The sequence below is a fragment of the Lepus europaeus genome, chromosome 6, assembly GCF_033115175.1.
Source record: "Lepus europaeus isolate LE1 chromosome 6, mLepTim1.pri, whole genome shotgun sequence".
Lineage (NCBI taxonomy): Eukaryota > Metazoa > Chordata > Mammalia > Lagomorpha > Leporidae > Lepus > Lepus europaeus.
Window position 1 is genome coordinate 55,045,830 of NC_084832.1, and position 550,554 is coordinate 55,596,383.

The 550,554-nt window shown below is 42.0% G+C and overlaps 2 protein-coding genes and 1 non-coding gene across 3 annotated transcripts; 1 reads left to right on the forward strand and 2 right to left on the reverse strand.

Annotated features, from left to right (window-relative positions):
* Positions 1 to 64,844: 64,844 nt before the first annotated feature.
* On the reverse strand, positions 64,845 to 468,707 carry VWA8 (von Willebrand factor A domain containing 8). The gene is made up of 45 exons (XM_062194118.1): positions 468,448 to 468,707; positions 441,356 to 441,433; positions 400,809 to 400,939; positions 396,385 to 396,495; positions 364,696 to 364,863; positions 359,606 to 359,770; positions 359,204 to 359,253; positions 358,366 to 358,474; positions 356,011 to 356,115; positions 346,688 to 346,819; positions 344,064 to 344,198; positions 343,897 to 343,974; positions 314,050 to 314,210; positions 310,127 to 310,240; positions 299,579 to 299,747; positions 297,383 to 297,460; positions 292,959 to 293,074; positions 282,864 to 282,970; positions 276,995 to 277,101; positions 271,929 to 272,000; positions 253,535 to 253,611; positions 219,055 to 219,130; positions 216,655 to 216,790; positions 214,156 to 214,275; positions 211,934 to 212,139; positions 209,517 to 209,668; positions 196,483 to 196,591; positions 193,951 to 194,089; positions 190,122 to 190,321; positions 183,741 to 183,851; positions 182,871 to 182,935; positions 182,163 to 182,288; positions 181,053 to 181,162; positions 180,237 to 180,391; positions 173,135 to 173,330; positions 167,238 to 167,319; positions 163,288 to 163,492; positions 112,121 to 112,229; positions 108,924 to 109,080; positions 101,235 to 101,343; positions 83,919 to 84,044; positions 81,806 to 81,964; positions 69,476 to 69,574; positions 68,556 to 68,794; positions 64,845 to 66,119 (listed from the first exon to the last, which is right to left on the reverse strand). Exons 1-45 carry the CDS (start codon positions 468,608 to 468,610, stop codon positions 66,011 to 66,013), a joined length of 5,721 nt encoding a protein of 1,906 aa, XP_062050102.1. The 5' UTR covers positions 468,611 to 468,707; the 3' UTR covers positions 64,845 to 66,010.
* A 53,146-nt stretch (positions 468,708 to 521,853) lies between these two features.
* On the reverse strand, positions 521,854 to 522,568 carry LOC133762324 (rRNA-processing protein FCF1 homolog). Its single transcript, XM_062195322.1, has one exon. The coding sequence runs from the start codon at positions 522,555 to 522,557 to the stop codon at positions 521,961 to 521,963; it is 597 nt and encodes a 198-aa protein (XP_062051306.1). The 5' UTR covers positions 522,558 to 522,568; the 3' UTR covers positions 521,854 to 521,960.
* Positions 522,569 to 531,273: 8,705 nt separating this feature from the next.
* Positions 531,274 to 531,396, forward strand: LOC133762670 (U6atac minor spliceosomal RNA). Its single transcript, XR_009866337.1, has one exon. It is a non-coding gene; the product is annotated as a U6atac minor spliceosomal RNA (small nuclear RNA).
* The last annotated feature ends 19,158 nt before the right edge of the window (positions 531,397 to 550,554 follow it).

The following is a 550,554-nucleotide window of genomic DNA, read 5'->3' on the forward strand; positions in this document are numbered from 1 at the left end:
TTATGTGCGGCTCATAATACTTGATGATGACAATAAAGGACTGTGTTCCTGACTTACTATACTTATTTTAGAGTGTGCTCCTATTTGCATAAAAAGACAGTTGACTAAAACAGTATGTGCCGGTGCTGTGGTGTAGCAGGTAAAGCCGCTGCCTGCAGTGCTGGCATCCCATATGGGCACCAGTTTGAGTCCTGGCTGCTCCTCTTCCAATCCAGCTCTCTGCTATGGCCTGGGAAAGCAGTAGAAGATGGCCCAAGTCCTTGGGCCCCTGCACCCACGTGGGAGACCTGGAGGAAGCTCCTGGCTCCTGGCTTCAGATCACTCAGCTCTGGCTGTTGCGGTCATTTGGGAAGTAAAACAGTGGATGGAAGACCCCTCTTTATCTGGCTCTCTCTGTAACTCTTTCAAATAAAAAAAAAATATATATATATATATATTTTTTATTTTTTGACAGGCAGAGTGGACAGTGAGACAGAGAGAAAGGTCTTCCTTTTGCCGTTGGTTCACCCTCTAATGGCTGCCGTGGCTGGCGCGCTGTGGCCGGTGCACCGCGCTGATCCGATGGCAGGAGCCAGGTGCTTCTCCTTGTCTCCCATGGGGTGCAGGGCCCAAGCACTTGGGCCATCCTCCACTGTACTCCCTGGCCACAGCAGAGAGCTGGCCTGGAAGAAGGGCAACCGGGACAGGATTGGTGCCCCGACCGGGACTAGAACCCGGTGTGCCGGCGCCGCAAGGCGGAGGATTAGCCTAGTGAGCCGCGGCACCAGCTATATATATATATATTTTAAAAGTATGCAGTGTTACGTGAGTAGCAGCCTCGAACATCTCATGTTTACTGCATCTCTCAGCTTCATCACGAGACCCTGTGCAGCTGATGCCATCTACCCTGTAGGTTTGGGGGTCAGAACAGTCCACGGTGTGCACACCACGAAATCCTCTGCTGATGAGCTGCTCAGAACATGGCCATTATTAAGTGACATGTGACAAGCTTGTTTCTTCGAACGCTAACGGCTATGTCTGATCCATGTTTTCGGGCTTTGATCTGTGTTTTCGGGCATCTATCTGTGCTTTCGGGTGCTCCATTGTGTTAGTGCCCTTGATAAAAATCAGTGGACCACAATATGGGTTTCTCAGTGGATTCTCAGTTCTATCCCACTGATCCTCGTGTCCGTCTTTATTCTAGCATCACATGATCTTGGTGACAGTAGCTTTGTAGTAAGTTTGGAACTGGAACGTGAGTCTTTGACTTTATCCTTCTTTTGTGAGAAGACTGTCATGGGTCTCTTACATTTCCATGTCCATTTTACTATCTGCTTGTCAATTTCGGCAAAAAAGCACAGCGGGGATTTTCACAGGGATTGCCCCGAATTGACAGAGCAGAGAGCGACAGTTGCAGGCCCAACTACCTGGTCTTCCTTGGAATTCATGAACGTGCCATGCCTTTCAGTTTACTGAGGTTTTTAAAATATTGTAGTTTTCACAGTATAAATCTTGCATGACTTTTGTTAAATTTATTCCTATTCATTTTGATACTATTATAAATGGAACTATGGGAATGGCCTTGTGGTGCAGCGGGTAAAGCCGCCATTTGTGGCACCAGCATCCCGTATGGGCGTAGGCTCAAAGCCCAGCTGCTCCACTTTCAATCCAGCTCTCTGCTAATGGCCTAGGAAAGCAGTGGAAAATGGCCCAAGTGTTTGGGCCCCTGCCACCTATGTGGGAGACATGGATGAAGCTCCTGGCTCCTGTTTCAGCCTGACCCAGTCCTGGCCACTGCGGCTATTTGGGGAGTCAACCAGCAGATGGAAGCGCTCTCTCTCTCTCTCTCTCTCTCTCTCTCTCTTCCTTTCCTTACTAAAAGTTACAGAGAGTGGGGAGGGAGGGAGAGAGAAAGGAAGAGAAAGGGATCTTCCATCCACTGGTTCACTCCCCAAATGGCTGCAATGGCCAGAGCTGGGCCGATCCAAAGCCAGGAGCCTCTTCCAGGTCTCCCATGTGGGTACAGAGGCCCAAACACTTGAGCCATCCTCTGCTGGCATTAGCAGGAAGCTGAATTGGAAGCAGAGCAGCCAGGACTCGAACCAGCGCCCATATGGGATGCTGGCACTGCAGTGCTGGCCACAGACCTTTTTTAAAAAAGTAAAAATAAATGGAACTGTTTTCAAGGTACACATTAGCAGGGAGCTGGGATCGGAAGCGGAGCTGGGACTTGAACCCAGGCAGTCCAATAAGGGGATGCAGGTGTCCCAAGCCGCGACGTAACTGCTGCGCCAAGTGCCTGGTTTTTCCTTGACTTGTTTTCTAACCTGGATTTTCCCATTACCTGGATGTGGTTCTTATTTGTTCTGCTTTTTATGAGGTTTTTTGTTTTTGTTTTTTTTTTCATTACTGGCTCATCGTTGTCACTGTTGCCTTTATTCCTTGCCTCTTCTGGAGCTGAGGATCTAACTGCCTTCGGCAGCTCTTTCTCTATTAGTTTCTGAGGTCTGGACTCCCAAAGTGAGACGTGGAGTATATGCAGCTGTGTGGCCTGGGGAGGATAAGGCCAGAGGCTTGGGGAAAAGAAACTTTTTATTTTTTAAGGTTTATTTATTTATTTGAAAGTCAGAGTTACACAGAGAGAGAAGGAGAAGCAGAGAGAGAGAGAGAGAGAGAGAGAGAGAGAGAGAGAGAGATCTTCCATCTGCTGGCTCACTATCCGATTTGCCACAACAGCTGGAGCTGCACCGATCCTAAGCCAGGAGCCTCCTCTGGGTCTCCCATATGGGTGCAAGGGCCCAAGCACTTAGGCCATCTGCTGCTGTTTTCCCAGCCCATAGCAGAGAGCTGGATCAGAAGTAGAGCAGCCCGGACTCAAACCGGTGCCCATATAGGATGCTGGCACTGCAGGCAGCGGCTTTACCCACTACGCCACAGCGCTGGGCCCCCAGAAACAGGTTCTTTTATGTCAGTGTGTGGGAAGGTAGTTCGTGCTGTGTGAACCTCTGTGAATAACGACTTAGGGATAAGTGGGCTGAGGATTGAGTCATAGCTTGGGCTTCTGGAAATGTCGAAAAACCTGTTTTTAGAGTTTCCCAAGTTAGGAGCACAGTCCTAACCTACTCTGAAAATTAGGTATTAAGGTCATATATGCTTGAAAGTGCTGCATGCTATATATTCCACTTAGAGATTTATTATATTTATGGTATATAAATTACTTAGGAGTTAGTCTAAGGAGCTGGATCAGAGACCCAAAAATACAGTGGCTCAAACATGATGAAAATTTTTTCTTACTAACAGAAGGCCTGAGAGGGTCCAAAGTGGCTGCTCCTGCTCTTGTCATCACATTTCCATCCCAGCCAGCAGAAAGGAGAAAAAGCATGTCAAGCACAGGCTTCTTTGTTTAAACGAAGAAATACCTCATTTCTGTTCACATCCCAGTGTTCAGCTCTCAGTGAAATGTTCATTGCAGATGCAAGGGAGGCTGGGAGAAGTTTCTAACTTGACAGATACGTGTTCAGCTAAAATCTGAGAGCTCTATTATAGTGGGAGAGGAAGAGTGCAGGTATTGGAGGACACTCAGTCACCTCTGCCGTGGTCCCTGGGCGGCTCTGAATGCTACCAACTGTCCACAGCACCGCCCCGGGAGCACAGGTCGGGAAACACCTTGCTCCAAGAACGTCTTGGGCTGGCCACGCCCTCCCAGGCCTGAATGCCAGGTGGGCGGCCCTTGCAACCTGCTCATCTGTTACCTGGAGCGAGTCATCCAGCAGACAATTCTAGAACAAAACCATACTGAACAGTGTGCGTGCAATGCTGGCTTTGTGTCTGAGTTTGGGAATTCTCTGACTTCTCAAGCAAAACAAAGCCAAAAACATCTTGCACACACCCTCAAGGGAGGAGGATCTAGCGCCAGCTCAAGTATTTGGACGCCCGGCCGGCGTCTGGAATGGGGCTGCTCTCCTCCAGGGGTCAGGACAGAGTTGGGCAGCACCGCACGTCTGTCCTCGGGTGTGAGTAGCCGTTTATGCAATGAGGGCTCTAGCTGGGGACCTGTTGGGGATCAGTCAGGGTTGGGGACCCTGAGGCGCTGCGGGTTAAAGCCCCAGCCTGCGGTGCCAGCATGCCAAGACTGCAGGTTCAAGGGCCGGCAGCTCCTCTTCCCGATCCAGCTCTCTGCTATGGCCTGGGAAAGCAGTGGAAGATGGCCCAAGTCCTTGGGCCCCTGCACCCACGTGGGAGATCCGGCAGAAGCTCCTGGCTTCGGATCAGCTCAGCTCTGGCTGTTGCTGTCATTTGGGGAGTGAATCAGAGGAATGGAAGACACCCCCCCCCCCCCCCCAGCTCTACCTCTCTGTAACTCTTTCAAATAAATAAAATAGCTCTTTAAAAAAAAAAAAAAAAAAAAAAGCAGGGGCGGCACTAAATGTCCTCAGGTCAGCAGCCCTGGGGGTGGGGGGGGGAGCTGGGCCGGGACCCTGCTCTCCTCTGAAAAGCAGATGGGATCCCCTCCCCCCACCACCCAGCCTCTTCCACACCCTTCTCCAAAATGTTTTCCTGTGCTGATTTCTTTGGCTAGGAAGGCTTGTGGTGAGCGACACCCAACAGGAAATGGCTGTGCTAGCTGCTGTCTGCAAGTTTTATTTATTTATTTTTTTAAGGCTTTCTCCTGAGCAACTCACCTCTGTGGGGCTGGGTGCTGAGTGCAGGAGTAAGGGGAAGGGGAAGGGGAAGCACATTTTTAGCAGGGGACATTTTCCTTCAAGTTCAGAGGTTACTGAAGGTTAAAGGTCAGGACAATCCACAATGGTAGGATTGGGTGGTTCCTTGCCACCACAGGGCCTTTACACATGCAGTTCCCTTTTCCTAGAATGCCTCCTCTCCTCTCTCTCTGTAGCTAATTCTGCTTCTTTAGGGTCAGCCCAAGTATCACTTCCTCAGCAAACCAACCCAGCCGCATAGTGTTGGCCGGTCTTGTCGCTTGGTGCTATGTTCTGGGAAGATCTTCCTTGAGGATGCTCATCTTGGTGTCATTACATGTTCAGTAGTATGATTTTTGCTGGGTTTCCCTGCCCTCTCGCGATCGGGGGGTTTAAACCCCGTTGGGACAGGGATTTGATGGCTTGCCACCATATGCTCAGTTAACGAGAGACATTTCCCACCTCAGCTGCAGCCAGGCACACGGGCTGTGATGCGCTTCTGTGGAGGGCTGTTGGCCATGGCCTCCCACTGACTGGGTCATCAGCCTCACGTAACTCTTTTCTGCTTCCTCCTCTCCAGGGCCTTCTCTCTCTCAAAGCATCCGAGCTACTGACTCAGGGCCCACCCTGGTGCTGGGGACCCACAGCATCCCTTCCCCAGCGACACAGAATTTCTTGGGAGAGCGGGACTCACGAAAGACCTGAGAGTATGTTGAGGCCAAAGGAATGAATCTCTAATGGTGGAACTTCGGGCACTCGGACCGGCAGGAGGAAAAAGGGGTTGACCCTGTGGATTCTAGAACTCCAAGACCCTAACATCAGCAAAATCTCCCAAGCCCTATAATGAAAAGGCACTGGGCTAACACACACACACTTGTGTGTGTGTGTGTTTGCATGCGTGTGCGTGCGTGCATGGATGTCTGTTATGAGCTGGAAGGGCAGGTGGCAGAGACACGGGCCCTGACTGGGAAGACCTATAGGAAAAGCCAGGGCCCCCAGAGACTCTGGAGTGGGGCCGCTCCCAAGCCAGCCTGCTAGAAACAGCACAGCCAGCCCCTGGGGCTGGCCCTTGGCTTGTCATTGTCACAGAACAGGACTATGTTTGCAACTGGGGCTTCACGCATCACACGGGAAGCCTGTGTGACCTGCTGTCCTCGGCCCACAGCCAAGGCCTGTCCTGCACCCACAAGAGTCAGGGCTTGGCTGTGGGTTCTGAGCCAAAGGAAGCCCCCGCCCAGGCAAGAACAGGTCTGGGAGGGGCAGGATGGAGGGGGACTCTCACTTGACAAGGGTGGCTGAAGGGCAAGGCCCTGAGCTGGAGGGAGGCGGCCTGGGAGCCATGATGGGAGGGATTCTGAGGCCAAGGAGGCAGGAATGTGGGGTCTCTTCCTGGGACAACTCGGGCTGCTGGAGAGCAATGGGGGAGATGGGCTGAGTTACCCAGCGAGGTTTCTGGAAGGAGAACAGACTCGAAGGAGGAAAAAAAAAAATAAACCAAACCAAAAACCTCAGAGCAAAATGGAGTTCATTCTGGAAGGTGGGTCGGCACCCCCTCTACCCCCAACACAAGCGTTGCTGGCCTCTGAGCCCTAGTCCCTGCCCTCCCTCTGCCTGGCTTGTTTTCCTTGGGTTGTCCAAAAGCTCGCCTAATTAGAACACCCTTTTTACAGATGAAGAAACTGAGGCTGGGGCCGAAGGATCAAGTGACCAAACACTGCATCTCAGTCTGAAATGTTTCAGGGCAGGGAAATTAAGAGACAGGCTCGGGCCACAGGGTTCGAGTTCCACAACCCCCAAATAACCACCGCAATCTCAAGGCATCTGGGACGGAGTGTACCAGGAGCCGTGTGCCGGGGCAGCCAGGAGCCGGCAGCCGAGGCAAAGGCAAACACTCAGGGAGAGAGGACACCTTGATCCAAGGAAACCCATTGTGCTAAGATTAGAGCTGGCCCTCAGAGAGGTTATGCAACGAGTCAGGGCCATGACCCCGAGTCCCAAGGTGCAGGGCAAACACACGCTGGAGACTTTTTAAATGTTTACATCTTGGTTGAGAAAGTCAAGAGCTCAATTCTCTTGGGCAAGCTCCTCCAGGGAGGAGTTTCCAGCCTCGCCAGGCTGCGCAGCACTGTGGGAATATCTGTGATCCCGAGATAGCAAAGTAGCGAGCGCTCTGCTGTCACAACCCTGCCTCCTTTTTAAAGGCAAAACTGTTTCCCTCCTGGGTGGAGATCGAAGCATTAACAGGGTCTCAAGATCAGCTGAGCGCTAATAGTCAGTGCCTGATAAGCACCACGTCTTTCTCTTAGGCTGGCCAACACCTGGCCTACGTATCTGGTCTTGGTGTGTAGACACCTGTTTTCCGAGTCTCTTTTTGGTTGTTCAAGCCAGGAGAGACCTGAGGCTTGTGCAGATGGAGGGGCTGGGAAGTAAAACCCCTCATTCAAAGGCCTGGGGTTAGGTGGTCTGAAGGGCAGTGTGATGCTATTCAGTGTCACCTGCTACCCGTGCTACCAAGGCTGGAGCCAAGGACCCCAGGTTAGGTAGCAGCAGGTGGTAGCGAATTTGGGTACATTTGTCGGGTGGAGAGTATACTGGGAGCTGCTTTTCTCCCACAACTTGGTCTCTTTTGAGAATTTTTATTTTAAAACTTTAGGGGCAGGAAGAGAGGAAGAGAGAGAGATTGATTCCATCTGCTAGTTCGCTCCCTGATTGCCTGCAGTGACAGAGCTGGGTCAGGCTGAAGCCAGGAGGCCAGACCTCAATCTGAGTCTCAGTAGGTCAAGCCCTTGAGCTCTGCCTCCCACACTCCCACAATGCACATTATTTGGACTGGTAGTGGAGGAGCCAGGACTCAAACCAGGCACTTGGAAAATGGGATCCCAAGGGCCCACTTAACCACCAGGTCAAGCACCTGTCCCAGTATTTTTTTTTTTTTTAATAATTGTCCAAAAGGGTATAGGGAAGTCCCTTTCTGAGGGCAGGGGTGGGTGTGTGACACCAGCGGCTTTTTCTGTCCTGTGGTTGTCCCCCTCCCCGACCCAAACCAGGTCTCCAGGCCTCACTGGGGCCTCTTGAGCTGTTCTACTTGAGTGCAGTGAGTGCCGCTTCCATGTGGTGCAATGGCACCAAGTGGCGCCTTTGCACACACAGTCTGCCTGCCAATGAGAACGTGGCCCCAGCCCGCCGGCCTCGCCGTTATGGCTACACCTCGTCTACGTGTGCCACGGAACAAGATGACTCTGTTGTGAAATGGGCCCTCCCGGGGGTTGCACGACAGCCTCAGCTCTCATTGGGGTTTCCAAGGGCAAGGACAACCCATTCTGAGATTGAAATAGACCAGTGGAGCGTTGAAGGAGCGTGAAGTCATCTTCGGAGAGGGCCGCCTAAGAAAGGCTGTTCGTGGGAATGCCAGACTCGGAACGCGGTCCAGAGAATAGCAGTCCCTCATGCAGATATCTTCCATTTCCCTCCCGGGGGCAGGCTCATCCCAGGGCACAGATGAGGAAATGCAGGTATGGGTGACAGCAGGGCCGGTGGCACAGTCACCTCTGTGGATGCCCGTCTGGGTTTAGATCATGCTCCCGCCACAGATCCGCAGGCTGGATCTGGGCTCAGAGGCCAGCCTCCTCGGGACATGGAGGAGGCAGGCACCTCACAGACTTTGCCCCTGATGCACGACCCCCAGTGTCCTCACTCGGCTTGCACGTGTCCAGGGTCAGCGCTGCCGTGTTAGCACGAGTCTTCCAGAGGAGGAGTGGATGGGTAACTACTACTCCCATCGGGCTACAGAGCATTGGCAAGCCGGAGGCTCCTGCACTTCACAATCAATACCCAGCCCTCTCCTTCCAGCCTCTGGGCTGGAAGACTTTCCTGTTCTCTTTTCCTGGGCTTTTCCCCGAGTGTCCCTTTTTTTGGGTTCTCACTGATGGCCCTCCCCTTCCCCTGCTGAGTTCCGGTTCTCTGTGCCCACCTGGTTCTCCCTCCTGGGAAAGTTACCCGTGAGCTCACAGGCGAGGCCGACCTCAGAGCCCGCAGTCGGTGGTGTAAGCCCAGACCGGAAACATCCCCACCTCCCAGGCTGGAGGCACTGAGCCTGCCTCTGTCCCCTCGTTCCCATGATCTCTCACTCAGCTGCCTCAGGTTCGTTCTCTTGTACCGTGGACCACGCTGCCATCCGTCCTGTCCCCTTTAGTCCCTGGCATGCACTTTGGTGTAGATAGGACAAGGATTAAATTCACTGCCTGATTCACTCACCTTCTAATGTGCCAGCCATTAGCCTCTGCTTCAGTGGGGGACATTCCAAGGACAGCATGTATGTGCAACCAGTTGCTAATATTCTTTTTAAAGAAAAATGGCCAAGTGTCAGAAGCCCCAAAGCCAGCAAGCAGCGTTGAACTACACAGATTGGCAGGGGTAAAGGGTGAAGCAAGAACCTTGGAAACTGGTTCCATGTTTTGTTGTGGGACAAATTCCCTGAAGAATTCCCGGGCCAGCAGCGTGACTGGCCCAGCAGATCCACAATTGTACGGAATCAGATCAGAAGCAGGTCTGGTGCTTCTTGAGCCCCGTGCAAGGTTTGCCTGCCTAGGTCAGTAGCTGAGGTTTTACAAAGAGAGCCACTCTGCCAGTGCACACCCTGGGAGGCAGCAGATGACAGTTCAAGTCCTTGGGTCTCTGCCACCCCCAAGGGAAAGCCAGGCTAAATTCCAGACTTCTACATTCAGCCTGGCCCAGCCCTAGTTGTTGTAAGCATTTTGGGATGGACGATCTCTCTCTTTGCCTTTCAAATAAAATAAAAATAAATTTTTTTTTAAAAAAAAGATAAGATCACTTTGATGCAAGAAGTTTTGAACAGCATGTATATGTGAGGGTCTTGGAAAAGTTTGTGGAAATGCATATTATGAAAAACTATTCATGAATTTCAGAAGTTGTTGCTCCAACATGGTCTTTTAAATTGCATTTTCAACAAATATTTTGAAGTATCCTCCCATATTAACAGGCCTAAACTCGGTGACTATTTACCAAAAATTTATGCCCTCATTTCTACAGTGTGGAATTGTGCTGTTGCTGCAGGAACAAGGGTTGTGCTTCCCAGCCTTCCTCCTGGCCAGAGGTGGTCACGTGATTCACTCTTGTCAGTGGGATGTGGGCAGACAAGATAAGATGTATGGCATTTCTGGGAGGGGACTTTTAAGATATATGCAGGTTTTTCCATATTCTCTTTTTAAAGATGTATGAATGTATTTGGCAGAGAGAGAGAGAAAGAATGAATGAATCTCTTCCATCCACTGGTTCACTCCCCAAACAGCTATAATAGCCAGGGGTGGGCCAGACCTAAGTCAGGAGCCTGGAGCTCCATTTGCATCTCCCATGTGGGTGCAGGGGACCCAAGCACTTGGGCCATATTCTGCTGCTTTCCCAGGCCATTAGTAGGGAGCTGGCTCAGAAGTGGAGCAGGACTGGTGCCTTATGGAATGTTAGCACAGCAAGTGGCAGTTTAACCTGCTATAGCACAAGGCTGGCCCCTCTATATTCTTTCTCTACCTCTGCCAATGTGTACATATGACTGTGAGGCCCTATGGAAGGCAGGTCCACACAATGGGAAGATCCTGGATGCCTGGGTCACCACGTTTGTGGAAGAAAGTCATGCACTCAACAGTGCACCACAGCAAGCCTGTCAGAGGAATGACAAATCAACTTCCATCACTCAAGGCCACTGAAATGTTAGGGTGACTTAATTAAAAAAAGGGTATTGATGCATATTTATTTATTTGAAAGAGAGAGAGAGAGAGAGAGATCGTCCCTCTGCCTGTTCACTACCCAAAAGCCCACAAACAGCCAGGGCTGTGCCAAGCTGAAGCCAGGAGTTTGGAACCCAGTTCAGGTTCTTGCACCCACCCACCTCCATGGGTGGCAGGGACCCATGTACTTGAGCCATCGTTTGCTGCCTCCCAGGGTGCACATTACCAGGGATGCAGAATTGGAAGCAGGGCTAGGACTTGAACCTAGGCCATATGAAATTGGGTCTGGGTACCCTAAACCATGTTCTAACTGCTATGCCAAATACCCTGGTTTACTTCTTAAAGCAATTAGTCTTTCCCAATACAATTGAACCTGAGAGGATTTGTTCTATCAGTTGGGTCAGATATAATTCACATTTTCTACATAGAAATAATTGAACCTGCACTGACATTTGTTTTGTGCTCTGATGCCTTCTAAACCAAGTCCTAAAGAGCTCTTTCCACCGTCAGCAGAGCTGGCCCACGGAGAGGGAGCACGCAGGGCTGGGGAGCAGGTGGGTGGGGTTTCTGCCCTCTCGGTTAAAGATCCGCCCCCAATGCTTCCCCACACTCCCCACCCAGACGTGTACAATTGTCCTGTCCAGGTGTTATCAGGAAGGAGCACATTTTCTGTTCTGGAGTTCTGCGAACAAATGATCAAGCACTCGCTGGCAGAGACCTAGGTCTCACAGCCCAGCCTGTGACCCTGGGCCACCTGCTCTCCCCTCGAAACCCATCTCTGCACACTGCACAAGCTCAGCTTCCTGTGGGCAGAAAATCATTGCAGATGCCACATGGAGGCACAGAGGGAATCCCATCTCACCCGCAAGAGCAACGCCTCCTGACCCCCACTTTAAGTGGCTCTTAGCCCTTGGCCCCAATTCTCCTTACAGCAATCTTCCTGGGCTCTCTGCCTCGTTCCCTGTCCTGGCACCACCCACCCACCTCCATCTCCAGCTCTTCCAGGAGCCCTCCAATCCGGGGGCCCCTCTTCTGGGTCTCTGTCATTTCTCTTAGGTGCAGCACCAGCCTCTCCCCTCTTGTATCTGTCTACTCCTCATCACAGAATGATCCTTCTCTGGTTCCACTTGCCTTACACAAAGCAGGTGCGTGTTATAAATAACCTTAAGGCTGTTTATCTCTGCAGGAACTCAACACATGCCTATTTTCCTCCTTTCTGCCCTTTAAATGCCCAAAACATCTGCCACAATATAAGTGCACTTGAAAATATGTTGGAGGCCCTGAACTTAGCAAAATACACTGTTTATTTTGAAAGTGGCGTTGCGATGGCAACTGGTAAATTAAGCAGGTGCATGAAAGAATTGAAGTCACTTCACCTGGTACAGAAGGAAGCCCTGCCTTGTGCACGCGTGGCAGCTAACAGACAGCGACAGGTGTTCCCGGCTTACAGCTGGGTGAGCGTTGTTTCACAGTGAAGTTCACCGGCCACAGACACCTGCGTTTTTGCATGTTCTTGCTCAAACCACAAAACCGCCATTATAATGTTTGGGTACCCAGGAGTGGTTAGTGCCATGCTGGCACTTGTCCCGGCTGACCCTCTCCTGAGCTCCAGTTAAGGCACCTGACTGCTTGCTTAGCTTCGCCAGTTAGCTCCCTCATAGGATCTCGCTGTTAGCAAGTCCAAACCAACCCCCATTCCATCCCTATCCCTAACAGGCAGCCTTCCTCAGGCAGACTCCTTCCTCGAGTTGTGAAGGTCCAGCCTATGGAGGCAGCCTCGATTCTCCTATCCGAGAGAAGCTCTGGGGTTCCTCTTGGCCCTACCTTCAAAATATCCTGAGCTCTCCTCTCACAACCGCCAGTTCCACCTCCCGGGTCTGTGTTCATCTGGAGGTTGCAGGAGCCCCACTCATCTCTGTATGCTCAACCTTTGCTCTTGTGCGAAGCTGGATCACCTCACTCTGATCAGAGGCCTCCCACGGCTTCCCTTCCCTCCCACAGAGAACAAAGCCAAGGCCCTGGCCCACGAGGACAGCCCTATGTGCTCCAGCCCCCGCTGGTCTGCAGCCCTGGGGTGCTCCTTGCTGTGGCACCCAAGACACTCCTACTTCAGGCCTTTGCCTTCACGTTCTGGGTGTCACTCTCTGGCGCTCTCATCTCCTTGGGCCTCCTTTTTGGTCCGAGACAGATCTGTTTTGGCTTTGCTCCCAGAGGTAGCCATCTTGGACAAGCCTTGGCAGAGGGGACTGCAAGAGTCCACCCACCGACCGGGTCTGCTAAGAACCCACTCTTGCCCATCAGAGAAGGATTCTCAGCTTTGAACACCTCCCAGCCCCAGTGGGAGCGGAGCCGGCTTGCAACACACCTGACAAAGAGGAAGTGTCCTTCCTCTAACATCTGTCCTTCCCTCTCCTCTGTCCTCTCTCCCCATCCCTCACCCACTGGCCCGGGAGGAGACATGATGGTGGGCCTGATGATGAAGGGGGAGGAAGAGGAGTAAAACTGAAGGGGCGGGGGGAGGCAAGGAAAAGGGAAAAGCAATCCTGTCTCCTGTCTATACTACAAACTTCCTGCTCACCGCAAAAAGCCGAGCTGGGGAAAGGCAAAGGGCAGCAGGTGGGACTTTAGATGAGTTGGCTTTTTGTTACAAAGAGCCGGCATCCTAATATCCTACCAGGGGTCTTCTATTAGCCAGCCTGAGTTTTCATCTGGGATAGGAAAAGAACGAGACCCACAGGATGGCCACGGAGGGTCCGAGGCTGTGGTTTGTTCCCTGAGGGGCGCGCAGTCTCTGCGCCTGCGCACATGGACCGCACCAGGGGCTCTCTGTTCCGTCCACAGGGGTTACCTTCCTTTCTGGTCTCTGCCAGGGATCGGTTCTGCCATCTGCTTCCCAGACAGTGGCTGTGTAAGGCGAATACGGCAGCAGTCCAGCTAAAGGTGCGTTCTCATTTTTCCTTTGCTTTTTGTTCTGGTTTCTTAAGGTGGATTCAAGAGCTGTCTGGCAACTCCTAGCTGGGGTTAAAAAACCATTCCTGCAAGGGAAGCCCTGGTCCTCTGAGGACCAGGCAGGCGGGAAGGAAGAACGAAGAAGGAAGCCATGGCGGAGAGACGGGGAGACAAAGTAAGAGCTGAGGGACCAAGGACGAAAGGTCGTGCAGGAGGTGGAATTGCGGAATGCCGCTAATGTTAGCCCGGGATGTGCCGCTCACAATGGCAACTTTTTTGGTATACATTCTGTGTGTATTATTTATTTTGCTGAAATTTATATCCCATTAGAGAATGCTGCGGGCGTTAGTGTGAGGTTTTGAGTGGGTGATGGCTTAGCCATCTTAGTAGATGCCATTCTGGGTAAGGTTCTTCTCCTTGGAATTGGAGTGGGATCTTGGAAGGAAGGGAAGCATCAGCATGTTTATGGCCTGAATTCAGGAAGGCACTGGGACGCTCCCGTGTCAAGCACCTTTGCAAGACGACATCAGATTTCTTCAAAGTTGAGGTGACATGCCTTTCGATGGCGGCAGCGACTCCAGCCCCACCTCGATATTCTAGACTCGGAACTTAATGAGAAAATTGAGTTTATAAAAGGACTCTGGCTGTGGTTTTCCAGACACTGCTATCAGATCAGACAATGAAGCCACTGACCCCTGAGAGGCGGACCCACCACGCTCTAGCCGCTTGTGCACTGAGACTTTCCTGGCTGCAGCACAGCCTGGGGGAACTGAGGCAGAGGCTTCGGTCTCTGAGTCAGGAGGTGCAGCTGAGAGTTTGGGGGTGAGGGGTGTAAGGGAAAGGAAAGCTGCACAGAGAAGGAACCCTAGAGACCCAAAGAGGGGCCCCTTGCCTACTACAGTGAGCACTGGTCATTGAGTTCTTGCCCATAGGAACAAGAGGAAGCTTGCCCGTGAGTTCTTGCCCAGGAGGAAGCCAGCCAAGAGGGACTAAGGACTAGGGGAGATGCTGGAACAACTGAATGTTCATGTGCATAAAAAATAAACCCAAATGGAAAACTTGTAAAAATTCTAGAAAAAAAAAAAAAGCAAGGAGGTTTGAGATCATGGGTTCGGCAAAGATTTCTTAAATTGAACAGTGAAAAGTAAGGTCATGAACAAAATTGATAAGTCTGACTTCACTAGTGAGGGAGGAAGGGAACAGCATTTTATTCTTAGAATTGTCTCTAAGAATGACATTGACTATGTTCTCTGTGTATTATATCACATTAATGTGAAAAAATATCAGATAGTAAACAAAGAAATTTACACATTAATGAAGTTTATAGAGCATTTTACTAAATACATGAAAACTTGCCCCAGCCACAAAAGGATACATTTAAGAGGGATTTGTATGCAAATGTTCCTACCAGCTTTTTACGGAATGATTGAAAAACTGGCTGCAAGCCATATCTTTGCCAACATGTGTTATTTACTATCTTTTAAAAAGAATTGTTATGTGAGAGGCAGAGAAAGAGAAGGAAAGAGAGCTCTCATCTGCTGGTTTACTCCCCCAAATGCCTGAAACCGCTGGGACTGGGCCAGGCCAAAGCCAAGAATTTGGAGCTCAATCCAGCTCTCCAGCGTGGGTGGCAGGAACCCAATTACTTGACCATCACCACTGTTTCCCAGGGTCTTCGTTGTCAGGAAGCTGGAGTCGGGGCTAGGGTCCAAGAAAACGTAAGACTCTCAAGCGTCATCTTAGCCACTAGGCCAAACACCCACCCCTAACTGTGCTTTTAATTTTAGCCATCCCAGTGGGTCTAAAGTGGTTCGTTAGTTCCCTAATCACTAACGATGTGAACTATATTTTCATGAGCTTATTAGCCACTTATCTCCTTTGGAAACTGTTTCTCAAATCCTTTGCTCATTTTAAAATTGGGTTGTCATTTTATTGTTGATATGTAAAGTTCTTTGTATATATTGGATAAAGTTCCTTATGTGATTTGCAAATATTTTCTCCCATTTTGTGGGCTATCTTTGCACTTTCTTGATAGTGCCCTTTGAAGCATAATGTTTTTATTGTTAATGAGCCCAGTTTATCCTTTTTTTTTTTGACAGGCAGAGTGGACAGTGAGAGAGAGAGACAGAGAGAAAGGTCTTCCTTTGCCGTTGGTTCACCCTCCAATGGCCGCTGCGGCTGGCGCGCTGCAGCCAGTGCATCGCGCTGATCCGAAGGCAGGAGCCAGGTGCTTCTCCTGGTCTCCCATGTGGGTGCAGGGCCCAAGGACTTGGGCCATCCTCCACTGCACTCCCGGGCCACAGCAGAGAGCTGGACTGGAAGAGGAGCAATCAGGACAGAATCCGGTGCCCCAAATGGGACTAGAACCCCAGGGTGCCAGCGCAGCAGGTGGAAGAGTAACCTGTTGAGCCCAGCGCCAGCCCTTTTTTTTTACTTCTTATACTCTTGGTGTCATATATTCATATGAGAATTATGTAATCCAAGGTCATAAAGATTTGTTTTCTTGAATTTTATAGCTTTACTTCCTACATTTAAGTCTTTAATTTCTTTCTAGTTTCTGTATATGGAGGACAGAGGAGTTCTTTATCTTTAGTGATGGCTTTACTGGTATACATACATCCTAAAGCATCAAAAGTAAACACAAATATTGCATTTTATATTTCAATTATATCTCAATAAATCTGTTTAATGATACAGCAATAATACATACTTACGGTAGAAACCTTAGAAAAAACAGACATAAGGAAATTTACAAACACCTATAGTTCTAACATCAACTTTAGCATTTTGCTCTTTCTTAAATGGTATTTCAGTTTTGTCAGTTTTATTTTTAAAACCTTTATTCTGTTTTAATATTAAGAACATTAAGAATATTCTTAACACTGTAAATATTAAACTACGGGGTAAGCATTTGGGGCAGTGGTTAAGATGCTACTTGGGACATGTGCATCCCATATCAGAGTACCTGGGTTTGAGTCCTGGCTCCATTTCCAGTTCTAGCTTCCTGCTAACGCACACCCTGGGAGGCAGCAGGTGGCAGCTCAAAAACTGGGCTCCCTGCTACCCATGGAGGGAGACCTGGTTTGAGCACCCAGCTCCTAGTTTTGGCCTGGCCCAGGCCTGGCTTTTGTGGACATTTTGGGAGCGAGCCAGCATATGAAAGAGCTCTGTGTCTCTGCCTTTCAAATAAAAATAAGTAAAAATTTTAAAAAGAGAAAGATTTTTATTATTTAATAGTCAAAATTTATAGGATCATTTAATTTAAAAATAGTTCATTAAAAATAAAAAAATGTAAAATAAACATTAAGCGAGAGCCTATATTTGAAAGAGTCTAGGGCAAGAGGCGGCTGGGGCCTTAGGGGACCCCAGCTAGGAAGAGGCTTTTACACCATTTACTCTTTCACAGTGTTCACACGTCACCTCTTTATGGAACGTATTGGTTTTCATTAAGAGGAGAGCTACCCTTTGCTGCTGGTATCCCGAACAGGTACCTTTAATTCAGACATCTTCTGACCCAGTGTGCTAGGGGCTGTGTGCTTTCCCAGCATGCAACAGAGGAGGAACAGGAGTCTGTGTGCAGGACAAGTTCCTCCCAGGCTGCCCCTGGCCTAGTTGGCACTCCCAGGCCGCGTGTGGTGGGGGGAGCGTGCGGGGAGTTCCAAGAGGTCTTTTCATCCTGCCCTCATCTAAATGAGAAGACTGGCCCCAGACCTCAGCCACCCCGCACGAGGCGCTTCCAGCAGGCCTGCTCCCTGGAACTTTGCACCTCCTAGAAATCTCCTGCACCAGCAACTGGCTGTGGAGGAGGCGGGGCCCCAGTGGAGCCACAGGGCCACGGGGGAGAAGAAAAGCTTTTTTTTTTTTTTTTTATCTTAAGCTCTTCTCTTTCTCATGTTTTATAGAAATTGATTTTGCTGCACTGCAAAGCAGGCGCCAATTTTTCAACCGGAAGCAAAGACACAGCACATCTGTGAGAGTGGAAATTGAAATACATTTTTAGGTTAGCAATTCGATGCTGGCTGCTGTCACAGTACCATGGCCAGAGTGGCTTATAAACCACAGGCATGTACTTCTCCCAGACCAGGGGGGCCAGTCCAGTCTGGTGGGGACCCTCTTCCGGGTCCACAGATCGCTGCTCTCACGTGGCGGAAGGAGGCCGCGAGGTCTAAGGGGTCCTTTTTCCAAGAGCACTGATCCCATCCATGAAGCCTCCATCCTCATGGCATAACCCCCTCCTGATACCATGACATTGAGGGTTAAGACTGCAACAAGGAGGCTTGGGGGGGAGGGGACACAAATACCCCATGCATCAGAGTAACAGGAGTCAGCTCTGTGCCAGGCCCCGGGCTGGGTGCTGGGGAGAGCAACGTGGAGAAGACCCACGTGGCCATGCTCGCAGGGATTCAGACAGGTAATCAGGCGCCCACGCAGAGCTGTGTGCACAGGGGCCCAATCAGCAGACACAGGAAGGAAATCTCACCCAGACAGGTAGAATCAGGGAAGCCTTCCTGGAGGGAGTGGGGTCTGCACAGTGAGTGGACATAGCCAGGAGGAGGACAGAGGGAAGAGTGCTCTTGCTGGGGGTGTAGCATGTAGGTGGCACCAAAAACCCAGAAGCCCATCCCCGAGCCTTAGGGAAGTCAGTAATTGTTCTACCCTCCTCAGCTGTCTTACATGCAAATATGGATCCATTCTGTGCCTGCAGTTGGGCTGACCCCTTTGATGCCATGGGTCATTAGAGGGAGATCCCAGGGGAGGCAGTTCTCTAGGACAAGGGGTCTGGCCTGCCGGCCCGGCTCCCAGGGTGGGTGGCTTACTCAGTGTTGAACATTTTTCCCTATAGGCCACCTTTGGGGATCCAGGACTGTTTGGATCCATGAGACAGCAGGTGGTTTGCATCCTTGGAGGCAGTTTGGTGGATCTGATCTTTTATATTCACAATTATTTATTATTCATGCAGCGCAGAGACAGAATAACAGCCAGGCCTGGCCCAAGCAGGAGCTCAATCCAGGTCCTCCACGTGGGTGGCAGGGACCCATTACTTGAGCCATCACAGCTGCCTCCCAGGGTCTGCATTACAGAAAGCTGGAGTCAGAAACCAAACCGGAGGAACAAACCCAGATACTCTGCTATGGGAACCTGGTGTTCATAGCTAGGCTAAACGCCCACCCCTTGATCAGATTTTTTTCTCTCTAGGAAATGGGACAGATATGGTTAAATGGAGAGACAAGGAGAGGGTGTTGTGTCTGGAAGGCTAGGTGCATGGTCCTGGAAAGATGTCAGACCGTCTATGTTGGAGGTGAACGTGGGTTTGCCTGGAAGGGGCCCCAAGTGACAGTAACCAATGCTGACTGAGTGCGTGTACGCTAGCATCCACTGTCAGTGCTTCACAGCTGTTAGCCCGATCGAGGGGCATCTGTTAGTGCACGCCATCATTATGTGGGGCAGGTGTGGCACAGATGGGTTGAGGAACTCACCTTACAGTACAGCTTCTTAGCAGCAGATCCAGAATTTGAACTCATGATCTGCTTCTCCATGGTGAGAGAAGACAGCCATGATGGTGGGGACCTGCCTGGTGCTTTATTCTACTCGTCTACAGAATTTATTCTACAGATTCAGCAGTGAACAAAACCCACAGAGCTCCTACTTTCACGCAGCTTATGTTCCAGCAGGAAGACAGGAAAAAAAAAGTAGGGGAAGCCCTTTGGCTTAGCAGTTAAAACAGCTGCACCCTGCATCACAGTACCCGAGTTCAATCCCCGGCTCCGACTCCGGGCTCCAGCTTCCTGGTAATGCAGACCCTGGGAGGCAGCAGTGGTGGTTCAGATAATTGGGTCGCAGCTCAGTGCTGGCCAGGAGACCATTGGAGGCGTTTGGGGAATAAGCCTATGGGTGGGAGTGCCACATCTCTCTGCCTCTCAAATACATTAGAAGTGACTAAGTAGAGGACAAATAATTTCAGAGACAGACAAGTGCTATAAGAAATGAAGAAATGAGACACAGTGACAAGGAAAGCAGCTCAGGACATGCTCAGGGAATGAGTGACTGTGGCTGGGCAGTCAGTAGGAGAAGCCCTAAGGCAAGCACCTGCCGTTCAAGAAGACTAAACCACGCATGCTCGTCCCTCGTCTCCAGAGGCCATGGCATCGGCCACATGGGAGGTAGCTTTACCATCTTGGAGACAGAGCAGCCACCCCGAAGGTGTGGCACTCCTAGAGCTGAAGTGTTTCATAAATAAAGGAATACGTTTTGAAGCATTCTTTCCCGCTGTGTCCATTGATGCCTGACTTTGGCCGCTTGCTAGGACTTGAACATTAAATGTGTTGCCGCTTACACTTGAAGAGAGATCACTCAGAAACAAAGGCTCATAACCCTTGGATTACACAGGGCTCTCTGCCTGCTGTCTCGGAGCCACCGAGTTTTACGGAGGTGTTTGTCCTGGGACGTGCCGCCAACGGAAAGGGAAAAATACTGCAGTTTTAATGCAACTCAAAGTAAATATCAGAGAAAGGTCACTGCCTTCGCGTGGGACCTCCCTGTTCAAAGTAAACATGTGGAGCATAAAAGTGCGTTGGGAGTTTATGAGACCAGAGCTGTGGGCCCTCAGATGGGCCCGTTCCACTGTGCAGTGTCACTGTGGACCCCGCCCAGGAGCCCAGGAGCTCAGGACCCTGCAGGGCCAATTCACGGCTGACAGCTGGGCCAATTGAAAGAGAGTGGAAAATAAGGCAGGCTCGTGGGCAGGTGTCACGGACACCTCTGTGCCTGGGACTGTCCCCAGCAAGGGGACACTGAGGCCTCAGCAGCCTTTCATTCTCTTCTGGGCCCACGGCAGGTGCCTTCTTGCTGCCCCTTCCCCCCTTTCTTACCTCTGGTCATTGCCTGCTAAGGTGAGGGCAGGAGGAGGAGTGGAGCCAGACCCCTGGGAGTAGACCACCCTGGCCACAGGTGTGGGGACAGGAACGACAAAAGCAGGGAGCAGTGGCAGGCAGCAAAATATGAACCAGGGGATATGCAAATGTCCAGGCAGGGAAGCCCATGGGATTTTTTTCAAGGATCGGGGGAGGGGCTGTGCAGAGGCAGCCTCACTAGCAGAGGATTTGATCTCCCTGGGCCGCCTCATCTGTCAGAGGCAGACTACGATGGGGCTCAGGATTTAAACGAGGTCGTGAGGATAGTTGAGGGGCGGGGCTCAAGGCAGGCTGCCAACACAGCACGATGCACAGCTGGTTCTCACACCACGATGGTGCACGCGACTTGGTCTGGAAAGTTCTATAGTCAGAACTGGGCCTCAAGGCGGGGCTGGGAAAACAGCAGAAGCTGACGCAAAGAACCTGGGAATGAGGCCAGGCTGGGCTCCCTGCAGGGCGGGTGGAAATGGTGTCTCAAGGTGACTTCACAAAGAAAGGTCCCTTGTTAGACATCCTGGGAAAGACCTCCTGGCGCCAGTCTCTGAACCGGATCCTGTTGGTGGCTTTGCGGACGCCTGTCATTGAGAAACCTCTTAACGCCACTGATTCGCATCCTGATTTGCCACCTTTCTCCAACACATAGGAACATCTCTAGGAACTGATTTTGTGTCTGCCCCTTAAATATATAAACTTCGTGTTTCTAACTCGAGCGCCTCCTCTGTCATTTGGATTTGTTTTAGGCTTGGTGCTGGAACAGGGGATTCTCACCTGGCCCCAGCCAGCTGGGGGAGGGAGCAACCCAGGGGCCAAGAGTAGAAACTGGGCAGGGCCTGATGCTATCTTTATTCTTTTTGTAAAAATAATTGATATGCTTTTTATTTTGGAATAACTATAGATTTATAGGGAAGTTGCAAAGGAAGTGCAGAGTTCCTGGATGCTCTTGATCCAGCTCCCCTTGATGCTACAATCTCACACCTTCATCCGAGCTGAGAAGTTGAGCTGGTCCCCGAGTCGCTCTCACATACTTTATGCAAGCTGGACCACTGTCCCCACCTTGTCCCTTCTCTATTCCGGGAACGATGTTCCATCAGCCCCAGGTTGGTCACTTGGGTTTTTTTTTCCCGCACACCTGCCTCCTGCTCTGCTCCATGGAGGAGACAGACTGTGAGGTGCAGGGCTCCTGTGTCCTGGGCACAAACACCCGACCTCTTTCGCGAGGTGAGCATCCCAAGGAGAAGCCCACAGAGGCTGGGCACACGGGGACCTCAGGACCCTGTCACACGTCAGGCGAGGCCACGGAGGCTGAGAGAGCAGGCAGCCTGCACCTGGGGGAGCAGGGCCTAGAGAAAAATCCATGGAGCCAGGGGGACCTGCCACACCTACGGCTGTTTTCTTGGGGGAAAGTAGCTTCAACTGCAGGTGCTAGAGGTGTGATGTTAATGAGGTAGCAGAACCCAGCCCTGCGACAGATGGATTCCAGATGGTTCCATCAGGCTCCACATTGTGGGTGAAGACAATGGGCCAGGTTGGGGAGAGCCTGGAGCCCAGGTGGCTAAGCAGGACTGCTGCTCGGGGTGGGGGTGGGGCTCCCTGGTGCCTGGAACTAGCCATTCCATCCTACGCCTCCAAGGACAGGCTGCATAAGCTGTGGAGCTGTCTGGAGGCTCTGTGAAGCCCATGCCACATACCAGTGGACGTCTACTCGACCTGGCCAGTATTCTCGTGGGTTATTTCTGGGCTCCATCCTCTGCCCGATAGCCAAGGCTCTGGGGGTAAACCCATCAGAGTGCTCCCATTTTCCCCACCAGTGCTTGGCATAAGCATGGACATACGAAGTCATGCTGACCATAGATGGAAGGAGAAGTCTTCTGGCATTGAGGTGCAGGAAGGGAGAGGGCTGAGCACTCCGAGAAGGCTCTCCTGTCTCTCAACAACAGATTCCAAGATAAAATGGCTTCTTGTCCTGGGTCTAGGCAATGGTGTACCAGGTTGTGTTACCTGGAACTTTGGCAGCCACATTGTGACCAAGACGACAGTGAGACTAGTAAAAACGAATGCTGGGGAGAACCATGGTCCTTGGTAGTAGGACAGCATCACTGACCAACTGAGCTTGGAGCTTCCTGCATTTGGACTTGTGTATAAACCAGTTGACTCATTTTTCTGCTACTTGGGATCACCTAGTGGCAGAAGATCTGTGACATGGAAGACCATGGGACCCACGGGACCACTCCCAAGTCTCCTTCTCAGGCACGTGAATGCTCACCTAAGACCTCTGGACCAGTTTCCTGTTGCTGGCTTAAACCAACACAACTTTATTCTCTTTCCATTCAAGAGTTCAGAGCCTAAAACCCAAGCTGCTGGCAGGGCCACCTGTCCTTTGGAGGCTGCTGGGGAAGCTGGCTCCTTGCATGTTTCAGCTTCTAGGAGCCTTTGTACTCCCTTGCCCTCCTACAAGGACCCCTGTGATGGCCAGGAGTAGGCCCATCCAGACAACCCAAGATAATCTCCTTGTCTTCAAATCCTTAGCTTAATCCCATCTGCAAAGTCCATTTTACTACAGAAGGTAACACAGTCAGGGGTTCTAGGGGTTAGGACGCTGACATTTTGGGGAGGGCCTTGTTCAGCCTGTAGTACCCCACTCTCAACGGCTCCATGGAAGTGGGGTTTCCCAAGGTGTCCCCTTCAGGCACAACCTGCAAGAACCCTGATAGAGCCCCCCTGGCATTTCCCACCAGCCAGCTGCAGAGGCTCTGTGTGGGCCTAGTGTTGGCTCCTTGTGGGAGAGCGGAGCCTAGGTGGGGGTGGAGGAGCTGAGAGCAGGAGAGGGGATGTGGATACAGAATGAGCCTTTGCTGCTTCAGTGTGGAGAGAAAGTGGGGCCTTGCGTTTTCTCAGTAGCAGGGAAGCGGAAAAAGATGTTGGCAGGGGTCTCCCAGATGGTTTAAATGGAGCTCAGCTTCTCCTTAGAAACTCATTGCTTCCAAGAACCCTGCTTGACGTCAGAGCCGAGCAGATCAGACACTTGGGGTCCGGGGGAGGATGGCCACCAGAGCTGGACTCCAAAACCATTAAACTTGGCCACTGATCTGTTTCTCATCTGTTCTGGACTCCTAGCTATGTCTGTGCCAGGGATGATTCAGAATGGCAGAGTCAGTGTTTTGGGAACTTTCTGGCCAGTTCTTCATGCCTTGTGCTGGGCTCCAGGGTGGGCCCAAGTGTATCTCCATGCTACATCCTGGAACCCATCTCTGACCATCTTCTGCCTTTGCATCAGATGTAAAGCAGGGTCACCTTGACTCTAAATGAGTGGATGGGACCAGTCTCTAAGTCCCTGGAGTGCTCTAATGTCACTGCTTGAGGTTGGGCAAGGGACATGGAATAAGAAGTAATGAGGCCAGAACATCCAGGGGCTCACAGTGCCTCCCAACCCCAGAAAAGGACATGGAGGTAGGATGGCTAAACCGGCTTTGGGTGACCAACCCCCACACCTGGCCTGTGCTGGGTTGTCCTGGCCTCTGGGGCTGGGAAGACCAGGCCTGGTGGTGATTCCACCTTGCTCCCATGCCCTCACCTCGACTCTTCTAGCCTCCTTCAGGGCAGCCCCGTGAGTGCGAAGATGTCCCAGCCCCCCTTGGAGAGGCAGATCTGAGAACTAGAAGGTGATGGACATAAATCTCATTTGGAGAATAAGCCACTTGCCAAGGGCCAAGCTACTGCATGCTTTGTTCTCGGGATTCCACCGATCCACTGCTTCGCCTTGGTGAAGCCCTCGAGAGCCATACACTTTCAAAGAATTTAATGGGTCCAACAGAAAGAACCCAAGAGAGTCATTGGGAGCCTTTCTCTGCTTCCGAGTAGGCCAAGAGAGCAGTGACGTCAACAGCCGATGATGCGTCTCGAGGACTGGGAACCTGCGAACCTCAGGCTCCCCGTGAGCCACTCTGCCATATGGGAAGTCCCCTGTGTCCTCTCTAGGCCTCAGTTTTCCCAGCTGGATGGCAAGATCTATGCCTTTCCCCTCACAGGAAGTTGTGGTACATTAGGGGGATCAGGCGATGTCGGGAAACATCTCCTTGGAAAAGACAAAAATGTTGATTTGAGCCCCTGACGCTCATGGGAGGGGGTTAAGCAGTCTTATCACTGTCTAGTGCTCACTGGCCCCAGCCTGCAAGATCAGCTTGAGCCTCCTTGGAAGGCCACACATGTAATTACCGGGGGAGGCCTCTGGGAGGGTGCCAGGCTCTTCAGACATGGCCACTCATGAAGGAGAAGACCCGTGATATGGAGAAGAGGAGACTGATGCGGTGGCTGTCATTCGTGGTTTGGGCATCTGGCAGTGCCACGGGTAGACATCCATTGCAGGTTTCCCTGCACAGCAGCTCTGGGTATGCGTGTCAAGGGTGGCTAGGCAGATTCCTGAGATCTGCGAGGTCTGATTCATCCCCCATCAGCCCAGGGTGATGACAGACTGGTTTGATTTCGGGCAAAGAACTTCAAATCAGTGTTTGCAACAGACAAACCTACTGGATGCTTCGGAGAACTTCAGGGAGTTGTGTTCCCTGTTTATCTCCTTTCCCACACTTAGCAGCAAAGCAGCTCGAAAACCACAGGCTCCAAGGAGTCCCAAGAGAACACGGGGCAATGGGTGAGTGAGAGCTGGTTCTGCACAGAGCAAAGATAAAGTGGGGAACAGGCGTACAGGCATCCACATAGCTAGAGACGGGGCTGAGTTCTTGGGATCTGAAAAGGGGAAATGGAGATATCAGATAGCAGAGCTCAGACTGTGACCGCTGGGAGGCCATTTTGTCTACACTGGCCATTGGCCAGGGACACTGGATACTCGATACATTCATGAGAGGCAGAATTTGGTGTAAGATGGCAGAAAGGAATCCCCTCTTTAGCCAAGGAAATGCAAGATCCTTTCAGTCAGGGTTCAAAATTGCAAGGAAAAGCAACTGACCCTAGCTAATGAGCCAGAAAGAGGGTTGATTAGCAAGACACTGGGTAGCTCGCTGTGTCCCACGAGCCTTAGGGCACCAGCTTGGTGACTGGCACAGCTCGGGGCCCGGAGTGCACACCAAGTCCTGCCTTAGAACCTATTTGGTGAAGGCAGATTTTCTTAGCTGCAGGGCCCACTGCTGAGAGCCCAGCTGGACACAGAGCCCTGCTGCCCATAGAAGCTGGATGTCTTCCATCGGATCACCACTGTCTGTGGCCAGGACGGTCCACACTGCGCAGGGAGACCTGCTTATTCTTCTAGGGGACAGCAGCCAGCCACTAGTCTTTCTTCCCTGTCAAGGGGACTGGAGAAGCTGGTAGCTGGCACTGCAGTGAGAGGAGGGAGATACTGTCGTTGGTGACTGAATGGATGATGACTGTCACCTACAAGGCATGGGGTGACAGGAACTGACCACAATGGCATCTGACTATTCTAGGAAGTCATTCCCACTGGAGCTAATGTGCTGGCTCTTCTCCTCTGGGCAGGGGACACAATGCTGCCTCTCTCAGCTGTCTCCCCGCTCAGGTCAGTTGTCTATATCTGGATATCAGACATCCTATGTCTCTGTATTATATTTGATGTATTTTCAGCTTTATTGAGGTGTAATTTCTATATTGAATGTATACAACTGAATATGTCCAACTGAATTAGACGTATTAAACATATAAAATGTGATTTGGTAAAACATACATTATGAAATGATTACCACAACCAAATTTAGTTAATACACCTACCATGTAACTTAGTCACCGTGTGTGTGTGTGTGTGCAGTGAAGAAATTCAAATGCAAGATCTACTGTCTTGGGGCTAGAGTTGTGGTCTCTGAGACACCGGCATCCTACATGGGTGCTGGCTCAAGTCCCAGCTGCTCCACTTCTGATTCAGCTCCCTGCTAATGTACCTGGGAAAGCAGTGGAAGATGGCCCAAGTGCCCATGTGGGGTACCCATGTGGGAGACCCCTGTGAAGCACCTGGCTTTGGCCTATTCCAGCCCTGGCCATTGCAGCCATTCGGGAAGTGGACCAGAAGATGGAAGCTAGCTAGCTAGCTAGCTCTGTCTCTCTCTCTCTCCTTCTCTATCCGTAACTCTACTTTTCAAAAAAATAAATAAATCCTTAAAAAAGTCTACTGTCTTAACACATTTCAGTAATGGAGTATTATTAAGTATAGATAGAGTATTATAGTTACCATGTTGTACATTAGAATCAAACGTTCCTGGTGGCTGGTGCTGCAGCTCACTAGGCTAATCCTCCGCCTGTGGCACTGGTACCCCGGGTTCTAGTCCCAGTTGGGGCACCGGATTCTGTCCCGGTTGCTCCTCTCCCAGTCCAGCTCTCTGCTGTGGCCCGGGAAGGCAGTGGAGGATGGCCCAAGTGCTTGGGCTCTGCACCTGCATGGGAGACCAGGAGAAGCACCTGGCTCCTGGCTTCGGATTGGCGCAGCATGCTGGCCGTAGCAGCCACTTGGGGGGTGAACCAATGGAAAAAGGAAGACCTTTTGCTCTGTCTCTCCTCTCTCTCTCTAACTCTGCCTGTCGGAAAAAAAAAGAATCAAATGTTCCTATTAATATATCATTTCTGCTAAAATAACACACCTATACTATCTAAATGGAAAAATTTATAATGTACACACCTGCCAATCAATTTCCTACTTGTAATTATACATGGTGAAACATGTATGTAAATAGTAAAATACCACTTTAGAGTGTAAGTCCTTAAAACATAGCTTAAAATAGTGCTCATTGACATGGTTGCTAGTGTTGCTTTGCGTGAAATGATGCTGGGACCTCTTTTAGTGCCAGCAACTTTGGAAACACCCATCCTTTCTGTGGACATTTGCTGTGCTTCCTAAAACCTCTGCTATGATGTTCTGACCCTCTATTAATTACAATTGCAATGAGTCTCAAGACTTTATTGACATGGTATGTGGTGGAATGAGAAGGCTATGCCAAGATGGTGCTGGCAAGCGAGCGTCAGTTACTCAAGAAATGGCTTCCGAACCCACCTGGCAAAGGAGCCTGCCTAGCAACAGGCAGTGATTGGTTACGGCATAAACTGCCCCTTGACCAGATTGGCTGCCTCAGCTATAAAAGCTGCTGCACCAATTGAAATAAACAAGTCTGCAAGCTGCTTGCCCCTAGCCCACTTTCACCCAACTCCTGGTGCCTGTGTCATGACTCTGCTCCTCTTGCCCCTGCCGTGCCGCCTCCTCTTAGAACGAATCCACAGCAACAATGGTATTTTGTTGAAATGTAGTATGTGGTGTTTCAGAGGTAAAAAATAGAAGGTTATCCTAGATAAATTCCAACCAAAAAAACATGATTGGGAGGGATGCATATGTTCCCTGGAGTTTGGATATCAAGATCCAGAATCAGACAAAGATGCCCACTCTCACCATTGCTATTCAGTATAGCACTGGAAGTTTTAGCCAGAGCCATTAGGCAAGAAAATGAAATCAAAGAGATTCAAATAGTGAAGGAAGAAGTCAAACTATCTCTATTTGTTAATGAGTCTATATATCGGGAACCCAAAAGACTCCATGAAGAGACTATTGGAACTCACAAAAGAGTTTGCAGGATATAAAATTAACACAAAGATCAATATCTGTTGTAGTCACAGACAATGCCAAGGCTGAGAAAGAACTTCTAAGATCAATCCCATTCACAATAGCTATACAAAATTTAAATACCTCAGAATAAATTTAACCAAGGATGTCAAAGATCTCTATGATGAAAATTACAAGCCATTAAAGAAAGAAATAGAAGAAGACATAAAAAAGTGGAAAAATCTTCATGTACATGGATTGGAAGAATCAACATCTTCAAAATGTCCATACTACTGAAAGCAATTTATAGATTCAATGCGATCCCAATCAAAATACCAACAACATTCTTCTCAGATCCAGAGAAAAATGATGCTAAAATTCATATGCAAACACAAGAGACCTCAAATAGCTAAAGCAATCTTAAACAATAAAAACAAAGCTGGAGGCATCACAATACTAGACCTCAAGACATTCTACAAGGCAGTTATAATCAGCCTGGTACTGGCACAAAAACAGATGTGTAAACGAATGGAGCAGAATAGGAACTCCAGAAATTAATCCAGGCATCTACAACCAACTTATCTTTGACAAAGGAGTAAAAATCAACCCTGGAGCCAAGACAGTCTCTTCAACAAATGGTGCTTGGAAAACTGGATCTCTGCATGCAGAAGTATGAAACAAGACCCCCTACCTTACATCTTACACAAAAATCCACTCAAAATTGATCAGAGACCTAAATTTATGACCCAATACCATCAAATTATTAGAGATCACTGGGGGAACCCTAAAAGACATTGGCTTAGGGAAAGACTTCTTGGAAAAGACCCCAGAAGCACAGGCAATCAAAGCCAAAATTGACAAGTGTGATTCTATCAAGCTGAGAAGCTTCTGCACTGCAAAGCAAACACTCAGCAAAGTGAAGAGGTAACCAATAGAATCGGAGAAAATATTTGCAAACTACACAACTGATAAAGGGTTAATGTTCAGAATCTATAAAGAGCTTAAGAAATTCAACAACAACAAAATAAAAAACCCAGTTAAGAAATGGAAAAAGGACCTGAATAGGCATTTTTCAAGAGAGGAAATTCAAATGACGAACAGGCACTTGAGAAAATGCTTGGGATCACTAACCATCAGAGAAATGCAAATCAAAACCATAGTGAGGTTTCACCTCACTCTATACAGAAATCAACAAATGACAAATGCTGGTGAGGATATGGGGGGAAAGGTATCCTACTCCACTGTTGATGGAAATGTAAACTGGTGCAGCCACTGTGGAAGATAGTATGAGGATACCTCAGAAATCTGAATATAGACCTACCACATGATCCAGCCAGCCCACTCCTGGGAATTGACCCAAACCAAAAGAAATCAGCATGTGAAAGAATGATCAGTACCCCCATGTTCACTGCAGCACAATTCCCAATAGCTAAGATATGGAATCAACCCAGATGTCCATCAACTGTTGAGTGGACAAAGAAATTATGGTGTACATACACTATCGAGTACTACTCAGCTGTAAGAAAAAAAAAAATTGAAATCCTGTCTTCTGCAATAGGATAGACACAACTGTAAACCAATATACTTAAATAAGCCAGTTCCAAAAAGACAGATATCATATGTTTTCCCTGAACTGAGGTAACTAATATAGTACCTAAAATGTAATGTTTTGGAGTGAAATGGACATTTTGAGATTTGATGATTGTTTATAGCCCTTGCCTCTTCCACTGAGGAACAGTGTTATTTTTTTCTGTTCATACTATTTGTTGAACTCTTTTATTCAGAATAGGGTTGACTATACTATCATTAAGTAAACTGAAAATAGATCTTTGTAAAAATTAAGAGTGGGAATGTGAGAGGGAGGAGAAGGAAGTATCGGAGTATGGGCAGGAGGGAGGGTAGGAGAGGGAAGTGTCACTATGTTCCTAAATCTGTATCTATGAAATACATGAAAACTGTATAACTTAAATAAAATAAAAAAAATCAATCAAGAGGCATCCTGCAAGGGGGAGGTTAGCCAGAAAGCAGCTTTGAGGGGGGAAAGCTGTCCAGGGTTGAAGGATGTCTTCTAAGCAAGAAGGGGCTTTCCCTCTGCACTAGCCCTAACCCTGCAGGTTGCAACTTCAAGGCTCCCTGGGGCTTCATGGTTGTCTCACAACATGGTTCTACTTCCTACTGTTTCCTCTGAACCAAACTGAAATATTCATGGGGAACTTTACTAAAGCAAGGCAGACAGAGAAAACAGTAGATGATGATGAATTAGTCCAGTATATGAGGCGTGGGATTTTTTTTAATGTTAATCTGCTGCCACTTACCAATCCTACTTAACATGTTCCATTCCATATGGATCATCACCAGTCAGATTGAACTCAACCAACTCAAACATCTTTTAATCAAATTCCACAAAGATAAAGGACAGGATTCCCACAGCTACACGAGAAAAGAAACAAATATCACATAAAGCAGTCCCAGTTCACCTGACTGAAGACTTCTCAGCAGAAGCCAGACAGGCTGGGGCCCACGTCATCACCGTGGGTAAAGCTGCTGCCTGTAATGCCGGTATCCCATAGTAGGTGCTAGTTCATGTCCCACCTGCTCCACTTCCATTCCAGCTCCCTACTCATGGCCTGGGAAAAGCTGCAGAAAATGGTCCAAGAACTTGGGCCCCTGTCATCCGTGTAGCAGAACTGGATGAAGCTCCTGGCTCCTGGCTTTGACCTGGCCCACACCTGGCCATTGTGGCCACGTGGGGAGTGAACCAGCAGAGGGTTCTGTCTCTCCCTGTCTCTCTTTCAATTAAATTAATAAATCTTAAAAAAAAATAACCCTGACAGACCAGGAGAGAATGGAACAAGATCATCACAGAACTGAAGAACACCAGGACTTTTGCCAGACAAGAATACTGTGCCCAGAATTATCCTTTAGATATGAGAAAGACAGACATATTTCCAAACAAAAGCTGAGCGAATTTATCACCACCAGATCTGTCATACAAGAAATGTTAATGGGAGCTCTTCAAACTCAAAGAGACACTGAAAAAGAAGAAAATAGAAGAAGATAGAAAAGTCACTGATAAGATTACTATACAAATTCAGAATGCTTTAATATCATAAACACGCAAGCCAGTCATATCTTTATTGTGAAAACTACAAATCAAAGCAACTAAAAATAATAACTACATTAAAATGTTGGGAGACAGACAATATGCAAAGCTGTAAAATGGGACAAGAAAAATTCAAGATGTGCTGGTGTTTTGTCTAACGGTTAAGATGCTGCTTGGGATGCCCACACCTCGTATCAGAATGCCAGAGTTCAAGTCTCACCTCTGCTCCTAGTTCCAGCTTCCTGCTAATGTGCACCTTGGGAGGCAGCAGGTGATGGCTCAAGTAGCCGGGTCCCTGCCACCCATGTGGGAGGCCCAGATTGAGTTCCTGATTTCTGGCTTTGGCCTGGCCCAGCCCTCGGTATTGTAGGCATCTGAGGAATGAACCAGCAGATGGAAGACTTTCTCTCTCTTTCAAATAAATAAAATAGAAAATTTTAAAAAATCAAAATGTGAGGAGGAATAGAGAGGAAAAATAGAGTTCTTTATTGTTACTTTTCCTGCCTTTATAATTGATACCAAGTTGCTATCATTTCAAAATACTGTGTTATAACCAAAAAGTGATTTTGTAAGTCTCATGGTAACCACACACACACACAAAATCCATAATACATTTACCAAAAATAAGCAAGGAATGAAAATACACTACTAGAGAAAATCATTTAATCACAAAAGAAGATTGTACGAGAAGGAGTAAAAAGGAGTTATAATAAAACTAGCAAACAAGTATCACGGAATGAGCATTTACCCTAGCATTTATGATGCCTGTATCCCACATTAGAATAACTGGGTTCAATTCCTGGCCCTAGCTTCCTGACAGTGCAGATCCTGGGAGACAGGAATGATGACTCGAGCAGCTGGGTTCCTGTCATCCACGTAGGAGACCTGGATGCGGTTTCTAACTCCTGGCTACAGAACTGGCCCAGTCATTGCTCTTGCTGGCTCTTGAGGAATGAACCAGTGGAAGAGAACTAACCCCCACCACCTCTCAAAAAAATTAGGGGCAGTGTTGTGGCACAGATGGTTCAATCACCAGCTGTGATGCCAGCATCCCATATGAGTGCTGGTTCAAGCCCTGGCTGCTCCACTTCTGAGTTAGTTCCCTGCTGATGTGCCTGGGGAAGCAGGAGAGAATGGTTCAAGTACTTGGGCCCCTGCACTCGCATGGGAGGAGCGAATGGAGCTTCTGGCTTCCAGCTTTGGCCTGGCCCAAGCACTGGCTGTTGTTGCCATCTGGGGAGTGAACCAGCAGATGGAAGCTCTCTCTCTTTCTCTTTCTCAGTTTCTATCTCTCTCCAGCTCTCTATATCTCTGCCTTTCAAATAAATATGTAAAATTTTTTCAAAAAAGAAAACAAATATCACAGTTGTAGCCATAACACTTATCCATAATAAACTTAAATGTGAAAGAATTAAATTATTCAATTAAAGGGCAGAGAGTGACTAATGGGTTAAATTAAATAAGACTCACCTATATACACTTACAAGAAGTTCACCTCACCTCCAAGAACACACATAGACTGAAGTAAAAGGATGGAATAAGGTATTTCAGGCTAATGGAACCCAACAGAAAGCAGGAGTTGTCATACTTAGAGAAAATAAAAATGTAAATAAAAAGCAGCAAAATGAGACAAAGAAGGTCATTATGCAATAATAAAGAATTTAATCCAGCAGGAGGAAATAACAATTATAAATGCATATACATACCCAATATCAGAGCATTCAATTATATAAAGCAAATATTAATACACCTAAAGGGACAGATAGACCTCAATGTAATAAGAACAGGGTACTTAATCACCCCACATTCAGAAATGGATAATGTGGGCAGAAAATAATTAAAGCAGCAGCAGAGCTACATTGCACTTTCAATCAATTGGACCCAAAAGATGCGAGCGGACAGTTCCAGCCAGTAGCTGCAGAACACACAATCTCTCAAAAGCACAAGGAATACTCTCCATAGATGATATGGTCGATCACAAAACAAGTCTCAAAAAGTTAGGGAAAAAAAAGAAATCATATCACTATCTTTTCTGACTGCGATTTAATAAAGCTAAAAAGCAATACCACCAAAAACTTTGGAAACTGTAAGTACACGGAAACTGACTTACACCAGAACAAAGATGGATCCAGGAAGAAACTCAGAAGGAAATTTTAAAATTTCTTGAAACAAAAACAAATACAACGTAACAAAATCCATGAGATGCAGCAAAAGCATTATAAGATGGCAGGTTATGACAATCATTGCACGACAAGCAGAAATATCTCAAAAAACAACTTCACTATACCGCAAGGAGATGGAAAAGCAAAAATTAAACACAAAATTAATAGAATGAAAGAAATAATAAAACGAAAAGCCATAGTACCTCAAAGGGTAAAAAACTGCAGAAAAAAAATCAGAAACAAAACTGACAAACTATTAACTAGATTAAGGAAAAAAGGAAAGACTCAAAAATCACAGATAAAAGGGTAACATTACAAGTGATACCACAAACACACACAAGATTGTTGGAAATTATGGAAAATATATGGAAACAAATTTGGTAACAGAGAAGGAACCAACAAACTCTTGGATACATACACCTCACCAAGCTTGAATCATGAAGAACACTTAAACAGATCAATAAGAGTAGCAAGCTTGAATCAGTAAAAAAAAAAGTCTCCCATCAAAGAAAAGCCCAGAACAGTTTCATTGCTGAATTCCACCAAACATTTAAAGAAAAACTGACAAATACTTCTTAAGTTATCCCCCAAAATAGAAGAGCAAATGATTTTTCCAAACTAATTCTATGAGGCCAGTATTACCTTGATACCAAAACCGGATGAGGAGACAACAAAAAGAGAAAGCTCCGGACCAATGTTCCCGATGAACATGATGCAAAAATCATCAACAAAACACTAGCAAACCAAACCTAATAATACACTAAAGATATTAGTCACCATGATTCAATGGGGTTCAAATCAGGAATGCAGGGAAGATTTAAAATATGCAAGTCAATAAACATGATCTATTGCATCCACAGAATGAAGGGCAGAAACCTCAGAAAGGGCATTTGATAAAATCCAACATCGCTTCATGCACAGGAGGGATAGAGGGAATGTACCTCCATAATAAAGGCCATTGTGTAACAAGCCAGCGGCTGGTGTGATGGGTCAAGGTCAAAGGCAAGGCAAGGAGGCCCACTTTTACTCCCTTATTTTACACAGAACTGGAAGTTCTAGCCAAGGCAATCAGGTAGGAGGAAGAAGTAAAGGATGTCCCAATTGGAAAGGGACAAGTAAAATTATTCCTGTTCACAGATGACATGACCATATATACAGAAAATTCCAAAGATTCACTAAAAATTAGACTCGATAAATGAATTCAGCAAATTTCCAAAGTCAACATGCAAAAACCAATAACATTTTTAAACACCCATAGTGTTTTAATTATCTGAAAAAGAAATCAAGAAAGCAAGTCATATCCAATAGGTATACTAAAAAAGATAAGAATACATAGGAATAAACTTAACCAAAGAAGCAAAAGATCTCTACAAGGAAAACTATAAAACACTGATGAAAGAAACTCAAGGGAACACATGGGTTGGAAAGAATCAATATTGTTGGGCTGGCTCTGTGGCTCACTAGGTTAACCCTCCGCCTGCGGCACTGGCATCCCATATGGGCGCGGGGTTCTAGTCCCGGTTGCTCCTCTTCCAGTCCAGCTCTCTGCCGGGAAGGCAGTGGAGGATGGCCCAAGTGTTTGGGCCCCTGCACCCACATGGGAGACCAGGAAGAAGCACCTGGCTCCTGGCTTCAGATTGGCATAGCTCTGGCCATAGTGGCCATTTGAGGGGTGAACCAACGGAAGGAAGACCTTTCTCTCTCTCTCTCTCTCTCTCTCTCTCTCTCTCTCACTAACTCTATCTGTCAAATAAAAAAAAAAGAATCAATATTGTTAAAATGTTATGCTACCCAAAGTGATTTATAAATTCAATGCAATTGCTATTAAAGTACCAATGATATTTTTTGACGAACTAGAAGAAATAATCCTAGAACTTTTATGGAACAAAAGACACCAAATAGCCAAAGCAATATTGAATAAAAAAGAACAAAGTAGAGGCATTATAGTACCCAACTTTAAAATGCATTGCCAATCTACAGTAATTAAAACAGCATGGCATTGGCATAAGCACAGATACATGGACCAATGGAACAGAATAGAGACCCCAGTAGTAACCCCACACATCTAAAGTGAGCTGATCTTTGACTAAAGTGCTAAGAAAACACATTAAAGACAGTCTTTTTAAAAATTTTTTTGAGATAACATTTTTAATTTATATTATAGTCAAAGGCTTAATGTTCCACTAGATAAAGAGTTCAACAAATAAAAAGTAATAAAAGAAATATAAAGGACAGTCTTGAATAAATAGAGCTGGAAAAACTCGATATCCATGTGCAAAAGAATGATATCTCCTGGCTCTATCTCTCACAAGGTATAAGAATCAACTCAAAATGTATTAAAGACCTAAATGTAAGATCTTGAGCTTTAAAACTACTGGAAGAAAACCTAGGGAAATGCTTCAGGATGTTGGTCTGAGTAAGGATTGTTTTTGGATCAGACCCAAAGCACACAAAACAAAACAAAAATAGATAAATGGGATTTCATTGAACTACAGAGATTCTGAACATCAAAAGAAATGATCAATAGAGTGAAAAGGCAACCTACAGAGTGGGACAAGATATTTGCAATTATATATCTGACAGGAGGTTAATAATCAGAATATGTAAGGAACTCAAATAACTCAATAGCAAAAAAAAATCTAAATCTAATCATCAATGGGCAAAAAGTTCTTTTTTGTTTTTGCAAGATGGCTTTTTTTCTTTTTAGAAAGCTTTTATTTAATGAACACAAATTTCAAGGTACAGCTTTAGGAATAGAGTGATTCTTCCCCCCATACTCTTCCTCCTACCCCCACTCCCATCCCACCTCCTACTCCCTCTCCCATCCCATTCACATTAAGATTCATTTTTAATTATCTTTATATACAGAAGACCAACTCTATACCTAGTAAAGATTTCAACAGTTTGCACCCACTAAGGCACACAAAGTATAAAGTACTGTTTGAAGGCTAGTTTTACTGCTAATTCTCATGGTACAACACATTAAGGACCGAGGTCCTACATGGGGAGCAAGTGCACAGTGACTCCTGTTGTTGACTTAACAATTGACACTCTTATTTATGACCTCAGTGATCACCCGAGGCTCTTGTCATGAGCTGCCAAGGCTATGGAAGCCTTTTGAGCCCACAAACTCCAACATTATTTAGACAGGGCCATAAGCAAATTGGAAGTTCTTTCCTCCCTTCAGAGAAAGGTACCTCCTTCTTTGATGGCCCCTGGAAGAAGGTTTTAAGTAGATATTTCTCAAAGGAAGATCTACAAATGGCCAACAGGTCTATGGAAAAATGTTGCACGTCACTAATTTTCAGGCAGTTAACTGTAAATCTAAACCACAAAGCGATATCACCTCACTGCAGGGCTATTATCAGAAACACAGAGAATACCAAGTGCTGGTAAGGATGCAGAATAAAGGGAACCATTGCACAGCACTGCGGGGAACACAGGGCCAGTAGAGAAACCAGTATGAAGAGCTCCTCTGAGAACTAAAAACAGAACTCCCCTGTGAGCCAGCCGTCCCACCCCTGGGTGTGTGACCGGGGGAGGTAAAGGAACCTGCCAGTACACAGCTGCACTTGCACGTTTGTTGCTGCGCTACTCACAACCTCCAGGAGACAGGAGCACCCTACAAAGAAAATGTGGTTCAGCCTCATAATGGGATACTATTCTATCAAAATACAGATACATCTTATGCAATAACATGGGTTACATCAAATGAATAAAAGAAGCCAAGCACAGGGAGACAAGTATCACATGATGTCACTCCTACGAGGAATCTGAAGCAGTGGATCTCACGGGAGAATGTAGTGGTGGTTAGCAGAGGTCGGGGGCGGGATGGGGCAAGGTTGGTCAGTGGGTACTAAATTGCAATGATAAGGAAGTAAGACATTCTGGTAGGGTATTGCATAGGTTAATTATAGATAGTAATAATAATGTACTTGACATGTCTCTACAAAAGCAGAAACTAGGATTGTGAATGTTTTTCCATAAAGAAATGCTGACAGATACATTCTCTCTGCTGGGACATCACATAGCACACACACACACTGAAACAGCACATAGTGCCCCACAGATCTGTACAATTTATGTACCAGCTAGAAGTAATTACTAAAAAACCCAAAATAAGTCTAAAAATCATTTGTTACTTGTTTAACAATCACAAAAAGTACAAAAATTACCTGCATACCCTTTCTGAGTTTACCTAACGAGTATCATTGTTCTCTCTGCTTTCTTTACTTGTTTTTTGTGTGTATTATGTGTATACTATATATGACCTCACAGGTGTTTGTATATATTATATATAATCTGTAATGTGTATATACCTTATATGTATAATAGATAATACTATGTATGTATATATATATTTTGCTTAACCATTGGAGGGCCACTTAAACGTTGTTTATAAGGTGAAGGGTATTCTCTTGTATAACCACAGCGGCTATCAACCGTAGTACATTTACCATTTGTGTAATACTTTATCCCTCTCATTTCAATTTTGTTAGTTAACCCCAAGATATTCCTGATGGCATTTTGTTTCCCCTCTCAGCACAGGAGCTAGACTATGGTCAGGCAGTACGTTTAATTCTCGTGTCTCTTTGCCTCCTTTAACCTGGCACACTTCCACAGCCTTTCTTTGTCTTTTATGACATTGACATGTTTGAAGAACAGGATTCCCCATTTTTTCTTCTTCTTTCTTTAAATAGGACCTTCCTCATTTAGGGTTTGCTGCTTTCTTGCGATCCAGGCTGTTATTTGGAGTGTGCTGGGTCTGACCCAGGTTAGGGTCAGTGCGTCCCCTCCTGGGGTGCACAGCTTCCATTCAAGCCTCAGCTGCTGATGTGCATTTTGATGGCCTTGTCAAGATGCTGTTGGATTTCTCCTTTGTATAATTACTACTCCTTCCCCATTGTTTTCCTGGTAACTAACAGCTGGTCTGTGGGGAGACGCTTTAAACCATGCAACTGTTGTGTGTCTCACAGAGCTTACCTTTAGATTCACATCCATGGATGATTTGTGTCGGATCCAACTTTTACCAGCGTGGTTGGAAAATGATGCTTTTCTGACTTCCGTGCCCCCTCCTCACCCCTCTACTTGCTCATGTATCTTTTATTATCAACGTGGACACCCATTTCCACCTTTGAACCGTCTCTAACTCGTTACTATACCTATTTAGGTGCTCGGATTGCCTGTTGGTCATCTTCGCTTCGCTGTCTCACGTATGGTACAAACTTAACCCATCCAAAATGGAACTCTTAACCCCCCCATAACTAACCCAGCTCATCCCAGTCTTCTCCACCCTAGGAAATGCCGTCACCTCCCTCCAGGTGCTCAGACCACAAACCTAGTTGCTGCTCTCACTTCCTCCCTCTCCCTCACATCCTGCACCTAATTCCTAATCCCTAAGCTCGTTATGTTTTGTCTCCTCCACAGAGTATCTGAAGCCCCTCCTCCTCCCTCTGTTGCAACCACCATGATGCAGGTGCTGGCCACAGTCATCTCTCGTCTGGATGACCGTGACATCCTCCTCCCTGGTCTCCTTTGCTCCCTCCATTGCTCCTTTCAATTCCTATCCACACAGCAGCCAGTGTAATCAAAACCAAACGACAACCACTTCATATGTTCCCGTTGCTTAAGACCCTCCAAAGGCTTTCCATTGAATTTAGAACAAAGCCTGCAGGCCTCGCCTGCCTCCCCATTGCATCCCGGCCACTTTGCCATTCATAACTCCAAAACTGCCAGGCTCTTGCCAGTCCTGGGACACTTGTCCAGGCTCCTTCTGCTTCCTGGAATATTGCCACGCTTTCTCCTTTCTCCATTCTCTCCTCTTCCCTGCTTGTGTGCTGTCTCGTCCTCTGGGTATCGGCTGCCATGCTACCTTTTCAGAGGGGTCTTTTTTTTTTTTTTTTGACTGGTAGAGTTATAGACAGTGAGAGAGTGAGACAGAGAGAAAGGACTTCCTTCCATTGGTTCACCCCCCAAATGGATGCCACGGCTGGCACTGCACCGATCCGAAGCCAGGAGCCAGGTGCTTCCTGCTGGTCTCCCATGTGGGTACAGGGCCCAAGCACTTGGGCCATCCTCCACTGCCCTCCTGGACCACAGCAGAGAACTGGACTGGAAGAGGAGCAACCGGGACTAGAACCCGGCACCCATTTGGGATGCTGGTGCCGCAGGTGGAGGATTAGCCAAATGAGCCATGGCACCGGCCTCATTCAGAGGAGTCCTTACTGATCATCAATGGATTGCCAGAAACTGTCATAATCCCCTTGGGAAGGGTGCCACTGTTGGGGATCTAAAGAGAAGTAGAGGGGCTGGCGCTGTGGCATAGGGGGCTAAGCCTCCTGGCATTCTATATGGGTGCTGTTTTGTATCCTGGCTGCTTCTCTTCTGATCCAGCTACCTGCTAATGGCTCGGGCAAGCAATAGAAGATGGCCCAAGTGCTTGCGCCCCTGTACCTACATGCGAGATCCAGAAGAAGCGCCTAGCTTCTGGCTTTAGCCTGGTGCAGCCCTGGCCATGGCAGCCATTTGGGGAGTGAACCATTAGATGGAAGATCTCTGTCTCTCCCTTTCTCTATCTGTAACTATGCCTCTCAAATTTATAAATAAATCTATGTAAAAAAAAAAATAAAAGAGAAGTAGAGAAGGGCCTGAGACAACTTGAGATTTTCATAAGGAGAAACCCATGGGACTGGCCATTTCCACGTGGGGCTGAGTGGGAGTGTCTATGGAAGAAAGGCCCCCGGGGTCACTGCCTGGGAGGAGGAGGGGGCCCCTCCACACCCAGAAGCTAAGCGGCTGCACACCCTGCCTCATCCCGGGCACTGCCAGCTGCTCAGGTCCCAGAGGCCAGCTAAGCTGCTGCACAGAGCCCGCACTCACTGCCCACTTGGGCTGGGGACATATATCTGCTCCATGGACAGCCTCAGACTGCTACACACAGAGCTGGGAAGCACCCACTATTCAACACGGCATGAAAATCAACCACACTCTTTCAATAGGAGAATTAACCCCTGAGGAAATAGAATTCATGTCTAAAGCAGAAAAAAAAAATCCTTGAAATGATTGAGAAAATAGAGCTAACAGATGGAGCAGAACACTTTGAAGCAAAAAATAATTAGCATTCTCAAATGTAGGCGGTAGTTTACCCATGAAAACAAAAAGATTGCTAGGAAAGAGACACAAATTAGAATTTTCTAGAATTCACTTTGCTGGGACAAAGTCTCTGTTCGGGAGCTAAGTAACAGAATGGGCAGACGGAAAACAGAATTAGCGAGTAAGGGGCATGATTTTCTAATTTCACTGCACATCAGGGTCACCTGGGGAGACTCAGCACCTCCAGTTCCTGGCTGTGCCCCATTCTAGTTAATTCAGACTTCCTGGCAGTGGGTCCGGTCCTGTCAGGTTTTAGAAGTCTTCAGGTGATTCCCGTATACAATCAAGTTTGAGCAAAATAAATTTCCCAGAGGAGACGCATAGGAAAAAGTAAAAAATGAAAAATAAAGTTGAGGGGCCTGACAGGTTCAGAATTTTCCACATCATAGGAGACTCAATGGGGAAACAGCAGATAATGTAGTCATGCATGGGAAGACTCAAGCAATCTGTAACTCCAACAAAATGTACCTCTGTGCCAATGGAACTTCTTTATGCTACTTGTAAAACAAATCCTCAACTTCCTATGGAAAAGTAAATGTATAAGAATATTCAAGGGATTGGCACTATGGTGTAGCATGTCAAGCCGCCCCCTGCAATGCCGGCATCCCATATGGGTATCAGTTTGAGTTTTAGCTGCTCCTCTTCTGATCTAGCTCCCTGCTAGTGGTCTGGGAAAGCAGCGGAAGATGACCCAAGTGCTTAGGGCCCTGTACCTGAGAGATCTGGATGAAGCTCCTGGGTCCTGGCTTTAGCCTGGCCCAGCTCTGACTGTTTGGCCATGTGGAGACTGAAACAGCAGATGGAAGATCTGTCTCTCCCTCTCCTTTCTCTCTGTAACTCTGCTTTTCAAATAAAATAAAGACACCTTAAAAAATATTCCAATTCAAGGGATACTAGTTTCCAGTTTCCAGGTGGCAATATCCCCTGCTCCTAACATCAGTCCCTAAGCTGATCCCCAGGAGAAGCAGCAGCAATGTAAGTTCCATTTTTGATTAAACTGGGAACATCTGAGACTTAAGTCCATCATTTTTAAGGACGGGCTGCTCAATGGGGGGAAGATCAACGGGGAGGGGTGAAGACACGGGAGATGCTGGGGCCACGAGCTCCATTCCACCAGAGCAAGCTTCTACAAAGTGAGAAGCTCAAGTGCTCAGAACCCACAGGGACATACCTGCATCCGTGGACAGGGTGCTCAGACGGAGGCAACAGCAGGTGAATAGCTCTGCTTCATCTGGGAGAGGCCGGGCTGAAAGGCAAACCCACAGGTGAGCCATCCTGGCAGCAGATGGAACTGAATTACGAGAACCCCTGTGGTTGCCACTCTCGGCTGAGTGGGGAGAAAGCACAAATTTTCTATCTGCCCTATCTGTCAGTCCATTTCCCCAACTGTCCCCCACGAGACATCCAATCAAAGATGGCTTCATGGCAGAACCGTATCAAAACGTCTAAGGAAAGCACATCCACACTGTCCATAGAATTAGGATCCGTATCAACTGTAACACAGCACCAATATCAAAATAGTACAAGAGCAAAAATAAGGTAAAGCTGTAACTTTGCTTATTGATAATGGTGCGAAGCTTAACTTAAAACAGTAGCAAACAGAATCCAACAATATATTTGAAAAGTCAGTCACTGGACTGCATGCCAGCAATGGAATGATGTTTCAGCAGTAGGCCATCATGGTTGCTAGTAGGCATTCAGTAACGCTTAACACCCATGTTTGACCAAACGCATTTTATAAAATAGGATTAAATACAAAGCAATATGCATATTTCAGACTTGCCATGACGCCCATAGGGGAAAATAAGAAACATTTCCATTACAGTTAGGAACAGCACAAGGCTGCTCCCTCTGCTCACCCTAGCACAGGCACCTCTAGAGGAGGAGCCACGGGGAGGGCGGGCTTTAGGCCGGTTCCTTGATTATTCCACCAGTGTTTTCAGGTGGGTCAGCCCAAGGTCATAACCTTGCCAAGCCTTCATGGCACCTGGAGGAACCTGAGGGGCTCCCCACTTCCGGAAGGAAACCCACCCCTTTTTTGGAGCTGATCACAAAGCTGCTTGACATCAAGGGACTACCTTGTGTCCATATTTTCTGTGTATTACAAGGCTTCGACATCTTCAAAAACCCTTCCTGGCTCGAAAGATGCTGCTTGCCTTGGGGAAGTCAATTCTTGGAGAGGGAAATGACTCAGCCCAGAGCCAGCCCTCCTCTCTCTGTCCGTAAACCCCACAGTCACTACCTCTGCCATGACCATCCAGGGCCAGACACTGGGTAGCCGCCAGAGACCACTTCTGCAGCCCAAAGCTCACTGGATGACTCAAACCATCCAGCCCTAACCTGTGCACCCTGCCCTGCCTGCCGAGGCCACGGCCCAAGCCCTCTGCACACTCGCACGGCGCCCTGTGAGAATGAGGTTGACCCTCCTGAGCCCTTTCTCCTCTTGTGGCTGCACCTAACTGAAAAGATACAGGGAGGCTGGAAAACATTCGTCTTGGATCCATGCCTGCTTCCTTGGGTCACTTTCTCTCTCTCCAGCCCCAAGTCATTGGGTGACCCATTCGTGACTCATGTCCTACCCTGAGCCACTAGTTCCTGCCCTGTCCTGGGCGGGTGATGGGGGTTCCATTCTCGTGGAGTTCTGGCAGGCAAATAGATTTTCTCACAAGCATGAGTCCTCCTTGGCATACTTTGATGTCATTTAATAATGTCAATGAGGACTGGCACCGTGGCTTACTTGGTTAATCATCCACCTGCGGCACTGGCATCACATATGGGTGCCGGGTTCTAGTCCTGACTGCTCCTCTTCCAGTCCAGCTCTCTGCTGTGGCCCACGAGGGCAGTGAAGGATGGCCCAAGTGCTTGGGCCCTGCACCTGCATGGGAGACCAGGAAGAAGCAACTGACTGCTGGCTTCAGATCAGCACAGCACCAGCCAAAGCAGCCATTTGGGGAGTGAACCAACAGAAGGAAGACCTTTCTCCCTGTCTCGCTCTCTCACTGTCTATAACTCTACCTGTCAAGTAAATAAAAAAATTTTTTAAAAATAATGGTAATGAAAAATTCCTCTTCCCCACCAAAGCTGAGACTCAAGCAGTACATTCGAGGAAGGACAGAAAAATCCATCCAGCCATGGTATGGTTTTTACCCAAGCAAAAGTCTAGTAACCAAGGACTTGGCTCTTAACCAGGTCTCAAATAGTCACACACACACACACACACACACACCATATTTATGGCATTGCCATTAGAGTTAGGCAAACAGGATCCTTGCTTGGGGTCCCATTTGAGTGAAAGCTGCTCTGTTTCTCCTCCAGTTACACCCCAACCCATGTAATGAAGACCCATGTGCGGGACCCAGGAGGTGTTCTCAGTGGAAAGCATGCCTGCCCTACTGGCCCACATTCCAAGTACTGGGGCCCTGCAATACCCTGCTCAGTGGGCTGGCTCTGCATATTCCCTGCCTGATCTCTCCTTTTCCTGGGCTGATGCTCCTGAGGGCTTCCTCACCCTTGGTGTGTGCACCTGAAATCCAAGGGCTGGCCGAGGACTGCTGCTCTGAGGGGGGGATGGGAGAGGTACCAGCAAGGACAGAACCAGGTGGCAAGTGAGAAGGGCTGCAGGCTGGAAGTGCCCATCTGCGTCTTGCCCAGGCCCTGCCAGTGGTGAGGGTGGCCCCACACGTGTGCTCCTATCTCAGGTGTGGCCACTTTGCTGCTGCCACAGAGTGGGTGCTCCACAGGGGAACAGATTCTGGGGATATTTTCCATTGGATTTTCTCGCTCCTGAGTCAATGCTCTGGCCCACGGGCTCCCAGCTCTTGGATTCCACAGTGGTTTGTGGGGATGACTCACATGGGGTTCTGTGACTGAGAAAGCTGCGGTTTCCAGTTTGGCTCGATGTGTCAGGCAGGGGAGGAGAGTATGAGACACGGGGAAAAGCTGTCACCCAAATCTGCACGGGGCCACGTCTCAGCGTGGAGGAGGGGCTGCTCCACGAGCCATGGGGGCTGAGCGGTGCCTCACGGCTCTCCCAGGCGAGAGGGCAAGGGGTGTGCAGTTAGCAAGGCAGCAGCATCACCAACACCCACTCCACCTTTCCAGTCCCTTCAAAGTTGGAGCATTTTTGCAGCGTTGACCTTGGTGCGTGTGTTGGACTTTATTTTTCTGGTTCTGCCCTTGGATCATTGCTCTCCTGAGACATTGGGTGGTCTCTGTGTTGGGGACTTGTCTAACAGGCACATGCAAGTGATGACTTTTCCCCTCGGGGCTCAGAGGGGATGTCTGCTGAACACTTCTACCGCCCCCTCACACCCAGTCACCTCTCATGTCTTGGGCCCTGCCCACACCTCCCACATGGAGATCTGGAGAGCGTCAGCTTGAGCTGCACTTCCCCCGAATGCACCCCCTCCCCCTGCCCCACCTTTGTTCTCTGGCCCAGTTCCTGGAGCACCACCCTCCAGGCTGTAAAGTTGCTGCCGCTCCCGCCCCTCCATTTCAACAGTGGCAGCAAGTGGCTTAATCAGCCTTATCCAATGATGGGAAGCTCCAGGGCCAAGCTGTTTGCCTGCCTGTCCAACCTCTTTCTCTCTCCCCTCTTAGGCCAGGCCCTGGGGCACTGGCTGTTCACACACTGGCAACTCTGTCTGAGCCACCTCTTTTTAAAAAATATTAAAATTTATTTATTGAGAGAGTGAAAGTACTCCTATCTGCTGGTTCATTCCCCAATGCCTGCAATGGCTGAGGCTGTCCAGACTGAAGCTGGGAGCTAGGAACTCAATTCAGGTCCCCTAAATGGGTGGCAGGGTCCCATCTACTTGCATTGCTACCTGTTTTCTTCCAGGGGTATTATTGGCAGGAAGTTGGGATCAGGAACTGAGCCAGGACTCAAGACTAGGTGCTCCAATATGCATCCTGACACCAGGTCAAATGCCTGCCACTGAGCCACCTCTTTTTTTTTTTTTTTTTTTTTTTTTTTTTTTGACAGGCAGAGTGGATAGTGAGAGAGAGACAGAGAGAAAGGTCTTCCTTTTGCCGTTGGTTCACCCTCCAATGGCCGCCGCGGTAGCACGCTGCGGCCGGCGCACCGCGCTGATCCGATGGCAGGAGCCAGGTGCTTCTCCTGGTCTCCCATGGGGTGCAGGGCCCAAGCACTTGGGCCATCCTCCACTGTACTCCCTGGCCACAGCAAAGAGCTGGCCTGGAAGAGGGGCAACCGGGACAGGATCGGTGCCCCGACCGGGACTAGAACCTGGTGTGCCGGTGCCGCAAGGCGGAGGATTAGCCTAGTGAGCCGCGGCGCCGGCCTGAGCCACCTCTTGAATCAGCAAGATAAACTGGCTCTCCCTGGAAACCAGACTCCGCCTCACTGGACCCTCGTGGACCTTTCCCAGCAGGCTGGGATTAGGTGATCTCCATGTGACTGGGCAGTGGAAGGGTGGAAACGATGATTCTCCCTGAGATTTAAGTCAAAATTCTGGGAGTTCCAGCCTTGGCTCTGCAAACAGCCCCAACCCGGGGGGGGGGACTTCAGGGGCTACACCATGGACTTCTGCCTCCAGTGCATTTTGGCCCTGAAGTTCCTGACCACCATCCACAGCTGAGCAGCTCCCATGCACCCCGGAAAGCCGAGGCTGGCCTCTGGAGCAGCAGCCTTTGGGCATTTCTGAGGCTGTCAGCTCAGTACTACCACCTACCTACGCGGTGGTCTTGGCCAAGTTACTGAACCCTCTCTGTACGATCAGGTAGTAGGAGTCTTCTTGCACTGGAACTGGGAGGGTTAAGTATGTTTATGTACACCCAGGACATCACAAGTTCTTAATCATTAGTGGGTGTTATCACTGTTGCTACTACATATCTTGTAACTAAGTGCTCAATTTCTGTCTTCTGTAGCTCTTCCCTTCATATCTGTACCATCCACCACTCTGACCCCAGAACCCAGCTGCTAACACACATTGTTGGATGGATGGATGAATGAATGGATGGATAAATGGATGAATGGGCTAGCGGGTGGATGGATGGACAGATAAATGGATGGATGGATGGATGAGTAGATGGATAAATGCATGAATGGATGAGTGGATGGATGGATGGACAGATGAATGGACAGATGGATGGATAGATGGATGGATTTGTAGTTGTGCAGATTGAATGAGAAAGGGTGAAAGCTCAGGAAGAGTGAGACTTCATCAGGGAAGGGAAGCGGACATGCTGCCAGCCGCTCAGGCTGGGGCAGGCCCGAGGTTGAGTGGGAGGTGTAGGACAGGGCATGGGGGCACCCCAGCTGGGAGATCTCAGGTGCTGCTATAGCAAATGCCTACAGTGCTCCTGAAGGGAAGGCCACTCCCTCTGATCTCTGCATGTACTTCCTGCCTTCACCTGGAGGGGGCGCTTCCCAGATCTGGGCACTCCCATCTTCGGGCCCCTCGGCCCCTCTGATTGCAGCTGTCCTGATGGGTCCGAGCAGCAGGGGGACCGCCCGTGCCGGGGCACAAAGCACCATCTATTTCCCATCTGTGTGAACTCACACATTTACACTTTCGCCAAGTTGGAAATCACAACATAAACACGCCTCAGTAGTCTCGTCTTTTCCATGAACGGAGCGCAGGAAAAAGCGCAGCCCAGCCTGGGAAATAAAGTCCCCCTCTGTTAGCAGACGAGGGCTCCTGCTCAAGTCTCCCAGGTCCCCACGGCTGCTGTGCAATGGGCCGGGCCGGGCCCAGCCAGCTGGGCACACTGGCCTTGTTCCTCACCGTGGGAGAGGGCCAGCTCCCGCCTGCCCTGTGGGAACCCAGGGCCCTCGATGCCTCCCCGTGCAAAAGGTCAGTGCTTTCCAACCCCTGCCCTTTGCACCCAGGTCAAGGGCACGTCGTGTCCCCAGAGCACAGAGTGTGCCCCAGGGCCCTCAACCCTCACAACAGCCTCCTTTCTCACTGCGCTGCCCATGAAGCAGAAAAGGTTAAAATTTCATCTTCCCTCCGAGAGTCCTGCCGTGTTGTTTCTGACCTTCCCCTTGCTGGGCGGGCCAGGTTCCAGCTGAAGCCTCAATGCAGAGGCTGACGATTCTGGGGGAGGTCACTCTTGCCACCCCCACTCCCCACCCCCACGTCAATGTGGCCAAAGGGGCAGGCAGCCCTGGGCCCAAGGACTGAGAGACGGGAGAGGCCGGATTCTGAGCACAATCTTGGGAGGCACCCCCCCCCCCCCCAGGGGCCATAGACACCCACCCAACCCCTGGCTCTACGTCCTGGCCAGGCCTGCCCATTCTCAAGTTGTGAGCTCAGGGCTCTGCCATCCACTTTCCTTTTTTTTTTTTTTTTTTTTTTCAGGCAGAGTGGACAGTGAGAGAGAGAGAGACAGGGAGAAAGGTCTTCCTTTTTGCCGTTGGTTCACCCTCCAATGGCTGCCGTGGCCTGTGCGCTGCGGCCGGCGCACCGCGCTGATCCGAAGCCAGGAGCCAGGAGCTTCTCCTGGTCTCCCATGGGGTGCAGGGCTCAAGCACTTGGGCCATCCTCCACTGCACTCCTGGGCCACAGCAGAGAGCTGGCCTGGAAGAGGGGCAACCGGGACAGAATCCGGTGCCCCGACCGGGACTAGAACCCGGTGTGCTGGCACCGCAAGGCGGAGGATTAGCCTGTTGAGCCACGGTGCTGGCCTGCCATCCACTTTCTAAAATGCCAATTTGTTTACAAAGAAGCCCTTGAGCCGCAGCCAGGGCTCAGTGGGGCCTACCCTGAGCAGCAGGCTGTGTGGCCTCCAGGACAGGGCCGAGGCCGCCCCCAGGAACCTCAGGGTCTGAGGGACACTGCAGTTGGCTTTTCTACAATAACACAGTGCAGCCAGCCCGCCTTCCCCAGAGATCTTCAGCCTGGGGGCCTTCTCTGGGCACCGGAGCTGGGGGTTCAAGGCAGACATTTTCATTTTCTGATTATACAGGGCATTTTCGATGACAGGCAGTTTCATCTCTTCTAGGAATGCAAATGATAAAAGAAAAATGAAATAAAAGGACTGGACGCTCCCATTAGGGACCATAAAACCAATACCTGAGCTCTCGAGAACCCACAATGAAAATGTCAGGATGAGTAGCCTGTCCCTGTGTCCAACCTCAGGGACCATCTCCGATTTGTCTCACTGTGAAAACAAAGACGGGGAAAGCAGAAAAAGATTTCCCAGAGTCCTGTCATGGAAGATGCCGCTGTGTTTGCTTTGATGGCTTCGTGTTTGTCTTACGGCACTGCCCATGGTTTACGCATAATACACACGTGTGCAGTCTTAGCAACAACTGTGATGGCACAGCTGCTGGCAAGTTTATCCAATCCCTAGGCCAGACAAGCTTGAGTGCCCTCCTTGCTATTTTATCTAACACAAGAAATGCTCATTGATTTCAGAAGGGAGTCAAGCAAATTGGAGGAATAAGCACACAAATAGGTCAGGGGCTCCCAGCCCAGACAGTTCTGCCTCCCAGGGCTCCTGGGGTGAGGCCTGCAGGCACCTGTGGTTGTCACAACTTGGAGAGAAAGGCTGCTGCTAGCACCTGGGTGGAGGATCAGCCCCCACTCAGCAAGGAACTATTTGGTTCCAGAGTCAACAGAGCTCAGGTAGAAAAGCCCTGCGGTGGAAAGTGGGAGACAACCAGGCCTGAGAGGTGGTCACCATTTCTCTGGAATACACAACAAGCTAAATCCTTTTCAAAATGCTACCTAATGGAAATAGCCTTTCACTTTTCACATGTCTGCCTGTGGTTCCCACCCATGTTTCAGATTTATGAGAAACCCGGGAGTCCCGCCCTGCCTCTGAGCAAGGCGTTCTGGGTGTGGCCAGGGAGGGCCCAATGTGAGCCTGGAGCATAGGCCATGATGCTGTTGGCTGTTGGGAGCTGCACTGCTCTGAGAGTGACAGCGAATGCATGAGCCAATGAGTTTTGCTTTTCCACGTCTGTAGGTCTGAGGCCACCCAAGGACACCAGGGCCAGAAGCTGTGTCTTTGATGGAGGAGGGTGACAGGACAAGAGTGGCAGCTCAGGTGCTTCCGTTCCATTTGGTTTGGGACTCTCCCTCCCATGTGTCTGCCAGTGGTTCTCTCATTCCCCTGGCTTCCTGCCCTACCACGTTCCGCCAAGTGCACCAACCTGGGAAAGGAACACGGAGGGCCAGCCTGGCGTGCTCTCATCTCTGTCACATCCCACAGGTGGGCCAGACCTGAGAGGTGTTCCTGGGCAGGGCACAGCCCAGATTGGATTTCTTGGAGTCTGTGAACTACGGCGTTGTTGTTGCCAAGGGAAGCCCTTGCTGCTAGAGCTGTGTGCTGAACTATTTTCAGGTGAAAGCACACAGCATTTGGGATTTGCTTCAGAGTAATATGGGGTGGGTGTGTGGGGAGAGGGATAGGGGACAGGGGATGAGACTTGCCATAAGCCCTGATGGCCTGTGAGTGTTTCTTCCACTGATCTGGCCTATTTTGAGCACAGCTGACATTTTCTATAAAAATATCAGTAACCCAGGGCCAGTGCTATGGCACAGTGGGTTAAGCCACTGCCTGTAGCGCCAGCATCCCATATGGGCGCCAGTTTGAGTCCTGGCCATTCTGATCCAGCTCCCTGTTATGGCCTAAGAAAGCAGTAGAAGATGGCCCAAAGTGCTTGAGCCCCTGCATCAACATGGGAGACCCAGAAGAAGCTCCTGGCTCTGGATTGGCCAAGCTCTGGCCATTGCTGCCATTTGGGAAGTGAACCAGCAGATAGAAGACCTCTCTCTGTGTCTCTCCCTTTTTCTAACTATGCCTTTCAAATAAAAATAAATAGTTAAAAAATATATCCATAATCCATGCTTGGCCCTCAAAGACCAAGTCATGGAGTGGCTGCCTCGTTGAGTGAAGGGAACTTCCGGTTCCCTTTTGGAAAGTGTCGCTTGATTTCCTTTGTGTGCGCAGGCCTGGCTTTGGAAGCGGGGCTGTTTGGCAGCTGGGGGAGGCTAGTGAGGGTGAGGCTTGGGCCAACCTGAGAGCCACCAGAGCAGGAGGCTGGGGGAGTGGGGGTGCGTGAGGGGGCTGAGGCCCTGGGCGGGCAGCTGCTAAGGACCACGCTGGCCGGAGGCTGCAGAGCAGAGTTGGTCCCTGTGCAGGAGGTGGGTGGAAGAGGATGAGAAGGCTGGCTGAAGGAAGCTCCCGAGGCCTCCAGGGTTGACTTCCGACCCCTCCCCCAGGCCCTCCACACTCACACGTGGTGTGTCACGCATATTTGGGGCACATTGACAACACCTGTGTACCGTGAGGGGCTCTGTGGAGAGGCCCTGCAGGGGCGAGAGAAGCGGGCCTCTCCATTGCGCATGCCTCGCTCTTACAGGGGCAGCGGCGGGGACTTCCACGTGACCTGCTGTGGCCTAGCCAGACTCGGTTGTGGGGGCTGCCAGGGCTCAGTGGCACAGGACCTGGCTGGGGGTCCCTTAGGGGGCACAGGCAGCAGGCGGCCCCTGGAGGCTCTCCAGGCCTCTTGGCGTCATCTCAGGGCCTTGGCCTCCCACGAGGGCTCTCAGGCAGGGGAGCTATACTTCCTGCTGGGCGGCTCAGGGCTCCCCGAAAGTGCAAAGCAGAACCCTCCTCAGCACTTAGCTGGGAACTGGGCCAGCTGAGGCTTGAGGAGGCGAGGGGGGCAGGGGAGAAGTTCGGCCTCCTCCTGAGAACTGTGGCCATGCTCACCCCACTGCAGAGAGCTGCGGTCCAGTCTTGTAGTCACAGCAGGTCCCAGCCCACCACCCCGTTTCTTCCCCACCTTGCCTGGGCAAGGGGGTAACTGACCTCCTGAGAGGCCTCCGAGACCTCATCAGCTAAGAAGCGACATCACAGGGATCTCTCTCTGGCCAGTCCCGGGCCCACCTGCCAGGCACTTCGCTGCTGAAGCCAGACCCATCCCCGTGTGCTGGGGACCACTTCCGTGACATCAGGGTTCAGCCCCAGGCTGGTCCCTTTGCTCTCTTCCTTCTGGACTCAGAGAAGGGGGTCTTCTCGGAGTGGGCAGGTGAGCTGAATCACCCTCCCAAATGACGGGTTCCAGGTGGAGGTGAGGGGAGCCTGGGGGTGCACTGTCCACTTGCCTGCACCTGCTCACATCCTCCACTTGGACCTCTTGACAAACTCAGAAACAGAGGCTCGGTAAGATTGAACAAGTGTCTCAAAGGTGTGCGGGTCCTCATGGTGAGTCAGGCTTTACATCCGGGTCAGCCTGATGGTAACACCCTGCCTGCCCCACAGTCCCCTGCCTCCCCAGGGGCAGGTGGGCGTACAAGGAGCAGCCACCACTCTGCACCCACACTCTTCAGGGAGTCCAGTTCTTCAAGACAAACAGCCCAGGCTATGATTGGCCAGACAGCACAGATGTGGGCGATTACCAAGCAGCAAATGTTTTCTCATCTCACCTGACCTCAATCAAGTAGTGCGGGTTCTAGCCACAAAGGTGTCTGGGGAGTGGGCTACGGAGGAGGGGTCACAGCCGCTGCAGGCCCAGAGGGGGCTTCTGTGCAATGACTGACTGACTGGGGACTTAGAAGGGCTGACCAATGAGCATTAATGAGAGGAAGAGGACCCTGCCTCTCAGGCTCCTCCGGAGTTGAATTTGGAGCCGAGTCCAAGTCACTGAGCCTTGGAGAAGCCTCCAGTCTCTCACCCTCCCTCCTCTAGGTCCTGGCTACCACTCTGGTCCATCCCAGTATCCAGGGCTGGGAGAGGAATACCCAAACATCCCAGGCTCACCCCCAGCTCTTACCTGTTGCTCACATTCCATCCACCGCTGGGCCTGCTGGGAGACCTTCCAGGGCAGGGCGTGGTCAGACTGCAAATTTTCGAGATATATTTCATCTGTGAAAGAGGTGGAGCTGCATAAGGCGAAGCCGAGGGCCTGGCGAGTTTTCACGGGGATGCTGATTTGCTGTCTGTAAGGGTGGGGGAGTTTCTGTCCCCGCTCAGTGCCCAGGCCCTTACAAAGCACAGGTAGAGTCAGCAAAGAAGCACTTGCTCCCCATCTGGGTAATTGGCCCAGAGTCGGACACGGCCAAAGCCTCCCCCACGTGACCTGAATGTGCCATCAAGGTCGAGGCCTCCTGTTCCGAAGCCTTTTCCTCCTCCCTCGCCAGCCCTGCCTGATTGAGCCTCGGCTCAGTGTCTGTGCCTGGGCGTGGCCAGCGTTGCCTCTTGTCACCACTGGGACCTGGACAGGCTCTGCAAGGTCCCAGTCCATTCAGAAATGTGGCCAGAGGAGAGAGGATCTTGGTGGCTTCCCTGTGCATCTTATTTCAAAAAGTGCGCCCAGCCCTATCCTAACTCTATTTGCAGAGCTCGCCGCCACCTACACATTATATAAGTTCATTTCCCTGTTTACTTGCTGGCTCTGAATGCTTCCATGAAAGCAAGTCCACTGTTGAATCTCCAATGCCCAGAACGGTGCCTGAAATACTAGCAGGCTTCCAAGACTTCATGGAGAAAGTGTGTTATCTCTTAGTTGCCATTTTCCATGAACTTTTTGAAGTCCCCTTTCACAGCAGGTGCTGAGCAAATATTTGTTAAATATAGGAAGCAAAGAAAGTTCACAGGAAGTCTTCCTTAGAAGCTCAGGTGAGCTTGGCCTTGAAGGACAGACGGACAGATGGTGAGCACACAGGGAGTAGCATTTCCAACGCAGTGGACAGCAGCTGTGAAGCTGGTCGGGCGCTGTGGCTGACTCGAGGGTGGGCCACGGGTGGGGCACTGGGAAGGGGCGGCCTTGGGTCCCCTGTGAGTGACCGCCCTCAGGGCTGCTGCGAGGCTGAGGTGTACCTGGGTGCCCCGTGCTGCAGGAACATCAGGGTTCATTGTGATGACTCGGTTGTTCTCTCTGTGTTTCGAAAGCATAGGGCATGGAGCCTGCAGGTTTAGCCTTCCTGATATTATTATTCATGAGCCACAAAAGTACTCCTGGCCTGGGCTGCCTGGAGGTGGGCTGGAGCTGGTATGATTGGAGAGGAACAGATGCTTCTGCCTCCAAGTCAGCTGGGGCCCAAGATGTCTCCAGCTGCCTTCCAGCTGTGTTGAACCTCCCCTTGACTCAGGAGCGCAACTGCGTTCAGACCCCCAACTAGCTTGAGAGCTACCAGATTGGTACCTAGTGCATGGAGAAAGAACACTGAGTGAGTACAGCCTGGGGAACAGGAGTTTTCACAGGGAGACAGGAATGAGAGGGGAGGGCTTGATGTGTGAGGCCCTGAGTGACAGTGCAGGCTGGGGCCGGCCATAACGTTGCGTGGGTGGAAGGCGAATCTTCTGGGAATTCCTGGCTCTTGGCTGTGGCCCTCCAGGCCACTGCAGACATTTGGGGAGTGAACCCTGAACAAGACCTCACACTATCTTTCTCCCTTTCTGCTTCTCAAATTACATATATATGTAAAAAAAAAAAAAACAAAAAAAAAAAAAACAAAAAACTTCCCTAGGAAGAGAGCTTGTTAGTGAGTCGTGATTTGAATCCAATACCTATGCATTGAAGGACATCAATTGCCAAGGCTTTTGTTCCTTGCTGGGCAGTATTTGAGAACATGGCCTGCACGTTTTTTTTTCTTTCTGAGTCTTATAGGGATTTCTCAAGCTGGGGGTCGTACTGGGTTGTGTGTAGCGTGGAAACGTTGGGCAGCCATGATGATCAGCCACGGGCTGCAGGCAGCATCACAAAGGTTGAGCTGATCTTGAACCTTCCCTGCTAATTTCCTCTATTTTTTTCCCCACAGAACAAGTCATTTTCAACAAAAGGACTTGCAAATATGTAAGTTCCTTCCTAAGGACTCCTTATGCACTGCGCAGACCTTTCATCACCAAGCTAACTGGTAATCTTGGGTAACGAAAGATCTCGGCTCATCTTCAGAGAGAAGAGGACCCAACAGCCACATCGTGAAGCCGTTCCACGTAGAGGCTTGCTCTTCGAGCCTCAGGAGGGCCTCGGTTGCTTGGCTGGCCTCCCACCTCACCTCTGGCCAGATGGGGCAGGGATCAGCAGCTGAGCAACCTAGGAGACCACCCTACAGACTCAGGAGAAAGCTGCTTTCTGGAGCTGACCCTGCTTAGCCATTCTTGGCTTCACACGGGTGCCTGTAGAGCAGTGAGGACAATGTGTCACCCCTGCCAGCTCAGCGCCCCCTCTGCATGTTCCAAATTCAGGCTTCTGCTTGGATGACTCTTACCCCCATCTTCCTCTGGGACTCCTTGGCTCCCTCGAATCTTGCTTGTCTTTCGGAGTCAGCACAGGTTCTGATTCCCAGGACCCTGGTGCCTTCCCATCCCACAGCTGTTCATGCAGCAACAATTTATTGGCAGGGTCGCAGAGTCAGGACACAGATGAACAAGATTTGATCCCTGCCCTTGTTCCCCTGCAATAGGGAGAGCAGATGTGGAGACAGTGATGGGATAGGGCGCTGAGCACCCATGACTCTTCTCACTGCTCCATAGCCATGGAGGCTGGGGTCGAATATGCTGGGGAGTTATTTCTTGGTAGGTCCTATCTTCCCAGCAGACTGCTAGCACTTGGAGGGAAGGGTCTTCAGTCTCTCATTTTCTTTTCTTTTCTTTTATTTATTTAATTAATTAATTTATTTTATTTTATTTATTTATTTTTTTTTTGACAGGCAGAGTGGACAGTGAGAGAGAGAGAGACAGAGAGAAAGGTCTTCCTTTTGCCGTTGGTTCACCCTCCAATGGCCGCCGCGGTAGCGCGCTGCGGCCGGCGCACCGCGCTGTTCTGATGGCAGGAGCCAGGTGCTTCTCCTGGTCTCCCATGGGGTGCAGGGCCCAAGCACTTGGGCCATCCTCCACTGCACTCCCTGGCCACAGCAGAGAGCTGGCCTGGAAGAGGGGCAACCGGGACAGGATCGGTGCCCTGACTGGGACTAGAACCCGGTGTGCCGGCGCCGCAAGGTGGAGGATTAGCCTGTTGAGCCACGGCGCCGGCCTATTTATTTTTTTTAGAAATTTTATTTTCTTATTTTTTATTTTATTTATTTATTTATTTTTTATTTTTGACAGGCAGAGTGGACAGTGAGAGAGAGACAGAGAGAAAGGTCTTCCTTTTTGCCGTTGGTTCACCCTCCAAAGGCCGCTGCGGTAGCGCACTGCGGCCGGTGCACCGCACTGATCCGATGGCAGGAGCCAGGTGCTTCTCCTGGTCTCCCATGTGGGTGCAGGGCCCAAGCACTTGGGCCATCCTCCACTGTACTCCCTGGCCACAGCAGAGAGCTGGCCTGGAAGAGGGGCAACCGGGACAGGATCGGTGCCCCGACCGGGACTAGAACCCGGTGTGCCGGCGCCGCAAGGCGGAGGATTAGCCTAGTGAGCCGCGGCGCCGGCCCAGTCTCTCATTTTCTGAGCACCTTGCACAGTGGTCACCCAGTGTGTCCTTGGATTCAATGGCTATCTGGTGGCTGGTGCTAAGGGACTCTTTCCTAACTTGTACTTCAAGTCCTGGGTTTTTATTTATCTGGTAGCACTGCCATGAGAAACAGAACAAAGAGAACCTCCTGTATTGGTATGGTATTTATGATTTCATATCAAAGTGAGCTGAAGTGTTAATGCCTTAGCACCTCAAAGGTTGATTTCTCTCTCACACTATAGTGCCAGAGCAAACTGGCGGAGTCGCCCCTCCACACCACCACCTGAGGCTGGCTGATGGTCAGCGGAGGCTGCCTTAGGTTGGGTGGCTCAGACAACAAGCATTTGTTTTTTTCCACTGTTGTGGCTGAGAAGTCCCTGGCGGATCCCGCCTGTGGGGAAGGCCTACTTTGTGGTGCACAGCTGTTTCCTCGTTGTATCCTCCATGGTGCAGATTAGAGTGTGGGCGAGCAGGCTCTTGGGTCTCTTCTTACGCAGGCACTCATCCCACGCACAGGAGCCATCTCCAGAGGGGTGAGGATCTCAACACAGGAGTTCAGGGTGGCCCAAATGTGTAGTTCACAACATCCAGGAACGCAGGCTCATGGAGGCCTCGCCGCCCCACAGCTGCCCCATCTGAAAGACATGCTTGGACCAGCCACCCTGGTTCCGAGGAGGGGAGGTGGGGGGCTTGCACCCTGACTCTTCCATGCTTCACCTCATTATTGCCACTTCACTTCTGCTCACGACCCACTGGTTGGGACTAGTCGCATGGCCCAGCCTAATTGCAAGGGGACAGGGAAGTGTGGGGATATTCGTGGAGCAGTAGGTACTCTGCCATACTTCTTGAACTTGAACTTGCTGGAGTGAAAAGGAAGGCACTGGAAAGATGCCAGTGCATTGGATAGGTGTCCAGAAGGAGGCACAGCTGAACTCCAGAAGGAGCTGTAGCCTGGCCCTGGGAAGTCAGGAGCCAGGGCCTCATGCTAGAATTAGCTGTTATTCTCATTACTCTGGGTAAGAATAGTACTTTTGATTATATTCTCTCATTTGCCAGAACACGGCAGTCCAGGCTTAGCTCTCTGAGACTCACCAGTCATGCCCCAGAAGTGACATTGAGGGGTCCATGCTTTAGGGGCCGTCTGAATTCCGAGCTGGGTCAGGGGCGCTCCCTGGTATGGGTCAGGACAACATCCCAGATGGACTCTATCATGGTCTGAAGTTTTAAGGTGGTTCCAACGTTGACAGCTTCTGGAAGGCTTGCAAACCACTTGGAGCCACTCCTAAGAAATGCCATTTCACCCCACCCAGGACAGGCAAGGAGAGCCTGGAGGAATGAGCTCTGAGCAGGCAGCAAATTCGTGAGCCCAACACATCAGCAAAGAGGGCAGAGGACACATGGGTCCCACGTTTCCAGGGGCCATCTAACTTTCGTCTCCTTTGGTCAGCGAGGGGTGTCCAAAGAGCAGGGGTGGGGAGCCTTTTTTCTGCCACGGGCTGTGTGGATACTGATGACACCATCCGCAGGCCCTACAGAGATGACCAGCTTCAAGATGAGCCTGCTATCGAAGTACTGCATTTTTGAGTTCCAGCCTGCAGTTGGCTCAGCAGGGGCGCTGGGCTTCTGGGGCCTGGAAGCCACAGCTCCCCCACCCCTGCGAGGGAGAGGCACCCTCTGGGCTCTGAGGTGTTTGACCAAAATGTCTTGGTTCCCAAACAAAAGTGCTCAGAGACCCTCACCTCCGAAGAGGCCACTTCCCTCTGTGAACGTGTTGCCTTTGGGGCTGGTAATGACCTCCCCATGAGAACACGGCCTCACATTGTCCCCAGCAGAGGAGAAGTGGAAATCCAGTCTGTACTCCATGCATGTGAGGGTGCTGTGGTCTTAGCCACACACACACACACACACACACACATTGCTGGCTGCTCTGCCACCCTTTGCCAGTCCACAGGAGGAAATGCAGGCTTCCAGTACGAGGCTCCTTCATACCAAGGCAGCACTAAAAACATCCTGAATCAGAAAGAGTGGGAAACCAGGCCAAAAACACATTTGGGACAAAACAGAACAAAACCAAAACCATCCCAACCCCTCCACCCACCAAAAAATGGAAGAAAAAAAAATCCAAACCCCAAAATCCAAATGTATCATGAGCTGGACAGTTCTCTCCTCACTTGAACCCCAGGATGGCATCGAGGAAGCTGCTTCTCCGAGAGGCCAGGCGCGTGCCCCAAGTCTGAGGCCAGGAGGGCAGGTACAGGACTCTGCTGATCCTGCCGACTGCAAAGCCTGCACCATGCAGCGTTGAGTCTGGGCTTTCTCAGGTGCCTGTGGCCTGGCAGGGACAGAGCCGACTGTTCTGGAAGCCAGGGAGATTGTCCGCACCACTGCTGCTCTCTTCCTTCCAGACTCCTCCCTTGGCCCCTCAGACTTTGGGGATGCTTTCAGGGTGCCAGCCACGCAGCCTCTCTGTGCAGACCTGGGTGGGACAGTCTGATGTAATGATTACGGATGACAAGAGGTAGTGTCATGGGGAGAAGCTGAAGTGGTTTAGGAGGGAATTGATGTAATGGGTGTTTTATTTATAAGCACTTTGGGGGTGGCAGTAACGAAGGGGAGGGAGGGATCTGGTTAAGCAAGGGCCAGAAAATGCAACACTGGTTTTTCTTGGGAAAGGGAAAAGGAGAACCACCTTAAAGAAAAAAGGAACTTTTTTTAAAAAAGGGGCCATATTTGTTTCTCAGAGACATTTGATCATCTTAGCACTAAGGAAATAATGAAAGGGTACTTTAAAAGTGTCATGGAAAAACTGAATACAGAACTTGGCTTTGGTGCAAAAGATTCTAAATCCAGGGGCTGGCGCAGTGGCTCACTTGGTTAATCCTCCGCCTGCGGTGCCGGCATCCCATATAAGTGCCGGTTCTAGTCCTGGTTGCTCCTCTTCCAGTCCAGCTCTCTGCTATGGCCTGGGAAGGCAGTGGAGGATGGCCTGAGTGCTTGGGTCCCTGCACCCACATAGGAGACCAGGAAGAAGCACCTGGCTCCTGGCTTTGGATCGGCGCAGCTCTGGCTGTGGTGAGTTTGGGGAGTGAACCAACAGAAGGGAGACCTTGGCTGGTGCCATGGCTCAACAGGCTAATCCTCTGCCTTGCGACGCTGGCACACCGGGTTCTAGTGAGAAGCACCTGGCTCCTGCCATCGGATCAGCACGGTGTGCCGGCCGCAGCGCGCCAGCCATGGCGGCCATTGGAGGGTGAACCAATGGCAAAGGAAGACCTTTCTCTCTGTCTCTCTCTAATTCTGTCAAATAAATTAAAAAAAAAAAAAACAGGCAGCATAAAAGATTCTAAATCCATGAAATTATTTCATAATACAATGTTTTTCAAGAACTTTTGGAAGATGCCTCAGATACATCCACTTAAAAAATTGCACCAAAATTGATTTATCTTTTCTAAGATTTATTTATCTATTTGAGAGAGTAGAGAGAGAGAGAGAGAGAGAGAGAGAGAGAGATGGATCTTCCATCTGCCGATTCACTCTGCAGATGGCTGCAATGGGCAGGATTGGGCCAGGTTGAAGCCAGGAGCCAGGAGCTTCATCCGGGCCTCGCATGTGGCTGGCAGGGCCCCAGATACTTGCACCATCTTCTGCTGCCTTTCCCGGGCCATTAGCAGGGAGCTGGATCAGAAGCAGAGCTGGGACATGAACTGCCACCACCACAGGCAGCAGCTGTACCCGCTATGCCACAATGCCAGCCCCTTAATTTATCTTCCAATTTAATTTTTTCATGAACTTTTTTCATGCCCCTTGTACTTTGGGATTTTTAAAAACTATTACACAACCTGTTCTTCCTAGAGGCAGAATTCCAGACATTTCACAAAAATTTCTAGCACACAAATCTCCAAAGGCATAATGGGTACCTCAAAAGGTTGGTAGAGAAATGAAAATAAAAGGTGACTTTACTTTGATCAAAAAATTTTTGAAACCCACCCATTTCTTTTTCATAGTATGTATTTTCCATGAATACCCTTGGATTTTTGAAGTACTCTTGGATATCCAATACTCTCACTGGAGAGGAGGAATGTATGTTGACTTTAACAGGCTCACAATCAACTCTTTCAGTCCCTATCAGAACTTGGGAATTCCAAAGCTCTTCCCAGAACCACCTCTCCATGGCGTGTGCTGTGCAGTGGGGCGTGGACCACGTCCCCCTTCTGCAAGAAAGGGAAGACACTTCCAATAAGGGTTGTGGCCCCTCAGGGGTATCAGCTGTCTTTCCAAAAACACACAGCACAGAGCAAGGGCTCCTCTCTTGGCAAACTAAGAAAAAAAAAAAAAAAAAAAAAAAAAAAAGCTGATTTGTTCATGTCCTCAAAGACCTGGCCCAGAGGCTGTGTCCAACGTGAAGACCGTGCCCTTCCTCTGGGTAGAAGGCCTTTTTCACTGCAACAGTCAGGAAGTTGCCTCCCCAACACACACACACACAGTGTTGTAACCCAGCCCGGAAGGCAGCGCTTCTCTCAGATGGAAGACCAAATGCTGGCACGCTCTGAAAAAGTAGGACTGAAGAGGACCAAGCTACCATCCATCCAAATCTGGGAGGCGCAAGAGGTGAACAAGGCAGCCCAAGGCATGACCGTCCGCCCATGTTTCGTGCCCTGGTGCTGTGTCTCAGGCCCAGGCCTCTACTTGGGGGATGCTCCAAGCAGGAAATGCCCCCCCTCCCTACTTCCACCTCCTCCCCGCAGTCACAGGCCCTCTGTGTGAGGACCTCCACCTCAGCTGGGGTTAGAAGGAAAGCAAGTGAATGAGAGAATTCAAATCATGATGAGCATGATGGATGGCCGCTTGCATCCGAAAAGAGAAGGCCTTCTTGAAGAGGAACACAGCTCTGCAGACAGACTTCAGATGCGAGGGGCAAGCAGCCAGGCCAGCTGTGCGGAGCTGTGTTCCAGCCAAACGACCAGGCAGTTCTGCGGAGCTGCTGCGGAGAGGATGCTTGTTTTTCCAGTCGCCAAGAAAGGTCATGGAGAGAAAGAGAGATTCTTTCGTTCTGGCACTACATATTTAATATAAAACCTTTGTGCTCCAGCCCGCAATAAAGGGACATGCATATTCCATCAGCCTTGAAAGGAGCTGTTCAAAAGCATCTGGGCTCCAAAGGCGACTTTTCAGATATAGGCTCCTTCTTTGTCAACTGCAAAATATGCAGCTTTATTACTCAACCACGTGTCCATTAGCTGCGCCCTGACCTTCGCCAGTCCTCCTGTGATCTGCCCTTCAAACTGCTGTGCGGAACTCTCTGGAATCTGAGCATCCTTGCTGAGAGGCCCTGGGAATCCTCATCAGCCTTGGTCTCTATGGGAAACACCCCCGGGAGGCAAGGCCCACGCAAGCTGCCTCTCCAGCTTTGCCATTGGATCTCCATTGGCCTGCAGGCGCTCCCTTCTGGGCCAATTTCAGGGCTGAATTTTGAATTGGCCATAAAATCTTTTATAAGAGGAAACGGACCAACTTCTTTTGTTGTAACTCACTCTGTTTCTGGAGACCCGATGATGGAGGATTTTATCAGTTCAAGAATGAAGAAGTGGTCAGCCTCATTACATTTGAATCACTAGTATAAACATATTTACTTGCAATTCCAATTTAACATCCCGAGTAAATATATTTAAAGCTTCAATCAATAGATTTGACCACAATGATGCCTGCCTACTTCAAGAGCAATTACATCAAGCACTTGACCCGGTCATGCCTATCTGGCAGATTCTGGTCTAACCTGATTCAGGATGTCCAGAGAGACACTGTTCACTTCTGTTTCCAGATTGCACTACAGTTATTACTTTCTTAATGCTTCAATGTGGCATTTCATTTGTATCAGTCTTTACATTCTGAAACTTCTCTGTGGCCACACCCACCGTGTTTGGACTCTGAGTTTATCGATTCATTCTGATTGTCTCTTCAGGGCCAGAGCTGGCATCTCCAAAGTACTTTAACTGCAGCCTGTAGGAAGACTTTAGCACCTGCCAGGGGTCAGGGGTGGGGGAACCAAGCAAGGTGGCTGGTGTTCCTTAGCAATTACCATCCCCATGAGGAAATTTCTCCTAGCAGACTATGCCATTTTTGTCACCCTCAGCGTCCAAACCATTTGATGAGAGTGCCGTACTTTGCTCTGAGTGGTCAAATACCACAGCAGTACTCAACTTCAACATTATGTAACCGCGCATTCCATAGGCCATGTGCCTGGCTGTGCAGGGACAGGCGCGGCTCTGAAGGTGAAAGCCCCACACAGTGCTCACTCTCCAACGGAGCCTCAGGTCATTCGCAACTTGAGATGTTTGCTTGGCGAGCATTTTTTTTCTCCTCTGGAGGAGATTTTTGTTCAAAGCATTAACAATTACACGCACACGCGCGTGCACACACAATTGGGCATTGTTCAGCTGCAGCACGGAGGTCAGCTCCGCGGACACAGTAGTTTTCCAATTCCTGAGTCGTCTTGATTCCCACTGTGTAGAGGGGCAGATATGTAATTTTATAACAGTGAAGTATGAAACAATAGGCTGAATCCTGTTCATCACTATCAGCTAAGTGTCTGCTCAGTTGTTGAGGGAAAGTCCCTTTGGTCCAGTTCTAACGACATTTCTCCTAACTTTTAGTATACACGTGCAGTCCGTAATGCTACTTTGTTAGGGCAGTTCTGAGATGCCAGCATTCTCTGCACAATGGGATATAAGGTTAACTTCTGCTACAATGCGTAGGCTTCAGGAAACAGAAGTTGTTGTGAAATGATGGTTACCTATGAGATATAAGAGGGACCAAGTCAATTTCCTGCATGCTGAGGAACTTGGTATTTTAGTGCTAGAGATGATTTCATCCAACTGTTTTAATTCATCCATTTCATTCAGCAGAGATCCAAGAGCAATTAGCTCAAGTTTACATGTGAATGGCTGAGCAGGGTGTAGACCTTCCTTGCTACAAACTAATTCTATGCCGTGTCTGTAAATTCTCTCCACTACCAGACAGAGAAATAGAGCTCCATTCCATTACCTGGAGTACTTTTCCCACAGAAAACCTTAGCGAAAAGGTAAAGAAAGAGCAACAAGAACCTCATGATAAAACCCTGACCAGAAACCCCACGTATTTTTAAAAATCACAAATGTTATCGGTTGGAAGAAATGTAAAGGTGGTTCTTTTAGAGCTTAACAAAATGAAAATGCTATGAACAACTAGTTGAATACAAGTAGATATGTATCTGTTTCTGATGTAATTCCAGAAAGAAGCTGTCCAGGCTGGAGACACTGGCTTAGAATTTCCAGAATTCTCTCATAATTGCCATAGTCGGCAACAAACAGAAATGCAGCAAATACGGGACTGTTCCTGTTGTTTTGCTTCATTCACTGCCCCACTCGCTGAGGAATTTAATTTTGGCTGGTCCGACAGGCACAGGAAGGAGCCACGTGGGGCTGTCGACGGAAAACCACGGCTAAATGGCTTTCAAAGCCCTAGAGCTTGTTTTGAGAAACCTTTGCTGGCATTGATGGATTTCTCCCCGTCTGACAGTTCACAGGAAAGGGTGCAGTGGGAAGAAGTAAATGATTCATTCCAAACATCTGATGGGTTCCCTCGGAGGACTCCCGCTCAGATCCACGGCTTGCGGCTGTCCTTGAGCCGCCCCGGCGTGATGAGGTCATTTTGCTGGGGCGCACAAAGACGTCCAGGGGGAACCCCACAGCACATAGGGCGGCTATTCACAGCATTCATTCCTCCTGGCTGCTCACGGATAACAATGAACCCTTCTCAGTGTTACATGCGCTCTCTACCGACACAGAGGGTCAGATGCCTTTCAGCGGAGCCCCCTGGGGCACACAATGCATTTATTATAAAGTCCTGGCCCCAAGAAGGTCCTGGGAACAGTCTGGAGTGGCCCGTAATGAAGCACATTTAATAATAAATGCACACACTTCTTAGGTATTGCAATAAGTGAAAACAAACCCGTCATCTCATGCCCCACTCCCCTCCCCCATGATCCTTTCCTTTTACAAATAAGGAAAGCCCAGGAGTTCTATTTCTTTCTTTCTTTCTTCTTCTTCTTTTTCTTTTCTTTTTTTTTTTTTTTAATAACAATTGCAAAGGATGTCTGGCTAGTCTGGAAAGGGAAATTAAATTACTTGAGAACATTCTTTCCGTGTCAAAAGGAAATAAAAAAAGAGGGGCTTCTGTTTACTCAGGTAGTTACTTTGCATGGGGAGGATTTGTTAAAAGGCTGTTCTTCTCATCACCCTGGGGTCTTGAGTCACTTCGGAAGTCTCTCTGGGGCTAGCAAAGGGGCCCCACTGTGGGGGAAGCGGCCACTTCCTCAGCTCTCAGCTGGACCCAGGAAGGAAGGGGCAGTTGGAAGTGGTCCCCCGGCCTCCAGGCCTCTGGTAGACAGTTTCCGGGCACAGGAGAGGAGAAGGCTCTCTGCAATGGGGACAGGGGACAGGATACTGAAGGGATGGGGTCCGCAAGCTCAGCTTTGCCCCTGCCTGGCTGTGAATGCGGCCCACTTTCTTGAGTTACCAGAATAAGGAAGACTCGAAAGTTTAGTTCAGGGGTTATTTCTGAGGACTAGTTCCAGGACCCTCCTTGCAGACAAAAATTTACAGATGTCCAGACCCCTGCTATGAGTATAAAATGGTGTGGCCTTTGCACACAACTCTCACACATCCTCCTGCACACTGTAAATCATCTCCAGATTACCTTCATTATTTATTGCAATGTAAATGCTACATAAACAGTTGTTTTACTATAACCTTCAGGGAACAATAAGAAGGAAAAAGCCTATATGTGTTCAGTGTAGATGTAATTTTTCCTCCCCAAATACTTCTGATCCTAGCTTGGTTGAATCCATAGATTCAGAATCCAGGAATATGAAGAGTTGGTTGTGTTAGGAATCTTAAAAAATACCCATCTTGCATTGGTGTTGTGAGGACTGAAAGAACTAATGTATGGAATCACTTGGAATACACCTACAGCACAGCAATAGGCAATAAACACTAGCTGTGGTTGTTATTAATGCAATAACGTGTTAGAGGTACTTATTAGATTGAAACTGCTTGCATCATTGGTGGATCCAATACATGAAGCAAGCATTTGGCCAGATAACAAGACAAGCCATACAAACACACTGGGTAATAAAACTGCACTGGAAATCTGATTGCTTCTATTTCTTTGTCACTTAATGAGAGGGAGAAGCGGTGGTAGAATAAATGGTGTTATCTTTTCTTCTGTTCTCCATTACAATGAAATTATGGGCCCGTACAATTTCATTATATAAGGGTGAATCAGACAAAATTATTAACAGGACTCATTTTTCCAACTCACAAGAAATCACACATCCCCTGCGGTCTCCAGTGTCTCTGACTCTGCCGGCCCTGTGAAGATGAGCTTTTTATTGGAGGAGTCTAGCTGCAGAGACACTGGCTTTGGCTGAGGCATTTGACATTAAACAAATTGACGCCGCGCCTACAGAAGAAGGTCAGGCCAAGAATGCTTAGGAACAAGGTACGCTTTGAAAGGAAAAAGAATGAGGCTTGAAAAAAATTATTTTTTTTTACAGCTACAGAAATCCACAATCACTGTTTATTGCAATTCTCCCGCCTTTTACTTTGCTTTCAGTAATTTTTATATGAATGTTCTCAGTAAATACTTTTCCTCCTGAGCATCTGTTGGTCTGAACCTTCCACCAAATGAAACTTTGGGGAGGTGCTAGGAGAACAAGAAGAAACAGGAGCCTGGGGCCAGACGACTTTATCCGTCCACTCTGGCAGCAGGAGAACAAGACGTTCGCTCTTTCTTATGTAAAGAGCCTTTGAAAAGTCACATGGGAGAACAGGCAGTCGGAGGCTCTTTTGACTCCTTTTGGCTTTGGCCAAGATGATGGAATTATTGAGAAAATCCAACCTTTTATGAAATACTGCTGTTGGGAAGATTTTCAGTGGGTTAAATGCTATACAGTCACTGTCTTGCTGGGCAATGCAGAGTGGGGAGAAAGCAGAACCAATCACTGGACGGCAGCATGTGGGCCCCTCTGGTGGGGTCGCTCCTTATCTCAGGTGACAGATGATGTACGATGGCAAAGGCACAGGATTCTTTATCCCTCTGGGTTTAGGAAACAGAGACCAAGCACCTTCCTTTGCCCTGACCTTTCATAAAATGCAGGTCAACTTGCTTCCTTGAATGACTTCTAAACTCATCAGCGGTTGTTGTAGATTTCCACACACGAGTCCCTTCCATCTGTTTGTCTCAGTCTTGACTCCTGAGCAAGTCTGGGAAGACCCAGGAATCCCAGAATGACCCAGTCTGCTTTTTCTTTATTCCTGCCGTACTTCCAGTTCTGGGGTCATCGGGGTGCCCAAGGACGTCCCTTAAACACCTGACAGCATGGTGGAGGTGAAGATCTGTTGTAGAATCTGAGGGATGTCCTTGGTATCCATGGCAATAAAAGAACGGCCAGCTGGCAAAGTCCTCTGAAGCCTGCCAAGACGGAGAGGGGAGGAAATTACCATGCAGCTCGGGGCTCCCCTCCGCCTCCTGCCCTGGCAAACCCTGCATCCAAATGGGTTCTAAGGGAAGGAAGCCTTCCATTCTGCTACCTTGCCTGCTGCCTGCAATTGGATTGGCTGTCACTAGGCAACGAAAGCTTTGGAAGAGAAAGAGAGAGAGAGAAAGAGAGAGAGAGAGAGAGAAAGAGAAAGAGACAGACACGCAGTGACAGCAGAGAACCAAAAGTGAGAGAATCAGCAAATTTAAAAAGAAGAAAATGTCTTCCTTTTGTTTCCCTCATTTCCTGGCATTTTCTATGTAGCCCCTTGGCAGACTCTCTCCTGTGAGTCTTGGTAGAATCTCATCTGCGATGAGCTCACCTGGTCCTTCCAGGCACTTTTCCTGCCTTAGAAGAAGGCCTCTGGAAATGCTGCCTTGCCAAACCCTGAGTGGCTCTCTCTCTCCCTCTCCCCCTCTCTCCATCCTTTTTCCTTCACAGAACACAGTGTGAAATGGGATCTGGATGATCCAGTTGCTGCTTCGATGACACAGAGCTCACATAGGCTTATGAAAACTTTTAAAAACTATCAACTTATCATTTGGAACAAAAGGCCATTTTTTTGAAGGCAATAGAACGGCAAGACAGTTCTATTCCAACGAATGGCTCCTTTCACTGAGCCAACACCATTTGGTTTTGGAATGACATTTAATAAGTCGGCCCTTCTGTGTAGTTTCATACATTTGGCATGCCTGGTAGACCAGCTAATTCTGCAACGTATCTTTTGCCAGTGGATGTTGGACCACTTCCCTAGGAAACCACAAGGGCATTATTATGCTTTCTTAAGTATTCAAACAGGATCTGTTCACTCGAAAGACAAAACAGCCTTTGCAGCTCAGCCAGTACTTGTTGAGCTTGCTGTGTGCCTGATACTGGGCTGGTGACGAGGAACATGGGGCAGAAAAACCACCGTTTGCACTGGAGGACGTGGAGGTTGTGGAAGACGTAAAAGCGCTAACACATAAAACTGAGACAATACAAAGTCAGTTGTAATAAAGTGAGTGTAATGACATAATTTTCTGTCTGGTCTCAACTTTACCCTGCAACCGTGTCTTGAGACAAAGGGAACAGAAAACATTGGTAGCATTTTGGATATCAGAACATTTCCTAGTCTCTATAGGACTATGCCACAGAGCATGATGCGTAAAAGAGGTGGATGAACAAAAAAGGGGGCCCTTTGTGCCTAGGCAGAATTTTTTTGTTGTTATATATTTTTAGGGAGATTTACTTTCACTTGTATTCTCCACTTAATACTGGTATTTTAAACAGACAAAAGTCTAGAGCTCCTTCTGGTTGCAATTCAAGAAGATAAATGTTAGTGCATCTAAGTTAAGAAAGTGTTTCCAGATCTGTCAGCTCATCCCCCAATGGCACTTATGGTCTGACCATAAATTTCCTGAGTGATTGTTCAGTATATTCAGTGTAACATCTAACGATATATATGGTCTTGCTCTGTTTCTCCAAGTGTTTCTTCTGCCTAGTCTTCCCAGTAAGAAGGGAGATGGGGTGTGTGTGTGTGTGTGTGTGTACAGACATACATAAGAGTACATGCGAACTTATATACCTAACTATTCATTTCCCCCTTCTTATTGGGGAGACAGAACAGAGCTTCAGAAAGTTCATGGAAATATGAATTATAAAAAAATGAAGTTGGGGCCAGCACTGTGGCATAGTGGGTAAAGCTGCTGCAAAACTAGTGCCGGCATTCCACATGGGTGCCGGTTCTAGTCCCAGCTGCTCCACTTCTGTTCCAGCTCTCTGCTATGGCCTGGGAAAGCAGTGGAAGATGGCCCAGGTCCTTGGGCCCCTGCACTCATGTGGGAGACCTGGAAGAAGCTCCTGGCTCCTGACTTCGTTTTGGTCAAGTTCCAGCCATTGTGGCCATTTGGGGAGTGAACTATCGAATGGACGATCTCTTTCTCTCCTTTTCTCCCTGCCCCCAAACCTGTAATTCTGCCTTTCAAATAAAATAACTAAATCTTATAAAAAGTTTTTTTGCACCAAAGTAAACTCATGCCTTTAATTTCGCTTTTCCATGAACATTTTCAAGTATCTTCATACATACATATGTATGAGTATGTCCACATATAATATATATACACACACACATATTGTCTGTTATGCTAGGAAAATAGATGTTCATTATTTTAAACATGAGTTGATAACAAACTGATTAGACTGAGCCTGGGATCTTGATGTAAGGTGCCAGATGCATAAAGTACTGTCTCATTTACTATTGGACAACTTGCTGATTGTTCATTTTATTTCTGATTCTTTAGTCTCCTCCACTGCTTTCCCATTGAAAGGATGTGTGTCAGGTGCACATTATTTTACATCTGCCCTTTGCTGTAGCCTGGGATCACACTTACCTGGCTGCTTGATCACCTAAAGATCCGATAAAAATGGCAAAGGCATTTACTTGAGGGTCACTTGTTAGGATTTGGGCAAACTTGTCAGGATGTATTCCGTATCGCGACAGATTTGCGTCACTCAAGACTATGACAAAGTACTCATCAGCTTCTTCTTTGACAATTTCCTTGATGGCGTGTTCTGTCCCCTCTAGCGTGTGGTCCCCACTCATGCAGAACTGGGAGTGGGCATGCATTGTCTGGAGGGGAGAGACATTGCACAAATTCATGGATGAGAAACTTACTTTTCAAAATAAACATGATGGTTTTTCCATTGGCCAGGAGAATGCACGAAGAGCAATTACTACACATCAGTAAAAACTCTGAGTTCTTAATTTGACCATTACAATGACAACAGTACATGGTGATATTTGTCTTTGGTAAACACTGTCATTATAAACAAGAAACACTGCAAACCTATCACAGCTGGCATTTTACAAATTCAAGCTTCCATGAAAAGTGAGAAAATATGGGAAAAGATAAAACTTGATATCACACGGAAAGATGGATATGATACAAGATACGATAAGGAATGGGTTGAGTTTCCAAAAACCAAAGTTTTAGTGCTAAACACTGTACTCACATCAATAGCAATGAAAGAAATTTACTTGGAAATCATGGTGTGTGTGTTTTCTACCACACATTTAAGTAGCTGAAATGAAGTTTATAGTTAGATAACACTAAGCACTACATAAAGCTGGGGGTTGAGAGTATCCTCAAAGAGGGCATTCTTTTCCTCCTATTGACCATATATGACTGAGGAAAACAGGTGGTAGAATCGCCCTGCATTCCCCACACAATATGAAGTACTCTCAAAATACATACGGGGAAAATTGGCATGTTTTGATTTCACAATACAGTTATAATCAAATTGCATTTACCTTCAGAATTTCTAGCCTTTGCTTATTGTCCTTGGGGATTTTGTTAACCGGAACGAGACGAATGTTGTAGCCATCTCCAGAGTGCCCAGCGACGTCATACTATACACAAGAGAATCACAGTTAGAATCCATGGCCACTGGTAGGACAGTCCTTGGGCCAGTGAAGCTTCAACTCTTTGGACTGCTTTTGTCCAAAATTGCTCAACATTTGGCCATAAAGAAGTGTCAAGAAACAGATTTTTATCAATAAAGGCAAGCAAACTCCAGATGTGTTTGTTTCTGATCAATCCACCCTCTTCCGTGATTTCTGCTCTCCAGCGGGAGTGGGAAAGTGTGATGACAGCTTCAGGGGCTAATACCACAAATTCCATTCTTAACTCTCAGGAGAGACTTCAAAGAGTTATGCTGGGGCTGGCGCTGTGGTGCCGGCTTCCCATATGGGTGCTGGTTCAAGTCCCGCTATCTGCTATGGCCTGGGAAAGCAGCAGAAGATGGCCCAAGTCTTTGGGCCCCTGCACCCACGTGGGAGACCTGGAAGAAGCTCCTGGCTCCTGGCTTTGAATCAGCCCAGCTCCAGCCATTGTCACCATTTGTGGAATGAAGCAGCAGATGGAAGACCTCTCTCTCTCTCTCTCTCTCTCTCTCTCTGCCTCTGCCTCTGCCTCCCTGTAACTCTGCCTTTCAAATAAATAAGTAAATCTTAAAAGAAGGTTACACACACACACACACACACACCCACTGAGAAGGAGAATTCTAAGGTGGTCCTCATGGTTCTAGCCCCTAGTATAGAAGCTCTCTATATAATCTTCTTCCCTGAGTGTGGGGAGGACTTGTAAATATGATGGCTGCCTCTCTTGGGTGGCACAAGGGGTTTTACAGATGCAATGAAGTTTACTTGACTTTGAATCAATCAAAAGGGAGGCTACCTGGACCTAGCCTACTCACACAAGCCCTTTAAACGTGGAGAGCATCTGAAGTGAGAGGGGGCTCTGACCTGAGGCAGTTACCTGCTCCGGGGGTGGAAGGGACCATGGGACGAAGACCTCAGGGGGCAGCAAGGAGCTGAGGGCAGCTGTGGCTGAGTGCCGGCAGGGAGCAGGGCCCTCTGACTGCAACCACAGGAGCTGCTGTCTGCCAACAGTCGGGTACTCGGCCGCAGCCTCCAGGTAAGGACCCAGCCTGGCTAACACCTGGACGTAGCCTCCTCAGACCCTAAGCAGAGAACCCAGTCGAGCTGGCTGAACTTTGGAACTACAGACCTATGAGTAAATAAGCATTATTCTTAAGCTGCTATGTTTGTGCTAATTTGTGAGGCAACAATAGAAACTATTACAAGGGTATTTCAAAAAGTCTGTGCAAAACGGAATTAAAAGATAAGCTTATTATGGAATAAAAACAGTTGAATTCTATGCCCAATTTTTTCATAACTGTACTTTCTTGAACTTTTTGAAGATCCTTAGTACATAACCGTTTCTTCTATTCACCAAAGTGTGAAACACATTCATTGTAGAAATTACAAAGTAAAAATTACTCACAATCCCATTAAATATAATCTGTTAATGCTTTGTTACATAAGCTCCTAAGCTTCAATGTTTTTTGTTTGTTTGTTTTAGATTTTATTTATTTATTTGAGAGGTAGAGTTACAGTGAGAAGGAGAGACAGAGAGAAAGGTCTTCCTTGTTGGTTCACTCCCCAAATGGCCACAATGGCCGGAGCTGTGCCAATCTGAAGCTAGGAGCCAGGAGCTTCTTCCTGGTCTCCCACGTGGGTGCAGGGGCCCAAGGACTTGAGCCATCTTCCACTGCCTTCTTAGGCCACAGTAGAGAGCTGGATTGGAAGTGGAGCATCCAGGACCAGAACCGGCACCCACCTGCTGGCGCCGCAGGTGGAGGATTAACCTACTGCGCCACAGCGCCGGCCTCAAGCTTCTATGTTCTTTAAAATGTATGTGTAATTGGGGCCAGCGCTGTGGCGTAGTGGGTAAAGCCAACTCCTGCAGTGCCGGCATCCCACGTGGGCGCCAGTTTGAGTCCCGGTGGCTCCACTTCCTATCCAGCTCTCTGCTATGGCCTGGGACAGCAGTAGAAGATGGTCTAAGCCCTTGAGCCCCTGCACCCATATGGGAGACCCGGAAAGAAGTCCTGACTCCTGGCTTTGGATCAGCACAGCTCCAGCTGTTGTGGCCACCTGGGGAGTGAACCAGCAGATGGAAGACCTCTCTCTCTCTGCCTCTCCTTCTCTCTCTGTGTAACTCTTTCAAGTAAAAATAAATAAATCTTTAAAAATAAATAAATAAAATGTATGTGTTCACATACAGACTGTTCACATCTATATCATTTGTGGCTAACATGAGAACTGTTGGCCACATGATTTTACAATCTACATTGCCACTTACGTGTGTATGACATATATATATGTGTATATATATATATATATATTTTTTTTTTTTTTTTGACAGGCAGAGTGGATAGTGAGAGACAGAGAGAAAGGTCTTCCTTTTGCCGTTGGTTCACCCTCCAATGGCCGCCACGGCCGGCGCACTGTGGCTAGCGCATCACGCTGATCCGAATCCAGGAGCCAGGTGCTTCTCCTGGTCTCCCATGCAGGTGCAGGACCCAAGCACTTGGGCCATCCTCCACTGCACTCCCGGGCCACAGCAGAGAGCTGGCCTGGAAGAGGGGCAACCGGGACAGAATCCAGCTCCCCGACCAGGACTAGAACACAGTGTGCTGGCGCCGCAGGTGGAGGATTAGCCTATTGAGCCGCGGCGCCGGCCCATATATTTTTCAATTTTGGAAATACCTTTCCAATTTCTTATCTTACTATATACACAGAAGTTTTGTCTGTTGAGAAAAGGCTACAGTCGGGAGTCAGGTACACCTCTTTTACCAAATCTGGGAAGAAGCCACGGCAAACTATAACTGGGGCAAGATGGTTCATGCCAACAGCTAAATTTGTCCCCAAGTTCCTTCTCCCCACTCACCTCCCTCTAAGAATTTTTGTGATGCTGATAGGAAGCTGAGAATAGACCCTGAGGCATCTGGGCCACAGACATTTGCAAAGAAAATCCTGAGTGTGGGTCTGAGGTAAAGATTTTACAGACCACCTAGAGCACTATGGGATAAAATGATTACAAATCCCTGACATCCACCAACCATCTATCAACAGCTGTCTTTTGAATACCTACTGTGTGCAATGCACTACTTGGTGTTACAGGCGAATGCAATTATTCCACATCTGTTCATTTGAAGAGGCGAGGTCCTATCACAGTCATCTTTGCATCCTTGGTATTTATGAGAGTGCCTAACATGCATACTGCATAAACGCTTAAAGAGAGCCTCCAGTCAAGTTGGGGCAAAAAGAAGCGTTCCTTCTGCATGTGGGTTACACTCCTTCTCAAATAAGCTGTTTGGGAATTGGAATGCATTTTCCCTCAGCAGTCATGTGATAAATGGTGGTTAGTCCAAGCTAGCTGACAAAAAACCACTACAATACAACCCAAATCATGGTATTTAAAAATGAAAAGTAGAAAAATTCCTGGTCATTATTGTGCAAACACAGAAACCTGAAGGCAAGTTATCTTGGGGGAGGGGGACGATGAGTTGCATGGAGATGTGCTGAAACTGTATGGGGGGGAGAGATGTGGCTGGAGGTGAAGACCCCGCAGTCATCCTCAGGAGGGTGACATTCATCGAGGCCCATGTAGGATGTGTAAATATTTATTTTTCTATTTCAAAAGACTGACTGACTTATTTGAAAGTCAGAGTTACAGAGATAGGGAGAGAAAGAGAAAAGAGAGATTGATCTTCTACCAAATGGTTGCAAAGGGCAGTGGTGGGGCCAGGTCGAAGTCAGGAGCCTGGAGTTTCATCTGGGTCTCCCACATGGGTGGCAGGGGCCCAAATGTGGGCAAACTTGTGCTGCTTTTCCCAGGCCATTAGCAGGGAGCTGAATCAGAAATGGAGCAGCTGGGACACGAACTGGACCCATATGGGATACAGCATAGTCGGCAGGCAGTAGCTTTACCCTGCTACCCCACGATGCTGGCACTAAGCTGTGTAAGTATTTAAAAGCTATAAGTCTGCCTATAAACTATTAAATAAATTATATTCTCTTCTCCTTCTTTGACTATGATGATCTGGGAAGCCAGGGTCACATTTCAAATGTTTGGATTCCTCGAAGTTCTGTGCTAATACGTGGATGCTGGCTCCTCGTCTGCCCCCTGGACACCACTCAGATCTTGGGGTGCTCACACTAATTGGCCAGTCTGCCCTAGGAAGATGGACCTGGGTAAGAGGCCCATGCACGGGCTGGCAGCAGCTTGGGGACATTTGATTGGGATCACCGGGGATTCAGATACCAGGAAGATCATCTGGGAACAGGTTCTGTGTGGGCACACCATTTTGGCCCCATAGGCATCCTGGCTCATGGGAGGGCCAGAGACAAGGTAGGGCCAGTCAAGGGACTGCAGACAAGGGGTCAGGAGATTCTCCCGTGCCTGGTTGTAAGGTTGCTGTCATGAATACAAAGGATGATACAAAAGAGCTTTGAGGGAGATTTACCAATATATAGAAAAAGGCTGACCAGTGCTTTTTAAGGATGTAACACATTCCGTATATGAAGAAAGTCTCCTCAGTGTACTATGCTATGAATGCAGTGATAGGTAAAAAATAAAAATTGAAAGCCAAAGCTGTTCAGCACAGGAAACTGCTGGCTTCAGCATGGGCCTGGCGATGGCCACTCATGGTTAGTGCTGGGACTGGCACGGATGTGGACAAAGCCTGCATGATTCTCCTGTGGAAGCGTGCTCAAGGGAGGCCCGGCAAGCCTGATTTGACAATGGTCATGGCAGGAACAGCGGGCCGCCTGGAACGAGTCCTCCCGAGAAGGTGCCAGGTTGGCTGCTTTTGCTATGTGGCTGGCAAAGTAATCTGTTAAACAGGATCTTACATGTGAGGGAAGATTGGTTCCCTGAACAGAGGCAGATTTCTTACATTGGGCTGACGTGAGGGCCATGAATCTGGTCAACTTTTTCCTACCTTTTAACTGATGGTTAGGGTTCTTAGTAAATAAATGACAACAGATAAGATACATAAATCTTTGACCATGAGGTTTGTTCACAGGTCAATACAACTGCCCACAGCAAGGAGAAAAGTTGGTAGTTAATGATTAAACACATAGCAGCTAAATGAGTTATTAGATGTTCTGTAAAACAAGACATTGGTTGACTGAAATATTCTAGCAACTGACCATCTATCAACTGACTGGGTTCACTGATGCATCTATTTAACTATTTGCCTTTGAGAAGAAAAGCAGCATGCTATACTTAGGTAAATGGGATAAAGACACATGGGTTGGAGACTTCATTTTCTTGCTTCCTTTTTTCCTGTTCTTTACTTTCTTTGTAGTAAGGGAAAGTGTAATTTGCCGAGGGAATCAGCCTTTGTGTCCGGTTAGGGTGGCAAAGGTTGGAGAAGACACCCCAGGGACAGGCTGGGGGTTATACAGTTGTTTTTAGGCTCTGGTTGCTCATCTTCCACATGGGCTTGGGGATTGCTCTGTGACCAAATAAAATGCTTGAGAGGAATCCAGGTATATCCAAATGTGAAGTATGCCCTGGTATTACCGTACAGCATCCTAAGCTTCTAGTAAAAACAACACTTCTCCATCATAATTACCTAGATTATGCTATGCAAGGATCCCAACATGTTTCACCAACAGTATGCTCAAAGTCATATGGGTCCAGGAAAATGTAAGCAAACACACTCATGTGCGTTCTCTAACTCCTGACTGCCGTCCACCCAGGCTGCTTGCTGCATGACCATCAGGTTGGACAGGGACTCGAACCTGCTTCCAGGAACGAGCCTTTGGAGACCAGCACCAAGAGCCTCACCACTGGCATCATACCTGCAACGCTGATGCTGTAACTTTTTCTGAATAGCTCAGCATTTTTATGATCATGACTTCACCACTTTTCGGACCGTCCCTGAAATCCCTGTGGAGTATCAATTGCACTGAGCATTCAATATAAATACTAAAGCACAGTGGTAAAAAGCATCCGTTAGAAAGGCCCATTTTTGATGCTCCATTGTTTCAAATACTTGTTTAAATGCCTCCTTGTTATATTTGCTTTTGAAAATCTCATTCATTTAGAGAAAAAAATAACAAATGAAAACAAATACTGAGTTTTAGTCAAGATACAAAGATTTATCATCAAATCAGAAGGCTGATTAATAACACAGAATGCAAACAACCCTGTGCTTGGAACATGAAGCTACTAGCATTTTCATGAATAAAGCTTATTTTACATTTCTGTTGGGAAGGATACTCATTGGCTGGCTTCCGGAGAGGCTATGCTTTATTATATATCTAAAAGTTTATGAAAAATGGAATAAAAAAATCAGTTGATTTTGGTGCTAAAGTATTGAAACTCACACAGAGTTTCTCTCAGAATACATTTTCTAGGCACTTTCTGAAGTATCCTCCTGTAAGCAGATTTGAGGCTGAGACTGTTTCTGAAAACTGATGACATGAGCAATTCTAAACTTGTTCTGGAAATCCAAATACACCATTCTAAGACGGCAGTACTGACTGCAGGCAGCATAGGATGAGAAGATCAACGTGTGATTTAAAAGGTTGAGAGAAGTACCTTCAGAACCCAGGGTCTTAGCTAATCATCTATAGTATTAGCTGGCTAACTTTTCTTCCGCTCAATGAAGTCAATGCAGAATGTTCTGGAAGGTCAAGGAATCTGGACTTGGCTCTGACATTCACAAGGTTGTTGATCTACAGCAAGTTGCTTAGCCCCTCCAAACCTTGTTTCCAGCCTGTACATAACGCTGGCTTAGATGACCTCTCGCAGTGTGAGCTTGTAAATCACTTCACCCCACCAACAAATAAGAATGATCTCTGTCTCACTACTCCCCAGGCTTACTGAAAGGACAGGTCAACACATTTACTGACCATAGTGGTCAACATTACAGCGTTCCTTGTGGTGAATAGTGTGCTTTTTCACAGATCTCATCTCCTTTGGATTCCCTTCACAACCTGTGAGGTGGGTGTTACTCCCATTCACAAATGAAGACATAGAAGCTTGGGGAGATTCACAGATTATCTTAAGGCCACAGATACAGAACTGGTAGAGGTGGAAACCAAACCCATATGTTCTGGCTCCAAATCCAGCTTCTTATTTTTTAGATTTATTTATTTATTTGAAAGACAGAGGTACACACACACACAGAGAGAGAGAGAGAGAGAGAGAGAGAGAAACCTTCCATCCAGTGGTTCACTCCCCAAATGGCTGCAACAGCCGGGGCTAGGCCAGGCTGAAGTCAGGAGCCAGGAGCCTCTTTCGGGTCCCCCACATGGGTTCTCCCAGAGACTTGGCCATCTTCCTCTACTTTCCCAGGCACATTAGCAGGGACCCGGATTAGAAATGGAGCAGCTGGGACTTGAACCGGTTCCCATATGGGATATCTGCCCTGAAGATGAAGGCTTAACCACCAGCCCCCAAATCTATCTTTTTAACTGTAGAGCAATAATAATTTCCCCAATGAGTCTATCTTCCCACCTCTAATTAAGCTTTTGGAATGGCTGACTTGGCCAATGTTTTTACATTGACAGTTGAGTCTATTCCGAATGCTTGCAAAATTTGGCGTGAGTGCAGAGAAGCGTACACTCTTCTTTGGTTCTATCTCTGAGCGGCAATAAGAATGATTCAAAGTGTCCATCTCCAAGTGTTTGGAACATTTTCCTAAGACACTGGGAAAAGGAGGTTAATTACAGACACTGAACTAAGTTCTTGATAGAAAGGCTTTTCGTAGCAGGTGAATCATGTTTTTCTATATCCTTCTGACAGTTAACTTGGTCTTCCTGACCAAGATCTATTAGAGAAAACTACATGTATTATACCTCCATTAGATGAGAAGATACTGAGAATGGGAGAAGACAGTGCACTTTACCTAAGTAATAATAATTTGCTCTTCAATTATAGATTTTTGAAAATGTTAATTGGGTGGAAATAAGATGACTGCAAGAAATACAGAGCTGGCATCGTGGCACAGCAGGCAAAGCTACTGCCTGCAATGCCTGCATTCTGTATGGATGCCGTTTCAAGTCCTGGCTGCTCCCTCTAATGGCCTGACAAAAGCAGTAGAAGATGGCCCAAGTGCTTGGGCCCCTGCTACCCACGTGGGAGACCCAGATGAAGCTCCTGGCTCCTGGCTGTTGTGGTCCTCTGGGGAATGAACCAGCAGATGGAAGATCCCCCACCTGCCTCCACCCTCCTCTGACTTTCAAATTAAAAAAAGAAAAGAAAAGAAATATGCATGAAACAACTCAGAAAGAGCCCTGAAGTGTCATTAGTCCTGGTTTTTCCTAGTCTACATGTATGACCTTAACCTCTCTTAGTTTTCTTGCCAGTAAAATGAGGAGGAGGCTGGGAATAACTTCTAAGATCCATCCCATTCCTTAAGGTTCCATGAAAATGCAATGGTACACCCAAGAAATGGTATAACGGTTGACTTTTCGTAGTTTTAGGAACACCTATGCCTTGCTTTCACCTACCAGGGGAGGAATGAATGACCACAATCGGAGGACTAACAACATCTTTTCCAAAAAGAAAGCCTTCAGAATCTATGAGAAATAGCAATCCAGGATTAATCCTACAATAATGGCTTTCCCTTTCCTTTAAGTTTTTTTTTTTTCTTTTAGCAGTGAAACCCTTTCTCTAAATGAAATATGTAAGAAAAACCAACCTAAATGCATATCATACAATATCAATACAGGTGGGACTGTTTTAATAGAATTGGGGATGGACGGAGGGGGGTGAGGAAGGAAGTGTTGCTCGCACACCCCACCCCCCCAACACCCTTCAGGGGCTCCCTGTTACACTGTTAGAAAACTGCTGCCTTAGAATGTGGCTCACACCATTTACATGCCTTCATAGAGACGATACCTTTCAAGTCCTTTTTGCTTTTACCCAAGTTCAACTTTTGTATAAATCTCTCTTCTGGTGCCCTTTTTGAGTGCTTAGTGGAGAACTATTCACCAAGCTTTTGTTACTGAGTACCTTGAAGAAAAAAATTAAGGTATTTTGAGCTTCTGAAGAGGAATTCTAATTTAAGACTACAGTGAAGACATTCTTAATGCTTGGAGAAATCACGAGAAAGAAATGGGAAATGAAGGTAAAGGAAAAATGTGTCCTGACTAAAACAAAATGGGCCAGCTAAGCCTGACCACGGTACCTTTCACTCAACGTTATGCTAGGCAGGCACTAAGTACAGCGGCTAGAACGTCATTTGAGATGCGTGCATCTCACATTGGAGTGCCTGAGGCTCCACTTGCGAATCCAGCTTCCTGCTCAGATGCACGCTGGGAGGCCGCAGGCGATGGCTCAAGTCCTTAGGTTCCTGCCACCAACATGGGAAACAGGTTGAGTTTCAGGCTCCTGGCTTTGGCCTGGCCCAGCCCTGGCTGTTGTGTGCATTTGGGGAGTAAACCGGGGAGGGGAAGATTTCTGTCTGATAATCTGTCTCTGGCTCTCAAATAAAAATTAATTTTAATTCAGAATTTTTGTTGATTACAGGTGAATATGTTGCTCCTGTCTTAAGTGACTTGCTGTGAATGCTGTTTCTGAGAATAAGTGACTTGAGTCGGCAGAACAACTACGGAAAACTTAAACTTGCCAGATGGCTTTGAGATGTGTCTTGCCACCGAGTTGCCTTTCCTTCTGAGTATTCTTGCTCAAGGGTCTCTGGGGTTTGGCCTGGGTCATGCTAACGTGGAATGAAAAGTGGAGGCTCACTCCTAAGTCTCCTGACCCGGGGCTGTAATGACCCATGGCTCAGAGCTGAGCCCAAACCAAAGACAACACCAGGCAGGTGCCAAGAGAAATGGGGAGGAGTCCCAATCCCCAGACCAGGCTTCAAAGCAAATACAGACCAGACACCTTTACACCCCAGACATGACTGCGTCAAGAACCGTCTGGAACTGGGAGGTGGGAATCTCAGATCACACTGCGGGATTCCTACAGGTACCACAGGGGATGCCACCCTGGGCTACAGAGTATACATTTTTCACCAGGAGCTCAGCAAACCGTGGTCTGCTCAGGTGTCATTTTACATTTTCTGAGCATATTTCGTCATTCCCTTAGTTGTTTCTAGTCCTTATGCCTCTTTCACAAATGAGGAAATCAAAGTATAGAGAGATTAAGTGAGTTGGGTATGATCATACAACGACACAGAGCAGAGTGTGTGGTGTGCAGCCACTTGATATATGTTGGTCAAGTACCTCTGAGAAGAGACCAGAACATCCGCTAACCATGGCTGCACCAGAGAGAGGAGCAGAGAGCTGGGAGAGGGCGGGTGGAGGTGTGCTCCTCATCCTTTCTCCTTTTGTACCTTTCATATTTTGTACTATGTGCACCTGTTACCTATGCCCCAAATACTTTATTGTAAACAGAATGTAAGTGGCTCATCCCATCGCCTCCTGCCTTTATAGAGGTGGCCTGGTGGCGGGGTGGGGGTGGGGGGCTACCACAGACTGGCCAGGTGCCACTCAGAATCTCAGCCATCTTGGCAGGGGTGGGTAGGTAGGGGATGTGGTCTCCAGTGTGCCAGGTGTGGCGGGAAGGGCTGTAAGGAGTTGTGGAAGTAGAAGGGATACTGGGACAAGTTTAAATAGCACCACTGAGAAAACCTCCAAACAAATCCAGAATAAGGATGGTCCACGAGACAACTGATTTGGACTCTCAAGAGAGAGACTCACGAGAAGCAAAAGCTAGTAGTGGAAGTGGAGATGCTGTCCCAGATTGAGAGGTTAATGAGATATTACAGCCAAAAGAAGGATGTGGACTTTGACTGGATCCTGATTGCTGACACTCTTGGGAAAACTGGGTTTGTGTAGGATATGATGTGATGTCTGGCAGTTTTCCTAGGTGTGATAATGGTGTTGAAATTGTGTTAGAGAATTCTGAGCATAAAGTATAATACAGCAGTTAGAATTAAAGCACTGTGATGATTACAACCTACTTTTTTAAAAAAGCTCCTTTATTTGAAAGTCAGAGAGAGAGAGAGAGAGAGAGAGAGAGAGAAAGAGAGAGAGAGAGAGAAGAGAGAGAGAGAGATTTTCCATTTGTTAATTCACTCCTCAAAAGCCTGCAAACAGCCAAGGCTGGGCTAGACAGAAGCAAGGAATCTGACACTCCCATGTGTGTGGCCATCACCTGATGTCTCCCGTGGTACGCACCAGCAGGAAGCTGGGTCAGAAGCAGAGGTGCCAGGATTTGAACTGGCACAGTGAAACAGGATACAGGCATCCAAACTGGGGTGTGTGTGTGTATGGGGGGGGGGGCGGAGAATGTGCTGTGACACAACACTGTCTGATTATAATTTACTTTTAAATGAAAGAACATATACATATGAGGGGACTTTAAAAAGTTCATGGAAAAATATTGAATCTGTTAAAAACTAATCAAAATTTTGAAAAAATAAGTTTTAAAAAGGTCATGGAAAATAGAATTTAAAATAAGTATTTTTGTGCAATAGCGAGGACTGGACAAATAGGCATCCTTGCATAACTCCACTGAGTGAGGTGCAAGGGAGTCTCACCCTCTGTGATCAACACACCGCCTCTCCCTGGAGGCACTGGAATGGCTCTCGGAACTCCTGGGAGCTGGGCCACCATCTGCTCACTTCTTATGCTTTGTGCAGTCCTGGGGGTTGTGTCAGCCTGCAGCATCCACTGCCTAAAGCAGCCTTTCCTTCCGGTACGGTGCTTTCTTCTGTAGTAATCAGTCCTTTAACTCACGGGGTTGTTTTCTGGGGCCAGCACTGTGGCACAGCAGGTTAAGCTGCTGCTTGCAACACCAGCATCCCGCATCCCATATGAGTCCCGGCTGCTCCACTTCTGATCCTGCTCCCTGCTAATACGCCCGAGAAAGCAGCAGAGGATGGCCCAAGTGCCTGGGCCCCTGCACTCATGTGGGAAACCTGGATAGCATTCCAGGTTTCTGGCTTCAGCCTGGCCCGGCCTGGCCCAGCCTCAGCTGTTGCAGCTGTTAGGCAAATGAACCAGTGAATGAAGATCTCTTTCTCTCTGTCTCTCCCTGTTTCTGTAAATCTGCCTGTCAAATAAACAACTAAAAATAATTCATATGGTATTGTATTCTAATTATTTGAGCAGGTAAAACAAACAGGGTCACACGCTCTGTGCTATCAGCAAATGAGCAGGGGAGGATGGACAGTGTCAGCTGTTCTGCCCGGATGTCAGGCTAACTCCTGGGTAGATGTGGTCAAGGTGGCCTCCCATCGTTCTCGCTCATGCCATTACCTTGAACTTTTCCTCATAGTTCTCGAAGGCTTCCATGACCATACACACAGCCTCCATGGACCGCTCGAGCCGGCCGTCCACCCCGTTGAAGCGGTACATGCTGCCAGATACGTCCACCACCAGCCGTAGACGCTTGGGTTTCTGTTGTGGGCTGCCCAGCTGATGGAGAGAGGGAGGGGGAGAGCGGATGATAGAAAAAGCCGTGAACCAGAAAATCAATGGCTGCTGGCCCGTGAGATCAGCTGGAAGCTGGGCAATGAACAGGGCTGTCCTGGCAGGTGCAAACGCAATGGGCTGGATTTCAGTGAAGGGAATGCCAGGCTCCTGTTGGTAGTCAGGGCCGTGTGGAAAACACCTTCCTTTGGAATACAGTCCTGTCAAGGCCCAATCTAGTCTAGTGAAGTTGACTTATGGAGGCTGATGTTTTAAAAAAATATATGATACCTTTAAAATGATAATCTGGCAAGACAGAAACCCTAGCATGTCATTTTCATTTCATGCCTCAGAGTCAGTATCTCCAGCAAGAGAGTGGGTATCACTTGGGAGGGAAGCTCACACCGATGACACTGATGTCACTGGTACCTGCTGTGCAGTGATGGCTACCCATAAGCCCCAAGAAACGTCAGATCCCTGAAACAAGGGCATAGGGGAGAGGTTCTGGCAGAGAACCTAAGGAAACCGTGTTCGAACGCCTTCAACTTTGCTAAGCTTTCGGTGCTGTCTTCCTTCCAGTTGCTGCACTGTTGCCTCTCTCTGCTCAGCAGTTCAAAGCTAGGACGCGGTAGGTAACTGCTGTCCAGCAACAACTGTCAGTTAAAAGGCGAGACGCACGAGACCCAGTTTGATTTTGAACTCGCACCTGCCAATCTGCAGAATTTAGAGACGTCTGCCACTTTTGTTGACCAAAAATAAAAAAATTAGATCTAGATTATTCTGTTGTTACAGACTTGCTGAAATAAATTAAAATGAATGAGGCAAGTTAGTAATGTGAAGAAAAATACTGTGGGTATTAGAATGATTTGAGGCAAATGTAATGTCCTTTAAGAAATGGATTGAATCTGTCCAAATTAAGATCACTGTCACACATGCTTCCATGACTATTCACAATTTCAGATGTACCCAAACACATGTGCTGACCACAATGAGTCAGGAAGGCAGGCAGCTGACTCATCCCCATGCCACAGACAGAAGAACACTCCAAATTACCACCAGAGCCTCCTGGTGTAAATATTTACATGGACTGGCTCTCCCTGCCCTGCCAGTCGCTAACCCCCAGCGCTCAGGCCGCTCAGCAATGCCAGAAGTCACAGAGCTCTTCTGCAGACTCAATATTTCACTGTGCTGCCATTTGTTTTTGGGCCATAGCTTTGCAAATACTTTAAAAATGATGGCTGCCAGTAACTTGACATACTACAATTCGAGTTATTTAAGGGAAGGTCTTCTGTTTTCTAGAATTTGCCTCAGTGATGTGATAAGCACAGATCTTTCCAGTAATAGAACAGCAGAAAACACCCAGATTTCTCTACTACTTGTGCTTGAAGAGTTCCCTGGGCTTAGCAGACATACTGAGGGTCTTCAGGTTCCCCTCCAGGGCACCTCTCTATCCTAGGAGCTGCCCTCCATGCCTGCATCAGCTGCTTCTTGGCTGCTGACTCCCAGTGGCAGATCTGAGGGTGAGGCTGCTGCTGCCATGGGTCGGCTCTTCCTCCACCAAGGCCACAGATTCTCAGATTCCCTTCTCTGGGTTCTTGCCATTGTTCTCTTGCTCTGGCCTGTTACTCCTAGGGGTGGGATTAGATCCCGGCTGTTGCTAGCTCTGACTTACTGTCTCATTTGGATTTTCCTAAGCCTCACCCTTCGATTTAGCTACAGTCTTTGTATTAACTGTTCTTCAGATTGCCCAACTTAAGCATTCCTTATGTTTCCTTGCTTGGACTTTGATTTGTATCCTAAGTAATCTAAGGTTTATTTTCACCTTGCTCGTTTTTTCTTTTTTTTTAATACAGTACTTCCCATATTCAAGGTTTATGGTGTTTTGCATACCTCAAGAAAGCAAGTTTCTGTAAGGAGGGCTGAACTATGCACATACGAGGCCGGTGTTCGCTGGGCTTACCTGTGGCTCCAGATCACCCCGGCGTTTGTAGATGGCTTTCTCTCCAGTCAGCCCATCAATGATCTTGGCGTCATCTAGTTCTCCAGTAGCTTGGTGTCTCAGCCACTGTCGCTCTTTCCCTTTAGCCTATAATGACACACAAATAACCCTGAATTTCAATGACGTCTGCAGGGTCTCTGACACACTTTGTGCACCAATAACAGGAAACGCGGGATCTTTTCAGTAAGTGAGGTTCTGTGTGAATGCGGTAGAACGAATGGAAAGGTGTCTGTACTGCTGACGGAGAAACGTCCTTTGTGCAGATTTTGACATGTTTAATTGTCTTAACATATGGAACAGCAAAATGAACTGACTCAAAGTACATAAAAACAGGAAGATGGCATGCAAATGAACCCCTGGAGAAATTCGCGCTACCTGGAAATGTAATAGTGACGCATTTCTTATGGATTTTCTCTCCTAGTGCTTCTAGAAAATTTATAAGGTAATAAAATCATCACTTTGAACTTGTTAACGTTGTCTGCAAACCCAGAGAAAATGAGATCTTCAGAAATGTTCCTTGTGGAGAAGAAATTTTAGTTTAAGTTCTCTGTGACTTGGAAAGCAGATGGAAATGGCTAAAAACAACAGTAGGTGAACATTTTATACGGCACACATCTCTGATGTTTTCTTTCTTTCTTTTTTTAATTGAGAGGCAGAGTTATAGACAGAGAGAGGGAGATACAGAGAAAGAAGTCTTCCATCTGCTGGTTCATTCCCCAAGCGGCTACAACAGTTGAAGCTGGGCTGATCTGAAGCCAGGAGGGTCCTCTAGGTCTCCCGTGTGGGTGCAGGGGTCCAAGCACTCGGGCCGTCTTCCACTGCTTTCCTGCGCTATCAGCAGGGAGATGGATCAGAAGTGGAGCAGTCAGGACTCAAACTGACACCATAGGATGCCGACACTGTGGGCAGTTGCTTAACTCACTATGCCACAGTACCCACCCCGATCTCAGATTTTCTACATTCAAAAATCTTCTGAGTTACTTTTCTGAAGGTAATTTCATAGGACACTTTGCCACAATAACTTCTGCCAGGTGGCTAAGACAGTGGTAAATGGTAAACAATCTTCCTAGTCAAGGCAACTCTTTATATTATAGCTGATAACTGTGTTTATATTATGAGTAAAAAGTTGCAAGAATAGTTAAAATATTCCTATGCATACAAATTAGATAGTGGTTAAAAAAAATCATGTGTTCTGGAGTCACACAGCCTGGCTCCAATCATCCCTTCATGACTGCCAAATATTTGATCAAGGTAAAATAATCACTCTGTCCGCAGTCTCCTCTAAGCGAGGAAACACTAGCATCTCCTTGGGTGAGTTACTGTCATGATTAAATGAGCTAGCACGTGGAATCAGGTAAGAAGGAGTTGGGCAATCTCTGTGAGCTGGTGCTACTACTATGAGAAGTGGGCGAAGCAAATATTATGGACAACGAAGTCCACATTGACTTAAGCATACTTCCATCACTGTGTACTATCTGATTGCATTGTCACTGAAAATACAGAGCCACGTGGCAGGCATTGGGTGCCTGTTTTGGGAGTAGAGCAACCATTACACAAAGAAGCTCTATATGCTCCAATTCTGGGTATTACTATATTTATTGTTTCTGTGTCATTGATACCCTTGCTGTGAACTGGTACAAAATTACCAAGACTGGGTAAAAATATAATGATGTGAACGTGAAATCAAGAGAAGGAAATCCCTAATTCAGTAGCATAAAGGTATCAATTTGGGTGGGCAGTTGATTCCAGAACTTCCAGGCTTGTGTTCTTTGGGAGTAGGTTCTTGGCAAGAGCCCCAGGATCTCACAGGAAGATGGGGCAAACTGTCGCACAGCTGTCACATAAACCTTGGTAAGATGCACCTTTCGCACTGGGGCATGGATCCCACAGCCTGGATCTCACTGCACCCTTCTCAGGGGCCCTCTGCTGCTCTAGTGGCTCAGACTTGGAGCGTAGCTCCTCTTTCCTGTCACTTCTGGTGGATAGGGCAAGGATTCCCCAGGCTTCAGGGATAAACCAGGCTGGGAAATGTTACTGTGGTAATGCCGACACTCCACCCCTCTTGGAGATGCCAAGCCCAAGAGCACTGGCTTCGAATGCTTTCCTTGGATGAGGACAGATGCTCACAGACAACTCTAGCCTGCGAAAAGAAGCACTGGAGAAAGTGAAGAGAACATGGTGGCAGTGGTTAGTTGCCATCAAATCAGCATGAAAGTTAGACTCTTGAACTCCTTAGAGGAATGTGGGGCAAAAATTCTCATAAGATTATAGGACACATTACATAATAACACTGGGATCATTAAGCATTGATTTTCCAAGTTTCATAAATATATCCACAAGGCAATGACTCTGAGGACTCCTACCCAAAACCACTAGCTACTGCACAGTTTGATTAATCAATGATGCTTTCGCCGGGTAAAGCTACAGATTTTTTTCACCATTGCGATACGTATAGATGAAGTAATTTCTGTGATTTTTGATGCAGATGACAACATGGTAAAACATAAATTTAAACTCCACCATCTAACAATCAAGGAAATACAAAATGCTAAAATTCTAATTATTAATTCTATTCTCCTTCCATATTTCAGTGTTTCTGAAAACAGAATATATTTATCATGAGGGCAAAAAATAAACCTTGTTAAGGTAACAGGCAAAGGGGTAACTGTAACTTGTCTGTTCCGGCTGGAAGGACGTACATATGACCTTGGCTGAGCAGAGCAGGCACCATTTCATTATGATTTCCACTGATAATTGAGAATTGCCCAGTTAACTTTTAAAGGTCCTACTTATCATTTTAAATGGCTCTGAAACATTACTGGAATAGAACATTAGAATAATGAGCAAAGAAATGGAGTGTTAGTATACAAATACACTACAGTGAAGCAAAATTTTTCACTGCAGAAATGACTGTACTTGCACTAAGACCTACCACATTTCAATGTTCATAGACTGGAAGAATAAATATTATTAAAATGTCTGTACTAGGGGCCGGCACTGTGGCGCAGCGGGTTAACGCCCTGGCCTGAAGCGCCGGCATCCCATATGGGCGCCAAGTTGAGTCCTGGCTGCTCCACTTCCGATCCAGCTCTCTGCTATGGCCTGGGAAAGCAGTAAGAAGATGGCCCAAGTGCTTGGGCCCCTGCATCTGCGTGGGAGACCTGGAAGAAGCTCCTGGCTCCTGGCTTCTGATCGGCGCAGTTCCAGCTGTTGAGGCCAATTGGGGAGTGAACCATTGGATGGAAGACCTCTCTCTCTCTCTCTGCTTCTCCTCTCTCTGTGTAACTCTGACTTTCAAATAAATAAATAAAATCTTAAAAAAAAGGTCTGTACTACCCATAGTGATGTACAGGTGCAAGGCAATCCTCACCAAAATACCAACAGCATTCTTCACAGGGATAGAACAAGATCCTAAAATCCATGTGAAATCACAAAGATCCCAAGTAACCAAAAACAAAAATCTTGATCAAGAAAGAACTAACCAGGAGGCATCACAATATCTTACCTGGTCTCCCATGGGGTGCAGGGCCCAAGGACTTGGGCCATCCTCCACTGTACTCCCTGGCCACAGCAGAGAGCTGGCCTGGAAGAGGGGCAACTGGGACAGGATCAGTGCCCCGACCGGGACTAGAACCTGGTGTGCCGGCGCCGCAAGGCGGAGGATTAGCCTAGTGAGCTGCGGCGCCGGCCTCTTCTCTTAATTTTTAAAAAATATTTATTTACCACTTGATAACTGTTGAAATCTTTACCTAACATATACTAAACTGATCTTCTGTATATAAAGAGAATTGAAAATGAATCTTGATGTGAATGGAAGGGGAGAGGGAGCGGGAAAGGGGAGGGTTGCGGGTGGGAGGGAAGTTATGGGAGGGGGGAAGCCATTGTAACCCATAAGCTGTACTTTGGAAATTTATATTCATTAAATAAAAGTTTAATAAATGAAAAAAAAATTTATTTACCACTTGAAAGACAGAGTTACAGAGAGAGAAGAGACTGAGATATCTTAAATCTGCTGATTCACTCCCCAGATTGCTGCAATGGCCAGGGCTGGGCCAGGCCAAAGCCAGGAGCCAGGAGCTTCATCTGAGTCTCCCATGTGGGTACAGCCATCTTCCACTGCTTTCCCAGGCACATTAGCAGGGAGCTGGACTGGAAGTGAAGCAGCTGGGACTTGAACCAGTGCCCGTATGAGATGCCAGCATCACAGGTGAGCCCCATTCTTTAAATTTTTGTGTTTTTGAATTTTCATACAATGAACTTGTGACTTTTACAATTCAAAATAAGTAAAAATAAGTTATTCATTTCCCACAAGAATTTAAAAATAATTTAGTGAAATATACCTTTGATTCCAGCTGGCAGGTTACGGAGAGCAGGGCTTCTCAAAGCTTAGTGAGTATATAAATAACAATGCAGTTTCTGATTCTGGGGTGGGGTCTGAGAACAAACTTTGATGTGATGCAAATCTTTGCTAGCCCATGAGTCTTACATTAGGAACAAAGATCTAGAGAATTCTTGGAGACCATAAATACTCTTGAAAAATGACAATAAATGAAGGTTTTTCAAGAAGTTTGTGGAAAATGTAGTATGCACTAAACTTCATCTTACTTAGAAATCTAACAAAAGAATGAGAAGGATGGGGCCGGTGCCATGGCTCACTTGGTTAATCCTCTGCCTGCGGCAGCGGCATTCCATATGAGCACCAGGTTCTAGTCCTGGTTGCTCCTCTTCCAGTCCCGCTGTGGCCCAGGAAGGCAGTGGAGGATGGCCCAAGTGCTTGGGCCCCTGCACCTGCATGGGAGACCAGGAGGAAGCACCTGGCTCCTGGCTGCGGATCGGCGCAGTGCGCCAGCCGTAGCGGCCATTTGGGGGGTGAACCAATTGAAGGAAGACCTTTGTCTCCCTCTCTCTCACTGTCTAACTCTATCTTCCAAATAGATAAATAAATAAATAGATAGATAGATAGAATGAGAAGGCAAGACATAGACTAGAAGAAAATATTTGCAAAAGATGTCTGATAAAGGACTCTTACTCAAAACATACAAAGAACTCTCAAAACCCAAGAAAATGATCAAGAAACAGGCAACAGACTTGAGTGGATACCTCATTAGAGAAGATACCCAGATGGCTAACAAACATCTGAACAGACGTTCCACATCACATGTCATCACAGAACTGCACATTATGAGATATCACCACACGCCTATTAGAATGGCCAAAATTCAAAATACTGACAACACCAAATGCTGGTGAAGATGTGGAGCAACAGGAAGTCTAATTGCTTCTGAGATCACAAAATCCTAAAGCCACTTGGGAAGACAGTTTGGCAGCTTCTTACCAAAACATACCCTTACCAGGGAATCTAGCAATTACACTCCTTAGTAATCACCCAAATGAGTTGAAAATTTATGTCTATGCAAAAAATCTATACATGATGTATATAGTTTATTCATAATTGCCAAAATCTGGAAGCAACCAGGATGTCCTACAGTAAGTGAAAGGATAAACAAACTGTGCTACACCTAGATGATGTTCTATTATTTAATGTTAAAGAGAAATGAACTAGGGGCTGGTGCTGTGGCGTAGCAGGTAAAGCCGGTGGCAGTGCCGGCATCCCACGTGGGCACCAGGTTGAGTCCCAGCTGCTCCACTTCCAATCCAGCTCTCTGCTATGGCCTGGGAAAGCAGTAGAAGATGGCCCAAGTGCTTGGGCCCCTGCACCCACATGGGAGACCTGGAAGAAGCTCCTGGCTCCTGGCTTCAGCTCAGTTCAGCTCTGGCGGTTGCAGCTGAGTGAACCAGCGGATGGAAGACCTCTCTCTCTCTCTCTCTCTCTCTCTCTGACTCTAACTCACTTTGTAACTCTTTCAAGTAAATAAAAAATAAATCTTAAAAAAATGCTTACTTTTCCCTTAGAATATTATATGAGCTGTCTCTGGATCTGCCATCACATAAGAATCTAGGATTTTATGTCTGAATCGTCTCATACTGGTGTTGCTTCCGTCTCCATAATGATTATTCCTCCCTTAAAAGATTCCTCAGCTTAAAGACTCCTTCTATTACGTATGCCAATAAAGTAAACCTTGTACTGAGAGTGAGGGAGAGGGAAAAGTGCTTTCTAAAAAAAATCTGCTACAATTTTTAAAATTTAATTATAATATGCATATAATAAAGTGGGTAAATCTTAAGTGCAGATCTCAATAAATGGTTACAAAAAGCCCATATTTTTTTTAACTTCCCATACCTTTGAAACCTCCCAGGGTCCTGTTCTGACCTTGACCCTCCTCCTGACAGAGGTAACCCCTCTTCTGACCTGTTTCCATGGATTAAGTCTGCCTGGTTTTGATCTTGATAAAAATGGACACACGCAGCAGCTACTCTTGTTTCTGCCATCTCTGTCTCAATATTTCCCTTGTGAGTTTCCCATGCTGGTGTGCATGTCTGGTACAGGTGTTAGTCAGCTTGCAATGCCTTGATCGATTTAGGATTTTTTACTTTACAGTAGTGGGAGAGTGTCACGCATTCGGTAGAAACCATGTCGGATTTTGAATTTTGATCTCCTGAGATGTTAGGCGGCGGCGGCAGCCGCAGCTGCCAATCAGCCTCACAGTCCTGGAGGGGCACGGAGACCCTGTGATGTGCTGTGGGGCTGAGCTAGGATGCTAGACATACTGAATGCATTTCCCACGTTGGGCTTATCAGCATGGAACCCCATCATCAGTCACGCAGCATCTGTACTGCAGTTTCCTGCGTGACCTTGACAATGTACGGCTCTGTCCCATCATCCATTCTCCAACTGCTGCTTCCTGTGTGGCGCTATTATGGATAATGCCAACATTGACACCCCTGGACACATCTTCTGCAGCAGGCATGTGCTCCTTTGTGTTGGATGGAAACCCCGAGTCACAGAATGTCGCTATTTCAGCTCCAGCAGATACTGTGAAACAGCTTTCCAACGTGGTTTTTCCGTTTTCTATTCCCATGAGCAGTACACGAGGACTGTTTGCTTATGTCCTCACCAACATTTGAGAATGACAGCTAAAAAAATTGTTTTTCAGTCATTCTTGTGGGTGTAAACTCTCTTTCTTGCTTTTTAATGGCAGATAAAGGAATTACTTTGGATACTGCTGCCATTGATATTTTCAGGAATAAGAACCAGTCGTTGTTGAAAGTGTGTTTCAGCCACTGACCCACCGGGCACAGACACTCTAATAACAGTAGTTCTGCTCATTGGTTTTGAACTCCATAACTCCCAGGTAAGTTTGGGCAGAAGGTATTTTCCCTCCTCTAGCCAGCCCACCGATACTTGCTCACTCAAAACAGGAAGAGACCGGTCTGTCCACATGTATGTTCTTGGGGACAGTAGGCTGGGAGCTCTTTAAAGAGTCCCTGCAGGCTGAATCAGAACATTTACACACAGGCTTCCATGTTCCATGGGACTAATTCAGACTCTTCTTGAAATAGTCAGTTCCTATTTATATATTTAAATATACATTTAAATATATGCTTTAATTTATAACAAAGGGCCAAAGATGTTCTTTACTGTATGTTCCTACTGCATGAAGTATACTTCTAAGTATGTCCAGCAGTTTTGTATGAGACAGTAAATTCACACTAATGTGAACTCATATGTAAAGCCAGGTTGCACTAGCAAAAAGTCTATGTTATACAGACTTTCTACAAAAGAAGTAGAATTTTACTGCTTGTATGCAAAGAACAATTAGACTAACTGAAATGCTCAAGGGATGATGTATTCTGATTCACTTGTTTTCTGGGAAATACTTGTCGTTGGTTAACCAGAAAGTACACACACACCCACAGACACATAGCACTGAGGGCTTCAGAATGAGTAAACTTGACAAAAACCACTTATCTTATGGTTTGTGACACTCTCCTATGATTTTAGCACTGAACGCATTGTGATTAATCTTAAGTCTCCACTTAATTGGGTTATGTTTAATCAAGATTCCCTTCACCTAAAAATTCTATATTCAAGCTAATTTTCTGTTTCTTCAGAATTTATTTAATGAAGATATTAGGAAGAATAGACTTAAATTACTACTTTTGTACACAGTATGTATATTCTACAGAATGAAGTGTGCAGAAGTTATCAAATACTTGTTGGGTGGAAGAGTGATTACAGATGGATGCTTGAGGATACATAGGGCATAGTCATTCTCTTATTTAACCTTAGTGCCCATTATTTTTATTGTCCATGCTCAACCAACGTATATTTTTGTGACAATTATTTATACCAATTGAACAAAAGACTTGCTGATTAAGAAAAATTTTTGTATAGTATTTATAAAATAAATAAAATTGTTTACTCTGTAGTTCTCAATATTTTGACATTGTAGCTAAAGTACGTTACAATATGTCTGTTAAGTTCTTAGGAGCTCTAAACAGTGAAAGAGTATTTCAGAGAAAAGAGAAGCTATGCGTCTTCGTATTCTGTTTATTTGTGCTACATCTCTTTGTAAGGTACTTACATGTACTTAGCAAAGACGATTCTCCTTAGAATCTTAACCTTGGATGATGGTATGGAACTACATCGCTACTTTGTGTGAGTATTTATCATCCTTTTATATTCAGTTTTTACAAACAAAAACAATTTCAGGTCTTTCCTTCAAGAATTAAACATTTTGGGGGCGGGTGTTTGATGCAGAGAGATACTGCTCAGGGTGCTCACATGCCACATGGGAATGTCTGGATTTGAGTCCTGGCTTTTCCAGCTTCCTGCTAATGCCCACTCTGAGAGCAAGCAGGTGATGGCTCAAGTACCCAAAAGGGGGACCCAGTTCTTGGCTCCTGGCTTTACCCTGGCCCAGTCTTGGCTGTTGTGGGCATTTGGGGGATGAACTAACAGATCTAAGAACTCTCACGGCTCATCTGTAGTCTCTGGCTGTGTCTGTCTCCCTTTCAAATAAAGATTTAAAAAATTAAAAGCAAAGAATTAAATATTTTATGCTTCGATGAAGCTGAGAACCACCCACACAGGTGCATATATGTAACCATCATCTTAACAAGTTCAGAACCCTAGATTCCATGCCTAGGATCCTCCCCAGCACAGTAAAAGTCAGTGGGTAACCTCACTCTTCAGCTTTTCAGGCCACACACCCAGGAGCTACCTGTGACTCCCGCTTCCCCCACACCTAATACACTGGCGCTTCCTCCCAACGCCTGGCAGCAGCTGGCGCTGTCTTTCCATCCCCAAGAACATCCTCAGCCCACACTGCCCTCAGCTGCACGGCGGCACATCCTTCTAGCTGCTCTCCTGACTGCCACCGCACCTCTGGTACTCCCTTTCCCACACAGCAGCCTCTAAAAAATATGCTGTAATTCACAAGAAATACATCTAAAAAAACCAGCCTGACTAACGGTAAGTCTTTAAAAAACATCTGATTGAACTTGGACTTCTCTAATCATTTCAGGAATGAGAGGGTCTTTGCCTTGCCCATAGTAAACATGAAGTGTGGTGCTTTTACGGCTCTCTATTCCTCTTCTAAAACAGCTTAATTAACCCAACCAACAGAATTAACTAAAAATCCCCTGAGTATTTAGTTTTAAAATAATGTGAGCATTTAGGTCCTATTATTATTAAATCAACAATTTTCAATAGGGGTATTTTAAAAGGAATTATTCTTGATATTGAAGTTTCTTTCCAAACTTGCTGTCACAATTATGTAGACGTGATTCTGTGTTTATTGGTACCAGTGTTCACTGCTTGTCTTTTAGGACCACAAAATTCCCACTCTGATGGGATTCTGATGCTCTCTTAACTGGCTGGAACGTTTACACATACGAGTATGTATATGTGTGCAAGTGTGTCTCTGAGTGTGTATACTCATTTATTTCAAAATTACTCCCAAAGAGCTCTTTAAGTGACACATTTTAAGTCTCTGCAGATCTGAAGATGTCTTCCTGTCACCTTCGTATTTTGGCTGAGTGTGGAATTCTTGGACCCCATCCTTCTCCAAAATCATGCAGGCATTCTTATATCTTTGGCACCCAGTGTTTCAGGGACAGCTAATGCATCATTTTCAGTTGTCGGATGGTAGCACGTTTTCGTCTTCTCATACGGTTTTAGGATATTTTCTTTTTTTTTGAAACATTAAAGCTCCATGAAGTGTGGCAAGGTGCTTATCTCTTCCGCAATTTTTCCCGGCATTCAGTTTACTTCTTTGGATCCACACTTAGGCTTTTCCATAGCTCAGTTTAGCTTTGTTTTCTTTGATTATTGCTTATGTGCCCCTTCGGGGGTGTCCATCTGGGAATGGCCTTTGTTCACGCAGCACATGGTAAGTGAGCCTTTACCACGTGCCAAGTGGTGCTCTGCTTACTGGGATGGCCCACGGCCCCGAGTGTGGGCTAGCCACTCTGCTTCAATGCGTCACCTTCCTTATGGTTTTTACCTCTCTATATCCTCGGTCGTCTGGAAAAACTTTTCACATTTTTCACTCAGACTAGTTTGTAGGCTTACAACCGAGTTGAGTTATTCTTTCTTCTTGTAATGCAGATTCAAACTTCGCCATCGCGTTGCTGGTTTTCTCATCATCTTTCCTTCTGTCATTCAACTCCCTAATTATTTCTGCTTGCTTCTTAGCCAGATCCTTCTAAATCCATGTCTTCTTTCCCATGCCTCGAGTTTCTTTGAATTTTGAGGACACAAAGCAGCTGTTTTCTACAAATCTTAGGTTTCCTGGAGAAAATCTTTTTTCCCAGTTACAGTCTTGTTTTGCATCTTGAATGCTTGTTACTTGGCCTCAGTGCAGAATCTTTCTGCAGATCCCCAGCTATTTCCTTCTTGATGTCCTGTTTCTCAAACGGTGAGATGCTGATAGAAGACTTCAGTGACAGATTGGTGGCTCCCCCTCGGTTTCATTGACTCGCCACTTGGTTACTAGAAACTTTCCCTGAGGATTTAAAACTGGCGTTAGGCTGTTGCACGAAAGCTATCCTAGCAGCTCAGGAACTCTGCAGGGGAGGAGCTGGAACTGTGGCGAGTCCTAACACGAGGACTCCGTCTCCACATCATTTCTTATTTTGCTTGGAGAAGCCATTGCAATGCGGTCAGCTTTTGGCATTTGGCTCTTGTTGGATCTTACTCTTTGGGCCAAGTTCAAGCTGGGGCTGGGCTGGCCCCTCTCCCGGAACTATTCCCCCTTCCAGCTTTCTGCTTGTTGTAGCCACTGCGTGAAACCTAGACCTCTCCTCCCCGCTCCTCACCAGCACTGCTGCTGCTTGGCAATGACAGCTAGGAAGTCACTGGATCTGCACCTCGGAGGCTCCCAGACTCCCTCCCTTCCCCCTGGCTCTCCCGGCAAGGGCTGTCAATGAGATTTCATTATGTCGTATTCGCTTACTTGCCGCTAATGCTACGTCTCAGGAAGGTTTTTGAGTTTTCCTTGGTAGGGATCCTGTGACACTATATTTAGCAAAACTGAAACTTTCTCAGATGTCACTAGCACCCGTCCCTAATTTCTGCTGTCACAGAAAAAAAAGCTGTATATAGCTTTTTACTAATTTATTGGTCTTCCTGGCAAAGACCAAGTGAGATGCCCCAGTTTGTGCAGCCTGAAAGTCAGCACTGTTTTCCCTAGGCTGCTCCTCTCATGGCCACGGACATCACGTGCTGAAAGATAAGGCATTGGGTGCTGGGAAAGAGTAGCTAGCACTTTGCTGCTCCACCTGAAATGCACCAGGTCCCAGATGGTGGCTGTCTTCACCCTCCACCTCCCTTTCTTCCAGACTCTTGCCTTAGGCAACCCACCTCTCTTGGCTTGAGCTGCCTTCTATATAGATGAACATAAAAAATACAGACACAAATAGAAATATAGATCTGTAACCCTGTCTGGTTCCAACCTTGCTCCTGAACTCCAGATTTACATTTTAAAAATTTCAAATATCATGCTTGCCATTTTTATATTAGGTGTCCCAGTAGTGAGAGAACATGCCACCATCCAAAGCAAACATCTGCTTAGTTCTCAAGTTCTCTAGGGCTTGAAACCTCCCCAGCTTTTTTAGCCCACATTCAATTAGTCACCGTTTTTTTGTTCTACCTCCAAACTGCTTTGTGAATTTGTCTGCTCCTTTTGTTTTCACTTCAGAAACCCTGGTTCCTATCACTTCTCACCTGAACAACTGAAATCGCTTTATGATTTCATATCTGGCTTCCATCTCTCTCCTCTGAAACTTTCTCCTTCTGTTAGGTATGAAGTCAGAAATGAGCTTATGTGTGTGTGACAAAGGCCTAAGGAATTGACATCTAGGTCCAGCATCCGCATCTCAAAGTCATCCCGATAACCATCCAGGCAGCCCAGTGTCTGCACTTCAAATGTCCTGCCCGGATCCTGATGACCTTCCAGGGGGTCCTACTCCTTCTACCGATAACCATCCCTCCTCTAAGGTGGGGCAACACCAGCCAGGCTTCTCCTGTCTGATAACTTCAGGGGGAAAACTCAGAAAGGAATTTTTCGTATTTACGTCCAACAAGACCTTTGTTCAGGAGAAGAAGGAGATGGGGAGGGAAGGCAAGACCCATCCCCTTAAAAACCCCAGCCTTAATGCAAACTGTGCACTCTCTCTCCCAGGTCCTGCCTGGAGAGGTGCCCATCTGTTCTTACGGATGTCCCTACCCTAATAAACCTTGCTATGTTGCCTTCCCCTGCTCTCTGTCTCACGCCTGAATTCTCTCTTGCGCAAAGACAAGGACCCTTTTGCTTCTCTGGTAACAATTCTTTTTGTTAAACCTGAGCGAAGTCAGCACTCAAAGTAAAGTCTCAGTCCTGCTTCTCAGCCTCCTGTCCTTGCCTGCGTTTCACGCTGGGTGTGACCTGACTGTGGCCTGCTCTCAGCTCATGCCTCGGATCCGCAGGATCATGGCTCCGTCTGGGATGTGCCCTCTGCAGGGGGCATGGTTGCCACGCTTCTCTGGTTCATGTTCCTGGGTCCTCCAAGACCTCGGCTCATGTACCCCTTCCTTCAGAATTCATCCTTGGATCTCTTCCTCCTGGAACTCTACTTCATTCGTGGCCTCTCTCGCTAGGCAGACACTTAGCACAGTAAACTGCACTGATCTGTCTACATGTCTGTCTTCTCTGTCCCTTCAGCCTGGAACCTTCTTAGTTCAGGGACAACATCTTATCAGAAAGGCTAACATAGTTTAGGCTGAGAATGAAGATACTGATTATAATTGGAGCTGAGAAGAATGACACATGTGCAGTACCGGCACATGTCAACACGCGTGGTGGCAACACTTCCTGCTCCTCAGATATCTGCCCAGCAAATGCGTGTCGGTGCGTGGGCCACGGGGCCTGCTCTGGAAAGTCACCTCAAATGATGGTTTGCTAGTTCCTGGCCAGACTTTGTGCCGGTCACCAAGCAAACACCCATGGTTACTGGGATGACACAGCAATCTCCAGACAGCTAGAAGATTTTAGTTAATTAGAGCCACAGAGGACTGGCAGAGGATGGCAACAAGGGGAGCAAATCAAAGCCTCCTTGCTCCACAAGGCCTTGTCCACTGTTGATCCCTTGGTATCTTTTAACCTACCCCCATCTCTCTAAATCAAGAACCGATGGCCCACCTGAGGCTAATTGGTCTAAGCATTAAAAATAAAGATCAGATAAGGGAAGCAACTGGAAATGCTGTATTGGCATTTGGATAATGGTACAAGATGTTTTATTAGCATATGTAAGAATTATACTTTTGTATGGAATTGTACAGTTGGAAGAAGTTAACAGAGACCTAACAGATAACAGGAACCTCAGTTTTGGGCTCAGATGCAGGCATGTCTAGCCACATAACCCAGGACAAGCTACACCATCTTTCTAATTTACATTTTTATTCTCTCATTTACAAGGTAGTGAGGAATATCTATATTTTGTAAGATTCCGAGAGCTGAAAATACGGACGTGTCTCAGTTTCTTTAGCTATCAAAGGTAGACAATCCCAGAGAATAAACAGCACAGTGAGGGCCCGGCCTGTTTGCCAGGCTGCTGGCTGTTGGCTGGCTCAGTGACGCTGCGTACTGTGCACTGTTTCACGTGGCTTACGCACATCGCCCGCGTGAATCTTAACTGCTGTCCTGCTGTCTGTCATTCCCATTCTGGCTCCCCAGTGGGCACTTTCAGCCACTAAGTGATGATGATGGTGACGGCAATGTAAGGCACTTAGTAGAATGCTCTGCACAGGCACAGGGCAAATGCTCAATAAATACCCACTAGTATCATAGTGCTGGTAATTTTTTTTCTTCTTCTTTTTTTTTAACAGGCAGAGTTAGACAGTGAGAGAGAGAGAGAGAGAGACAGAGAGAAAGGTCTTCCTTCCGTTGGTTCACTCTCCAAATGGCTGCTACAGCCGGCGCACTGCGCCGATCTGAAGCCAGGAGCCAGGTGCTTCTCCTGGTCTCCCATGCGGGTGCAGGGCCCAAGCACCTGGGCTATCTTCCACTGCCTTCCCAGGCCACAGCAGAGAGCTGGACTGGAAGAGGAGCAACCGGGACAGAATCAGCGCCCCAACTGGGACTAGAACCAGGAGTACCGGCGCCGCAGGCAGAGGATTAGCCTAGTGAGCCATGGCACGGGCCAGTGCTGGTAATATTAATAGTGGAAGTTCTATATCTATGTTCCATATTCATTCAAATATTAAATCACTTTTATCTCCTTCTGTGTATCTAAAAATTGTTTTCTAGTTTCTGGGGTTTTTGAAATATTTCCAAGGAAGAAGAGAACAAAAGTTCCCTGGAATAAAGTTACTCTACTTGAAGATATTTATTAGTTTATTGAACATAATCATTTAAAGATTTTAAAAAATTATATATTTTATTTATTTGAGAGAAAGAGTTGTCTTCTTTGAGTTCCTTCTTTGAGGGCAGGGGCTGCATTTTATTTTCCCTATCCCTAATTCCTGGTGTGCAACAGCACTTAAGAAATGAATGAAGGATTGATTACATTATACTCATCTTTTAGTCTTAGTACAAGCACCATCTCCCGTTCCCCTCACCTACTGTGAACCACTCACGTTAGTGTGTAGTTAACTACTGCCTCGCCCTGAAGCTCAGAGCTCACCAAGCAGCTGCCCCTGCCCTGGCCCACTGAGTGACTGTGGCTGAAATTTCGGTTGTTCACTGTCAGGTTGTTCAGACAGTTTATATAAAACCTTAAGTTTATATAAAACTTTACCCTATGTCATTGCATACGGACTTTTAAGAAACATTTCTTTATTCATTTATGTGAGAGGCCCAGCAATATAGGAAGAAGGACATGTGCACACACACACACTCACACACAGGGAGGGAGACAGAGAGAGAGAAAGAGAGAAGGAGAGAAGGAGAGAGGGAGAGAAAGAGAGAAAGAGAGAGAGAGAGAGAGAGAATCTTCAATCTACTGGCTTACTCCCCAAACTTCCACAATAGCCATAGATGGGCCAGGCTGAAGCCAGGAGCCAGGTCTTAAGCCTGGTGTCCCATCTGGCAGGGGCCCAGGCACTTGGGCTATTGACCACTGCTTTCCCAGGCACATTAGCAGGGAGCTGGATTGGAAGCAGGACTAGAACTGGTGCTCAGATACAGGATGCTGGCATAGTAAGCCACGGCTTAGCCCACTGTGCACAACACCAGGCCCATATGACTTTTTTTTAAGCAAATGACTTAATTCCTACATTCCTCAGATTTTGAAACTGGTCATCTAGTTAATCATTATAAAGAACTTTTCCCAATACTCTAATGCAGCTTAGAGGATTTCCCAGAGTTTTGGATTAAGGTAGTGGATTAAAACTGTGTCACAGAATTTATAACTGGGAAAAAAAATAAAACTTCCTTCAAAAGGACAGCTCCAAGCAGGAGCCGAAGATGCAGAGGCGTAACTGGAGGAATCGACTCTAAGCACTTCAGGATCCCAGAGCAGAGGTATTCCATGGCTGGACTCCGAGCCCTGCCCTTCTCCCCTGCAATGAGACTTCCCTCTCTCCTGGACAAAAAGATCTGACTTCCTTTGTGATATTAGGAAATATTTGCCCTTAATTATTTGTGCAAATTGACCAGAGTATATATATATATATATTTTTTTTGACAGGCAGAGTTAGACAATGAGAGAGAGAGAGAAAGGTCTTCCTTTTCCATTGGTTCACCCCCTAAGTGGCCGCTATGGCTAGTGCGCTGCAGCTGGCGCGCTGCGCTGATCCAAAGCCAGGTGTTTCCTCCTGGTCTCCATGGGGGTGCAGGGCCCAAGCACTTGGGCCATCCTCCACTGCCTTCCTGGGCCACAGCAGAGAGATGGACTGGAAGAGGAGCAACCGGGACAGAATCCGGCACCCCGACCAGGACTAGAACCTGGGGTGCCAGCGCCGTAGGCAGAGGATTAGCCAAGTGAGCTGCGGCGCGGGCCAAGAGTATAATTTCAAAAGTAAAATCTTCAAATAATAACAGGCACTGCTTGGGAAATACTGAAACAGCTTAATTTTTAGGGTAATAACAATGAAGCAGCCATGGTTTTGTGAGACTGCAAAGGGTAGGATGCAGGGGCATGAGAAGGGCGGGGGCGGAGGGTGCCAGCAGTGCAGAGGATGGACAACCTGGGTGCCGTCACTCTCCTGTTCCTCCAGTGATGGTGAGAGGCCTTGTAGAGGAGAACTCTATTTGTGAATCTTCAGTGGAGCGGAGACGCTCGCAGATTTTACATTGGTGAGTGGGGGTGGGGATCAGCAAGTCACATGTCTGCTAGGGTTACTGGTATCATTACAGCTTCCTGGACAGGCCGGATTAGAGGGCAAACATTTTCCTGAAGCTCCTGCCTGCAGTGCCAGCATCCCATAAGGGCGCTGGTTCTAGTCCTGGCTGCCCCACTTCCAGTCCAGCTCTCTGCTATGGCCAGGGAAAGCAGTAGAAGATGGCCCAAGTGCTTGGGCCCCTGCACCTGTGTTGGAGATCCCGAAGAAGCTCCTGGCTCCTGGTTTTGGATTGGTGCAGCTCCAGCCATCGCAGGCAATTGGAGAGTGAACCAGTGGATGGAAGACCTCTCTCTCTCTCTCTCTCTCTCTGCCTCTCCTTCTCTCTCTCTGTAACTCTGACTTTCAATAAATAAATAAATATTTTTTAAGAAAAAAAAAAACTCAACTAACAGAGCTGTGAGATGAGTGTACAGTTTTATGCAGGTATTTTGGTGTTGATTAACCTCTTCTGACTGGCTGATTAGGGTCTGGATAACTTCTCCCAAAGTTTTGGGGATGGGTTAAACTTTAGACTTATGGGTTATCTTCTTGGTCCATAAGTGGAAGATTACCTGTAAATTATCCAGGATGATCCGGAGGGAGTGCACTTGTCTTCGAACGGCACCTGAAAACCTTTCATAGGTTGCAGCATCGTATTCACTCATTTGGATCTCTTTCAGCCTGGAACCAGAGAAGGAAGAAAGACAACAGCTTAGATCATGTTTGAGAGTACTTTGAAAGGTTCATGAGAAAGTAGAATTAAAAGATAAGTTTGTTTTGGTGAAAAATCATTGAAACCCATGCATAGTTTTTTTCATAATACACATTTTCCATCAGCTTTTGAAGAGCCCTTGTCCATGTAGGGCTTTTGCTTTCATTTGCCTACTGTTAGAGCTGTAGCACACTCCTTGGCACCTCAGGTTGACTTTGAGAAGAAAAGGCAAGATCTGGTGTCTCTGGATAAAAAGGGGAGACGCCTACTGGTATGCTGGGGAACGGCTAATAAGCTCCCCTGCAGGAAGAAACGTGCTGATTTGTAGTATATATTTACTGATTTCTGTTGTGCAAATGTTCCCACCACGATCGATTTCAAGTTAGCAACAGTGCGGTCACGAATGCTCAGTTAGAAATGCACATAGCTGGCTCCTATGAGCCGGTATAAACTGGCTCCATAGTATACCATTTCTGTATTCCCCAGTCATGATATTGTGATATTGGCAGTTAATCAATTCATGTGACAGGCCCCTAAGAGAAATCCCATGGGCTGTATTTTAAGACAGAGGCTACAGGAGTATATTTGGCTGACCAAGATGAACAAACCCAAAGAAGACACACTGATGTGTTGCTATATATTCTTATATGAGAATTTCCTAAAATTGCTGGTGGTATACATTAAGTAGGACAATATGATTTTATTGTGGTTTTGACTTTTATCCCCCCCAGTTCACTGCTTCTTGTCGTCTGTCACCACCTGCTTCTGCTGCAGCGCCCCCAGCCCACAGGCAGTTCTCTGCACACACAGTGGGGCCACGACTCTGTGCCTCTACAGGGGTTTCTCTCCCACCACAAGTGCCCCTCGCCTGCCTCTTCGCCTGCTAACTCCCACTTACCTTTCAAGACTCAAACCAATTATCACTTCCTCTGATCCCCCAGACTGCTTTCTCTCCACTTCATTGCTCCCTCAGAGCATCTACTACCTATGCAATAGATACCTGCTTCTGTCTCCCTACCAGACCTGTGCTCCTTTCAACAAAGGCTGAGCTTTTCTCCTCTTTATATGTACAAGGCCAACCATGGTACTTGACTCAAAATAAATAGAAATGAATGTCTACAATAAGAATAATATTCAGGATTACTCAGAACTCAGCATCGTAGGGGCAGGTGTTTGGTGTAGCAGTTTAGATGCCATTTGAGATGCTGCATCCCATGTCAGAGTGCCTGGATTCCACCCTGGATTCTCTGCCAATTCCAGCTCCCGACTAATTCATACCCTGGGAGACAGCAGGAGACAGCTCAAGAGTTGGGTGCCTGCTGCCCATGGGGGAGGCCCAGATTCAGTTCTCAGCTCCTGGCTGTTGTAGGCATTTGGGGAGTGGTTCAGCAGGTGGGAGATCTGTGCATCTGCCTCTGCTTCTTGTCTACATAAGTAGAAAGCTCATTCCCTGAGTGATCTCTCTCGGGTTTTGATGCGCTGTCTCCACACCACTAATTTAATCATGCATTTCAATAAATTTCTATAAATATAAAAGGTTCTAGTATGAAGACAAGGAATAGTGAATGCATATTTCAAAGGCCTGATCATACCACAATCCTCTACGCTGGCCTGATCATCACAGGGCCTTCTATACTGCTCTGTGTGTGGGCAGCTACGTGAGCCCGGGACGCAGTGCTGGAGGCACGGACTGCAGGTGCACGGCTAAAACTCTCATCTAAAACACTCTTACTTTCATTGTCCTGAGGTGGAACAGAAACCCCAGAAGCTGAAGGAGAATGAAGGATTTCTATTCCTCCTTGTCAGGCTGAGCACTGGGAAGAGTCGCTTCAACACAGGGTGGAGAACTGGATGTTTATTAGAATCACATGAAGTTGGGCCCTGGTGACCATGGAGATGGTTGGCACCTCCTGCTCTGTTACCAGGTGAGTTAGCTATTGGCAATTCAGGTTTCAAGACTTGGATCAATGGCTAAATCCTATGAAGTCTTGCATGATCCCTTGGGGAAAATTGACCATTCTATTTTTGGACTCCTTATGTGGACATCGACCTTGGAATTTGCATACTTTAATAAACAGATTTGTTTTTCTCTGTCATGGTCTTTTTCAAATTTTTCTCTTCCACAGTAGGAAATACATTTTACATTGATATCCAGTAAACCCAATTGTGTGTGTGTGTGTGTGTGTGTAAGTAAACCAAAAATTCAGTGAAAAGTACATTTATTACATATGATGTACTCTCATGTTTTCAGTTCTATTTCTCTTGGAGAAGCATCACATCTTATCTTTTCTTTGAATCTCCAGTACCTAGGCACAATGCCTGGCACACAATGGCACTCAATAAATGCTGTTGGACAGCACTCTGCAAGCACTATCAGAAGGTAAATACACACAAGGCCACTATAACAGCTGAATGGTTGTATTCCTAGGGTGACTCTGCAAGGTGCATGTCTGAATCTGATTAACTCTTCTCTAAGAAAAAAAGGAATATGACTATACACACACACACGTGCACAAACACACATTATATATATTTATATAAATTATATATAATATTATATATGCTATCAAAAAGGAATACCACACACACACACACTCACACACACACCTGACCTCCTAACGATACTTTTTCTGGCAATCTCTGGATCCCTTGGATTAAGTGAAGTCTTGATGTATCAAGGCTGACAGAACACCACAGGGTATGTGCCTGACAACTTCACACCTAGGAAGCCAAGATCTCTTCCTCAAAGGAAGTACTGACCAGAAAGAGTGTAAGCATGGCTTGTCTCTGGGATGCGGGGGAGAGGGAACAGAAAATACACACACGTGTGCGCAGATGCTCACATACACACATGTATGCTTGTTAGTAGTCACGTTAGTAAGTCCCCTCAAGCAGAATGGGCTTTGCAGAGAGATCAGAATTAGCTCCAGTTATAGGTCTACCCCTGGTGTGATCACGCTGCACCCCAAAACATAACACATGTTATTTTAATGATGAAGAAATGTGGAAATCATATTCCAGATTGTATTGGATTTCAGAAAGATCACCTCAAAGGTGTTCCAAGCTAGTCACAAGTTCTGAAAGATGAAGACCAAAGCAAGGTGTGGAGAAGGAAAATAGGAAAATTTAACCTCGGAATCACACAAGCTCCCCATTGCTAATACTGTCAGCCCGCAAAACTAGCTGAAAATATTTCTTCCTGTTTCTCCTAAAACTGATCAAAACTGCAGGGCACAGCTGCTTCACATCCCAGTAATCTGTGCACTAGCTGCACTTTGTTGGCACAGGGTACTTATAAAGGGTATATTTATTGTTACGTAAGAGTCTGGGAATTTTAGTTCTCATTTCGCTTTTTCTTATAGGTCAGACTTAAATACTATAATTTAAAATCAATTGTGAGGAAAACAAACATAAGCTGAGAACCGGTATGTGAGGCTGATTAGTTTTGCAAATGGTCATGGAGGCAGTTTCCACAGCTGGTGCCCACCCTCAATGCTTTTCTAAGTGTGCATGAGTATCTCACTGTTTCATCCACTTTTTGTTGGTGTAATATTTCTTTTCCATTTTATGCATGTCTTATGCTTGTCTCTCTCTCTCTGCTAGTCTGCCTGAATTAACCAATTTATGATCTATAGGAGCAGGCAGCTGGGTTTAAAAACCGATACAGGGGCTGGCGCTTTGGTGTAGCAGGTAAAGCCATCGCCTGCAGTGCCAGCATGCCATGTGGGTGCTGGTTCGAGTCCCGGCTGCTTTACTTTTCATCCAGCTCTCTCTTATGGCCTGGGAAAGCAGGGCCCCTGCACCTGCATTGGAGACCAGGAAGAAGATCCTGGCTCCTGGCTTTGGATCAGTGTAGCTCTGTCTGTTGTGGCCAACTGGGGAGTGGACCAGCAGATGGAAAACCTCTCTCTTTTTTGTCTCTCTCTCTCTCTGCCTCTACCTCTCTGTAACTCTGCCTTTCAAATAAATAAATAAATAAATCTTTTTTTTAAAAAAAAGGAAGGAAAGGCATCAGAATAGGAAAAGAGGAAGTCCAAATACCCATGTTCGCAGATGACATGATGTTATACGTGGAAAAACCTGAACACTCCACCAAAGAAAAGCTGTAAGAACTTATAAACCAATTCAGTAAAGTTGCAGGTTACAAAGTAAACATAGAAAAAAAAGATACAAATGAAATTAACTAAATAACTAAATTCTATGTTGACGATGTCAAGAATTCATCAGCAGGATTCGATTCTTCGGGGCAGCAGAGTGGACCTTCTTGGCTGATGGCTGGGGCTGCCTCATCCCAGGTGGCCTCTGAAGCAAGTACTAGAAGGGGGCACTATACTTGTATGTATGTGTGTATTACTGATTCCAAATGGGAAGGAACATTTGCCATGCACCAGGTCCTGGGTATGGGCCTGGGGTTGTGCTGGAGCACAAAACATAAATCCCTGCCCTTGAGAAATACAGTCTGTGGAGACAATCAAGTAATCACACAAACAATAAAGTGGGAGAGAGTGATAAGGATTATAGAGAAAAGGTATAGGGTGCTGTAAAAGCATGAATGGCAGGGCCCGGCCCCACTCTGCATGTGCCTGGAGGGGCAGAATTGCTTTAAAATGGATTATTTGATGAATAAAGAATTATTGCTTCTTTGCAAGATACAATACTTGTATTGTGTGTCTGTATTTTTTTACGTTCCCGTATCATAGAGACACACTGGAATGTTTACAGTGAGACAACAGGACATCTTGCGTGAGTTTCACGATGATCTAAGGGTAGAGATTGGGTGTGCAGCCGGATTTTCCTTCTCAAAGTTGGAGGGGTTGGGAGGCTGGGTCCATAGGGTTCTTTATTTGTTATTTCTCTCTTTTTGTTTTCTGCCTTGAAAGCTCAATAATACAAAGTCAAAGAAGCATCTCCAGCAATACTGAATGGGATACTCATCAGGTCAGACCGACGCCCCATCTCTACATGCACATCGCAACGTTTTTCTCTGGGTGTGCTGCAAGCTCCTGACCTTCTCAGGCTCTCCCAGTGCTTTAATTTCATCCCACACCTTCTCCTAGCCTGGTCCACCTGCTCTCTAACAATGGCCTGCGACTGTCTCTTACTCAGGGTGGGATTCCGCAAAGTGCTCCACAGAGGTGCCTGTACTCCTCCACGGCCCCCCTTCCTCCAGCACACCCAGTGAGGTCAGTAGCCCTATTATCACAAATGCCTCCTGAGCTCGTCCTCCAGCGAGGCCATGGTCCTTATGGAACCAGGCTCCCTTTGCCATCTGGCCATGTGGACTCTTGCTGTCCTCTTGTCCCCTGGGGCAGAAACTCAGACTGGAAGATGTTGTGTGATGTTTGGAGCACGGTGACAATGGGAGTTCAGGGGGGCAGGGGAGCACGTCGCCTAGCTAACTGGTTCTTTCCCTAAATGGACCTCCTAGTATTAATGTGAAATGTAGAGTGACAGCATGTCACAGGTTTCACACGGGGGGGGAGGGGATCTCACAGATCATGTGCACTAGAACGTGCCCTTTCACTGCCTCGCTCCTCATGGAGCACACGTGTGTCAGTCTGCTGCCCAAGCCGCAGCCCCGCCCCTCAGCCTGAAAGCACATGGTGGCATTTTCCACTGTTAGTGGAAGGACACACATGGCTGTCTAGGGAAAGCATCGTGTGGGTTCCTGGTTTCTGGGTGGGTTCAAGGCGGCCCAGAACAGCTGGGGAATGTCTGCAGCCCACGAGCGCAGCAGCCTGGACGGCAAACTCCTCATCTGCTGACAAGCTTGCCCCATCCAGCCTCACTGCCTGCTGCTCCCCACCAGTGCCCCTTGTCCTGGTGGGCAGCCGGCCCTCTCCACCACCGACAACATGCACACACAGCTTCCTCTCTTCGAACAAGCTAGGGTTCCTCTGCCCGGCCCTACCCATCGACCTGCTGCATCTAGAGAACATGGGTTTATTTGAAAGGCAGAGTTACGGGGGCGGGGGGGGGGGGGCAAGGGAGAGAGGGAGGGGAGAGAGGGAGGGAGTGAAGAAGGAAGGAAGGGAAGGAGGGAGGGAGATAGGGAGACAGGGAGGGAAAGAGAGAGAGAGAGAAAGAGAAAGAGAGAGAGAGAGAGAGAGAGAGAGGGAGGGAGGGAGGGAGGGAGGGAGAGAGAGTCTTCTACCCACTGGTTCACTCCCGAGATGGCCTCGACAGCCCAGGCTGAGCCAGGCTGAAGCCCAGGAGCCAGGAACCTCCTCGGGGTCTCCCATCTCCCACGCAGGTGCAGGGGCCCAGGCACTTGCCATCTCCCACTGAGAGCAGCTGGCAAAGGAACCGGCGCTCCCTGCATAACACACGAACCCTGTCCTTCTCCGTACGGCAGGGGCATAGTCTCTGCACCACAGGACATCAGCACTGACAGGTAGCGTGCATGTGTGTGCACGCATGTGTGTGCATGTGCAAGTTTGTGCTTATGTGTATGTGTGCATGTGCATATTTGTGTGCATGTGCTTGTGTGTGCATGTGTGTCTTGTGTTTGTGTGTTTTTTGTGTGTGCACGCATGTGTGTCTGTGCCTGTGTGTTTGTGTGTGCATGCGCATTTGTGTGTGTGAGTTTGTGTGTGTCCCTGGGTTTGTGTATGTGCCTGTGTTTGCACATAGGCACATGTGTCTGTGTGCCAGTGTGCTTGTGTGCTTATGTGCACCGATATTTGTGTGTTAGTGTGTTTGTGTTTAAGTGAACATGTGTGTGAGCACATGTTTGTGTGTGCATGTTTGTGGGAACATGTGTCTCTCTGTATATGTGCACACATATGTTTCTGAGTGCTGAGCTTATGTGTCTGTGTGTTCATGTGTGTTTGTGTATGTGTGCATGTTTACACACATGTGTGAACATGTTTTTGTATGTGTGTACATGTGTGTGTGTTTGTGTCTGCATATGTGTTTGTGGGTATGTGTGCTTTTGTGTGTGTGGACATTCAGAGATGTGCATGCACACACACATGCAAGCATACACACACGCACACACAAATACACAAACACACATGAATGCACACACACACGTGCACAGACACATGCACACAAATACACATGTGTGCATAAACACCTACATGTGTGCAAACACACATATGCACACAAACACATGCACAAACATGCACACACTCAAAATGCGCATGTGTGAACACACACCACATGCACACAAATACAAACATGCACAGAAACAAAAGCACACAAAACATGCACACATACATGCACACACTCACACGCGCACAGACATGCACACACATACTTATGAGCACGCATATACACACAAAAACAATTATACAAAGAAGCATGCACATGGACACACACATGTGCACATGTGTGTGCATCTGTGCATGCATGTGTATGTGCACATGTTTGTGTGCACACACATGTTTGTGTGCATGTGTTTGCACATGCGTATGTGCACGTGTGTGCATTTGTGTGTGCATGTTTGTGCACACGTGTGCTTCTGTGTGTGCATGTGTGTGTGTATGCATGCATGTGCGTGTGTCATCACCAGCACTGCTCTGGCTGTGACAGGCACCCCACCCACCTCTGTTGGAAGGCTCTCTGTCCCATCTCCCTGGCGGCTCTCTTGACCTCCTCAGGCACCGCGTCCTTCTCAGCATCAGAGAGCTGGTACACTGGGTGTCCTGCATCCAGCCGATAGGGACCACCTTTGCCCCCCAGGCCTGCAGTGTCACGTCCCCCTGGAAGGAAAACGGAAGAATGCAGCTGGTGAGTCTGGACCTGGCCACAAAACAAAGTTGAATCAGGGCTTTAAGGTGTGCTGCAGGTACAGTGATTGTAGTTAGCTAGGAACCAAATTCCCCAACACCTGCTGTGGAAACAAAGCTGTTGGCCTTGGTCAGGATGCTCTGCCTTCCCTCCACCCACACGAATCCCACCCAACTCCATGTCCACACTGGAGGGCACTGGACTGGATGCCTCCACTCCAGAGGGATCCATACTTGTTTTTTTTTTTTTTTAATTGAAAATTGATTTACTTAATTGAAAGGAAGAGAGAGAGAGAGGTCTTTCATCCGCTGGTCTACCAATTGGCTGCAACAGCCAGAGCTGTGCTGATCCAAAGCCAGGAGCCAGGAGCTTCTTCCGGGTCTCCCACATGGGTGCATGGGCCCAAGGACTTGGGCCATCTTCTACTGCTTTCCCAGGCCATAACAGAGAGCTGGATTGGAAGTGGAGCAGCGGGGATTTGAACCAGCGCCCAGATGGGATGCTAGCACTGCGGGTGGCGGCTTTACCCGCTATGCCACAGCGCCAGCCCCTGGGATCCATACTGCTCTGTTCTAATATGTTGTTCTTCAAAAGCTATTTTTCTTTTCTCACTAGATGATGAATAGGACAATTCTATTTTATTTATCTTTGTACCTCTGCACCTCCCTGATTGGCTCCAATATCATAGACGTGTAGAATACACTGGGAAGTTAAATGGGCAGCCTCTCTTCTCTTGCATGGTACCTGTTTTTCCTTAAGTTACTGGGACACAGCTCAGCCTCAGTTTCTTGGGTTTTGCAAAGTATAAAAATGTTGCATAGTTAAGTGACCTATTAATGACGTCATAGCTATCTTAGTCCAGAGTAGAAGCCAATTGTTCCAGCAACTTTGACTCTTACTTTGCAACAACATAACACATGAACAATGCCAGCTTTAGAACAGTGTTTCGACTTTAACTCAGGCTCACATACTTTTAAGTACACGTTACAAAATAGCATATGAACTGCTTAGGTTTAAAATACAAATTACATGCCTACGAGGCCAGCCAGGTAACATCATAAGAAACAGTAGGGACACTTGGTAACTAGGGAGAACTTGTCTTGTCCAAATACATCCTGATGCAAATTAATTTAAAACACTAAGCTGGCCAAAGAAAGTACCTACATGTGTTGTCTATGTATGACTTTTGACTACTGGTCTTTCACTCCTGTGTAATGACTGGGATATTAGTAAGAGTTATTTTGCTCAGTCACACGACTTGGGAACTTGGAGGAGAATCCAACATGGGCTGTATGGGGTTGTAGGTACAGTAACACAGCACAGTATAGCATCACACAGTAAGGAGCAATAATACTGTATCGTGTGGTCTATTAGCAAAGTCAGACTGCCTGAGTTTGAATCCTGACTACAGTTTGCTAGCTGTGTGTCTTGATTTCCCCAAAGATACTTCGTTTCTTTGCGTCTCAACCTCCTCATCTAGCAAAGGGGGATATGGATATTTTTAGTTAATGTGTAGAACAGCATCTGGCACATATAAGCCTGTACTTCCTGTTGTCATTTCAATAATTCTTGGTTACACAGCTTGAGGTCCTTTCCAGTTTCACTAGGTGGAAAATTTGAAAGCGTTTAGACATTGGTTAAATTATGTTGCATTTTTGTTGTCTGCCTCAGGGCTTTCATTGGGCTAATAAAGTAAAATATGAGAATTCAGCATGGACTGCTTCCCTGGTAGGTCATTTCCTCCTGAGAAGAACCCTGAGAACAGTCCATTCATTACAGTATTTTTAGCCTGGGATTGGAGCACACTTGATTTCATTTGCACTTAGCACTGGGCTGTGGAAAATTCCTTCTTGGATGTGTGTGATCCTGGCTGCCACTCACGGTCGACCTATGGCAGAGGGAGCAGCAAGTGCACAAGGACCCACAGGTGGAAACGCTGTGGTTGGGACCTGCCTTCCTTCCCCACAGGAGTGCGTCCTTGGGTGTGGATGAGTCACAGATGAGAGCCGATGAGAGAGAGAGGGAGGGAGGGAGAGATATAAAGCTAAAGCGCCTTCGTCAATTGAGAAATAAAAGCTCTGGGGAAGCAAATGCAGGTCTTCAGTCTGGAGAGATACTTGAGCTATTAGGTTTGAGCTGAGCAGCAAGCAACAATGTTCACTCCAAGGAAGCCCGGTGTGGGGAGCCCTGTGTCTGGCCAGCTCGCCTCGCCCCACAGTGCACTCCATATGGATCAAATCTTCTTGCATTGACACTGACTTCCAGATCAAAGGACATTTCTAAAAACAGCCTCTCTTTTCAGGCTGCTGCTTGATGAATAAACAGAGCTGGACAAGAGGTCCCTGGGCCTTTTTGATAGCACATTGTCTCCGCACAGAGACCCATTTCCTGCCCAGGGCGTCAAGGCCAAGAGACAGGGGACCATCCTCAGGGAAGGTGAAGTCCTGAGCTCCTGCCAGCACTCCGCAGGGCTGGGCTGAGATAAGCTCAGACAGAGCACACAGTCTGGCTCTGTTCCTGTGGCCCAGCAGCTGTGTCTGCTGCAGCTGCCACGGAGGAAAAGGAAGACGGCAGTCAGTCACGGGAACAATGTGCTCGCCAGGCAGCCAAGAGGAAGGAACGGACCACAGCAAACAGCCCCAACCCCCTTATCTCAGAAATCTCGCATCCTCATCGCACTGGCTTAGGAGACAAGGATCATTTCTTTTCCGAGTCCGTTGCTCAAGAAAGAATTTAGAGTTCTGGCAGGATCCCAAAGGGCATGGAATGTAAAAGACACAGGATTAACACTTTTTCTTATGCCAGGCATTGTATGGTTGGCGGCTTTACATTTGGAATCTTATTTAATCCTCACCGCAACCTGCAGAGAGAGCCCTGTTTTGACGAACGAGGGGACTCTGAGAGGGTGAGAAGGCTCTCAGGTCACGGGGTGGCAGACAGAGTGCTGCGCCGGTCGGATGGGCCTGGCAAACCCCAGGATGCTCCAGCCGGGCGAACACTCCTGCTACCCACCTGTTCCTCCAGCCCAAGTGTTGCCGCCCACGTGGGGCATGTTGTCTGGGTCTTCCTTCCCGTGTTTGGGGGAGCTCACATCTTCACCACTGTCTCTGTGGATTGTTATCTACAAATGAAGAAGGGAGAGGTCATCACTGTCCTGTGACCAACACCTGGAACCCCGTGACAGAGAGAAGGCTTCTTTCCCCATGAGTTCTGAAGGGATCTCATGACGTGATAGATGCTGTTTGTGTATGGTAAAAAAATATATATATATATTTTTAAAATCAGATTTAACATCCATTTATTTGAGAAGGAGATGAATTAAAATTTCAGGACACTCTTTTAAAGGAAGAAAAGGAGTGGGCTGGGTTTCAGCTTCACGATTGTCCTGGTGAAGAATGCTCTGAGAATGTTTTCACAAGGCAGGAGACCCGCCCAAAGCAGGGAAAACCAGAGCCCACCAGAAATAGACATGAAAAGGATCCCCGTCTGGCTGATACAGCTGAGTCAGTAAATGCACATTTATCTATTTCACTTTCAAAGAAACCCCATTACTCTGAGAGCTGTTATTTTATGTAAAATATATGGGAGGAAAAAAAAACCTCAGAAAATGAATGCATGTGTGCCGGAGTGACAGATTTATGTCTATAGATCTGCAAATACTCAAAACTGCTGATTTATTTTCTGGACTCACTCCAATTTTATTATGGTATTTTGTGGCTTTCCTAATTCATCTTTAATGCTGGATTTATGATGCCTGCAGTTCAGACAGAGTAAGTGGTACGCTAGCCCTCCTCTAGGGGAGCATGCAGTCCATTGGTCGCCGTTTCAATCAGCACAGCTGATAACCACGCAGGAACGCCAGTCCCAGTAATCGGCTGACTGGGTCCAAGTCCACAGCAGAAGAACCCTGAAGCGTTCACACTTCGTGGGCACTGCGTGCCTGCTCTCAAACGTTAACAACTTTCAGGGAAGAGATGATAAACTGTTCTTTTATAAGTCCTACAAGGAACATACTGATGGGATCCTGAAGAGTACCAAGGGGCTACAAAGCCATGAAGAGTTGGTCTTGACCTCAAAGTGCTTACAGTGGGGACGAGGGAGATTGTTGGGCCTGAAACACGTGGCAGATCAGTTCTTAGAGTGAACCCACTTGTGAGTGTGCTTTTCCTTCTCGAGGTTAGGATCAATAAAGGTAGACAGGAGGTGATTTGAGGTCTTTGCAAACAAAAATGGAGATTAGGGATGAACTAATCACAACTTCCATGGCCTATGTCGAGGAGTTCACCTCAACTGTTAGATCATCACAAAGCGATTTTAATTCACTAGCCTGTATTTCCTTTTTTTTTGAGAGAGAGAGAGAGAGGAGAGACAGAAGGAGATCTTCTATCCATTGGTTCAGTTCCCCAATGGCTGTGATGGTCAGGGCTGGGCCAGACTCAAATCGAGATCCAGGAACTCCATCTGGGTCTCCCATCAGTGTGGCAGGATTCCAGGCACTTGGGCCACCTTCCGCTGCCTCCCAGGCACGTCAGCAAGGAGCTGGATTGGATGTCCAGCAGCTGTGATATGAACGGGCAGTCTGATTTGGGATGCTGACATGATAACCATGGCTCAACCCACAGCCCCACAACACTGGCCCTTCCCTGGACTTTTCTTCCAACAGCTTTATATACTATGTTTTTTTTCACTTTACACAGGAAGATGCATTTATTACAATAATGCTGCCCCTGTAGCTTCTCAACTGGTTCTGGAAGGATCGTCAGAATCCATGGAATGTTCTTTTGAAATATCTTTGATGCCAGCAATTATGTGTTCTTTCAAAGTGGATTTGATTTTTAATAAACAACCAAAGGACACTTAGAGCTGATTTCTGGTATAATGTATCTACTAACTCAATATGTAACCTTTGAAGTAAACCAATGACCTTCTCTAGGCCTCAACTTTCCCACCAGAAACTAAGAGAGGTGAGCGAAATGATTTCTGCTATTCCTCTAGAGTTAATATGCTGTGACTGATTCAATTATTCCAAATCTGGTAAAAACAAAATATGGAGCTTCAGGTAGAGTATGGGTCAAAACGAGGTACAATTATGCAACAGTGAGCCTGGTTTATGTATAAGAGTTACGACTCTTCCATAAGCCAATTCTCAAAGAGAAGTCCCAAAAATGGTCTGAGCAGTGGTAATTTTCTCAGTATCATTCCTCACGTTGGGGTGTGTGTGCCTTCTGGTATGCTGTTTAAAAATAAATAAGACTAAAAGAGGTATGAAAAACAAATTTCCATGTGTCTAGTAACTATTTTCATAAAAAGTTATCTCTTTTAGACATTTCACACCATCCAGTTATGCTATAAAAGAATAATAGCCCTGTATAAAACAAGTGCTAAAAATGATGGCTGAAGGCAAACAAAAGGCCCCTCCAATGCCCCCTGCTCCCCCACCCTGGTATCTCCCACTCCAAGCTTTGGAGGTTGTAAAGCCAGCCATGATGGCCTGAGGGAGGGAGAAAACAGGCTACGAGATGTCCCTGCAGACAAGCACCTGAGTGTCTAGTCCCTGGGAAATGGCCCTTCTCATGTAGTCAGCGACAAGGTAGCCCCCCACCCACCCTAAGCAGCGAGATTCAAAATCGACTAATATGAGACATGTATACCATAAAATCCCAGGGATCTTGAATTGGGAGCATGGCACATGGGGAGTTTACCTCATCTGGCATCACTGTGCAAATGTCATTATACTTTCTCACAGGAATATATTTCCCAGGGGTGGGGAACCTTTTTTCTGCCAAGGGCCATTTGGATATCTATAACATCATTCACAGGCCATAAACAATTATCCACTCAAAAGAGAGCCTGCTATAGATTTACTGGATTTAGGGTCTCACCTGCGGTTGCCTTGGCAGGACTAGATCAAATGCTTTCAGCCCCCAGGCCAGACATTCCCCACCCCTGGAAGAATGGGAGGAGCACATATTCTAAGGGGCTTTCAGAGCCATTTTAGGGAATCTCTTACAGGCACTGACAATGATTCATAAAAGCTTCAACAGAAAGGCTCAGTTAGTCCAATGCACAACAGAAACCTGGACAGACAGGAGGGAAGGCCTATCATTCGAGGAGGCTCACTCCCTGGGGATGGACTTATGCTGCAGAGCCACTGGCCATTCAGAAAAGTGATAAACTGCTGTCTGCTTCCATGCACATGTTGAGGAGCAACCAGGATGCATTTCCTTTAGTTTCATCCAGAAAGGGTTCCAGGAAGTCATCCCAATCACTGAAACAGGCACTATTTAATTTGGGGAGTGAACCAGCAGATGGAAGACCTCTCTCTCTCTCTCTCTCTCTCTCTCTCTCTCTCTCTCTCTCTCTCCTGTCTTCTCTACCTCTCTAACTCTGTCTTTCAAATAAATAAAACGTATCGTTAACAAAATTTATTCATTTGAAAGAGAGAAAGAAATAAGAGAGATAGAGACCGAGAACGAGAGTGAGAACAAGAGAAGGAGAGAATCTTGTATCCACTTTTTCATTCCTCAAATGGCCACAACAGCCAGGGCTGGGACAGGCTGAAGCCAGGAGCCAGAACTCCTTCCTGGTCTCTCACGTGGGTGGCAGGGACTCAAGTATTTGAGTCATCCTGTATCTGCTGCTTCTCAGTCACATGGGCAGGCAGCTGGGTCGGAAGTAGAATAGTTGGGACTTGAACTGGCACTCCAATGTGGGAAGCAGGTATCCCAAACAGCAAGTAACCCACTGCACCATGATTCCTGCCTACCTTCATTTTTTTAAAAAGATTCTACTGATTCATTTGAAAGGCAGAGTTATAGAGGTAGAGAGAGAGAGGTCCTCCATCTACTGGTTCACTCCTCAGATGGCTGCAACAGCCGGAGCTGTGCCAATCCGAAGCCAGGAGCCAGGAGCTTCTTCCAGGTCTCCCACATGGATGTAGGGGCCCAAGGACTTGGGCCATCTTCTGCTGCTTTCCCAGGCCATAGCAGAGAGCTGGATGGGAAGAGGAACAGCCGGGACTCGAACCAGCGACCATATGGAATGCTGGTGATGCAGGCGGAAGATTAACCTACTGCGCCACCATACTGGCCCCTCCCAACCTTCATTTGTTAAAAAAGATTTCATTTATTTATTTGAGAGGTAGAGTTACAGACAGAGAAAGGTCTTCCATCTGCTGGTTCACTCCTCAGTGGCTGCAACCGCCAGAGCTGAGCCAATCTGAAGCCAGGAGCCAGGAGCTTCTTCCAGGTCTCCCATGTGGGTTCAGGGGCCCAAGCACTTGGGCCATCTTTCACTGATTTCCCAGGTCACAAGCAGAGAGCTGGATGGGAAGAAGAGCAGCCAGGACATTAACTGGTGCTCATACGGGATTCCAGCACTGGAGGTAGAGACTTAGCCTACTATGCCACCGTCCCCCCTATGCATTTTTATGGTACATCGACTATTCACAGGGATACAGAAGTGCGTGGAACAGGATCTTTGCTTCTAGAACAAAGAAAAAGGGAAGAAATCTAAAGGGGGCACAAAGAGACAGCACAGGAAGATACAAGCAGTCATAAGGCACTGACTACATCTGCTTAAACTACACTATTGTCTGGGGCGAGTTGTGGTGAAGCAGGATAAGCTCCCTGCCCTTAGGATTCCTGCAGCCCATATCAAAGTGCCTGGGCTTGAGTCCCACCTCTGCTTCCCATCCAGCTTTTTGTTAATGAACCTGAGAGGTGGCAAAGGATGGTCCAAGTACTTGGGAGTCTGCCACCTACATGGGAGGTGGAGTTTGCAGCTCCCAGCTTTGGCCTGGTTCAGCCCTAGCTGATGTGGGCATTTGGGGAGAGAACCACATTGGAGGATCTCTCTCTCTCTCTCTCTGTCACTCTTTCAAATAAGTAAATAAATATGTACAGCTTAAAACTTTATGCACATAAACTCTTGTCTGAGATTATTCTCTCCTAAAGGTTAGAAATTTCTTTCATAGATACAGATACAATGAAAGTTATATTAACATATTTCTAGGGATAATGGCTTTTTGCGTAAATTCAGTTGGTTAAAAAAAGTAGCAAGTTAACTGCCACCTATTTTCCATAAGTGACCCATACTTTCTACAATAATAACATGAGAAAAATACCTTTGTCCCTAGTTTGCCCCTCTGTGTACCAACTTCAAACTTTGGCGAAGCCATTGAATACATAATTTATCGTTAGCTCTTCCCTAGCTTGGTGGTAATATCCGCTGCCAAATACTCATCGATTTACCCTTAAAAAGCAGAGAAAGAGGCCGGTGCCATGGCTCACTAGGCTAATCCTCTGCTTGTGGCGCCGGTACCCCGAGTTCTAGTCCCGGTTGGGGCGCCAGTTCTGTCCCGGTTGCTCCTCTTCCAGTCCAGCTCTCTGCTGTGGCCCAGGAAGGCAGTGGAGGATGGCCCAAGTGTTTGGGCCCTGCACCTGCATGGGAGACCATGAGGAGGTACCTAGCTCCTGGCTTCGGATTGGTGCAGCGCGACGGCCTTAGCGGCCATTTGGGGGGTGAACCAACGGAAGGAAGACCTTTCTCTCTCTCTTTCTCACTGTGTAACTCTGCCAAAAAAAAAAAAAAAAAAAGCAGCAGAGAAAGATTTGACTGTTGATCACTAATATCCACTAATTACACAGTAATTTATGTAATGATAAACAATGCCTAGCTAATATTCATTTGCTCTAAATAACCAACCCCAGAGGGCATCCATATTCTAAGCACTATTCTTACTAAATGATAAACAAGTCATTTTTCCTTTGTTGGAAAGGCTAGGAAGCAGCAGGCAGGCAGAAGGGGTGGAATGTGGCATGCAGTACATGAGAGCTACTCCCTGTCCCTGAAGACAGATGCCTGGTAGGGTGGCTTGGGACAAGCAGGTGAGAAGCAGAATGGATGATCCACGGCTGCCAAGTAGAAGATGTCCAACGGTACAGAAAGGATGTCCTCCTCCTCTTCTTTTTAAAGATTTATTTATTTGTTTATCTGAGAGGCAGAGTTACAGAGAGAGGGAGAGACAGAGAGAGGTATTTTATCCGCTGGTTCACTCCCCAAATGGCCACAATGGCAGAGCTGGGTCAACTCCAAGCCAGGAGTCAGGAGCTCCTTCTGGGTCTCCCATGTGGGCAGCAGGGGCCCAAGCATGTGGGCCGTCTTCCACTGCTTTCCCAGGCCATTTAGCAGGGAGCTGGATTGGAAGTGGAGCAGCTGGGACTTGAACAGGTGCCCATACAGGATGTCGGTGCTGCAGGCGGAGGCTTAACCTACTTTGCCACAGTGCCAGCCCTGAGGGTTCCTTTCTTTTCTTATGAGCTTCTTCAAGGCTACCAGCAACCCCTCCACCTGACTTTCGACTGGACCCCTTTGCCCACCTCCCAAACTCAACCCAATACACTGTTACCCTTCTCCTTCTGCCCTGACATTCCTAGGGAGTGTTGTTCCTTGGTAACTGTGGGGCACTGATTTCACAAGTCCCTCAGATACCCAAATCCTTGGGTGTTCAAGTCCCCTATAGAAAATGGTATAGTATTTGTATAGAACCTACATACCTCCTCGCATACACTGTAAAACACATTTGTTTTACTTATAATACTTAAACAATTAAGTGTTACGTCAGTAGTTACTGTACTGTATTCCTTAGGGGATGACAAGAAAAAAATCCAATAGACATTCAGCCCAGATGTGTTTTTTCAAATGCTTTTGATCTGAAGTTAGTTCAATCTGCTGGTGGGGAAGTGATAGACACAGAAGGCCAAGTGTATTTTTGACTTTTGGCATAAGTGATGTGCTTAGTAAATATTTGAAACTATAACCAAAAACATGCCCCTCCTTCTATCTAGGTGCTCTAGAACACATATTTGTATCCATTCTATATTACTTCTCTATCTCAATGCACCAAATTTCAGACAAGAACTTTCTCACTGGAACGAGGACCCTCTCTAACAACAGCCATTACTATGCACACAACAAAAACACTCAGCCCGACTGAAATGAACAAAACTACTACTCAGGCTTGGGTTTAAAGGGGGAAGAAAATATCAATTTATTAATATTCTACCTTACCTTTCATTATCTGCCAGAAGTGGCTGCACAGTGGCTTTTACATACAGTCTTGACATATGGTGCTTACTAAACCTCTGCCAAATATGTGCATGGGAGGCTACTCAGTGGCAGAACACTAAGAGTTTCATCTTCCACATATAATCTTCCCCCACAGTAAGCTGCCATATGGGTGCCTGATGGGACTCCTCCAGCCTTGCCTGCCACTTCATGACTGATGCACAGTGGGGCCGCTGGTCAGCACAGCCGTCCAGCAGAGGCAGGACACATGCCCACGTCGGCTCCTGCCTCTCTTAGATCTTGATCTCACACTGATCTCTGCTGGACTTCGATCCCTCCCAAGGCCTCGGCTCAGTCCGTTTTGGGCTGGATTCCTCCCTGGGCCCCAGAGGGGCTCCTTGCTGTGGCCTCTGAGTCTAGGGTGATGACCTGTCTCCTGGCTCCCTGGGCCAGACAGAGCTGTCTGCGTGACTCCAAAACAAAACCAGAGTTTTGCAGAACCCATCCAAAGCAACTTCTCATGCGTCACTTCGAGTACCTTATTTAGTCTTTCTTTGTCTTCTATTTAATTGCAAATATGAACAAAAGATGAAGAAGATGATTTTTGGAAAATCTGGGAGCATGGAATGCAGCATGATGGAATCAAGAAGGTGTTTCACGGGTTAAGAGGCTACACTTAGACACAAATCTTTAAGGGAAACCAAATGTTGTTATCATTGTGTGTAGGTGAATGTCAAAAACACATGTTAAAAACCCACAAATAATTGGCACGGCAACAGTTTACTGGCACGGAAATACATTCTTCCTGCTGCCACCACACACAAGCACACTCAGTATTCTAAACATCCACACAAAAACAACTGCTAATGAGAGTCAGAGGCAGCAGGGGCAGGGCAAGCTGTCATGTCTTTATATATTCTACCCTTCCTATTTTTGCCTCTTTTATTTTTAAGGGCCTTCAAAAAGGTTAATTTTTTTAAAAGATTTATTTATTTATTTGAAAGTTGGAGTTACAGAGAAGAGGGAGAGGCCTAGGCAGAGGCAGAAGTAGAGAGAGAAAAATCTTCTATCCACTGGTTCACTCCCAAATGGCTGCAACAGACAGGACTGGGCCAGGCTGGAGCCAGGAGCTTCAATCAGGTCTCTCACATGGGTGCAGGGGCCCAAGCACTTGGGCCATCTTCCACTGCTTTCTCAGGTGCATTAGCAGGGAGCTGGATCGGAAGTGGAGCAGCTATGACTTGAAGGGGTGCCCATATAGGATGCTGGTGCTGCAGGCAGGGGCTTTACCTGCTACGCCATAGCACTGGCCCCAGAAAGATTAACATTTAAAGCTGTAGTAAATTGAAAACCAGCCATTAGACCTCCAAGTTGAAGGTTGGTGAAGGCAAGGCAACCTCAACTGAAGCTGACAATTTTGCACAAATGCTCTGGTTCGGTTAGCTGCAAGGTAGCCCTGGAAAGAGACATTTAATGTCATAAACTTTTATCATTACAAAAGCTAAATGACCTCTCATGGCATTTCCTGGCCAGGTAACTTCAATCTCGACCTGAAGTCTTGTACGTCTTCCAAAATACAGTAAATTTGGAAATATCTAAAGCTACTCTGCTTTCCATGGTAACAGAATTCTCTGAGGTGCTAAGAGTAGTTAGGAAAAGGGAAGGGTGGGTAGAAAAGCTATTCCTCGGACAGACGTTATGGTCTAGCTGGTAAAGCCTCTGCCTGCAAGCAGCTGCTCCACTTCTGATCCAGCTCTCTGCTATGGCCTGGGAAAGCAGCAGAGGATGGCCCAAGTCCTTGGGCCCCTGCATACACATGGGAGACCCAGAAGAAGCTCTTGGCTCCTGGCCTTGGTCTGGCCCAGCCCTAGCCATTGTGGCCATTTGGGGAGTAACCCGGCAGGTGGAAGATCTCTCTCTGCCTCTCCTCTGTCTCTCTGTAATTCTGCCTTTCAAATAAATAACACAGACCTATTTAAAAAAAAAAAAACAAAACAAAACGAAAAGCTATTCCTCCCAGCATTGTGTATTAGAAGCGAAACTTTGAAAATATGATCCAGGTTCTAAGAATACACGGAAGCACCTAACACAACCACATGCAAAAGCTTTTATGTAGGGAATTCTTTCCCGGAAATAGGGGCGCTAACTGAATGAGTGAGGGACAGCTTATCACGGCACAGTCCCTGTGCAGAGATATTTCTGGCATCAAATCTCAGCAACTGGTTTCCTACGTTCTTTGTTTCTACCGAAGTCACAAGATGAGCCAGCCATCATCTCGTGTACTATGCTTCATACAACTTGGGTTTATCATCTCAGACTACGATCATGTTTACAAAACCATGCCTCCTGATGTTTATCCTGAATTTCCCCAACCATTCCTCACAATACCCAGAGTTCCTGTAAAACCTGTGCAGTCACATCCAAAGATAACAGTCTTCCTGTGCTTCCAGTAGGACAAGCACTGTCACTCACATAGTTTTGCACAGACACTGTAAGTGAAACTATTCATCAGAATACAAAAAAGCAGCATAAGAAAAGGCAACACAGCGTTGTGGCATTGTGGGTACAGCTGCTGCCTGCGATGCTGGCATCCCATGTGGGCATTGGTTCGTGTCCTGGCTGTTCCACTTCTGATTCAGCTCCCTGTCAATGTGGCTGGGAAAGCAGCGGAGGATGGCCTAAGTGTTGGGCCCCTGCACCCACGTGGGAGACCTGGAAGAAGCCCTTGGCTCCTGAGTGCAGTTGTTGAGGTCATCTGGGGAGTGAACCACTGGATGGACGATTTCTCTCTATCTCTCCCTCTTTCTCTGTAACTCTTTCAAATAAATAAAATAAAAATTTTTTTAAAGAGGCAGCATAGAAATAAGCAATCCACACTGCACACACACCACTCAGGAGGCTGTAGCTCATTGCTCACTAGTTGAGAACATTTATGGTTTTATGCTCTGATGCTCATTGTGGGAGGGACTCTTCCAGGCTGCTGTGCTAGCTCATATGGGCTCAGAGCACAAAACAAAATTCAAATATTAGGGATCTTTAATGTACACTTTTATTATAGGATATCTAGAGAAAAGTATTTCAGCATAAGTAAACAGTATTGCCATGAATCGAAGCTGCGGGGTATATACAAAGACGTATGCAAGCTGGCAGTGATTCTAGGTGTGACCACGCAGGGGCAGGGACTGGGTCTTACTCTTCCTACCCTACTCCGTAGCTGGCACAGTGCTCATGCAGCCAGAGCTGGGGAACAGTCTGGTGAATGGCTGCATCCTCACTGTAGCCATGTCAAGGCCGCAGGCCAGCCGCAGTGGCGTGCACGCCACCAGGAACCTACAGAAGCTGGACAGCTGCTCTCTTGAAACTCGGGCAGCAAGTTGGAAAGCAGAAATTTCTGAGTAGGAGGAAAGAATATTATTAGATCTCACTTTGTGAAGCCTTGTTTTAATTTTAGGTTGTGATGGCTCTTACTATGTGAGCAACCAAATTAGAACACTAAATACCACTGGGTAAAGATCTCTAAATGTAGGGCACGGTTAATAGGATACAAATTTATGTCACGGATCATTGGTATTGAGCTACATGGTAATTAGAAACCAACAAAAATCTCATGCAATGACTGTAATTAATCAGGGGTTTACATAATCAAACATGAGCAAGCTGGTCATTTTCTCCCTGGTGTTGGTTCACCAGTTTCCTTAACAGCGTGAATCTCAGTTCCCCATGTGTACTCTGATTCCTAAAAGGACCAGGATGCCGTTCGAACAAGTTCCCCTGCCTCTGCCCCCGTGTCCCTGCATCGCCTCCTGATCCTGGAGCTCTTCAATGATGCTAGTGTCGGGAGGCCTGGGAGGTAGAGAGCTCGAGGTGGCACAAACTCCAGGACATGGAGCTGGATATGTTTGCCCAGGGGTGCTGTGGCCGGGTCGCTGGCAGTGAAGGGGCTCACACAGAGAGAAGAGAGTACGTGTACAGAAACTCTAACTCAGGGCCTTGAGGCTGAACTGGCTGAGGAGAGGCAGCCTGACCTTCCCCCGCATTCCCCCAGGGCCTGCATTACCTTCTATTGTGTCACTATAGTTCGTTATGACTCCTGGAAATTTTTCATTTTTGTCTCCTTCCACTGGTATCATTGTACCCCAGGACCTAACACAGTGTAATATTTCTACTTGTGCAGCTAAGGCAGGTAGCCTAACAGAACCCTCGCTTTATGAAACATATGTAGGGTGGGCATTGTTGCACGGAGGGTTAAATTACCACTTAAGAGGCCTACAGTCCATAGCCGAGTGCCTGGGATACAGCCCTGCCTCTGCTTCTGGTCCAGCTTCCTCCTAATGCGCCTGGGAGGCAGCAGATGATGCTCAGCTATTTGGGTTCCTGTCATCCATGCAGGAAACTTGAGTAGATTTTCTGACTCCTAGCCCAGCCCTGGCTGCTGCAGGCATCTGGGGAGTGAACCAGCAGATGGAAGAATCATATTCTCTTTCTGTTTTTCCAATAAATTAATAAACTTTAAAAAAAAAAAACTCCATTTTTTGACTTGCTGTGTCATGTCTAAATGTCATTTCTAGAGATGCGTATGTTTAACAGAGAGAACGAGGTGGGGCATCTGTGCCAACAGGAATAGGAATGGGTGAGAGGACGGGTGTGCCCCAGGGAGAGCTCTGGGCTGGAAGCTGAGGGCTCAGTTTTAGCCTCACTGTGTGATGCTGGGCAAGCCACTGACTTCTCTGGGCCTCAGTTTTTTTTTCATTTTCAAAATGAAAAATCACACCAAATTATTTTTAGCTCTAAATTCTTTACTTGGAGCCTTATCTGCATTCACTTTGATTCCGATTTAAAAGTCCCTGGGGATCATTTTGAGCAAAATGAAAGCTAAGTTTAAAGAACATTTTTATATAATCATGTACAAGTTTGGCTTCTCTTCAAACTGATTTACTAGGCTTTTAAAATTAAAAGTATTTTTTTCTTTGAGAGGCAGCTTGATGTCACAGAGAAACCATTTTACTGGGAGTTAGAAAATTGGCTTTCGACCCTGGTGCTGGCAGTAACAGGTGAGAGGTCTGGGCCAAAGTCACTTCTTTTCGACTTTGTCACCTAGAAAATGAGGAAGTGTGGTGGAAAACGGCCCTGCTGACCGATAACGTTTTACCCAGTTACTACAACAGGAAACCTGAACACTGGCTGAACCACAATCCCCGTAGAAATTTACTGGGGAAGCGTGTATTGTATAGTAGGGACAGGAAAGCGATAGCAAATTCACAGTGGGTTAAGCCACTGCCTGTGATGCTGGCATTCCATATGAGTTTGAGTATGGGCTGCTCTACTTCTAATCCAAGCTCCCTGCTAATGCGCCTGGGAAAGCAGTGGAAGATGGTCCAAGTGCTTGGGCCCCTGCCATCCACACAGGAAGCCTGGATGGAGTTCCAGGCTCCTGGCTTCAGCCTGGCCCAGCCCCAGGTGTTGTATGCATTTGGGGAGTGAACCATTGGAGGGAAGATTCTCTCTCTCTCTCTGCCTTTCCCATAAATTAATAAAACTTTTTTTTTTAAAGGAATCAACCTTCTGAATTTCCATGAGTAAAGTTGACAGAGAATGCCTGAAATGGAAAAATCAATAAGAAACATCAGTATGCTGTTCAGAGACATTGGTGCAAATAAGAAATCAGTGAAAAGAGTTGATGGTGTTTGCGTCTAGGTTATGTTTTACAACAAGTCTGATAAGTTTAATGCTTCTTCTATTTTAAAGATTTATGTATTCATTTATTTGAAGATAGAGAGGGAGAGACAGACAGAGATATCTTGAATCTGCTGGTGCACTCTCCAAATAGCTGCAATGGCTGAGGCTGGCCCAGGCTGAAGCCAAGAGCCAGGATGCTCCATCCTGGCCTCTCTTGTGGGTGGCAGGGGCCCGTGTACTCGGGCCATCCTCTACTGCTTTCCCAGGCACATTACTAGAGAGCTGAACCGGAAGCAGAGTCGCCAGGATTCAAGCTGGAACTCCATACGGGATGTTGTCATTGTCGGCTGCAGCTTAGTTCAGTCGGCCATGACGCCAGCCCCTAAATGTAATTTTTTAAACAATGTACATGCAATGTACACACATAGCTTAGATAACCCTATAAATGCTGCTCTTCCTTCCTTGCCTATCAGACTGCCTTCTTGCCTACAGTACAGTATCCACTGATCCTTGGGGGATAAGTTCCAAGACCCCTAGTGGATGCCTGAAACTATGGACAGTGGCAAACTCTATACAACATTTTTGCTCCCATAGATATATACTGTGATAATTTAATTTATAAATTAGGTACAATAAGAGATTAACAGTAATCAATGATAAAAGGGAATAATTATTGCAACATATTGCAATAAAATGTCTAGCATCACCGCTCTTGTGTGTTGAAGCCATTGTTAATACTTGGATGCAAGCACTGTGGCGGCTGATCTAGATAGCTGCTGTGTGGCAAATGGGTCGGGGGCACGTACAGGACAGACAGGCTGGGCAAAAGGATGACTCCTGTCCTGGGAGGGATGGAGCAGAATGATGTGGGATTTCAGCTAGTCCTAACAATGTGCAATTTGAAATGTATTACTCACTTTTTTCTGGAATTTTCCATTGAATTTTCCCAACTATGTTTGACCACAGGTCACTGAAATTGCACAAGTGTAACACTGTGGATAAGGGGTGGGGGTTGGGCTACGATAGTTTATTTTATAAGCAACTACTGTGAGTCGGGGGTCTCTGCTCAAGCTGTGGATACGGAGCCAAATGAGACCTGGTTCTTTGTCCCACGCAGCTTTCGGCCAGAGGTAAGAGGGATACCCATTCTCAACAGTCAGAGTAGAGAGTGGGTGGAAGCCAGTCAGGGTCAGCACAGTGTGTCAATACAGCCCGCAGAAAGGTTTCCTAACCCAGGCTGGGGATCTGGACAAGTGTCAGGGGACACTTCTTTTAAAAGGCAATGTCCATGGGGATTCTTTTTTTAAAAATTTATTTTCATGTTTATTTAGAAGAGACAGAGACAGTGACAATGACACACACACACACACACATACACACAGAAATAAAGGGATTGTCCACCCGCTGGTTCATTTCTCAAATGTCTACAACAGTGGGGGTTGGGCCAGGTTAAAGTCTGAAGCCTGGAACGCAATCCAGGTCTCCCATGTTGGTACCAGGCGGGGACACAAGTACTTGAGCCATGACTGTTGCCTGCCAGGGTACGCATTAGCAGGAATCTGGAATTGGAAGCAGAGCCAGGACTCAAATCTTGGCTCTAGATATGGGAGATGGATGTCTTAACTATTGCACCCAAGGCCACCCTCCACTCCTCTAGGGGCATCTTGAAAGAGTACGAGTCAGACAGTAAAGCAGGCTGGACATTTCAGGCAGAAAGAACAACAGCAGAGGCGCTGAGCTGAAACAAGAGCACTGCATGGCAGCTTACGTGAAGAGCTCTGTGTTCCTACAGTCTTGCTCGGCGCCCAGTGCAATCTACATGCATGTCCACATTCACCAAGGATTGTTAACGACCGAATGCCTCATCTTAAAACCCACTCATTCTGCCAAGCCGAAGTTGAATAAACTAATCAGAGCATGGGGAGGTTTCTGTGAAAACCGTAATAACTGGAGAAGTAGCGGGGGCTCACCACTGCTGAACATATTCTCCCTTACTGAAGAACATCAGGGAGACATGTGTTTATCATTGTGGCATGGGCTCCCCAGTAATTGACATGGGCATTGACAAAAACAAACAATCCAAGTCAATCTGCAAGTATAGATAAACATTTAGAATTTTTATTTATGAAATTCCTTCTCCCTGGTCTCTTTCTCCCACTCATGCCAGTTGTTGTTGTGAGTTTGCCTCTCTCTTTAAAGACAATTTCTTGCTTTTTTTTTTTCTTCTAACACATTATTGCAAATCCCTACCATTTCTGTGACTATTTCATTTATTAGCATACTTTATGACCACTATTCACCTGAAATCATGGAAATGAATGAAGCTGAGTAAGAAGAGAGTTTTAGAGGGAAAGAGCAGTGGCCCTAGAGAGAAACAGACCAGCACAGGAGACAGAGGAGCAGCAGCACATAAGAGAGGCAGGAGGGAAGGTGACAGGAGATTGGGATCATCCTGGAAGCTAAGGGGAGATGGGCTTCACCAAGGAGGGAGTGTTGCCCACCCTAGCCCAGCTCACAGCCAGGCAAGATGATGAGTGAGAGGTCCCCTGAATGCAGCCACGGGGTGGTTACTTGTGACGTCAGCAAGACTGACTCTGAGGATGTGTAGGAGGGAAGGGAAGTGAGGAAGGTGAAGGAAGGGAGTTCTGGAAGTAGAATCAGTCCAGGTGGATCATTCCTGTAAGAGGCTTTGCTGTGAAAGTGATCAGTGTTTCAGTGTTACACAGACTGGAGTTAGCGTGATAGGAGCCTTGATCCAGGGGGGTCAGAAAAGTGTTAGAGCGTGTTGAAATGCTGACGGGTGGGATCCAGAAGGCAGAGAGAAGGGAGAAGAAGGAGTCGACGCGCCTGAGGAGGTGGGAGGATGGGGTGGGGGCACTGGGGCAGCGGCAGTGGCGTTCCACCATCTGAGTTTGGGAAGTTAAAGGAGTTCCCTTCTGGTAGCTTCTGTTGTCTTTGGGAAACCCAAGACTACAATAGTGTCTTGAGAATTTGAGGGAGAGCGGTTTGAGGTCTGAAGAAAGTAGAGACTATATGCAAATCATTAAAGAGTCTTTTATCTGAAAAGAACCTTAAAGTTTCCAAATCGTCTCCTTTAAAGGGAAGTTTGTGGAGCATAATCATCTGTTTGGAGATTATTAGGTACTCGACAGATGTGCTGGGTAGGAAAAAGAGATAGGCGGCCAGGACATTTTTACACAAATTGCAAGAATCTAGACGTGAGGAGATCCATCCTGCAAACACTACCTTCCGGAGGTTTGGGCCCCCACACACTGCATTCTCCATGTTGCCCTCTGTGCCGCACCAGTCCTATCATTGTGGGGAGATGAGGATCCCCAAATTAAGTTGCAGGAATCGAGAGCCCTGGCTGGGCTTGGAGAGACCCCAGCTTGACTTAATCCAGCTTCTGGTGTTCCCGCAATAAGAATTCAAATGGGAGACACAGGTAGAGGTGAACAGAAGAGCAGGATTTTCTAAAAAGCAAAAGGGGGGCCAGTGCTGTGGCTTAGTGGGTTAAGCCTTTGCCTGCAGTGCCAGCATCCCATATGGGCATTGATTTGAGTCCCAGCTGCTCCAATTTGGATCCAGCTCTCTGCTAAGGCCTGGGAAAGCAGTGGAAGATGGCCCAATTCCTTGGGGCCATGCATCCACATGGGAGACCCCAAAGAGGATCCTAGCTCCTGGCTTTGGATTGGCGCAGCTCCAGCAGTTGTGGCCATTGGGGAGGGAACCAGCAGATGGAAAACCTGTCTGCCTGTCTGCCTCTCTCCCTCTTTCTGCCTCTCTTTCTCTGTCTGTGTAACTCTGAGTTTCAAATAAATAAATGAAATCTTAAAAGGAAAGGAAAGGAAAGGAAAGGAGAGGAGAGGAGAGGAGAGGAGAGGAGAGGAGAGGAGAGGAGAGGAGAGGAGAGGAAAAGGATGGCACACACTCATACGTGAATACAGGCAACCTCAAGAGAGAACCGTCCCCACTGAGGCTGGGGCCATCCATTCAGCGGGCATGGGTGGTGTTCAGGGCAGAGTTGGACTGAAGATCCAAAGGAGACAGTGCTTGGGGGAGGGCTGCACACATGGTGGTTCCCAGGAAGGTGTCATGGCTCATGGTACCTGATCCAAGGGGTGGCTTAGCTGCCTTGAGTCAGCACGGAGGGTGACGGCATTGGGGTGATACTGACTTGGGTGCTAACAGTCCTTAGCTCCTTACTCCTTCCTGGCTGCCTGTGGCTGCCTGTTCCCCCCGCGCATCTGTAGACACCTAAAGACAGCAGTCAGTCCACAGTTGGGTTGCACAGTGTTCCTGATAAACGGCTGTGTAAACTGAAGAGAGACTGTTACCTGATTCATACAAATTGGCTTTCTACGCTCTGAGGAAGACGCTCATGGTGTAATATGAAGCATCTTTGTAAGAACAAAAGATCTCCATAAACAGCAACATGAAACGGGGTGGGCCACGCTGGCAAGCACCACGTTCCTTTTGTGGGCCACTCTAGCTGACGGCTTCAAGAGAGCCCTACCCAGCCTCGCCAGGAAAATTCAAGGAAATGAAACGACTCCCTCCCCCTGCGCCTATTCTTCTTAGAGACAAAAGACAGATAATTATCTAAAGTATTTCTCAATATGGATAAAATGGAAAAGTGACCTTTGCCTCACGTAGATGCAAAGCAGTGGCCAGGCTTAGGAGTGCTCAGAGGAGCCAACTTCTGCTCTCCCTCATGTTACATGAACCATAAATAAAGAGAAATAGTTTAGCAGGCGGCCAGACCTGTATGGCTCGGAGTCACCCCGAGGGACAGATAAAATTCTCCTGCTGGTAGACTTACATCAACCAAGATGCAGGAATTTTTTTTTAGGATACTCCCTTTGCTCAATAAACCTGAAAAACGGCTAGACTAAGAGGGAAAATAAATCAATCTGGCAAGAAAAAGCAATCGTTCAGAGTGCTGGTAGATCAACTGAAACATGCAGGATATCAAATTCAGTGATTTAAAACTCACATGCTCACTAGTTAAAAATCTCCATGTCTACTTTTCTCATGTATTTTTACAGACATACCAGAAGAGTTGTTATCCAGTGATTTGACTGCTCAAAGCCAAAACTGGGGCTTCTGTTGAATCTCTGGCTTGTTTGTATTCAAAACAGAAGACAATAAATTTCAAAGTCTGAAGCTTTTTACACTTATCTGTTGTTTAGTGGTAATTCTCAAAAAGCACTTTGCCAGGTAATGAATCAATCTAGTTGATTATACTGATGATGATGACATCTTAGAGGCCTTTTCTCTTGTCTAATATATCAAAGTACCCAAATGATTGCTTTATTATACTCTAAATAAAACACACAAAAACAAAACGAACAAGATAGTTGATAGGCGCATCACGTGGAGATCTGATCTCTGCTAACCGCTTACAACAACTTGCTCATGTAGGGCAGCACACTTTCCGTCCTAAACAACCCTGGTTTGCCCCTCCAAGATATGCATGCACAACCCCTCCAGTCTTTAGGCACTTGTTCTAGTGGAGATCAAGGAAGAGGACTGGCAGGGGAGTCATGTGGATTGCTGTGGGGAGACACAGTAACAGGGCTGGGGGCATTTTCTGGGGGAAAGAACTTACTAGTACAAATACCTAGAGCAGGAATTGCAGTTCATATATATAAAAGAAGGCACTCTTAAAAATTAACCAAACAATTACAACTGTTAATTCTATTTAGAATAGTTTCCAAGTCATTCAGAAAGTCACTGATTTTTTTGAGAAAATGACAATGCTAGGCCCAGTCAGGAGGGTTATTTCATTTTCAAATCTCTTTAGAAATGTACTGTTTGGGGCATCCTCTTAGGATCATACATAGCACTTCTGGAGCTAGTTTAGCATCCTGGCTTTTATGTGTCTTGGCTCGGCTGTTTGGCCGAGAGTTCCTGTAACATCTGCTCAGCTGGGGAGGAGCCAGTACTGCTGTGGTGCTGATGACTGGTTTCAAGATGGTTGCTTTGCTCTTCTTATTTATTAAAAGAAAGCAATTTTCTTTCATCTTGGGAGATCATGACCATGGGAAGGATGTCACCCACCCCCAACTGTAGAATCTTAGGTAGAAAGGACTTGGCGATGCTAATTTACATTCATACTGCGGGGCCTTTTAGAATGCATTACAGGTTTATAATGCAAAGGCGGCTTTGTTTTCAAGGACATGGGAGAAGTGGGAAAACCTTTTCTTGGCATGCATGTATTTTCTACGATCATATATTCTGGATTCATATTTCCAAAATGCCAAAGGTATTCTAAAAAATTACCTACTAAATGAAATAAAGCAAATGGTAATCAAATGACCAATAACTAGTTGACCAGATGTTGTGCTGCGCCTGGAACAGCCTCAGTTAACATCTGTTGTTGCAGTGTAATTATTGAAGGCTCCCGTTTGGTCACTCTGCAATAACCAGATATGCAGATGCAAGCTAGTCCTTTGGAGGCGTGACTTACTCTCCACAGCACTGGTTCTCTGTAACTCACTGCTTGACAGGAGGAAGCCTACACACTGCTACAAAATATGCGTATTCCAGGCTTGTATGAACAATTTTTTTGAATTTTTTTGAATCTTGAAATCAAAAGTTTGAAATTTTTATCTTCAAAATTCAATTATGTTTTCTGAGATGTATCTTACATTGACTTTTCATTAAAAGTTTGAGTATAACAGACAACGTTCAGCTCTTAAGGTCCTGCAGGCTCTAAGCTGAAGTGGTTTGAACAACTGTGGCCACTTGGCTCCAAATGCTGCTCAGCCTCCCATAAATCCTGCTGCTGCTCCCACCCTCGGTTGCCCTAACGGACCCCCTGCCTTCTCTCTCGGGTATAAGCCCCTACCTTGCATGTCTCTTCTAGTATCTGGGCCCCAGTTTGGTTCCCTATCGCATGAACCTATGCTTTGATTCCATGCCTTGTCCCTCCTCTAGGATTGTAGGGACTCCTCTGCCTGACCTTGAACCTCTCAGATCTGGATTCCAAGAAACCGTCAGTCATCACATGCTTGCTTCTTTATTTTGCTTGTGTTCTCAACAGCAAACTAGGCATTTCTCTTCTTTGACTAGCTGGCACCTAGTACAATGCCTGGTGCACTGCAGATCCTCAGCAACCAGCTTTTAATGAATGAATAATGAATGAGCACTGAAGCTTCCTTCTCATTGACTGGAGCTGGGTTTCCTTCCAAACGCCACTTCTGCTCTGCCTTGCTCCACCACTCACAGGGCTTAGGGAGCTAATGTTGTTTGCCCATATGAGTTAATACAGGCACAGAGATGCCTGGACAGTTGGTGTTTCCCTAGTGGGGCAGCTGCCCACGGTTGTACAGGGTACGGCTGAGACAGTGTGAGTGGGGCTGAAATTTACACAATGCTTGTGTTACCAACAACACCGGCCTCTGAGGAGGGCAGCTGAAACGAAGCAGCTCTATTTTGCTCCCCTACCTAGTTTGCCCAGAGAGGGCCCTTTATGCAAGCCATCCTCCCTGTGGGAAAGTCCTTCTGGTTTCATACAGTGGCTCATGTGTGCTGGAAGAAGCCCCACGGGATTAACATTCCCACAAGAAAACACTAAGTTTAAGGAACAAGCACCTGTGAAATGGTGAAGCTAGTGTATCCTTCTCCTACAAAGTTGTCCAGACAGAATTCACCAGGATTTAAAGGCAAGTATTTGGGGCTGGCGCTATGGTGTCACGGGTAAAGCTGCCACCTGCAGTGCTGGCATCCCATATGGGCGCTGGTTCGAGACCTGGCTGCTCCACTTCCGATCCAGCTCTCTGCTGTGGCCTAGGATAGCAGTAGAAGATAGCGCAAGTCCTTGGGCCCCTGCATCCACATGGGAGACCTGGAGGAAGCTCCTGGCTCCTGGCTTTGGATCAGCACAGCTTTGACCGTTGTGGCCATTTGGGGAGTGAACCAGCGGATGGAAGACCTCTCTCTCTCTCTCTCTCTTTCCCTCTCCTTCTCTCTCTGTATAACTCTGACTTTCAAATAAATATTTTAGCATGGCTGCTAACTCAGACATTTTCTATTGTGCCATTATATGGAAGTAATCTTTTCCCAAGGAAGTGAAGTGAATGCTCTTAGCCTTGGGAGAATCTTTGCCAAGCCTTGCCAGAGGACCTCCTCCACTGAGCCTCTAATTTGTATTTTAAACCAAGGCACACTGCACCTGAGGAAAATCAGAGCATGCCTTGTCCATGTCACTTCTCTAAGATGATCACAAATATATTCTGTCCAGCCTTGACAGATACTCAAAAATGTCCTCTAAGAGCACAAACATTAGAATCAGTTTGGCTGGATTTGAAACCCAGATCTTGACAATTACTAGTCGGTTAAGGAATCTCATCTGCAAGTCATGGCTACTAATAGCACCTGGGCCATGGGGGAGTTAAAAAAAAGTTAATACAATCACTTCAAATTGCCCCTAGACTCACCATGCACTTTATGTGTTAGCTGTTATTACTGTTAATATCTTTCTGGAGAGTGGAAAAGGTACTGCTTAGCACAAAGCATGAGCTTTTCAGTAGAGATGTGCTAGGTATATATCATCTCAACCTTAGCATTAGCAAAAGCAACTCGGGATTTTAATCAAGGATGTTTTTGGAAATTTGGTTATCTGACAATTCTACATTCCGTCCAAGTTTTCTAACACTCATGATCTGTTGCTCACTCATGATTGCACTCAGGAAGTTCAAAGTTGCTGCAAATATAACAAATACCAAACTGATGTTTCCTAACAGTGCTGAGCCCAGACTGTGACAGGTCCCTTTCATGGCTCTGACAGCTGGAATGAGAACTTGACTACTTCTGAACTCCTCACAATGTGTTTGCTCTCAGCCGCAAGAGATATGGCCTGAAGGGGACTCAAAACATTTCTGATCACAGGATTGTTCCAAACAAAACTTGAGAGAATGGAGTACCTTTAAAAACGAGAATAAAATATGTTAAAGTGCCAAAGGACAGGCAGTTCTTTGTGAATGCCAAGTTAGGATTTATACTTCATTCTATTATACTTGTTTGCTTGTCAAATTTTAAAAAAAGTTAATCAGATGATATCAGACATGAGGTTTCCACTGGCTTTTATTTTTCTAAGTGCATCTGAAAGAAGAAAGGCATTTCCAAGAATGCAAAGAAAAGAATGTGTAGCATCTTACAGAACTTTTCTGATTCTCTAGAACAGAACTGAACAATGGGACCTAATGTGGTTCTTAGGGGCATTCATTCACTCATTCATTCATGAGTACTGATGACAGGCACCTCTTGTGTGGCTGTGCACTTCCTGTGTGCCTGAGCCACATACTAGGAAGACAATGTGAACCTTGCCCACATGTTGTGTGTAGTAGGCACTTCATGGACAGTATTTCTCACATTCATAATTCTCCAAAGTAGGCACTGCTATTTCTACTTTTCAGGACAGGAAGCTAAGGCTTGGAGAAGTAAAGCGACTTACTCAGCATCACACAGCTATTAACTCATGGAGCTAGGATTCAAAGCCCAGTCTGTCTCCTTGCAAAAGCCAAGGTTGTTAGATTTCTTTTTCTACATTATACTGGCTTTAAACAATGAATATGTTCTTCAAAGTTAGAGGATTCAGTGTTTTATAAACCATATCATGGTTTAAGAAAGCAAGGGATCACTTTTCCTTTTTAATATCTATCAGGTTTACAGAAGGCAATGTACACCAGTACATAGGATATGGGGTCAAAGGGCTAGCACAGCTTCCAGGAGGATAGTAAGATACAGCATCTATGATCTGAATTGGTTTTGTACTAGATAATCTTTCTTTTTTAAAATTTATGTATCTGAAAGAGAGAGGGAGTGAGCACAAGCTCTGCCACTCCACAAATGCCCACAATGGCCTGGGCTAGGCCAGGCTGCAGCTGAAAGCCAGGATCTCAACCTAGGCCTCCCACGTGGGTGGCAGGAACTCAATTACCGGAGCTGTCACTACTGCCTGCCTGGGTCTGCAGTAACAGGAATCAGGAGTCAAACCCAGGCACCCTACCATGGGATTTGGGCATCTTGACCTGCAGGCTAAATGCCTGTCCCTGTACTAGACAATGTTGAACGTGACCTGCAGATTCCATGTCTGCCCTGGGTTCTGCAATCTGATAATGCCACTGGCTGGCCATACGACACGGGTGTATTATGCAGTCTCTCTGAGATTCTGCTTCTTCATCAGAAAAACATGGGACAACATCATGTATAACATGGAGAACTACAGAGAATCAATGGAGGGACATATGCAGAATAATTAACAGTGATGGGCAGGATTCGGTCTCTTACCTTTGCCCCACATATATAACACATCCAGCTTTTCTAACAATGGTAGCAGAGTGCATTTCTCTTTAGCATTCATGGAGGGAAAAAATCACTGCAATGGACCTGTCACAGAGTATGCCTTGCTTGAGGTAAGCTAGGACATGAATGAGGACTGGAGGCTTTTAGCATACATGCTTTGCATGGACTCAGGTTTAGGGCGACTTTAAAAGGGTTTGGATAGATAATCCCTGAGCCACAAGTCACCTTTCACTTCTGCAAATTAGATGAGGACAGAGAGTCACACAAACAGAGTGTATCTACGGAGAAGAATGTCTTAAAAAATACAGCAGAACGTGCTCATTTAAAAGAATCTCATTTGAAAAAAATATGAAATCTTTACTTAATATATACTAAATTGATCTTCTGTATATAAATATAATTGAAAATGAATCTTGATGTGAATGGAATGGAGAGGGAGCGGGAGATGGGAGGGGTGTGAGTGGGAGGGAAGTTATGGGGGGGAAGCCAATGTAATCCATAAACTGTACTTTGGAAATTTATATTTACTAAATAAAAGTTAAAAAAATAAAGAAAAACATTTTGAGAGACTATTATTTGAGAGCATCACACTGAACAACCAGGTATTTATTTCTTTGGTTAACAGATGTTTACTGGATGTCCATGGAGTTCAGACACTGCGCTAGTACTTAGCATACGGTGCTGAACAAAACAAAAATATTTTCTCCTATCAGAATCAGTTTTGAAGCCACGAGCAGCACCAGTCGCATTGTCTACTAAGAGAATGCAGAGCTGCCTGACCGGATCCCAGCACCCAGGAGAGCATGGCAAGAATGCCCGTCTTAGAGGACCTGCGCAGTTAGCAGAGAACGTTCCTCACACCAGAGAAACAGGCCTTTGACTACGTCTGTGACCCTCCAGGGATGGCCTCACATTTCCTGAGTCTGATCATTGTTAATTGTAATGATTAAAAAAAGGTTCTCCCTTTTTAGCTTTGGAAAAAATCCTAACCAAATAGTTTTTGGAAGGTGGAGGCTACATTATTTATTTGGTTCAGGTCTTAAAAATATTTCTGTTTTTTTTCTGCCAGCAGCCCAGCCCTCTCTCCTCACAGACAGCAACCTTGATTTCTGAAGCAGTTCTTCCCTTGACATCACGGGGAGGTGGGCATCATTTCCCCAGCAGAGTAAACAGGGGAATAAGAACAAGGTGACTCAAAGGATGGGGAAGTATGTTTTTCTACAGAACAAAAGATCCTTTCTCAGTATGTCAAAGACTTAGCTGTGAACTTTCCTGAATGTAAACAGTGTTCAAATGGCAAAAGGAATTTCATCTATGTCTATAAAAGGTCCTGCACAATAGTTTTTGCTTGAAGCTACAGTTAGCAGGCAGCAAAATAATATTTTCTCCAAATACTTTGCACACAGACCTACAAAAGCATTTTAATCACAGGAGATGCACAGTTATAATTGTGTTCATAATAGTAATAACACAGAGATCAGAGTGTTCATAGAATTGTCCAGAATAAAGAAATGATTTAAGAGATAATTTAAAATATTGAGCTGATTCTTTCCATTTAGCATATGGGTTCAAAACATACAGGGCAGTAGGTTTCTTTAAACAGATGTTGTTATGATCACAGAGGGGAAGGTTCATATTTTAAACTGAAAGGAATTGTGAGATATCAGTTGGCTAAAATCAATATTTAACTTTCCCCAATTTAAACCTCCTAGTTTTAACAAATGTAAAATGAACACTGGTAATTATGTTTATAATATTTAATAGAGATATACACTAATGAACCAAATGATAAAATCATTATTAAAATGTCAAAGATCTTTCCTTATCCATCTGGAGATTTTGCAGATTTTTATTGTCACCATTTATGAGCCCAAATTCTTCCTCCCACCACTATAGAAATATGGTCGAGTTTCTGGGAGATGATCTATAAAGAGGACAACAGCAGGGTCAGAGGATGTTGAGGTTTTATTTGGGGGTTTCTATTTTCACACAGTGAGTATAAAATTAGAATGAGATGTCCCACAGGCCCCCATGGCGGCTGGGCTGAGAGGGTGGCAGGGATGAGACAGGACAGCAGCAAGCTTACGCGGCCACAGGGAGCGGCACGTGTGTGACACGCTTGTGTCTCTGTGTCCATCCATCAAGGCAGCGTCAGCTCTTTCCAGCATGACAAAGGATGCTGCAAGTCAATGGAGTGTCTCACTTAACCAAGTCCCTCTCAAAGGAGCTTGTTGCTTTCTCAGGGGGCCTGGAACCCAGGAGAGCACAGAGAGATCCTGACTGATTTATGCCACCCAGTGTAACGTAGAAGGCAAAGGCATTTTCTAGAGGCCAGGTCTGGCCATTGGGCCCAGTCCTTGTGCAGCAAAAGATCAAGGGTTCAGTTCTTGCTCAGCAACTGAGCACACAAGGGGCTCATGCTCTAAGAATATTAAGAAAGGACGAACTCCCAAATTCCCTCTTTCCCAGTCCCCCTTTCTTAAGGAAAACAGGGTCCTAAAGAAATAAGGGTCCTAAGAATTTCATTTTCAAGGAAAACAAGGGTCCTAAAGATACAGAATAGCTATCTTCTCAAGTTCAAGTTCTAGTTCTCTGCCGTGAAATAAACGTAGAATCTCAAGGAATTCTTCTAGGGTTCAGTTTACTCTTCAGGGCTGCCTTGCAATCTCCAAGGTTTGTAAAGTTGGTGACAATATTGAATATTCAGCTAGCTTGTCATACAAATTAGTAACTTGTCACACATGGAAATATGCGCTGTGCATGGCTTGCCTGCTTTACCTTTACAGCTACTCTTTGAATTCTTTCGACTCCTATTTTATCTGAAGAAACTGAGGCTTGTAGAAGTGTAGCTAATAGAAAGTGGAAACAAGGGCTGTTTTGATTCCGGAGCTGGAATCCCATACTGCCCTTCTCCACAAATTTCAGAATAATGTATGGGAATGAAACTTTTTTTTTTAAGTTTAAAGCCATTATTTTGTCACTGGAAGAATAAACTAGACAGAATCTACAGGTCTGCTCCTTGCAGGAGAAGTGTGGTCCCTTCCACTGGCTTTTATCTGGCACGTCTCTCTTCCTAGCAGCTGGTGGGAGGAATTGCCAACCTGCCTGGGTGCACACCAGGACGTCCAGGCAGTCACTGTGCATTCAGTGTGTGCAAGATCCCCGGGTCCTTCTTTGGCAAGGTGCTTGTCGGGTATATGACGAACCTCCTACATCAGAGGGACTCAGTCCGTCTTTTCCCTTCTGCTTTCTTCCCTGTGCATGAACCTGCGAGGAGCGGTCGGATGGGGCTTCCAAGGCTAAGGAAGGAAGCGAGCAACCCTGCTTTGTCCTCTGGATTCAACTTTCTCTTTCTGTTTCTACTTCTGCACTGAGGGTAACTGAAGAGCGGTTTATTTCCTAATGAATGAACACAAATATACTGATACGTTGTGTCCTGTTAGGCTAATCTTGAGTTTAAAGTCCTGTGGTCTGGAATTCTGGGTAGAGAAGGTATAGGGATAGGTAAGATTCCCAGGTCCTATCTTACTATCATCTGATATTCTCAAAACCTCAGGTTGCTTTTGCAAGTAGACATTGAATCAGTAACTTAAAACTACCCACAAAGGAAAAGCCAAGACCAGATGGCTTCATGCTGAATCTTGCCAAACATTTACAGAATTAATAGTAATTCTTCACAAGCTCTTCCAGAAAATAGCAAAGAAAGGAATACTTCTTAAGCAATTGTATGAGGCTATTATTACTCTGATATCAAAATCAGAAAAAAAAAAATAAGACAAGACTGCCACACATCACTAACTTTTCTGAATATAGATGCAAACATTCTCAAAAAAGTCTTTTTCTGGGCCCAGAAAAGTATATAAAAACAGATTATACACTACAACCAAGTAGGCTTTATCCCAGGAATGCAAGATCTACTAAATATATGAAAATAGATTACATTAATAGAATGAAGAAAAAAAATACTGTCACCTTAACAAATGCACAGAAAAAAAACAATAAGAACATCCAACAAACTAGAAATGGAAGGGAAATTCATCAACTTGGTAAAAGGGATTTATGAGAACCTACAGCTAATATCATACTTAATAGTAGAAGACTCAATGCTTTCTCCTTATTTATGAAAAAAACAAAACAAAGATGTTCATGTCACACTCATTTAATATTGTGCCACAATATCTAGCCAGAGCAATTAGGCAAGAAAGTAAAATAAAGCTATCCATTTTGAAAAGAGAGAAGTATTATCTTCTATTTGCAGATAACACAGTCTTATAGAAATGGAAAATCCTAAGAAATCCACTAAAAACTATTAGAGAAATATCAGCAAGGTTGCAGGATATAAGTTCAGTAACAAAAGTCAACTGTATTTCTATATACTAGCAATGAAGAATTTGAAAATAAAATTCTTAATTTTATTTTCAATAGTATAAAAAATAAACAATAGTATAAAGCCTATACTCTGAAAACTATAAAACATTCTAGAAATAGGGAATAAATAAATAAATAAATAGAAGGACATTGGTGTGCATGATCAGAAGACTCAGTGCTTAGGTGACAATACTCCCTAAACTCATCTTCAGATTCAATCTAATTTCTATCAATATTCCAGCTGGCTTTTTGGTAGAAACTGATAAGTTTATTCAAAAATTTGTATAGAAATTCAAGGGACTTAGGACAGTAAAAACAATGTTGAAAAAGAAAAACAAAGCCAGCAGACTTATGTGTTCTGATTTCAAAACCACTACAACCTATAATAATTAAGACAGTGTCATCTTGACATAGTATAGCTACATACATCAATGGACAGTCTAGAAATAAGACCTCGGACTTATGATCAATTGGTTTTTGACAGAGGTGCAAAAAGGGACAGAATAGTCTTTCAACAAATGGAGCAGAGACAATTGGGTATACACATACAAATAATGAATCTGGAAAAACTACCTCAGACCATATATAAAAACTAACTAAAAATGGATTAAAGACATAAATATAACAGCTAAAATTATAAAACTCTTAAAAGAAACAAAGAAGTAAATATTTGTGATCTTGGATTAGGCAATGCTTTTTTTGGATATGCCAGCAAAAGCACAAGTAACCAAATAAAAAAGAAATTGGATATTATCAAAAAAAAATTTGTACTTCAAAATATATTATAAGAAACTGAAGATACAACCTACAGATTTGCAAACCATAAGTTGATAAGAGGTTTGCACCTAGACTATATAGAGAATTCTTACACAGTAAAAAGACAATCCAATTGAAAAATAGGCAAAGGATTTGAGCAGATATTCCTCTAAAGCAGATATACAAATGCCCAAAAAGCACAAGAAAAGATGCTGAGTGTTACTAGCTACCAGAAATACAAATCAAAATCACAGTGAAGGGCAGGAATCTGGCACATCAGTTAAGAGCTGCTCAGGACACCCACGCCTCACGCTGTAGTGCCTGGGTTGAGTCCTGACTCTGCTCCCAACTCCAGCTCCCTGCTAATGTGCACCCTTGGAGGCAGCAGGTGATGGCTCAGGTACTTGGATCCTTGCCACTCCCGTGGAGGACAGCTTGAGTTTCTGGCTCTGGGCTGTGGCCTGGTCCACCCCCAGCTGTTGGGAGCATTTGGAGAGTGAATGGCAGATGGGAGAACTCTCTGTCTGCCTTTCTCTGTCCTTCAAATAGATTAAAAAACACTAATAAAAAATAAAACTACAGTGAGATACTACTTCATACCCAGTTGTATGGCCATAATCAAAAAGCAGCCAATAACAAGTGTTAGCAAAGATATGAAGGATTTGGAATCCTTGCACCACACTGCTGCTGGGAATGTAATATGGTGCAGATGTTTGGGAAAACATTGTGGCAGTCCTCAAAACTTTTTTTTTTTTTATTTTTGACAGGCAGAGTGGACAGTGAGAGAGAGAGACAGAGAGAAAGGTCTTCCTTTGCTGTTGGTTCACCCTCCGATGGCCGCCGCTGCCGGCGCACCACGCTGATCTGAAGGCAGGAGCCAGGTGCTTCTCCTGGTCTCCCATGGGGTGCAGAGCCCAAGCACTTGGGCCATCCTCCACTGGACTCCTGGGGCCATAGCAGAGAGCTGGCCTGGAAGAGGGGCAACCGGGACAGAATCCAGCGCCCCGACCGGGACTAGAACCCGGTGTGCCGGCGCCGCTAGGCGGAGGATTAGCCTGTTGAGCCACGGCTCCAGCCAGTTCCTCAAAACTTTTAAACAATGTTGACATGCTAGCCAGCCCTTCCACTCCCAGATACATTCTCAAGAGAACTGGAAACACACATCCCTACAAAAACTTGTACACAAATGCTCACACCAGCAATTTCTGTTAATACCCCAAAGTAGAAATAACCCACATGTACATGAATGGATAAATTGGATAAATAAGTAAAATGTGTGATATCCATACAAGGGAATATTATTCAGCAATCAAGGAAATGGAAGAACAGTATTGACACCTGTTATGACACGGATGAACATGGAAAACATGATGTTAAGTGGAAGAAGCCAGCCAAAAAGAACATGTTACAGCTTCCATTTAACATGTTGTCTAAAAGAGGTCAATCCTTAGAGAGACAAAATAGACTTGTAGGTTGCCTGGGGCTGGCGGTGGGTGGGAGGTTAAATGGGAGCAACTTCTTAATGGGTAGAGTTACTTTTCGGAATGATGAAAATGTTCTGGAATCTGGAATCATGACAGTGATGAGGATTGTAGAACTCTAAGAACACACTAGAAAAATCTTTGATTCATAAAGTTTAAATGGGTGAATTATATCTCAATAAAATTGTTTATTAAAAGAAAGGATCTCAGCTAGAACCACTAACCCCAATCACCCCTGAACACAGAAGGAGCTTCGTTTTTTTAAAAAAATTTAAAATTTCTTTATTTGAGAGGCAGAGTTACACACACATACAGGAGAGAGAGAGAGAGAGAGAGAGAAAGCTATCTTCCAGAAGTTGTTTAATTTTTAAAAATTGATAATTTGCAAAGTATAATACATACTAGGGGCTAGGAAAACTAAGTATGATGACAATAGAGTCCCTGGATCCAAATATGACAAAATTTCCTAAAGGAGAACAAGACAAATACACAGGTAATTTGAGGCAGGTTGTGAGCAGTACTGCCTGACAGGTCCAAGTGGGCAGAAAGAGGACACATCCACCCTAGGGATGGAGGCTGGGGAGTGGTGGGGGGAGGGAAGGAGCATTTGGAATGGACCTCTGAGAGCAGATGGCTGTGGCTGGCAGAAACCGGAAGGAGAGAGATGGCAATGAGCTGGAGCAGAAATGCAGGGCACAGCAGGGATGAGCTGTGTCCTGGGATTAGAATGAGCGTGAGCTTTTGTAGGCTGAGGCATGTTGTGGAGACCCTAAACAACACAAAGGATGGTTTGTATTACATGCTGACAATGGTGCAATTTCTTTTTAACTAATAGCAACATGTTCAGGGCTGTTATTTACAATGATTTGAATCAGCAGTATATGTAAAATAGATTAGACTTTGGCCTTAAGACAAACGTCCATTGTAAGGCAGGGATTAGTATCTCCATGTTTAGGGTAAACTACATACAATCTTTAGTTACTCATGAATACTATGGGTTCAGCATCTTGAATCCAAAAACCCATAACCCCAAATGCTCCAAAATCAGAAATTTTTGAGTGCTAAAATGATGCCACAAGTGGACAATTTCACAACTGATTTCATGCAATAGATTGAGGTTAAAACATAGGTGCATTAAATTATTATATAAAATTATCTTTAGGCTATATATATAAGGTACATATGAAATATACATGAGTTTTGTGTTTAGACTTGGGTCCCACCTACAAGATATTTCATTATATATGGGCAAATATTCCTAAATCTGGAAAAATCAGAAATCTGACACACTTCTAAGCATTTTGGACAAAGGATATTCAACCCATATATTAAGATGCAAAGGAAGGAAGAGGCTTCTAGTGTATTAGACTAACAGTCTGAGTTATAGTCAGGCAGATAATCATTGCCTGTTTCTGGTGGGAAGGATTTACTTTGTATGAATTTTTTTGTGAATAATTTTGAGTACAGCTATTTTTTCCATTAATATTTTGAGTAGTGCCAATTTTTATAATATTTAATTGCAAGTTTTTTTCTTTTTAATGTATAATTTCCAGAGATTTGCTTTTGAGAGGGGGATGCCATTTTTTTCCTGCTGAAACGGGCCTCTCACTTTATCATGACTGTTAGTGGCAAAACAGAATTTACTTCTAGAAATAAGACATATCAAACCACAGATCATTAGCACTGGATGAAAATATACCAAATATTTTATACCCTTCTTCAGCCTTATATCTTAGGAAGATGACATTCTACTATGAGTGGTAGCTCCTACAAATTCAAAACAAATTATATGATAATTTGGTTGGTACAGGAAAGAATCTAATTCCTTGAACTGTTCATCATAATTTATGTAGTTATCAACAAAATCATTAGCCACCTCCCCAATAAGGGTTATTATATATATTTTCAAGTTTGTTAAAATTTAATTCAGGAGTTTTTATATTTAGCTCTCCATATGCTATAGTCTTTCTCCTATTTAGTGTACAGATTTAATCATAAATACTATCTCACAGGTGTATACTACTTTACAGTTCACACAGCACTTGAACATACGCTATCTCACTTAGTTTTTAGAACAATGCTGAATGGTAGCTGCTATGGGTAGCTCCATTTCACAGTTGGAGAAAGCAAGAACTTCAGCGAGGTTAAATGACCTGCCTCTCCTTAGATCACTGGATGGAACTGGGAAGCAAATTTGGTTCTGGCTACCTGGTTCCACAGCCACAACCTAACATGTGTAGAAAAGTAAGCCAGGGTGGTAGGTTAATCACTAGGTTCCTCATCAATCTAGGCAGTAATAGTCAGCTGGCTCACTTACAGAATCAAAAGAATCAGCCTTTTTGTATTCTAAACCAGGGGTCAGCAAACTATATAAATATTATAGATCCATATATAAATATTTTGTTCTTCATGATCCATATGATTTCTGTTACAACTACACAACTCTGCCTTGCAGCACATAAGTAGCCACAGATAATACATAAAAGACTGAGTGTGGCTGGGTTCCAATAAAACTTTCCTATGGACACATAAATTTATGTTAAATTTCATACAATTTTTACATGTCAGGAGATCTGCTCTTTTTCTGTTTTTCCCTCCATTATAAAATGTAAAAATTATAATGGAGAAATTTTTGTGCCTTGTGGGTTCTACCAAAACTGGAGTTGTCTTTTACTATTTCTATCTATTAGGAAAACCTAAGAGTTTCCTAGAGCAAACTGGCAAATTTAGCAACAGGGCAACCTGAACAGGGTTGAAGAAGAATGGGGCTTCATTTCTTGATCCTGCTCCCATTCTGGTGAGACAGTAGAGGGGTCTGTGGGTTTTGGAATGTTCTGCCACTCTCCCTAGCCTGGAAAATTCTATATTTGTTGCCAAAACTTCAAGATAATGGGATTTCATTAAAAATATGGATTTTGGTCCTCATGAAAATGGGATGATTAGGCTAAACTGGGCTAGGATTCTCCCATAGCAGTAGCTAGTAAAGACTGCTCTCCCAGGTTGGGCATGACTTCCAGATCACCCCAGACCTCCCCACCCGACCCCCGCCTCTGCTTTGATTACCTGGTACCTGTAAATACTCTAAGCTCTACAGGGCCAAGAATGATCTGTTCTTTTCTCTAAGGGCACAACCTCCATGTTGGCCTCAGGGAAATCATGTGATTTACAAAAAACAAAACAACAGACCCACGGGTTTCTGAGTTAGAGACCTAGGCTCAAATCTGTTTGTTCACCAGTAGCAGAGTGACCCTGGGCAAATTAGTCACCCTCAGCCTCAGAACGGGAACCGCATGCATGTACCTGGAATGGTGGTGTCAACGATCACATGACGGAGTACGTCTGAAGCCGTGAGCACATACTAAGCCGCTGGTCAACAAAAGGAATCGCTAGGATGGAGGAGTGCTTTGATGTCTGTCTTTTAATTATAGAGCCTGTCTTCACGGTTTCCGTCTGTGGAAGGGCCTGGAGGTTCAACTTATAATCTACCCCATTTTATAGAAAAAGCAATTAAGGCCCAGGGAGGTGAACTGACTGCTTACAGCCACACATTAGTGGTAGATCCAGGAAGAGGATCTACATCTCTTAATTGTTGGCCTGAGGAAAGTTCTATGTGCTATGTTACCGCAGAGAAAGTCCTGAATTCTTCTCATGAAAACTTTTCAATTTATGGTCAAAAGATCTTCTTCTAATGGGGATAACGCTTATTCAAGACTTCTAGCTAGCCTGGTGACTATAGTTTCTAATTGTAACTTCTAAATACAGTGAAGTGACACGAATTCGTCTGCGGTTGTGCAAAGTCTAATAATTATTTACCTGGAACACGTCTGTCCTAAGCTCACCAGCACCCCACTGTGGTCAGTAGATTTCTAGTCAAACAAGAGAAGTCTAAAGCTATTTACAGTTAATTATTAAATATAAAAGGTAGAAAAGTGTTAAATACCATAAAATTCACTAAAATTATATTATTTTAGGCCCTGGCCAATTCCCAGAGGAAAATTATTTTCTATCCCTAACTTTATCTTTAACGAGCCTGGTAGATCATGACACATACTTTTCTGAGGACTTGGTCACAGTACAACTGCCTCCTATAATGAAGAAAAACATTAAACATAAGTGGTGGCTACATTATCTTAGATCTTTGCATGTTTCCCTGCAACATACATGATTATGAATGACAGAATTCTAGCGCTGGCTCAGTACCACTAGTAAGCACAGGGAATAAATATCATAAGTAAATAAATAAACCAGATAAATAAACCATAAATCAGAAGGCGTCTCGCAAAGTCTCTACCGAACATATGTTCGTTAGGCACACAGCTCATCAGCTGAAGCACAGGGCTGAGAACAAACAAGAAAGATGTCCGTCAGCTGTAAGGATTCAGGAGGCTGTGGGCATCTTTCAGGTGGGAGGGAAGTTAGTGAACCGGTTAAACAGAAGTAGGTTAGATGCTTCTTTTGTATTAATAGGTTGACCTAAGCTATTGGGCAGTGCTATTTTAAAAAATTAATTATGCGAATTTATTTATTTAGGAGTGACAAAGGGAGGGCAAGAGAGGGAGGGAGGGAGCAAGTGCAAGGGAGAGAAGGGATCCTATCTTCTGGTTTATTCCCCAAACACCTGCAACAGCAGCTGGAAGGTGGAAGCCAGGGACTCAATCCAGGATTCCCACATGGGTATCAGGGACCCAACCACTTGAGCCATCACTTGTTGCCTTCCACAGTGTGCATTAGCAGGAAGCCAGAATTGGGAGTGGAGCTAAGACTCAAACCCAGACACCCAGAAATGAGATGCAGGCATTCTAACTAATATCTTAATTTCTCGGCCAAATGTCCTAAACTGCTCAGAGAAACTATATATAATAATATAGAAAATCAGTGGCAAAGATAATTGGATTGACTTTTTGTGCCACACAGTTCAGGAAAGACTCAAAATTGATGGAGATACGACAAAAAGAAAAGGGACCTGGCTAGAAAAGACTCCCATTGGATAAATCTGAAATAATCTAAGCATCAGAAAATAAATATGAGCAGCATTGTACTATAATCAATGAAGTAATATCGACACCCATGGGGTCATACTAATAAATACAAGAAGAGAGGGGCCGGTGCTGTGTGTAGAGGGTAAAGCTGCCACCTGCAGTGCCATCATCCCATATGGGTGCCTTTTGAGTCCCGGCTGCTCCACTTCCAATTTAGCTCTCTGCTGTGCCCTGGGAGAGCAGCAGATGATGGCCCAAGTCCTTGGGCCCCTGCACCCACATGGGAGACCTGGAAGAAGTTCCTGGCTCCTGGCTTTGGATCGGCGTGGCTCCAGCCATTGTGGCCAATTGGAGAGTGAACCAGTGGATGAAAGATCTCTCTCTCTGCCTTTCCTTCTCTCTATGTAACTCTGACTTTCAAACAAGTAAATAAATATTAAAAAAAAAAGAGGAGAAAGGAGGGCACTTCTTACCTTAGAGTGCCAACTAATAAATGTAGAAGGAATGGTGGAATCAGAAAAATCACCATCTGGTGATCACAGCAATAAGAACTGATTCAAGCAAGAATCATTAAAAAAATCATTAATGGATGATAAAACTAATGGATAATAGTTTGATTAAGTCTTGAAATATGTGTTTACATAATCTCAAAATACATGTCTGAGGAACACGGGTACTAATTATAAAAAGGAAGTAACAGTGACTAAACACTGCAGTGCAGACAGTGGAGGCAACATCTTAACCAAAAGTTCAAAGTTAACACCCCCCTGTAATGGGACATCATGTGTCACCCAACAGGACACTTAGAGAACACCACAACATTTCTGAGACATGTCTGCCAAAGATGTATCAACTGGAGGAACCCAGGTTGAGGGATGTCCTACAAAACGATTGGCCAATACTCTTCAAACACGTCAGTGTCATGAAAATCAAGGAAGGATGAAGAAAAGATTGAAAGACAGCACAGAGACCTGTTAAGTAATGTAGCACATGATCCCCAGGTGCTTCCTTTCACTATGGAGGATGCGACTGGGACTCATGGCAGTTGAAGGAGGTCAGTGGATCAGACGTTAATGTTGCATCAATGTTAACTTCCTGATGTTGAGGTCTCTGTTGTGGTTATGTTGCAGGAGAGTGCTCTTGTTTTGAGGAAATACTCAAGTATTTAGAGGTGATGAGGCATCATGGCTGCAAATTGCTTTCAAATGACTCATGAAAAAAAATACAAATATATCCTCCACACATAGACATTACAAGTAGAGTTTGGATTTAGGGCTCTGATGATGGGATGTCTTTATTACTATTTTTAACAACAGGTGCTCTTGATGAGTATATACTCCTTTCCAACACATCAAAGATTAGAAGATACTGGGAAAAACTCAAAGATATAACAAAGAATCAAGGTCTATTCTATAAAGCAAATTCCACTTTAGATAAATCACATATACAGAAAAAATGTTTTTATAATTCATATATTCTATCTATATAAATATTTCTGCAGCTAGGCTTAGATGGGAAGGGTGCTGTATTCAGAATCTTGAAGTGTGTTCCTATTTTATTTTGAATCAGCCACAGGCTGAGCTCCATCACCAAATCAGAAGCATAAGAGATATGTAAGAGGCTGGCATTGTGGGGCAGTGGATTAAAATGCCACTTGAGATGCTGGCATCCCATAATGGAGTTTGAGTCCCAGCACCTCTGCTTCTGATCCTGCTCCCTGTTAATGTACCTGGGAAAGCAGCAGAAGCTGGCGCAAGTGCCTGGGGCCTTGTCACCCACATGGGAGATCCGGATGGAATTCTGGGCTTTGGGGAAAGAACAGAGAATGGAAGATCTGTTTATTATTTCCCACCCCCACCCCATCCCTCACCCCGGGTGTTTCAAATAAATAGAATAAATCTTAAAAGAGACGTGAGGCTGATTTTTAAACTCTTGAATAATTATGGGTTGTAAAAGGGGGAAATGTTGTATTTTAGGATTAGGAAAGCCATGATTACGTATAGCTGATATTTGTAGCTGTGAAATAGTGTTTAGACAATTTTGACATTTTTTTTTTTTTTGACAGGCAGAGTGGACAGTGAGAGAGACAGAGAGAAAGGTCTTCCTTTTCCGTTGGTTCACCCCCCAATGGCCGCTGCGGCTGGCGTGCTGTGGCTGGCGCACTGTGCTGATTCGAAGCCAAGAGCCAGGTGTATTAACCCAAGCTACATTTGAATTCCGATATTATGGAAGGTTCTTTTCATTTCTTCCTGGACAATGACTTAGATGGAAATAAGATGGCAGAGTGGTGGAGGTAATGCTGACTCAGAACGAAAGGTGGGGCCAGCACTGTGGCAGAGCCGCCTGCAGCACTGGCATCCCATATCGGTGCTGGTTCGAGACTTCTGATCCAGCTCTCTGCTATGGTCTGGGAAAGCAGTAGAAGATGGACCAAGTCCTTGGGCCCCTGCACCCGCATGGGAGAACTGGAAGAAGCTCCTGGCTCCTGGTTTTGGATCAGCACAGCTCTGGCCGTTGGCCAAATTGAGGAGTGAACCACTGGGTGGAAGACCTCTCTCTCTGTCTCTACCTCTCCTTCTCTCTGTGTAACTCTTTCAAATAAATAAATAAATCTTAAAAAAAAAAAAAAAAAAAAAAAAAGAACCAAAGGCAGCGCTTTCCCCTTTGGCTGGCACAAAGCTATTTAAGTTTCAGATTTTTGCTTGTTCTGTGTTTCTTTTGGGTGTTCCCCTTCCCGTCCCAATTCCTAGCTCTGTGTTTCAGGTGAGACTGACACAGTCACCTCTTGCCCCAAACTCTAGGAGTGAAGACATGACCTTGGTCTGACCAATTAGACTCTCTCATCCCTTTGGCCACAGATACTGCTTCAGGAAGGAACAGGAACCTTACTGTCCTGAGGGAGTCTACCCCTGAGGCCTTGGGCTGAAAATACAGGAAGAGATATGCTCCATTGGTTGGGTTTGCCAGCTACGAGAACCATATGTATTTCCCAGAACTTCCAAGACTATCTTTGCCATCTACTGGAGAATCTGTGAGAATGAAGTCACCCTGTGGAAAAGCAGAGTCAAGGTAGGAAAGGCAATGGGTCCTGTGACATGTGTTCAGCCTTTGGTTAGAGCTGTGCCCAAGGCCCTGGGACTTCTTGGTTCTGCTGGCCAATAACTTCCATTCTGTAGCTTAAGTTAGCGTGAGCGGAATCTCTGACACTTTCAATGCTCCTTATAAAACTTGTACACCCCTTCTGACTCTATGGTCAACCTGGAACCACATGAATAACAGACGCTGTCTTTGGAGGTATAAGAGAAAGTTATTATTTTAACTAGCACTCCAGGTTTAATCCCTGAAATTATAAAAGACATACACCCTAGCAGTACTTGTGAGTCAGGATCAGAGTTAGCACAAACGTCTTATCCTAAACCGTCTACTACACAGAGTCCTTGGTGGACTGTAGCAAAGAAGACCAGGAATAGAGAAACTGGGTACTTGCTGAAGTACTAAAAGGAGTTTAAGTACACCTGATGTCTACTAAGTTGAAAAAGCTAGACAGGTTTAGTTATAGTGTGATTTTTCAAAGCTAGTATTTACCAATTATGTCTAAGAAGTTACTAAGTTATACAATGTTTCCAAATAGATTGAACACAGATTCCTTATTAAAAATGGATTTTGAGATCATTCATTTAGGTCTTTTTTTTTTTTTTTTCCATGATATCTTGGCTTTCCATGCCTGCTATACTCTCATGGGCTCTTCAGCCAGATCTGAATGCCTTGAGGGCTGATTCTGAGGCCAGAGTGTTGTTTAGGACATCTGCCATCCTATGAGTCTGCTGTGTATCCCACTTCCCATGTTGGATCTTTCTCTCCCTTTTTGATTATATCAGTTAGTATTAGCAGATACTTGTCTTGTTTGTGTGATCTCTTTGACTCTTCGAGCTATCAGAGCTATCAATTGTGAGCTGAAATTGATCACTTGGACTAGTGCGATGGCATTGGTACATGCCATCTTGATGGGATTGTGTTGGAATCCCCTGGCACATTTCTAACTCCACCATTTGCGGCCAGTCCGATTGAGCATGTTCCAAATTGTTCATCTCCTCCCTCTCTTTTTCCACTCTTAGATTTAACAGGGATCACTTGTTAAACTTCTTATTGGGAAAAGCATTAAGCCCTTTTACTGTATGTGAATTGAAAATATGTTATATCAAAAGCTAAAAAAAGGCAGAGAGAAAGGGAGAAAGAATAGGAAATAAAAAGACCTAAATGAATGATCTCTGTGAGTGAGATCCCAGTGGAAAGAACGGGGCCATCAAAGAAGGAGGTACCCTTCTCCGAAGGGAGGAGAGAACTTCCACTTTGACTATGACCCTATTGGAATAAGATCAAAGTCAGCGAACTCTAAAGGCTTCCATAGCCCTGGCAACTCATGACTAGAGCCTAGGGAGATTACTGACGCCATGAACAGGAGTGTCAAATTGTTAAATCAGCAACAGGAGTCACTGTGTACTTACACCCCATGTGGGATCTGTCCCTAATGTGTCGTCTAAAGCCAAGTGATGCTATAACTAGTACTGAAACAGTATTTTTATACTTTGCGTTTCTGTGTGGGCACAAACTGATGAGGTCTTTACTAATTATATACTGAATTGATCTTCTGTATATAAAGAGAATTGGAAATGAAAAAAAAACAACCTGGTGTTAAAAAGGAAATGGCATAGAAAATTAATTAATTTGAAAAAAAATTATGCAGGATCTCTGTCTTTAATGTGCTGTACATTGCTGTTTAATGCTATAATTAGTAATCCAATGGTAGTTTTTTCACTTTATGTTGCTATATGGGCAAAATGTTGAAATCTTTACCTAATATATACTAAACTGATCTTCTGTATAAAAAAAAAATGGTTTTTGAGAACTTACTTTCAGGAACATCTGATTATACAGATTTCCAAAAACAGAGTCTATTTGTCCTGATCATTTCGCTTGATCTCTCTATTCTCCTTGACATCATGGTTTCAACTAAAACCTCCAAGCTAAGGGTAGCTATAACTCTAACCAGCTTCAAGCTGTTGTCTCCTAGTTCAATTCCTGATGAAGAAGTCACTGGAATATCTCCCCACTACCTCAAATTCAATGTATTAAACCCTGTCTCCTTCCTTCCTTGCCTGATTCCATCAAGGAACTGCCATTTTGCCAGACATCGATGGCATCTGCCTCCATGTCCCATAATCCAGCAGTCTCCACCAACCCACAGCAGGGCATCGCCTCAGCCTCACCACTTCCCTGCTGCCCTCGGGGTTCTTTGCCCCCTGCACACCTCTACCGAGCCCACCTTCTCAAACACAGAATCCAGAATTACACTGCTTCCTCCTTTACTCTTTCTCCGTATGGCAGACCTTGGTGGGTGCTGAGAAGTGCTCCACAAGAACGAGCTGCTAAATGGTTCTCAAGGGACTCAAACCTCCACAGCCTCTGTGATTCAATAGAAGACAACCTACCCATACCATAGAGAAGTCCTACAGCTCTCTAAGAATTTCTGCATTGTTGCCTTTCCTGAAGCCAGACTGAGAGTATAAACATTATGTGGAAATTTACTAGAAGTATTGGGGGGAGATCGACAGAAATTTAAAGGAGCTGAGATTCCAGTGATACAGCACAAGATGGTGGATAATGATGACATGACAGGAAAACTTCGTATCCACCAATGTACGTATCGTAAATGTGTATTGGATCTATGGGCATCAGCTGTTGCTTGGGGCTGCTGGAAGGCTACTCATTAGCAGAATTTTTGCTGAGATTGTACTGAAAGTTTTTACTTTATTCATGTGCAATTACTGATAAATCAACTCTTTTAAACAAAGTCACATATAAAAGTCAGTTACTTCAAGAGCATACAAAAATGGTTGAAGTAAGATTTTTTAAAAATATTTCATTATTTATTTATTATTATTATTTTTTTTGCAGGCAGAGTGTATAGTGAGAGAGAGAGACAGAGAGAAAGGTCTTCCTTTGCCGTTGGTTCACACTCCAACGGCCGCTGCGGCCAGCACATCGTGCTGATCCGAAGCCAGGAGCCAGGTGCCTCTCCTGGTCTCCCATGCGGGTGCAGGGCCCAAGGACTTGGGCCATCCTCCACTGCCTTCCCGGGCCATAGCAGAGAGCTGGCCTGGAAGAGGGGCAACCGGGATAGAATCCGGTGCCCCAACCGGGACTAGAACCCGGTGTGCTGGCGCCACAAGGTGGAGGATTAGCCTGTTAAGCCACGGCGCCGGCCTGAAGTAAGATATTTGACCAGTGAAAATCAAATCCCGGGAACAGAGCAGTTTGGAAAAGGAAAGCTCCTTCTAAGCGCATGAGATGCCAGCTCCCTCTGGGACACGCCAGCCGGCCTCGCTCCCCGGCGTTTGTGTCCCAGCCAGGCTTCTGCTCTGCCCCGCTCTAGGAATCGTGTACTTGTACTTTTTTGATGGAAGTAGAGAGCATTGGTGGCTCAGTTACTGGGCTTCCAGATCATGGAGGAAATACACACGCTGTGCTCTGCCTGGGAAGTGAGCAGTAATCTTACCAGGAAAGACCCATTCCTGTACCTCCATCTTCCTACCAATAAATCCTGTGGAGGTTCAAACAAAACTAGTTCTGGAGAATCAGGCCGTGTCTTACTGTAGTTCAAATATATGAAAACTCCAAAACTCATGTTCAAATTTAATTGCCACTATACTATGAGCCGGAACTTTGGAGGGGGTGATGAGGCAGCTTTACTGTGCTGAATCTTCAAATCCATGAATTCTGTATCTTCCATTTATTTGGTATTTGATTTCTTTCATTAGCGTTTAATCATATTCAACATATATATTGTGCAAAAGTCACTTTAGATTTATACGCATGCATTTCCTGTATGGTACGAGCTACTTGTAGATGGTATGTATACACACACACACACACATATAATTTTAGCTTCAAATTGTTCATTGTTAATATATAGCAATATGATTGACTTTTGGTCTCATACATCTCATTTACTAGTGCCAAGAGTAGCTTTGTTTTGTTTTTGTTTGCTTGTTGGGACCTTTCAAGGTAGATTCTACAGGAATTTATAGTAGGCAATTGCATTGTTTTCAGATAGGGACGGTTTCATTTCTTCTTTTCCAAGCTGTATGCCTTTTCCTTTTTCTTTTCTTCTTGCACTGGCTGCACCTGCCAGTTTGACGCTGAGTGGGTAAGGCACGTGGCCCTCCATGCCTTATCCCAGTATTAGGGGGAAGCATTTAGCCTTTGCCCATTAGGCATGGGGCGAGCTGTAGAGTTCATACAGACGCCCTTTACCAGGTTAAGGAGATCCCCTCCCCTTGTCCTCACAGCCACTTCAATGGTCAGGCTGACTCCAGTCAGTATCTGGAGGTTCTGGAGACAAATTGGGAACCCATAGCTGGTTCAAGGGTAGTTCAAGTTCTGGTCTTCTTCCTCAGTCTGTGTGCCTCCACTTCTTTTCCAAGACTAACTTTTCATGCACTCTGTCTCTGTTTTATAGCAACATTCCGTGGGAAGGAGAGAATAGAGCATCATTTCTCTATTTAACTCAGAACTGTAATTGCTGAGTCATGTTGACGTGAAAGAAGGAAAACTAACCAGCTTATTCAGTTCCACTAAAAATACGTATTTTTTTTAAGTGTCGAGGATTCAAAGGGAAGTCAAATTTAATCTCTGCTCCTGAGGAATTGTTTCATGTCTACTCTTATTCCTCTTTTTCACCCTGTAAATTCCTACTTGTTTTTATTTTAAATTAATTTTGTAATAAACTACATGGTTTCATAAACCAAACAGTACTCTAAGATGTATAATAAATATACAAATGCTATGTCCCACTGTTTCCTTTCCCCATCCCCAGTTCCCATTCCTTAAAGGTAACTGCTTCAACTCTGCGTATGATGATTCTGTTTAGCTCCATACTCCTAAGTAGTATTCCAATTTTACTTTTCAATTTCATATATCATCTATGACTTCCAACTATGAAAGGTGAGGATTATTTCACCTCTCTAACATCAAACACATTATTCACTTTCCCTCCCCTCATCTTCCTGACAAAGTACTATCATAAACAAATCAATATTGTCTGCCTTATTAGTACAACATGCAGATGGTAACATTTCACTATATGTAGCAATAAATATTATGTGACTATACAAAATCGTACTATAGTACACATTACTATATAGTTAATATGTGACTTACTATTTTAAATAACTGTTCATTTTCCCTCTAATCAATGTACTACTTAAGTATTCTTCACTTTCTGTATCTATCATTAATTGTTCCATAAATTTTCAACCAGACCCATGAACTCCTCTCATATCATCAGCCTGGTATTTTTTAAAGATATTAATTCTTTCTAGAGCTCTTCATCTTTCCATGTCTTTTTTCCCAAGCTGCTTCCAGGGCTGTAGCACAGCTGTCATCCTAGCACATTCTTTCAGCATCTTCCTGGGAGCGACCCCTCCTCTTCCTGGCTCAGGCTTCTCTTTCTACTCACAGCTTCTGCTTACTTGGTTTACCCCTCTTTTAGTAAGAACACGTCATGCAGTGGCTTCCTGGGAAAGACAGAATGCTCCGAGATTTGCACATTTGCTAAAGTTTCAGTCTGCTCACTTGAATCCTAGTTTGGCTGGTTATAAAATTCTGGATTTGAAATTAGCTTCAAGCTGTGGTTTTTCTCTCCATCTTCAGTGCTGCTGTTGAGACGCTCATTATCATGAGGATCTTTGCCACTGTTACATAATCCATCCTCCCCTTCTCCCAACCTGGAAGTTTTCAGCATTGTTTATTTCCCCATGGAGTTCTAAAATTACAAGTGGATACACTCTGGGGAGTGTGTACATTTTCCATTTGTCATACTGACCACCTGTTCTTTAATTCAGTGAAATTTTCTTAAATTAATATTGGGTAATTTCCTGCCCTTTCAGTTTCTCTTTCTGGAATTCATATCAGTCAGATAAGACCTCTTATCTTTTTCTATTTTAAGCTTCTTTGCCTTTTGGAAGAGTTCCCTAGTACCTAATCCCTTCTATTCAATGTTTTATTTTTGCTACTACTTTTTTTTTTTTTAAATTTCCAAAGGGTCTTTCTCATTCTTGGAATGTTTTTATCTTGAAATAGTTTTTATGTTTTAACATTTTTTTCTTCTATGATTACACTGGTTTCTTTTACCTTTCTGAGAATATCAACTGTCATTTTGTGTAATGTTTTCCTACTCCTTGCACTACCTCTGTTTTTTCAAAGTTCCTTTTTTTCCTATCTTTATTTATTTCCATATTTTGTTTTAAGAGGCTATTAATATTTAAGGATAAAACCAGAAAACTGGACTTTTTTTTACACAAAGGTGGGGCTCACAGACACATGGGTCTTTTTATTTGAAAGGCAGACAGAGAGCAAGAGAGAGTGAGAGAGAAAGATCTGCCATTACTGTTTTTTTCCCCAAATGCCTGCAGTAGCCAGGACTAGGCCAGCCCAAACCCAGGAGTCAGGAACTCTATCCAGGGCTCCCACATGGGTGGCAGGGGCCTAAGTATTTGCACCATCACTTCCCTCCTTCCAGGGGTTACATTAGCAGGAAGCTGGAATTGTAAGCAGAACTAGGACACAAACCCAGGCATTCTGAATGGTATGCACTGCTGTGCCAAATGCCCACCCTCTGTGAGCTGGTCTTACGTAAGAAGGAACTTCCAAATGTTAGCATCACGAAGGATCTTCTCTTGAGCATGCCAGTTTCCATAGGGCATTCTTCTAATCTCTCTGCCAGAGAAAATAAAAATACTGATGCCAACTTCCTTGCATCCATCTAAGGAAAGCAGACTCTTCATCTTCCTGAGGGTTGTGTGGTATCACTCCTGTGTTACACTGTGCCAATCACCATACAGCTCCTGCCTTGTGTAGAGGTACAGCAGAGCCAACTGCCTACAGATGAAAGAGGGATTAGAAAATCTAGACATCTAAATGGGCTCTACACAGGCTTTCAACTAATCTTCCAAATCTCATGTCAACCCACCCTCCAATTTTCAGGGCTATATGCTGCTTCAAGTTCTAAAGGTAACAAAATCTAAAAAAAATATATATTTTTTTAAATCTAAAAAAGAAAAGCTAAAAAAGACAGCTCCAAATTTGTATTTGTTCTTTGCTATTCTTAGGGCTCAGGCTAAATGATGTATATTTTGCTGCATGTTTTTTGGTCCTGTTCTAATTTGTCTTTTGAAAAAGGCTAAACACTATAATCCTCTATGGACAATTGTCCTATCATTGATTTCCTGCTTTTCTTCAAGCTGACAGGTTTAGGCAAAGATCATTTTTTCAATTCCTTTTTTGGGCCTGACAAAACTTTTTCCAACAAGGATTATAAACAAAGCTTACATTTTAACACCAGGATAGATGATGAATTATGTAACTCATTGGGTCATGATTTAATAACTAGATATTTGTGTAACACTGTTTCATTTTAATTTGGCTTTGTCTCCATATAAATATTAAAGAATTCTGTAGCCCAATGTTGATTAAATCTGTTTCTAATTTTTCACTTAATACTTACTCTGTCTCAGGTATGCATGTATTTTATCCTTACAGCAACTATGTATGGTATACTGGTGTGATCTTTATATTACGGTTAGAAGGTGAGGCTTCAAAAAAAAAAAAAAAAAAAGGTAATTTTCCAAAGACCACAAGGTGAAGCAGACATTTGAATTCAAGTTTAATTGATCCCAATTTCATGCTCTCATGCATCTATACTGCTGATGAACAAAATTATAATTTTATCTGTAAATGCAACAGCAAGAAAGTTTTATTTCTACAACTGTCATGATGTGTTGATTATACACAGTATGACAGGGTACTTCGAAAAGTTCATGGAACAGTGGCATTAAAAGGTAAATTTACCTGGGTGCAAAAAATATTCAGGGGCTGGCATTGTGGCACAGCAGATTAAGCCACTACTTAAGATGCTAGCATCCCACATTTGAGATCCAGTGATTTGAGTATTAGCTGCTCTGCTTCTGATCCAGCTTCCTGCTAATGTGCCTGGGAAGGCAGTGATGATGGCCCAAGGACTTCAGTCCCTGCCACCCACATAGGCGACCCTGAAGGAGTTCCTTGCTCCTGGCTTTCGCCTGATCTAGATCTGGCTGTTGTGGCTATTTGGGGAGTGACCCAGTGGAGAGAAGATCTTCCTTTCTTCCCTGTCTTTTAAATAAATAAATCTTTTTAAAAATCCACACATAGTCATAATACACATTTCCATGAAATTTTTGATGTACTGCATATAACCTAACGTGCTCAGAGCCATACAAATTATAGTCACTGACTGTCAACCTATTCATTGTATCTGACATCTCAATTTATAACTGGTATATTATAAAATTAACATTTCCCTTTTTTTTTTTTTAAATTTATTTATTTATTTGAAAGTCAGAGTTGGGGCTGGCATTGTGGTGTAGCAGGTAAAGGTGCAGCCTGTGGCTCTGGCTTATGGCCGCTGGTTGGAGTCCCTGCTGCTCCACTTCTGATCCAGCTCCCTGCTAATGTTCCTGGGAAAGCAGTGCAAGATGGATCACATGCTTGTGCCCCTGCACCTGGATCCTGGCTTTGGATCAGCTCAGCCCTGGCTGTTGTAGCCATTCGGGGAGAGAAGGTTCTCTCTCTCTCTCTCTTTTTCTCTCTCTCTCTCCTCTTTGTCTTTTTCTGTAACTCTATCTTTCAAATAAGTAAATAAATCGATCTTAAAAAAAATTTTTGTTACAAAGAGAGAGGGAGAAACAGATGCAGAGGGAGATCTTCCAACAGATGATTCACTCCCCTGATGGTTGCAATAGCCAGGGCTGGGCCAGGCCAAACCCAGGAGCCAGGAGCTTCATCAGGGTCTCCCATGTGGGCGGCAGGGGACCACACATGTGGGTCATCTTCTGCTGTTTTTCCAGGCACATTAGCAGGAAGCTGGATCAGAAGTACAGCAGCCAGGACAAGTCCATATGGGATGCTCATGTCACAGGCAGTGGCTTTACTTACTTTGTGGAAAAGCCGGCCCTGTTTTCTGTATACTTTTAATAAATCTTCGTAAAGAATTTTCATGCATTGTAGGCATTTTAATGTACAAAACAATGATCTTAAGGCCTGTCTTGAAAGAAAAGAATTGAAATTCCTGATAATTCAAAAAGGAATTTCTTAAAGTTAGGGCTTTTACAAAGTGTAAAAGCAAGATGATATTTATACCTCTATAATACCCATGATATTCATAGTTTATAGGGGTGACATTCTTGTTGGATATGCACAAGAGGTTAGTGAAAATTCCTAATCCTCCTAAAATCATAGACTTGATGATTTATTTGTCTTAGGGAAGTGGCTGCTGATTTAATTTTAGTTATATTCAGCAATCACAGATAAGGTTGTGACACAATGGAAGCCTTACTTCTGGAGGAATATAAAAATTGACTGGCAGTTTCTCACTGGAATATGATGTATATAAGAAAGAAGGCCCTTCCAAAGGAATCCCTGAGCATCAGCCTACCTGAGGGCAGACTTCTCTCCAATTCTCTGCTCAAACCAAACTGCTGGTCCAAGACATCACTGACAATCTCTAGCTGGGACAACTGCAGGCTCCCACACTTCCCAGAGGGAATGACCCCATTTTACCTGTGTTCTCAGGACTCCTTTCCCTTTTCTTCTGCATCTTTTCCCCCCTAGTCCCATTTCCACTGCCTTCTTTCTCAAAGGCCTTGCTCCTAGGTGACTGTCGTAATTCTCTCAGGGGAGTTAGTCTGAGCCATTGGCAGGCTGGAGCCAAACTGTATGAACTGATGAGAGATAGTTGGTAAATGTTCATGGTTTTTCTGAGCAGATTGTTAACTTTTGGTAGCTTGACATCAGCCAGGGAGGGAATATTTATGCCACAAAAACTGGCAAAAGTCTTTAGCCTCTGCCTAGTCCCCTCGAGAGCTGGTTTATCAGTACACAACTGGGTATCACACTCTCCAGGAGGTCCTGCATATTCACCAGATTCTCCAGAAAACCTGAAAGATTCCAAATGAATTTCCACGCCTGGGATTTCTCTAACAGGAATAAACAATGGAAAAACCATTAAAGGCAATGCCTAAGAGTTATCATATAGGCAAACAGCAAGCCCCACTGGCTGCAAGCCAGCTCTACTGACATATCACTAGAAGATATGGTAGGAAATTATAAATGTTATACAAAGGCTTTGCCTTCCTGAAACAAGAAAGGCTTCTAAAGATATATGCATGTATAATCATCTTGTAAGCTATAGATGACTCTGTAACACTGACCCACTGAATCAAATTGCTCCGAATTTTCAAGGTTACTGGCCAAAGAATGAAGTGTAAGATTGGATCATGCTCCTTAAAAAGAGAAAATATTATGTACCCACAGAGAGTAGCTGCAGAGAATTTAGCTTGTGTATCTCTCTCCTCCCAATCTTCAAACACTGATTGAGTGCCTACTACGTACCAACCACTGTCTGAACTGTAAGGATGGTTAAGTTGCAGTCGCACGCTGTGTTTTGGAAGAATCTATCCGTTTTATAGCACACAAAGGAGGTACACAGAGGCCTCAAGGAGAGTCTACCAGTCATATTGGGATTTACTTTCTGGTTTGCTGTAATTAGAAAGGAACACTTTGAAGCTACAACATTTAAGTCCATTTTGCTCCCACAAGACTAGAAACCAAGAGCCTTAAAGGAAGACAATCTGATTTCTGAGGAAAACTGTGGTGTAGCTTTCTTGGGAGGAATACAAATATAACAAAATAAAAACTTGAAAAATATACTTTACAGAGAATCACCATGGAACACAGGTAGAAGAATTCTGGCTAATACTTAATCCATTTCTAAAAATCTGGTGTCTAAAAGTAATAAATATGGATTCTTCATAATGAGTTCTAGGAACTACAGTTGCAATTAATGTTTTAAATTTGTTTTTATAGTTGTTTACTGTAGGAAGAACACTTTCCTGTTAAAGCATATAAAATTAATGAATGCATTTTATATGCACAGCTCAATAAATTCTCTCTATACTCATGAAAAAAAAAACAACCCAATGAATTCATTGAACAAAAACAAAAGTTTAAATCAACAATGGCTTCAAAACTCACAACTCTGGAATGGCTGCACAGCCCATAACCCCAGAACATGTAGCCTAGACATCAAGGGTACTGATAAAGAGGGTCACTGTATGGTTTATCAGCTACCATGCAGGGGAAGCCAGGAAAGGCGGGCATCCTTAGGTGGTAGACAGCTTGGCAGGCTGTTTGCTCAGCCTATTCAGCTGATCTGAAGGAGTATCTCCTGCCCACAAGGAACCACACACGACAGGAGTGTGCAAACCACCCATGCTGAGGACCTGGAGGCAAAGTAAGTCCATTTGGCCACTAGATGGCAATCAGGTTACTCTGCCAGTGACACGGGGTGCTGCTTGTAGCCAGCAAATGTAGGAAGGGTACCAAAAGAATCTCTTCTCTTTTCTCACTATGTCCATGAGAGGCATCTTCTGAGCTCCAAAATCAGGAGCAGATCCATGTTGAATAAAGGGTCCATAAATGAGGAATACTTTGAAAAACAGAATAGGAAGGAAACTATGAAAGAGAAGTATGAGTATGTGCTTGTTATTACCACTGCCCTTGAATGGTTCCTATTGAGACTCAGCTGTGGCAACTACCTGTACATAATAAATAATAATGGGCCTGTCTACACGAGAGCAATTAAAAATGCTTTCTTATGATTTATTAAGCAGTGAGCAGGAAGAGGAGCGATATAACAAAAAGTAGGAATGACAGGAGACTATTTGAACAATGAATCTTGTCTGTTTCAACAAAAAGATTCATGCTCACCATTTGTGGCTCCGTGTGCATATGTACAGAGGTATGAGTTTTCAGTATCCACAATGGGTCAAGGAATCTTGGAGACAAAAGAACGCTAGACAGCATGTATTCTAATTTTCCTAAGGGAACTGTTATTTAATTTTGAGTTGTATAACTTTATTACTAAGAGTCTTATTTTTCTATTGTGGTTGAACTTTGAAGTAGGGGTACAAAGTTATACTTTTCCTTGAAAATGTTTGTTCTGAGGAAATTCAGATACTGCATTGCAAAATATAGTTGAGTATATTTTTGGAGCTGTTAGAAAGTATATTGCTCTGTTCATTTCTAATTTAATACTACAGATTTACTTGAAAAAACAGACTCAAGTCATAGGTCAGAGGGATAATGTGTGATAATTTAAAAGAGAAATTCCATTTGTTATCAGATGGCTTCAAGTGTCAGTGCACTTAGAACATACAAGTGTGAACATGGCTGTTGTGTACTAACCACTGTGCTAGGAGCTAGGAATTCAAAGATCCACAATATATTCAAAAATGTTCCTGAGTAAAGAGCTACAGGCTTAAAATACAAATGGGGTTAATCCTTGTAGCAGTTAAGAGCTGCTATCAAAACCATTAGTAAAAATCCATTTTAAAGATCTATTGTAAAAAAAAAAATTAGGTCACAAATCTTGACCACAGGAAAAACATAACTGTTGATTTCCATGACATATGAGAAACTGAAATAAATATAAGAAACTTAAACATAGTAGTATTTATTATTAGGCACCAATGGCTATAATGAAAATAGGAGCTTAATTCAGAGAAAGAAATTCACGTTTAGCTTAATAAAAGAAACACAGCCACAAGTAATTAACTTTTAAACATTGTACGGATAGCGCCTACAGTCTGCTGCTATAATAGATCCATTGCACTTAGCTTGTTAATTGATTCTCTGCAGGGCAGCATTGCTGGTAGGAACCTACCTTTCTTTTTGCTGGACAACAATGCAATGTAAACAGAAACATTTTGCTCTGAAGATTAAAACAAATAAATTGCAAATAAATCTTTTCAGTCTATGCTTCAGTATTTATGGGGATACAGCCTTCCTCATTCTTTAAATTAGTTTCAGACAGCAGCTAGATAAGGTGCTGACCGAGTTGTTCCTGGAGTCTTGGGGTTTCATTCTACTCTGCGGGGTGTTCTCTGATTTCCAGTACAGTCAGGGTCTGCTTATTGTGACTGTGATATTTACATGGTCTGGAAACAAGGCAGTGGGCAGAAACATTCTAGTGCATGCATGTTTTGCTTACTCTCTGTAGCCTCGAGGTTTTGACCTTGTAAACAAGATCCTGTTTGTTAGACCCTCGATGTTTCTGTCTCCTAGGTAGCACGCAGAGATGCTGACAACAATGGCAGTCGAAGTCGGAGCTGCTAAAAAGGTGTTCACGCTGATGGCTACAAAATGAAAGCTGATGACTGTCTCCGTATGTGGTGAATTTAGGAAACTACATTTAAATACTGAAAGAAAAGGAGTGGGGAAGCACACGCTTGCTTTGCCACTCTCTAGAAGAACAGATTTTTCTGAGCCCAAAAACGATGTAAGCTACTTTGGCTGGGCCAGACATTTTCCTGGCTGCGGCATCTGTAGCTAACTTTACAGCTGAACGTGTACCCCTGAGAAGGAAAGTCAGTTCAAGCGGTACCTGCATATGCCTGTCACCTTCTTGTCCAATCATGTTTCTCCACTCCATGAGGGATCGCTGCAGACGCTCCAGCCCGGTTTCCCAAAGCCTGACGCGACCTCCCATATCAACAGTAACCACGCCGCTTTTGTCCCACTCAGCCAATAGTGCGTCTGTGTCAGAAATGGTAGACAGCCATGTGGTATATGGCGAGAGGGAGTCTGACCTGAGAAGGGAATCCAAAGGTGAGGGAAAAACAAAAATACAGCAGGGCGGGTGACACTTCACAGTTGTAACTGCTTTCCTGTATAAAAGTATGCTTACAACCCTCCTTCTTTTACACATGCTTTTACCTATCTCACAGCAAAAGAGGCAGGACAATCACGAACACAGAAAAACAAGAGGGTCATTTTAAGGCAGGTATTTTTTTTTTTTTTAAATCACAGTATGTAACCTATCAGTAGTCCTGGTAATGAAACTAGCCTAGGCTAATTTAGGTTCACTAAGTTTGTTATAAATAATTTATCATGGACTGAATGTGTCCCTTCCCAAAATCCTATGCTGGAGCCCTAACTCCCAATGAGCTGGGGAACCTTTGAGAGGTAATTAGGTTTAGACAAGACATGAGCGTAGTGCCTCATAATGGGATTAGAACCCTGATTGGAAGAGATCAGAGGGCTTGTGTGCTCCCGCCCCTCTCTGACCCACCTTTCTCATGCTAGGACAGAGCAGGAAGGCAGCCTCTGCAGGGGAGCCCTCATCGGGAGATGAATTAGCTGGGGCCATGATCTTGGCTTTCCCAACCTCGGGACTTTGAGAAATAAATGTTTGTCATTTAAGCCACCCAGTCTATTCTATTATTCTGTTATTGCAGCCTGACCTGAGATAGAAGTCTAATAGAAAGTACATTAAGAAGATATCAACAGATCCATTTGTAAGGAACAAAATTACACAGTGATTTATGGGTTATTTGCATTTTTCTGTGTATGTGGACCCTAGCTGACCCTGGCTCTCAGCTGTCGGGAAGAAAGGAACTCCGCCTCCCCCAGCAATGTGTAGTGGTTGGCTCATTCCTTGGAGTCTCAACTCATTTCAATTGCATTTATATTTGAGACTTTGCCTTTTCTCACTTATGAATCTATAACATGGAATTTATATAGTTACATGTTTCACACATACATCCATTATCATATAGGATACAATACATATTACTGTGGAGCCATGTATATTACTATATGTATAGAAGTGCAACTGTTGTCTGTAAGAGTCAATTGCATGCTTCTTTAAAATAAGTATAGCTTTTGCTATACAAAAGAGACCTTATAAATTCCTATTACCAGGGTTGGCTTTCTACATGGTCTAAAGGATAGTCTGATCACATAATAAGAAAACACTAAATTAGCAATGTAGATGTGGAAAAATCATAAAACCACAATATGTTAGCTAAATTCTTACAATATATCAAAAGTCAAGAGTATTTGGACCTTTTTTCTGTTTTCCTTAGCTGAAAAAAAAAAGACAGTGACAAGGGCAGCTACTCTCAGCGCAAAAGTCTTCTCAAGTGTTGGTAGGATGAGGAAGAGCACAGTAAGATGAGACCATGTGTTTCAAAACTACTTTCTAGGGCTCCTAAGAGGTAAACCTGAAATAATATGGAATTTATTTCATGGTACTCCCTCATAAAGTATTTTCTTTAGAAAAAAAATTGTAGTTACAGATGGTGAGGTAAAGAGCTATTCAAGAAAAATGGAATTTATCCCTGTGAAACTAGGTTTGAGTTTCTGCCAGGAACACTTCAACTGTATGGGTCCATGAGCATTTTATGTACTGCTTGCCCTTATTTAATTCTCCACCACAAAATTTTCAATTTACAGGGGCAATTTCTTAAATAGTTAAAACAAAAAAGTTACTGAAGAAATCGCATATTTACTAAAGTTTGCACACCACGTCTAGAATCTCTCATTTTTTAAATGCACATTCCCCTTATACATAATTACCAAGAATTACAGTAGGGTCTGGCTTTCTATACAGTGTATGTGAAGCTAGACAGTACAGGTTTACAAGTGAAAACAGTACAAAAAATAGGTGAGGGTGACAGCAGTGTATTCACTTTGGCCCTGTAGTTACATGCGGTTTTATTGTATTTTCTATTATTTGAAGTTAGTCATCAAATGGAAAATTCCTGATATGTAGCAGAATGTTAAATTTAAGCAACTGGCAGAAAAACTGAAATCCAGATGGGTTGTTCCCTTGAAATATATCTATGTGCCAAAAATAGCAACAGTTAATCTCAAGAGAGACTCAGGGTGCATCGAAAGACTCTCCATCAAGTGAGACCTGAAATATGGCGAATGGAGAGGTGCAGTAGGCATAAAACACTGGGCCTCACGGACGTAAAGGAAAAAGCAACACAGAATCCCTCACCTCAGTCTTCATTCTGAATGCACATCACAAGGATAATAATGTGGACACACTGGGTAAAATATATTATTAAATTTAATTTCACCTGTCTCCTTTGACCTTTTTTTTTTTTTTGATGTGGTCACTAAAATATAAAATTACATATTTGGCTTGCATTATATTTCCACTGGACAAGACAGCTCTTAATGAGTGAATTACGGTGACCGGCTGGTGTGCGGCCGGCTACACAGCTGCTCTCACAGGTGTTCTTCCGCTTCAGGGATAACATGTGGCCCTTACAGAAAGTTAAAAAGGAAAGAACACAGGGTTTAGTGAGAGAAGGATAAAGAGAAATACTGGGTGAGATTACCAGTGCTTTAGAAATATTTAAGAAGCATATTCTTTGTTTCCATTATTAGAACTAACAGTATATTTTAAGGAGCGTGTCATTAAGACGGACTGAGAAATTTCTTCCAATTTAAAGTCATTTATCCTTAAACCAACACATTAAGATGGTTCCAAGAAGTCATACCTACATATGTTGGGACAAATAAATCTATTGGTCCCAAGACAGGAAGTTGGTTTTCTGCATTATTTTGTACTGTCCCGCTGAGCTGGCTTCTTCTGAGGGTGGAGGGAGAAGATGGTGGCCTGAGGATGCTCTGGGGGAACCGACAGGTTTCTGTGTCCCTGGCCTTCCACTGACCTTGGAAGACCCTCCAGGCCCCTCTGCTTCAGGTTTCAGGCAAGGACTTCCCCACTGCATTGCAAGGGCCCCATCACATGTGAGGAAGTCGATGGGAGGAGTGCATCTGATCTTAATCTAGATCCAACCGGAATGGAGGAAGGAGGCTTTGGCCAGAAGGGGCATGGGCAAAGGAAGGAAAAAGGCAAAACTCAGCCTATGTTGACAAAGCAGGTGTAAGGTGAACTTGAGAGAGGGAGGCAAGACCTGGATGCACCTAGAAAGGCATGGGTGACAAGTGAGAGGACACCTGTGTTCTCAAGGTAGAGACCAAGTGTTACTGTTTCTGCTTTTGTGTCCTGAGTCTAGCTACCACCACTGGACAAAAATAAAGAACAGTGAATGGTAATGAATTTCATTCTACATCTAAGGAAACCTTCGGCTACTCTTTGACCTCCATGACTGGACGTGCACAGAAACATACTTAAAAACAATATTAAACAAATGCCATTTAAATTCCTCTGACATTTTGAACACCTCTGCTTCAGAACACTATTACATAAAGTTAATAAGTATCAAAATCTCTGCAATACTAAAAATGCTATTTCAGGACATAGAAAAACTTACCACCAGAACAGATCAAACAAAAGAAAATGCAGAGTTGAAGGCTGTTAGACTTATACCTATATAACATTTTCCCAAAATGAATATAAAAATGTCAGTAAAGCATGCGGAAGAACAGCAAGATATAAACCAACTATAATGGGGGGAAAAAGAGCTTGCTATTTAAGGAAGCAAAAAGCACACATTTGTTCAGAGTACTTATTAAGAATTCACTTATTTTTTTATAATACTACAAGCTAAGAACAAAAGTGAAATGTATTACCTGGGAATAGGGATATATCGCAGTTTCTTTGATTGGAGATCAGTGACTTCTATATAACCAGCTGTTTGTGGAGGGGTAACATCTGCACACGAGTCACAAAATGATCCACGTATTAAATTACTGCATGAGACCCAAATGAGACCAAAAGAATAACTAAATGCTGCTATAAGTGGAATAAAGTTATTAGTGGCCTAGGGTGGAACTCTGGGATGTACTTGCCAGGGTACAGTGTCAAGTCCAGTTCTCATAAAGACCGGGTAGGAAGGCCTGGCTCTGATATTTCCTAACTGTGTCATATTAGTGAAGTTAGTTACCTTTCTGAGGCCTGTTCCCCCCATTTGTAAAATGGGAACAATAGCAGCATTTGAGCATCTAAGTACTATTTTGAGGATTAGATGAAATTACAGACTCAAAGCGTTTAATTATAGCTGCTCCGCTTACAGTATCTATCATTATTAGGGCCCTGAAAGACAGAAGTGAGGTGAGCATAGGGCAGTGGAGGAGGACTCTGGATCACAGAGAATGTGGAAAGTTGAGGGAAGGAGGAGACTAAGAGATGTGGGATCCAGAGGCCTCCACTTCAGTTCTGGAGTTGGTTTCCCAGCAAATTCTTGGGTTTCACTGACTTCTGTTCCACTAGCACTGACGACTACCATTGCCCTCAAAGTCAGCAGCTCTGCTTAGTCTTTACAGAGAGTGTCATCAGCACCGACAACAAGCAAGACCCACGATTCCTGTTTGAGGGAGAGGAAGCAGAGGCTTACACAGGGGTGTTGAGGTGACTGAGCTGCCATTGCCTTCAAACACAGGCCTTCTGGAACTCCACACCACTCTAAGCTTAGCTGGCTCCCAGGAAATAGGTATTTGTGAAACAGACCCATTTTACAAAATCTTGGACCTTACGTTGTTTTGTAAAAAGAAATTTTCCCTACACATAGCTCACGTGTTCAAAGCTTTTCATGTCTGTCTCTCCACCTACCACCTTGTATTATAACTTCTGATTAGAATGAGATATCGAGGATGTTCACACTGAATTCACTGAAGCTTGGCTTTTTTATTTCATGATTGTAGTAGGTTTCTAAACAGCTTATCTGAAAAACTCAACATCTCTCAGATCTACCTAACAAACATGTTTGAACTTACTTTGCACCAGACATCTATGAAGTGCTGGAGATAGAGCAAGGAAAGAGATGTGGACCTTGTCTTTGAGAAGTTCACAGCATAAAGAGGAAACTCTCGTTTTTCTTTCTTTCTTAAAAAATTATCTAAGCCATTTTGGCTTTTTGGGAATCACAGTCCTGGGCCAGGTATGAGCTGCAGAACTGGGCAAGGGAGAGGTCCAAGGGAAGGAGGTAATGTCCAGAGACAGGAGGGCATTAGAAATAAAGTAATCTGACCACCTGAATGCATCGGCTGTGCCTGGATGGCCATTTGTAGAAAATGAATGTCATGGACCATCTGTGTTGAAAATGCAGCCTAGGATATAAGGTCAATCTTGGATAAAGTTTTGCACCATGTATTTTTTTTTTTTCACAATTCCTGCTGCTAGAACCTAGCTGAAGTAAGTTGAATTATTTATAGACCACGGTTCAATGCCAAAAATGACCAGTTATTCAAGCAGTTGGGATGACTAAAGCTGACTAGCTAACCAAGTTACTCACATTTTGGCTTGCCATTTAGAGGATTTCTTTTTAAAGTAGTATTAAGTTGAGCTACTGCCATCAGCACTATTTGGCCTGTGAGAGCAAAGCAAGCCAACTTATTTAAAAATACCATTTTTTTCCTACGTCTTTCTTTTCTTTCATTGTGAAAATTCATTCCATGACATAGAAGGTAAGAAAAGTGCAATGAAAACTGTATACTATTTTAAGAAGAAGAAAGCAAGAATTTTACTCTTGATATTAGGAAATATTTGTATAGATCAGAAAAGGGAATTTGTGGCTACAAAACACTGCAGGGAAAAATAAAAGATGGTGGTAGTAGTGGTAAGCACTTAAAAATAATCAAAATTGATGCCTACTGATTTGCCAGCAGACAAGGATATTTACAAAAAGGACTTTATGGCTGTCCCTACACAGAATACATGATTGAATTAAGGAAGTAAACCGCGTGGCTAGGTTTTCCTCCAAACTTAGCCAAGTCCTTGCCCATCCATTTTAAATGTTTCAACACTCTAGAGAGGATGAGGCTCAGTAAATTTCCATTACATTTATAATCCAGGTGGATTTCAAAGATAGGTATAAACTATATTTAGGGATTAGCTCACTAACCATTAAAGGGAAGTCATTGCTACAGTGTTTATCACATAGTTCCCATGTACAGTGGGGACAGTTTATATGCGCAGTGCCAAGGTTAGGAGGAGGTATAAAAACTGTCAGGCAGCACAACCAAGAAATTTTCAGAGGGAAGATGAAATTATATTTTAAAATTCACTCCTTCTAGAAATGCAATTTGATGTACAACAGTGAACTACTAGGTTTAATGCACTTCCACCTGAGTTCCCAGGTTAAAAGAAAGATGAGTGTCATAATAAAAGGCTTTTATTTGTGATGTTTCACATTATGCTATTTTTCAGTGACTTCCTTATGCTGCTGGGACAACAACTTTGGTAATTCCACTGATGGATACGTGTCCTTCAGACTCTCAATGTATATTCAAGGAGACAGGCATGAGAATATTCACAGTACCCCTTACTTGTGATGGCAGAAACTTAGAAAGAACCTAACTGTGCATTGACAAAGAAGAGATGAGTAAGCGGTGGTATGTAAAGCAGAGCTATCAGTGTGGTGATGACAAAGAGGTTCTTTAAAAAAAAAAAATTTTTTTTTATTTGACAGGTAGAATTATAGACAGTGAGAGAGACAGAGAGAAAGGTCTTTCTTCCATTCACTCCCCAAATGGCCGCTCCGGCTGGTGCTGCGCCAATCCAAAGCCAGGAGCCAGGTGCTTCCTCCTGGTCTCCCATGCGGGTGCAGGGGCCCAAGCACTTGGGCCATCCTCCACTGCACTCCCAGGCCACAACAGAGAGCTGGACTGGAAGAGGAGCAGCCGGGACTAGAACCTGGCGCCCATATGGGATGCTGGCGCCGCAGGTGGAGGATTAACCAAGTGAGCCACGGCGCTGGCCCCAAAGACGTTCTTCTTGACCAACCTCCAGTCAATCTTCCCCGAATTCTCTTCCCAATTGTTAGGATTCTGTGTTCACTTTTACACCATGTAAAAATTAGCTCAACTTGGATCCTAAACTTAAATATAAAATCTAGAAGTGTAAGACTTGTAGAAGAAAACATGGGGATTTTCCTTTCATCAAAATAGGAGAAAATATTTGTGAAGTATACTGACACTGGACTTAACATCCAGAACATGGAAAGGATACACATAGAAAGAATACCTCAATTAAAATGGGCAAAAGATCTGAAGATGCATTTCACTAAAGAAGATGTATGTGAAAAAATTGTCAACATCATTAGGTGCTAGGGAAAATATAAAATAAAAGTTGAATGAGATAGCACCACAGAACTACTGGAAAGATCAAGAATTGCTGATAATGAGCAATGGCAAGGATGCAGAGTACCTGCAACTCTCATTCACTGTTAACAGAAATGCAAGATGGGATTGCACCTTGGAAAACAGTTTGGCAGCTTTGTCATGTAATGTAAAAATGCCATTCCAAGATATGTACACCTAAGTAGAACAGAAAGTTGTGTTCACTTGAAAGTCTGTGAATAAATGTGGATAGTGGCCATATTCATTACTGCCCCATACTAGAAACAATCCACTTGCAAACAATAAGCACAAAATACATCCATATAGTAGACAGTCACCTGGCAATAAAAAGGAACTGAGTACTGGTATATATAACATAAATAACTGTCAAATGCATTATTTCAAAGGAAAGAAGCCAGACTCAGAAATCCACACATTCATATGATTCTATACAATATTCTGATTAAGGCAAATTTACGAGGACAGAAACATAGAAGTTTGGTTTTTGGTTTCAGATAGGGTGGGAGTTGGCCACAAAGTGGCATGGGGGAGGTTTGTAGGGCAATGGAATCTTCTGTATAAACTGTGGTAAGCGCTTACAAAATTGTGTCTGTCAAACTCAGAGAACTATACAGTAAAAGAGGGAGAATTTTACTGTGCATAAGGTGGGTCCTAATAAGAACCAATGTTCATCTTTATGATATCACTCAGATTTGTGGAGAATGGGTGAGGAGAAAAGCATGGGAGAGGTAACATGTTTAGGAGTCTATGGCACTGTTTCAGATAGGCAGGATGGTGGTACTCCAGATGGGAGGTAGGCAGCAGAATGGAGACCAAGTGAGTGGATACAAGGCTCATTAGTGACGTCACATCAGGACAGGGTGACTGATGAAGGATTAGATGTGGACAATGAGAGAAGAGGCATTGAGGTGGACTCCAGGTTTCTGGGTCGATGGAGGTGCACCAGACCCTGCTTCAGAACTTCCTATAATCCCTGGAGTGCTCTGCCAACCCCTTGACTCTTCCATATGGGACTCTTTCCCTGGAAAGGTTCCTTCAATCGATTAACTTTCACTCATCTTTCATGAGTCAAATCATAATCGGTCTGAGTTGTAAGCTTCTCTTTTGCACTGATGTTTCACCTTGTGAATATTCCTATCATAGCACTTATTACACTGTACTGCAATTGTCAATGTATTCATCTGCTTCTTCCTCCATAAACAGCTTAAGGAAATCATGGTTTCTTTCCACGGGTTTCAGTTTGGAAGGAATTAATTCTAAATACTGTTATATAACCAGGGCTTTTCAAACCCAGGAACAGATTAGTAATTACACAGTTAGCATTATATTTGTGAAGCCCATACTACTATAATAAATGTAAAAATAGGGTAACATATTACTGATTCTATGATGCAGATATGAGCAGTCAATAATTTACTCATTTGTTATGATGAAAGCAAGTATATTCCAATAATAGCTCTAGACTTGGGAGTGGAAGACTTTGGTGCAAATCTGGGCTTTGCTGGCCACTGGTGGAGTGATCTGGTCATTGAACCCTCCGTCAGCATTTTTTTTTTTTTTTTTTTTTGGACAGGCAGAGTGGATAGTGAGAGAGAAAGGTCTTCCTTTTTGCCCTTGGTTCACCCCTCCAATGGCCGCCGCGGCCAGCGCACCGCGCTGATCCGAAGCCAGGAGCCAGATGCTTCTCCTGGTCTCCCATGCGGGTGCTTGGCCCAAGCACTTGGGCCATCCTCCACTGCCTTCCTGGGCCATAGCAGAGAGCTGGCATGGAAGAGGGGCAACCGGGATAGAATGCGGCGCCCCAACCGGGACTAGAACCTGGTGTGCCGGCGCCGCAAGGTGGAGAATTAGCCTGTTGAGCCACGGCACCAGCCTCTGTCAGCATTTTTTTATGTGTAAATTCCACAGCATGTCAACAATAGGATGAGATTTTGAAGATCAATGAATGTATACGAGAATAAAAAGATGAGATCAGGACAAGCCTTGGACTTGGATATATGTTATAGTAATAAACAGAAGTTGACTTTGAAAGCACTGATAATTCAGTCAATCTGCCTTATAAGCACCTGGTTCTCGGTATCAAAAATTTAATACCAAAGTGAGGCTTCATATCTATTTTATGGCTAAAATCCTGATCATTTTAGGTGACCTTCTGAAACATGGTCTAGTAAAGTTATTGTAGATTGTCCCGGGAACGAAGATGAGCTCTCACACTGTGTGAAGGTGAGTGAGAACTTTAAGAACCCCCTAAGTCTTTTCAGCTACTTCCGGATCTGTGAGAATGATTTATGTTGATTAATATGCAATGATAATGATAAGCTAAGTGTTCCCTACCAAAAGCAAGCTACATTTAACCACTTTGGTAAACTAGAAGTTGGTAAGTTCCTTACCTTTTGGGTAGATATCTCTTAGAGGGACATCTCCTGGGGGCAGAATCCTTACTACCTGACTGGTATCTAAAAGAGTCACACAATTGCTCTGTTTTGGGGTCCCACTTTTCTTCTTTCCTCCATAGAATGCTGTATCAGTGACATTTGATTTATGCAAAGATGATGGCCTCTTCCAAGAATAAACTTCACTAGGTGACTGAAAAACAACAATAAAGAGTTAAGTACTGAGTGTCATATGCCTACCCTCGTCACAATTTTAACAATACAACTCTTCATCTTTTTAAGCAGATAGTAATGGTAAACTTAAGTTTTTAACAAGTATAAGAAAAACTGAATTATTCTTCAACTCTTTTGGATTTGGTACAGAAAATAGCTGCTTCACCAAGAACTATAATTTTCAGACGTGTGAAATATACTAGTTTTTTATTTTGAAATAAAAAAAAATGAACACATATGCATCTACCATTTGACCTGGGGAATACAATAAAACTAATATTTCTGAAGCCCTCAGAGTGTCTCTTGTCAATCACATCTCTTTCTGTCTTCTCTAGATTTAACTCTTCTGGAATTTTGCTTTACTTTAAAAATTTTAAAGTTGTATCCTTTCCAAGATCAAATGATGTTTTCCTACGGTTTCTCTGAAACTACTTTCAGAGTGAGGACCTTAACCTGTCAGGAGTTTATTTTTGTGAGTGGTGGGAGGCAAGGACCTATGTTCATCCTTTTATCACAGGGACACCTAATGGTCCAAATATCATTAACCTTTGTTCACTTTGATCTGCAATGCTATCACCAAACACAGATCCGTATATGCATGCATCTGTTTCTGGGCACTAAGTTCTGTGTTACTGTATATTTTCCTACCACTACAGAAATGTCACATAGTGTTTGTTACTGCACCTTTTACTAGCCTTGAAATTTAGTAGGGTGAGTACCTCTGCTTGTTCTTTGTTAGGGATGTCATGGTTATTGTTTGCTATTGCACTTCCATAAAAATGTATGAGCTTTATCTGCTCTGCATTCCTATCGATATTTGTTATTGTCATCATTTCTTACTTTAGCTATTCTAAGAGGCTTATAGTAGCATCTCATTGTGGTTTTAATTTTCATTTCTCTCATGACCAGTGTTTTTGGATACTTTTTCATATACTAATTTGTCACCCCACATCCTCTTTGTTGAAGCATTTGTTCAAGTCTTTTGCCCATTTTTATATTTACCCTTAATTTTATTTCTATAACTATCTAAACACATAGAAAATTATGAATACAAATAAATATATTCAACTCCAATCCAATGACTATGGGCTCATTCTAGTTTTCTTCTTTCAGTAAATGTGACTCCCTTCTCCATCAGAAATCTGTTTTAATTAACCTTTTGTTATTATTTTGGAAGAGAAAGAAATAAAGGGTATCTAAATAGGAAAGGAGAAAGTCAGACTGTCACTGTTTACACATGACATAATCTTTTTTTTTTCCCTAAGAAAAATCTTTAGTTGTTTACAGGGAAATATCCTACTGACAAAGTTTTTTCTTAATAGAAACATAGAGAGTCCCCATTCTTTATCCACAGCAAAATAAATAGCTGTTCCCTACAGAAGGACAGTGGCATTGCTCTGGGGCCCACTTGGGGCCTGAAATGGGTTGGAAGGCCATCAGTCCCATGTGATATGATCTTATACACAGAAAACACCAAAGATTTCACCAAAAATCTATTAGAATAAATATATACAGCAAACTGCAGGAAACAAAAATCAATGTGCAAAAATTAATAGAACTGTTTTTCATCAATAGCAAATTATAGGAAAAAAAATGAAGAAAGCAATTTCAACTCCGTTAGCTATAAAAAATAATGTGAAGTATCTAGGAATAAATTTAGCAAAGGAGTAAACAATCCCTTAAATAAAAAGAAACTGAAAAGGACACAAACATGTGAAAAGACATCCTCTGTTCATGAAGTGGAGGAATCAATATCCTTAAAACATCCATAGTATCCAAACTGACTTACGGATTCAATATTATCCCTATCAAAATATCAATGACTTTTTGATTCACAGAACTAGACAAAATACTACTAAAATTTATATGGAACTACAAACACCCCAAATAGCCAAACCAAACTTGAGCAAAAAGAACTGAACTTGAGACATTATATTACCTGACTTTAAAATTGACTACAGAGCAACAGTAATTAAAACAGCATAGTATCGGCATAAAAACAGACAGACCAATAGAGCAAAATAGAGAACCTAGCAGTACCCTACATATTTATAGTCAACTGATCTTTGACAAATGTGCTAAGAACATATATTAGAGGAAGAATGATCTTCCAGTAGACAGTGCTGGGAAAATTGGCTATCTACACACAGAAGAATGAAACTGGGGCACCTATCTATTACCATGTACAAAAATCAACACAGATGGATTAAAGATCTAAATGTAGGACCTGAAGCTATGGAACTACTAGAATAAAACAGGGAAAATACTTCAGCACATTGGGATAGGCAAGGATTTATTTTTGGATCAGACCCTAAAAGACAAGGAAAAAAAAAAAAAAGAAAGAAGATATCAAATGAGGAAGCTAATTCCAAGCAAAGGAAATAATCAACAAAGCAAAGAGCTAATCTGAATGAGAGAATATATTTTGTTTTAAAGCTATTGATTTGATAAAGGGTTAATATTCAGAACATATAAGGAACACAAACAACTCAGTAGCAAAAACCACCACCAAATAATGGGCAGTAGATCCAAACAGACATTTTTAAGAGAAAGACACACATATGGGTGACAGGTACATGAAAAAAAGCTCAGTGTCACTAATCATGGGGTTAAGGCAAATCAAAATCACAGAGAGATATCACCTGAGTGCAGTTGTCAAAACCACAAAAAGCAGCCAGCGATGCCGAGGAAGTGGAGGAAAGGGAACATGTGCACACTACTGATGACAATGTTCATCACTACAGTCACTGTGAAAGACAGTAAGGAGTTTCCTAAAAAACTAAACTAAACTAAAACTACTATATGCTCCAGAAATCCCCCTATTCGGGATACATATATCCAAGGGAAAGGGAATCAGACTGTTGAAGAGACATCTGCACTCCTGTGTTTACTGCAGCATTATTCACAATAGCCAAGAAGTGGAAACAATGTAAGTGTCCATCTACTGATGAATGGATAAAGATAATGTGATACGTATACACAATGCAAAACCATTCATCCATAAAAGGGATGAAATCTTGTCATTTGCAACAACGTGGATGGAACTGAAGGTCATTATGTTAAGTGAAATAAGCCAGGCACAGAAAGACTAGTACTGAATGACCTCATTTATATGTGAAAGCTAAAAAAGTTGATCCCGTAGAAGTTGAGAGTACAGTGATGGTTACCAGAGTCTGGGGAGAGCAGAGGGGAGGAAGGGATGAGAAGTGGTTGATTAATGGGTACTAAGTTATAGTTGGATAGGAGTAAGAAGTTCTGGGCTTCCGTTGTACAGTAGGGTGACCATGGATGACAACAACATACCATGTATTTTTGTTGTTAACAAAAAAGCAAGAAGAAAGAATTTTTAATTTATTAATCATAAAGAAATGATAAATATTTGAGGAGACAGGAGTATTTAACCTGATCTGGACATTATACAACATATATGTGTATAGAAACATCACATGGTACCTCATAGTCATGTACAATTTTTATGCATTAAAAAGGCTTTAAAATACATATCATTTAATTATCCTGAATATATTTCATTATCTTTATGTTACTATGGCTAATGTATTTACTTTCATTGTGCATTATCCACTTTCTATCCCCACCACAACCTTATCTGCTTGGCGGAAGCCCTGGATACCCTGCTTGGGTCCCCGAAGCTGACACTGGGCTAGGTTCAAGTGTGAACCTTCTCCTCCATTTGCTGGGACTCCCGCACACCACACCAGGCTGCCCCTTCCCGGTGCGAAATCTTTTTTTAAAGATTTATTTATTTTACTTGAAAGGCAGAGTTACAGAGAGGCAGAGCAGAGGCAGAGCAGAGGCAGAGAGAGAGAGAGAGAGAGAGAGCAAGCGAGTGAGAGAGAGAGAAAGACAGAGAGAGAGGTCTTCCATCCGCTGGTTCACTCCCCAGATGGTCGCAATGGCCGGAACTGCTCTAATCCAAAGCCAGGAGCCAGGAGCTTCTCCTGGTCTCCCATGTGGGTGCAGGGACCAAAAGACTTGGGCCATCTTCTATTGCTTTCCCAGGCCATAGCAGAGAGCTGGATCAGAAATGGAGCAGCCGGGACTTGAACTGGTGCCCATATGGGATGCCAGCACTGCAGGTGGCGGCTTTACCTGCTATGCTAGGAATGCTTTCAGTGTTTCACTATTGAGGATGATATTTGCTATAGGGTTTTTTTTTTTTTTTTTTTTGACAGGCAGAGTGGACAGTGAGAGAGAGAGACAGAGAGAAAGGTCTTCCTTTGCCATTGGTTCACCCTCCAATGGCCGCCGCGGTAGGCGCGCTGCGGCCAGCGCACCACGCTGATCCGATGGTAGGAGCCAGGTGCTTATCCTGGTCTCCCATGGGGTGCAGGGCCCAAGTACTTGGGCCATCCTCCTCTGCACTCCCTGGCCACAGCAGAGAGCTGGCCTGGAAGAGGGGCAACCGGGACAGAATCCGGAGCCCCGACCGGGACTAGAACCTGGTGTGCCGGTGCCGCTAGGCAGAGGATTAGCCTGTTGAGCCACGGCGCCGGCCTGCTATAGGTTTTTATAGATATTTGTTACTAGGATAAGAAATTTATGTAAGCTTTTAATAATTTTGGTGCTTTTGATAACTGTACAAAAGTTAATAAGAGGTGATATATCCTTTGTTGATAGCTTTATGCATAATGTAAAGAAATCCACATGAAAGCAGACAGGCAGTGTGGTATAGTAAAAAGGATTCAGGGTAGAGGGTTGGTCACACCTGAATTCAAATCTTAGTTTGCTTACTGATAGGTTCTGTGACCTGAGGGGCAGAACTTTTCCGTTTCTTGATCTGTAAAGCCTTGTATAACTGTTATGAAAACTAGCTTTCAGGAAAGGGCTTAGAATTAGCACAATACCTAACCATTGCATTGGGAACCAAAAAATACAATTGCCATCCAAAAACACTGAAGGTTGTCTAGCTGACTCTAATTTTTCACTTAACAGATATTCACTGAGCACCTTTTAGGTGGTGGGTACCGCACTAAGGACCAGGGATATAGCTTTTAATTTAACAAGGTCAGTAATCACACAGGCTATAAAGGATTTCTATAGGATTAGTACATACAGTATTTTATACTAGGTTTTGATTCTCTAACTTGTTTATAGTTCTATCTCTATTTTAATTTCTTCAATCAGAAGAAAGTCATTAGAAGATCAATTTTTTACTTAGTTCCATCATCAGACAAAAAGCTCCACTGCTTTTTCTACTCACAGCTACAACACTGTAGAAAGCATATCAAACACATCTCTTTCATTCACTTGAGGCTGCTGTGGACACTGCAGTCCAACTACAGGTTTCATTTTGAATTACATAATATGATAACAAATGCTGTTTACTTGATAATCAGGAAGACATATGGCTAAGTCCTAAGCCACATATTATCCATGGGGTTTTAGATTTCAAATGTCTTATATCCTGAAGTGCCTACCATTCATTAATTACATTAAAATTTTGAGGCATGTGAGATGGTTGTATTATCAAGAAGAGCCCATATTTTTATCTTTTAAATGACTCTATCAGCCCATCTAAAAGCTACAACGGAAATTATGAAAATTAAATGTATAATCGAAAAACATGGAGCTACATCAAGGTTGTTGGATGGCAGTGTGGACTGAAATGACCTTTACATTTATTTCCTCACATTTTCATCAGGAGAGACTGGTGCCTAGTTTTACCTGGAGTCAAATACAAACAGTCTCTTTATACAGTAAAGAGCAGTAATAGGCTTCATCGAATTGAAAGACAAGTTGAGGTCATTACCCATCACAGTCTAAGCTGGATGTTGCACACATACATTAAATCAGAGCAAAACTTAATTGAAAGTGAACTGATGTTCATGAGTGTTCAAGAACTGCATCTACAGTAATGACCTTCTAAAATTTAACTTGAAAACATTTTAGGAGACTACTTTATTAGTCCCAAATTGTTTCTTGTGTCATTGAACTTCCACAAATGGAGAATACTCATTTTCCCTTACTAAATTATATCATAGAATTACACTCCAAATGTTATTTAAAAAAAAAAAGATTTATTTTATTTATTTGAAGAGTTAGAGAGGTAGAGCTAGAGAGAGAGAGAAAGAGAGAGAGAGAGAGAGAGAGAGAGGTCTTCCATTCACTGGTTCTCTCCCCAAATGGCTGCAACGGCCAGAGCTGAGCAGATGTGAAGCCAGGAGCCAGGAGTTTCTTCCAGGTCTCCCACATGGGTGCAGGGGTCCAAGTGCTTGGGCCATCTTCTATTGCTTTCCCAGGCCACAGCAGAGCGCTAGATCAGAAGCCGGGACTTGAACCAGCACCCATATGGGATGCTGGTGCTGCAAGCCAGGGCTTTAACCTGCTGTACCACAGTGCCAGCCCCTCAAATGTTAATTTTTAAAAAATTAATGAAATTATATAGGTATAATATAGTTTTTAAGTGACTGAGTTATAGATTTGATCTGAAATATTTACCAGAAAAGTATTATGTTTTTAATTACTCCATCAAACAGGCTAACAGATTACAGGTTAAATTGAGAAGAAGAAATATTTATTCAACAATTAAAAAATCGATGCCCGGGGGCCTGTGTTGTGGCATAGCAAGTTAAGCCTCTGCCTGCAACCCTGGCACCCCATATGGGTGCTGGTTCAAGACCCAACTGCTCCACTTCCAATCCATCTCCCTGCTAGTGTGCCTGGGAAAACAGCAGAAGACAGCCCAAGTGCTTGGGTCCCTGTGCCTGTACCTATGGAGACCCAGAACAAGCTCGGGGCTCCTACTTTTGACCTGGCCCAGCCCCCATGGCCATTGCAGCCATCTGGGGAGTGAACCAGTGGGTAGAAGACCTCTGTCTTTGTCTCTCCCTCTCGTTCTCTCTGTGAAAAAAAAAAACATGCTTACCATGAGATCTGGAAAACCAACTACTATTGTAGCATAACTGTTCTCATCTGAGAGGATTCGGTTGGGAGAGGCAATCTTTTGTCCCACAGCTGAACTTAGATTGTCAGATGAGAGTTGGTCACTTGAAATTTTGTGAGGTATGCTGAATTCTGTTTCTGAAAAGAGACAAACATTAGACATCATACGTCCCCAGCATGCTCCAGGAATTAATTTTTTGCAGGATTTCAGTTTCAACAACTCAAACAGAAAAGAAAAGGTAAAAAGAGAGAGAGGGAAAGAGAGAGAAACTTTAAATTCATAGACTTTGGTCTGAGAAACTGTTTTCACAATCAAGACATCTTCCCAAAGTGCTTCTAAGTATTTATGAAATTTGAAATTGTATTAGGAATAAATATTAGTATTGTCTGTTCCCTGTGAAACTGGCCCAACTCAGGATTGGCAACAGTACATTTTAGAGATTTTTCATAAGTACTGTTCATCACCACCACCACCCCAAGACTGTGATGAAATACATAGCAGCCCTGATGGCCAGGAAAATAAAGAAAAGATGTCATCTTAATTAGGAAGCTATATGTATATAAAAATTCTGATTTGGCAGTTGAACAACCCAAAGACAAAACTTAAAACAGTAAGCTTCCTCATGATGAACGGGAAGACGGTAGATGACCTATTTACTATTTCTAGGGTAGTGACTAAGTTTTCTTTTGGTATGAAATTAGCATAGGCTGATGTTATTGTCCTTAAATGATTCTAGAGGACAGTATGTGTATAAGCATGCACCCATACAGCCATCAGCACAGACAGCATGGTATTTACCTTGTGTAACTCCAAACCCTGCACTAGGCAGTTCCTCTTTCAACATGTACAGCTGGCATGCTCCACTGTTCTCAGATTCAATGTGTGCTGGCTTAGTTAAAAGGTATTTCCTATAAACAAATGAAACACCTGGGTGAGTTTTTCTTTTTCTAATAATTTTAATGGTGGACTATAAAAAATTAGAGTTTTTGCTCCCAAAGCCTTTTTCAAAAATCATCTAATTTGCAGTTTCAGCACTTCATCAGAAATTAACAAGTGATTTCTCAACACTGTGTAAACAAACAGTGTCCAATAACTATGCAGTGGTGAAAGTGAACCCCAAATCTCACACTTCCTATAAGAGGAAGGGCTGTAAAAGGAAAAGCAGCTCTAATGTAGTACACCCTTATTTGCATGGCACCCTCTCTTGATAGGACTCTTTGATCTGCCAGTAACTTGGAATAAGACCTCTGATGTGTCATCAGCTGGGTCCTTACCACTACAGTCCCTCTGATCTACTTATTTTTTTAGGATTTTCAAAATTCAGATATATAAATAGTCAGAAATCTTTTGCAACCACTTCTACTTGTCAATCGAAAGGCATAAATGCAGTCATGAGTGAGGGGACTCAGAATTTAGTGTGCACTTTAAGGGCCACTTAATGCCTTTCATGACGAAGTGTACAGTAGCTCCAGTATAGTACAAACATAAATATAGCATAACCAAATAGGAGCATATGAGGTGAAAAGAAGAAGACAATTCTAAGGAGTTGATTCTGTGAAGTTATAGGAAGGCAGCAGTTCTAAGATTTAGACTGTGACTCTTTGAAGAAGGAATAAACGTCAAATCTATACAGAAGAATCTGCAGTTTGGCAAGAATATAGTAGATTTTCAGTGTGTTAATGGGAACATAGATCATTTTTATAATCATTATTTTATAACTGCTAATTTCAGTGGATTGCTTTGAGAAATGACATTCATTTTTCTTGTAATTCTCGCCTACAGAGATGCTGCCAAACACACACACCTTGAAGAGACAGACATAAGGACTTCACAGTAAGGCTGTTGGATCATTGATTACGAAGGCCGTGCTACAACATGCCCCATAACATGCTATATGGATCTACCCACTGATTCGTTCTGCTCTCCACCAGAAGCCATTTGTCCTCTGCTACAAGGAAAGCCGCACTGAGGTTAATGGGAAGCGAGATAGTGTGAGTTCGTCCTTCTAGAACGTCCAGCACCGTCAGGCTGTTCCTGAAAAAGGAGACGAAAACTGTATGAGAAAGGAAATAGTAAGGATAATGGTTGAGTAATTATCGTAGAGTCATCCCACAATATGTTGTACAGCCCTAAAAGGGATGTTTTAAAGCCTAAGTAATAACATGTTTTTAAATAGAAAACTTTTATTTAATAAATATAAATTTCAAAAGTACAACTTCTGCGGCTCTTTCCCCCATAACCACCCTCCCACCCGCAAACCATCCCATCTCCTACTCCCTCTCCCAACCCATTCTTCATTAAGATTCATTTTTAATTATCTATATACAGAAGATCAACTCTATACTGAGTAAAGATTTCAACAGTTTGCACCAACACAGAAAACAGTAATAACTTTAAAATGTTAATTGAGATCCTAAACTATGTCCAAGTGATAGCTTCTGTGTTAAAATCTTTCTTTTCTGTTTCTCAGTGTTCTTCAATGTGAGAAGAGTTAATTTCATATCAAAGCATCTCTAACTGGTTACATTAGTTTTGTAATACACAAGTATAATTAAAACAGGAAAGAATGGACAAAATAAGAACCTCAGTTTAAATCTCTCACCGTGAAGAACTCACCCTTTTTCTTTGTAGAAAACTAGCCAGTTTTTGTGTGCAAATTCTTTACACATTTTATAAGTTTCCTAAAGACAGAACAAAATAGTCACATTAATAATTGTGTCAGATGCAGTCATGTCTTTAGCTACTCCCCTTTAAATAAATTCTTCAATGTATAAAACATCTACCCACCCCGAGACTCTTATAAAACATGAATTAAACTGTGGTTCAAAACTTACTGTACAATTATGTACTAGAGCTTCTTTAGAATCAGTTTTTAAAAATAATTCCAAATACTCTTTAAACATAAATATACTATCTAGTAATTAAGAATAAGTTCACATCATAACATAAACATGTGGTACATACTCTATTTTTTTAGATTTAGATATACTTAAAACATTTAAAAATTTCTTTTTATGGTCTTTTAAGACATAAGAATGCTGTTTTGCAGCATATTTGCATATTTGTAGTTTAATTTAGTTAACAAACCAAAGAGTTATTTATCTAATAGGGGCAATTAGGAGTTATATTCATGGTTTTATCACACAAATCTAAAACATAACTATATGACTAGTAAACAAGTTAAAATTTATTGCATGACTGGGAGTTGGTTATAAATATCATATTCAAATTTTAATATCATATTCAAACAATGTTCTATTATTAGTAGTTCATTCCTGTTAAAATGTGGGTCAAGATGCTATTCATATTTGATTATACATGTATCTATAACTGCATATTTGTACCACATCAAAATCTGCAGGTACATAGAGAATTCTCTTATGCATTATGGTAAAAAAGGCAGGGATAGGCAGCATTCTCTAATGCTTTATGTTAGAAAGCTACAGAAAGGCCTGTGCAGTTTGCTGAAAGCATGGTCTTCCTTACAGGTTCCTGCTTGTACAACCAGGAAGACTTCTTGGATGTAACTTCTTGTGAAGGGAGGATGAGACGCCGAAGGGCCCGGCCTGGAGTATCCAACAACAGGATGACATTACTCTGGAAATAAAGACAAGAGTGAAAAGCTTAAGGTTTGTTCCTGCTTTTTAGGGGGAGGAGGGTTTGCTGCTGCTGCTACTACTGTTTTTTTTTTTTTTTAAAGCAGTGGCCTCTTGGCAGCCTGAGAGTGGAAGGTTTAGTGATAGACCAATGGGAAGACAAGAATACTGAAGTACTCAACAGATATCATGAAGACACCAAATGATTCCCCATAACATATAATTGAAACTTTTAGGTGGGCCTTCTGAAGGCTTTCCATATTATGGAAGGTAGAAGATATTTCCTTGAAGATTTTATCTTAATACCATTCCCTCCTAAATATAATATAGTTGATTCTGTTTTTACTGTATAATAAAAAGAAAATTAAGGACTGACACATATTTTCAATAAGTTTACTTATACCCAAATTACACTTAGAGAATGCTCTGTAGAAAGTTCTCTTACATCATGTATGAATAAACCTTATTTATCCTTTTCATGAGAACAGGTTCAGTTCAGAAAACAGGTATCTTATGTAAAGACTAGTTAACAAGAAAACATGAAGGACTTGAAGATTTAGCTGGCAAGAGTGTTTCTTCAACTTGAAATTCACTAAGCTAGAATTAACTGGTACTATACTAATATACAAACAAGAGACTTCTTCAGCATTATTAATCACTGCTATGCAACGAGGTAATAATCTCCCAGTGATTAGGGGGGTTTTTACAAAGAAGAGAAACAAGCCTTAGGCATTGAAATACAGAAATAGAAACACATGAAATAAGAAGTTAAAACTGAGAAAGCTGAAAAAGATTAACTATCTTAAAGCAATGCAAAAAAAGTTGGATTTTTTTCATTAAAATATGAAGACATTTGAAGATCAGACTAACACGTTTGCAAAAGGCACCTGACAGTTGTTTGCCCTTATTGCTAGGCAATTGTCCTTTCTTTCCGGTTTTTGTGCTGTTTTAAATTTGGGGCTCCTCCATTTACCTCTACCTTTTTGACTTCTTAATTCCAAGAACTTCCTTTAGGAAAAATAAAGTAAAAAGACACCCAAAGTATTAATACTTATTTTGCAACATATAAAAAGCAATTAAATTGCAAGAGGTTTGTTCATCTATTCCACAATATTTATTAAGTAGCTTATATTTAAAGTACAAAGGAAACTACAGCAATGAATTAATCATGGCCCTTGCCCTCTTTCATGTAATCCAGTTAAAGAAATGTAAAAATACTAATGATTCAGCTGCAAATCTAGTACTCTTACTGTGGTTTCAAGATTTATTTTATAAGCAAATTTTATTGAAGTGCTCAAGAATTAAAGTAGCATTTGCACTGCATAGTTTACTTCCCACTATGTACTCTGAACCTTGGCTGTCTTAAAAATTTTACTAAGCAGGTTGACAAAGCTTTGATATTTTCCACAAACATCATCCTTCCAGTGCATTATTCTGTATAATATGTAATTCTCCATTAAATATGTGCATTGGAAATATTTTAAAAATTACATCTAAATAAGAAGCATTATTCATGGTTTTGGAAAGTTTTGAAAATGGTAATGATACTTCAGAGGTTTCCAAAAAGAAAAAAAAAACTAATGAATAAGTTAAAAATTTACAAAGTCTCCATTGTGGATTAAATCTTTTAAAGGACTGTTTAATGGTAAATAAATCTTGCCTGTATCATAAGTATTACAACATTAACATGAATTGTTAGCACTCAAGCAATTTAGGATGCTATGACTTTTAAAACAAAGTTCTAAAACATATATTTTATGATTTTTAAATCATTTTCAAACGATGAAGGAGCTGATTAAATAGATATGATTAAGCAGAAAAGTAAGTGTGGTTTTCCATTTTTGTTCCTTTTTAGGGTCTAAAAGTTACATAGTCCTAAGTGAACTGAAAACTCTTTGTGACAGAAAACATGTATACATTTCCAGCCATCCCTGTATTTAGAATTAGTTTTATAAGCAATTGGCAACATGAAGGAGCGCTGTTGCTCCCTCCCTTTAGATGTTAATGGTTTCCTTCTGTAAATGACTAATGATATATTCTGTCTGAGTTTAAAAATAGAATTTTGCGTCACACATGAGTACATGTAACTGTGGCTTTGGCGCTCCTTGGAGCGGGGCAGGGAAGAGAGGCAAGTGAGCGAGTTTATTATGTTTGTATTTGACTGGGAGAAAAGTAACCTCTGGATGACCTCAATGTCCCAAAGTCTGAAATTCTAAACTTTGTGCAGATGTAATAAGTAATCTCCTGGGGCTGGGGGAAGGGAGGGTCTTTATTTTTAGCATGGCAAAGTTTCCCTTTCCTCACTTAAGGTTTTATTTTAGCAAGGAATTTCTGAACGACTTCTTAAGCTAACCGGGGAAATGTATCCGTGGCAAAGCTTTATTTTAAAAAGCCAGGGGTGTAGGAGAATTCATGGAAGCCCTCTTGAGGACAGATCAGCTTCATCTGCAGTTAGGGCCGATGAGGGAGAAGGGGCTGGTGGCGGACAGTTTATATTCCACTAGAATTATTTATCAGTTGTTGAGTTTCCCGGCTGTGTGGTGCTGTTCATAAGGGATCCAACAGGTCTGACATCCCAACAGGGCCATTAGCACAAAAGGGACACCTCAGATTCCCTCTTGGGAATGATAGGGCAGTTTGGAGGACAAGTAGGAAGGACCTATCCAGGTACACTGGCAAGTCCGCTCAGGGTGTCCCAGCACTTTCTGGAAAACTGTTAACACTGTGGCCAGGGGATAAGCAGAAAGAAGGCCAGGGGCCAGGCTCTGGAATGAAAAACAAATTTTCTTGGATAAAGTCTTTGTAATAGAACAGGGTATTCACCAGCAAGGTTGCCAAATAATTGGATCACTTAAGGAAATACTTGCTGAGAACCCCCTAATCTTAAATCCAAATCCCCCAAGCCCCCTGACGAATGTGCACATGTAAATCTGACCATGCATTTGACACTGAAATCTGTCAGGACTTTTGGAATAAACACTCTAAATTTCTATTCTCACCCAAACTTGATAGGCTTACTGAATGAAAAAACAAGATTATCATGTGTGTTTCATGACAGGTTCTTCTGACTGACGAATTCAATATAACGGCATTGATATTTTATTGGAAATCTATAAAGTACAACTCTTTCCAATTTGCCGGACACAAACTTTTATAAGTCATATCTGGATACTTATGAACCCTGCTCCTAGGAGAAAGTGAAAGTGGAAAAAAATGTGAAAACAAAACCAGGAAAAAACCCAACTCAGAATTTATGATGATGATTCAGGCAAGAGTAAAGTCAGAGCTGAGTTATTTCCTCCAGTGATCTACTAAAATGTTCTTTTCCTTTTGGCTAAGTTACAGACTAAAAGTATTGTTTCTTAGTAATCCTTTTCTCTTTAAATAATTAAAAATAACAGCATTGCATTTCTCTAATATTGTCCTATTATGCATGCTCTTTAATGTTTTCAGACTAGTCTTTAGCCCAGGTATCTGCAGTCAGTGAGAACACGGGCGAAGACTAATTTGGGTGGGGTCCACCCAGCTTGGTTGAATCTCAGTTCTATGTACTTTCTGGGACGCTTGCTTGACCTCTGAGCCTCAGTCTCCTCCTAGGCGGTTGAAAGAAGCTGAGATAGTGCATGCTCATGCCTGACACACTGTCATCATGAGATCTGATCTCTGTCCTTGAGTCCTTCACCATTTGCCTTCCGGGATACCACACTCCCTGGGTTATCCATCTACTTCACTCTTACCCAGTGCTCGTTGTTGATTCCTCTTCACCTTGATTTCTCCAGATTCTGTTGCCCCAAGGCTTAGAGTCTGGGCATCTCTTCTCCCCCTGCATTCATTTCCATGGGCCCTCTTTCAGTCTGATGCCTTTACATAACATTTATATACTCATGACTCCTAAATTTATATTTGTTCTGAACTCTCCAGTGAATTCCAGTTCACCTTCTACTTGGATATTTAATAGGTATCACAAATTCAACCAAACATGCATTGTATATTCTCCACTGACTCCTTCTCCATCTCAGTTTATGGCAATTTTATTCCAAGTTGTTCAGACGCTAAAACTTGAGGCTGTTCTTAGCTCTGCCCTCTCTCATCATGTACATCTGATCTGTTAGGAAATCCTACTAGTTCTGTTTTCAGAAAACCAGAATCTACCACGGCTCATGACCTCCATCCTCTTCCAAACCACCATTATCTGTTGGCTGGATCACTTCAGTATCTGCTGAGGGAGCTCTCTATTCATCACAGCACAACCAAAGACTTTATTTCTAAAAAAACCTAAGTCAGATTGTGCCACTTTTCTGCTCAAAACTCACACCAATGCTTTCCCCTTTCATTCACAGTCAGGGCCCAGAACCTTCGATGGCCTACAGGCACAACACAATCTGCTTCTCATAGCCCTCTGTGCCTTGTCACCCTCCCATGCCCTTGAGTAACCTCTACCTCACCTCATACTCTCCTGCTTGATTCAATCTCCTCCAACACACTTCTTAAAAAGGAAGGGGCAAGTTCTAACCTCTGGACCCTTCAATTTACTATTCCTATTGACTAGAATGTTCTTCAGGTATCTGTTCTCCTCAGTTTCATCAAGTTTTCGTTTAAACATTGACCTCTTTCAGTTAGGCAATCTCTGCTCAACTTATTTTAAAATGTAGTCTCGGTTTCTCCTTTGACCCTAAGATATATGTGTTTATTTTGTTTATTTTCTATCTTCCTACATCAGAATGTTAGCTTTTGAAGACAATAATTTTTGTTGTTTTGTTCACTGTGGCATCCCCAATAGCAGATACTGGGTATACATTCATTGAATAACATAACTAGAACAACAGCTGGTAGATAGTAGGCAGATAGTAGGTAATCAAAAACATTAGACTCCTCACTATTGCTACAGTATAGATTACCTTGGCCTTTGGAATTCCCATGAATTGAAACACAGATCTACCTCTGTTTGGAATTGCTTTTATTCTGATTTTTCTTTAGTGCAATCTTAGCGCAGTAATCCACAGAAGTGATGAATAGAATGTGAACATCATAGATACGAAATGAATAGAGTGTATTCAACTGGCTCTCCAAACACAAAGATGTCATTCAGGCTTCTCTCAGCACTCTTTTAATATTTGTCCTCCCAACTCCACCCAAATCACTCCCTCTGACATTATGCTGTTTCTGTATAGCACTTACCACTATGTGAAACTGGCATGTTTACTTATTGGTTTATTTATTTGTCATGTATCCCTCCCAAAAAAGTGTGAACGTGATAACAGAATTATCTGGCCTTAAATGTCAATGGTATTGAGGTTGAGAAACTCTGAGCAACCTGTTTTCAGCCCTTCAGGTTGTATTGAAGTCTCTACAGAAAGGATATTAGTCTGCCTTTGTGGTACTGATTAACATAAAACTTCTCAGTTGCCCCTCAGCCCCTCTCCTCAACCTTTGTGACAGCATGTATTTTCAGTTAAAAGAATTTTCCTTCAATGGGCCGGCCGTATGGTGTAGTGGGTGAGTTAAGCCACCAACTGCAATGTCGGCATCCCATATGGGCACAGGTTCAAGTCCTGACTGCTCCATTTCTGATCCAGCTCTCTGCTAATGGCCTGGGAAAGCAGCAGAAGATGGCCAGAGTGTTTGGGCTCCTGCATTCATGTGGGAGATCTGGATGAAGCTCCTGGCTCCTGGATTTGACCTGGCTTAGCCTTGGTAATTGCAGCCATCTGGGGAGTAAACCAGCAGATGGAAGCTCTCTCTCTTTCTCTCTCTCTGTAACTCTGACTTTCAAATAAATAAAATAATCTTAAAAAAAGAAAGGCAGAGTTACACAAAGAGGGAAGGAAGGAGGGAAAGAGAGAAAGAGACAAAGAAAGATTTTCCATCTGCTGGTTCACTCTACAAATGGCTCCAATGGCCAGGGCTGGCACAAGTCAAAGGCAGGAGCCAGGAGTTTCATCCGGGTCCACTACATGTGTGCAAGGGCCCAAGCACTTGGGTCATCTTCTGCTACTTTTCCCAGGCCATTAGCAGGGAGCTGGATTGGAAGTGGAGCAGCTGGGACAAGAACCAGCACCCATATGGGATGTCATGTGATTGCAGGTGTTGGCTTTACCCATTATGCCACAATGCTGGCTCCAACTTTGCTTTTCAAATAAAATAAATTGTTATGAAAAAAATCTTTGTGATAGGACATATTTTCAGTTATATGTTGCAGATGATTTTTTGCTACTTCATATAAATTACCATTCACATAATTGTAGCATATTAGTGGGCTAGTGTGAGTTACCTGTTCCTCATGGAGAATCACTTGTCCTCTGAGGGGACCTCCTAGTGGGGCTACTCTCACAAATGGATGCCAAACTCCACTGGTCAATTTTGGGAAGATGTCATAAAAGTCCACAAAGTAGCCACTTTTCCCAGCCATATTCATGAAGTACAAGGAAACTGGGTTGCATGCTGCTACGTACAGAATATTTTCCTCATTATCTGAAATGACAAAAATATGTTAATTTTATGGTTTACAACTGATTTTCTGATTAGTCCAGAGGTTGAACACACAGTTGAAGCTCAGCAGCTATATGTAAGTGCATTGATTAGGCTGAAGAGACTATGAGAAGCAATTTGCTTCATACCCTAAATGCAGATAGGGCCACACCAATCAATTTGAGGAAATTAGTATCTATTTGCTCCCAAAAGAATACTGTTACATTTCATGATAACCCTATTAAGTATTCTACAATCCACAAGTTTAGGAAATTCTTCCTTGTATGGTGCAAAGTGCTTTGTGTTCCAATAATGGTCTTTCATTCTACTGTTGCTTCAAATGGACAACTGCTCATCAACATCTTCTATCTGGTAATCTTGCATTTTCTAGATATTTACTAGTTCTTTAGTAATTTTTTTGCTGTAAATTAGCCAATTTCTTTTTCTTTTCCAAAGAAATCTTTTATTTAATGAGTACAATTTTCATAAGTGCAACTTTAGGAATATAGTGATTCTTCCCACCATATCTGCCTCCCATCCACACTCCCACCCCACTTCCTCCTCCCTCTCCCATTCCCAGTCCCATTCTCCATTAAGATTCATTTTCAATTAACTTTATAAACAGAAGACCAACTCTATACAAAGTAAAGATTTCAACAATTTGCACACATATGCACACACAAAAAACCTGTTTGAGGACAAGTTTTACAGTTAATTCTCATAATACAACTCATTTGAGGACAGAGGTCCTACATGGGAAGTTAGTGCACAGTGACTTCTGTTGTTAATTTAACAATTAACACTCTTATGTATGACGTCAGTGATCATCTGAGGCTTTTGACATGAGCTATCTAGCTATGGAAGCCTTTTGAATCTACAAACTCTGTCCGTGTTTAGACAAGGTCTAGGCAAAGTGGAAGTTCTCTCCTCCCTTTAGAGCAAAGTGCATCCTTCTTTGATGGCCACTTCTTTTCACTGGGATCGCTCTCACAGACATCCTTCATGTAGGACATTTTTTTGCCATAGTGTCTTGGATTTCCATTCCTGAAATGCTCTCATGGGCTTTTCAGCCAGACCAGGATTCCTTAAGGGCTGATTCTGAGGTCAGAGTGCTGTTTAAAGCAATTATCATTCTAGGAGTCTGCTGTGCACTACTTCCCATGTTGAAACATTCTCTCCTTTTTAATTCTATTTATTATTATTATCAGACATTTGATCTTATTTATATGACCCCTTTAACATTTAATCCTATCTATATGATCACTTATTTTATAATCTTAGTCCTATGGCTCTTAATTTCAAGGCTTTTCTTCATAGTTGAATACTTTTTTTTTTTTTTAAGAAAAATCTCTGTGTTTTCAAAGTAAATACTTGCCTGGGTCCCTTTTCTTTTTTTTTTTTTAAAGATTTATTTTATTTATTTGAAAGGCAGAATTACAAAGAGAGACAAGAAGAAATAGGGAGATAGAGAGAGATCTTCCATTGGTTTACTTCCCAAATTGCTGCAACAACCAGAGCTGGGGCAGGCTGAAGCCACAAGCTCCTGCCAGGACTCTAACATGGGTGCAGGGGCCCAAGCACTTGGGCCATCCTCCACTGCTTTCCCAGGCACATTAGCAGGGAGCTGGATTGGAAATGGAGCAACTGGGACTGGAACTGACATCCATATGGGATGCTGGCATTGCAGGAGGCCCCTCTGGGTCCATTTTCTGAATTCTATATCAGTACTTCTTCAACTTTTGAATGTCTATTAATCACTGGGGAATCTACTTGAAAATGAAGATTCTGACTTGGTGGGTGTGGGGCTGGGTTACAGACTCTGTCCTTCCAATAGGCTCCCAGGGAATAATCCCAGGCTGTTGGTTTGAGGCCCTCCTTTTGAGTAGTTAGGCTGTTTTGTTTTTTATAACCTCCTTTGTGGTCACCTTGAGATAAGGGATTAAATTTATCTTGTATAATAAATTCTATCAGCAGGTATCTGATTCTGATTCACAAAGGTCATATTTTCTGAAACCAAAATTAAGACACAAGATATGACAATAAGAAATGCTTCAATTTGGGACTACCCTGGAAAATCTAGATGTGTATATATGAGTATGTAACACCTACAATATTATATATATATATGTATATATATACATACACAACATTATATCTATGTTATATATGTCATATATATATGTATATAAAAGGATAGTAAAATTTAAATCAACAAACTAACATTGCTAAGAAATAAAAGTCAACAGAAGGGCTGAAGAGGACACATTATTTAGAAGCAGTATGAACTGTTTGTGTGTGTGTACTATAGTACATTGTACAGATAGAACTGTACAATGCTTCCATTATCAACGCAAACACGTTCACCTCAACATTTAATGAGCACATTCCTGCACAGCACAGAGCACTAGGGAATACAGCAGACGTGTTAACAGAAATGTACTTAAGAAGCTTATTAGTTGTTTTCTTTCTTACTACAGGCAGTAAATGCCATTTGGTCTTTCGCCTAAACATACAGAAATATAATTAACTCTGTTTCTAATCCAAGAACCTGCTCTTTTCTCTTATAAATGCACAATAAAACAAAGAAAGAAAGAAACAAAACCTTGGTTTGCAAAATGGGACCAACACCAAAACAGAGTGTTGAATTGTATCTGGGATAGCAAACGGTTTCGTTTTTCAGGGCTGACTCGGACTTGAGGGGCAGTGGCCGCGTGGAATGCGTGCTGAGGACACTGGGGGCCTGTGACCAGGCCGATGGAGAAAAGCACAGCAGGGACTGATTAGCAATTCTGGCCTGGGCATGGGCAGAGATCACAGTGTACTTATTTACACTCCCTAGAAACAAGACAGGGGCAAAGTTCAAACTTCACCCCAAAGCTCCGTTGTCTCTCGCTCAGAATGTGAAATACCTTAATTAGAGAGACAGTTGTTTGTTTGTTTTAGCAAACACCAAGAACAACTGCACCTTTTTAAAGCACAGTTTTAGTCAAATAGCTTATTTAGGGAATAAACAATATCCACAGAACATACAGGAACCAAAATAAGATACTGATCTTCGCCTTGACAATTCCCATCTCCCTGAAGTTAGAGACTTTCACCCTTTCCCTAGCTTCTGTTTATATCACCATAGCAACTGACATCCACTGAGAAACTCCTGCCAAAAGGTGCCCAGGCTCACTACACATAGGTAATGGCAAGAGTCCAGAAATGTGGATGCCCAAAATCCACGTCTTTTAACAACGAGAAGTTTAATGAGTGCAAATCGTTCCAACCCTGCTTTTGTGGTTCATGCAAACACTAAACTGGATTCCTAGCCAAAAAAAAATCCAATGTTACTCCTTTTTATTTTTCCCTTCTATTTTTAGCACATGCCTGGGTGTGTTTAACTTTGTGCTACAGTTGTAATGAGAAACAGATATATGCACACAAACTCAGAAGTACTTATGTGGATTCCACAATAGCATTTTGCTAGGTTGTTAGAGGAAATTAGTTCTAGATTACATATAATTGCTATCCAATCCACAAATGACACTCACCGAGTCTGTCATAGTCTCTTGATGTCTAGACATTATTTTAATCCTTCTTTAAAAAGAAAATCAGTGTAGAAACATCAAAAGAGTAAGCTGACATACCATGAGATGTAGCAATATCGCAGACTAAATTAATTTCATCCAATGGGAACCTCCAGGAAGCACATTCTTCAGTGAAGTTTAGGGATCTTTCTTCCTGCCTTTCTATTGGAAACTCCTGTATGTTTACAGTTGCTGGGCCCTGTAATAAAGCAGTTAGCTAAGTTAAGAAATTTGTGTAGTCACAAAAATATAGAAAAATTACAGTTCTTCCAACACATACACTTTAATTCAAGTACATACTGTTCTAATATATCCCTTCTCATTTTATTGACTGAAATAATATTTATATTGATAATGCCACTATATACCTGCATTTATAAATGCTTTCACATGTGCTATCTTATTTAATTTTCCATTTTCTTTTCTTTTTACTCACAAAATATACCAGAAGTAGAATCCCATAAGATGTCTCAGTAATTCGTTCCTTTCTAAGCCAACACCTAGTTTTTTATTCTAAATATCACAACTCAGAGCTGTCTAAATCAGGAGAATAATTTGCAAATGAATGACCCAGGGACTGATCATATTTCCATTGGGAAGAATGCTTTTTTTTTTTTCACGGGCAGAGTTAGACAGTGAGAGAGAGAGAGACAGAGACAAAGGTCTTCCTTCCGTTGGTTCACCCCCCAAATGGCTGCTACTGCCGGCGCACTGCGCCGATCTGAAGCCAGGAGCCAGTGCTTCCTCCTGGTCTCCCATGTGGGTGCAGGGCCCAAGCACTTGGGCCATCCTCCACTGCCTTCCTGGGATACAGCAGAGAGCTGGACTGGAAGAGGAGCAGCCGGGACAGAATCCGGCGCCCCAACTGGGACTAGAACCCAGGGTGCTGGTGCCGCAGGTGGAGGATTAGCCTAGTGAGCCATGGCACTGGCCACATTTTACTTTTAAAAGCCTGGTTTAATTCTAGATAGTGTTATAAAAAGCTGGCGCCGCGGCTCACTAGGCTAATCCTCCGCCTGCGGCGCCGGCACCCCAGGTTCTAGTCCCAGTTGGGGCGCCGTTCTGTCCTGGTTGCTCCTCTTCCAGTCCAGCTCTCTGTTGTGACCCGGGAGTGCAGTGGAGGATGGCCCAAGTGCTTGGTCCCTGCACCCACATGGGAGACCAGGAGGAAGCACCTGGCTCCTGGCTTCGGATCCACACAGTGCGCTAGCTGCAACGCACCGGCCATAGTGGCCATTGCGGGGTGAACCAACGGAAAAAGGAAGACCTTTCTCTCTGTCTCTCTCTCTCACTGTCTAACTCTGCCTGTCAAAAAATAAAAATAAAAATAAAATGTAATAAAATATGACATATGAAAGTTAAAAATAAAAGCAACTCAAACTTACTGATAATCACCAGTGTTATTTATGAAAGGTAGAGTATTTCACCCATGGTGATAATCATTCAATATAAACATAAGCAGAGCAACTGATTTAATAATGTATGGATATTAGTGCTGGGTATTAGATATGAGTTCCTGGAAAACTCTATAGATATGATTGAAATTTCAATGATTTCCATGGTCTACAGTCTTAAATTAATCAAAAATGTTTTGGATAGATGTTGGCATTCTCCCTTCCTCTAGTCTGTATCTCAGGGGTTAGATTCCTCACACTCCCTAGAGAAAGGATTTTGGGAGTGACTTAGGTCCTGCCAACTAAATACACTTGTATGAAATCTGGAAGGCAGAACAGAGGTATCTGGGTATCTTCCTACATCAACATAGACAAGGAAGCTCTGACAAATATGAGCAAATTCTATGCTCTACTACAGGAGTTGACAAGGCCCACAAATTGACAAGTATGACCCATTGTCTATTTCTGTAAAGAAAATCTTAGTGGAGAACAGCCACGCCCATTTATTTATGTATTGTCATGCCTGCTTCTGCACTGTGACGGCAGAATTAAGTAGTTGCAACAGAATCTGTATGGCCACAAAGCCTAACATATTTACTATTGGCACTTTTACAGAAAAAGCTTGCTGACCTTAGTTTCCATGAAGTCCCAGCAACAGGGATGGTAGAAGACAGAGAAACACTAATCTTGAAATTACAAAACCAATACTGATCCCCTGACTTTTGTTTTTCCTGTCCTTTCTAATGATTTTACAAGCACCTCATTTCCCAAAATAAACACCTTTCTTCTTGAAATTCTTACAGTGATTTCCACTGCAAGGAGGGACTGATAATCTTTTCCTTTGCCTTTTCACATGAAGAAGACAGCATCTATCAATAACGTGTAGCTACAGAGTAGCTGAAACTTTTTAAACAGCGCACACAAAGTTTTAATTCCACTAACAAACACAAAGTAAAGATAAATATCGCATAAGATATACCTAATGGATATACAGATTAACTTTTAGAAATTCTATCTGAGTGTTGTGAATGGCATATGTTGAGTCCTCTGGAGGTCAGACTGATTTGAAAGTTTAGCAGAAGCTAAAATGACCTCATATAAGGTCATTCCTGAGATCCCATGGATTTTCTCCAGGAAATATACCAGAAAAAATATTGTAAGAGTCAACAGTTTAAGAGAAAATAATAAAGATATCAACCTTTATGTCTATATGATGAGTTTCTGCCGGACACAAGAGTCTCTGCATTCCAGCTCCTCCCTGACCAACTGTCCAGTAGCCCATGAACGTCTGCTTTGGCAGAGGTAACCTGTCAAAGACAATTCAAGAAGTAGACAATTTTTTCCTGTTGACAAGTCACAGGGAAAAGTAATGTACCATTTATGATCAGTCATACAAATATATTTGATGAATGCTTTAATTACAGAGTTATGAAAAGACAGTCTATAAAGTCATAGCTGGAATATACATTAAGGTGAGAAAGACTCCACATTAAAGAAAATTAGAAGGTAAGTTCTTTCTTGCTTTTACTTTAGTGATAAATATGCGTTTATATAAATTATAAATAAAGTTTACAAGTTTTTTCCTTGACTTCATAAAATATTTAGTAATTTAACATGTAAATTCTTGGTAGAGGATAGGAAAGATTTAAAATATTTGGGGTAGTCTATCAAAATTTTCAGTCTATTCTTTTAAATTTGGCGTTAAGTAATAAATAGTACATAATACGAATAGTCCCAGGTTTGTAATACACTTTACCTTTTTTTCATTTTGAGTTCAAACATAATACAGAAATATTCACATGAACGTGTCACTTGTCTCTGAACACAGCTGTAATCCGTGCCTAAAGAAATAGAGCATCCCCAGCACTGGAAGCCCCTTGGGGCCACTTTCAGTCATTGCCCCCAGCAAAGAAACTACTTACATGATTTCTAATGGGCTCGTTCATTATTTTATTTTAAGCAGTTTTTAACTGCAATTTACCAAAGCTAATATGGAAATGTGCGAAAGTACAAAACTACAGACAAACTTTTGAGACTAAAGCCTTCACTTTTTAGTCACACTAACTTTTCTCTGAATCTGTAAAGAAAGGCACAATTTATTTATTTAATCTATTAGAATTTTCTTATTCCATCACAAGTTAAGGGAAAAATAATTTGGATTTAACATTTCTCTAAAAATAATTATTAAAATCACTAGAGATTATTAAAAGTAATCTCTAAAAATAAATGACAACAGACTGAAATGCATGCTTGATATGAATTAGATGATTATTAAAAGAATATATAGTTATATTTAGAAATCATTTGTTTTCAGTTAAGGAGAAGTTTGATATGGTATTTCTTAGGGTTTTTTTTTGCATAAAATAATGAGTTCTAACATTCTGGTAAAATATGCTCTTGGTCCCTTTGAAATGTTAATGTTTAACAGGAGCAGAGAAATTAAAAAGAAATTTACATGAAAATTCTTATAAGACATCCGACAAAAGCATACATGTGCTTTTGTATCTGTGAAACATACATTTAAAATACTTGGGGTAGTTATTCTGATTGGCAACCCACTTAATTCCATCTTTTCACTGGGGGAGGGGGTGTTGTGGCTGACTTAGGGGATTTACCACTGTTTTGTTCTTTCTTTTGAATGTAATAAAACTGCTTTTTTGAGTCAATAGGGTTGATCTTGAAAATATCTTGTAGACTAGGATTTCTCTCCCCTAGTTCAAGGAACAAATTGTATTGCTTACTTCTTTCAGCAATTCACAAAAGGAGAATTAGGCCTCTGAACACAGAAGGAGAAAACAAAGGTGGGAGACACTTAATTTCCCCCTAGCACAGAAAATGTAGTGTAATAGAATACAAGAGAACTGGGTTTTAGGTCTAGTTCCTTTATTAACCAGCCATGCAAATTTGGGAAAGGAAAATTTGACAAATATCTCAGAGCACTAATTTCATTTGTGAAATGAACGTGGTGATATGTAAGGTTTCTTGGGACCTGGGGGGTCTGTGTCGATGCAGGAAGTGAGTAGAGTGAGCTGCCAATGTTAGGTTCAATAGTTTTGCATTTCTTTACTCTGGAGAGAAAAAAAATCATCAAAATGAAATGATCTCTACCTAACAATAGACTAGGCGGCCTGATAGATGGGTGAGCTTTATTGAAACCTATGAAAAGAAGCTCTAGATACATCCCAAATTGGTTCTTTGAAGACAACACAAAAAGTTTCACATCTTGAAATCTAATTAAAGGTGGAGAGTTGCTCAATAAAAATGATGCATAGGCTAAAAAACAGATCTAATACATCTGTTAATAATCCTACAAAAATAACATTCAGATTATATTAAAAAAAAACTTCATTCATTTAAGTGAAAGGGACTTCACTCAATTTCCAACTTTAACAGACAATGTCAGGGATTTCATAAAATTTGCTTTGAACTTGCCAGCTCACTCTAAATAACAGTTCTGGAAATTACAGGCTGCCTGACTCTACATAAAAATAGCACCAACTGGTTGGCAGAGTATGGGAAGGCTCTCAGGTACCCCATATAGACTCTATTCTGGAATCATGTAACAGGAGGCTATTGGCAATGACCACTGTAACCAAATGAGCTATTAAGAAACATCAGGGTGTCCTGGAGTTGCCCAATCTAAAGGACTCTGTTCTGTTTCTTGGTAACACAAAGTGTTGTTTCTAGATTTTACTGTGGACTCTACACTGGCCAACTGAGGTAAACCAAAGCCTTTCATTTATTTTCCACTACTAAGCCCTCTCAATAAGATGTGGAAAAATTTAACCATTAGTAACTTTCTCATCTTCATCTTAGTAGTCAGGGGAATGGAGAAGCATTATATTCAGGTGTATCAGCAAACTTTGGAATTTGAAACATAATTAACATTAATTTGGGGCTAATCCTAAACTAGTAACCAGTTAGCTATATTCCATTACTGAAACCTGGTATTCAACTCAGACCAGACTTTAGTTGTTATATATGACTCTTCTGAAACAATAATGGCATTTTCCATGGTTTTAAGATCCTGTCACTTGTATTGTTTAACTCTGTTAAAGTCATAGTTGGAATGATGTCTGGATTTGATTCGAAGGGGGAAGAGGATGAACTGTAGGTCTATAAATAGCACTACTTTTTATCTTCAATGTCATTCATGATTTTATGTTTTTTAAAACAACTAAGTATTTCAACTCATATGTTGTGATGTTTCTTAATCCCTTGTGGAAGTCATAATAAAGATCTGGGAGTAATAGCTTTAACTCAAAGAAAGGTGAACATTAAAATTATGACTCAGGTCAAATTACAGTACTTGAGCAAGCTACAGAAAGGAGAGGAATTTTTCTCTAAACATACGTACGCTTCGTAACATAATGCATATGGACACCAAAGTCAAGTAACACAGCCTGAATGACGTGCAGGAGATTAGTCTAAGATTGCTTCCATAAAGAGGTGAGCTGGGGCTTTAAAGAACATGTTCTGGCAAATTTCTGCCTTCTCTGAACATTTGCCAACACTATTTCTGGAGTATGAAAGCAAACACATGAAAAAGATTTGGATCTTTCTAGGGGCATTATGCAATTGGAAGTTGTTGACATACCTATTATCAACAATTCCTGAAACATTTCCTTACCACAAGAACTACTAATTTTCATGGGAATAATGGAATCCTTCAGGGTAGTTCCACCGACTCAAAAATTCAACAATTGCTAGCATCTTTGAGAAGGAAAAAAAAAAATGACTCCAAATGACTCCAATTTTAGAAGGCCTCACTCATTCCTAATGTTTTAAACCCAACCTCTGGCAAACATTAAGTCAGACTGTGTAACTGAGTTCACTGAGCCTCTCATAGAATAGCCTGGCAAGGTTGTTCCAGTTTTGGCTCTTCCCCCTTCCTCCTACTCTCTAGCCAACCTAAATCTTCGCCATTTCAAACTGCTACTTGCTATTCCTGAACATGCTATGCATTTGCATGCTTCCACAAGGTTATCACCTCTGCCTGGAATTCCTTTTTGCTATACCTCTTGGGTGAACTGCCTCCCATTTTAAAGTTCAATTCGAACATTACTTTTCCCCCTGAGATCTTACTTTCTGGGCAGATTTAACAACCCCTTGCTCTGTTGGGTTTCCATGTCGATTTGCACATATGAGACTCTTAGATTTCCAGAGCATCTGTAATTTTCAAGTTTAAGACCTGAGAGGCAATAAGATGTTAGGAGGAGCAGGTCAGAAGTGAACCTGCAAAATTTCTTTTCTTTTTTCCTCCTGAAAGAAACCTTTTAGTTAAGGAATACAAACTTCATGCATTTCATTGTGAAATTTCTTACTAATATTTTTGTATTTTCTAAAACCAAAGTCAGCACATTAAAGAGAGAAATGTACAAAAGCTCCCGTAAACACTTTAAATTAGTAATAGTGTTTAGTACTACTAAGTCATACAACAATCCTCCTTTGTATGTTAGAAATTTCAGAATGTTTATTCCCTACACTCCCACATATTGCTGGCAAATTAATTGTTGCTTTGCTGCAAATGATACATACAAGAGTATGTGCTTGTATGTTCCCTTTATGTGTCTGGTTCTGTATTTAGAAATTATGGCTTTTACTTTGTAACTTGGACTTGTGTACCTCCGCCACCTCCATCCTGCCGAGGTTGCAGAAATGCAGTCATTTGGATGCATGAGATGGAAAAGATTTGGGGAAACTTGCTATTCTTGGCAGTCATTTCTCAATTACACTCCCCAATACCCAGAATGACACTGTGCAGTCTCAGGGCTGTCACTCAGCGTCACTCTGTGCCAGAGCAGATGTTGTCAGCTTGCTCCACACATTCGGGCTCTCTTCCTCCTCAGAGAAGTTGCCAGACTACAGTTCTGGGACCTGGGTTTCTTTTCCTTGATCTTTCTTCAAGTTTCACTGCAAAAATGTCTCTTTTTTTGCCATCTGGTTTATCAACCACATCTTGGTATTTTCAAATCTCATGTTCTTTTCTTTTCTAATCATCCGCAACAAGAATGACTGGGACTGAAACTCTCCTAGTTGTTGCAAAATTTCCCAGGAAAAGATTTCCTGTATTTCCCATAGGAAAGACCCATAGGATGAGAACTCTGTGAATGCAGCACTTTGAATAAAACATTGCATAGTAACGCTGCTCCAAGGTTTCCTTACTAGATTGCTAATTCACTGAGGATAAGGCTTATATCTTACTAATTTGAATTTCTGGTATTTACAATCCATTGACTGTGCCATCTAATTCTCTTTCACTGCTGACCCTCCTTTTCATAGCCACAGCTACACCATAGCTCATCACTCCAATTACTGCAACTGCTTCCTAATAGCTCTTTCTGCCTTCAGACTCACTGCTACTCAGTTTACTAACTTTGGAAACCAGTTACGGTCTTTCTAAACTAAATCTAACCATACTACTCTCCGCCTTGGACTCTTCTAAGATTCCCCTTGATGCTTCTCCGCCTTTTAGCCTCACCACCCAGCATGCCCTCACATAACCCTAAGTTTTTGGTCACCAAACTACTTGGCAGTTGCCAAAGTGCACCACACTTTCTGAAAACTTCTCTGCTTGTTCTCCCCTCCTTCATCTGCCTGGGGATTGTCTAGTTATACTTTTGAAGATTCAGTTTTCTTGTCCTAATGTTTCCCAAGGGAGGATGACAGCAATCCTATTTCCTTGTTCCCTCTGATGTGGCTTTAATATAACAGAGGCCACCGTGTGATTGAGTTCAAGTGTCTCTTATATGAATGAATGCCTGGTTTCATTAGAACTCTGTGTGTGTGTATATATGTGTGTGCGTGTGTGTGTTTTAAAACTTGCTGGTTTTCTGATTTTCAGTGGCAAGATGCAAACTTCCATGGTAAATCTTCCCCACTGTATTATGACTAATTGTCTTATTTCCTCCACTTAGAGGACTCTTAACAAGGGATGCAGTCTCTTTGCAGGTGTATTTGGAAAAGACAGCTATAGCTGGGGCCTGGGGATTGCTATCTAGTCAGGCAACAGCTTTCATAAAACTTCATTTACAAATGCTTATGGAATCAAGAACAAATCTGCGGAACAGCTTCAGGCAGATATGAAAGATTCATAGAACTTGAAAACTTCTGTGCAGCATGGAGATACATATATATTTGCATCCCCATATAAAGAAGCTAAAAGCAAATGAATGCTGTTAAGCTACTTCATAGTATGTCAAGAGAACATAGGGCAATGATTATGAAAATATAAAATCTAAGGCCATTATTCCACTTACAATAGTTCTAAGATATCATAATGAAGATCTTATTGTTTTTGCAAACTAAGATCTCTTCAGTGTAGTGAAAGTAAATCATCAGGCAGAGTGGAATCACACACCTTAGAACTCCATGGTCAACACTCTGAACTTATTTGTAAAATTGTGACTATAAAAAGAAGTTATAGCATATCACAGTCAGTCTGGGAAAAGGGAAGTGAGGCTCAAAATAGTAGGCAAAGAGTATTCTACTTTATGTGGATAAACATAAATTCATAATCACTACTACTTTCAAAGAGAAATCTAATGAAATTACTCCAAAGAGAGGTCCCAGCTGGGGCTGTTCCTTTTGATGCTTCTGGTACTTTGAAGACTCCATAACTGTTCTCTGTTAGAGAAGGAGCAGCTGCTATTGATGGTTCAAATACAAGGCATACGTACTAACTAAAGCGGAAAACCAGTTCTAGATAGAAGCCATTTCAAAGGCAAAATCAGGAGATGGAGGTGTTCTGGTCACAAATACACACAACTGGCACTGTTCTGAAAACAAAGATAAATATGAAACACAATCCTGCAGCACACATCGTCAAGACGCACGGATGGCTCTTCACCAGGAAAACACAGCCTTAGCCACCTTCATCATGAGTACTACTAAAATAACGAATGAATGGTTACTGATATAAGGAGGATTCATTATTTATTAACTTTCCTATCCAATTAGGGACAGTAAGTCACAGCATCCGTGAGTTAGTAGGATATTATGGACTAGTTAATTCAGTATTTCAAATCTGAGTCCTCTCAAGTACCTCCCCAGTAAGGTGTGTCCTTACCCATTGGAACCCTATCTACAGAAGGTACACCTGCTCTTTCTCCATCTTTGAAAACAAGAGCTATTGATTCCAAGAGAGGACCAATCTAAATTAATTTGAAAACAATTGTGATGAAAATAATACGTACAGTGATTAAAGCAAAAGTTATATATACATTGTGCCTGAGATAGGTCCCTAAATGTCAAGAAATAGAATTAGAAAGACAACTCCAAAGTTTCCATTATCTTTGAAACCTTGTCAGCCAACGTGGTATTGCATTGCTCTTCTCTTACAAACAGTGGGATAAACAGAAAGATGTCAAGTTTTGAACTGAGATAGACCTATGATTGAATCTGCAATTGGGTCACTTACTAGTTGTAACACTTGGTATTTAAAATCCTCTGAGCCTCAGTTTCTTAATCTGTTAACACAGATCCAAACCTATATACACATAATCCTAACACCCAATAGATAATAAAATAGAATAAAGTTACTTGTCTAAGAGAGAAAAACCAGAATCGCTATGTGGATTAGCTGTGTTAATATTTGTAAAGTGTTTAGAGCACTTAGGATTTGGTAAATGCCAACTGTTTTTATTTTCGCTGCTTAAAAAATATGTTGTTTACTCTCATTTGATTACGTTGAAGCCAAGTCTACAAACATATAAATTTACTTATATTGTGTTGAAATGCCAGGGAAATGCCTGACTAACCTGATTTCTCATTTGCCATAGGTTATGGTGTCCAGGATCTAGTCCTAGAGAGGACACTGTAGGGTGAACTAAGCTTTGTTGCATAGTAGGTAAGGGCTCCAAGAAATAGCAATTGCAGAATAGACTTTTTCTCTGAATTTTTTACTTAAATAAGATAGCAAAATAAAAAATTCCACTGCCCACAGAGTCGATGAACACTTAAAATTTACAAAATAATAATATGTACTAAGATAGTAAAGCAAGTGAGATCGACTTTCTTCTTTCTTGGGCCTCTCTCAAAGACAAACATTGTCCACAGTTACCACTGTTTCTTAAATTGTTTAAAATGTGGCCTTATTAGAGACATTTAATAAAAACATTGGCCAATGTGGTCCTAGACCTTGTTAGCTCAAAGTTAACTTACTTTTCCTAAAACATTAAAGATTCCTTTAAATAAAAATTTCAAATAGGGAGAGGATGCATAAAACAGGACACGTGAGGACTAATTCAAAGGTTTCAATGGGGCTTTTTCAGCAGCGATGGGGCACTTTTAAAGTGCAGTCCCACGTAACAGTCATTTTTAGATGTGTAGTCTGGCGAGAGCGTTTTTATACATCTGAAAAACATAATGGCATTTAAACATATGCAGAAAGACACAAAGTGTTGATATTAATGTTTTTATTATTTATAAAAGCATCTCAAATGCTTTTTAAATCTGTTCATTCTGTTTGGAATAAACATCTTTAGCTCAAAATTTCAAGGAGTGAAGGGAATACAGAAAAAAGTGGGAATGGGAGAGAAGTGTTGTATCTGGGTTCTTCAAAAATTCATGGAAAATGTTCATTAAGGAAAAACTTATGCTTAGATTTCAAAAGTTTTTTCTTTGCACCAACATATCACTGATATTTTAATTCCATTTTTTCAAAAGCTTTCTGAAGTATGCTCATATAAACAAATCACATTCATTTTAGATAGCTTTCTTTAACAAAGACACTTGGGAATGAAGCATTTAAAAAAGAACTTGTTTTAAGAGACATATGTCTTCTATTAAGAAGAAAGACTCAAAAATGAAAATCACTGGAAAGAAATATTTCTAAATGCATAAAATAACACATATGCATATAATCATAGGAAAAGGTCTAGAAGGATTTCTTGATGGTTATTTCTGGATGGAAGAAACATGGGAGTTCTTATTTCCTTTTTGTTATTTTAGAAATAGATAAGGTGTTATTATTTAGTAAATACGGGTCATAAAGCCTACATATAAAATTTTTTTAACCTCTTCAAATTTTTTATTCTACTTAACCATTACAATTGAATGGTAGTTTGTCAATGACAAATAGGAAATAAATGCTTTTGGGAGGAGAGATGGCTTAGGAATAAACTAAGCAGCATTAAGAAAGCAATCAAGCTGGCACTGTGGCAGAGTGGGTAAAAGTTACCACCTGCAGTGCCAGCATCCCATATGGGCACCGGTTCTAGTCCCTGCTTCTCCACTTCCGATCCAGCTCTCTGCTATGGCCTGGGAAAGCAGTAGAAAATGGCCCAAGACCTTGGGTCCCTGCACCCACATGGGAGACCTGGAAGAAGCTCCTGGCTCCTGGCTTCGGATCGCCACAGCTCCAGCCTTTGTGGCCAATTCGGGAGTGAACCAGCAGATGGAAGATCTCTCTCTGCCTCTCCTTCTCTCTCTGTGTAACTCTGACTTTCAAATAAATATATAAAACTTTAAATAAAAAAAAGGAAAGAAAGAAATCAACAGAGTAGAGGGCAAGTCTTCTGGAGCAAAGAAAATGATCACACTATCTCTATCTCTCTCTATTCTTGAGGGAAAAGCTGGCAAACTTTGCTTTTAAATATATAAACACATATGTATATATATAAATATATATATTTGTGTATCTGTATGTATGATAGCATAAAAATAGCATATAAATAGCATAGAAAGTAGCATATAAATAGCATACAAAAACCATAGCAGATACCTAAGAGTCTTTGGCTAGATGTGTAGATCTAATTCTGTTGTAAACGTTACATATAAAGATACTTCGCCAGCGCCACGGCTCAATAGGCTAATCTTCCGCCTGCGGCACTGGCACCCCAGGTTCTAGTCCTGGTCAGGGCGCCGGATTCTGTCCCGGTCGCTCCTCTTCCTGTCGAGCTCTCTGCTATGGCCCGGGAAGGCAGTGGAGGATGGCCCAAGTGCTTGGGCCCTGCACCCCATGGGAGACCAGGGGAAGCACCTGGCTCCTGCCTTCAGATCAGCATGGTGCGCCGGCCGCAGTGTGCCGGCCGCAGCGGCCACTGGAGGGTGAACCAATGGTAAAGGAAGACCTTTCTCTCTCTCTCTCTCACTGTCCACTCTGCCTGTCAAAAAGAAAAAAAAAAGATACTTCAAAAAGTTCATGAAAAATTAAAAGGCAAACTTACCTTGGTATAAAATTTTTGAAGTCCATGCATATTTTTTGCAAATGTGCATTTTCCATGAACTTTTTAAGATCTTGTGTATAGTTTATACTATATATATATATATATGTGCATAATTTACATATATTTCTTTTTTTTTTTTGACAGGCAGAGTGGATAGTGAAAGAGAGACACAGAGAGAAAGGTCTTCCTTTACCGTTGGTTCACCCTCCAATGGCCGCTGCGGCCGGCACGCTGCAGCCGGAGCATCGCGCTGATCCAAAGCTAGGAGCCAGGTGCTTCTCCTGGTCTCCCATGGGGTGCAGGGCCCAAGCACTTGGGCCATCCTCCACTGCACTCCCAGGGCCACAGCAGAGAGCTGGCCTGGAAGAGGGGCAACCGGGACAGAATCCGGCGCCCTGACCGGGACTAGAACCCGGTGTGCCGGCACTGCAAGGCGGAGGATTAGCCTAGTGAGCTGCGGCGCCGGCTACATATATTTCTAACACTGTCATTTAAAACTCAGATTCCAGGGCTGGTATGTGATACAGGAGGTTAGGATTCTGCTTGGGATGCCTGCAACCCCTATTGGAGTGCCTGGTTTGAGTCCTGGTTCCACTTTGGATTCTTATTTCTTGCTAATGCACCTGCTGGGAGGCACCAGATGATGGCTTAAATACTTGGCCAACTATATAGGAGATCCAGATTGAGTTCTGGGCTCCTGGCTTAGCCAGGCCTTGCCACGACAGTTGCAGGCATTTGGAGAGTAAACCAGTGGATAGTATGTCTATCTCTTTGCCTTACACATAAAATGGGGTAAAAAAAACTGCACCAAAATCTCAAAGAGTTCAGATGTTAACTCAAATCTCCCAATCTCTACCTATAATACTGACAAAAGCAGATTAGTGAATGTACATGCATCTCTCTCTCTGGAATGCCTACACACACACACACACAAGCACACATATACATTGAGAGCACACACACATACACCACATGCACACCCACAGGCACACTATCTGCTTGGAGGTATTTAATCCAGTGGTTAAGATGCTTGCATCTCACACTGGAGTGCCTGAATTTGATTCCCAGCTCTGGCTCCTGAATCCAGATTTCCAGAAATGTAGATCCTGGGAGGCAGCACTGATGGCTCAGTTAATTGAGTTCCCGTCACCAGCCTGGGAAAGCTGGATTGCATTAGTTTCAGTGAATACCAGCCATGGCTGTTGCAGGAATCTGGGGAGTGAACCAGAGGATGGGGTCCCCTCTCCCTCTCCATCTCCCCCCACTGCCCAACCTGTCTCTTCCCCCCTCTTCTATTCTCACTTCCCCCTTTTCTCTTTTCTTCTCCCTCAAGAATACAAAAAAAATTATTTTAAAATACAAGCTGAATTTCCATGAAGCTAGAACTCAAACTATAAAATTGTTAATGGACAAAAGAACTATTTTATTTCCAAGTGAAAATAAAAATATAACATTTTAAAAAAGAAGAAAAATGAGTACTAACAGAAGTTCACATATTAATAATAATTTTTAAGCTCTCTAATAGACACATTACTGACATAATAATTGCTGGCTCTATAATCTGTTATATTACTTAGTTTCAAAATGCCCACAGGACTGCTAACGAATCAGTAAAGTATTATTGTATGAAAAAGTATATGCATTAGCAAGTCACATCCAATCATTCCTCCTGAAAAACATTTACTCATTCAATAAGAAACATTTCCACTGATGATTTCTCACATCACTTCATCTTGTGCTTTTACAACAAAAGGGAAATATTTGTTTCTCTTCAAGAAATTCTGAATACTTAAATTAATTTTTGTTGGCATCTGTTTTACAACATCTTCGAAGAATAAATAATAAGGACTATGTAAATCAGGATGTTATATTTTGCTGATATGTACCTTACAGATATTTTTCTACAGACAAGATAGTGCCTCCTATGTGAAACCAAGTGAAATGACTATTTACCTTAAAATTATTATGTCTTGTGAATTCATGATACCTGACTACTGTTACAGACAAATATGGTATTATATGCAGTATTAAGTTACCTATATTTAAAACTATTTTTGCAATGAGTTTATTTGTTATCACTTAATTTCTCCTAATTAACTTTGTTAACTATCTTTCTGATAAACAGCATATCTGCAAGATTCTTAACTGAGGTTAATTTTTTTTTTTTTGACAGGTAGAGTGGACAGTGAGAGAGAGAGACAGAGAGAAAGGTCTTCCTTCCGTTGGTTCACCCCCAATGGCCGCTGCAGCCAGGCGCTACAGCCGGCGCATCATGCTGATCAGAAGCCAGGAGCCAGGTGCTTCTCCTGGTCTCCCATGCGGGCGCAGGGCCCAAGGACCTGGGCCATTGTCCACTGCTCTCCCGGGCCACAGCAGAGAGCTGGACAGGAAGAGGAGTGACCTCGACAGAATTTGGCGCCCCGACTGGAACTAGAACCTGGTGTGCTGGCGCCACAGGCAGAGGATTAGCCTATTGAGCCACGGTGCTGGCCAAGGTTGATTTAATTGCCTATGATTTTGAATAGTAGGCAACTTGCCCAAGTGAAGTGTACCTACTTGTTCTTATTACCTTGTTCATCTATGAAGCTGAAATAAGAAAATAAATATTTCTTAAATTAATATGCTAATAAATTTAGGAAACTACCATAGATTAAATTATATGGGTGACATGAATAAAAATAGCTTAATAAAATATAGAGGCAATTTTGATGTCTGTACAATTATTTTGCGCTAGATTAGGAAATAATGAGACTCAGTACAACAAAATGACAGAGACTGTTAAAGAAACAAATATTTCCCTTTATTTCAATGTGTTACATCTATCATCGGACAGTCATAATAATTGCAATTCTCAATTTACAAGTCTATTTACATTATAAATAATGCCATTTAACTGAAAGCCAGTCAGCAAATAGTAAAATAAATTTAAAATGCTTATTTGTGGAAAGTAATGTCCACACCAACTCCGTTTAGTAGAGTGAAACAGTAGATTAGGAATTATCAGCATTTAAGAATCAGAAGAGTAATGCTCAACATTATTTGATCAATAGTGAGAGTGCCTTACTCCTTTGCCAGCTGCACGCTGGTAGGTTTTGCTCCGATGGGAATCCCATATTTGTGTAAAGTGTTAATCAAAACCTCCCTCATGTCGTTGTTATAGGAATCAAAGTCGAACACATTCCGAACCACACTGGAGAGGCCTTCAGTGGGAAATTTCTGTATTAAAAAAAATTCCCTTATTACACAAGTGATAAAATATACATTAAATAGATTTTTAGAAAAGCAACAAAACAGTAATGAACAAGCGAAATTTAGCAGATATTTACTAGTCTTGTCAAATAACCAGATAACAGGAATATATATATATGTATATAGAGAAATATATTTATTTGTGAATATATATTTACTTTATATATTTATTTATATATAAGAATATATTTGTTTTATATTTATATATTAGAAATATATTTATTTATAGAGAAATATATATATATATTTTTTTCTTTTCCTGTTTCTGCTTAACAATACTTTCCTTTTTAATACCAGAATTTGAAGAACAGTTCCTCCTCTTAAATGTTAAAGCAGTGCTCAGATCCTGATGCTCAGTTATGGATGATGCTTTCTGAAACCTCCTGCAATTACAAGAGGCTTGGAGGGGTGGGAGAGATGAGGAAGTTTTGGTAAAAAAAAAATTAGGGGAAGCTAGATGTGGTTTATTGCCACAAATATGTCATACTCACATGAGATGTTACTAGGCAGGGAAGTTGGGTGTGGTTTATTTATTGTGACAAATATATTAATGTGAGATGTCAACATTGTGGGAAGGTGGGTGTAGGATACATGGGAATTCGCTGTATAATTTTTGTTTTGTAAGTATAAAACTATTCTGAAATTAAAATTTTATTAAAAACTGAGTACAAGTTTGGCCAACTTAAAATGTTAACTGAATAAAGGAGAGTGCTGGATATGTACACTAACATATTTAGAAAAGTCACATTCTATGAATTAGAAAGATCAAGGGACGAGAAGAGAAGTGTAAAAAGTACAGGGACTAGGCAAATGAGGAAGACTAGGGAGAGAAAACAAGCATTAGTGCAGCTAGGTCCACATCAGCAGTGGCCTCTCAGTCCTTTTCGAGATCTGTTGTGATTTTCTTAGGTGTTGAGATCTCAGCTGGCTGAACAGGATTTTATCATGGTTTTACAGGCAGAATAAACCTTTCTATTATACTTTTTTTCCTTTCCAGATATCTATTTTTAACTTGACAGATAATAACTGTATTTATTATGGGGTATAATATGATGTTTTGATATATGCACAGATCAGGAATGATTACAGAGTTAACACTTCCACTGCTTCACACATGTAGGTTTTGTTTGTAGTACAAACATTTACAGTATATGCTGTTAGCAATTTTGAAGTATGCATTACATTACTATTACTTATGGTGGACATGCTGTGTAACAGATCATTGGAATTTATTCTTCCTAACTAAATTTTGTACTCTTTGACCAGCACCTTATCTCTCTGCCCCTAATTTTCTGTGTTTCTTTCTAGGGTCCTCTTGGAGGCATAGGGATGGGACAGAGGTGAAGAGTCATGACCTTGGAGTCTTGGAGATCATTATTTATATCTAAGTAGAATTCACATGGATTTTAAAATTTATTTACTTTTCGTTTTTAAGACACAGAGACATAGATTTTTTTCATCCACTGACTCACTCCTCAATCGTCCACAATACCCAGGACTGGGCCAGGCTGAAGCTGAGAGTCCAGAACTCAACCATGGTCTTCCACATGAATGCCAGAGACCCAAGTACTTGAGTCATAATCTGCTGCCACCCAGGGTGTGCATTAGAAAGAAGCTGGAATTGAAAGGGGCTCTGATACAGGATGTGGGAATCTCAAGTGGTGTCTCAGCCACTGATCAAATGCTCACCCTTGAGATGAATTTTTATTTTTTTTTGTTTTCTTTAACACGGTGGACTACATGGTGTATTTGATCACAAAGGATTTCAATCTCCTGTCTACTTACTAAACTTCCTTGCAGTATTAAAGAAAATTAATAGTCAATACTGTTAGGCTCTCCCCTTTTCTGCCTCCATATCATTTACTTCAAAAAAATTTTTTTAGCCCAGATACTGCATGCTTGTTATACAAAGCCAAACAGGGCAGGATGCTTCCTGCGCATCACATGGTTTCACCCTCCTGCCTTGCCACTTTCTAAAAAAGTCCTCTGCCGAATGTCCTAGCTTCTTGGTTACAACCAAGACACTGAGCCTCGCAAAGCCAATATAAAAGCTAAATGGATACTGGTCATTGGTCTTCCATGTTCACAACTTAGACTACAGATAATTCATATCATATCATCCAACTCATTATCATAGTTATAGAAATTTAAACACCTGTTATATACTGTGCAGTCTGAGAAGGAGAGATTGATGGCTGCTTCCAAGTCTCTGCACCCACGTGTCTGCCATACCTGTAAGTGTTTCACGATGTTGACAACTTCCCTGGTCGAGTAAGGATAATTGATGATCCCCTGGTCAGCCAAACTCCTCAACTCTCCAAAGGCAGCCACGAGCTTCCGAAGGATGGGCTCAGGCACATTTGGTCCATACTGTTTGAGCATCTCAAGCTCTGAGTGGGGTTTGGGGTTATCAATTGCATGACAGCTAAAAATATCACCTGAAGGAAAGAAAGAGATGTGTATCAGCGTGCAACTTGCCCACTCTGATACAACAGGAGAAAATGGAATGGTCGTTTAGAGAGCTGCTGGTTGCTCAGCTAAGTGCAGAAAGCCCATCCAGAGGAGAAAACACATGACTGAAGCAAAAGAAAGTTGCATGGATTTATTTCTGTTAAACATTATAAGATACTTGAATACTCATAGAGACTCGATGGGAAATTCTAAAATACCAAAATAAAAAAGTTGATGTCTTCTTAATGTCTCTCTGCCAAAATCTATTCCCCCCATAACAGGCACCCAGTGTTAACAGTCCAGTGTACTTATTTTTTCAGACATGTACTAGTATTTCTTAAAAACAAAAATGCATATATGTAAATAAATACAGTTTTGGTGAATTATTCCTTTTCATGAATGCAAATATATTCTTTGTATGGCTCTGAGACTGCCTTTTTAACAATCCTTGAATATCTTCAGAAATGATATACATCTATTGCATATAAATGTATACCAAAAAAGGAGGCATTAGTATCATCACTCTACAGACAATTTATAGTCATATTCTGTGCAGATTGCTGGAATATAGCTTAGAGGCTAGTACTGGAAAAACAAACGTACAGAGACATTGCCTAAATTACAATCAAGAAAAGGAAACACGAAAGGGTTCATCTGTAATTCTGGCAATTGAGAATGTACTGCGAGAACATAATCTATGCTCAAAAGAAGGATGAATTACTCATGTAAAAACTGCATATAATTCTATTGACTCATTATCTAAGTAGTCAGGGACCAAAGGAAGTTAAGTAAACACTCACATTATTTGGTATGTTCATTTTAGAAAAAGAGGACATCTAATCAGGTAGCAATAAGATCTTACTTTGATTTAGAAAGAATTAGAACAAATGTGTGTGTGTGTTTGTGTGTGTGTTTAAGAGTAATTGAATACAATGAAAGCCATATTTTGAAATATCTATCTCAGGGACTAGAGCTTTTCAAATATAAACATAAGGAATAGTCTTTTGTCTTTTTTGCTAAAAATGAAATCTGATGCTAAAATAAAAATATAATTGACCTCTCACTCATGCAGTCATCAAATAATTATGAAATTTTTTCAATCTGTCAGTACTAACCAAGGTATTTTATATTTTGTGGTGATTTTAAAAAAAAGTTCTTGATGTTCATGGAATTTATATTCTAGCATAGGGAGATAACAATTGTTAAGTGTAAATATTAGAAAATATGTGTTTTGAAGACAGAAGAAAAGCCTGTATGGTGCAGCAGAAGAGGTAAGTAGGGAAGGTCAGGCAGGCATCACTGAGCAGGTAATGGCTGAGCAAATATAGACATCTTGGGGAGGAGCAAGTCCAGGGAGCAGGTGCATCCAACGCAATTGCCCTAGGCAAGCACACCCGCATGTGGATGGAAGAGGCAGGAGAGCACAGTGGCTGGAATGGAATGATTGATGCAGGTTTTTAAAAAAATACACATTTTCCAAGATCTTTTTGAGAACTCTTTATCACAATAAACTTATCTTTCAATTCCATTTCCCATAAACTCTCTGAAGTACTCTCGTACTGCCTTAGAGGTAAGAGAAGCCTTCTTAAAGACTTCTGATGATTAACCTTACTTGGGGCCTCTCCAATCATTGTGAACCAGTCCCCTTCCACCCATATAGTTAGAGGATGTGGCAAAACAAATGCTAAAGATCATTTCTTACTTTGTGTTTTACTCCAGGGAGTCCTTAACAACAAAAGAGAGTGCATTTGCTTAATAAAAAAGGCGCTTGCATCAGACAGACTTGGAAGTGAAGCTGAGCTCCACCACAGTGAACACAGAAAAAAGTGAATCTTGCTGATTGATGATCAGATGTTTGCCTTCTCTAAAACAGGAATAACAGATACTCCCACAGGGTGGTTATAATGGCGAGACAGCACAAGAAAAGCGTCCAATGATAGTCATGATAACCTCACAAGGCTTGTATTATTGTTAGTTGTTATTATTATAGTTACTGTTTTTACCTAAGGTACCGAAGAAATCGTTGCCTAAGAAAGGAAATCCAGGTCTGTTGGCAAGAACAATCATTCTGAAGTCTGGATGAATCACTACAACATTTTCTCTTCCATTTACATTGGCAGAATCTGAAAAATAACATGTCTATTTATTCTTAATTGACATTTAATCATTCTTAAGAATGTTAAGTTATAACCCTTAATATAACAAAAGTAGTCACACTACTCAATTATAAGAGCTCTAAGATAACTGTGATAAACTTGGTTGTAGAAAAACTAACTTTCTTGAGAAAGGTTACTCAAGAATAGAATACTGATAAAGCCCATACTGCATTGTATAAGAGTTCGCATATTTACGGAAATTCAACATACATCAAAAAAGCAAACTTGTCCAAAAGTTATCTTTCATTACTTTAACCTGGCTTGAGATGTCATTTCTCTAAAAAGTAAAAACAAAATTGCCAATAAGAGATAAAAAACATCCAAGGCATAATATAAATATTGTTTCATATTCATCAAATCAGCAATTGTATCCCTATATATAGATCCTGCCCCTGTCTAGCTAAGGAGCAGTTCCTGTTTACATCATGAACCCTGCAACCTCAGTACCTAAAAAAGGTATCAAAAACCTAGTTAACTCAGCAGTGTCTTATTTCCAATCAAGGAACATTTACCACAGATATTAAAATAAGTGATCTCAAATTGACTACAGTTTTCTCTGGGCCTATGTTTAAGGCATTAAAGAAATTGAATCCTGCAATCGACTGGGTAGTATACATTCCAGATAGAACAGCTAGGTTAGACAACAATTTGACAGAGTAAAATCTTTATTTTTATTATGGTTATTTTAAGAAGAACTATTTGCCATCTGGGTTTATTTAAACTACAGCCTTTGGCTGTCCATCTTTAAACAAGATAGCTGTGAAACACCTGGAGTTTTATTTGAGATGAGTCTGTAAGAATCTACACTCATAATGTTTTCATGATACCAAAAAATAACCTTCAACAGGCCACATATTCACATCCTAATACAACCAACAGTTATAATATTTGGTCTTTATTAATTTCAGTAGTGGCAAATAACAAGGGATAGTCACGCCATAACTGTGAGCAATTCTTTCTTTCCATTTTGCTGCTCTCATAATGCCTGCTGAGAGTCGGCATGACCTTTTTAAGGGATAGTATTCAGGATAATGCAAATTCTCATTTTCTCATAAAGTCCTGGGGAAAGTGAAATATTGGATGACTTTTATTAGTACTGAGTTCAGGCTCAGACATGGCAATCTCGTAATGATGTCAAAGGAGAAGACTTTTGTGATGATGCATTTGTACCTTTTTAATGGGGTCTTCTTTACATGCTTTCTTTGGATAATAAAGATATTAGTTATTAGCCTCAACTTGTTTGGTTACCATACTGTTGGCTACATATTTGGAACAGCTAGAAATAGATTTTCAAATATTTTTCAGGACACAAAAAACTGAAATTGCAAACTACAAAATGTTCTCACACTGCATTAGACAAACTCAATTTTTCCTTGTAGGTTAAATACACTGATAAGATTCATCTATATTTTTTCCTAATAAACAATAAAAGGGTAGGTAGGGACAATTCAAAATAGAAGATAACTTATTTCTCAGATAGAAGTGTGTGTGTAATGTATGAATAGATGTATGTATTCACACACAAATTATATATGTATCTATAAAATATACATAAACTATATATGTAAATAAAATGTCCAAAAATTGTTTTTTTTTTATTTATACCAACCTAACAATAAAATAGGTGTTAATACTGCGGGCAATAGAAATATCCCTGAGTTAAAAAACAACAACAACAACAAAAAAAAACCTCCAGATAACAAAGAAGGAAAATAAATCACACACAAATAATTGAGAGAACAGTATATGGATTGCACATTGCTATTCTCAGAGTTGAAAATATGAAGCTGATTTCTCCAATGACTACTACTGAAATTTTCAGAATTTCTCTGGCTATAAAAAGTAAACTGACATAGCTAGAATTAGATGTATCAATTTTTACAAATGATTGGCAAGAAAGACAATTTAAGTTATATCAAGGCTGGCGCCGCGGCTCAATAGGCTAATCCTCCACCTTGCGGCGCCGGCACACCAGGTTCTAGTCCCGGTCGGGGCACCGATCCTGTCCCGGTTGCCCCTCTTCCAGGCCAGCTCTCTGCTGTGGCCAGGGAGTGCACTGGAGGATGGCCCAAGTGCTTGGGCCCTGCACCCCATGGGAGACCAGGAGAAGCACCTGGCTCCTGCCATCGGATCAGCGCAGTGCGCCGGCGCCGGCCATTGGAGGGTGAACCAACGGCAAAAGGAAGACCTTTCTCTCTGTCTCTCTCTCACTGTCCACTCGGCCTGTCAAAAAAAAAAAAAAAAAGTTATATCAAGCTTTCACTTTCAGCCTACTAAGCTTATGATTTGATATGAGAGATGTAAAAATTGCATGCATTAAAGGAAGCATTGTCTAATTATACTCACTTGCAACAATGCGTCTTCCATCTGCTAGAATCATTTCTCCATTTTCTACCAGAGTTTTTAAAATACAAGTGACATTTGTTGGGGCTTTATCTGCCTCATCTACTACCAGAATATGACCCATCTTTACTGCTTTAACCTGGAGACAGAAAGTTTATTATAGACAAAAAAATGAAAGCAGTCATTATTAAAACTTCATCAGTTGCTGCATCGAATTTATAACAGCTGGTCTTATTTAAATTACGGATATTCAATCACACACCCAAAGAGGCTTGAAACATAATTAATGGACCTTTACCAGAAGTTTCACACAGTTATTAAATGGCCTGCTCTATACTTCTTTCTCTCACTTTAGTAATAGAGTTACTCCTATGATAGTAATGCCCAATTGCCCAACAGCAGTTCATGCCCTAGAGTTGGGAAGATTTAAAATAACTAAAACAAACAGAGAAATTAAAGTGCATTGTGTTCCCATCACAGATATCAGAATATTGTATTTGATATAGCTCTTTAAACTGTCTACAATTTTATGAAATCAGGATGGATAGTGCTGAAGAGGTGGGCATTCAAGAGGAAGAGAATCAAAGGTCAAACTCAAGAGACCCTAGGACACACATAAGGGAAAAGTGAATATGAGCAGTTCATGCTGGCTGAAACAGAGGAGGCAAATATGAGAAAAGAGAGAAGAGATAAAAATGAGTCTCTACAACTAAGGGCTTCATTGTCAGACCAAGAAATATGAGGAATTCCCAAAACATGCATCAAAAATTCATATTATGAAAAACTATGCATGGATTTTAGATATTTTTGAATCAAAATAAATTTTTTAAGCCTTTTTTTTTTTTTGACAGGCAGAATGGACAGTGAGAGAGAGAGAGAGAGAGAGACAGAGAGACAGGTCTTCCTTTTCCGTTGGTTCACCCCACAATGGCCGCTGCAGCTGGTGTGCTGCAGCCGGCGTACCACGCTGATCCGAAGCCAGGAGCCAGGTGCTTCTCCTGGTCTCCCATGTGGGTGCTGGACCCAAGGACTTGGGCCATCCTCCACTGCACTCCCAGGCCACAGCAGAGAGCTGGACTGGAAGAGGAGCAACCGGGACAGAATCCGGCGCTCCAACTGGGACTAGAACCCGGGGTGCCGGTGCTGCAGGCGGAGGATTATCCTATTGAGCCGCGGCGCCAGCCCCAAGTGTTATCTTAACTGTCACCCTAAACACTAGTCCCCAAACTACTTTTAAACCAAATTATTATACTAATTCCTTTTTGGTCCACACTGCATATTACTGCCCCATTAAATAATTTAAATGGTAACTCCAGGCTTCATTACTATCATGTCTGAACTCAAAATTATGAAATTACCTAAGCAGAGAAGGTACATGGGAGGGTGAACCAACGGCAAAAGGAAGACCTTTCTCTCTGTCTCTCTCTCTCACTGTCCACACTGCCTGTCCAAAAAAAAAAAAAAAAAAAGATAACACTTGGGAGAGTTGGATCCCATTTCAGAGTGTCTGAGGTCAAGCTCAGCTCTTCTTCTTCTTTTATTTCTTTCTATTTTTTTTTTAAAGATTTTATTTACTTGAGAGGTTGAGTTAGAGAGTTAGAGAGAGAGAGAGAGAGAGAGAGAGAGAGAACAGAGAGAAAGATCTTCCAACCACTGGTTCACTCCCCAAATGGCCGCAGCTGGGCCAATCCAAAGCCAGGAGCCAGGAGCTTCTTCCAGGTCTCCCACATGGGTGCAGGAGCCCAAGGAATTGAGCCATCTTCTACTGCTTTCCAAGGCCATAGTAGAGAGCTGGATTGGAAGTGGGGACAGCCGGGACTCGAACCAGTACCCATATGGGATGCTGGTCGTAGGCAGAGGCTTTACCAGCTATGTCACAGTGCCAGTTCTCCCTCTCCCCGGTTCTGCTTCTATTGCCAGCTTTTCTTGTAGCAGGTGACGCTCCCACTGACGTGGGAGACCTGGCCTAGCATTGGCAATTGCAGGCATTTGGGGAGTGAGCTAGAATTGGGAACTCTCTGCCTGTCTTTCTCTCCCTTTCAATCTCTTAACCTTTCAAATAAATAAATACAAATCAAACTGTTTTCTACGAGTATTACTTAATTTCAAACTCTACATATTTGGAAATAAGGAAAAAAATTCTAGAACAGAAAAGAAATCAATAGAGGATTTCTGTCATTCCCTAAATTTTTCACTCTGAAAAGAGAGCAGGATAAGAAAATATGTGATTTTCTCAATAATTTGCATTTAAATCTTCACCCCTAAAATGATACACATTTGTTAGACTAAAATATATTCAAATTTAGAGGAGATTCTGTCTCCTACACCCACCCCACAAAAGCTGAAATACGACTATCATTCAAAAAATACACTTGAAAATATTCATTTTAATGGATTACTAACCAAAGGTGAGTCTTCATACACAATAAGTCCATCTTTAACAGAAGGCTGAAGAGTAAGAGTTTGTACTGTGGTGTCCCTAGAGTAAATGCAACACATTTTATAGTCAGTGAGGAAATAAACTGATGTTCTGTTTAATGAAAATTCTAACACAAGAGCACTGTTCAATAAATTTCTGTTCATAAAGCAAGTGTATGTATTAAACATTCAGGTCCAATCCATTAATTTGCCATCTCTAGATGTGCAAACCAGATCATCTCAGGTCACTTACAACAACGAAGAGTTGCTTTCTAGGACTTGGAACATTTCAGCTGGGATTAGGGAAATCCATTTTAGTTTCTTAAATCTACTTTCTAGTATTTACCTGACCCTCTTTTAGATCAGGATCTTCAAAAGTATTAATAGTGGGCCAAGCTGATGTTAGCAGCCTCTGTGTGCATGCACAGCAGTTGGGATGAGATGCCTAACTGGCAGAGCTGGTGGCAGTGGCGGGCAGGCAGCAACATTTGGCCAGTGGCTCTTGTGTGTGCATGTGATTCAGAGATTCTAGCAGAGGGAAAGGTCCACAGTCCCCACTGACTTTGAGCCTGGCAGGGAGGTGGCTGGGCAGCCAGGTGGGACAGAGGGGCACCTGAAGCCGCCCAAGGAAAAGATGCCTAGGTGGAGCTGTTTCAGAGAACATCAGGCTGGCAGGGTGAAGGGAAACCTCTGAAACTGGCGACTGTGGAATCCTTGTGTGCTGAGACCCTGGGAACTCGGTGGTTAAATGAGAAGGTGCAGGGTGTAGCTGGGTATTGAGATCTACCACGTCCAACTTGTATGTTACCCTGGATACTGACACCGGCCCTTCCAGCACTGACCAGAGCTCCCTGGCCACACCCATCACACATCTCTTGGTATTCACTGCACAGACATTCCACTAAGCCACAGAAGCATAGCTCAAAGATAAAAGCTTTCAGAGTAAAAACAATCAATTCCACCAATGCCTAAAAACAAATTCAGAAATTCAAGAAACAATAAGGAAGACAACACGACCCCTCACCCCCTCAATGAATATAACATTTCAATATTAGAATGCGAACATGAAGAGACTGAGGAAAGGCTGGAAATGAAATTCAAAAAATTAACCTTATGATTACTCAAAAGCAATCAGAAGCAAATCCACGAACTAAAAAAACCCATACAGGATATGAATGAAAGTTTTTCCCATGAAATTGAGATTTCAAAGAGAAATCAAAATGAAATGTTAGAAATGAAGACTTCAAAAGATCAAATAAAAAATGCAGTGGATAGCCTTAACAGCGGACTTGGCAAGGAAGAAAAAAGAATATCCGAACTAGAAGACAAATCAGGAAATCTTAAATTCAGACAAAACAAACAAACAAACAAACAAACAAAACCAAGAAGAAAATAGAAAACTTAAAAATGGTGTTGGAGATTTATGGGATACTATCAAATGACCTAACATTCACCTTCCTGAAGGTGTGGAAAGAACGAATGGACTAGAAGGCATATTTAGTGAAATAATTAGGGAAAACATCCCCAATTTGGAGAAAGTAAGGGACAACCAAGTACAAAAAGCACATAGAACTCCTAATAGGAACAGAAAAAAATCTTTGACATGGCACATAGTAGTCAAATTTTCCACAGTAAAACATAAAGAAAATATTCTAAAATGTGCATGAGAAAAATGTCAAGGGGCTAGTGCCATGGTGGAGTGGGTAAAGCCATAGTCTGCAGTGCCGGCATCCCATGTCGGCGCCAGTTCAAGTCTCGGCTGCTCTGCTATCTGGCTCTCTGCTATGGCCTGGGAAAGCAGTGGAAGATAGTCCAAGTGCATGGGTCCCTGTACCTGTGTGGGAGACCTGGAAAAAGCTCCTGGCTCTTGGCTTTGGATTGGTGCAGCTCTGGCTGTTGTGGCCAATTAGGGGTTGAACCAGTGAATGGAAGACCTCTCTCTCTCTCTCTCTCTCTCTCTCTGCCTTTCCTTCCCTTTCTGTGTAACTCTTTCAAATATATAAATAAATCTTTTAAAAAATATCAATTACTCTCAGAAGATCTCCAATTAGACTTACAGCTGAGTTCTCAGCAAAAACCTTAGAAGCTAAAAGGGAATGGTGAAATATAGTCCACGTTTTAAGAAGAAAAAACTGTTAACCCAGAATACTATACCCTGCAAAACTCTTTATGAATGAAGGTGAAATAAAGAGCTTCCAAAACAAACAGAAATTGAAAGAATTTGTCACCACTCATCCAGTCTTACAAAAGATGCATAAGAATATACTACACACAGAAACACAGAAAGATAGCCATCATTATGAAAGAATAAGAAGGCAGAAAATCATTCTTATAAAAGACATTCAAAGTAAACAACAGAAAAATTTATGGAAAAATGGCAGGGTCAAGTAGTAACTTATCAATAGTCACCTTGAATGTAAATGGCCTCAACTGTTTAGTTAAAAGATATAGACAGGCTGAACAGATTAAAAAACAAGGCCTATCTATTTGCTGCCCACAAGATACACATCTCACCAATAAAGACACATGGAGACTGAAAGTGAAAGGATAGAAAAAGATAGTCCACATTAACAGAAACCAAAAAAGAGCTGGTGTTATCATCCTAATATCAAACAACATAAACTTTAACATAAAGATGTTATAATAGACCAAGAAGGACACTATGTATGATTAATGGATCAATTCAACAGGAAGATGTGAATATAATAAGTGTATATGCACCTAGTTATGGAGTGCCTGGCTATTAAAAGAAATGTTAATGGATCTAAAGGGATACATAGACTCCAATACAATAGTAATGGGAATTCAATACCCACTTTCAGCAATGGACAGATCAACTAGACAGAAAATTAGCAAGGAAACAACAGATCATTGACACTGTAATCCAAATGGACCTAATGGATATCTACAGAAGCTTTCACCCCAAAGTGGCAGAATACACATTCTTCTCATCAGTGCATGGAACTTTCTCTAGGATTGATCACAGTCTAGGCCATTAAGCAAGTCTCAGCAAATTCAAAAATATTGAAATCATACCATGCATCTTCTCTAACCTCAATGGAATAAATATAGAAATCAGCAACTCAAGAATCTCTAGATCATATGTAAACACAATGCTCCTGAATGATCAGCTCATCTCCAGCTGTTGCAGCCATTTGGGGAGTGAAACAGCAAATGGAAGATCTTTCTCTTTCTCTCTCTACCTCTTTCAAATAAATTTTTAAAAAAATCTAAAAAAAAAAAAAAGAACTAACTCCAATTCTTCTCAAGCTATTCAAAACAACTGAAAGGGAGGGAATCCTCCCAAACTCCTTCTATGAAGCATGCAGAACCCAAGCCAGAAAAAGATGCAAGAAAAAGAACTACAGACCAATATCCCTGATGAACATAGACATGAGAAACCTCAACAAAATATTAGCTAAGCAAATCCAACAACAAATCAGAAAGATCATTCATCTGGACCAAGTGGGATTTATCCCTGGTATGCAGGGATGGTTCAACATTTGCAAAGCAATCAATGTGATATATCACATTAACAAACTGAAGAACAAAAACCATACGGTTATTTCAATAGATGCAGAGAAAGCATATGACAAATAATTTTTTACAGGGTTGATTCTGACAGTAGAAAGTATGTAATATGAATCATTATTTACAGAGAAATCTACAACACATGCTTGCTGTTGTAGAAACTGGACATTTAGATACCAAACAGAATTATAGGAAACCTAGAAGGTGTTTAATATGCTTGTTGTGTTTCTAAAATTCACTGTGTATGATCAGTTCAGTGTTATTGTACCACAATTTTTAACTGAAGGAACCAGATGGAATGATCCCAATTTTAACTAAAACTTGGAGAACTAAAATAACAATGCAAACCCTCTCAGCATTGTTTTGGCCAAACTTGTTAAAACTGTAATGCAAGAACCAAATGCACTGTGATGTGGGATCAACTGATTAGCAAGCATGAATTTTTCACTCAAGAGTGAAAAAAAAAAACTACCATGGCTTGAATTTAAAGAGCAGAACTCCTGACTACCATTCTATGACTAATCAAGAGACTAATAGTTAAAAACCTTAGCAGGCCTTATTCACGATATGCAGGAAAAAAAAAGTGCCACAGTTTACATACCTCTGGAATTTTTCCACAGTGCCACAGGTTAATAATATGTGAAGCCCTACATTTCTAAGAATATAATTCTTGCTCAGATGTTTCAGGTGAGCTCAAGACTTTGTAATTTTAAAGGGCCCAAGATTTTTTTTTTTCAATAACAGACTGGCTTCTTTTTCCTATAATTACAAATGTAGTTTCTTTTTTGCTGTCAAACTTAAGGTACCAAATATGATGCAATAAATTATTTTGAAAAACAGAAACAAAAAAATACAGCATTCTTTCATGATGAAAACCTTAAACAAATTGAGTAAAGAAGGAACATTCCTCAACATAATCAAGGCAATTTATGACAAACCCACAGCCAGCATCCCACTGAATGGAGAAAAGCTGGAAGCATTTCCCCTAAGATCCAGAACCAGACAAGGATGTTCACTCAAACATTTGCTATTTAAGAAGCTCCAGAAATCAATCCTTGCATCTAAAACCAACTTATTTTGACAAAGGAGCCAAAATCAATCCCTAGAGCAATGACAGTTTCTTTAACAAATGGTGCTGGAGAAACTGGATCTCTATGTGCAGAAGTATGAAACTAGATCCCTACTATACACCTTACACGAAAATCCACTCAAAATGGAGCAAAGACCTAAACCTGTAACCAGATACCATCAAATCATTGGAGAACATCGGGGAAACTTTGCAAGGCACTGACATAGGCAATGGTGTCTTAAAAAAGACCCCAGAAGCACAGGCAATCAAAGTCAAAATTGACAACTGGATTACATCAAGCTGAGAAGCTTCTGCACTGCAAAAGAAACACTCAGGAAAGTGACAAGGCGACTGACAGAACTGGAGAAGATATTTGCAAACTACACAACTGATAAGTGCTTAACATCCAGAATCTATAAAGAGCTTAAGAAATTCAACAACAACAAAACAAACAATCCAGTTCAGAGGCAAAGGACTTGAATAGGCATTTTTAAAAGAGGAAAGTTAAAATGGGCAACAGACACTTAAGAACATGCTCAGGGCCAGTGCTGTGGTGTAGTGGGTTAAAGCCCTGGCCTGAAGTGCCGGCATCCCGTATGAGCGCCAGTTCTAGTTCCAGCTGCTCCTCTTCTGATCCAGCCCTCTGTTATGGCTTGGGAAAGCAGTAGAAGATGGCCCAGGTCCTTGGGCCCCTGCACCCATGTAGGAGACCTGGAAGAAGCTCCTGGGTCCTGGCTTCGGATCAGTACAGCACTGGCCACTGCAGCCATCTTGGGGGTGAACCAGTGGATGGAAGATCTCTCTCTGTCTCTACCTCTCTCTATAACTCTTTCAAATAAATAAAATAAATCTTTTTTTTTTTTTTTAAAAGAACATGCTCAGTATCTCTAGCCATCAGGGAAATACAAATCAAAATCATGGTGAGGTTTCACCTCACTCCAGTTAGAATGGTTCTCATACAGAAATCAACAAATGACAAGTGCTGGTGAGGATGTGTGGAAAAAGGTACCCTGGTCCACAGCTGGTGTTAATGTAAAGTGGTGCAGCCACTGTGGAAGACAGTATGGGCATACCTCAGAAATTTGAATATAGACCTACCATATGATCCAGTCATCCCACTCCTGGGAATTTACCCAAGCCAAAAGAAATCAGTATATGAAAGTTATCTATACTTCCATGTTCATTGCAGCACACTTCACAATAGCTAAGATGTCCATCAACTTTTGACTGGATAAAGAAACTATTGCATACCTACATGTATTATATATGTACACATATATTGTATATATACATTAGAGTACTACTCATCCATAAAAAAAACAAGATGATTGCATCTGGAAACCATTATACTTATTGAAATTATCCACTCCTGAAAAGACACAATTTTTTTTCCTGATCTGAGGTAGCTAATAGAGGACCTGAAATGTAATGTATTGGAGTGAAATGGACATTTTGAGAATCGATGATTGTTTATAGCCCTTGTCTCTTCTATTGAGGAACTGTGTTTTTTATTTTTTCTTTGTTTTCTCCTCATACTATTTGTTGAACTATTTTAATTAGAGTAGGGTCAACTATACTATCATTAAGTATACTGAAAATAGATCATTCGTATAAATAGAATTAAGTCTGGCAATAATAATAGATAGAATTAAAAAGGAGTGAATGCTACAACATGGGAAGCAGTCCATACAGCAAACTCATAGAATGACAATCACTTTAAGAAATACTCCAACCTCAGAATCAGCCCCTAAGGCATTCTGCTCTGGCTGAAAAGCCCACGAGAGTATTTTAGGCATGGAAAGCCATGACACTGTGGTAAAAAATGTCCCACATGAAGGACCTTGACAGGTGAGACCCTAGTGGAAAACAGTAGTCATCAAAGAGGTTCCTTTCTCCAAAGGGAGGAGAGAACTTTCACTTTGTTTATGGCCTTGTCTAAATACTGATGGAGTTTGTGGATTCAAAGGCTTCCGTAGCCTTGGCAGCTCATGTCGGGAGGTTTTGGTGATCATACATAAGAGTGCTAATTGTTAAAATTAACAACAGGATGCACTGTGCACTAATTTCCCATGAAGGACCTCTGTCTCCTCAAAGAGGAGATATGATATTATATTTAACAATAAAATTTGTTCTCAAGAATTTATTTTAGTGTATTAAGTGGATGATATTCTTATGTCCCATAAGTTTTAGTTATGCCTAAATGTCTCATTCCATTGCATGTTTTCTTAGGTGCTTTCTTAATTAATGATAAAACTTGTTCTCAAGGACTTATTTTCTTTTAATGTATTAAATTGAGGTCTAATGTCTCAAAAAAAGAGAAGAAAATAGAGCATCGCAAAAATTAAGAGTGAGAACATGAGAGGGAGGGAGAGGGAGGGCTGGAGCATGGGCAGGAGGGAGGGTAAGGGGGGAAGTGCCACTATGTTCCTGAATCTCTATATATGAAATACATGAAAATTGTTCAATAAAATGTTGGTGATTGTCTACTGGAAAAAAAAAAAGACACTTGTATAACTTTAAAAAAATCTTATGGCCAGTTTGATCATGTCAATAGGAAAATTAAAACTACTTTTAAAATATGAGTAGCCCTTTCTTTAGAAGAGTTCTAAGATGTCTTTTCAAGCTACCTTTCTATTTTTTCATAGTAAAACGTAAGGCTGCCATTGTATTTGCGTACCTATAAGAGTAAGACTACTTAAGAGGTGAACTTTAGACCTTGGTGTTATACTTGTGACATTGATACCCAAATGCCAAATTTTATGACAATTTGTGTTTTTTTTTTTTTTCAAAAAAAGCAACAAATGCCACATGTAAATAAAACATAAAGCAAACGAGGTACCATGAAAATTTTTTTGTTGTTTTAGCAAAACATCTTCAATCATAATTAGCTAATTGTTTGAAAAGAAAGTCATAGGGTAGTGGAAAGAAGACTTTTGAGTCAGATCAGTCAGGATGCAAAGTCTTGGTCTTGTCACCCGCCAATTTGTGGTTCTTAGTCATGTGGTCTTAGGTAAGCACTACAGCTCATCCGGAAGAATGATTGCTAGAATGCTTGGAAAGTACCTAGCAGATATTAGGAGTATAATTACATGTCCATTCTAACTACTGTTATTGTTACTGTGTTGTTGCAACTGAAGTTTCTTGTCCATGTAATTTTTTTTTTAAGATTTGCTTATTTATTATTTGCAAGGCAGAGTTACAGAGAAGCAGAGGCAGAGAGAGATCTTCCATCTGCTGGATCACTCCCCAAATGGCAGCAATGGCTGGAGCTGTGCTAATCCGAAGCCAGGAGCCAAAAGCTTCTTCCGGGTCTCCCACGTGGGTGCAGGGGCCCCAGGACTTGGGCCATCTTCTGCTGCTTTCCCAGGCCATAGCGGAGAGTGGGATTGGAAGTGGAGTACCCGGGACTAGATCCAGCATCCATGTGGGATGCCAGCACTGCAGGCAGTGGTTTTATCCACTACACCACAGCACCAGCCTCATTTGTCCCTAAGATTTCAACCTTCTCTTTAGGTTTCAGCACAGACGTTAGCATTTATTGGACTCCCCTGCCTGACCCTTTCTTTTCCAGCTGTGTGCTCTTGCTCTATGTGTTCTTTGAGCCCTGGATTTCTCCTATTTCATCCTTGACACACTGCATTGTAATGAAGTTTTAATTCCTAATTTTGGCGGGGCTGTGGCGCAGCGGGTTAAAGCCCCAGCCTGTAGCGCTGGCATTCCATATGGGCGCTCCTTTGTGTCCAGGCTGCTCTTTTTTCAATCCAGCTCCCTGCTAAGGGCCTGAGAAAGCAGTAGGAACATGGCTCAAGTGCTTGGGCCCCTGCACGCATGTGGGAGACTGGAAAGAAGCTCCTAGCTTTCGATTGGCTGAGCTCCGGCCATTGCAGTGATTTGGGGAGTGAACCAGCATATGGAAGACCTCTCTCTGTCTCTGTACCTCTCTCTGTAACATTTTCAAATAAATAAAATGAATCTTTTTAAAAAATACCTATCTTTCTGTACAAAGTATCAGATCTAAAAGCATCAAAGATATCTATGTTGTCACTTATTCTGTCCCAAGCATCTAGGAGATGTCTGGCTTATGGGAGGAATTCAATAAGTATTTGTTGAAGTCAACAAAAATTACTAAAAGGCAAAATATCAATATGATGGCTTGTGATTCAGGACATAGCATGTGGACTTCTCCACATACACGGATGGAACTCTTTTGGAACAGAAAATCTGGAACACGCTCTCGTAAATAAACTGATTTATATTAAGAACAGATTGTTACAGGGAAGAATGATCCATATTCATCTGCAAGTCTGTTTTAGAACACATATATTCATGTCAAGAAGTATTCTTGAGGTTGACGAGTCAAGGGCCTGACTTTTATATCCGTCATTTATTTCAACTGAGTTGAATTTGGACTATTGCAGCAAGTAACTTTTTTTTTTTTTTTTGACAGGCAGAGTGGACAGTGAGAGAGAGAGACAGAGAGAGTCTTCCTTCCGTTGGTTCACCCCCCCAAATGGCTGCCATGGCCGGTGCTGCGCTGATCCGAAGCCAGGAACCAGGTGCTTCTCCTGGTCTCCCATGCAGGTGCAGGGCCCAAGCACTTGGGCCATCCTCCACTGCCTTCCTGGGCCACAGCAGAGAGTTGGACTGGAAGAGGAGCAACTGGGACAAAATCTGGCCCCCCGACTGGGACTAGAACCCGGGGTGCCAGCGCCGCAGGCAGAGGATTAGCCAAGTGAGCCGTGGCACCAGCCGCAGCAAGTAACTTCTGCATCAGAGTCTTCACTTACCAGGGCTCCAGCAGATATGTTGGCAATACAATTAGTAACATTTAAAAATTCTAGTCTGCCTTATTAGTCTCCAACTTGAAAGGCTTCTCCTTCTAACCTGACCAAGCAGTGATTATATATATAATATATAGATTCTATATACACACATAACATGTGTGTGTGTGTGTGTGTACATATAAATTTAATTCCCTGGGAGTATGGCCTATTGTCATTCCAGACCTATATTCCAAGCCCCCAACCCTATGATTCATGATCTCAGGGGCACCTGTCACATCACCTACTGCTTCCTACATCCCAGGCATTACATATTAAAAGTTACTCTTTCATCCTCACCAAGAATCACATTAAAGCTGTACCTAAAAATAAACCCTGTGGGATGTTAAGTAAAAATATATTGTGACAATTCATTGGTGCTTATGAACTTCTAGAATGAATAAAAAATGTTTCTTACTCAACATTATGATCTATAGTCATATATACATTTCCTGTATTCATGGGTCTTCCAAAGCAGTGTATGAAATACTTTATACTTTTTTTTTTTTGCTAATAAATTGACTTTTAAGGTTTGGAATAAATCAAGAACATAGCTTAATTAACCTCACTTAAATTCACTATTAATATTCTAGCAATGAAAAAGGGGTGTGTTGAGGAAGGGAAAAAAGGCATGTTCACACAGATTTTTATAGCAATATAATGAATTTCTCACCTCAGCTCTCACATACTTTATGGGCAACAACATGACACCTTCCAGCACCAAAAAGGAAAAAGAAGCTCTTGCATCGGTGTCAGCACAAAGGAAACTCAGTTGATACCTTAATAATTATAGTACTTCTTAACAGATTAAAACCAGTAAATTTAAACTGAGTTCTAGTTTTTTAAAAAAAGCAAATAAATTTCCCTCTAACACTTGAATTCTGATTCACAACTTGACAAATGAGATTTCTCTAGATTTTTGTGCTGGAAATAAAAACCATAACTTGAAGAGAATAAGCGCAAGTTGACTAATTTCTAAAAGAGACAAAAAGAATAAATACAAACAGAAAACATGACTTTCAGTGGAGCAGTTGGTGAAGGAGAGGAATTTATAGGACAACAGTGATTTTGCCCTATTCTTATTATTGATCCTTTCATCTTGTGCATCAAAAGAAAAGCAAAGGTTAGTAAAATATGTAAGATGATATGGAGTTTAAAAAACCAGTTAGCTTGTATTTCAGGGAGGTACTCTAATTATATAAGAGTGGAAAACAATCCACACTACCCACTGCATAGCACTCACAAAGAAAGAGGCTGATTTCCAAGACAGTCTATAATATCATAAACTTAATCTTAATAAATGAAAAGTGACTGCTGTTGTCACAGGTAGCATATGAACTGACTCTAAACGAAGAAAAAAAAGACAATATAATGATTGTTGCTCAAAGAGTGTTTGATTAAAATCATTGTTCTGTATTTATGGGTGTTTTAGATGAAAGACTATTAATTCTCCACACAAATAAGCAATGACTTCAGGAGAACATTTTGCTACAATTTTAATTCTATTTTGACCTGCTCCTTTTAAAAAACAATTTTGAAATTTAAACTAATGAGTTTAAAGTCAACAATTTTAACAATACTGAGGAAAAGAAAATTTAAAACACATCTTAGTCACATTTCCTTACCCTAAGGTTTAATAAAGAGATGATTTTCCAGTAACAGAACAGTTACCAGTAATGCTTGATGAATTAGAATGTGCAGCTAATTGTTGACATTTCTGTTATCACCAATTGTTCTCACTTCTTAACTATTATACAAACTACAGCTGTCTAGAAATTCAAGTTTGGGCCAACAAGGAGACGTTTAAAGCAATAGTGTGCCGGATTCTATTCGCCTTTTAAATCTGTGATTTTAAAGCCTTTTAAAAATTTGAGTTATTAATGCTTCAGTGGTAACTTCAAATGATTCCAGAAGCAATAAAAGTAATTAAATTGTGTAAAGACCAGGTTTTTGTCAAAATAAGGAAAGAAAATTGGCCTGCAGACAGTAAGCACGGTCTGTTCTGAGATGATGTTTGTAAAGGTACAGTAAGTTACTGTCTTCTAATTTACTGAGGAACCACAGATCTCAAAATAGTGATGTTTATCTTAAAGATGATATTTTAATGAGTTGCATTTTAATTGATTGATGATTAGCTTTCCTTTAGAAAAATAGTAACAGTTATACACAAGAATGAAGGAAGAAAGAAGATGCACTGGAGTTTCAAATAGCTGACAAAAATCTCTTCTGACTTTTCTTTTTTTTAAAAAAATGGCTATGGGAAAAGTCTACTCAATAATTTGTGCTGAACATGAGTGAGAAAAGACAGAATACAGTTCAGCAAAGGCCATATTTACTTAATAAGTTAATAAGAGGGATGATAATGAAAACATAAGGAGATGGTAATCTTTTACTATTCAGTGTAATATTGTTTCAGAAGCAAATGCTGTTGAGATGTTTTTCAAGTGAAGACTTCATGGCATCATCTGGAATATTATTTTTATAAGGCTTATTTTAAAATAATTCATGAAATAGAGGTAAAGAACACTAATAATAACTATTATTAAGAAAACAGAGAGTGGCATTTAGTTATGGGTTTAAAAATCAATTTAGGGGCCAGCGCAGTGGCATAGCGGGTAAAGCCACCACCTGCAGTGCCGGCATCCCGTATGGGTGCCAGTTCAAGTCCTGGCTGATCCACTTCAAATAAGCTCCCTGCTATGGCCTGGGAAGGCAGTAGAAGATGGCCCAAGTCCTTGGGCCCCTGTACCCATGTGGGAGACCCGGAAGAAGCTCCTGGCTCTTGGCTTCGTTTTGGCACAGCTCCAGCCGTTAGGCCATCTGGGGAGTGAACCAGCAGATGGAACACCTCTCTCTCTCTCTCTCTCTGCCTCTCCTTTCTCTGTGTAACTCTGACTTTCAAGTAAATAAATAAATTTTTAAAAAATCAATTTAAAAACTAAACAATTTTTACAAATCTTCTGGACTCTCAGAGAGATAGTAGCACATCATCTACCACACTCAACCCATACATTGGTAAAGCACCTCCCTCAGACCCTCAAAAACAGGCATTGGTCTTATAATTAGTATTCTTATTCAACTATATTTTCAAAAAGATACACAATAAGCTATAATCACAACAGCCTACAATGTTACTAGTTTGTATCACTACCTCTGCAGATGGAATTAACATAGCTAACACAGGGTCACATCATAAAAAGTAAGGAAGACATAGAGTGGGGTGGGGAGAAAGTATTATACAGTACTTTGATTATTTTGAATGCTTTGAGGGAAAAGTCCTCTCAGAAAGATAAGCAAAATATTATTTCTGCCAAAGCGACTGAAAAGACTCCAGCTCTTAAAATAGTTGTTTTGGAGGACACAGAGTTTATTTAATAGTCAATCACTCATCACTAACAGGCCCAGATGCAAGAAATCCTAACAGACTATAAAAGGGAGGAAGACATTAGGGGGATAATATTTATGAAAGGAAGTGTACTCTGATGCAACACTTTGCTCTTTAGAGGTGGCTTCTTGCTGGGAACAGCAGGTAGAAAATAGCTACAGCAAAACAGTCACCTAACAGAAGCTAAACATTTCAAAATGTTCAAAAACATTTAAAATCTCAGTACCTCTAGCAAGTCTCCTAGTACTACTCTATACACAGTGTTTCAGAAAGAATTCTTCCAATAGTCAAAGCCATGCTGATAATCAAGTCTTATGACAAACTCTGAAAATTTTGTTAAGTTGTCCAGTCTTCAGAAATAAAAACAAATCTGTTTAACTAGTATCTGGGAAATTAAATTTGTTATGTTTAATCTGAAAACTAATTTTCCAGCTTGATACATTTCAGGAGCCCAAAATGATCTAATTTTGGGGGAAAGAACTTCATTTGCCCCTTTCCAGACAAAAGTGAATGACACTGAAGTGAAATGGACACTATGAGAGACAATGACATGATCAGCCCTTGTCTTGACTGTTGAGGAACAACTTACTATTTTATTCCTTTTAGTATTTTTGTTGTTGTGGTGGTGGTTGTTGTTGCTCTGTTTGTTCTACATAAGACCACTGGTTGCACTCTGTAATCAATGCACAATCATTCTTAGGCGTTTAAAATTAACAGAAAAGTGATCTATGTTAAACATAGGAGTGGGAATAAGAGAGGGAGGAGATATATAGGTTGGCACATGTTTACTCGGACTTACCTCCAATGGTGGGACTAGAAATGTGCCAGGGGATTTCAAATCAATCTTACCAAGGAGGCAGGTACCAATGCCAGCGCACTTGGTAAAGTGATAAGTATAAATACACAACCGATCAAAAAGATAGGTTATGTGTCGAGGAGATCTCACAAATAAGACCAGTGTAAGCAAATAATGAGGGATAGAATTAAAAGGGAGAGAATGATCCTGTGGGGGAAGCAGGACACACAGCAGACTCATAGAATGGCAAATGCCCAAAACAGCACTCCTGCCTCAGAATCAACCCTTGGGACATTCGGATCTGGCTAAAAGGTCCATGAGAGTCTCACGGGCATGGAAAGCCATGACACGGTGGCAAAAAACAATCTAAATGAAAGACCCTGGTGAACAAGACCCCATCAGAAGGAACAGGCCATCAAGGAGAGAGGCGCCTTTCTCTGAAGGTAGGAAGGAACCTCCACTGTGATACGGCCTTGACTAAACAAGTTCAGAGTCGGTGAACTCAAGGGACTTCCATAGTCTAGACAGCTCATAGCAAGAGTCTCTGGTGATTGTTGACGTCATAAATAAGAGTGCCAATTGTTAAATCAACAACAGGAGTCATTGGGTACATGCTCCCCACGTAGGATCTCTGTCCTTAATGTGTTTTACTATGAAACTTAAAAACAACACTACTAGTCAAACAATACCCTATACCTTGTGCGGTTGTGTGTATGCAGCCTGTTGAAATCCTTGCTTAGTATATACTAAGTTGATCTTCCGTATATGAAGGTAATTAAAAATGAAACTTGATAAAGGGCGGGATGGGAGAGGGAGAGGGGAGGGCCACGGGAGGGAGGGAGGTTGGTGGGGGGGGAAGCCACAACAATACAAAAGTTGCACTTTGTAAATTCACATTTATGAAATAAAAAATAAAAAGTGAATGACAGCATCCAGGGCAATGTATTTTAACATCAGTTTTTAACAAAGACTAGAAGAATAGATTAAAGAAGAATAAGAGGACAAAGTTAATGAATGTACAAAGATGTGCACACAGATATGACTAGAGTGTGAGAAGTTTTTTACACTAGATAAATCTTGGTCAGAAAAGACAGCACATAGTAGTTTCCATGTTTAAAAGAATGTGTCAAGTGAAAAAGTGTGATTAACAGTCAACACTAGAAATAATCACTTTTCATATCAGCATATTTCCAAAAATCTGTCACTTACTAGGCACTTCTTGAGCATCTACTAATGGGTACTGCTTTAGAAATGAGAGGAACATCTGCCGGCGCCGTGGCTCAACAGGCTAATCCTCCGCCTTGCGGCGCCGGCACACCGGGTTCTAGTCCCGGTCAGGGCACCGATCCTGTCCCGGTTGCCCCTCTTCCAGGCCAGCTCTCTGCTGTGGCCAGGGAGTGCAGTGGAGGATGGCCCAAGTGCTTGGGCTCTGCACCCCATGGGAGACCAGGAGAAGCACCTGGCTCCTGCCATCGGAACAGCGCGGTGCGCCGGCCGCAGCGCGCTACCGCGGCGGCCATTGGAGGGTGAACCACCGGCAAAAGGAAGACCTTTCTCTCTGTCTCTCTCTCACTGTCCACTCTGCCTGTCAAAAATAAAAAAAAAAAAAAAAAAAAAAGAAATGAGAGGAACATCTGAGAACAGAACAGGTGAAAACCCCTCCCCTTGATGATTCCACATTCCCGTGTTTGTGGGAAGTTAACTTACCAGACTGGCAATGTACAAGCTACAGTATGAACTAGATCTTGCATAAAATTAAGCAGCACAAGATATTTTACCACCGGCAATTCAAAGAAATAAAGTTTAAAAAAATGGTTTTGATCAAGACAAAATGGTAAAGCAGCCTGCTGCTGATTAAGTCCAGCAAAAGAGTATGTTCTCCCCAAAGCTGGACAGGGATGTCTCTTCAGGATAATGACCTAAAATACATGTTTCATGTAATGCATACAGCCTAAGACTTACTGTATATTGCCTTGTTATATAATATCATGCTCCTTGCTGTATTATAATCCCTGAATTATTATTATATCTTTACTTCTGTTTGTTAATTGCCTTAAAACAATACCCAATGCTCTGTATTTTTTAAATTTTAAAAATGTATTTATTTGAAAGGTAGAGAAGCAGGAAAGAGAGAGGAAGAGGAGAGAGGGAGAAACTAGGAGCCAGAAACTCTATCCTGGTTTCCCACAGGAGTAGAAGGAACCCTAGTACTTGAGCCTTCACCTGCTGTCCCCTAGAGTATACATTCTCAGAAAAAACTGCAATTGCAAGCACAGCTGAGACTCTGACCCAGAGTCTCCAATGTGTGATGTGAGCATCCCAAGTGGTGCCTTAACTCTGTATGTGTCCCTTTTTCCTCAACCTGCTTCCAATGCTCTGGTTTTAAATTTGCCAGATTTTAAGCACTTGGGTCAAACAGAAAACAGCACTATGTAAGCTCTATATTTGGAAAACTCTTATAGTAAATTTGTCTTTATGTTTTCTATAATTAACTTACTTAGTTTTTATGATAGTGTTTCCTAAAGGTAAAAACTGGTGCACCCTAAGAAAGATAACACATACTGCTTTTTGCAACAGCAATTAATGAGTTCATTTCAACTCCAGCCTATCTCCAAGGGTCATTTTCATGGCAGAGGAGAAGGAAGAGACACCTCTGAGGAATTAGAGGGGCGAGGGCTGCCGCAGCCCTCTAAGAACATTTCTTCCCCACCTATGTTTCAGCTTTACTTCTGATGTAGAGTTTGGGTGCTAATCCATAATATACCCAGTTTGTTTCAGTGCAACAACTACTAAAAGTCGCAGGAGAACAGCAGCAAGGGGCTGTCGCTCTGAGCCAGCACCTTCAGGAAATGGGGCTACAGTGAAGACGGCTGATGTTGCATGGAAGGTCAGCACCTGGACGCCTTTTCGGTTCTGGCATCTATCACATTATTTATTGAACCCAAAATTAAATTTAAAAGAATGGCTATAAATGGCCATCATTTTTTCCCCACTGCTTTATGAACTATGCCAGGATAATCACTATGGAGATCCTCCAAAATGATGCAGGAAAGGCAGTACGTGCAGCATTTTCTGACTCTTGCGGGAGGCATTTCAGCAACTGCACCATTTTAAGATATCGCCCTGCTGACGTCATCTTGGGAGTAAAACGTTGTCTCGTCTCTTGGGCAGTCTCCTCTGCTCTTGCAGGATGAACAGGAAGATGTGGTTCATCTGTCCTGATTTCTCAATCCAGTTTAGGCACTATTGCTTTTTAAGGTTAGTAATAAAATCTCCAAAACCACACCAAAATGAAAAAAAAGTACTAAATAGATGAAACTTTAAAAATGGAAAGGGCATGTTTACAGCAGTTAAGAGAGTAGAAATAGGGTACTATATAGTGCTACTCAACTGTATGCCCGCAGCAAGGCCTTCCCTGACCAACCTGTTTAAAATCATAATCCCTGGAATGGCCATTTAGCCTGGCAGCTGAGAAGTTCTGGAATCCTATCAGAGTACCTGGGTTATAAATACCCGGCTCTAGTCCTGCCAATGCACACTTGGGAGGCAGCGGTGATGACTCAAGTAGTTGGGTGCCTGCCACTCACACAGGACACCTGGATTGAGTTCCCAGCTCTTGATGTTGACCTGGCCCAGTGTCGGCCACTGCAGACATTTGGGGAATGAACCAGTGGACAACTGTCTGTCTCTCAGGTAAATAAACAAAATTAATGACATAAATTCTAACTTTTTCTTTGGTCCCCTTCCCTGCTTGCCTGCTCACTTGCTTTATTACTATTTGATAAGCTGCATGTTCTAATTCTCTCTCTTTCCTACCAGCAAGCAGAATATAAACATGAAGGCTACATTTTTTAATGTTTTTGGCACTTTTATTCACTGATGAATCACTCCCACTTAGAAAAGTAACCACCATATGGCACATGTTCAATAATTCCTGCTGAAATGCGTGTATTTCTGCTACTTCAATCATGTGCCCTAAGGCCATACTGAATTACTAAAAGCTCCTTAAGCACTGCATTTGTTTTAAAAAAAATATTTTATTAATTAATTTGTTAATTTGAAAGGCAGAGCATCAGGGGGACAGAGACAGAAACCAAGAGAGAGACAGAGAGAAATCTTCTATCTGCTTGTTCACTCCCTATATGGCTGCAACAGTCAGGTCTGGGCCAGGCCAAAGCCCAGGAGTCAAGAACTCCTTCCAGGTCTCTGACATGGGTGGCAGGGATCCAAGCACTTGGGCCATCTTCTGCTGCTTTCACAGGCACATTAGTGGGAAGCTGGATCAGAAATGAGCAACTGGGACTCAAACTGGCATTCTGATATGGGATGCTTAACCCACTGTGCCAAAATGCTGGGCACCACTGTTTATTTATATGCATTTTTTTCTCATTTCTGGAAAGTTTTCTTTCCTTCTCCTTTTTCCTGACAAACCATTAAGGTCTATTCCTTAAATGTTCAACTCATATGTGACCTCCTCTTAAAATGATTACTTATTTCTCACTTCTCCCATAGAATTGTTCCAAACAAATTGTTTTACACCTTAGATGCTTTTTGTTAGCTCCTAAGACTGCATCCTTTACAATGTATAGTATCTATAGACAAACATAGAATATTGGCTGGCGCCATGGCTCACTTGGTTAATCCTCTGCCTGCAGTACCGGCATCCCATATGGGCACTGGGTTCTAGTCCCAGTTGCTCCTCTTCCAGTCCAGCTCTCTGCCGTGGCCCGGGAGGGCAGTAGAGGATGGCCCAAGTGCTTGGGCCCTGCACCCGCATGGGAGACCAGGAGGAAGTACCTGGCTCCTGGCCTCAGATTGGCGTAGCTCCAGTCGTAGCGGCCATTTTGGGGGTGAACCAACGGAAGGAAGATCTTTCTCTCTGTCTCTCTCTCTCACTGTCTAACTCTGCCTGTCAAAAAAAAAAAAAAAAAAAGTAGAGTATCTTTTTTATATACCTGCTGCCTATCACCATGCCTCATGTCTGTAGGCAGGCAATAAATACTTGCCCAAAGATTGAAGGAACACAGAAGTATATTAAGCAAATATTAAACACGTATTTAAATATATAAAATAGATTATGGGAGGGTGGCATTGTGACATAGCAGGTAAAGCTGCCACCTGCGATGCCAGCATCCCTTATGGGATGATTCAACTCCCTGCTAATGGCCTGGAAAAAACCAGCAAAAGATGGCCCAAGTACTTGGGCCCCTGACACCCAAGTGGGAGACCCAGATGAAGCTCCTAGCTGTGGCCTGGCTCAGCCCCAGCTGTTGTGGCCATCTGGGAGGGTGAAGCAGCAGATAGAAGATCTCTCACCCTCTCTCTCTCTCCCTCTCTCTTTTCCCTTCCTCCTTTCTTCCTACCCTCTTTCCCTCCCTCTCTATAACTCTTTTAATTGAGTAATAAAATCTTTAAAAAACTAGATTATTAGGTATGAAAGGTTTTAAAATGAATAATTCAGGTGCCATGCTCTCAGGAAGCTCATGTGACAGGCAGGGAGAGAGTTATAAAACAAACAAAATTCATATCAGAAAGTGCTAAGCACTTTAAAAATTTCAAAATAAAATTCAAGGATGAGTATTTGACCTGCAGTTAAAGCCACCAGTTGGGATGCCTTCATCTCGTATTGGGATGTCATCCTGCCTGGGTTGGAGTATGGCTCTGTTTCCAATCTCAGCTTTCTCCTAATGTAGACCCTGGGAGGCAGCAGGTGACAGTTCAAGTGGATGGGTCCCTGCCACCATGGGAGATCTGGATTGGGTTCTTAGCTGCCATATTCTGCCTGGCTCAGTCCCAGCTGTTGTAGGCAATTGGGGAGTGAACCAGTGGATGGGGACTTTGGCTTCTCTCTCTCCCTCTCCTTCTCCCTCTCTCCCTCCCCCTCCTCCTCTCTCTATTCCCCTTCCTCCCCTCCCTCACTTTTAGGAAAAGTTCAAGGGGGGCACAGAGAAGTGAAGTAATTCTGATGGAAGAGAATACAACCATGATGACGGAATTTGATTTCAGCTGGAAGGGATGGGTAGAATGTACTTTTAGGGACAGGAAGAAAATGTAGAAGTCTATAGATACAAGGGAAATTCAATGACACATCTAGTTATCCAGCATGTCTGGAATACAGTTATGCAGAAGGAGGGACAGCTGAATGGGTAGAGTTAAGCCCACAGTGTACACAGTCTTAAATATCAGTCTGTCTTTCATCTCATGGAAAATATGAACCCATTGGTTGTACCACTCACCTAACGATTCAGAGATAGTATTCTCTAAATGGTTGTCCTCAAAGATGGACGGGAAAGAACAGAAACTGCTTTCACTCATTTGTTTAACACATGTCCATTGATCATCTACCATGCTCCAAATATCAGAGTGGAAGAGGAAGTTCAAAGACATATCTTTGTCCTTCAGGAGAGCTCCCTGCCTCGTAGGGGAGACAGAGACAGGAATGGATAATTGTGATAAACAATGAAAAGTACCCTAGCAGAGTCTGTTCTCGGCCAGTGGCTCTACACTTGACATTAATAAAAGTGTTTTTTGATATGAAACTTTCTAAGACACGCAAAAAGGAAAACAAAAAATCAGTGAACTAAAGATAAAAAGCAATACCTTAAAAAACACTCTAACATTTTGCTAAGAACACACAAAAAAATTTGTTCTCATTAAAAATTAAAAAAGGATATTTGGGAAAGAGCAATGTGAATGATTTACTTTATTATTTGTGTGATTTAAATGTCTGGTCATAAATTCAGTTTATTTCCATAGGTGAAAAAAGTTCAACAGGCATCTACATTGATCTAAATGGGGGAGGTACAATGCTCACTGTACTTCCTATAGATTAACTTTTTTTAAAATTTATTTGACAGGTAGAGTTATAGACAGAGAGAGACAGACAGACAGACAGACAGAAAGGTCTTCCTTCTGTTGGTTCACTCCCCAAATGGCTGCTACGGCCAGTGCTGCGCCAATGTGAAGCCAGGAGCCAGGTGCCTCCTTATGGTCTATGCGGGTGCTGGGGCCCAAGCACTTGGGCCATCCTCCACTGCTTTCCCGGGCCACAGCAGAGGGCTGGACTGGAAGAGGAGCACCCAGGACTAGAACCCGGTGCCCATATGGGATGCCAGTGGCACAGGTGGAGGATTAACCAAATGATCCATGGCGCTGGCCCCTTATGGATTAACTTTTATTCTTCTATTCATTTATCAAACATAGGGCTTTCTTTTTTAACCCAGAAACTTATTATTTAAGGTATACAAACTTCATACATTTCATAAATATAAATTTAGCAATATAGTGATTGTTCCCACCCTACCTGCCCCCTCCCATCCTTCTTCTTCCTTCTTCTCCTATTCCCATTCTTATTTTTACTATTTTAGATCTATTTTCAATTAACTTTATACACATAATAGCAATATACTAAGTAAAGAGTTCAACAAATAGTATAAAAAAACTGTTCCTCAATAATTGATATAAGGGCTGTTCAAAGTCATTGCATTTCAAAGTGTCAATTTCGCTTCTATAGATTACCTTTTAGGTACTCTATCAGTTACCACAGGTCAGGGAAAATATGTGGTATTTGTCCTTTTGGGACAAATTATAATGTTTTCCAGTTGCATTTCATTTTGTTGCAAATGACAAGATTTCATTTTTTTTTTTTACTGCTGTGTAGTATTCCATGGTGTATATATCCCCTAATTTCTTTATCCAGTCTTTACCCAATTGATGGACATTTGAGGTGATTTCATATGTTAGGTATTATTAATTGAACTGCAATAAACATGGGGGCACAGATAACTCTCTCCTATGCTGATTTCATTTTCCTTGGGTAAATTCCCAGGAGTGGGATGCCTAGGTCACATGGTAGGTCTATATTCAGATTTCTGAGTGGCTGCTGTACCAGTTTACATTCACACCAACAGTGGATTAGAGTATCATTTCCTCCACATCCTTGCCAGCATTTGTTGTTCATTGATTTCTGTATGAAAGTCATTCTAGCCGGCGCCGCGGCTCACTAGGCTAATCCTCCGCCTTGCGGCGCCGGCACACCGGGTTCTAGTCCCGGTCGGGGCACCAATCCTGTCCCGGTTGCCCCTCTTCCAGGCCAGCTCTCTGCTGTGGCTAGGGAGTGCAGTGGAGGATGGCCCAAGTCCTTGGGTCCTGCACCCCATGGGAGACCAGGAGAAGCACCTGGCTCCTGCCATCGGAACAGCGCGGTGCGCCGGCCGCAGCGCGCTACCGCGGCGGCCATTGGAGGGGGAACCAACGGCAAAAAGGAAGACCTTTCTCTCTGTCTCTCTCTCACTGTCCACTCTGCCTGTCAAAAAAAAAAAAAAAAAAAGAAAGAAAGTCATTCTAATGGGGGTGAGGTGAAACCTCATTGTGGTTTTGAATTGCATTTCCCTGATGGCTAGTGATCCTGAGCATTTGTTCATGTGTCTGTTGGCCATTTGGATTTCCTCTTTTAAAAAATTCCTTTTGAAATCCTTTGCCCATTTCTTAACTGGATTGTTTTGTTGTTGAGTTTCTTCAGTTCTTTATATAGTCTGGATATCAATCCTTTACCATTCTATCAGTTGCCTCTTCATTTTTTTTTTTTTTTGCAGTGCAGAAGCTTCTCAATTTGATATAATTCCATTTGTCAATTTTGGTTTTGATTGCCTGTGCTTCTGGGGTCTTTTTCCAAGAACTTTTTCCTGTTCCAATGTCCTTCAGGGTTTCCCCAAAAATCTCTAATAATGTGATGGTATCAGGTTGTAGATTCAGGTCTTTGATCCATTTTGAGTGAATTTTTATGTAAGGTATAAGATAGGGTTCTTGCTTCATACTTCTGCATGTGAAGATCCAGTTTTCCCATCTATTTGTTGAAGAGACTGTTGTTGATCCATGGGTTGATTTTAGTTCCTTTGTCAAAGATAAGTTGATTGTAGATGTGTGGATTGATTTCTGGAGTTTCTATTCTGTTCCATTAGGCTAACCATCTGCTTTTATGCCAGTACCAAGCTGTTTTGATTATAACTGCCCTGTAGTATGCCTTGATATCTGGTATGATGATGCCTCTGGCTTTGTTCTTGTTGTATAAGATTGCATTAGTATTTGGGGTCTCCTGTGTTTCCATATGAATTTCACCACTGTTTTTTCCATATCTGAGAATGTCCTTAATATTTTGATTGGTAGCAATTGAATCTGTAAATTGCTTTTGGTAGTATGGACATTTTAATGATATTGATTCTTCCAATCCCTGAACATGGAAGATTTTTCCACTTTTTTTTTTTTTTTTTTGACAGGCAGAGTAGACAGTGAGAGAGAGACAGAGAGAAAGGTCTTCCTTTTGCCGTTGGTTCACCCTCCAATGGCCGCCGCGGCGGGCGCGCTGCTACCGGCGCACCGCGCTGATCCGATGGCAGGAGCCAGGTGCTTCTCCTGGTCTCCCATGCGGGTGCAGGGCGCAAGCACTTGGGCCATCCTCCACTGCACTCCCTGGCCACAGCAGAGAGCTGGCCTGGAAGAGGGGTAACCGGGACAGGATCGGTGCCCCGACCAGGACTAGAACCCAGTGTGCCGGCGCTGCAGGTGGAGGATTAGCCTAGTGAGCTGCGGCGCCAGCCAGATTTTTCCACTTTTTGTGTCTTATTCTAATTCTTTCTTTAATGTTTTACAATTCTCATTGTAGATATCTTTTGATGTCCTTGGTTAAATTTATTCCAAGGTATTTGATTGTTTTTGTGGCTATTGTGAATGAGATTTATCTTAGAAGTTCTTTCTCAGCCATGGCATTGTCTATGTACACAAAGGCTATTAATTTTTGTGTGTTGATTTTATATCCTGCCACTTTACCAAACTGTTTTATGAATTGCAACAGCCTCTTTGTAGAGTCTTTTGGATCTCCTGTATATACCATCATGTCATCTGCAAATAGGGATAGCTTGACTTCCTCCTTTCCAATTTATATCCCTTTCTTTTTCTTTTTCTTTCTTTCTTTTTTTGACAGGCAGAGTTAGACAGTGAGAGAGAGAAAGAGACAGAGAGAAAGGTCTTCCTTTTTCTGTTGGTTCACCCCCCAAGTGGCCACTACAGCTGGCGCGTTGCAGCTGGCGCACTGCGCCGATCCGAAGACAGGAGCCAGGTGCTTCCTCCTGGTCTCCCATGCGGGTGCAGGGCCCAAGGACCTGGGCCATCCTCCAATGCACTCCCAGGCCACAGCAGAGAGCTGGACTGGAAGAGGAGCAACTGGGACAGAATCCAGCGCCCCAACTGGGACTAGAACCTGGGGTGCCGGCGCAGCAGGCAGAGGATTAGCCTACTGAGCTACAGCACTGGCCTCCCTTTCTTTTTCTTACCTAATGGATTTAGCTAAAACTTCTAGGACTATATTGAATAGCAATGGTGAGAGCAGGAATCTTTGTCTGTGTCTGGATCTTAGTGGGAATGCTTCCAGCTTTTCCCCATTCAATAGGATACCTCTGTGGGTTTGTCATAAGTTACCTTGATTGTGTTGAGGAGTTTTCTTTCTATACTCAATTTGCTTAAAATTTTCATAATGAAAGGATGTTGTATTTTGTCAAATGCTTACTCTGAATCTCTTGAGATAATCATATGGTTTTTGTTCTTCAATTTGTTAATGTGATGTCTCACATTGATTTGCGAATGTTGAACCATCCCTACATACCAGGGATAAATCCCATTTGGTCCAGGTGAATAATCTTTCTGATGTATTGTTGGATTCAACTGACTATTATTTTGTTCAGGATTTATGCATCTATGTTCATCAGGGAAATTGGTCTGTAGTTCTCTTTTTTGTTGCATCTTTTTCACATTTAGGAAGTAAGGTTATGCTTGCTTCATAGAAGGAGTTTGGGAGGATTCCATCCCTTTCAGTTATTTTGAATAGCTTGAGAGGAATTGGAGTTAGTTCTTCTTTACATGTCTGGTAGAATTCAGCAGTGAAGCCATCCTGTTCTGGGATTTTCTTTTTTGGGAGGGTCTTTATTATTTATTCAATTTCTGTCTTGGTTATTAGTTTATTTAGGTTTTCAGTGTCTTCATGGTTCAATTTAGGTACGTTATATGTGTCCAGGAATCTATCCATTTCTTCTAGGTTTCCTGATTTGTTGGCATACATCTCTTTGTAGTAATTCCTGATGATTCTTTTTATTTTTGTGGTATCTGTTGTTATTTTTACTTTTTCATCTCTGATTTTATTGATTTGGGACTTCTCCCTCTTTTTTTTTTTTTTTGGTTGGTTGAACCAACAGTGTGTCAATTTCATTTATTTTTTCAAAAAACCAACTCTTCTTTTCACTGATATTTTGTATTGTGATATATTGTAATGTGATAGAGAATAAGCAAGTGTTTTAAAAATAAGCATGCATATGCAATATTCTATCTCAGGTGGTTAGAGAACCTGCACAGCACAGTCACAAGTCTAATATGTGGGCATATAAGGGACCTTACTTAATTCTAAAATAACCATCCATGCCCCTAAGTAGGGATGACTAATCATAGGGTTAGCTTGAGCTGTAAGGTCTGGATGAAATTAGCATATACTAAGTCATCCACTGTGCATTGAGAATCACACACAGTGCCTGCCTCTTGATTGGCTAACCATATGTAAGGGAGTCTTTTCCCTTCAACCTCCATGAAGTTATCAGTGATTCTAGCTATTTAAATCAATTTCAGTATGTCCCTTATTTCCATTCTTATTGCCAATATGTTCAGCCCCAATGATTTTATCCAGATTACTGAAACTCCTCCTCATGTTCCCTGTGCTGTAAGTCCCATCTGACTCTGATCTACCCTCAGATGATGCTTGTACAAACTCTCTTGTTTAACTCTATCACGTTGCATTCAGGATAAAATCCAGGCTTGGCAGGGCCACTTTTTCGTGGGATCATTGATTCTGCCATCTCCATACACATACTCTAAGCTACAGTAATCTGTCTCTAACTTTCTAGTCTTTGTGTAGCCTGTTTTTCAATGGCCACAATGCCCCTTTCTATATTCTCATCTTAGGAAACTCTTACTTAATCCTAAAACCCAGTTTAAGTGCCATTTTCTCCAGACACCTTCCAGCATACTACAGACCCATAATCAGAGAGGAACACCCCTTCTCAAGGTTCCCACAGGTCCTGCACATTTCTGTTTCATGGTTTATATACAACAAATGTTATAAATATTTTTACTGATGTATTCATGGGGCCAGCACTGTGGTGTAGTAGGTTAAGCCTCAGGCTGCAGTGCCGGCATCCCATATGGGTACTGGTTTGCGTTCCAGCTGTTCCTCTTCTTATCCAGTGCTCTGCTTTGGCCTGTGAAAGCAGTAGAAGATGGCCCAAAGGCTTGGGCCCCTACACCCACTGGGGAGACTTGGAAGAAGCTCCTGGCTCCTGACTTCAGATCAGCTCACCTCTGGCCATTGTGGCCATTTGGAGAGTGAACCAATGGAGAGAAGACCTTTCTGTCTGTTTCTTTAACTCTGCCTCTCAAATACATAAATCTTCAAAAAAATTGATGTATTCAAACAATACACACTAAAAAGCTAGTAAACACCTCTAAATCATCTTAATAGTCACTAACATGTTATCAGTGCCTAAGCAACTACTAGCAAACAAAAGAACTTTAATAAATACATATATATTCAATAACTACATCAATGAGTTAACACAATGAACAAACCAGCTCTTGCCCTCAAAAGTTCCCTGTTTACCTGGGGGAGGCATGACTGGGGAAAAGGAAGGGGATGGAAATAAAATATAGAAATTACTATAATGCAAATCAGAATCAGGTAGGAAAGCAGGGTGTCTGGTAAAAAATTAGGACTTAGGTTTGCCTAAATGTTTAGGTGCCTCAAAGTGCCAGATACTGTGGTTGGCCCATTGCACAATTCTCTCATTTAATCTTCACAATAACCCTGCAAGGTTTTATTTTAATTTGATAGGTAAGGAAACTAAAAGAACTCAGAGCCATACAGAAGTCAGGGAAGGACATGATCTTTCTTTTTTTTCTTAATTTTGTTTAAGGTGAAAGGATACTATCTCTTAAACCTGGGTTCTTCCTATCACAGTGGTACAAATTCGATCCTGTGGAATTACAGAGAGAACAGTGTCAGTCAGAAGGAACCATCCAACAAGGTTCTGAGTAAAAGTAACAATGGACCAACACTGAAGGATTGGGAATGAAATGGGGGTGAATTTATCTGGAGCTATAGAGACAGGCATGGACACACATTCAAAACTCACTGAGTAGAACACAGAATGATCCAGCCTGGAATAAATTAAGCATATGTGATGAGAATGCAACTGGAAGAGGAAGGTGAGGCTATACTGGGAGACCTGGCAACTTTACATGTACAGTGGGCACCCCTTTCAGAAAAATAACCACGAGCATAGGTCCTGCTAGCTAATGATTGTTCTTGTGCCATCATCTTCATCTATGAGGTGTAGAAAAAAAAAAAATCTGGTAACATAAGTATTTGAAAGCCTTGGGATAACAGAGCTTTTATTCTAGAGGTATACATTTATCCAACAAGGGAATAGAGCTACAGAAGTTAACACAGTCAAGTGCGCTTTTTAATGTCAAATTAACATAACATTGTAGAAAAAACAATGGATGCACTTCTCAAATGTGAGCCATATCATCTCTTCTTTGAAATGTATACCATCAAAAATAATTACTTCTACTAATCTTTTAAATTCCCTAAATCATACTCTTAAGGCAACAACTTGATTTTAACTAAATACATCTTTGAGTGGACCAACTTGCTCATTTTATGAAACTTGATCATCAAGACATAAGATGGCCATACTTAACAGTACACTGGTTGTGTGTTTTATTCAAGTATGTTTGGTGATGGTTTTACTTATCAAGATTATGATTTGAATAGCTCTTACAACTAATTTGTCCAAATGAAATCCATAAGCTAAACTGAGTGTGACTGATTAGATAGTAACATGACAAATCCATTAGAAGGGACCTAAAATAAACAGAGTAAAGAACTTACGTAGATCATCTTCAGATCAGAGAAGTCTTAAACCTTTTTTTAATTGCTATTTTTACCTCTTTTAAACATATGTTTTTCTTAAAGCAATTTTGTGAGCTTAAATTTTATGGTAAACAGCCTTAAAGCTGTACATAATAAAGAAAAATTTCCTACATTAAAATTAGTGGGAATGTCAGATTCGTAAAGAAATTTAATATTATGTATTTTACACAGAAATGGAGCTTTTTAACTCTGATTTTAGATAATAAATTAAATATCCAATATCTTGAAATAGAGGTGCGTAGGGCCCCCATGAAAATCTCAGGGGCAAGTAACATAACAATAAGGAGGGTTTTCTGAGGTGCAGATTCTCAAAATTTAATGCGTAACATACTGAGAATTATATTCAGCTTGGTCAATTCAAGGATCCAGCATCCTAGCCAGCATTCGCTGACAATAACTGGCACAGTGTGCCACTTTAAAGCAAGAATGATGGTAGGAGACAATCAGGATGAAACATTTTCTATTAGCAACAAAGATCGGCTATTGCCCACTTTTCAATAAGGTAAAGAGAATTTTAACACACAGCAGTGATTCTGAGGAAAGGCAGCTGGATGTTGAAGTACATGAAGATAAGGAGAAGGAGCTCAACACCACAAGTGTTTGAAAAAGATGAGCTTTAATTTCATTTTAAATTGCTATCAGCAAGTTAACAAAAAGCATGTGGCTGTTGACCATGATATTTGTCAAGTAAATGTCTGCAATGCTTTGTTGGGTTTAGCCCCAGGTACCTCATCTTGTACAACAGCTATTGCAAGTAGTGTTCAAAACATTGTATTCTCCCTTTGTCTATTGCTAGCATATAATACCAGGGACTTTTTGTACACTGACCTTTTATTCTGCAACCTTATTTAATTAGGTTCTTCAGGGCAGGCATTTTGCATGGCGGTTAAGACATGGCTTAGGATGCTTAGATCTTATAAGGGAGTGCCTGGGTCCAGGTCCCGGCTCTGGTCCCCATACCAGCCTCCTGCTAACACTTACCCTGGGAGGCAGCCAGTGATGGCTCACGTAGCTGGTTTCCTGCTACCCATGTGGGAGACCTAAACTGAATCTCTGGCTCTTCTTGGCTTTGGCCTCCCCCGACCCCACAGTTGCAGGCATTTATGGAGTGAACCAGTGGATGACGCTTTCTTTCTCTGCCTCTCTCATACTCAGTCTCTCTCTGTCTCTGCCTTTCAAAGAAAAAAAATAATTTTTTAAATTCAGATATTAATTCTGATACTTTTTAAAAAATAATTTTTAAGGCTGTTCCCAACATATAACGTCATGTATTCAAGTCCTGTATACCATTTCTTATTTCTTTTGCTAATTGCACTAGCTAGCACCTCTGGCATAATGTGAATAATGAACATCATTGCTTTTTTTCCTAACATAGGAGCAAAGCACTTAATTTTCCACCAAAATCTGAAGTTAGCTATAAGGATATCATAGAAACCTCTTATTGTGCTGATATTTGTAGTCTACAGATTATTTCATCATGAGTGGGTGTTGACTTTTGTTGAATGCTTTTTTTCATGACAACTGAGAGCTTCATATGACTTTATTTTAATTATATTCTTTATTTTCAAATGTTCAACCACACTTACATTCCTGGGATAAAACCTACTGAGTTAGATGGGTTGGATTTTATTACATGTTGTTAGATTTGATTTGTCAAGGATTTTTGCATCTGTGTTCAAGGAAAATACTAGGCTATGATTTTCTTATATTATGCAGATCTAATGAAAAATATTCTCAGCTTTTATTTGTCTCAAAAAGTATTTTGCCTTTACTTTTAAAGAGTATTTTTGCTGAATATATCATTCTCTATTGATTTTTTCTTTCAAACGTTAAAAACAACTGTTTCACTGAATTGTGGTTTATATTTATTTGCATAATTTGTAACTGTCACATAAGAGTTATACATATTCATGAGGTACTGTGTGATGTCTCCATTCATGTATACAGTATGCAATGATCAATGCGGGGTAAACATCACAATCTCCTCAAATATTTGTCATTTCTTTTTAGAGAAAACATTCAAAATCCTCTTCTGTTTTTTCTTTAAAAACTGTGCATAGTATATTAATGTTGACCATAGTGACAACACTATGCAAGAGAACAGCAGAGCTTCTTCCTGCTATCTATAACTACTACTCTATTAACCATCTCTCTTCCCATCTTCCCCTCTATCTCCCCAGCCTCTGAAACCTAAGTCTACTCTCACATTCTATGAGAACTTTTTTTTATAATCTATAGATAATTCAGATCAGGCAGTTCTTCTCTTTCTGTCCCTGACTTAGTTCCCCTCACATAATGACATATGGCCACAAATGACAGGGTTTTACCCTCTTTAAATGACCAAATACTATTCCCTCAAAGCCAAGTACTGCATTTTCTTTATATATTCATCAGTGAGGGACAGTTAGGTTGTTTCCATTTCTTGGCTGTTGTGAGTAGTGCTGTAATAAACATGGAACAGCACTTGTCTCTGACAGACTGATTTCCCTTCCTTTGCATATATAACCAGGAGTAGGACTGTAGATTATATGGTAGTTCTATTTCTGGTTTTTTGGGAACTTCCATACTATTTTCCACAATGGCCGTACTAATTCACATGCCCACCAGCAGTGAAAGGGGGTTCTTTTTTCTCCACATCCTTACCAGCCTTTGATATCATTCATTCATTTATTTATTTATTTATTTAATTTTTTTGACAGGCAGAGTGGACAGTGAGAGAGAGAGACAGAGAAAAAGGTCTTCCTTTTCTGTTGATTCATCCTCCAATGGCCGCCGTGGCCGGCGCCTTGCAGCTGGCGCACGGCGCTGAACTGAAGCCAGGAGCCAGGTGCTTCTCCTGGTCTCCCATGCGGGTGCAGGGCCCAAGGACCTGGGCCATCCTCCACTGCCTTCCCGGGCCACAGCAGAGAGCTGGACTGGAAGAGGAGCAACAGGGACAGAACCGGCACCCCAACCAGGACTAGAACCCGGTGTGCCGGCGCCGCAGGCGGAAGATTAGCCAAGTGAGCTGCGACACCGGCCAGTATCTTTTATTTTTTGATAATAGCTGGTCTAACTGGATTGAGGTGATATGGTGATATTTCTTTGTGGTTTTAATTTGCATTTTCCTGATGATTAGTGTTGACATTTTTTTTTTAATGTACTTGGTGTGGTCATTTGTGTATCTTCCTTTGAGAAATGATGTCTATTCAGATCTATTGCTCATTAAAGATTTTTAAAATATATTATTTATTTTTATTTTGTTTGCAAGGCAGAGAGAGAGAGAGGGGGAGAGAAAGCACACACACAGGTGAGCAAGTTTTCATTTGCTGGCACACCCCAAATATCTGTGGCAGCCTGTGGCAGGCCAGGCTGCAGCCAGGAGCCTGGAACTCCATCTGAGTCCCCCTGAACAGGTAGCAAAATCCAATACTTGAGCCACCACCTGATGTCTCCCATGATGTGCTTCAGCACAAGGTGGACTGGAAGTGGCAGAGCTGGGACCTGAATCAGGCTCTCTGACATGAGATGCAGGTATTCCAAGCAGCAACTTAAACACTGTGCTAAATACATGCCCACCTAATGAGATGATTTGTTCTACCCTGTTGAGTTCCTTATACATTCCAGTTATTAACCCTTCGCCAGATATACTTTTCTGCCATTCGGTAGTTCCTCACTCTGCTGATTATTTCCTTTGCTGTGCAGAAAATTTTTAGTTTGATTAAATCCTATATATCCATTTTTCCTTTTCTTTCCTGTGTTTTGGTGATCCTATCAATAAAATCCTAATATATTACAATGCTCTGAAGCATTTCCTTTTTTCTTTCTTATTTAGATCTATTTATGCATTTGAAAGGCAAAATTACAGAGAAAGAGGGAGAGATAGAGACAAAGAGACATCTTCTGTCTGCTGGTTCATCCCCCCTGAATGGCTGCAATAGCCAGGGCTGTGCCTGACTGAAGTCAGGAACTTCATCTGGGTCTACCATGTTGGTGGCGGGGGCCTAAGTACTTGGGCCATCTTCCACTGCTTTCCCAGGCACATTAGCGGGGAGCTGTATCAGAAAGGGAGCAGCTGGGTCAAGGAACCACATGGGATTCCAATATAATAGGTGGTGGCTAACCCACTACACCAAAATACTGCCCCCCTCACCTGTTGTCTTAGAACAGGTTTGTAGTTTCAGGTTTACATCTATGTGTTTAGTCCATTTTGAGGTCATTTTTGTATAAGGTGAAATATAAGGGTTTAGCTGCATTGTTTTGCATGTGGATATCAAAACTTCCCAGCACCATTTATTTAATAGCTTGTCCCTTCGATGATGCACCTTCTTATCATCTTTATCAAAGATCAGTAGGCTGTAGATGCAAGGAGTTACTTCTGGACCCTTTATTCTATGAGGTTACTTCTTTTTAATAGTTTCTTTTTACTTGTTACCATTTTTCATTTTGAAGAATCCCTTTAGGATATCCTGTAGAACAGGTCTGGTGATGATAAATTTTCTCAGCTGTTGTCTGTCTGGAAATATCTTTATCTCTTCTTCACACCTAAAGGGTAGTTTGGCTGATACACAATCTTGGTTGGCAGATTTTTTTCCTTCAGTCACCCAGTAAAGTTTCTGATGAGATGTGTTCCATCTAGTGAACTGGGACAGAACTGTGGTTTATATTTTCTCCTGAAAAGTGAGCAGTCATTTTTATCATTGTTTTCCTGTATGCAATATTTTTCCTCTGGCACTTTTAAGAATTTTCTCTCGGTTTTCACAAATGTGACTATGATATGTCATGCTGCAGTTTTTCTTTTTTTTTTTTATTCTGGTTGAGTTCACCAAACTTCATGGATTGGTGGCTTTATGCTTTTCATCAAATTTGGAGATTTTTATCACCATTATTTCTTTAAACAGCATTTTGTACCTTTTTTTTTCCTCTTCTCTTTTGAGACTCAAATTACTGGTATGTATGCTGCTTTTCTGAGTTGTCATTTCTGTACTGGGAATTTCTAATTACTCCTTTTTTACATTAATTTCCCCCCCTTGATACACTTATGTCAACTGTTTTATAGGCTTTATATGTTAATTTCTTCATCTGTTATTTTTAATTCTACCAACCAATTTTCTTGCTTCTTTATATGTCTAGCAATTTCCTATTGAATGCTTGACATTATGAATGCTATGTTGGTGGGTGTTCAGATTTTGCAATCTTCCTTAGTTAAGTGTCAAATTTTGTTCAGGTAAGCAATACATTTACATTTGAATTATTTTGATCCAGACATGCCCATCTGCTTTCCTAAGCATTCATTGTTTTTATTTTTAAATCAATTTTTATGAGAAACCTTACAAAATGATGTTAAACAGCAAATATCTTTGTTTCTTCAAGATTTATTTTTAATCCCTTTAAGGGTGGGAAGGGTGGGCATAGAGTAGTTTTTACTTTTGGGATAAATTAGTCCTACTTCTTTTTTTCTTTTTTTGTTCCAGTTTTTAAAAACATACACATTAATTCTATTTCTTTGAGATTTTTAAAAATTTATATAAGGTGAACAAATTTCATGTATTTCATATATACAGATTAAGAGCATATTGATACTTCCTACCCTATATTCCCTCCCACACACACTCCCACCCTCTCTCCTCCCTTACTTTTTAAAAAATTTTTTGCAATGACATAGTTTGTTTATTTTATAATTACAAGCTTAATTGTTGACCAAATAAAGAATACAACAAGCAGTAAGTAGAAAACCCACTGTTCACCAAGAGTAAAACAAGGGCTATAAAGAACAACCAAACCTCGAAATGTCAATTTCACTCACTTACAAGATACCTTATGAATACAAGATAGGTTTATTGAAGGCTTCCAACCAGGTAAGAGTTCTGGTAGCTGTTCTTTTCTCATTATTTGTGAATCTGCCCAGTTATAGTTTTTTATTCTGGTTGAGCTAATTTGGTACTTAATCTGTCAATCTGTCACAGCCAGAGGTGTTAATTCCTAGAGGGAATTTTTGATAGTAACTCAGCTTCCTTCAGTCCTTTCTTTTTTCTCCATTGACCTATTAAGTTTACTCTCATTCTTCTATAGTTCGTTCTTAAGAACTCATAATTACTTAGCAAAAGGACCCAAACCAGACTAATTATAACTCCATCCAATGTATAACATCTAATCTCATGGAATTAAAATAATAATAACCTAAGCTCTAAATTGCTCATTACTTGTTACATATCTCCATTTCTCTCTTTTGTTTGATGTTAGCTTTGTTGCTGTTGTTTGTTTCTGGTAAATCTGTTGCTCATATTTTGTTTTCACAGATTTAAAATGGCTTCACTTGTAAAGTTAAAAATGGTTTGTACTGAAGAAGTCTATTTGATCAAAAGCTATTCTGGAACCAGTATTCTGTCTATACAAAGCTAAATAACCCACCAAATGTTTAAAAGGAAGGCAAGGAGACATTAAAAACACACTTTTTCCATATTTCTGAGTTCCTTATCTCATATCTTAGATTCATATAGTTTATTGTTCCTTCTTGTAAGCTATTTTAGCTTCTTGCTGGAGAACGGGCTTAGGCTCTACATAGTTTTCTTCTAATTTAAGAGCCATAATGTTGATGAGGTCTGCTCCCAGAATGTAATGTTCATCACTCTATGTCCACAAAATGTCTATTAATTCATGTTTATAAAGCATTAGTCACTTTAAAAATAAATTTTGCATGATTTTATTACCTTTTAAGGAGAGGATAGATAAGAGCAGGAGAACAGAAGGAAACTGGTTTATAAAATGGGCATTTAAGAATGTATTAGTAATTGCATCAGGAGAAAAATAAAAGATTAAATCATATTTTGAGAGGTCTTGGGTCTGATACTCTTACCTATGCAGCTGGATATATTCTCGGGGTCTGTTGAGCAGGTGGAGGAATCGGTCCACAATCTTATTTTTTCCTACACCCTGTAATTATACAGACATCATTAAACAAAATAAAGGTTTTGCTTAGAGATCATTTTATACCAAAGCAGAAGAATCTTTTACCAAAAACAATTTTCTCTAAGTTGTACTGTTTTAATTTATTGTTAATGAAAACAAAACTGGCAAACATTTGTAATACATCGCCTATGATATAAAGCTGTTTCTTTTATATACTTCTAAGCATGCATACTAGTTCTAAGCTTTTCTTATTTTAAAAGAAATCTGTAAATTAACCTCTTATATCTTGATTTTTTTCCTTTTCCATAATTTTACACTAAAGTCTAAACATTACAGAAGATTATTAACTATTGCAGAGTTGAAGAATGGCATCAAAGGAGATTAAGTAAGTATGAAATCAATGGTCTTCTAATCAGCTCCTTAGAAGTATGGCTTTCAGATACACGAAGATAAACATAATGCCGCAGTCTTATTTTTTAATCAAACATTCATTTTTGCTTCTTTTACCCCACTTTCTAGTCTTTTAAAACTCTAGAAACCTAAAACTTCTACCCAACTATGTTAATAAAACATTTATATATGGCCAGTGCCGTGGCTCAACAGGCTAATCCTCCGCCTAGCGGCACCGGCACACAAGGTTCTAGTCCCGGTCGGGGCACCGGATTCTGTCCCGGTTGCCCCTCTTCCAGGCCAGCTCTCTGCTATGGCCCGGGAGTGCAGTGGAGGATGGCCCAAGTGCTTGGGCCCTGCACCCTCATGGGAGACCAGGAGAAGCACCTGGCTCCTGCCATCGGATCAGCGCGGTGCGCCGGCCGCAGCGCGCCAGCCGCGGCTGCCATTGGAGGGTGACCCAACGGCCAAGGAAGACCTTTCTCTCTGTCTCTCTCTCTATCTCACTGTGCACTCTGCCTGTCCAAAAAAAATTATATGTACTCTCCTTAGAAATGCTCCCACTTCCTTATCATTTTCTGATGCTGAAGTTGCTGTCCTTTTATGGAAAATAGACCATTAAAAATGGAATACACTCCCATACTATTTCCCTATTTTAAAGCTTTCACTTGGAAGTGAAATACTATTAGTAGAGTATAAGTCTTCTAGCAAGTAGGTTTTGTGGTCAGAAAGAGTGGAAGTGGCTTTAAAGTTGCGTTTTATTTCACAGGTGACAGCAATGATACCCTATTGATACATTACATTGAGCCAGGCTCTATGCTAGGTATTTCTATGTTATTACATGTAATCATAACTATAAGCTATATGAGGTATGTAGCATGGATATTGCAACATCACAAACCAAAATACAATAAGGCTCAGACAAGTTAAGCAGTAAATACATGATCACACAGCTAATCATGGGGAGTCTGGTCACAACCACAGGTCCATATGACTCTGATGTTTTTAGCCCTGCATTATAGATTATGTATCTTTCAGTTTGAAATTATTTAGGTAATATGGGCTTTAAATGATCTCTTTCCACACTGCTAGTATCTGTAATGGTCTGCATATAGTTTGAGTGTGTATCCCAGAAACTCATGTGCTGGAAGTTTGGTCTAGTGTGGGAGTGTTGAGGTGGTGAGAAAACTTTAAAAGGTGTGGCCTAGAGCAAGAGATTAATGCTGGTTTCTTAGAGTTAATTTCCATGAGAATAGATTATTATAAAAACAGCAAGACTGGCCCTTGAATTTCTCTTATTCTCTGCTTTTGTCACGTGATCTCTTTTTCTTAAATAAGCTCTTACCATAATGTCATCTGCTACGCTGTGGTGTAGCAAGGAAGCCGTCATGCAGACAACATGATCTTGGACCTCCAAAATTATGACCTAAACATTTCTAGTATTTTGCTCTAGCAGCAGAAAACAGAGCAACACAAGATCTAGCCTAATTAATAAAAAATACTTAAGTGAATAAGGACATTGCATGGTATACAGTAGTAACAGCTGAAGCCCAACAGAGAAGCAGGTATTAGTACCAGTATTTTTACTACATACTCAAAGTTCCTGTGTGGAAAAGCACTCTCCAAGCACTCTTCAAGGACAAAAATTCCAATCAATCAAATGGGTGCTTACTGAATGCCGTGAGGAGCAGGGACCATGCTTGTTTCGCTTATTAGTATCTACAGAGCTCAGACAGCGGTCAACACAAAGAATGCATTCAGCAAATATTTATCAAATTAATGAGTGAATATGGGAAATGTGGGAAGTAGTGAAAAGGGGGTATAAATACTGGCAAAATATAAACAATGGGGACCAGTGCTATGGTGCAGATTAAGCCACCATCTGCAGTGCCAGCATCCAATATGGGTGCTGGTTTGAGTCCCAGCTGCTCCACTTCTCATCCAGCAAAGGCTAATGCCTGGGAAAGCAGCGGAGGGTGGCCCAAGTGCTTGGATCCTTGCACACCCATGAGAAGCACCTGGCTTCAGTCTGGCCCAGCCCTGGCCATTGTGGCCTTCTAGGGAATGAACCAGTGGATAGAAGATCTGTGTGTGTGTGTCTACTTCTAATTTACAGATAAATAAATGGCCATGCTAATAGGATACTGATTAATGGAATCTGTGATGACTTGTAGAGTTATAAAAGCTAGACAAGTTTTGCAAATGATCCAATTTGTTTCACATACAAAAGGCTCCATATTATCAGAGCCAAATGTCAAACTGACAAATACACTAAAGCAAGAACAATGGGTCGTTTCACGTTCTAGAAATCATTTCAGTATCAAACTGGATTTCAACCAAAATAGTTTCAAGTGAAGTACAGAAGCAGAGAAGGAAAATGCATTTGCACATTCACATGTCAATTTCAACAGCTGTGTATTTTTTAAGCACAATGCTGCAATGAACACAAAACTTTAAACATATAAAATCAGATGAGTGAAATGTCTGTGTTAATATTTCAGCCCTGGTACATTCAGTGATCCTAGAGAAAAGCAAACATAAATGTATTAAATTGTGGGAAACACAGAGGACTTCCTGAAAGAAGTAAGACACAGAGAGCTAACAACTTGTATCGGGAAGTTGTTCCTTTCTCTCTACCTCCAAAGTTACTGAATCAGGCACGCTTTTTCAAATTCCTCCTGAGCTTACAAACCCAATGAAAGCAGGGTTTCATTGTGTTTCAACGTGTGGGCTCCTCAGTGGCCACTCAGGAGTTCATTTGCTAAGTGTTATGGTCTCACGAATTTCAGCCTCAGCTGTCTTCTTGCCCCAGTATATACTTTCTGGGAAACCTCCCCCACTCCTGTGCCCTCGGTCATCACTAGGGCTCACACTTCTCTCCTTAGCGCCATCTGAGATGCCCTACTGCTGTCAGCTGAACCTCTACCAGATGTTCATGCTGAACTCATTATGCTCCCACTCAAACTACTCCTCTTTCTTTTTAATCTCAATACAACAGTATGGCCATACTGTGACCAGCTGCTTAATGGAAGTCTCAGAATTTTTTGACTGTTCCATTTTTTTCCCTTGTCCTTATTCATGATGTCACTAGGATCATCACAATCCCTACTTACAAGACTTCTATTTCCTTTCCTGCCATTCCTTCATTTCTCCTTCATTCCTCCATCTGTCTAATTCATCAACTAGCTGAGCCCCTAATGCTACAGCACCATTCTAGCTGAGCTTGATACAAAGGTAATTAGTTAGCTACAGCTCCCTGCACATAGTTTACAGTCTAGCAGGGAACATAGACTGTGAAGCAAATACAATAGATACATGTGATGAATGCCATCACAGGAGACATCTAATAGTGAACAAGAGACCTGGATAGTTCCACGAGAAGTCAAAATCTACAGGACAAGTGAGGAAGATAAAACACAGGGTTGGAAAGCTAGATGAGGTCTAGCTCTGTCAAAGCCTTGGAAGCTATTTAAAAGAGCTGGAACTGCTTCCTAAAAGCACTGAGAAGCCACCAGAAGAGAAGAAAGGAGGAAAAGGAGGAGCTGTTCAGTTTCAGATGGAATGGTCCAGCAGAGACAAAGAGGAAAGCAATCCAGAAACTCCTTCAAAGATTCAAGCAGGAGATAACAGTGACTGAAACTAAGAGGGAGAGAGAAATGCAGAATTTAAGAGATACTTAAGAAAAAGAACAATAGGATTTGGGGATGGACTGGGTGGGGATTAGGAGATTAAGGAGTTAAAGTTTCTGTCTTAGGCACCAGGTGTCAGGTCCTTCCATCCAGAGATGAGAAAAGCAGGCGAGGGAAGTGTTTCCTGGGTTGGGGAGGGAAGTCTGTTTTGAAAACGGCAGTTTAACTTTGGATGTCAAATTGTTAAGTCAACAACAGGAGTCACTGTGTACTTACGTCTCATGTGGGATCTGTCCTTAATGTGTTGTCCAATGTGAAGTAATGCTATAACTAGTACTGAAACAGTATTTTTACACCTTGTGTTTCTGTGTGGGTGCAAACTGATGAAATCTTTACTTAGTATATACTGAATCAAGCCTCTTCAAGGCTCACTCACACATGTTCCTAGCAGCCAACCATCTCCTGTGCAATTACCTGTGGGGCTCCACATCTCTGCTCCTATTGTTCCTTTGGATGAGAACAGCTTATCCATTCCCTTTTATTGGTCATCTTCCACTCACCCTTTAGATTTCTGATAAAATTTCCTCATCTCTCTGAAGCCTTGCCTGACTGGTGCCACTGTTTTCTCCTGTCCCCAGCACCAGAATGGTCTCCGCCTTTGGGTTCCTAAGCCCCTGTCTCTCACTACAGCATCCCTCAGACATATGTCACGTGCTTCAGCTAGTCACATGCTCCTTGAGACCAGGACAGTTGCTCTACTCAGGTCTCCATTGCTGCTGGACTCATAAGTAATCTGTAGACAACAGCTATTCAAGCTTGGGCAGAAGAGAGAAGAAAAGGAAGAGGAAGTTATGTGATATGCTATGCTCTTTCAAAAGGGGGTAGGAACTTCTTCTGGGAACCTTCTGCTTCCATTGTTCAAACAAACAGGAGGAAACTAACATTTAGGAAGTCCTCTGCTTCATGCATAAATGCACATTCAGTGTAATCACTTGATGTTCATACCAGTCCCGTGAGTGGGAGGGAATGTATCTGTTTCAGAGAGCCCGCAAAGTTCTAAAAAATTAAAATCTTGCACACAATGGGACTTTAAAGACAAATTCATTCTGACTTAGTAGACTGAACTGTATCTTCTATGGCTTCCTGTTGTAAAACAGAAGTCAGGAGGTAGTGTTTTCTGAACTGTTTTGCATGAGTATTTACCTTGATGTCGCAGAGTCAACAGTCAGTTCAAGGTTAGAAAATCATCTATAATAGGTTTGGGAACTCCTTACAGGGTATCCAGGTTTCAGGAGGGAAGAAGGTGAAGAAGTCAATCCAGATCTTTTGTTATGCACAGAAAAAAAAAAAAAAAACCAACAACTATTTGAAAGCCAAGAGACAACACTTCCACCTGTTAGTGTACTTCCCAAATGCACATGGCAGCCAGGACCAGGCCAGGCCAAAGTTGGGAAGAGCCTGGAACACATTCCAATCTCCCACATGGGTGGTAAGGCCTCAAGTACTTGGACCATTATCTGCTGCCTTCCCAGGGTAAACACCAGCAGGAAGATGAATCAAAAGTATAGCTGCAACTTGAACCAGGCACTCACACCTGAGACGTCTCCAGTGGCATCTCAACCACTATGCCAATAACCTTTCTCTGCAGAAATTTCTTTTAATTGATCCAAGTCAATTGTTAGTGTTCAACTTGCCCTTGTGCTCTCAGGAACATTGTTAATTTTGGCCTGTCTTCCAGTTTCCCTCAATTCTTTAATACTTGTCATTAAATTAGTTCACTTTGTGTAATATTGAGAAATGTTCTTTGAATGGTGCCCTAAATTCATTTTAAGTAAAGTTACTATGTGAATATCATTAATAAATATAAGCTATAATAAAAAGATAAATTTTTATTGCAGTAATTCAGGACAAATAAATTATAGCTTCTTTTTAACTTAAAATTTCTCTCAAAGGTTGAGTTTTATAATTCTTTGCTTAAAATGTCTGAAACTACATTATATTAGGAGCTAAGAGAATCCCTGCTTAATCCTCCTCAGATGGAGATTCCTACTACCATCTGAACCTAGATTCATTCATTTTATGGGGAAGGCCTAGACAAGTTGATCTCCAAACACTATCTATAATATTATTCTTTGGGTTCCGTGCTGCGGTGTAGAAGTTTAAGTCTCTGCCTGCAGTGCCAGCATCCTATATGGGTGCAAGTTCAAGTCCCAGCTGCTCCACTTCCAATCCAGCTCATTGCTAATGGGCTTGGGAATGCAGAAGAAGATGGTCCAAGTACTTGGGCCCATGAACCCATGTGGGAGAACTGAAAGAAGTTTCTGGCTCCTGACTTTGGCCTGGCCCAGCCCTGGCCATTGCGGCCATTTGAGGAGTGAAACAACGGATGGAGGCTCTCTCACTCTGTCTCTCCTTCTCTCTGTCTATAACTCTGCCTCTCAAATAAATTAAACAAAAAAAAAAAACTTAAAAAATTAATCTTAAAAAATAAATATTCTTTGATCCCATAATAAAAGATTGCTGCTATATGATCACTAACAATTTCCTTTATTTTTTAAAGATTTAAAGAGTTAGAAAGAGAGGGAGAGACAAGAGAGAGGTCTTCCATCTTCTGGTTCACTCCTCAAATGGCTGCAATGGCCGGATCTGAGCCAATCCAAAGCCAGGAACCAGGAGCTTCCTCCAGGTTTCCCAAGTGGGTGCAGGGGACCAAGCACTTGGGCCATCCTTTGCTGCTTTCCCAGGTGCATTAGCAGGGAGCTGGATTGAAAGTGGAGCAGCCAGTACTTAAATCAGTGTCCATATGTGATGCCAGTGCAGCAGGCAAGGGCTTTAATCTGCTGTACCACAGTGCCTGCCCCAATCACTAACAATTTCTTATTTTCCAAACTCTCTCAATGAATATACACTGCTTGCATAACTAGAAAAAATATTAACTGAGTAGTGGGGGCAGGCTTTTGGCATGAGGTAAATGTTTCACTTGGGCCACCCACATTGAATACAGAAGTTCCTGGGTCCAAGCACCAGCTCTACTTCTGATCCCAGCTTCCTGTTAATGTGCACCCTGGGATGCAACAGGTGATGGCTCAAACACTGTGATACCTACCTCCCTTGTAGGAGATCTGGATGGAATTCCATGTTCCTGGCTTTGGCCTGGCCCATTCTTAGCTGCTGAAGGAATTTGGGAAATAAATCTACATATTGAAGATCTCTCTTTTTTCTCCCTTTCAAATAAAATCTAAAATTCTTTCCCTAAAAAGCTTATTAGCCTTATAAATTCACAAACATGAGTCCTTCTAACAGAACCAACAAATAGTCCCCAGAGGAGAAGACAGTCATTTTAACTGTATTATTAATTTGCATGGCTCTAAAACACACTTACTTATAAAGCTTCCTGTCACAGTCATAACCTTCATTTCACACACAAGAATAAAAATCAATATCCTTGCAATTTCCCTTTGAAATGCTGTGTTGCTATAAATGGCAAAGATGTACTTTTAGGTAGCAAGGTCAGCCATTAGGTACCACCTAAGCAGCCATCACAGACACTGTAGGGGGGGGAAGAAATCAATGTATCTGCAAGAGCAAAATAAACATACAAATTAAATGTTTAAAAAAAAATCACTAAAAAACACTGGAGAAACAAACTAAATTTGCCAAGGGGTGGGCTGTTGGCCTAATGTTAAACCAAACATTGGGATGCCCTCATCCCATATCAGAATGCCTGGGTATGAGTCCTGGTTCCACTTCCAATTCCAGCTTCCTGCTAATGTGCATTCTAGAAGGTAGCAGGTGATGGATCAAGTAGTTGGGTTTCTATAATCCATGTGGGGAATATGGCTTGAGTTTCTAGCTACAAGTTTTGGCTGGATGGAAAGCCAAAACACGGTGGAAAAAAATGGCCTACATGAAAGATCTCTGTAAGCAAGACCCTAGTGGAAAGAATGGGCCATCAAAGAAGGGTGTACTTTTCTCTAAAGGGAGGAGAGAAATTCTACTTCACTTATGGCCCTACCTAAATAATGATGGAGTCTGTGGATTCAAAAGGCTTCCATAGCCTTGGCAGCTCATGACAAGAGCCTTGGGTGATTACAGACATCATAAATGAGAGTGTCAATTGTTAAATTAACAACAAGAGTTACTGTGCACTTTGCTTCCAATGTAGGAACTCTGTCCTTAATGAGTTATACTATGATAATTAATGGTAAAACTAATCTTAAAACAGTACTTTATACTTTGTGTGTCTGTGTGGGTGCAAACTGTTGACATCTTTACTTGGTATAGAGTTGGTCTTCTGTATATAAAGATAATTAAAAATGAATCTTAATTAAGAATGGGATGGGAGAGGGAGTAGGAGATGGGATGGTTTGCGGGTGGGAGGGTGGGAATGGGGGGAAGAACCACTATATTCCAAGGGCTGTACCTATGAAATTTATATTTATTAAATAAAAGCTTTCTAAAACAAAAAAAAAAAAAAAAAAAGAAGAAGAAGAAAACAAGTTTTTGCTGGGCCTATCTCTGTGTCATTCTGTATGAGTCTCCCCTCTTCCCCACACCCCACTCCTGTCATCAAATAAACAAGATTTAAAAAAAAAAAAAACTGAGAGAATGTGGCAGAATGGCAAAGAATTATAGTCAGGAAACTTACAGTCAGGAAAATTCACTAATAAAGGGTTGTGAAGGGACAAAAAGATAACTTAAAGGTGAGAGTATCACAACGTTTGACGAAAGTCACATATTTCATAGCCTTGGACCCCTAGGCTGCTAGAGCTATCAGAAGCATAGCACACTTAGTTATCAAGTTACCTGCTGCCAATACCAGCTGGGAGTACAGGCAAGAAAATTTCTGGACAAACTGTTCAGTCTCTCTACAGATTTTAGACAATTATGCTGGCATAGCAACATAGTATATTTTTGATGGTGCACCGTAGCAACCTGCCAGGGCTCAGTTCAAATTAATTAGCAAAATTCACACATTCTTTAATTTTGGCAATAAAATATTCATAATATCTCAGTATTAAATAATGCAGCAAGTACTCACTAAGCCCTTTACCAGGAGAAAAACTAACTACTTGGTCACAATAAGCTTATAATTAAAAGAGGGAATGATATTCAAAGAATTATACACTAACAATGTTACAGAGTCATGCTTAGTTGACAATAAATTTATATTTGCTGTTTTTAAAATAATATATGTGACTTAAAATGCCAAATGCTATGAAAATTAAGAAAAGAAAGCAGTTATTTATAGCCATAAATAAATATCTATCATTTTATCTTACTGGATAAATTAATCAAGGAATTAGGTTTATGAAGTTCACTCTAAGAAAATATTTCCTTAGTGGATGTTCATCAACATTGGCATAATTCTGCAAAAAAATGTGTATATTATTGAAAATGGATCAATACCTCTCAGAATAAAAATAACAGGAAAGTACATTTTTCCTCTTACAAAGAGACTTGAGCAGCACATCAAGTAAATTTAATGACCAGGCTTTCTTTGGATGTTGACTGGAACAAAGTGACTATAAAGTAACACTTTTGAGATAATTAAGAAAAACTGAAAATAGACAGGGTATCATTTGCTCATTTATTATTTTATACTACTACTGACTGACTTATATTAGAGATAAATACTGAGATATGTAAGAAAAATGATTTGTAAAAAATAAAGTTTTGAAAGATGACATACAAAATGTATTGAGGGGATAGATGAAAAAAGATGGAAAAAATGTAGTTAAATATTGAAGCTGGAAGACAGGAACATACACATGGAGGAAACATAAAAGGCAGAGAAGCCATCCTACATGAAAACTAGCCACAGCTGGATTTTTATTGGATAAAGAAGACAAAAATGCATCAAGATTTTGGTAAGGGCAAAATATATAGATTGTCAAATATGAGGAGTATTTAATAAAAAATTTACCAGACTCCTATTATTCTATTAAACACACAAAGCTGATTTAAAATGGAAAAAAAGTGCAAGCTCTAGCGAGTGATTTGTCTAGTCCACATTCACATAGAAATGATTGTAATTAATAGTGCCTCATTAAATATAAACTTTGATGACTTTGAAATTTTGTCTAATTCTAGAACCTAAGCAATATTATTATATGCAGATGATTAAACTTTCACTTCTAAAAGCAGCACTGCATATTTTAACAATAATTCTTATGTAAGGGCATTGGAACATTAGAACAGCACATAACTAAAATAACTTTTCCCTTCAAATATCCAATAAAATGCTACTGTCTCTCAAAAGTCATGCATTCTTACAAACAGATGTCTGTATAGGCAGATTCTATAATCGAGACTTTCATGACAAATATTTTTATATCAAATGAAATATGACTCTACAAGTCAAAAGAAAAGCAAGCATGGGAAGGTAGAAAGCTTATTCTTGGGCTAGAGTTGGAATAAAAAGCATCACTGGCTTTGTTAAATAGAAAGCCATGCTATTTTTTTTTTTTTATGAAGCACGGAATGTCTAATTGCAGGAAAGGTACCTGTAATGTTATAATTGCATTCAGTAGAAAGGAATGCATGTTAGCAGCATGCTAAGTGGTTCTACAGTGTGCAGCATTGTATGCCGGGTGACCATGGGGCATGTGTAATTTCAGGGCACCCTATTCCAGCTGGTTGAAAGGCAGCACAATTCTCTTTCACTTATAGGAGACACTCTGTATTGTGTCATAAAAATCCTTCATAGAAAACAGAAATAATTTAAAAATTCTATTTTATCAAAGTAAGATGCAAGCTACTTTATTTTGCTATGAAAAATTATGACAGTTTTTAGCTTCTTCAATAAGTGTGAGTCTTGTCTAATACCATAGACTCTTATAAAGATTTAATCTGCAAGAAAAGGTAGGATTAGGCTTCCTAAAGGTGAAAGAACTTGAGACACCTCAAAATCAACACTTACTCCTTTTAATTTCCTCATTCCAAAAGTTGCCATTGGTAACACAGCAATCTTCTGAAATATCTCTAGATAAAATTTCAACCATTGGAAGTGTCTTTCACAGATTTTAGTTTCTTGTTTGCCAAAAAAAAAAAAAAAAAAAAAAAGGCTATGTAGTTTGTTATCTTTCTGTAAGTAGTCTGTATTGAGTAATTGTTATAGTTTATTGTATAATTACACTAAATTGTTGCTGGTTTCTCTGTCCATATGATAGTCCCTAAAGCTTCATTTTTAGTTATTATTTAATATTTTAGAAAAAGAGAAGGGAGGGGCCAGCGCTGTGACATAGTGATTAAAGTCACCACCTGCAGTGCCTACATCCCATATGGGGGCCAGTTAGAGTCCTGGCTGCTCCACTTCCGATCCAGCTCTCTGCTAATGGCCTGCGAAAGCAGCAGAAGATGCCCCAAGTGCTTGGGCCCCTGCACCCACATGGGAGATGTGGAAAAATCTCCAGGCTCCTATCTTTGGTTCGGCGCAGCTTCAGTTGTTGTGGCCATCTGGGGAGTGAAGCAGCGAATAGAAGACCTGTCTCTGTCGCTGCCTCTGCCTCTCTGTCATTCTGCCTTTCAAACACATAAATAAATCTTTAAAAAAAGAAAAAGAGAAGGGAGGAATCCTGGTCAATCATTACGAACAGTTCCCTCTGTGTCATGTGATAAAAGCTGGTATTTTTGAAGACAGCTGTCACTGCCACACTACCCCACCAGAACTGAGAATCAAATTTTCAATCTCCCACCTGCACCTTCACTTACCTTTCATTTTCCTTTTACATTGTAATGTTTCACAAGGTGGAAGTAAGGGTGAGGGTGAGAAAGCACACAAAATATTAAGAAAGGTACGAAACTCCAAAGCAGGCCATTTTCAGAGCCATTTAAAAGGATCTGGGTTACTCTGACTGCAAACATATATATTCCCTCCGAAACGGCTCTCCTGGGTGATCAGGACTTAGAGGAGAGCAGAATGAGTTCTGGGATGCTGGCTATGGCTTGACCCAGCCTTGGATGTAGCAGGCATTTGGGGAGTGAACCAGTCAATGGAAGATCAATCTTTCTTTCTTTCTCTCTCTCCCCCTCCCTCTCTCTGTCTCCCTCTGCCTTTTAAATAAATAATTATTTTTTAAAGAGTCTAACTATAGAATCTCATTCAATTCTTTTTTTTTTTTCTTTTCTTTTCTTTTTTTTTTTTTTTTTGACAGAGTGGAGAGTGAGAGAGACAGAGACAAAGGTCTTCCTTTTTGCCGTTGGTTCACCCTCCAATGGCCGCTGCGGCTGGTGCATCTCGCTGATCCGAAGCCAGGAGCCAGGTGCTTCTCCTGGTCTCCCATGCGGGTGCAGGGCCCAAGGACTTGGGCCATCCTCCACTGCCTTCCCGGGCCATAGCAGAGAGCTGGCCTGGAAGAGGGGCAACCGGGATAGAATCTGGCACCCCGACTGGGACTAGAACCCGATGTGCCGGCGCTGCAAGACGGAGGATTAGCCTGTTAAGCCACGACACCGGCCCTTGTTCAATTCTTGAGATAGTCCATAGCTTTCCTTTTTTTTTTTTTTAAAGATTTATTTATTTGAAAGGTAGAGTTAGAGAGAGGGAGAGAGATAAGATACAGACTTCCATCTACTAGTTCACTCCCCAAATGGCCAAAATGGTCAGGGGGGCCAAAGCCAGGAGCTTCTTTTGGGTCTCCCACATGGGTGCAGGGGCCCAAGCACTTGGGTCATCTTCTGCTGCTTTCCCAAGTTATTAACAGGGAGCTGGATTGGAAGTGAGAGCAGCCAGGACTCGAATGGGTACCCAAAAGGGATGCCAGCATTGTAGGCAGTGGATTAACCTGTTGTGCCACCACACTGGTCCCAGGCAATAGCTTCTCAAAGCTAGTTTGAAAGAAACTAAAGTTGGCTAAAGTATTCAAAAAGTTCTAGTTAGAGTTTAGCCAGCCACCTTGGCTAATTTTACACTCTCTTATTTGCTAAATGTAAAGATGAGGGGCCAGCACTGCAGTATAGCAGGTAAAGCCACTGCCTGCAGTGCCAGTATCCCATATGGGTGCCAGTTCGAGTCCTGGCTGCTCCACTTCCCCTCCAGCTCTCTGCTATGGCCTGGGCAAGCGGTAGAAGATGGCTCAAGTCCTTGGGCCCCTGCACCCCTGTGGAGGACCTGGAGGAAGCTCCTGGCTTCAATGGACACAGCTCTAGCCATAGTGGCCATTTGGGGAGTGAGCCAGTGGATGGAAGGCCTCTCGTTCTCTCTCTCTCTCTCTCTCTGCCTCTCTGTAACTCTGCCTTTCAAACAAACAAATAAATCTTTATTAAAAAAAAAAAAAGATGAGCTAACCACTAATCAGCACTTAATTATTATTAGAAAAATTAAAATAATTGGTATTTCTCTCATTTTGATAATGGTGCCAGCTTGTGAGCCTATCATTACAAAACCATATCTAGTTGAATGGGCAACTTAGCTGTTAACTCTCTTGAGTGGGCATACCTTAGATTCTACATAATTTATCTGTGGCCTTCACTCAATACTTGCAAGCTCACAGAAGAAGAAATTTGGTCAATTTGCCCTAGAGTTTCCTGAAAATAATCCAACTAAGGCAAAATTTTATTTTTATTTATTTTTTTAAATGATTTATTTTTATCTATTCAAAAGACAGAGTTACAGAGAGGGAGGGAGAAACATACATACACACACACACACACACAGAGAGAGAGAGAGACAGAGACAGAGACAGAGAGAGAGAGACAGAGAGCCTTCCATCCACTGGTTTACTTCTCAAATGGCTGGCTGCAATGTCTGGGCTTGGGCCAGACCAAAGCCAGGAGCCAAGAGCTTCTTCCAGGTTTCTCTCATAAAAGGCAGGGACCCTAGCACTTGGGCCATCTTTTGCTGCTTTTCCCAGGCCATTAACAGGGAGCTGGATCAGAAACAGAGCAGCCAGAACAGGAACCATCACCCATATAGGATGCCTGCCTCAAAGGTGGTAGCTTTACCTGTTATACTAATGCTGGCCCCAAAGCTAAATTTTAAATTTATATTACCTCTAAATCTTTTTGTCTACTCATAAGAAATTTATTTTAGGTAGCTTCTAAAATTCAATAATCCATTCAGAAAACATTTGTTCAATATCTTCTATATACAAGGCAAAAGAGAGGATGCAAAAATAATGAAAATTCACTCTTTTTAAGACAGATGTGTAAGTCTGACAGAAGGAAAAAGAAATCTACAAAGGATCGGCTACAACAGTTTAAATAGACTCAAACCTTCAGGTTGAAGTGATCAGAAGACTTTAAAGAAGTATAGAATGTGGACAGTTCAGTTGCAGAAGTGGGTAAAAGCTGATGCTTGCAGTGCCGGCATCTCATATGGGCACCAGTTCAAGTCCCAGCTGCTCCACTTCTGACCCAGCTCTCTGCTAATGTGCCTGAGAAAGCAGTGGAAGATGGCCCAAGTGCTTGGGTCTCTGCAACCATGTGGGACATCCTGAAGAAGCTTCTGGCTTTGGCCTGGCCCAGCTCTGGCTGCCATGGCCATTTGGGGAGTGAACCAGCAGATGGAAACTCACTCACTCTCTCTCTCTCTCTCTCTCTCTCTTTCTCTCTCTCTCTCTCCGTAACTCTGTCCTTCAAATAAATAAATAAATCTTTTTTTTTTTTTAAAAAGAACTATAGTACAGATATTGTAGCCAGAGTAGCCTTGAAAATTATCTATCCAATCCTATAATTTTATAGATAAGAAAAGAAAAAGGGAAGTATCCTTAGAAATAACGATTTACTTAATATCACATAGAGTTAAAAAAATCTGGGCAAGAAAAGGTAGGTCTTTGGATTCGCAGCGACTTCATTTCTATGACACTGCGCTTCCATTCTGAGGCTGAAAGTGATTGTGTAAGAAAGATAGAGAAATGGGAGCATCGCACTGTGATGGGACCTCATCACATGGTGAGGGACAGAAGCTGGAACAATACTGCCAAGAGGTATGTCTGGGAATCAGACTGTTGACCTGAGGACAAACTTTGAGGGGGAGGAATGGAAGACACTCAGTTGAAAGTGGGCATTAGACAATGGAGATCATCAAATGACAGTCTAAGACTTTTTTTTTTTATTAGTTAACATAATAGACACAAGTAGCAGAATTTACTTAGAAAATCTAAAAATCCCTTCCACACTGGTCCTATGATATAACACTGGCAGTCTCAGAAGTTTACAATGAAAGAACAGAAACCCTTCTGAAGCGAACAAGGTCAGTTAAATATAGCAAATTTATACTGAAAACAATCTCCCTTTGTTGATTCTTCTTTCTCCAAAATGAAGAGTGGCAGAATCGGGGTAAAAGAAGGTGAGACACTGTGACTTGCTGGTCACTGATGGAATTCATGATAGGACTGGTAAGGAGAAGTCTGTGACATCCCTGTTGCCTGCCTTGTGCCTCTTGGGGAGCGTCAGCTTACTGTCTCTGTCCAGTTGGTTCCTAAATCAGCGGGACTGCCTATCCTCTTCAGCTGCTGGGTCCAACCACAAACCTAGGGAGCTGGAGCTGCTCTTCCCTCCACTCCACCCAAACCACTGCCGGGTCCTTTGCTCTGGTGTCTTGTTCCCTTCTTTAGGACTGAAAACAGATGACAGGTAGCTTACTGGTTCATACCAACATTTGTACAGAACTCCTGAATCATCCCCAAACACTCTCATGTATCTTTTCCATTTATCATAAAAGCAGAAGCAGAGCTCTGTACCACCTCACCCTTCGCTCAGCACATTCTCCCCAACCTCCAGAGGTTAGACCACACTCCCTGCCTCTGTGTTTACTGACGAGGCTCTAACTTCAACCTTTTATCCTAGATGACCCTCTTACCTGCTCAACTGTAGCTCTACTCGGAGAAAAAATTCGACCTGCACCCACCCACCAAACCCTCAGGACATCAATACCACAAGGATATTTCAAAATCACTTGGCCATCCCACCTTGACCTCTATAGGGCCTTCCTTTTGAAAGCCTGCTCATCAGAAAAAATTATTTCTCAAGCTTCAGATCTGTATTTCCTGGTCTGTTCTTTTCCTCATGTTGATCTGCTCTGCTGTGATGTCAGTAATCTCTCTGAGGCCATTTGAGTGATGGCAGAAGTTCTACAAAGGACGCACACATTGCACCAGGTGAAAGTCTAAAAAATCTCTGAAACATTTATTAAAAAAAAAAAAAGCAAGTTGGTGGTTAAGACACCACTCGGACACCCATATCCCATGTCAGAGTGCCTGGGTTCAAGTCTCTGCTCGGCTTCTGATTCCAGCTTCCTGATAATATGCAGCCTGGTAGGCAGCAGGTGATGGCTCAAGTAGTTGGGTCTCTGTCACCCATAAGGTTGACCTGACAGTGTCCCTGGCTTGTGTCTAAGACCTGGCTGTTGTAGACATCCAATATCAGAACTAGAGGATGACAGATATCTCTGTCTCTCTTCCTTTCAAGTAAATACCTACATATATATATAAAAACTTTAAAGTTTGTTAGGGACCTGCATTGTGGTCTAGTGGGTAAAGCAGCTGCCTGTAATGCTAGCATCCATACGGGCTCTGGTTAGAGACCCAGGTGCTCCACTTCCAATCCAGCTCCCTGCTAATGGCCTGGTAAATCAGCAGAGGATGGCCCAATTGGTTGGGCCCCTGGCACCCACATAGGAGATCCAGAAGAAGCTCTTGGCTACTGGCTTTGGTCTGGCCCAGTCTTGGCCATTGTAGCCATTTCGGGAGAGAACTAGCAGATGGAAGATAACTCTCTCTTTTTCTCTCTCTTACTCTCCCTCTCTCTGTAACTGTGACTTTCAAATAAATCTTTAAAAAAAGTTTGTGAAACTTTTTTTTTGTGGGCTCAAAAATACTTAAAAGCCCACAAGTGATCACTTTTCAAAGTGAGATGAGAATCTGACTTCTTGGATTTCAATATTAATATTGATCATACTGATCTTTATCATCCTACTCTGGTGTGTACAATTCTTCAGAAAAATGACGTTTCAGTGAAGTGGGTAGAACTTTCAAATGCTGTTCTACTCTTAATTCTTGTTTAGACAAAAAATGGAACAAGAGACTCCTGAAGTACTTTTAAACTACACAGTGATACAGAGATTTTATTTTTAGCTGGAAGAACCAAGCACTGTGTGAAGTACTTTCCATGCATTATCTCATGTCATCCTTAAAGAAGACATACTATTTTTATTCCCAGGTTAGTCATTAGGAAACTGAGCCTTGGTAAGATAAGCAATGTGCCCAAGTCACATGGCCATATGTGGAAGAATGGTGGAAGATATCTAGTCAGCTCACTTCTAAGCCTGTGTACTCAATCGGTAAATTGATCAGGTGGTCCCTTTCTATTAAACAATTCTTTTAAGATTGCAAGCTTGAGGGGTTAAATATACAAAGAATATGTACTATTTTTATAAGTGCAAGAAAAAGCTCATTACCCTTAATTAAGAACAATTTCAAAAAGTGAAAATGTGTTCATTGTGGGTCAATAACTCAAATGAACAGAGTTATTGGACCCTGTAAGTATAAAATTCCCTCTTCTACCTCCATAAACATACACTGAATATCAGCTATGCAGTAGGCACCATGCTGGGAACTGACACAGGAGTAAACAGGAGAAACATGATCCCTGCTCCTGAGGAGCTGCCAGACCTGTTGGAAAGACAGTCATCCCACATGTAAACACAGCACCACAGGACTCCTGTGATAAAGGGACAGAAGTGAGGAGAAGCAGGGGAAAGTTAACTCAAGTAGGAACAAGGGAAGGACTCCCTCCCAAGAGTTAGGGGCAGGGCATGTAAGCAAAGGATGTTCCATGCGGAAGGAGGAGCAGGAACAAGGACTAGAAAGAAGATAAGAAATCAAGGGAAATTTCATTGTGGCTCAAGCCAATGCAGAAAGGAAAGAGGGGCCAAAGCTTAGGACTGGAAAGGTAGGCTGACCAGATCCTACAGGACTGGATAGCATGCTACAGACTATACCTAAGGGTCAGGGGAGTCAGTCCTTCACCTGGCTGCCAAGCAGAGAGCAGATCACAGTGGGAGTGTCACCGCTATAATCCGCTATAATCCGGGTGCTAACTGAAGCCAGTAGGGGCTAGCACGACAGGTTAGGCATGAAGAGTAGATACGCAGGAGGCAGAATGGAAAGGACTTGTTCTGAGACTGAATGAGAGTGATTTAAGACTCGAGGCAATTCTAACATTTAAAAGGTAGCAGACTCTTACCTTTTAAATAAATCAGATATTTAACTAGGGTAAAAAATCATTTAAAAAAAAAACTAAACAGGAAAAAGAAATTTATTGCTTCCTAAATACTGTTATCATTTATTCATTAGTACCTGCATCCTAGCCTTAACTTACCTGGTTACCAACCAATAATAAGTGTTCTCCAAGGAGAAAGTCTTTGAGCATGTCTTCCATCACCACCATGTGCTAGAGAAAGAGAACCAGAGTAAATGGGCTTCCCACAATAAATAAGAAAGGTAACTATAAAGATATCTTTGTGGAATGTAAAATATATCATGATAGAATATTCGAATGATTGGATTTAAAAAAAACAGATTAATAATGTAGTTATAAGCAAGTTATATAACCAACCAGGTCACTGATACTGAAAACTTGAAGTAGTTCCCCTAAATAAGACAAAGCCATTGGCCAACATTTCAGAGAAGTTTTATAATTCAATTCAAATATTTTTATCCATTAAACTATGTAGAGTTGGCTTATTACTTAATATAATATCTAAATTCACACTCGCTAGTGTAAATATACAAAGGCTTCCAAAACCAATTGGAGATTTCCATGGGATATTTTACACTGATTTGTTCTTAACTATTACCTTCAAAGCTTTAGAATTAAAAATATATTATTTATCTTCCATGGTTCTTTATTTGAATTATGACACAATATAATAAAAGAACAAGATTAAAGTTGTTCACAAAAGCCACAGAGGAAATTACATTCTCTTTTGTGTCCTGAAAAATAGGACACCTGTAAATAGGCTATAAAGGCTCATCAGGGGTTGAGGAGGGAACTATGTTCCCATCTTAGTAATATCCTCATCGCTTATTCTTGGTTTTCTGTATCAAGTTCCCTATTTGTACAAAAGGTAAATTAACCTTCAGCATCTAATACATGCTGTAGATGCTTTTCCACTGTGTCAGCTGCTTTCCTCTTTTAACTTGGTTTTTTTGGAAAGCCATGAAATTTTCCTTGTCAAATTTACCAATGTCTTATTTTCTTTCTTAGGAAAAAAAAAAAAAAAAAAAAAAACTGAGAAAGTTTTTTTCCCTGCAAGAACAAATGAGAATTCCCTGATGTTTAACTTGATAGTTTTAATTATTTTACAAGTGTTTTTAGATACAACATAGAGCTAGAGTTTTAATAATGCCTGAAGATGAGCATATCCACTGATTGTTCATTCTGGAACACTTTTAAGAACAAAAGGAGACACTATTAATAATTATTCTAAGAAATAACTATGTACAGAGACTATCTTAAGCAAACCAAGATGTATGGTTACCCCGTAAAAAGGAGTCCTGAAATACTATTTTTTTAAATTTGGTGTTAGCAGTATATAGTCTGAAGACCTCTTCCTTTTAACAAAGATAAAGTCAGTGACAATTTCCAGACAAAATAAATTTTTCCCATAAAAAATAGGCTAAGCCATGTGATATATAGATAGAAAAGTTGGAATGAATACCTGCATAGCCAGGTAACATTGAAAAAATAATCCAAACTATATTTATATTCTTACATTCTCACCCTTCTCTTGTCCTCCTACCTCCTGCCCTCATTACATCTAACAGGATTATTCAAATCAGCAGAGGCTAAGGCCACTGCCAACACCATTTTTTCTCTTGACCTCTTGGTTGACAGCACCACAGACCATTTCTCAAATGTCTCTCCTGATTCCCTTGTATCTTGGTAACAATTTATCTCCCTAGTTTTCTTAATTGGATCTTCTTATAACAAATCTTTTAATACTGACTTTCCCATGGCTCTTTCACTTGCACTCTCTCCTTACATTTTTACTTGTTTTTTTTTCTAGGTAACAGTTGATGTAAAATTAAATAAACAAGTGTGGAAGGGAAAGGTCACAGTTCCTGCAAGGCAGAGCAGCAAGTGCCCACTCATTCACAGGCACCCGCGTGAGAGCACATGTGTGCACAGCTGGGTATCTGCATGTCTGTGCTCCAGGAGCTGCCTCTGACTCTGACGTCCCTGGAGCCTCTCGTCCATCTTGTGGCTTCATCCACTAGCCCCACGCTGATGGTCAAACAGAAAGATTTTCCTCCTCAACTCCAGCCTCATAGTTCTGAGTGCTGGCTGAACTACTTGATTATCCACTAGTCTCCTCCTCAAGCCAGCTCATGACTTTTCACTTTCATTATTTACTCTGTATTTTGTTTTCCAATTAACAGCATCATTTTCTACCACCTGACCAAACCCCTGTCCTCATCACCACTCTGCCCACCTTACTCCTTTTCTACTAAGGTCTGGTTACATACCGAGTCTTAGCTATTAGGACACCAAGAAAAAAAAAAATCAAATGTATCTACCCCGTCATTTCTGTCTGCACGGCTTTGATCCAGGTTTTTATCACCTCTCGCCTAGATTTTTATCAGCTGAGTCAGTCTCTCCCTGAGCCAATGTGTTTTCTACAACACTCACACAGTCATTTGTCCAAAACCTTACTACTTCATTCTTTAAAACATCTTAAAAGATGCATAATACACTGGGAACAAAGGCTCTTCTTCACATGCTTGATCTCATCTCAGCCTTCTCTGACAGTTCTCCTTCTCCTGTACTTTGTTTCAGCCATGGGCACAATTTAGGATAATTTTCTGTTCACTGTTGTTTACAGCTCTACCACACTATGTGCTCCCCGAGGGAGAATCTCTGCCTCTCTGTAACAGAAAGTGCTATCGATTGTACTTCTCCAAAAACCTTTCGATGTGCCCTCTCTTCTCTGTCCCCACTGTCACTTCTCACTGCCTTGGTTCAGAGCCTTCAAGACCCTCACTTAAGACTGCTGCAGTAACCACAGAGCTAATTTCTCTTTGGTTTGGTTTGGTTCTAACTCCCTGACAACACTGAAAAGCACACCCAAGGTTAACAGAAGTGCAGAAGCTTTCACTGGCTTTCTCATTTCTTCTGAGTTGAATCTCAGTTCCCTATTGAGCAAGTCCTGACTGATGCGATTCTTCCCTAATCATCGTGACACTCATCTCTTCACACTTTTCCACTGGCAACTTCAGTGCTGTGCCAATGACAATTAATGAATGAGCCGCTTTCTTATACAACCAAGTCTCTGCTTGTCTATCTGCCTAAGAAACTCTCCCAGCTTTGGCTGCTTAACCAATTTTCTAGGGTCATTCCAACCTGAGACCATGCTGCTATAGTAACCTGCACATACTTCCAACACACTGTGCAGTGCTTACCACAGTGCTTACTACATTCTTTCTCCTCTGGGAGGTACAAATGCTTATGTGTATTTTAATCTCTGTGTCTCAATACCTTAGTACAAGGTCTGACCCATGGTAAATATTATTAAAAATTTTCAGATCTTAAGCTCCTGAGCTTATGAAGATCTCTTTCCTCAATTTCTTCCCTTTTCTGTGGCAAATGTTTCTTAATCAAAGATTTGATGACATCATACTCCTTAGTATGAGCATTCAATGCCTTGTCTATTCTTTCATTCACCTGTTCAACATGTATTTATGTAGGCCAGGCACTGTTATCTGCTAGAGATCCAAAATAAAGAAGACACAGGGCTTTGTCTCAGCAATACAGAAGACAACACGTTAGAAACGTTTTTCCACACATTGTGAAAAGGAGACAGGAGGGCACAGAGGAGCACGATGGTATAGGAGCATCTACATCTGCAAGAGGGACAGCACACTGCTGCCTTGGAGATGAAATGGAACAGAAAAGGAAGTAGTGATTTCAGCAACAGAAGCAAATTTAATCAAGCCACTGTCCCTAGAATTGGTGCAGCTAAAAATTTTCCATTAGTGGCTAATTCAATTCATGCTGCTTTACGAAGAGAAGGTGTGCTTGGAGCAGGCTACATAAAGTCCCTCAGTGCCACTGTGTAAAGTTCACAGCAGCCCTGCAGCCTCAATGTCTGTGTCACAGGCACCATGGCAACAGACGCCGTGTTCAAGGGCACAATGGTCTTCCCTTCTACTGAATTTCCTACATTCTTGTATGCTGTGAAGTCTTTTCAACCTTTGCTGCCATGGGGTTTTTCAAATTGTCACTTACAGCAGTTTCCTGATTCTTTTTCTTTGTTCCTCACCACTACATGGACAGAGTGTGATACCACCAATGCTCAGCAATAGTATATTTTCCTTATAATCATGTTTTTGCCTTTGTTATGCAAGATTTTCTTCCTTATTTGTGTCATGTTCATTTGTCTATTAATTGTGCAGGAGCATTAATATTCCAGAAGAAAAATAAAGCACTCATTAGTTAATTGATGATAGAATGAATTAAAAAATAGTGTCATGCCTTGTGCTATGTCATATATGATAAATATAATTTTGACAGATTTCAGAATGTTTAACCAAGACTTTTATTGAGAAAGAAGAATTTGCCTGGATATTTCCTATGCTGCTAATTTAGCGATATGAATTAGGATACTCATTGAACCAGAGAATTAGGCAATGTCAGACTTAAAAAAATAAATTTTACTCACTCATAATTACACTGAAACTAGTAAGAAGGTTTTCTAATATAATTTATGAATATAACATTATTTACACACAGATTGGTGACTATTACAGAAAAATTTAATTTTTATAAAAGAAATAACCATATGATAGAAAACCTGAAAATGAAAAACAGTCATGAGTGATTTTTCCATGAAAAACTGTTATTAAAGTGAACATATATAATAAAGCTTTCTAGATACAAACTTATTTCTATGTCAAAGTGAAACATCCAACAGTTACTGGTTAGGTTAAAGCTGAGGAATCTTCTACTCTCCACCCTTGAAAAAAAAAGAAAGGAAAAAGAAAGAATACAAAAATACTAGGAATTTGTAGGAAAAGGCGTACTGGGGGCATTTCCCTATTTAAACTACTAAAATGATGTAAATAACAAGCAAGGAAAAGAGAGAAGTTTCTATGCTTTTTTTAACTTAATAATGTATTAATTTATGTGAAGTAGAATCATAAAATGTGTATGAATATAAAATCTATTCCCCTAATCATAGCAGCAATTCCTTCAACTTTCAAGTACCTTTGGAAAAAATTTTAAATGTATAAAACCTTAATAAAAGATGTTCAACACTTCATTTTTCATCATTCAAACTGAACTTAGGAAATGACAAATATACCTCAGCATCAGTTTCATTTGGGAGAGTCAACTATCAACCCATAAGGAGTGATTTATGCAAGGATGCAAACCTATGCCCTTACCTGAACGTTGTCATAGAAGAGAACATCAGGCACTTTCATTTTCTCATGGGCGTTGTAGACAGGTGCACTCACAGTGCCGATCCTCAGAGATCCAGACACCACTTCACCTGAACATTTCCCAGGATAGAGAATTATTTGTAGCAAGGTCCTCAGAGAAGCTAAGTCAATGCAACTTAGGATGCAATACAGCCTCTGTAATACCTGTGAGCTCTTCAGGGACTTTAACTCAGCAACTAAAGAAATAAGCTTGAAGGTGGTAATAAAACCTCATAGCTCTACATACAACTCAGAATGTAAGAAATTTTATTATATCAATATATATAAAAATATAGATAAAACTGAGAGACAAAAAAAAAAAAAACCACCACAGTCAAGCCACCTACATAAGCTTATTCAGCCAGAGACTATAACATAAAATAAGCCAAATACATATTTGAGAGTTCAAAAGTATCCAGGATATAATTTTTAGGACCCATCCATTGAACAGGAGAACCTCCTAGAGCTCCAGTAAGAGCTGGTGTTGTGGGACTGTAGGATAGGCTGTCACCAGCAATGCCAGCATCCTAAATAGGTGTGCCAGCTCAAGTCTCAGCTGTTCTAATTCTGATCCAGCTCCTTGCTATGGCACTTGGGAGGACAGTGGAAGATGGCCCAAGTACTTGCAGTCCTGTCAGCATGTGAGAGACCAAGTCAGAGTTTCTGGCTCCTGGTTTTTGCCTGGCTGTTGCAGATATTTGGGGAGTGAACCAATAGATTAAATCTGTATGTCTCTCCCTCTCTGTCACTCTACCTTTCAAGTAAGCAAGTAAATAGTCTTAAAAACAAAGCAAGTGAACTGCCTCACCCCAGCCTTCTTAAAATTCTATCTTAAGGGATGGCCCAAGAGCTCTATGTGAGTGTTTTCAAATAAGCACCCAAGTGATTCTGACACTCCGTTATATTGGAAACCTCTGTGCTACGAATTATTCTGTAGTAGTTATTATTGTAGTATATGTTATTTGCATTAAAGTGGTTGTCCTAGAATAGATTATGAGTTCTTTGAAACCAAGAAATGAACAATACATTTCTTAAAGTTAGGGAACATAGCTCATGTGTATCAGCATTCCCTGTAGTGACTAGAGATACATGCTCACTGTTGGGCATGTCCCAGGAGAATAACATCAGCAGTACCATTAGTGTGGTAATACGCATGCTCACAATAATAAAAGCTATCATTGACTAAGGACTTTTTTTATGTGCTACATCCCAAATGAAGCGCTGCATCTAAGTTTTTTCCTTATGCAATTTCCCGTCACTCTTAACAATAACAATGACACAAGAATTAAGAGTAAACTAAAATTAATTAATTAATTAATTAATTCTCTTAAAAATCACAAGGCTAGCAGATAGAGGTTGAAATAGAACTTAGTCTAACTTGGCATTCTTCCTACCATGTGAAGTATATTCAATTCTTTGACTCCAAATTCTATTCCTTCCTGTGGAAATACCCTAGCAAGCAGAAATACAATTCCAATGCCTTTAACAATTCATTTATCTTTTCTTCCCCTACTTCAAATAAGAATATTATAGCATTTTTCCCCCTCCAGAATGATAATTTTGTGCTAAATCATTTTGAAAGACAAGAGGGAAGCAACGTTTGCTTCTGTGGAGCACCAGGAAAAAATTGCGCTAAAGTTAATTACACTGGCACCTTGTTTAACCACTGCTGCGGGCTGCTGCACATCTGGCAAAGCATAGTAGATCTCACCAGGAACCTCTCCCTTCAATAGTTCAATAGATTCTTGGCAATTTCCTTTTAGTTACAAGTTCTGAAGTGAAGGAAAACCATGAGCTCTCATACTGAGAATTTACTATTTATTTATATAACACCTTTGATATAGATCCAGCATAAAATCATTAAGGGGAAGAGCAGGGACCTGGCAGCAAACCCACTGGGGACATGTATGCTGAGATAACAAACATGATTTTAGTTTCAAGCAGCATCTGATACCATCTATGGTTTAGTTTACTAAGCATATTCATTCAGTAGATTCAATTTAATCCACTCATCCAAAGCTTACTGTCAAAATTTTTTGGGGAGAGATTTTTTATTTCATAGTGAGTCAGTAAGGCATTTTTGCTGTTGTTTAAAAAAAAATCTCATTTCCTTATAGAAACAGTTTTTAGTTTTTAATGAACTTATAAACAAAAATGCTCCCACTTCAAAATAAAAACAAAATCTCAGATAGTATAGGTGTTTATGTTATTACATTTATCTAAGCAACATATATACATGTTCAGCTATAAGATGTTAAGTAAATTTATGTGACAAATATGCTTTTTTTAAATACCAAGAACATTATAGAATTAATGCAGAGTCTTAAGGATTATCTAGTAGTAACTTTAGATGCTGTTATTTCCAGGTAAGCAGGCAGAGTCTTCCATATGTTCAAACACTAGAATCTTTGGTTGCTACCCTGTCAACCTGCTTGCAAACAAGAAGCTAACAATTTTAAGAATGTTTTAAGTGAACAACTTGTTTGTTTTGGTTTTGTTTTTGTTATTTACTTGACAGGTAGAGTTAGAGAGAGAGAGAGAGAGAGAGAGAGAGAGAGAGAGAGAGAGGTCTTCCTTCCATTGGTTCACTCCCCAAATGGCCGCCACGGCCGGCGCTGTGTGGATCCAAAGCCAGAAGCCAGGTGCTTCTTCCTGGTCTCCCATGCGTGTACAGGGGTCCAAGAACCCAGCCCATCCTCCTCAGTGAACAACTTGGAAAACCCAGGGGTGGAAAAACCCTAAGAATGCACAATTGTGAGAATTTACAATCATTACAACTGCAGCTGAAAAGTGCTCATGCTGTTCTTCTGAAATGAGATTTCAAAGCAGTATAGTCCAAAATAAAGGATCTTAACAAAAAAATTGCCATATGTGGGCCAGCGCCGTGGCTCAATAGGCTAATCCTCCACCTTGCGGGTTCTAGTCCCGGTCAGGGCACAGGAGTCTGTCCCAGTTGCCCCTCTTCCAGGCCAGCTCTCTGCTGTGGCCTGGGAGTGCAGTGGAGGATGGCTCAAGTGCTTGGGCCCTGCACCCCATGGGAGACCAGGAGAAGCACCTGGCTCCTGCCATCGAATCAGCGTGGTGCGCCAGCCGCGGCGGCCATTGGAGGGTGAACCAATGGCAAAGGAAGACCTTTCTCTCTGTCTCTCTCTCTCACTGTCCACTCTGCCTGTCAAAAAAAAAAAAAAATTGCCATATGAACAATTTCTTCACCAATTTGTATGTGTCAACCATTTAGTTAACTTTTCCACTTGAAAAAATGCAATAGAAACCTGCACAGCATGTTTCACTACTTCAGTTAATATCCACAATTACAGCAGCTACAACTCAGGATACAGCATCACCAGTGCTGCCCAGAGCCAGTCTGTAATGAAATTAAGTTCTTTACACCAAGTAAATGGTTGCCCACGACCGCTGGCTAGTATACACGTGAACTAAAATGTCTAGATTTGGGGAGAAACAAATGCTGTCCCGATCATCTGCTCTGCTGCTTCTGTGCCACGATTTCATGTCACTCTAAGTTTTGTTGGTTTGCTTGCCCATGGGGGTTTGGGCCTGCTGACCCTGCCCACTGGAAGATACTGCCTGCTGTGCTGCTTACTGCTTTTAACACTGTCCAATCGAATGTGCAGTCTTACTGGTGGCTCAGGACCCTAAAAATGGAATAGCTGTCTCAGATACACTGACAATTTTAAGTTCAAAAAGGAAAATACGCTGACAGAGTGGTGATGCCGGTACCTTCCTGGGAGAAAGTTGACTCTCCGCCAAGAAATCTCATAAGACAGCATACATTGGCGCATTTGCCAAGGTCCTCAGTCTAATAGGCTCAAAATTTGAGATTGTCACCACAACCAAGGGCAAACTTAATTTTCAGAAAAATAAAAAAAACCATATTTTTATATATATGTATATATTCTGATATAAAACCAGAGTTTCAGAATATTATATCACATGGCCAGTGCCGTGGCTCACTTGGCTAATACTCTGCCTGCGGCGCCGGCATACTGGGTTCAAGTCCTGGTCGGGGCGCTGGATTCTGTCCCGGTTGCTCCTCTTCCAGGCCAGCTCTCTGCTGTGGCCTGGGAAAGCAGTGGAGGATGGCCCAGGTCCTTGGGCCCTGCACCCGCATGGGAGACCAGGAGAAGCACCTGGCTCCTGGCTTCAGATCGGCGCAGCACGCCGGCTGCAACACACCTGCTGTAGCGGCCACTTGGGTGGTGAACCAATGGAAAAAGGAAGATCTTTCTTTCTGTCTCTCTCACTCTCTCACTAACTCAGCCTGTTAAAAAAAAAGAATATTATATCACAATAAAAACTGTCATCCTCCTACAACCAGCACTGGTTGCCATAATTAGCAGGTTGCAGAGACCTGCATGGCAGTCAAATCCTCATCAGAGGGTTGTCTGATGACCACAGACTTTGAACCAGAAAAGTGAAGCAAAACAATTCTCTGCCAAACAGACAGCCCTGCAGACTAATGGGGCAAGACGACTGAAAAAGCTCTTCACTTAGGTTCTTTGAAACCTACCTAGGCTTAGATGGGCACTGCTCACACTGGTCTGTTATCCAGAGAAACAATCTACAGTCTGTATGATACAATCTTTCTTTGGGTGTTAATAGATTCAATCAAGCAACATCATGAGTTTACAAGTATCAGATTTATTCACTCTGTTTAGTTGGCTCTGCCCATCTATATTTAGCCCTAAATTAATATGTTGAATTTACATTTACTAAAGGAAATCATATTATTCTCTTAATATCAAATTCTTGTCTCAGGGTAACCATAGTTATTAAAAATATCTATTACAAAGAGAGCCACAACAAGAGACTGGTAACACATTGGATGTTTTGATAAAACAAGTAATTAACATTTAAAAATTATAAGATTTTTGTTGTACAGAAGAGGGAACTTTCATAGAGAAAACCAAATCTCCCCAAACCCAAAGTTATACTTCTGGCTGTCTGGGAGAAAAGGAACACAAAAGAAAACAAAGGTGGAAACAGAAGGAGGAAGAAGGCATGGAATGGTTTTCTTTTTTTTTTTTTTTTTTTTTTGACAGGCAGAGTGGATAGTGAGAGAGAGACAGGGAGAAAGGTCTTCCTTTTGCCGTTGGTTCACCCTCCAATGGCCGCCGCGGTAGCGCGCTGCGGCCGGCGCACCACGCTGATCCGATGGCAGGAGCCAGGTGCTTATCCTGGTCTCCCATGGGGTGCAGGGCCCAAGCACTTGGGCCATCCTCCACTACACTCCCTGGCCACAGCAGAGAGCTGGCCTGGAAGAGGGGCAACCGGGACAGGATCGGTGCCCCGACCGGGACTAGAACCCGGTGTGCCGGCGCCGCAAGGCGGAGGATTAGCCTGTTGAGCCACGGCGCCGGCTGGAATGGTTTTCTAAGTGTTATTGTACTCTGCATCAACCTAGAAAAGTTACCCAAACATATCCCATGAGACACTGGTGGGCCTCAAAATTAAATATTTTGCAAAGAAAACAGAATCTAGATGATATGGTGAAATAAAATTTGGAAAACATACATTTGTCAAAATTAGGTTGATTTAAACAGGAATTCTCAGAGCCTTTACTTTGGCAATGTCAACTGTGACCCAGCTGGGTGGAACTGTTGTTTGTAATATGTACTGAAAGAAAGTAAATGTTCTAGCATTTACCTTCTAAATGGTTTTCAAACTTAAAAAATAAAAGTATATTCATTTCTTCAACCCAATACATAAAACAAAATGGATGGAAAGCATTCTTTGTTTAAAAAAAGATAATAAGTAGTATCACATATTTGAAAATTATTATTTCACTTTACAAAGAACCAAAATAAATACTTACATTTGTAGTTCTCTAGTTCTGGTTCCGGATTATCATCAGCATTTATTTCTATTGCAGCATCTGCCAGATTTTTTTCTAATGCTGATCTAGCAAGGTTTGGTAAGAACCTAGTGGGGAAGGAAGAGGAAATGAATGATACAGTTAATGTTTTCTGTGATTCTTAAACATCATTTCTCCTCTCTCTCTCTCATTCGCTCTCTCTCTCTCTCTCTCTCTCACACACACACACACACACACAAATATTCTTACTAATTATAACCAATTAAGAAAGATTAATATCAATCTGTGAAATCCAAATTATACATTTTAGAATACATTCAAACTTAAAGTATGTACAAATTATATTTACAAAATTTCACTTCATAAACTAAGTAAAGCCCATTTGTAATCAGCAGTATCCATTTACATACAATATTTTTTTAAAGATTTATTTATTTATTTGAAAGTCAGAGTTACACAGAGAGAGAAAGAGAGGCAGAGAGAGAGAGAGAGGGAAGTCTTCCATCTGCTGGTTCACTCCCCAGTTGGCTGCAACAGCCAGAGCTGCACCGATCCAAAGCCAGGAGCCAGGAGCTTCTTCTGGGTCTCCCACATGGGTGCAAGGGCCCAAGGACTTGGGCCATCTTCTACTACTTTCCAGGCCATAGCAGAGAGCTGGATCAGAAGAGGAGCAGCTGGGTCTCAAACCGGCACCCAAATGGGATGCCGGCGCTTCAGTCCAGGTCGTTAACCTGCTGCACCACAGTGCCAGCCCCTTACATACAATATTATGCAGAACAAGACTTAAAATAATTTCCTTTCTTTTTTTTTTAAAGATTTTATTTATTTATTTGAGAGCTAGAGCTACAGACTGTGAGACGACGAGAGAGAGAGAAAGGTCTTCCCTCTGTTGGTTCACTCTCCAAATGGCCACAACGGCCAGAACTGCGCCAATCTGAAGCCAGGAGACAGGAGTCTCTTCCCAGTCTCTCTTGTGCATTTGGGCCGTCTTCTACTGCTTTCTCAGGCCATAGCAGAGAGCTGGATTGGAAGAAGAGCAGCTGGAACTAGAACCGGCATTCCATATGGGCGCTGTCGCAGCAGGAGGAGGATTAACCTACTGCGCCACGGCGCCGGCCCCATAATTTCCTTTCTTAAGTGGATTTGAATACCTCATAAATCTTATCACTTAATTGGCTTATCAAGTTTTTACAAAATAGATAAAAACAACACTCTAAGTTGAAAACCACAAATTCAAATCTATGGAGGTAGATTAATGAGGTTTCCTGTACTTTCTAACATAAAAAACTATAATTGATGATCCTAAGTTCACAGAAATTATTTTTTAAAAAATTTTAAAAATTATTTATTTGAGAGGTAGAGTCACAGATGGAGAAAGAGAGATACAGAGAGAAAGATCTTTCATCTGGTGGTTCACTCCCCAAATGGCTGCAACTGCCAGAGCTGGGCTGATCCAAAGCCAGCAGCCAAGAGCTTTTTCTGGGTCTCCCATGTGGGTGCAGGGGCCCAAGGATTTGGGCCATCTTCTACTGTTTTCCCAGGCCATAGCAGTGAGCTGGATCGGAAGAGGAGCAGCAAGGACATGAACTGGCACACATATGGGATGCTGGAGCTGCAGACAGAGGCTTAGCCTATTATGCCACAGTGCTGGCCCCCAGAAATTATTTTTAACCCATGGTCTTAGGTACTTTGCTACTATAAACTAACTACTATGTGATGTAATGTTCCAAATAAACATACTAAGCACATATCATTTCTAGTTTAGGTTTTATGCAGCTCTTTTTGATGATGGTTCCCACAGGCTTAAGGATAAACTCTTAAAGAGTGGTTGGTGTAAGCAAAAAGGCAAATGGATGAGTGAGTAAAGAACTGTCAGGTTTCCTATACCTGTAATTTTCCAACCTATATATCTAGTGTTACTTCTTACGTACTGCTTCATTTTGGTCTGAGACTATGTTTGGGGGATTTATATAGCTCTAGCCACTAGCTCATCAGTTCGGCATCAAGTCAGACTCACCTGTTGCTCATCTCTGACCTTTCACCACAGTTTTTAGATCACCATCTTGTTCAAGATCAAGCCTTCACCTTATCTCCCAGACCAGTTACTGGGTTTATACCCTGTTTCTGCGACTCTTGTCCTGGTGCCCCGCCCAATCTTCGTCTCATGGCTCTTCCACAAACCACATTTTGGCCTGGGAACATCAGACCGTGCTGCTGCATCTTCATGAATTCCCATCAGAGCACTTGATTGGCAATGATCACGTTTAAGTTTGGACTTGTTTTTTCTATCTCCCAGAAATCCCTGACATCGATATAATCTGTCAACACATCTGCACTTTAGCTTGGTATTGGAATGTTTCCAGATTGCTTTTTAAGGATGGCAAATATGCCATGGACAACTTCCTTTCAACAGTAGTGGCAGGCATTGTTTGCTAAAACAGTATTCTTTTTTTTTTAAATTTAAATATTTATTTTTATTTTTTATTTCATAAATGTGAATTTACAAAGTGCAACTTTTGTATTGTTGTGGCTTCCCCCCCAATCTCCCTCCCTCCCGTGGCCCTCCCCTCTCCCTCTCCCATCCCAGCCTTTATCGAGTTTCATTTTCAATTACCTTCATATAAAACAGTATCCTTGCCTGCTGAAACTGAGTACACAGTTACACTCAAACTACCAACCAGACAGCACTATCCAACAGTCAGGTAGCACAGAAGATGCAATATACTGACACCTAGAATTGTACCCTCAAAGGTACTGGCTAATCCAGCAAATGAAACTGGCAAGTATTGGGTGCTGTGAGGCTGATGCTTAACTTTTTCCCTTGATTTAAAGGGATTACACTTCATTGGTTCCTCTCCCATTGCCCACAGATATTTTCTACTTGTATTTTTTCTCTCCTTCTCTGAGCTTTGGCAAAAGTAAGTTAATAAATGAAATAGTGTTGGTTCTATCTTGCCTTCCCATAACTAAATGTAGCACATATTGTTGCCAAATTTTCAAATGAATTTATCAGTATACTGGGCATCATTTATTAGCATTTGTTATTTTAGCACACTAGCCATTCTAACTGGGGTTGGGAGAAACCTCATTTCACTGTTGGCTTGTGATCCTGAGCATCTTTTCATGTGCTTATTGGCCATTTGTATTTCATCCTTTGAAAAATGGCTGTTCATATTCCTAATGCATTTCTTTTCTGGACTGTTGAGTTTCTTGAGCTCTTTATACATCCTGGATAATAATCCTTTATCAGATGTATATTTTACAAATATAGGTTTGTAGAAAGAGTTTGGGAGGATTCCCTCCTTTTCGATTATTTTGAATATACCTGGAATAATTGGAATTAGTTCTTTAAATGTCTGGTAGATTTCAGCAGTGAATCCTTCTGGTCCTGGGCTTTTCTTTGTTGGGAGGGTCTTTATTACTGATTCAATTTCTATCTTGGTTATTGGTCTGTTTAGGTTTTTATATCTTCATGACTCAATTTTGGTAGATTATATGTTTCTAGGAATTTATCCATTTCTTCTAGTTTCCCTAGTTTGTTGGCACACAGCTCTTTGTAATAATTTCTGATGATTCTTTTTATTTTCTGTGGCATATGTTGTTACATATCCTTTTTCATCTCTGATTTTATTGATTTGGATCTTTTCCTCCTTTTTATTGGTTAGTTGCACCAATGGTGTTTCAATTTTATTTAATTTTTCAAAAAATCAGATTTTCATTTCATTGTTTTTTGTATTTTTGTTTCGATTTTATTTATTTCTTCTATAATTGCAATTATTTCTTTCCTCCTACTAGTTTTGGGTTTGGTTTGTTGTTGATATTCTAGGTCCTTGAGATGCACTGATAGCTCATTTATTTGGTACCTTACCAGTTTCTTCATGTAGGCACTGACTGCTATAATATTCCCTCTTAACATTGCTTTTGCTGTATCCCATAGGTTTTGATAAGATGTACTGTCATCTTATTTCCAAAAATTTTTTGATTTCTATTTTGATTTCTTCTATGACCTATTTATTCAGGACCATGTCATTCAGCATCCATGTGTTTACATATGTTCTGGAGATTCTTGAGTTATTGATTTCTAGCTTTATTCCATTGTGGTCAGAGAAGATACATGGAATGATTTTTATTTTTTCGAATTTGCTGAGACTTACTCTGTGGCCTAGCATATGGTCTATCCTAGAGAAAGTTGCATGCACTGATAAGAATATGTATTCTGCTACTTTGGGGTAAAATGTTCTGTAGATAACCGCTAGGTCCATTTGGACTACTCTGTTGTTTCCTTGCTAATTTTCTGTCTGGTTGAACTGTCCTTTGCTGAAAGTGGTGTATTAAAGTCACCCATTCCTATTTTATTGGAGTATATGTCTCCATTTATGTCTATTAACGTTTTTAAAGTAGCCAGGCACCCTGTAATTGGATGTATATACATTTATTATAGAAATATTTTCCTGTTGGATTAATCTCTTCATCTTTACATAGTGTCCTTCTTTATCTCTTTTAACAGTTCTTATGTTAAAGTCTATTTTGTCTGATATTAGGGATGGCAACACCAGCTCTTTTTTTTTTGTTTGTTTGTTTCTGTTAGCATGTACTATCTTTTTCCACCCTTTCATTTTCAGTCTGTGTGTATCTATGTTGGTAAGATATGTTTTTGAAAGCAGCAAATAGATGGGTCTACTTTTTTAAACCATTCAGCCAGCCTGTATCTTTTTTATTTTTTATTTGACAGGTAGAGTTAGACAGTGAGATAGCGAGACAGATAGAAAGGTCTTCCTTCCGTTGGTTCACCCCCTAAATGGCCACCATGGCCGGCACTGCGCCAATCCGAAGCCAGGAGCCAGGTGCTTCTTCCTGGTCTCCCATGCAGGTGCAGGGGCCCAAGGACTTGGGCCATCCTCCACTGCCCTCCCGGGCCACAGCAGAGAGTTAGACTGGAAGAGGAACAACCAGGACTAGAACCCGGCGCCCATATGGGATGCAGGCACTGCAGGTGGAGAATTAACCAAGTGAGCCACAGCGCTAGTCCCAGCCTGTATCTTTTAACTGGAGAATTGAGGCCATTTACATTTTAGGTAAGTATTGATAAGTAATGACTTGGTCCTGCCATTTTCCCATAAATATTCCTATTGTTTATTTTGGATTTCTTTTATAAATCTACTGGTGTTTTTTCTGCCTTCTCATTCTTTCACGATGGCTATCTTTCTGTGTTTCTGTATGTAGTACATCCTTAGGCATCTTTTGTAAGTGTCCACAAATTCTTTTAATTTGTTTGTTATGGAAAGTCTTCATTTAACTACAACCTTTGCAGGGTATAGTATTCTAGGTTGAAGATTTTTTTCTTTTAAAACTTGGACTATATCTTGCCATTCCCTTCTAGCCTGTATGGTTTCTGTTGAGAAGTCAGCTGTGAGTCTAATTGGAGATCCACTGAAATTGATCTGGCATTTCTATCAAGCACATATTAAAAATCTTTTCTTTATGTTTTACTGTGGAAAGTTTGACTACAATGTGTTGTGAAGATCCTTTCTGGTCATGTCTTGCTAAGAGTTCTATGTGCTTCCTCTACTTGAGCATCCCTTTCTTTTTCCAAATTGGGTAAGTTTTCTATAATCATTTCACTAAATAGGCTTTGTATTCCCTTCGCTCTTTCCACTCCTTCAGGAACTCCTAAGATTCACATGTTTGGTCATTTGACAGTAACCCATAGATCTCCAACACTGTTTTTAAGTTTCCTATTTTCTTCTTGTTTTTTTTTTTTTTTTTTTTTTGTCTGACTATAAGATTTCCAAAGATTTGTCTTCTAGTTCGGATATTCTTTCTTTTGCCTCATTACGTTTGCTGTTAAAGCTTCCCACCACATTTTTTATTTAATTCGTTGAATTGTTCATTTCTAAAATTCCATTTTGGTTTTTCTTTAAATTCTAAATTTCCTGGGAAAAATTTTCATTCATATCATGCAGGGTTTTCTTTAGCTCATGGATTTGCTTCTGATTTCTTTTTTGAGTAATCCTACGATCAATTTTCTAAACTCCATTTCTGGCATTTCCTTGGTCTCTTCATCCTCACATTCCAATACTGAAATGCTATTGTGTTCCTCTGGGAGCTGTCACAGTGATTTCCTTATTCTTGTTTCTTGAATTTTGGCTCTTATTTTTTGGCATTTGTGGTGCTGATTTTTAATGTTTCTTCTGTTGGCTTTTATCTTTGGGGCTATGCTTCTGTGGCTTCATGGAATGTCTGCCCTTTCAATGAATACCAGGAGGTGTGTGGTGGGTGTGGCCAAGGGGCTCTGGTCAATGCTATAGGGTGGTGTGAGTTTCTAGGGTAACACCCAGATTGGGAGTGGTAAAACTCAATACCCAGCTATGCCCTATACCTTCTCATGTAGCCACTGAGGCCCTGAGGTCTCAGCACACAAGGCTCCCACAGTTGCAGGGTTCAGAGGGCACTGCTGGTTTGGGAGCCCCCTGACCCTCGTAGCTGTCTGGCCACCTTCCGGCCGCGCTCTGAGTCAGTGCGGGCTAGGGCCTATTCCTGCTGCTCGAAGCTCTGGATCACACACACACTAGAGTCACTGGCCGAATGTCTACCTGCTGCTGCTGCCATCACTGCATTTAGGCGCCCTGTCTCAGTGAGCGATTATGTGTGTACCTGCAGCCTTCCGTTTTTGTTGTTCTGTTTTTAAATGGCACCTGCCCTCTCTCAGCCAGGTCATAGGTTCTGTTTTGGAGAGACTGGTTTTGAATCAAACATCCTCCTCCACTTCCAGTGGGACCACAGGTGACCGCCAGCAACTATCTACCCCCGGGCTCCAGTCTGGTCCCATGCCACTCTCTCTCTCTGGCTCTATCCCCACGGATTGGTGTAGTCCATCCTCCGCCACCTCAAAAACACTGCCAGCTCCGGCTTTCCATGCTCTCTGGATGCCCATCAGCTCTCACCATGCAGGTTCACACCGTTTCCCCTCCTTCCATGGGACTTCCTGGGAGGTTTTCTCTCCAATTCTCTGCTGAGAGAGTACCTCCTACCCTATTCTCCTCAGGGTTTCTCCCTAGCCCTGTGAAGCACACCATTCACTAATCCACCATTTTTCCCCCCAGATACAACCTTTTTCATGGACATTCATCTTTGCATTTTTGTTTGACTTTGACACAGGTGACTGATTTTGTTTTTCTGAGTTTTCCCCGATCCAAGTTCCAGACTGATGTGGAGCTTTCTCATCCTTTCTCTGAGCTGGTGGGCAGAATTTCTGTAGTCTATAAGCTTAGAAAACACATGAAGACTTGCGGCGCCAGCACACCGGGTTCTAGTCCTGGTCGGGGCACCGATCCTGTCCCGGTTGCCCCTCTTCCAGGCCAGCTCTCTGCTGTGGCCAGGGAATGCAGTGGAGGATGGCCCAAGTATTTGGGCTCTGCACCCCATGGGAGACCAGGATAAGCACCTGGCTCCTGCCATCGGAACAGCGCGGTGCGCCGGCCGCAGCGCGCTACCGCGGCGGCCATTGGAGGGTGAACCAATGGCAAAGGAAGACCTTTCTCTCTCTCTCTCTCTCTCTCACTGTCCACTCTGCCTGTAAAAAATAAAAAATAAAAAAAAAAAGAAAACACATGAAGATAATTCTTTATGCAGAAATCAGCTGAAGCCTTTCTATTTCAAATATGCCTGTGGCCGTATCTCTTGTCCTTTAGCAGACACTAAAATCCAGCGCTGGCCCACAGAGCCCCATTGCGATTTGAAAGCTCCCTGGGAATGCATAATATCACCTCCTTATTCTGGCTTTGCTACCTTCCTTCTTTTCTTCTTTTAAACATCAGTTGTACTGATACATAATCCTCAAATTTTGCAATTCACTTAGAGCATATAATTCAGTGGTATTTAAGTATAATCACATAGTTGTGAAACCATTATCTCAGATAATTTTAGAACATTTTTCTTACCCTGTAGCAGTCACTCTCTATTTTCTAAGACCCAGGCAACCACCAAGCTACTTTCTATTTTTATGGATTTGCCCTATTCTCAATAGCTCACCTAAACAGAATTATACAATATGTAATCTTTTTTGTATGCCTTTTTTCACTCAGCATCACAATTTCTAGGTTCATCCACATTGCAACATATATCAGTACCTCCTTTCTTTTTACCATTGAATAATATTCTACTCTATGGATAAACCATATTATATTTATCTATTCAGCAGGTGATGGACTTTTGTGTTGCTTCCTTGCTTTAGCTGTTATGAATAGTATTTCCATGAACATTCATGTTCAAATTTTTTAAGGATGTATTTTCAATTCTCAGAAATGGAATTGATAGATCCCATGAAATCCTATTTTAACTTTATTTCAGATAGTCTCTGCTTTTCAAGTTTGAATAAGAATAAACATCTATTTATTTATTATATTACATTCAGAATTTCTAGGTTGCTTGGGAGTTGACAGGAGATAATATCTACCATAGTTTATTTGTCCATATTTTCTATTATTTTTCTAGCTTTTAGAAAATTTTTCTATAGCATTTTTGAAAATATTTCTGTTTGAGGAGAAATCCATTAAGTTTTCTACTCCAAATAGTAGGGAAAAAATGTAGAATCACTTTTTTCCCCCACTACTGTTTTTAGTATATAACCAAGGGAAATAATGACAAATAATCGGGTAGAAACTTATTCCTTAAATCTTTCTAATCTTTATTTAAAATGTACGTACAGTTTCTAGGTAGGCTGGCAACTGTATTAGTAACAAAATAAACTTTGCCAGCTTTCAATATTCTCAGATCATTTAGATTTCTTTTTATTTGTTCTCCAAACTTTGATTACTCATTTATTTGTTAGATAAATACTCATTACTTGATTTTTTTTAATAAGGGAAATTGAAAGTTGATTTAATTTCCACAGCATATCTTACAATCTGTCAAATGTGTTGGGCCTGATTATTTTGTTTTAATATGAATGGCTTTAAAAAAATTCATGGAAAGTATATAGTATAAAAAAATGCATGGATTTCAAAAATGTCTATACCAAAATAAACTTTTAATTTAATTTCTCCATAAATTGTTGAAAATTTTATTTTTTTCTTAGGCTCCACAGCTCTTAATATTGCTTAGCATTGTCTGTTCATTTCTATGATCTCATATCTACAGCCAAGTCCTGCCTAAGAAGAAATATTGACTAGATAATGAAGCTATCTCTCTGTTTATAGTTTCTTCAGTTCTTAAGTCTGACAAATAAGGAATTGAGGCTTTTTTTTAAAATTTTCATTTGGATGTCTAATACTAATACTCTTCTATTTAAAGGAATAAGGAAATCAATTTTGTTGGTTTTCATAACTACAAGTTATTCAAAGAATTATGCTAAATACTTGTAGGGGAGATCATCTTAGCATTTTAGTTAGACCACATTCAAGCTATAACTCAAGACTATTAAACTATAAAAAAATTGTCTCTTTCATTGAAAAGTTAAAGAAGGCAATTTTTAGATTCTCTTAAACTGAAAACACATTCTTTTAAAATTCTTTTTAAGGAATGAATGGACAACAAGCATAACTACCATAAAAATAACTATTAGCTCATATGAATACACTCTAAAAGAAACCTCTGGGACTGATGGGGATTGTCCTTTTTTTCTTATTAACAATCTTTTTGTTCAAATTAGTTTCATATGAATGTGATTCTGTAAAAAATTCTGTAAGCTAGTATTTTATGAACTATCAGTCTAAGAGTGGAAAATGTTAGTTTTGTTGAACTTTGACAAGGGAGCAGTACTACTAAGCATGGGAAGTTCCAATGCAAATTCAGGCAGTGAGAAGTATAATGCTTAGGAGCTCAACGCAGAAGACAGGTGACCCAGCCTTCCAGCAGTCCCAAGTACACTATTCACTACTGTGTGGCTTGAGCAAGCACGTGACTCCGTTTCCTCATCTACAAAATGCCTGTTAAAACTGTTATGCCTTAACAAGATCATATATACTACACTACATAAGTTTGAATAACTGAGAGCAACATTGAAACAGAAGTATAGTAGATCAATACATTTTGCATATCTGTGAATATAAACTATAAGTACAACTAGAATTTGGTAAAAAAGGAAAACACAATTACCTGGAAAGGCAGGCTTTAGTAACTGCACCGTGAAGATTTTCATTAGGATACTGTGACAGCCGTCGAGCAATCCGCAACAGCTGTCTTGTAGAAAGAGACGCTGCCAACGATTGTGCCTATGAACAGACAAAGACATCCTGTTAGAGTCTTGCTTCAACTTGCTAAAAGTCCCTCTAGCTGGGCTTCCTGGCAGGATCCATTATTCCTGAAGGACAGGGCCAAACTTAAATTAAGTGTGTGCTGCTAATGAATTACAAATAAAAATAAACAGAAATCCAATTTCCATTTAAAATGTCCTTGAAGATGAGCTTTCTAAAAACCACATTGAAAGTATTTTTCAATTCAGTATTTAAAAAAATATGTATTAGAGAGACAGAAAAGGAACAAGAGACAGACAGAGGCAGAGAGTGAACAGCACTCATCCACTGGCTCACCCCCCAAATGCCCACAATGACCTGAGGCCAAAGCAGGTCGCCAGGAACTCAGTTCAGGCCTCTTGCATGGGTGGTAGGGATGCAACCACTTCAGCCAGCACCACCACTTCCTGGGTTCTGCACTGGCAGGAAGGTGGAGACAAGAGCCAGAAGCAGATATTGAACACATGCACTCTGATGCAGGAGGTTGGCATTTTAACTGGTACCTTAATCAGCTGATTAAATTCTCGCCTCTAAAGTAACTTAACTGTGCCAAGTTTTATACACACATGCTGGCTAGGGGTAGGTTCCATGGAGAAAGGATGCTATATAGTGCAGGTTACAATTGACCCACAAATGGCGTAACGTACTACTGACTACTTTTCATTTATTTCCCTCTGCCTTCCCCAAACCAATCTGCTAATATCTTGAAAATGCTTAGTTTTAAGAAAATCTACAGTTTGTGAAATAGGGAAAGAAAGATGTGGATAGAGGCCAGTGTTGTGGCATAGTGGGTTAAGCTGCTGCCTGCAATGCCGGCATCCCATATGATCCCTGGTTGGCGTCCTGGCTGCTCCACTTCCAAACCAGCTCAATGCTACTGTGCCTGGGAAAGCAGCAGAGGATGGCCCAAGTGCTTAGGTCCTTGTACCCATGTGGGAGATCCAGAAGAAGCTCCTGGCTTCAGCTTGGCCCAGCCCTATCCATTGCAGCCACTTGGGGAGTAAACCAGCAGATGGAAGACCTCTCTCTCTCTCTTGATCTCCCTCTCTCTCTCTCTCTAACTCTGCCTTTCAAATAAATAAATCTTTAAAAGAAAAAATGAAAAATGTGACAACTTAGATTGGTGACTACAGAGCGGTTCACCAGCTCATCACCTGAGTAGAAGAATGCTATTTGGAACTCTTCCTCTACTGACAGAGTAATTTCACTTTGTTTCCTTAACAGAGTTGCTACTTTACAACTCAAGGTATAGTACACACTCAATAATTATTTGTTGGGGCTATTGAAGTCCTACAATAAAGTCTGACAAGGTTGGAGAGAAAGAATGTAATGGATGTGTGCACCAGTATTGCTGTAAATACAGTTTTGTAAAATTCTTGTTTTATACCATTGTCAAACCAAAGGTTGAGAAAGATGTAATACTACAGTTTTAATGATCTCTGATTACTTTAAAACTTACTGTGTATGAGTGAAATGGTACTTTTTCCATTCAATTATTATTTATAGCTGTTGCCTATATTCCCACTAAACTAGGGTATTTTTGCTTTTAACTTATTAAACTTCTTATCTGGTGACGCATTAAGCCTTTTTACTATAATATAAATTTAAAATATGTTATTTCAAAAACTAAAAAGAGAAAGTGAGAGGGAAGGAGGGAATTTCATTATATTCTTTGAATTTTATCTATAAACTATATTGAGTCAGTTAAAAATCAATTAAAATTTAAAATTAAAAAAGATTCTGCTAATATGACTAAAAGTATCAGAAATTAAATAAGAGCCAGAAATTTCCATAATGTCTAAGGCCATGAAAAAAAAATCCCTATTTTAATCATGGAAGGTGTTTGACAAATCACCCCAGTAGAACATTCTCATGACAAGAGTCTTATTAAAACAAGGTAACTTGGCGGGAATCACATTCTAGTCTCATTCTAAGTCTGACACTGAACTCTGGCTTCCCATTCCACTCCAGCAACTAAGGCTTTCTCATGAAGAACACCAGTTCTCTCAATTGATAGCACCAAATGTTTTATGTCTAATATCCAAAAAATCATAACTATACTTGATGTTCAGCCAATGGTGACCCTTTCTCTCATGTTCTCTCTCTTTTTTTAAAGATTTATTTTATCTATTTGAAAGACAGAGCTACAGAGAGAGGTAGAGACAGAGAGAGAGGTCTTCCATCCGCTGGTTCACTCCCCAGATGGCCGCAACGGCTGGAGCTGTGCAGAACTGAAGCCAGGAGCCAGGAGCTTCTTCTGAGTCTTCCACGTAGGTCCAGGGGCCCAAGGACTGGGGTCATCTCCTTCTGCTTTCCCGGCCATAGCAGAGAGCTGGACTGAAAGAGGAGTAGCCGGGACTCAAACCGGCGCCCATACGGGATGCCGGCGCCTCAGGCCAGGGCTTTAACCCACTGCGCCACAGTGCTGGCCCACTCTTAAAAATTGAGAGTACACTATAATTTAAAAAATCCTAATGGATTTAATGTATATAATATCAAATTTCTAACTGCAATTTTATCTTGCCAGGCACATTCCTTTGCTTACCATGGTTATACAATGTAAGAGAACTAGCACTTCGGCTTAAAACTATCAAAAGTTCTGGGGAAAGCATGTAGTGTAGCATGTAAACCTGCTGCCTTTGGCACTGGCATCCTATATGGGCTTGAGTTCAAGTGCTGGCTGCTCCACTTCCTATCCAGTTCCCTGCTAATGTGCCTCTGAAAGCAGTAGAAGATGGCCCAAGTGCTTGGGACCCTGCAACCATGTGGGAGACTCAGAAGAAGCTCCTGGCTCCTGGCTTTGGATTGGCTAAGTTCTGGTTGTTGTGGCCAAATCTAGAGAATATAGCTTATTACATAGCTAGGCTGTATGGTATTTAAGTTACCAGGACAGTGATGAACAAAATAACACAAGATTAAATTTAGCACAAGAGACAATTATGCAATCAAGAGATGTCATAAGTATCCAATGTATGAGGCTGCTGCTAGTAAAACATGGCATATAGTTTTATAATAAAGTTTTTTTTAGTAAGTAGACATACATTTTAAAATAATAAGTATACTAAATACATAAATCAGTAGCATAGTTGTTTTTTATTATCTTGTATTAGGTTTGGTACATAATTGTATGCATCATGACAGTGCAGGTTTGCTGACACCTGCATCATTAGAATCACATAACCAATGCAATGTACTAAGACACTGTGACAGCTACGTCATCAGTACATGACAGGGATTTGTCAGCTCCTTTATAATATCATTGGGTAGGATTTTCAAGGTGGCTAAATAGAGATGCTCAGCATTCACCTCTTCCTCCACAGAGAGGAACCTGACCAACATTTAAGCCATAAGTGTATGATTTTATAATTTGTGACAACAGCCATGGGAAACTAATAGAGGGTCACTTGATGAAGACAGCAGTAAAGAAGAAATAACGCTATTTCAGGAGAAAGATTATGAAATCTGATACTAGGACAACTACTGCCTATAGACGAGAGAACAGACGAGACATCAAGATGCTAAACTGACAGAATCTGCTTTCAGATTAAGTGAAGACAGCAGGAAAGCAAGAAATTGACAGTGATGCCAAGGTTTCCTAACTTAGGCAATATGGTAGATAGATTTTTAACAGTCAGGAAATTAAATCAGGAACAGAAATAGACTTAAGAGACAAAGACAGTTTTGTTGTATAAGATCTGTTGAATTCATAATGATCTCAAAGCATCAAGTTGAAAAGTGAAGAAAAGCAAAACTAACATTAAGCAGCTACTAAGGACAGAATTCTTTACATATTTTCATGCTTTAGCATTGTGACCTCATCGTGAGGGATCTGGTACTATTCTCATTTTACAATCAACACCAAGAGTTACAGAGTTAGACAGTGATAGCCTTGTACCTTTCCACCATGCCATTCTGGAACGGAAATACTGATCAATCAGAAAAGACAAGTCAGAAGTTGAAGATAACAAAGCAGGCCATCAACTTAGTAAGTGGTCCTTGAAGCCATAGAAACAGATAACACTGCTCAGCAGATGATCCAGGGGGAACAGGTTCCCATGAACATGGAGTACTGCTCTAGAACTAAAAGTTGTTTTCTGCGACATAAGCCATGAGCAGCTGGAAGAAATGTTAAAAACCACTAAAATCAAAGTAAAACATATGTGTGGTGCAAAGCATAAGTGATAAAAATAACAGCTTAAAAAATAGACTTCAGATCATTGAATTCTAAGAAAATGAAGCATCAGCATATCAACAATAGAGAACGCTATGGGAAAAGCCCAGACGTACCGTTGGATCCTGTGTTTCCCTGAGTTTGTGCGTAAATGACAACAACTTGTCCAACGCTTCTTGAGGTGTGTTTGGAACCTATATTATGAGAGAAATGAGGAAAAAGAGAATGAATAAATTGGGACATCTGATCAATTGAGTACTTCACAAATCACATTTGAATTACTTATTTAGAAACTCCCTAATTTTCTTAGTTATATATTTAACTCATGGATATAGTTGCTCAGTCAACTTCTCAAGAAGTTGCTTTCTCTTTAAAATTCAGGCATTAAAAATAAGCCTCTTCTCCATTCGCAATTCAATCACTAGGATAAAACTGAGAGGAGTCTCTTACAAACTGGCCTATGGAGGCAGGTGCTTGGCTCAATGGTTAAGTCAACCACATCCCATATCTGAGTCCTGAGTTTAAGTCCTACCTCAGCTGTCTATTCCAGCTTCCTATTTATATGCACCATGGTGGGGGTAGGGAGTAGAGGAGGGGAAATGGTGGTGGTCGGGGGTGGGGGACAGCAGATGATGACTCAATTAGTTGGGTCATCGCCCCCTATGTGGGAGACCCAGATTGAGTTTCCAGTGCGTGGACATTTGAGGAGTGAACACGTGAATGGGAGCTCTTTCTGTCTCTTAAATAGATAAATAAAAGAATTTTTTTAATAAAACTGACAAATAGCATACCCTTAAAAAGTCTTATTTTCCTAGGGTTTCTTTTTTGTTTTTGTTTTTTTGCCTAGCATGATTGTTTTAAGCTCTAATTTGGGCAATTTCCTATTTTATTTAATAGTCAACATATATCTACTCTGTGACATAAGGCACCCTGGGATAAAGAACACATGCTCAAAGTGTCAGTTTTTCCAAAGACTATTAAAATGCAGCGTGGAGGGCCATGACCAATACATCAGTGATTTCCACGGGGCAGTTTGACAAATAACATACATGACCGACTTGAAATAAAAAATCTTTGTTATTAAATATTTGATTAAATTAAACTATAAGCAATTTTTGTTTAAGCAATAACAAATTGAAAGGCTTAATTTTAAAATCTCAGAAGGAAATATTAAAACAGCAATTGGTGTAATGTGACCATTTCAGAGTCCTTTAAGGAACTAGAGGAATTTTTTTTTTTTTAATTCTAAGTTCCAATCCACATATGCTTTATCTAACTTACTCTTTAAATCAATAATGTTATGTACAATCATCTTCATCTTAAGATGAAGAAGTTCTGACTGAATAATTTGCTCAAGATCTGGAAGCTAATCAGGAGTGGATTTGATATTTACAGCCAAGTCATTGAACTCTAAAGCCTATACCATTACCATAACCATGCCTACCTAAAATTAACCAGTTCCTTATGTTATCTCAATAGAAATGAGGCATTTATGTAAAACATTCATTATTAGTGACTAGAGCAGCTCCAGAACTTTCTATGAACAGTAAATGTTCTTTAATGATGCTGTCTAACACAGTAGTCAAAAGTCCCACATGCGGCTGTTAAGCACTTGCAATGTGACTGGGACACTGAATTAAAACAACTTTGCTTAATGTGGTGAGTGTTGCTACACTGAACAGTGTAGTTCTAGAATTTCCAAGTGCTAACATAATGCTTCGTTAAGGCAGACATGGAAAGAATGAATCACACACACACACACACACAGGAAGCACTGGATGGGGACTCAGGTAAGTAACGGATACATTACAATCCTGAGATACCAGGACTACTTAGTATTTTCTATCAAATCTAATACCTGATAATGTATCTGGCCTCAATTTACAGTAGTAACTTAAAATAGTTACCTTTGGCTAAATGTAAAAGGAAAAGGAAATCCAAAAGTGTCTCTCTCTGAGGAAAGAGGAGAGGACCATGTACATCTGTGGTTTTCATAGTGTGGTACCCAGTCCAACAGCATCGTCATCACCTGAGAACCTGCTAGAAAGGCATATTCTCATGTAACCTTCCCAGATCTACTGACTCAAACACTATAGAAACAGAATCATCAAATGGCTTTCCACCAAGGCCTCTGGATGATTCTTCAAAATGTGAAGTTTGAGAATCAGGACCTACACCATTATATGAGGAGATGTGGAAGTAAATGGGGGAGGAAAAGCTAGACATGTCCAACTCTGCTCTAGAATGTTTCAGAGCACCTTGAAAAAGGAAAACAGCTGTTGACACTAGGCTGGAACAGCCTTTGCTCTTACCATTTCCTTCACCACTTGCATTTCTTCACTTTTGACAAGTGGCTTCATGTAATGGAAAAAGAACATGGTTAACAATTCTGGTCCCAGCCATTGCTGTGTTGCACTTCCAATAACAGGGGGCTCTGCCATGGCAATGATTCTGAAGCTGGGGTGGATAGGGAAAATGGATCTAAAAGGAAAAAAAAAATCACAAAACATAACTTTTCACATTAGAAATTAGGTCAGGGTGGCTTACCATTCTGTTAACAACGTCAAAGCTATTATCCAAAGAAAGAGTTTTGAAAAAAATAATTAGGATATTCTAAGAATCTAAGATTAAGACAAACAAAATAATCATCTTCTGCTAATAAATGCTGTACAATATCTACTTATGAGACTCCAGCTGAGAAACAAATCAGTGCTTTGATATGTCTTCAAGCCTATAATAATTTTTTTCATAGTCCCTTGAAATAAAATTTCACCTAGTTTGTATTCATTACATAATCCTCTTTATTTATTTAAAAGCCCCTCAAATATTCTGTCTTGCAAGGAGCCTAATTATGTCAATCATAGAAAGGTCAAGAGTACTGGTTTGAGTCCTGGCTCCCCTGACAGAAGGCAGAGCATCCCAGGCAGTGGCTTAATCTACTGTGCCACAAGTTAGCCTAAAAAAAAAAAAAAAAAAAAAAAAAGAAGCATAAAAAGCTTAAGCAGTGTAAGCAGTTAAATTTAAGGTTCACAATGGCAGAAATAATACTCAAGTCTTAAAAAGACAGAGAAAGCTGAACCTTTATACAATTCATTTGCTTGTCACTTTCACTCAAATGTTATGATTTTTTAAGTGATTCTTCTAGAAATCTGCTAGGAAATCTGAGGAAGCATGTAAACATGCGAGGACACACAGAGGAATAAGATAAGACTTCTCTAGGCTTTTGAAATGTCTTGAGGTAGTTCTGAAAGGGGACTAGAACCCTCTTTTCATGATATAATCATGTGAGTGATTCCGTCAGATTTTGTTTTTCAGTTCTATTAAGAAACCCAACAGAGGATAACATAATTCTTGCTAAGAGAAAGAAAGAAATGAAAGTCAAACACTTGTCAAGGTTTTCAGAAACACAGAAATACAGGAATATGACCAGCATTCCCCCTTAACTATCACAACAGAAGCCAAAGGGTTTAGGTAGCTAAAATACCAGCACATAGGACATGTGTGGATGAGCACTCTGGAGTGTCCAAGTGAGAGAAAGTCCCATCAAAACAACAGGCAGTCCACTGAGTCCCTGATCCCCTTTTCTCCTGGTTCAGACACAAGAAGAGACCAAGAGAGAGGGAATCCAACATGGTCGCATTCGATTGAAGCTGTAGAAGTAGGTTCTCACTTATGATAGTGAAGGATACGACATCAAGGAAGTAAGCAAAGCCAAAATCCATCAGACAAGCCAGAGGGGCAAGTCCAGTTTAGTCAGTGGCCACAGCTGGCCTGTAAAATTAAGACCAGAAGAGTCACTAAAAATGACAGCAAGCTGGGTGGTTTGAACTTAAATAAAGAAATGGACATTGCCTGAGACATATACAAGAGTACTTACATTAAAAAGGTAAGTTTATTTTAGTGCAAATCTATTTTGAAATTCACACACAGTTTTTTCATAATGTGAATTTTTCATGAACATTTTAATGATCCTTTATATTGTCTGTGACTTGCATTGGCCAAATCTGAAGGCAGCAGTTTTGAGATAAGTAATGTGTTGGGCAGAAAAGTGTATACAAACTGTAAAAACAGCCACCACACCACTGAAAAACAGGATGACAAGGCCCTTTTTGTTTGTTAGGTACTCTCCAAAGACTTCCTTACATACAAATAAGTCATATGGAAAGTCATTTCCTGATCCTCTTGGTTCCCCAAGTTTATAAGTAAGAAAGCAGATAATCTGCTGTGTACATTAGGGAGATGTGATAAGCCGGCAAGTACTACAAAGGGTGGAAAAGTGATACAGAATTAGAAATTAGGAAACAAGTGCTATTAGAATCTAAAATTAGGATTAGGTTTAATTTTACTAGAACTTAACAACAACAAAACAACCAAGGGGATATATGAGTTAATTTCAAGTAAACAGATATTATTTTATAAAGATTAAAGATATAAAAAAGCAAAAATGTTTTTAAAATGAAAATATCAAGGTTAATATAATATATCTGTGGTCCAAAGTGTAAGTTTGTTTGTAAAGAGTAATGTTTCCTCAGTAATAAAAAAAAAATGAACTATTGATACCTAGAGCCACATGGATGATCCTAAAATAAGCTATGTGAAAGAAACTGGGGGGAGGTGGTGGTGGAAGAGAGTACACACTGAGGGTGACAGTGGGTGATCCTATACCAGGCCAGGAGTCTGCCTGCCTAGCCCATGCAGGTTAGCCTGACTGCTGGCAGGCGGCAGGAGCCCCAGGCACATTAACCCCACCCCCAACTTCTGCCACAGGTAAACTGCTCCAGGGTGTGGCCCAGGCCCATCAGGAAAGCTACCATTGCCTATGTGACCTTCAAGCTGATTGAAGAAGTATAGCAGTGACAATATCAGCTCTATCCTATAGAATTAGTGTTGTCCTGAATTAGCTACGGCCCCTCTGGCTGCCCTTTAGAAGGTGCGCTTGGTCATTAATAAAGCGGGTATGTTCACGGACACTTGTCTCCAGTGCTTCTTGTTGAAGAGCGCCGTAGCCTCACCCATCCCACAATGCTCAGGCCTTGCAGGATAAGCTCACAGTTGACTAATGTGTGGATCTCTCAGGATGAACCTGCTGGCTAGAAAACAGCAGAAGATATGGGGCCAGCGCCAGTGGCTCACTTGGTTAATCCTCCGCCTGCGGCACCAGCATCCCATTTGGGCGCTGTGTCTAGTCCTGGTTGCTCCTCTTGCAGTCCAGCTCTCTGCTGTGGCCCAGGAAGGCAATGGAGGATGGCCCAAGTGCTTGGGCCCCTGCACCCACGTTGGAGACCAGGAAGAAGCACCTGGCTCCTGGCTTTGGATCGGTGCAGCGCTGGCATAACGGCCATTTGGGGAGTGAATCAACGGAAGGAAGACCTCTCTGTCTCTCTCTCACTGTCTATAATTCTACCTGTCAAAAAAAAAAAAAAAAAGAAAGAAAAAAAAGAAAAGAAAAGAAAAAAGAAAAAAAGAAAAGAAAAAGAAAGAAAGTAGAAGATACTAGAGTAACCAGAAACAGATACCTGGGGTTAGGAGAGGAGGGAGAGAAGGTACATGAGGGAGAGATTCCAAGGAAGCCTGAGGATACTTTGGGTGTTATAGATATACTCATTATCTCTACTGTGGTGATGGATTCATGGTATATAGAAACGTCAAAAATTATCAAGCTGTTCCCTTTAAATATTCAGTTTATTATATGTCAATTATATCTCAACAAAATCTACAATAAAACAAGCAATAAAGCAAGACTTTGGCAAACTAAGTCCTTTATAGGAAGTTATTTGGTACATTTTGCTGAATTTTCATATTAAGGAACATGAAAAGAATGATATAGGGGTGGGAATTTGATCTAGTGGTTAAGACACATGTTGGCATGCCCACATCCCCAGCAGAATGCCTGGGTTCCTGTCCCAGCTCTCCTTCTAGTTCCAGCTTCCTGCTAACGTGCACCCAGGGAGGCAGTGGGGATAGCTCTAACAGTTGGGCCCCTGGCATCTTTATGGAAGATGTGGATTGAATTCCTGGGAGAGGAAAACCTGTGAATTTGTGAGAGGAGGTACACTCCTCCACCAAAAGGAAGAACCCAGCACACTTGAAGGTGCTTCAATAGTTCATGGGAAACAGAATGAAAAATAAGTTCATTTTGATGCAAATCTTTTTGAAATTCATACATGAGAGGTATTCAAAAAGTTCATGGGAAAAGTATGCTTGGATTTCAAACATTTTTGCATTAAAATAAGTATCTTCTGTTTCCATTTTTCTATAAACTTTTAAAATTACTCATATAGTAATAAATAATTGCACCCCTCACAGGTACAAGGTTGAAAACCATTCCTTGACCATGGAAATGTTCAATATTATTTTCAAAATCAAAATTTCCTTAAGCCTTTTTATTTTGGGAATCAAACACAAAGATTGAATGTAAAATCCTAGATCTATCTTAATTTTGGTAAAAAGTGACATGGCATAATTTGCTAGCTGAGATTTTTGAGTGAGCAGGAGACAGTGCTTAGATCTTAACTGTCTTCAAATGTGGTGAACATAAAAGAGCCCAGAAAATCTAACTGACCAAGGATTGTGCTCAGAAGTCCAGTTATGGCTCACCACTGACCACTGAAGACTCACTGTAAATTGTTCTCACTGTTCATTAGCAACCAGTAAAAATATTCAATTAAAACGTAAAAATATTAGAGCATATCTAAGAGCAACTAATCTTTATTGCTTTCATTAGATAACCAGAATTTTTTCTTGGTATAATACATTGTTAATAACACAGAAATTGTTGCTCTCTCATCTATGCTTTGGACAACAGCAGGAAGGAACGCATTTAGCAGCCTATAGTATTTGTACTCTTTTCCCCAAAATAAGTTTTTCTCATCAAAGGAAGCATTTCTATTTTGGTACTTACTTCCTCCTACAAATGGAAGCATGATATCTGGTGTGTGTGGTCATTTTGCTTTTTCTAATCACCATGTCCATGGTACCCCTAATGTCTTGCAACAAGAGAAGGAAGATTTCTAATTTTTCTTAAGCTATTTCCTTGGGCATATTAGCCATATGATTACCTACAAAGAATGTGACAGCCTTCAGTACATTCTGAATTGAACAACTTATATGATCTTGGTGAGGACCTAGTTTAAGATGAAGGTTGGCAAAGGGGTCAAATGTAATTGTTGAAACGAGTGTCACATTACAGTTTAAACGGTTATTGCCCCATTGTTAGCAGCCGTTTATTATGAGATCCTATGCTTGTCAGACTTGTCTTTAAAAGGCATCAAAGAATTCCTAATTAACAGGTTCCTAAAAGGAAATTCTGCTACTCAATAGATTACCTAAAACTGGATTACCTAAAACTGAGTACCCCAAGTGAATATTCTCACATTCAAAAACATTTACTAGGTAGTCTACAATGTGCCAAAATACAAAAACAAGACACAAAGTCTTGACAACAAAAGTGCCAGGTTCCAGTTATTTCCTGAGGCTCAACTTCCTTTGAAGGTGTGAGATAGAGTAGTGTACCGCATAGCCACATTTCAGTCAACTACAGACTTCCTATACAATGGTGGTCCCAAAAGACTGCACTGCCAGAGATGCTATAGCTGTCTCAGTTTGTGTCAGTATTTGCTATGATGTCCATACAACAAGGCTATCATCTATAATCCATTTTTCAGAACAGATCCCTGTTGTGAAACAATGCTTGACAGTACTGTTGAATTTTCTCTTTCAACAACTTGAATTTTTTCAGTATTATTACCAAAAAATCCTGCTAGTTACAAATATGAAAATGGTTTCTCTCTGACAGTAGAACCTCAAGTCTAAATTTACCAAACTGGATTTAAAGTCTGACAGTTTAAGTCTTCCTTGGCCTTGGAAAGGGCTAGAGGAATGTCAGAGAAGGCTTCACAGAGGAAGTGACTCTTGAAGGAATAGCAGAAGTTCGCTAGTCTTATTCTGCTGGCAAGTATGCATAGATATTACCGAACACTGCAGGCAATGGAAACCAAAGAAGGATTTAAATAGTGATGTGATCAAATTTATGGATTAGCTACCTTAAACTTCTAGCCTACTTGTATGGAGAATTGGTTCCATTCACTAAGTTTAGGAGTTCAAAAGGAATAGTAGTCTACAGAAATTAACTTAGAATCTCCTGGGACACCTAACAGATGACATCTCGTAGTCACATGGCACTTAGGACAGAAAACTAAATTGAAAAGAGCCTCTAAGTAATGCTCAGCCTATCGATTGCAGGTGAAGACACAGGGAGGCTGAAGCTGCCTAAGGAGAAAACACTGGGAGCTACCAACTTGAACAATATTCTGAAGCCTCTCCCCACCTCTCAAGGCAGATACTAGTCACTTCCTCTTCTATACTCCCCACGAATTTTGTAAAGAACTCTGACATTCAAAACTGCAGTGTACTTAGCCAGGTGGCTGCATGGCCCAGCTACCTGAGCCAGGCTTACCCCCATCCTAATGGGATTTGATGCTCCTGCTTCCCTGCCCGCCCTCAGGCAGTTTTAAAAGGGCCTGTTCCTGAACACCTGCTCTCTTGGCTCTTGGTTCCTCTCTCCTGCGCTCTCTCCTCTCTCTTGGCTCGTCTCTCTACTCTATCTTCTCTCCTCTGTCTCTCTCTCTCTCATACTCATTCTTTTTTCCTTCGCCGCCCCTTCACTCTGGTCTGTAGGGTGTTCCCCAATAAACCCTTTTCCTTAAAAAAAAAAAAAACAAAAAAAAACTGCACTGTAATTATTTATTTGCACATGTGTCCATATATGCAGTGTATCACAGAAGACAGTGACTGTGTCATCTCAATAAACATTTAACCTGAAGGAAAGAATGAAGTAATGTTAACCATCAATAACCACCACTTGTACTCTCCAAATCAGTTATACCCATATGTCAGTCTATAGATATCACTCACCTGGGAACTATTCTGAGAGCCCAGAGAGGGACTAATTTCATGCATTACCTTTATAATATCTAAGTTCAACAAAATCATCCAATCACTGGAGTTGGCAGAAAAGTTTTAAAGTCAACATTTAGGTGGTATTACTCTATAAACTAGAGGAAATTGGTTTTGGAATCCTGATCCCACGGAGGTAGGAAGCTTATTTATTCAAGCAAGATTACGGAAGCTGTTCTTTCTGCTAGGCAGTTACATTTTATTTTCTACCCCCTGCCAGTACACAACCCTACAAAATCTTTCCCCTTAAAAAAATCTTTCTCTGTCATTCATCTTTGATCTTTTCTCTATTTTAAAATGTCCCCCTATGGAACCAAAGTGTTCACAACAATAAATTAAATAAACCTGAGTTTGTGTAAATATAATCATAAAGGTCAACTTGCTGAACTCTAGTTCTGTGATTAAGTATAGAAATGAAAGATTAGATGATTTGGGTCAAGAGTTTCTTATCTGTAGTTCAAACATGAATGGCAGAAGTGACATATTAGATACAGACTGCGCATAGCATCAATCCATGCTGGATATGGATTATATGACTTACAGGAACAACTCAAGAAATGAATTAATTTCCTCACTCTACAAATTTCCTGTACTATGTCTATTTAGTTAAGCTGGTAGCCAATAAACACAACCCTTAAGGAAACACTGTAAACAAACATTTTATAGCCCAAAAAGAGAACACATTTATTCCAGAAATACAAAAGCTAGTTGCAAAATTGAATCAGGAAAAGGAAAAGACATTTTCCCTTTTCCCAACAATCCAAACCATCAGGATGAAGCAGATTCTGTAACATGACTATGTTTAACAACAAAATAGAGGAGAAAACTGCTTATAATCATAATAGTGTTTCTCAGGTCAAAAGGAGGAGACTGAGAAGGAAAGAAAGAATTTGACTTTTAACTGGTGAAAATATTTCAGAAAAGACAGGAGAACAATTGTCCGAAAACATCTTGCCATTGAAAAGCTAATTAAGGCCCAGTAAATTCACAGGACATGAGGGAGAAAAAAAAAAAAAAGTAGTTCAGCCTGGGAGGTTCAACAAGGTGAAGAGAAACCAAAGAAACCAGAAAAGTGGACATGGAGAGAGATCTAAGGTGATGTAGGAACTACAAGTATGAAGAACAAGTTCAGATTAGAGGTTGTCAGAACACAGAGGAGATTTAGAAAACAGGGAAAGTGTCTGGGATGGAAAAGTGATAGATATCTCAAATAGATCCACTTCCTCTTTAGTGTTCCCATAGCACTGTTGTACAGACCTCTACTCTAACTGTATTTTAATTATTATTCAAACTATCTCTCTTCAAGTGTAGGTAATTGTTAACTTTAAGAAAAACAAGATATATAGCAGATTAAATGGCATGGCTGTGTATAGTCTTCGTGCTAACATAATAATGTAAACACTGGATAAAGTTCTGAGCAAAATTGTTATGTAACTCTTTAGGAAGAATGCAAGATGGAAGTATGTGTGTGTGGTAAGCAAAGAGGTGAAACAGCTAAGCCTTAATTTTCCATGTAAGAAATCAATAGAAAATACTTAAAGCTGAAAAATAAATCAATGAATAGTAATGACAGCATGTTCTTTAGTGATGCACATTAAAAGAAACAGTTGAGAATGTCTCACCTCTTTGGGGTTAGAAGTAGGGAATGCGAGACTGTCATGGAACCAGTAACAGGGAACTGATATATTTTCATAAAATGCTGTGGAAAACTGGCTCAAATTTCATGTATGTCTAATATTGATAAAAATGAAAACAAAAATTTTAAAGATAAATGAAGGAAGCGAGCTTGCTATGACCTCTCTCAACCTTCTCATACAGACATCTGAAGATAGAGTCAACCTCGGTTTTTAACGCATGGGGGAGACCCAAATCAGTTGTGAGGAAGGTGTGAAACTGAGAAGCACCACTAACCATGCTGAGCCACACCCTGAACATGATGCTCATGGCTGCTCTGTTCCTAAAAGTGTTTTCATTTGTACAACTACTAATGTCAATGAGGGAGAACGTGGGTATTTTTTCAGAAAAGGGTTATCACTTCCTAGATATTTGGCAACAAGTCCAATATTCCTGATATCCTAGGGGAAACTGCCAGGCAGGATTGCTGTAAGCTAGTGCCCAATTGGCTTGATGCGTCTATGAAAATATAGACTCTTGGGGCCGGCACTTGTGGCATAGTGGGCTAATCCTCCATCTACAGAGAGTTCCAGCTGCTCCACTTCCGATCCAGCTCTCTGCTATGGCTTGGGAAAGCAGTAGAGGATGGCCCAAGTGCTTGGACCCCGGCACCCATAGGGGAGAGCCGGAAGAAGCTCCTGGCTCCTGGCTTCAGGTCGGCACAGCTCCAGCCCTTGAGACCATTTGGAGAGAGAACCAGCACATGGAAGACCTTATATCTGTGTCTCCCTCTCTGTCTGTAACTCTACCTCTCAAATAAATAAATTTTAAAAAAATAAAAGAAAATATATTTTTTTCCTCTGGTGATTCACAAGTAATGTATAACAGCTAAATTTTATAAACTTAAGGTAGGAAATGAGAGAGATCTTTATAACTTTGCTCCACTAAGAACTCCATCAAACCAAACTGAGGTAGAAGAATTTGATAATGTACACCTCAGATTCATAAGCAGGTATGTAATCAAGTGAATTTTTTAATAACTTATACAGTGCTAATAGGGACTTTAGCACTTTCCCTTCTAAGAAAAAAAAAAGAATCTTTAAACAAAAGTTTGCTAGAACCTAACCACAATAATAAATATGTCTAATTATCTTTTGTAGAATCTTCATGTTTTAAATATGCTAGTGAGCCCTTTGGGGAGAGAAATCTCAATTAAATAAGGTCAGATTAGGTAACAAGGAGCCTCAATATAGCAACTTGAAATTATGTGAAAATATCCACGGAACTGTAATAAGCTGAAAACCACTCAGATGTGCCAAACTTACTCTGAGGGAAAGGACAAGGAAGTCATTTTCTTTTGAACTTTTAAAGTTGAATTTTTTCAAATGCATAGACAATTTAAAAGAATAAAACACAAAGACCCATATTTTCTCCACCTAGATTTTGTCAGTGATGAAGATTTTACCATGTTTGCCTTCTCTCTCTTGCTTGATCCATCTCTCCTTCTCTCTGTGTGGTATGTGTTTACATGCACACATACCCATATTTTTCCCCTGAATCATTTGAAAATATTTTTATTTAAATTTTATCCTGTTACTATATAAGCATCTCCTAAGAATAGAAATATTCTCCTTTATAACAATACCATTAAAATACATCAGAAAATTAATACCAGTTCAACAACAGCATGCAATATACAAGGGACTATCACAAAGTTGATGGAAAATGCTGATTATCTTTTAATTTCATTTTCTACAAAGTTTTTGAAGCTCTTTCTTATATAGCCAATTTTTAAACTTTTCTAATTATTTTCTGTAGCTGGTTTCATTTTGTTCTCTGCTCCAGGATCCCATCAAGTGTCACATATTGCATTGGCTGTACCATCTCTGGAAGGAATGCTTAAATCAGCCAGAATGCTTCATCCTGCATCAGGTGGCATACCCCAGGAATGACTGATGACCACTTAGGAAGGCAGACACCGTTAATTGTGGGTCCAGCAATTATTTTGCTGAGTGGACCCAAAGTATGAAACCAAAACTGGATGGGTAGTAGCAACAGAGGAGGGACTGCCTTCTTTCCACCATGTTTTTATAAAAGGTTTAAACAGTTACTTAGGCTAAGGACACAGAGCACACCTTGAGCAGCAAGTTTTAAGAAAGAATCACACTACTAGCATGTGCAGGACACCAATTTATTGAGCTGTTCAGTGATTCTGGATTGATACTAATTTTGAAAATAATGAACAATATTAATTTTAACTTAACAAAAAGAACAATGTACCCCCAAATTACCTCATCTGTAACTGTTCATCTGACATTTGTAGCTCCTCTTTTAAACGCTTATACCTGTCTTCTCTCAGCAGCCTCGAGCCATCATAGAGGCTCAGCTCTCGATCATGGATTAACCTAATCAAATAAGGGAAAGTCAGGCGACAGGATCAATCAGCTTCAAACACTGACACCGTTAGAGGCAGAATCAGTCAATGTACTAATTTGGTCTGTTATTTCTGGCAATCAAGTCTAACAATTTTCTTAGATAAATATTTCAAAATTTCAAGTTGGTCATTCCTGTTACACTTAGAAAAACCACTGGATTATTCAATGGAAGGAAGAAGCCATGAATGCTAAATATGGATAGGGAGAAGGAAGAAGGAGAGGAAAAGAAACATCTGAATGAGTGTCTCTGGATAACCATGAGAGCCATATGAGTACTGATGATAAGCCAGTTTTGCACACACTCCCTTGAGTCGAATGTAACTCTTTAAGTGATGAGATTAATAAAATATTTCTATCTTTGGAATTATAGACATAAAATACAAAAAAAATCTTCATAATGAAATAACTACATTGCTATCTCATATTCCAACACAGATGGTGATCTAATCAAACCACAAACAGCATTGTCTTCAATGCTGCACTGGCTGACAAGCACTGTTATACAGGCTGGTGCTGTGGCATGGTCTGTGGTGTCAGCATCCTGTATGGGCACTGGTTCAAGTCCTGGTTGCACCTCTTCCAATCCAGCTCTCTGTTAATGGCCCGGGGAAAGCAGAAGACGGCCCAAGTGCTTGGGCCCCTGCACCGACATGGGAGACCTGAAAGAAGCTCCTGACTCCTGGCTTTGGATTGGCCCAGCTCTGGCCATTGCAGCCATTTGGGGAGTGAACCAGTGGATGGAAGACCTCTCTCTCTGTCTCTACCTCTCTGTCTGTAACTCTGCCTCTCAAATAAATAAATAATTTTGTCTTAAAAAAAAAAAAAAAAGCACTGTTCTACATCTTATATTAACCACTAAGTCTCCTGATGCCCATGATAGAGCTGCGACCCACAAACTCCATTCTGTAGGCACTGAGAGGAGGGGAGACTCTATTAGGTAAAGGTTAGGGGTATGAGTGGTACAATATCAGACTTATAGGTGGCTTCAAGCAGAGGTCTGTGTCTGTGGTGATGAGTAGGGAGAGAGAAGTACTCCATCTCTCTAAACATTTGTCTTTTATAAAATTAAGGCAATAACACCAGCCTCAAAGTATTGCTGCAAAATTAAACACCTCATATGAGTTTAAAATACACGCTTAACATAGTTGTTCTCAATTTGTACGTTAGTCTTCTGGGAAGTACTTAAAAATGTCAATGGTCAGACCTCAGGTTGGACCAATTGCATCAGAATTCCTGATGATGGAGTCCAAGCATCAGTATTTTGAAGTTCTCAGAACACAAGGTAATTCTAGGATTGAGAACTAGGGAAGGACTGGCTTAACACAATGGCTGGCACAAAGTAAGTATTCAATTAATGGTAGCTGCAGCTGTTACTATTACTACTTGGCCAAACATGAAAGAGAGAGTCAATTAAAGTAAACCGGTATCATTTTATGGTATCTGTATTTGTTTGACTCGGAGAGAAAAGCATTTAAAATCTATGAAATGTTTATGGTAAATCACTGAAACGTAGCCATCAAAATTTTCAAATACTTTCAAATCTAATCAGTATCAATGCAATGTATTTGAAGTCTTTAATTATATTCAGTACTTGCATCTTGTTAAGGATAAAAACCAAATGGTTGAGTTAAAGGTATATTCTACTATTTGACTTTTCTTAATAATTCAGAATTAAAAATCATACATCTACAAGATGAATTTTAAAATCAGTATACTTAATCTCTCTCTCTCTTTTTTTTTTTTTTTTAATTTTTGACAGGCAGAGTGGACAGTGAGAGAGAGAGACAGAGAGAAAGGTCTTCCTTTGCCATTGGTTCACCCTCCAATGGCCGCTGTGGCCTGTGCACCGCGCTGATCCGATGTCAGGAGCCAGGTGCTTATCCTGGTCTCCCATGGGGTACAGGGCCCAAGGACTTGGGCCATCCTCCACTGTACTCCCGGGCCACAGCAGAGAGCTGGCCTGGAAGAGGGGCAACCAGGATAGAATCCGGCACCCCGACTGGGACTAGAATCCGGTATGCCGGCGCCGCAAGGCGGAGGATTAGCCTGTTGAGCCACGGCGCCGGCTTACTTAATCTCCTAAAATGATACATGATAGAAATACTTTCCATGAAAGTTAAGCATTCAGAATCTTCTCTCAACATTAAATTCTAGATAAGTTTTAGGAATGTGAGGCTATTTTTACCTACTTAAACTGAAACAAGAAAACAACAGTTATATAAATGTTCAAGTCTCTAACAACAAAGTAAGCATTTTAGTCCATATAAAACATAACCAAGAGGCCAATGCTGTAACGTACTGGGCTAAGCCTCCGCCTGCAGTACTGGCATCCCCTGTGGGCACTGATTCTGGTCCTGGCTGCTCCTCTTCCGATCCAGCTCTCTGCTATGGCCTGGGAAAGCAGAAGATGGCCCAAGTGTTTGGACCCCTGTACCCGTGCAAGGGACCCAGAAGCACCTGGCTTTGGATAGGCCCAGCTCCATCTGTTGTGGCCATTTGGGTAGTGAAACAGAGGATGGAAGACCTTTCTTTCTGTCTCTCCCTCTCTCTGTAATTCTACTTCTCAAATAAATACAATCTTATATATTTATATATATATACATATATATATAATATATAATCAAACAGCTATTATATATTTTATACAAAAACTACATTTCTCTCCCTCCCCATTTTTTAAAAAAGATTTATTTATTTGAAAGGCAGAGTTACAGAGACGTAGAAGGGGGGAGAGAGAGAGAGAGAGAGAGAGAGAGAGAGGTCTTCTATCCACTGGTTCACTCCCCAGATGGCCACAATAGCCGGAGCTGGGCTGATCCAAAGCCAAGAGACAGAAGCCTCTTCTGGGTCTCCCATGTGGTAAGAGGGGCCGAAAGACATGGGCCATCTTCTACTGCTTTCTCAGGTCACAGCAGAGAGCTGGATCGGAAGTGGAGCAACCAGGACTTGAACTAGCGCCGATATGGGATGCCTGCACTACAGGTGGCAGCTTTACCCGCTATGCCACAGTGCGGGCACCCTCCTCCCCATTTTAACAAGATCAACCAATAAAGCAGACGTGATTCATAGGCAATTTCTAAACAGTAAAGCTATGACCCTGACAAACTGGAGAAACTTCAGCTATGAGACTTTTTGCTGATTTAAATCTGTATATGTAAAGCCTTTCAAAATTACTATGGAAAAGTTTTGCTATACCAGTGGCTTTCCCCCAAATGTTCATCAATTGGCGTTTTACAGTATGTGTTTATAATAATAAATGTCTGCCATTCTATTTGGATATAGAATCAGGAATTTCTCCTTTTTTTTTTCTTTCTTTCTTTTTTTTTTTTTGACAGGCAGAGTGGATAGTGAGAGAGAGACAGAGAGAAAGGTCCTCCCTCTGCCGTTGGTTCACCCCCCAATGGCCGCTGCGGTAGCGCGCTGCGGCCGGCGCACCGCGCTGATCCGATGGCAGGAGCCAGGCGCTTCTCTTGGTCTCCCATGGGGTGCAGGGCCCAAGCACTTGGGCCATCCTCCACTGCACTCCCTGGCCACAGCAGAGAGCCGGCCCGGAGGAGGGGCAACCGGGACAGGATCCGGTGCCCCGACCGGGACTAGAACCCGGTGTGCCGGCGCCGCAAGGCGGAGGATTAGCCTAGTGAGCCGCGGCGCTGGCCAGGAATTTCTCATAATCCTCATAATTCAGTTTCTAAAACAGAACTGAAAGACTTCCCTGTCTACCGCTTGTTTGTGTGTATTGTATGTGGGTGTGTATTTTGTGTTGTGTGACTCATACAAACCTCTGCAATACAGCAAGTGTGCCGGTGTTGACCCGGTGAATGCCATCCAACAAGACCAGCTTGCCTTCCAGGGCTGCATTCACAAGAGGGGAAGACCGCCAGGCGGTGTCTCCATTTGGAAGAGTGTATCTCTGTTGTAGTAGATCACGTGCGGTCATATCCTAAAAGCAAGTCCCAGTACCCACAAAAGAACACACGGAATTAATTTTTAAGGCACAGATGGAAGCTTATCTAGTTTAATGAAGTCACCTTTCTCTGAACATGTCCAGCCTTGTAACAACAGGGAAACATCTCTGATACAACAAAAGAAAGGGCCTTGTCTTTGGAGAGTACCTAACAAACAAAAAAGGCCTTGTCATCCTGTTTTTCAGTGGTGTGGTGCTGTTTTTACAGTTTGTGTACACTTTTCTACCCAACACATTACTTATCTCAAAACTGCTGCCTTCAGATTTGGCCAATGCAAGTCACAGACAATATAAGGGATCATTAAAATCTTCAGAAAACATCTTTAGGTCTTTTGAGGTTTCCTCTTATTACTAATTCAAATGATAGAGTAGGAATGAGGGTTTTTCCTAACCTTTTCCTTTTATTTCACATTTCCCTCCTACTTAAAATGTTCATATAGATACTAGCAGTAAACTCCACCTTTCTTTAATGGAGTTTAAATCAAGTGGCTCAAAGATGTTTATCAAGAACGTGCATTTTCTTGCAGTTGATGAGTTCTCCTGAAAAGCCAGGACAGAGACCATCACAGTGAGTCTTATAACGGAGGAGGCCAAGGAGGACAGTCATCAAATCAGGTACAGGAATTCAGAAACAATAGCATGGCACTTACCAAGGCATTTTTAAGAGCGCACACACAATGTGCTAGCACTAAAATAGTGTAAAGATCTAAGCAAACTATTAATAGTCATGGTATACAGAAGTCTATCTACTGTAAAAATTTGGTGCCATACAGTATGAACAATTTTTTTCTTACATTTGCTACCACTGAGGATGGTTTGTTTTCTGTTACCAGTTTCACATACATTTTGTGTCATTTATATCAAAGAAAAGTTAAACATTTACAGTTACTTTCACCTAAAACTTTAAAGTCTTCCATAAATTCTTTGATGCTCACTCCAAGCTCTTTTAAAAATTTTTATTTAGGCCAGCGCCGTGGCTCAATAGGCTAATCCTCTGCCTGCAGCGCCGGCACACTGGGTTCTAGTCCCGGTCAGGGCACCGGATCCTGTCCCAGTTGCCCCTCTTCCAGGCCAGCTCTCTGCTGTGGCCCGGGAGTACAGTGGAGGATGGCCCAAGTGCTTGGGCCCTGCACCCCATGGGAGACCAGGAGAAGCACCTGGCTCCTGGCTTCGGATCAGCGCGGTGTGCCGGCCACAACGCGCCGGCCATGGCAGCCATTGGAGGGTGAACCAATGGTAAAGGAAGACCTTTCTGTCTCTCTCTCTCACTGTCCACTCTGCCTGCCAAAAAAAAAAAAAAATTATTTATTTATTTATTTATTTGAGAGGCAGATGAACAGAGCTCACATCTACCAGTTCCTCTTCAAATGCCCACAACAGCCAGGACTGAGCCAGGCCAAAGCCTACAGCAGGGCACTCAATCTTGGTCTCCCACATGGGTGGCAAGAACCCAACTATTTGAATGATCCATCGCCACTGCCTCTGAGAATCTGCATTAGCAGGAAGTTGGAGTCAGGAGTTGGAGTGTCTACATTATTTCAGTGTACTTTTTTTGTTTCCTTAATCAACAAAATACTGACTTAGGACATATGAATAGGCTTGCACTGAAACATAAAGGCAATAAAGAGTAATAACATTTAAATTCAACAAATTCTCATAGCCTTAAAGGGCTGACTTTAACACATTATCAAAATTTGGACTACCTCTCTTATTAATTTTATTTAATCTGTCAATTATGAATCTTAAATTCTATACAAATATGATCATCAGTATGATTCTGTGCTGCCAACAAAGTATAACAGCCAAGATCAAGCTCACCACCATCATCAGGGTTTGGTGAGATGGTGCATGGTGGGAATAAGCTCATTCCCATTCAGAGCTGTGCTAAAATGTATTGACTGCTCTGCAAGATAAATAGGACAAAGTAAAAATAAGTGTTTGTGGGTCATTTTGATGATCGAATTGTTTCAGAAATTAAGTGTATATACATAGAATGTATGTATGCAGACATAGATATTTGAACATACACATACATATAAAATCTTTTTTTGATTTACTTATTTATTTGAAAGGCAGAGTTACAGAGAGGGAGAGACAGTGAGAGCTTCCACTCCTGGTTCACTCTCCAAATGACTGCAATGACTCGGGCTAAGATTAAAGTCAGGAGCCTAGATCTTCATCCAGGCCTCTCTCATATGAGTGGCAGAAGCCCAAGTATTTGGGCCATCTTCTCCTGCTTTTACAGGTGCATTAGCAGGGAGCTGGATAGGAAGTGTTGCAGGTGGCAGCTTTACCTGTTACACCACAACACTGGTCTCTGGCCCCACCTTTTCATTAAAACAGGTAAATTTAAAGAAAACTCTTGGTAGTAATTATTTCAGAAAAAAATATCTGCTATAAAGTCACATGGCATATCACCTTAGAAAATTAAACAAACAGAAAAAAATGCTCCAGCAGACTGATTCAAAATCAAAGATTTGTATTAGAAACAGCTAAGAAACTTTTAGAAAACATATAAGCTGGAGCTCCACCACCCTAAAGATTTTGACTGAGTAGGTCCAGGGGAGAGCCTTCCATCTGTTTTTCATTAAACATTACTTGGGTAACTCTGAGCTGAATCCCAGGTGAGAATTACTGCTTTAAAAGACATTAAATCAAGGTGAATTATTGTCTCATTTATTTACACTCCTTTCTTTTTCTAATACGACCTGTGAGATTGCACAAGGATATACAAAATGCACAAGCAAAATAGCATAAATGTAAAGGGAGGTAAAAAGTGGCAGAAAAATAAGGAAAGAGTAAGTCTGGTTTCCTTTGAACACTCCTATTGGAAGCTGAGAGGAGGTAGTATGTTACAAAGGCATCCCAGTTATATCATATTTTCAAAGAAACTGATGGATGTTAATTTTGAAAATCCTAGCTCTAGATTTAAAACAGATGATATCCTGGCCTGATTCAGCTTGGGAGTCATTTGCCTGGGTCCAAAAAAAGGAGGTAAACCATGTCTTGACTCAGGTAAACCATGATTTGGTTCAGACTCCAAAGGGAGGTGAGGCTAGTAGCTGTTTTGTTTTGTTTTCTAAATTTCAATAGGGAGAATTCCTCATTCTCCCACCAATACATCTAAAATCACCATTCTGTTCTTGATATGAAAAAGCACTACTTCATTTGGTCATGATTCCAAAGTACTTTAATTTCTCGTTAATTCATACTGTGTACAGTCCTTGCCTCATTCTAGTAGGTAAATATTCACCAACAGAGCTGATAAGAAAGACAACCAGTACATAAGGCTCCTCTTTTCCGACCTAGTAGCTGGAGACTCCCGTATATTTAGGAAAATAAAGTGATTATTTGTTGCTACACAACAAGCTGTAACAGATCAATATAGCTCAATGCTGTTTATGCCAACCACAACTACAGATCAAAAATAATTCCTCCTTTATTCCTTCAGAGGCACAGAAAACGGCAAGCCCTTGGCATTATTATAACAGTAGTTGCTCAGTTTGATTCTAGAATTTAACCTTTCTGCATATCATCGTGGTAAAAAACCCATCCCCCCTCACTTCTAATATAATTTTGCAATAAAACAAAAACCCTCCTGAGGGGGAGAAGGAAGCATTCCCTTGAATACAAGCTGCTGGTTTTCATAATTAAGTTCCTACTTGCAAGATTTAAAAATCAAGTCTTTCCTTAATGCATGAAAGTTATTTTCGGTTGTGTGAAAGTGCAAGGACACCAAGTAAAACTTCACAGAACAACTGGACCTAATTAGATCAGCACAGTCTAAATGACACGGGGATATGCATTAATTTCAGGTAACAAGCAAATCCTTAAAACAGAGTAATGAAATTTTCAAGTGCAGAATATCTGAGTTTTAGTAACTTCAAATGGTTGCTTTAACATTTTCATTTATTTTAACATACTGTATCATTTTATTTTTTCCACCTATGTATACATCCTTTTCACAACTGGAAACACAAGTTTTTTTTTTTTTAAGTGTGCTCTTTTAAAAAATCGGTACTTTGAACATATACTACTAAAAGTCAAGAAAGATGAATATCTTCATTTTTGCATATCTTTCTCTTATCCCTGAAACCTTTGAACCTCTGAGAATAAAAATAGCACTAATGATATCATAGAGCCCAAACCATTTCCTCTTTCTGCATTTCCTTAGAAATTTTAAAATAACAGGACATGAAATCTTGTTCCCTTAAAGCCACCACTGTCTAACCTTCAATGTCTCACCTTTATTCCGATGCCTGGAAAACATCCATATACCTGCTAAGTTTCTGTGTCATTTTAAAACATGCTCTTTTGATTTATAACAGAGTGACTCAGAGGTCAAGGATACCTTCCCTGAGGATAGTTAAGTTCAGAGCTCAATGTTAAGAGCTCAAAGGAAGAGAATTCCGGACTGAGGAAATAATCTATGGAATACCTTGAAGCAGAAAGAAGCTAGACAGCTTTAAGTGACTGAATATAGACATTGATAAGAAACAGTCAGCAGAGAGTTGGGTAAGGAGGGAGAATCTTGGGGAGGCAGACTTGGCTCAGGTCACCTGGAACAATGCCTCTCAACCCTGGCAGCCTGTTAGAATTTAAAAAATACTGAATTCCAGATCTTATCTCACAACAATTCCTTTAGATTATCTGGTAGTGGAACCTGCAAAATGAAAGATTTTCAAATATCCCTGTGTGGCTCTAATAGGCAGCCTCAATAACTGGAAGGCACATAAACCAAGGTAAAGAGTTTTCATTGTATTCCAAGTAGAACGGTAATCTGTTGGGTCCAAGCAAGGAAATGACATGATCCAGTTTATATTAAAAGGCGACTGTAACTACTGTTTAAAGCAGTAAACAGAATAGAATACATTCAGTTTAATGCATGCAAATGTTCATGACATAATTGATATGTAAAATTCCACATGCCTACTATGTTTTCCAACAAAATCTCAATAATGGATCTGGTGATGGTGATGTCAAGGGTTACAATGGAACCTCAAATAAAATGACAGAAAACTGATAATTGGCTATTAGGGGTGAATGGGGTGGGAAGAGGCCAGGAAGTGAGCCACAGCCTCACTACCCATCAGCTCTTTTGATTGGCACCTTCCTCATGAAGCTAAATCTGCTGTATCTGAATTAATCCTCCATGGGAGACAGGGTACAGCAGGAAGCCAAACACCTGTTCACTGGGTACAGATTAAGAATGTATTGGGGGGGCCGGCGCCGCGGCTCAATAGGCTAATCCTCTGCCTGCGGCATCAGCACACTGGGTTCTAGTCCCGGTCGGACGCCGGATTCTGTCCTGGTTGCCCCTCTTCCAGGCCAGCTCTCTGCTGTGGCCCGGGAGTGCAGTGGAGGATGGCCCAAGTGCTTGGGCCCTGCACCCCATGATGAGACCAGGAGGAAGCACCTGGCTCCTGGCTTTGGATCAGCGCGGTGCGCTGGCCGCAGCGCACCAGTCGCAGCAGCCATTGGAGGGTGAACCAATGGTAAAGGAAGACCTTTCTCTCTGTCCCTCTCTCTCCCTGTCCACTCTGCCTGTCAAAAAAAAAAAAAGAAGAATGTATTGGGGATTCAGAGAGTCATTAAGGAGAAATCTGGAATCTCCTGCCTGAAGCAGCACAGAGCTTGCCGAGTAAAGAAAAGGACCAGCAGAGTTTGCAAAGCAAGCACCCTACCTGTGTGATAGCTGCATTCTTCCTTTGTGCAGAGTTTGCCTGCCTACACCACCTCAAACTCCGAGAGCTTAAGAGAAACACAGGAAATTAGCAGGAAGCAGCACAGGAGATGAGCTGGCGAAGGCTCCTGCTCATATTACATTTTTTTTAACAGCAGTCAACAGAGTGTAAAGTAAGGGTTTAAGCAGCTTGTACCATATCAAATCTCAAGATGCTTCAACTCCAAGTTCCTGGAGGTTGCCTGTTCCGAGGCTGGTGCTGTGGCATAGCAGGTAAAGCCACTGCCTGCAGTGCCAGCATCCCATGTGCGCGCTGGTTCCTGTCCCAGCTGCTCCTCTTCCCATCCTCTGATATGGCCTGGGTAGAAGATGGCCCAAGTGCTTGGGGCCCTGCACTCACATATGAGGCCTAAAAGTAGCTCCTGGCTCCTGGCTTTGGATTGGCTCAGCTCCAGCCATTGTAGCCATTTGGGGAGTGAACCATCGGATGGAAGATCAATCTCTTTCTGCCTATACCTCTCCCTCTCTGAAACACTGGCTTTCAAATAAATAATCTTAAAAAAAAGAAAAAGATTGCCTGTTCCTTTTCTGACTTTTTTTGTTCTAAATAATTTTGTTTTTTTAAAGCTTTATTTATTTATTTGCAAGTCAGAGTTACACAGAGAGAGAGGAGAGGCAGAGAGAGAGAGAGAGGGAGAGGTCTTCCATCAGATGGTTCACTCCCCAACTGGCTGCAATGGCCGGCACTGTGCTGATCCGAAGCCAGGAGCTTCTTCCAGGTCTCCCACGCGGGTGCAGGGGCCCAAGGACTTGGGCCATCCTCTACTGCTTTCCCAGGCCATAGCAGAGAGCTGGATCAGAAGTGCAGCAGCCAGGTCTCGAACTGGTGCCATATGGGATGCCAGTACTTCAGGCCAGGGAGTTAACCCGCTGTGCCACAATGCCAGCCTAAATAATTTTGGATAATAAATAACTATTTTTGGATCCTAAATAATTATTTTAATAGGGAAAGAATAGAAAAGAACACATTAGGAAATCATAAAATGTAACTAGATGACAAAACAAAATGCATACATTTATTTCTTACACCCACTAATAAAATACGCTCATAAAATACGCTGTACTTATACAAAATTGTATATTTCATTATTTTCTTCTTCAACATCTTCCCACAGATAGATCCTTATAGACCTGCAACTTCATTGCTAACCTAACCTTTGGGAAACTCTTAAACCTTGCCATGGTCCTCATGACTATAAAATCCTGAGGAACTTTAGAAGACTTCCATAAGAACCCCAACAAAAATTTCTTCTTCTTGAAGCACACTTCAAACATTGGGTGGCAGTGTGGCTCAGGGGGTTAAGCAGCTGCCTGCAATGCCAACATCCCATAGAAGCACCAGTTCAAGTCCTGGCTGGCTGTACCACTTCCAATCCAGCTCCCTGCTAATGTGCCTGAGAAAAGCAGCAAAGATGGCCCAAATGCTTGTGCCCCTGCCACCTACAAGGCACACCTGGATGCAGTTCCAGGCTTCTGGCTTAGGCCTGGTCCAGTCCAGGCTGTTGCAGCCAATTGGAGAGTGATCTAGTGAATGAAAGATATCTCTCTATCTCTCTGACTCTTCCTCTCTCTCTGTAACTCTTTCTTTTAAATAAGTAAATTACCTTTTTTTTTTTTCAAAAAATATACATTTCAAACAAAAGCGCTAACAGAAATATCAAGTATTGTGTTTTTACTAATAATATAACTTCATTGTACTGTGCCCTGATGTTTGAAGCTATTCCACAGTGAGATGCCAAATTTGAAATTCTTTCCCCTTTCATTTTTATGGGTCATTAAGAATAGTAAAAGAAATACCTTTCAGGCTGAATTACTTTATTTGGTTGGGTTCCTTGCTCACGTTACTTTTGTTTTCTTCTTTGGGCTAATGGATTTGGCTGTTCTGTAGTGCTTATTTTTACAAACATACCCAAAGGCGTAATAGTGTGTTTTTACAAATCTAATAAATACCTCATGATAACTAAATTTGTTAAGATAAACAAAGATGTTGTTCATTACTAAAAAAAAAAAAAAAGTACACTATTTTAATTAAATAAGCAGTCAAGTGTATACTTTAAAAGTAATTCAGACCCCTGTGGACTCAGGCACCAGGCCCATCTAGCAGACACTGGCATCAGTTCTGACCCAACAGACTCATGACTCGGCTCATTTCCATGGATACAGCCCTGTTGCCAGGCTGGATCCTGCAGACTGGAGCTAATGGCCTGCCACAGCACCATGTCAACTTGTGTGGAACCAGATTTCAGACCAGCTCCTGCAGGATCAGGCACTAGAATCACCCATCTGCTGACTAAGCTATCAGATCAGCCCAACCAAGGACTCCAATAGCAAGCCCATCCAAGGAGCCCATTGGATGACTCACCCAGAATCAACAGCTGGGGTGACTACTGAAGGACATTCTGTTTCAAAGCCAGGCTAAAGAGACAGATGAGGTGCCTACTTCTTCAAATGCATTGACATCAGCACAAGACCAAGGGAACACAATCAGAAAAATATGACACTAACAGCAAAACAAAACAAAGTACCAATAACTGGCCCAAAAGAAATGGAAATTATGAACTAACTGGCAGAGAATTTAAGACCGCCATCTGAAAGAAACACCGTGAGTTACAAGAATACACAAATAAATGACTAAATGGTATCAGGAAAACGACATGAACAAGATGAAAAGCTCAACAAAGAAACAGAAAGCATAAAAGATACAAACACAAATTTCTGGAAATAAAGAATAAAATAACTGAATTAAAAAATACAGCATACAGCTTCAACAACTGACTCAAGCAAAAGAATCCGTGAACTTGGAAGAAAGGCCATTTGAAATTCTATAGTCAGGGGAACAAAAAGGACAAAGAATGAAAAATATTGAGGAAAGCATACTGGGATTATGGGACACAATACAGTGAAATGATATATGCAGTGTAGCAATAATAAAAGATGCAGAGAAAGAAATGGGTACAAAGCTAACTTAAGGAAATAATGACAGGTGTAGGCATTTGATGAAGTGGTTAAGATACCACCTGGGATTGCATCGGTTTGAGTCCCAGGCTTGTGTCTAATTCCAACATCCTGCCAATGTACACCCTGGTAGGCAGCAGATGATGGCTCAAATATGGGCCCTCCCCATTTGGGAGAATCAGACTGAGTTCCAACTTTCTGGCTTTGGCTTGGTCCAGCACCAGCTGTTGAGGATATCTGGGGAATGCACCAGCAGATGAGATATCTCTCTGTCTCTGTTTGTGTGCCTGTAAATCTCTCTGCCTTTCAAATAAAATAAAATAATGGTATTTAAAAGATTTAAAAAGAAGGATCACACTGTGGTGCAGTGGGTTAAGCTGCCACCTATGATGTTGACATCCCATATGGGCACTGTTTAGAGTCGCAACTGCTCTACTTCTAATCCAGCTCTCTGGTAATGTGTCTGGGAAGGTAACCAAATGGACTGAGTACTTGGGCCCCTGCACCCATTTGAAAGACTCAGATGAAGTTCCTGGTTTCAGCCTGGCCCAGCTCCAGATGTTGTAGCCATTTGGGGAGAACCAGTGGATGGAAGACAACTCTCTCTCTCTCTCTCTCTGTCTGTGTGTGTGTGTGTGTGTGTCCCTCTCTCTCTTCCCCCCAACTCTGCCTTTCAAATAAATATCTTACTTAAAAAGTACCTAAATATGAAGAGAGAAATGAGGATCCAGGTCCATGGATCCAATAAAGTTCAAAGAGAGTATATATCATGAAATATTCACCAAGATGCATTATGATAAAATTTTAGAAGACAAAGACAACACATTTTTAAATCAGCAAGAGAAAAGCATCATCACATACAATGGAATCTCCATTAGAATATCAGCAGATTTCTCTCAGCAGAAACTTTGTAGATCAGATAATATATTGAAAGTCCCAAAAGGAAAAAAAAAAAAAACTGCCATCAAAGAATACTATACTCAGCAAGTCTGTTGATTATAAATGAAGGCAACGGAAACAAAAGCTAGTAGAACTGATCTCCACTAGATCTGCCTGACAGGAAATGCTAAAAGTAATTTTTGAGTTGAAAGAAAAGGATACTAACTTAAAAACATGAAAAGACATTAAAGTGGCATTGCAAGACAGGATGAATAGAGAAACAGGGGAAGATAGCAGAAGAAAACCAGAGAAAGTGCATTCCTAGGGGAGATTTGCAGAAAAGTTTGCAGTGGAAATTCTACCAAAAGAAGGATGCCATGGAGCAGCAGGGAAAGTGTGGGTGCTTAGCAGGGAGCAGGGACATCACCCTGCAGCTGGAAACTGGAGGAGACACTGGCTTCTAGGCGGGGTGGGGGAGGGGGAGAGCAGATTGTGGCAACCCATGTCACTGGTGATATTGTTTGAAGGAGAACTTTGTAGAGCACACTGAATTTAAGTCTGGCCTGTAGCCCTAGTTGGGACAGGGTACCTACCTAATCCAGAGAAGGAAAAGCACATCATTCTCCCCATCCTCCCACTGCATCTGTGATCTCCACTGACTTCCAGTTTAGCAGGGAGGGTTGACAGGGAGCTGGGCACTCACATAGGGATGTGAGTTGCACCCATTCCCTCGACCCATCACAGGCTCTAGGCAGGCCAAGGCAGAAGAGCCACAGGAAGCTTGCTCTGGGAAGATCTCTGCTGTCTTCATGTATAGGGCAGGCTCATGGGGCTCAGAGTAGATCCTTTACACCCGATAACTGTGGGAAACTGGAGCTTTGACTGTGGGAATTCTGTGACTGCATGTAAGGTGTGGGGTGTAGCTGCTCTCTGGGCAGTGCGTCTGGTGTCAGACACTCAGAGCTCCCTGACTGCCTGGGGTGGTTCACTGCAGAGGGTCTGCACTCACATTGAAGACCACATAGATCCTCTGTGTAGTTGTGCCCACTGTGGACTAACCCCAGGCATTGATCGCCTTGGAAGAGAGGAAGTGAGGCTGTGATTGCATCAACAGGCGTGATCATACCCTCCCCACTGCTGAGAACAGAGGAGATCTACCACACTCAACTGTGGCGTCACCCTGGAATCTTGCCCTACCCTTCAGCACTGACCAGAGCTCCATGGCCCCAATCAGCACACGACTCTGGGTATTCACATAAGGGGCATATACTCCACTAAGCCACAGATGCATAGTTCAAAGATTAAGAACCATCAGAGGCTAAAATCAACAAGTGGTTCCACAAAAGCAGAAGTACAAGAAACAAGAACAAGGAAGACAACATGACTTCCCAAAAGGAACACATTTCAATATTAGAATGTGAAGATGAACAGAGAGATGTAATGCCTGAAAATGAATTCAAAAGGAAGGTCATAAAATTACTCAGAAGCACAGAGAAACAAATTCAGGAGATAATGAAATCCATATATAACATGAATGAAAAATTTTCTTCAGAGATATTGAAGAGAAATCAAACTGAAAGATTAGAAAGGAAGAATTCAATATGTCAAATAGAAAATATAATGGAAATCCTCAAGAAAAGACTCGGTAAAGCAGAAGAAAGAATATCCTTGCTATAAGACAAATCCTTGGAAATATCTCAGTCAGGAGGAGGAGGAGGAAGGAAGGGAGAAGAGGGGGAGGAGGAAGAGGAGAAGAAATTAGAAAAAATGAAAATAGCACTCAAAATTTATGGGATACTATTGAATGACTCAACATATGTGTCTTAGGAGTTTCTAAATGCGGGAAAAGAGAATGGATTATAAGACCTATTCAGCAAAAATAATAGCAGGAAACTTCTCCAATTTGGAGAAAGAAAGGAACATCCAAGTACAGAAAGCACACAGAACCCCTAATAGACATGTACAGAAAAGATCTTCACCATGGTACATTACAGTCAAACTTTCAACAGTAAAACATAAAGAAAGGATTCTAAAATGTGCCTGTGAGAAACTGCAGACGACCCTCGTAGGATTCCCAATTAGACTAGCAGCTGATTTCTCATCAGAAACCCTACAGGCAAGGAGAGAATGGAGAGACATCATCTAATTCCTAAAAGAAAGAAACTGTCAACCCAGAATACTGGACCCAGCAAAACTCTCATTTACAAACGAAGATGAAATAAAGAACTTCTAAAACTGAAAGAATGTCACTACTCATCCAGCCTTACAAATGATGCTTAAGGATGTACTACACACAGAACAGAGAATGACAGTCACTATTATGAAAGAAAGTGAAGGCAGTAAAGGTACATAGGGAATCCAAGGGGAACAATAGGAATATGTACAGTAAAATAGTAGGACCAAATCATTATTTATCAATAATAACCTTGAATGGAAATGACCTAAATTCTCTAATTAAAAGATACAGACTGGCTGAGTGAATTAAAAAACAACATCCATATATTTGCTGCCTACCAGAAACACATTTCACCAACAAACATACATCAAGAATAAAAGTGAAAGGATGGAAAAGGATATTTCATGCTAACGGAAAAGCAGAAACAAGCAGGTGTACGCTTTTTATATGTGGTTGAAGTTATTAGCTCATAATAAATTTGTTTTTATAAGCCTCATGATAACCACAAAGAAAAAACCTGTACTAGTCATTTAAAAGATAAAAAAGAATGATAGCAAAGCTGATAACTATAGGAAACCATCAAATCGAAAAGAAATATAGCAAGAGAAGAGGAACAAAAAAATTTAGAACAGTCCCGAAAATGGCAATAGAGCAAAAAAAAAAAAAAAAAAAAAAATCCTTACATATCAATAAATACCTTAAATAGAAATGGATTAAATTCTCTAACCAAGAGTGGCTGAATATATTTTTTTTAAAAAAAGATCCAGGGGCCTGCACTGTGGCACACTAGATTAATTCTCTGCCTGTGGCACTGGCATCCCATATGGGCGCCACGTTCTAGTCCTGGTTGCTTCTCTTCCAGTCCAGCTCTCTGCTGTGGCCCAGGAAGGCAATGGAGGATGGCCCAAGTGCTTGCACCCCTGCACCTGCATGGGAGACCAGGAGGAGGCACCTGGCTCCTGGCTTTAGATTGGCGTAGCTCCGGCTGTTGCGGCCATTTGGGGAGTGAACCAATGGAAGGAAGACCTTTCTCTCTGTCTCTTTCTCTCACTGTCTGTAACTATACCTGTCAAATAAATAAATAAAAATCTTAAAAAAAAAAGATCCAATTATATGCTGCCTACAAAAGACTCACATTAGCTTTACAGACACACATAGGATGAATGTGAAGAGATGGAAAAAGATATTCCATGCAAATCATAATCCCAAAAAAGTACAGGTGTCTATATTTATACTAAACCAAATAGACTTTTTGTTTAAAATACCACAACAGGCTGGCGCCGTGGCTCAACATGCTAATCCTCCGCCTTGCGGCGCCGGCACACTGGGTTCTAGTCCCGGTTGGGGTGCCGGATTCTATCCCGGCTGCCCCTCTTCCAGGCCAGCTCTCTGCTATGGCCCAGGAAGGCAGTGGAGGATGGCCCAAGTGCTTGGGCCCTACACCCGCATGGGAGACCAGGAGAAGCACCTGGCTCCTGGCTTCGGATCAGCGTGATGCGCCGGCCGCAGCGGCCATTGGAGGGTGAACCAACAGCAAAAAGAAGACCTTTCTCTCTATCTCTCTCTCTCACTATCCACTCTGCCTGTCAAAAAAAAAAAAAAAAATACCACAACAAATAAGCTCATTATAAAGAGATCAATTCAGCAAGTGGATATAATGATTGTAAGTTTTTATGTGTCCAACATTAGAACACATAAATACCTAAAGCAAATTTTTTTAAAAGATTTATTTATTTATTTCAGAGATAGAGTTACAGAGCGAGCGAGAAAGAGACAAAGAGAAAAGGTCTTCCATCAGCTGGTCAATTCCCCAAATGGCCTCAATGGCCAGAGCTGGGCTGATCCAAAACCAGGAGCCAGGAGCTTCTTCCAGGTCTCCCATGAAGGTGCAGGGGCCTAAGCACTTGGGCATTTCCCACTGCTTTCCCAGGCCATAGCAGAGAGTTGGATCGGAAGAGGAGCAGCCAGGACTTGAACCAGTGTCCAAATGGGATGCCGGCACTGCAGGTACGGCTTTAATCACTAAGCCACAGCACTGGTCCACTAAGGCAAATATTAACAGAGCTGAAGGGATAAAAAGGGAGCAACACAATAGCAGTAGGGGATGTCAATACCCTACATTCCAAAATGGATATATCATTCAGAAAGGAAACCAGCGTGCAAACAGTGGACTTGAGCAGTATTATACGCCAAATGGAACTTACATACCATGTTTGAAACTTTCCACCCAACTGCAGCAGAATATACATACTTTTCAATCGCATATGGAATACTGTCACATGTTAGGTCACAATATGATAGCTCATATGTTACACCACAAAACAAGTTTCAACAAGCTTAAGAAGGCTGGAATCATATCAAATATCTTTTCTTACCACAGTGGTATGAAATTAGAAAGCAATAGCAAGAGGAATTTTGGAAAATATTGAAGACTTTAAAATAAAATCCTAAACAGCCAATGGGTCATAGAAGTGAATGAAAGGGAAATTTTAAAAATACCTTGAGACAAACCAAAATGAACAAGTAACATATCAAAACATGAGATACAACAAAATGGTCCTAAAGGGTAAGTTAATTATAAACATCTATACTAAGAGAAAAAAACCTCAAATAAAGGACCTAATGTTATACCCCAAGGAACCAGAAAAAGAACCAACTAAGTTCAAAGTTAACAGATGGAAAGAAGTAACAAATACTAGAGCAGATCTAATTGAAAGAGGAGGCATAAAAAATAGAAAAGATCAATGCAACTATAATTTTTTTCTTTTAAAGACAAAATTGACATTCCTTAGGTAGACTGACTAGGAAAAAAAAGACAGGAGAACCCAAATAAATAAAATTATAGGGACAGTCATTTCATCTAGCAGCAAAGACACATCCAGCATCAAAGTACCTGAGTTTGAGTCCTGGCTCCACTTTCAATTCCAATTCCATCTTTCTTCTAATGTGCATCCTGGAGACATCAGGTTATGGCTGAAGCAGATGTGTCCCTGCCACTTACAAAGGAGACCTCGACTGAGTTTTTGGCTCCCAGTGGTTCCCAGCTTCAGCCTGGCTCAGCTCCTGACATTATGAGGCTTTGAGGAGTGAAACCAACAGATGGGAGCTCACTATCTGTCTGTCTCTCTCTCTGTCTGCCAAATTAATCAATAAATAATTTTTAAATAAATAAAATTACAAATGAAAGAAGACACATCATAACTGATACCACAGGAATGCAAAAGTTCATAGGAGACTATTATAAACAATTATATGCCAACAATTTAGAAAACCTAGAAGAAATGGGTAAATACCTAAAGACATAAAGTCTACCAAGACTGAATAATGAAGAGAAAAACATGAACAACCCAAAAATGAGCAAGGATATCAAATCAACATTAATCTGATTGCATCACCTGGCAGAAGTTCAGAACCTGTTTGATGAATTCTACAAAAAGTTTAAAGAATTAACACTAACACTTCACAAATGCATCCAAAAAATTGAATAAGATGTAAAATTTCTGAAATCATATTGCTAGGCCAGCCTTATCCTGATACCAAGCCCAGACAAGAACACTACAAGAAAAGAAAATTTCAGGCCAATATCGCTAATGAACATAAATTAAAAAAAAAAAAAAAGCTCCAAGAAAAATATTAGCAAATCAAATTCAACAGCACATTAAAAAGATACAAGATGAGCAATGGGGATTTATCCCTGCAATGCAAGGACGGTTTAACACACACAAGTCAATAGATGTGACTCCTCTGAGAGTCCCCGCAAAATTGAGGTTGCAATACGAGAGGCTAGTAACCTCATTACAAGGGAAAATGAAGGTGAGGGTATGGGTACTTACAGTGTGCCTTTATGGGATACTTCTTTTACAGGCAGACAGCCTTAGCCTAGCTGACCAAAAACCACAGGGTCTCTAACAAGAGAATCTTGTTTGTACTATGAAGACACCCTTTTGGTATCTTATGTGTGCTATCAGTTGGGTACTAGGAAAGCTAAATTTGTGTTCTGACCAGCATCCCAGGTAAAACTCAGCCTTGGGTAGCTCCTAGTTCCATGGAGGAAAGATGTAAATTGAATACACCACTACAATATGTAACATGTTCAGTGAGTGTTGCTTTAAGATCCTGAGCAAAGAGTAAACAGTGGGTCAGACAAACAGTCTTCTTGCCCTGACTTGCATAAGGCTAGAATAAAGAATCAATTCAGGGAGGGGTGCCATTAGGAGTATGCAGGGGTTCTAAAAGAAGTTCATGAAAAAGTTGTATTCTAAAGAAATCATACATGGACTTAAAAATTTTTTTGCACCAAATAAACATAACTTAATTCCATTTTCGCTCTTATAGAAGCGAGGAACTCAGTCTTATAAACAGCAAAGATGCCTCTAAATTCTTACTTCTGATCACTGGTATAATGATCCTTTGGATATTACACAGATCAAAGTTAAACTTTGATTCAAAATTTACCAAAGCAACAACAATAAAATATACAAAAATTTACTACAGAGATATAACATATAATTAAAAATGTACTCTAATCACCCTATTCAATATAGTATTTAAATCCTTTACAGAGCAATCAGACAAGAAATAAAGATATCCAAATAGGAAAGGAAGAAGTAAAACTGCCTGTTCACAGATATCATGATTTTGTATGACTCTACCAAAAAATTGGTAGATAAATTAATTCAGTAAAGTTGCAGTGTACAAAACCAACATGAAAAAACAACAACCAGGGTTTCAATACACCAACAACAAACTAGCCAAAAGCAACCCTATTTACAGTATCATCAAAATATTTAAGAATAAATTAAGCAAGGAAGTGGAAGATTAGTATACTAGAAACTATAAAACACTGATGAAAGTATTGAAGAAGACAAAAATAAATGTGACAATATGCTATGTTCATGGACTGGAAGATATTGTTTAAATGTCCATAGTTGCCAAAGTAATCTATATATTCAATGCAATTTCCACCAAAATTCAAATTATATTTTTCACACAGAGAGGAAAAATATATATTAAAATTCATATGGAATCATAAAAGACCCCAAATAGCCACTGCAATCTTGAGCAAAAAGAGCAAAGCTGGAAAAATGATACTATTTGATTTTTAAAATACTACAAAGCTATAGTAATCAAAACAGCATGGTTGTGGAATAAAAACAGATATATAGACCAATGGAATAGAATAGAGAGCCCAGAAATAAATAAACTCACAGTCCTTGATATTGGTTTGGATAATGACTTTTTTGACTATGAAGTCAAACACACAGGAAACTAAAGCAAAAATAATTAGGACTGTATCAAACTAAAAAAGCTTCTGCACAGTAAAGGAAAAAGCACAGTACTGAGACAACCTACAAAATAGGAAAAATATCTGCCAACCATACATTTGACAAGGGCTTATATCCAAAATATATAAGGAATTCAAACAACTCAATAGCAAGAAAACAAGTAATCCAATTAAAAAGTAGGCCAAGAATCTAAACAGACATATCTCAAAAGCAGACCTACAATTTGCCAACAAGTATATTTTTAAATATTCAGTATCACTGATCATCAGGAGATACAAATAAAAGCTACAATGAAATAATGAAATATCACCTCACACCTGTTAGAATGGTTAACACACAAATTATAATTTCTATATGCAGGTATATAGAGATAAGTGAATGCAAACAACTATAAATAAAAAGTTGAGGGTTAAAAAAAATAGTCACCTGCCTCTTTTTATATGAACTTACTGGTTCTCAGAACTCAGGATCTGATCTAAATAAACTTCTTGCTTTCCTACATTAAAGAACCCTATAAATGGTAAAGCTCCTCCATGCTATTGATGAGGAGGATCACAATGATGTCTGAATAATCACACCTACCTGCCTGATAAACATAATAACGGAAGGCATAGGGCTGCCACTTTATCTTAGAGAGTAAAGCTGCTGGCATGCCATAGGGGTGCCAGTTTGAGTCCTGGATGCTCCACTTCCAAAGCAGCTCCCTACTAATGCACCTGGGAAAGCAGTGGAGATGGCCCAAATGCTTGGGACCCTGTACCCACTAGGGAGACCTGAAAAAAACTCCTAGCTCCTGGCTTCAGTCCCAGTCCCAACCACTGTGGCCATTTGGGGAATGAACCAGCAGATGGAAGCTCTTTCTCTTTGTCTCCCCTCCTCATTCTCTGTAACTTTGCCTTTCAAATAAATTATTCTTCTTAAAAAAATCTGATACATGCCTGGCGCCGTGGCTTCACAGGCTAATCCTCCGCCTTGCGGCGCCAGCACACTGGGTTCTAGTCCCGGTTGGGGCGCCGGATTCTATCCTGGTTGCCTCTCTTCCAGGCCAGCTCTCTGCTGTGGCCTGGGAGTGCAGTGGAGGATGGCCCAAGTCCTTGGGCCCTGCACCCGCATGGGAAACCAGGAGAAGCACCTGGCTCCTGGCTTCGGATCAGCGCAATGCGCCGGCTGCAGCAGCCATTGGAGGGTGAACCAATGGCAAAAAGGAAGACCTTTCTCTCTGTCTCTCTCTCTCTCACTATCCACTCTGCCTGTCAAAAAAAAAAAAAAAAAGATACATAAAAGGTGTACATAATTAAGAGGTACCATGTAATCAACTTTAAAAAATTTTTATTTATTTGAAAGCCAGAGTTACAGAGAGAGAAAGAAAGAGAGACAATCTTCCATCCACTGGTTCAATCCCCAGATGGCTGCAACAGTAAAGCACTGGACCAGGCCAAACCTAGAAGACAGAAGCTTCTTCTAGATCTCCCACTTGCATGGTAGGGGCCCAAATACTTCAGCCATCTTCTGCTGCTTTTCCCAGGCCATTAGTAGAGAGCTGGATTGGAAGTGGAACAGCCAGGACTGGTGGCTTTACCCACTATGCCACAATGCTGGTTCCAAGACAAGGTTTTTTTAGATGCTACATGTGAGTGAGATTGTGCAATACCTGTTTCTAAGTGCTTGGTTTGTTGCCCTTAGCATAGTGCCTCCAGGTCCATTCATTTTGTTGTAAGATACAAAATTCCACCCTTTTATGGTTGTATTGTATGACTCTGTGTATAAGCTTCTCTATGTATTCATCAGTGGCTGGACACTTAGATTGATTCCATTTCTTGACTATTATGAACAGTGTTATTCATACACTAAACATGCCAGTGCAGATGGCTCTTAGATTTCATTTCCCTTGGATACATATCCATTAATGAGACTGCCGGATCACATGGTAATTGTATTTTTAGTTTTTTGTGGAACTGCTATACTCTTCTCCACAATGGCTCTACTAATTTACATTTCCACCAACAGCTTATAAGAGTTGTCTTTTCTCTACACCTCTACCAGCATTTGCATATTTCAGTATTTATTATGGATTTGGCAAGACTTGGATGCCCAAATTAATGCAGACATTAAAATCCCAAAATCTTATACTAACAGTTAATAGATGAATGCTAATGATTGGTGGATTAGGGAGGGTAGAGATTTGTTCTACTTATGAGGATTAGGAGGTGGCCCAGCTGGAGGTCTTTAGGTCACGGAGTTTGCCCTTGGAAGGCAGTTCTGCCAAGAGGGTTGGTTATTTAAGCCCCAAGTTGAGCACAGCTTCCCTCTCTGTTTCCTAGCTCATCATGGGATCCTACCTCTGCACATGCTCAGCTACTGGAAGCCTCTACCAGATGCCAGACTGATGGAGTCACTTACTCCTGAACTGTGAGCCTCCACACTGTAAGCCAATGTAAAACTTTTTTTTCTCAAGAGCTCTTCTCAGCGATTTTAGTGAAAGTAAAACAAAAACAAAAACAAAAACTACTATACTCTTATTTTTGAACATAAATACTAAGTGTGCATAGACAACAACTATAATAATCACATTAACAGTCTGGCATGAAATTCAACAACATTTTTAACTACTGGTGATATATTACTGAGAGTCACCTATATTCTATTATTTCCAATAAAGTATACTTATGAAGTAACTTGTTATTAGGATTATAGCTTATGACTTTATGATTTGATTTCTAAAATTCCCCACATATGCAATTGTTACCTACTTTGATGAAACCTACTGAATTAATTATTCCATACAAGGCAAAACATTGATAGTTTTACAATTACAAGTAATATTATATCATGCATTATAATTTCATTTATCTATTAAATATGGCAAAGAACATTACAAATAGTTATTAATACTCTTATAGCATGCTTTTGTTATACAGGTAAGAAGCTTCCAAGAAAACATCCCTTTAAATTAGGAGGGAAATTTTATTCTGCTTTCTAGGCACCATGATGGTTAATTTCATGTGTCAACTTTGACTTGGATATGAAGTACACAGATGTTCAGTTAAACATTACTCTGGGTGACTCTGCGGGGTATTTCTGGATGAGTCTCGCAATTGATTGCTTTCCCCAATATGGTTGGGCATCATCTAAGACCTTAGAAGTCTGAATAGAACAAAAAAGGAGTAAGTAAAAGTTAGTTCTTTCTGCCTATTTTCTGAGCTGGGACATCAGTCTCTCGAACTCAGGGTAGAATTTACATCACTGGCTCTCCAGAGTCTCCAAGTTGCAGACAACAGGTCACGGGAGTTCTCAGCCTTCAAATTCTTTTGAGCCAATTCCGTACATCCTATACATATCTCCATTAGTTCTGCTTCCTTAACGAACCCTGACTAATACAGGCACCAAATTTTATACTCTTGATACCTTGAAATAAATTGTAAGTTTTAAAATAGATTCTACCTAAGGCAGTCGGAAGACAAAGCAATCTTGTTATTAATAAGAAATTTATAAAGACTTGGTTTGCCTCACTTGAAAAAGATGGATGAAGTCACATGTGGAAGTTCTGATGTCACTGATTACATACATTGTTGCTGGAAAACCAAATTTGACAATAAAGGGGATTTGAAAGTGTTGAAATAAGTAAATTCTTAGTCTTAGAAAATTTCTTCTATGTGGGAAAATAAAAGATACTAAGAAAACTGGAAGGATGACAGATTGTAATAAAATAAGACAAGCTACAGAATTATGTAGAAATTCTCCAAGACAGATAGAAATATTTTTAAACCTTTATGAGAGAAAAGGGAAAAGTCAAGGCAAAGACAAGAAGGATGGAAATAAATACAAGACAGAGAGCCAGGAAAACAAGAGAGAGAGAGAGAGAGAAACATATTTCCACTGCATTTGGATAACAGAGAGAAGTGAGGATTGTGGATTAGATGGAAAAGGGAAAAAAGGATTTTATTTGAGTTTAGCTATAGGAAGAAAAATTTAACCAAGTAGTTAAAGATGATCCTATGACTTCATGTTTTAGACAGCGATTACTTCTACTAAAAGTCCCATAAGCTTACTATCTCTTAAGTTTGATTGCATTTGACTTTGCTTTTAATCTCACTATACTTAATCAGAAGAAAATCTCAGATCTGCCACATTTGTATCGGTATAGAAAGAAATCTGGAAATCTGCCCTTGTCTGTAAGCAAAGAGAAAGAATAAAACTTACATTTTTTTCAACACAGGACATCACTGGTATCAACACTGAAAAACAAGCGACCTAATACTTGAGCCAAATGGCTTTAAGATTTGTACAGCGTATTATAAAACTTACTAATCTTTAAAAAAAAACTTATTTTACATACTCCTACAAATTGGTACTAAAGCTAAGTATTCGTTTACTTCATTTAAAATCTAGCTCTAAAAATAATTGAATCTAAAAATAAGGTAAAACCTATAGACGAAGTATACCTTTATACATGTACAAATAACAGGGAAGTCTCCACATTTTCCTGGAAAATAAATCACTTGTTCCTATTAAATTCTTTGATGAGTCAAACCTCTGGAAATTCTTCATTCATTAAAGTGAACTACATCAGTTATTATAAAAACTAAATTCATTCTTTAACCCCATTAAATTAATTGCGGGGCCGGCACCATGGCTCACTTGGTTAATCCTCTGCCTGCAGCACCGGCATCCCATATGGGCGCCAGGTTCTAGTCCTGGTTGCTCCTCTTCCAGTCCAGCTCTCTGCTGTAGCCCGGGAGGGCAGTGGAGGATGGCCTGAGTGCTTGGGCCCCTGCACCCCCATGGGAGACCAGGAGGAAGCACCTGGCTCCTGGCTTCGGATTGGCACAGCGCTGGCAGTAGTGGCCATTTGGGGAGTGAACCAACAGAAGGCAGACCTTTCTCTCTGTCTCTCTCTCCCACTGTCTATAACTCTACCTATCAAATAAAAAAATCAATTTCGGTGTCCCAGAGAGATCAATGTATTTTAGTCATAAATATGTTAGTATAAGCAAAAAAGAGTCTCATGTTTGATCTCAGCAGCTTGGTTTCTATTATGAGAGCCAACTGATCAACAATTCGCAAAATCTGCAAATACCAACTTCAGTGCCTAATATAAGCTTTGATCCAGTTCATAGAAAAAGCCCATGAGAGAGAGAGAGAGAAACGAATTCATCTCCACAAGTTGTTACAGTTATTGTACTTCTCTATTCCTGTCATAAGTCTATGCTTCTAGAAACCACTTTTCTTTAGAGTTTTTCTCTAAAGCTTAATAAGCAGAAAACACAGGAAAAGAAAAGCAGTTTTCAGAAAATGTGGTTACTTTGTTTATTACTGTACCATTTTTCTACTCCTTGAAGGACATCTATGAGGTTGACATATGTTTGAAAATATTCGAATGGCAAATTATATGCCTTTCAATGATCATCACCTGCATGTTTCAGAGAAGATCGATACAATATGAGCAAATTACTTTATTATGTGGCAGATATTAGAAGAGATTGGTTTCATCATTCAGAAGTGTACCAGGAAATATAATTTTAAGCCATCAATTTTAATGCTAGTAACTTCCTACCTTTGTACATCTATCTATCAACATACCAAATAGGAAGAAAAAAAATTAAAATGATACTTTCAGGAGCTTATTGTACTCCAAAAATATATTTAAAATGTGCTCTCAGATTATTTTTTTAAAGATTTATTTATTTATTTGAATGGTAGAGTTATTGGGGGGGGGGGGTCTTCCATCCACTGGTTCACTCCTCAAAAGGCTGCAATGGCTGGAGCTGAGCCAATTGGAAGCAAGGAGCCAGGGGCCTCCTCCAGGTCTCCCATGCAGGGGCCCAAGGCCTTGGGCCATTGTCTACTGCTTTCCCAGGCCATAGCAGAGAGCTGGAACAGAAGTGGAGCAGCGGGGTCTCTAACTGGTGTCTATCTGGGATGCTGGCATTGCAGGCAGAGGGTTTACACACTATACCACAGTGCTGGCCCCTGTTCTCAGACTCTTTTTTTTTTTTTTTTTTTACAGGCAGAGTGGACAGAGAGACAGAGAGAAAGGTCTTCCTTTACTGTTGGTTCACCCCTAAATGGCCGCTGAGGCCGTCGCATTGTGGCCAGCGCACCACGCTGATCCAAAGCCAGGAGCCAGGTGCTTCTCCTGGTCTCCCATGCAGGTGCAGGGCCCAAGGACTTGGGCCATCCTCCACTGCATTCCCGGGCCACAGCAGAGAGCTGGACTGTAAGAGGAGCAATTGGGACAGAATCCGGTGCCCCGACCGGGACTAGAACCCGGTGTGCAGGCGCCGCAGGCGGAGAAGTAGCCTAGTGAGCTGTGGCGTCAGCCTGTTCTCACTCTTAAAACAATAATTTCATATGTAAAGATAACATCCTCAATGGGAATATACTTTGGGTGGTTGAATTACTAGATACACATTCTTTTTCTTGATTCTTCTCCTAATGGACAATAGGATGAGGTAAATACAAATCTCACAACTCTGCTAAGTTAACAGCTAGATATGAATTAGAAGATTAGGCATTCAATTGTGCAGTAAAGTGATTATATATAATGATAATGTAATTATCCATTTCTCTTTAAAAGTAAATCACAAGAAAGGATTTGGAATGTTTTTACCACAAAGAAATTGTAATGTTTGAGGATGTAGATGTGTTGACCCTGATTGGACATTATGCAGAGTATACATGTATAGAAACATCACAAGGCACCCCATAAAAAATGTAAATTTCTACAGTCGGAGTTGTGATGCAGTGGGTAAAGCTACTGCCTGTGATGCCAGCATCCCATATGGGTGACGATTCATGACCTGGCTGCTCCACTTCTGATCCAGCTCCTTGTAAATGGCCTGAGAAAAGCAGTACAAGATGGTCCAAGTTCTTGGGCCCCTGTCCCCACATGGCAGACCCAGAGAAAGCTTCCAGCTCCTGGTATTGTTCTTAATCAGCCCTGGCTATTGCGGCCAACTGGGAGTGAACCAGTTGATGGAAGATCTCTCTGTACCTCTCCCTCTCTATAACTCTGCTTTTCAAATAAATAAAACAATTTTTTTTCAAAAAGTACAATTTTTCATGTGTCAGTTAAAAACAAAAATAAAATAAACAAATTTCACAGCTCAAACACACAGTGTAAAAATTACTAGGAACCATGGGGCCGGGGCTGTGGCATGGCTATTAAAGCCACCACCTGCAGTGCTGGCATCCCATATGGGTGCTGGTTCAAGTCTCGGCTGCTCCACTTCCAATCCAGCTCTCTGCTATGGCCTGGGAAAGCAGTTGAAAATGGCCCAAGTTCTTGTGAACCCGTACCCGTGTGAGAAACCCAGAGGAAGCTCCTGGCTCCTGGCTTTGGATGGGCTCAGCTCCAGCTATTGCGGTCAATTGGGGGAGTGAACCAGCAGATGGAAGACTTCTCTCTCTCTCTCCCTCTGCCTCTCCTTCTCTCTCTGTGTAGCTCTGACTCTCAAATAAATAAATAAATAAATCTTAAAAAAAAAAAAAGTACCAAGAACTCACTACAGAAATCTGAGAATACAAACAATATTGTTTGGGAAAATTTGATGAGGCATAAACTGTTTCTATTTTTCATAAGAATCTAAGTTTTTATCTTAATGTGAAACAAAATATTAACATACATAATTTAAAAATAATTCTAAAAATATGTTGGGATAGAATCAAAAAAGAATTGTTTTCTGAAGACGTCTTATGCATATGATTTCAAGCAATGGCTCCAGGGAAGGTAAATCATGCTTGAGAACTCTAAGTGGAATTTAAGACATAGATAAGCCTTAGCTTGTATTGCAGAAATACTGATGATTCAGAGTTTGTGCCCTCCTGTGACTTAGTAGAGAAACGTTTTCATTGGAAATCAAAAGGCTGGTGGAGAATGAACTGATGAGATGATATAGTACTATCCCCAGATCATTTCTAACCTGAACTATGGAAGGCGATGGGCAAATAAACTAGCACACGGAGGTAAGCCTGTTTCCTATGATTGCTGACAAAGATACCAAAAGTTGTGATTATGTACGAGGGCAGGGTATTCTTTATGGCATCTTCCATATTAGTTAGAGATAATCTCAAATATCCCTATCTTCCTTTTAAAAATCTAGTAGATATATAATCAGTTTATAAAAATCCATTTCAGAATATTTTTATGGGTTCTAAGACTTGCTACCTACTACAGAATGTGGAAATTTATTTTCTTTTCTCTATATGTTTATCTTCCAAGGTTCAGTATATCCATAAGTTAAATCTCTCCACCTTAATTTACATTCTTCATATTATGATTTCATAATTCTGGATCTAATGCTTCTTCATATATTTCATCTTTTAAAATCATTGAGATTCTTTGTAAATATTTGAACCTTGTAAGTCCTTCAATCACTTGATTATTTTAATGACATTTACACCCTTTTATACCTACCTTTGCTTATCTTTCTTGAGATATGATTATGAAAGCTATACAAAATACTAGAGGTATGGCTCTGCCACAGTTTTGTATAAAGATATGATGTCTTCTCTTTTGTTTCTAAAACTGTTTTCAATGCAAATAAAAATCCTAAATGGTGCCTTGGTGCCCTGAATGAGTTAAATTGTCCAGAGGTGGGGAAAAATTAGTTTCAGTGACAATTATCTTATGTACCATTACAATAGATGCTTTTGCTAACATCCCTAAGTTATCAGTACTACATAACTGGGGTCCCTTACAAACTCAGGCCAGTTCAATTAACAAGCACAAAGTACATTAAAATAGCATAAAAGGAATCTTCTCAACAGAATCATTTGAAATATGAGCAACTAACAAAATTTTCTAGTATCCAATGTCACAACAATGGTTTAAATATAAAATGGTTTAATATAAACTATAAAACAATGGTTTAAATATAAAATATAAAATATATAAATTATATAAAATATAAAATATATGAAATATATAAGTATAAAATATCTAAAATAAATATAAAATACAAAACAATGGTTTAAATATAAAATATAAATTGGTTTAAATATTTTTTATGAATAAAAACATTTTAATATATTTACTAACAAAATTTTCTAGTATCCAATGTCACAACAAATGGCTTAAATATCATTTTTTCAGAAATAAAAACATCTTAATATATTTGTAAATATATTCATCAGAAACAATTAAAAAGTATAATGAGGCTGGTGCTGTGGCTTAACAGACTAATCCTCCACCTTGCGGTGCCAGCACACTAGGTTCTAGTCCCGGTTGGGGCGCCGGATTCTATCCTGGTTGCCCCTCTTCCAGGCCAGCTCTCTGCTATGGCCCGGGAAGGCAGTGGAGGATGGCCCAAGTGCTTGGGCCCTGCACCTGCATGGGAGACCAGGAGAAGCACCTGGTTCCTGCCTTCGGATCAGCGCGGTGCGCCGGCCACAGCGGCCATTGGAGGGTGAACCAACAGCAAAAAGGACCTTTCTCTCTGTCTCTCTCTCTCTCTCACTATCCACTCTGCCTGTCAAAAAAAAAAAAGGATAATGAAGAATAATCTAAAAAACCAAACAAAATGAAGATTCTGCTGTAGATTATGGTAGGGTCTACCACAATCAGCCAAAGACTGATATACAGAATAAAAAGTTAGCAAGATAAAAATGTCTTAGGTGAGATCATTATCAAAACAAAAACAGTGAATTTCACTCTTAAGAATATCAGCTATAAGTCTGCTTTCTTACCATACCATCCACAACATGTATATCCACCAAAATAAACTATTCAAAAATAAATGTAACCAAGGAGATAAAAGACTTCTACACTTAAAACTATAAAACATTGCTGAAAGAAATTTACAAAGACATAAATAAATGAAACACAATAATGCTCATGATTTGGAAGACAGTATTATTAAGATAATACTACCCAAAGTATTATACAGATTCAACAAAATATCAATTCTCAACGGCTTTTTTCATATACAAATAGAAAAACCCATCCTAAAATTCTCAGGGAATCTCAAAAAGACCCTGAAAAATCAAAAACAACATTCAAAAGAAAGAACAAAGTTGGAAGTCTCATATTTGCCGATTACAACAGGAATAATAAAGCCATATTAATAGTAAAAATTATAAAATAAATTAAATTAAAAATAATATGAAAGATAAAAGCTATATTAATATTAAAACTTGTAATCAAAATAGTGACATAGAAAGCTCAGAAATAAACTTCTACTTACACTCATGATCAAGTGATTTGTAATACGAATCTTAATCATGTGTTAAGAATTCTTAACCATGTGGATGCCAGTTCAAGTCCTGGCTGCTCCACTTCCCATCTAACTTCCTGCTAATACAATTGAGAAAGCAGAAGGGGATACCCGGTTCGGTGGCCCCTGGGTCCATGTGGGAGACCCAGAAGAGGCTCCTGGATCCTGGCTTTGGCCTGGCCCAGTCCTGGCCATTGTGGTCATGTGGGGGGTGAACCAGGAGATGGAAGATTTCTCTCTCTCAGCCTCTCCCTCTCTCTAACTCTGCCTTTCAAATAAATAAATTTTAAAAAGAAAAGATATTCAATATTAATAATATTAGTCACAAGAAAAAATGCAAATCAAACCCACAATGAGTTACCACTTCACATCCAGTAGGATAACTACTATTAAAAAAATCCCAAAATAGAAAATAAGTATTGTGGAGAATGTGGAGGAATTGTGTACATACCTTTAAAACAGATTCTTTTGTTTGTAGCCCAAAAGTTACCAGTGTTATTGCAATTCCTTCTAAACTCTGGACAATTTGATCAATGGGCACAAAATACCTTAGACCAGCATAATAAGAATCACTGCTGGTAGAAATGTAATAGGATATAACTGCTGTGGAAAACAGCTCAAAAAGTTGAATACAGAATTATCATATGATCCAGCAATCCCATGCCTAGGTATGATCCCAAAGAATTAAAAGCAGGGACTAAAACATACACTTGTACAACACTGTTTACAGCAGAATTATTTGTAAAAGCCAAAAGGTAGAAACCACCTAAGGGTCCATCAACAATGAAGGGATAACAAAAAGTATAGATAATACAATATAATACTATTTGGCCATAAAATGGAATTAAATTTTGATATGTATCACAACATGACCAGACAAAAAGGACAGAAATATGATATTACTTACACAAGGTTACTAACATAGGCAAATTCATAGAGATAGAAAGTAAAAGAGACGTTAAGAGCATCTGGGGAAGAGGAGGAAATCAGGAATTATTGTTTTAGATGATAAAAAAGTTCTGGAAGGACAAAATGGTGATAGTTACACAACATTGTGAATATGCTTAAAGCCAGTGAATTGTATAGTTTTAAATGGTTAAAATGACAAATTTTGGCCGGCGCCGTGGCTCACTAGGCTAATCCTCCGCCTTGTGGCGCCGGCACACCGGGTTCTAGTCCCGGTCGGAGCACCGATCCTGTCCCGGTTGCCCCTCTTCCAGGCCAGCTCTCTGCTGTGGCCAGGGAGTGCAGTGGAGGACGGCCCAAGTGCTTGGGCCCTGCACCCCATGGGAGACCAGGAGAAGCACCTGGCTCCTGCCATCAGATCAGCGCAGTGCGCCGGCCGCAGCGCGCCTACCACGGCGGCCATTGGAGGGTGAACCAACGGCAAAAGGAAGACCTTTCTCTCTGTCTCTCTCTCACTGTCCACTCTGCCTGTCAAAAATTAAAAATAAAATAAAATAAAATGACAAATTTTATATAAATTTTACCACAATAAAATATATTAATCTATGGTATGGGTATTGCGGTGCAACAGGTTAGGCCATCATTTTGGGTGTCTTTATTCCACATCAGAGTGCCTGGTTTGAGTGCTAGTCAGGGCTTCTGATCCAGCTTCCTGTTAGTGCTCCTAGAAGGCAGCATGTGATGGCCTAAGTTCTTGGGTTCCTACCCTCCATGGGGGGCACCTGGATGCAGTTTCTGGCTCCTGGCTTCAGACTGAAATAGCCCTGACTACTGCAGGCATTTGAAGAGTAAATCAGTCTGTGGAAGATCTCTGTCTCTCACTCTCTGTCATTCTTTCAAATAAATAAAAAATCTTAAAGAATAACAACAGTAATTTATTCAGTGAATACCTAACTATCTCCCATTGCCTCCAAAACCAACTTTGCTTTTATTTCCAAATTACCAGTAAATGTAGTCTGTATGTGTACATGAACATAAAGCAAATCTCTTAAAAAACAGATCCTGGAGCACCAGTTCGATTCCCGGCTACTCCACTTCCAATCATGCTCCCTGTTAATGAGCCTGGGAAAGGAATAGAAGATGACCTAAGTACTTGTGCCCCTCATCCATGTGAGAGACCCGAATGAAGCTCCTGGCTCCTGGTTTTGGCCTGGCCCAGTCCAGACTATTGTGGCCATTTAGGGAGTGAACAAGTAGATGGAAGATCTGTCTCTCTCTGTATATATCCCTTTCTCTATATATATCTCTGCCTTTAAAATAAATAAATAAATCTTAAAAAAAAAAAAAAAATCCCAGGTCCTGGTATGCTATACACATCCAATAACACAGAATGGAACTATAAAAGTTACAAATAAGTATAAATGCATTATAATTTCATTCAGTTATTTACTACATCAAAAACTTCATATGTTAATAGTCCAAGTGCCAAAATCGAATGTTGTACCTGATACAGCATAATAGGTTCTATGTTGTATCCTAAGGTATCAGCGAAGTTCTTAGCGATGACTGTTTTTCCACAACCCTACAAATGGAAACACAATCACTCAAAGGATTGATCAAAACAAACCACAGCCACAAAACTGAAGTTTACAGTGAGGCTGCCATTCTTACCTTTCCTCCCACTAAACATATGTCCTTAACCATATGTGACTGCATCATTTCAGCCAGGAGCTGCTTATGGCTTAAAGTCTGTATGAAGCAGTCTGATGTACAAGGTTCACTCAGTGGTCTGGTCCCAGCTGGTACCTACAATTAAAGAGAGGCAAATATAATATGCATATGCTTTTCTCAAAAGTTTAGTAACGTAAAGCACCTAACTCCCACGTGAATATCCTCCAGTAATTCCTTGCTCAATTCCACCCTAAACTATATTTTGATATCTCAATAGAGCAGAAACTATTTTCTCATTTACAGATCTTCTGATGATTATCTTCAAACTTTCAAATCAATCATTTCTCTAAAATTCAAGTCCCATGTTCTCATTAATAACAATCATGTCATTTTTGTGGTATTTATAACTTATAATAACAATGTCAATGGAGAATGAAGTGTTTTCCCCATATTCTACTTGTTAGCACGAGATTTAAAATAAGTCTTAGGGCTAGCATTGTGGCGTAGCAAGTAAGGCCACTGCCTGCCTGCAATGCCGGTATTCCACCTGGGTGACAGTTCAATTCCTGGATGCTCCACTTTCAATCCCACTCCCTGCTAATGGCCTGGGAAAAGCAATAGAAGATGGCTAAAGTGCATGGGTCCATGCATCCATGTGGGAATTCCAGAATAAGCTCCTGGCTTCCAGCTTTGGCCCAGCCCAGAGCTGACCACTGTGGCTATCTGGGGAGTGAACCAGAAGATGGAAGATCAATCTCTCCCTGTATCTCACTCTCTTTCTCTCTGTATCTCCCTCTCTCTGCATTATGCTGACTTTCAAATAGTAAGTAAGTCTTTAAAATAAAATGAATCTTTCAGCAGAATATGACCCAACTACTTGGGAATCTGCAACCAATGTGGGAGACCAGGATGGAGTGCCAGCTTCCTGTCTTCAAGCTGGTCCAGCCCTTGCTGTTGTGGCCATCTAGTGTGAACCAGCAGATAGAAGATATCTCTCTCACTCTCTCTCTCTCTCTCTCTCTTCCTCTAACTCAGCCTTTCAAATAAATAAATAAATCTTAAAAAAAAAAAAAAACCTCCTGTTGCCAAATAAAGTCACTGAAGTCAATTACATTTCATCTTTAAAAATAAATCTTTCAGAATCTCCAGAGTCACCAAACACCTCCTGTTTTTTAAAAGCCATATCCATAAATCCTTTTCACATTTATCTTAGTTCACTGCTCAAAAGCATCTGTTCATAAAATCTCTCCCTATTGAAAACACCTACTTCTTCTTCTATTTTGTATCCTCTCCTTAGGTTCCTGGGGACCTGCTCTGCTGAGGACTCTAGACTTGATCACACTAAAGACTGTAAACCCCACAGAATTGGACATTTGGAAGTGACAAGATCAGACTTGTACTTCAGAAAGATCATCTTGGCACTAACATAGTAAGTGAACTGGAAGGGACTGGAGACAATGAAGACACAGTTCACTACCAAAAGGAAGCAAATAATGAAGGCTTGCTCATACTTCACATGTTTGATCATACTGTATTAACTTCCACTTAAGCCTCATCACCTTTACACTGGGGCAACTGGAAAAATCCTGTTGTTCTTCAAGGCTTAGCTCAAGTCCTACCTCCTATCTGAAGCTTTCCCAACTCCTTTCCCTGATTCTCAATGTTACCTTCCTTCTCTATATCCCTATGACCATTCCAATGTTTTCCTTACTCATCTGTCACTGTATGAGGTCATTCATATGAAGGAGACATAAGAACATAGAAGTAATCAATCTCAGCTTTGCAACTGCACAAGCTGGTGACTCTGGCTAAATCAATTAACTTATTTGCATCTCGGGTTTCTAATCTATAAAATGGAGACAAAATTATTTCTGGGGCTACTGGAGGATTTAAATAGCATAATATACACAAAGAGACAAATACAGTGACTAGTGCATAGTAAATACTCAGTAAATCTTAATATACAGCCTGGCTCCTGGTAGATAGAATGTTTAGTTCAATAGATGAATAAATATAGTAACATGAATAAATATTAAATCATACCACACCAAAATAAAAATGTTATTATGAAACTTTCCACAACATAAGAAGGCAACCATCTATTCTTTCCTACATATATTATTCAGCATTTAGAGTTGCACTTACTGGCTTCACAGGACCCTAAAAGAAAGAGTTAAATAAAGGGGAAGCAGAGCAAGCAGATGGAGCTCTCTGACCAAGTGTCATCCCCTCTTCTAAAAACTGTTCAATCAGAACAGTTTATTTTTTAACTCTTTAAGGTAGCTGAGAAACATTTCATTTGAAAAGAGGTTTTGTGGCCACTAGATACACTTGAAAACACTATTTCTTACCGAGGACTCAGACTGCAAAATGCTTTCATTAGTCAACATTTGACCTGAGTTTCCCAGAGGCAAACTTTAGATTTTTGAAGCAGTGTTACTCCTAGGTTTCGCCTAAATTTTCCAACTTACAAGCACTTGTTGATTCTGTTTACATACATATATAGGAATAACAAATATATAGATATGGTCAAAGACTTACAAGAAGATCGTAAACCTAATTCAGGCTATAAAAATGGTGAGAGTAAGGCGTATCTTAGAAACAATGAACCTGTGTCTTCTTACCTTAATGGTCACCTCTGTTCCTGCAACTTGTATGGTCACAGAAGCCTGCGAGACAGGGCTTTCAGTCATCCTCTCCACTTTTACTATCTCTTTGGGAATCAGAGGGCTTTTTGAATCCTGGAGCTCAAAGCGCTGTAAAATTGCAATAAAATCATGTAATTTGCATTCTACTTCAAACTTAATGTTGGGTATCTGGAAGATTTCTAGATAGTATACAAGTAGAGCTAAAACAAAAGGATTTTTTCTCTTTTTCTACTAATACCCTTACACTTAAATCAGTTATTAAAATGATATGAAAACAGTCTCTCAAATTTACTGGGAATACCTGGAATCTCTGAATTCCCAACCTGGTAGAAGTCCATAGCCTATATATCTTTGTAGTCAACAGTTCCAATTTCCAAACCAGGGATGATCTTATCCTACTGAAATAAAATAAGGCCTATGCCAATTTATTTCTTAAATCCACATGAAGTTCACATGTTGCTTGAAATTCATGAAAATAGAACTTCTTAGACACATGCTGCTATCTGCTTGTGTGAAAAAGCTTAACTGATGAAAATACATTACAATGATCAATCTTCCACAGCTTCTGGCCCAGTGCCTGCTATACTCGAGTCCTCAGTTTTCTCAACTGGATTTTTAAAAAGGATTTACTTATTATTTATTTAATTATTTGTTTGAAAGAATTACAGAAAGAAGGGGAGAGACAGCCACTGGTTCACTCCCCAGATGGCTGTACCAGCCAGACCTAGGCCAGGCCAAAGTGAGGAGCCAGAAGTGACTTCCCATATGGGTCCAAAAGCCCAAGCACTTGGGTCATCCTCTGCTGCCTTTCCAAGGCCATTAGCAGGCAATTGGAACAAAAGTAGAGTAGTGGGGACATGAACTGGCGCCCATACAGGATGCTAGCATTGCAAGTGGCAGCTATACATGGTATGCCACAGCCACCAGCCCCTCAAACTGGATTTCAAAGGCTAAGACCTTTGATTCTCCCTTGTTGTGGGCCAGTTACCAATGTTGTAGCATTGATTACATCCCCTTAAACCAGCTGATTGTTCAAAAAGGGACATGGAAGGGCCAACCTTGTGGCACAATGGGTTAAGTTGCCCCTTGTGTCACTGTCATCTCATATTGGAGTGGCTGTTTGAGGTAATGGCTCATAAGCTTGGTTCCTCTGCTTATGATCAGCCTCCAGCGAGTGTGCCTGGGAAAGCAGCAGATGATTGCCTAAGTACTTGGGTCTCTGCCACCCACCCACATGGGAGACTGGATAGAGTTCCTGTCTCCTGTTTTTGGCTTGGTCCATCACCAGCCATTGTGATCATTTGGGGAATGAAATAGCAGATGGAAGATCCCAATCTCTCTCTCTCTCTCTCTCTCTCTCTCTCTCTCTCTCTGTCACTCTGCCTTTCAAACAAATGAAATTAACGTTCTTTAAAAATTACTTCTTAGGGACTGGCGCTGTGGCGTGGTGGGTAAAGCTGCTGCCTGCAGTGCCAGCATCCCATATGGGCACCGTCCAAGACCCGGCTGCTTCACTTCCGATCCAGCTCTATGCTATGGCCTGGAAAAGCACTGGAAGTTGGCCCAAGTCCTCGGGCCCTTGCACTCATGTGAGAGACCCAGAAGAAGCTCCTGGCTTCGGATTGGCACATCTCTGGCCATTGTGACCATTTGAGGAGTGAACCAGTGGATGGAAGACTTCTTTCTCTCTCTCTGTCTCTCTGCAACTCTACCTTTCAAATAATAAAATAAATACATGTGAAAAATTACTTTTTAAAAGGTGCATGGAAAACAAGTATGTGAAAAATGGGAATACTGATTAGAAATTCCTTAGAGCCTACGCCATATAGCATGACCAATATGAATAACAGAATTCACTTGTAGTATTAAAGATGTACAAATTATCCTTGAAGGGGGGCAGCATTGTGATATAACAGTTAAAGCTACCACTTGCACCCCAGCATCCCATATGGCACCAGGTGGAGTCCTGGCTGCTCCACTTCCAATCTAGCTCCCTGGTTATGTGAGTGGGAAAGCAGAGGAAGGTGGCCCAAGTGCTTGGACCTCTGCACCCATGTGGGAGACCTGGATGATTCCAGCTGCTGTGGCCATTGTGGGAGTAAAATAGCAGATAGATCTCTGTCTCTCCCCTCCCCCAACTCTGGCTTTCAAAAAGTAAAATAAATCTTAAACAAAAAAATTTCCAAGGCACTCCAAGAGCTACTACAGCTCTAATGCGCGCACCCAACTACTAGTGGGGCCAGTCTCTATGCTGTTGGCAGAGGCAACCGTGGCAGCTCACATGCAACTGGTGGGGATGGTGTCAACCCTGTCAACAGGACAACAGCAAGAACTTCGCTGCGCCTGGTTGGCAAGGGATGGTGGTGGGGAACCATCCCGACAGAAGTGCCACCTACAGAGAATCTTGTGTGTGCCCAGCACAATTGTAAAATGAGTGTGGCTGTGGCCACTGGGTATTGTACATGTATGTGATCCAGGGATTTTACCAGAGGGAAAAATCCATGTTCCGCACTAACTTTGAGTCTGGCTGGGAGGATCAAGCTCAATCTGCCTGGCAAGAACACACACAGGTAGCAGTTCTGGGAACCCTTCAGTATCTCTGTGGGTGGGACAGGCTAACAGGGTAGAGTGGATCCTCTTGTACTCTTTCACTGTGGGAGCCTGGGGTGCTGGAACTGTGAAAACACTGTGACTGTGTGAGAGGGTGCAGGGTCTTAGCGCAATCACTGTAAGCAGCTCCACATGCTCAGAACTCCCTGATTACCTGGGGGTGAGTCACTGCAATGGGATCCAGGCTCGCACTGAGGACTATACAGATTCTTGATGCAGTCCAAGTGGTAGCATGGATGAGTACTACACCCATAAAGGGCTAACATCCAGGCACTAATTACCTTGGAAGAGAAGTGGTAAGGGTGTGGTCAAGCCAAAAAAGGTGACCATACCCCCTTTTCTGATAACAAGAGAAATCTACCACATCCAAATTGTGTGTTACCCTCCATATTCACCCCACCCTGGAGAACTGACCAGAGCTCCCTGGTCACACCCACCACACATCTCTGGGTATTCACTGAAAGAGCAGACATTCCACTAGGCCACAGAGGCATACTTCAAAGATAAAAGCCATCAGAGGAAAAAACTTAACAAATATCTACCTCCACAAATGCCAAAAAATAAATGCAGAAACTCAACAAGCAACATTAAGGAACACAACATGAAACCCCCCAAAGGAACCCAACAACAACATTTTTAGAATGTGAAGATGAAGAGGTTGATGAAATGCCTGAAATGAAATTCAAAAAAATAATCATAGGCTCTCAGAAACAACCAGATTAAAGTCCACAAACAAAAGAAAACCATACATGACATGAATGAAAAAATTTCCCATGAAATTGAGATTTTAAAATCAAACATAAATATTACAAATGAAGAATTCAGTAGATCAAATAAAAAATGCAGTGGAAAGCTTTAACAACAGACTTGTGAGGCAGAGGAAAAATATTTGAGATAGAAGTCAAATCTTTGGAAAGGTTTCAGTCAGTCCAAAATAAAAGAAGAAATTTGAAAAATTAAAAACAGTGTTGGATTTTATCAAATGACCAAACACATGGGTCTTAGGAGTTCCTGAAGGAATGGAAAGAGAGAATGGATTAGAAGGCCTATTTAGTGAAATAAGCATAGAAAACTTCCCCAATTTGGAGAAAAAGACATCCAAGTACACGAAGTCCATAGACCTTCTAGGAGCCGGCACTGTGGCTCACTTGGTTAACCCTCTGCCTGTGGTGCCGGCATCCCATATGGGCACCAGGTTCTAGTCCCAGTTGCTCCTCTTCCAGTCCAGCTCTCTGCTGTGGCCCCGGGAAGGCAGTGGAGGATGGCCCAAGTGCTTGGGCCCCTGCACCCGCAAGGGAGACCAGGAGGAAGCACCTGGCTCCTGGCTTTGGACCAGTGCATCGCCGGCCATAGCGGCCATTTGGGGAGTGAACCAACGGAAGGAAGACCTTTCTCTCTGTCTCTCTCTCACTGTCTATAACTCTGTCAAATAAATAAATAAATAATAAAAAAAAGAACTTCTAATAGATATAATCAGAAAAGATTCTTAATCATGATACACTGTAGTCAAACTTTCAACAGTAAAACATAAAGAAAAGATTCTGAACTGTGCATGAGAGAAATGCCAGATTACTTTAAGAGGATCTCCAATTAGATTCACAGATGATCTATCAGAAATCTTACCAACCAGGAAAGGAAGAGAATAAAACTGTCAACCCAGAATACTGTTCCCTGCAAAGCTCACATTCCTGAATGAAGGTGAAATAAAGACCTCCACAACAAACAGAAATTGAAAGAATTTGTCGCCACATAACCAGCCTTACAAAAGATGCTTAAGGATGTAATACACACAAAAACACGACAAGATAGTCATCATTATGAAAGAATGTGAAGGCAGAAAATTCTCCAGTAAAAGTACAAAGGAAATCCCAAGTAAACAACAGGAATATTTATGGAAAAATTGTAGGGCTGAGTTGTTACTCATCAATAGTAACCTTGAACCCTAATCCACTGTTGGTGGCAATGTAAACTGGTGCAGCCACTATAGAAGACAGTATAGAAAGAAATCTGAATATAGACCTACCATATGACCCAGCTATCCCACTCCTGGGAATTTACCCAAGAGAAACAAAATCAACATATAAAAGAGTGATCTGTACCCCCATGTTTATTGCATCTCAAGTCACAATAACTAAGATATAAATCAACCCAAATGTCCATCAAACAGAGACTGGTTAAAGAAATTATGGTGTGTGTATATATATATATATATATGTGTGTGTGTGTGTGTGTGTGTATATATATATATGTATACACTATGGAATACTACACAGCATTAAAAAATGAAATCCTGTCATTTGCAACAAAATGGATGCAACTGGAAACCATTATATTTAGTGAAATATGCCAGTCCCAAAAAGATAAATGCCGTATGTTCCCTCTGATCATGGTAACTAATAGAGTACCTAAAAGGTAATCTATAGGAGTGAAATTGGCATTTTGTGATGTGATGATTTTGAACAGTCCTAGTCTTGACTGTTAAAGAACAATGTTTTTTGTTTGGTTGGTTCATTGTTTTGTCTTATTTGTTTGTTTGTTTTTTCTTTATACTATTTGTTGAACTCTATACTTAAGAACTCTATACTAAGGACTAATCTTATGAGTATAAAGTTAACTGAAAATAGATCTTTGTAAAAAATAAGAATGGGAGAGCAAGGAGGAAGAAGGGTGGAAGGATGGGTGGTAGGAATATAGAATGGGAAGAATCACCATGTTCCTAAATTTGTATATATGAAGTGCATTTCGTCTGTATTCCTTAAATAAAATTTTAAATAAAGAAATTATCCTTCCAAAATCACTACAGTTTTAGAATATTGTCACTACAGTAAAAGAGTTGAAACTCAATGAAAGAACAAGTCCATCTTGTACTCACATGAATGACAGATTACAAAAACCAGATTTTGGGGGAAGAAAATCATATCTTATCTCAACATTTTAAACAGAGTATCCTAATTGCAATCTTCATTTTGGTGTCATAAACTTTCTAGACAATTAATAATTCCTTTTCTCAAATATAAGGAAAACTATGAAGATTTTTTTTAACTTCTACACTTTATATAACTTACATACGCAAATATCCACAGTATCATACAATTTGCTAAGAACTGTTTCATGATATAGACAAATAACAATTAAAACCTTAATTTGATTCTTTTTAAAAAAAAAAAAGTCTACACTGCCTTTAATTTTTTTTTATTTAAGAGACAGTGATACAGCAAGAGAGGAAGATAGAGAGTCGGAGTTCTCATATCCGGGCTCACTCTGCAAATGCCCACAACAGGCAGGGCTTGCCCAGGCTGAAGCTTGGATCCAGGAACTCAATCCAGTGGGTGGTGGGGACCCAATCACTTGAGCCATCTCTCAGGATGGCTCACACTAGCAGAAGCTGAAACAGAAAGCAGAGCTGGGACATGGACCCATGTACACTGATATGGAATGTGGGCTTCCCAACTGGGGTCTTAATTGCTATGTCAAACACCTCCTCCACACTTCAGTTTAAGAGAGGATTATGAGAAAGGGAATAAAGCCTAGCCAACTAATTCAATTCATTAGAATTTTGTACGAGGAGCTATTAACTTCCCAGAAAACAAATAAGGTAAGGCATGTTTTTACCCGTGTGACAGTAAAGTCAGTCTAAATTGGTAAAGGATTAATATCAGAGCACTCATATTCCAGAAACAAACACAAAGGCAGTGAAGTACCTGCTATACTGGTTATGTCCTTATAAATAATTCAAGCTAAAATATTTCAGTATAATAAAAATAGGCTATAATACAATAAGATAGTAAAAGAACTCAAGTTTCCAGGTGAATTACTATTTGCCAGCACATGAAATTTAGAGTATAATTAATCAGAAAGGTAATAACAGAGTACATTAGATTTAAAATCTTTCCAGGTATTTTAGCAAGCAGCAGAAAATGAGAGTTTATTTATCATTTCAATCAGCATTTTCTAAGTATTCTTGAATTTCAGTTAAACAAAAAACTAACCCTTTTTTTTATATTTTCTTTAAGAGGACGCTATTTGAATTGAGAGAAATAATTCAATAAGATGAAACGTAAATCACACAATGTTAGTTGTCATGAGATCCTATCTATCTACTTTGTTCATAACATTTTTCTAGGCTATTGAGCACTTAGATTCTCCATACCACATGGACAAATACATGGCCCTGGTCTCTCCTGCACTATTTTCCCAAAGTCTTCTGACAACTACAAACCATTACTACCCTTCTCAGGAGTCAACCTGAGCCCACATCCCACCCTCAACAGGCAGGAGTTCAGGAGAGAGACACAGAAACAGTTTGCATAATTGTGCCACTGGATGAAATCATTTTGAAAGTGATTATAAATAGCAAGTATAATTAAATCCTCGATTATTTAGCTCCACTCCCAAATGCGCTCTTCTCCACATTCTCATATAAATTAATGGTATTTTTATCTACCAACTTGTTCAAACTAGAATTCATGGACATTCTCAATTTCTCACTATCTCTTACAGACCTCAAAATCTATCCCATATGTTGTCAGTAAGTACCATCTATTATCTCACCTGTGAAACATTTCTCATGTCCATTTAATTCCTATTTCCACAAATCTAATTCAGGTTGTTATTGCTTTAACAAACGGTATTCATCATTATGATATAATGCTATACAAATCATTATAGAATAGCTATTTACAAATATTAGAATTTCTCACGCTTTAACCAGACTGTGAGTTTCAGGAATACAGATCAAATTATTGCCATGTAAGTATGTTTAACTGAATAAAAATCCTAAAAGCAAGATCTTGCCATCTTTCTCAGAAAAAATAAACAAATTAATTAAAAACACATGATTATACTATCAATGGATAAGTAGCAGCACCTCTTTTCTAAAGCACCACTGTTTTTTTTTTTTTTAATATTTATTGATTTATTTATTTGAAAGGCAGAGATACAGACAGAGAAGGAGATAGACAGAGAGGTATCTCCCACCACTGGTTCGCTCCCCAAATGGTCACAACCACAGAGGCTGAGCCAGGCTGCAGCCAGGAGCCAGAGCTGCTTCTTGGGCCTCCCATGTGATGCAGAGACCCAAGTACTTGGGTACTTGGGCCATCCTCTGCCACTTTCCTAGGCACATTAGCAGGGAGCTGGATTGGAAGTGGAGCAGCTGGGACTCTAACCGATGTTCCAGGATCTGTTTTGTAAGAGCAATTTGTTTTATCTTCATCTAGGAACATTAGTTTAAGATAATGATTAAAAGAAAACATAAACTTAAGACTAACAGGCCACACAGACTTCCTCAGAACAGACGACAATGGATTACACCAAGGAGCAGGGTGTTCTCCTTTTAAGCAAAGAAACTTAACATTCTAAATGTTTGTATATTAACTTCACAAAACAAAAGTTCAGAGAAATTAACTGAGGCCCTCCTACTTAACTATCTACTAGGGAGGTACAACTGTTCATTAACTAGCTCTTCACATAAAGAAAATGACAGAACACTCATCCTTTTCCTTTTCTTATCTACATATCACCAATTCCCTTTCCTTTTTTAAAAAGTCTCAATCTAATTTGAAATTACTGTGCTTGCAATATGAACCCTGAGTCATTTTTCTATGTTCCCTAAACTCATGACCAAAATAAAGGTCAAATAAAACAAAGCAACATTAGGCACTTTCTTCAGAAAATTCAACTCCTTATTCTGTATCTTTACATAATTTATATGGACAGTTTAGGAATTAGAGATCAGAAACACATCAAAGTGGTCTCTTTGTAAAGATAAAGACTTTTAGGGTGGCTGGCATTGTGGCACAGAGAGTTAAGCTGCATTCTGTAATGCCAGCATCCCATATAAACACCAACTTGTGTCCCAACTGATCCAACTCCCTGCTAACACACTTAGGAAGGCAGCAGATGTCTCAAGTGCTTGGGCCTTCTAGTCTCCTGGCTTTGGCCTGGCCCAGCCCTGGCTGTTGCAGACATTTGGGGAGTGAATTAGTAGATGGAAGCTCCCTCTTTTTCTGTTCTTCCCTCTCACTAGTTATGCTTTCAAATAAATAAATCTTCCAAAAAAAAAAAAAAAAAGAAGAAGAAAAGATAAAATCTTTGTTCATAACTGGTTTAACGAGACACTGAATATCTTCTCACAGTTGTATTATGAAAAACTTTGCATTGCTTCATTTTTCAGAACATTCCCCTACAGTTTCTTCCTGAATACATGCCCTTGTCCCCAAGGCACTGGGCATCGTGCTAGAGGCACTGAGGAAACTCATTTGAAATCACAACCCTCGACCTTAAACACTAAGTGCTCTACTTCATTTACCTTGCTGACTTAGTTCATGTGCTGATTAAATCAAAGACATGTTCCAGTTCTCTTTTTGCTCACCATCTGGAATCAACCTTAAAACAAAATATAGGGGCTGGTGTTGTGGCATAGTGGGTAAAGCCACAGCTATGGTGTCGGCATCCCATAGGGGATGCCGGTTTCAGTCCCAGCTACTCCTCTTCCAATCCAGCTCCATGCTAAGGGCCTGGGAAGAGCAGCAAAAGATGGCCCAGAATACAATGTTGAGGCAGCCATATCTGGAAAAGAAGAGAATGGAATGCAAGGGAAAGAAAGATGGGGAGAGAAAAATAGCAGAAATGAGGAGGGGAGAGACGGGAGGAGAAGGGAGGCAAAGTCAAGGGAAGCAGATACTTACTTTTAAGACACCTTCCACAGCCATCTTCCCTTCATGTCCTAGTAAAATAGTGTATGGATAAAGCCATTGAATTGCATGCTTGATTGACATCATAGGAAAGCAATCCTATTTAGGAGCAAAAAACATAGGAATGAGCAACTTCTAAAATAATCACAGAAAATTAATCTGAAATGCACATGACAAGTTGTCATAAAAATGGCCAATAGGTTTTCTAGAAGTGTAAAAATTAAATATTGTTTCTCTTCTCTTCTTTTTCCTGGGTAAGCTAACTAGCTCCCTTCATTCATTTTCTGACTATGTGTGAATGGCTCCTGTGCTTCGGTCTAGTTCTGAACTCTAGACATGAACCATCAGTTGTCCACTATATGACTATATGAACATCCCATAAACCTCCATTCAACATATGTGAAACTGAACAAATTTCCCATCCTATTCATCCCACAGTATCTCATCTTCCTCCTATAATCAATTTTCCATAATCTCATCAACATTCACTTAGCTTCACATTTGAAACTGTAAAGTTAGAAAGTATTCATTGAAGCTGGTGCTGTGCACTCCGTATGGGTGCTGGTTCTAGTCCCAGCTGCTCCTCTTCTGATCCAGCTCTCTGCTATGGCCAAGGAAAGTAGTGGAAGATGGTCCAAGTGCTTGTGCCCCTCGTGGGAGACCCAGAAGAAGCTCCTGGCTCCTGGCTTTGGATTGGCTCAGCTCAGTTCTGGTCATTGCAGTCATCTGGGGAGTGAACTAGCAGATGGAAGACCTTTCTCTCTTTGTCTCTCCCTCTTACTGTCTGTAATTCTGCCTCTCGAATAAATGAATAAGACTTTTTTTTAAAAAAAAAAAAAGAAGAAGAAGAAAGTATTCATTATGTGCAAACCCTTCCCCCTCCAAATCAAATTATATTCTCAGCTCTTTCCATCCCACTGATGAGGCAATTAGGGAAATTTCAATATGGATTAGATGACTTTTATCGAGTTGTTGTTAATATGACATAAGTGTGATAATGGTTTACTGGCTATGTAGAAAAATACTATATTTCATAGAAGGTATATCCTGCAGGATTTAACAGCACTGACTGCAATTCACTTTCAAGTGGTTCTGGAAATTTTAAAAACTGGAAAGAGTGGCAGAGAGAAAGAGAAGGAATATATGCACAAGCAAACGTGATAACATGTTAACAACTGGTGATTCTAGGTGAAGAGATTAGAAGTGTTTGACCATTTTTCAACAGCTTTTTAAATATGAGAATTTTCAAAATAAAAATTACTGAGCAAGAAAAATGCAAGCGCATGATTTGATAAATAGGAGGAGAAACACTGTTCTGGATATAAAGAATCATGTGAACAACACCAGAGAAACCTAACTTTCTAATTTGCAGGAAACATTTAAAAACACACACAAATAGAAGCTTCAAACTAAGAGTCTCTTGCCTAAGGCAGTATTCCCCATGTCCTGGGACAAGTCGCTGCTCAGCAACACCTCACAGAGGAATGTGCACAGGCTCTCTGGGGTCCTCCTTGCTGCGGTCAGACAGAGATGTCTTCCTCAGATGTAAAACTGATCACCTCACATCTCGCCTACCTCGTAACCTGGGATGGGAGTTTTTCCTCATGATAAAATTCAGGCTACTTCACTCGCCATGCCAACTACTTCATACTAGGGGTCTAACTGCTCCCTCCATCACACTCACTTTCATTCTCAAAGCATACCAGGTCCTTTCGTGACTGAACACCTTTGTATGTGCCGTGCTCTCTGCCTGGAAGGCCATCCCATCTCTCCAGACATGACTGCCTCCAGTGCCCTTGTGAAGCTGGCTGCAGTGGGCACTGTTGGGACTCTCCCAGGTCTTCTCTGGTCTGTATCCATTCTTTGTCTCTAAGTCCTCCCCTCCCACAGCCAGTCACCACAAATCTTTCTAAGGTAATTGCCCCAGACCAGCTTTGCTCACAGGCAGGAGACTGCTGGTGCCTGGGAATCTGTACTCCCTGGGAGCACCACAAACCAAAGACTGATGAATGCTGGTGTGTGAAAGCCCCAGCTGCCTAAGGCTGGGATCACTGGAAGGCCTAATTTACGCTGCAACACCTCTTACTTGATGAAGCAAGCACTTTCTCCTGTGGAACTTTCGCTGAGACTGCCTGTCTACTTCCTCCTGCCCCAAAGCTGGAAGCTCGTTAGAGGCCCAGAATATGTCCTTGATCTCCATACAGTTTACTGCACTGCACAACAAATTAATCTCAGGACTTGCAATATTTATAGAAGAACAAAACAAAGTGAAAAAATAAAAAAAAGATTAACTTTCAAATTTTGTTTGCTACATTTGGTGTATCAGTCATTTATTTATTTTATACATACCAGGATTTGAACTGCAGCTGGCAAACTATCTAAAGGAAAATCTGGAAGTCCGAGAGTAGAAGATTCTTGGGAACAGAGGGTTGTGGCAAAGGACAAGAGTTGAGAAATTCTAGGGAGAAAAAGGATAACAAATTTGTTTCTAATAGTTTCAAAATTTAAATATATATAAATCTGTTAAATATAACTGGGCCAATTTAATTAATTTTAAAAATGGTTCCCTACTATTAATTATTAAAGAACAATGACTCCATATCATAATATTCCAATTAAAACTCCAAAGTTGACATATACACAGATACATTTCCTAAAACTACCACAATATGCAAGGTTTTTCACAACCTGGCTAAAATCTGCCCTGTGAGCCTCACTTCTCTTCTTTCTAATCTCAATGCTAAATTTGATCCACTAGGAGCTTTTTATAGCCCTAAGAATAATGCTATAAACTCTCATATCCCATGGTTTAAAAACAAATCTCTCAGAACTCCTTGAAGCCATTCTCTGGCAAAAGTCTACTCACTCTTTAGGACCTATTTCAAACACCAATGTATTAGGAAGTCCTTATAAAGACTCAACTACAAACAGCCTCAATACTTTGAAATTATGGCACTTACTATGTTATGTTTAACTAAGCTGTTCATATATCTTTCAGCTCTACCAGATCTAGAGTTTCTTGCCACCAAAGATCATATCTTACTATTTTATCATCAGCACTTACCAACATCCTAATACGGAAAAATTCTTCAAAGAATTGTTGGATGAATGAGTGAATCAACTAGTTAATGAACAGGCAACACAATTTCAATGCTAAGAGTACAAATACGCTTAAAAATGTACTTACTTCTCAGCAGATACATTGGGTCCAACAGAATATAACAGTTTAAGTTGGTCCTAAAACAATGTAGAAACAAATCAAATCAATTAATAAGAAATATAACAAATTAAACCTAAGTGTTTTATAGTACAACCCAACTTTTCAATTAGGCAGACACTAATTAACAGAAAAAAATAATTTCTTGATAAATTTCATTTTCTAAAAGAAAAGATAGTCTTTTAAAAACTCTTTCAAATAATGCCGTGATAATTTTTCTTCCTGGTTTCCAGAGATTTTTCTCCATCTTATATCCATTTTGTTCTATTAACTACCAAGGAAGATGCTAAAAAACAGTAATATTTTTATAGAATTGAATTACTAATTGGAAAATGTTATTTTTAAAGATAATTTATCTTTAATCATGCTTACCTTGAAGGGTAGAAAATAAATATCTCTGGCTTGAAATCGAGAACGGAGAGGAGGATCTAGTGGATTTCCAGAGTACCTAGGCACCGGCAAACCTAAGGCAATCACTCGGAAATTTTCACTGACTCGGACAATCTTCCATGCATCCAACTCTGTTTTAGTATGATCCTTAAAAAAGTAAGAGATCAAAAAACCATGGCATACATGAAAAAGAATACAACTTCAAGATCTGTCAGGAGGAGGAACTTTGGCCTTGACTCTTGAGAAACACATTCAAAAATCAATCTGTCAGGGCTGGCATTGCAGTGCAATGGGTTAGGCTACCACCTGCAACATGAGATCTAATATGGGAACAACAGTTCCAGTCCTGGGTGTTCCATTTCCCATCCAGCTCCCTGCTAATGCTCCTAGGAAAGCAGCAAAAGACAGACCAATTGCTTGGGCCCCTGCCACCCATGTGGGAGACCTGGATGGAGTTCCTGGCTCCTGACTTCAGGCTGCCCCAGCTTGATCAACATGGCCATTTGGAGAATGAACCAACAGATGGAAGGTCTTTCTCACTTTCCTTCTCTTTGTCATTCTGCTTTTATTTTTTATATATTTATTTTATTTATTTGAAAGGCACAGTTACAGAAAGAGAAGGAAGACAGAGAGAGAGGAAGAGAGAACCTCCATCCTCTGGTTCATTACCCAGATGGCTGCAGAGGCTAGGGCTGGGCCAGGCCAGAGCTAGGAGCTAGGAACTTCTTCTTGGTCTCCCACATGGGTAGCAAGGACCTAAGCACTTCGATGCTATCTTTCATTGCTTTTTCAGGCACATTAGCAGGGAACTGGATCTGAAGTGGAGCAGCTGGGATTCAAACTGGTGCCCATACGGGATGCCAGCATCGCAGGAGGCAGCTTTATCTGCTATGCCACAATATCGGCCCCTCTGCCTTTCAAATAAATAAAAATAAGTCTTAAAAAAGATCAATCAAGAAAAAAAAAAACCATCAAGCAGGAAGAAAAATGAAATCAAGATCACTTTTCAGTGCCAGGCTCACAAGGTGAGAAGTTGCAAGTAAAAGTAGCTAACACACCAGAGAACAAAGGAAACTTGGGGCAGATCTTTGAGCCCTAGTCAGTAACTCAGCAAAAAACAGTCAGGTTGGTAAGGAGCATATGTGATTATAAGCAGACCTCCAACACAATGGAGACTGCCCGTGGACCCTAAATAGATATGCTTATGAGTATTTTTCTAGTAAGGCATATTCCTGGTAAAAACTAATGTGCTCCATGAATTTTCCACAGTTAATTTTCACCAGAATCCAAAGAGACACTTAATCTCCCTTTTATCATTTGTTTGTGGTCCTGCAACAAGTATACGGTAGAGCTGAGAGAATGAAAACAGTATAGGTTTTGAGTAACTAATCCTAGTTCAACTGCTTGATGCATACTAACTAAATAGCTGGAGCCTCAGTTTTATCATGTATAAAGTGTAAATAAAATTCTCTACATTGCTACATCTACTATAAAAATTAAATGTGAGAATATGTATGAAAGTAACTGATCCATAGAGGCACCTAATAAACGTCACTTCCTTCCTTCTCCGCCCAACTCTGTCTTCACAGCCTTCAACAGTGGGATCCATGGTGCTCATATAGTGTTGCCAGATCCTTAGAGGGTTCCCTAACAAGGCACTCAAGGTCATTCCTGGGCAGGATTCAGCAACCACCACACACCTGTCTCTGCGTCATGCCTTCCCAGACCCTACGGTCTATCTCATCTTGAAGCTCTCCAGACACATTGTGATGCTTCAACAACGCTGTTGTATTTCTGGGAAACTCCATTTTCATTTTGTGCAGCATAAACACAAAGCTCATTCAAAGCTCAGCACAAATGAAATCTTCATAAAAATGGGCCTTTTCTGATATTCTTTCCCCATTAGAATCTCCTTGTACCCCTTCCTTATACCCTTTGCAAGCTTCTATCACCAAACATTTGTGCATTCACTTCAATGTATGATTCTCTCATGCTAGATCCAGTCTCTTAAAAAGATTTTTTTATTCTTGCACATAGTAGGTCAAATGTCTGATGACAGACTTCATAAATTACTTTAACAAATAACAATTATTTGAATCATAACCAAAATCAAAAATGACAAAGTTAATTCAGAGACTGACATTATGACATTAAGTTACACATACTAAAAAGTGAGAATCTGGATCTAGCCTGCCTGATAAACCAACAGAACAATCTTCACAGCACTGAATATTTCCATTTTCCATGTACCCAAAACTGATAATCAGAATATAAAGTCCATACAAATGGATTGTATTTGCTTCCACAACAATTCTACTCTAATCATCTCTATGAAACCAGTAAGATTTTTGACATATTAAAATTAAATACATTGAATCTATCTTGAAATAAGTGGAACTTAAATTGCAGATTTGGAAGCTTTTCACCACAGAAATTTTTGTTAAGATGGTAAGTGTCTTATGAAAGGATCATGCCAAATTCTGTGAAGTTCCCATGAGACAGATTCTACCAGTACCAAAATAACATTTACTGATAAAAATCATGTATTTATAGTGATATTTACCTGGGGGAAAACAATGTAGTACATTTTTCCCACTTAATAATAGGCATTTCTTATGTACTGCAACTCTTGATTTCCATATTTCAAGTCCCTACTCAAAGTATGTCCAATGTGTTCTATAACTTTGTACAGAATTCTACTACTAGAACAAATTACATATCAAACTAAAAAATTACATATCAAACTTTTGTGAACCTCTATTTTAATTAAAAAGATTCTATAATCTGAGTATTCTTTTTCAAATGATTTACTAAATAACCATATAATCTCTAAGGGTAAATAGATATTTTATAATTAGAAAATGCCTACATAGAAAGTGTTCTGCATGACAGCCACTGCCTTTTAAAAGCAGTGAAAATATGTGTGGTTCATTTCAGTAAACAATATGAAGGAATGAATTTAACTTTTTCTTATTGGTTAAATCCTCAATTATCCCCTTCTAGATCCAGAAGATAATGATTAAGCTGCACTGTTAAAAAAAATTCTAGAAATTCCTACAGACAGTAAAGAAAGAGACTACTAAAAGGGTTGCAAGGTGGGTTGCAGAGAAACAAACTTCTATAGCAGGAATCAGAAAGAGAAGCTCGTGGGCCTGCCAGCCATGGAGCATCAGATCAATCAGATTCTCTGACATCAACATCTATTATTTAGTGTTTGTATTAGTATCATGGAGCAAGATCAAAAAGTAGAAAACACAGATCCTACTTTTAAGTCATCCACAACCCATCTAGGGTAGTAACATTAGTATAAATGTATCTCTACAGAATAGGCATGAGAGAGATTCTTTTTTTTTTTTTTTTTTTTTTTTTGACAGGCAGAGTGGACAGTGAGAGAGAGAGACAGAGAGAAAGGTCTTCCTTTTGCCGTTGGTTCACCCTCCAATGGCTGCCGCGGTTGGCGCGCTGCGGCCGGCGCACCGCGCTGATCCAATGGCAGGAGCCAGGTGCTTCTCCTGGTCTCCCATGGGGTGCAGGGCCCAAGCACTTGGGCCATCCTCCACTGTACTCCCTGGCCATAGCAGAGAGCTGGCCTGGAAGGGGGGCAACCGGGACAGAATCCGGCACCCCGACCAGGACTAGAACCCGCTGTGCCGGCGCCGCAAGGCGGAGGATTAGCCTAGTGAGCCGCGGCGCCGGTGAGAGAGATTCTTAAGCCCTAGAATGCGAGGTACAGCAATCAGTCGCAGAAGGCTGGATCAGCTGCAGAGAGCTCCATTGCCGTGTAGCTTGAGCTGAACGAACAAGGGCTATGTATCCTCTTGGCATTCATATTATACGACCTCCTCTTCAAAGTACTGGAAGCGTCCTGATCCCAGAATTGTTACCCTATTTATATGCACATGTATCACAGCATTTCGTTATTTTTTACACTTACTCATTTATTCAACAAATAGTTACCGAGCAGCTATCATGTATCAAGCATTGTTTTAGGAACTTGAGATAACATCAGTGACAAAAATTCCTGCCCCTGTGAAATGTATATTCCAGTAGAGGGAGGCAGACAATTATCTAAAAACATAGTAAGCAAGGTATTTAGGATGGCTAGAAGATACATCAAAAAAAAAAAAAAATAGCAGGATAGGGAAGCATGAAGGCAGAGAGAAGACTAGAACTCTAAACAGGAGCAGAGGTGCACTGATAATGTAATAGTGGAGCAAAGCTTTGAAGCAGGTACAGGAGTGAGCCAAGCAGACACCTGGAGAAAACCATTCTGCAAAGAGGAAAGTACTCACGCAAGAGCTAGTAGGTGGAAATTGTCTATTTCACATGTTTATGGTATATTGAAGAGAATATTAGTAGCTGAAGCAGAGTACAACAGAAGGATAGAAGGAGTTAAGGCAGAAGGTAGAAAGGACATACATCGGACTACTATATTCCATTGTCATGACTTTGAATTTGACTCTTGAGTGGAACATGAAACCATTAGGGTTAGGGCATAAGAGTGACCCACTCTGGTGCCTACTTTAAAGGCACCATCCACTGCTGGGTTGAAAATTGTGGGAGCGGGCAATGATAGAAACAGGAAGTATGGATAGGAGCTTCTCACAACAACCCAGGCATGAGATGCCAGTGGAGCATCAGGGTATCTTTTCAACATCTTACTCATTTTTGTCAATTCCTTCTGGACTTTGTGCTTCCTAAGGGCAAGAACTAGACTTCACTCAGCTTTGCATCCCTGATGCCCAACACAGTCCAGAAGTCGTTAAATAGTCCTTGAAAGAAGAAAGAGAAGGAGAAAGAGCAGAAAGCAAAGAAAGGAAAAGGGGAAGGAGAAAAGTGAATAAGAGAATAGTTATCAGACTGATGAGAAATTAAAAAGAGTAAAAATCTGCACGGTCTTCCGAGCTGGTATCCAAAACTGCCAACTCAGGACCTGACCTCAGTTAACTGCCAAAGACATGGGCAGCTGGGCAGCTGTCCCAATTCCAAGATAACCAGATCTTACAGAACAAAATGGCACTACCCACAGTGTGATGGCAAAGACAATGCAGCCAAATTTTTTCTTCTCTTACTTGGAGAAGTTTGTCGTAACGTTCAGCAGACATCAGGAAGCGTCCATCTTCAAGCTGCATCTCTCTGTTTTCCAACAAGTTGTTCAAAACAGGCAGAACGTTCCTCTCCGCCTTCTCCAAGCCTTCCAAAACCAGAGTTCTGCCTTCTGTGGCTGCGCGGACTGCACACTATAGCCCGGAAATACAAAGGCAAAAGTGAGAAAGGACCAAAACAGGACTCCTTAAATCAAGCCCATCCCGACCTCACATGTATCCTTCTATAGCTGCAAGCCAATCAGGAGCAAAGAGCACCAAGATCCTAATTGCAAAAGATCCCCCACTACCCTGTTAAGGGATTGTCCAACCTGCATGCCTGACCAGAATAGCCCAGGACCACCAATACATGACATTCCCAGCAAGGCAGTGGTGAGCAATCATGCCATTTTGAGTGCATCACATGCTAAGAAAGGAAAAGCCCCTGCATGGGACACAAATCCAGTTGTAAATCAAAATTTGACTGCTGTATGAAAAAGGGAAAGAGACGTGAGACCAAGAGGGCAAAGCCACACCTCCTCAACTGGATAAAAGCCTATGCGGTTCCGTCAAGGAGTCAGTCTACAGAACCTCTTCCTGCCATGCTGTCTCCCAATAAACATAAGGTCCAATGAACCCTGCCTGGCTGTATATTAGCCTATTGTCAATTTCCACTGCAAGGGAGGCAAAGAACCTGACGGGTAACAAAATGAGAATACAGGGGCTGGCACTGTGGGGCAGTGGGTTAACACCCTGGCCTGAAGCATCGGCATCCCATATGGGCGCCGGTTCTAGTCCTGGCTGCTTCTCTCTCTTTTTTTTTTTTTTTTTTTTTTTTTTTTTTTTTTTTTTACAGGCAGAGTGGATAGTGAGAGAGAGAGACAGAGAGACAGAGAGAAAGGTCTTCCTTTTTGCCATTGGTTCACCCTCCAATGGCCGCTGCGGCCAGCACATCTCACTGATCCGAAGCCAGGAGCCAGGTGCTTCTCCCAGTCTCCCATGCGGGTGCAGGGCCCAGGCATTTGGGCCATCCTCCACTGCCTTCCCGGGCCATAGCAGAGAGCTGGCCTGGAAGAGGGGCAACCAGGATAGAATCCGGCACCCCAACCGGGACTAGAACCCAGTGTGCCGGCGCTGCAAGGCAGAGGATTAGCCTGTTAAGCCACGGTGCTGGCCATGATCCAGCTCTCTGCTTTGGTCTGGGATAGCAGTAGAAGATGGCCCAAGTCCTTGGGCCCTGCACCCGCGTAGGAGACTTGGAAGAAGCTCTTGGCTCCTGGCTTTGGATTGCCGCAGCTCCGGTCGTTGTGGCCATCTGGGGAGTGAACCAGTGGATGGAAGACTTTTCTCTCTGTCTCTACCTCTCTCTGTAACTCTTTCAAATAAATAAAATAAAATAAATCTTAAAAAAAATAAAAATAAACAAAATGAGAATACAGAAGACCTAACTTCACTACAAATTAAACTTGAGGTTCTTGTTATGGGAACAGCAATTGGGACGGCTGAAATCCAGATCTTTGTACTTCTTTGGGCTTGATTATTTGTAAAATATAGAGAAACTGAGAGAAATGATCTGTAAGGCTCCTGTCACTTTTAACATTTTAAATTATATACCCAATGAAGGATAAAACAGCTACATGAGAACAAATAACATATCAAAACAATGGGACAGGTCTCAGAAGCATTAAAGAGAAATGGCTCACAATCGACCCTGTCTTTGCCTTCAGAAGCTTATGAGGATCATGCAAGCTAGGTGAGAAGGTACGGTTTTCCAACAAGAGCCATCACCAGAGTGAATTCAGGGGTAGTGTGAAGTGCAGTGCTGACAATATGAAACACTTAGCACAAGACTGAGATCCTATGTTGGCCTATAGCAGAATGACTTCATCAGTACTATAAGTTTTCCAAATGTCAGAAAGTTAGTAATGGAGAAAATTGGGAAATAAAGTAGACCACACAGAGAGACCAGAAAACTGCTAATACCAAAAAAATTATGAAATGTAAAAAAAAAATTTCCTTTAGCTGACAGGACCCAAATAATACAGCAAACAACTACTTTTTAATCAAAATCCTTTAAAATCTGCTAAAAAAGAGAAAACCACAGCCCTGTTACTTCTGTGCATTCAATAACAGAGGATTAATGGTGTCAAATTTATATTCTTACTCTCTTCTTTACAGTCATCTTATTTGCCTTCACAACACTACATTCTACTGGGAAAATATTTTCTCTCTCTTTTTTTTTAATTAATTTATTTATTTGAGAGGCAGAATTACACACAGAAGAGAGGTCTTCCATCCACTGGTTCACTCCCCAAATGGCCACAATGGCCAGAGCTGGGCTGATCAAGGCCAGGAGCTTCTTCTGGATCTGCCACATGGATGCAGGGGCTCCAGTACTTAGTTCATCTTCCACTGCTTTCCCAGACTATCAGCAGAGAGCTGGTTCAGAAGTGGCACAGCCAGGACTTGAACTGGCACCCAAGTGAGATGCTAGTGCCACAGGCAGAGGCTTAACCCACTAGGCTACAGCGTCAGCCCATATTTTCTCTTCTGCCTGTCCACTAATTGTAGGTGATGCCCGGAATCCTTAACCCACAATTTGTTTTACTCTACAAGGACCTTCCTGAGCAATCTTTTTTTTTTTTTTATTTCACCCAGTTTTTTTTTTTATTTATTTAATAAATGTGAATTTACAAAGTGCAACTTTTATATTGTTGTGGCTTTCCCCCCACAACCTCCCTCCCTCCTATGGCCCTCCCTTCTCCCACTTCCTCTCCCATCCTGCCCTTCATCGAGTTTCATTTTCTTTTTTTTTTTATTAAAAACTTTTACTTAATGAATATAAATTTCCAAAGTACAGCTTATGGATTACAATGGCTCCCCCCCCCCATAACTTAACTCCCACCCGCAACCCTCCCCTTTCCCGCTCCCTCTTCCCTTCCATTCACATCAAGATTCATTTTCAATTCTCTTTATATACAGAAGATCAGTTCAGTATATATTAAGTAAAGATTTCAACAGTTTGCCCCCACATAGCAACACAAAGTGAAAAAATACTGTTGGAATGCTAGTTATAGCATTAAATAAGAGTGTACAGCACATTAAAGACAGAGATCCTACATAATATTTTTTTAAAATAATTAATTTTCTATGCCATTTCCAATTTAACACCAGGTTTTTTTTCATTTCCAATTATCTTTATGTACAGACGATCGATTCTGCATATACTTAGTAAAGATTTCATCAGTTTGCACCCACACAGAAACACAAGGTATAAAAATACTGTTTCAGTACTAGTTATAGCATCACTTCACATTAGACAACACATTAAGGACAGATCCCACATGGGATGTAAGTACACAGTGACTCCTGTTACTGACTTAACAATTTGACACTCTTGTTTATGGCGTCAGTAATCTCCCTAGGCTCTAGTCATGAGTTGCCAAGGCTATGGAAGCCTTTAGAGTTCGCTGACTTTGATCTTATTCCGATAGGGTCATAGTCAAAGTGGAAGTTCTCTCCTCCCTTCGGAGAAAGGTACATCCTTCTTTGATGGCCCCATTCTTTCCACTGGGATCTCACTCGTGGAGATCTTTCATTTAGGTCGTCTTCTTTTTTTTCTTTTCCATGGTATCTTGGCTTTCCATGCCTACAATACTCTCATGGGCTCTTCAGCCAAATCCAAATGCCTTAAGGTCTGCTGTGTATCCCGCTTCCCATGTTGGATCGTTCTCTCCCTTTTTGATTCTATCAGTTAGTATTAGCAGACACTAGTCTTGTTTGTGTGATCCCTTTGACTCTTAGACCTAACAGAGTCATCAATTGTGAACTGAAATTGATCACTTGGACTAGTGAGATGGCATTGGTACATGCCACCTTGATGGGATTGTATTGGAATCCCCTGGTACATTTCTAACTCCACCATTTGGGGCAAGTCAGATTGTGCATGTCCCAAATTGTACATCTCCTCCCTCTCTTTTTCCCACTCTTATATTTAACAGGGATCACTCTTCAGTTAAAATTTAAACACCTAAAAATAATTGTGTGTTAATTACAGAGTTCAACCACTAGTACTAGAACAACAACAACAAAAAATACTAAAAAGGATAAAGTATTACATTGTACATCAAGAGTCAGGACAAAAGCTGATCAGGTCATTGTTTCTTATAGTGTCCATTTCACTTCAACAGGTTTCAATCTTATCCAATATACAGTTCCAACCACTCTTCATGTCAATGCCTCTCCAAATTCAAACTCTCTCACACTTCAGAACCATATGGTCCCATCACACAGAGGTCTCCAACCAGACCCTAGAAGCACCTCAGGCTCTCCTGTACAACACTAATGCATCTTTTTTTTTTTTGTGCATATTTATTAAATTGTTTGAAAGTCAGAATTATGGGTATGTGTGTTTGGGGAGGGGGTAGAGAGAGAGAGAGAGAGAGAGAGATCTTCCATCCATTGGTTCACTCCCTAGATGACCAAAATGGCAAGGCCTGAACCAGGCCAAGGTCAGGAGCCTGGAGCTTCATCCAGGTCTCCCACGAGGGTTCAGGGGCTTAAGCAGTTGGGCCAACTTCCGCTGATTTTCCCAGGCACTCAATAGGAAGTTGGACCAGAAGTGGAGCAGCTGGGATTGGAACAGGTGCCCATATGGGGTGCCAGCATCCCAGGCAGTGGCTTTACGTGATATGCAACACGGGCCCCAACACTAACTCATCTTATTTCTTTCTCACAAAATGTGCTTCTCCTTTTAACTTTCAACTTAAGATTGGCATACCATTCACCCATGCCTGGACTCTTGACCCCTAACTCACTATGACTTGATGATGAAACCTCCTTAATGATTTCTGAACTCCTCTGTTTCTACCCCTGTCCTAGTTCATGGCCTCCTTACCTTTCAGATGTCCTTCCTCATGGTCCAAGCTCCCTAATCTGACATTTAAGCCTCCCACAATATGGTATCTCCAACACCATCTCCTAAGACTAGATACCTCACATGTGGGACTTTTGTGACAATGAATTGACTATCATTGTCCCTACACATTCTGCTTTACTAGACAATCTCCATGCCTTTCCTTAGACGGACTGCTTAAAATTTAATTTTCCCTTTAATAATTAGCCTAAACAGAATCTGAATGTTTGAAGAAGGAAAAACATAACTATTATTTTCTGGACTTAACAAAGCAGTCATTTTCCGAAACAACTGTTGCTCAGTCAAGCTTGTATACTCTCTTCTTTTAATAAATGGCTGAAGTTTACACTGTATAAGAGAGCTCAGATTACTACAGGTGTCACTATATTAACATAAAAGAATAAACTTCTTTGAAGCCTACTGAGACTCGAGTTAATCAACTTATTTTAATAAGATAAATGTGGTGTCAGCGCTGTGGTATAGTGGGCTAAGCCTCCACCTGCAGTGCTGTCATCCCTTATGGGTGCCAGTTCTAACCCTGGCTGCTCCTCTACAAATCCACCTTCCTGCTATGGCCTGAGAAAGTGGTAGAAGATGGCCTAAGGTCTTGGGCCCTTGCACCCACGTGGGAGACCTGGAAGAAGCTCCTGGCTCCTGGATTTGGATCGCCTCAGCTCCAGCCATTTCGGCCTTTTGGAGAATGAACCAGTGGATGGAAGACCTTTCTCTCTCTCCCCCTCTCTCTGTATCTGTAACTCTCTCAGATAAATAAAATGTTTAGACAAAGAAAAAAGAATCAATTCAAGAATAATCCTTCAAATCTATACATATAGCACATATTTCTGAAATCTTTTACCAAATTGGCCAATCTATTGCAATGGTTTTATTTTTTTTTAAATGCATGGGTAGAAGTGACCTACTAGTTTCACGGGAACAAAAATATAAGAACCTCATATTTTTCTGGCTGTGTCAAGGACAAAGCCATAAAAATAGCTTCTGGGACATTAGAAGTCAAAACACAAACAACTTCTTTAAAAACTTCATTTTTCAGTAAGGTCTCAATTAAGCCTTTGTTCACAAGAATCTACTTACTCCAAGAAACTAAATTGTCAGAACCTGTGGCAGTAATATTTTTTAAAATTAAATTTTTATTAGCCTTTGATACAAGACAGACTAAAGACTGTATCTGGGGGCCAGTGTTGTGGCACAGCAGGTTAAAGCCCCAGCCTAAAGTGCCAGCATCCCATACAGGCGCTGATTCGAGTCCCGGCGGCTCCACTTCCAATCCAGCTCTCTGCTGTGGTCCAGGAAAGCAGTATAACATGGCCCAAGTCCTTGGACCCTTGCACCCAAACAGGAGACTCAGAAGAAGTAGCTGCTTCCTAGCTTCAGATTGGTCCAGCTCTGGCCATTGCACTCATTTGGGGAGTGAACCAGTGAATGGAAGATCTCTTTCTCTCTCTCTCTGCCTCTGACTATCTGTAACTCTTTCAAATAAAAATAAATCTTAAAAAAAAAGGCTGACTTTAAAAATTTCATAGAGATGAAAATACATGTTCTCTGAGACAGAACTAGAATTATACAGATCAAAATACAGTGGCTCAGGGATTCTAAGATGGCAGATTATGGAATGACATACTGCACTAGGCTAGGGGTAAAGAATAATAATAATTGAAAAAAGTATAGGAAATACACTCTCAGGGGAGAATTGGAAAAAAAAAAAAATCACACAGGAAATCCTACAAGAGGAAGAGGAATGCCGTGGACCTGTGTGGAGGGTGCAGATGCATAGCACAGACATGAATACAGGCACAACTGCAGCAACTGAGAGGCAGAGCAGGTGGCAGCTTGGAGAGAGAGGTGAGCCTGGCCTGCAGCAACCCGCGGTGATACAGCCGGAGGGAGAGGGTGGCGCCGCTGTGGGAAAGCTTAGATAGGTAATTTTAGGTTCATGAGCTAGAAGCCACACCTCCTTTGCTCAGTGTTGCCCTGATTACCTACCTGTCAATCAGGAGACCCCTCCCTCAGGAAGTACTGCCTCTTACCAGGATGGGCCAGGGCGTGTGTGTAGAAGAGGGGTGGTACCACCTAAACACTTCCATTTTTCTAAACTGATAAAAAGCTAGGAAGAACTGAAGCTCTCTCGCTCTTCCTAATGGACTCTATTGAGCCGAGCAGGGTATGATAATTCCCTTTTCTTGGCCCACTTTCCTGAAATAGAGTGCTAATGAACCTGTGTATTTTTCTGATTTTGTAAGTAAAGTTTATTGCACTGCATGCCATGCTTGGGTCTGTCCTTAGAATTCTTCACTAAGTAAAAGGCAAGAGTTTAGAACATTAATTTAGGCATAACCTAGCCCAGACATATTGGTAAGCCACCCAGGAGACAAATTCATTTTCAAACATAGCAGTGTGATTTGCTGAGCAAACGTGTGGGGTTTTCAGTTTCCAAAGCAATAGAGCTCAAGGGGTTTCAGTTTCAGAAGCGGCAGAGCTCAGGAGGCTCCTGCCTCAGAAACCCACAGTTCTAGAAGCTTGAAAATGTCCCCCTCACTCATTTTCTTTTCTCTCATTGCTTGCAGTTTGGAAAGGTCAGTTAAAATGCAAATGTTAACGTCTTTTGTGTTCCTAATTTTGGTAGCTTCAGTGAGCAAAAGACAACATAAAATGTTAGCATTAATGGAATTAGGGAGAAAAGTCAAGAAAAAGGGGGGCCAGTTGTGGGGAATCCCACAGGAGTCCCAAAAGAGTTACAGTGCACCACTAACCCAAAAAGATAGAGTAAAAGCAAACCCAAAATGGAGTTACTTGAGCTAAGGCCACTAAGCACCAGGAACTGCCTAGACAATCTGCCAGGACAGACACAGGTGGTAAGGCCTGATAAGAACTGGGGGACATTACATCATAAGAAGAAGCCAACCAGCTGGCTACTGCATTACTTTACCCTCGGTACTGTACCATGATTGGTCACACCCAGAAGACCGCTAAAACACCATTGGTCACACTCAGACACCAATATCTGGTTGGTGACACCTAAAAAAATGAGCTTGTGATTGGTGACACACCAAGGCACCTTCACCGCCCACCTACCCCTTCACAACTGCTCTTCATCCCCTCAGGGACCATGGCTCAGTGCAAGTGAAACTCTGTCTCAGTCTCCACTGACTGAAGCTCTGCTCGCCACTCTGCTGCAGCCAAGCTCGCCTGGACATCCCAGCTGCTGCCGGACCTGACATCGGAGCCAGGCTGGACCTCTCCTCAGGTGACTTCTCCAACCCTGCACCTTGCTGTCTGTCTTGGAACTTCGAGCCTACTGCCCAGAGTGCCAGTCATCACACAACTGCTGCCTCTGACTGTTCTGAGATCCGTCCTCCGAGTGGTAACAGAGATTTTGGACTCTGGACTTTGATTTTTTTCATGATCGTGATACGAGCCTTGAGAACATAGCATTCATATTATATCCTTGGCCATGAGTGATTGGTTACGCTTTTATGCTTTGTATGTGTTATACTTATTACTATTGCTGGATATTTCTGGAAATTGCCTTACTCCTAGATGTGTGTTATGACCTGTAATGACATATATTGAGTGGTATTGGCCTTTAGATGTGTGCATTGAATATATGTATATATATATATAGTATTGATTATTGAATAATAAATAATATTGAAAAGACTATCACGATTCTGTGTGATTCTTCCCTGTGCTCCAACACTTCGTATTAGCCTTGTCAAGCTGCGTGAAAAGTGGCGCTTGCGACACCAGTTTATGAGTGTTTGTTGATATTTAAATTCTTCCAAGTTGTTTCTGACATGTTTTTAAGGATAATTGATGTATTTAGCAAAGTTGAAACTTAAGCCTTTAAGTTGTAGAGAAGGATCTCATGGTCATTAACAACTGGTTCACCTCAGGTTTTGGTTTTAAAAATCAGGAATGCTAGAGTGATTTTTTCATTTGCCAATTTTAGGTGGTACAAACTGGAAAAACCCAATTCTGATGCCTAGTAACTGCATGGTCTCAGGAAGTGGGAGTCCAAACATGGCGGAAGGTCCACTTCCTGCAGTAAAGGGTGGGACTTCCACCCCACAATGGAGGGTTCCCTAAAAACACGTGGTTGCCAAGTGGGCAGACACCAGGTGGACTTATGTCCTCAAAGGAAGATGGGCAGCAGACTCCAACCTCAAGATGGCGGCCCCTGTGGCCAGTCACATACTGCATACCTGATTAGAGGAATGTTTTATTTTGGCTTTTTTTAGTTTTTTAATTTGGCTTTACTCTGGTTCTCTTTGCCTCCTGGGGTTCCATTCCTCAGGCATGGCAGTGGCCTCCTGGGAACCGATATTCCCAGGAATAGCAGGCCTTCCGAGATTTCATCTCAGACCAGGAGGTTTTTTTTCTCTTTGGCCTTCAGGGATGATATTCCCCAGGCCACGTGGCATTTTTCTTTCTTTTGGTATAGTATTTTGGCTTTACACTGGTTAAAAAAGGGAAAAAGAAAAGGAAGAAAATTGGGAGCCCTCTCAGTGGGCTTAGTAAAATAATAAACCCCATTTTGTGTACAAATGGAGACTCTAAGGTGTCAAAATTACGGCTAATGCAATGTATCCAAGTCACATGCTTAAGGATATACAGGCTTGTGGAGAGCCATGTTTACTTTATCTTCACAGGTCCTACAAAGAGACTGTTCAGCTGTATAGTTCTGCATACATTCCTATGGAAATACTTCTAAGGTACAATTTTAAAACTTGCCATGAGCTAGACGGTAAAAACAGCATTTTATTTGTTTAGTGACAATACAGATATATATAGATAATATAGACAGGGTTGAAGAAGAAAAATGTTCCAACATGGGAAGCAGTCCATACAGCAGACTCATAGAATGGCAGTTACTGTAACACTTAATGACCTCAGAGTCAGCCCATAAGGCATTCGGGTATGGGTGAAAAGACCATGAGAACATTTTATGCATGGAAAGCCAGGACACTGCAAAAAGTGTTGCTCTATGAAGGACCTCTGCAGTCTAGGCCTCAGTGGAAAGGATAAGTCATCAAAGAAGGAGGTACTGGGGCCGGCACGGTGACACAGTAGGTTAATCCTCTGCCTGCAGTGCTGGCATCCCATATGGGCACTGATTCTAGTCCCGGCTGCTCCTCTTCCTGTCTGGCTCTCTGCTATGGCCTGGGATAGCAGTGGAAGATGGCCCGGATCCCTGGACCCCTGTACCCTCAAGAGAGACCAGCAGGAAGCTCCTGGCTCCTGGCTTCGGATCAGCGCAGCTCTGGCCATTGCAGCCGTTTGGGGAATGAACCAATGGAAGGAAGACCTTTCTCTCTGTTTCTCTTTCTCTCTCACTGTCTGTAACTCTACCTGTCAAATAAATAAATAAAATCTTAAAAAAAAAAAAAAAAAGGAGGAGGTACTATTCTCTAAAGGGGTTGCAGCCATTGGTGGTCACCTAAAGTCTCCAACTCATGAAACAGAGTCATCATATGAGATAGGAAGAGGTTTCTGGACCTGAGAAAAGCAGAGCCTGCATCCATGATCAGCAGGAAGTAGATACAGAAGATATGATGTGCCTACATTCTTCAGCATCCCTTAAGATTAAGAGTCAGACAACTCTGAATGGCAAATGATGTGGGGAAGCTTAGGCAGATAATTTTAAGTTCATGAGCTTGCCATGTTCACCTATGTGTCAATCAGGAGACCCCTCCCAAGGAAGTACTTCCACTTAACTGGGATGTGGGAGTAGTATCATATAAACACTTCCATTTTTCTAAGCTCCTAAAAGCTAGGAAGAATAGAAGCTCGCTCTCGCGCTCTCTCTCTCTCTCTCTCTCTTACTCATGGACTCAGGATGAGCACAGCAAGGTATGGTAATTCCCTTTTCTTGGACCACATTCTGAAAATAGAGCCCTAATGAGCCTGTGTATTTTTCTCACTTTGCAAATAGAGTTTATCACACTGCATGCCATGTTTGGGTCTGTATATAGAATTCTTCTCTAATTAAAAGCCAAGAATTTGGAAAATTAATTTAGGCTCAAACTAGCCCACAACAATGTGAGTTTGAAATGGAGCCCTGAAGGCTAGTGGTTGCTAGTGGTTGCCCTTGGACCCAGTGGACACTCATTCAGTCTTACAAAAGATGCTTAAGGATGTGCTATATACAGAAACACAGAAAGATAGCCATCATTATGAAAGAATGAGAAGGCAGAAAATCCCCCAGTAGAAGTACAAAAGAAATCCAAAGTAAATAATAGGAATATTATGGGAAAATGGCAGAGTTAAGTCATTACTTATCAATAGTCATCTTGAATGTAAATGGCCTCAACTCTCTGGTTAAAAGATACAGATGGGCTGAATGCATTAAAAGCAAGACCCTTCTATTTACTGCCTAAAAGAAAACACCTCAACAACAAAGATATACACAGACTGAAAGTGAAAGGATGGAAAAAGATATTCTATGCTAACAGAAAGCAAAAAAGGGCAGGTGTTGCCATCCTAATATCAGACAAAACAGACTTTACATAAAAACTATTATAAGAGATGAGGAAGGGCATTATTTAATAATTAAGGGATCAAGTCAACAGGAAGATATAACTATAATAAGTGTATATGCAGCCAATTACAGAGTGCATGGCTATTTAAAAGAAATGTTGGGACTGGCACTGTGGCATAGCAGGTAAAGCCACCACCTCAGTTCCGGCATCCCATATGGGTGCCAGTTCAAGTCCCAGCTGCTCTACTTCCAATCCAGCTCCCTGCTATGGCCTGGGAAACCAGTAGAAGATGGCCCAAGTCCTTGGACCCTTGCACATGTGTGGGAGATCTGAGAGAAGCTGCTGGCTCCTGGCTGGATCAGTGTAGCTCCAGCTGTTGCAGCCAATTGGGGAGTGAATCAGCAGATGGAAGACCTCTCTCCCTCTTTGCCTCTCCTTTCTCTGTGTAACTGTGACTTTCAAATAAATAAATAAATCCTAAAAAAAAAAAAAAAGTTAATGGATCTAAACAGAGACATAGACTCCAATACAACAGTAATGGGGGACAACAATACTCCACTTTCATCAATGAACAGATCAACCAGACAGAAAATCAACAAAGAAACAACAGAGGCCAGCGCCGTGGCTTAACAGGCTAATCCTCCACCTTGCGGCGCTGGCACACCGGGTTCTAGTCCCAGTTGGGGCGCCGGATTCTATCCCGGTTGCCCCTCTTCCAGGCCAGCTCTCTGCTATGGCCTGGGAAGGCAGTGGAGGATGGCCCAAGTCCTTGGGCCCTGCACCCGCATGGGAGACCAGGAGAAGCACCTGGCTCCTGGCTTCGGATCAGCGCAATGCGCCGGCCGCAGCGGCCATTGGAGGGTGAACCAACGGCAAAAAGAAAGACCTTTCTCTCTGTCTCTCTCACTGTCCACTCTGCCTGTCAAAAAAAAAAAAAAGAAAAAAAAAAAAAAAGAAAGAAAGAAAAGAAACAACAGAGCTAACAGATACTATGGAACAAATGGACCCAAGTGATATCTAAGAACTTTTCACCATGCAGTTGCAAAATACACATTCTTTTCATCTGTGCACAGAACTTTCTCTAGGTAGACCATAAAGCAAGTTTCAGCAAATCTAAAAAATCAAAATCATATCATGCATCTCTGACCACAATGGAATGAAGCTGAAATCAACAACTCAAGAATCTCTAGATCATATGCAAACACATGGAGACTCAACAACATGACTCTGAATGAGCTACGAGTGACAGAAGAAATCAAAAGAGAAATCACAAAAATCTTGGAAACAAAAGAAGATGACAATACATCATACCAAAACTTATGGGATACAGCAAAAGAAGTGTTAAGAGGCAAGTTTATAGAAAGTGGTGCCTAAATGAAGAAAATGGAAAGGTACTAAGTAAATGAGCTGTCTATGCATCTCAAGGACCTAGAAAAACAACAAACTAAGCCCAAAATTAGTAAGAGGAAAGAAATAATTAAAATTAGAGAAAATATAAACAACATTGAAACCAATAAAAAATACAAAAGATCAGTGAAATGAAGACCTAGTTTTTGAAAAAATAAAATTCACACACCAATGGCACAACTAAACAAAAAAATAGGGAGGCAACCAAAATCAATAAAGTCAAAGATGGAAAATGAAATGTAATAACAGATAACACAGAACTAAAATGAATCAACAGGAATTACTACAAAGAGCTATATGAAAACAAGTTGGGAAACCTAGAAGAAATGGATAGATTCCTAGACATATACAATCAGTCAAAATTGAATCATGACATAGAAAACCTAAACAGACCAATAACCAAATTGGAAAACAGTAATAAAGAATCTCACAAAAAAGAAAATTCCAGGACTGGATGGTTTCACTGCTGAATTCTAACAAATATTTAAAGAATAACTAATCATAATTTTCTCATGCTATTCAGAACAACTGAAAAGGAGGGAATCTTCCCAAACTCCTTCTATGAAGCCTGCATTACCTTGATTCTTAAGTCACAAAAAGATACAAGAGAATGGGAATTATAGACCAATATCCCTGATGAACATAGATGCAAAAATCCTCAACAAAATATTAGCTAATCAAATCCAACAGCACATCAGAAAAATCATTCACCTGGACTACGTGGGTTCAGGGATGGTTCAACATTTGCAAAAGAATCAATGTGATACATCACATTAACAAACTAAAGAACAAAAACCATACGACAAAAACCATACGGTTATCTCAATAGATGCAGAGAAAGCATCTGATAAAATACAACATCTTTTCTTGATGAAAACCTTAAGCAAACTAGGTATTCCTCAACACAATCAAGTCAATCTATGACAAACAGCCGGCATCCTACTGAATGGGGAAAAGCCGGATGCATTCCCTCTAAGATCCAGAACCAGCAAAGTTGCCCACTCTCACCATTGCTATTCAATATAGTCCTGGAAGTTTTAGCCAGAGCCATTAGGCAAGAAAAAGAATTCAAAGGGATACAAATTGGGAAGAAGGATATCAAACTATCTCCATTTGTAGATGGCATGTTCATTATATAGGGGATCCAAAAACTCCACTGAGGGACTACTGGAACTCATAAAAGTTTGGTAAAGTGCCACGATATAGAAATCAACATGAAACATCAATAGCCTTTGCATACACAGATAATGCCATGACTGAGAAATCACTTTCAAGCTCAGTCCCATTCACAATAGCTCCAAAAAGAATCAAATACCCTGGAATAAATTTAACCTGGGATGGCAAAGAGTTCTCTACGATGAAAATTACAAAACTTTAAAGAACAAAATAGAAGACATTTAAAAATAGAAAAATCTTCCATGTTCATGAATTGGAAGAATCAATATCAAAGTGTCCATACTACCAAAAGCAATTTACAGATTTAATGCGAGACTTACCAACAATCTTTGCAGATCCAGAAAAAATGATCCTGAAATTCATATAGAAAGTATATATAATGCATACAGGTATACAGTAGAAATCACAAATTAAGCACATCTGCTACTAAACAGTGATACAAACAAGAAATCATCCATTTGGCAAACACAATAGTAATAATTGTTCCAGACAAGAATCATCAATAGATGGTAGACTTAGTGGGTAAACATCATATGAGAAATGAGGTATCCAGAAAGATTCAAAATATCTCTCCACAAGATATTTATAAATTACAAAATGAAAAGTAACAGAACACTAGAGGAATCTGCCAGATACTACACTGACCACATGATCCAAGTTAATGTCTTCAGTAATGGTATCCATCTTTTTCAGGTATCAGGCTTCTGAGATGTTGTCCTAAGTTAGACACAACATTACTTCTATGGCACTCTTGCTAAATATGCATAGCCTCAATCAAACCATGGGGAAACATCAGACAACCAAAGGAAGCAACATTCCGCAAAATAACTGACTATGAAGAGGAGAAGGAAAGGTCTGCTAGCAGACGTGGCTGGGCACAGTGTGAGGAACAGCATTTTTAAAAAATGATTCAAAGTCTTGTGCCTGTTCAAATGATGATCAAGAGGAGTTAGAAGAGTATAGAATAGTGAATACATATTTAAAATAATCTAATAACAGTCAAAATTTACTACCTGATATTGGAAACAGCTTGGTCTACCAAATGAGTGGGAAATGGTAGGACATATAGTTTAATAATTGATACATATTAGACTTTCTTATTTATGCTATTTAATTTAATCCTATGGTAGTCCTCTTAAGTATACAGTATTTTAACCACTTTTACAATTAAAGAGGGGTTATACAGTTTGGAAAATGAAGAGCTAAAATTTTAGCCCTTCCTAAGCAAGAGAAATTAAGGAGATGAAGATCTAAAGAGATAACTGAATAATGAAGTTGGAAAATTGGGTGTCAGTATTGTGGTGCAGCTGGTTAAGCCACTTCCTGTGATGCTAGCATACCATATGAGTTCCAATTTGAGTCTCAGCTGCTCTAATTCCAATGCTAATGCATCTGGGAAAATAACGTAAAATGGCCTGAGTGATTGGGCCCCAGCCACCCATGTGGGAGACCTGAATGAAGCTCCTGGCTCCCAGTCACTGCGGCCAATTGGGGAGTGAATCAATGGATGTAATACCTCTCTCTGTCTCTCCCTTTCTCTCTGTAACTCTGCCTTTCAAATAAATAAATCTTTTTTAAACAATGGAAAAGTTAATAATCTGAGCGTGGTTTTTACTACACAAAGAAATTTGCTCTGTGCCTATTTAGAGAAATGAAGTAAAAATCCATACAAAATATTTCTTTACATACAAGAGACTCAATTCAACCAAGAGTATACATGACCATACAGCAGAATAGTATTCCTTAAAGTCTTCTAGAGAGAACTAAAATCGTATTTCCCTAAATTAACATTGCTCTTCAAATCATAGTCATATCAGTGAAATCTCTAGAAATGAAAAGCCATGAAACTAGTCATCTGCCTAAATATATCTGGAAAGAAAAGTGGTTAATAGAAAAGATTCATTTGTCTTTTAAATCAACATAACCCATTATTATCCTATAATCTCTATCTGACTTAATTAGCCACTCTGACATTTTCTTCCAGCTAAATTGTTTTCAAGATAGAAGAAATTCAATATGTCTTTTGCAAATTACTGTTTGTTTTTAAAATTTTTAAGAAGTTCTTCCTTTCCTTCTCCTAACAAGTATTGATGTAAGCAAAACCATTGAGGCAACAATCTAATTTCTGACAGTGGCTTCTAAATGCTTCAAACTTCTCCTTGATAACCCATTAGACATATTACCAGGAAAGTTCTATACAGGAAGAACAGTAACTGGGAGACTTTAACTAAAAAAAAAAAAAAAAAAAAAAAAAAGACATAAAGATGACCAGAGAAAAAGGCAAGTCAATGAAATAGAAGAAGAAATATACTATAGTAAGACATTCAATGTGTTAGCAGGACATTCTTGGAAATTAAAGTATTAGATCAAAGACACTTCTTTTCCCATTAAACCCTACTGCACTGTTTTTTTCCTTATATTTACTTACATATTATTTTTTCCATATAAGAAAATAAGTGAGCAAAGTGATTAAATATTTTAATATGTGAGAAAAGTAGCATTTCAAAGGAGTGGAAATTAGGAATTTGAAAAACAAATCCAATTGAATTTAAAAATTTAATGGTAAAAGTAAAACCATAAAATTTATAGATAGTAAGTGACTTTTATACATTTTTGTACTTATTTATTTAAAGACAGAAGAAAGAAACAAGGAGATAGACAAAGAAAAAGCCAACTTCCTTGCTGGTACACTCGGCAAATGCACTCAACATCCAGGGCTGGGCCTGGCCAAAACAATGAGCCAGAAACTGAATTCAGGTCTCCTCTGTGGGTGACAGAAACTTGAGCATCACTGTTACCTCCTAGGGTCTGCCTTAGCACAAGCTAGAGTCAGGAGTGAGAGCCAGGAAGAAAACCCAAGCACTCCAATATGGGATGTAGGCATTTAAACTGGCATCTTAACTACTAGGCCCAATGCCCACCCGAAGTGATTTTTCAAAATAATTTTGAAATACAGAAAATCTTTCTTATGATTCTCAGGTAGATACCATTATGAAAAGATTAATAGATATTGACACTCAAATTTTTTTCATATAGCAAGAACACCTTAAAGGATAGTCTGAAAATTAAAGATATACACAGAACCATTTAAATACCTTTAATATAAAATAAGTTTTCACAAATTAAGAAAATTAGTAATATCTCTATAAAGTTCAAATAAGCACAATAACAAATGTATTCAATTTTCATTATCAAAGAACAATAAGGTAATATAAGATTTTTTAGACTTTCAAATTGGCAGATTAAAAAGGATAATACAGACTCTCACTTATAGGTCATCTACACATAAAATGGCAACTTTATGGAAAACAATTTAGAAAATAAATTTAAAAATATGCATAGCTTTATTAATTAATCCAGCAATTCAATTTCAAGGAAATTATCTTAAGGAAATAATAAATGTATAATGATATATATATTAGTAATTAAACATGGTTTCATAATGAAAAGGAATAACCCAAATGCCAATTTACAGAAGATTGGCAAAAATGAATTATATTAAATCAATAAGATGCACTATTACACAGCTGTTAAAAAATAACAATATAGCTCCATCTTTACCTGTAAAACAATCCACAAAGTGCTATTAACCGACAAAGCTGTAACCCCTCTCTAGGAATGAAGGGGACAGGAAAGTGAATGAGAGGATGAGAGGACTATCCCAGAATTTCTTATCTGATTACTGTATCCCAGGTAAACATGCTTCCGCTTATTTTTTATTTTATTTTTTATTTTTTTATTTTTTGGACAGGCAGAGTGGACAGAGAGAAAGGTCTTCCTTTTCCGTTGGTTCACCCCCAATGGCCACTGTGGCTGGTGCACCGAGCTGATCGGAAGCCAGGAACCTGGTGCTTCCTCCTGGTCTCCCATGCGGGTGCAGGGCCCAAGGACCTGGGCCATCCTTCACTGCACTCCCGGGCCACAGCAGAGAGCTGGCCTGGAAGAGGAGCAACCGGGACAGAATCCGGGCGCCCCGACCGGGACTAGAACCCAGGGTGCTGGTGCCGCAGGCAGAGGATTAGCCTATTGAGCCGCGGTGCTGGCCACTCTGCTCTTAAGAACCTTCTTTTCAAAGTACTGAATTGATAAGCCTATGAGATGAGCCGGGGAAGACAAGGACAATATTCTGGAGAGGGACAATTACTCCTTCGACTAGCTCTACTACTAGCTGATCTGTGATAAAACATTAGGAGAAGCTGCTACAAATTCGCCTTCTTCAACTTCAGCTGAACCCCCACTAGTACTCAGAAATTATTTTGTTCATTTCTTGTAAAATTTCTTGCCATGGCAAGCTTCCAACTCTTTCTCATGACCTTGCCCAGTACTTTACTGTGCTTATCAAAGTTATATGATTCTGTGACTTTCCTCCATTCCATCAGTCCCTCTGTGTCTTCATCTTTCCACTTTACTATGCTTCCTATTTTGATGTGTGTCATTCCTCTGATCCCTCCAATACTAACCCTTTGCACTTTGATTTTAGAGGTATCGCTCTACTACCATCAGATAAATCCCCTCACTTTTATTTCCAAATTCCTTCTCTTCTACAACCATGTCTGTACTTTCAGAAAATCTCTAGTCCTGTAAAACCTCTTAATATTCTCTTTATCCTTTCCTTTATCTTCATGCCCCATATAAAACAGCCCACACGCACAGCACCTCTAATAAGCTCCCAGGTAACTTCCACTTCCACTCTTATTTTACTGAAACCTGTTACCTGAAAGCAACCAACAACTGAAATGTAAAAAAAGAAAAAAAAATTTCCAGGCTTTTACTTGTCCTCCTTTTCTAAACGGTCCTTGATTTGCTCTTGTGTCTTATCTTCTGAGGCCACTACCATGCCGGTTTCCCCTTGCCTTTCCCAGCACTTCTGCCTCCTATCCTCTACAATGGAAGGATTTTGCACGATTCCTCTTCTTTGCTCACTTTTTATTTCACTAGTGGATCTATCTCAATCCTGTACATTCTCATTCATGGAATATGCATAATTGGGTACACACTATTATACGCTATGCTTAGTACAACAAGACTTTTTTCATCTTTATTTCATTGTTCTTGAGGAACACATTGTGTAGACTTAACCTTTCTCCTGAGCTCCATACACATCTCCAAACATCTTTTTACTATCTCTATACGGATGTTCAAAGTCAGCATTCTTAATCAAATAAAGCTCACAACCTTTTTCCCTAAACCAGGTCTTCTTGATTTCTGTTTCAATTAAAATGTAACTGAACTCTCCCCACAACTCATTATTAACTTCTTTTGCATCTTCACACAGTACAAGTGTTACCTCTAAATATATCATGGCTCCATCACCAACTTTCCATTGCTACTGCCACCACCTCCAATGAGAGCATTCATAAGCTCCCTGCTTTTTAACTATAAGAGTTAATTGGGTCAGGCACCATATCTCAGTACCTCTAGTCTTTAGTTGTCTCCAGGTGATAACATCTATCTACTGAAACTGAATCAAGGTAGTGACTGAATCAAGCCATCTCTAAAGTCTCTTTCAGCCAGAAGATCCAGGTACATGTAACTTACCTCAACTTTATTAAGAATATTTTTTTAAAACTCAAAAGGAAAAATCTTCAATATTTTTCTTATTAATTCATTATAAATTATGTATTAATTTTACATACAATAAGTAGTAATGAGAATGGATGCTTTATAGTTCAATTCATTCCAAAGATAAGACTATAAAAAGAGGATCGCAAATGTGTAAGAGTGGTATAATTTTTTAGAACAAACTGACAAGCAAAGAATTACCCACAATTTTTAACTTTCATCTCTTTGTGCCCTGTGGTTACATGGTTGTATTCCTAAAGCATATGCAAATTAAAATTTTTGAATGTAGACAGGAATATTGACCAAAAGAAGAAAACCTTAAGAAGATGCTCTTTGGTAACAAAATCTGAAACACTCAATTTATAAAGCTAATACTACTTACTTAGTTACTAATTCACTTTCCCCTTGCTTCTTAATTCTTCCTTAAAATAGTCTATGAAAAGATTAAAGTATTTTAATCAGTACTGTCAGACTTTATTAATCTAATATGGTTATATTTGTAGAGAAGATAAAATTTAAAATAAGCAACTGAATATAGCAAAGAGTAAGTTCATTAAATACTGTAATATATTAACAATTTATTGTACCACACTATGAAATTCACAATTAACTGGACAGAACAAAGTTCTAAGTTTTGTATACCCAGTAGCGGCCTAAGCATCTCACCCCACCCCCACTCCCCGCATGGATACACCCTTTGCCATGTTTGCTCAGCATGTTAAGTGTGGAAGCCTGGCACAGAAATTCCCCTGTTCTCCCATTCTCATGATTCATCTTCCCAGCTGGATTTTAAGGCATACTGATACAAAACTGGTTCATAGCAGGCTAATGTCATTTATGGAATAAAAATGCAACCAACTGCTCAGCTAAAAAATGCTGTTATGTAAGTTTAAGAATTTTTATATGATGGATTATAGGTATCTATGCCTACACTTGTTTTCAGTTTTGTTTTGTTTTTAATTTATTTATTTGAGAGGTAGAGTTATAGACAGAGAGAGGGAGAGACAGAGAGAGAGGTCTTCCATCCACTGGCACATTCCCCAAATAGCCACAACAGACAAAGCTGGGCCCATCAGAAGCCAGAGGCCAGGAGCTTCTTCCAGGTCTCCCACGTAGGTTCAGGGGCCCAAGCACTTGGGCCCCCTCTTCCACTGCTTTCCCAGACCATTATCAGAGAGCTAGATCAGAAAAGGAGCAGCCAGGACATGAACCGGTGCCCATATAGGAAGCTGGCACCACGGGCAGAGGGTTACCCTACTATACCACAGCACCAGCGCCTACATTTGTTCTAAGAACAGAATAGAACAAGTTTAACTATCAACATGATAGGCTTAGGCTAGATATTTTTAAAATTTCCTATATAAATTGTTAAATAAAAGTTTAATTTTTCTCCTAAAATCTTAAAAATAAAAATGGAGTGGTACACAGATGTGGAATAAATGTCTACTTTGAAGCAGAAATTAAACTCTCAGGATCCTTCCTTGTCCTTCAGGCTACAAAACTTGCCGAGACCCAGTTCTCTCAAGTAAGTCAGAAAAAAAAATACAGCAAGATCCTTTTGGCCCAGCCATCTCATATCATAGCTTTAATAACCTAACATGTGGACATGAAGGATTTCAAGATAAAAGCAGGTACATGACCTAAAATCAAAAATGTCTAAGATCCTGTTCACTAGATTTGGTTCTAATGTTACCTTAGACAACTAATTAATCTAGATGTCTGTGCCCTCATTTACTAAATGAGAAAATCCTCCAGGGATATTGTACAATGTAACAATTTAACAATCAAAGTGGTACTGGAAAAAAACTTAAAACTCTCGAACTCATTAAAATATAAATCATTATTAACAAAGCCATTATTTAGTGAAAACAGAATTCAAAAAGCTTGAAACTCAAAATATCTACATCTTAAAAGTACTAAGGCAGTTACAGAAAAATGAAAAAAAAAATACATTTTAAATTCTTTATTTTAAAATATCAGAAGATCATCAGAGTGACTTGTGGTTGTTGAATGGTTTGACTGTGTCACCCAAAATTTGTGTGTTGGAAACCTAATCCTAGTGCAACAGTGTTGACAGGTGCAACCTTTAAAAGGTGATTAATGGGGCTGGCGCTGTGGCACAGAGGGTTAAGAAGTTCTGTGAGAAGTCAGACCAGTTAATAGGCAGTCAAGTTTGTCCCGGTGGAAATTGAGGGTGCAAAATGCTTGCTTTCCCCAAAAGTTACTTTTAGCAACATCAAAAGTGCCTGCCCCACTCCTTAGGGGCTTCCAATCTTTTCCAGAGAACAGCAAGGGAGTGGTGACTCCATTCTACTGAGCTGCCAGTTTACTATAAAGCAAGTCACTGTACCTCACCCTTCTGATGACTCTTTTGTTTTATCAAGAGCAAGCCAGATAGGGTAAATAAGATTACAAACAAGGTATTTTGATAGGTTTGTCCCCACCTTGTACTGACAGTTTGTTTTCCCAAATTGTGCTTAAAAGCCGCACTACCACCAGCCCCTTTGGGTCTTCCTCTTTTGGAACTCAGCAGGAGCTTTCATAACTTAAATAAATCCTGCTTTTCTCTCTACCTTGTCCACATGATAATTATTCTTTCATGTGAGACGAAGAACCAAGGTAATCTCTTCGCCATAACAGTTCCAGTCCTGGCTGCTCCACTTCAGATGCAGCTCCCTGCTAATGCACCTGGGAAACCAGCAGAAGATGGCCAGAGTTCTTGGGCCCTTGCACCCACATAGGAGACCCAGATGAAGCTCCTGGCTTCAACCTGGCCAACCCCCGGCAGTAGCAGCCATTTGGGGAACCAGCAGATGGAAGATCTCTCTTTCTCTCTCTCTGTAATTCTGACTTTCAAATAAATAAATCTTTAAAAAGAAAAAGGTGATTAATGCCATCATCTGGGGAGTAGATGACTCTTCCCTCTCTCTTGCCTTTCCATTGAACACTTGCTTTTTTGCCCTTCCTCTCTTGCATGGGATGATACAACAAGAGGGCCATCCCCAGATGCCTGCCCCTCAACCTTTTCATTCCCGGCTTCCAAAACCATGAGCCATTATAAATAACCTAGCTTCAGGTATTCTGTAATAGCAGCACAAAGTGAACTTAGACAGTTGCTCTACCACTTACTTGTCATGCTCCCTAGTTTCCTTCTGAAGTTAGGCTCTTAATCATGCTTATCTCATAGACTGTGTTGCAGATTAAATGAGACAAATTCTGGTATATAATGAGTCATTAAAAAACAATGAGCTGCTATTATTATTATGAATGTTATCATTGTCCTTGGTGGACATCATCATCAAGTTTTTAGGGAAGTAGCATACTATGGTAGAAAGAACCAGAGCTTTGGAATTGGATAGAGCCTGGTCCATATCTTACCTCTGCTATTTATAAGTTAAATGACCACAGCCCTGTAAGCCTCAGTTACTTCAGTTATAAGATGTGGTAAATATCTCCCTCCTAAGTATTAAATGCAATGATAAAAAGCACATAGCACAAAAGAAGTTTAATGAGTTACTTAAATCTGTCAAACAGTTAACACTTTATGGATAGATAAAAGATGATCTGAATGTGACAATAATCGCATAAGGAACCAAGGTCTGAGTTCTGACAGTGAGGTCAGAGTAAATGCAGGGAGACCTTCTCAAACTGTCAAGGACTGATTTGCAACAGTGTAGTTGCAAACAGTCTGGAGCAAGTATCAGAATTTAGCCATTCTTCATAACCTTGTATAGGAGATGCTTTCCAATTTCCAAATACTTAATTTACGAATGAGCTTCTGAAATACAACTCTGTTATTCCAAAGCTGGTTACTTGTGGAAAGTGTCTTTAACATCCACAAGTGAGGTAGAATTTACAAGTAAGTGTTCTCCCGGCCGGCGCCGTGGCTTACAAGGCTAATCCTCGCCTGCGGCGCTGGTACTCTGGGTTCTAGTCCCAGTTGGGGTGTCGCTTCTGTCCCGGTTGCTCCTCTTCCAGGCCAGCTCTCTGCTGTGGCCTGGGAAGGCAGTGGAGGATGGCGCAAGCGCTTGGGCCCTGCACCCACATGGGAGACCAGGAGGAAGCACCTGGCCTCAGATAGGCACAGCACGCTGGCCATAGTGGCCATTTGGAGGATGAACCAATGGAAGGAAGACCTTTGTCTCTGTCTCTCTCTCTCTCACTGTCTAACTCTGCCTGTAAAAAAAAACAAACAAACAAACAAAAAAAAAAACAACAAGTAGATGTTCTACCTTATTTGCTAAAGTAAGTAAAGGGCATTTAGACAAGATAAAAATCTTATTTTCTAATATTTAGCACTTTGTTATTCAACCTGAGTAGCTTCTGATGATCTGTAACCTTCAAGCAATTTGTTTTTTTTTTAAAGTTAAGTTTTTTCCCTGTTAATAATGAGGAAGACTCAAGCATGATCCAAAACAGTGGAGAATACATTAAAATATTATGTAATTGCTTAACGCATATTTTTATACTTTATATTGAATGTTAATTATACACACTGTAGAACTTCACAGTACAATGTCAGACAAATTGACAAGATTCAAATGTGAAAAGAATTCTTGGCTTAGAAAAGGTTAAGGAAAATCTTCTAACTTCTCCATCCTTGCTTTGCACTCCCCAAATTACCTTGTGGATGAAGAGTTTCTGCTCTCAGACAGAACATCTAAATGTAATTTATTTGTAGTTTAGTTCATTTGTATTGGCTTACACTTGAGTAATGCAGGCAATTGTATATTGACGTAATAGTCTTTTCCCCCAGCTCTTTAGAGACACGCAACAATAAACAGAATTAACAATGAAAATCTCAACAGGTTCAGAAAAAAAAAAAATAAGGGCAGTAATATATCGTTAAAAGGTTACACTATCAAGACTTTTGGCTTTTTTCAGGTCACTTTATCTTCTAAGACAAATGAAAGTTAATGTGGTAGCAAAGTATCTTGTTAGTCTTATTTCTCCATAGGTATCACAATAATATATAAATTTTCATATTTCAGCTCTTTAACAGTTCTTTTTTTTTTTTTTAAGATTTTTTGTATTTATTTGAAAGGCAGAGTTACAGACAGAAGGAAGAAAGAGAGATTCTACCCACTGGTTCATTCCCCAAATGGCTGCAACAGCCAGGGCTGAGCCAGGCGGAAGCTAGGAGCTTCATCCAAGTCTCCTACGTGGGTGCAGGGGCCTAAACACTTAGGCCATCCTCCACTGCTTTCCCAGCAGCAGTAAGAGAGAGATGGATTTGAAAGTGGAGCAGCCATGACTCAAATGGGCACTCATGTTGTATGCAAGCTTTGCAAGTGGCTGCTTAACCCACTGCACCACAAGTTCTTCTTCTTCTTCTTCTTCTTTTTTTAAATTTGAAAGTCAGAGTTACACAGAGAGAGGAGAGGCAGAGAAAGAGAGAGAGGTCTTTCATCTGTTGATTCACTCCCCAATTGGCTGCAACAGCTGGACTTCACCTATCTGAAGCCAGGACCCAGGAGCCTCCTCCAGGTCTTCCAAGTGGGTGCAGGGGCCCAAGGAGTTGGCCATCCTCTACTGCTTTCCTAGGCCATAGCAGACAGCTGGATTAAAGTGGAGCAGCCGGGACTTGAACCGGTGCCCATATGGGATGCCAGCACTGCAGGTGGCAGCTTTACCTGTTTTGCCACAGCGCCAGCCCCACAAGTTCTTTTTAAAAAACTTAATTTATAAACTGCCTAGAAAATCAATTCCATAAAAAATAATAAAGTGGGGACTGGTGTCATGGCATATAAGCCAGTTTGAGATCCAGATGCTCCACATCCGATCTAGCTCCCTGTTAATGTGCCCGGGAAAGCAGTAAGGACAGCCCAAGTGTTTGAGCTCCTGCACCCACATGGGAGACATGGAAGAAATTCCAGACCTCTGGCTTCAGGCTGGCCCAGCTCCGGCCATTGTGGCCATTTGGGTAAGATGGAAGATATCTCTTTCTCTCTCTGTCTCTCTCTGTAATTCTGCCTTTCTATTAATTAAATAAATAAATCTTTTTTTAAAAAAAAAAAAAAAGCTCAAAAATGCAAAATCCTAAATAATGATGGGTTAAAGGATTTATAGATGTGTGGTGTCATTATAGGCAAGTGATTATCTCCTAAAAACAATAATAAAAGTATCTTCTTAATAGTAAGTAAATTATAGCAAATATTTACATGGACAAGAATGGTGTCAATTGCAACATTTTCTTTACAGGCTGTAACTTATTTGTTGCTTCCATACCTTTCTGCTTTTCCACATCACTCAATTTATTGATATCTTGCAGAAGCAATAGCCAATAAACAAACAAACAAACACAGCCTGCCTAATAATTATCAATGCAAATTAAAGTCTACCAGTCTGACAAAGCATATACATAGAAATATTCAATGCTGGTAAGAGTCCATGAGATAATTATCAATACTGCACTAACTAGACTGTGAGTCAGTACATCCTTTCTAGAAAGCAATTTGGCAATATATACATCAAGACTCAGGAAAATGTCCAGATTGCTTGACAGGCAATAATAATTCTAGGATTCAAATCTTCAAAAAATTAGCAATGATAAGAAGATACAAATACAATGATACTCACTGATCTGTTATGTATAACAGTGAAAGCTTAAGAGGAACCTAAATGACCAACAACATGGGAAGGTGGACAAAATGGCACTGTTAAATAAACAATGGTTCTGAGAGGAAGGAAAGAGAGTAGATAGATAATAGGTAACAAAATACAATTAGGTAGAAGGAATAAGTTCCACTGTTCTATAGCACAACAAGGTGACTATGTAACAATAATTTACTGTATATATCAAAATAGCTAGAAGAGAGTTTGAATATAGCCAACATAAAGAATGATAAATGCTTGAGGTGCTAGAAATAATAATTATCCTGTTTTGATCATTAGACACTATAAACATGTATCAAAACATCACAATGTACTCCATAAATATGTACAATTATATTTCAATTAAAAATATAATGGCATACCTATTTGATGAAATATTGTACAGATACTAAAAATCATATTTATCTAATGTCACAGAGACATGTTTCCTACAAAAATGCCAGGTTTTAAAAAACATACAGTATAAACTTCATATATATGAATACCATTTTAGTAAAAATTATTCATTATTTATGATAAATATATTTGCAATAGACAGAAATACAAGAAATATTCAGGAAACTTACATGGTTGTCTTCTAGTGTGAGCAAAGAAACAGTAACTTTAATTCATGGTAAGTGCTGTGAAGATGACATTTGTAACATGACAGCACAGGGCTGCATAGTACATGTGGAAAGGGAGTGGGCACTGACCAGAGGATACTTTTGCTAAAATATTGAGGGAATTTATTACCTGGATTTTGAGGAGATAGGAATTTAAAGTAATGGAAGAAGATGATACCAAGCAGAAGAAATACAAGTATAAAGGAAACATCACTGGAGCTGCAACCTCAAAGGCAACATACAGGGTGAAACAAAATGAAGCAGGCAAGGATTAGATCCTATGGGATGTTGTAGGCTGTATTATAGGGTCTGGATTTTATTCTGGGTGTAACAGGAAGTTATTGCATGCCTTTAAGCAAGAAATTGATAGTATCTGATTATGAACAGCACACTTAGGAAATATTAACTGCCAGACAATAAAGTGGAAGAAAAAATATGAAAATCAGATAAGAACTTCCAAACAATGACTTGGAACAAGCCAGAAAAAAAGGACCAACATTTCTATACTTCAATCACAAGCTCTGAAGGTATCAGTGTATTATTATAGCACAGTAAATTAACCAAAGTTCATCACAATGAGTTGGATTCAAGAAGAAAACATAACACTATAAAATACTACCATATGTTTACATGATACTTTAAATATTTTATAAACTATAATATATATATATATATATAATCTGAAAATACACTTTTTAAAATGGCAAGGGAAGTGTATCATTTCAAAAGGTTTTATCTAAATAATTTTCTTTTCTGTTCCAAGAAATCTTTACCGTATCAATAAATTTAGTTGCCTAAACAACTCAGTTTTGAAAAGCTAGTTTAAAACAATGAACACCTAGAAATCTACTTTCTCTCCCACACTACTTGCATTGCAACAGTCAAATCAGCTATGAAACTGATTTTAAAAACTCTACCAAAGTAAGCAAGTTATTTTACTGTCATTTAAGTATAGTCACATCTCTACCTCTCTCCTCAGGCAACTTCTAATTCCCATGCTCATCTCTTCACCATCCCAACTCTTATTCTTAGCCAGTTTGGGACAGAATAAAATGTAGGAAAATTTCTTTAAAAGCTTGTCAGTTGGAGGTAGTGTGAGGTATATGCAGCCCCCGTGTGTATCTAAATATCATGGGAAAGAAACACATGGAACCAAAGGCTGTGTGTGTTTAACAAAAAAAAATCTAGAACCTAAAATTTTAATATTTGTTTTAACTACAATATTCCAGATTTTCTATTAGCTTAAAATTTTCAAGTGTATTTAAAATGTATGGATTGGGGCCAACACTGTGGCATAGAAGGTCAAGTCTCTGCCTGTAGTGCCGGCATCCCTTATGGGCACCAGTTCAAGTCCTAGGTGCTCCACTTCTGATCCAGCTCCCTACTAATACACCTGGGAAAGCAGTGGAAGATGGCCCAAGTACTTGGGCCCCTGCACCCATGTGGGAAAACCAGAAGAAGCTCCTGGCTCCTGGATTTGGTCTGGCCTAGCCCTGGCCATTGCAACCATTTGGAGAATGAACCAGCAGATGTAAGCTCTTTCTCTCTCTCTCCTTCTCTCTCTATATCTCTGCCTTTCAAATAAATAAATAAATCTTTAAAAAAAAAAAAAAGTATGGGCTTTCAGTTCATATATTTTATAAAAATAAACCAATAGGAAATTTAGTATACTAAACATGCTTAATCAAGTAACTCTATCAATTACTCCGAACAGTTTACTAAGAAGTTCAGTAGAAATGATCCTGCGGTTTAATATCTACCTTTGGCAGAGATAACAAACTGGAAAAAGAAATCAGGACTAACCTCCACCTTTCTTACCAAGTGAAATGCACATGGTGTTGATTCTAAAAATAAATACAAGCTTTTGAATATAAATATATTTTATCATGTGCTTATTATGTGGATCACTAGGTTTAGAATACACACTACTAGATTGAAAGTCAAAGTCAACAGAGCAGAAACAGAAATCCAAGTTCATATTTCAAAAGGCATTTATTTGCAAAAAAAAACACAGCAGGGGTTTTAAAAGTGTTTAAAGTGATGAGCACAAGAATCTCTTGGTCATAAGAAAGAATTTTCCAAGATAGGACTGGAAAGGCACATAGAAAATCAGTGCAGGTGTTTTGCATACCAGTTAAGCACCGGAAAAAGACAACTACATCCCATATTAGCATGCCTGGGTTTGAGTCCTGTCTCTGCTCCTGATTCCAGCTTCCTGTTAATGCAGACCGAGGGAGGTAGTGGTGATAATGCAACAAAAATGGCTGTCTACACTACAGTCCAATAAAGAAACTAAATGATCTTCTCTCTCCAACCTTTTAATGTGAAACAGTCCTTTCTGTTTTGGTTTTCATGACAATGAATTTTTTGAACAGTCCAAGCTGTGGTCTTACAGAATATCACTCATTCTAGATTGGTCTGCTTGTTGATGTTAACATCAACATTTTAGGCTACAACTACTAGGTTGTAGCCCTGTCTGTCCACCTCTTACTGAATAACAGCAGGGTTCTAAGTGAGCTCGTGTAACAGTGACAGTCAGATGAGTTAGTTAACTAAGAAAAATAATGTCACATCTGTCCATTATAAATGTGTATTTTTATCCCATTTGTAATCAGAAATAATCTATGAAATGAACTGCTGACAGCATATGAATAAAATGTATTCTTTTGAAATATATTTGTATACTTCATCTACATAGGATTACTTATAAAAAATTATTTATTTGAAAATAAGAGAACAGAGAGAGAGGAAAAGACAGAGAGAGAAATCTTCCATCCACAGGTTCACTCCCCAAATGGCTACAATGGCCAGGGCTGGGCCAGGCTAAAACCAGGAGCCAGGAGCTTTCTCCAGGACTCCCATGTGGGTGACAGGGACCCAAACACTTGGACCATCATCGGCTGCTTTTCCCAGGCCAGGGAGCTGGATCAGAAGTGGAGCATCAGGGACACAAACCAGTACCCCTGTGGGATGCTGGCCTTGTAGGTAGTGGCTCAACCAGCAATACCACAATGCTAGCCCCAGGATTACTTTTTTTTTTTTTTTTGACAGGCAGAGTGGACAGTGAGAGAGAGAGAGACAGAGAGAAAGGTCTTCCTTTGCCGTTGGTTCACCCTCCAATGGCCGCTGCGGCCGGCGCACCACTCTGATCCGAAGGCAGGAGCCAGGTATTTCTCCTGGTCTCCCATGGGGTGCAGGGCCCAAGCATTTGGGCCATCCTCCACTGCACTCCCGGGCCACAGCAGAGAGCTGGCCTGGAAGAGGGGCAACCGGGACAGAATCCGGCGCCCCGACTGGGACTAGAACCCAGTGTGCCAGTGCTGCTAGGCGGAGGATTAGCCTGTTGAGCCACGGCGCCAACCCCCCAGGATTACTTTTAATTGCAGAAAATCTGAACTTAGAAATTCCCACTTGGATGATGCTAGGTTACACCACCATCATATTAATGACAACTACCAAATCTCTCCATTTTTAGTACCTTTTTTTTGTTTGCAATTAGTAAATAATCTTTGAAACCAGGTGAATATCTTGTTGCCCCAAAAATGTGCCACTCAGTGGTTTCTTATAGTTATACTCTTAATTATAAAGTAAGGGTGTGCCTGCAATAAAGTTTCAAATTCAAAGAACTATGAAGGGCCCTTCCTTCCAGTCCTCCAGCCACACTTCTGGAACACATTTGATGTCCTGTTAAATGCTTCATGTGCATCCCTTTGGAAGCTTTCATTGTATTCACAAAGGCAAATGCATTTCTTTTATTTTTTTAATCACAGATGGGAACATATTACAGGTACTATCTTGCAACTTCATTTTTTTTTTTCCCACATAGGTTCTGGACTTCTTTCTTATCAGTGCATACAGATTAGTTAACCTCATTCTATTCTTCTTACCAGTACTTAGATTATTAGTTTCTTAAATGTACATTATTACTGTTTCCAGTTATCACTTTATGATTTCAAACAATGCTACAATAAACATCTTTGGTTTTGTGTCCTTTTTGTGAATATACTTGGAAGAAAAATTACTAGAAACCTAACTTCTAGGACCAAATGTACCTGTCATTCCTTTTCTTTTGATAGATGTTGCCAAATTTTCTCTTAAAATTGCATTACTTTCTGCTGCCCTCAAAAACAATGCCTTTCCTCATGCCTCCCTCCCCATCAACACTGAACATTAGCAAATTCTTCAATCTTTACCAATCAGACAAGTAAAAGAAAAACAGCAGCTCACTAATGTTTTAATTGTCACTTTTCTAAACAAGGAGGTCAAGTACCTTTTCATGAATTGATTGGGTATTTGAAATATTTTCTCTTTGAATTGCTTATTTAGTTTCCATCCTATTTTCTATGAGGTATTCTGCATGGACAACAAATACAACTTCTTTCAAGCAATGTACTAGAAAAATATACATAACAAACCTCATTATAATAGTCCTACTACTTCAGTTGGTAATCTATACCTAGGACTCCTTCTTACAAAACCTGTGGTTCCTATAGTATATATTTAAGTTCACTACCTTTAGTACGTTTTTACCCAATTGACCTTTAGATTGAGAATACTTTAATAAATGTGTAGCGAAATTTCCATATCAAAATCTTATTTTTTAAGAAAATTCAAATTTCTATAGGCAAGTAGTAGGAAGCAGCTGAAAATGAAGAAATCAGTATATTGATCTTGAGCTGATACTTTAGAGCCATTAATTTCATCTAGGGTTTCTCATTTGGTACTAAATCAAGAAGACATTTCCAAGAAAAGTGAAACCAAAAAACTAAATCAAATCTGTCTAGAGAGAGCACAATACATCTACCTTTCACCATTACAAGAGCTACTTTCATTCTACTTAAAAAATCAATTTTGTGTATCCCTGGAGTACGCAGGCCCGGGCTGGAGTGTGAGAAGAACTTGCCTGATCAATGTAGAAAGCCGTGCCTGCGCGGATCTCTCGCCGCTGTTTGAGATCCGTTTCCGTCGTGTCCCTTGACAACGCAATGTATTCAACCTCTCGCTTGGTCAGCTCCTGGAGAACAAGAGTGAAATTATTCCAAAACTCAGATCAGACTCCCAGCATACGATTTGGTGCAAGTTATCTGGCAATGTCCCTGCCCTACAGAAAAGCATTTTAAACATAATTGTGGGACTAGTGCTGTGGTGCAGCGAATTAAACCGCAGCCTGCAGTCATAGGGACCGGTTTGCATCCCAGCTGCTCCACTGGCTGCTCCACTTCCGAGAACACCATATGGGTCCTGGTTCTAGTCCCAGGGAAAGCAGCAGAGGGTGATCCAAGTACTTCAGTCCCTGCACCATGTAGAAGACCCTGATGATGCTCCTGGCTCCTGGTTTTGGGGTGAACCTGCAGATAGAAGCTCTGTCTCCCTCTAACTCTGCCTTTCAAATAAGTAAATAAATCTTCACAAATAAATAAATAAATATAACTGTGGATGAAAAAATCATTTATGTTTCAACTTTGAGAAAAATGTAATAAATTGAACATTAACCAATATATGTAAATAACTCCTCAGAGCTCTACTTCTATACTCAATCCTACTATAAGCAATAATGAAAATTAGATATTAAAACCTTAATTTCCCCTATAGAATGCTTTTCAAATATTCTGAGTAACAATCTGAAAGTACTACTTGGTTTTCCCATAAACTACTATAGTTGTTTCTGTAAGGAATGTTTATCTTTTAAAAAAAAGTGATTAAAATCAATTTACTTCATTGACCAATATTTACCAAGTGTATACACAATGTTAGGTGCTTTACCAAGTGTGAAAATAAGGTCAAGCCCAACAGTGAGATCAACAGGCACACACAGCTGAAGAGCGAAACAGAACAGGAGAGAGAGGGGGAGAAGGAAAAAGAGAAGATGAAAGAGGAGAACAAGAAAGAGGGGAGGAGGGAAAAACTTGTTTCTTCAAAAGGCAATACGTTTTAAAGGGAAACCATCCAGAATTAATTTCTTTCATAACGGTTTATCCTCCTTCAATTCATTTTGTCCTACATGTAACAACTATGTAAAAGAAAAGTCTTTAAAATTATTTTTATTATATTCTTTTTCACAATGTTGAATTAAGAACAATGACACCCTCCATCAAGGGATGCAATAAGTTTTTACTGAACAGGGCAAACCAATTACTTTACTGGAATATAAGGGAAAAAGTTGAATGGGTATGCTATTAACAGTGAGAGGTAATATCTCTACACAAGGAATATTTTTTTCTCTACTTTATCTCAATTTGGTTTGATAAAAATAAATTATTATCATTTAATTTTTAATGTGCTAGGTGCTAACTTAAAATATGAGAGTACTTAAAAAAGATTATGGAAAACAAAATTAAATGACAGGTTCATTTTGGTACAAAAATATTTTGAGTGTGCAGCAGCAACAGTGGTATCCCATATTGAAGCACTGGTTTAAGTCCCAGCTACTTCACTTCCAATGCAGCACCCTGCTAATGTGCCTGGGAAAGCAACAGGAGATAGTCCAATTACATGGGTCCCTGCCACCCATGTGAAAACCAGGATGGAATTCTGGGCTCCTGATTTTGGCCTGGCCCAGCCCTAACTATTGCAGTCATTTGAATATTGAACCAGAGGATGGAAGATATCAACCTGTGTGTCACTCTGCCTTTCAAATAAATAAAATGAAACAAAAAAATCTTTTTAAATCATACATAATTTTTTCAGAATACTTATTTTTCCTGAACTTTTTAAGGATCCCTTATATTCATGAAATTTAAAAATATTTTGCACCAAAATAAACTTAGCTTTTAATTCCTTTTTTCATGAACTTTTTGAAGTATCCTCATATGTGTGGAAAGGATGAAAAATTTTAAATATAGAAAACACAGAGCACAGTAGTGAAGATGTGATAGCAAGCAATGTCTCCCTAAATACAATGAACTGTCTGTGAGAACGCAAATTTGGAGTATGGTAGCAGTTTCTCCTTTGAATAGATGCCTCTGCTTTTACTTCTGGAATGCATCACCAGTATCTTCATGTCTTCTTCACTGGTTAGTTAATGCGATCACCCTTACTGAAAAACTGGCATTCACAACAGGCATCCATTACTTGAAAAGCTACGTATGCCTCTTAGTATGAAACTGTACCATATTACACCCTGAACTGCCACACTGAGGAAAGTGAGAACATTACATCATACTCAGCACTGATGGCTTCCTTGGGCTCTTCTTCTACCATGACAAGCACCAAAGTCTTCTTTTTCTTTAATTTTAATTTTTAATTAGTTTTTTTTAACAGATTCAATGTGACTTGCGGATACAATTCTAAGAACATGGTACTCCCTTCCTCCCTACTTTCTTCCTTCTCTCTTCCTCTCATTCTCCTTCCTTTTCTCTTTCTCTCCTTTAGTTTTTCAGGTAACAAACTTTAAATTTACAATACAGTAAAAAGGCTTAATAGTCACCAAATCAGAAGCTTAACAAGTAAAAGCAAAAATAACCTAGTTTAGTGGGAATACAGACAACGGCTTCGCACCAAAGTCTTCCAAGTGCTGTCTAACAAAAGAGGTATGTATGAACAAGCTCACCAACAGTGGCAGGAGGAGGTGGTGGTAGTGGTGCACTGAGGTTTCTTGTTTGTTTGTTTGTTTTTTAATATTTATTTATTTATTTGAACGTCAGAGTTTCAGAGAGAGAGAGGAAAAGACAGAGAAAGGGAGAGTTCTTCCATCTGCTGGTTCACTCCTCAGATGACCACAACAGCCAAGACTGGGCTAGGTCCAAGCCAGGAGCCAGGAACTTCATCTGGGTCTTCCATATGGGTTAGCGGAGGACCAAGCACTTGGGCTATCTTCTGTTACTTTTCCCAGGCCATTTGCAGGGACTGGCTCAGAAGCTGGTTTGTGGTTTTTTTTGAAGGATCGCAAAAATCACAAAACTCCTCTTATATGAGTTCAATATTAAATGAAGAAAATTATCATTTCTCACTCATTCATTTCTCACTGGTTCAGCAGGCTTGTCCCCAAATTTCTCCCTTACCTCATCTACTCCTTGGTTGTAGCAGCACTCACTGCAGAGGCTAGTACTGAGTGTTAGCCTCAGCGTTACTTCACAACTAAAATTTGTGTAAGTATACCAGCTTCACACAGATTTATGTTGCACTTTGAACCACCAAGCCTCCTAAAATCATCCAACCATTCTCCTCTCACAGTTTCAAAGAGCTTCAGAGCTTGCCAATGACAAAAGCTACATCATATAGTGTAGCCTCTTAAAAGAGCAAGGTAGGGAGTACACATCTGAAATCCAAATCCCTGTAGTTGGCCCGGCATTCTCAGATGAGATACTTGTGCCTTACGTATTAATGACCTCATAATAATACTGCAATGGCATGTTACATCTCAGAAACTGGTTCTAAGGATAAATAAAAAAGTATGAAAGGAATGAGCTGGTGGGAGGTACGTTCTGATTTACCTGCTGCATTTTTATCGTTGCTGCCTCACGTTATTTTTGCAGTGTCAAAGTCAAGTTGCCACCAGAAGAGAGTATACAAAGGAGATCTCGGTAGCATAAAAATCAATCTTTTAAACAACAGAAGGAAGCTGTAAATAAAGATTTTTCTCTTCATCTTAAAAATAAAAAATCTTCAGAACACAGCACCTTCATGGGATGGTGCACTCCCTCATATCATTAGAATAATAACTATTAATGCTGATAAAACAGTAGGAAGGTCTTATAAATGTTTTTGATTTGGTTGAGATTTGAACATTTCAACTCAACAGCTCTGCAAGCATGTAAGAGGATAACATGCAGAAAGGGGAAACAACATGGAATGTGCAGTCTACCATTCATTAGCTAGATAAAACAACTCATTTAAACTATGTGAACTATGGAGGATTTCAGGGCAGGCTGGAGAACATGGAACATACAAGATATGCTCTACAAATTTTAGGTTCCCTTTAAAGACCACATACTTCAAAATGTCCAGGCTTGTTTGGATTTTTAAAATGTGAGTCAGGGGTAAGGGGATGTTCATGGAGTACCACAAAAATAAGTTTTGTTGTAGAGTTTCAGAGTTGTTGATTCTATCTATAAAGCTACTCATTTTCAGAATTTATATTTCCTTTCTATGAAAATGGAGATTTCATAGTTAAGTTCAAAAAAATTAAAGCAATGAATGGCAAATGTATGTCTGCTTTTCAAACAAGTTTTGCCAAACCCTTCATAAGTAAATCATCCTCTGATGGGAGCATCTGTCTAAAGTCAGGACTAATTCTGGCACTGTTTGTAGAATTCTAATTCAATGTAACTAATAACATAGCTGATCACTGTTTAGATCCTTAGGAACTGACAATAATTGATTGCTTACCAAGTACTGCATAGCAATAGAGCGGCGAAGAGGTCCAGGAGGTCCTATTAGAAAGACATCTTGCCCCAAAAGATCCTTCTGCATTATCCATCTTAGATGGTGAACTACAGATTGAGCCAGAGAGTCTGAAACTTTCGGGAGAAAAAAAAAAAAGAAAGTGAAATTCAAATTGAACTACTACTTATAACACTAATCTGCAAGCAATACAGACATTATAGTTTAAAATATATATCTATATGTACACAGAGAGAAGCATAAAGACACTCGGTGAATTTTCACACTGATATGTGATAAAACCATTATTACCAGAGCTAAAATGGGACAAAGTTTACGATATTAGAGTCACTTATGTTATACTTGACCGTATATAAGAACATTTGAAAAATCACCTACAAGTACCCCTAAAGGAATTAAAGTGCCTTTCAAAAATGATTTGAGGAACTGGTATCATTACTTTGTCATAATTTTTTTTTTTTTTTTGACAGGCAGAGTTAGACAGTGAGAGAGACAGAGACAGAGAGAAAGGTCTTCCTTCCGTTAGTTCACCCCCAAAATGGCTGCTACGGCTGGCATGCTGCGCCTATCCAAAGCCAGAAGCCAGGCGCTTCCTCTGGGACTCCCATGCGGGTGGCAGGGCCCAAGCACTTGGGCCATCTTCCACTGCCTTCCCAGGCCACAGCAGAGAGCTGGACTGGAAGAGGGGCAACCGGGATAGAACTGGCAGCCCAACCGGGACTAGAACCCGGAGTGCCGATGCCGCAGGCAGAGGATTAGCCTAGTGAGCCGCGGCACCGGCCAACAATCCTGAACAAATCTTTCCAGGTGATTAATTATCATAGTCTTGAAAATTTTGGGAAAATTCTACCATTTATAAAGTGGCAATAGGTATAAGATCTCTTGGCTGGCACCGAGAGTTCGGGTGTGGGTCACAAAGGTTCATTTTTCTGCATTTTACATACACATACAGGCACATACAAGCATACATACATTTATCTGCATACAGGTATATAAAATATTTTTGTACTTTTGAATGCTCCATACTTTTCAAATTTTGTTTAACCATCCATCCCAGGGGGTTGGGGTAAACTAATTGGGGAGAAAAATCTCAGTAGGACAACAATGAAAACTAGATTAAAATATGCTAAGATATACCCTTTCGAGAAATCATCATTTTATGATGCTCAGCTGCAATTCACCTGAGCCCAGAGTTCACCTCACTTACAGCTCTCAAATATCGTTTCTTTCCTACTTCAAGTTTAGATCTATCTTTGTGATATTTGAAGGTACTTCAAAAAGTTCATGGAAATTAAATTAAAAGATAACACACATTTTCCAAGAATTTTTGAAGCCACCCTCATACAGTATAGTCTTTTTTATTTCAAGGTGTCAGTCACCTTGCTGTAAGATGCCATAACTTCTTCCTCAGTAAATTATACGGTATCGCCTGTGCTGCAGATCTTCTACCACTTTGTACTCTGATATAAAATATGCCATTACAGACTCAAAACACTTTGGGGTTTTATTTTTCTTTATGTTTTTGAATTTCAGCTTCATTTGGCCACAGGATTTCCCAACATTACTCTCACAGTTTTGTATCACTCTTTGTATTCAACATTGGCAATGTGCCTGACCTTCCATTACCTGCACTTGACTATTTAAAATTTGCAAAGTTCTAAAAGGGAAAGCCAAGGTGGTCTCTTTGATTTCCTCCCACCTTTTATTATTTATTACTATTGGTAAATATTCACAATTACAGAGTCTCAATTTAGTTCTGTATAGTTCCAGTACATTTTATATGTCTTAACATTGAAATATATTCATTTTCAAGAATCTAAGGTGGCAGTTTCTAATCAAATGTGGTCTCTCTTCCACTAGTTGTCAGATTAATAAAGTGCAGAAGTTTAGGAGTAATTTGGCTCCTTTTATTTTAACTAGCAAACTAGAGTAGAATCAGATTTATATATCTGTATACTAATGAACTTTCTTAAGCAGTAAATAAAGGCAAGGAGCTATTTAAAGCTACATATCTGAGAACTGTATACATTCCTGTGCATGCTCATGGGAATGTTTCCATTTCAGTGGGATGCTCATATGTGGCTTAAGGCACATCTGGAAATTCCATTCTCAACTAGGGGCAATACTGCCACCAGCCTTTGCCTACTATGCATTTGGAAATATCTGGGGGGTATTTTATTTGTTGCAGAATTTTGAGGAATGATTTTGATACTTAATGATGCTAAATACAACCTCTAACATAGTCAATTCCTACCCTGTATGTCGGTGGCACCCTACTTGAGAAAGACTATGGTGTTTTTCTCAAGCCCCCTGTTGCTTGTACATTATTAGTGAGTTATTTCCAATTAGTCACAATTAATCCCAAAGAGAGTTCCTCCCCAACTCTCCCACCTTTTGAAAGATGAAACTGTTAAGAAGGTAAATCAGTACAGAATAAGTCTTACCTCTAGATTGAGCCTCTAGGAGATATGAGGATACCCAAGGTTCTCATAAGCACATTACAATTTTTCAATTCTATGTAAGTTTCTTAATATGTGTAAGCAGCTGGGGCTGGCATTGTTATGCAGCAAATTAAACCATCTCTTGCAATGCTGCATCCCATATCTGAGTGCCAGTTTGAGTCCTGGCTGCTCCACTTTTGATGCAGCTGCCTGCCAATGTATCTGTGAAGCTAGTGGAAAATGGTCCAAATATTTGGGCCCCTGCTGCCCATGTGGGAAAACTGGATGGACTTCCTGCCTCCTGACTTCAGCCTGGTCTAGCCGTTCCTATTGCAGGCATTTGGGAAGTGAACAAATAGATCTCTCTCTCTCTCTCCAACCCCCTCCTTCCCACTCTTTGTTTCTCTTCCCTGCTCTGTTACTCTACCTTTCAAGTAAACAAATCAATATTTTTAAATTAACATATTTAAGCAATTTCTGAATCCGGTGGCTGGCCCTCAAGTACATGGTATATGTTTAAAAGGACCATTTATTTTCCCTGCCTTTATCTTCCTCCTTCCCTGCCTTTATCTTCCTCCAAAAACAGCTCTAAAGCCATAATTTATTATGTTCCTATCATGTGCCAGGTAAAAATGCAATGACTTTTCATGTTACAGGTCATCTAGATCTCATAACAAGCCTTTACAGACTGTAGTATGTAAAGCAACAGACTTCAGCCAACTTATGCTGGGTAAAAATGCCAACACTGCTATTTCCCTGCTACATAACCTTCATCAAGTTATTTAATCTCTAAGGCTCAATTTCCTCACCTGTGTAACGAATACAATAATTCTACTTACTTACAGAATTATTGTGATGAGTAAATTAAGCACCTGGAACAGTACAGTAACAACACGCGCTGTGTGTTTGTTATACAGTCATTACCTTGATTTTGTTTTGGTTTTTGGTTTTTGTTTTTGTTTTTGAAATTTATTTGACAGGTAGAATTAGACAGTGAGAGAGAGACAGAGAGAAAGGTCTTCTTTCCATTGGTTCACTACCCAAATGATCACCACAGCCAGCGCTGCGCCAATCCAAAGCCAGGAGCCAGGTGCTTCCTCCTGGTCTCCCTTGTGGGTGCAGGGGCCCAAGCACTTGGGTCATTCTTCACTGCCCTCCCAGGCCACAGCAGAGAGCTGGACTGGAAGAGGAGCAACTGGGACTAGAACCCGGCGCCCATGTGGGATGCCGGAGCCACAGGTGCATGATTAAACAAGTGAGCCACAGCGCCGGCCCCTATCTCAATTTTACAACAAGGAAATCACAGTTGGAAAGGTAGTTTGGATACTGTCTGAGTGTGTCCTCTCAAGGGTTCATGTGCTGTAATCCATGTGGCAGTGTTGCAAAAGGGTGGTACCTTCAAGAGGCAGGGCCTGGCAAGAGGTCCCAGGATTGGCCCTGCCCTTCACTCAAGCTTCCTGTGGCACCACCTGACCTGTCCATCTTGCATGCACTCCTTCTACTGTGGTGTCATGCATTGTGACACACGGTGTGGACTTTCCGCCTCCAAAACTGTGAGCTAAATAAACTCTTTTCTTTTTGAGTACCCAGCCACAGGCGATTCTTCATAGTAATGAAAAACAGACTACTACAGTTACTGTCATTTGTCCATAGCTGATAAGGCTATAAACCAAGATTTAGATCTAAGTAGTCTGAGTCAAAAAGCTTTTCTATAGGCGTCTGTTTACCTTCAGGTCCAAGAATCTTCTCTAAGTATGGATCCCACAGGGCTACATCAAATTTAGTAGATTTGCTTTTCTGGCCATCAGTTTTCTCTCTCGTTTTCGGTGATATGAATGGTATTGTTTACTCCTTTTATTAAAATTTCAAATTCATTTCATTATATCTATTATTATCAGAGGACCTACTTCTCCACAAAATTTGTACTATCACTTGTTCATGTTTCATTTTAGTGTATTTTGTCAAAGAAAAGCACCTCCGTATTTAATTTGCCAGGAAATTGCATTAATCTACTGAAAGAAAGCATTATGTAGTGCTGTGTGATGTCTGCAGTATATTTTACATTAATGCTTGAAACTAGCTGTATTTTTAGGATAGCCTCAAGAAAACATGAGTCATACTTAAAAGCAGGCCAGAAATAGAAACAAGATTTAAGACTGTACATTATGAACATCTGCAAAACAAACTGCCAAACTGCCATGCATAACCTAATATAAACACAGCCCAGTGCATGAGAAATCCCCAACTTCAGTGTTTTCAGGCACAAGACACTATCTTCCAGGAGTCCACATAATAATAAACTGATGTCAAAATAATGCCAAAGAGCTTGATCATATAGCCTATGATTTCCTTTTCTAGGTAAAAATAAGACATCTGGTTCATGATGAACTAAATTCCTGACTTAATTCCTACTCAGTATTTTTAAATGCTTATTTATTTTCATTTATTTGAAAAGCAGAAAGAGAGAGGGAGGGAGAGGGAGAGAAAGAGAGAGAGAGGGAGGCAGGAAGGGAGAGAGAGAGATGGAAAGAGAGAGGGAGGGAGAGAGAAATTTTCTGTTGCTGGTTCACTCCCCCAAAGCCTGCAACATCCAGGGCTGGACCAAGCTGAAGCTGGGAGCCAGGAACACTATCCCAGTCTCTCATATGGGTGGCAGGGACCCATCATATGGGTGGCAGGGACCCATCATATGGGTAGCAGGGACCCATCATTTGCTGCTTCCCAGGATGCATTATCAGGAAATTGGATCAGAGGTGGAGTAGTGGGGACTCACTTTCAGGCACTCTGATATGGAATGCAAATGTCCCCAGCTTACCCCATTGTGCCATGGTGCCTTCCCCCTAGCCAATATCTACTTCCAAAAAATACTATTTCTTTCCAAGTCATATTTAAAGACTTTAAGATAATTTTATTAAAACAATCTAAATAATAATTTTCTCCCCTTATAGACTTAAATGTGTCACATATATAAAGATTAAAATTTCAGAAAACTAAGCATAGTTCAAATTCTATCATAATAAATCAAAACTAGTGATATTTTCTTAGCATCCCAGGTGCAACATAATATAAGTGAAACAAAGCCTCTGAGGCCAAACAGAACTAATAGCCATTTTTCATCCTGCATCCATCAGTGCCCTTGAAAAAGCATTTTGACTCTTTCAGGCTAGAGTTTCATTATTTTCAAAAGAGAGGTAATAATACTTATCACATATGGCTACTATGAGGATTACAGGAAAAGCACCTTTTTCACTTCCTCAGCCAGTGAGAACCAGGAATGGAAGGGTCTTGAAGTGCCAACGTCTCTTGCAAAGTCCTCTGCACATTATACATTCTGGACAGCAGGCTGCAGAGTGTGGACTCAGTGGAGAAGAACAGGCTCCTGGATTTACACTCCAATTACTCGCAGAGTCAAGAGTCTATCATGGGGGCCGACATTGTGGCATAGAGGATAATGGGCACCAGTCTGAGTCCCAGTTGCTCCACTTCTGATCCAGCTCCCTGCTAATCTTCCTGGGAAAGTCCTTTGGCCTCTTCATCCATGTGGGAGACCAGAGAAGTTCCTGGCTCCCAGCTTTGGCCTGATCCATCCCTGACCATTTGGGGAGTGAATCAGCAGATGGAAGTCTCTCTCTCTCTCTCTCTCTCTCTCTCTCTCATGCTGCCTTTCAGATAAATAAATCTTTAAAAAAAAAAAAAAAAGAGCCTATCATGAAGAAATAAGAGAAAGGAACCTAGCACTCACTGTACCCTAAGTTGGTAGAGCCTAAGTTAGGTACTTTCCCGTGCCATTTCAGTTTATTACCACAATCACCCCACAAAATCACTCAGACAGAATCTGAACTCAGGTCTGCCAGAAAATCCCCTAAAGTCAATCTTTCTACCACATAACAATGTGAGACTTCAAAAGGATTCCTACATGCTCATCTGTTGTCACCTATATATCATGTATCATTCTGTAGTTGCCTGTAGTAGACATCAAGGGGGAGCCAGGGCAGAGGACACAATACACGTGTTTAGAACCAAAGTCCTTATTATATACAACATGAGCTAACTGAACAAAGAGATTAAATCACTCATGCAGCTACTATTTATTGAACATGTACAATGTGCTTAGCACCAAGAACACAAAGAAGAATAAAAGAAGATACTTACCAAATGTCAACTGAAAATAAGTTATATAAAACCTCAGTTTAATTTAAAAAAAAAAACAACTCAGCTTTACAGTGGGCTGATGTAACAACACAACTATGAAATCAAAACTAAATGAGAACTACAACATTAACAACCACAATGAAGGCACTGAGTCTCTTAATACTGGGGGTGAAAAACCATCACTATACGTTAACTATAGCATGTCCATGTAAAATGTTTCAGTGTCACTCAGCACACTTTTTGTAAGGTTTGAAAATATGAGTATGCATGCATGTTTGCCTATGTTTGCATGAAGAAATACAGGACAGAATCTCCTGACACTAATAAAGTGGAAAATAATATGAATGGTAACAGGGAGAAAAGAATGATGCTTCAATATATGTATTTTTATGTTTTCTGAACCACATTAAATATGTAAATTCTACATGAAAAAGTAAATTTAATTAAACATTTAGATAATATTTGATAAAACAAAATTTCTACAATATATTTCTTTGTAGGAATGTTCACAAAATAGTACATATAGAATATTTTCTGTTTTTTATGATTTATTTATATATCTGAAGCCAGAGTTACAGAGACAGAGGGAGAGACAGATAAAGACAAAATCTTCCACACTCTGATTCACTCCCCAAATGGCTGCATAGGCTGGGACTGGACCAGGCTGAAGCCAGGAGCCAAGAGCTTCATCTGAGTTGCCCACAAGGGTACAGGGGCCCAAAGACTTGAGCCAAGCTGCACTGCTTTCACAGGTGCATTAGCAGGGAGCTAGGAAGTGGAGCAGCCAAGACTTGAACCAGAGTCCACAAGGGATGTCAGCACTGCAGGCAACAGCTAAACCTGCTAAACCACAACACAGGCCCACTAGAATATTTTTTTTCTTTTTTTTTTTTTTTTAATTTATTTGACAGGAAGAGTTACAGACAGTGAGAGAGAGAGAGAGAGAGAGAGAAAGAGAGAGAGAGAGAGAGAAAGGTCTTCCTTCTGCTGGTTCATTCCGCAAATGGCCATGCGGTACAGGGGCCCAAGAACTTGGGCCATCCTCCACTGCCTTCTTGGGCCACAGCAGAGAGCTGGACTGGAAGAGGAGCAACTGGGGCTAGAACCAGCGCCCAACCGGGACTAGAAACTGGGGTGCCAGTGCCGCAGGCAAAGGATTAGTCAAGTGAGCCGTGGCGCTAGCCCAGTTATTACTCTTATCAAATCAATTGGCAATCTACAAAAAGAGTTAAAGATTTTAAAAGCTATTATTAAAATTGCTATATTGGTCTATTATGCTATGTTATATGTGTGTGCATATTGTATGTCCACATGGGAAAATTTTATTAAGAGTTTTATTTTAATTGGCTTATAGATAAGATTGTCCATAAATTTAAGCTGCTAAATGTAATCAAAGATACATTTTAATTCGTGTGACCTGAATCTCTGCATCATATGTTTTATACTTGTTGGTAGAAAGAAATAAAAGCATTTTATATGGCTGTGCTTAAGTTTACTGGTTAAACAAACTACACCATGTTAGATATTTAAGAGGTGTTTTCAAATACATGATTCTTAAAATTAAAAAAAAAAAAAAAGCTTCCAACTTTCCCCCATTTAATATGATGCTGGCTGTGAGTTTGTCATATATTGCCTTGATCTTGTTGAGGAATTTTACTTATATAACCAATTTTTGCTTAAGATTTTCATCATGAAAGGATGTTGTATTTTGTCAGATGCTTTCTCTGCATCTATTGAGATAATCACATGGTTCTTATTCTTCAGTTTGTTAATATCATGTATCATATTTATCAATCTGCAAATGTTGAACCATTCCTGTATGCCAAAGATAAATTCACTCTGTCCAGGTGAATGATCTTCCTGATGTGTGGTTGGATTCAATTAGCTAGTATTTTGTTGAGGATTTTTGCATCTATGTTCATCAGGTATATTGGTCTGTAGTTCTCTTTCTCTTTTGTATCTTCTTCTGGTTTAGGAAGTAAGGTGATGCAGTCTTCATAGAAAGAGTTTGGGAGGATTCCCTCCCTTTAAATTGTTTTGAATAGCCTGAGAATAATTAGAATTAGTTCTTTAAAAGTCTAGTAGAATTCAGCAATGAAGCAGTCTGATCATGGGTTTTTCTTTGTTGGGAGTGTCTTGTTACTGATTCAATCTCTGTCTTAGTTATTGATCTGTTTAGGTCTTCTATGTCTTCATGACTCAATTTTGGTAGAATGTATGTGTCCAGGAATATATACATTTCTTTTAGATTTTCCAATTTGTTGGCACACAGCTCTTTGTAGTAATTCCTGATGATTCTTTTTATTTCTGTGGTATCTGCTGTTATCGTTCTTTTTTCATCTCTGATTTTATTAATTTTTTCTTCTTTATTTTTTGTTTATTTGAGCCAATGGTATATTAATTTCATTTATATTTTCAAAAAACCAGCTCTTCATTTCACTGATAATTTGTATTTTTGTTTCAATTTTGTTTATTCCTTCTCCTATTATTTCTTTCCTCTTAGTAATTTTGGGTTTCATTTGTTGTTGTTTTCTATGTCCTTGAGATGCATTGATAGCTCATTTATTTGATGTCTTTCCAATTTCTTGTTGTAGGCACCAATTGCTATACCCTTCCCTCTTTTTTTTTTTTTTTTTGACAGGCAGAGTGGATAGTGAGAGAGACAGAGAGAAAGGTCTTCCTTTGCCGTTGGTTCACCCTCCAATGGCCACTGCGGCCGGTGCACCACGCTGATCTGAAGCCAGGAGCCAGGTGCTTCTCCTGGTCTCCCATGCGGGTGCAGGGCCCAAGGACCTGGGCCATCCTCCACTGCACTCCCGGGCCACAGCAGAGAGCTGGCCTGGAAGAGGGGCAACCAGGATAGAATCCGGCGCCCCAACCGGGACTAGAACCCGGTGTGCTGGCGCCGCAAGGCGGAGGATTAGCCTGTTAAGCCACGGCGCCGGCCTATACCCTTCCCTCTTAACACTGCTTTTGCTGTATCCCATAAGTTCTGATATACTATATTTTCATCTTCATTTTCAGAAATTTACTTATTTCCCTTTTTATTTTTCTATGATCCACACTGTTCAGAGACAGAGACTTTCCCAGAGCCAGCTGCTTGTGGTTGCTCCACATTGGTGACTTGAGCCCCAGAAGCTATGATATGTTGAGAGACTGGGACCACCTCATAGTCCTACATGGGTGCGTAGCTCCCTATCAATCCTCCTAATCAGACTCAAAGTCAGTGGGAAATGCGGATTTTTCCCTCTGGATAACACATATGCACAAGAGTCGCCACAAGTACTGTGGGTGTCAAGATGGTGCCTTCTCCTCTCCAGTTGCTGGGCACAAACACCTGAGCCACAGCAGCCACTACTGGTGTCAGGATAGCGCGCTGTCCCTACCAGTTGCTGGGCATGTAAGAGCTGCTGCAGCCACTAACTACTGATGTCAAAATGGTGTATTCTCCAAGCTGGTTGCTGGGAGCCACTGTGGGATGAAGGGATGAGAGAAACATTTTCCTCTTTTCCCCCCTTAGGTTAGGCAGTTACCCTGTCTGCCTTGGGGCTGCAGGCCAGACTCAAAGACAACATACTCCACCAGGCTCTCCCTCTGGCTACATGCCAGTGGCACAGGCTGCTGCAGTCTGCTCTCATCTCCCTTTCCAAAGCTGGTGCTTCCTCCAGCTCTTGGCTTCAGGGACTGTGGGTTATGTCTGCACTGGTTACTTCACGTCCACATCTTCCACGCTGATCCATGACGTCCCTCTTTTTTCTAACGAATTTCCACTGCAGATGTCTCTCCAACTCTCCCCTGGGAATGCACTTCCTCTACTTTTGTGCCACTATTTTCCCCTAGCATAAAATGCTATATCCTTTTCCTATTCTGCCATCTTGGAATCCTATGATCTGCATAGCCATTTTTAAAAAATATTTGAGCATATTTACAAGGATTCAAGTCATAAAAAGTATGTTCTCACACCAATATTAAACTAAATCAGCAATTGATAACACAAAGCTCTTTGGAAAATCTCCAAATGTTTAGAAACTAAATAGCACACTTTAAATAATGCACAGAATCATTGCTGAGTTAATGTTAGCACGATGACTAATTACTCTTTTACCTCCACAAAAACAAAACAAACTACATTTTGCACAAAATGGGAAGTAAAGGAAAGCACTGGAAACAGCAGAAGAAGAGCAGAAATGTATACCACAGAAATCCAGGAATGGACACAAACAAAAAGGAAGGAAATATCTTGCCTCTGACAAAGAATGACCTTACTCCTGCATCCCAATCAGGGTAGTTTAGAACTATAAGGGACTGCCTCCTACAGAGAACAGGTTAGCAAGTAGACCCCAGCAGCCTCCATCACTGCCACGGACATCCACAGCTTCAATAATGGAGACTCTTGCAGTCCTCCTAGACTCTAAAGCCAGATGAGGGAGCTTGATGCAGTACTCACGCCGAGTTGTCTCCAGAGAAGAACATAACACTTTGCACCAATCCCTCCAGTCCCAGCTGTTACTAGACTTTACTTAGAACCATGGCCAATGCTGCAGTGTGTCTTCCTTCAAGGACAAGCAGCCATTGTACTTCTCCACTCTGGAGGTTCTGCTACCATTGTACCCAATCTACCCAACAGCCAACCATTACCAAACTTAGCTACTGCTATTCCTGAGCAAGCAATCACACAGGCATGTCTGAGACCAAGCTATCACAGAGCCATGTCATGCTCCCCTATCCAAGTTACTTACGCAGCCTGCCCCTTGGGGCTTCAGCTGAATTGTCTCAACATCCATGGATCCAGAGCTGGAAAGTACCAGGGCACACTCATCCCCAGTTTCTGAGCCAACACAGCACCCTGCCCTTACGGAGGTGCCAACTCTCAGGTACACCAGTTTCCCCTAGTGCCATAGCTAATGATGTACCCTTCTCTCCAAGAGAACAATGGCCATGTTTTCCAGGGCCAAGTGGATACAGTGCCTTGCATCTCAGGGAACCAAAGCTTTGGATGAGCTATGCCACCTATCCTTCAGGCTGAAATGCAATAGGATCACATCTCCCTGGAACTGGTCCAGGTACTAGAGTTGGATTTGCTGAGACTATACAACTCCCCAGGGAATAAAGTTGTCACTGCGTTTCTCCCCATCTACTGGAGTCTAAGTCACAGTAGGATTTTGCCATCCCTGCTGCATCTAGCCAAACAAAGCCTGGGAAACTATGCATCCCATCAATCCATGTCCAGAGTCCCCACCATGCATTCCCTCACTTTCCAGGGCATGAGGTGCCACTGTGTCCTACTGGTTTGAGGTTTCAAAAGGCAGCACTATACTGCACTCTAAGGCTCAAGCCTCCAGAAAGCTCCTTCTTCCTCAGAGTCATACTAGTGTTTCACCCTAACCTACAGGCCACTGCCATAGGTACATTCCTATCCCATGGTCATGAGGCACTTGAGTGTGCTCAGAAAAAAAAAAGACTCTAGCTTTGGAGCCAGCTCTGTGGCGTAGCGGGTTAAGCCACTGTCTGCTGTGCCAGCATTCCATAGAGGTGCCAGTTTGAGTTGTGGCTGCTCCATTTCTGATCCAACTCCCTGCTAATGCACCTGGGAAAGCAGTAGAACATGGCTCATGAGCTTGGGCGGCTGAACCTACATGGGAGACCCAGAAGAAGCTCCTGGCTCCTCTCCTGGCCCCTGGCTTCAGATTGGCACAGCTCTGGCCATTGCATCCATTTCATTTGGCAGTGTGAAACAGAGGATAAAAGATTTCTCTCTCTCTGTCTCTCTCTCTCTCTCTCTAGCTCTGCCTTTCAAATAAACAAATCTTGAAGAGAAAAAAGACTTTAGCTCAGTAGGACAGCTTTATCCACTTGTGCCTTGGTGAGGGAAGTCACAGTACTTCAGTAGTCTCACAAGACCCTGAGCCCGGGACATTGGCTCCACAGCCACTCTGAGCACCTGTGTCCAGAACGCAAATGCCACCGTGGATGCCTATGGACCATATTGGACCTGACACCAAGACATATCCCCTTATCTAAGATTCCCCACTGTGGGGATGACAAGAACAGTGAAAGCATTTCTAAGAGGAGAATTTTTAGGAATAAATTTAAAAACAAGAAATAGTGCAAATAAATTAACATAATTCCTTAAAGAACTAGAAACAGATGAAACCAAATCCAAAGTTATGAGAAGAAAGGAAATAATAAAGATCAAAAGAAAGATCTAAATAAGCAGCAGAAAAGCAATGAAAGCAATCAATAAATATAAAAGATGGTTTTTGAAAAAAATAAAATTGACAAGCCCTTGGCTAGTTTAACTAAGAAAAGGAGAGAATATTCAAACAACAAATGGTGTTGGGAAAAACTGGATTTCCAAATGCAAAAGAATGAAAGTGGACCCTATCTTATGCCATACATAAAACTTAACTCAAAATGAATAATGACCTAAATGTAAGACCTCAAACTACAAAACTCTGAGAAAGGATAGAGGAGGAAAGCTCCTGGACATCAGCCTTAGGAGTGATTTTTTAGCTATCACACCAAAACTTAGGCTACCAAAGCAAAAGTAAATAGACTGCATCAAAATAAAGCTGCTGCATAACCAAGGAAATAATCGCAAAAGTGAAAATGTAACCTAAAGATTGGAAAATGGGCCGGCGCCGTAGCTTAACAGGCTAATCTTCGGCCTTGCGGTGCCGGCACACCGGGTTCTAGTCCCGGTTGGGGTGCCAGATTCTATCCCGGTTGCCCCTCTTCCAGGCCAGCTCTCTGCTATGGCCCAGGAAGGCAGTGGAGGATGGCCCAAGTCCTTGGGCCCTGCACCCGCATGGGAGACCAGGAAAAAGAACCTGGCTCCTGGCTTTGGATCAGCACGATGCGCTGGCCGCAGCGGCCATTGGAGGGTGAACCAACAGCAAAGGAAGACCTTTCTCTCTGTCTCTCTCACTATCCACTCTGCCTGTCAAAAAAAAAAAGATTGGAAAATGATATTTATCAACCATATGTATGACAAGGGTTAGTTTCCAAAATGTATAAAGAACTAAAGAACTTATATAATCCACAAGTCAAAAAAATACAATGTTGGCAAGCATATGGAGAAAAGGGAACCCTTATACACTCTTGATAGGAATGTTAACTGGAAAACACTATGGAGTTTCTTTCTTTAGAAATGAATAATTTCCTTAGAAATTAAAGACAGAACTATCATTAGATCCAACAATTCTGTTCTAGGCATATTCCCAAGGAAAATGAAATTATCTTCTCATAAAGATATCTACACTGCTCTCAGTAGCCAATAAATAGTAATAATTTAAGCATCTGTTTATGAACAAAGAAACTGTGTGTGTGTGTGTGTATTTACAATATAATATAAGAAAAGGAAATTTTACTCTTTCACAACATGAATCAATCTGGAGGATATAATATAGGAAATAAGCCATGCACAGGAAGAAAGATACTACATGATCTCACTTATATGTAGAATCTGAAAAAAAAGTCAAACAAACAGAATCAGAGAAGAAAACAGAGTTTAACAGGGTGGGTGGGGGCAGCAAGAAATGGAAAAATGTAGATAACAGGATACAAAGTAGTAGATAGGTATGATGAACAAGTCTAGAGATCTAATGCAAGCCATGAGGACTGGGGCTGGCATTGTGTGACACCAGCATCCCATACGGGTGCCAGTTTAAGTCCTCTTCTGATCCAGCTCTCTGCTATGGCCTGGGAAAGCAGCAGAAGATGTCCCAAGTACCTGAACCCATGCACCCAAATGGGAGACCTGGAAGAAGTTCCTGGCTCCTAGATTCAGATCAGCCCAGCTCTGACCATTGTGGCCATTTGGCGAGTGAACCAGCGGATGGAAGACTTTTCTCTCATTCTCTCCCTCTCTCTGTCTCTAACTCTCCCACTGAAAGAAAGAAAGAAATCTTAAATACAATAAAATAATTTAAAAAACCATGAGAACTATAAGTAACAAAATTTTACTGCATTAGGGATACCTACAAATGAGTAGATTTGCTCTTGCCAGGGCATAGCAGGTTAAGCCACTGCCTGCAGAGCCAGCATCCCATATGGGTGCCAGTAGGAGTCCTGGCTGCTCCACTTTTGATGTATCCTCCTGTTAATGCATCTGGGAAAGCAGTGGAAGACGGCCCAAGTGTTAGGGACTCTGCAACCACAGACCAGGAAAAAGTGCCTGGCGTTGATCTGGACAAGCCCTGGCCATTGCAGACATTTGGGGAGTGACCCAGCAGAGGAAAGACTTCTCTCTGTCTCTGCCTCTCTCTCTACCTCTCCCTCTACCTCTCCCTCTCTGAAACTCTGCTTTTCAAATAAATAAATAAGTCTTAAAAAAAAAAAAGTTCTTGCCACAAAAATAAAAACAATCTAACAACCCTGTGAGATGACAGATATGGTAATTTGCTTCACTATAGAAACCATTTTACTACAAATATATCTCCCATAACAGGTTGTATACCTTAAGTACACACGAGATTGAGTAATGAAAAAATAACACATGTGTCAAAGAGGGAATTAGAAGGGAAATTACAAAACTTTTTGAATAGAATGAAAATGAAATTTTGAAATTTTTGGCACATCGCTAAAGCAGTTTTTAAGGGAAATTATATAGCAAAAATGTCATATTGAGAAAAAGAAAGTATTTCAACTTAATGGCCTCAGTTTTTTGCTTCAAAGACTAGAAAAAGAAGAGCACATAAAATCCAAAGAATCGACATGATACTTATCAGAGCTTAAAAAAAATCGGGGGCTGGCATTGTGGCACAGTGGGTTAAAGCCCTGGCCTGGGCCGGCACCGTGACTCAACAGGCTAATCCTCCGCCTTGCGGCGCCAGCACACCGGGTTCTAGTCCCGGTTGGGGCGCCAGATTCTGTCCTGGTTGCTCCTCTTCCAGGCCAGCTCTCTGCTGTGGCCTAGGAGGGCAGTGGAGGATGGCCCAAGTCCTTGGGCCCTGCACCCCATGGGAGACCAGGAGAAGCACCTGGCTCCTGCCTTCGGATCAGCGCACTGCGCCAACCACAGTGTGCCGGCCGCAGTGGCATTTGGAGGGTGAACCAATGGCAAAGGAAGACCTTTCTCTCTGTCTCTCTCTCTGAACCTCTTTCAAATAAATAAATCAAAAAATCAATAAATAGGCTAAGTGAAATAAGCCAAACCCAGAAAGACAAATATCACGTCTCCTCTATTTTGTGGAAATTGATACAGAGAGAGTATAAAAATTGTTTGGCTGTCATATCATTCTGTATATAGTTATAAATTTTGCCTCATTCATGGAAAGCCAAGACGAAGACGACAAAGATGAAGACGAAGAAGACCTAAATGAAGGATCTCAGCCAGTGTGATCCCAATGGGAAGAACAGGGCCATCAAGGTAGGAGGTACCTTTCTCTGAAGGGAGGAGAGAACTTCCACTTTGACTAGGACCCTGTCGGAATAAGATCAAAGTCCGTGAACCCTAAAGGCTTCCATAGCCTTGGCAACTCATGACTAGAGCCTAGGGAGATTACTGACGCCATGAACAGGAGTGTCAAATTGTTAAGTCAGCAACAGAAGTCACTGTGTACTTACATCCCATGTGAGATCTGTCCTTAATGTGTTGTCTAATGTGCAGTGATGCTATAACTAGTACTGAAACAGTATTTTTACACTTTGTGTTCTGTGTGGGTGCAAACTGATGAAATCTTTACTGATTATATACAGAATCGATCTTCTGTATATAAAGATAATTGGAAATGAAAAAAAAAAAAAAACCCTTGGTGTTAAATTGGAAATTACATAGAAAATTAATGAATTTTTTAAAAAAAATATCATGTGGGATCTCTGTCATTAATGTGCTATACACTGTTATTTAATGCTATAACTGATACTCCAAGAGTATTTTTTCACTTTGTGTTGCTATGTGAGGGCAAACTGCTGAAATCTTTATATATACTAAACTGATTTTCTGTATATAAAGAGAATTGAAAATGAATCTTGATGTGAATGGAAGGGGAGAGCGAGTGGGAAAGGGGAGGGTTGCAGGTGGGGGGGGGAGTTATGGGGGGGGAGCCTTTGTAATCCATAAGCTGTACTTTGCAAATTTATATTCATTAAATAAAAAAAAATAAAAATAAAAAAAATAAATTTTGCTTCCTGATTCATACCACAGACATGACAACATATCCTCTCTCCCCATATTATGATCACTGTCATGAATCCCTTACTTTGTGATATTAATATTTCTTCTACCAAGATAAATAGTACAAACTTGTATGTACAGAATGTCTACATTTGAGGGGAATGTGGTGAAGTGTTAAAAATGATACATTTTAGGGGCCGGCACTGTGGCACACCAGGTTAATCCTCCGCCTGCGGCACCAGCATCCCATATGGGCGCCAGTGCTAGTCCCGGTTGCTCTTCTTCCAGTCCAGCTCTCTGCTATGGCCTGGGATAGCAGTAGAGGATGGCCCAAGTGTTGGGCCCTGCAACCGCATGGAGACCAGGAAGAAGCACCTGGTTCCTGGCTTCGGATCGGTGCAGCTTCGGCCATTGCAGCCATTTGGAGAGTGAGCCAACAGAAGGAAGACCTTTCTCTCTGTCTCTCTCTGTCTATAACTCTACCTGTCAAATAAATAAGAATCTTTAAAAAAAAAAAAACTGATATGTTTCAAAGGCATAAAAACTTTAAGAATCAATTAATTTAAAAATTATTAGAGATTAACAAAATAGACCTCTAGCCAGACTGATCAACAAAAAAAGTAGACACAAATTACCAACAGCAGAAATGAAAGAGAAACATGAAGTACAATACTGTGAAACACTTCATGTTATATTCTATACTTAGATGAAATGGACAAATTCTTAAAAAAGTCAGCTCTTCTTTTGCTGACACAAGAAGATCTAACTTGGACAAATGCACCTATGAAAGAAATTGAATTTACAGCTAAAAATTGTCCCACAAAGAAAACTCTAGGGTAAAATGTCTTTACTAGTTAATTCTAGCAAACAATAAATGCAAACTATCAGTTTTACACCAACTCATCCAGAAAACTAAGAAGGAGGAAATACTTCCCAATTACTCAATGAGGCCAGAATTACTACAATACCAAAATTGGACAGACATGGCAAGAAAAGACAGTTGCAGATTAATATTCTTCATAAATGTAGATGCAGGCATTCTCCCTAAAATTTCATGAACTGAGTCCAACAATATGTAAAAAGAATCATTGCCAAATAGAATTTATCGCAGGTAAACATTTGAAAATCAATCATTAATTCACCATATTAAGAAACTAAAAGAAAAATGACCAGATCATATCTAAGTCACAAAAATAGTGCTTGACAAAACTCAACATCCCTTCCTGAATAAAAAAACTCTTAAGCAAACTATGAATAGAAGGAAACTTTCTTAATTTGATAAAGAACATTGATAAAAAGCCTATATCTACCTTAGCTAAGAGAGAAAGACTAAATACTTTTCCATCCTAACATTAGGAATAAAACAATGTTCATTCTTACAACTTCTATTCAACATTACACTGGAGATTCTAGCAAGTAAATAAACAAGTATTAAGATTAGAAAGAAAGAGGCAGAGCTGTCTTTGTAGATAGACAACATGGTTGTTTATGCAGAAAATGTGATGCAATCTACAAAACCAAACATGAAAACTATTAAGTGACTAACAAGGTGCCAAAACCCAAAATAAATATACAAAAATTAATTGTACTTATACATTAAATTTTTTAAAAATACCATTTATAATAACATCAAAAATATGAAAAATTCAAGTGATAAAACTGAAAAAATATATGTAAGACCTGTACATTGAAAACAAGAAAATACAGCTAAGAGAAGCTAAAGGAGATCTAAATAGTGAGATTTACGTGGATCATGGATTGAAAGGTTAAATATTATTAAGATATCAATTAATCCTCAAATGATCTACAGATTCAGTGGAATTTCTGTTTAAAAAAAAAATCCCAGCAGGCTATTTTTGTAGAAACCAATAAGCTGGTCATACAAAGGACCTAGAGCCAAAACAACTTTGTAAACAAAACAAACAAACAAACAAAAAAAAACAGATTAAAGCTACAACAGTCAAGATAATGAGGCATCAATGTAAAAAAAAAAAAAAAAAACAGATCAACAACACAAAACAGGTCCAGAAATAGACTTACAATATATGTGGACAATTTCTTATTAAAAAAAAAAAGGAGAAAGGATAAATGTATTGCAGCATCATTTGCTTCAGCATCATTTGCTTCAAAGACTTATCGTTTTTCCTTTTTGTTTTTTTTCAGAAATTGTCCACATATATTGTAAATCTATTTTTAGACCTGTTATGTGTCGTTGATCTGTTTGGGTTTTGTTTTTAATTCTGTTTCTGAAACATGCAATGTAGAATACCCAAATAATTATGCTGATAGAAGCTAAAAAAAAATTGCGTGTGTATCATATATAAACAGATACCCACATGGAAAGATACTTGAAAGTATTCACAGAAAACAGAATTAAAGTTTATTTTGGGGGCCGGCGCTGTGGCGCAATGGGTTAAAGTCACCGCCTGCAGTGCCGGCATCCCATATGGGTGCCAATTCGAGTCCCGGTTGCTCCTCTTCTGATTCAGCTCCCTGCTATGGCCTGGGAAAGCTGTAGAAGAGGGCCCAAGTCCTTGGGCCCCTGCACTTATGTGGGAGACCCAGAAGAAGCTCCTGGCTACTGGCTTTGGATCGGGGCAGCACAGGCTGTGTGGCCATCTGGGTAATAAACCAGCAGATGGAAGAACTAACACACTAACACACACTCACACACACACTCTCTCTCTCTCTTTCTCTGCCTCTCTGTAACTCTGCTTTCAAATAAATAAATAAATCTTCAAAAAAAGTTTATTCTGGGGCGGGGGGAGGGGGCTGGCATCTGGCATTCTAGCATTGGGGGTAAGGCTGCCACCTGCAATGCTGACATCCCAAATGGGTGACAGTTCAGGTCCCAGTTGTTCCACTTCTGATCCAGCTCCCTGCTGATGGCCCAGAAAAAGCAGAAAATGGCCCAGCTCTTTGGGCATCTGCCACCTATGTGGAAGACCCATAAGAAGCTCCTGGCTCCTGGCTTGGGTCTGGCCCAGCCCCGGCCATTGTGGCCAATCAGGGAGTAAACCAGTGGATGATGATCTCTCCGTTTCTCCCTCTCTCTCTGTAACTCTTTCAAATAATAAATAAATCTTTCTTTAAAAAGTTTATTTTAGTGCAAAAAATTTGAAATCCATGAAGTTATTTCATAATAAGTTTTCTATGAGCTTTTTGAAGAATCCCTATATATACAATTTTTTTAAAAAAAAAATACATCAAAATAAACTTACCTATTACTTCCATTTTGCATAAACTTCTTAAAGTAACCATGCACATATGAACACACACACACACAAATTTAACTTAAATAAAACCTTAGAAAGTCCAAATAAATTTATAAAGCAAGTCAGTGATTATCAGTGGAGGAACCAGGAAATTTTACAAATGGGCACAAGCAAGCTTTTGGGGATGATGGATATATTTAATCAGTATTTTGGTTATGGTGATGTTCCTGAATATATACATATATCAAAACTTATCAAACTATATATTTTAGGTATGTGCAATTTATTATACATATGTGATATCTAATAACACTGCTGAGGAAAAATTAGAATAACATTACAATAATATTTATACTTGGGCTTATGGGTGATTTGGGTTTTATATCTTGTGTTTTTCAGTGTGTTCCAAGTTTCCTGTGTTGATCATATTTCATATATTTGTTATAGGAACAAAAAGTTACACTTCTTATTTTTTGAAAACCATATTTCAAAGTAACACTAGCTATTCTAGTAAGAGCTGTGACACACAGAAAAAAAGTAGCAATACGGTAGGTGACACATCAGAATATTTTGATTGATCAATGAAACACAATAGCCTAAGTCCAATTTGCAACTCAGCCTCCTAAAGTATTTATATTATATAAAAAGTGTTAAATAATTAACTGAAGACATCTTTGTTGGTGTTAGTATAGTCAGTCATACTCATGACAAGACAATAGCAACCAAGAGTATAAAGTAAAACTAAGGAATGACCTTCAGTTATAAACACAACTAAGAAGAACCAATAATTTTCTTCAAATGAACCCAAATTCTTTAAACATATAACATTAACTATTATTTTTATGAATCAAGTCACAGAAAAAGCAGTTCAAAGTTATAATGGATCTAGTCATTATTTTAATAAAAATTTCACTTTAGGGACCAGCATTTTTTTTTTTTATTTTTTTTTATTTTTGACAGGCAGAGTGGACAGTGAGAGAGAGACAGAGAGAAAGGTCTTCCTTTTGCCGTTGGTTCACCCTCCAATGGCCGCCGCGGTAGCGCGCTGCGGCCGGCGCACCGCGCTGTTCCGATGGCAGGAGCCAGGTGCTTCTCCTGGTCTCCCCTGGGGTGCAGAGCCCAAACACTTGGGCCATCCTCCACTGCACTCCCTGGCCACAGCAGAGAGCTGGCCTGGAAGAGGGGCAACCGGGACAGGATCGGTGCCCCGACCGGGACTAGAACCCGGTGTGCCGGCGCCGCAAGGCGGAGGATTAGCCTGTTGAGCCACGGCGCCGGCCAGGGACCAGCATTTTAGTATCACTTTAGGTGGCCTCGGGTGCTGGAATCCCATATGGGCACTGGTTCAAGTACCAGCTGCTCTACTTCTGATCCAGCTATCTGCTAGTTGCCTGGGAAAGCAGTGGAAGATGGCCCAAGTGGTTGGGGCTCTGTACCCACATAGGAGACCCAGAATGAGCTCCTGGCTCCTGGCTCCTGGCTTCAGATCATCCCAGCTCCAGTCATTGCGTTCATTTGGGGACAGAACCAGCACATGGATGACCTCTGTCTCTCCCTCTCTTTGGAACTCTGGCTCTCAAATAAATAAATAAATCCTTTTAAAAAGTTCACTTTAGGGCCGGCGTCGCAGCTCAATAGGCTAATCCTCTGCCTGCAGCACCGGCACACAGGGTTCGAGTCCCAGTTGGGGCGCGGGATTCTGTCCCGGTTGCCCCTCTTCCAGTCCAGCTCTCTGCTATGGCCCAGGAGTGCAGTGGAGGATGGCCCAAGTCCTTGGGCCCTGCACCCGCATGGGAGACCTGCTAATGGGCCTGGGAAAGCAGCAGAAGATGGCCACTGCACCCACATGGGAAACCCAGAAGAAGCTCCTGGCTCCTGGTTTCAGATGGGCCCAACTCTGACCGCAGCGGCCATTGGAGGGTGAACCAATGGTAAGGGAAGACCTTTCTCTCTGTCTCTCTCTCTCTGTCCACTCTGCCTGCCAAAAAATTTAAAAAAAAAAATTCACATTAAATATAGAAATTTTCTCAGTTATTTTTAAGATTACAAATCTAATACATGCTTACTATAACAAAGAAAAATTCACAGACCAGCACTGTGTTGCAATGGGTCAAGCTGCTACCTGTGAGATGGCATCCCATATAAGAGCCTTTTCAAGTCCCAGCTACTCTACTTCTGATCCAGCTCCCTGATAGTGTGCCTGGGAAAGCAGCAGAAGGTGGCCCAACTGCTTAAGCCCCTGCACCAATTTGGGAGACTTGGGTAGATTTGCTCCTGGCTACAGCCTGGCCCAGCCTCAGCTTTTGTAGTCATCTGGGGAATGAACCAGAAGATGGAAGATCACTTTCTGTCTGTCTCTGTCTCTGTTTCTCTGCTTTCAAATAAATAAATAAATAAATAAAAATGCAAAAAGAAAAAAGAAATGAACTCTCCCAATCCTTTCCATTCATAATCCCACTCTTAACACCCCACAAGAAAGTCAAATATAACAGCCCTCTGTACACAGATATATAATATACCCATAAAAGGTGTTTTTAAATCGTTGGGGTTTTTCCTTAAACAAAACTGGTATCACATTTTGATACTTTGCATCCTGCACATTTTTGCTTAACGGCACATGGATACTCTTTAGGTTCACAGATATAACTCTAATTTGTTCTTTTTTAATAACTGAATTAGATCCCATAATATGGGTATATAATAATTGATTCAGTCATTTCTCATTTACGGCCTCAAATTGCTTCTAAATTTTTTCCCTTCATGGATAAAATATTAAAAAGAAACTGCTATGTCAAAAGCTATGTACTTTTCAAAAATATTTTGAAGGTAACATTTTAAATTTACATGATAGTCAAAGGCTTACAGGGCCAGCGCTGTGGCTCACTAGGCTAATCCTCCGCCTGCGGCGCCGGCACCCCAGGTTCTAGTCCCAGTTGGGGCGCCAGATTCTGACCCAGTTGCCCCTCTTCCAGGCCAGCTCTCTGCTCTGGCCCGGGAGTGCAGTGGAGGATGGCCCAAGTGCTTGGGTCTCTGCACCCGCATGAGAGACCAGGAGGCAGTACCCGGCTCCTGGCTTCGGATCGGTGCAGCACTGGCCATAGCGGCCATTAGAGGAGTGAACCAAACGGAAGGAAGACCTTTCTCTCTGTCTCTCTCTCACTGTCTATAACTCTCTCTCTCTGTCTAACTCTGCCTGGCAAAAAAGAAAGAAAAAAAGGCTTATTGGGTTCCCTACATAAAGAGTGCAATAAATAAAACCTAAAAAGACCACAGTCCAGCAGGAAAATAGTGAAGGGTTACACACAACTATCAGAAGAAAACCATTTGATTTCATTCATATAAACTCTTTAGTCACAAAATCATAAAAACCATAGTAGTATATAATTCCTATCAATTTGTTTGACAAATATTTAAAACAAAGTTTGACAAAACACTGTCTCTGCAGTAAATATAGTATGGGTATTTCTTTCTTCTTCCTTTTTTAAATTTAGCTCCCATATATAAGGGAGAACATGTAGTATTTGTCTTTCTGTGAGTCTTAAAAAGAAACTGTGATGCCATACTTTTTATCTTAATAGCTATTCCCATATTACTTTCCAAAGAAGTCACATGAACTCATATTCCTACCAGCAATATATAAGAATGACATTTCCCTAGAATTTCATAGGTACTGGATATGTACTGTTTTTTAATTTTGGTCAAAGTGATATATGAAATTTGCTATCCAACTGTACAATTTGTAATTCTCTCATTATTAAGCAGGGTGGGAGCGTATGTTCATGTACTCATGTGACCACTGGCATTTCCTCTTTTGTGCTGTGACCATGTAAGTCCTGTGCCTGTTTTCTACTCAATTCTGTGATTTTTCTCATGGATTTGTAAGACACTTTGTATTTTAAGCATATTAATCTTCAGCCACATATTACACTAAAATGCATTTAAAATGCATTTGGTACGGCAGTTAAGATGCTATTTGGGACGGCTGCATCTCATATCAGAGTGACTGGGTATGAGCCCCAGCTGAATTCCTGATTCCAGCTTCCTGCTAATGCACACACTGGGAGGTAGCAAGTGATGGTTCAAGTAGTTGGGTCTCTGCCACCCATGTGGGAGATCTGGATTGAGTTCCTGGCTCTTGGCTTTGAACTGACCAAGTCCCAGTAATTGAATGCTTTTGGGGAGTGAACTAGCAGGTGAAAGATCTCTCTCTTACTCTCTTTCAAATAATCAAAAATAAGTAAATATGTAAAGACTAATACACGACTAATATACTACTTTTATAAGGAGCTTTTTTTAAGGCAGAGTTACAGAGAGGAAGAGACAGAGAGAGAAAGAGAATCTTCCATTTGCTCGCTGGTTCACTCCTCAAATGGCCACAACAGCCAGAGCTGGGCCCATTTGAAGCCAGGAGCCAGGAGCTTCTTCTGGGACTCCCATGTGGGTGCAGGGGCCATCTTCTGCTGCTTTCCCAGGCCCATTAACAGGAAGGTGAATCAGAAGTAGAGTAGCCAGTGCAGGTGGCACCTTAGGCAGAAGCTTTACTTACTTAAAAGGAGTTTTTAAGTTAAGGGTAACTACTTCAATTCATATTCTCATTTAAATAATGTCATTAATTGTGACTGTATTGCAAGGTGGTTCCAAAAAAGCCCATTTAGCATATTAATTATGTAACAAAAAACATACTATCTGGAGGCAGACAGCATTGGGGATATGTTGGTAGAAGGATACAAGATTTCATTTAGATGGGAGGAATACTTTCAGGAGATCTAATGCATAACACTGTAGCTATAGTTAAAAACAATGTCTTACATACTTGATAACTGCTGAGAATGGGTGTTAAATGTTAAGTATGTGAGGTAATATATATGTGAATTAGCTTGGTTTAGTTATCCTACAATACATACCCATATCAGGGCATGAATTTATATACCAGAAATAAAATTTATCAATTAAAATATCTTTAAAAATTGTATATCAGCAATGAAAGTTGCAGAAAATAACAACTAAAGTAAAAGTAAAAAAAAAGTAGTAAAAGTACTACTATTAAAATTAAAAATAGTAAAATGTATTGCAAATTTTAATTCATCTTAAATGTGGATCCTGGGAGAAAGAAGATTAAGGAAAATTAGGCACTAGATAAAGATTGCTACAGGGAGGCCAGAAGAGACTGTAGGGGTGCATTAAAGGGTTTTACAAGTTGATAGGATGCTCAATGTATCTCAAAGGAATCTCAAAGGCAATCCTTTTCTCAAATTCTTATCCAATGAGAGATAATTAATGCAGCTTTGAAAATAATGCAGATCTTAAGCATCAGAGACACTGTTTCCCTTACTTACTTGTCAAGATCCATGTCTACTAAGGAAGGGGATCTTGGGTAACACTTCCCAGAGACTCTTATGTAACTTTCATCACTAATTCAGTAAAATGGACAAATAACTGCAATGATCGCTTTAACTTATCTATGCTTACACAAAAATCACAAATTTTCCTTGCTATTCTGACATAGATAAATTTCTCAAACCTCAAAATTATTTACAAACTGAAGAGGAAAATCTTTTATCCTGTGATCCCATTTTTAAGAGCACAATGTTGTAATTCTTGCAGAAATTATGAGCCCTAGTTGCTTGGATAAAAGTTCATTGCATTTAGTAAACCTTAAATGACCTCAAGTATAATTCTCCTACTAATTGCAACAAGAAAATTATGTAAAGCAACAAAATAATTCTGAGGTCAAGTTTAAAACTGCCTATTAAAAACCTGCTAGCTGGTCGGCGCCGCAGCTCAATAGGCTAATCCTCTGCCTGCAGCGCCGGCACACCGGGTTCTAGTTCTGGTTGGGGCACCGGATTCTGTCCTGGTTGCCCCTCTTCCAGTCCAGCTCTCTGCTATGGCCGGGGAGTGCAGTCGAAGACGGCCCAAGTCCTTGGGCCCTGCACCTGCATGGGAGACCAGGAGAAACACCTGGCTCCTGGCTTCGGATCAGCACGGTGCGCTGACCACAGTGCGCCGGCCGCAGCAGACCATTGGAGGGTGAACCAACAGTAAAGGAAGACCTTTCTCTCAGTCTCTCTCTCTCTCGCTGTCCACTCTGTCAAAAAAAAAACAAAAAACAAAAAAACCTGCTAACCTGCAGCACAACTTTCTTAACCAACCCCCGGAGAAAGTATCTTCTTTGATAAAATATAGTTTAACTTCAAGCACAAAAACATGAAAGAATCTCTTCTTAAAAACTGGCAATTTCATCTAAGCCTTGAGGTCCAGTTTTCACACAAAAAGGCAAAAAAAGCTTCAATTATCTACTTTAATACTTTCAGGCGTGAGACCAGGACTGAGATGCTAAATGGTCAAGGCAGGAGGTGACAAGACCTAGATAATAAAAAACCTGAAGAGCAACACCACTCCTGTGTCAAGGATGCTTCAGGCACTAGGCTGGATGCTAAGCTAGGAAGATGTCACGCTGTGCCCAGCACTGCAAGACAACAACAGTGGGAATGAGAAGCTGACAACTGACTCTGGAATACAAGCATTCATCATCTCAGGTGGCCAGTGAATCAAGAAATTTTCCTTTCAGAGACAATGCTGCTCTTGCATGGCTTCTCCTGCATTGAATTTTCGACCTGCACTTGAGAGTATTTCTAGTCTATGGCATTTACCAGTTAGCAGGGTTTCAATCACTCTATTAGATATATATTAACTAGGAATATCAGGGTTTATAGGTCAACATTTGGTGTTTATTTCTTCATTACTTTAAGATAACACTGATTTTGAATGCTCTGAAGAACCTTTGATAAAATTGAAATAAAATAGCACAGTCATGCCTCAACTCAGAGTTTTTTAATTAATCTTTTACCATTTTCAATTTCAAAAGATTCTTCTAACATTCCACTCTTTTTTGCATTCTAAGACTTATTGTGAAGAACATCATAAGTAGCTGAAGACATTGAGGGAGACTGTAAAAGGAAAACCAAACTGAACCCAGGGAATCTGGGCTTTCTACTAATTAATTAGTCTTCTGACCTCTTACTTGTGGTCTACTTTCCCAGCTATGAAATGAGAGTTTTAGAGAGGACAGTAATTGTTAAAGTTCTTTTCTTCAACAAGTCTTTTTATGTTTCCCTTGAAAAAAACAAATATCCAGAAGGCAAAAGCCTTTAAGAATTAGCTAAACAGAAACATAAATAGAAGAGGGTTTCAAAAAGCTCATGGGAAAACTGAATTAATTAAAAGATAATGTGTGGGACAACTGCTGTAGTGTCACAGTTAAACTGCCGCTAGGGATGCCTGCAACCCATATCACAGCTCCTGGTTCAAGTTCTGGCTGCTCCACTTGTGATCCAGTTTTCTGTTAATGTACCTCCTAGGAGGCAACAGTGCAGAGATGATATAAGAGCCTGGATCCCTGGCACACATGTGGAAGACATGGATGGAGTTCTGGGCTCCTGAGTTTGATTTAGCCCAGCCTTGGTTGTTGTGAACCAGGAAATGGAAGAGTTCCCTCTCTGTGTCTCTCTGAAATTCATTCATATTCATATTCTCATTCTCTCTCTCTCTCTCTCTCTCTCACACACACACACACACACAGAGTGTACATTTTTGAGAATTCAAACTACATGAAGTTTTCCTGTTGTCTATAAAGAGTGTGTATTATTCCGTGCCTCTGAAGTTTATTGTAAAAAGTTAGCTACATTTGGGGCTAGTGCTTTGGTGTAGCAGGTAAAGCCACAACCTGCAGCACCAGCAACCCATGTGGACACGGATTACAGTCTCAGCTGTTCCACTTCCAATCCAACTCTCTGCTATGGCCTGGGAAAGCAGTGGAAGATGGCCTACCGCTCCCATGAGGGAGACCTGGAAGAAGCTCCAGACCCCTGGCTTTGGGTCAGCTCAGCTCCAGCTGTTGCAGCCACTTGGGGAGTGAACCAGCAGATGGAAGATCTCTTTCTCTCTCTCTGCCTCTACCTCTGTAACTCCACCTTTCAAATGAATAAATAAATCTTAAAAAATAGTTAGCTATATTAATAACAAGAAAAGACATAGAATCAGGGAAAATGCCCTTTTTCTTCTATTATCATGTATCCACGGCATGCAAGCTATTATAGATCTACTTCATTAATTTTTTCCAGACAAGTATAACAACTATTTGAAAAATTTATGTCACTAGTCTCACCCTCAAAAAGGAAATTTTTCTATTAAAACAATACACTTAGGCACAATCATTAAATAATGAACATTAAAAATAAATGTTTCTGACTCCCACTTTGTGTTAGGATGAAAAGAGCTGCAATAGAATTTCACTTCCAATCTAACAACCAGAACAAACCAGTTAACCTATAAAAATCACAGTTCGTAAAAACTCATCCCATTGCTACGAATACAAAGAAATTAATGAACTACACAAGGTAATGAGCCCTTTCAAGGAGAGAAGAGACTCAGCAGTGGCAAAGTAAGAGGAGGAAGAATCGGCCTCAGGAGAAACAAGCAGACCTTTCAACAAAAGTATAATGGCCACACACAACTGGCATGATGGATTAATACGCTGGGAAGTCTCAGTCATAGAAAAAATCTGGACCTACACACTTACTGCTTCCCAATAGCTCCCCCAAGTACATAGGGGCATACATTACAAATCAGACACACAGGGAGTGTCGGGCAAGATGGCGGAATAGGAAGGGAGCACATTGACAGTTCGGCAAGACACAGGTTAATAAAAGTGGAGATACTGCAGGGTCAAGGAAGAGTAGGGGAAGAAACAGCAGAGGAAACTCTTCCGGAACTAGTGATTCACAGTGGACCTGCGTGGAGAGCGTGGGAGCCCAAGTTCGGGACACCAGCGGCAGACTCAACGCACCAGCGCTGGAACGCGAGGTGAGCCGAACCTCAATAGCCCAAGACACCAGCGGGCAAATGGAAAGAGGAGACTAGAGGGAACGAGGCTTGAAACTCCGTGGGGAAAAGTTCACCAGGCTAACTAGAAGAGAGAGAGGAAAACAAAAAAGTGACCGATACGGACACGAGTTTCTCTCTCTCTGCTCACCCCTCAAAGGCGAGCAAGACAAAGAGCAGGCGCCATTTTGAACATACGTCATCAGCAGGGCGACCTCAGGTCTGCACCAGCCCTGAGCCTAGCAGAAAAACCTGACTGGGGGGGGGGGGGGTGAAATAACAGGAGATTAGGATCTAACTTGGCAACCCAGTGGGAGACTGCAGGAGAATTGGAGCCCACATCGAGGGCAGCAGAGATTCCCTGTGTGGTCCTTGGGAAAGAGTTTCCGATCTCTGGCTCCTGTGGGTATATCATTTGCCTGCTAACTACCTCCAATTACGTTCAGCTGTGTGAAATTACTTCCCTTTTGAATCAAAAAAAAAAAAAGAAAGAAAGAAAGAAAGAGAGATTTACCACGTCTAACCTGGGAGTGTCATCTTTGACACACCCTCAACCCTGAGGAACCAAACACAGCTCTCAGTCCACACTCATCTCAAGCCTCTAAGGCTCCACTGAAAGCAGACAGTCCACTTAATATAGAGCCATAGTGTAACAAGAAAAAACACCACAGTGAAGAAACCAAATATCTCCAACATGCCAAACAACAAACGCAAAAACCAAGCTAACAAGAACAAGGAAGACACTATGATGCCCCCAAATGAAAAAGACACCCCAGTTCAAGATTATGAAGATGATGAGATAGAAGAAATGCAAGAAGCAGATCTCAAAAAATTGATAAGAACATTAAGAAGTTCTCAAAAACAAATTCTTGAACTACAGAAATCCTTAATGGACAAGATAGAAAATCTCTCCCGTGAAAATGAATTATTAAGGAGGAATCAAAATGAAATGAAACAACTAGTAGAACAAGAAACTGTGATAGTGACAAGAAATCATAATGAAATGAAGAATTCAATAGATCAAATGACAAACACATTAGAGAGCCTTAAAAACAGAATGGGCGAAGCAGAAGAGAGAATATCGGACTTAGAAGACAGAGAACAGGAAAGGAAACAGGCAAACCAAAGAAAAGAAGAAGAAATTAGAAATCTAAAAAATATTGTCAGGAATCTACAGGATACTATTTAAAAACCTAACATTCGGGTTCTAGGAGTTCCTGAAGGCATGGAGAGGGAGAAAGGATTAGAAGGCATTTTCAGTGAGATATTAGCAGAAAATTTCCCAGGTTTGGAGAAGGACAGAGGCATCTTAGTACAGGAAGCTTATAGAACCCCTAATAAACATGACCAAAAGAGATCCTCACCACGACACGTTGTAATCAAACTCACCACAGTGAAACATAAAGAAAAGATTCTAAAAGGTGCAAGAGAGAAACGTCAGATTACTCTTAGAAGATCTCCAATTAGACTCACAGCAGACTTCTCATCAGAAACCCTACAAGCTAGAAGGGAATGGCGAGACATAGCCCAGGTACTGACAGAAAAACTGCCAGCCCAGAATATTATATCCTGCAAAGCTCTCATTTGTGAATGAAGGTGAAATTAAGACTTTTCATAGCAAACAGAAACTGAAAGAATTTGTTGCCACTCATCCTGCCCTGCAAAGGATGCTTAAAGATGTGTTACACACAGAAACACAGAAACATGGTCACCAATATGAAAGAAGGTAAAGGAAGGAAACCTCACAGCAAAAGATCACAGGAAGCTCAATTTCTCTTTGACATAGAATTAAACTCTGATGCTCTGTTAAATTTTATTAAGAGTTTTATTTTAAATGGCTTATAGATAAGATTGTCCATAAATTTAAGCTGCTAAAATCAAAGATACATTTTAATTTGTGTGACCTGAATCTGTGTATCATATGTTTTAAACTTGTTGGTAGAAAGAAACTAAAAACATTTTCTATGGTTGTGCTTAAGTTTACTGGTTAAACAAACTACACCACGTTAGATATTTAAGAGGTGTTTTCAAATACATGATTCTTAAAATTTATAGAAGGCATTGGACCTTCTGGTAAATGTTTTCTTAAGTTGTTATCTAATGGTTGAAACGGTTTGCTAAGTATTCATGTAATATTGCTATTGTCAGCAAGCGATCTAGGACTTGCTCCCTCATTTCTCTATTCTAAGCCCAACTTGTTCTTTCACTTCTCTATTCTCCTCAAGGTAGGAAACTAATTCTATTATGAAGGAATCTGTAGGACGCACAATTTAATCTTTAGACCTTATAAAAGAGATGGCTAACATTTTTCTGTAATAGCATAGCCAAAATAAGAACTTAAATAATAATCTCATAGCTAGATTCACTTCACCATCAGCGAAGTAAACAGTAAGTAGAAAAAACCTCCCTTTCAGACCAAAGGGAAAGAAAGTTTTAAAGTGAGAATATAATTTTCCTCATGGGCATTGTCTACCTTAGAAAAACTACTACAGAACATGCCTGTGACTATAGACTTGTAGTTCAGGCCACCGAAGATTAGAGATGGGACACGGGCACTCCCTTGACTTGCATCCTCTGGTCTGCTTTAACACAAACCAGGAGGAAAAGAAAGCTAGGCATCAGAAGCAATTGGTGGCAGGCCTATTAATGGCTGATCTGTACAGTGATCTGCCCTCAAGGAGACCCCACAGGCCAGTCCACTGCAGTGGCTTTCAATGTGGTAAGCCTGGGCTTCAGCAGAAGTCAGCTTGTGAAGAGCCCTGGCAGCTCTGCCAAGAGTTGGATCACTGGAAATGGACCTGCCCTGGAGTCGAAGGATGCCCAGGTCAGAGCCACAGATCTTACTGGCTCTAAGCTGAAAAGCCCTTCACTCAGCCCAACTTCCAAAGTGACCACTGCAGCTGAGGGGATGGTCAAGTAGGGTCAGCAACATTGCAGGCAGAACTGTAAATTTCTTGTTAGAGATGCCACCTGCCTTTACCTGGCCAGCTCTCCTCCCAGGCTAGCCAAGTAATGAAAGTCAACAGAGTGCCTTCCCCTAGGAGGTTCACACCTCCCTTAGGATATACCCATGTGAAGAGATAGATAGGTCTGGGCCTCTTAACTTACAAGGCCTAAAGCCCACCAGATTATTATCAAGCCCCTTCTATCAGGTTCTATTTGCCTCTCAATCAGAAAACTTAATTGTAGCTTAGACAGCACCTTTCTTAGCTCCTCTAATAATGACTCTGTCCCTTGTCCTAGACCCTGTCTAGCGCACTTGGGCCTCATTCCTTTGTAATCATAACCTCTACTCTACCACCAATGGCTCTACTCCCAACCTGTGTGTACTGATGGTCCTCTTCCCCACTTAATGCTGTATAATTGTCCAAACCTGGTAAATGCCACTCTTAGGATCATTGGTTACTATCCTCACCCTGTCTTTTATGACCTTGTCTAAATATGATCAGAGTCAGCAAACTTGGAAGGCTTCCATAGCCTTGGCAACTCCTGACGACAGCCTAGGGTGGTTACTGGCACCATAAACTAGAGTGTCAATTTGTTGGGTCAACAACAGGAGCCACTGTGCTCTTGCTCCTCATGTGGGATCTCTGTCCTTAATGTGCTGTCCATTGTGATTTAATGCTATAACTAGTACTCAAACAGTATGTTTCACTTTGTGTTTCTATTTGGGTGCAAACTGTTGAAATCTTTATACTAAATTGATCTTCTGTATATAAAAAGAATTGAAAATGAATCTTGATGTGAATGGAAGGGGAGAGGGAGCGGGAGAGGGAAGGGTTGCGGGTAGGAGGGAAGTTATGGGAGGGGGAAGCCATTGTAATCCATAAGCTGTACACTGGAAATTTATATTCATTAAATAAAAGTTAAAAAAAAAAATCAGACACACAGGACCCTCTCCCTGCCCCTCTCTCTCTTTCCCTTCCTCCTTCCCTCTGTCACTGTGCCTTTCAAATAAATGTCTTTTCAAAAAATGACTAAGCAAATAGATGGAAAAAATTATTCATAATACAGCCATATGACAAAAGACCCTTATCAATAATATATGAAGAACTTTTACAAATCAATAATAAAATGGCAATGATTCAAGTTTTTAAAATATGTATATGGCCTTAAATAGACATTTCACAAAAGAAGATATACAAAAATCCAGTAAGCACAGGAAAATTATCTTAAACATCATTACTCATCAGGGAAATGCAAATTAAAACCACAATCAAAGGATAAGCATGACTGGAAGAGATGGATAAGGACTTCTGAAAGTTCATTCCTCCATTTTAAAGAATAACACTGGCAAAAACTGTCAAAATCAACTTTTTCAGAGCCATGGAAATTCACAAAATGCTTTCAATAATCTGATAATCAGGTAATAATCAGCAAAAGATAAGAACCTCAGTAAGAACAGTTAGCTTTGTTGTGTTTGGAATTGCTCTAATCCCAACCCCATCTCTCCAGATCTGTGATTGTCTTAAAAACGAATTCATAATCACAGGGAAAACCAGCAGCATGGCAGCCACGGAGGAGGAAAACAGACTGGAACTCCCCAGTAGCCCCATCCCCAGAGAACTGTCCCTGCTTGACTTGTCGAGCAGCTCTCAAGAAAGCTCCATTCTTAGAATTTGTCTTTATTAGATCCACTCAGAGCTCACTGTGTGTAAAGAATAAGGCATTTGTCAAAAAAAATCAACAGCAATTGTTGAACATCTCAGCTGCCTCAGGCAGAGAAACCAGTTGAAGCCGACAAAAGGATAACCAAAATACTTAAAAGGAAAACTGAACTGAGATATTCACAGGAGGCTTTGAAAAGTTCCAGTACATAGCTATGCATCTAGAAGAAAATGCACATGTCCTGCAAGGTCCTGATTGCCAAGAAGAGCCTGACATCTCACCGCTGACTGACCCTGAAGGTGTGCACAAGCAGGAAAGAAAGGTTAAGACACAATGGTTAGCTGTCTGTGAGCCCTGAAGTCATGCCCAAGCCTGGATGCACAGATCCTCAGCAAAGGACATGGAACTTACTTTTTTGACATTTATACAATCCCTGTCCAATCATCAGTTCACCATTAAGCTAATCAAGCAGGAACTTCAATGCTTACCTGTGACAAAGAATAAAAACTTTAGAGAAATAATACTAGGAAGTCACTAAAGAAATAAACAGCAGCAACACAAGGAGCAACAAACAAATCCTGGGAAAGAAGACTCTGATCTCCAGCATTGCCACATTACACTATTCAAAATATCCACTTTCAATACAACAAAAATTAAAAAATGAAGAAATGGTAAAGCATGGCTCCTACACAGAGGAAAAGGGAATCAACAAGAGCTGTCTCTGAGGAAGACAGATATTCAAGGGCAGACACTTTAAATCGGTTTTTATAAATATGTGCAAAGAATTAAATAATGTGCAAAGAATTAAAGGAAAGTATAATAACCAAGTCTCTCCAGAGAATACCAACAAAGATGGAAATTAGTTTAAAATCCACATAGAAATTCTAAACTTAAAACTACAAGTGAAAAAAAAATGAGTAGAGGCTCTCAACAATAGATGTGGGCAGGCAGAGAAAAGAATCAGCAAACCTGAAGACATACCAATTGAGATTATCTGGTCTATGGAGTAGAAAGAAAAAAGAATGAAGAAAAATGAAGAGTCTTCAAGATGTGTATGGCATCATCAAATCTATCAACATACACATAATTAGTATCCTAGAAGGAGAAACAGAGGCATGAAGGAAGAAATAACAATGAAGAAAAAAGAAATACTGGCCAAACACTTGTTAAATCTGATGAAAACCATTAATCTATACATTCAAATAGGATAAACTCAAATAGATCCACACTTAGCTACTTCATAGTCAAATTATCCAAAGAAAAATCTTGACAGAAGAGTACAGAAAGGATCCTTGGTAAGAGTAATAACTGGGCTGGCGCCACAGCTCACTTGGCTAATCCTTCGCCTGCGGCACTGGCACCCCAGGTTCTAGTCCTGGTTGGGCACTGGTTCTAGTCCCAGTTGCTCCTCTTCCAATCCAGCTCTCTGCTGTGGCCCAGGAAGGCAGTGGAGGATGGCCCAAGTGCTTGGGCTCCTGCACCTGCATGGGAGACCTGGAAGAAGCACCTGGCTCCTGGCTTCGGATTGGCACAGCGCCAGCCATGGCAGCCATTTGGGGAGTGAACCAGCAAAAGGAAGACCTTTCTCTCTGTCTCTCTCTCTCTCTCTCACTGTCTATATCTCTACCTGTCAAAAAAGAAAAAAAAAGAGAGTAATAACTGACTTCGCATTGAAAATTAGGGAAGCAAAGTGCTGAAAGAAATTACCAACCAACAGAAAAAGGAAGACCTTTCTCTCTGTCTCTCTCTCTCTCACTGCCTAACTCTGCCTGTCAAAATAAATAAATAAATAAATAAGAAATTATCAACCAAGAATTCTATATCTGGTGAAATTATCCTTTAAAATGTGCAGGCGAAATTAAGACACTTTCAAGTAAAAATGGAGAGGACTCATCATTAACAAACCTACCCTTAAATGAATACTAAAGGGAGTCCTTCCTTCAGGCTGAAATGAAAGCGTAACACACTCAAATCTACATAAAGAAACAGTATCAGTAAAGAGAAATACATGAGTAAATCCAAAAACAGTAAAATATACTTTTGTTTGTAACTGCTTTCATCTCCTGATTTTTTTTAAAAAATCATAAAGTAATCATTGTAAAACTGTTAATGGACTTTCAGTCTATAAAACCGTCATTTCCATGACAATGGCACAAAGGGCATGGGAGCAAATAGAAGTACATTGTAGCAAGATTTTTCTACAATATTGAAACTAAGCAAAGACTATTTTTCTGAAACTAAGTAACTTAAGTTACAGTGTTAAGCCTTAGGATGAATACTAAGAAAACAACATTAAAAAATTTGTAAAAGAAAAATGCAATGGACTTGAATGTCAGATTGAAGAGCCATTTAGGAGGTAGAGTCAATGGAACTGTGTGGAATGGAAGTGAAATGCTCTTTCCTTAAGGTACACATAGCCTTATGAAGAAGCTGAAGAATGAACAAAAGTTATTCTACATCATTCCCAATTACTAGAACATAGAATAGGAGAGAGGAGTGTGGCATGAGATGTGGCTAAGAGTAGACTATGATGGCTAAGGATAGATCTGTGTTCTGAAGGTATTAGTCACTTAAAGTATTTTGAGAAGAAAGGTGACATGATTTTAAGCAAATCAGTGAGTGCAAGTCATCAGGGAAATGCAAAGCAAAACCACAATAAGACACCACTTCATGTGTACAAAGATGGCTAGAATCAAAAAGATAAAAACAAATGCTAGTGATGATGTGGAAAAACCAGAACTCTCATACAGTGATGGTGTGAATATAACATGGTGTAACTACCTTGGAATCTATTTTGGTAATTCCTTGAAATGTTAAACATAGTTACCATGTGACCTGGCAGCTCCTCCTCTAGGTATATACCCAAGAAAACTAAAAACATATGTCTTTACAAAAACTTGCATAATCATGTTCATAGAAGCATTATTTTTAACAGCCCCAAAGTAGAAACAATTCAAATGTCCACCAATTGGTGAACCGATAAACAAAAGGTAGAATACTCATGTAATGAAAGAAGGTCACATATGATCCCATTTATATGGAATGTCCAGAACAGGTAACTCCAAAGAAACAGAGAGTACATTAGTAGTTTCAAATAAATTTTTTTTAAAAACCTTTAAAAAAAAAAAAACTGAAGAGCGATCTTTGGCAAGGATGTAGAACATCACTGTTGATCAAAGGGTAAAATGGTACAACTCCTTTGGAGAATTGTTTGGCAGTGGTGTTATAAGGTTAGATAGGTATTTAACCTGAGACACATCAACTCAACTCCTAGGTTCTTTATTCAAGAGAAGTAATAGCTTATAGGAATGTTCACAGCATCTTATTCATAACAATCCAAAAATGGAAGCCAGCCAAATATCCATCAACAAACTATGGGATATGGAGATATATGTATATGTATATGTATATATATATTGATATATGAGTACATCAGCAGCCAAATCCACTATAGAAAAGATCAACACCCAGGTGTCAAATTTAAAAATCTTTAGATATGAACTTCAGGTGCCTCTATTTGCCATAACCATATCTACCCTCAAGGCCCCCTTAGGAGTTATTTGGCAACAACACGGACCACTTTTTTGGGTGTACATAGCCTGGAGCAAGTGTCATAAAATAGTTAACAAAGCAGATGCCATCCTTATGATGGGACTTAAATTAAGATATTATGCCAGTAAGATATTTAACACAGAGCCAGACATAGCGGTCCTACCCCTATCACAATTAGAACTGTCCACATTGATGCAGAATAGCACGCTCTTTCAAACTTTAATGATAAATTTCCCAGGACAGGTTGACAATCACCTGCCAGCAGACAGGCTACTCCAGACGTTACAAACCTTAGAAATAGACTATCCAAAACATGTTTCCCCTGCTAATCAACCTATACCCATGGCACTGTGTGCATTTATGGACGCCAACAAGTCACTGTTTGGAGTAGTGGTCAAATCCTCAAAAAGATAAGAACCATGTAGAACCCCATGGGGGATCAATACAGTTGGGAGAATTAAGGGCAATAGTTAAGGTACTACTCCTTATCCAGGATGGGCTAGTAAATATATTTTTGGACAGCAAATACTCAGTATAGGTAGCAAAGATAATCCCTTTTGCAATCTTCAACCCGACCTATAAGCCAATTGACCAGATGTTCACAACACTTAAAGAGCTAACTAGGAATAGAAACCACCTATGGTATATCTCACACGTAAGATCACATACTGGGTTACCTGGCTTTATTTTCCAAGGCAACGAAAAGGTTGATCGTCTTATCTCCCACAACATGGTTTTCATCGGACACCTAGAATAAGCCCATATTCTACACCAAAAATTTCATATGTCAGCAAGCAACATAAAATTGCTTTGCCCGGAGCTAACAATGAGCCAATGCAAACACCTAGTACGCTACTGCAAGAATTGTGCCCCGTTCACCCCGTTAGGCCCACTGCAACAAGCAGGAGTGAACCCACGAGGCCTTGTTCCTAATAAGCTCTGGCAAGTGGACATCACCCACACTAACTCCTTTGGTAAAATTAAGTTTGTCCATGTGGTGGTAGATACTTATTCAAAGGCTGTATTTGCAACAGCCCAATCTGGAGAAAAGGCTAGTAATGTGGTTAAGTCAGCCATGCTGGCCCTCGGTGTCCTCTGGACCATAAAGACTGATCTTCTGTATATAAAGATAATTGGAAATGAAAAAAAAAAAAAAAAAAAAAACCTGGTGTTAAATTGGAAATGGCATAGAAAATTAATTAATTAAAATATATATATATATATTATGTAGGATCTCTGTCTTTAATGTGCTGTACACAGTTATTTAATGCTATAACTAGTACTCCAACAGTATTTTTTTTTTCTTTTCTTTTCACTTTGTGTTACTATATGGGGGGCAAACTGTTGAAACCGTTACCTAATATATACTAAACTGATCTTTTGTATACAAAAAAAAAAAAAAAAGACTGATAATGGGCCAGTGTATACATCACAGGAATTTAATTCCTTCCTAAGGTCCTGGAACATACCACAGGTATCTCATACAACCCACAGGGACAGGCAATCATTGAAAGAACTCATAGGAAGATTAAAGATCTCTTTCAAAGACAGAAAAACAGTCATATGCCCCCAGACCCACAGCTTGCTTTGACTGAGGTCCTTTTCACTATAAATTTTCTGATCTTCTGTATATAAAGAGAATTGGAAATGAAAAAAAACAACCTGGTGTTAAAAAGGAAATGGCATAGAAAATTAATTAATTTGAAAAAAATTATGTAGGATCTCTGTCTTTAATGTGCTGTACATTGCTATTTAATGCTATAATTAGTAATCCAATGGTAGTTTTTTCACTTTATGCTGCTATATGAGCAAAATGTTGAAATCTTTACCTAATATATACTAAACTGATCTTCTGTATACAAAGAGAATTGAAAATGAATCTTTACATGAATGGAAGGGGAAAGGGAGCGGGAAAGGGGAGGGTTGCGGGTGGGAGGGAAGTTATGGGAGGGGGGAAGCCATTGTAACCCATAAGCTATACTTTGGAAATTTATATTCATTAAATAAAAGTTTAATAAAAAAAAAATTTCTACTTTTGATTCCCAAAGGGTCAGCCCAGCTTATAAACACTGGGGATCCTTTCCATCCCAGACCCCAGCCCCTATGACTAGGTGGAAAGATCCCCTGACAGGAGAATGGAAGGGACCACAACCTCTGCTAACCAAGGGCCGAGCATATGCTTATGTCTTTCCAGAGAATGCAGGACAGCCCATTTGGGTACTAACCAGAAACATCAAGCCTGCAACTGATGGTCAACCAGAACCAGGTGAACAAGACTGAGAGTCTGCCTTGTTAGCAGACGCACCTGCCCTATCATCCTACCCTGAGAAACTGCCCATAGCCACATCTGCTACTGCTTTATACCCCACTTAGCTCTGGTCAGCCACTCAAACGGCCCACAGCCTGTGTGTGGTCTCACCATTCCTGATTACCATTGTTCCTCATTCCTACCCCCATCTGAGCAAGCACTCCTGTGGTCTCCCGTTTTGAGGGCTGGTTAGTCAATGACGGGTAAGATCCCCTGGGGAACAACCTAGACAGCACAGCTGTGTACAGAGACCACATGGAAACGGGGTCAACAATGGTATGGCCAAGGATCATGACTCCTGTTGCTCAAGAATAAACGAAAAGGGGGAAATGTGGTGGAATGAGAAGGCCATGCCAAGATGACCGCTGGCAAGTGAGCATTAGTTACTCAGGAATGGCTTCAAAACCCACCTGGCAATGGAGCCTGCCTAGCAACAAGCTGTGATTGGTTAGGGCATAAACCACCCCTTAACTGGATTGGCTGCCTCAGCTATATAAGCTGCTGTACCAACTGAAATAAACAAGTCTGCCGGCTGTTCGCCTCTGGCCACTTTCACCCAACTCCCAGTGTCTGTGTGGTAACTCCGCACCTCTTGCCCCCACTATGCTCCTCCTCTCAGAACAAATCCACAGCAACACATATACACACTTGATGGAATACTAATCAATAACTAAAAATGAAAAACTGGCGCAGCAATATGGACAAACTTTAAAATCATGACCTTGATAGAAAAAAGCCAGATACACAATTACACACATAAACTATACCATATGATTCTAGTTATATAAAGCTAGAGACCAGCAAAACTAACCTCTCATGGTAGAAAAGAAAACAGCCATTTGCAAAGCAGATTAACAAGGCAAGGGGCACAAGAGAAGATTCAGGTGACAAAAAATATCTTAGTGGTTAACAGGTTTGTAATATTGTCAAAAGTCATTGAAAAAACACTCATAATCTATGCATTTTAGTATATGTAAATTTTATCCCAAGTAGAAAGGAAAGAGCAGCATGTGAAAAAAGTACATGCTTTATTGAAACATTCATGGATGAAGTGAAAGGTTATCTGGGATAAGCTTTAAAAAACACTCATGCACAAAAAATAGGGCTCTGGTCAAAGAAGATTGGTACAGTACTGATAAATGTGGATGATAAGCATGTAAGGTTCATATTATTCTCCTGAGTCTTGTATGATTTGGAAAGTTCCCAAGATGAAAAGTTCAAAGTTATTCATTCATAAATAAAAGAATATTTCTTACTGTAATTCTGTGGCACAAGTTCTGGGTTCTTAGGTGTTTTCAATTTGTAGGAAACATCTCCAATATTAACTGTATCCCCTGAAAAGAGAAGAAAGAAACAGAACTGTTAACAACAACAAGTTAGAAAACCACACATTTGTCTTTGGCAACAAGGTCCTCACCTACAGAGAGGGATATAATAGAAATATACCATACCTAAGTCGGAGTCAGCAACACTATGCTCTGCTCTAAAATTTCCATCCAAAGTATACATTATACATAGGAAACAAGAGAAATCAGGGAAATTCATATCTTAAACGCTAAGTAGGAGGTGGGCTTTTCACCTAATGGTTAAGCTACTGGTGGGATATCCACACCCCACAAAGCAGCACCCAGGATTTAGTTCCACTCCAATTCCAATCTTTTGCTAATGCATACCCTGGGAGGAAGACATTGATGACTCTAGTAGCTGAGTCCTTGCTATTCACACAGGAGACCTGAATACATTCCCAGCTCCCAGCTTCCACCAGGCAAGCCCTTTCAGGCCTGTGGAGAATAAACCCATGGACAGAGCCCTGTTTTTCTCTAATAAAATAAAAATTTTTTAAATATAAATCTAAATGCTGTTAGACAAAGTACAATAAAGTATAGTAACCAGTTTCATATTTTCACTATAGCAATGCTAATGTAGACAACAATATACTTAAGATCAATCAAAGCACAATAGGGTAGAATCTTCCATGCATATCTTCATCTTTTTTCTATTTCCATACAGTGCTAATTTTACCACACATAATTTCAAGTTTTCAAGCAAAATGACCCACAAAATTCAATACTTCTAAATGCATAAAAAGAACAATGTCCCAGGATCATAGATGCCAAGAATTCCCACATGAAACTAATGAAAGAGGGCAAAAGTTCTAAGTAAGTTCTACAGGGGTCTGTTTTTTAAAGCAGCATCATAGGGCAGGCTCTGTGGCATGGTGGGTGAACCCGCCCCCTGTGGGGCCAGCATTCCCACATGCATAGGCTTGGCTATTAACCCAAATCCTGGAATCCATATTCTACAGAATTTCTACAGAATCCTGTCATTCCCAGAAATGTCCTTAGCTACTTTTTCATCTATGGTGATCTCCAGAATAGCTTCATTTATCTTGAAAAAAAAAAAAAAAGCCCACTTTCCTAAGGTTAGAATATATCCCAAGGCACCAAGATGGTGGAATAAGAAGGGAGCTTACTCTAGTCTAGGGGAAGATAGCTAAAAAAAAAAAAAAAGTGGCGAGTGCAATCTTATGGAAGAGTTAGGGAGAAAACTATAGAGGAAACTCCTTACAAATTAGAGGGACACCATGGAACCACGTGGAGGGTGCAGATGCACAGAACTCAGGACACCAGCAGCCAAGAGCCTCAGCACCAGCTTTGGAGAGTGACGTGAGACCACAATGCAGCAGCCCAAGCCACTGGCAATAAAGCTCCAGTAAGAGTCTGGCATGAGTCTGTCTTGGAGCACTGTGGAGGACAGTATATCTGCCAACCAAGAGGAAAAATTAGGGGGCATATTTCTCCCTCCCTGATTATCTGGCACTGGTGTCCTGTAACTAGTAGAGAGTGGGCAGGTACCGTTTTAGACATATGTAACAGCTGCGCCAGCTCATGTCCAAACGCCTAGCAACCAGCTGAGAGGCAATGCCTGAGTCTCACTGGGAGAAATGAAAGGAGGCTGGGTGCTCATGACTGTGGGAGGCTTGTGTGCCAGGACTATGAAAACACTGAGGCTGCATGTGAGGACACAGGGTGTGGTTAGTCTTTGGGCAGTCACTGTGGTGGGTCCACATGCTCAGGGCTCCCTGGTTCCCTAGTGAGGGTCATTCCTGCAGGATCTGTGCTCACACCAAGGACTGCATGAATCCTTTGTGTGAATATTGTGACAGCCTGAATGAATACTGTACCCACTGGGGCTAGCACCAGGCATTGGTCTCCTTGGAGGAGAGGAGGTGAGCATGAGACTACACCAACAGAAATGAACAAACCTCCTCTCATATAAAAATTAAAAAAGGAGATTTACCACACCCAATTTGGGAGTTACCTTGGATACTCCCCTCACCCTGGAGCACTGAACAGAGCTCCCTGTCAATACTGAGAACATGCCTCAGGGTATTCACTGAAAGAGCAGACACTTCACTAACACATAGAAGCATAGTACAAAGACAAAATCCATCACAGGGGAAAAAAAATAAACCAACAAGTATCCCCACAAATGCCTAAAAATAAATGCAGCAATTCAAGAAACAAGAATAAAGAATACAACATGATGGCCCCAAAGGAACACAACACTTCAATATAAGAATGTGAAAATGAAGAGATTGAAGAAATGCCAGAAATGGACTTCAAAAAATTGACCATAAGGTCATTTAGAAATAATCAGAAATACATGAATTAAAGAAATCCATATATGACATGAAAAAAATTTCCTAATAAATTGAGATTTTAAAGAGAAATTAAAATGAAATATTGGAAATGAAGAATAAAAAATGCAGTGGAAATCTTGAACAACAGAATCAGTGAAGCAAAACAAAGAATACTCGACTTAGAAGATAAATCTCCAGAAATTTTACAGTCAGATAAAGAAAAAAAAAAAAAACAAGAAATTAGAAAACTAAAAAACCATGTTGGAGATCTATGGGATACTATCAAACAACCCAACATATAGGTCTTAAGAGTTCCTGAAGGCATGGAAAGCGAATGCATTAGAAGGCCTTTTTAGTGAAATAATTACAGAAAACTTCCCTAATTTGAAGAAAGAAAGGGACGTTCAAGTACAGGAAGCACATAGAACTCCTAATAGACAAAAAGAGATCTTTACTATGACACAACCTAGTCAAACTCTTCAAAGCAAAACACAAAGAGAAGATTCCAAAATATGCATGAGAGAAATGACAGATTGCATTCAGAAGATCTCCAATTAGACTGACAGCTGACTTCTCATCAGAAACCCTATAGGCTAGGAGAGAATGGCAATATATAGTCCAAATCTTAAGAGAAAAAAAACTTTCAACCAGAATACTGTATCCTGCAAAACTCTCATTTATGAATGAAGGTGAAATAAAGGTCTTCCATAACAAATAGAAATCAAAAGAATTTGTCACCACTCATCCAACCTTACAAAAGATGCTTAAGGATGTGCTACACACAGAAAATATAGTAATGAATGTGAAAGCAGAAAATCTCCCAGTAAAAGTACAAAGGAAATCCAAAGTAAACAACAGTAATGTTTATGGAAAAACGGTAGGTCCAAGTTGTTACTTATCAATAATCATCCTAATGTAAATAGCCTCAACTCCCCAGTTAAAAGGCACAAGCAGGCTAAATGGAAAAAAACAAAGCAAAATTCATCTATTTACTGCCTGCAAAAAAACACATCTCACCAACAAGGATACAAGCAGACTGAAAGTGAAAGGATGGAAAAAGATATGCCATGCTAACAGAAAGCAAAAAAGAGCTAGTGTAGCCATTCTAATATCAGACAAAATAGACTGTAACGCAAAAAAACTGTTAAGAGAGAAAAGAAGGGCATTATGTAATGACTAAGGGATCAATTCAACAGGAAGATGTTACTATAATGAATGTATATACACCTAATTATAGGGCACCTGGCTATTTAAAAGAAATGTCAATGGATCTAAAGGGAGATATAGACTTCCATACAATAATAATGGGAGTCTTCAATACCCCAATTACAGCAATGGATAGATCAACCAGGCAGAAAATCAGCAAGGAGACAAAAGTTAATTGGCACTGTAGACCAAATGGACCTAATGTATATCTATAGAACTTTTCATCCTAAAGTTGCAGATTACACATTCTTCTCACCAATTAATGGAACTCTGTCTAGGATAGACTGCAGGCCGGCCATAAAGCAATTTTCAACAAGTTCAAAAAAATCTAAATGATACCATGCTTGCACCTTCGCTAACCACAATGGAATGAAGCTAGAAATCAACAACTCAAGATTCTCTAGAACATATGGAGACATATGGAGACACATGTTCCTGAATGAACAGTGGGTCATCTAAGAAATCAAAAGGGAAATAAAAAAACTGTTGAGGAACAAATATTCTTTCCATACTATTTGTTGAGATTTACTTATTATAATCTTCTGTGTATAAAGTTAATTGAAAATAGATCTTATTAAACAAATGCCTGCTAACAACAATAGATAGAATTAAAAAGGAGAGAATGATCCAACATGGGAAGCAGGCCACACAGCAGACTCATAGAATGACAAATGCCCTAAACAGCACTCTGGCCTCAGAATCAGCCCTTAATAAGGCATTCAGATCTGGCTAAAAAGTCCATGAGAGCATTTCAGGCATGGAAAGCTAAGACACTGTGGCAAAAAATGGCCTAGATGAAAGATCTCTGTGAGTGAGATACCAGTGAAAAGAAGAGACCTCCAAAGAAGGAGGTATTGGCCAGCACCATGGCTCAGTAGGCTAATCTTTCCGCCTGCAGCGCCGGCACCCCGGGTTCGAGTCCGAGTTGGGGCGCTGGATTCTGTCCTAGTTGCTCCTCTCTTCCAGTTCAGCACACTGCTGTGGCCCAGGAGGGCAGTGGAGGATGGCCCAGGTGCTTGTGTCCTGCACCCACATGGGAGACCAGGAGGAAGCACCTGGCTCCCAGCTTTGGATCAGCGCAGCGCGCCGGCCATAGCAGCCATTTGGGGGGTGAACCAACAGAAAAAGGAAGACCTTTCTCTCTGTCTGTCTGTCTTTCTGTCTCTCTCTCTCTCTCTCTCACTGTCTAACTCTGCCTGTCAAAAAAAAGGAGGAGGAGGAGGTATCTTTCTCAGAAGGGAGGGAAGGGAGGGGAGAACTTCTACTTTACTTATGGCCCTGTCTAAATAATGATGGAGTCTGTCAACTCAAGAGGCTTCCATAGTCTTGACAGCTCATGACAAGAGTCTCGGGTGATCACTGACATCATAAATAAGAATGCCAATTGTTAAATCAACAACAGGAGTCACTGTGCATCTACTCCCATGTAGGACCTCTGTCCTTAATGAGTTGTACTATGAGAATTAATGGTAAAACTTGTCTTCAAACAGTACTTTATACTTTGTGTGTCTGTGTGGGTGCAAACTGTGGAAATCTTTACTTAGTACAGAGCTGATCTTCTGTATAAAAAGATAATTAAAGATGACTCTTAATGAAGAATGGTTTGGGAGAGGGAATAAGAGGTGGGACAGGAGGAGGGGGTGGGAGGGTGGGTATGGGGGGGAAGAACTACTATATTCCTAAAGCTGCACCTATGACATTTGTATTCATTAAATAAAAGCTTTCTAAAAAAAATTGAAAAAAATGGGAAAAATAGATTTTTTTTTTTTGACAGGCAGAGTGGACAGTGAGAGAGAGAGACAGAGACAAAGGTCTTCCTTTTGCCGTTGGTTCACCCTCCAATGGCCGCCGCGGCTGGCGTGCTGCAGCCAGCACATCGCGCTGATCCAAAGCCAGGAGCCAGGTGCTTTTCCTGGTCCCCCTTGCGGGTGCAGGGCCCAAAGACTTGGGCCATCCTCCACTGCACTCCCGGGCCATAGCAGAGAGCTGGCCTGGAAGAGGGGCAACCGGGACAGAGTCCGGTGCCCCAACCTGGACTAGAACCTGGTGTGCCAGCGCCGCAAGGTGGAGGATTAGCCTATTGAGCTGCGGCACCGGCAAAATAGATCTTATTAAAAAAAATAATGGGAATAGGAGAGGGAGGAGGATGAAGGGTGGGAAGAATCACTATCACTATGCTCCTAAAGCTGTATTTATGAAATTCATATACCTTATAAAATAGACTCAATGAAAAAATAATAATAAACCTAGAAGCAATAATAAAAAGAAAAAAATAAAAGAATATACCTCAGTTAATCTACCTCTTGTTTAGAAACCTGAGCTTTTGTTGAAGAAACTCTATATCCTTGCTTTTCCCAGATTCTGGGTTTAATGGGATGCAGAAGAAAGTATCCCTCAGGCAAGGGTTTAGTACACAATAGAATATATTGAAACAACTGCTTCCTCTGTGTCTCCCTCTATCTGTAACTCTACCTCTCAAATAAATAAATAAACTCTTTTAAAAAGCACACCCCCCCCGCTGTCCCCCCCCAGCTCCGCAGCACAGTATGTTAATCCTCCACCTGCAGTGCCAGCATCACATATGGGTGCCAGTTCTAGTCCTGCCTGCTCCTCTTCCAATCCAGCTCTCTGCTGTGGCCTGGGAAAGCAGTTGAAGATGGCCCAAGTCCTTTGACCCCTGCACCCACATGGGAGACCAAGAAGAAACACCTGACTCCTGGCTTCAGATTGTCATAGCTCTGGCTATTACAGCCATTTGGGGAGTGAACCAACAGAAGGAAGACCTTTCCTCTCTGTCTCTCCCACTCACTGTCTATAACTCTACCTCTCAAATAAATAAATAAAATCTTTAAAAGAAAAAAAAAAAAAAAGAAACAACTGCATCACTAACAGCACTGAGGCCTTTAACCATTTTTGTACTCTCCATTTGACTTTGAAACAGGGAAGTATTACAGGGAGAAAGACATGGAACCAAGAGTCCATGTCTGAAAAACTTAACTTTAAAGAAGCACCTAAGGAAGATAATAAATCTTATAAGAAATGGAGTTGGACACTTAGACGTAACTAAAATTTAAGACATAGGAATATCCTCTACTTAGCACACTAAAACAAACTACATCTTTCAGAGCAAATTTTACCATTTACTCTAATAATACAACTCTTGGAGGACAGAGGTCCTGCATGGGAAGTTAGTACACACTGACTCTTGTTAATTTAACAATTAACACTGTTACGTATGACATCAGTGATCACCCAAGGCTCTTGACATGGGTTGCCTAGGCTGTGGAAGCCTCCTGAGTCCACACACGCCATTAGTTTTCAGATAAGGCAATGAGCAAAGTGGAAGTTCTTCCTTCAGAGCAGAGTACATCCTTATTTGACAACCACTTCTTTCCACTGGGGTCTAATCCACAGAGGTTGTTTATGTAGGGACACTTTTTGCAACCATGTCCTCACTTTCCACAACTGAAATGCTCTTGTGGGATTTTTAGCCAAACCAGAATGCCTCATGGGCTGATTCTGAGGTCACTGAGTGTTACTCATAGCAATTGTCATTCAATGAGTCTGCTGTATATACTGCTTCTCATGTTGGAGTGTTCTATTATCACTAAACACTTATAATGCTACTTTTACCATCCAGCTCATGGGGACTTAGGATCCCAGAACAAGTTTTCAAACTATACACTTAGAAGTAAATCCATAGGAATGTATGTAGAACTACACAGCTGAACAATCTCTTTGTAGGACCTGAGAAGATAAAAATAGACACGGCTCTTCGCTAGCTTAATTATCCTTAAGCATGTGACTTGAATACAATACATTAGCTATAATTTTGACACCTAAGATTCTCCATTTGTATACAAAATGAGGTCCATTATTTTCCAAAGCCCACTGAGGGGGCTCCCAATCCCCCCCCCCTTTTTTTTAAACAAGCATAAAGCCAAAACACCATACCAAAATAAAAAGGAAACACCACCTGGTCTGGAAAACATCATCCCAGAAGGCCAAAGAGAAAACTTCCTGGTCTGAGATGAAATCTCAGAAGGCCCATCATGCCTGGGATACTGATTCCCAGGAGGCCAGTGCCATACCTAGGGAATGAAACCCCAGGAGGCCAAAGAGAACCAGAGTAAAGCTAAAATAAAAAGTTAAAATAGGCCGGCGCCACAGCTCACTAGGCTAATCCTTTGCCTACGGCACTGGCACCCCGAGTTCTTGTCCCGGTTGGGGTGCCAGTTCTGTCCCGGATGCTCCTCTTCCAGTCCAGCTCTCTGCTGTGGCCTGGCAGTGCAGTGGAGGATGGCCCAGGTGCTTGGGCCCTGCACCCACATGGGAGACCAGGAGGAAGCACCTGGCTCCTGGCTTCGGATTGGCGCAGAGCACCAGCCATAGCAGCCATTTGGGGGGTGAACCAATGGAAGGAAGACCTTTCTCTCTGTCTCTCTCTAACTCTGTCTGTAAAAAGAGAAAAAAAAATTTTAAATAAAAAACCAGAAACCAAAAGGGGACCAGCATATAGCCAAAAGGATAAAGGGGGGAAAAGGGGAGAAATCCAAAATGGTAACTGGCACAGAGCCACGGAATAAGAAAAGATTGGGAATCCAATTACATGAATTCTACCTTATGGTACATAGCCAAGAAAATAAGACTAAAAAAAAATAAATAAATAAAAAATCACTATGCTAATCAGGCATGCAGTGTGTAGCCAGTCATGGTGGCCACCATCTTGGTGGTGGAGTCTGTTGCCCATCTTCCAATAAAAACAGAACTCCTCATGGTGTCTGCCCACTTAGCAACCACGTGTTTTTACTCGAAGCCACCATTTTGTGGTGGAAGCCCCACACTCCAACACAAGAAGTGGACCTTCAGCCATGTTTGGACTCCCGTTTCCTGAGACTATGTGGTTACTAGGCAACAGAACTGTTTTTTTCCAGATTGTACCACCCAAAACCAACAAATGTCACTCTAGCATGCCTGATTTTTAAAAACAAATCCTGAGGTAAACCCATTGTTGATAACCATGAAATTCTTCCATACAACTTAAAAGCTTAAGTCTTAGCTTTTCTAAATATATAAATTATCCTTAAAAACATATCACAAACAACTTGGAAGAATTTAAATATCAGCAAGCGCTGGTAAACTGGCCTCCTTTTTTTCTCAACTTTTCTCCCTAATTCCACTGGCTTTTGCTTGCATGAAGCTACCAAGATTAGGAACACAAAAGACATTAAAATCTGCATTTTAGTTCAAGCCTCAAAAGCTGAGAAAAGAGAAAATGAAACCCAAAGGCCTGAGGTGAAAGCCAAGCACATTTGCTTAGGTGCATTTCCTAAGGAAAAAAAAAACTGTGTGTTTGCTGAGGTAAAAACACTGCGCGTTTGCTTAGCAAATCACATTGCCTTATTTGAAAATAAATTTTTCTCCTGGCTGGCTCGCCAAATGTTATGGGCTGAGTTGGGCCTAAATCAATTTTCCAGACTCTTGCCTTTTACTTAGAGAGGAATTCTAAATACAGGCCCAAACATGGCATGCAGTGTGATAAACTTTATTTACAAAGTCAGAAAAATACACAGGCTCATTAGGGCTTTATTTCGGGGAAGTGGGCCAAATGGGAATTATTCTACCCTGCTCTGTGAGTCGTGAGTCCACAAGGAGGAAAGCGAGTACTTCCATTCTTCCTAGCTTTTTATGAGCTTAGAAAAATTGAAGTGCTGGGGCCAGCTCTGTGGCATAGCAGGTGAAGCCGCTGCCTGCAGTGCTGGCATCCCATATGGGTGCCAGTTCGAGACCCAGCTGCTCCACTTCCAATCCAGCTCTCTGCTATGGCCTGGGAAAGCAGTGGAAAATGGACCAGGTGCTTGGGCCCCTGCACCCACATGGGAGACCCGGAGGAAGCTCCTGGCTCCTGGCTTCAAATCGGTGCAGCTCTGGCCGTTGCAGCCATCTAGGGAGTGAACCAGCAGATGGAGGACCTCTCTCTCTCTCTCTCTCTCTCTCTGCGCCTCTTTTTTTTTTCTCTCTCTGTAACTCTGACTCTCAAATAAATAAATAAATCTTTAAAAAAAAAAATTGAAGTGTTTACATGGTCTCACCCCCACATCCCAGGTAAGAGAGGTAAGAGGAAGTAATTTCTGGGGAGGGGTCCCCTGACTGACAGGTAGGTGAACATGGCAACACAGAGCAAAGGCGTGGCTTCCAGCTCATGAATTTAAAATTATCTATCTAAGCTTTCCCACATCACACACACATGGGAGATCCAGAAGAAGCTCCTGGCTTCTAGCTTTGGATTGGCTCAGCTCTGGCCATTGTGGCCATTTGGAGAGTGAACCAGTGGACCTCTCTCTGTCTCTATGCCTCTACCTCTCTCTGTAACTCTTTCAAATAAATAAAATATATCTTTAAAAAAATTTAAAGATACTTAGAAAAAGTAGCTAAAGAAAACACATCATTCAGTATCGCCAGTTCAGAGCTAAGATCATAAGTTGTGGCAATTATAACAAAAGCCAATATTTGTTGAATGCTTACTACCTTCTAAGAACTTTATACATCTAAAAATAACCCTCTGAGACACAGACTTTACAAATGAGAAAATCTGCTGATCTGTGAAAGTCTTATAGATGAAGACATTTATTACAGATACATGATAAATTGGAAGAGGAAGATAAGGATTACATGTAAAACCAAGTACTTGCTAGATCCAAAATTAGCAGCCAGAAGGCAGAAAGGCAAAACTCAGTGAGAAGAAAAATCCTAGGGGCTGCAAATGTCTTCCATAATATATCAGGACCCTCTCCTGCTCCCTCAATTCACTCTGTCCTTAGTCTATCAGAGATGCTCCAAGAATCCACCTCACCTAGAATGAGCAGCACATATCCTAGGAACTCGAGAGAAATGTACTTTTTCAGTACTATTCCTCCCTGCCCCCAACCTGTGTTTCAACAAGCTCTGCAGACCACTTACAATACAAGTTTCTGAATCACTGATCTTTGAAATTCTAACATCCTCTAACTAAGTGATCATCAGAGTCTCACATACAACCTTAATTGTTTCCAGGTATTGTCTGACAGGTCATGCCACCCTACTTTACCTGAGGCAGGAAAAAAATATATAAATTAGCCATATTTTAAGGATAAGTTTGCTTGCAAATATGAGTTGTACCTATTGGCATTTAATAAGAAGTAGTTGTAAAGAATTTCAGGTTCAGTAGTTCAAATGAGATGCCTTTTAAATGTCATATCACATCCTGAAAAGACTAATTTTTCATCTCCTGACAAAATAGGTGCCAGGTAATTAACCAGAATATGAGAATACTTTCAGGTACCAGGTCTCATTACAAATCTTGACTTCAGTCTGACCAAATCATTCTAAGAACAAACCTAGGAAAGAACAGATTTTACAAAATCACAGGAACTTCAAAATTTGATGTCAGTTTGTTTACAAATAAATCAAGGTAAGATTCTCACATCAGGCTTCTCACAAAAAGGAAATTCAAAATAGACTAAAGATACAAAAATTAAAAACAAAAATATTGGGCCAGCATTGTGGCATAGTAGGTTAAGCTGCTGCCTGCAATATTGGCATCCCATGTGGGTTCTGGTTAAAGTTCCAGCAGCTCCACTTCCCATCCACGACCCTGCTAATGAGCCTGGGAAAGCCTCACAAGATGACTTACATGTTTGGGCCCCTGCCACCGACATGGGAGACCGGATGAAGCTCCTGGCTCCTGGCTTTGGCCTGGACAACCCCAAATCTGCAGCCATTTGGGGAGTAAACCAGCTGATGAAAGATTCTCTCTCTCTCTCTCTCTCTCTCTCTCTCTCTCTCTCTCTGTTTAAAATATGCTTATATATAATTAGAAAAACATGCAGGTACAATCATGACCTAGAAAAACACTTCTTATATAAGAACTTAAAAAAAAAAAAAAAGGAAAGGAAAAGACAAAATATTTTACATTAAGTAAAATAAAATTGTGGCTGTCATTGGTGCATAGTTGGTCAAGTTGTTGCCTGTGATGCCAGCATCCTTTATGGGCCTCGGTTCAAGTCCCAGCTGCTGAATTTCTGATTCAGCTCTCTGCTAATGAACCTGGAAAAGCAGTAGAAAATGGCCCAAGTGCTTGGTCCCCTGCACCCACATGGGAAATTCTGATGGAGTTCCAGTTTCCTGGCTTCATCTTTGCCCAGCACCAGCTGCTGTAGCCATTCATTTACATCTCCTACGAAGCACAAACAAGGATGTGCTACCATAGCATTCTTTATGCTAAAGTATGAATATTTGTTTTCCAATAAAATTGTTATGTTAAAATCCTAACCCCTAAGTAATGATATTAAGAGGTAGGGCTTTATGAGAACATTTCAGGCATGGAAAGCCAACATACTGTGGCAAAAAATGGCCTAGATGAAAGATCTCTGTGAGTGAGATACCAGTGAAAAGAAGAGACCATCAAAGAAGGAGGTATCTTTCTCTGAACGGAGGGGAGAACTTCTACTTTACTTATGGCCCTGTCTAAATAATGATGGAGTCTGTGAACTCAAGAGGCTTCCATAGTCTTGACAGCTCATGACAAGAGCTGACATCATAAATAAGAATGCCAATTGTTAAATCAACAACAGGAGTCACTGTGCATCTGCTCCTCATGTAGGACCTCTGTCCTTAATGAGTTGTACTATGAGAATTAATGGTAAAACTTGTCTTCAAACAGTACTTTATACTTTGTGTGTCTGTGTGGGTGCAAACTGTGGAAATCTTTACTTAGTACAGAGCTGATCTTCTGTATAAAAAGATAATTAAAGATGGCTCTTAATGAAGAATGGGATGGGAAAGGGAGTAAGAGGTGGGACGGGAGTGGGGGTGGGAGGGTGGGTATGGGGGGAAGAACTGCTATATTTCTAAAGCTGCACCTATGAAATTTGTATTCATTAAATAAAAGCTTTCTATTAAAAAAAAAAAAGAGGTAGGGCTTTGGGAGGTGATTAGGTCATAAAGGTGAAATCTTTCTAAAGGTTTCTAGGCAGCCCATGTGCCCCTTTCACCATCCAAGGTGCAGATAGAAGGTTTCTATGAACCAGAAGCAGCCCTTACCAGACAGCAAATAATCTTGATCTTGGACTTCCCTGCTCCAGCACCATAAGAAATATTTCTGTTGTTTGTAAACTATTCAGTTTATGATATTTTGTTATACCAACCTACACAGACTATGACATCTTTAAATATTTTTTAAAAATAGAAAATAATCTTGGCCAGCGCCGTGGCTTCACAGGCTAATCCTCCGCCTTGTGGCACCAGCACACCGGGTTCTCGTCCCAGTTGGGGCACCGGATTCTATCCCGGTTGCCCCTCTTCCAGGCCAGCTCTCTGCTATGGCCCAGGAAGGCAGTGGAGGATGGCCCAAGTGCTTGGGCCCTGCACCCGCATGGGAGACCAGGAGGAAGCACCTGGCTCCTGGCTTCGGATCAGCACGATGTGCCGGCCGCAGCAGCCATTGGAGGGTGAACCAACGGCAAAAAGGAAGACCTTTCTCTCTGTCTCTCTCTCACTGTCCACTCTGCCTATCAAAAAAATAATAATAATAATAATAATCTTAAATACTCATTAATAGGGCAATAACAAACCATAGTACATCTGTACTACAACCTCTTTGCTGAGGTTTTCAAAAAAAAAAAAAACACAAAGGAAGAGGGATATTTTTTCTTCAACTGAACTTCTGATTTTTCTGCCAAAATGTACCCCATTCACAGTATTTCTCAGCTCTCCTAAATCCTTCCAGTTGCTTAGACCAAAATGCATGGAGTCATTCTTAAATTTTCTCCCTCTACCCCAATCTGTGCTAGTCCAAGACAACATTCACTCTCACTCCCTAAGAGATCTCCTCTTGCAGCCCCTGCTCCCCTACAGTCTAGTGTCAACAGAGCAGCCACAGTGACCCCAACAAAATCAGAATAAAGTCAAGTCAATTCTTTACTCAATCCTCAGTCTGCAATGGTTCATAAGGTTTTTTTTTTTTTTTGGGGGGGGGGGGGGCGGGGTGGTCTGGCTCCCTTTTTTTTCTCTCTGGCCTCATCTCCTGCTGGTTTCCCCTCTTCTTACTGCACTCAAGCCACAAGCATCTCCTCACTGTTCCTGGAAAACATCAGCTCCATTTCAAGCTTTTCTTACTAACTACAACGCTTTTCCATTCATCAGTCAGGCTCCCAGCAAGAGACATAGGGTACATTCAAACTGAGGATAATCAGGGAATCATTTATGAAGAAGTGGGCAGACTTTAGGAAAAGCAACAAGAGACCTTAGAACTAGCAGTAACAGAAAGCTGTTACCAAACCTAGGCCTAAAGGGGAAGAGGGAGAGAGTCAGCAAAGAGCATATCTGTATAGCCCTCCTAACAGGAGCTGTGGATCTTTGTGGAAAAACATGGCAAGCCTGTAGTGGTGACCTGACAAGGAAAGGGTTGGGGAATAAGCATGAAGCAAAAATTGGCAGAACTAAAAAGTAGAAATAGGCAAAAACACCATTGTATCTAGATTGCTTATTATATCCCTCTCAGTGACTGAGGGGAGCAGCAGGGGTGAGGATACAGGAATAAGAATCACTGACTCTCAGTCTATCAAATGCAGAAAGTTAGAGAAGATCTGAAAACACCTTTACCCACTCCACCTAAGTGACCTCTGCAGAGCACAACACCCAATAACACAACACCTATTCTTTTTAAGTGTACATGGAATAATAGCCCAAATAGATCACAGACCTGACCATAAAGCAAGACTTAATAAATTCAAAGGACTGAAATCATACAGAGCATGTTTTCTAACCACAATGGAATTAAACTGGAAATCACTAACAACAACAACAACAAAAAGTTAACTGAGAAATTCCCCAAACATTTGGAAACCAGGCAACAGGCTTCTAACATCTCCAAAAAGGAAATCAAGATGCAAATTAGACTCATTAAGAAATAGGGCGTGGTCAATGAACCGTATCTGCTCTGGACAAAGGAGATGGGTTATGACATTCGTATTAGCCATCTTTGCTTTAAATGTTGATGTTCTTGGCCATCTTCTGTTACTATACTATTCTTTTCTGAGTCACATAAACCACACTAGTAGTCCAACTCTTGACCTTCATAAAACTCTTACATGTCTATCTTGGCTCAGATCTTTGAGTTTCATATCTGCCACTAGCTTGCTGGACACTTTACCTAGATATTCCAGAGACACCTCAACTTCAATACAAGAAAAACAAAACACTATATTCTGTGTGCCAAACCATCTCCAGCCAGCTCTAACTTTTTCAGGGACTGATACTTTATGCCCTCAGCTTAAACATCCTCCCATGTTTCTCACACTGCTTTCCCTTACACAATGACTCCTCAAATATCTTCATGTCTCCCCTGACACCCCTGACGTTTCCTGTAGCATGATCTCCACCTCTCTCAAAAATTGATCATTTCATGGGTAGGAATTTAGCCTAGCAGTGAAGACACTGGCTCAAACACCCGTACCCCATATGCAAGCTCCTGGACTCAGTATCCAGTTCAGGATTCTAGCTTCCTGCTCATGTATAGAAGGCAGCTGTGATGGTTCAAGCAATTGGGCACCTGTACTGTGCATCCACATGGGAGATCTAGATTCCGTTCCTGGCTCCCAGCTTCAGCCTGGTCTTGCCCTGGCCAACGTTGAGGGCATTTAAGGAGTGAACCAGCAGATGAGAGAGCTAGCACCCATGCATGCTCTCTGCCTCTCAAATTAAAAAAAAAAAAAAAGTCACTCTGTTCCTTTCTACTGGCATAGAATCAGATTCATACTTTCTAAGTGCTTTTCTCACTCTGTGAAGAAATTAGTGTTTATGTCTCTTCCACAACAGTGGCATTTGAATTAAGGTACAAACATTTTTCAAGGGTGCAGCACACGGAGTCTCATGATCTTTACTTTCATCTGTTCTTTGCTAACATGAACCTGGCTAAGAACTGGTTCTGTAGGTTCTCCCTTCCCATAAGCTCTTTGAGAATAGCCCTTCTCCCACTTATTTCACTATATTAATGCATTGGGCAGTAAACAAGAGGATATATAAGATTATCAATGGAAGAGCCAGCACTGTGGCTCAACAGTGGGGTAAGCTGCCACCTGTGATGTTGGTATCCCACGTTGGAGTGCCATTCCAAGTCCCAGATGTTCCACTTCCAATCCAGTTCCCTGTTAAAGTGCCTGCCTAAGTGCTTGGGCTTCTGCCACACCCATGGCAGACCTGGATGGAATTCTGGGCTCCTGTCTTATGTGTGGCATCAGCCATGGAGGCTATCTGGGGAGTAAATCAGTGGTTGGGAGATGTCTCTGTCTGTCATTCTCCCTTTCAAATAAGTAAATGAAAAAATTTTAGAACGATTATGATTTGAGGCAAGTCTCCTTTTAAAATTATGCAAATCAATACAAATTTGCCTAAGGACTTTTAATATTTCTAAGAAAAGTGATGAGTTGCTTTGGCACTGAGGAGTATCTTGGTCTGTGCTGGCTTGATACTGCAGAGTGGGGAATTAAAAGTGAGTATTGTCAAATAAGCCAAGATGGGAAAGCTCAGAGAGCAAAGTAAAGAAAGCTTCAAAAATTAGCTTTTCTCATAAAGATAATTTGTTCCGCTTTTCTCAATCCTTAACTTAAGAACACGCTATTGCTGCAGGAAATAAGCACCTCTGAACATCTGAACCAAGGCACGTTATTGATGCTGATCTCCTTTAATGTAACTGACATAGTTCTTAGTACAACCAAGTTTTTCATAACACACAGGTAAATATCAGAGAGAAAACTATTAAACACTGCTTAGCGGGATGGAGGGGGAGTGCACATTTGACACAGTGGTTAAGATGCCTCTTGGGATGCCCCCATCCCATATCAGAGTGCCTGATACAGGCAGAGTTCCAGATCCACTGTACATTCTGGCTTCTTGCTAATGGATACCTGAAGAGGCAGCATATGATGGCTCAAATACTTAAGTCCAGGGGCAAGAGTTGTGACACAGTGGATTAAGCCATAGCTTGTGATGCTGACATCCCATAAGGAACACTAGTTTAAGCTCCAGGTTGCTCTGCTTCCAATCTGGCTTCCTGATAATGGAAGACAGCAGAGGATGGCCCAAATATCTGGGCTCCTGGTACCCATGTGGGAGACCCAGGTGGAGTTCTGGGCTCCTGGCGTTGGCTTGTACCAGCCTTAGCCATTGAGACCATTTGGGAAGTGAAACAGCAGATAGAAGACATCTCTCCCACTCTCTATCACTGTGCCTATTAAATAAATAAATCGTGTATCCCTGCTACTTATGTAGAAGACCTAGATTGAGCTGTGGATCCCTAGCTTCTGCCTGGCTCATCCCTGGCTGTTGTGAGCATTTGGGGAGTGAACCAGCAGATGGAAGTACACTTACTTTCTCTCTCTCTCTCTTTCTCTCTCTGCCTTTCAAGTAAAATTTTACAAACGCTTTGACCCCCAAAATACATACATGTTTTAAGCTGTTCCCTTCAGTTCAAATGCGCAACTTTCATTAAGATAGTTAAAACTTATTTTTAAATAATTTCATGAAATGTATAATCTACTTACTGTGATTTCTCATCTTATAAAGCACTATTTTCAAATTCATATTATGAAAAGATTATACATTAGTTTCTAAACCAATTAGTTGTTTTACTAAATACAATGGCAAAAGTTTCATCATGGGGCCCATGATGTGGCATAGCAGGTTAAACCTCTGCCTACAGTGCCAGCATCCCATATGGGCACTGGTTTGTGTCCCAGCTGCTCCTCTTCCAATCCAGCTCTCTGCTGATAGCCTAAGAAAGCAGTGTATGATGGCCCAAGTGCTTGGGCCCCTGCACCCATATGGGAGACCCAGAGGAAGCTCCTGACTCCTGGCTTCGATGGGCCCAGCTCCAGCCATTGCAGCCATCTGGGAAGTGAACCAGTGGATGGAAGACCCCTCTCTGTCTCTCCCTCTCCCTGTAACTCTGCCTTTCAAATAAATAAATCTTAAAAAATTAATTAAAATATTTTTAAAGTTTAATCATAAGGACTAAGGAAATTAACAGACATGATTTTTATACATGATTTTAATTATTCTCTGAAGCCCTTCAGCAAAATTTATGGCACATTTAATAAATGAACATCATGGCCGGTGCCATGGCTTAATAGGCTAATCCTCCGCCTTGCGGCGCCGGTACACCGGGTTCTAGTCCCAGTCGGGGCACCGATCCTGTCCCGGTTGCCCCTCTTCCAGGCCAGCTCTCTGCTGTGGTCCGGGAAGGCAGTGGAGGATGGCCCAAGTCCTTGGGCCCTGCACCCGCATGGGAGACCAGGAGAAGCACCTGGCTCCTGGCTTTGGATCAGCAAGATGCACCAGCCACAACGGCCATTGGAGGGTGAACCAACGGCAAAAAGGAAGACCTTTCTCTCTGTCTCTCTCTCTCACTATCCACTCTGCCTGTCCAAAAACAAATAAATAAATAAATAATAAATGAACATCATGCCTTCTCATTACATAAAAAACATAATACTATATTACTTTATTAGAAAGCATATAAAAGAGAAAAACTATACAATCATATATTATGAAATAATTTAAACATAAAAATATAACCACTAAATTCCTTTACCGGTAGCTTTGCTAGTTTTAGTAATCTAGCTTACAGAATATGCCCTCTAATTTGTATTTTTCAGTGTTTCCTATAGTATTCCTTAAAATATGTATATTAATACATTCATTTTAACTGAAAGGTACAAATGATTTTTATGTCAGAAAGTTTAATCTAACTGTCAGGTTGAGTATAGACATTTGTTAATTATAAAAACTTTTTAAGATTTTGCCTCAAAAAAGTATTTAAACATGTGATGGGGAAAAGCTGTATCACAAAAAATATGATACTGATAAAAGTATGCTGAAGCTAATAGCATCATTTTACAAACTCGTTCTGAGTAAACAGATTAAACAAGCAGCCACTAAGCAAGAAAGTAACAGACAAAGCCACCTGACAAATTTTGGTAAAGCCTCTTTAGTGACCCTCTCAGAAACTAAGGCACCAATGACTACTAGCTGCATACACACCATATTTTGGCAAGTCATGTGGTTTTTGATTCTTTGCTACCATCAAAATTGAAAAAGGCTCCAATCAAGTTGCAAGCTGATAACAGATCATTAAAAATAAAGCTTTTGATCACAACTCTGTATATTATTTTCTGGCAAAAATCTTAGGATGTTATTTATATTGCTATATAAAAATTCTTCACATTCTAGCTATCGCTAGAATTACTGCTATAATGATTGGGGGCATTAACTGTATTAATAAATTAATATTATTTAATATTCAACTGAGATAAAATGCCACTCATGTCATTAAAAGGTATGTTTTCATTAAATTTTAGGTTTTTTTCAAAATGTATAACATATTGAAGTTCTTCTGAACAACTGTGCACTAGTTATGATAGAAATGTTTTAAATGCTTCCACTTAAAAGATACACTTAACAGTTTGTAACAATTTTTCTTCTAAATGTCAACATTTACAATGGGCTGGAAATGTCATTTAGACTTTTTTTTACTGCAGAGAAGTCTGATGAAAATAAAACTTCCAAGAACTTAAAAACCAATTAAAATTGCAAAGACTATAATTTAAATACAAATTCAAGGAGATAAAGCAATCATGTACATTTTCTGTAATTTAAGAATTTATCTACTTTCAAAATAGAGATAGTGGCAAATTACCAGGATATTCTGTTCCCACTTAAAAGATACACTTAGCAGTTTGTAACAATTTTTCTTCTAAATGTCAACATTTACAACACATTGGAAATGCCATCCTTTGCAACTATTTATACTTATCAGGCAAACTTCTAGCTAGCAATCTAAAAATGTGCAAAGGACTATATATTTGCAAAATCCTTTCAACAAACAGATGAGATAAATGTTTAAAGACTACTGTTTAGTCTACAAGACTTTTTTTGGTACAGGGCCTGTGTTTTATTCACCCTTCTACCTCCAGTGCCAAAAGCAGTATCTCAGACTCACCAGGTACCAATAAGTGTCTGACAAATGGATAAATTAGTGATTACAGTTTTTAATATCATTTTTAATTAATATTTTTGAACCTTGATTGATTTTATACATTATTTGGTCACATCCTATCTCCCAATATGCTCATATATCAAGCCATTTGTAATAGATTTATTTAAATAAGGTAGACTAAGTATTCTCCAAAGGGACATGATAATACTTATAAGACAAACAGGTAACATAATTTAGGCAGAAGAAGCTAATGAGTGAATTTCTTCAAATGAGCTATTTTAATTACATACAAAAATCTTAAAAAAAAAAAAAAGAATTGCTAACAACATAAGATACTTTTAGCAGAAATTACTAGAATAACTGGAATGAGTTAAATAAAAAGTATGCTGGGGCCCTACATGGTACAGTGGGTTAAGCTGTTGCTCGTAACAGCATCCCACATCAAGTGCTGGTTAGTCCTGGTGCCTTAGCTTTGGATCCAGCTCCCTACTAATGTACCTACGAAAACAGTGTTAGACACCCAAGTACCTAGGCCCCTGCCACCCATGTGTGAGAACTGTATGGACTTCCAGGTTCTTGGATTCAGCCTGGCCCAGCCCCCATCATTACGGCCATTTGGGTAGTGAACCAGCAGATGAAAGATCTCTGTCTCTTTCTCTCTCTCTCTCTCTGTAACTCTGCCTTTCAAATAAAAAATCATTTAATAAGGTTTATTTTTATTTATTTGAAAGGTGGAGTAAAAAAGAGGGAGAGACAGAGATAGAGATCTTCCATCTGTTGGTTCACTCCCCAAATGGTCACAAGGACTGGAACTGGGCTGATCCAAAGCCAGGAGCCAGAAGCTTCTTCCTCATCTCCCACGTGGGCCAAAACAACATCCTCTGCTGCTTTTCCAGGCTCACCAGCCAGGAGCTGGATAGGAAATGCAGCAGCCAGGACTCCAACTGGCACCCCTACTCGTTACACCAAAGTAACCCCATACTCCAGTTAAAAATCAACAGTACATTTTACATAATACCTAATCACAATATAAATCCTTTGGACATTACTCACTTGAGTGTTAGGTCTTTTTCAGTGAGCAGCTATTGTGTTTTACATGTCCAATATTCCTTTCCCCTTTCTTTAGACAATAGAATCCCTCTCTTCAATGGACAACCTATCACATCTGGTTTAAGGTTTATAACATTCATCCCAATCCCAAACTTTACCCTTTGACCAAAATCCCCACAGGTAAACACCCTGCACAAACCTAACTAGAACATTCCTTCCAGCCTTTGGCCACAGTGGTTGCTTCAGAGAGGGGCACATGACCCAAGCTTAGCCAATAAGAGTTCTCTCCAGGATTTTTGTCAGTGCTGCAGGAAAAGATGCTCTCCTTTTCATATTGAACTGTAAGGACAGTGAAAGCCTGGGGCCATCAGAGTGGAAAGTGGAGGGTTCAAAGGAAAAGCAAGGAGGGCCCAAGTCCTAAAGATGTTACTTGAGCACTGTGCATCCAGCCCAGCCTGAAGTCACTGGGCCTCTCCTCAATGTCAATGAGTCCACATGGTTTTTCTTTGCACATTTCTTCCACTTAAAATCTAATGACTGCCAACTAACATAGCAATTCTCGTAAGTTAAAGGCAGACAGAAGTGCAACGATCCCCATTTTGTGGATGAAGATGGAAGCTCAGGGAAGAAGACAGGACATTTTAAACCTGATGACATTCAGAAAACAAATCTTTTCATCAGAACAATACTAACACTCACAAATTTTCATTCACATCAGTCATTTTCAGAGAAAAATTCAGGAAGTTAAACTCACTGATCAATCTATACAGCAGATATTCATTTCTCTTTTATTTAAAGAACTATTCATTGGCCGGCGCCGCGGCTCAATAGGCTAATCCTCCGCCTTGCGGCGCCAGCACACCGGGTTCTAGTCCCAGTCGGGGCACCAGATTCTGTCCCGGTTGCCCCTCTTCTAGGCCAGCTCTCTGCTGTGGCCAGGGAGTGCAGTGGAGGATGGACCAAGTGCTTGGGCCCTGCACCCCATGGGAGACCAGGAGAAGCACCTGGCTTCTGCCATCAGATCAGCGTGGTGCGCCGGCCGCAGTGCACCAACCATGGCGGCCATTGGAGGGTGAACCAATGGCAAAGGAAGACCTTTCTCTCTGTCTCTCTCTCTCACTGTCCACTCTGCCTGTCAAAAAATTAAAAAAAAAAAAAGAACTATTCATCCCCTTTTTTTGTCCCTATAGAATTTGTATTCTCTCCTTTGAGGCCATTAGCCTGGGGCAAATACTAGCAACATTTCCCTTGATGTTTCATCAGTAACAAATTTTGCAGTAAACATTTTTGTCACAGTATATTTTGGATGAATAATTTCTTATTATTGCTTAAAATTTTGATATGACCCATAGTTGTTATTTCTTATTTAACTCCTGGCCAATCCCTGAGAAATTTGAATATTAAGATATTTAGAAGCTATTCTATAATTAAGATCTTTAGCAGTTTCAAAAAATGTTTTCAATCATATATTTCAGGAACATCTGTAGTAGTGCAACTCCTAAAATGTGTTTTTAATCTCCTCCAAACTCAGATTCTGATAATAAATGTATATATTTTTAAGACATTCAGCTCTATGAAATGTGCTCACAATACAATGGTTTTTGTTTGTTTGTTTTCAGTGTTAAAGTATCCTGAGGATTCCTCTGTACACTGAGTCCTTAGGTAACCTAAGGTAACCACAGTCTTAGCATACAAACTAAAAGCTTAACTTAGGAGTATATTTTTCCAAGAAATAGCTAAGTTTCAGCCAATCATTGCAACTGAACTTGAGTCAGTCACAGGCTGCCATTCAACCAGACCATGCTCAAAAGAGCCAAACATCCAAGCTATACCCAATCAAGCTGTTCTGTGCCTTCTTCCCATTTTCTGTCCATAAACATTGAAGAGCGCAGGGTTCTGAACCTCTTCTGGGGCTGAAGGCTGCCAGATTCACTCAAGTAAACTGTTGGGGTTTATGTGTCTCAAGTTCCTATTTTAACAATAGCTTTCACAAAGAAGTTGGTTTAGCTCGAGTTTCTCAACAGAGCCACTTTAGGCTTTCTTTGGTGTGAGGGACTGTCTTGGGAATTACAAAATGTTTAGCAGTACTGGTAGTCTCTGCCCACTAGAGGCCAGAAGCACTGATCCCTCTTGATTCTGATCATATACAATGTCTCCAGACATTACCAACTGTCCCCATGAAAGATGGGAATCACTGGAATAAAAACTACTGGTTTAGTGTCACCATTTTTTAAATATACAAAACATACATTCAAGAGAAAATCAAATGAATCAGCAATTCTCACGTTAGTCAACGTGCTCCCAACATGGGTCCTCCCAATAACTGATAAGGTTTTAACTACTCTGGGTGTTTACTTTTAAAATTCTTCAATAGATGGGGTCAGTACTGTGGCATACTGGGTAAAGCCACTGTCTGCAGTGCCAGCATCTGAGTGCTGGTTCAAGTCCCAGCTGTTCCACTTCCGATCCAGCTCTCTGCAATGGCCTGGGAAAGCAGTTGAAGAAGGCCTAAGTCCTTAGGCCCCTGCACCCATGTGGGAGACTGGGAAGAAGCTTATGGGTGCTAGCTTCATATTGGTCCAGCTCTGGCTGTTGAGGTCATTTGGGAGAGTAAACCAGCAGATGGAAAACAGACTCTCTCTCTCTCTCATACTTACTCTCTGTCTCTGTCTCTCTCTCTCTCTGTGTCTTTGCCTCTGCCTCTGCCTCTCTGTAACTCTGCCTTTCAAATAAATCTTTGAAAAAATTCTTTAATATACACAGGGTCAGGATATCTTCATGGTCAAAACAGCATGCTGCAGTTCAAAGTAGTTAATAATTTCCCCAAGGCTCAATTCCAAGTAAATACAGAGCTAAACTTAATTAAACCACAATACAGTTATTTTCCATTTATAATCTATTTCTCAGTTGAAGACAGAAAACTGTATTTCTTCTCTCCAAAGTCACGGATCACTATTTCTACTGCAGCCCAAAACATAACCTTAAAATCACAAAATATCCATGTACATATTTGCTACACTGGTTATATAGTTAAAAACAGGCAATTTGGGGCTGGTGTTATGGTGTAGCATCCCATATGGGCACTGGTTCAAGACCTGGATGTTCTATTCCAATCCAGCTCCCTGCTAATGAGCCTGGAAAAGCAGCAGAGATGGCCCAAGTGCTTTGGCCCCTTCACTCACAAGGAAGACCTTGAAGAAGCTCCTGGCTTTGGCCTGACACAGTCCCAGCCATTGCAGCCACTTAGGGGAGTGAACCAGCAGATGGAAGCTCTCTCTCTCTCTTGTTAACTCTGCCTTTCAATAAATAAATAAATCTTTATAAAAAGCAGAAAATGTGCATGCCTAACAATGAGAAATTGGTAAAAATCAATTATATGGATAAATATGAGCTTCATACCTATTTTAAATGATCATATACACAACATTTATCACTGTATGTTGCCAATAACATCTGTGATAAATTATAAAACATACATGATCCCATTATTTTAAAATATGCAATTATAAGTTAATAATTATGAACACGGGGAGCGGGTTAAAGCCCTTGCCTGAAGCACCAGTATCCCATATGGGCATCGGTTCTAGTCATGGCTGCTCCTCTTCCGATCCAGCTCTCTGCTATGACCTGGGAAAGCAGTAGAAGATGGCCCAAGTCCTTGGGCCCCTGCACCCACATGGGAGACCTGGAAGAAGCTCCTGGCTTCGGATTGGCGCAGCTCTGGCTGCTGCGGCCATCTGGGGAGTGAACCAGTGGCTGGAGACCCCTCTCTGTAACTCTTTCAAATAAATAAAATAAATCTTAAAAAAAAAATTATGAATATGAATCAGAGGATGATGTTGTAGGTGATTTGTATTCTCATTTTTCTACAATAAACATAGATTGTGCAGAGGTATTTTTAGAGCATTTATATAAAGAAATTTACTTCATACACAAGAGTCACAAGGGAAAACTAGTGGATCCTTTCAATAATGATTCTGTTAAAGGACAGCACTATGGATTTACAGAGCTATGTTTGAAGTCTACCAATTACTCAATGGTATATTTGAGTCCATTAATATCTGGGTCCTACTGAACCAACTTACTTGGCTGCACTTGTGAAAACACTACAATAATCTCTACTGAAAAGCCTTTGCAGGAGATAATCTCCTGTTTAATTCTTTCTACCTAAAACCAAGAGATATTATTGATACTTACACTACCTGATAACAAATAATAAAAAGCAGTGATTTTTTTATTTTATTTTTTTCCTGGCCATTTTAACTTAAACAACCTCTCATCTTAAGCTTATCAGGCTTAATAAAAGACTAAGCTGAGAGCCAAGAAGGCAGCTCCAGCCTGTCAGTCATTCACTGTATGAACTTTAACACAGTAAGCCACGGAATGCTTACCGGGTACAAAGTGTTGGCAGGCATCAAAGGAATACAGAGATGAGTAAGACAGAGTCCAGTCCAGCAGAAATGAGAGCAATATATAACTTGAATCTATTATTTGTATACTTTGTTGCTCTTTTTTCAAACTACTAAAACACAATGTCAATTACAGGCAGAGAAGGCATAATGAGTAATTGATGCATGAGTGCAGCTAAGAGCATCTTCCAACACAAACCATAACCCATTACAGCCCGAAGCTATTTGCAGTTTTATATTTGTCTGTGTATGACCTCTGGCACATTCCACCCTTGATGGCCTTACCCTTATGTCTCAGAGTGGCCAAGAGCTTGCCTTTTATTTACCTGGCTCACAGCTGTTCTTATTTGGGTCCAGATCGCTGGTGAGCTCCCAGCTGTATTTATCCACGATCCTCACACCTTCAAACTTGTGAATCTCTGCAGTAGCAAGGCAAATCAGTGTACTTCTGGTCTAATTCTGCCAGAGTCAATGGCCGAATCTAAGAAGTTAATATGTTGTGTGTAGTACATCCATGACTCTCACACTTGAAATGCACCTGCTACTTTGATTTCCTGTCATACACAAATTTTGAGGACATTTAAAACTAATCTGCCCAAACCTGCACAATACAGACTTTAAAACTTCACATCCAAATTCATTTCTACTGTTTCTATAATCCACATGTACTATTCATGTATATAAAAAAATCTTAATTTCTAAAAAAAATTTCATCTCAATTAACTGCTGTCTGCTTATCCTGACAGTTCTGAACCTGAAAGGAACTGGTTCCATTTTTTTCTAAAGCCACAGAAACAGAAAAACTCGTACACAACTAATAGCATATACACTAAGAATAATAAAAGATGCTCATTTTAAAGCCTCATGGTAACCCTAACAGAGGTACTCTTCTCACTCTCATTTTATAGTTAAGAAAACTGAGACACAAGGCCAACTAACCTACCCTGAAGTCCCCATAGCTAGTCAGTGTAGAAGTGGATGCCAACCAAGATCCCAAAGTCCAAGGTCTAGATTATGCTACCCTTATCCTCTGCCTACTAAGAAAAAGGAGCAATAAACAAAACATTCACACCAAAATAATAAACCAAAACACTAGAAGTCACAATTGGGAGATGGCAAAATTGGAATCAGCAACTCTTTGAGTGAATGAAAGAATAAGTGAAATGAATGGAACATAAAGTTATTCATTTCTTTGCAAGAAAAAGTATTGGCTGGAGAGGGGAGAAGACAATAAGAGAAATGACACCCACAGTTTCATAGTAAAACCTCCATTATTCTAAGCAACAGTGACACTGACAAAATCTTGCTTAACATCATTTCACCATGCAAGAGCGCCAACAAGAGACACCCCATCCTTTCACCATCAAAAGTAGCCTACACGAACACACAACTAAAAGGGTCCTAAATCCAGGTCAGAACCAAAAAAAAAAAAAAAAAAAAAAAAACCTGAGCACAGACGTCGGAGCATGTGATTCTAGTGTGGTCACTAATTAATTATGATCTCCAGCAAGTCACTCTTCCATTAGGGTCTCAATCATCACTGTTGTAGAGTCAAGGGTTTTAACTAAATTCACTTGTGACTTTCAGCGCTAAGACTATGTGACATTTGAGGAACTCCTGTTGGAAAGGCTCTTGGACACTTCTAAAACATCGGGAGTTACGGTTTTTCAGAGAGCGGTGGCCGTCACCAGCCCTGGCTGGAACATGGCACAGACTGGCTTCCAGGCCTTTGGGACTCGGAGGGCAAGGTCAAGTCCGGTTTCACGCGCCCCCTGGAGAGCTGCATTAACCTCTGCGTGAACTACAATCCAAGTCAGAATGCTGGGGGTAAAAGCAGCAGTGAGGAAAGAAGAAAGCACCATTTCATTTGGCCCAGAGAGTGCAAGAGCTTAGCCCCAAGTCGCACAGCAATGAGCAGCGAGATCAAGACTAGAACCTGTCTCTGGGCTCGGCGAGCAGCCCAGCCCGGCACAGAGCACAGGGACGGCGGGGGGCGCCCCGGGTTACCTGTGTCGGCCCCCGCCCCGGAGTGCAGCAGTCTGACCTCCGGACGCTGTCTGTCGGCGCCCGGCCTGCCGCGCACCACCTGCCGCAGGAGCAGCCGCACGCGCCGGGAGGCCGAGCCGCCGGGGCCGCCGGGCGCCCCGAGCAGCAGGAGCCGGGACTGCATGGAGCTGGGGCGCTGTGGGGACGGCCAGGAGGTCGGGCACCTGGCGAGGGCGTCTGGCAGCAGCGTGAGGCGGCGCGGCGAAGGGGACAGGAAGCGGCTCCACGGCGAGTCCGCCGGAAACTCCTTCCCCCGGCGCGGCCGGCTCCGCTGTGTCGGGCCGACCCGGCCCACTGGGCGGAGGGAACCTGCGGCGCGCGAACCCACGGGGCCCGCAGCGGCGCGGGCGGTCGGCGGAGCAGGCGCGCTCGAGAGCGGCCGGGCCAGGCGCTGGCTCCCGTCCGTGCGGCCGTTCAGCTGGCTTCTACGGCTGCCTCCGGCCCTGGCCCGTAGTCGCCCGAACTCTGGAGCTCAGGAATTGCCCGCGGGTCTGAGGCGCGGCCGTCGGGGCGGCTGCCTACGCCGTCTTCTTTCTTCGTTAAGGGCCCGGTCTTACCTCAGCGATGCCGCTGTTTCGCATCCTTTTCGGGAACTGAGACAATATGCACGAGCTGAGAACTTTCACCTGTCTTCATTCACTGTGGCCACGCTAGTGTGGCTTGGCAGCACCTCACGGCAGTTTGTTATTTTTTGTTTTTTCTCCGTGTTGTGTGACTGCTTCCTGAATCCTGGATTTTTCGTTCACATCTTCGTGATACGTAGAAGTTGCTGAACTACCAGAAGGGACCCAAACCGAGTATTTCTTCAGTCGTGCTACAGTGCAAGAGTCATAGAAACATAGCTCATGACTTCGGGCAGAGAAAAATGCAGGATTATGGCTAAGGGCACCTCCTTTTCTTTTAAGAGGAAGCCATCCTGCCACAACGCAAAGGAAGCCTGAGGTGTAACACCGAGTTTTGCGCATGTCAGGAGTGGAGTCGACCCATGCGAAAGGTTGAATCGAATTGACAACTCAAAATCAAGCACAAAGGATACAGAAGAACTCATTGCTAATAATTGTAGAGCTGCCGCTATCTTGAAATACATGCATCTGTTTTGTGCAAATGTCGCTGTGATAGGTGCCAAGGAGAAGATGATGGAGGGGACCTTGCGTTGTGGCCCAGCAAGTTTGGCCGACCCCTGTGTCATTGCCGGCATCCACTATCTGAGCACCAGTTTGAGTCCCAGCTGCTCTGCTTCATGAAGATCCAGCTTTCGTGGAAGGCAGCAGATGATGGCCCACGTACTCTGGCCCTTGCCACCCATGTGGGAACCCAGGATGGAGTTCCTGGTCCTGACTTGGGCCTGCCTAGACCTGGTAGTTGGGGCCATCTTGGGGAGTGAACCAGTGGATGGAAGATTCCCCCTCTCCCCCTGCCCCTGACACTACCTTTCAAATAAATAAATCTTAAGAAAAAATGGAGGCTGTAAAAGAGAAGCTGGGCTGGGTAAGGAAGGCTCTCTGCAACCTGCTGGACTTGAACTTGAGAAATGAAAACTGGAACAGGCATCTAACCTAGTTGGGGAGAAAATAAGGTGCTAAATATTTATACAGTGCATGATAATATGGTGTCACATGTATCTTCTGCTTTCACCCCCACAGCATCCCTATAAGCTGAGTAGAAGATGACATAAATATAGGGTTTAAGTTTATAACATAATTTTCTCCCACTTTGAGCACGTTATGCCAAGCACTGTGATAAACACTTTAATGAACTGTCCCATTTCATATAACAGTGCTTTGATTGATGCCTATTACAAATGAAGAAACCATGTCTGGAAGTGTTAAACTGTTCAGAGTATCTCTATTTAATGTCATTGGAACTCTATACACATCTGACAGAATGGAAGAACAATATAAGACAATTTAGCACAGTGGCTGATATACTAAGAGTGCTTGGAGTTCAGACAATGGGGAGAGCAACAGAGGTTACAGCATTCAATAACATTCATCGAGCAACTATTGCATAAACAATGTTCTAGATCCTGTGAAACAATGGACTTGCATCAAGCACAGAAGACATGCAAAGACATGCAACCCAGCGAGACAAGTACAGAAGACTTGGGCTCCAGGTCCTTGGGTGTAACACTGCTCCCAGGAGAAGGTAATGTTTAAACTGGTTCTTACAGGAAATATCAGAGTTTGTCAGGCTGAGGAAAGGACATGTGAAATCTGGCAGTGGGAAGAGTGTGCATAAAGTTCAAAGTACAGAGAAAGACTGGAAAACAGAGAGATGTGATGTGTCCAGAGGCCTTGTACAGAAAATGGGTTGCAGAGACAACACCAGAAAAAGAAACTGAGGCCTTATTATATGCCAGGAGAAAGAGTTTGCACCTTGGCCTCCAGGAATTGGAAAAATTGTGAAGACTGATTAAAGTGACAAATCCACAGTGTCACAATGTGGAGGGATGTTTTGAACCAAACAAAGGTAGCACCCAAGCTTTATTTGAATGATAGGGTGAGTTGGATAAAAGAGGAGTAACTAGTGGCCGGTGCCATGGCTCACTTGTCTAATCTTCCACCTGCGGCGCCAGCACCCTGGGGTTCTAGTCCCAGTTGGGGCACCGGGTGCTAGTCCCAGTTGCTCCTCTTCCAGCCCAGCTCTCTGCTGTGGCCTGGGAAGGCAGTGGAGGATGGCTCAAGTGCTTGGGTCCTGCATCCACATGGGAGACCAGGAAGAAGCACCTGGCTCCTGGCTTCGGAACGGTGCAGCATGCTGGCCATAGCGGCCATTTGGAGGGTAAACCAATGGAAGGAAGACTTTCTCTCTGTCTCTCTCTCACTGTCTAATTCTGCCTGTCAAAAAAAAAAAAAAAAAGAGTAACCAACCAGTATGGATAGAGGCTTGGAGTCCTGAGAAAGGACAATCTTCAGGAAGGAGTAGAAGGTGTTGTCAGGTAGGAAGAAAAGGATTATAGAGTGAGGGATCTTGAATGGCTGGATGAAGTTGGACTTCATCTTTCAGGAAAGAAGGCAGCCACTGGACATTTTTATCCTGTGGAGGTAATCTCAAGTACTATGGATTAATTTAGGAAGACAGGAAGCATCCATTACTAGCTACGTTATAATCGAAACAGTCTCTGCTTGCAACAGTAAACCCCTGCTGGGTGCAATGAGGCTGATGAGAAAGACTGGACGTTAGCAATGGGTATAATGGTGAATCCAAGGAGATTGGTTTTAAAAGATGTCCATCACAATCTCTATATAACGTCTCTCAAATTCTCACTAAAGAATCTGACTGGGGCCAATGTTGTGGCTGTGCAGGTAAGGCTGCCACCCGCAATGCTGGCATCCCACATGGGTGCAGGTTTGAGTCCTAGCTGCTACACTTCCAATCCAGCTCTCTACTAATGACCTGGGAAAAACATCGGAAGAGGGCCCAAGTGCTTGGAGCTCTGCCACCCACATGGGAGATCTGGAAGAAGCTCCTGGTTCCTGGCTGCACCCTGGCCCAACCTTGGCCATTGTGTCCATCTGTGGAGTGAACCAGCAGATGGAAGATTTCTCTTTTTCTCTGTCCCTCTCTCTAACTGACTTTTTTTTTTTTTTTTTTTTTTTTTTTTTTGGACAGGCAGAGTTAGACAGTGAAAGAGAGAGAGACAGAGAGAAAAGTCTTCCATTTTCCATTGGTTCACCCCCCAAGTGGCTGCTACGGCCTGTGCGTTGTGGCCGGCACACTGCGCCCATCCGAAGCCAGGAGCCAGGTGCTTCTCCTGGTCTCCCATGCGGGTGCAGGTCCCAAGGACTTGGGCCATCCTCCACTGCACTCCTGGGCCACAGCAGAGAGCTGGACTGGAAGAGGAGCAACCGGGACAGAATCTGGCGCCCCAACCGGGACTAGAACTCAGGGTGCCAGCACCGCAGGCGGAGGATTAGCCTAGTGAGCTGCAGCGCCGGCCTCTAACTGACTTTCAAAATAAATAAATCTTCTTTAAAAAGACAGAAAAAAACATAAAAACATCTGATCGCATACTTTAAAACAATCACACAATGAAAAACTGGTATTGACCGCTAAGCTTCCCTAGAATGTAAGAGGAATATTTGTTACATACCACGTTTTTTATAAAATTTATTTGTTTATTTATTTGAAAGATAGAGTACAAAGAGAGGTCCTCCATCTATTGGTTCATTCCTCAAATGACCACAACTAGGGCTGGACCATGCCAGAGTCAGGAGCTTCCTCCAGGTCTCCTACGTGGGTAGCAGGGGCCCAAGCTCTTGGACCGTCTTCCACTGCTTTCTCAGGCACATTAGCAGGGAGCTGGGTCAGAAGTGTAGCAGCTGGGACTTGAACTGGTGCCCATATGGGATGCAGGCATTGCAGGCAACCACTTAATCCACTACACCACAACACCGGCCCCTATTACATACCACATTAATGTAACCTGATGGAAAGTGCTATTACTAATCCATCTACACCATATTGAGTTGGAAAAGGATAAGTGCTCTATTCCTCCTTACTATCAAAGGCCCAAAACCATGATTCCCAGACTTTAGAATGCATCCCAATCACCTAGAGAACTTTAAAAAAATTTAATATATATATATATATATATATATATATAAGATTTATTTATCTAGAAGGCAGAGTGATAGAGAGGGAAGCAGAGAGAAAGAGACCCTCCACTGGCTCATTCCCCAAGTGGCCAAAATGGCCAGGCCTGATCTGGGCTAAAACCAGGAGCCTGGAATGCCATTTGAGTCTCCCATGTGGGCAACAGAGGCCCGAGTATTTCAGCCATCCCCTGCTGCCCTCCCAGGCACATTAGCAGGGAGTTAGATCAGAAGCAAAGCAGATGAAACTTGAACCAGCATTCCGATTTGCCTATTCCTATTTCTTATTTTGAATGGAAGAAGGAGACAGAGAGAGCCCTTTAGTTGGCTGGCTCAATCTCCAAATGGCTGCAACATCCAGGTCTAGGCCAGGCTCAAGCCAGGACCAGGAATTCCATCTGGGTCTCCCACCTGGGTGGCAGGGGCTCAAGCCCTGGGCCATCATCTGCTGCCTCCAAGGAATATTGGCAGGGATCTGGATAGGAAGTGGAGCAGCCAGAACTTGAACTGGCACTTCGATATAGGATTCCTGCATTACAAGCAGGGCTTAACTTGATGTGCCACACTTGTTAAAATGCAGATTCTCAGGTTTCATCCCACATCCCCACCCAGAGATTCTGTGTCAGTAGGTCTGCAAGAGTCCAGAAGTATGAATTGTTAGCAATATCTGTAAGAGATAATTTACATGCTACATGTACTTACATGCTACATGTTTCAGTCATGAAGCTAGACAGAAATTCTCTCTGACGCTGTTTGGCTACTAAGCCTGCCTCACCATTCCATCCCTCCCAAGCACTTCTTTGTAAAACAATTTGTAAGCAATCCCTCCATCCACAGACAACCAAAACCATAATAAAAAAAAAAAAAATGAGCAGGAAGTTGGAGCAAAGATCAGAGGCAGGAGAACAGATGATGGCCGTTTTGCACCATGAAATGTTTTTGAACAAGGACATGGGTAGGAAAAGCAGCCATGGGAAAATCAGGAACTATAGTTTTACTTAAGCTTCCTCTACTGTGAATGTGACAACATATGAAAATACCCTATCCAAGTCCATCAGAGCCATGAGAACCAAAGCCCTCTAGACCTTAACTTAAGATCTGTGAAGGGAACTTGACCAACACCCAAGTGGACAGAGGGAAAAAAAAAAAAACAATTTGGCCAGTTGATATATTGGGTAACACTAGGTCTGAACATACCACTCTACATTCATGGATAAGTAAACAGTGTCCGCATAGATCATTCTATATTCAAGAATAAGCTAAAAGGGAGGAAATAGAATCAATTTAACAATATTAAATAAAGAAAATAGTATAACATCTTGTCAGTTCTGGGGTCTGTAACAATTGAAAATTTATTATAATAAGTAGGGAAAACATGTTTGCCCTGCTTAAAAGGAATGTTAGAATATGTAGCCTTTATGAAATAAGAAGCATCAAAGTCTCGACAGATTTGGGGTAGAGAAAGAGACAGAGAAAATGGGAGAAATGATATAATATGAGAGTTAAATAAATGGGATTTTCAGCTAAAACTCTCCCACCATAAAACACCTAATAATGCTGGATAAAATATTTTTGAAACATTATTTTTTAAAAGATGTATTTATTTGTTTGAAAGGCAGAGTTACAGAGAGGCAGAGGCAGAGAGATCGTCCATCTGCTGGGTCACTTTCCAAAATGGCCACAATGACTTGAGCTGGGGCTCTCCGAAGACAGGAACCAGGAACTTCTTCTGGGTCTCTCATGTGGGTGCTGGGATCCAAGGATTTGGACCATATTCCACTGCTCTCCCAGGCATGTTAGCAGGGAGCTGGATAGGAAGTAGAGCAGCCAGGACTCAAACCAGCCATACAGGATGCCCGCACTGCAGGCAGTGGCTTTACCCACTATACCACAGCGCCTGCCCCTGAAACATTATTTGAAATGGATTTGTAAGCTTATGAGAAAGTAGGGAAAATTCTCTAAGATCATAAATGTAGTTGGAAAGAGGGAGTCTGGGAAGGTAGGACATCACTGAAGATACTGGATGTTCTGGAGACATCGACCATCCCTGGTGCCTTCAGCTGCAGGGACCCAGACAGGCCAGGGAGTGAGTTGAATTTTCCTACATAAAGCCTGGGCTGAAAAAGGCCCACAGTTAGCTAAGTGCTGGACTAGAGGGAAGAAATTGCAGAGGTAGACAACAAGAAGTCATTTCTGTCTGCTTGATTTTTTTTCCTCTAAGAATTTGTAATTCTATCTGAAACTAAGGTTTGTGTCTTTAATTCATAGTATCTTTTTGTCATGAAGGAAAATATAAGCTGATAACGTCAAACGTGGATTCAATAAATACATGGGATATTTGACCAGCACAATTGCCAAGTATTATTGGATGAACATACAAAAAATCAACAAGCATCAGTTGGAGAGTACACATTATTTGAAGAACATATGTGACATTAAAAAGTGGGTTGTATTAAAATAGCATTTTCCTAGTGAATAAGCTACCACTTGAAACTCCTACATCTCATATTAGAGTGCCTGGGTTTGAGTCCTAGTTCTGCTCCTGAGACGAGCTTCCTGCCAAAATGCACCCAAGGCAGCTGGTGATGACTCAAGTACTTGGGTCCCTGCCACCCACTTGGGAGACCCAATTGAGTTCCTGGCTCCTGGCTTCAGCCTAGCCCAGGCCCAGCCATTGCAGGCATTTAGGAAGTGAATCGATGGATGCAAGATCTGTCTGTCTCTCTGCCCTTCAAATCAAATAGATAAATAAACAAAAACTTAAATGGATTCTATTAAAAAGCCAAAGCATGTTTCAACAGCAATCAGAGACTGGAGAACACAATTCAATTTCATGACAACTTTTAAAATTGAGGTGGGTGTTTGACCTAGGAGTTAAGACACATGTATCTAGTATAGAAGTAGCTGGGTTTGAGTAGTAGCTTCACTTCTGATTCCACATCCCTGCTAATATGTACCATGGGAAGTCACGGGTAATGGCTCAAGTAGTGTGGATGATCTGAGTTGAGTTCCTTCATCCTCTCCAACACTTGTTCTTTTCTAGATTTTTGTTTGTTTTGATCTTAGCCTTCCTAAGAAATGTGAGGTAGTCTTTAGTTTCTTTTATACTTAAATTTTAGTCATTTCTGCCTCTGTCAACTTTTGTCACTTTTACTAGGTTCTTTGTCATTATCTACTTAATACTAAAGACACAAGTGTCAGAGACAATGCTTGATACCGTAGGTGATGAATAGGTACTCATATTGGTAATTTTCAAAAGATATGGTAAACAAAGTCTAAAGAAGAAATAGGAAGTGGCTAGGCTTAGGCAAAGCAGACCCAAAATAGATGACAAAGAGGAAATAGGGCAATGTGGGCGGTATGATATGGAGAAATCTTTTTTTCTCAGAACCAAATGGTTATAGTGAGTGGTCATTTAAATTTATATTTGGGAGGGGAAGCAAGATGGAAGAAAAGAAAGTAGTTCTTCATCATGTGAAATGACTTTATATCAAACACATTGACCATCAGTGGAGTGACAGAAATGTTACCAAGTATATTTAGTATTAAAACATAAATTTACTAACAGCTGCAAAACTATATCTGAACACATGATTCTTTTTTTTGGGGGGGGGGGAGAGATCTTCCATTGGTTGGTTCACTCCCAAATGGCCACAACAGCGGGGGCGGGGCCAGGCTAAAGCCAGGAATGAGTCTTCCATGTGGGTGCAGGGGCTCAAGGTTTTGGGCCATCCTCCACTGCTTTCCCAAGCCATTAGCATGGAGCTAGATCAGAAGTAGAACAGCTGAGACAACACCCAGCACCCATATGGGATGCTGGAGCTACAGACAGAGGTTTAAACTTCTATGCCACAGTGCCGGCCCTTGCAGGTGATTTTTAACCCTTATTCTAAACTATCAATTCTCCACATACCCTAGCCCTTTATAGACTTCTCTCAATTGAGCAAAAGAGCCCAAAATTTAAGTGTAAATGATTATTTAGAATTGCCATTGCGATTAGTTTGTGTTATGACCAAATTGAGCATAACTGTTTTCTTTTAAATTATTATACCAGTTGAAGTAAGTCATTCCTAAAGAAGGATTTGATCTTTAGTGAGCATTGATCAAATCTTTAGTCAGAATAGGTGAAGGCCTGCAATAGCTAACAGGCTGGATATGGGGAAGGAAAAATGCATATTCATGCTGACGGTCACTAGACAACACATGATTAAATATAATGTAAACTGATCCATACAACATTACTGAATACCATGCACTCCACTGTTCACTGGGGTAATGGTAGTAAATAAGGCAGCTTCCTACCCTCATGACCCTTAGGAGCTATTCTGTGTAGGTTGAGCATCCCTAATCCAAAAATCCAAAATCTTTACCTTCAAAATCTTTGGGTTTCAAGGCATTTCAGATTCTCAGAACAGAGAGTCTCAACTATCAAAGTCTGTGCAAAATTTCAAAATCTGAAAAACATTGAAATCTGAAACACTTCTGGTCCCAGGGATTTCAGATAAGGGATATTCAACCTGTATTACATCGACACCTTTTGTGTTTGCATTGTTGATCAGTGGTTTTCCAGCTGTGCTTTAGGCTGGACGTGTAATAATACAAATGAATGTATCTGGTCCTTGTCTCGGTTTTCTGACTCAGGTGGGAGTGTCAACGTTACTCATGATCCCCTTGAGTCACACTTGAGTGTATGTTAATGAGGTGACTCATGGAGGGCCCCTAGGATGGAGACTGACCACACCAGAAGCACTAACCATGTGCTTAGAGGGTCAGGGTTTGAACCATAGGATAGCAACCCAACTTCTTGACCTCCGGGGAGGTGGGGGAATCTGAAGATTGAGCTCCATAAAGCTAAGAGGTGCTTCCTGTTTGGTGAACACAATGATATGCCAGAAGGGTAGCATACCCTGATTCAGTTGGGGAAAGAATATGTAGAATTTGTGCATTTGGGTCCTTCTTAGACCTGAGTCTTCATTTGGCTGCTCCTGGCTATATATTTTATAGCTGTAGGGGTAAATATAGCACTTACCTGAGATGTGTGAGATATTCTAGTGAATTTATCAATCCTGGGTGGGAGGGGTTCATGGGACCCTCACAGTTTTGTAGGTCATTGGTCTAAAGTGAGGGTAGCCTTGTTGTGGAACAGGCCCTTAAATTTGTGGGGTCTGCACTAACTTCAGGTGGTTAGCACCAGAATAGAATTGCAGTCTACCAGCTGGTGTCAAAATAGAGCCCTTCTAGAGTCTGCAAAGGAAAGAGAGGGGAGGAAGGCATCGTATGATTGTAAAATCTGTTTTCCAGACTGGCTTCCTCAGTAACCCTTATTGAATGCTTATTAACTATCAGGGACAGTTATTTCTGTTTTATAAATGGGAGAATATAGGCTTAAAGGAGATAAATAACTTACATGTAAATATGAAGTGCTGAGGAACTTAACTATTATGAAGCAAAGGTTAAATTCAAGAGCCTTTGCAGAATAAATGTCAAGTGCCTAATTATATGTGAAAATCAGAAGAGAAAGAAGATCCAAAGCAAACTTGAGATTGTGTCCCATAGGAAGAATTTGGACATATCAGTAATTGCAAAAAGAGGGATGCCACTTTGAGAAAAGGTGATAACTTTTATAGAAAAACAAAAGTATTTGAAGCTCAAGATGTGAATGGAAAAGAAGGAGTAAAAATAGATGGATAATCCAGGAAGCTTCAATTAATTTCTTTAAAAGATTCATTTTTATTTATTTGAAAGTCAGAGTTTCAGAGACAGAAGAAGAGACAGAGAAGTCTACCATCTGCTTTTTTCACTCCCCAAACGGCTCCTACAGCCAAGGCTGAGTCAGGCCAAAGCCAAGAGTTAAGGGCTTCTTCTCGGTCTTCCACGTGGGTAAAGGGGCCCAAGTATTTGAGCCATCTTCTGTTACTTTCCCAGGTGCATTAACAGGGGGTTGGATCGGAAGTGGAGCAGGCAGGACTGGAACCGGCATCCATTTTGGATGCTGACACTGCAGGTGGAAGATTAACATTCTACTACACAGCACCATCCCCAGATTAACCTAATTTTAGGTAAAGCCTTACCTTCCTCATCATAAAATGGGGATAATGATATCTGCGAGAACTAGTGACCATGAAGACCCCAGGAGCAGTTATCTGTGTGAGATCATCTGTGGGATATTTCAGGTTTTCAGCAACTAATAATTCCCTTTCCCTCCTCTTAGTGTCCACTGTTTGAGCAGGAGCAAACTATAATCAGGTACCCTCCCCCAACAGAAACTCATCCATATTTGCCTGCTCAAAATCTGTACCAGTTATTGAGACCCTTTTACAAACTCAAGAACATCCTGCAAATATAGCAAAAATAGCACAATGTGTTCCATGCCCCCGGCTAAAAGTTTAGGATTGCTAGGGAGGGCCATGCCAAATCACAGCCCATAATCATTGTATAGTAAAATGAAGGGGAAATTAGAACAACAAATCTTTGTACTTAAAATTATAAAAAGAGTTCTATTTAAGACACAGTTAGGTCCGGGGATCTGGTAATTATTTGCAGGTTTTCCCTTATATGAATGAGCAGAAGAGGACTGAAGGGCAAAGAGCAAGGTCTCTTTATTTACCTGTATTTAGTTATGGGCCTTTCTCTGTGGTTTGTCACTGCTTCTCCTTAAATTTGGAGTTGTTCCCTGGAGTATAGCAGTCTAGCGGCTCTAGTTCAGCCACACAGGACAGACTGCCCTTGACTAACAGGAACCTCCAGGATCCTTGCTCAGTAAGTCTTAGGGAAGATCTGCCACTGCCAGCCCCAGTGTTTGTGCTTCCCTTGGAATCGTCCTTCTGACTTGGCTTTGTGGATGGGAGGGGCAGTATACGTGAGAAAATTTCTTTCCCCTTAAAAGACCACAATAACAGTGATGCCTTCATTTCTTCTCTTGCCTCCCAGGGCTCCATGGGCCCTGCTGATGGTAGAAACCCAATTCTACCCACTCTAGTAAACTCTGAGGAGATATCCAGTCCCAAATGTTGGAAGACTCTTTTTTTTTTTTTAATAGAAACTATGTATCTTAATTTTAATTCTGACAAGGATTTATCACAAAATCAAAGATAATTGACTTAATCCCTTCTTTGTATAACAAGGCAAAACTAATACTATCTCTGCAGAGTATGTAGTTAACTATTATGAATACAGAAATTTTGTCCTTTATAAATCATGTTGCTATTTATTGTATAAAGGCTTATTAAAATATTTTTTTAACAAATAGCACAAGGATGCCACTAACACTTTATTTATTCAATAGTAACAACAATAATTTTGGCATTAAGTTAAATTCATCTAACGAAAAATTTTAAAAACATTGCACAAAATGTATACACAAACATCAGTTGCTACAAATATGACAAATGACAAACATATTTATATCATGAATTCAAAGCAGTCAAAGGCAAAGAATGTAAATAGGAGGTTCAGAAGAAAAGATAAACATGATTAAGACATGTGATATAATATATAATGTATATTATAGATAATATATATAATCAATATACTCATGCTCACTTTTTTGAAGTTTTGAAGACTCATTGTGCCTCTTTGTCCTTGGCTCTGGGCCCTACTTCTCAATACCAGGGAGGAGGGAATGATCCTTTCTACCATCCTGTTGTGATGGATACTCAGTTGCCTCTGGGAGAAGGACTGAGGATCTGGGGTGGGAGGCACAGGAACATTTCACCACATACCCTTGCGTGATGCTTGACTTCGCATCATGTGCATCACTTCATTCAATTTACAGTCATCTATTTTAAAACAGAAGGGAATAAGTTAGTCTGTGTGGATTGACTTGAAATAATGTACATGGAGCTGGCTTTTGATGGAGCAGTTAAGACAGCTTGGGATGCTTGCATCCCATATTGGAATATGTGATTCAAATACTGGCTCCTCTACTTCCAATCTAGCTTCCTGCTAATGCACACCCTGGGAGACAGCAAGAGATGATTGAAGTACTTGGGTCCCTGCCACCAACATGGGAGACCCAGAATGAGTTCCAGGATCCTGGCTTTAGCTTGGTACAGCCCTAGGTGTTACAGGCATTTGGGGAATTAACCAGAAGATGGAAAATCAATCAATTAATTAATCTCCCTCCCTCTCTCTCTCTCTCTCTCTCTCTCCCCTCCCCTCTTCTGACCTTCACTCTCTTCCTCCTTCTCTGCCCCTCTCCCCTCCTCTCTTTCAAATAAAATGAACAAAAGAGAATGGTGTACATATGGTGCAGTTTTCAAAGCATGTTGCAAATTATGGGTATAAATGGTCACAACAGTTAAAGAAATGCCTGTCCCCCCTCCCCGGAATATAGGTAGGTTGGTGTGTGTTGCATAAGTGTGAGGAAAGGTGCGCAGGGTCACATACCAGTCTGTTAACACGGCTACCTCAGGGAGGTAGGAGAAATGACAGGCTAGGAGAAACACTTTTATTTTCTTTGCTATTCTCCTAAATTCCAGAAATAGCACAAGCTTGTTGTAGCCCGTGCAGGTTCAAACAAGTGTATGTTATTTCTGTAACTTGAAAAAGCAAGCGAAGGGAGAGAAACTAGAAGAAAAACAAAGTACATCTTATACCACCATGATCACAGGCCCAACAAACAGATCAACAGAACAGACACACAGCCCTGGTGTACAGATTTGCCCAGCACCCTGAGGCCCATCACTCCCTCCCTCTGTTCTGAAGTTGGATTTCAGAACACACTGTGTTGATAGCACTCTCCTAGAACCAGCTCAGGGGTCTTCCTTGAAACTTCAGAGACTTGGGGAGCCTATGTTTTAGAAGAGACAAATTGTATCTGTAAGCAAAAAAAAAAAAAAAAAAAAATCAAGTGCCCAGAGACAGCTAAGGAAATCTAGCAGTACCAAGCATCTCTGAGAGAAAATCTTGAGAGGGCACAAAAGCATCAAGTAGCTACGTGCCCCGGTACAGAGGGGGTTGTAGGAGGTGCCTGAGTATGAGGCAGGGTGGGAATGTGAATCCACCATGCAGCCTTCCCCGGGGTGCCCTGGCCTGGAATTTGCTGAGCAGCCAATCTGCCCAGTACTTTTCCTTTCCCATCAAAACAATATGCATCGCACCCCTTAGAAAATGCCTAAAAACACAGATCTTATTGCTTGACTTGAGGTGAAAACAACAAATGCTTATGCATATCAGACAGGAAACAATTTTAAAAACATGCCTTGCTAATAAAGCTGAGAATGAGGTAAGAGAATCATCTTATATATTGACATATTGCTAGTGGGTGTGCAAAGCCGTACAGTTATTCTGGGATGCAATATGAAAACATGGATCAAAGACCTAGACACATTTTACTCTCCTCCAGGATGCTAGTTTGAGGAAATAGAGACGTTATTATCAAAGATTTGACATCAGGATGTTTTTTCAGCAAGTATTTATAATACCAAAATATGGACAGCCAAGTGTTCAATAGGCATGGCTAACTACTTTACAATAATAATTTATGCATTCATAAAATCTTCACTCTATAATATTTAACAGACTAAAAACAAAGCAATAAAGCCAATTCTCCAGCATGATTCAAATTTTTAAGAAAACATATATTAATGACAAAAAGTAGGTTATACTTGAGTGGTAAGTTCCTGAATAATTATAAATGTGTTTATTCTTTTCATGTTTTGAAATATATCTACTATAAACCTATATTCATTTTCTTATTGAAGAAAATAATTAAATGAAAGGGGGGAAATCAGCTGTATTTACACACAGAGAGAATGAATTCTCCTTGACACATTTAAATCCATGAATTTAGGGCGGTCTATTATCTAACCCAAGTCAGGTAATTGAGTAGTCGGTTTCTGAATTCATACATTTCCCCAAGGTCCTAAAAGATGTACCTATTTAACTGCCCAAGACAACTACTCCCAGGAGTAGGGGTCAGATTTTTTTCCTTCTCATTTGTCTCTCTTTCTTGAGAGAAACTGCTCTATCCATACAAGAATTCGACAACAGTTTGCGCCCCAAAGGCAGTTAAAGAACTGGCACCTTGAATGGGATTCCGAATAGCACTTGCGCAGATGGAATGTAAATATCACCCTGAGCTGAAATGGTCCACAGCCTGTCCAGCCAATCTGGAAATGTCTGGGAATGTTTATTACATGAGTCTAGAGACCAGGAGGTGTGGGCTGAGATGCGAACATGAATATCATTACCATATTCGTATGAGTGATGGTACAAACTATGGGAGCAGCCTTCATTTAAATCCGTGCTTCCCCAGAGAGTGTCCCACAGGGAACATTTGGTGATGGATGGAGACACATCTGATTTTCATATCTGGGGACAGAGTGTTACTGGCACCTGGTGGGACAAGGTCAGGGATGTTGCTAAACATTCTATACCGAACAGGACAATAAAGGATTATCTGACCCAGAGTGTCAGTTGTGCTGAAATTGGATAACCCTTATCTAAAGTACTCACAGGTACTTTCAATTCAAAACCAAACTAATCTTTTCTCCCTCAAAATGGGAATCTCCTCCTATGTTCCTATTCTTAGGAAACTGGCTGGCGTGATCTGCATCTTGATTTACATTCTATACCCCCAGTTCCCACCACCATTACTGAAAGCCAGGTGGCCACATGGCCAACTACCTGTGCCAAGCTCCACCCCCATCCTAATGGGATTCGCTGCTCCTGCTTACCTGCCTGCCCTCGGGCAAAGTTTTAAAAGGACCTGTTCTTGAACACGTGGCTCTCTTGGCTCTCCTCTCCTGCTCTCTGCTCTCCTCTCTTCCTCTCCTCACTATCTCCTTTGTCTCTCTCTCTCTCTTTTACACTCTCTCTCTCTTATCCTTCTTTGTCCCTCCCCTCCAGTCTGCTGCATTTTCCCCAATAAACTCTTTCCCTTACTCTGGTGTTCAGTGTGTTTTGTGACGGCTAACACCTATCCTAGTAAGTAGTAACCCTTTTTAATTTGTTAACCAAATTAGAAACCTAGGTCCTCCTGAAACCTTTCAGACCTTTACTTCTCATAACCAAATGATAACCAGACTCCATCAAATTTACCTCTTCCATATCTATCTGATGCTTTCTTCTCTTAATCTCTCTGCCACTGCCCTGATTCAGACTTTTTAACTTGTATTGCTGCAGGAACTTCCTAGAGAGATTATGTCTCCAATCTTGTCAACTTCTAATCCAGTCCCAACATTAGCTCTATCATGATCTTTCTAAAATTCCAATCTAATTGTTAGGTAGGAAGTCAGATATGAGCTTATGTGTGTGACAGGCATATGTCCAGCATATGCATCTGCATCTCAAAGTCATCCGGATAATGTTTCAGGACAGCCCAGTGTTCCCATCCTGCACTGCCCCCTTCTACCTGATAACCTGCCAGGTGGGGGAGGGTCTCCGCCCCTTCTGCCTGACAATCTTCCACAACCTTCCATATGCAGCCCAGTATCTGCATTTCAAACACCCTGCTCTGGATCCCGATTCTCTAGGGGGTCCTGCTCACTCTTCCTCTAAACTCCTGTCTGATACCTTCAGGGGAAAACTCAGATAGAAGTTTTTCCATTTACATCCAAAAAGCCCTTTGTTCCAAGAGGAGCAGAGGTGGGGAAGCAATACCATCTCCTTAAAATCCCCCGGCCTCAACCAGACTACGTGCTCAGCCCTCTGCTTCTCTACTGAGCCGCCCGCCTCGCCTTGCCAGGTGTAATCTCTCTACTCAACCATGTAACCTCGCTCCCCCACCCAGTCCAAGCGACTGGGCACTCTCTCTCAGGTCCTGTCTGGAGAGGTGCCCATCTGTTCTTACGGATGTCCCTTCCCTAATAAACTTTGCATTTTTACCTCCCAGTACTCTCTGTTTCACGCCTGAATTCTTTCTTGCACGATGACAAGAACCCTGCCATTCTCCGGTAACATAATCACATCACTTCATCACATGGAATCTTTGATTTGTTTTACCCTGAAGATTAATTTAAAACTCTTTCTCAATTATATAAGCCTCTTCATGATCTAGTGTTCTCCTGCCATCCCACTCAATTAAATTATAAGTAGCCTTCTGTTAATCTTCTATCTCATTCAGTAGAGTATGGGCACCCCGGTGGCAGCATCAGTGTCTTATCTCTGAAAATCGCCAGAAACCAGAACATTTCCAACTTTTCTTTGTTGAACTAATGATGATCCTTCTGAGAGAGTGTGCATTCATGAACACACACTTTTAGAATAGACAGATGAAGAGTAGTGTATATCATTAAAAAGGGGGAGGGGGTCATCAAATACCATAAGGAGGAATCAATTAAGAAGAAAACCAAAAACAGTAAAAGGGATCGGAAAATATGACAGTCACTTGCAGTCTTTATCAAAGTCATTTTAGTGCTCTCTGGGCCTATAGTCAAGTACTTGGTGCTGGGTTTGGGGTCATTATTTCAACAGAACCAGCAGTTGGGAATATTATCTTGACACAGAACAGAAGGAGAATGAGCATAATGAGTGAATTTTCACCTTTTTGTATGTCTAACAGCCACAGCCTCAAATGAACAGTGAGTTCTGTATTATTTCTGCTTTTCAGATCTCAGAAAAATTCTTCTTGTGACCAACTGTAACCTAGAACCACACATGGAAAGGGAGTCCAGAAAAATGTAGCCTCCATTGGGAGTTGTGGCATCACACTGACCACACACAATCCAGCATATTTACTCAAAAATTTAAGAATGATATTAGAACAAGTATTTATATTGCCACATGTTTACCACTCTCAAGGTGTTCCAGTCCATCCTATGGGTATGAATTTCTGTCTGGTAATATCTTCCTTCAATGTGAAGAATGTCATTTTTCATTTCTTTTAATTCAGGTCTACTGGCAATGAAATCTCAAAATGTTGGTATGTTACCAGGGATCAATTGCTCAGGATAATTATCTTGGCTCAAGAATATCAGGACAGGGCAGATCAGAAATAGTTCATCAGATTATTTCCTTTATATTTAGATTATAAGCAAGTTAAACTTGATAGCATCTGAAAGGCAATTTACAGTTCCTTAAATTTCCTTTGGCTTCAGGAATGTCATGATAGTTTCTGTCAAAATCCCCTCCCCACTAGAAATGGGTCTGGGTAGGTAGTTGACCCTAATCATTTAGAGTTGCTGCTACACAATGGGGGAAGGATAGACTTTTTAAAAAAATATTTATTTATTTATTCAAAAGGTAGAGTTACAAAGAAGCAGAGAAAGAGAGAGAGAGAGAGAGAGCGCAAGAGAGACAGAGAGATCTTCCATCCGCTGGTTCACTTCCCAAATGGCTGCAACAGAGCTGAGCTGACCCAAAGCCAGGAGCCAGGAGCTTCTTCCAGGTCTCCCATGTGGATGCAGTGGCCTAAGGACTTGGGCCATCTTCTACTGCTTTCTCAGGCCATAGCAGAGAGCTGAATTAGAAGTGGAGCAGCTGGGACTCGAACTGTTGCCCATATGGGATGCTAGCACTGCAGGCAGCGGCTTTACTCACTAAAGCATAGCTCCTGTCCCACGGTAGACTTTTTTTTAAATTAAAAATCTCCTGGTTCTCAGTTGCCCAATATTAATGTCAGAATACAGAAGCTGCATGCCCGTGGTAACCACAGGCTCAAACACTACAGGAATGAAGTTCTGGGTCGTCGTACTACACATACCACCTAGACTACCTTAGGTCACAGCTGAGGGTAAGGGGACTCTAGAATGGGTAAAGGAAAAGGTAGGTATTGAGTGTCAGTCATAGCCACCAAATCAATTGTTCAACGATGGAGGTTTTAATTCCTTCCAATGACCTTTCCTTCTAAGTTCCCTAGGAAATAAGACCAATCAGATTGCTGGAGATGCTGTTTTTCAACAAAGTAAATTCCTCTAAAAAGGCACATGGATGTGAATGGTACAAACAGTGGCCTGTAGTGAATTCTGTAGTGCTCTGCTCAGACACCCTCTTCAGGGCTTTCCCACCGAATCTGAAATGTTGGTGATGTAGGCAGCTGGTGGCTCACAACTGTGATCACAGGAACACATCCTTCTCCCCAGGGAACTCACTCCTGCTTCCCTGCCTTCCTGGAGAGTATCTGATGGCCAGGGACTGGCTTCTGCAGGAACCAAAGAATCAGCCAGCTGACCTCAGCACGGACCACACTTAGAGGCCATCTTTCCTCCAGATTTGGCCATAGGATTAGGTGAGGGTATGGGCGCTGCCTCTCTTACTTCCCTTCAGGTATGTCTCCTGAGAACACTCTCCATACAACCTTCCGCATGCAAGTCTCCATCTCAGAGTCTGCTGCCAGCCATCGAAGACAGGGAGAGTTGGAATGCAGCAGAACCTTGACATTCTTGTAGGCCTGCGAAGAGGAGTAACCAAGTGACTGTGAATAGAGGGCAAGGGCAAAGCGGTGTTATACCTCTCCAGGGGCTCTCAGAAACAGCTGAAGCGGTCCCCCCCCTCAACCCCCTAAGGAGTCAAGGTCCTGAATAGGCAGCAGGATTAAGACATGGAAATGTTTAATGGTTAATGTTAATGAGACCTTATTTGTTGGAAGATGATAGAATCTCAGGGAAATCTAGGTTACCCTTCTAAGGAAGTCACCTAATTTCTTCATGTGTGCCTCTTTTAAAATTAGACCATCTTGTACTCTATTGAAATAGCTTTGTCTTTAGAGGAGAGCTTCTCAAAATGTGATTTGGAGACCCCAACATCAAACACCTGGGAGCTTGTTAAAGGTGCAGACATTAGGGCCCAGCCTCACTTTTATTGAATCAGAATCTCTGGAACTTGGGATTCTGCATGCTTGGGAAGTTTTTTTTTTTTTTTTTTAAGTTTATCTATGTATTTCAAAGTCAGAAAGACACCCACACCCACACAAACACACACATCTTCCATCTGATAGTTCACTCCCCAGATGGCCACATCAGCCAGAGATGAGCCAGGGCAAAAATAGGAACTGGGAGCTTCATCTGGGTCTCCCAATGGGTGGCCGGGGCCCATACACTTGGGTCATCTTCCACTGCTTTCCCAGGCACATTAGCAAGGAGCTGGATCAGAAATGGAGCAGCTGGGACTTGAACCAGGGCCTTTATGGGATGTTGGCAAAGCAGGCTGAAGCTTAACCCACTGTGCCACAATGTCAACCCCCAAATAAGCCTTTAAAATAAGTATTTTCAGACTTTTTAATGGGTAGGAGATTTTTTTTCAGGTGATGAAGATCTCCTGATATTAGTAGTAGTGGTTGTACAGCATGGTGAATATGCTGAAAAATACTGCATTGTGTACTTTAGAATGGTTCAGATAGTCAATTTTGGGCCTGATATTGTAGTGCAGATGTTTAAGCCACCACCTGCAACCTGGCATCCCATATGGCCACTGGTTGAAGTCCCATTGCTCCACTTCCAATCTAGTTCCCTACTAATACATCTGAGAAAGCAGAAGACGATTACCCGAGTGCTTGGGCCCTTGCCACTCACATGGGAGGGATGAAGTTCCAGGCTCCTGGTTAAAACCTGTTCCAGCCCTCACTGTTGTAGCCATTTAGGGAGTGAACCAGCAGATGGAAAATCTCTTTCCCTCCGGCCCCCATCCTTCCCTCTCTTTCTAACTCTGCCTTTCAAACAAATAGATTTTGTTAAAAAAAAAAAAAAGAGTCAATTTTATGTTCTATGGATTTTATCTAAATTAAAAAGGGGGTACAGAAATCATATTAGTGGTTGTCAGAGCTGCAAATTGGGGAAGGGATGGATGATAAAGGATCAGAAGATAATTTAGGGGGGATGATGGAGATTTTCTATATCTTGATTGTGGCAATGGCTATATACACAGTGGCCAAAACTTATTTAACAGTATACCTAAAAAGGTAAATTGTATTGCATTTAAGTTATTCCTCAATAAATCTGATTTCATACATAAATACAAACATCCATAATCTCTAAGAGATGTTTAGACTCTCTAAAATTTGAGAACTATTGCTCTAAACTGGGGGTCTCCAAAGCAAGGAGATACCACATCTTCAGGTTCTAGAGGACAAATCACTAGGACATAGGAAGAAAATAATAGAAATCCTAGTTACACTTTTTTTTTAAAGATATGTCCTTTATTTAAGTATGAGCTTTCAAAGAGAAAAAAGATGAAAATATATTATAAAAATAAAAAGGAATATTATAAGTATTAATAAAAAAGAAAACATAGATTAGAAGTAAAGCTTGATTAGGAAAGAATCACTGAAGAAATAAAAACAAATGATTTTGGAAGAGAGAAAAATTAAGAAGAAAAAAGTAAAAAATCTCATTACATAAATGAGAATATTAAAGCATATTGACTAAGAATAAATGTGTTCTATCTGATCCTAGAATCAAAGATTTTTTTCAGATTTTGGTACCTTATCCCATTATCTTTGAATTTAAAGTAGCAATAGTTATCTCAATAAGTACTGATTTGAAATATTGTCCTTTGGAGGTATTTCTTCCAACTTCTTTCTTCCCCCTTAAAAGTACATAGCATTTTTTTAACAGGAAGAAATCATGCAAATTTATTTCTCACAAGGAAATGAACACCCAAAGATGCGGTTAGAGTCACACAGTAAATTGTGAAGCTGTGACAAGGCCAGGGTTTGTGCTAGAGTATTTAACTGAGTGGGGCCGTAGGTTAGTTTAATCCAGGTATACAGATTTCTCTAGGCCTCAACCTCCCACCCTCCCCTATTTACATTTTTTAAAATGTAAAGATGAGAAGGAAATTATATTTTCCTAACATCTGAAAATCTACTTGAAAGGCTTTACTAATTCTATATATAATATGCCATTGTTGTCCCACTCGATCTGTGTCACATTAGGTACACAACATGTCCCGGGGGAAGACTGGGCATTGCATAATGAATTGATTGAGGTTATGATCTCATTAATTCACTTGCTTTCAGCAGACTGCAACTGACATGGACTTATGGATTATAATATCTAGTTTTAAATAAACTAACTCAAAAAATGGTGAAATGGTTTTAAAAAAAGACCTCTGTAAAGGAGCCATTGATTGAAGATGATACAAATAATGAATGCCAACCTAAAGTCCATGAAATGACAGAACTGACTTTCTAGTAAGAGCTTTGTCATCAGCCATACAATGTGGAAAGCGATATTGGTTTAATCAGATCTGAAATGAAGTCATCTAGTGAGTGAGAAATGGCTTCACTACTTTACAAAAGAAACTGTATTATGGGAATATTTAAAAAGAAAATAAGATTTGGCAGTGTTCCCACCCTTAAGTGATTTCATTGCCTAATCAATGTAACTAAAACTTGCATACTGGCCGGTGCCGCGGCTCAGTAGGCTAATCCTCCGCCTTGCGGCGCCAGCACACCAGGTTCTAGTCCCGGTCGGTCCACCGATCCTGTCCCGGTTGCCCATCTTCCAGGCCAGCTCTCTGCTGTGGCCAGGGAGTGCAGTGGAGGATGGCCCAAGTTCTTGGGCCCTGCACCCCATGGGAGACCAGGAGAAGCACCTGGCTCCTGCCATCGGATCAGCGCGGTGCGCCAGCCGCAGCGCGCCTACCGCGGTGGCCATTGGAGGGTGAACCAATGGCAAAAAGGAAGACCTTTCTCTCTGTCTCTCTCTCTCACTGTCCACTCTGCCTGTCAAAAATAAAAAAATAAATAAATAAATAAATAAACTTGCATATCTACACAACTGGAGGAAAAAAAAAAACTTTTCTTTCTAACCGACATTAACATCTTCCAAATGAGGACTTTCAGTGGAATTTGAATCCACTTGTTTAAAAAACATTTTAAAAACAACACCTTTCAATTAATGTGCCAGAACAACCAATGAGTATCGGGAAAGACAGAAATTGCTCATGTGGGTTTCAATAAAAACTTTTGCATAATTAATGTCTGGGATAGAAACATGAGCATCATTATTAAGTAAGTGCCTCCAATGATGCACCTCTTCCATTCAATTCCTTATATCTTTGTGAGAGATTTTACCATTAAAACAAAGTGTAGCTATCAGTCAAGTTAGAAATAGTCATTTAAATTAAATCAATGTATCACACAACATCAAAACAAAATTGCACAATAATGTAGACAGGACAAAGTTCTTAGAGTGTTTCAATGAAGTCATTCTTCACTGGCTACCTACACTCCATTTCTGTCACTCTCATAGCTTCAGGTGCTCTCTGTAAGTGGATGGCCTCCAAGGTTCTGCAGCTCACACTGAATCTTGTGTTTCCAGCTATTGATTAGAACTTCTACCTGGTTCTTCTCCAGGTCCTTAGACTACAGTGTGTTCAAACCAGCAGGGTGCCCTCCCCTCGCCTCCCCTCTCTTCCCCTTCCTCTCCCTTCCCCAAGGTCCTCATCTTAGTGGCCACACCGTCTTCTGAGGTCTGAGCCTCTGCACGCCTCTCTGTTCATACCTCACGTGCCGTCAGCCACCCACACTTAATCCTCCTTCAGGCTGGACTCTGCTTTTGCCTTTTTCTCTGTCTTTCTAGTTGCATATTGAGTTCCCCATGGCTCTCTGTTTCTGGATCTTTCTCTTAGTTTTATTCCCAATTTTATCCCTTTCCTCATTCTTCCTTATCCTCTGCCTTCCTTGCACTGAAAGAAAGAAGTACTTTTTGTTTGCTGTATTTATTATTTATTGTACTAAAGTATAAAAGGCTACACTTTGATTCTTAAAACCTATATTAAATTACATATTTTTGCAGGCCTTGGTTGATTTTTGTTGTTAGTGTCATTTCTGTGGGCCAGAAGGTTTGGATAGAAGAGGGGAAAGCTCCAGAATTAGTAAGCTGGTGTTTCCCTTGTTGCCTGACATGGTTAGCACGTGGCTACTCCCAACTCCTAACGAAGAAAAATCTCAGGCAAGTGTTCTCGTTAGCAGCAATCTCAGTTTTGTAGCTCTTGTCAAAAGGATTATTCTTTTTGAAATTTTCATTTATTTAATTTGAAAGACAAAGAGACAGAGAGAGATCTCACATCCACTGGTTTGCTCGCCATATGCTCACAGTAGCTGGAGCCAGGGCAAAGCCGGGAGCCAGGAACTCAATCTGGGCCTCTCTGTGGGTGGTAAGGACCCAACCACTTGAACCATCACCTGCTGCCTCCCAGGGTCCACGTTAGCAGGAAAGTAGAACCAGAAGTGGAGCTAGGACTCTAACCCAGTCGTTTCAATATGAGGTGCAGATAGTCAAAGTGGCATCTTTTAAAAAAATTGATTTATTTAATTTATTTATTTGGAAATCAGAGTTACAGAGAGAGAGGGGGAGAGAGAGAGATCTTCCATCCAATGGGCAGGTCTGGGCCAGGTCAATGTTGGGAGCTTCATCTGGGTCTCCCACATGTGTACAGGGTCCCAAGCACTTGGGCCATCTTCAGCTGCTCTCCCAGGTGTTTTAGTAAGGAACTGGACTGGAAGTAGAGCAGAGGGGACTTGAACCAACAACCATGTGGGATTCGGTGGCTTAACCCATTACACCACAACACTGGCCCCCAAGTGGCATCTTAACTGCTTTGCCCAAATGCCTGTTCCCCAGAAGTGTTATTTTTTCAGGACAAGGTTAGACTGAAAGGAAAGGTTTCATAGATTAAAGGGAACTCTTCCAATGCAAAAGGTACTCTTCATTTATACACCTTGTTAATCACTATTCAGGGGTTTGTTTCAGAATGTACACTAAATATATGCATTTGATTTAGTTAAATACCATGGATTTTCTCTCAAATAATTCAACAAAGATTTTCAAAAGCAAATTATGAATGTAGTACTTATTTTCCATGGAGCTTATATGATGAATGCCTTATAGCCATGACATCAATTTGCAGTCTGTTTGTGTTTACATTGTGATCTAGTAAAAGAGTACAGGAAGTTCCTGGCTCCCGTGTGCACAGTTCAGCCCTGCCTGTTTCTCTGAAGGGTCCCCTGCCCATAGAAGTGCCCCCTCTCCTGCAGCAACTGCATGGCATTCCCCGCTTCATGGTGGGGGGGTCCTTTTCTCTGATGCTAATACAGAACTCCACCACCCACCATGGCACGTCTCTCTCACATGTCTGATTGTTCCTTACCCCTCAGCTCCTGGTCACTCCTCGCCTTATTCTGAGGGGCCTCTCTCCACTTGTCACTGCGTTCAACACTGGTAATGGAGTGGACTTAATTCTGCAGCCCTATTCTCCAGATAACAGACTTGGTGTCTGCTTTCTCAGTGCTTAGGGTCTGGTGGCAGAAAAGGAAGAAAGTAACCAAAAATGCTCAGTGAGAGGAATCCCCTGGAGGCGGGGCTGAAGGAGGCTTACCCAAGGCAGGCAGAGGAAGGTCTGAGATGGAACCAGTCAGGTGAAACAGATGGACCTGTGGCAACAGGTGAGTCCCAAGAGGCCAGCAGAAACCAGACATAAGGAGTTACAATTTAATTCCCTGAAATATTGGCATTCTTAATTAGGAGAGCAATGGGGTTAGATTTGTCCTACTTACAGGATGGAGAACGGGTGGGAAGCCTAAGGGTGGAGGCAGGGGGAGTCATTTGGGTGCTGGTGACAGCGGGTAAGGTCCTGAATCCTGGGGTTGACCCTGGGTTAGGAAAAAGAGATAAACTGGAATGTAAAAGTGGAAATGATGGGACATAAATGATGGGGCATGTGGCTCAAGCAAGAAGAGTGAAGGTGTTGGAACGAAGGGGAGAGGGAAGGGGGAGATGAGTAAGAAATGGATGTGGAGATGGAGCTGGAGGAAAGAGGGAGGAAGGCACGGAGGGAAAGTCCCTTTCGTGCCCCTCCCCCAGCCTGGTGTTTGCAAGGTATTTGAAAGTGGGGTGACAACTAGGAAATGCTAAGAGATAGGAAAATTGAAATTGCAAAGTAGGGGGAAACTTGCCCAACCTTTCTCTTCATGTCCACACTCCAGACCTCTGGTCCTCTCCTTCTCTTTGACAGTTTCCCTTCTCATTTTTGGGGTCACTTTTACGCTTAAGTAGTCACCTTGGATTGTTTTATGAAAGGAGTGAAAAATCTGTCTATTTAAAGATGTTTTTATATGCGTATCTCTCAGTATATTTTATAATAGAAAAAACAAAACTGCTTACAGCTCCAGGTCCTTTACCTTTCGTGGGTTCACCCAGGAAAGTAAATGCCATTTCTATGGGAAATATGTTTTGAGTTTCAAACAAACATCTTCAATTAACTTTTGGAAGGGAAAACAGCTCTGTAATTGAGCTGAGTACTAACCATACTGAGTGTATAATGTGAAGTGGAAAATCAGAAAATGCTTTAAATGCGCTCTTCTTAAACTCTGGCTTGTTCCTGCTGATTACTCACTATTTGAACATACGTGATAGTTATATTTAGAAGGAAAGTGGGAAACTCAGTCAAGAATATTTTCATACATCTGTAAATATTTGGCACTATCTAGATAATCTTTTGCAATCACATAGAAGGTGAATCTCAATGTCCCTCTACATTCATTGTTCTTTTAATCAACTGCCCCAGGTCGCAGCTAGATTTCAAGATTGTGACAGTCTTGAAAAGAGGAGGCTGGCCGGCGCCGTGGCTTAACAGGCTAATCCTCCGCCTTGCGGCGCCAGCACACAGGGTTCTAGTCCTGGTTGGGGCGCCGGATTCTGTCCCGGTTGCCCCTCTTCCAGGCCAGCTCTCTGCTATGGCCTGGGAGTGCAGTGGAGGATGGCCCAAGTCCTTGGGCCCTGCACCTGCATGGGAGACCAGGAGAAGCACCTGGCTCCTGGCTTCGGATCAGCGAGATGTGCCGGCCACAGCGGCCATTGGAGGGTGAACCAACAGCAAAAAGGAAGACCTTTCTCTCTGTCTCTCTCTCTCTCTCTCTCTCTCTCACTGTCCACTCTGCCTGTCAAAAAAGAAAAAAGAAAAAAAGAAAAGAGGAGGCTGATGTGATCTTTCCCGAGTTTGGCAGGAGGCTGTTTGCATTAGCTGTTGATATGCCATAGGTGGTACTTTTCAAAATAGACTAAGCCAGGTTGATATTTGGCTTCTGTGGGATTGTCTTATTAGGACCATAGCAGGTCACATTTATGTGGGTGGCAATGGGATTCCCTGTGAGTGGAAGGGACATTCCCACTGTCATGCATGTTGGGGGACAAGAGAACACAGGACCTAGGTCTCACACTTTCTCTCCTCTGTGGGGTCAGTTTGACATGGAGGGGAGGCAGGGTGAGAACAGTGATCTGGACAAGTGCCTGGTAGCCGAGAGCTGTGTGGTGGACATAGGCATGTATACTGCTCAGAACACCCTTCAGAAAAGGATCATGGCTCAGCTCCAAGGAATATGGTTAGCTGACAGCCTCCAGCTGCTGCATCCTTCAAGTCCACCTCAGTTTTTGAGTCAAGGTCACATTTTTTAAAGATTTATTTATTTATTTGAAAGGCAGAATTACAGAGAGGCAAGAGGCAGAGGGAGAGAGAGGTCTTCCATCCACTGGTTCACTCCCCAAATGGGTGCCATGGCTGGAGCTGAGCCGATCCAAAGCCAGGAGCCTAGAGCTCCTTCTGGGTCTCCCATGAGGGTGCAGGGGCCCAAGGATTTGGGCCATCTACTGCTTTCCCAGGCCATAGCAGGGAGCTGGATCAGAAGTGGAGCAGCCAGGACTTGAACTGGCAGCCATATGGGATGCCGGTGCTGCAAGCCAGGGCTTTAACCTGCTGCGCCACAACTCCAGCCCTACATTTTTCTCTCTCTTCTCCAAGTAGCCCCAAGACTGAGCAAAGCTGTGGTACAAGTCTAGCCCTTTCCACCTAAATATTGGCTCCTCTAAAGACAGACTTTGCTCTCCAACTCCCATTAGATAGCAGTGACTTTGTCAGGTGTGCATCTTAGTCAATCCCAAGTCTTATTCCCTGCAACTAACCTTTTTGTACTCCTGACTCCATCCCCACATCTGCTTTCCACAGGGCCCAACTGACACACACTGCCACAAGGAGGCAGGCTAGGAGAGGGATAGAGTAGTAACTGGAAGAGGCTTAGGATAAATACGGATTGGTACAGTAGCTAAAAGTTGTTCTCTGTCTCTCACTTTCTATCTGATATCTCTTAAATATCAGAGAAGCTCACTGAAAGTTCCATGCTGGTATCCACCATGTTGTGGAGAAGTGAGCAGGAGCTAGCCACCACCTGGGAGAGCAGAGAGAAGACATCTCTGGAGAGCCTTGTCCCCAGCAGCAGCAGAGCCTGGAGTGGAGGGCCAGAGGCACTAGGTAGGTCCCAAGCACGTGTAAGCTAAGACAGTTTGGACACCTCTCTAGCAGAGCTCAGATCACTCTCTTGAGCTCGTTCCTGATAACAAGCTCAGAGGTAGCTCATGCTGTCATTACTGGATTACAGATCACAGCATGTGCACCATGAGAACCCAAAACACAGACAGATTTTTTTATCCCCATTTTACCGTGAGTCAAGGCACTATTCTAGACGTTAATAAGGTTTTCTTCCTGCTAGTCCATGACTACCTCTTACTCCCTGCCTTTTCAACACAGTGTACTTATGGGGTCATCTTTTTCATTAAATATTGGAGTCTCACGCAGAAAGGCATTTTAGGAGCGGTGTAATGCTTGAGCTGTGGTAGTCATTCCTCTAAAGAGTAAGAACGTAGCACCCTGTCACCATCAGATACCCCCAGTATTACCAGGAAGCTCGGTTGTTTGTTTCAATGAGATCACATGAGTCTTATGGATATGAAATTCTGTGTTACTGTTGAAGTAACATTTCCCCTTAATTTTATTTCTGAATCTCATCCATTTTATGTCAGGATATCTGGTTGGAAATTCAATTAACAAACATTTTTCTCATAATTTGATTATTATCTTGAAAGAGATTTAAGGTTAGGATAATTTTTTTCAACTAATTCTAAATTTTTTGTTCCCAATTGTATGCTTTTTTTTTTTTCAAAGAAAGATTTATTTATTTTTACTTGAAAAAAAGTTACGGAGATAGAGAGAGAGAGATCTCCTACCTGCTGATTCACTCTCCCAAATTGCCACAGTTGCTCTTCTTGGTACTAGGCTAAACAGTATACTAGGTACCTTTCCTCCTAAACCTTACCAACATTTGTTATTTTTTATTTTGGGGCGATAGTCATTCTAACTGGGGTGAAGTGAAACCATATTGTGGCTTTTATTTCCATTTCCTTCATGGCTAGTGATTCTGAGCAATTTTCTTGTGTCTGTTTGGAAAAATGCCCAATCATATCCTTTGCCCATTTCTTAACTGAGTTGTTCATTTTGTTGTTGTGGAGTTTCTTGAGCTCCTTATATGTTCTGGGTATCAACCTTTATTGGATGCATAGTTTGCAAATATTTTCTCCCATCTTGTTGGTTGCCTCTTCACTCTGTTGATTGTTTGCCATGCTGTGCAGCATCTTCTTAGCATGTGGTAATATTCTCTTATACATAAATATTCTTATATCCTTTTTCTTCTCTGGTCCATTTGTTATGAGTACTGTTGTCATTTATCTCTCATTTTCTATTCCTTTCCCATGACAATGCAAACTTTTCTAGCTTATTCACTTTCTATCCTCATTTGTGTTGGTGTGCATCCTAACACATATAGTGAATCACCTCATTTCTCCTTTTTTTAGTGTTTAAAAATATTTATTTCCATTTTATTTGAGAGGCAAAGAAACAGTGACAGAGAGATAATTCATCTGCTGCTTTACCCCATAAATGCCCACACCATCCACAGATGGGCCAAGTTGAAGCCAGGAGCCAGAAACTCAATTCTGGTTTCCCATATAGATGATGGGGACTCCAGTACTTGTGCCATAACAAGTTGTCTTCCAGGGTGTACGTAAGCAGGAAGCTGGAATCAGAAGCGGAGCTGAGGCTCAAAGATAGGTACTCTGATATGAGATGAGGGTGTCCCATGGAAGTCTTGACCCCCACACCAAATACCCGTCCTTCTCCTTGCTTCTAAACCCTGGAAATGGTCCTTACTATAGTAGCTCACTCTCTGTCTTTTGTTTTTTTAAAAACTGTATCTTTTTTTTTCTTTTTTCTTAAATCCTCCTGTGATTTTTATTTTTCCCATCCCCACATCTTTCTTATACAAAAATGAAAACAAATTTAAAACATTTTCTAATTTCTGCTTTTGTTTCAACCAATCAAGCTCTCCCATAAGAGTAAAATAGTCAACATTCCTTATTATTCGTTCATCTGGTACAAATTCTCAGCTGCCGTAGGCAAGCAACTAAGTGGTTATTGCTAAGCCTGCTTCATGGCAGTAAGAATAATTATCCTTGGGTTTCTTTTTCATGCTCAATTTTCTCCTGGACTTCATTTTTGGGTTTTGCATGTTTTCCAAGGGAAATGAACAATGATTTTTCCTGACCTTTATTGTGCTTCATGCTCTTTACACTAAGCTCTGTGTCTGAGAGAATTTTCCTTTTATTCTCTGTACCAGAGCCAGGAACAGTTTTAACCAATGTCTTCTAGAACTTTTATTTCTTGGCTTGTATGCTGTGTGAACAGTTTAGCAATTTCCTTCTACCTGTCATGACCACAGAAGGAGAATGGAGTAATATTGCTCTGTGAAGATACTTGGGTCTGACGTCTACAATGGAAGAGGAAAAAGTGGAAGCTAAATGGGCAAAATTCGTGTTTATTTTTGTCTGAGTTATTTATTAACACATGACAGGAACAGATGTACTAGGAAATGCTTCTTTATTAATTACATAACATTGTTTTTACTGGGATGCTAAAACCATTATGCTTTCTTGGTTCTGAGCAGTGTTACTAGCATGGTTTCTACCAAAGGATTTTTTTTTTGAGATGGCTACTTTTTAAATATAATTTAATATGACAATGCAAAATCCTCACGTGGCTTGGTTAAGAGAAAAAATTATATTAACCAACCCTATCTTTTAATGAAAATGCAGACTTTCATAGAATCATAGAATTCAAACAGGGAAACCAAGAGATAGTCTAGTTTAAAATCACATCAGATAATGAATTCTCTCTGAACACATTGTTGACATAGGAGTTTAATTTTTGTGTTTAGTTTGTACCTGAATGCCTCCATTGTGGAGAGCTCCTGTGAAAGCTCCTGTCAGTTAAACAGTGCTAGGGTTAAGAAAGTTATTGAATTTGAGTCCAAGCCTCTTCTAGAACGCCCATGTGGGACCCATTTGCCCTTTAGAAATGGCGCTCTGTTCAGCATGGCTGCTGTGTATATATTTAAGGATCGGGACAGACATCAACTAATTTTTCTCCTCTCTTGGATAAGCGTTGGTACCTCCTGCAGCCATTTTCTGTCTCTTTAAATTTACCTGGTCTAGGTACTCACATATGTTAAATCATATTATGTGTTTCTTTTTGTTGGATCAGTTTCTTTTGGAATAAAAGAGTGAATGATTCCAGCCTACTTGAGACATTTGAAATTTTCCTGGCTACTCCTGCCCTGCACTCAATCATCCTGACCCACTGCTTCTCAACACCCAGCTCAACCTCCTTCCAGTGCTGAGATTTTCTGGCCTTAGCCAAGGCCTTTCCAACTGGGACACCTGCCAGAGCCACCTAGCGGTACTCCACATTCTGGCTCCTTCTGCACACCCTGCTTAGACACCACCATACCCTGCACACATGAGACAATGCGCAACCATGTGGCATTTCATTATTTACAAAAGGCTTTGTTGTGCATGTACTTGATTTTCCTCTCACAATATCCTTTTGAGACAGATCATGTGAAGAAACTAATAACAGGAACTAGAATGTCGGCTGGCACCGTGGCTTAACAGGCTAATCCTCCGCCTTGCGGTGCCGGCACACCAGTTCTAGTCCCGGTTGGGGCGCTGGATTCTATCCCGGTTGCCCCTCTTCCAGGCCAGCTCTCTGCTATGGCCCGGGAAGGCAGTGGAGGATGGCCCAAGTGCTTGGGCCCTGCACCCCATGGGAGACCAGGAGAAGCACCTGGCTCCTGGCTTCGGATCAGCGCAATGAGCTGGCCGCAGCGGCCATTGGAGGGTGAACCAACGGCAAAAAGGAAGACCTTTCTCTCTGTCTCTCTGTCTCACTATCCACTCTGCCTGTCAAAAAAATTTTAATTAATTAATTAATTTTAAAAAAAAGAAACTAGAATGTCACACTAACATTCAGAGAGCTAGCAAGCCTGGGACTAAGGTCTTAGGCTTTTCTACACAATTCTTTGTTCTCACCAGAGTCTGTTCTCTTTCCCCTTTTAACTTTTATTCATTTATTTGAAAAGCAGAGAAATATATACAGAGAGGTATAGAGACCTTCCATCTACTGTTCCACTCCCCAAATGCCTACAACAGTTGAGGCTGGGCCAGAATAAAGCCAGGAGCCAGGAAATCAATCTAGGTCTCCCTCGTGGGTGGCAGGCACTCAGCTACTTGAGCCATCACCTGCTACCTCCCAGGATGCACAATAGCAGGATGATGGAATCAAGAATGAAGCTGGGACTCAAACTCGGGCACTCTGACATGGAAAGCAGGCATCCCAAGCAGCGTCTAACCCACTGTACCAAATCCCACTCCAGCTCCCTCCTTGTAAAGACGCTCAGCCACTGGATAGGGCAGAGGGATGTCCAGGGATGGTGTATGTGTGTGTGTTTGTGTATGTGTGTGTGTGTTTGTGTATGTGTGTGTGTGTGCATGTGTGTGTTTGTAAGGAGAAGAGTTTTGGAGGAGGAAGAAATTCAACAATTCCAGTTTTGCTCTCATTTAGATTCTGAGTTTATGTTATTGTTTCCCGAATAACTCAGCTTGGGTAAATCTGAATTCTATTGCCTATTGTTGTGCTATGGTTTATAAGTAAAATGCAGGGAATTATTCCAGCCAAACAGATTTTTCTGGAGTGTCTTTCCCCCTTGTTTTTCTGCTTTCCCATCCTATAGAATAGGGCTGCAGAGCACAGATACCTTACCTGTCAGCCTATCCTCTTCCAAAGCCTGAGGTCAGCTCTAAAGAACCAACTTCTTAATTCTAACTTTGGCCTTACTGTATTTTCTTTTAAAAATCTAGAATCAAAGATGTTACCTAAAATGGCACATACAGCCCATGCCTGATTCTACAAGAAAGAACGCATAGAGCAAGCCCAAAGAGAGGAAGGTGACTTTTGTTTTTTTTTTGTTTGTTTGTTTGTTTTGACAGGCAGAGTGGATAGTGAGAGAGAGAGAGACAGAGAGAAAGGTCTTCCTTTTGCCGTTGGTTCACCCTCCAATGGCCGCCGCGGTAGCGCGCTGCGGCCTGCGCACCGCACTGTTCCGATGGCAGGAGCCAGGTGCTTCTCCTGGTCTCCCATGGGGTGCAGGGCCCAAGCACTTGGGCCATCCTCCACTGCACTCCCTAGCCACAGCAGAGAGCTGGCCTGGAAGAGGGGCAACCGGGACAGGATCGGTGCCCCGACCGGGACTAGAACCCGGTGTGCTGGCGCCGCAAGGCGGAGGATTAGCCTAGTGAGCCGCGGCGCCGGCCGAAGGTGACTTTTGTAATCTCGTCATTTGTCCAGCCAAGTGTTTCAGCCCTCGGCCCCAAGATCCCTTCTGTGGGGAGGCTGATATGAAGGGCAGAGTGCTGAATGTGTAGCTCACACTTCTGCACATTCTATAACATGAATTAGCCTACGCCTACAGGTGTAGATGAGGGTCATGTTAATAGCATTCACCCCCATGCCTTTGGGGACATGGACCTTTGCCCCATGTAGCTTACCTGTGAGTCCACCTGCAAAGATTTCTCCACATATTTCAGGGAGTCCCAAGAGAGTATCTTCTATGCTTCTGATGATATATCTGTCTGCACTGAGTATCAACACCATTTCACGCCTGGCATCCGCCAGCTTCCTGGGTCATCAACACCTGCTAAAGCAGCTGATACACAGAGTTTTTGAGGTGCCAGAGCATTGCTCGGGTCTGCTTATGTGTGATGCTGTTGACCAGAAGTCAGGCTTGTCCTGTGAGGTCATGCAGTTAAATATTTCCTTTAGTTTTTCATTTACGTACCCCTCCCTCCAGCTTACCCAATATAAGTCCAGTGAATGTAAGTATTTGCTGTTTGAGACTGATATTGGAATTTCAATACCATTTCTGTAATAACTTCTGCTTTCCTACCAAAGCTTTCTCAGTGTTTACAGTTCTTACGATGTGTAGCAGCTGCTTTCTACAGAAGTAGTTTCCTAGAGAGGCTTTTCAGGGCTCGAGGCTGCCTCTATAGAAGGTTCCTCCCTCTGTTTTATCAGATACGTTCAGATACATCTGATTTCCGGTCTACCTGCCACACGGATGTGTTATGTCCACAGTGGCTCTCTCTCAATCAAGACTGAATATCAGTTTGGTAAAAAGGTCTTCCAGGGGCTGGCGCTGTGGCGCAGTGCATTAAAGCCCCAGCCTGCAGCACTGGCATCCCCTATGGCACCGGTTTGAGTCCCGGATGCTCCAATTCTTATCCAGCTCTCTGCTATGGCCTGGGAAAACAGTAGAAGATGGCCCAAGTCCTTGGGCCCTGTACCTGTATGGGAGACCCAGAAGAAGCTCCTGGCTCCCGGCTTCAGATCAGCTCAGCCCTAGCCACTGCAGGCATTTGGGGAGTGAACCAGCAGAATGGAAGACCTCTCTATCTCTGGCTCTACTTTTCTCTGTAACTCTTTCAAGTAAATAAAATAATTATTAAAAAAAAGAAAGAAAAAAAAGGTGTTCCAGCTGCAAATGACATGAAGCCTGACTAATGAGAGCTTAAATAGTTTCATTTGTGTGTGATAGCATGGCAGGCAGAAGTGGTGCTCCAGGGCCAGGGGTGACTCAAGGAGGCTGGCTGTCAAGGTCCCATGCTCACTCTGTGTTAATGCCCTGCCTTCCTTAGCCCAATAGGTTTTATTCTCTAGTTTTTCTTATGATCATCAGAGGGCTGCTGCATCTCCCAGACATTGCTGTGTGCAGAGAAAGGAGAAAGGTCAGATAGCAGACTACCACTAATGTCTCTTCAGCAGATACCTCCACTCACACAGCTACAATCAGTGTGGGTGCTATGTGTGTTTAGGAGTGGCCTCCACTCGCTTTGTGCACCACCCCCAAAATGATCCCCTCACCTTCTTGTCTCATTCTGTCTTTGTTTATCAAAGGTCAGGAACATCTGGCCCTTGGGTCAACCTCAAAATTATTTGTTCTGGGCCTGCCGAGGCAACTGTAGGCAGGACTAGAAATTCAATGAATCTGTAGCAGGCTAATTTTTAAATTGATAGCTTTGTATAGCCCACAAATGATGTAAATATCCAAGTGACCCTCTCCAGAAAAAAGATTCCCCACCCATGAAGGTGAGGCTATTTAAATAGACAGTAGAACATTAAGGCTTTATCAGATTTTGCAGTGTGGCTCCTAGAAAGCCACCACGATATTCGAGGACATGACTTCAACTAACTTTACACCACGCCAAGCTCTTCTCTGGGTCAAGAGTTTACCTGCTACTTCAGTATTTCTCCTGTGTTACAGAATGCTGGTCTTAACAGGTGTTCTGGAACAGGCACCATTATGTTGGAAATGCTGCATGCAATATACAACTCTTAGTGCTCTACAATGCATGCTGGCATTCTGAAGATTTTTAGAAGTCATGCTATAACTAAACTTGTTTACTTCATTCAACTACTATTTTCCCAATTTGGGGGATTAAAAAGAAAACTCTTTGAGGCATGATAACAATGAACACCTTATGGAACTGGGGTTCTGTGGAGGGCACTTTGGGAAATGCTTAACTACTCAATTTCTGTGACAAACTATGAAAATACTTCAAAAGTTCATGGAACGGATAGTGGGATTAGAAGAGAAGTTTATTTTGGTGCAAAAGATTTGAAATATATGCACAATATTTTCATAATGTACATTTTCCACGAACTTTTTCAGGGCCTCTCACATCTGGAAGACCCCTCATATCTTTGCTTCCCACCCCAGCACATCAGCTTGAGTTGTCAAGAATGAGAGGCCGATAGCGTCACGGACGCACACAATGCCATGTTAGCAGCTTAGCGTGCTTCCAAGTGCTTCCTCTTCTCTGGGATATTTATTTATAGAAACTTTTTCCCTTGAACAAGATCATAATGTAATTTCCTATTCATTTAGATTAAGAAAAATGTTTTAGTTTTATTACATGGCAGAGCGTTGAAAGTAAGGAACAGTCTGGTTTCCTTAAAAAGAGAAAGATAACTGCATGTATTTAAGGAAAGAAAATAGTATCTTGAAAAAAGTTAAACTTAGCATATAGAACATATTAAAGAGAAAAAGAACTCTTTTTTTTTTCTCCTTTTTTTGGAAATCATGGTTTAACCAGGCAAGAAATAACTAGGCTGTGATATGACGGCCACTAATAAGAACTGAAAAGAAGTCAGTAGCTTAGAAGAATAAGAAAAAAAAAAAAAAACTATTGGACTGCAACTGCTAACAACGTTCTACAAAGGTAAACAATTCTGAGGATCCAGACAGTGGAACAGAACGCAAGTTCAGATTGTATGCTTCATTACAATTTGTGGTCAGTGAACAGAAAGAACACTGTCAAGTGCCTCAGGCCTGGACGAATTCGCTATCACATCCACACACACGTGCATAGTCACGGGGATGACAGCCCCAGAAGAGACAGCTGCCAAGTGTGGCTGGCCTCATGATGATGTGAGAGAGACAGCAGAAACCGTGGCCTTGATGCCCACAGTGTGAACCTGTGGGTGGCAACAATTAGGGCATGTGAAGGGGATGCCTCTCAATGCTGTTTGCATTTTGCAATTACCTACAGTTTCATATCTAATGCTCAGAAAGTTGATTCTCTGACTTAAGGGTAGAAAACCAGTAGCTTCTTCAACAGGGTTAGACATGAGCCCAAATAATTAATCAGAAAATGTATGATTCTTTGTTTTTAATGTTTATTTTATTTAAAAGAGTTACACAGAGAGAGAGACAGACACAGAGAGAGGTCTTCCATCTACTGCTTCATTCCCCAAATGGCCTCCGAGGCCAGTGCTAGGCCAGGCCAAAGTCAGGGGCTAGGAGCTTCTTCCGAGTCTCCCATGTAGTTGCAGGGGCCCAAACACTTGGCTCATATTCTTCTGCCTTTCCCAAGTCATTAGCAGTAGACTGGATCAGAAGTGGAACAGCCGGGACCCAAACTTGTGCCCATAGGGAAGCAGCTTAACACGCTACGCCAGGACATAGGCCCCAAAATGCATGGTTCTAAATGCCTGCCTCTGAAACAAATGTGCGTCATCTTTTATATAAGCATTTGATTTTGTGTGATGGTTATTGACTTTTAATCAATATTTTACATCTAGATTCCCAGGAGAGAATACAAAATTTTACTTATGCTCATTATCAGACTTGCTCCTTAATTGTGGCAAAGTACTGGTGTTATTTTGTTACTACTACATAAAAAAAAAATGAGGCTATTGTAGAAAACACGTATCCCAATGAAATGAGAAAACCTGTCTGAGTTCTGGGAGGAAGCAGGTGGCAGCTCAAGTAGCTGCGTCCCTGCCATCCATGTGGGAGATCCAGACTGAACTTCAGTTCCTGGCTTTGGCCTGGCCCAACCCCATCTTTTGCAGGCATTTGAGGATTGAACCAGTGCATAGGAGATTCTCTCTCTCTCTCTCCCTTTCAAACAAATAAATAAATAATAAAAATGTAAAGATGAAAAAGGAAGGGGCCAGTGCTGTGGCATGACGGGTAAAGCTGCTGCCTGCAGTGCCAGCATCCCATACTGGTGCTGGTTCGAGTCCTGGATGCTCCACTTCCTATCCAGCTCCCTGCTAATGCACATGGGAAAGCAGCAGAAGATGGCCCAAGTGCTTGGGCCCCTGTACCTGAGTGGGGGACTGGGAAGAAGCACCTGGCTCCTGGCTTCAGATTGACCCAGCTCCAGCCATTGTGGCCATTTGGGGAGTGAGCCAGCGGATAGACTCTCTCTCTCTTTCTCTCTGTCTCTCTCTCTCTCTCTCTCTGTAACTCTACCTTTCAAATAAATAAATAAATATTTTTAAAACAAACAAAAAATGATGAGTAAGGGAAGCAGACTAAGGAATTTCATTATATGTACTTTGGTAATTTTGGAAGAATGAAACCTCAAATAGTATAGTAGTGTCAATTTTTAAAACTACTTTCAAAGTAGAAAACGCTAGGTTTAATATGATCTATGAGAGTTTAAGGAAGAAAGGTTTAGGAAAAGGAGAATTTTCCATACAGTTTTTGGAAGAGACTATAAAAATAGGAGCTGTCCTCAAAGAGGAAAAACAATGGCATTGTTGGTGCAACAGTATTTGTTTCTAGATGGGTCTTGATATTTGACATTCAGTGCTTGCTGATTGTATATTTAGAGCAAGGTAAACTCAGCACCTAGAATGAATATGGGGGTAGGAGGAATTAGTCACCTGATAATTTATGTTTATTTATTCATGCATTTATTTCAAAGGAAGAAAAGACTTATTACAGATAACCTGTTATCATTCCGTGAAGACTTGCCTATTGAAAACTGGTGGTGGTGCTTTGTTTCTGTATCACAGTCTAGTCAAGTGGCCACTTAGTAATCTGTAGCAAATAAAATAAACATTAAATAATACCACGTTCTGGCCGGTGCCACGGCTCACTAGGCTAATCCTCCACCTGCGGCGCCGGCACACTGGGTTCTAGTCCCGGTTGCTCCTCCTCCAGTCCAGCTCTCTGCTGTGGCCCGGGGGTGCAGTGGAGGATGGCCCAAGTGCTTGGGCCCTGCACCCGCATGGGAGACCAGGAGGAAGCACCTGGCTCCTGGCTTCGGATCAGCGCAGCGCACCGGCCATAGCGGCCATTTGGGTGGTGAAGCAATGGAAGGAAGACCTTTCTCTCTGTCTCTCTCTGTAACTCAGCCTGACAAAAACAAAACAAAAACAAAAACAAAGTATACCACGTTCTAAAAGCTGTGCTCCCTTCCAACATGTGGCCTGCAACTGAAGCTAAAGCTCTGTGACTTTTGCATTCTGTGAAAGTGTTTTAGTTTTATGAGGTCGCAGGAGGAAGCCCCAGGAAAGACAATTGTTAGGGAGCTCTCACAACTTTTCATGGATACACCTGTCTTTTTTTAAAAAAAAATTAATTGTGATAAAATATACTTAACCTAAATTTACCATCTCTACCATATTTACTTGTGTGCCATGGTATTAAATATATTCATCACCACCATCGTCCACCTAAAAATAATCTCTATTCCAGGTTCCCCTGGTCCCTGGCAACCCCCATTCCTACTTTCCATTTCTATGAACTTGACTATGTTAGGTATCTCATGTAAGTGGAGTCATCCAGTATTTTTCCTTTTGTGACTGGCTTATTTCACTTAGCGTAATGTCCTCAAGGTTCACACATGTTGTGGCCTGCATGTGTGTATAATCTCCCATTTTAGTGGATGAGCTAAAAAAAGGAGCCTGTCAGTCTTTCTTGTATCTGTATATTTCACATCAATTTACTTCAGAAGGACTCTGGAAACTTTGCTTAGGGTGTGATTTGATTCCCCTTCATGAGAAACTCAAAAGAACAAGTCTGCTGGTGGAGATGGTAGTGGAAATGATGGGTTAAGGGTTTAATAAATAGGACGAGGTATGAAAAGCGGAGGCAGTTTTGACTCTGAGTTAAAGTCTTCTGCTTTACTTCCAGAAATTCAAGATCCACAGATCTGAGTGGGGTTCAAGAATCAATATTTTTGAAGAGCTTTAAAAAAAAAAAGAAACACAACAAATGGAGAGAATATAAATTGTTCTTTGTATTGTGTTGCATCATCTCTATCTGTGACTTTCACCCACCACTGGTTGCTCTACAGATAACCTATCCTTTTAGATGGCCTCTTAAGTTCCAGTTTGCTCTCTTTTGAGCATCCACAGATGGTCTTCTTCTGTTTAAAATGAGTTATCTGGAACTGCTCCTTGCTCACTATCATTTCCCAGTTCTGCCTGTAGTAGGTGGGATTCTAAGACGGTAAATGGAGCTGGCGCCGTGGCTTAACAGGCTAATCCTCCGCCTTGCGGCGCCAGCACACCGGGTTCTAGTCCCGGTTGGGGTGCCAGATTCTATCCCGGTTGCCCCTCTTCCAGGCCAGCTCTCTGCTATGGCTCGGGAAGTCAGTGGAGGATGGCCCAAGTGCTTGGGCCCTGCACCCCATGGGAGACCAGGGGAAGCACCTGGCTCCTGGCTTCGGATCAGCGCGATGCGCCGGCCGCAGCAGCCATTGGAGGGTGAACCAACGGCAAAAAGGAAGACCTTTCTCTCTGTCTCTCTCTCTCTCACTATCCACTCTGCCTGTCCAAAAAAAAAAAAAAAAAAAAAAAGAGGGCAAATGGAATGCAGGCTGCTAATAGGTCAACATTGAGAAAGGAAGATTAACCAGGTTTTATCTTAACCTAATCACATACCCCTATAAAGGACAGAGTGACCTCCTGCTGGCTCTAGGAGGAGAAGACAGAGAGATTCAGAGTGAGACAGGGATCCACAGAAAAGGAACTTCTCCACAGTTGAAATGGATTGGGTGGGGGTGGGGCATAAGGCAGGGACATCAGTGTGGCCTTAGGAGCCAAGGCCTCAGCTGATGGCCAGCAAGAAAATGGGAACCTCGGTCCTACAGTCACAAGTCCCACAACTGCCCTCGACCAGAGGGAGCCTAGAAACATATTTTCCATGGTCAAGGCTCCTGGTGAGGACGCAGCCAGCCACCATCTTGATTTCAACCTCATGAGACCTTCACAGGGACTCAGCGAAGACAACCCAGACCCCTGAATCGGAGAATCTCATGCCACTAAACCACTAAGTTGTCAGAAGCCACTAAGTTTGTGGTAATTTGTCATGCAGCAGTAGACCATGGGTACACTGCCCCTTCTATTTTATGTTCCAGCAGTACGTGGAACAATACCATGCTTGCAGTTCCTGCACGTGGCTTGCTTTCTTAGGTGTGCACACTTTTGTTCATGCTGTTTCCTTGCCCAGGGAGTCCCCTCTTCTCCGGTCAGATGGACAAACTCTGCTCTTTGTATCGAAGACACATCTCAGGCATTAGAGCTACCAGAAAAAAAAATGCCACGACCTCTCCCAGGTAGACTTCCAGTGTATTTGCCCCTTCTCTGATAAATGTCACTGATGGGGCAGCTCACAGTGTACAACTTTAAGACTTTTATGGATAAACAGGATTATGAAGACTGAAATCGGGAATGCTGTATAAAAGTCCTCATTGATATTTTTATATTTCTTAAAATAATATAAGCTGTTTAGCATGTAAAGATAGTAACAATGACATTCTACACATGATATTGGCAATAACTTCAGATTGCTTCTTGTATTTATCACTCTTTGCTAAGTGGATACTTGGAAGGGTTTCTTCCCCTGAAGTCTTTTTTTTTTTTTTTCTGGAGGCATATGTATGTCCATGTGTGTGGTATCTCAGCTAAATATTCCATGATTTTTATAACTTTTAACTCTGAGGTTTTGACCCTGCCTCGTAAAGACTGTGTAGCTTGGGTTTCTAACATGAGCGACAGGAGCTGACATCATGCTGTCAGAATGGGAATCCCTCAGCCCACTTCCTAGTATGAAGAGGATTTATAACCTTCCTGATAACTTCATACCAAGCCACAGGCCCTCCTGTGCTCCCCACGGTCGCCATCGGAGCTCTCCTTTCCTGAGTGCAACACTAAAACCAAGCAGGAATACCATCATTTCATTTATCTGGCTCCCGGGATTGCAGTAACTCTGTCTCTGCTGTCCTCCCTCTTCTGTCCTAACCCTAAAGTACTTTCTGTAGTTACAGCCTACCCTTTCCATTCCCAGGAACTATCTCCCCTCTTGTTTGATAATCCTTGGATACACGAATACATCATAGCATGTTTTGAGCCTCTATCACAAGACAGGCCCTGAAACTACAAAGAGGAAGAATATGCAATTCTGTCTATGTTTTCAAGACATTCATCTGCAGATCCCAAATAATCCAGTTCAGCAGGTAAAGCAGTATCCAGAAATTCAGCCAATAAATGGAAGTTGATATAAATAGCATCTTGGGGATTCAGTATTTATTAACAGATATCCCAGTAGGCAGACAGAACATGGAAACCTACATTTAGATAAAAAAAATATTTCGGCTGGCGCCGCGGCTCAGTAGGCTAATCCTCTGCCTTGCGGCGCCAGCACACCGGGTTCTAGTCCCGGTTGGGGTACCGATCCTGTCCCGGTTGCCCCTCTTCCAGGCCAGCTCACTGCTGTGGCCAGGGAGTGCAGTGGAGGATGGCCCAAGTGCTTGGGCCCTGCACCCCATGGGAGACCAGGAGAAGCACCTGGCTCCTGCCATCGGAACAGCGCGGTGCGCCGGCCGCAGCGCGCCTACCGCGGCGGCCATTGGAGGGTGAACCAACGGCAAAGGAAGACCTTTCTCTCTGTCTCTCTCTCACTGTCCATTCTGCCTGTCAAAAATTAAAAAAATATATATATATATTTCAAGATCCGGGCAGACATCAGGGAAGCCTACCAGGAGGTAACAAGGTAGCAAGAGACAGGGCAGCCCCGGAGAGATTCTTTAGAGATTAGAACATTGGTTAACTAAAGGAGAAACACTGCCACATAGAAAATCAAATCTGTGTCCTAATTACTAGAAGTAGGCCACAAGGCAGGGCTTGGGACTTGAAAATAGTTTTTAAACTGGAGCGAGGAGTTGGAGCTGTGGCACAGCAGGTTAAACTGCTGCCTGCAGCGCGGGCACTCCAGCTCCTCACATCCGATCTAGGTCCCTGCCAAAGTGCTGGGAAAGCAGCAGAAGATGGCCCCTGCACCCACATAGGAGACCCGGATGAAGTTCCTGGCTCCTTGCTTTGGCCATATGGGGTAGTGAACCAGCAGATGGAAGATCTTTCTCTGTCTCTTCTTCTCTCTCTGCAACTTGACTTTCAAATAAAATAAATAGATTTAAAAAAGAAAAAAACTGGAACAAGTCTGAACTTTCATGCATTTCTACAAATCTATATGCACATGTATGTAAATACATAATGTTACGTTGCTAATTGCAGTACTGTGGGTAGTAGTGAAAACTTAGAAACAAGTAAATGTTCATTGAGGGGGCTCCTGGTTACATAAATGATGGTATATCTAACCAAGGGGATATTTCACAGCTCTAAAATCAATAAGCTTGTATGTATTACTTTCTAAAATGTACAATTAATTTTTAAAAATTGAGATACAGGACAATGTGAACTGTTTTATAACACCCATACAATAAAAAAGGCTCTATCTGGAAAACATACACACAGGTGTATGTGTATTTGTCAGTATCCATTCAAGAAAGCAGAAAACATTCAAAATATTTCAAACAGAGAAGATTTAACTGGGGATTGGTTAAGTATTATTGCAGAATGAAAGGGGAAGGTAATTTCACTCAAAGTCAAGCAATTGCAGGAAACCAAGAACATGCCATGGAGCAAAAGGAAGTTATTTAATTGAGTCCACAATTGCTGTGGCACTGAGGGCTGGGGAGCTGATAGGGTAAATCCTAAATATTCCATATTCTTACCATAATCTTCCCTTTTTTATTTTTTAAAAATGATTTATTTATTTATTTTAAATGCAGAGTAATACAGAGAGAGAGAGAGAGAGAGAGAGAGAGAGAGAGAAAGAGAGAGAGATCGATCTTCCATCCACTGGTTCACTCCCCAAATGGCCACAATGGTTGGGGCTGGACAAGGCTGAAGCCAGGAGCTAGGAGCTTCTTCTGGGTCTCCCACATGGGTACAGGAGCCCAAGGACTTGGGCCATTCTCTGCTGCTTTCCCAAGTGCATTAGCAGGGGGCTGGATCAGAAGTGGAGTGGCAAGGACTTGAACCAGTGTCCATACGGTATAGCTGCCACAGCAGGCTGCAGTTTTAACCTGCTGTGTCACAGTGCTGACCCCGGATCAACTTTTCAAATAAAAATGTGTAGTATATTTTTTAAAAAGACACTCAAAAATTTCAGGAGTCAGTGGAGTCAATGTTGTTATGAAGATATAAGGTCTCTGAGGTTGGAGCACCACTTCAGCTCCTCTGGGCCTTCTATGTCTCTGATTTCAGCTCCTCCCATCTCAGCCAGCTCTGTGTGGGCTCCAGTTCCCTGCAAGCACAATCAGACAGTGCCTACCTCTGCACACGACATTCTCAGGCATTCCAGAACAGGGCTTCTCTGCTGACATGGAGGCAGACATGCTTGCAACAACCTTCAAGGGTAGAGGCAAACTCTTGCTGGGTTGGAGCTTATGGATAAATGCTTTTCCCAGTTTTTCCTCTGATTGGAAAGCCTGGAGTTTTACAAGGCCATTCGGTGGTCCTGTGAGCCGGAGTGAGCAAGCAGTATGGCATCTGTGCTGTTGCTCTCCTCCCTTATGGCTTCACTTCCCTGACCCTCACTCCTCCATCCTGAACCACACTCCTCCGCAAAGCACTTGAACTTAAGTGTTCTGCCTTCTTGGGAAGCCCAGGCTAGGATAGTCTCCAACATACAATACTATGTTTCCAATGAAGGTCCAGTTCAGTGATGGGTAGGAGAAAAACACGTTGTAAATGTCATCACCAGGCCAAGACCTGAGCTGGATGTTTCTGTTCCAGATTTTATGGAATAGAGCAAAGTGGGAAAAGTCAAAGATGGGAGAATAGCTGGCGCTGGAGGACTTGAATGTATCCAGACTTTCCCTATATTGCTCCTCTGCTATATTTCTGGCTGTATTTTTCTGTTTCTCGTTGTCTCTGCAGCAGTCTCATCGGCTTCTCTGGTTCACACGGAAAGGAAGTGCCTTGGTTTGCAGAGGCCCGTCATGCCCTTGCTCTCCTGGATCCATGTGGAGGCACTTCTACTCAGGAACACTGCCTGCTTGGCTCTGCAGCCCTGCCCCCCAGCTGCCCCCCAGTGAAAGAGTGACTGATCTGATTTGCAAGTTTGTAGGAAGGGACTGAAGGCATGTGGCTCACGTGTTCAGGTCCTCCTCTCTTCTGGGGATCAGTCTGCCTGCACACATTCCCCACTCCTCCACAAAGTAAGTTTTAAAGAGCAACATCCCATTGGTGGAAGCCAGCCCTTGGGCAGCGATGCCTATGACTGGATGGGTCATGCTTTTTAATTCAGAGGTGGAACAATAGCAGGTCCATATATCATATTTTTTGCTATGATCTTCAGGCTAGCATTCATCAGTAATAAATCTGACATATTGATATTTAGTTGTTTCAGTCCTGCACTTATCTCCTATGTGATTCCAAACTTGGGCATATATTAGTATGTCTTATATAAATATATATTTGTAAATACAGCAAAGGTTTTATGTATCAACCCTCTTAAAATCCACAGCCACCAATATCCACCAGCTTTATATCTTAGAGTCCTTAGAGTCAAAGAGAGATGGTTTTCTTTTCACTTCCACTCCCAAGATTTCTCAAGAAGAACCCTAATTAGCATACTCTGACCAGAGAGGAAAGAAAATAAGATTGGTTAAGCTTGGGTCAGGTGGCCATTGGTAGGTCAAATACCTGTGATCGGAAAGTCAAGTCCATTTGTCACATAGCCTCTTTATGTGACCACAGCTGCACTACCCATATGAGGATGGGGCACTGGGGAGGTGATTAGGGCCCTTATTAAAGAGATCCCTGAGACTCTCCTAGTGCCTTCTGCCATGTGAGGGCACAGTGAAGAGTAGTCGTGTATGAATGAGGAATCAGGTCCTCACCACACCTTGATCTGGGCCTCTCCAGCCTCCAGAGCCTAGATCAATACATTTCTGTTGTTTATAGTTCACCTAATTTATGGCATTTTGTTTTAGTATCCTGAACAGACTGAGGTATTACTATAATGTTGGGCTTGGAAACCAAATGGCTGTGCCATTTCCTGGGCTGTGACATAATCTTTCTGTGTTTCACATCCCTCCTGCATCAGAGTTAAGTGTAAAATGGTTGTAACGACTCAGAGGGTTGGTTTGAGGATTAAAGAAGCAGCTTAGCCTGGAGCCTGATGTGGAATAGTAACAGCAACTTCTCACTCAGCATTGGTCTCTGATAAATTTCCTATCACTAAATCCAGGAAGTACTTTTCACCTCTGTCTTCCTTAACCTCTGTACAGCAGCCAATGTTCCTGACCGCTATCCTTGACATTATTTCATCATTTTACTACTTTCTTGTGGTTTTTATTCTGGTCTTCTCACCATAGCTTCCCAGTGTCCACCCTGGCATTCTCTTTCTCTGCCATCACTTAAACATAGAGGCACTATCCCCAACTCTCTTCGATCCTTATGCCACGTTGTGGCCCTGCAAGATCTCTTCCACACCACATCTTTGATTAAGCCTTGGGGAGGATTTCTACAAATGTCTATTTCTGGGCTCACCTTTTCCATAGGCTCAAGGATATTTAACTTATAGCTGGATGCACTCAATTGCTGAAATAGGCTCAGAATGCTTTGATAAATGTAATAAAAGCAGGTGGCTAACAGTTTCATATTTTCAACATCCAGTTATCTATGGGATTTGTCCACCTCTTCAACAAACATGTCAGAAATTTCATGTGCAAAGCCAAACTCATTTGATTCCTCATCCCATATATGAGTTCTCTATCCTTTCTCCTATATCCATCTACTTGGACACCCTAACCAGAAACTTCTTACTCCCTTTTACTCCCACTAAAACGCCATCTGTTCTTAACAAGTTGCATTGGTCTATCTCCTAAGTCCCTCTTGGATTCATCTCTTTCTGTCTATTCCCTCACATTATCCCAACCTAAATACTTGCACTTCTGTAAATGTGCTAGCATCCGCTTTTGCTCAAGCTCCTTCATGTGTTAGCGATGTCTTTTCTCCTTTGCCTACTCCTTCTGTCTTTGAGAAGTAGCTGAGGGCTTATTTCCTCTAGGTAACCTCCTCTCCTTCCCCCAGGATCAAGCGAGAAGCCCCTGGACACACTCTGTGGTAAGTACTTGCAATGCACTGGGTCACAGCTTGTTGGCACATAGGTGAAGAGTCCCGCAGGCCTTTCCATTCACTACTTCAAGTCCTCTCTGAAGTGTCTCTGTGCTCTGCTGCCTTAGGGATTTCTCTGAATACACAGGGAGCTGCTTAGCTTGGTGGCAAAATTAACACAGAAGCCAGAGGAAGCTAATGTCCCCAGGGGAATCTGCGAGTTAATAGGAGCAAGGAGTTGGTGGGTTTTTCAGTGGGATAATTCTGAGGTTCATTCTGTTCAGTTCTGCAGGGTGTCTGCAGTGGGATGGTGCCCAAGTGTCCTGTCATTGCTCACTGACATCCCTAGGTAGCTGTTCATCTTCTCTCCCTCGCCCTCCACTCTGAACGTCTCTGGTCTCTACTGATGCAATCGTGTTTATTATATTGAGTTATCACATTCATCTTTGCATCTTTAGTCCCCAGTACCCTGATGTAGGACCTAGGTTAAAATACACAATATGTAAAATCAGGTAGAAGAGAGAGAGAGAAAAGGAGAGGCAGGGAGAGGGAGGGAAGACAGACTTTTGGCCAATATCACTCTCACATAGTGCTGGCCATCCCTACTGCTATACTTTTCATTTTGTGAAGGTACAAAATTTGATTAATGCAGTACAAATGTATAATGTGTAATTATTAGAAAATAATCTACAAGGGGTCTGGTGCCATGGCACAGTAGGTTAATCTTCTGCCTGTGGTGCCAGCACCCCATATGAGTGCTAGTTCAAGTCTCAGCTGTTCCACTTTCAATCCAGTCCTCTACTATGGCCTGGGATAGCAGTAGAAGATGGCCCAGGTGCTTGGGCCCCTGCACCTATGTGGGAGCCCCAGAAGAAGAGCCTGGCTCCTGGCTTCGGATCAGCTCAGCTCCAGCCATTGCAGCCATTTGGGGAGTGAACCAATGGAAGGAAGATCTTTCTCTCTGTCTCTCCCTCTCACTGTCTGTAACTCTACCTCTGAAATAAAATAAATAAAATCTTAAAAAGAAAAGAAAAGAATCTATAAGGTAGATACAGCCACAGGGTGGGCTTTTTGTTCATGATGCAGTCCTTATGTGACTGAGCTACATCATACTGTCACATCACTTTGGAAATTACCTCACACGGTAATTATGTTTCACTGTTTCAGATTCTGCAGGAACAAATGGCAGGGCACTGGTTCTTTGGAGGATGCCCTCAGAACCAAATACCTGGGTTGGAGACGATAACAATGGAGTCACAGAGGCGCTGCCATTGAACTTTCAGCTTCCTCAGAAAGTTTGTAGGCAAGATGGAGTTTTGGAACTGGGAATCAAAGTTGTCTGGGTTTGAGGGGTACTAAAAAGCTGATGGATCTTTTTCTGGAACCTCACAGAGGATTTCTTTGAAACAACTTTAATCGAGAGCAAGCTTCACTGGTGAATGATGTGATGCCCTAGCACATAATTATTTATGAAGTTCTTATCACAGTGGCACCTAAACACTTCAGAGACATCTGATGTATGACCTAGATGCACCCGGAACTTTATTAGACTCTAGGTGCATTCAAATGTGATAAAGGTAGAGGCCTAATGAATTCGTGTTAAAAATAAATAAAGCAGAAAACCCACTGCCAAAGCACTTGCAAATGTTTGATTTCTTCATGCAATGTGAATACTGATCCCAGGGGGAAATAAATACCGGTTATAGTGCCTAAGTGAGTGGGCTACAAAATTCTTGCTCTCTGTTGGGGATCAGTGCTGGGAAATAAAATAGTAACTTAGGAGAAATAAAAATTAGTCATCGCAGACGCTTGTATATCCTTTTTAATTTGTTTCTCTTTTCTTTTCTTCTCCCATTTTTGATTTTTATTCTGCTTTTTTTTTTCCCCCAGAACTTCCGTTGTTTATTCTCAGGACATAGCCAGGCATCCGAGGGGCAAATCATCTCATTTTAACGACATCAATGTGGTTACTGATATTCCTTTCCTAGTCTATTTCACTATAGAGAAGGATTTTCACACAAAATGAATGTTTTAGAAACTTAAAATACAGCTATATTTGGATCTGTAAGCCGTACACATCAAGGAACTTGCCAGCTAAAACCTGCTATTTCTCTCATTATCTCTGTTTTACAATTCTCTGTGTGTTCCATCTTCAGAAGCGATCTCACCTGTTCCGGTTCAAGAAAATTTCCCTTAACAGAACGTGCAGGCTTTGGATTTCTGTGCCTTTCCCCACAATTGTCCCCCCAGCAATGATGCACACTACTTAGTTCAATTTGCATCGTTGCACAAAAGGGACTCTCCTTGGAAACCTTTCTTGCACTTCTCAAACATAATAGCATTTCAAAGAAATGTGTTCTTTTTGAGATAATAACTGCTGTTAACTCCCCCACTAGATCTTGCTGAAGTATTTGACAATTAACCCAGCTTACCAGTGGCTTGAAATGATTTGACAATGATTTAACTCTTTGGGGAAATGCTTTTCTTTAAGTTATTATTGAGCATTTCCCCCTCTTTCATTGTATTTTAGCACATTAAATTTCATCTCTATTCTTCTCTGTTAATACTAATCCATTTGGGGGCACTTGTCTTGTGATTGTTAAAATCATTAGAATTGTTGAGTTGTGGGCTGAATTATACTCCACAAAGTGCACACGTGGAAGCTCTTAGCCTCCAGGAGCCCAGAATGTGACTGTATTTGCAGATAGGGCATTTGAAGAAGTGGTTACGTTAAAACAAGGCTGCTAAGGTGGGCTCCAGTGACTGGTGTCCTTATAAGAAGAGATGATCTGGCCACGCGGAGACACCAAGGCAGCAAATGCACAGTGAGGAAAGACCCCGTGAGAATGCAAGGGGAAGGTGGCCCAGGATGCAAGCCAAGGAGAGAGATTGCAGGAGAAATCAAAGCTCCTGGCTTCTTTACCTCCAGAAGAGCGAGAAAATAGACTTCTGTGGTTTAAGCCCCCCAGTCTGTGAGAGTCTGTTACGGCAGCCCCATAACTACAGATTCTCTCCACTCCATCCCTTCCAAGGGGTCGTTCTAGACTTCACTTGAGAGTCTTCAATGTCAGGGAACGTGCCCAGGTCTGCCGCCTATTCCACTTAAGATGGCCCTTTGCAAAGTGTTTCCTTCTGTTCTAGGCTTTCTTGCAATCATTTTAATAATTTCATGATGCATAGAGAGCTATCCCCGCATCTTTAGAGAAGCCTAGTGTTTTCAAAGTAAAATCATAACACAAATACATTTAAAAAAAATTTTTTTTGACAGGCAGAGTGGACAGTGAGAGAGAGACAGATTGAAAGGTTTTCCTTTGCCGTTGGTTCACCCTCCAATGGCCGCCACGGCCGGTGCGCTGTGCTGATCTGAAGCCAGGAGCCAGGTGCTTGTCCTGGTCTCCCATGGGGTGCAGGGCCCAAGCACTTGGGCCATCCTCCACTGCACTCCCGGGCCACAGCAGAGAGCTGGCCTGGAAGAGGGGAACCGGGACAGATTCTGGCGCCCCGACCGGGACTAGAACCCGGTGTGCCGGCGCCGCAGGTGGAGGATTAGCCTATTGAGCCACAGCGCCGGCCGCAAATACATTTTTTAAAATGGCTTAAATGACTCCACGCTAGGCAGTGCCTCTGGGTACTATTTCACTCTTCTCACACACTTCCTTGCTAAACCCAGACTCTTCTTGCCTCCAGCACAGCCTTCAAGCCTGACTGTTCCCTTCCTCATTTGTTTGTTCTGTGTGGCCTTAACTGTTACCTTGGTGGTTTTCCTACTTAAAACTTAGAGTAATTGTTACCAGAAAGTAATTGTTACCAAATAGGCGCTGGGATCATCACTCACCTGTCGCCATCCCATTTTTATTTGGAGACATTAAGTTAACAATAAAGTTGGCCTCATATATTTTTTAAAGACTTATTTTGTTTAAAGTTGGACTTTTTTAAAAAAAGATTTTATTTTATTTATTTGAAAGAGAGTTTCAAAGAGAGGTAGAGACAGAGAGAGAGGTCTTCCATCTGCTGGTTCACTCCCCAGATGACTGCAACGGCCGGAGCTGTGCCAATCCGAGGCCAGGAACCAGGAGCTTCTTCTGGGTCTCCCACGCGGGTGCAGGGGCCCAAGGCCTTGGGCCATCTTCTACTGCTTTCTCAGGCCATAGCTTAGAGCTGGATTGGAAGAAGAGCAGCCGGGACTAGAACCAGCGCCCATATGGGATGCCAGTGCTTCAGGCCAGGGCTTTACCCTGCTGTGCCACAGTGCCAGTCCCTAAAGTTGGACTTTTAAAAGCAGAGCAAGACACACCCTGTAGTGTGTAACTACAGGGTGTAGGGGAGGTGTGGGGAGGTGTAGGTGTACTGTGTGGGAACACAAGTCCTTTGCCTTGTGCGTCATGTGTGTGGCACCAGCTTCCTCACCAGGCTCCATGCTTCTGCCCCTGGCGCTCTGGAGTCCCCTTAAATCATAGCAGCCCAGTAAAGACTGCATATTTGCATAGCCCTCCCCTCCAACCCCCCTTACCCCCCAATCCTTCAAGGCAAAACCTGAGTCCTGGCAATGCCTTGAAAAGTCTCACGCCTGGGCAGGACTCTCCACACTGTGCCTCAGGAGCTTCCTGCTGTCCTCAGGTGCCTCAGGCTCCCACGTGGCTTTTGGTCTTGTTCTTCCCTCAGCTTGGAGTTCATTTCCCCTCAGGTGTCTGTCTGAACCTTGCTCTAATGACATTTTTTCCTTTTTCCAACCCTCTCCCAATCCCACCAATGAGAAGAATATTGATGACAGTAACAAAAGCAATTGGAATAAAAAGATAGTCGTTCCCGTCATGGTTTAGGGTATAACCAGTGGTCTCTCCACTCAGGTTTCTGGACAGAGGCATGATTTACAATGTGGTTACAACCATAGATGCTCTGTCCAATCTCACATGTAAACCCAGGTCACTTGCATGCTGAACACCACGTATTGAAAGGATACTACTGGGGCCAGCACTGTGGCGCAATGGGTTAATGCCCTGGACTGAAGTGCCGGCATCCCATATGGGTGCCGGTTAGAAACTCGGCCCCTCCAACTCCGATCCAGCTCTCTGCTATGGCCTGGGAATGTAGTAGAAGATAGCCCAATGTGCACCCATGTGGGAGACCTGGCAGAAGTTCCTGGCTCCTGGCTTCAGATGGGTGCAGCTCCGGCCATTGCAGCCAATTGGGGAATGAACCAGCAGATGACTTTCAAATAAATAAGTAAATGTATTTAAAATAAAAAGGATACTACTGTGGTTTGAATACAGCTTGTCCTCTTGAAAACTCGTGTTGAATTCTGATTGCCATAGTGGAGATGTTGGGAGGTAAGGGCATTTAAGAGGTACTTAATTAATGCCTTTCTCTCAGGAGTGAGTTAATTCTCATAGAAAGTGGGTCAGTTATCGTGAGAGCAGGTTCTTATAAAAAGGGGCCCTTCCATTTTCCCATTTTCCCCTGGCCTTGGCCAGGTCTTGGACTTCCCAAGCCAAGATCTGTGAGCCAAGTAAATTTCTAGCCTTAATAAATTACCCCATCTCAAGTATTTTGTGATGCAACAGAAAATTAATCAAGACAGATATTGATAAATTTGTGGGCATTCATGTACAAAGCTGTTTCAATCAGTTTGTTTTTCCCCCCATAAACTTTTATTTAAGGAATACAAACTTTTTTTAAAACTTTTATTTAATGAATATAAATTTCCAAAGTACAGCTTATGGATTACAATGGCTCCCCCCCCCCCCATAACTTCCCTCCCACCCGCAACCCTCCCCTTTCCCGCTCCCTCTCCCCTTCCATTCACATCAAGATTCATTTTCAATTCTCTTTATATACAGAACATCAATTTAGTATATATTAGGTAACGATTTCAACAGTTTGCACCCACATAGTAACACAAAGTGAAAAATACTGTTTGAGTACTAGTTATAGCATTAAATCACAATGTACAGCACATTAAGAACAGAGATCCTACATGATATTTTTTAAAAATTGATTAATTTTCTATGCAATGTCCAATTTAAAACCAAGTTTTTTTTTTCATTTTCAATTATCTTTATATACTGAAGATCAATTCAGTATATACTGAAGTAAGTAAAGATTTCATCAGTTTGCACTCACACAGAAACACAAAGTGTAAAAATACTGTTTCAGTACTAGTTATAGCATTACTTCACATTGGACAGCACATTAAGGACAGATCCCACATGAGACGTAAGTACACAGTGACTCCTGTTGTTGACTTAACAATTTGACACTCTTGTTTATGGCGTCAGTAATCTCCCTAGGCTCTAGTCATGAGTTGCCAAGGCTATGGAAGCCTTTAGGGTTCGCGGACTTTGATCTTATTCTGACAGGGTCATAATCAAAGTGGAATTTCTCTCCTCCCTTCAGAGAAAGGTACCTCCTCCTTTGATGGCCCCGTTCTTTCCACTGGGATCTCACTCGCAGAGATCTTTCATTTAGGTCTTCTTTTTTTCTTTTTCTTTCTTTCTTTTCTTTTTTTTTTTTTTTGCCAGAGTGTCTTGGCTTTCCATGCCTACAATACTCTCATGGGCTCTTCAGCCAGATCCGAATGCCTTAAGGGCTGATTCTGAGGCCAGAGTGCTATTTAGGACATCTGTCATTCTATGAGTCTGCTGTGTATCCCACTTCCCATGTTGGATCGTTCTCTCCCTTTTTGATTCTATCAGTATTCGCAGACACTAGTCTTGTTTGTGTGTTTAAGGAATACAAACTTAATGCATTTCACAAGTACAACTTTAGGAACATAGTGATATTCCCACTGCACCTGCCCTCCCACCCACACTCCCGCCTCTCTTCTTCCTCCATCTCTTATTCCCATTCTTATTTTTTTTTTTCAGGATAAAAAACTGAATATAGTTCAACAAATTCAGTTCATAATACAGCAAAAGTGTGTAGAGAATAATAATTCCTGCTATAGCATCTTTAGTGAATTGGCAACAGATAAAGTTGGTCGAAGGAAGGCCAGGACACTTTGTCTTGGAAGAATTAGAACCAAAGGGCTCCATAATCATCTGGCATTCGCTCAACGTTGTATCTGTGGTTAGAAATAAACATGATAGGAACTCCCGGAATCTTCCGGATTCTTCGTTTTAGGTCCCGGTCAACTGTGGCCACAATGTAACACTTGTGCTGAGTCACTCTCTGGACTAGGCAGTCATCTTCATAGGTTCCTTTGTGTGCGCACGGTAATCGCTTGAATCTTGGATCCTTGGCAATCCTTAGTGCCACTAGATACTTCTGCCCCAATTTCTCAATTTCTTCCATTACACAATCAGTTATACAAGGAATACACTTGGCATACAGACAACCCATCATTGATTGTATTAAGTCCAGTTTGGCTTTAATGGAAAAGTTGATAAAGTTGGTATCAACGAGGATGTGGTAAGGTGGGCCCAGCTGAGTGTTATATTGGAAGAATAAGCAGGAAGGGTGCTGGGGGACTTCTCTTTCCTTCAGTGCACTGGGGTCCTTCTTTTCTTTCTTCTTAGGTTTTAATCTATCCTTTCCTTTAAGCCTCTCATCTCTTAGACTAAGCATTCGCTTCATGGTCGCATACTTCCTTGCTTTCTTCTGCTTCCCCATGCTCTTGCCGTACTCTTCCCCATTCTTATTTTTTTACTAAGATCTATTTTCAATGAACTTTATACACATATGATTAACTCTATATTAAGTAAAGAGTTCAACAAATAGTCTGAAAAAAACTGTTCCTCAACAGTCGAGACAAGGGCTGTTCAAAGTGTCAATTTCACTTCTATATATTACCTTTTAGGTGCTGTTAGCTACCACAGATCCGCGAGAACATATGGTATTTGTCCTTTCTGGACTGGCTTATTTCACCAAGTATAATGTTTTCCAGTTTCATCCGTTTTGTTACAAATGACATCAATCACAGTTTTTTAGAAGTTACATTTATAGGCACCAGTGTTGTGTCACTGTGGGTAATGCTGTTGACAAAAGGCCAGCTTCCCGTATGGGTGCTAGTTCATGTCCAGCTCCCTGCTGATATTCCTGGGAAAAGTAGCAGAGGATGGCCCAAGTGTTGGACCCCCACCACCCACATGGGAGACCTAGATGAAGCTCCTGGCTCCTGGCTTTAGCCTTTCGGAGCACTGACTGTCGTGGCCATTTGGGCAAGCGAACCATTCATTAGATGGAAGATGTCTCTGTCTGTCCCTCTCTCTCTGTAATTCTGACTTTCAAAGTAAATAAATAATTTATAAATAAATAAAACATATAATATATAAATATAGCAAAATTACATATAAAATATGAGTACAATAAAATATAAACAAATAAATACTTTGTAAAAAGTTACATTTATATATAAATTAACATAAAGGAGTGAGTACATGGATACAACTGGATTCTCAGTGTCTATTTCTCTTTTTCCTGGATCTGGTTCAGAAATTCAATTTTTAACTTTCAGGCATCTTCCTGAAAAAGAGTCACCTTCTTATGGACCAAGTCCTCAAGGGGCAATGGAAATAGTGAATAGAGGGTGTTCCGAGCAGGTCCTGCACCTACTCAGTGTTTTGGGGCCCCAAAGGGGTCACCTGATTTCTTGCATCATTGCTGCTGCAGAACATCTATCCTGTCTCATCGTGCTTCTTCGGATATGTCATTGGAGTGTGTACCGCACTCTGCTGCAACCTAACAGCAGAGTTGCAACCTAACCTGTCTGCCTTACCTCATATCCTCTGGGCTCTTTAAGGACAGGGTCTTTTAAAAAAAAAATCATGATAAAATTGACCATGCAGAAAAATTGAGACCATGCAAGCAAAAGGTCCATGATACCTCCAACCTTTCACATTTACCCCCAGAGGTGTCCCCTTTAAATTTTTGAAATGTTTTCCTGATTTTCTCTACTTACTAAACTAGCAAGTGTCCACACATAGCAGGCATGATCATTTTCAGGACACCACATTCAGGAGGGCAAAATTTTAAGTGTTTTTTTTTTTTAAGATTTATTTATTTACTTGAAAGTCGGAGTTACACAGAGAAGGAGAGGTAGAAAGAGAGAGGTCTTCCATCTGCTGGTTCACTCCCCAGATGGCCGCAACAGCCGGAACTGTGCTGATCCGAAGCCAGGAGCCAGGAGCTTCTTCCAGGTCTCCCACGTGGGGGCAGGGGCCCAAGCACTTGGGCCATCTTCCACTGCTTTCCCAGGCCACAGCAGAGAGCTGGATGGGGAGTGGAGCAGCTGGGACTTGAACTGGTGCCCATATGGGATGCTGGCACTGCAGGTAGCAGCCCTACCCACTATGCCACAGCACCAGTCCCAATTTTAAGTTTTTAAAAATAAAGTGTCTGTTTTGAGCTCCAGATACATCAAGGGGCAGAAAACATGTTTGTCAATTTAAAGGAAATGCAGGCATTTCAGGAGTTCTCAGTCAATGGAGGAGGTTCCTCTGCTTTCCTACGCTAAATGGTTGTTGCTGCTGCTGTTGTTCTAGATCCCATGGGGCTGCAAGGGTGTTGTGGAGGTTGCCACAACTGCTCAGCTACATCTGAACTGCTACCATCTATCACAGTGTCCAATACCACATCTGCATTTGGGCTTCTGCTGCCCACTGACCTCCCTTTTAACATCTGGTACAGAGCAGGTGGCTGAAGCTCCACTTGCTGCTGCAGGTGTGACCTTGTGCTGGCCCGGGGCTGTGGATTCTGTACCTGAAACCTGAGGCTGCTCCCCAGTACCAGCTGGAGAAGCTGCCCCAGGCCCATCTGCCTGGCACGTAATGTCCCTGTCTCTGCTCAATACTCCTGTGCCGTGACAGCAAGGGAGAATTTATGGGGCCCTGGACAGGAAATTGGGCATGGTTCCTCATTGTCTGGGACTCTGGTGCTCTCTGTGGCTCAGCCCATGGAGATTCCCAGTGTGATACTGTTCTCCGTAACTCTCCTCTCTCTCCTGGAATATTTTTAAGTCATCTAAAGCAGGAAAACTGGCTCTTAGATCAACATTCATTCTTTGCAAAGCTATTGTTTAACCTCTTGTCTCTTGCCAGGAGTTTCAAAAGTCTATTTTGAAACTAAAAAGCTGAGAATTAATTCTTTTGTTCTCTGTTCCATGTGGCCCTGCTCCCCTGAGGCTCGGGACGCCCTGCTTGCTGCCTGCAGTGGGTGGAAAGGGTAGAAAAGGCAATGGCAACTGTGGTGGTGGATATGGGGACACTTAGGACACACTTCAAAGGATCATCCCAACACAATTATAGATGGGGCCAGTGCTATGGCGTAGTAGGTTGTGTCACAGCCTGCAGTGCCAACACCCCATATGGGCACTGGTTCAAGTCCTAGCTGCTCCACTTCCTATCCAGCACCCTGCTAATGGCCTGGGAAAGCAGGGGAGGATTACCCAAGTGCTTGGGGCCCACACCCACATGGGAGACCCAGATGAACTCCCTGGCTTCTGGCTTTGGCCTGGCTCAGCCCCGGCTGTTGTGGCCATTTGGGGAGTGAACCAGCAGATGGAAGACCTCTCTCTCTCTCTCTCTCTCTCTCTTTCTCTCTCTCTGTCTCTTCCTTTCTCTCTTTAACTCTGCCTTTCAAATAAATAAATCTTTAAAAAAAAGGAAGCTTTGAACTCCTCATTTTTAATACAATGTTTAATAAATTGTTGTGAATCTATTGGGATTTATTCAAGGGTAAAGTGGGTTTATAATGTAGGCAGTTAAAAAATGGAGAATAAATATGGAAATTTATTTCCCAAATATTTCACTATATTCTATCAAATATCATGTATTCAAAATGGTCATGGAAAATGGGATTAAAGAGTAATTTTATTTTGGTGCAAAAAATAGTGAAATCCATGGATAGTTTTTTTCATAATATACACTTTCAATGAATTTTTGGATGACCCTTTGCATCTTCCTATAGAGTATTTTCAATGCAAAGGTACTCAATGTAGTTGTATGATCCCATATTAATAATTTGAGGATTATCCAGGTCAGGGGCTTCTCTTCCTCTTCTCCAATATTTCTGATTGTTACTTCTTCCACGAAGTACATATGTTTATCTTTATGTGGATCCAATGAGATGAGGGGACCAATGCAAATGACCCTAGGGGGCTCTCCTTCTGCCCATTGAGTGGAAGCTCCACCCAGGGAGGCTGAGCTTACAGAAGCCCACAATTTTTGTGGTTTCAAGCACTTCCAAGCTTCGTGCTCAAGGTAAATGAAGATGTTAGCAGTGACTCAGCAGGCTGTGCTGTTGTAAAGTGTGTGGCTTCCATGATGTCACAACCTTGAGCAAGTCACGGCCAAGATGCTGGCTCTGGAAATGCAGAAAACTTCCCCATTTGGCAGACTGGAGCCCTGAACCTGCAGTGGGTTAATATCTTCCTCTTCTGCTGACACATTTCAAAGAAAATAAGCAGGTGGTGGGTTTATCAGTCCTTTTTCAGGCGTGGGAGTGAGCCCCCAGCTCAGCTTAAAGTCATTTCATAGTAAACTCTGCACCCACAAAATCAACAAGACAATAATGCTATAGGGAACGTTTGAAGGTGAGAAGTGCTGGGGGGACAAGCAGAAGAGGGTCTGCAAGAGAAATGGAATACTAGGGGCTGACGAGGGGGGCGGATTACAATTCTAGACCCCCGCAGTCAAAGTAGGGCTCCCCTCCCTACATTGCCAGAAGGCGACCTTGGAGCAAAGATATGGAAGAGGTGAGGGCAGGACTCCTGAGCTTTCTGAATGAAGAGCATCCCAGGCCCAGAGAGACCAGCTGGTGTGAAGGTCCAAGGTGCGGCGTGCCTGGCACATCTCAGGGACAGTGAGGGGGGCAGGGTGAGTGAGGAAGAGGCAGAAGGGGGAGACCAGAGGGGTAAGGAGTGCAGGTGGAATCAGGTCATGTGGGACTCAAAGGTCTACTTTCAACCTGTGTAGCCCTCACCGTCATTGTGTTTTTCTCTTCATGGTCCAGGAGACAAAATGCTAGAAACCTATCCAAATTTCAACAAAATGATTCACTTAAATAACTTGTGTAGAGGCAAACAGATTGAAAATTAATGTTTTCCAATACAGAATAGGCTGGATATTTATAGTAAAACAAATCAGCTCTATTGTAGTGTCATCTACAGTTATACATACAGTTGTCTCCCAGGATCTGTGAGGATTGGTTCCCGGAGGCCTGCCTTCCGTGGGTACCAAAATCTGACTCTGGGCCGGCGCCGCGGCTCACTAGGCTAATCCTCCGCCTTGCGGCGCCGGCACACTGGGTTCTAGTCCCGGTTGGGGCACTGATCCTGTCCCGGTTGCCCCTCTTCCAGGCCAGCTCTCTGCTGTGGCCAGGGAGTGCAGTGGAGGATGGCCCAAGTGCTTGGGCCCTGCACCCCATGGGAGACCAGGAGAAGCACCTGGCTCCTGCCATCGGATCAGCGCAGTGTGCCGGCCGCAGCGCGCCTACCGCGGCGGCCATTGGAAGGTGAACCAACGGCAAAAAGGAAGACCTTTCTCTCTGTCTCTCTCTCACTGTCCACTCTGCCTGTCAAAAAAAAAAAAAAAAAAAAAGTCTGACTCTGCTCAAGTCCCGTATATAAAGTGGTGCAGTGTGGGCACATAACCTGTGCAATGCTTTGTTTTTAATTTATTTTAAGGCATTTCTTTGTAAAGATGTATTTATTTGAGAGGTAGAGAGACAGACAGACAGACAGAGATCCCATCCACTGACGCACTCCCCAAATGCCTGCATTGACTGGGGCTGGAACAGGCTCAAGCCAAGAACCCAGAACTCAATTTGGGTCTCCCACATAGCCTGAAGATCATAGCAAAAAATATGATATATGGTCTCCCACATGGGTGGCAGAAACCCAGTTGCTTGTGACATCACCTGCTGCCTCCCAGAATCCCCCTTAACGAAAGCTGGAGTTGGGAGCATAGCTTGGACTTGAACCCACACACTCTAATATAAGATGTGGGCATCCTAATGGCATCAAACATCCAACTCATCTTTTAAAAAATTTCCTTTTAGTTCTTTTATTGGTATTTTATTACCGTTTTATTTATTTGAGAGAGAGAATGCACACAATAGAACATTTCTATCAACCTGTTCATTCCCCAAATGCCCGAAACAGCTGGAACTGATCCAGGCTGAGATCAGGAAGCAGGAACTCAATCCAGGTCTCCCACATGGGTGTCAGGACCCAATTATTTAAGTGATCATTACCACCTACCATGATTTGCATAAGCAGAAAGCTGAAGTTAGGAGTCAGAAGCAGGTATTGAACCCAGGCACTTGGATATGGGGCACGGGCTTTTTAACTGGCATTTTAACTGCTAGGGCAAACACCCACTCCATCTGGTATGCTTTAAATCATTCTAGAACCCTTATAATACCTAATGCAATAAAAATTCTATTTTTCTATTTCTGTTTACTAAGAAATAATGACCAGAAAAAATGTCTACATTTTCATACAATTTTTTTCCCAAATATTTTTGATCCATGGTTAGTTGATATGGAGAGTTGACTATATATACACACACACATATATAACACATATGTGCATATAATATACATAATAAATATATATATATGAGGTCTCTTCCAAAAGCTTATGGAAATGCATATTATGAAAAAAGTACATAAATTTCAGAATTTTTTACACCAAAGTAAGCTTGTCTTTTAATTGCATTTTTCCATGAACATATAACATATAATTTATATATTTTTTAAAAGATTTATTTATTTGTTTGAAAGTTGGAGTTACACAGAGAGAGGAGAGGCAGAGAGAGAGGGAGAGAGAGAGAGAGAGAGAGAGGTCTTCCATCCGTTGGTTCACTCCCCAGTTGGCCACAACGGCTGGAGCAGCGCCAATCCAAAGCCAGGAGCCAGGAGCTTCTTCCGGGTCTCCTATGTGGGTGCAGGGACCCAAGGACCTGGGCCATCTTGTACTGCTTTCCCAGGCCATAGCAGAGAGCTGGATCAGAAGTGGAGCAGCCAGGTCTTAAACTGACACCCATATGGGATGCTGGTGCTTCAGGCCAGGACGTTAACCCGCTTTGCCACAGCACGGCCCCTAATTTGTATTATAAAGTCAGTAAGCTAAGCATTCAGATGAATGTTTCCTATATTACAAATACAATTCGAATACATTTGTATAATATAATTCAATAAATTATGACTTCAATGAATAATGTTATATCAACCATACTATGTTAACTCTGTTTAAAAAACTACTCTTCAAAAATTCTAAATATAATATTAAGGGTAGAGGAGAGAAATGGGTAAGACAGAAACATGCAAGTCAAGTTATATATGGATTTTTTTCTTCTTTCTTTCAGAACAAACAAACAAATAAGCAAATTGAAACAGAAACAAGGAAATGACAAGAACAATGCCTGCTGGCATTTTGTCACTTCCTCTGGAATTTTTATTTGCTGGTTATTTGAAGAGGCACCATTGTCTGAGAGCAGAGCTAAGAACCAGGATTAAGTCCTGGATCTTTGATTTTTAACTCCGCTGAGTAGCCTTCAGCGCATGGCTTCTCTTTCAGTCCTGGGTTTCCTGTTTACACAAAGAAGAATAACTGTAGGAATGAACTCTCTGGGACAAAGGGCTCAAATGTTGACAGTCTAAACTTTTTTTTGGTGAAAGACCTCAGAAAAAAATTAATTAAAAATTGTAGAGCTTATATCAAATTGCAAATCGATGATAATGTGTTCAGTAAATACGTGTTAAGGGATAAGTTAAATGGGAGTAGAGAACTTGAGAAGAGCTTATGAGAGGGTGTGATTGGAGAGGCAGGGGAACCAGTATCAGAAGCTAAGCAAAGAGAGGCTTTCAGGATCAAGCCTCAACAGCTTGAACTATTGCAGAGCAGTTGGGTGGGTCAAGTGTCCAGTGGATCTGGCCTTCTGGAGTTCCTTGGTGCTTTGTTAAGCATGGTTTCTATGGTGTACAGTGGTTTAGAATTTACAAAGCAGCCGCCATGCATTTTATCACCGTGTTAACGTTCTATCTGTTGAAGTACCTGGAGTCATTGCTGTGTTCCCGACATGCCCTCTGTTCACTGATACACAGGACATGTCAGCCAGGTTGTGACTGAAGTGTAAACTCGCTGGGTAGCAGAGTTAGGTGATCCTTACTATCTGTGCCCACCCCTACTTCCGCCATCGCTTTGTCTAACAGCCAGGAACCTCCTGGGGCAGTTGGGGCTGATGGGGTGGGGATAAAATCTTGTCTCCTGAGTTGTAGACCTGTATGGACACATATGGAAAGCTGATGTGTGTGGGAGTTTAAGGGTAGGGTTTGTGATAAGAAGTGACAAATTACTGATGGAATATGGACCCTCCGGCAGAGAGGCAACCATTGCAGAAAGAGTTGGGAACAGTGATGGGGGTGTGAGAATGAAAAGAGGTTCTAAACTGTGGTCATTAGCCTGGCGGCCACAATACACGAGCTAATCTCAAGCAGGCCAGCTAGTTTGTACACTGAGGGTCAAAGGCTGTAAATGAAGCAAAATAAGGACCTTTTAAAAAAAATGCTTATGTCATAATCTCCCTTCAAAAATTTATTTTGAGAGCCAAGGGAGAGAGACAGAGAGAAAGAGAGAGAGAAGGGAGTGGGGGTGGGGTGGTGAGTTTATCCATCCATTATCCATCCATTGGTTCACCTCTAAAATATCGACAATAGCTGGAGACTGACCAAGCCAAAGCCAAGAGTCCAGAGCTCAATCCAGCTCTCCCCCATGGTTGGCAGGGACCCAAGCACTTGAGCCATCACTGGCTGCTTCCCAGGGTGCCCATTAGTAGGAAGCTGGCATCAGAATCAAGCCAGGATGGACATAGGTACCCCTAGATGTAAGTGGCATCGGAACTACTTAGGGTCACCTCAAACAGAATAAACCCTGGACCCCAATACCCAGATAATTTTGCTGTGGCGTCTCTCTCGCAGACTGTTGCTCATGTGGAAGACAGCCATCTCTCCAGGATGCCAATTTGTCATAATGCCATGAGCTCCCAGAAGATGTGTTCCTTGGAAAGGCGAGAGCATTGTCATCGGCACAGCATCAGCTTGGCAGAGATGTGTGACTGTCCTGGCTGTGTAACCTGGCAATACATCGGACCCGTTGTGGCTTTGCAGACGCACCTTCCAGGAATTCCTCAAATCTTTGGGAGAGCAAATAGTGCTTTGTAAGAGGCTGAAGTTTCTGATGAATCAGATGGAGGCCTCCATGTAATTAAGATTACAAAGAGAAAACAATAGCTGACTATTGCTCAAATTTATAGGGGAAGAAAGATGTGCAGAGATTTGAAACAATAGAAAAATTCTCAAACTTTGTTTTCTATTTCGTATGTCAGTAGTGTTGTATGAAAGGAGAGAAGGTTAGCACTCCCCTTGACAAGGATGGAAGAGGCCCTCGGGCCTTACAACACACATACGGTTAAGGCATTGCCACCTACTTCATATAATGTCAGTTGTATATTTGGGATTTTCACTTAGGTTTAAAAATTAACATATGCATTATGCAGGGCAGTCTTTAACCAGTTTTTCATAATAGTTGCTGCAGATCTCTCTTTATCTTAGATCTTCTCTTTTTAAGTTTGTTTTCTGTCTCTTTGGGCCCAGGTATGCTAGTGGGCGAACAATTTTCTTACTACAAGAAACCAACTGTTGCTTCTGTTCTGAAATTGCTTTCCAATTTTCCAATCTGTCCTTATTTTCTTATGGAATCTTCTCCCTATTCTATACCACATTTTAGTATAGATTAAGATTATGTTTCTCTTTTAGTGGTATTTTTTTATTTTATTTTATTTTTTTGACAGGCAGAGTGGACAGTGAGAGAGAGAGACAGAGAGAAAGGTCTTCCTTTGCCGTTAGTTCACCCTCCCATGGCCGCCGCAGCTGGCTTGATGATCCGATGGCAGGAGCCAGGTGCTTATGCTGGTCTCCCATGGGGTGCAGGGCCCAAGCACTTGGGCCATCCTCCACTGCACTCCCTGGCCACAGCAGAGAGCTGGCCTGGAAAAGGGGCAACCGGGACAGAATCCGGCGCCCCAATGGGACTAGAACCCCATGTGCCGGCGCCGCAAGGCAGAGGATTAGCCTATTGAGCCGCAGCGCTGGCCTTTTAGTGGTATTTTTAAACTCAGGGGAGCAGGTGTTTCACATAGAGGTTAAGAAGTATCTTATATTGAAGTATCTCGGTTCAATCCCTGACTCTGACTCCTGCCTCCAGCTTCCTGCTAATGCAGACCCAGACCCTGTCAAGAGGTAGTGATGACTCAAGTGATTGGATTCCTGCCACCAATGTGGGAGACTGAGTTCCCAGCTCCTGGCTTTGGCCCCAGCCCAGCCCTGGCAATTACAGGCATTTGGAAAATTAACCAATGGGTGGGAGTTCTCTGTCCTTGTATCTGTCTTTGTCTCTTTACCTTTCAAATAAATTGAAAATTTTTCAAAAATTGATTAGAAATTATTTTGATACTATTATCTTTCTGTGTCTTAGATTTTGTAACAATAATACTTAAAGTACTTCACTGCCTTTGCTGTACTAGTCATCTAAATCACTCAAATTTCTTGTGCCCCTCTATAGTCTCAATCTTTTGCAGTTTTTGGCCAATGCAAAACAAAAAACCTTATACGCAACCATGAACCAAAAATAAATAAATAAATAAGGAACACCCCAAAAAAGCAAAAGAATGACAGCATGATGGATTTGCAATGAGAATCAAGTATGTTTTAAGAGATCTACGATGATTTTATGCAAAGGGCTTGCTTGTATTACCTTATTTCAGGTTAAAAATTTGTTAGTCTTCAAATATTTGAATCAAAGCTGTCTTCCCTCTTCATCTGTTTCCATTAAATATCAGATGTCTTCTTAGATCAAGAATTTGACAAGTAGATATCTAGAATAGACCTACAGATATTCAAGAAAGATCTGTTGTTCTTTATTGAGAACCAATTGCTTTGAATGATTTCTGTCAGTTTGCTTTCTATGATAACGTTCTTCTCTTTTTCTCTGGCAATATTATTCATAGAATGAATTGGAAAGATCTTTTTCATTAGTCTATACTACATAGGATTTTTTAAAAATTGCTTTAAATTTTAAGCCACCTCTCTTAGGATTTTGTTTTCTATTCCTGTTGAACTTTTAAACATACCATATATTCTTTTAGTAGGCTAAGAACAGAGGAATCACTCCAGATTGTTCCTCTCTTCTTTACAAGTTAATTCAGTGGAACTCAAAATGCCCAGATGATAGTCTCAAGTTCTAGGTCAATAAGAAAAGCATTATTGTAGGCTTCAAAGGAAGGGTTCCTACTTTGAGAACTTTAACTTTGGACCAGAAGAGCCTAAAGTTTCAGGATGGTGCAAATATTTACAAATTGGCTTTTACATGTGACAGTAGGAGAAGTGTCTTCTACCTCTACACCTTAATTCCTGCACCTGGTATTACTATATATTATACCATTACCACATATTGGTAACATTGGTCACTAATAAGCTCTGGGGATCAAAAAATGTACTAAATCCTATAGGAGAGAACACCAACCCTGCACTATTCCAGTATTTGCCTAAGGGCCTCTAAGGGTCTCTAGAAGATGGGCACTTGGTAAGATCAATAGATTCCATGGACATGATCCCATTTTACCATTTTTTTGCTGTAAAAATTAATTCTGTATTCAGAAGTATTTCCAAAATTGATACCATCATTCTCTCTCTCTCTCTTTCTCTCTCTCTCTCAAATAGTAACTAGGTTGTGATGTATGTGGGAATTAATTTGATGTGGTTATTATTTCATATGTGTATATCAAATCATCATCACCATATAAACCTTGAATACATATAATTTTTGTTTGCCAATTATACCTCAATACAGGTAGAAGGGCCAGTGCTATGGTGTAGTGGGTAAAGCTATAACCTGCAGTGCTGGATTCCCATATGGGATGCCAGTGCTGCAGGAGGCAGCTTATCCTGCTATGCCATAATGCTGGCCTCTCCTCTTTTCCTAACATATACAGAGTTTTTGTGCTGGATTTTATTAAGTGCCTTTTGAGGTTATCTATTAAGACAATTCTTAGAATGCTCTTCATAGAGAATTTGAGTGTGAAAATTACACACCAGATTTAGTCATTGTCTTTTGTATCTTTATATTAATGGTGTGAAATGACTACTTGTATATGACAGATTTTGTTGAAGATCTTTAAAGTCGTCTTGATAAATCTTAAAATTAGAGCTACTTATGTGTTAGTAACATTTGTTGGTGAGCTGTACCTATTATGTAATTCTACCAAATTGCTCTGTAGAAGTCACTTAAGTCCTACAGAAGTCAATCAGAATAGCAAAGAGTAAAGTGGAATCAAGACAGATCACTTCTGTTTCTTCCAACAAATGGTAAAGCCACTTATGAATTCATGCACAAATGAAGAACAGCTTTATGATCTTTACAGAGCATCTGTAAATACCTCAATTAAACTTTGAAATTATATTGGAAAATATCATATTTATGCACTACGGTTGACAAAGATGAAAAATCTTAAAGACTGTTCAAACAGTTCTAACTTATATATAAGTAAAGTTCAAGCTCTTGACTTCACCATTCAGGGAGAATGGGACACAAAGGGATGTGGCACGTGTATAGAATAGTCAGAAAGACTGAAGAAGATCATCTCCAAATGCCTGTCCATTGACTGAAGCCAGTTCTACTCCAGAGTCCCTGCCTGGCCCACAGCTTCCCTCTGAGAAGGATTTCTGAGTTGACACCCACAGTGAGTGAATAAGAATCCCATAAGGAAGTATTGGGGGTCTTGGATGTCACTTTATGAAGCTTGAATCAGATTCTTCTGTCATTGGTGTGTCCCGGAAGGAACAGGGCAATATCAGTGGAGTCCCTATTTATGCCTACAACCCTTCCTCTGCACAGAACAGTTAGGAAATAATGTTGTATATTTCCACAGAGAAGACTAAAAATCTTTTGTTCTCTAGTCCTTTTTTTTTCCTTTCTCTACCTCACTTTGTTTATCTTGCTCGTATTTTACCTATGGCTGGTCATCTGCAATAGTAGTGAAAATCATGTCAGAGCAGAAAAATCTCAGAAAAAATCTTCTAAGAAAGAGAAGGGAAAAAAATAACAATAACAACAACTGCATAATAGTGGTGAAATTCAGCATGGCTATTGTAGGCTACCCCCAGATAAGCAGGGTCAGCAAGTGGGTAAATACTGGCTTTAATTGTTAGTGCCATCGGCTTCTAGATTGGATGCCCCAGTCATACTTCTTCTTATGAGCACTTCTGTTTTCCTATCTTTGCCCACATCTCAGAAGCAATCAAGGAACCAGGGTCGTATTCCACTGCGGGAAATGCTGTGGCGTATCAGCAGAGCCTCTGAACTCTGTGTGAGCTCCCAGACTGGTTCTAGTTATAGACCTCTTCCCTCTATAATTTTATGGATAGATAGTCTGAGAGGTAAGCAGAAAGGCCAGTCACGGTGGGCTGTGTGGTATGACAACAGGACTCTGTGAGAGCCTCACACATATTGCATAAGCCTAGATTGTGGCTATGGATTTCAGGGTCCCAGAGTGGCAAAGTCCATCAGTGAACAAACACTAAGGAACAGGTGGACCTGCCCCATGGCAAAAGTCATTTCTTTCTTGGGTAGAAGCAAGACTAAATTAGATCATCTAAAGCCTAAACATCAACAACGTTGCTTTAAAAAAATATAAACAAAAACCCCATTCCTGTGCCCGAGAGGGGAGGGCCTGGATTATCAGACTGGTGCAGTAGCAGTGGGACAACGGATCAGCCAGCAGAGCAGCACAAGGTGTCACGATGCACACCGAGCTGTTACCCAGGAAACAGTCGCAGCTCTAGACAAGACCACAGATGCTGAAGGAGAAAAGGGTCCAGTGAGGCGGTGGCTTGAGGCCTTAGAAGTGAAGCTAGACCCGTGGGAAAGAGGAAGGAGCGTGCACCTGGGTCTCACTGCTTTTCATGACATGACTGGAGAAGACTAGGGTGTCTGACATTCAGGTTCAGCGCCAGTGATAGGAGTCAACATGATGAACAGACACTGGGGGAAGAGCCTGGAGAGGAAGCTGTGATCTCTGCTGACAGGGACTGTAGGTCCTGGGGAGGATGGAAAGGGTCCTGCAGCCAGAAAGACAGAACAAGATCGAGTGGGAGGGCATAGCTGAGTCCTTTGCTACGGTCTGAGATTTTGTATCCCCCCAAATTCCTATGTTGCATTTAATCGCCAGGAAGAATGCATTTTGGGACCACTGGAACATGTTTAGGTGAGCAGGGTGGAGCCCCTGTGATGGGATTAGTGCGCTTATAAAGAAGCCTGTAGACTTTCCACTAGGTGAGGACATAGAAAGAAAGGCACCACTTGTGAGGAAGTGGGCCCTTGCCAGGCACCAAGTCTGCCAGTGCCTTTTTTTTTTTTTTAAGATTTATTTTATTTATTTGAAAGTCAGAGTTACAGAGAGAGGTAGAGACAGAGAGAGGGAGGTCTTCCATCCGCTGGTTCACTCCCCAGATGGCTGCAACAGCTGGAGCTGTGCCGATCAGAAGCCAGGAGCCAGGAGTTTCTTCCTGGTCTTTCACAAGGGTGCAGGGGCCCAAGGACTTGGGCCAACTTCTGATTTCCCAAGCCATAGCAGAGAGCTGGATCGGAAGTGGAGCAGCTGGGACTAGAACCAGCGCCCATATGGGATGCCAGTGCTTCAGGCCAGGGCTTTAACCCGCTGTGCCACAGCGCCGACCTCCACCAGTGCCTTTTGATCTGGGATCCCCCCACCTCCAGAGCTGTGGGAACAACTTTCTGTTGTCGATGAGCCACTTCATCCATGGTATTTTGTTATGGCCGCCCGAGTAGGCTCAGGCACTCCTCTTCTCACCAGTCCTGAGGGGGTACCGGTGGGGTCGGGATTCAGGTAGGTAGCAGCCCCTTGAAGCTGTGGAAGGGGCTCTTCCGTTGTCTTACTGATGTCCTCCCCTCTGACTGACCACTGTGGGAACTGAACAAAAACCAGGGGAGTGCTGGCTCTTGCTCTCCTTTTCCCTTCCCCCCACCAGGGGCTGTGGGGTGGTGGGGATGGACACACACTCAGAGTATTTTATTAAACCCTGGCCCGAATGGCTGGGGCATTCTCATAAGACAAGAAAAAGGCACCCATCTGAGCCTAGACAGCTTGTTCCTCCGTTAACACGGGCTTCACTCTTTGTGCTTCTGGTCAGGATCAGTCTCTATCTCTGGGCTGGAAGTCAGGGCTCACTGGTCCTGACTGGGGAGGGCTGGAGGTGGGCAGCCTAGACCAAGCAGATTAGCATGAGCTTTGGAGCGAGGCTGCCTGGGGTGAAATCTCAGCTCTGTTATTTAGCAGGTACATGACCTGTCAGTGCTGTATTTTCCTCACCTGTGTAATACAGAAATCATACTACCTAGCTCAAGCATTGCTTTGGGATTGACATGAATGGCTATGCATAGAGCTTTCATATCTGTCTTTGGCATGTAGCAGGTGTTATTTGCATTAGCTTATAGACAGGGAGACAAAGTACCCATTCAACCAATATTTATTGAATGTCTGCTGTGTGTTAGCCACTTACACATTGAGAATAGAGCAACAAACAAAAGCAGGTCTCTGCTATGTGATGCTTCCATTGTAGAGAAGAGGTGATTAGTAACTCAATGAGCAAGGAAAAAAAAAAATACTCTGAAGAACATAGAACCGACAGTGAACTGTAGTTTGAGTGATAGGGATACCTCTTAAAGGAGGACATTAGTAATGTGGTCATTAGGAAAGGGGCACCAGAGGCAAAGGGAACAACTTATACAAAGTCTCCAAGGTAGGAAGATGTTTGACAAAATGGTTCAGGGAACACAAAGGACACTGTGGCTGGGATAGAGACTGGACAAGGTTGGTACATGAGGGCAGAGAAGCAGCCAGGGCAGAGATCATCAAGGACTTTGACACAACTTGAATATCTACAAGAATCTCAGATAACTTGGAGTTATGTTGAAGCCATTTGGGAATATTAAGCAAACAACTGACATTATCTGATTTTTACTTTCAAAAAATTGATCTGAGGCATATTATTGTGGCATAGCGAGTAAAGCTACCACCTGCAACACTGCCATCCCATATGGGCACCCATTCAAGTTCTGGCTGCTCCACTTCCAACCCAGCTCCCTACTAATAGCCTGGGAGAACAGCGGATGATGGTCCAAGTGCCTGGGCCCCTGATATCCACCTGGGAGACCTGGAAGGAGCATCTGGCTCCTGGCTTCAGCCAGGCCGATCACTGGCCATTGCAGCCATCTGGAGAGTAAATCAGATGGAAGATCCCCTTCCCTCATCCCTCTGTTACTTTCGATGAACCTTTTTTTTTTTTTTTAAATCATTATGTCTGCTATGTGGAAAGCGAATTGTGCTGGTCAGACAAAATGGAAGCAGGGAGTCCAGTTAAGAGATGGTGTAACAGCCCAGGAAGAGATCTTGGTAACTTGCACTAAGGTAGACTTGGAGAAAGCTACGTAGGAACTCTTTGGAGATAAAGTTGACAGAACCTGGTGATGGGCTGGAGATGGAGGTTGAGGGTAAAAGAGGACTCATTGGAGGCCTTTCCCTTGAGCTACTTTGCAAATATTGATGCCTTGTTACTGGTATGGAGAAACCGAGGGACAGAGATGGTGGGGGAAATCTATCTAGGGATCGTGAAGCTTAATGTATTAACCAGATATCTAAACGAAGATGTCAAGTGAGCGCATGAGAATGGAGCGCGGGAGAAGAGTCGGGGTTGGAAATACAGATACAGGTGTCATCAGCATATAGATGGAGCATAAAGCCAGGAGATTGAATGAGGGTGTCAGGGCGGAAGGTACAGACAAGAGAGTAGAAAGAGCCCTGGAACGCATCCACATTCAGAGGCTGAGCAAAGGAACAAGCAAAGAAGGAGAAGGAGAAGGGAGCGGCTGGTGAGGTGGGAAAAAAACCAAATGAGCGCAATAGCACTGGTCTGTGTAAACATGGAGGTCAAGAGAAGGAAGTATTTCAAAAAGTGGGGAGTGGTCAGTCAACCGTGGTGAAAGGCGAAGTGCCATTGACAGTTTAGGTTAGATGAGGAGAGAGGAGTGTCCACTGCATTTTTACTACCATGGACTACCCGGTGACCCTGGCAAGACCGGCTTCCACAACCGGGGAGTGCTAGGAACTGCACCAGGAGTGAGTTAGGGAGCAGTGGGGAACGGGGAAGTGCAGGCAGTGACTGTATTATTTGGACTGCTTCCTCACCAGTCGGGCAGTAAGGGAAGAGGGCAAGAAAAGGCCAGTGTGTTGTTATTCAAGGCAGAGTGAGCAAGGGTGCCTTGCTGCTGGCCCAGCCCAGCTCAGCTCACCCAGCACTGCATCGTGTTTTGGAGCAAAGCCTCTTAGCAATTCACTGGCTCCCTGCCCCTTCCTGTACTTTATCTCTGAAGAACCTTTAGGGAGGGATGTTTACGGTTTCTGTCACAATCTATTTCTCTGTTCACTGCGAAGCTCAACCTCCCATCATCATCTTTGCTGCTGACAAGAAATGATTAGAATATGAATTTCATAAGTTACCATTTCACTTTTTTTGGGATGGGTATTCAGTGCTAATAACGCTTTACCTTCAAATACCAGCTTTTGGAAAGCTTTTAATCTTGTTAACGTTATGCTTAAACAAATTTAACAACATGACTAATTCTGCGGTCTAGTCACTGATGGATTCCGACAGGAAATTTCTCTTCAGGAGAGTTCACTCCACAGGTAACATTCATCTGATGTCTCATCCTAGTTAAGGTGTTTTGTAGACTGTGAGGTAAGAACATCATATTCTAATCATAGGCCAGATGGACCTACAATTGTTTATTCTTCTTGATTTCTTTATTCAAAGCAGTGCTTTAAACACTAAATTGTAAAAGTCTTGTGTTTTGAAATAGGTTTCCAAACTGGCCTCCCATTCCCCACTCCAAGGTGAGGCCTGCTGTGGCTTGTCATCTTTACTCCACCCTGCAGGAAACTGTAAATTTCTAAATCTTTGCAGATGCCAAGCTGATTAGTCAGAGGATTTCTAAACTCATTCAAATTGGCCCCCTTGGTCATCACTCCTATGATTCCTCACTCCTCTCCACCCAGAAAGGCAGAAAGAGAGAAGAAAAAGGAAGAAAGAGAGGGTGTGAGGGAGGAAGGGAGGAAAGAAAGAGAAAAAAGAAAGAAGAGATTTAAAAACCACATATTCACTTGTTTTTGTTTTCTTTGAAAGGCAGAGAGTGGAAGAGAAAGAGAGACAGACAGACAGACAGCTCCAGTTTAGTGGGTCACTTCCCAGATGCCCACAACTGAGCAAGGCTGAAGCCAGGAGATAGGAACCCACTCCATGTTTTCCATGTGAGTTGCAGGGATCCAAGTACTTGAGCCCTGCCTCCCATGGTGTGCATTAACAAGAAGCTGGAATTAGCAATGGAGCCAGGCCTCCAATTCTGGCACTTCAATATGGGATACAGGTGTCCCAGGCAACACCTTATCCATTGGATCAAATGCCTGTCCCCAGAAGTAGATATTTTAAAAATGCTATCTATGCTCTCAAGTTTTGAAGACATAATAGTAGAGTATTAAAGATGGAAGGAGGGGCCGGCGCTGTGGTGTAGTGGGTAAAGCCACTGCCTGAAGCGCCGGCATCCCATATTGGTGCCGGTTTGAGTCCCAGCTGCTCCATTTCCTATGCAGCTCTATGCTGTGGCCTGGGAAAGCAATAGAAGATGGCCCAAGTGCTTGGGCCCCTGCACCTGCGTGGGAGACCTGGAAGAAGCTCCTGGCTTTGGATTGGCATAGCTACAGCCGTTGGGGGCCAACTGGGGAGTGAACAAGCAGGTGGAGGACCTCTCTCTCTCAGTCCCTCCTCAGTGCCTCTCCTTCTCTCTCTGTGTAACTCTGACTTTCAAATAAATAAATGAATCTTTAAAATAAAAAAGATGGAAGGTAAGTTTCTATAATCAAACCTCAATTGCTTTCTATGAGTTCTAAGGATTAGTTAATCTATCAAATGATGAACTCACTGCTTGCTATTATCATGATATTAAAGATTGAACACAGAAAGTCTTTGCTGCTCACTCTGGCCTCAGAATCAGCCCTTAGGGTATTCGGATCTGGCTAAAAAGCCCATGAGAGTTTCTCAGGCATGGAAACCAAGACACCATGACAAAAAAAAAAAAAAAAAAAAAAAAAAAACTAAATGAAAGGTCTCTGTGAGTGAGATCCCAGAGGAAAGAATGGGCCATCAAAGAAGGAGGTCCTTTCTCTGAAGGGAGGAGAGAACTTCCACTTTGATTATGGCCATGTTTAAATAAGATCAAGTTGGTGAACTCAAGAGGCTTCCGTAGCTGTGGCAGCTCATGGCAAGAGCCTTGGGTGATTACTGACGTCATAAATAAGACTGTCAATTGTTAAATCAATAATAGGAGTCACTGTGCACTTACTCCCAATGTAGGATCTCTGTCCTTCATGTGTTGTACTATGTGAATTAATGGTAAAACTACTACTAAAACAGTACTCTATACTTTGTGTGTCTGTGTGGGTGCAAACTGTTGAAATCTTTACTTAGTAAATACTAAGTAGATCTTCTGTATATAAAGATAATTGAAAATGAATCTTGATGAAGAGTGGATGGGAGAAGGAGTGGGAGATGGGATGGTTGTGGGTGGGAGGGCGGTTATGGAGGGAAAATCTGCTATAATCCAAAAGTTGTACTTTGTAAATTTATATTTATTAAATAAAAATTTAAAAAAAGTCTTTGCTGCTGTGCTAAGTCCTTCACGAATCATTCTGTGTTCATTTCTTCAGGCTTACCTCTATTCACACCTGATACTGTAGTTAGCAATCACACAACAATGCTATTCTAAACTTGAAAGAATCAGCTGGGCTCTCTTTAGCTTCTTCTGTAAAGAACCAGTCCTACTTCCGCTGGGATACATACCCCCCTTCCCTGCCCTACCTATCATGGTCTACTAATGAATGAGATCTTGGTTGCCTTTTAGATGTCATTTCCTGCAGGAAGCCTTCCTTAACTATCCAACTTTGTGTTAGGCATCCCCTCTCCGTGCAGCATTGCTGTGGTGACAAACACCCCCTGTAAAGGTTTAGCTACCTGGCTCAGAGGTCCTTCTGTACTGAGCCAAAGGTCTAGTAGCTGCTCAAGATGTATTTATTGAATGAACAAGTTGGGGAAATCTGAATTTTTAAGTAATAAGTTTAAAAAACAGTTTTAAAATGACTGTGATAAAGAAAACATGAAATGAATGAACACTTGAACTTCAGTCTGACAATCTGTGAAGTTCTAGTTCTTGTATCCCAAGGCATTTAGCTAAGGAAAACCACTTAACATGATTTCTGGACAAGACAAAGTCAATGATGCGTGCAAAATACCTGTTCAATAACTTTTTATTGGTAAGGAAATGAAACTTGAAGGTGCTGAGGTACTTTCTTGGTGACACACACAGCGGACGTCTAGTTAAATGGTTTTCACGGCCAAGTTAGCAGCCCTGTAAACATTCTCTCTGACTCGCTGCCCTGCACGCTCTCCACCATGAAGACAGAATGCAAACAGCCCCCAACTTTCCCTGGCCCTCACCTCTTCAGCAGCCTCACTTGGGACCCCTAGTCTACCGCCCACCTCACCAGGTGTGCGCTCTGTGAGCGTGTTCCCAGAGGCAGGCTCGCACAAGGCAACAGGCAGTACTGGGTGGACACGACGGTATGTGGTTTGTTCTGGGCTCTGTGACAGCTGGAACCCATCTTTGGCAGAGCCTTGAAACAACGCCTGCTGGCTCAGGCCAAGCTCCTGTAGTCCTGCCCCATCTCCTAATGGTGGACTCTCCAGTTCCTACCGGGGCTGAAAGGGCCGAGAAGTGGAGGAGAGGAAGGGGACCCTGCAGGGGAGAGTGAGAAGGCGCAGGTGCAGGAAGCGGAGTCCAAGGAAGCCACAAAAGAGAGTGTGCAGCTCAAGGGGGCGGGGCGCATGCAGGAGGCAGGTGAAAAGGAGACTGGACCGGGGGACCCAGGCTGTTTAAGACCTTTGTACTGAAGGCAGCTGCTGTATCCTGTGGCAACGGGAAAGAAAACACACTGTAGACCTGGATGCCAGTCCAGGTCATAACAACGGCTGCGTTTACTGTGCGTGTCTCTTCCTCGCCTTTCTGTTCTTGGGTCTGAGGAGGCAGAGTTCTTCACGCCGCCTATCGCCTCAGCCTCCGCGGTACACCTCTCCCGGCCACCATCTTTCGTCTTCGGCATTTCCGTCATTTTTCCCTCCACCAACTCCTATTTTCTGGCCAAAACACATGTTTGTTTCCCTGTTGCACTGCTGGACAGCAAGCATCTCCCCTCCACTCTCACCACCCCAGTACTTGCGGTGTAGTCCGTTCTCCCTCTCAGCCCTTCCTAATCCTTCGTCTCCCCTTAAGGGGACTTCTGCCTGCTGAGAATCATCCCAGATCTCAGTTCTACAGTTTACACCTGCCGTGACCTTGATCAAACGGCTTAATCCTGAACTTCAGTCTCCTCATCTGTAATAATAACCTCATATGCTTGTTTTGGTGGCTAAAACCAGGGTCACTTGTGGAAAAGGGAGCTTTACACAAAATTTTGTAAAATATGGGGCCAGCATTGGGGTGCAGTGGATTAAGCCACCACTTATGATGCTGATATCCCAAAGGGGAGTGCTGGTTCGAGTCCCGGCTGCTCTACTTCCAATCCAGCTTCCTGGTATTGTGCCTGGGAAAGCAGCAGAAGATGCCTCGGGTACCTGGGCTCCTGCCACCTTTGTAGGAGACCTGGATGGAGTTCCTGGCTCCTGGTTTTGACCTGGCTCACACCTGGATGTGCAGCCATCTGGTGAGTGAACCAACAGATGGAGAGTCTCTCTCTTTCCCTCTTGCTCTACCTTCTAAATAAACAAACAAATAAGCAAATAAATAAATAAATAAATCTTTTTAAAAATTGGTAAATGTTAATGGATTCCTAATTCCAGTGGAAACAAATTTCAAAGGGTAGGTGATTTCCTGCGGAATAAGGAGGGGCAATGCTCTCCAACTATTTTGGAGACATGAATGAAATTGTGCCCCCATTTCTTTCTTTTTTTTAAATATTGATTTATTTATTTGAAAGTCAGAGTTACACCCAGGGAGAAGGAAGCAGAGAGAGAGAGAGAGAGAGAGAGAGGCCTTCCATTCGCTGGTTCACTCCCCAGTTAGCCACAACAGCCAGAGCTGCAGTGGAACAGCTGAGACTCGAACCAGTGCCCATATGGGATACTGGCACTGCAGGTGGCGGCTTTACCCACTGTGCCACAGTGCCGTGCCTCTCCCCCACCCCCATTTCTTTCCTTTTCTCAGCTAGCACTGTTTGGAGTACCTATATCATGGCAGAAATTTTTAGTATGGCAGGTCATTTCACCCTCTCATGGTACTTGGCAATTGGTATTTTATGTTAGTTTTAAATGGAGGAAACCACGTGCCCAAGGTATCAGGGTTAATAACTAGAAGAGCAAGAGTGTGAGCATAGTCTTCTATAACAGCAAGTCCCACCCTCTTTCTACTTAGTTTTGTGTATCTCAAATTACAAAGTGCCAGGCCTTATAGAATTATTGCCTTTATCTCCTCTTTGTATTGTTGTCAAATACTAAAATTTTCCTGTGCTCCCTGAGAAGACCACTGTACAAACATCAGCCCTTTAATTGGGAGGGTTCTCTGGTGACTACCACTCTCTCCAGCCTCCTTGGATCCTGCTCCCTGACTCTCTGCTGGGTAGCATACCTGGTGCTGAGCCACCGGTGCTGGAGTTCCCTCTGTGTCCGCTACCCCAGAGCCCAGCACTTTGCTTTGGCTCAATTCCTGCTACTTGGGTCTTCACAGCCCTAACCCTGGAATCTAGAACTCTGACCTTGAATCTGACGTGGCTGGGGCCCTGCTATATCCAGAAGAAGTCTATGGAGTATACTCTCACTGGCCACAAAAACTAGTCCCAGCCCTTGGTTCGGCTCACTTGGTGGGAGCCCTGCATTTAGCCATTACTTGAATCACAACTAAACCCACCACATTGTATTACAGCTCTAGACCCAAGCCTTCACCCTTCTCTGGCCTACAGAACAGAACGCTGACACCCCAGTTATTTCCCCCTTTCCTCTGCCTCATTGCTACTTCATTTCCCAGTCTCAACGTCCCAGGGGGTTTGGTTCAGGACCCACCAACTCAGATACCAAAATTCACTGATGCTCAAGTCCCCTATACAAACTGGAATAATATTTGCATATAACCTATGTGCAATGTACTTTAAGTCATCTTTAGATTATTTATACCACCTAATACAATGTAAATAGTTGTTCTGTTGTACTGCTTCAGGAACAGTGACAAGAAAAATAAAAGTGCAGGTGCAACTTTTTTTTTTTGTTTCAAATATATATTATTTTTGTTTGAGAGACAGAGAAAGAGAGAGGGAGAAAGAGAGCACTAGTGCAAGGATGCTTTATTCCCTAAGTAATGTCCCCAAATGCTTGTAGCTGTGAGGGTGGGTCAGACTCAAGATGGGAGATGGAATCTCAATCCAGGCCTACCACACAGGTGGCAGAAGCCCAATGAAATGAACACTCAGTGCAGCCTCCTAGGATCTGCATTAGCAGGAAGCTGGGATCAGGAGCCAGAGCCAAGAATTGAATCCAAGTACGTGGTACGTGGATGCCTTAACAAGCTCTTAACCACTAGGCCAAATGCCCACACTTCAAATACATTTTTCTAAAGCTTTATTTGTTTATTTTGAAGAAGTTACAGAGAAAGAGAGGGAGAGAAAAAGAGAGAACCTCCATCTGCTGGTTCACTCCCAAGATGGCCACAATGGCCAGTGCTGTGCCAGGCCAAAGCAAGGAGCCAGAATCTTCATCCAATTCTCACATGGGCCATCTTCTGATGTTTTTCCCAGGGCATTAGCAGGGAGCTGGATCAGAAGTGGAGCAGGCGGGACAGAGACTGGCACCCATAGTGGATGCCGCTACACCACATTGCCAGCCCCTCTTCAAATATTTTTCATCTCTGATGAGTTGAATCTGCAGAAGTGGAGTCATGGATATAAGGAGCTGACTACATCTTTATTTTTTGCATTTATGGAGTCATATTTTCATTATGCTACATTGATCTCCTTGTTAATTTAATTATCAGCAAATATTAATAACTATTTTCTCATAAATGACAAATAGTTATTCTGGGAAAATTAAAAGAAACATCTATATAGTACTACCACACATCAAACAAAACCAAGAAAACAAAGACAGGAAATTTTGGAATCCACTGCTGATCAATAATTGCTTGACACTTTGGGGTATATTCCACCATATTTTTAAATTCATAATTATATTATATCAACTTTTTCATACAGTGTATTTTTTTTTTGACAGGCAGAGTGGACAGTGAGAGAGAGACAGAGAGAAAGGTCTTCCTTTTGCCGTTGGCTTACCCCTCAATGGCCGCTGCAGCTGGCGCACCACGCTGATCCGAAGCCAGGAGCCAGGTGCTTGTCCTGGTCTCCCATGGGGTGCAGGGCCCAAGCACTTGGGCCATCCTCCACTGCACTCCTGGGCCACAGCAGAGAGCTGGACTGGAAGAGGGGCAACCGGGACAGAATCCAGCACCCTGACCGGGACTAGAACCTGGTGTGCTGGCGCTGCAGGCGTAGGATTAGCCTATTGAGCCGTGGCGCTGGCCCACACAGTGTATTTTTAAGTCAACTTTTTACTTTCCTTATTATTAGCATTTTTACAGGTAAATAGCCATGGCCAACACATTTTTAATGATTTTTAAAGTGTTCTTTTCTTGATATTATGTGGGATGAGGAGAGCAAGGTAAGATCATTTGTAGAATTCGTACACGACAGCTGTGGTCTGTAGAAATTGGGATCATCCCTGCCTGCTGCTTCAAGAAGAACCATGAAAGCCATGCTCACCAGGACAGTGTGGATAGTCTTAGCCAGAATTACTAGAGATTAGTCTGGTTTGCTGTGGATCCTTTTTTTATGTGCTCAATATTAATTTTATAAAGTGGAATAGGGGCTGGAGTTTTCATTTCTTGCTTCAGGTACATTATGACTAAGATATAATCTGTTTATTAACTTGCTTCAAGTGAAAGTCTCAAGTAGAAAGTCATTATCAGATTCTTTCTGTGGGAAAGTTTATTAGACTCCAATATGCTCTGTTATGGGTTGAGCAGGGTTTGGGTGTCCAGACTCATTTAGATGATTAAATTCTGAAGTCTTAGGTTAGGGTTGATGGATGAAGGATGGAGACTTGATCTAATTATGGCACCTAAGAGGTGAGTCCAATGGGAGGGCTGTAGGTCACTGGGACCTTGCCCTCAGGAGGCGTTCTCATGAGAGTGTTGGTTACTGAAGCCAAGTTCAGCCTAGCTTTTCTGTCTGATTCCTGACTCACCATATGATCATTCCTCTTCGCCTGCTCCACCAGTGAAGGGGCCACTGATCCCGAACTACAGACCTCCAAACTGTAAGCCCAAAACAACTCTTTCCTTCTCCAAGAGCTCCTCTAACATATTTTCATTAAAGTAAAAAAGCATCCAACAGGCACCCCTCAAAAGGTCTGCCTGGGGTGGTGGGATGTTACAAAGTGAGGACTCAATGCTGACACTTTAGTGAGACTGCATTCCCCGTGGATTATAGTCCATGTTTTCCAAGGTCTGTATCAGAGGGAAGGCATAGCCTTCTATGCGTATCATCTGTGCCAGTGTCCTCTGGTTGCCCAAAAACATGACTACCGAAACTTATTGAGACACACCATTGCGGTGGACTGTCCCACAGGTGGCTGCACAAGTATATATATTCCTACATGTTCTTCTCATGATATTCCTGATACTTCTATCTTGATAGACATAGTTAATGCAATTGCAAAGTGAATTAGGTAATTGGATGATAGATCTGAGAAAATTATCTAAGACCAGCACAGAGATTCACAAAGGTAGGAAATATTAAAGAACATTTAAGATATGAAAGATAAACTGAGAAAACCCAGCCCATACATAATAAAAGTTCAGAAGTCTGAAATAAAGAAAAATACATGGAGTAGGGGCAGGAGAAAGTAATTTTTGCATACATGAGGGCTACACATTTTTCAGAACCAAAGGACTTGGGTCCTTGGGTTAAAATCCTTACAAATTTCTGAAAAAAATATATTGCAAAACAAAAATCACCCAGACCCACAGGACTAACGCAGACATCAACTGAAAAGAGAAAATATCAAAGTTATTAGAGGAAGAAAGGGATGAAATAGTAACAATGAGATTGACTGAAGACATCTGATCACCAGCAGTAGATGACAAATGGTAATGGAACAGTGGCTTCAAATGTTGGTGTCCGTAACTGTCAACTTAGAATTCCATAGCTGATGAAATGATGGCTTAAGACGGTAAGGGAAAACTGAATGAGAGTGGTAATAAGAAAGAACATTTTACTCACAGACCTTTGGGAAAAGGACTATTAAAGAATGTGCTTCATTAACACAGAAATTGAGCCTAAAAGGAAAGAATCGGATACAAAAAGCAAACAGTAGGAAAAATAGTGGGAAAATGTTTTAGTATAATTAGATAATAACTATGAAAGTAGCAAAAATGATGACTAATTTAGTAGAGAATTTTTGACAAAGGATAATTAATAGTAAAACATAACAAGGCATAGTTTATAAGAAAGGAACTTAAGGGTTAATGTTTTTGTTTAATATCTCATAGGAGAAGATAGATGTTGATTAACTTTGGATGTTAACTATAAGTGTGAATATTTTAAGGGTCACCAGTAAGAATTGAAATAGAAGTATAACTCTATTTTTATATTATTATTTAAATATTTATTTATTTGAAAGTTACAGAGAGAGTGAGAGAAACAGAGAAATTGAAAGAAGCAGAGAGAGAGAGAGAGAGAGAGAGAGAGAGATCTTCCATCTGCTTATTCATTCCGCAGATGGCCACAATGGCTGGGGCTGAGCCAGGCTGAAGCCAGGAGCCAGGAATTTCATCTGGGTCTCCCATGTGGGTGGCAGGGACCCAAGTATTTAGGCCATCTTCTGCTACTTTTTCCAGGCTGTTAGCAGGGATATGGGCTGGAAGTGGAGCAGTCAGGACTTGAACCAGAGCCCATGTGGGATGCTGGAGTCACAGGCAGTGGTTTTACCCGCTGTGCCCTAATGCCTACCCCAGAGGTATAACCTTCAATTCAGTGGATGTATTTAGAAAAAAGAATCAACTTTAAAAATTGATTACATTTAATCATTAGATTATAAGACAAGAAGGGAGGAGGGCAAAGACAAGGGAAAAGAAATTTAAATAAATGCAAAACGAGAGGCGGGTAATAAGTCCAAAAATAGTGATCATAATGTTACAGCTAATTTTCACTAAAATATGGTTTTTTAAACTTTCATTTTCTTTGAAAGGCAGAGAGACATACACAGACAGAAAGACAGAAGCGACAGACTGAGAGAGTTTTTCCATCACTGGTTCACTCCTCAAATGCCCACAATGATTATGGCAGGACCAGACCAAATGATTTCATGGGTCTTGTTGGCCCGTGGGCTGGATGTTCCCCATCTCTGCCTAAGGGATGAAACAGCAACGTGGACTGAGAGCCACTGCTCAACAACCTGGCCCACTTAAGCCCAGCACAGTCCCATGGGAAATAAGCATTCTATGTAGGAAGGCAGGGAGAAGACTCTTTCTTATTCCAACATTTTACCCAAATTAATACACATACACACACACGCATGCACACACACACCTCACACACGAGATTGAAAACCGATTAAAATTGATTACAAAATGGGTCAGTTATATCAAAACTCAACTTATTATTTACAGGGCATACTTAAAACACATAATGACTCGGGATGTTTGAAAATAAAGAGAGCAAGAGCTATACTGGGAAATCACTTGCAAAATAGAATTTAAGGTGACAAGATCATGGAGAGGTGCTGAGTGCATTTGGACGGCCATCATGATACAACAGTGAGTGGCCCATAGACCACAGAAATCTGTATTTTGGGGTTCTGGAGGCTGGGAAGACCAAGGCTCTAGCGGATCTGGCACCTGGCTAGGCCTACTTTCTCACAGATCACCTTCTGCCTTGAACGTCACAGAAGGGCTCAGGAGTCTGTCTCAGGCCTCTTGTATAAGGGCTTACAGGGGAAAGACCGCCTCAGTTTTCAACTTGAGAGGGCTGACTGCGGTCACTATAGGAGAGCTGACAGGGTGGAGGTACAAGCAACTTAGAAGCAGCAAGAAGTCGCACAAAGTTTCAGGGGCTCAAAACAAGGAACTCAAAACCAGGCAGGAGGGAGGGAACAATGCGGGCATGGGTGAAGGGGTAGTGAGGGGAGGTCAGGGGAGACAAAAAGAGGGGCCTGGATAATTTTCAGGTTTCTTCTTTGAGTGGCTCAGTGAGCCGCGGTGACATTCACTGAGAATGAGGCCACAGAGAAAACCCAGTTGTCAGGAAAATTAACTTCCGGTTCAGTGAGGTCTAGTTTAAGGCCTATGGAACTCCTGGATGTCTGCTTAGCTGGCTTTCCCGCACTGGAGATC

Bases quoted from the DNA above. Each gene is read 5' to 3' on its own strand.
- VWA8 (XM_062194118.1), bottom strand. From the start codon at position 468,610: ATGCAGTCCCGGCTCCTGCTGCTCGGGGCGCCCGGCGGCCCCGGCGGC. The intron at 314,211-343,896 runs GTACAACATTCG...ACTTGCTTTTAG, and splicing joins AACCTATTATGCTGTATCAG to GATATGACCGCACGTGATCT. The intron at 310,241-314,049 runs GTTTGTATGAGT...TTATTTGATTAG, and splicing joins ACACTTGCTGTATTGCAGAG to GTTAATCCATGATCGAGAGC.
- LOC133762324 (XM_062195322.1), bottom strand. From the start codon at position 522,557: ATGGGGAAGCAGAAGAAAGCAAGGAAGTATGCGACCATGAAGCGAATG.